The 576,716-nt window shown below is 37.4% G+C and overlaps 4 protein-coding genes across 7 annotated transcripts in view; 2 read left to right on the top strand and 2 right to left on the bottom strand.

Annotated features, from left to right (window-relative positions):
* The window catches only part of ATP10D (ATPase phospholipid transporting 10D (putative)), a 98,955-nt gene extending 42,207 nt beyond the window's left edge, over positions 1-56,748 (bottom strand). The window contains exons 1-9 of the mRNA XM_032400307.1: positions 56,523-56,748; positions 31,494-31,820; positions 29,000-29,194; positions 18,911-19,115; positions 16,729-16,814; positions 10,233-10,339; positions 9,823-9,954; positions 9,291-9,418; positions 8,918-9,170 (exon numbers count right to left, since the gene is read on the bottom strand). Coding sequence (XP_032256198.1) covers positions 8,918-9,170; positions 9,291-9,418; positions 9,823-9,954; positions 10,233-10,339; positions 16,729-16,814; positions 18,911-19,115; positions 29,000-29,194; positions 31,494-31,783 — 1,396 coding nt within the window. The 5' untranslated portion in view covers positions 31,784-31,820; positions 56,523-56,748. The remainder of the gene's footprint in view (positions 1-8,917; positions 9,171-9,290; positions 9,419-9,822; positions 9,955-10,232; positions 10,340-16,728; positions 16,815-18,910; positions 19,116-28,999; positions 29,195-31,493; positions 31,821-56,522) is intronic.
* A 19,796-nt stretch (positions 56,749-76,544) lies between these two features.
* COMMD8 (COMM domain containing 8) lies at positions 76,545-90,711 on the top strand. The gene is made up of 5 exons (XM_032400306.1): positions 76,545-76,665; positions 81,102-81,257; positions 85,499-85,651; positions 87,990-88,145; positions 90,055-90,711. Exons 1-5 carry the CDS (start codon positions 76,600-76,602, stop codon positions 90,073-90,075), a joined length of 552 nt encoding a protein of 183 aa, XP_032256197.1. The 5' UTR covers positions 76,545-76,599; the 3' UTR covers positions 90,076-90,711.
* Positions 90,712-95,727: 5,016 nt separating this feature from the next.
* GABRB1 (gamma-aminobutyric acid type A receptor subunit beta1) lies at positions 95,728-471,683 on the bottom strand. Of its 2 annotated transcripts, XR_004298852.1 has the most exons (10): positions 471,276-471,683; positions 471,019-471,110; positions 470,543-470,610; positions 354,306-354,526; positions 214,526-214,608; positions 131,767-131,904; positions 131,499-131,651; positions 127,780-128,024; positions 105,175-109,922; positions 95,728-97,280 (listed from the first exon to the last, which is right to left on the bottom strand). XR_004298852.1 is itself a non-coding variant. In XM_032400304.1 (9 exons), exons 1-9 carry the CDS (start codon positions 471,353-471,355, stop codon positions 109,575-109,577), a joined length of 1,428 nt encoding a protein of 475 aa, XP_032256195.1. In that variant the 5' UTR covers positions 471,356-471,683; the 3' UTR covers positions 95,728-109,574. The 2 variants fall into 2 exon arrangements, 1 of the variants encoding a protein (XP_032256195.1); XM_032400304.1 differs by having other exon boundaries at positions 95,728-109,922.
* A 32,818-nt stretch (positions 471,684-504,501) lies between these two features.
* Positions 504,502-575,851, top strand: GABRA4 (gamma-aminobutyric acid type A receptor subunit alpha4). Of its 3 annotated transcripts, none has more exons than XR_004298850.1 (10): positions 504,502-504,817; positions 505,219-505,337; positions 519,399-519,466; positions 520,466-520,686; positions 520,853-520,935; positions 523,455-523,598; positions 524,448-524,600; positions 530,874-531,133; positions 565,674-566,498; positions 575,519-575,851. XR_004298850.1 is itself a non-coding variant. In XM_032400303.1 (9 exons), exons 1-9 carry the CDS (start codon positions 504,732-504,734, stop codon positions 566,205-566,207), a joined length of 1,668 nt encoding a protein of 555 aa, XP_032256194.1. In that variant the 5' UTR covers positions 504,502-504,731; the 3' UTR covers positions 566,208-570,100. The 3 variants fall into 3 exon arrangements, 1 of the variants encoding a protein (XP_032256194.1); XR_004298851.1 differs by lacking the exon at positions 575,519-575,851 and adding an exon at positions 570,159-573,416; XM_032400303.1 differs by lacking the exon at positions 575,519-575,851 and having other exon boundaries at positions 565,674-570,100.
* The last annotated feature ends 865 nt before the right edge of the window (positions 575,852-576,716 follow it).

Below are 576,716 nucleotides of genomic sequence, written 5' to 3'. Positions count from 1 at the left end.
CACTTCTCCCTCAAACTTACTCTTCCTCTGGCCTTCCCCATCTTTGTAGATGGTACCTAACTATTTATCTAGCTACTTATGCCAAAACTCTAGGAGTCTCCTTGATTATTCTGGTCTTCCCCAGCCCCCGTATTCAAAGCATCACCAATAGCTATCTATTATTTATCCAAAATATATCTCAAATATCTCAAACTCTCTCCATCTTCATTACCTTAGTCCAAGCCACCCTCATCTCTCAACTGGACCAGTGCAAATAGCCTCTTAACTGGTCTCCTTGCCCCTCTGCACTCCATTCCTCAACCAGTAGCTAGAGGGATCTTCCTAAAACATAAAGCAGAGCAGATTACTCCTGCACAAAACTTTCTTTATGTTGGCTTACATAACTCAAAATGATCTGACCTCTGCTGACTTCTCTAACATTCTTGCCCCTTCTTCTTCCACACTTGCTCCAAAGTCCAGCCTCACTGGCCTTCTTTCCTTACTTTAAAAATTGCCAAGCTCATTTCACTCTGAGGGCCTCTCTACTGGCTGCTGCCTCTAACTGGTAGGTTTTTGCACCTGAACTTCAAGATTATGTTATTCAGATCTAAGCTCTAAACGTTAGAGAGGCCTTGCCCCCCTACCCAATCCGAAGTGCCTTCCAATCATTCTATATCATATCAACCCATTTTAATTCTCTGAAAAGCACTTTTCATTATTTTTTTTCTTGATTTAAGAATTAATTTATTTGCAACTATTTTCTCCAATAGAAGCTCTTTGAGAGCAGGGTCCTTGTCTGTCTTGTTTATCATGATATCCAGTGTCTGGAATACAGAGTAGACAATCAGTAAATATTTACTTGTTGAATTGCTAGCTGTCAGTATTTGGGCCAACTCCAGCTACTAAATATAGAGTATGGCTTTTGGCAAGTTAATTTATAAAATAAAGAATATTTGCATATCCTGTTTAATAGTCTTTACCTGTACTTTTTAAGGACAAGGAGAGCTAAGAGGCAATGTGGTGATTCTGAGCTCTAGAACCATCTCTTTCAAAGACTCAGTGCCTTCTAGGAAATCACTTACTCTTTCTTGGGCCTCTGTTTTCTTATTGGTGGAATGAACAATTTAGATTTAAGACTTCAAGATTCTTTCCGGTTCTGCAAGTTTCTTTATATTCTCTGCCTAAATAATACAGAGCACTTCCCTGTATGGCCTCTCAGCTTCAAAAACCCATCCGCTTACGGAGTCCCAAACATACTCAAGTTCTCCATTCTCACCTGTGCTCTTGCTCAGAATATCCATTCTCTTCTCTACTTACGTAAATCCTCAACATCTTTTTTTTTTTTTTTTTTAAAGATTTTATTTATTTATTTGACAGAGGGAGACACAGCGAGAGAGGGAACACAAGCAGAGGGGGTGGGAGAGAGAGAAGCAGGCTTCCCGCCGAGCAGGGAGCCCGATGTGGGGCTCGATCCCAGGACCCTGGGATCATGACCTGAGCCGAAGGCAGACGCTTAACGACTGAGCCACCCAGGCGCCCCAATCCTCAACATCTTTAAAGGCCAGCTCCTCAATGGTGACCTCTGGAACTATACTGACCCCCACTTGCTGGGCCTTTGAAGCTTCTATGTACTGAGTGTTACTATGTACCAGGCATGTGTCTCTTTTAATAACCAGAACAACCCCTCTGAGGCAGATACTATTAATACTTCCATTTTAGTAATAAAGAAATCAAGCTAATTTTCCCCATCTCACAAAAGTAGTATTCATCAGTCTTATATCCAGTTCTATAAGCTCTACAGCCAGTGCTCGGAGCCCTCATGCTACATTGTTTCTAAATATAGCCACATACATTAATCTGTATTATTCCTCATCAGTTTACATCAGTATCACCTGCTCAATTTCAGTGAGTCCATGCTTTTAGTTTAAATATTTATTAAATGAATAATGAATGAATGAAGAGACACATGAATGAAATATCACTAGCATCAAGGGAAAGTTGTGGGGTAGGGACTTAACATTTACTGAGGACCTCCTTTTCATCAAGCACCTGTCTAGGTCCTTTTATAAACATCTACATCTCCCCTTTTCATCTTAAACATAATGCTACCAGATAGGAACTATCACTGCTCCACTTTGTAGCTAAGAGAGGCTAAGATCCAGACAGATCTTTGACCATAGACATGGTATTTTGACATGGTTAAATAGCTAGCTGGGGTTAGAGCTGGGAAATGAATTTAGGTCTTCCTGACTCCAAAGCCAGTACATGTATCCACTACTTCTATCTCCTCAGCAGTCATCTGTATATGATAGGTTAGTTCAGAGATTCTCAAGAAGGGGTGAATTTGTCCCCCAGCAAACATTTGACAATGCCTGTACACACTTTAGTTGTCACAACTGGGGGAGGAGCGCTACTGGCATTCAGGGGGCACAGTCCAAGGAGGCGTCTAAACATCTTAGAATGCACACGACAGCCCCCACGACAAAGAATAATCCACCCTAAAATGTCAATAGTGCTGAGGTTGGTAAGTCCTTGAACAGCTAAAGAAATTTACTGGTGATGTGATACCATTTTTAAAATAAACAATTACAGTATTACAAAACCTACAGAAACATAAAGGCTATAGTTCAGGAATTTCTCCTAGCCATCATTAGGGAAATCAGTCATTAGGCAACTGTGTAATTACTATAATGCCAGACAGCTCAGCCCTTAGGACAGGACAAACTTGTTCAATAAATAGCACTGGAGGAGTGGAATCAAGAACACATGGGGTAATCTTTAATCATTTTGTAAAAAACTATGAGAAGGAAATAGACCAGTAAAGTTACAATTTGATTCCAAAAACAAAGCTACTGGAGTATACTTGTAGACTCTGAAAATTTGTCAAAAACTGGGTATGGAAGGAAAAGCATATTACCATACTGATAAACAAAATCTACCCAAATGCTCGTGAAGACTTTTCATATGTCTCTTAAAGCTGGAACTAATTATAGTTCCATGAATGCCTCAGAGTGGGGCAGGAATTCTTGCCTTCCAACTCAAAGGAGAAAATACAAAGTATGTAGTCTTTCCTTTGTCTCAAGGTAGGTATTGGGTTAGATACTAGGTCAACTACTCTATTTCTCCCTCTTAGATAATTCCTAATCTTCTCTTCCAACTCCCCCTTCGAATATCTAATAACCTGTTCATGGCCCATTACTTATATTTATTTGATATCTGGAAGAAGTGAGCAAGAGTCTATGGAACAAAAAGTTTATCATACTTTTCAATGTGCTCCCCAAAGGGCCAAAACCAAAGATGGACAGCACAGCATACTCATGGATTTCTCCCAACTGTATCATCCCCATATCCGCCAAACATTTTGCTATGAACTAATCCCCCACACATTTCCAGCATCCCAACTTTCACCTGCTTATAAACAGCATGCCCAGCTAAGCTTCGTCCAACTGTATCATCCACATATCCTTGATACACAAATCTTTTCTTCTAAACTAATTCCCTGTGCATTTCCAGCATTCCAAAAATTTCTTGCCCAATATCCTTCTAGGCCCCAAACCTTGATCAATGCTAAATTCACCTCCCAAACTGACTGCCTGAAAATCAAAACAATATGCAACAAGAACGCCAGACTTTAATCTTACGGCACTAAGATATTTTTACGTTTCCATGTCTGTCTTCCACACTGGACCATGAGCTCCCCAAAAGATAAATCTATTTCTTATTTTGAGAACTATAATTACAACAACAATAGCAGCTCTTACTTATAAAGAACTTATTCTGTGCCATGCTCCAAGTGGCTCTTCATGAATTTTCACGAATAATAGTAGATACTATTACTGATCCCTTTTATTGAGGCCCAGAGAAATTAGATAACTAGCCCAGAGTCACATAGCTTGTAAGCAGTAAAGATGGGAATCAGACTCAGGAGGACTGATTCCAAAATCCTTGTTCTTGGAAACTACGACACGCTACCACTGGATATATCACATTCACAAACTGTGCATCATAAAGGCACTCTCTAGACAAACTCAAATGGAGAAACATTCTACAAATCCCTAAATAGTGCCCTTCAGAACTAGGGTCAACCAAAAAACAGAAAGCCTGAGAAGCTGTCAGATCTAAAGGAGTCTAAACGATGACTGTCACATGGTCTCCTGGATGGGATCCTCAGATAGAAAAAGGTAAAAACTGAAGAAATCTGAATAAAGTATGGATTTCAGTTAATAATGACATATCAATATTAGTTCATTACTTATGACAAATGTATTATACGACTAGTGTAAGATGTTAACGACAAAGGAAACTGGAGAGAGGGGCAAAATGGAACCCTCAAGAGCATCACTCTAACTTTTCTGTAAATCTAATAATATTCTACACTAATATTATTAAAAAAGACATCCTCTTTCAGTAATCTTTTAAAGAAATGTCTTCTAAAATTTTAATATGCACACATCACCTGGGAATATTGTTAAATGAAGATTTTAATTGAAGCTTTAAAGAGGGGCTGGAGATTCTGCATTTTTAATACACACCCGGGTGTTGCTGATGCTGCTGAGTCCATGGACCAAATTTCTAAGTTGCAAGGTTTTATTTTTTTTTAAGTTTATTTATTTAAATAATCTCTACACCAAACGTGGGGCTCAAATTCACGACCTTGAGATCAAGAGCCACACACTCTTACAGCTGAGCCAGCCAAATGCCCCTATGTTGCAAGGTTTTAAAAACATCAAATGGTGTTGTCAAATGTGTTTAATTCAAATGCACTCGTGCACGGGGCTATTTCCTAGCAGCAACGTTCTTTATGGAAAGACCTCCTAGGCAAAGCTTTTGCCCCCAAATCCTGAAGGGTTAACTAGTTTTCATTTCAGTGAACGTAATATGTCTCAGGGTTAAATTCTGGAGAGAAGAAGCCCCTACTATTCCCTCCTTCATCGATCAGAGTGTGTATGTACATGTCCTTGTTTTTAAACCGTAACAGAAAAGAGACCAGGAGCTCCGGATGTATCTATGGCAGAGATCTGCTCAAAGGCAAAGTTGGCACCTTCTAGAAGTAGTGCAACACTCACGGTCCACAAGCAGCTCAGTCAGGTTAGCACAAGATTTTCAGTCACTTGGTACCTTTTCTGCCTAAGGGGCTACAGCACAGAAGCACTTGCTGAACCCAGTGTGCAGGTTCAGGGACTGGGGTGGGAAAGGGCTGGTACTAGCCTTCTTAAATGCTACAAATACAAAAAACAATGTAGTGCTTTCCATCGTACATTTTGTGAAACATTACTACTATAAGATACTTCTTGAAAATAGGGATCTATAGTCAAATATTTTGGAAGACGCTAATCTCACAAATGGGTGTGAAAGTTCAGCTACAGTGAGGTGGATTATTTACATAAATTTTGGCAATTATTATAGTGCAATCTAGCCTAGCCTCTAGAAGAATAAGGAGAGACTAGAAAGGTGATCATGATGAAATCTTAAGAAAAATGGTTGTAAAAACAAAAGCACACCATAATGCCATTTAAAAAAACAAAACAAAACAGGGCGCCTGGGTGGCTCAGTTGGTTAAGCGACTGCCTTCAGCTCAGGTCATGATCCCAGAGTCCCAGGATCGAGGCCCGCATTGGGCTCCCTGCTCAGCCCTCTCACCCTCCCACCTCTCATGCTCTCTCTCTCTCTCCCTCTCATTCTCTCAAATAAATAAAATCTTTAAAAATAAATAAATAAATAAATAAAATATATATATATATTAATGTGTCCAAAAAAAAGGCTCAAAAGAAATGTACAAAAATGTTAACAGTGGTCCACTCTGTTTGGTGGGGGTTATTGATGGCTTTTAAATTTTCCTCTTTTAGCTTATCTGAAATTTTCTAGAATATTGCTTTTGTAACAAAAATACAATAAAGAAGACAAAATAGGGGCGCCTGGGTGGCTCAGTCGTTAAGTGTCTGCCTTACGCTCAGGTCATGATCCCAGGGTCCTGGGATCGAGTCCCACATCCGGCTCCCTGCTCAGCGGGAAGCCTGCTTCTCCCTCTCCCACTCCCACTGCTTGTGTTCCTGCTCTCACTGTGTCTCTCTCTGTCAAATAAATAAATAAAACCTTTAAAAAAAAAAAAGAAGACAAAATAATGCAGAGTATCATATCCAATATGACTAGCTATTTTTTATATTTATATAGTGATTATGTGATAAATATTCAACATTTTATCCCTAACGTTCACAGGTAACAACAAAACCTGGCTTAAAAAATATATGTGCCTAGGAGGGGCACCTGGGTGGCTCAGTCGCTTAAACATCTGCCTTCGGCTCAGGTCATGATCCCAGGGTCCTGGGATCGAGTCCCACAGTGGGCTCCTTGCTCAGCAGGGAGCCTGCTTCTCCCTCTGCCTGCTCTGCCTGCCGCTCCCCGTTTGTGCTCTCTCTCTGACAAATAAATAAATAAAATCTTAAAAAAAAAATTCTTCCTCTCCCTCTGCCCCTCCCCCCCACTCATGCGCAAGTGCTCCCCCCCAATGAAAAATATACATATGTATGTATGTATGTATGTATGTATGTGTGCCTAGGAGAAAATACAGTTATATTTTTTAAAATTTTGGCCTGGGTTTAAGTTTAACACTACTGACAGAAATTATAATATTCATAATCTTATTAATATTCATAACAACTGACAAGATTTAATAAACATATAAAAATTCTGACAAGTAGAAACACCCTAAGAGACCATGCTAGACAGAATTCTAAGATGGCCCCCAAATTTCCGGTCCCCCTGATGTATACACCTTCTGGGTACAATGGGGTTTCACTTCTGTGATTAAATTATGTTATATGGAAATGTGGAAGGATTTTGCAAGCAGCTAACCAGCTCAATCTGAATTAATCTAAAAGAAGACTACCCTAGGTAGATCTGACCTCATCAGGTAAAAAGAAGGGTCACAGTACTTTCCTTGAGGTCAGAGAAATTCAAAGCTAGAGATTCTGCTGCTGGCCTTGAAGAAGCAAACTGTGAGGCTATGGAGAGGCCATGTGGTAAGAAATGGTAGGCCACCTCGAGAAGCTCAGAACGGTCCCAGACTGACAGCTAGCAAGACAGCAGGGACTTCAGTCCTACAACCTTAAGCCTCTGAATTCTGCCAAAGACAAGGGAACTATGAAGAGGACTCTGAGCCTCGGAGAAGACCACAGTCCCATCTGACACCTACATTTCAGCTTGGTGACAGACCCTAAGGGAGGATGTCGCCATCCCACACCCAGGCTCTAGCCCCACAAAAGCTATGATACGGTATATCTGTGTTGTTTAAAGCCACTAAATCTGTCGTAATTTGTTATGTGACAATAGAAAACTAATACAGTGATAAATGATGAACCAGGAAAATACTCGTCACATACAGAAAGATGTATCACAGCGTCAAATTATTTAACATTTAGTTCAATACAAGTGCACAAATGAAAATGGACAGTGGCCACAGACAACCTAGACTGAACAACGAGCTGAACGCCAGCCCTGCCTTAATAGATAAAATCTTCCTACAGATGACGAAGAAAAGCTCATTTGTAAAATAGGAAAAGGAAATGATCACTTTACCAAGGAAATTCAAAAAGCCAATAAACATATAAAAAGTTAAGCATCTCACTGCTCATCAGAGACAAATTAAGACAATGAAGTGCTGAGTCTACAAATATCACAGAGATTAAAAAGAATAACTTCATCCCATTATGGCGGGTGTGAAAAATGGGTATTGTTTTTCTGGGTGGTGGGAATGTAAATTAGCACAATATTTTAGATATAAATTTTGTAGGATCTATAAAAATTTTATATGTGCATACCTCTGGAGCCAATAATACCACTTCTAGAAATGTATCTTATAAAAATATGTACAAACATGTATGTACAAAAATGCATATTACATGATGAATTTTCTTTTACATATCATAATCTTTAATACTATCTCCTTGCCTCAGACTCTAAAAGCTACATGAGATCAAGGGACTTTTGCCACATATTAGGGGCTCACAAAATTTATGTTGAATGAGTAAGTGATAACTGAGTAAGTTCATTGCAAGTATCGTTACAATAGCAAAGTAAGCTTGACCACATACAATGCAATACTATGCACTTAATGTTATGAGCTGACTCAGAAAAAAAGTCCATGAGATATTGTTGAATAAAAGAAGAAAACTGCAAAAAAAAAAAAAAAATTATAACATGTTCTAACTTATAAAAGGGAAAATGTGCAAATATATATGTTCACATATAAAAGAATATGGAGAGTTATATATTCATCAAATTGTTAATGGTGGTTAACCTCTAGAGAGTAAGGTTTTTAATTAGTTATGGATACTTCTCAGAAACATTTTCATAGGAGTGTACATTACTTTTGTAAATAACAAAATTAATGTAGTTCAATTCTTTAAAGAAAACTTGCAATTTGTATATTTACTTCCTTAGCCTCAGATGTTTAGCTCATCATATTTCTAGGTGTTCTTAACCAAGAATTGATGGATATCTATGGGCTAAACGATGATGTGATGGGTTAAAGGGGGGGGCTGTAGCCCCTCCCTTTGGAATTATTTTCAAAATATTTCTTAGGGAGATGGTCCATAGTTTCATTAGATTCATTAGATTCAAAATATTTCTTAGGGAGATGGTCATAGTTTCATTAGATTCTCACAACTATCTATGATACTGTATTCTCACTGTACCTCATCTCCAACCTTCTACTACTAGTAGTAATTTACTTTCCTTTTAAAGAAACTATGGCAGTAGACTCCTTGACCTTGACCTACTAACTTTTGGAATAACAACAATGACGCTTAATGCCTCTTTTGATGAGTTAAGTACCTAATGCTTAAATATAGCACCTGTATGCTAGAATTATCAGACCTTTAACTGGGTGCCAAAAAAAGACCAATCTTAGGGTTGGTTTTCATAGAAACCCAACACTCACCATTTTCTTCATGGCAGTAATCAAACCCTGCCACACTACATCTTCGGAAAACCATCTTATTCTCAGTGAGAGTTCCTGTCTTATCAGAAAAGAGGTACTGAATCTGTCCAAGATCCTCAGTGATGTTCAGGGCTCGGCACTGAACAGTGGAATCCATCTTCTCATTGTAGAAATCCACATCACTTTGTATAAAATATATCTGTCCAAGCTTCACAATTTCAATGGAAACGTAGAGAGAAATGGGAATCAAGACCTAAGAGGAACCCAGTAATTTAAAAAATGTTAGAGAGAGGAAAGTAAGTTTGAGAAACCAAATATAGTTGGGTAAGTAACAAAGATCTTAAAATTCTATGATGAGCTCAACAGAAATTACCTGTAACAAAATGATCATGGTCCAAAACATATAGAATCCTGCCAACACTGGTGATATGACATGTCCATCAGGCTCAGGGATGTTAAAAAACATTATGTTTTCATATCTACTCAACCAGATTCCATGACCTTTCAAAAAACACACAGACATGAAAAGGATGCTACATATGTATTATGTAAATATAGAACTTCATTCCTAAAGAGGAATAAAAGTATTTATTTTGGTTGAACACCAATTGTTTATTTTTGAAAACAAATTGAAATGCAAAAGGCTCCACATTCTCCTGTCTCGGTCTCTCTTTAAATCTCTTCCCAGGTCCCTTTCCTACTGTGGCCACATGTAGCTGGATATAATCAACATTAATGCCTTTCAGATCACAGAATGAGAAAGATAAAGATCTGATGGAAAAAATTATTGGCAAATAATCTCCTTTGCAGAAGTCAAATATTCATAAATATTTCAAAAATTAAATACTTTTAAATAGAGATCTTGCTGAAAAGATGTCAGTATAAAAAAATCATATTTTACCTACCCAATGCACCAGTTAAACACATCACAACCAAAAGTAGGACACACCAGAGGACATCTGTATTTGCTCTTCTTTCTAATTTGCTGCGCTTATACCTTGGACCACTGTTGTTCAGCATTGCTTTGGTTTCATGGCCTACACAGGTAACATGTCAGAAAATGTGCAAATTAAAGCCAGAGAGCAAATATCAAATTTTTAAATCTCTGTGACAGATACAAAGAGAAGTTGCATAATATATTTTGCTAATTTAGTTTGCTTTTGTGATCCATTTAGAAAAACAGAGACCAAGGATTAAGTTTATCAAGACAAAATTTCCTTTCTGCTTTTGTAAACTGCATTTTGAATAAATGGAAAATGTTAACTTGAAGAAAAACACAGAGGAGACAACAGTGAAAATGAGAAGTGTCACTGACCTGCGTAAACCACAATGCCCACAACAGCCTCTGTGTTTCTAATGGTGCATCCTCTAAGTAATAAATTTTCTTTACTGAGACCCACATGTTCTTTGTTGGGATGTTCTCTATAAGAAAGACAGCACAGAGATTCATTTTTACTTAGCAAAAGTGGGGGGAAAAAGCAAAAATGAAGATGTAAAAATAAAAATCATGGATTTTGAGTTTTCTTGACTGGGAGTATTAATTTGAGTGGTTCAGAAGAAAGGTTTCAAATCTCTGGGCCATTTGCTTTTGTTATTTTGCTTTGGCGCAGAGAAAGATGCAACAAGTTTCAACTACCATTGTTTTCTACTATTCACTGTTTGTCAACTTCTAGCACCACAAAAACTCAAAAATATTCCAAATAAGGAAATGTTACTCTAGTACAAACTGTATTTCAGGGTAACTTAGTAACAGACAAAGGAAAAGTTCTTGATAGAATTAGGAAGTTACTCCTTCCAACCCAGATGGAATCAAGGATTGGTAACCTGTGGCTGCTAAAATCATTAGGTGACACACTGATGAGGAATTTTATAATGAAAGGATAAGGCTGAGAACACCAATCTTAACAGAACTACCGATGGGACAAGGGACATCATGGGCCTCCAGATGGTATGGAATAGAAGCACATGTCTCCACAGGATCCTAATCAAGCCTCTGTAACCGCAAATCCACCTGGGGTCTGCGGCATCAAGAGATCTGTGAAGCCTCTGAAACTGTATGCAATATTTCCTGCGTGTACGTATGTGTGGATATCTACGTCTATCTTGGTAGAAAGAGAAACTATTTCTTTCATCAGATTCGAAGGTGCCCCTGGACAGTTTACAGGAAGTCAGAGGGCCAGAAAAAAAAAAACAACAGTGTTCACCACCACCCCAAGGATGCAGTGGGCCAAAGCTAAGTGCAGTATAAACCGCAGCCAAAATGACCTGGCTTATTCAACAAACGGATGGCAGGGGGGCACAGGGAGAAGCAGGGAGGTCTCAACTCAGGAAGAAGGCAATCAGCTCAGTCTAGAAAGGGGTAAATTCTACCAGCTAAATGACCTGATTTCTTGGGAGGGAAAATTTAGAGACATGTCAACCAAATGAAATGGGCAGACCTTATTCTGATCCTGGCTAGGCTGTACTGACTACAAAAAATTTTTTGAGATAACTGGACAAATCTGAACAAAAACTAGGTATTAAATGATATCAAGAAATTGTTCTTAATTTAGTTAGGTGTGATAATGATGTTACGGCTCTGGTCCTTTACTGCTATGTATTCATAGTGAAGTAGTTCCACTGAAATGCTAATGGGGAAGAAACAGGAAGATAATTAAAACAAAGTTGGCAAAATTAGCCCGTGAGTGCTCATTATATTTTTCTTTCTGCTTTTGCATACTTGAAATGTTCTGCAATAAACAATTTAAAAATTATCAAAGTAATTACTTAAGTTATGATAGTGGCAAAAATACAGAGAAAAGTAACTGGAAATTTTTTTTAAATAAGCAAAAAGTAATGTATTTCACCTATTTTGAAAATGCCCACTTCATTTCAGCATTAAAATTAGACTGTTTTCTAAGCAATATACTTCGGTCAGTAAGTTGCTTCTTTTTTCTTACATATAGGAAAATTGTTCCTGCATCTGGCATCCTTGCTATCTGGAAAAATAACTCTTCAAAGAAGGTTTCATACCATAAAGGACAAAAAAAATCGAATTGTTCCTTCACTCCTATATTTGTAAACACCTTATACTAAGAGATGTATGTTTACATTCCTTCATATATGTGGTTTTATGTACAAAGAGACAACCATGGAGTCATAGTCAGGGTCAGCAGTGTCCTTGGGTTTAATTTAATTCTACTTCCTGGTTTTATAGATGAAGAATTTAAGTCCCAACATTCACATTTCCATGTAGTATTCCCAGGCAAACACCACACAATATTCATCAGTATAGCATTCATTATCCCTAGAACCTTTATAGGAACAGATTTAATATACACAAGCATTTCCAAAGTTCCTCAGCAAGATTTTAGATTTTTTTCCCCCCTGGGATCCTTATTTTTCACGATTACATCACTCTAGGTTACTATCATTAGATCAAAGCCTAACTCCTATCCTTACTGCGTCTGCCCAAACATTAAACAGGTCCTGCACTTGACAGGTATATATTTGGCACTTATGACATGGAACCTCTGGACTCTATATGAAGCACTGACTGTCCACATAGAGCTCTTATCCATTGAAGAAGCTAGGTAACATCTGCCACATGCCCAGCAGTCCTGCTCAGATGCTGGGAATGGAAAAACACACACAGTCGTGGCTCCTGTGGTCTAAGGGGAGGTAATTGATAGAGAAATATGTAAGTGTAATAAAATTATTATAGATATTATGATAGAAATCTGATATTCAGCATGCACTGTGGGCACAAATAGGGAGAACGTCAGTTCTACCTGAGAGTAAGACTAGAGAAATCACCATGTAGAAAGTGAGCTTGAGCATCTCAATTTTTGATTTTTTTTTTAAGATTTTATTTGTAAGAGAGAGAGAGAGAGAGCACAAGCAGTGGGAGTGGCAGGCAGAGGGAGAAGCAGGCTCCCTGCTGAGCAAGGAGCCCGATGCGGGACTCAATCCCAGGACCCTGGGATGATGACCTGAGCTGAAGGCAGACGCTTAACTGACTGAGCCACCCAGGCGTCCCTCAATTTTTGTTGATTTTAGAAAACAGACCACAAAGCAGGAAAGGGATAAGGAGCTAGTTTCATGGATAAAAATAACTCCACATAAAATCACTGTATCTACCTGAGCTGACTCATTCAATGCTTCCCTGCAAGTTGCTGAAGCCAGTTCTCAACAGAGGCATTAACAGAGCAGACCCAGAGAAGTCCAATCACTGAGGAAGACAGAATCTCAGGGAGTGAGAGGAAGCTGAGAGCATCTTTTGGATGTGGATTCCAAGAGGAAGGCAATTCCAGTGGTCAGACCAGGCTGATCAGAAAGTAAGGCACCACACTTGAAGCAGACAGACATCAGGGGAGCCCATCTCGAATGGAAAAAACCAAAGAGCAGGCAAACACGGCATCACGGAATCTGGAGGCAAGTGATAATTAGGAGAATCAGGAGGTTAGTGGGGCCCTAGAGCTAGGTAAGGGCTCTAGGGCAAGACTGAGTACCCACAGCAGCAAAAGATGTCTCCAGTGTGTCCGTTAAGAAAAAATCATGTCCAGTGTGGATGAAGACAGAGGCTGACAAGGTAGACCAGGACTCCGGTTTCAGAAATTTGGTTAAGGCACTCATTAATCTGCTTTCCATCACTATAAATTAGCTTTTGTTTTCAAGAAATTATATAAATCAAATCATATAGTATATATTCTTTTCCACCTGGCTTCTTTCACTCAGCGTGATATTCTGAGATGCATCCATGTTCTTGCATGTATCACCACTGAATTCCTTTTTGCTGAGTAGTATTACATGGTATGGATATCCAATTTGGTTATCCATTCACCTGCTGATGGACATTTGGGTTGTTTCCAGTTCTGGACTCTCACAAATAAAGCTGCTATGAATATTTGTGTGCAGGTTTTGTATGAAGAAATGTTTTATTTTCTCTTAGGTAACTACCTAGGAGTGGGATAGCCAGATCATACAGTGGACATATGTTTAACTTTACAAGAAACTTCCCAATTGTTTAAAGCGACTGTACTTTTATATCCCCACAGGTGGTATCTGAGTGCTCGGGTTCCTCTACATTCTCACCAGCACTTCAGTTCATGGGTCTTTTTTAACAGTTGTAGCTCTGTGTTTTAATGTATATCTTTTCACATAGCTATTTGTCATCTACATATGAAGTGTCTTTTTTTTGGTGAAGTGTCTGTTCAAAATTTTTTACCATTTAAAAAACCATATTGTTTGTTTTCTTATTGCTCAGTTTTGAGATGTCTTTATGTATTCTGAACACAAGTCCTATGTCCGATACATGCATTGTGAATATTTTCCTCCAGCCTGTGACTTATCTTCTCATTCACTTAACTGTGTTGTTGAAGAGAAAATGGTTTTAATTTTGATGAAGTTCTTTTTTCTATTTTTGGCCTTTTATGGATTGTGCTTTGGGTGTTGTATCCAAGAAGTCTTTGCCTAACCTAAGGTATCAAAGATTTCCCTTATGTTTCCTCTATGTGTAAGGAGTTTCTAATCTTATGTTTACATTTAACTATAGGCTCCATTTTTGGTTAAGTTTTTGCACAGTGAGAGGTAGGGCTTGACGTTTATTTTTTAGAATTTGGACATCCAATTGTTATAGCATCATTTGTTGAAAACAGTAATCTTTCTTTACTAAATTGCTTGTGTACCTTTGTCAAAGGCACATTTATGGATAACAAAAACCAGTTGACTGTAAATGTGTGGATCAATTTCTGGACTCTATAATCTTTCAATCTCTTCTGATCTACTGGTCTCTCTTTATGCCAAAACGACACTAACTTGATTATTGTACCTTTACAAGAAGTCTTGAAATCAGGTGGTGTTAGCCCTCCCACTCTGTTCTTTTTCAAAGTTGTTTTAAGTTAATATGGGTCCTTTGCAACCCCATATAAATTTTTAGGATAAACTTGTCAATTTCTTTTAGAAAAAGACCAAAAAAAAACAAAAACAAAAACAAAAACCCAAACCATGCTGGGATTTTGATTGGGATTACACTGAATCCACAGATCAATTTGGAGACAAACTGACATCCTAAGAATATTGTGTCTTTCAACCCATGAACAACATGTATCTCTCCAACTATTTAGGTCTTTAATTTCTCCCAGCAGTGTTCCATGGTTTTGAGTGTGCAAGTGTTTCACATCTTTTGTCAGAATTATCCTCAGGTATTTAATTTTTTCTGATGCTATTATAAGTTGTATTTGGAAAAATTTCAGTATCTGGTTGCTTATTGCTAATATATAGAAATACAATTGATTTCTGTATATTGACGCTTCCTACAACACTGTCAAACTCACCTATTAAATCCTTATAAATTTTATCAGATTTTCCACAAAGAACATCAAACCATCTACAAATAAAAGACAGTTTTACTTCTTTCTTATTTGATAGCTTTTATTTCCTTTTCTTGCCTGACTGCACTAGCTAGAACCTGCAGCGCAATCTTGAATAAAAGTGGTAAAAGTGAATAACCATGTCTTGTTCCTGATCTTAGGGGAAAAAACATTTAAAAGCATTTAGTCTTGCATCATTAAGAATGATTCTAGGGGCGCCTGGGTGGCTCAGTCGTTAAGCGTCTGCCTTCAGCTCAGGTCCTGATCTCAGGGTCCTGGGATCGAGCCCCACATCGGGCTCCCTGCTCAGTGGGAAGCCTGCTTCTCCCTCTCCCTCACTTGTATTCCCTCTCTCGCTGTGTCTCTCTCTGTCAAATAAATAAATAAAATCTTTAAAAAAAAAAAAAAAAAAAAAGAATGATTCTAAATGCAGGTTCTTCATAGATGCCCTTTATCAGGTTGAGAGAGTTCCTTTCTATTTCCAGTTTGCAAGAACAGGAGTTAGATTTTGTCAAATGCTTTGGATCTATGAGATGGTCCCTTGGTTTTTCTTTTACAATTTGTTAATTACGGCTTGTTAATATGGTGAATTACATCATGTGATTTTTTCCTAATATTAAACCAACCCTGAATTTTTGAGATAGGTCCCACTGGGTCATGATGTATTATCCTTTTTACACATTGTTGGATTTGACTTGCTATAATTTTGTGTAGAATTTTTACATCTATGTTCATGCAGAATACTGATCTTTCCTTATATGTCTTTGTATGCTTTGGTATCAGGATAACTCTGGAGTTGGAAATTTTCTCTACCATTTTCTCTTCAGATCACCACTATGAAGTAGGTCTAATTATCTCCTCTTAAAAATCAGGAAACTGAAGATCAAAAAGAATAAATAACTTGGTTCAAGGCATAAAGCACTAAAGTGGCCAACGCCAGACCTGAAATTAGGTAAGACCTCAAATTCTAGCTACCCTTACAAAAGAGACATATATACCACGAGAAGTCTCCAAAATGAACACTGTTGTGACTTCCCATACTTTTTCTTACACATGTACCAAACCCTTGGCTAACTTTTGCCAACCAGAAATATCCACTTGATACTCTAATTCTGCAGGAGGACACTATCCTATCCTGTCACCTCGGTTGCCAGTTCTTTCAGACACCTCCTTCCAAACATCATGTCTTGGGCTTACTATGGAGCTCGTGGAAAACATTCTTACACTACTGACAGAGACTTTACAATTATTTTGAGAACAAGCTTTTGTTGTTGTTTTTAAATCATACATAAGTAAATATTTAACTAAATGATTAAAATAAAGCTAAATTAATAGATGGCTAAACACATGGCCTTTGGTGATTTAACTTGGATATATGGACACATATATTTTATTGAGTTAAATGTAACTGCAATAAACAATTCCACTCACACCAACGAAGGTAAGTCATGTATCACTCACAGATAGCCTCGGAATCTGTTGAGGTCATTGTTTGGACTTTCACATTCTATCTTACTGGAGAATTTCTCTGGGTCAACTTCAGAGTCCTAAAAATAAATAAATAAATTAAATAAATAAATAACTATATATACATTTTAAATCACAACATAAGAAGAATTCAATGTCAAAAAGATGACATTTTTACGTATATCACTTAATTTGCATTAAGCATATATGTGAACATTCTGAGCACATATACATTTAATTCCAACACATTTTATTTAAAATTTAAAAATAAGCTGGACATCAACATCTTACAAAATTCTCTAATGGATTAAATGATAATTTTAGAATGCTTGATGAAACCAATGAGCAAATAAGCAAAGGGTTTTTATAGAATGCAGGCACAGATTCACTAAGAATAAGCCATGTGAACTTTATCTCATTTCCTTGTTTTTATATGAATGTTTGCCTAATAAAAGAAATACTATTGATATATCTTGTAATGCAATAACATATCACGGCAAATGTATGGAAAATCTGAGTTATATAATCATATGATTTGATTTGTTAATCAATTTTTTGAGTTCTTCTGATGTACCAGAATCTCGACTATGTACTTTAAATATATTAATTTCTTCTTTAAAACCCCATGAGGTAGGTGTTATAATTAGGTCTAATTAACAGATAAAGACAGAGAAGCACAAAGAAGATCAATAATTTGCTATAGGTTTCCACATAAGGCAGTCTTTAGAAATAGGACTTCAAACTAGGTCATGGGATTCCAGAGCACTGACCCTTAACTGAACCCAAAGCGTGATGACTAATCAACTGCCATCACCCTTAAAGTAGGTACTTAGTGGTATTTAATAAAATCTCAAATTGTATAAGATTTTTACCAATGCCTTAGTTATATAAATGCTCACAAAAGTGACAATGACAAGCTGAGAAGCATATCAATCACAGGATCCAAATTAAATCCAGAGAAAGAAAGATGGCCCATTGTTACATCAGATGATGAAATTTATTGAAGATTAGGGCATTTATGTGGCTAAAACACTTTTTAGTTTACAAGTATAAGATGAAGGAAACCTGACTTAACAGTTCAGTTTTAAAAAGACCATTATTTTTTTTAGTTTTGATACTTGCATGCTTGTTATTTTTTAATTTTTTTATTAACATATGATGTATTGTTTGTTTTAGGGGTACAGGTCTGTGATTCATCAGTCTTACATAATACGCAGCGCTAACCATAGTACATACCCTCCCCAGTGTCCATCACCCAGCCACCCCATCCCTCCCACCCCCCTCCACTCCAGCAACCCTCAGTTTGTTTCCTGAGATCAAGAGTCTCTTATGGTTTGTCTCCCTCTCTGGTTTCGCCTTGTTTCATTTTTCCCTCCCTTCCCCTATGATCCTATTTCTTGTTTCTCAAATTCCTCATATCAGTGAGATCACATGATACTTTTCTTTCTCTGACTGACTTATTTCGCTTAGCGTAATACCCTCCATTCACAGCATTGCAAATGGCAAGTTTAAAAAGACCATTCAATTTTAAAATACTTCATCTCAAGTGTTTCCAGAGAAAGGGAAAGGAAATTGATATGTAATCACTATCCATGACATTTTTACATATATTACCTCATTTGCATCTCACAGCAAAGCTATGAGGCAGGCATCACTGTTTCTATTTTAAGATGAACTGATACATAAAATAAGTGACTTGCCCAAGGTCACACAGTAATTAAATATCAAAGCAGGAATTCATTCAAACTCATGTTAATATAACTTTAAAGTTCTTGTTTCCCTCACCACAGCAGGGTCTAGAAAGGTCTAGAAGCTCTGTGGCAAGAGAAGCTACACGAATCTCAAAAGGTCTGGGTATAGATGCAATTACAGATTCTAGGAACAGAAGGTGATTATTTCCATTGCAAAATAACTCTCCAAATTGCAAAATAATTCCATTTCCTTTAATTCAGTTCCAAAAAATACAGGATTGCCAGACTAAAATGTGTGAACTTCAAAGTCATTATATCCTATTATCTATAAAAAAACTTCCACAGAGAGCTGGAAATGGATTAAGTCCTCTGGGATTCTATTTTGTAATAGTAAAAATGAATTTAAAAATCTCTTTATATGTACCTGTGAAAATCTTCTGAAAAGAAAATGTTAATAAGTCACCAACTGAGAACACATTAGTTACCTGCTCTGCATATCCTCGAACCACCTGCCTCTGTTTTAAATTGCTCTCTCCATCAAGACCAGAAGTCTCAATGTGACAGATTCCATCTGGATCAGTAGAAAAGAGTAAGACCATGTCTGCAGGAATAACCTCATTACAGGAAAGGCGAATAAAGTCCCCAACAGCAACATCTTTCCAGCACTGGTCGACATATCTTTTCTCTTTCCTAACATTGGGGGGAAACAAAAGTATAAAGAGAGTATGAAGACAGAAACATATATAATCTTATTTTTTCAGTTTTGTGTATAATTTAAAGCATGTTTAAAGCCTTAGGGTGAATTTTAATCCATTAAATGTTAAAAGGGAAGCCAGAGAAAACCTAAATTCCAGAATTTGTTTCACCTGAAAATTGAGTTACTGAGCTAATAAAACATATTTCTCAGCTCCTTTGTCCTTTGAGGTTTTGAACTATTATGCTGTTTGAGGTGTAACTGGAATAAAATGAACATTTGCTGGGTTTATTCACGTACAACACAATCCCTGGGTACTGCTCTGTTGTCAGGTATCAAGGATCCAGAAATGCACAAGACACATCTACTCTCACAGTGCTTCCTGTCTGATAGGATGAATTAAAGAAAACACCAAAGAAGTAAAATAAAAATAAAATGAGGGGCGCCTGGCTGGCTCATATGGTTGGGTGTCTGTCTGCCTTTGGCTCAGGTCATGATCTCCCGGTCCTCGAATCGAGCCCCGCATCGGGCTCCTGGCTGGCTCAGCAGGGAGTCTGCTTCTCCCTCTCCCTCTGCCTCTCCCCCTGCTTGTGTGCTCTCTCTGTCTCTGTCTCTCTCTCTTAAATGAATAAATGAAATCTTAAAATTTTTTTTAAAAAATGAAATAAAATGAATACTCAACATTTCAAAAATTATTATACTACTTATTAACACCTCTAATTATCACTTAATAGAAATACTGGTAAGACAGTCCTGAGTCTGCCTCAGCTAATCACTAGAAAGAAGGATGGAAAACATTAACCCTTTTCAAAAGTGTAGTTTCCCCCCATATATATTCATTTTAAGGAAAGATAGATCATTTGAAGTTGTCTTGCCTTAAATACCCTGCTTTATGTTAAAGTTTTTGCCATACTTCTCATGCCTTTTCCTACTAACCTGCATGAATTATGCTTCAGAAAGCATTTCCCTTAGAGTAGAATGAGGAAATCTGTATCACAGAACATCATATCAACTGGTTAAACAGCATTTCATATACAATGTCACCAACCAATATTAGGAAGGTTGTCCTATTCCCTTATTGCCTACCAAATAACCATAAAGAACTGGTATTTGTCACAAAAATACACTTATTTCAAAAGTAAAGATTTATTTCCAATTACATTTATAGAGCTAAATATTCACACTCATTGTCAAAGATGCCTGGGAGATAGCTATATTCTAAATTATACATCAGATTAAATAGAAATGCCACCTTAGGGCAAAACTTGTATACTTTCTGCTCTACAGAATTATATCCGTTATTTCAAGAAATATTTAGCTTAAAGGGCTATCTAAGAAATACATTTTCAGGGCTTATTTTCCCAAAATATCTAATGCACCAGGTTGAATCCAACTAAAGGAAATGCTTGATTACCTAAAGAGTTGGTTAGTTCACAGAGAAAGGCAAATCAATGATTTTGTCCTTACCATTCTTTTTCCTAGTGTTTGTGCACACCCGTTCACTCTTCGTGGAAGTAAGAGAGAACATCCGAAAACATAGGTATGGGTCATATTTCAAAGGTTCAGTCCTAGAAGTCTAGGAGTAGTGATTTCATTCCATAGAAAATGGGGAGTCACAAGGTTCACCAGAAGAAGAAGGATGGGATACTACTTCTATTTACTAACCCCTGCGACAGAGTAACGGATAGACTTTGGGTGTCAAGCTAGTTTGGTGTAGGAATGGCCAAAAAAACCAATGTAAAGTTATTGAAATAATTCAGGAGAAGAATGAAGATGGTCAGAAGGCAGCAGCAACAGGGATAAATAGAAGATTAATTCAAGACATATTTGGGTTTTTTGACTTAACTACATGTTTTAGGACTTACTACACCATATTTTATGACTGAACTACATGTAAAGGAGTTACCAAGCATGACTCTACAGTCTCTAACTTGTATGATGGGATGATGAATGGTGCCTTTCACCACATCTCAAATTTTCGATCAACTGGTTGCATGAGAGGGCAGATAATAAACTCAGATTGGAAAGTTTTTATCTGAAGCGGGATGTGAAACCGAGGATGTGCAGCAATTTGAGGGTTCTGATCCTATGCTCATGGGTACAGATATAAATGTGGAAGTCCTAGGAACATAGAGGGCAGGTGACACCAGTAAGGACATGAGATTCCTTAGGGAAGGAGACTTCAAGGTAATAAAGAAGTGGAAGGAGACCCCAGAGAAAGTAATATCAGAGAAATCTAGAGAGAAGGAAACTTCAAAAAGGGAGTAATCCTAGTGAAGCAGCAAAGGGGCCAAGCCTATGGTATTCAGTGATTAGGATGTCTGTTGACTATGGAAAATGCTGATAGAGTGAAATTGTTGCTGGGAGTATGAATAAGGAAGTGAGACCTCCATGAACCAGAGAGGGACTGGAAGTTGAAGAAGTAGAATATTTCATGATGTTTAGCTATGAAAGGAAATAAGGGGTAAAAGCAGCCACTGCAATGAAAGGTAAGTCAAAGGACAAAGGATGAGAGTAATTGGACATGAACATGAGATGTAGGAAAGGAGTCCATGGAACAGGCAAGGTAGAAGACAGAGCACTGAGTGGGGGATGCTGGTGGAAGCTATAAAGAAACAAGGAATGGGATTAACAACACAGAGGAAAGGATTCCTATCACAATAAAGGGAGTTGCCTCTTCATCTAAGGTCAGAAGTTGTTGAAAATGTGAATGATGCACGAAGGAATGGGGGGTACACAATTCATGTTTCATGGCCTCTACTTTTTCTGTTAGGAAAGCTACAAGGAAAATTTGCTAAGAATTTGTAAAGATAGGAAGAGAAGACAGACTTGACTCTTAGGGTTAGGAATTTTATTTTTCTTTCAAACATAAGAAGTAGGATTCCTCTAAAGGACAAGTTTATTTATTCTACATTGGAACAAAATTTAAATGAAGCCAATTTCATAATTAACTTCATTTTTCCCTATTTGGAGTATACACCAGGATTTCAAAAAAATACCTAATTTGCCCAACAGCTAGCTAGTTCAGGTCAATAAACATCTACGGACCTTAATTTATGCCAGTTACACGTTAGGTGCTAAAAATACACAAATGGTTAATAAATGGTCACCACCCTATACAAGTTATGGTTGAAATTAGAAAAAGAGACACAAACAGTACTTTCATAAGAGAGAGGTATGCATGCCCAGGTTACTATGGGAGCCAATAGTTGGGGTTAGCCCTGGAGGAGGTGAGTCTTGATGGATGACCAAGAGTGACTCAGGTGAAGAAAGGTGGGACAGTGTATCAGTCAGGGTACAAAGACATAGGGAAAGAGAGAGCTCGTGTGTAAAAGCAACTGCAAGCCAGTGACAATGCTCACTCTGCCACATTTAACTAGCTCTGAAGATTTCTCATTGTGGTAGACTCAAAATGAGACTATATTTCCTTACCCAACAAAGAATTAAAGCTAGTGAAAGGACCTTCTTCTCCCACAGCCGGAATGTTCAGCTAGAATTTCGTGCATCTACTTGGTTATATGTGCTTCTGAACTACTCTCATTGGACAGAACATTGCTCTCACAATTCCTCCTTCAGGCAAACTTCTAGACCCATTTCGTTTCTTTAAGAGTTCAAGATCACACATCTTTGCTACATAAGCCTTGGGAAACACTGGGAAGGACACACTGGACTACTAACTGTGATTCCACTGGAGTGGGAGGAAGGGGAGAGGTAAGAAGGAAGGGTGGAGAATGTAAACTTCTACTTCTTGCTTCAACAAATTTAAAGAGAGAAAGATGAGAGTTATGAACAAACTTTTCTCTTTGACTTTAGCATTTTCCCATAAAATCCTAAAAAAATTTATAATAAGCAAATAATGAATAATCATTGCATACAACAGCAAAGATTTATCAGATGCTCTATATTCACCAGCTGATTTAATTTTTGTATCAATGTTATGTGGTTGGTCCTATAAATGAACTATGATCCCTGCCCCCCTGCCTTTATAAATAAGAAAAACTGGTTTTGGCAAATTAAGTAACTTGCTCAAAGTCACACAGCTCCTAAGTGGTCCTGGGATTTAAAACAAGGCTGGTAGCTCCAGAGCCCATCTCTCAAGAAGCAGACTTTACTCCAGCTATAATAGTCACTTCCTGATGACCACCAAGTAAAAAATGTTTTAGTTGTATATTAGAAAGTGAATTTGAAGAACCATCACTTTTGAAAACATCACACAAAAGGTTGATTACCTTAGAAGGCCACTGATATTTAGTCTTATTTTAAGAAGCATGAAATTCTATGAATTTACGAGATTCATGAATTTATGAGATAGTCCTAAAATGTTAACATTAGCCAGTTATTTTGAAACTCCTAAAATCAACACAGTGATTTTTAAAGATCAGAAAATAACGTAGGGTCCTGGAGGGAAGGCATTGTATCTATTTTTTTTTAATCTACTTTCCCTTTAAATCTCAATCTCTCAGTGCCTACAACACAGTAAGGCACTCAAATTTGTTAAGTGATTAATAGTTTTGTTTTCAACACACCTCTATTATCCTTGAAACAAAACTTAAAACCTTATAAACGGCTGTTATTTGAAAGGCAATATTGAGAAAGTTAGGTTTTCCATAATAGCTCATTCCAACTTAATTGAGGTATAATAAAGTTTAAATGTTTAATTTCTAGATTAGTGTTTGTTATTTCCCAAGATACTTGCCCAAAGATAAGCACCATGTGAAAGACCACATATTACAAATAAGAATCAAATTATCTGCACAGAAATGTTAATACGCTTCTTCCAAAAGCTTGCACAATCTAATGGCTTCATACTTTCACCTTAATTTTATTGAGGAATAATTTGTTTTCTAAAGTGATGTCTTTGCATTTCATAGGAATTTAAGTTAGCCTATTTAAATCGACAAGGCATGGTCTTATAACCTACCTTTATTTCTTTATATCCTTATAATTTGTTCCAAGAACAATTTGGGGGGAGAAAGGTATTATTTCTTCTGCAATACCAAACAAAAGCAAATTACATAAAATAACAGATAAAAGGACAAAGTTACCAGATTCTATTATGAAATGCAATCATAAAGTGGTATCTTGGATAGACCTTAAACAATTGAATAGAAAATTGCACCTTATCTTTAAGTTTATATGCAAATCATCTAAAATAGATCTGGACTATGTCCAAAAGGACACCTGAGAAAAAAATTATACCAGGTCTCCCACTATGCAATTTTAATACTTATAAAATCATGCAGTGTCCGAAAGAGTTCTCAAATGTTGATTAAATAACTTGATAATGTGGCAAACTCCAGCTAATAGTTATTACTAACCTACGAAAATCATCACAGTGGCTAACCTTTACTTAGCACTTAGAAAGGGCTAGGTTCTATTGATTACTGTTTTATTACTATTATATTCAAAACGAAGAGAACTGGGGTTTAGCTAGCTTATGCAATTTGCCCAAAGCTAAATATAGCTAATAACTGAGAAAATCAGGATTAGAACTTATTTAGAACTTAGAAAAGCAAACAAACACACATTATCAACTTTAAAGTAGCACTAAAAGTCAACAATCATTTATAGACAAGAACCTATATTTAAAAATACATATAAGAAGCATTCTTCCCATTTGCTAAATTTGGTATTGCTGAGTAATTTTTAAATTGTTCAAAATCTGGACTTTGTTCATCATAGAATCATTCTAAAATACTATTTCCTACAACTATTTTTTGAGGGTAAGACTCTATCAATAACACCTCTCTATCCCTGGCATATGATAAGACATAAATGTCATCAAATGATTCAGAGCAGTATTTTAGTAGAATACTCATGACTTTAAAATGAAAACCATGAGCTTTTCCTATTATTTTTAGTTTTCTACATAATACATGAGTTTTTCTGGTTAGCTTTAGATCAGATATGAGTATAAGAAAAAAAACAGACCAAATTTTTCCTTATCTAAGTACAAGTCATATCATCCTACAAAGGAGGGAAAAAATAGTTAGTTTTGTTTCTGGATCTTTAAAATGGATGTTGAGAAAGTCACTGAAGAATTCTAATAATGAACAGAATTCAGAATCCTTCAGGTTTCAGCTTAAGTATCACTTTATGTGAGCAGCTTGCCCTAACCATTTCCTCTGTGGCTCACATAAAATGGAAGACAATTCTACTATCAGGATAAGCCTTTGAGTTATTTTTCTCCCTAAAGTAAACAAAACAAAAATTACATCATCTAGTTGAACTCTTGGTCAGTCAAAAGAGCCTTAAATTTGTTCAAAATATACTTTTTATTAGAAAACTAGCCTTTTGAACCTAAATGTCTTTTGTTCAGACTTGGTAACTAGAATAGAATAGAATCTCTAGTCTGACCAATTTAGAACTACAATCTTAGGAACTTAGAGTTTAAACGAGAACACTAAAGTCAATCCAAGAAATGTATCAAATACTCTGAGATGTCAGAAGAAAGAGTGGCAGCATCTGTCTAAGGGAACCTGTCAAGTCAGCTCAGAGGCTGAAGGAAGTGCTTGCCTACTTCTGGGCTCAAAGCTCAGTCTTCTAGCTCTTCACATTTTCTCCCTTGGGGATTTAAGTCAAACTCCTCACTTCAAAATCACCTCTAAACAGACTGATGACTTCAAAATTTCTTACAATAGCCTTTCCGTCTGACCAGAACTCCTGTAGCATGTTCCTATTTGCCCGCGGGGCATTTCCACTGCATGCCTGTCTTGCTATCATTTCCAGTTCATCCTACCTGAGGTGAATTTAATGCTCCCTCTTTCTATTGGTGGTACTTTTATCCTCCAAAGCTCAAAAATCACAAAAGTTCACCAAATTTAATTGGGTTCTTCTTCACAGTATCTCTTCTATGAACCCCTTCCTGTACCTTGCCATCTACTCCCAGTAATGCCCTGGACTGATTAGCAGAGGCTGATTTACCCTCTTTGTAGAGCCTATTCCCAGGACTCGAGTGGACCAATATTCCTCAAGCACAGCTTTCACCACATTCCTTCTCTGCTCAAAAGATGGAAACGAGCAAAGGGTGGGGGTGTGGGGGGAAAGAGAGACAGACACACATGCAAACCAAGAAACAGACTCTTAACTCTAGAGAACATGCTGGTTACCAGAGAGGAGGGTGGGGGATGGGTGAAATCAGTGTTAGGAATCAAGAAGTGCACTTGTGATGAGCACTGGGTGATGTATGGAAGTGTTCAATCACTATACTGTACAACTGAAATTAATTATTACACTGTATGTTAACTAACTGGAATTTAAATAAAAACTTAAAAAAAAAAGATGGATTCTGTAGAGGCTGCTTTTAGATAACAGGCTTGAGTGATGGAAACTTGACCCAGGCAAAAGGGCCCACAGTGACCCCCCCGGCTGAACACAGACGGCCCATCAGGCGACCCACCTCAAAATATCCATAAGCCTTAACTGAGCAATGGGCTACTTACAACCAGGTACGATTACCAAAAAGGGGAGACATTCCCTATGTCGTCAGACCTTCTCACCTTCCCCCTTTAAAAACAGCCCCCACCCGCTGCCTCATGGCAGACAGTCTCCTCTGCTGTCCTGCCCGCGGCTCCCTTCTGGTGTGTTCAATAAGCTGCTATCGCCTTTGTTCTGCCTCAGGTGAATTCTTTCACTGCCCCCACACCATGTATGCTTCCAAATGATCATCGCCCCACATTTGGGGGCCCCTGTCCGATTGGAGAGACACTGCAGATTCTCTACCACTGAAGGAAAATATCTCTGATGGTTAATTTCGAGTGTCAGCTTCACGAGGGATGCCCAGACGCTGGTTAAACGTTACTTCCGTGTGTGTCTGTGAAAGTGTTTCTGGGAGAAATTAGCCTTCAAGTTGAACTGAAGAGACGGTCCTCCCCAGTGTGGGTGGGTATCATCCAATCCCTTGAGAAGAAAAAGGCAGAGTAAAGTTGAATTTCCTCTCTGCCTTCCTAAGGCTTGAGCTGGGACACTGATCTCCTGACCTCAGCATCCCTGGTTCTCAGGCCTTCAGACTTGGATGGGAATCTACACCATCAGCTCTGTGGCTCTCGGGCCTTCAAACCACACTGCTGGCCTTCCCGAGACTCCAGCTTGCCGGTACTGGGGCTTCATAGCCTCCATTATCACGTGAGCCAATTCCTGATAATAAATCTCATTCCTATAGGTTCTATTTTTCTGGACAACCCTGATTAATACACCATTCAAGGAGTAGCCTGGTGTTGGAAGTCCCTCCACAGGAGGCCTCAAACTCCCTCTCTTTTCATTTCTCATTACTGCTCCTAGAGCTGGTTTCCCCCTCAGGCCAAGTCAATATACGCAGCATCCCCAGAACACTCCACAAGCCTTCCTAACCTCAATATGGGGGGGTGGGGGAGAGGTGACATCATAAACTTGTTTGTAAAGCAGTTAACATATTAGATTCAGAATTTCACACATCTGTTCTAATGATGACTTTTTAAAAAGTAGATATATTTCTCATGAAAGGGAACACCGGACAATTAATATTCCAAACTTCGTTAATTTTCATTTTCATAAAAGTATGAAAAGTGAAAATTTCATTTTCATAAAGACATGGGAAGTGTTTGCAGTGCAATATTAGGCTAAACAATTAGAATAAAAATATATGGAGTATAATCTTTATTTTGTAAAACATACACACAATGCACACAGGACTTAAAGGAAGATACGGCAGTGTTATAATTAGTTGTCTCTGGATACTAGGATCACATGTATAATTTGTAAATGTAGATTTACAATATACAGCACAGTTCCAAACTCACCTTTACAGACTATTCTTAGCTACACAGTCTTTCTGTTTAATAAATACTGAAGATACAGGTCTCCGTGACAGCAAATATGCTTCAGAAAAGACCTCCTATTATGAATGCTTTCTGTTGCTGCAATGGGGTGAGTTTTATAAGCCTCTAGCCTTGTGTACAAAAAAAGAACACTCTTCCCCATTTTTCAGTATCCCCTTCCTCCATTGGTAGCTCTTATCTTTTTCTTCATATCCCATCTTGTTTTTCATATCCATTCATATTTTTCATATCCCATCCTCTTTTTAATCCCAAATTGTAACATCCAGGATTAAAAACTATCTGCTAGCTTTCCTTCTTATGAAGTTTAATTCTTTCCGTTCCACTTATACATAAATTATAGAAGCTTTTGCTTTATCAACTCCTGGATTGACGATGGCTTATATAGATCTTTCTTGACTTATGAAAGGGTTAAATCCCAATAATCTTATTGCAAGTTGAAAATATTATAGGTGGAAATGCATGTAATACACCTAACCTACGGAACATCATAGCTTAGCCTACCCTAACTTAAACGTGCTCAGAATGCTTACATAAGCCTACACTTGGGTAAAATCATCTAACACAAAACCTATTTTTATAATAAAGTGTTGAAAATCTCATGTAAATTACTGACTACTGTACTGAAAGTGAAAAAAACAGACTGGCTCTATGGGTACAAAATTATTCATTGTTTACCCTCGTGATCACCGGGCTGACTCGGAATGAGGTTCCCTGCTGCGGCCCAGCATCATGAGAATATCTTACCATATGCTAGCCCAGGAAAAGGTCAAAATTCAAATTCTGAAGTAAGGTTTCCACTGAATGATTACTGCCTTTGAAACACTGTAAAGTCAAAGAATCCTAAATCAGACCATCGTAAATCAGGACCATCTATACATTTTGGTTCTGCTAGGACACCTGAATTAAATTCACTACAGGTCCTTAATAAATATTAGTTGAAAACATCACCACCACCAGCATCACCAAAAAGGGTCCTGATCACATCTAAGGGGGAAGAAAGTAACATTCTGCATGTTTCTAAATGACACATGTATATTCCCTAGCCCAGCTCCTGTTACACTTACCTACTGTAAACTTTAGTTACTAAATTGTTGATCTGTTTGTCAATTTTATATTTGCGGTAATCTTCCAAACCATCTTTTATTGCAATAATTGTCAGGACCACCACGAGAGGTAGCATTGTAATTTCCTTTTGGAAGGCTTCTACCAAAGGCACCCAGTTCAAGACAGCTAGAAACAGGAAATATAAATTGGCAGCCCTGCAATCCAAACACACACAAGGAAGGGTTAACAAATCACATAAAAGCCTAAAGCAAAAGGAACAAAAATATCTCAGGGCATTTTCCTATGTTTCCCTTAGTCGATTTTCGATGCTACAGAACAGAGAACTAGCCAAACCTGACATATCTGAACAACTGTCACTCCTGTAGATATCCAGCTCATGGCTTTACTGTAATAAATGAGGTATTCTTTATTAAATATATGATAGTCAATATGTGTATGACAGTCTTGAGTTGTGAAAACATAAGAAGCATCACAGAAAACACTACTTTCTTTTTAAAAGCTCAAAAGAGGGGCGCCTGGGTGGCTCAGTCATTAAGCATTTGCCTTCAGCTCAGGTCATGATCCCAGAGTCCTGAGATCGAGCCCCACATCGGGCTCCCTGCTCCGTGGGAAGCCTGCTTCTCCCTCTCCTACTCCCCCTGCTTGTGTTCCCTCTCTTGCTGTGTCTCTCTCTATCAAATAAATAAATTAAAAAAAAATCTTTAATAAATAAAAAATAAATAAAAGCTCAAAAAATTTAGAGGAAATTCAATGTTAACACATTGTAGAAATAAATTTTTCAAAACCCCAACTCTCTAGCCTTCAGAAGTTAATTTGCATGTCCAAACATTAGATTCAAACAAGGCTCAAGATAAATAGAGATGCCTGGGAGGTTTTTTTTCCCCTTGAAACCAACCCTTCTATTTCAGCTTTTATGAGATTCATTTCTTCAGGAACTTCTTCCACTTCTTTATTTTATATATTCAAATACTCCTCCACTGGCCCCTAAGGTAAATTCAAGTAGCCCATTTCCTTAAAAGAAACAGAATCTCAATCCTGCATAGCCCCTCAAGTTTTTATCACATATTTTCCTCATTAACCATTAAACTTCTCAAAATTAATTTACCCCCATTTCTCCTTCCTCACCTCCAACTCCTTGTATTCTGAAAATTCTTACTTAACCTTTTTTGCTACTTTTTGGCCTCAATTATTTCCATGTGGACTGTATCCAAACCAACAGCACTGACCCTGAACGCTGTTCAAGTTTCAGATTCTAATTCATAAAAGACAGAATCACCCATAGCATGTAAAGCCATTAATTCAGCAAATTCACATCTATATTTTAAACGTACCCATCATTCAGTAAATGTATATGGAACCTATATACAGTGAATAATGAGAATGAATATATGCAGAATGAATAATGAATGTTGAGAATCTGTGTATTCACATTAGCATCTCAAACTCAACATTTATAAAAACCAAATCATCTAGCCAAGTTTTTTTTTATTCCTGTCTTTACTTTTTCTGCTAATCCTCCTGGTCATTCTCAGCTCAATATGTTCATACCATCTTTTTACTTAATTCCCTGCATCTAATCCATAATATCTGTAATAATCCTTCTTTTCATTCCCACATTTTTCTAAGCTCAGGTCTTACCACTCGCCAGGGTATATATAGCATCTCCCTAAACGTTCTCTCTGCCTTTGCTTTGTTTCTAATTGCGCCAGGCAGAGGGCTCTACTTTCCAGACCTCAAGCAATGTATGCTACTGCCTTTCTGCTTTTACGTATCATACTCCTTCCCCCATCTGAAAGGTGCTTTGCCGACACCTCTGCCTTGAAAATCTCACCAGCTCTCCATAATTAAGTTCAAATGCCCTTTCCTCTTCTCTTGCTCCATTATTTCTCTTCTGAGGCTTCTATCCTACTTGTTAGCACTTTGTAACACTCATCACATCCGCTGTCTTTTCATTGTATACACATCTTGTTTCCCTTGCTAAAAGCAAACTCCATTAGGAAAGGAGCACCATTTAGATATGTATTTCCTTCAATGCCTAAACTCATAGGAGAGCTTCAATAAATACATATTAAACTGAACTATATGTCGTTGCTTCACCTAGTGAAGACCTCTATTTCCCCATATCATCAAGTAAGAAAAAGCTCAAATTAAAACTCAGCATGGTCTAATGGAAAGAACATGGAAGCAAGAGTGAAAAGACTCAAGGCTATAGGGTCAGCTCATAATCACTGGCACGACATTGGGTAAACCAGTGTTAACAAACTTTGTTTCCTAATCTATAATATGAAAATAACAATATCTTCTCTGGTCAAGAGAAAGCATCTTACCACTTGTAAAGTGCTATGTGAACATAAGGGCTCATCATTTCACAACAAACTCTACTAGAATTGTCAAAGAAAATGTCCCAAGTCTTAGCTTAGGTAACATATAATGTTACAGAAATGAAAAATCTTATGTTAACTAGAATAACAAAGAACATGTTAAGACTTTTACCTGTGAAATTGTTCAAATAAATTTCTTGGCACAAAATTTAGAAGTGTGTACTTTGTTGTCCGTATTCGGTTATTCACGTAGGTGCCAGAGTACTTTTCATACTCATCCTTGAAGGGCCAGAGGTGGGGAACAACAACCCGGTGCTTTCCTGCCAGTTTGGGAGTCTGTGAGGACTTGCCCCCGCAGACAAGCAGAGAGGAATAGCTGTATGACCTCTCATCCTCGTCCCTGTTTCTACCGCCCATCAGCCGTTGCCAGTGATACCTGGCCCATTGTAGACACTCAGTCATGCCCAAAATGCGGTGAGATCCAGGATACGCAGGTGATCTGGCAAAACAAACAAAAACCCACTAAAACACTCCTCATAAGCCTCTGGAAAGTCTTAAAGGATAGTAAAGGTAGTAAAATTAGAATTTTTTTCCACATCAAATAAATATATGACCAATGGTTCAATGGGTATAAAGTACTACTACTCTTTGGAACTAGTAAATGGGAGAAAGTAAAACTAGTCTTTGGAACTCCGTTTTAGCCAAATTTTTTATTAAATAAAGCATACACCTTCTGCCTCAAGAGCCAACCATCTGACCATTTAAGCAACAGGAGACAGCACCTAAAGGCCACCCTATAATTTGAAGCAAACAATCTGGGTTTAATGTGCACGTCTCTTAATTTATCTGATAATTAGTTTTCTCATCTTTGAAATGGGAGCGCCACACACGTGAGGCAATTTATGTAAGGATTTAATGAGTAACATGTAAATTATCCAGCATAAAGCCTGATGCAGAATAAGCAGTCAATAAAATCCATTCTGTGAAGATTACAAAAATGCCCACAAATTCTTTCCATCGCTGTATGTACAACCCTTCATCCATCAAGTGATGGAACCCAAGCACTCAGGGTCTAAGTGGGGTGATAGGCATGTAAATATATAAATGCAATCCCAGGGATAAAACGTTGTTTGAGGGGACACCTGGGTGGCTCAGTAGGTTAAGCGTCTGCCTTCAGCTCAGGTCATGATTCCAGGGTCCTGGGATCGAGTCCCGCATCGGGCTCCTTGCTCAGCCTGCTTCTCCCTCTATCTGCAGCTCCCCCTGCTTGTGCTCTCTCTCTCTGACAAATAAAATCTTTAAAAAACAAAAAACACTGTTTGAGACACTGACGTAGTTTGGGCAAATTATTTAAGCTGGCTTCCTTCCTAAACTTCATTCGAAGTTTACAACATGTCTACTTATTATTTTCTCTAAAATGTTATATTAATCAGAAATTAATAGTTTACCCCTAAGCACATAAAATTGTATCCAGCTTTCATGGATCTGAAATCATAGATCATTACCTACCTGAAGATCTGGTCCAATTACATTCTAGTAATTCTAGTGAGTCAATATTTTTAATAATCCATTCTTCTAGCACACTTATTTACTATACATTGGTCCTTAAGCAATCCAACTGATTACAGTTACGCAGCATCACTTTATCACTGTATTTTAGAAAATAAGTTGAATTACAAGTAATAATCTAAAAATCCATCATATCTTTAAAAAGTATATGATCTAAAGCAAAATAATAAAAACAAGTAAGAGCAGAAAGTCCTTTTAATGGGAAGAATACAATAGCCTCCAAGTATGTGTATCTGTGTCTGGATATTGAACCCACAACATAGATAACCTCTATTACCATTGAGAGAAAATATTCATAAAGTCAGTCTTATCAGTTTTTTTTTAAGATTTTATTTATTCATTTGACAGAGAGAGAGAGAGCATGAGTGGTGGGGACAGGCAGAGGGAGAGGGAGAAGCAAACTCCCCACTGAGCAAGGAGCCCACTGTGGGGCTCGATGCCAGGACCCGGAGATCATGACCTGAACCAAAGGCAGATGCTTAACCATCTGAGCCACCCAGGCAACCCAGTCTTATCAGTTTTACATTAATAATGGAAATGAGAAAAAAACAAAACAAAACAAACTTCTATCCATATCAGGTCTCTGTCCTTTGGAGTTTGCACTCTAAAATATGTGTTCATAAAGAGTTAAATCAGTAAACATTGGCCAAAATAATTCTATCTTTTCAACATAATTTTTTAAAAGCCCACATATGAAGTAATATGAAAAGTCTGGTTTTCACTTCAGTGTATAAAAATAGCTTCTTAACCTAAAGCTAGTAATGACAGTTTGAGTTATTAAAGTAGTTCATAACATATCCAGAATCTCCCCCAGAATAAGGATGTAAGAAAGTGCTTTATAACTGAATCAGTAGATAATGTAAAAATACTGAACAAATCATGCATTTCACCCCATGCACATCAGGGGACCTAAGACAAACCTCATGTTCTTCAGAGGGTTGAAATTTTATAGTATTTCTAGAAACTTTAAGTTTTCATTTCCAATTAAATTCTCAGTAAGACATAGGAGTGTGTATCCCTCTGGTGTCCACAATCTCAACAATAATATAGATTCTACTTAAATTTTTAAATTTCAAAGTATAATTTCTTGAGAATGCAAACAGAAATAATTAAACAAATACGACATGTGGGAGGTATTAACTTTTGGTAATTTATGGCGTATCTAACAAATAACCCCACCCTCCCTAGTGGTGGTTCAGAAAAACAAACAGCTTTTCATTCCAAGGATCTATTCCAGAACCTTCTCTCTCCCCACTCACTCAGTTCCAAAGAGACAAATCTATGACTGAAGAACATTTCATTTGCCAAAGTATCCCCACATCCACCATCCTCTGTGCCTCTTCAATGTCCTGAAACTTTTGTTAGGTGCTCTACTTACTCACATATTGTCTTCCCTCTTCCCCCCCTTTCTTATTCCCAAGAAATTTTAGTGAGGATAGAATTGGGGCTGGCTTATTGCCCTCTTCAGCCATCAACTCTCTGTCCTTCTCTCCAAGGCCAGGCAGCTCATATCTTCCAATGCCTTCCCCTCAGCACTGCCATTCTCTCCTGAAAAGTGATGACTGGACCAAAGGACTGATCTACACAAGACAGAGAGGTTGTTAGTATTTTCACGGGATTGAAGAAAAAAGACCAAATGTGGAGGTAATTGGCAAAAATCCTTTCAAATTTCCAGGTTAGAATTTAAACCATTTTATATTGAGCAGCAATGGCCAAGGATCTACTTAGTCATTCTAGTTCAAGCATTTTCAAAATGTGTCTGAATGCACCGAATTGGTTTCAAGGTTTACTAATACATTGCTATACACACTTTGGAAAGACACTGTGTGTGGTTGCACATGTGCTGAAAGCCTACAAGGAAATGAACAGATCCACTTTCAGCTCCTGTTCTGGTAGAAAGGCTGGGGAAAACAGCAGCTGGACTAGAATGTTCAGGCAGGGCAACACTTTTCCCACCACAGCCAGGAGCAAGGAGCCTTTTAATCCTTCTCCATCTACTCCCAGCAAAGCTAAAAATGTATTAATATGTAGAGAAGGCTCTGGTATTAATAATGCTCACATAAATATTCATCAAAATTTAAGATATGAAAGGAAAGCAGATCACAGTCATACCTCATTAAGAATCAGCATGAAGCATTATATTTTAAAGCTCAGACTTTACAGAGTATTTAACCTAGAGGTCACAAGCCAGTGGCCCTTAAGCAAAATTCTACTCAATGATATATCTTGTATCATGATGTTGGCAAACACATTGTAGTAATTTTTTTTTTTAATATAGGACTGATTTTTAAAATAGAGATAAATTCACATAAAATTTTGATATTTAGTTTCTCTTAAAAAAAAAAAAAACCACCACAGAATATTGGGCATTTATTTTCACATGGTAACAAATGTGAGAAGCCTTTTTACTATAGCCCCTGACCTAACCCTTCATTTTCCAGTTCACCTATTTTAACTGAGTAAATGAGCACTCCGTTTACCACTTTTTGAGAAACCAGATTCTTCCTGCTCTATAGACTCTGGCTCGAATATTAGTTGTATCACTTATTAGGTATGTGACCTATGTAATTAACCTCTGCACCTCAGCTAGCTAATGAAAAAAATGAGACACCATGAAGAGTCATGGGGCACACCAAAGACAGCGTTCATTCTCTCCCCCACTCTCCTCTTTGGCAATTTCTCAGGTCATACAGAAGTCAAGGTTGGTAACCCTATAAATTGGGCTGAGGTCCAAACTTTCAATATATTGCTTCTCAAATTAAATAAAGTTGTCCAACTCTAAGTAAATGCGCAGTTGAATATATCTGTTGATACATGGAAAGTAACCAGCATTAAGTAGGATACAAATAGAAGACCAATCACAAAAGACAGACATGACATAAAATGACCTTCACACCAGCTGACCTCATCCTCAACCATTCTCTCTGAAATTCACCCCAACTATGTTCATGAACAAACTGTATTCCACTTGTCTGGTATTTTCTAAGCTTCCCTCAATAACAGTCCCCTAGGCCCCTCCCCTGGAGATCCTGATTAAGAGGATCTAGAATGGGGCCCATGAATGTGGAATTTAATTAGTACCCAGGTGACTTATCAAGAAGGTTGCAAAGCACAGCTTATACCCTGCATCTCTGCAAATGCTGCTTTCTGGAAGGCTGATCAATCCTATCACCCACTCACCACACCAGCCCCTATTCATCCTTTGGACTGTTGTAGCTTGGCCATGGGGTTGGGGGGGAATTGAGGAGGATCCACACAGGAGATACAGTAAAGCATTCCCTGCTCTGCTCCCATTATGATCCTGAGCTTGGCTCGGTCACTGCACTTGTTTCAGTGTTCAGCGGGTGGCTTTGTTCTTCAAAGTCAAGGAACACATCTCATTGCTTTCCAAACTCCCCACCAGAGTCTAATGCTTGGCCAAAGTTAGGTCGTCAACAAATGACTGTTGATCATTGACTTTTATAGAAAAGAGGTAGCATGCGGAAAGGACACAAAACACCCCATTTCCTCTTTCATGATTCAGCCTGGCTTTCCTTCCATTAGAAGAAGGAGTAACAAGATCTAAGTTTGAGAAAACAGAAGTAGTCAGCTTGTGACTGCATTCCTTCCACCTTTATTAATAGAAGGAATCTGCTTCTCCAAGCCTGAAAGACTCCTACAGAAAACCACTGTTTTCTTTCCTATTGGATTTATAAGACCAGTAAGCAATACAGTAGTGATTAAGAGCATAGACTCTGAAGTCTGACTCCGACATCAATTCCTGGCACCTCCATTTGCCACCTAACCTCGATCAAAGGGTTGTTGTGAGGATTAAGCGAGTTAATATATGTAAAGCCCTTAGAATAGTGTGTGAACCATAGTCCCATGCTAAATAAAGTTAACAAATATGGTGATTATCTGGAAAATGTTCTCTCAATTAGAGTATTTACTCATAAATATTGAGAATTTGTATGCACAGTATTGACCCTCACAACTATATCCAAGTACTTATCTATATTTAATTTCTTAAACTGTATATAACTCACACTCAGCTTTAGCAACTCTGCTTTCCGTTTAACTGGAGAGTCTGCCAGGCAACCAATCACCTGAGGATAGCAATACCTTCTAGTCAATTGTTCCCAGGGGTAAACAGAGCAACCTAGTAGACAAAACTCTGATGAACAACTTAGTATGAAGCATTGTAGGATTTTTCAAGATCATCATTCACAATTCTAAGATTTAGCCCACTCCATAAAGAGCTGATTTATCATGGGGTTCTGCTACCACACAAAATGGTCCCACACTTCATTTGACCTAATACTCTGCCACTGATTGGAACACTGCCTTCAGAATTAACAGCATTTAAAAAAAAAAAAAAACAACACACACACAAAGAACCAAATGCTTAGAGTTCAATTATCATCACTTAAAACCAAAAAGAATTTTCAGATCTAGATACTTTACTCCTGAATGAGCTACTGTCCTTAAAGGTAGGGAGGTTTAGTATTTCATTAAAAAAGGAAAAAACCTACAGTTTATACCTAGGTTTCATTGAAGTCTCCATTCCTAACTTCATTTTTAGTTTAAGAGTAAACTACTACTTGTGAAAATTTGGATTATAACAAACTTGCTGCTGGTTAGTGATGGAAAAATACCATTAAAGATTAACTATATGAAAAGGCCTGCATGTTCCTGGGCTGAGCATGGAAACTTAAAGCCCAACATTACCCAGATACGCACTGTCAAAAAACACCTGACTCTGGACACTCTGCTTTAACTAACATTAGCATTTTACCTAGAATTTTAAAAATTAATCAGGAAGATAGCACCAGTTAGTGGTATTGTCAGCTGTGAGGAATGTGGAACCTGCCAGTTTGCAAGATTCTGGAACATAAGCCCACTGCCTTTTCAAATTCTTAGGCTGGAAGAGGGGCCACATGAGCACACAAGGGTACACAGGTCACTAACCAAGGGCTATCTTAGTGGACCACAGCTCCAGAGGCTTAGGCTCTACTTCTTACTGCACTGTTGAATCCACAACTGGCCTGGCCTGGATTTGCTTCACATAATAACACAAACTGCCTGGATGTATGTTCACATCCATTTGCAAGAACGTGGATAAAAGTATAGAATAATTCACACAAGGCCATGAATATTGGTTATGGTAAGAATACAAAGGGAGTAAAAAATGAACCTTTCTTTGTCTTTGTCACAATGAAGATATATTGATAATTTTCAAAAAATAAAGTTTTTGAAGGAAGAATCTGTAATTAATAGCTACGAAACAGCCTAATGTTGCTCTAAGCATTAAGTCTGCATGATGCTACATGATCCAATATTCCATTCAAGCTAAAAAAAACCCCATGAAGTTCTAAAATCTACAAGAGATCAATTTGAGTCACAAAATCAATTAAGGCCAGAAATAAAGAAATATAAACAAAGTACTGCTTATGAAATATGTACTGGGGCGCCTGGGTGGCTCAGTCAGTTAAGCATCCAACTCTTGATTTGGGCTCAGGTCATGATGTCAGCGTCCTAAGATTGAGCCCTGCATCAGGCTCTGCACTGGGCATGGAGTCTGCTAAATATTCTCACTCTCTTCCTCTCCCTCTGCTCCACCTCCCGCACGTTCTCAATAAATAAATAAATAAATAAATAAATAAATAAATAACACTTCTATAATGATTACTGTTAATGAAATACGCTCCCCATGTCATTTATGACTTCCATTTTTTAGAGTAAGAAACAAAAGGTCAAAGGTTTTATAACTCAAGGCATGCAATGTTTTACTCCAAAGTCATGCTTTTCTAACTGTACAATACTACTTCTATAGGAAATTCAAAATCAAATAGATCATTTAAAACTACATTATTTCTAATTAGTGTACATTTTTTTCTAGAAGATATTAAGAATCAAAATCCTTCAACAACAGAGTGTACCTAAAATAACATATCACACTATGTTCCTTCTTGAACACAAATGTACTTGTAAGCAAACAGTTCTCAAAAACCCTGTTTCCCTTAATGAATACTTAATGAAAAGTTTGTAGCAAGGCAGATAACCAAAGGTAAATATGGGGTAATGAATTCCCTGGGGCCCAGTTAGTATTAAAAATGTCTGAGGTCATCACCAACCAACAAATAACTTGAAATATACACATGAGCTCACTTGTCTGAAAGAGAAAAACATTCTTATGTACAGTCATTTCAAGATGCTGTTTGTAGCTGTCAAACTCCAGCATGCATTAGAGTATCCTGAGCCATACCCCTGACTTTCTGATTCCGCAGGTCTGGGGTGGGGGCTCAAGAATTTGCATGTCTAGGGGCCCCTGGGTGGCTCAGTCGGTTGGGCGCCTGCCTTCAGCTCAGGTCATGACCTGGGTGTCCTCTCCCTGCTTGGCAGGGATCCTGCTTCTCCCTCTCCCCCACTGCTCATGCCTGCTCTCTCTCAAATAAATAAAATCTTAAAAAAAAAAAAGAAAGAATTTGCATGTCTAACACAGTTCCAGGTAGTGCTGCAGCTGCTGTTCCTGAACCATACTTTGAGAACCACTACTCTATGCTAAATCACTTTATTTCAAAATGTACAGTTGAAATTAAGAGTGAACAGTTTATTAGGTATCCCTCCTGTCACTGGCAAGCCCATCTCCTCCGAGTGTATATACCAAGGCCGTGTACCGATGACTTGACAGCCCATGCAAGCAGATGCTCTCATCCAAGGCTAGAATTAACTAAAATTGTGAAGGTCTAATTTACACAAAAATTCCCCAGAGGCTGGGGACGAGGCCTGCAGGACGGATTCTGTCTACGGATTTAATACCATGATGGTCAGCTTCAGCCAACATTTCCAAAAGCTCAGCAAGGGAGAACAATAGGTCTTGGCCTTGACAGACTTCCAATCTTCTTCTCAACCAAGATGAGAAAACCCTAACAAAATATCAAAGTTGTTATATGCTCGAGACCTTGGAAGAAAGACAAGTTATCTAGCAGGGTCAGTAAAAAAAATACAGAGTCATTTTATAGCTATAGGTTTCCGAGAATAAAATAGGCACTGTTTCACAGTAGACTCAAGACAAGAAAGTCTCCTTGACCTAGATGTCTCAGGTAGCTCTCCCTGAGGCAACAGTGAGCCCTGATAAAATCTGGGTTTATTCCACTCTGGGTCATCTCTGACTTACTTGTCCAACTCTCTATAAGAGGCTTATTGCCCTCAAGGAGACCAATTCCTTATCTGACTGGTAATAACGATGGCAAAATGATGCATCATTTGATATCTTTGCTGGTTTCTTGGTTGCATCAGGTGCCAAAGGGGCACACTGGCATAGTTCCTTTAGTAACTATTCTCTTGTGAACTAAAAGGAGAAAGACTTTTCATCACCCCACATAATCTTTGGAAAAAATACGAACAGTTATAGATGTATTTAACAGGGTTTGGTGATGACAAGGGTCAATTTATTTAGTGGGAAAACTAGATCTTGAATAACAAAGTCTCATAATCCTCAGTGCTCTCCAGTGGGTGGGAGGAATCGGATTTGCCAAATAAAGTCATCTCGGAGTTCTGTGTGCTCTTTAATAGTTTCTATTAATTGAACTTCTTGAACTAAATCCCCAGTAGAAGTACACAGTCTTTATTTTTATTTATTTATTTATTTTTAAAGATTTTATTTATTTATTTGACAGAGAGAGAGACAGTGAGAGAGGGAACACAAGCAGGGGGAGTGGGAGAGGGAGAAGCAGGCTTCCCGCTGGGCAGGGAGCCCGATGTGGGGCTCGATCCCAGGACCCTGGAATCATGACCTGAGCCGAAGGCAGACGCTTAACGACTGAGCCACCCAGGCGCCCCGAAGTACATAGTCTTTATTTTAGATGCATGCAAAAGCCAAAACACTGAACTGAAGTAATTACTTTTGATAACTGCTGATCATTATCATGGGAGGAGGTGCTATATAGGTATATAAAAAACCAATTCATAGTATCTTTCATTTTTACCACTAACGAAGAACTCGTTGTGATAGTTTTGTCATTCTTAGGGCCCTAAATGGGGAAAGGTCAACTCGACTCAAGCACATAACCCTTATGCATCTTTAGAAAAGACTGCTTAAACCAAGTTCACTCAGTCCCAGTTCATTCAACATGACCTGAAAACCAGACACTGTGGCTGATGCTGGGGAGACAGAAACAAAAGGTACTGTTCTACATCACAGAAGCAGCCTCTCGCCAAGACCCAGGGGAGGAAGCCTCCACAGCAGCGAGTGATGTGTTTGATAGCATTGCAGTTGAAGAGTCAAATCTGAATTTTCAAATGCAACATGTTTATTTTGAAAGAAGAGAGACGTATAAAATAGGAGTGTGGTACCTAGATGCCTGGTTTTATACTGGGAAGAGTTACCCATCCTTAATGTTTCCAAACACATTAAATATAAAGACATCTTCAATCCTCTCATGTGAGAATAAAACATATACATACACACATTCAGACACTGAAAGCTTTACCATCTGTCTTCTTCAATGTATCTCAGCTTTCCCTTGAAAAGGACCACACATCCGAATGAGTTACCTTTTGCTGATGCTTAGGCTTCCAACTGGTTTAAGCTAGCAAAAAGGCAGGGAAAATGGTGCCTGTAGTTGTATGCATATTTCTCTGTTACTGAGTACTAAAAAAAGCTCACCCATAACTCATGGTGAGTTCCCAGTATGTCTCTATTCTTAAAGCTGAAAAACCACATACGAAACTGTTAATGATAACAATCTTTAATACTGTGCTTTGACATTGGTGATTCTAATAGTACTCCTAAAATATATGTCATTGAAGTGACAGAATAGCATGTTTTTGAGATTTGATTATTCAACACTAATAAAATATTCATCCAATAAACCTAAGATCGTAACAATATCAACCATTTATAAAGACAAGCTGAGTTCTGTGTTGGGGATAAATATGTGATAACTTTAATCTTTACAACAAAGTACATATTATTATCCCCATTTAGGGTTGAAAACACTGAGGCTCAGAGTGATTGAGAAACTCACCCAAGGGACACAGCTTGGTGAGTGGCTGGTTACGCCAGCCTAATGCAAATATCTCCGATGGAATGAGAGTCCCTGTGGCTATTAGAGCTCTAGCAAAGGACACAAACACTTGAGCAGTAAGCTTGCAGAAGCCACATAGCCTCTGGCAGCCTACCAAAGAACACAAGGATTACAAGAAAGAGGACTAGTATAAAAAATGTGAAATTATGTTATTTAAGGCAAAAAGAACTAAAGACATACTTCATTTGAAGAACTAAAGTTAACAAATCAGGGGCGCCTGGGTGGCTCAGTCGGTTGGGTGTCTGCCTTTGGCCGAGGTCATGACCCCAGGCTCCTGGGATCGAGCCCCATGTCAGGCTCTGCTCAGCAGAGGGCCTGCTTCTCCTTCTCCCTCTGCCCCACGCTAGTGATTGCTCTCTCTCTCTCTAGTGCTCTCACTCTCTCAAATAAATAAATAAAATCTTTAAAAAAAATAAAGTTAACTAATCAAATATTTGTATTTAATTTAAAAATACTCATTTGATGCATTCAATAGAAAGCTCTTTACATGTATTTGACACATGGTTCAGTACACACAAATAAAAGTTGCTTTTAAATGATTCATTTTGAACCTGACTTCAGTACCATCTGACCCCACAGGGACCTGTAAGCAACTAAACCATGATCCTTCACTGCCCCCCTTCATGCATGGCCTTAGTTCCCTTTATTCAGTTTCAATTTTATGGTCAACCCTGTTATCACTTCTGTATATATTCTCTCTACCCCTTAGCTCTGCTCTCCTTTCTTGGCAAAACTCTTACCCTAGTTGTATTCAAACCAGTTATATCTAAATCCGTATTATAGTCTGTTGTAGTACCTACAGGTGGAAAGTACCTGGGGAGAAACATAATGTCCCTGATCAATGTCACTTTCAATCACTAAGCATGAATCAGGAACTGGCCACACATGCTGGCTGCAAGCAGCATTTCCACTCTCATCGTCTTTCCACTTTCACAGACAAGTATTTCACACCTTCTGCTCTCACTTGCCCTATCTCCCCCTCCTGACTCTTCCTGCTGATGACCCTGTTTCTACTGTACTGAGAAAACCAAAGCCATCAAACCAGAACTTCTACAGGTTCCCCCATGTAACTGTCCTCCAGCTCAGACCTCCTCCCAAAACTCCAGACTCATGTATCTGACTGCCAACGAGGCAGCCTATCGCTAGATGGTAACATGGACAGAACTGTGCTCCTCCCCCAAAACCTGCTTCCGCCACAGATCAGCCCTATCAGGTGATGGCCGTTCTACCCTTCCAGATCCTCAGTCACAAAGCCTCTGATTCATCCCGGGGTCCTGTCCTTTCCTCAAAACCCATATATGGGCGCCTGGGTGGTTCAGCCAGTCAAGTGTCTGACTCTTGATTTTGGCTCAAGTCATGATCTCGGGTCATGAGATCGAGCCCCGAGTCAGGCTCTGTGCTCAGCTTGGAGTCCGCTTAAGGTTCTCTCCTCTCCCTCTGCTCCCCCACCCCCTGCTCATGCTTGCTCTCTCCCTCAAAACAAACATATAGTCAGTCAGCAAATTCTCTTGGCTCTTCCTTTAAAATATATCCAGAATCTCACCACTTGGAATCACCTCTACCACTACCACCTAGTCCAGTTAAAACCCAAGTTACATCCTGAATTTTTCACAATTTAAAACTCTCTAGAGGTTCTCATCTTAATTATGAAAACAGCTGTCAGTGTCACCTGCGTCTGCCTCCCAAAGTGCTCTCTGATCTACTCCTCCTCCCTTCCTTCAGTCTCCACTACTCAGTCTACTACTCCTCCCCCGCTTCAGGCTACTCCCTCCAGCTTCCCCCCAGCAATCCCTGCTCTCCTTCCCAGTTTTATTTTCCAAAGAACTTTTGCTCACTTTCTAACATCATAAAATTATTATTGTATTTTAGCCCTTGTTGGCTCTCCTCTTCATTAGAGGAGGACTTTCTATCTTTTTTGTTCACTGATACAACCTAGGCCTCAAAAGTTATCAAGCACAGAGTAGACTTTCAATACGTATTTGTGGAATCCATACGAAAGAATATTTCCAACTTCACCAGTAACCTAAAAAAAGCAATTAAATTACTGTTTTTTAATATTTTTTTGTACTAAATATAGCAAAGAGTTTCTTTATTCATAATGCTCAATGAAAGCAAGCTTTCATACAGTGCTGGCATAATCTAGCCTGCTTCTTCACTTCTCTGGAGCCAAAAGGTAATATGCCTTCATTCATATGAAGTAACACCCCTCTGATACACAGCAAAAAAACAGGATACCTGTAACAATCTTGTATACACCAGCTCCACAAATTGTAAAAGCTTAGTTATTTCATGATCTCACTATATCTCACTATATCTTTTATTGTACATGCTAAAGTTATTAGAGTTTCATATTAAGATTTATACCATGTAGGGGCACCTGGGTGGCTCAGTTGGTTAAGGGTCCAACTCTTGATCTCGGCTCAGGTCATGATCTCACGGTCGTGAGACTGAGCCCTGCACTGGGTTCTGTGCTGAGCATGGAGCCTGCTTAAGATTCTCTCTCCCACACTCTCGCACACTCTCTCTTAAAAAAAAAAAAAAAAAGATTTATAGCGTGGAACCCGAAAATGGCCACTAACAAGACGATGCAACAAGAAGACATAAAAAGGGAAATAAAGGGGTGCCTGGGTGGCGCAGTCGGTTAAGTGTCTGACTCTTGGTTTCAGCTCAGGTCACAATCTCAGAGTGGTGGGATCAAGTCCCACGTTGGGCTCCGTACTCAGCGTGGTCTGCTTGGGATTCTCTCTCCCTCTGCCCCTCCCCTCTCCACTGCATTCTCTTCCTCTCTCAAATAAATAAATAAAAATCTTTTAAAAAAATGAACATTTAAAAAAGGGAAATAAACAAATAGACCCTATTTTTAAAAATAGCTGAAGTATTTGAATTTCACTGTTATAGCACTCTTAAGGAGGAAGTTTTCTGAAAACTATTTAAAGTAAAGGAAAAATATTTAAAGAGGATAAGGCTTAGCAACTTCAATAGAAAATTCATCATTTGAAAGCTGGAAAAAAAACCTTAAATATCCAACTATACTTTATACACAAGAAAACTGAGATTCAGAGACATTGACTCACCCATTATTATACATCAAGTTAGTGGCAGTCACATAAAATAACCCAGCTGTTCTCTCCACTCCATTTTATTACTCATTCATATATAGGTAGGCTTTTATTAATTCCTAAACTGCACATTATCTATAAATGTGTCATAAATTCATTTTGACATTTGAATATGCTCGCTAAAATTTTGTATGATGGCGTGCTTAAACTGTATTTAAAATCACTAAGATTTATTCACATTTGTATCTACCTTAAAATTTTCACAGATAATTTGGAGGAACTACCCTACTGTGTCATTTTCATCCTAACAAGTCCTATTATCACTTACAATAGCCTACTTTTTACATTGATATCTTATAAAAGCAATATTAGAAACCATTTCTGGTTTAAATATTTACAAGAAGAACATAGCTGGGAGAAGAGCATGAACAAACACACGGACACTGACAAACTACAAATCCATACGAAAGAATATTTCCAATTTCACCAGTAACCTAAAAAAAGCAATTAAATTACTGTTTTTTAATATTTTTTGTACTAAATATAGCAAAGAGTTTCTTTGTTCATAATGCTCAATGAAAGCAAGCTTTCATACAGTCCTGGCGTAATCTAGCCTGCTTCTTCACTTCTCTGGAGCCAAAACGTAATATGCCTTATAATGTTCATCCGCCTTGGCACTGAGTAGAAAGATGATCAATTCAGCACTGGAAACGGCACTAATCCATGTGTCCAGAAAAAGAGAAATTGTTAAATTATGGTATATCTAAGTGGAAATATAATACAGCTGTTTAAAAAAAATATTCGAATGAATTTTTATTAAAAAAAATGTTTGGGGGCACCTGCGTGGCTCAGTTGGTTAAGTGTCTGCCTTCGGCTCAGGTCACGATCCCAGGGTCCTGGGATGGAGTCCCGCATCGGGCTCCCTGCTCAGCAGGGGAGTCTGCTTCTCCCTCTCCCTCTGCCCCAATCCCCCACTCATGTACTCTCACTCGCTCTCCCTCTCAAATAAATAAAATCTTTTTAAAAAATGGGGTTTACAAGGTTTTAATCCATGATCTAGATCTGTATACCAGTATGAACTCAAATGGAATATATAAACTATTTATATATATGAATCTGGAATAAAACAGTTTTAAACCATTAACACTGGTTATTTTACGGTAGTAATTAATAGATAACTTTTAAATATCTTTTGTACCTGTTCATATTTTTTACTATGAAAATACATATTTACTTTATCATTAGAAAACAGATCTTCATTTCAGTGAAAATCTATTCTAAAACTAATCCCACCAAACATGCCCAAGTTTAATCACAAAGCCAAATGCTTATGGTAGAGAAAAGCATACCTACATTTAAGATTCAGGGAAAAGATGTAATCCTTTAAGTTTTTGTTTTAAGAATAACCTTATAAAATGCAAGACAAGCATGCTGTCTCAACGCTGAAAAAGATATTCACATCCAAGTCCACAAGCAGCATGTGTATCATACTAATAATACTTGATACCATGTCAGAGAAAACAGAAACATGAGTTAGTATATATATAAGCTTCATCATAAAGGCAAATATGTGTGTCCCTGCCAAGAAAGCTTGAATGTAATTAAAAATGTGGCAAAGCCACCTCAAGCATTCAGGTCTCCTTTGGACAAAAGATTATTACTAAAAATCTCATAGATGTAGGTGGTTAAATTTTAAGATAGCTTACTTAAATGCCCAGGTAGCTATGGGAGATTGTCTTCTTTATGAAAGTTAGCTGTGAAATAGAATTTAAATAATTTTCTGCAAAAAGATAATTTGGGAGGGTGGTGGCACCTGGCTGGCTCAGTTGGTAGAGCATGTGACTCTTGACTGACTCTTGATTTCGGGGTTATGAGTTCAAGCCCCATGTTGGGTGTAGAGATTATGTAAAAAAAAAATAAAAATTTTCTGCAAAAGGTTTAGATAATGTTGCAGTAAAACACATTATACTTATGTAGGGCATATACATTTCTAGATATAAAAGGAATCTCAACCTTAAAAACAAGTCATTATACTTTCCAAATATTACCTTCATTGCTCTATATATTAGAAAATTAAAGTCAGTGTGGGGAAAAAACACTTGAAGGTCAGGTTTTCAATTCTTACTAAAGGACCTATTTCAAGGTTCTTTCTGCTGATTTCCAGTATCTTCATAACATGACCTATCTCCAATATTCTGAAATGAACTGTTCAGCACCATGTGGGTCTAATAGGATAAAGAGAACTGACAAAACATTTCAGCAATAAATGAGAGACTTAAGCTGACTTGATTAAATCCCAAGCATACTGAAAGAACACAGCCTGTGCTGTATACAGATGCACTGTGAAAATACTTTTATGCTGAGACTCTAACTTTATTTTTTTTTTTAAGATTTTATTTATTTATTTGACAGAGAGAGACACAGCGAGAGAGGGAACACAAGCAGGGGGAGTGGGAGAGGGAGAAGCAGGCTTCCCGCAGAGCAGGGAGCCCGATGCGGGGCTCGATCCCAGGACCCTGGGATCATGACCTGAGTCGAAGGCAGATGCTTAACGACTGAGCCACCCAGGCGCCCCTGGAACTCTAACTTTATATGGAATTAATTAATTACAACTTGAATGATCAGAGTAGGAATCTATATCAGTCGCCGCCTCCACAAAGGCACTCAAGGACCTCTGATAAGAAAACTTGATTCCCCAGGCACAAAATCCCTACTGAGGATGAAAAAAAAATGTCCTCCTTTTTCCCTTACGAAACACAGAAATGTTTAGTTTAATTATGTCTTTTGAAGCCAGCTCAGTAATAACACACAGGTATCTGAAATGGCATACAGGAGTCAATGGAATTGTCTTCCTTAGAGGCCTTTTCAACTAGACCAGGCACCCGCCCACCAAAACCCAGCGAATATGACCTGCTCATCAAGGATCTTACCGTAAGCTTATGTTCTCAAACTATCACAGATCGGAATCACCTGGAGTTTGTGAAAACACAGCCTCTGCGCCCTACACACACACACCAGTTTCAAATTCACACACACACACACACACACACACACACACACACACACACAAACACACAGCAGTTTCAAATTCAATAAATCTGCAGTGAGGCCTGAGAATTTGTTTTTCTAACAAGTTCAACTGATGCTGATGGGTACCAGACTTTGAAAACACACACACACACACACACCAGTTTCAAATTCAATAAATCTGCAGTGAGGCCTGAGAATTTGTTTTTCTAACAAGTTCAACTGATGCTGATGGGTACCAGACTTTGAAAACCACTGACGCAGGCAACTCAAATCTGCTCTGGAAAAACTTATTTTTAATTTCTAAATATACTTTCTCCATGTATTCATTGTCATTAAATATTTTCATGCAACTAATCACTTCTATCCCAATAGTGTATATATTACTGTTGCTCAAATAATTAGTGAAACTACTCTTTCATACACAAGAAATAGGGTATTTTCTGGATGTGTAACCACAGAAATTCTTTTTAGAGCCAAAAGAAAATAACATGCCTAAAAGAATGAGGGATTAGAGGGGAAAAATGGAGTTATTTGTAGCTAAAATGGAAAGAATGTAACTGCTGAAAGATGGTATATACTTGTAATACTAGGGGTTAAATCAGTAGACTACATCAAATATTTTCCAAAGGTTTTTTGCAGATTATTAACCTGAGTTCTAAATATGAATCAAATAAACACATCAGAGTAAAACTTTAAGTCATATTTTCCTTTAAATGTATATGGCATCACTGGATACAAGATGAAGATGGGCATTTCTTTAGTTGAACTAAAGAATTTCAGTAGAATAGATGAGGGATTTAATTAATTTCTAAAAACTATTTGAAGATTCACTTCTGGAAGTGTTGGATGACTTAAAATGTTATATTTCATAGAGAAGTATTATGTTACAATGGCTAAAAATTACGTTAGCACATGACTTAATGTAATGAAAGCATAGATTACATATGACAACTACAGGCATACCTTGGACATATTCGGTTCCAGACTACAATAAGGTCAAATGAATTTTTTAGTTTCCTGGTGCATATAAAAGTTATGTCTATATTATTCTGTTGTCTAGTAAGTGTGCAATAGCATTATGCCTAAAAAACAATGTAAATACCTTAACCAAAACAATGTACATACCTTAATGCCTATCTGTCTTAATTCAAAAATGCTTTATGGCTAAAAAATGCTAACTATTATCTGAGTTTTCAGCGAGTTGTAATCTTTTTGCTGGTGGAGGGTCTTGCCTCAGTGCTGATGGCTGCTGACTGATCGGGGTGGTGGTTGCTGAAGGTTAAGGGTGACTGTGGCCATTTCTTAAAATAAGACATTTGCTGCATCAACTGACTCTTCCTTTCACAAACGATTTCTCTGTAGCATGTGATGCTGTTTGACAGCATTTTACCCAAAGAACTTCTTTTAAATTGGAGTCAATCCTCTCAAACCCCGCCACTGCTCTAACAACTAAGTTTAGGTAATATTCTAAATCCTTTGTTGTCATTTCAACAATCTTCACGATAGCTTTACCAGGAGTAGATTCCATCTCCAGGAACTACTGATCACTAATCAGCATAACAAATATAATAAGAATGAAATTATGTAATAAGAATGAAAAAGCTTGAAATACTGCAAGAATCACTACAAAGTGACACACAGACACAAAGTGAGCAAATGCTGTTAAAAAAATGGCACTGATAGATTTGTTCGACACGGTTGCCGCAAACCTTCAATTTGTAAAAAATTCAATTACCTGCAAAGTGCAATAAAACGAGGTATGACCGAATTCAAATTGTCTCAACATATATATTTAAACTGTTCCTGAGGCCTGTAGGTCTTACACTGGGTAGTATATAAACACCAGTAAGGGACAAATGAAAACTGTAAATGGTATTAAGTTAATGGTGCTCACTGGAATTATAAAATGGATTCATAATAAATGGCCAATTCCAATAATCAACACAGTGCTACCCACCCTTTAAAACACATTCATCTCAAATAAGAAGTGATGATATAATTAGCTGTTTTCAAAAAAAGCAACAAATACATCTGCAGCTAGTAGAAAAAATACAAGCTCTAAAAGTTCAAGTGATACTGATACTGATAAAAGTTCAAGTGATGCAGCCATCAGCACGGAGGCAAGACCCTCCACCAGCAAAAAGATTACAACTCGCTGAAAACTCAGATAATAGTTAGCATTTTTTAGCCATAAAGCATTTTTAAATTAAGACAGATAGGCATTAATGTATGTACATTGTTTTGGTTAAGGTATTTACATTGTTTTTTAGGCATAATGCTATTGCACACTTACTAGATGAAAGAATAATGTAGACATAACTTCTATATCAGTGGTCAAATTGACAGTCTGCAACATACCACAAGATCTTAGCCCCTCTGAGCCTCAGTTTCCACATCTGTAAAATGGAAATAACATCATCCACCTCACAAAGTTTTGTAAGGAGGTTTATTAAATAATGCACTGTGCCTAATATGCTGAATAACTTCATCTTTCAACTATTGTTTGTTGAGCTTCTACTATATGCCAGGCAATGTTACAGATAACAAAAATAAGTCAGGGAATAAAACAGACAAAAATCTCTGCCTCCTAGGAGCTTACCTTCTAGTGTTCATTTATTTTACCTTCTCTTAGGCACCGTGCTGGGTACATTGGAAAAGAATAAAAGTGCCCAGAACAGGTCAACATACTCAATTCAACAAAAAAAGATGACACTGGTGTAATCATACAGTATAAAAATTTAGAAAGCAGAAAGTCCTATGAGAAGACATGACCTGAGGCTGGAAGACAGAAAGGGAGTGGAGGGGAGGCTTCTGGGAAGAGAGAGCATGTTAAATGAGCTTTGGGAAATGTCTACAATCTGAGAGGAGAGATTTGTAGATTTTAGAAAAGGAAATATTATGAATGAAGTCTGGGTGGTTGAAAAGCCCTGTGTTCATTTAAGTACTGCTGAGTACTTCAATATGGCTGGAGCTTCAAGTACAAAATAAGGAGTGAGGGGAAATTAAGATGGATATCTATGTTAGGACCATGTAAGTTCTTACTAAGATGAAGAACTTATACTTAGTTTGAAGGAAATGGGAAATCACTGAAGATATTTGAGAGGGTGTGATATGGACATTTAAAGGATTTATTTGCAAGAAGTTGAAAGACACATCACAATGGGGGAGAAAAGGTAGGGAGACTAGACTGGAAAAAAGGAGCAATGTGCTTCAGAACACGGTTGACCAGTAACCGAACAAGGAGTGGTATCATTAGAGATTTCCAAAGGTACCTGAGTGCACCCCTGTGACAAGAGCAGCACCAGTGGCTGGCAAGGGCAACATGGTAACAACCTGGCAGGGACGACTCTCCGATTCCCCACTATTCCTCCTGTCCTCTGCCCAGTACCAATACTACATCCTTAACACCACATACTCTATCCACACGTTCCTACCACCACCCGATCCATCTGAACCATGACCCAAATCAAGCAGGCAAAAGTGTGACAAATTGGGCACTGGGGACCACAATACCTGCTCTTTTGCATTAGGTTAGCTTAAATGAAATGTTACAATTTGAGAGAGAAGGAAGACAATATGGGATTCTGAGTAAGAATTATTAAAATTCCATTTTCCTGGGGTACCTGGGTGGCTCAGTAGGTTAAGCATCAGACTCTTGGTTTGGGCTCAGGTCATGATCTCAGGGTTCTGAAATCCAGCCCCCCCACCCCCACTTCTGGCTCCACACTCAGCAGGAGGCTGTTGGAGATTCTCCCTCTCCCTCCGCATATTCCCCTGCCGACCCCCAAACTCTCCCCCCCCCCCCACCCCCGTGCTCATTCACTCTGTAAAATAAACAAATAAACAAACAAACAAACAAATAAATTCCATTGCCCTATTGAAAACATTTCACTTTTCTCTCAGTCCCTGGTTTAGGAACCTTAAAAGTATGGTTAATAGTTCAGAAGCAGGCATTTTTCTAACCTGGCAAGGCAGAAATGTTGATTTGTTAGCTGAAGGACATCACAGGTAAGTAGAGAGAATCTTCGTGATAAAAATATGAGAACACCTCTTTAGGAAAGACTTTAGTGAAGAAAGGATTTATAAATTAAGATTTTTTAACTATAACCTTCAGTGTATTGTTATAGCCTATAAGGGAAATGAGAATGTTTTTAAATAGTGCTAATTATGAGAACAATAACTTGAAGAAGAAGAGGTCACAACATTTTTGGATAATTTTTTAAAAATCTATCTGAGAGAGAGAGCATGCGAGCACACACACAAGCACAAGCGGGATGAGAGGCAGAAGGAGAAGCAGACTCCCTGCTGAGCAGGGAGCCAGACAGACATGGGGCTCCATCCTGGGACTCTGGGATCACCACCTGAGCCAAAGGCAGGCACTTAACTGACTGAGCCACCCAGGCACCCCAAAATTTTTGGATAATTTAAAACTGATTTTCACCTTCTTTCTCAGAAGCTACTCTGATTTTATTATCTTTCCTATATAAAGAGTTGAAATTTTATAAATTTGTTTTGCTAACCTAAATACAGTCATATTCCTTCCTCTTCCTCATTCAGAAAGGCCTTGAATGGAGTAAGTAGATTTTAGAAAAAGAAACTAGGGAGTGTGTAATTAAAGCCTAGTGGCTTGGGCCCCAAGCAGATATGATCAACAGGAAATGAAAAGGAATAAAGCTTTAATCAGTCCAACACTGTTTATTATTTTAGAAAATAGCTGGGGGCAGGAGAGTGAATGTGACTAGAGTAAGTTTTATCTTGGGATTCCCTTATAATCCAAATGTTCTCACCAGCAAATACAATCCAGAAACAATGATGACATCTGACAGGGGATTACCCACACAGAGACTACAGAGGCTTTATGCAAGAAGGGAAAGGGAGTATCATCTATGTGCTCTTCGTTCTAGGACAAATTGCTTTATTAGGATAGTGACTTGTTTTTCCTGATAACTAAAATATACTTACTGTCGAAATTTTAGAAACTACAGATTAATACCATGAGAAAAACCAGAAATCACCCAGAACTCCACCACCCACACATAAGTAACATTAACATTTGGTTTATTCTCCACCAATAAATTAGTTTCTGTGCATAGATTGGATATTTTTTTCAAAAGTAAGATTTGTAACTTTTCATTCCATCACAAAGATTTTTCCATATCATGAAAAAGTCTTCCTTCCCAACAACTTCACACATTTTGATTGCCTTTCCATGCTAGTTAATGTGATGTGTAAAAATGTGGTAACTTATTGCTATGCTGAGTATTCTCCCAATACAGGGAAATAAACATCGAACCTTAAAAAATAAACATCCCAACCTTAAAAAAGCCCATTTTTCTCTTTTGTGATTGCCCATTTATGCCTATTTTTCATTGGGCATAATTTTTCATGTGGGTGTCTATTTATGTCTCACTGTGTCTTATCGTATCTTCTGAAAGGGCTTACCAGTATATAAAATGTAGACCTTAGAGTTTTAATTTCAGTTTTGGCATTTCTTGGCAATATTTTTCAAAACAGTATTTTTGTGATTATAGAATAATAGTTGTTGTAGAAGATTTGGGAATATGTGGGAAAATATTTTTAAAAAGCTGTAACTCTACCACCTAGAAATCCAATTTCTTTTTCATATATGTCAGTGAATATATCCATTGATACAAACAGGAACTTGTAGGCAAACAGGAAGTACAACAGTCTTGTTCAATGTTGTTCAAGGTTTGTTAATTTAGAAAAATGCCTGACATGTACTAAGGGCTTAATATTTGAGAAAGTGGTATTTTATATTTCAAAATTATATTTTACACATTCAAGATAATTTAGTGTTAAATTTTGCTTTTTCACTCAAAACATTGCAAGGATTTTTTAAATCACGAAACTTTTTCAAAACTATTTTCACAAGTGAATTTTATCAATATAGATATATATTACCTTAATTTAAGTATTTTGCTACTGGGGGCTTTATTCTGTTTGTTTGTTTTTTTCATATTACAGACAACACTGTAATAAACATATTTATAAATCTTCCTATAAAATTCAGATGGTTTCCTTGGTATATATTTCTAGACCCAAAGCCTGCAAAGATGTACAGGTTTTAATACATTTTCCCATATAATTACCTCAAATCGTTATATGAATATACCCTTCATTTAGAAGCATAAAGATTTCATGAAGGCCACAACTCTTCTACGAAACTAGTACCACTGTTACTTCTTACTCTAATAGTACTACTAGTTCCATGAAAAGTGTTGTTTCTATGGCTAAGATGATTTTTTTTTTTTAAAGATTTTATTTATTTATTTGACAGAGATAGAGAGCACAGGCAGGGGGAGTGGCAGGCAGAGGGAGAAGCAGGCTCCCCACTGAACAGAGAGCCCAACGTGGGACTCGATCCCAGGACCCTGAGATCATGACCCGAGCCGAAGGCAGATGCTTAACCAACTGAGCCACCCAGGCGCCCCTAAGATGATTTCTGAAATGAAGTAAGTCCATCTTAGATAATAGGAAGGGAATAATGTCTTTACGCGAATACGTATGCTCACTTCAAACCTCTTCTGAAATAAGGAAAGCTGCTCAGCTGCTCTAACTATGGTCCAAGAATGGTGATAGCATCCAGCATGCACATTATTGCTCCAAGGGTTGATGAACAGATTCTTCTTTTTTTTCAAGCACTGACAAGAGATTAAATTTATGTTCACCAATGCGTTGGGTTTTGGGAATCCTCAAGTGATCTTGCTTTTAGCATTTTCTTTGATTTTCCTTTATTAAAAAGACTACTTCTGATCAGACAATAACTAAAACATGTACTGTAGCCTTCAATATGTGAATATTTTTTACCTCTTATTTTAAAAAGTGATTCTAAGAAGTTTGTCTAACCAATGAGTCATTTCCTTCATTTTACTGATATCAAAATAAAAAATATCCTACTCTATTTCTATTTAGGTTCTCTAAGTAATTGTATTGAAAAAGTATTTGGTTCTTGCCATGCAAAGGTCAAGCTTCCTGAAATCCTGGGTTTTTTTTTTTTTTTTAAAAATTTTATTAGAGAGAGAGAGAGAGAGAGAGAGAGCGCGCGCGCAAGAGCAGGGGGAGGGGCAAAGGGAGAGGGAGCAGATTCCAAGTTGAGCAAGTAGCCTGACATGGGACTGGATCCCAGGACCCCGGGGATCATGACCTCAGCCAAAGGCAGACACTTAACCAACTGAGCCACCCAGGCGCCTCTGAAATCCTGTTTTAGACTGCTTAGGTTCTCCATTTTTTTATACAATTTAGCAGGTGTTAAATTAGCAGTTAGTGTCATTTTTTAAACTCCCTAAAACTTGTTGAATGTTGCCAAGTTGTTTTTCAATATATGCAGTATGATCTCATTTTGATAAAAACAAACTATCTCAATGTAGGTATGTAATATGTATTTGTAATGAGACTAGAAAAGAGTCTAGAAGGAGCAGACATTACCTCCTGGGGTAGCTTGGAGTGCAGGCTCACACTGGGGCACTGAATGAGTTTAAGGTGTTACAGGGATCAGTGTCACATGTCTGCTCTTAACAAGCCAAAGACTTTTTTTTTTTAATGATGGTACTCTTCACAGAAATTTGACCTAGCCCAGTATAAAAATTACTATCTCCTCTGGAGCTTTCTGATACAGCAATCAGTTGGTGGATAAGCCGCCCCTATTCTTGTGGATCAATCTTTCAAGGCTGAGAGTCAGAGGCTTGCTCTCAGACTATAGAACTGTTTTCTCCTTGTAAAGAACTAGCAGGAAAAGAAGCAGGAAGAAACTTTGTGGTCTTATTGAGGTAACATTCTAAACAGCTGGGTTCGCATGCCCTTATAATTAAGGGTAGTTTAAATATATCCTTGTTAGAGTCACAGAGGCTCGACCCTCCAAACTGGAGGGTTTCACTAACCAACCTGATGTCTCTCTGCTGTACATAGTAAAGTATGACTATGTTTTATAATGTAAGAGGAAGGATGCTCCAAACTATTAAGTTCTGCAGTTAGTGTGTGCGGGGAAGAACGCGGGCTTTTTTGCCCCACTCCTTTAAAAACTATTTCTGAGCAAACTCCAACACAAGCACCTTTTCCTTCCTAAGGAACAAACCCGGTTTATTTACTGGGCTAAAACTTCAACCCCCATCCTCTTCGTTACCTTTGAGACAAAGCCAAAATTGCCTTAAACTGTTCCATTTCACAATGAGGTGACAAGTGTGTGTGCGCATAATTTATCTTTTCACAAATCCCAGCTTTAAGAACAGATAAAATAATTCCTCCTCTGAAATCAAAATCAAGTGACTGAAAATGGTGTGTTTCTCCTTTTTTTTCCCCCCCAAATTCAACAACAGCCCTAACATCTACTTTTGAGGCACTTCATCAAACCTGAAAGCAGTTTTTGGGGAAGCGGGAGAGGAAGAGGGGAAGGGAGCGAGGAGAAGGGTGAGAAGTAAAACAGAAGACAGTCCAAGGGTTTCGCACGTTCACCCTTACCAATTCCTCCCTCGGCACACATCACAGCATGACGATCGCCACTCTCAAGGTGCAAGAGAAAAACCCAGCACAAATCCGAAGAGTGGAGGCGGGTTATGCTTCTACGCCAGCCATTTGCTTTTGCGGAGGCGGGGGTGAGGGTGGAGGTGGGAATCAACTCTCAGAAGACAGCCCCCAAACTCCACTGCGGGAGCCGGAGCCCAACCACGACCTCCTCCTCCTCCTCCCGTCCCGGCCAGGCTCGGGAGCCGCCCTGCTTCCGAGAACAGCCAATCGCCCGCCGCCCCGCCTCCCGTGACGTAAGGGGCGGGGCCTGGAGGAGACTGGCTTCCCAGCGGCGTCTGGGGCATACTGCTCCCTGTCTGTTGGGTGGGGATACCCGGTTCGTCCGGGGCCTTTATAGTCCCACCCCAGCCACTTACGTAGCCTTGAAAGCCTTGGCAGTTATTTTTTGGAGGGTAAAGGGATCAAATCTAAACATTTAATATCATCGTTTTATACTGGGAAAGAAATTGAGAAGACCACAATTTTGATTTGGTCTTTCCTCCCGCCCCCCCCCGCCGCCCCCGCCCCCGCCCCCAACCCTTCCCTCACTCAGTGCGATGTGCTCTGTTCATATACCTGCCATGGTCTGTTAGCTTAAAACTCAGGGCTTTAAAAAAATTGTTTTCTTCAAAATAAATTCCAGCAACCCATCTGGTCTCTCAAAACTTCTGACCAACTAAGTGCTTTGAGAAAGGAAAGGGAATTAGGAAAAGACAGAACCAATAATGGCAATAATTCAGATCTAAACCTATTAATCGCTGGCTGCCAATCGTTTTATCCCCAAACCTCCACAATTCTTTTGTAGATCTTATGTTTTCTCAAATGTTTCTCATATATGTATCGAAAAGTGAAGGAAACTAAAGGATCATACAAATGTTTCACTAACAGTGAAGAGCTCTCCATGGCAAACTCATGCATCCGCTTGGGAGGCTTGCAAACTCTCCCAGACCAGGCTGGAGAGGCCAAACAAGTTCCTGCACCCACTAAGAAGGTGCGTCTCCCAGAGGGGAGAAACAAGTTCTGGGTGTGGCTTCCTGTGATGGCTGAATCTGGAAACCTCCTTCTTCAGGCAAGGGCAGATCTCTATACAGTTCAGTCAACTCTGGGAATAAATCCAGCTTCATAGAGCAGACTGTCATTTATGTGGCCTCTGAATTCCTGGCCTTGGTAGCATTTCTTGCAGTCATGTGAGTGTCCCTAAAATGATTTAAGATTACACAAATTTTCTACCTGATAGCCAACCTTCTTGAGGAGACTTTAAATTTAAGAAAAGCCTCCCAGAGTTTCCCCAGTCAGCATTGATGCTGTAATCTCAATGGAAGGCCTTCCTGGGAGGATGCATACCAGGACAATTCAAGCAGGCAGCTGGTGTTTGCAGCCTGTTTGGATTGCTTAAATCAGTGGTTCTAACTAGGTACACATCAGTCAACTGGGGAGCTGGATGCCAAGGCTCCACCCAGGTCAATTAAGCTGGAATCTCTGGGAATGGGGCTCTGACAATTTTTTCTTTCAAGCTAATCTGCAAGGGTTGAGAATCTCTGGCTAAGATTTAAATTACCGTCTTAGAGAAAAATCTGAATAATATATAAATTAAAAAATGCAGTAGCCGAATAAGGTGAAACATTTGGTAATATAACTTATCCTTATATATTCTTTATATATTTGTATATTTTTATATAAATATAGAAAATATGTAGTAAGATACACACCAAAATTGTTTACTCAAAGGGGAAGGATGGAAGAGTGAGAGGACATTATTAGCTTTCTGTTCGTGTCTGTATCATTTGACAAGGAAAGGAGCGTGTACCCCATTTATGATTTAAATATATCCAGTCAGGTTTTAAAAATTAATGCTTAATGAATGTCATTGCAAATAGCCACCATTAAAGTGGCCTTCAGTTTGTTTTTGCAAATGTTCCTCTAATATCTAACTTTTCTCCTGAGGGTTATTTCCACTTTATTTAAACGAAAAAAGAAAAAATCAAAAATCCATAAAATCTTTAACACATTAGCTACCAAAGTGTGATTATTAATCTATACAGTCATTGCCAAACTTAATATATGTACTTCCTTATAATTCATATAATGTATCTATCATCTGATGAAGTTTTTAAACTAATATTCAAAGTATATAATATAGATGTAAGGAAATTTCATCTTTTCCAACTGGAAAATTATTTGTAATTAGTATCTCAATACTAACGGCTTCATAATTAATTCCCAGTAGGAAACATGGCATAGTAGTCAAGTGCCTAGTTTGACCTGGCTTTAAATTTTAGCTCTGTATATTTTTAGATTAATGATCTAGGGTACCATCTCTAAGCCCCGTAGGTAAAATGAATCCAATAATATCTACCATAGTGTTATTAAAATTACACCAACTCATATAGCTGCTTTACACAGTGCTTATCACTGTATAAAGTAAATAATGGGTACTTAATAAGTGATAGTTTATTAATCCACTGACTTCTACTTTCCTCTCTTTTCTTTTTTTTTTTTAAAGATTTTATTTATTTATTTGACAGAGAGAGAGAGAGAGCGAGAGCAGGAACACAAGCAGGGGGAGCGGGAGAGGGAGAAGCAGGCTTCCTGCCGAGCAGGGAGCCCGATGTGGGACTCGATCCCAGGACCCTGGGATCATGACCTGAGCCGAAGGCAGACGCTTAACGACTGAGCCACCCAGGCGCCCTTTCCTCTCTTTTCTTAAACATACTCAAAGATTAGCATGGCAGCAATGGACTAAGAATTTATCAGGAAACATTTTTATAAAACAGTAAGTATGATTCTTCCCATGGTCATCAATACTTCTTATCCACTTATATATGTGAAAAAGCAACATTCATTCTTTCAGGTCACTGCTTTATTTATTTACTTTTTTTTTAAGATTTTTTTTTTTTTTAAAGATTTTATTTATTTATCTGACAGAGAGAGAGAGAGAGACAGGAGAGAGGGAACACAAGTAGGGGGAGTGGGAGAGGGAGAAGCAGGCTTCCCGCCGAGCAGGGAGCCCGATGCGGGGCTCGATCCCAGGACCCTGGGATCATGACCTGAGCCGAAGGCAGCCACTTAACCGACTGAGCCACCCAGGCGCCCCGTTTTTTTTTTTAAGATTTAATTATTTATTTGAGAGAGAGAACAAGAGCTCACGAGAGAGCGGTGTGGAACGGCAGAGAGAGAGTCTTAAGCAGACTCCGTGCTGAGCGCAGAGACCTACTCCGGGCTCGATCCCATGACCCTGAGATCATGACCTAAGCCGCAACCAAGAGTCGGGTTCTCAACCATCTGCACCACCCAGGTGCCTCCAGGTCACTGCTTTAGCATAGAACATATAAAACAATGGGGTTTTTTTTGTTTGCCTCAAAATATTTTACATATAACAGTGTTTCCTAACGTGACACACAAGCTGACTTTTTATGATTCATAAACAACCATTTCTTTTTCTCTGTACTTTTTAACAGAGTGTGACTCAAGCACAGATGAGGATGCTTCCCAGGATTGGCTTCCTGACTAATTTCTGGACAAAAAAAGGAGGGGTCAATGCCTCAAGCAGTATGAGTTTATGTCTTATAAATGAACCCTCATTTTAGTAATATCATTATGTGTTTTTTTTTTCTTTTTTTCTTTCCTTGACATTTACTGAGTGTTAGTAAAACCTTTCTGTTAGGCACTATTCTAAGTGGGTTACATCTATTGCCTCACTTGATCCTCTTGTCAGCCAAAGTTGGAGCAAACTGAAGTGTGAAGGATGAGGAGAAGTCAGCCAAATGAAGGGTGAATAAGGGTAAGACTATTTCAGATGCAGGACACATTCTGGAGGTGGGACAGCTATCCCATTTGGGATTTATAGGTCGTATTCATGTGACTAGCATGGAGATTCTCACAGGATACCGGAGGCTTTGATCTGATTAGTTTGGCCATCTCTACAATGGTTTGACATTTCTGGCTCCATATTTCAAGTGTGTCCTACGTGATCATAGTCAACCCTCTATCCTTTTTCCTACCACCAGCCCACCTAGTCAATTTCCAACCCTGCAGAGACTTTCCCAGCTGTTTCTGCCCCTTATGTTTCCAGATTGTGTTAGCAGGAGAATGTTATGATAATAAGCTACTTGAAAACTTTAGTTAATGGAGTCCACACTCTTGGTAAGCAAACCTTCTGTTTATTGCTGGGTGGTTTCTTATCATTCTTAGCCAAGCCCTCCTCTTCTGACAAACACTTACTGAGCACCCACCAGGTGCCAGGACCAAACAATCTCAGCCTGGGCTCACCACCTTCACTCACTAGAAGTGAGTACACAGCATGCTGAGATGGATCCAAGCACCTCATGATGTGTACATCTCATTATTCCCCCTCTCTCTCACTCTCTCTCCATTCCTGCATTTCTATGTAAGCGGTCCTCCCTTCTTGAAAGAAGTTCCTTTCTCTCTGAAGTTGAGATCTCTGGCCACCGGCTCTTGCCCCTTTCAAGGCCTTATGTTATCAGTTATTGCCTCCTTATATCATTACTCTGTTTCTCTTCCCTGAATTCCTCCCCTCAACCTACAATTATTTAATTTAGAGAAGAATTCATATATTCTCCACACCAAGAAGAAGGAAGAGGAGAAAGAAAGTAGGAAGGGAGGGAGAGAGAGAGAAGAAAGGAGGTTCATGAAAAGAAAGAAGGGGAAATGATAGAGAAGTCTTTCTTTTGATCTTGCTATTGTTTCAGATCAAACTACGGTTTCCTCTCTCTCCTTACCATATTACTGAAATTCACTGGAACATATCTTAATCACCTGCTGACTCTGTAAGCCTCTGCAATCTCATTTCACTCTCTTTTCTCCCCTGAACTTATCACTGGTCCCAATTCCAGTTGTCAAATTCAATGGTTTCTCTCTCATTCTCCATTGTTGCAACTGACTTTGATGACCACTCCCAGCTACTGGGAACTCCTCTCTTGGGGAGTGCTGGGGTTCTTCCTGGTTCTCTTCTTCTTTTTAATTTTTTAAATAAAAAAATTTTTTTAAAAAGACTCTTGTCTGGTTCATCTTCTTTCTTCTTTACCTTAAGTATAGGTAATCTTCCAAGGACTGCTCATTCATTTCATGATTTAGTTACGGTCTCTAGCCTGAAGACTTCTAAACTTTCTGCCTTCTACTGAGCTAGCTGCAGGTCTGCATTTCCAATTGTCCACCAACCACCTCCTCCTCCTGATAGCAATGTCATCTTGGTACCTCCAAAGCAGCGTGCCCTTCTCTCTACACTTGCTACTCCTAGTTCTCCTTCCTGTTTCCCTACCAGGCTCTGCTGTGGCCAGAGCTGGGGTTCAGCCATGACTAGGTAGGTCTGGTAAGCTAGTGGGGCAGCATACCAGGAGCTTACTGGCATGGGAGAACTAGGAAGGACTTGGGATTTAGTTATTTTAAGAGGAAATTCCAGGCCGATTTGATTGGCCTCGCAAAAATCTTAATCCTCGTAGGGGTTGGATGACTCTAAGGAGAGCACGTTTTTCATTTAGAATGACCTTTCCCCTCAAGTATCACCACAGTACCTTAATACCAGTTTGTGAAATGCTAATACCACAATGTTTACCATAGAGGTATGAAACAGGAGTTATGGAGTATAAAAGACAGAGAATTAGTTTTTCTCATGGGATAGGGGAACTAGCAAAAGTTTCATATGGGGTTGTCACTTGAGTGGGGCTTCTGATATGTGTAGAAATGATGGAAAAATAAAGGAAAGGCCTCTGGCCAAATACAAAACTACAGATAAATAAGAAGAAAAACACAAATACATTGGAGTATTTGGCACATTTGAGAATTGTTTACTTTTTGTGAGACCAGTGCAGAGTAGGGAAGGAGAGAAAGAGTATTAGGACCCCACTGTGAAGGTTTTGAGCAAAAGAGTTGTGGTCAGTCCTGTGCCATGATAAACTAAAGACACTGGACAGAATAGACACTGAAGTGTGAGAGAGATGGAAGAAAGGCCTGAAGCAAGGATCCAGTAGTGGTGTGGGAAGGAAGGGATACATTCAAGAGTCTTTGCAAGGTCAAATCCTCCCTATTAAGAAAAATGAGAAGGAACAGAGCTCCGTTCTGCAATGGAGGTTGTGTGGCTGGTAGGAAATGTTATTGCTCTGCAGTAATGGGGTCACTCAGAGGGTCCTGAGCTCTCCAGAAGAGCCTTGCCCTGGGCTGGCTGATGAGCAGAATCCTAGGTGCTGTATTTTTGGTCTGACAGATGATACATGACTTAAATGGTGACAGGACCTGACTTCACTCCATTTGAGTTAGGTGCTTCATTAAGCCCAGTGCAAATTTCCATGCCGAACGTAGTGACATTCCTGCCATCTACTGGGTGAAGTGCCAAACCTCTTCTCTGAATGATTTTGCTGATCAAGTATCTCCATTACGGTAGCCTCCCCTTCTTTATCTGGGGTGTGTTCTGAGATCCTGGAAGCACCAATAGTATTGAAGCCTATGTATACCATGTTTTTCCCTATATATACAGACCCTCAATAATGTTCAATTTATAAGTTAGGCACAGTAAGAGGTTAACAACCATAACTAATAATAAAATAGAATTATAATATACTGTAATACCAGTTGTGTGAATGTGGTCTCTCTCTCACAGTCTTCTTGTACGTACTCACCCTTCTTTTTCCTGTGATGACGTGAAATGATAAAATGCTACATGAGGAGATGAAGTGAGGTGAATGACATAGGCACTGTGATGTAGTGTCAGGCTACTATTGACCTTCTGACCATATATCAGGAGGATCTTCTGCTACTGGACCACGGTTAACCAGAGGTCACTGAAACCACGGAAAGCAAAATCTCAGTTAAGGGGTGATTACTGTACCAGGAAAAAAAAATCACAATAGACAGCATGACCAGGGAGGAGCACACATTGGACTTCAAAGGTGCTGGGGATGTTTATCATTAAGCTCATGGGTGGTATAATGGCCAGGGTTCTACAGAGGACAGAACCAATACGATGTATATAAATATATATTGGGAGAAAGAGAGAGACTTTAAGGAAATGGCTTACACCATTGTGGGCGTGGTAGATCCCAACCCTGCAGCAGGCTGGAGACCCATGGAAGAGTTGATATTGCAGTGTTGAGTCCAAAGGCAGTCCCCCGCCAGACCTCTCCTGCTCTTGAAGGAGGTCAGGTTTTTTCTGTTGCCTTCAACTGATTGAATGAGACCCATCTACATTATGGATGTTAATTTTCTTTAATCAAAATCTGCCTATTTAAAGTTAGTCTCATTTAAAAAAATACCTTTACGGAAACATCTAGAATCATGTTTGACTAAACATCTGGGTACTGTGGCATAGCCAAATTGGCACACAAAATTTACCATCACCAGTGGGAACTTCCTTTTATTGTTGTTTTTAAAATGGTTAATATAGGGGCGCCTGGGTGGCTCAGATGGTTAAGCATCTGCCTTCCGCTTAGGTCATGATCCAGGGCTTAGGTCATGATCCCAGGGTCCTGGGATCGAGTCCCGCATCGGGCTCCCTGCTCAGCGGGGAGCCTGTTTCTCCCTCTCCTTCTCCTGCTATCCCTGCTTGTGCTCTCTCACTCTCTCTGTCAAATAAATAAATAAAATCTTTTTTAAAAATGTTTAAAAAATAAATAAATAAAATGGTTAATATACATTAAAATTTTTTGGAAAGATCAGTACCTTCGTCTTGGAGGCTGAGATCACAATTTGGAGTGTAAGATCCCAAGGTAAGCCAAGACAGTTGTGAAAGCCCTGGTGAGCAAATAATAATAAAATAATAATGAAATAGACTTTAAAAAGACAGCCAAACAAGGGCCCTTTGGAATGCAAGGGAGTCAAATGCGTTAACAAGCACTACCAAAACAGAAGGGAAAAGGACAGGCCTGTTTCACACACCGGGTCCTAGCCTGCATTATCTACCTCCCACGGATTCAGAAGGTTATTAATAAGCTCCCAATTGGAAGTTCAGGGCATTTGCTGAATCATTAGTTGAGATCTGAAGGGAAGACTCTAGAAAATATCCTAAGGATTGCTTTTGTCAATCCAACAGAATTGAGAGGCAGGAAAGAAGGCTGGTTGAGACCCCCGATGGGCTGCCTCCCTTGCTGTGCCTGAAACTGCTTCTGGGCCACATGCTGGCACTGACTATTCTTCTGAAAACCGTTATTGCTTCAATCCACCCAGGGCATAATGTTTAATGTTCAGATTAATTTGGACCATCTGTCATCTGGGAGACACATGTACTCAACCCACAGCGAGTACGGAGCGAGATAAATATTTATTTCTTTGTTTGATAAAGTGATGTTTCTTAAAAATTATGTATTTATCGAAGTTCCATAAATCAAGTTTTATTTCAAATGCCCTAGAGAAATTCTTGATTAAGGGAACCGGGTAGAGCATCCTTTTATAATGTCAAATTCTGTTATGTTTGTTTTCTTAAAAGAGGGCACTGATGATGTTCAGTGTGCCATACAGTCTTGTTAGGTTCTGAGCGCTCCTTCACCGCCCCCCCCAATAGTTTATTATTGGTTGCATAAAATTCATTTGCTATTATTGCCTTAGGGATTTTGTAAGAATTCTTAACAATTTTTTTTGTGTGTGTACATTCCTTTAAGCCAGCTTTAACAGGTGCTAAGACAGAGGGCTTATGCTATTCTTTTATATGCTCTCAATTTACATCATTTAACCTATGCTAAAACATCTTTGATTTTCTAAAATAATCTTTCTTTGCATAAAATAGATTAAAATGGAGTTAACAAAAGTGAATTTACCAAAGTATCCGTTTTATCTGTAAATTTTAAAAACACTGCCTAGAGCCGACATTATAATTTCTATGCATCATTCTTCCTACATTTCAGCATGTGAAGTGAATAACTCTGTTTTACTACAGTAGAGAAAATCAAGACATGGTTAGTCTTATCGAATTGTGTTCTGATGACATTGATATGATGGTCAGAGTCTAGATTGGGCTTGGCCACTGGTAACTGTAATTTCTGGGCCTCAGTTTCCTCTTTTGTAAGATTAAGTTGGATTAGATGCTTTCTAGGCTAGTTTGGCTTCTACCCCTGTAATTGTCTGACCAAGTTCTTGTTTCCTCTTTGTTCCATAACTTAACAATAATGCCAACAGAAGAGCTATCTTAGAGAAATCTACCCACTTCACTCTGGTTCTAAATATTCCTCATAATACTATATATAGAAATTTCTTCTTCTTAGCCTCAAATTTTGATTTAAAAAATGTACTTATTTTGGATATATCCTGACATTGAATTTTATTATCTGCCTTTTTGGTTTCTGTGACTCCTTCCAACTAAATTGCCATATGCATTCATTTCTGCTTATGGATATTCAACCCAACTCCCAAACCCTGCATATTCACCTGCCAGAATGACTCTGATCACCCTGATGGTGAGTTCCCTTTCTTCTGAACTCCTGGCTTAGACCCATCATGTGAACTTTGCCTTTATTATTGCTCTGTTTTTGTAATTTTAAATGATCTAGACAAGTAAAAAGAACATAAAGCAAATTTACGGTATTCTATTCAGAATTACATTTTGGATTATGGGCCTCTAATTTCTTATTTCTTTAATGAAACATTATTGATATCACTAAAGTTCCCTTGAATACTATTCCAAGTCCCGTTTCCAGAAGCTATATGTATATGTTGTATTACCTTCCAAGATCCTTAAAAAATATATACATATATATGCTGTACTGCTACTTTTTAATTTTAACTAATGTACATGACTATTATATGGCATGCCAATATTTAGTTCCATGTCTTGTTTTTTAACTGACATTATATGTATATTTTTATTTTAATTCCAGTATAGTTAACACAGTATTATATTGATTTCAAGTGTACGCTATAGTGATTCAGTGGTTCCACATATTACTCAGTGCTCATCAAGATAAGTGTACTCTTAATTCCCTTCACTTATTTCACCCATCCCCCTACCCACCTGCCCTTTGGTAACTATCAGTTTGTTCTCTGTAGTTAAGAGTCTGTTTATTGGTTTGTCTCTCTTTTTTTTTCTTTGTTCATCTTTTTTGTTTCTTAAATTTCACATATAAGTGAAATCATTTGCTTAACATTGTACTCTCTAGATCCATTCATCTACCAATGGGTACTTGGCTGCTTCCACAGTTTAGCTATTGTAGATAATGCTGCAATAAACATCGGGGTCCATGTATCCCTTCGAATTAGTGTTTTCATATTCTTTGGGTAAATACCCAGTAGTGCAATTGCTGGGTCGTAGGGTAGCTCTATTTTCAACTTGTTGAGGAACTTCCATACTGTTTTCCACAGTGGCTGCACCAGCTTGCCTTCCCACCAACAGTGCAAGAGGCTTTCCTTTTCTCCACATCCTCGCCAACACTTGTTGCTTCTTTGAACATTATATTTTTAAGATCTAGCTCTATTCTCACTGATGCAGTAAATAAGTTCATTTAAGAGCATACAGCATTCCATTATATGACTGTACCTTTTTTTATTTATAATTCTTTTATTGATGGAATGCTACAATATAGATGCCCTTTATATTGTGGCAATTGGTTCATAAATCTCCCCTATGACATCATAAGTCCTTGTGTTTCAAAGATATTTTAAAATAATCCCTTTCCCAGGAAGAACCAAAATAATAGAATAAAATGAGAAAATATCTTTAAGTGCTAATGAAAAGAATGGTAAATTGGAGAAGCCAGAAAATATATACCTGAAGACATAGGTCTGAGGCTGAAAATCGCTGAGTTAAGCTGATGAAAGGTTAAAAACTCAAGTGCTGAAGCAGAAAAGAGTGAGAGCCATGAGGAAGGAGAAGCTGCCAGATAGAAGGTAAAAAAGAATCATAATGTGCAAAAAGAAAAAAAAAAGTACTCCTATGATTCCACAATAAAACCAAAAGTAGTCTCCCCAAATTGCAACAAGCTGTAACTCACACTGCTTGTTGGAACAAGTGCAGGGCAAATGTCTCAGTGGCTTCCTCTACTGCCATAATTGGCTCGGGATAATATATTAAGAGGGTTTGGGGCCAGAAGTTACATTTGACTGGACCTCATCCAATAGAGCAATGAGCTGGTTAGCAGGACCTTTTCAGGCCAGTTGGGGATTGCAGCCGTGGGTATTTTCCTCAGGAGCTGAAGGTTAGGGTGGAATGTGGACCCCAGCATTCCTTCAGGAAGAAGAGTGTGCTGAAGGGTGTATTTTCCATCTCATTTGCTGGATATCAACAAGGCTCTGCAGGGAAACCTGCAAAATATTCAAACCATCTCCAGAAATTCCTCAAGCCCTTTGCTAGCTTTCCTCTCCAATCCCCTCATGCTAAACTTCGCTGCTGAAAGCTCTTTGCTGAGGCACTTCTTCCGCAGGGCCTCTGGACCCGACCTTATTTACCGCCCTCAGGGGTTCAAAATTACCTATTTATTTGACTTTGGCCAAGACTGCCTTCACATTTCCGGCTTGACTAAACTTTAGAGAGGCTGCTTCCCGACTAAACCCCTGACCTCCACTTTCCTAGAGCATTTTCTTTAGAAAACTTATAATTCTCCCCTTGGAGATGGAAATCTTTTTAAAAAGTCTCTTGCCAGTTTTACAATTTAGGAACATCTTTCTCAAGAATTTGTGATTCATGCTTCTGAAATGTAATCACCAAAGGAGAGAGCAGTCCTACCTCTGTTACCATGGAAGGGCAGAAGCTAATTCTGGTAGGTGCCTTGCTTCCTATCGTAAACCTGCGTCCTGCTACAAAGACATAAGAAAGTTTACTTTTCCTTTGAGTAAAGCCAGTGAGCAGATACAGATGTCCTGTGTTCTCACTCACACACTAGCACTTAAAAATGCTCTCACTCTGTTTCAGTGGAGCGGAGTTCTGATCTCTCCCCTACTTGAGAGACTTCCTTACCAATTTAACACTGTTCAGTGCAACTTTTGCTTTGACACTTCCAATTTTCTAACCAAATTAAGATCCTATTTCATAATGCTTCCTCAAGTGAGATATCAGGAAGAAAGTAGTCAGGCTTCAGTAATTTGTGCTGTATGAATTGCCATTACTCTTTCTTGAGCCTCTTAGGGGCTTTGTATATATTTTACACAGATAGTTGTCAGTAGTCCACATGTATTTCTGAGCTCTTTTCAGGCAAAAAACAACAAATAATTTATGTATTTTAGACATGGGGGCAGAGCTCTTTTTGGTCCAGGAGGTAATTTGGGACTACCCTCTAAGGCTTTAATCTCCTGGTTCTCAAGTTCGGCTACACATTAGAATCACCAGAGGAGCTGGAAAAAATGTGTTACCGTCTTCTATTCCTAGAAATTCTGACTTAAGTGTCTAAGGTGTGATTTGGTCATAGGGATTTGGGAAAACTCCTCAGTTGATTCTAATTTGTAGTCAAGGTTGTGAATCACTGCTGAAGCTTCCCATAGTGTTTTGTTTTTAATCACTTGTCTTTCTGAATTCAACAAACACTTAATGGGGAATCTCCTTCATGCTAGACACTGTCGAGAATACTAAAATGAATGCGTCATGGCCTCTGCTTTTCAAGGAGGTTTCAGAACAACGGAAGACGTGGAATATAAACACATAGTTGCCATGCAGTGCCATAAGGACTAAGACAGCAGTTCGTTCAAAGAGTTGTGGAGACACAAGTGGGACAGCAACGACAATTCTTTGGAGATGTGTTTGAATTCATTAGGCCAACTGGATGTGCCTGGAGGGAGCTGCAGGAGAAAGGAGAGAAGATTCTAGGCAAAGGAAACAATAGGAATAGCAGAGAGATCAAAAAACCACCATCCTCTAGATGTTCTAAAGGTCTTTGTCACGGTGCTGGTATTGTGATAACATTGGTCTCAATTGATCAGATCTCTTGGTTAGTAAGGGGTTACACCTACACTTACCAAATCTTCATCTTTTCTATGAAGTTTTGTCCAAATCAGTGGATCTCAGTGCTGGTTTACATTAAGTCATATGGGGTGTTTTGTCAAACAAAATAATGTTGGTGTTTAACCCTCAACAAGATTCTGATATTATTGGTCTAGTGGATGAGGTCTGGCTATTATTTTTTTTAAAGCTTCCATATGATTGTCTACAAACAGACACAACGAACATTGTGCAGGGCCATGGTAGTTTCTCAAACTAAATTTTGGGAATAGTTGTGCAACTGTATAAATTCAGTAAACGCCACTGGACTGTACTTCAAATGGTGGGATATTTTGGTATGTAAATTACAAAGCTTTTGCAAAAACAAAACAAAATACAAATGTAGCACGTCAAAAGTGAAAAATCAATCACTCAAAAATTCCCTGGAGTGACTCTAATGTGCTATCTTGATTAAGAACCACTGGCTGAAATTCTAAGAGCTCACAGATGTGGAGAATTTTCCGTACAGTGATTAAAAGAGGTGGCAACTGAGAAAAGAGGTCTTACAGGCATAGAATTTTCATCAGAAAGACTAATTGCGCACTTGACATGCCATTCTAAAAGACATGCCAACCCCTGAGGACGTAGTGTGGATTACAGTGCATTCCAGTTAAGTTCCAAAATTGCAGTTCACTCAAGTATTTCACTTTAACTAAGCAATTTCAGAGCTTTTAATATATTGTACTCTTCAGCGCTACACTGAAATAACTGTTATGTATGATCTCTATTGCCCCTTTTAAGTCAAAATGCCTATTTGTTTCAAAGATCACTTTAATGGAGAACTCAGATGGCTTAAGCTCCAAGAATATTTTCTGATAAAGAAAATACTGGAATAAGGAGGTATTAAAAGCATTTCTTAATTACATATAAAGCTCAAAAAGAAAAAGACTTCCAGTTTATTAAGCTTATTCACCAGGATGAAACAAGACATTTATCCAAGTGACTTCCAAGACACTGTGTCTCTAGGCAGTCAAATCTGAGTTTATTCAGACAAGATTGAATGCAGAACCTACCCAGTATTTACAAATTAGCTATTCATAATTTCTTTCAATGCAATGGAATCAATGCCAATATAACATTTAAATATTTCCTGTATGACTATAAGATGATAATTAAACTCATTTAAACTTGAAGGCTCTTTCCTCTCAACAATTTATGGACAGAAATAATTTTAAATAGATTGCAATGAAAATCACTAAGCACAACTGCCTTGCAACACATCTAATTATGATGAACAAATTAGTCAACGTCAAGTTATAGGATAACCTGAAAAGCAGGTTTGAACTGAGAAAATAGATGTGGAAAGCTATAGACAATTTCTTTTATTAAAGGGTGCAATAACTCTGAATAATGAGTTAATAGCTTTTGATTCCTAGAACATCTGTCAGAAATCGTACTTACTGAAGCTTACTAATGTAGTCAGTTCCTGGGTAGCAAAAAAAAGTAGGGAACCCTAGAATTTAGGGACAAGAAAACGTAATCATCTGAAATTAACTAGTAAGACTCAACCCACAAGAATAGGGAATGGAAATTCCCAGAGTAACCCTCTGGAACAGACATATTTCCTAAATCTTGGTCAAGAGTTTGTATGAAGGGGTGCCTGGGTGGCTCAGTCGTTGAGCGTCTGCCTTCGGCTCGGGTCCTGGTCCCAGGGTCCTGGGATCAAGCCCCGCATCGGGCTCCCTGCTCGGCGGGAGACCTGCTTCTCCCTCTCCCATTCCCCCTGCTTGTGTTCCCTCTCTTGCTGTGTCTCTCTCTGTCAAATAAATAAAATCTTTAAAAAAAAAATTTAAAGAAAAAGTTTGTATGAAGCAAGTATAAGGGTATGGTAGCTAGTAAAAAGGAGAGTCAAAGAAACAAAGTTTTTAGTTCAGTCAAGAGGAAAAGATGCTTTGTCTTTTTCTCCTTTTTAAAAAGATTTTATTTATTTGAGAGAGAGACAGAGGTAGCACGAGCTGGGGGAGGCACAGAAGGACAAGCAGACTCCCCACTGAGCAGGGATCCCAACACTGGGCTCAATCCCAGGATCCCAGACCCCGAGATCATGACCTGAGCCTAAGGCAGACACTTAACTGAGCCACCCAGGCGCCCCTAGGATGCTTTGTCTTTTCTTTACCCAGAAATGTTCCTGGAATGAAAAAGGACTATGGTTCATTACAATTTCAAGGAAACATTTTAGATCTATTCCCTCTTCTTTCATTTAGTCTTATATTCACTGAGCATCTTTCTAATCCATGATTTGGTTAAAGGAACTTATGGGTCAAGAGAGAATGCCCTAAGAAGAAACAGTTCTTATCCTGTGACATTCTGGTTTATCAATCAGTCTCTTGAGAGGTGGCTTACACAATAGAGATTTATTCTCACAGATCTAAGGACTAGAAATTAAAAATTCAGGTGTTGGCAGGTTGGTTCATTCTGAGTGCGGTGAGAAAAGAATCTATTCCAGGCCTCTCTCCTCAGCTTGGAGAGCCAAGCTATCTTCCTGTGTCTCTTCACACAGCCTTTCCTCTATATGTATTGGTGTCCGAATTTCCCCTTTTCATAAGGGCATTAGTCATACTGGATTATGATGTACCATAATAACCTCAATTTAACTTGATTATCTCTATAGAGACCTCTCTCCAAATAAAGTCACATTCTGAGGTATTGGGGCTTAGGACTTCAACATATGAATTTTAAGGGGGACACAATTTAACTCATAACAGAGAGGAGAGATATTGGGGGACAAACAGCAGTCTCTGCCATAATGCCCATGTTGTGTCTGAATGATTGGCACAATCCATCCCCCTCCCCCACCGCCACTGCCCAAGTCAGTTACTTATGGGAGTTCACAGGGATGAATCAGCTCCACTTTTCTCTTGAATCTTATTTATCAAGGCACCTCACCAGACTCATTAGCACAGGGCATGTGTGTACATGTGTGAATGTATCTCACTTTGTTCCCAGGGCTGCATGCTACCTGTGCTCCAAGTAATACTAATACTGGAGAAAGATAATGGTTAACCTTTACTATGGGCAAACTACATTCTAGATGCCATGTTAACACACTGTATGCATTATTTCATTTTAACTTCACAGCAACTTTATCATGTGGGCAGTAGTTTTATCCCTATCTTCAGTCAAGGAAACTGAGGTACAGTGAATTTAAGCAATTTTCCCGAAGTTGCCTGGCTGGTAAGTGACAGGGATATAAATGGACTCTGACTCCAGAACCAATGCAGCATGCTGTTCCTCAAAAAGTTTTCACTAACACAGTAGCTATAGTTTATGACTCTATCCCTTGGCCAGGGCCCAAAACCTCCAGCTGTCTGGGAGGACAGATGCTTTATCTCGTCTTATAGTCTGCATTTTATTTCTATATCCTCTTTCTCTTTCAAAAGCATCCAACCCACCATAAATTCCATTGATCTTAGTTCAATAGTTCCAGAATATCTTTTTTTTTTGAGATTTTAAACATGTTCATTGTTTTCTTTTTTTAGTGAAGTATAATTAACATTCAGTGTTAGTTTCAGGTGTACAGTGTAATGATTCAGTAATTCTATACATTACCCAAAATATCTTTTGAGTCTTTCCATTTTTATCTGGTTTCCACTGCCACCACTCATCATCTAGGTCCCTAGATTTCTACAGTCTGTACATGCAAATTAGGTGATATTAACTTTAATGCCTACATTAGTTAGGATTAATCTGGAATAACCCCCAAATGGATTCTCCTGCTTTCACACTTCTACCCAAGAGCTGGTTTTCCAAAATCTAACTGCTTTCCAGAGTATAACCATTTAAAAATGCAGACTAGTTCATGTCAATTTCCTGACTAAAATCCCTGCCTAGGGATGCCTGGGTGGTTCAGTTGGTTAAGTGTCTGCCTTCGGCTCAGGTTATGATCCCAGGGTCCTTAGATCAAGCCCCACGTGGGACTTCTTGCTCAGTGGGGAGCCTGTTTCTCCCTCTGCCTGCCGCTCCCCCTGCATGTGCTCTCTCTCTCTCACACAAATAAATAAATAAAATCTTAAAAACAAACCCTGACTGCCTCTCTGACATCTCCACCACACTTGCCTCGCTCACTACCTACGGTCTGGCCACACAGGCCTTTGGTTGTTACCTTGAGTAAGGCAGGCTTTCTCCTGCTTCAGGGCCTCTACATTCTAATCCCAACTCTCGTTCCCCAGATGTTTGCCTTCATGTCTCCTACTCCTCCTTTATACCTTAGTGTAAATGCCACTTCTTGGCAATGTATTCCTTGACCAATCTAAAGTATATTTCCACCATCCCTCTCTATTACATCACCTTGTTTCATTTTCTTTAGGATGCTGCTCCATAGTTGACATGCTATTATTTGCTTACTTGTTTATTATCTGAGGTCCTGACAAACACAACTAGAAGGTAAGTTATTGTTCACTGCCTGCAATACCAGAGCCGTTCGAGTATCTAAAGCTTGGTAGATATTTAACCAGTAATTGTTAAAGAATGAATGAATGAATAAATCTCCCCGGGCATGGTGCACAAAATTCTTTCTTGCTCCTTCCACTTCAAAATGAAAAAATTCCAATCAAATAACCTTAAGAAAACACAACAAATTAACTCTTTTTGAATTCCAATTTCAGCTCAGCAAGCACACTCAGTGAGGTTTATCTGAGATCTTTTTGACATTTCTCTCAGCTGTGATCAGTGACTTACATTGCCTCCACTGCACTATATAACAGCCGAGGTGGATTTTGGAGGCAGACCACATTCCCAAGGCAGAGACCTTCCAACACTATATCTAGGAGGGTAAAGAAGAAGACACTCTGCTTTCTGGAACCCACTAAACTTTGGCTAGATAACAAATGAGGAAAGAAGGCCACTTACAAGGGAATCTAATAATTTTTTTTTCTTATGTGCCAGGCTAGACTTCAAGAACTTTACATACATGAACTTATGACTCTAAATTCTGTGCTAACATTCTAACTAATTACAGATGAGGAATCCTAAACACAGAGAAGCGAACATAGCTTGCCCAATATTACATAGATACTAATTTGCCTAATTGGGGTTTAAACTTAAGAAGTTCAGCTCCAGAGTCCACGTTTCATCACTATAAGTAAGATTTGGAACATGGAAACTAGAACACACTTAGAAAAATGGGACTGTAAGAGAAAGAAATGTTTTGAAAACCTCTTGTATTACATACATAAGAACATCTTCTTACTTATCAAAAAGTAAATATTAAGCACTCTCAACTTGTGAACTTTATTAGAAGCTGTATTTGTTAAAGGTTGAGATTGTGTGTGTGTGTACTACTGTTATTTATTCAAGTTTTAATTTTAATTCCAGTTAGTTAAACTACAGTGTTATTTTAGTTTCAGGCATACAATACAGTGATTCAACAATTAAAGGTTAAGTTTTGTTACAACCAAATTCCAAAGGAAGATCAAATTCTTCCTAATATCTAGTGTTGCTTGAGAGAGAAATCAGGACCTAATTCTGTGTCCTCTGACTAAATCTTGGGCCCTGCTCTCTGTGCCTCTTTGCCTTATTTTAGTAATCTGTTTTATGACCTTAGGAAGTCATATCACCTCAGAATGTCTTTCTTTCCTCTGTAGGGCCAGTGAAACACAGACTCAGCCCAGTAACTTTGCAACTAATACCTATATGACCTTGGACAAGGTTGATACTACTTCACCAAATTTGTTTCCTCATCTTTAAAAGTTGGGGTAACACCCACAACACAAGGTTACAGGGAGAATAAGAGAAAATATATGAAGTGTTTGGCATAAAGTAGATACTCGATAAATATCTTTACCCCAATTTTTACAATATATAAAATCTAGCTTTTTCTTAGAAAACAGACTCTACCCTCAGTAGACTTACTAACAGACAGATTCGCTAGGAAGTTTCCAGATTCCTTGTTTACCTATTACTTGAGGGGCTCCTATGCACAAAGTCAAAGTGTCATAAGGTAATTCAGTTGGGGCAATGATTGTTGTGCATAACTATCTATAGAAAATGGTAAATATTTTAAGTGAGGGACAGTCATGAAAATTCAGAGGAGGAAGAAATTGCTTTCACCACCAAGAGATGGGGCACAGAGTATAGAAAGGATATTTGAGCTAAACATTGAAGGATGTCACTAATAAATAGTATTTCTTTGCATAGTCCACAGACTAACATAATTACTTTCTCCTCTCTGGTATGCTTCATCAGTTTTCACTACTTGTATTATTAAATTTATATCAGGCAGTAATTTCTGTTTCTGTTTCCCACTTCTTGTGCATTTCTGGATAGCAGAACTATCTTATCCCACTAAATTCTCCAGCACCTGATTAAAGTAACAGCTATAATGAGAGAAATCACAGAAAAGCTGTTTGGCTTTTTTGTTAATTTAGTGTTAACAGTGTGGCTGTAGAGTCTGACTCTGTTTAACTTTAGGCTGTGCCTCTTAGCTCTCAGGACTTTTAGGGTTGACATAAAATACAGAATGCCCAGTTGCGTTTCACTTACAAATAAACAAGGAATCGTTTTTTAGTATAATTATGCCCCATGCACTAATTAGGGGGCACACATCTAAGAAAATATTTTTTGTTGTTTATCTGAAATTTCGGATTTAACTGGGCATTCCGTCTTTTTATTTGCTAAATCTGACAATCCTTGTGACTTTTCTGATCTTGTTTGTTGTTTGGAAATGGGCATGAAAATAGTACCTTCTTCTTAAGGTAATCTATATAAAGAATATCGCACACAGGTAAACCCTTACTTACCCTTCCAAATCGGAATACTTTTGTAGGAGACATTTGCCAAAACTCAGGGACAATGGCCCTGAGCTCACAATACGGTTACTCTTATTAGTTGGTTTTCAACGGAGTGCAGAGAAATTTCGATAGAACTCTGAACAAAGTTGTAAACTGCTTTGAGGATTTGCAAATTTGCCTTCAACCTAATAAGGGTGTTTAGCAAAGTAATTCCAGCCGGAAAAGGGATTTTCCTTAGTTACCGGGAAAGCGTTTGCTGTGCCTCTGCGCACGCGCACAAAGGCTCCGGCGTCTCCCCGCCCGGCCCCCGCCCCACCCGAGAGAGTCACGTGGGTGAGCCGTCGCTCTAGAGGCGCCACCGGGCCTTGTCATGTGACCGAGGTTCCTGCTTCGTACTAGGATGGAGCCGGAAGAGGGGACGCCCTTGTGGCAGCTGCAGAAGCTTCCAGCCGAGCTGGGCCCGCAGGTGAGGAGAGCGCAGGCGGCGTGGCAGGCGGGGCTGTGGCACAGCCCGGCCTGCAGGTCCGGCCCGGTCTGATCGAGATGTCTTCGCTGGGCTCACCCGGGCTGCCCAGGGCAGGGACGGGGCAATGGGCGTGATGTCCGGGGTCCGGCCCCTTTCGGCCCCTGGAGAGCTGAGGAGGCTGAGGCTTTTGGCGCCACCTCCGCGCCCCTGCTTGGAGCTGCCCCTCGAGGGGCTTTTCGAGCTGACTTGCGGCCGGTCATGCTCGCACCCGGGTGGGGTCGGCCCATCAGCTCCCAAGCGCGGCCCGCGCGACCCGGTGACTGGGCTGGGGAGCGAAGTCGCCACCATAGTATTTGAAATCTTACAACGTGGAGCCAGTGGTTTGCAGCCTCTCATTCATTCATACAGTACACACCTTCACCGTCCCTGTGCACTAGGCACAGTGCTAGGTGCTGGGGACAAGCTGGTGACCTAGAGAAGTATACCCTGCCCCCTTGAGGGCGGCAGAAAAAAAATTGGTAAGTGCTACCAATAACTGGGCGACTGACTTTAGGTAGCGTGGTGTAAGGTAGCCTTTCCCTAAGAGGTGCCATATACACTGACACCCGGAGCCTGGGAAGGAACTTGGCCGTGAGGATCTGGGAAAAGCAGCTTTGTTCATTCGTCCGGCCAGCTTTGCACTGAAGTTTGCCTTGTGCTGAGTGCCCATATGGTATAAGGTGAAATGGTGAATGAGATACAGCCTGTGCCCCTGTGGAGCTTGCTATCTAATAAGGAAACCAAACTGAATTAGCCAGTAATGAGCTCGTGGGACAGGTAGCACCCCAGATTCGAGGGGCAAGGAGAGGCTTTGCAGAAAAGGAACATCTACATTTCTAGGTTGAGTTCTGAAGGATGAGTAGGAACCAGACAGTCTAGAAGGAAGAGAGTGTTTTAGGCAGAGGAATAGCAGCTACGAAGCTAGAGGAAGGAAACCAGCCTCCACAGGTTTCAGGACCTGCTGTAATTTTTAGAGGCTGAAATTTGAGTGAGCAGAGCAGGGGGACTAAGGCTAGACAGTTTAGTAGGAAGTCAGGTGGCTCAAGTCTTTATATGCCTTGCTTGTGTGTTTAGCCGCGGTACCAAAGGCACTGGCAGTTTTGAGTTTGAAAAATCAAACGTGGAGACAGTAATTACATCTAATAAGTATCCTGACTGAACTGTGAAAGGAGGAGAAAACCCAGTGGTTGCTGTAAGAGAAAAATCTGACTGAGAAGTGGGTTTTCCCCTCCTGAAAAGAAGGAAAGACCTGAAGGAAATTTGCCTGTCCCTACAAGAAAGCAACATGTGCAAAATGGAGCTTCATTATTAGCTCTGGGAGCTGTGGTTCTGTTTGTCCTCAGAAGTCAGTCTACTAATTCATTGTATTGTAATTAATACATAAATGTGTTTACTCCTCCTCCTCTGTCCCACAGCAGTTCAGGTCTCATTACACAACTTCTTGACTGGTTGGCTTGCCTCTGGTCTCTTCTGAACTCCTTCAGGGTACATACCTTATCTTTAGTTCTGGAGAGTTGTGTCTGGCTCAAGGTGGGTTCTTAATCAGTGTTCACTGAGGGAAGGAATTAATGCATATTAAAATCTGCTCAACCATGGGGCGGTTATCTGGATGCCAAGCTTTGGTGGGCTGGCCTTCAGTGTCAGTGATAGGCATCACTGAGTAAGTCCCAATTCTGTTCCATTCACAATGGGTGAAGGGTGGGAGTGGGGGCTTCGCCTACATAATGTGATAGAGGGGTTTGTGGTAGGCAGCTTTTATAAGCCCCACATTTAGGTCTTCTTTTTTCCTTTATTCCATTTACAGTGGGAAAGTGTGGGGGAGATAGAAGAGAATAGACTTACTTAATTCTTATCAGGATCAAAAAAACCTGCCTTAGCTCTTTTCTGTGATTTTACCAGTGCAGAAACGGAAATGTCAGCAGAGAGTTTGAGTAATGTGCCTGAGGTGTCAAACTAGTAAGTGGTAAAGGTGGAACATGTGTTCAGACTGTTGATCGTGAGTCTTTGGATCAGCCTTCTGCCCCTGTCTTCATTCTGTCTACTTCTTAGATAAGGCCCATAACCTTTCCCGCCATGTAGGTTGATGACACCTAGGTCTCTGCATCCAGCCAAAGATCTCATCCCTGAGTGTCAGGCTTCTGCTGAGACACACTCCAGGTATCTCAAATTCAGTGTGTCCTTGGCTGAACTACTCGTTTTCCCCCCCAGAACCACTCTTCCTGTGGTTGTAACTTCATTTTTGATTTAGGGGACCACCATTTACCCAGCCACTCAACCTAAAATCTTGAGTATCATCCTTGGTTCCTCCTCCTTTTCACGTCTCTTTTACCTCTGTACTGCCTCCATTTTGAGTGTCCTCAATTATTTAGGCCCCCCTGATTTCTTCCCGGTAAACTGAGGGCAGGGGGCCTTTGGTCTCACCTCACCATCTCTCTTTTCCTTTTCTTTCCTTTTATCTCCCAACTTGTTAGCAAATTTATGGAAAAATAATGCAAATATGTGAATAGATTTCTTCCCTGTGGAAATAATTAAAGAGCCTAGACACTGCAAACAGCGCCTTTTATGATTTGGCCTCCACTCACCTCTCCAGCCTTATATCCTGTCTTTTTTCAAATTGAACAAGTGATTTTACACTTCCATTCTGTGCATATGCTGTTGCTTGTGACTAGAAATGCCCTTCTCTTCTGTTTCGATGGCCAGCTACTCATCCTTTTAAAACAGCCCTTTCCCTGCTTCCTGTCTGTGCTCCTTTGTATCTTCTGTAAACTTATAATATAGCTCCAGTCATTCTAAATTGCATTTACGTATTTGTATGTTTGTCTTTCTCTAGTGGACTAAAGCTCTGATAGGGTAGAAACTTAATCTTGTTTATCCTCAGTTTCTCATTTGTGAAATGGGGATAATAACAATACTTACCTCATGGGGTTGTAGCGAGGATGAGCACAGTGCTTGGTACTCAGTTCGGGCTCCATAAATGGTAGTTATTATGGCTATTTTTGCTTTGTATTTCCATTAACTTGTTTAACAATTGGTTAAGGTGCTCATTACATATTTGTATATATGAATACAAACATTTATAAATGAATGGATAAATGAATGAATAAAAACATTTACATCCAAAAAGGTAACACTTTTATTTTTTAGTTAGAGTTCTGGGTTTGGCTTTAGCCTGGGGGCAGTTTGGGATAAGACGGGATACGTGTAGAGAATTTTGAATGAATTTCAAATTGAGAATGTTTGTTGACTTATGGTAAATAAAAAGTCTGTTCACATAGTGCATTAGCCATTATTTGGAAGTGGGGTTACCAGTTTCTCATTTCTATTCTGATATGTGTAGTGTTATAGAGAGAGTTATTGCTTAAAATGGAGTAGAATATGGTTCAGGGGGAAAGAGTTGGAAGACTTGTTGCTTAAATTCATTTCCAAATTATTTGGATTCAGATACTCTTTTTACAGGACACAAATATTCCCTGGGAGAGAAAACCATATTAATAATTTATCTAGTATAGTGCTGGCATAGTAGGCACTCACTTAATGTATGTTAAAGACATGGAACATAATACCAGAAGTAGTAGTGGTGGTGGTAGTGGTGGTAATAGTGATAATAATAATAATAATAAGAAGAAGTATGATAATGGCTAGCAATGTTTAAGTGTTTTATACATGCCAGGAATGTGCCAAGTAAATTTGCATGTACCCATTTAATCCTTACAACATTATGGGGGTAGATGATATTCTCATTTTATACATGAGGAAACAGGCACAGACCATTTAAATAACTTGATAAAACTAGTTAAGTGGTGGAACTAGGATTCAAACTAGATAGTTTTATTCCAAAATTCAGTGTTAATAACTATGTTCAGTTATGTATGTGCTAGGACTTCCATTGCTGATGCTAAGGTAGGGTAGAGATAAAGGACTGTAAAAAAGAAAAAGAAAGGTACTGACTGCTTTCTTGGAGTGGACCAAAAGAAGTGAGTATGAATGCTGTGAAAATGGAAGTAAAGGGAAATGAAGTTTGTCGATCTATGGTAAAAAATAACCTTTAGTCTAAAAGTCATACTTTTTTTAGATTATTGGTATAAATACAATGTCTAAGTAATACCAAGGTGAAACCTTTATATTCACCATCTTCCTTTCATGAATATTGGGGAAACAACAGTGTATCTATGAAATTATTTTAGCTCCTGAAGGTGGACAAAATTATAGAAAGTCTGGGATTTTTATTGGAGCTTTAATTTTTAATTAATGTGAATAATGTTAAAAATAGTTATATTTCAACCTCTGCTGCTTTTGTAGATAACATGAGCTTGTCCCAACTATATTTGTTTCCTACAAGGAAGATAAATCTTTTTTATAAGTTTACTTATAATTCATTTATTTCCTTTTCTCTCTAGCTTCTTCACAAAATAATTGATGGCATTTGTGGCCGAGCTTATCCTCTCCACCAGGATTATCACAGTGTTTGGGATTCAACAGAGTGGAAGAATGTTCTAGAAGATATTACCAAATTTTTCAAAGCTGTAGTTGGTAAAAATTTATCTGATGAAGAGGTAACTTCACTCCAATTTTCTGTACCTTATAATAAATAATAAATTGTTTTCAGGTTTTTCTTAAGTTGGTCTTTAGGGCACTATATTATACAAGAGCCATCATCAGTAAGTATATATGTGTATATATATATATATATATATACACACACACATATATATATACATTTTTAAAAATATTTTATTCATTTATTTGAGAGAGAGAGAGAACATGAGAGATCAGGAATGGGGGTGGGGGTGGGGGAGGGAAAGGGCAGAGGGGGAGGGAGAAGCAGACTCCCGGTTGAGCAGGGAGCCTGATTCGGCTGAATCCCAGGACCCTGGGATCATGCGAAGGCAGATGCTTAACTGACAGCCACCCAGGCGCCCCCAATAAGTATATATTATATTACAACAAAAACCTCATAATTGTGAGTAGGCAAATCTGATTGTGGAAGTTCTTATTTTTTATAGTTTTGGTTGTTTGTGTTTTTAAAATTGTGACACATTTAAATCATGTAGAAGAAAACTAAAAGTTATATAACTGACACCTACACTCCCATTATCACAATTAAACAGTTGTTAACATCTTTATGCATTACAGGTTTGTGTGTTTGTTTTAGAAACAAGACATTACAGATATACCTAAATACCACCTGGGCATGCCATCCTTCCCCAAGAGATCACCACTTGTGAAGTTGGTGTACATGTTTTGTAGTCTATATTGTATGACTATTTACATTGTAAGCAATATATACAATTATTTGAGCTAAACATGTAACTTGTGAATGATAACATGTATCCCTTTGTAATTTTTTTATGGAATGTTGTGTTTTAGACTTATCAGTGTTGGTAAATGTAGATCTGGTTCCTGTATTTTAACTCTTACAGTATTTGATGATAGGAATTAGCAGGACTTATTTTTCCGGCCCCCTCCTGATGAACTATTAGATCATTGCCTCTTTAATGTATAGTACTTCTACAAATATTTTGTACATGTCTCCTTGTCCACATATTAGCCAACTTTTCTTGGATAGACATCTTGACATGAAATTATAGGGTCATGGAGTATCCTTCCATTGAATTGCTTTTGTACCTTGGTCAAAAATTATTTTGGCATGTTTGTATAGGTTGCCTACTTTTAAAAAAAATGTAGTTATATATGTTCATTTTGATTTGGATGGTATTCTGGGTGGGAGTTCTTTGTTAGATATATGTATTTTAAATATCTTCTCTCATTATGTGGCTCCCCTTTTCACTCTTAATGGTGTCTTTTTGTGAACAGAAGTTCTGAATTTTAATCAAGTCCAGCTTTGTCAATATTTCTTTTGGTGGTTAGTGCTATTAAAGTCATGTTTAAGAAATATTTGTGCCAAAGTCATGAAGATGTGTTTGTTAGTTTTCTTGTAGAAGCTCTCACATTTATGTTACTGATGCATTTTGAATTAATATGTATGTGTGGAGTAAGGGTCGAGTTCACATTTTTTCACGTCAATAGCCAACTGACCCAGTAGCGTTTATTGAAATGACCGTCCTTGCTCCCATAGAATTTCTGTGCAGCCTTTGTCGTAAATCAGGTCACTGTATATGTATGTATCTGGACTTTTTTTTTTTAAGATTTTATTTATTTATTTGACAGAGCAAGAAAGAGCACTCACAGACGGGGGGGTGCAGGAGAGGGAGAAGCAGGCTCCCCACTGAGCAGGGAGCCCAATGTGGGGCTTGATCCCAGGATGCTGGGATCATGACCTGAGCCGAAGGCAGACACTTAACCAACTGAGCCACCCAGGTGCCCCTGTATCTGGACTCTTAATTCTGCTCCATTAGTTTGTCTATATTTCTCAGTACTACACTGTCTTAATTACTGTAGAATTAAAGCTATGTTACATAAAGTCTTGATATCTGGCAGTAGAAGACCTTTAACTTCATGCCTCTCCAAGATTGCTTTGGCTATTCTAGGTCCTCTGTATTTTCATGTACATTTTAAAATCAGCTTGTCAATTTCAACCAAAAAACCTGCTGGGCTGCCACACCAAAATACTATACACTGGGTAGCTTAAACAACAAGAATTTATTTCTCACAATACTAGAGGCTGGTGAGTCCAAGATAAAGGTGCTGACTGATTTGATTCCCTGTTGAGGGCCTTTTTCCTGGCTGTGGACTACCTTCTTGTGTTTCTCACATTGATGAGGGGAGAGGGACAGAAGCCATGCTCTCTTGTGTCTCTTTTTATAAGGGTACTAATCCTATCATGAGGGCTCCAACCCTTATGACCTATTAAACCTAATTACTTCTCAGAGGCCCCATCTTTAAATATCATCACAATGAAGGTTAGGATTGCAACATAGGAATTTTGGGGTGACATACTTAAGTTCATAGCGTGGGGATTGCACTGAATCTCTAGATTATTTTGGGAAAAATTTACAGCTTAATATTAATCCTCCCAATCCATGAACATGGTATAACATTCCATTTGTTTGGATTACTTCAATTTCTCTAACATTTTGTAGTTTTTAGTATAGAGGTCTTGCAAGTATTTTGTTAGATTTATTTCTAAGTAATTGATATTTTTGATGTTTTTAAATTTTGTTCTCCAATTGTTTATTGCTAGTATGTAGAAACACCGCCAATTTTATATCTTTAACCCCATGCTTAACAGTCTTTAAAAATTTTATTTAATGGCTTATAAAATGGTATTTTTTTGATATACAATTATTTTCTTGTTAAATTTTAATATCTTTTTTTTCCTTACCTTATTGCACTGGCTAACATCTTTAAAACAGTGTTGAAAAAAAAATCAGTCTTATTCCTGACCTTAGGGAGAATGTATTCACTATTTTATCATTTGTTGTGTTGGCTGTATGATTTTCTAGATATCGAGTATCAGATTAAAGAAATTTCCTACAGTTCCTACTTTACTGAGAATTGTTATCATTAATAGGTATTGAATTTTCTTTAAATGCTCTTTCCCTAAATTTGTTATTTTGTTCTCCTTTATTTTGTTGATGTGGTGTCTTTCATTGGATTTTTAAATGCTAAACTAACCTTGCATTGCCAAAATAAATGCCACTTGGTCATGATGTGTTATCTTTTTATGTATCTCTAAATTTGATTTGCCAGTATTTTATTTAGGATTTTTGCATCTGTTCTTGTGTGATATTGGCTCATAGTTTTTCTTTTCTGTAATGTCCTTGTCAGGATGTCAAGTTTTATTCTGGTCTAATAAAATGAATTAGGAAGTATTTTTTCTCTTATTCTCTGGAAGAGTTTAAGATTGATTTTATTTCTTTCATAGTACTATGTTACTATGTTGTATAATTTTCAAATATTTGGCATTTTTTTATCAGTTATGATTTAATTACACCATGGTAAAAAAATATAAATAGTTTGATTTCAGTCCTTTGAAATCTGTTGTGATTTGCTACATGGCTCATCATATGGTTCATTTTGGTGAATGATCCACATATTTTTGAAAATAATATGTGTTCTGTAGTTGTTGAACACAATGTTCTATATGTCAGTTAGGTTTAAGGGAGATAGTGTTTTTCACTTCTTTATCTTTACTGATTTTTTTTTCTTTTTCTGTCAGTTACTGGGAGATGTGTCAACATTCTAATTATGAAGGTAGATTTATCCATTTCTCCTTTTAGTTCTGCCAAGTTGTGTTGTTTTATATATTTTGAATATATATTAGGTGCACACAAGTTAATGATTGTTCTTTCAGTTGAATGGCCCTTGGGCCTTCTTTATTTCTCATAATACTTCTTGCCTTAAAGGCTACACTGTCTGATATTAAAATAACTATACCAGCTTTAGTGGTCTTTGCTTCCATGCTGCTTCATCAGTCAGTCCTTTTCATTTCTGTTTTGCAAAAATTTGTTAAAATCTCTTGTTTGGGGGCGCCTGGGTGGCTCAGTCATTAAGCATCTGCCTTCGGCTCAGGTCATGATCCCAGGGTCCGGGGATCGAGCCCCACATCGGGCTCCCTGCTCAGCAGGAGGCCTGCTTCTCCCTCTCTCACTCCCTTTGCTTGTGTTCCTTCTCTCGCTGTGTCTCTCTCTGTCAAATAAATAAATAAAATCTTAAAAAAGAAAATCTCGTTTGTTAGTTATGCATTCTCATCTTATTCTTTTCATAGAGACAGAAATATATATATTTTTTTAACTGTCATTTTAAAGGTTTTATGAAAGGGGAGTGGAGCTGTGTGTGTACATTTTAAACAAAGACCCTTTCGCTTATTTTCTGTTTATTTTTATTTTCATAGATATTTCAGCAGTTGAATCAGTTGAATTCATTTCATCAACAAGCTGTCATGAAATGCTTGAAAAGTAGGAAAGATGAAATCAAGCAGGCTCTGTTAGAAGAAATAGTTGACATTTCTTCTGCACAGCTACAGGATTTTGATTGGCAGTTAAAGGTGAGAATCTGTTTATGGGCATGTATGTTTTTTATCTCATTTTTTGAATAGAAATGCTTATTCTTCATAATATACATCTAAAATTTCTGTTATTTTAAGAATACATTGTCAAAAAATTGTATTTTTACATTAACTTAGTATAGTACAAACATCCACATAATATGTAAAAACACTACATTGATAATTTAATTAACTAGAGCTGTGAATCATTAAATGTCTTAAGTAGTGGAGTAGTATGTATTCAACATCTATTTTTGGCTAGAACTTTCTAGACTTTGTAGTCTTCCTGAGATTGGTAAATAAGATTCTGCCTCCAGGGGTAAAATCTATAATGTGCTATTAAAAGAGCACTTAAAAAACATTTTGAAAAGAGACTCATGATCAGTAGGATTCATAAAGAACAATTTCAGACCAACTTTCCATGCTATATAGGGTACCTAGACCTAGATGAGGAGGTTGTGTTGAAACACATTGTTGTTTCTTCTTTTCAGCATGATAAGTGCCTCATATTGTCTTTGTGGATAAAGTGGAGAAAAATGTGGACAAATCATATAGTTATTTGGGTCATAGCTGGGTTAATAACCAAAACCAGATGAATTTATGTTAGCCAGAAAGGAGGTCTCTGTGATTCTGGTTTTGGCCCAAACTTTAACAAATATTCTTTCATGCATATTATGCTCATATGCTCATCAGATCTGTGATATGTTTAATATTAATATAATACAGTCAAAGTTTAAAATTATTTTACAGCAAATTACAGTGATGGACCAAATGAAGCAAAATAAACTGAGCAGAGATAACCTAGGTAAAGGGTTTTTATTTAAATAAAACCAATTTAATATAAAAGATATGAGAGATATGCCAAAAGTAATTTGTATGAAAAATATTTAGTTGTTTTGATTTGCCAAATGTGACCTGAGTCAGCAGTATGGTGATTCAGTCTTGTTTTGTTGGTAGAAATGCAGTGTTTCAAGCAATGGGTAGTTCTAATTCTGTTTTCATTCATTAAATCTTTTTAGTTAATTTAATTTAGTAGTAATTTTACTTTTGGCTGCCAAATATAAGAAATACTTAAACAAATTGGAGCCAAACCAAAGAAGAATGAACAGGAACTTAAAATCGTGGTACATGAAGGTTTTTTGAAACACTTGAGACCATCTATCCAGAAAAGAAAAACTTTATTAGAAAAATTATAGTTATCCTTAAAGGACTAAAAGTCATCTGTATGGATGAGGGAATTGATATATGCTCTGTGGCTTCAGAGGCTAGGACAAAGGGTAAGGTCTAAGGTATAGAGTTTGCAATAAGATGAGTTCACGTTCAACTTAAGGAGAACTTTTTTACACCTTTCAGTATCTGAAGATTATTTTAACCTCTTCTTGAGGTAGCATGTTCATCATTGGTCATATTCAAACATAGACTGAGAAAGCAGTTACTGGAGACACTGAGGAGGAGAATTATCTATACGTTAGACCATCTTTGATACTTCCAAATCTCAGATATTATGAGTCCTGGTTTTTTAAGAGAGAATGAAGGAGGTATGTGAGGATTCAATTCTGTAGTGTGTGCACTCCGAGGATGTTTGTTAGGGAAGTAGTTCCTTACCAATCATTGTACAAGTAATGAATGGTACAAGTAAATTTTTGCAAGTAGTAACACTTTGAAGATTCAGGTATTGTGGAGTTTTTTAGCTAAGATTCCAGGAAAATTGATTTTCCCTTTGCCATCTGCCAATGAAGCTATGGTGCTTGTTTCAATATTTGGTTCTTCTGTTTCCTCTAGGATTCTCTTTAGACAGAAAATAGAAAGTGGAGTAAATGTTGAGTGTTTTTGCTGAGTGGCTCTAATTGAAAGTGGTATCTTGATAACATGTTTATCAATAATTTAATAGAGAATTAGCTGATTGTAAATTAAGTATCTTCATTGCACAGGGTTTACCAGTGTTTTTAGTTTTATCTTTGTACATGGACTTTCATCCTCTTGGTATCTTCACACTTCTTTAAGCTTTAAGAAGTCTTGGTTTCGTGATGCATTGGACCCGTTCAGTACTTCCTTTCCCAGCCATAACTCTGCTCTGAATTTCTGCTTCTACCACAAACTTTGGACTGTTTGTCCTTTTTTCCCTAGTCGTCTTCCTCTCTGTCATCCTCCTTTCTCAGTCTGTTCTTCATATATGTGTTGGTTTGGCATGGGTTTCTTTATTTCTTCCACCTTTTCCTGCACTTGACAGCAAACAGGAGTATTCTTTTCTTAAGATGTATTGTTAATAAGCTCTGATGCATATTTAATGTAGTCTTTTTTACTACTTATTAATTACTGTTTTCCTCATTTTAAACAGCTTGCACTGTCTAGTGACAAGATTGCTACTTTACAAATGCCACTTTTAAACCTTCATCTAGACATAAAAGAAAATGGTGAAGTCAAACCATATTCTGTTGAAATGAGTAAAGAAGAGCTGCAGAATCTAATAAATTCCTTGGAAGCAGCTAATAAGGTATTTGTTTTAATTTTGTTGTGTGTTTAAAATGTTTAAGTTTTGATTGATATCCTTAGAACAATAGAAGAAAAACTTGTAATTGACTTTTCATATTTCTTTTATTCCTGATATTTTATGTTAAGCATAGAAAATACCTTGTTGATATGTTCTACATCTCTAGTTTTAGATATTTAATTATAACTTGTAATTTTAACTACTTAGTTTTGAGCATAATTTATCAAGTAGTTATTTTTGATAGAATAATAGTGCTCTCCTAACAGCTAGATTTTTTTGCCTCAGTCCTCATTAATGATAAAAATAAAATTTTTACTTAAAAAAAAACTTTTACCTTGGGGCTATGAAATTAGTTGATCCTGAAGTGTTTTTATGATTATTATGTGTAGTTATGATTTTAAAGAAAAGAGTGTCTTACTTAAATGCACAGATAAGGGGCGCCTGAGTGGCTAAGTTGGTTAAACCTCTGCCTTTGGCTTGGGTCATGATCCCAGGGTCCTGGGATCGAGCCCCACATCGGGCTCCCTGCTCAGTGGGGAGCCTGCTTCTCCCTCTGTCGCTCCCCCTGCTAGTGCTCTCTCTCTCTCTGTCAAATAAATAAATAAAATCTTTAAAAAAAAAAAGTTTTAACTGCACAAATAGAATTGCTTTTATAATCCTCTAAGTACAGGAGACAAAATATGGCTTGTAGTTATGACAAAATCAGGTGAAACTAATGAGTGACTAAAAATTTTATGTATACAAAGGATTGACTAACAGGAACCATTCTTGGTGTTTATTTAACAAGAAAAATCATATTTAAACAATTGAAACTGCTGCTGTCAGAAAGAAATAAAAATAACTGTCTCTGTATACGTGTGTTCCTTTCATGATTGCTCAGCATTGGGCACCTGGGTGGCTCAGTCTGTTAGGCGTCTGCTTTAGGCTTGGGTCATGATCCCAGAGTTCTGGGATCGAGTCCTGCATTGGGCTCCCTGCTCAGCAGAGAGCCTGCTTCTCCCTCTCCCTCTGCCTGCCGCTCCCCCTGCTTGTGCTCTCTGTCTCTGTCAAATAAATAAATAAAATTAAAAAAAAAAAAAAGATTTCTCAGCATTTGTTCTAGTAATCTGTTCTCCAGTGATCAATGTCAGATATTCTAACCAACTTCTCTTGCCCCTGACCAACCTTCTTGGCTCTACCTTTTTTTTCTTTTTAAAGTAGTCTCCATGTCCAGCGTGGAGCCCAGTGCAGGGCCTGAACTCACCACCCTGAGATCAAGACCTGAGCTGAGATCAAGAGTCGGATGCTTAACTGACTGAGCCACCCAGGCGCTTCCGCTCTATCTTTTTTTTTTCTTTTAGATTTTATTTATTTATGTATTTACTTTGAAAGAGAGAGAGAGAGAGAGAGAGCGCGTGCGCGTGAGTGCATGAGCAAGGGGGAGTGGCAGAGGGAGGGGGAGAAGCAGACTCCCCGCTGAGCAGGGATTCCCAATGCAGGACTCCATTCCAGGATTCCGGGATCATGACCTGAGCCAAAGGCAGATGCTCAACCGACTGGGCCACCCAGGTGCCCTCCGGCTCTGCCTTTTTGAAACCCTGGTATATTCAGCTTCCGTCCGTACTTTGCAGTTACTCAGTCATTTTAGTGCCATGATGATTGGTCCACATGCCTAGTAGCCACACTGGTAGCCTGGCTTGCTTTTGGATGGGGCTAAATGTCTTAGGGAGTGTGTGGTAGAGCCTCATATAAATGTTAATTGAGTCTGAACCATGGATCCCGGCAGGCATGCATCATCAGTTACTGTGCATTGTACTTGCTTGTTATCAGTTCTCCTGTCTTCAGAGATTTCAAAGCATTTCATTAAGCAGATACGGGCATCGTTCTGGAATAACCTGATTCCCATCCCCCACCCCCGACTTTGTGTTTTAAGGTGGTCCTGCAGTTGAAATAACCAACACTCTGAGATTCTACTGCTACCCCAGATGCGACCAAGTGAATACTGTGTGTTCAGAATACCTGCGCTGTACTGACTGTTTTGCTATGCTGAGAAAGCAGCATGTTGGGCTTACAGAGATGAAAATGTACCCACTTCCCTGCAGAACAGGAAATGACATGGTCGACAGGAAATGCATAAAAAATGAGAGATGAAAAAGCTCTAATAGCAGTTTATATTTTCATAATGGCTGTTTTGCCTCATTTATTAAATATTTGAGAAATCTTTATAGATACAGTTTTATTGAAAGCTAAAAATAAGCTCTAAAGTAATGTAAACGTACAAAGCACAAATCTACTTGAATGTTGCTTAAAGGAATATATGAATAACAAGGATGTGTATTATGGATATATATGATTAATTTGTAATATTTTAAAAAATAACTTTTAAAGAATGTATGAGCTGCATATATAACTCAGGAGATTCCATATCTTTCTTCTATTTCAAAGGAAAGATTATAAAATACAAAATTTCTTAGAGAAAGAAGCTCCTCTTCAGACATGAACAAGAAAAAATAATTAAAATTGTGTCAACAGTTTTGAGTTTATGAATTCTAGAGATTAAAATCTTTTACTCGAGTGGGAAAAAATGAAAGTAACACTGTTACTTCTGCATTTCTGTGTCTGATCGGGAGGCTGTGCTTTGTTAAAAAGAATAGATGTCATTGTATAGTGTATATATAACTATTCAGGTATCAGCTGAGATTAAATATAGGTCCATTTTTGTTATATACTTTTAATATTGAAGTTAATAGTTTTGGGTGTTAACTTCACTGGAAAACAAACCATTTTTAATTTGAGTTAACTAAAAGCAAGCATTCTGAACAAATAAAAAATGTCATTTTACTTTTACATATTGCTTTATTTCAGAAGGCTTTCTACATAATGCAGTGACCCATAATTAATTGGTACCTGCTGTTTGCAAGCTTAATTGCTCTTTAGAGCATCAGACTATTATTTGAGGTGTTCAGAACAGTTATTACTATTTCTCATCATAGAGATGAAGATAGGCTTTGAGAGCTTAAAAAAAAATACCTGCTCGTGATCTAGGCAGTGCTACTCAAAATGTGTCTGTAGACTAATGCCAGTCTTCTGTGCACTGTTTGTTACAGGTCAGGGATTAGATGAGCATATGCCAGAGTGTTCATCAATATATTGCTTTTCTCATTGAGAGATGTTGATTATGGAAAAAATATCAGCTGAACGAAACAGTGTGCTTAGGGAGGTCGTTGACTTACTCCCTGTGCAAGTTCCTTATGTCACGGACCGGTAGCGGTTTGCAGGAGAGCACTTTAAATAATGCAGATGATCGCTGATGTACGATGGTTTGACTTAAGATTTTTTGACTTCACTGTGGTGCTAAAACAACCTGCATTCAGTAGAAACCATACTTTGAATTTTGATTTTTTTTTTTTTAACACATTTTGCATTTTGATCTTTTCCTGGGCTAGCAATATGCAGTCCAGCACTCTCTTCTGATGTTGGGCAGCGGCAGCCCCGCAGCTCCCAGGCAGCCATGCGGTCACAGGTAAACAGCTGATACCCTGACAACCACCCTTTACCCAGACAACCTTCTGTTTTTCACTTTCAGTATAATATTCAGTAAATTACATGAGGTATTCAACACTTTATTAAAAAATAGGCTTTGTGTTAGATGATTTTGCCCAACTGGAGGCTAGTGTAAGTGTTCCGAGCATTTAAGGTGGAGTAGGCTAAGCTGTGATGTTCAGTAGGTGAGGCATATTAAATGCATTTTTGACTTACAGTATTTTCAGTTTATGATGGGTTTATTGGGATGTAAACCCATCATGTTGAAGAAGATCTATACTGATTTAAGGTCCTTCGGAATTTCAACCCTCCATTTTCTTCCTTTGATAAGCAGAAAATCTTGCTCTACTTATTCTTCCTCTCACCACCTTATTTATCACTCCATTGGAATATTTAACCACTTTATTGAAATCTCACCGATACACTGTAAACCTCACATATTTAAAGTGTATAATCTGGTAAGTTTTGACATCTGTACACCCAAGAAAGCATCACCTCTGTCAGGATGGTGAACGTGGCAATCACTCCCAAAAGTTTCCTCCTAGTCCTTTGTAATCCCTGCTCCTGTGCCCTCCCCCCCAACCCCTGATCTACTTCCTGCCACTCGTAGATTTGTTCACACTTTTCAAGAATTTAATATTAATGGAATCATACGGTATGTACCTTTTCTTTTGATCCGGCTTCTTTCAGTATTGAGTTCATCTGTGTTGTTGCATATAGCAATAGTTCATTCCTTTCTCTTTTTGAGAAGTATTCAGTTGTAGAGTTTTACCATAATTTGTTTATTCACCTGTTAAAGGATATTTTTGGTCGTTGAAAATTTTTATGGCCATTACGTAACACAGAATCCTGTGAACATTCTTGTGTAAACCTTTGTATGGATGTGTGCTTCCTTTGAGTGAATACTTTGAGGAGTGAAATGTTTCCAAAGTGATTTTACCATTTTACATTCCATCCCGCAGTCTGAGAGTTCCACCTTCACCTGTTTGCTAACATGTGCTTTGGTCAATCTTAATTTCAGCTGTTGTAATAAGTGTGTAGTCGTATCTCGTTGTGGTTTTAATTATATTTATTTCCCTATTGACTGACGGTGTTCATTGTCTTCTCATGTGCAGTTTGCCATCTGTAGATCTTCTTTGGTGAAGTGTCTGTTCAGATCCATTGCCCATTTCTAAATTGGGTTGTTTTCTTACTGTTGAGTTTTGGGAGTTCTTGATAGCCTGGATACAAGTCTTTATCACATATATGCCTTGCAAGTGTTTTCTCCCAATCTGTGGCTTTTTCTTCTATAAATGGACTTTTTTTTTTTTTTTTAGAATAATTTTAGATTTACATAAAAATTTGAACAGGTAATCCAGAAAGATCCCATATACCCCACATCTAGATTCCCTTATTATTAACATGTAAGTATGGTACATTTGTTAGAATTAACAAATGTCAATACGTTGTTATTAACTAAATTCCATAGTTTATTCAGATTTCCTAAGTTTTTACCTAATGTCCTTTTTTTCTGTTCTGAGATTTCATATTATTTAGTTGTCATGTATCCTTAAGCTTCTCTTGCTGTGATAATTTCCCATACTTTCTTTTTGATGACCTTTACAGTTTTGAGGAGTATGAGTGAGGTATTTTGTAGGATGGCCCTCTATTGGAATTTAATGTTTTTCTCATGCTTAGGCTGGGATTACGGGTTTGGGGGAGGAAAATCACAGGGGTAAAGTGCCATTTACATCACATCATATTGAGGGTACATATTGTTAGCAGGATTTATGATTTGACATTGACCTTGTTCACCTGGCTGAAATAGTTTGTCTGGTTTCTCACTGTAAAGTTACTCTTTATTTCTCCTTTTTCCATATTGTACTCTTCGGAAGGAAGTCACTATGTGTGGCCCATATTTAGGAATGGGAAGTTGTACTCCCCCTTCCTGAGGTCAGAGTACCTATATAAGCACAGATTTGTCTCTTCTATTTATTAATTTAATCATTTATTTATATAATACGGACTCATGGATATTTTATCCTTTTGGTTATAAGCCAGTACTGCTTATTCAGGTTGCTCCAGGTTTGGCCACCAGGAGCATTTTCAGTTGGCTCCATTGTCCCATTGACATAGCTCTATCACTGAAGGTAGGTATTTATCTATTTTTATATTTCCTTAACTTTCTGGCAATACAAGATGCTCTGGGCTCATTTTGTCTATTTCCTGCCTGGTTCTAGAATCAGCCATTTCTCCAAGAAGCCCTGGTTCATTTTATTGACAGAAGAAAGAAATATATGTATGTGAACTAAGCTGTGTATATAAACATATCTATAAATAGTTCTTTATGTAATTAGCTGTATCTGTATTAAGCTACACATGAGTTCATCTTGATGTCTTCAACTCTAATCCATTACCACGTGGATCATCCTCATCTGCTACCCTTATCTGTAAATTTACAGTCCAGCAGTAAGAAATCTGACTCCCACCATCTACTATCCATATATGTGTGAATTGTTTATGGCAGTATCTGAATTGTTATGGCATGTATCTGAATTGTTAATCCATGGGAAACAATTTTACCTTCTCGGAAGGGATTATGTACAGTTCTTTTGCCTTTAGTCTTACAGACTTCACTCATTTCCAGGTTTACTTAGGTCAGTACCTCCCCCCCTTCAGTGAGGTGGTTTTATACATTTGTAATGAAGTTAGATTTTTTAACATAGTCTGTATTCCTTGCTGGGATTGCCTGACTTCCTAAATGATTTTTAAATTTGCATATATTAATTTTCACTCTGTGTTGGAATAGTTCTGTGTTTTGGCAAATGCCTAATGTCATGAATCCACTTTACAGAATAGTTCAACACCCTAAAAATCCCTCATGCTTAATCTATTCATCCTTCTATCTTCCTCTGAACAATCAGTGAGTTTTCTTAATGTCTTTATAGTTTTGCCTTTTCCAGAATGTCATGTAATTAGGATCATACAGTATGCAGTCTTCTCAGACTGGGTTCTTTCACTTAGCAATATGCATTTATGGTTCTTCCATGTTTTTTCGTGGCTTGATAACTCATTTCTTTTTTATTCTCACATAATATTTCATTGAATAGATGTGCCAGTTTGTTTATCCATTCACCTATTGAAGGAAATTGGTAATGCCCAGGAGTGTGATTGCTGGATCATATTGTGTGACAAGTTTAACTTTGTAAGAAACTACCAAATTTTTTCAAAGTGGCTGTATCACTTTGTATTTCTTTCTTTTTTTCTTCTTTTTTTTTTTACTTGTGGCGAAAAACACATAATATGAAATCTCTGAACAAATTTTTAAGTGTGTAGTACAGTAGTGTTAACTCGCTGCACATTGTTGTACAATAGATCTCTAGAACTTTTTCATCTTTTATCAGTGAAGCTTTACTCATTGAACAATAACTCCCCATTTCCCCATCCTCCAGCCCCTGGCAGTCACCATTATGCTTTCTTCTTCAAGAGATTGACTACTTTAGATACTTCATGTAAGTGGAATTATGCAATATTTGTCCTTCAGCAACTAGAGTGTTTTACTTACCATAATGTCCTCAAGATTCATCCATGTTTGTTTGTTTTGTTTTTTTAAAGATTTTTAATTTATTTATTTGACAGAGAGAGACACAGCGAGAGAGGGAACACAAGCAGGGGGAGTGGGAGAGGGAGAAGCAGGCTTCCCACCGAGCAGGGAGCCTGATGCGGGGCTCGATCCCAGGACCCTGAGATCATGACCTGAGCCGAAGGCAGACACTCAACGACTGAGCCACCCAGGCGCCCCAAGGTTCATCCATGTTTTAACATATGACAGAATTTCCTTTTGGGGGTGCTGAATAGTATTCCATTTTATGTATATACCACATTTTCTTTGTCCATTAATCCACAAATGGACATTCAGGTTGTTTCCACCTCTTGGCCATTGTGACTAATGCTGCAGTGGACATAGGAGTGCAGATATCTCTTCAAGATCCTGTTTTCAGTTCTTTTGGATAAATACCTGGCAGTGGGATTGCTGGATCATAAGTAGTTCTATTTTTAATTTTTTTGAGGAACCTCTATACAGTTTTCCATAGTGACTACACCATTTTAGATTCCCACCAACAGTGCACAGGGGTTCCATTTTCTCCATGTCCTTGGCTGATACTACTTATATCACAGATACACAAATACCCATCTTGTGTTAGCTTCATATTATCTATGATTCTTATAGCAAATCCTAAACATGTAACACATACATGTTATTTTTCTAAAAAAATTGGATGGCCATTTATTTCGTCCATTGAATAACATAGTCTTCTGGAAATAGTAGCCATTGTAGGTTGTCTCTAAAATCCTTGGTAGCTCTGCAAGGTTAAGGCTCTGCTGATGAAGTGCTGATTCCCAGGTACTTTGCTGGATGGATGTTAAAGTCTTTAGGCTGGAATTTAGACTCTTCATTGAAAAGCTATTCTGCTAACCATCATTAATGGATATATGAACTTCACACCTTTAGTCTGTTCATTATTTTATTGTCAACGTATTGTTTCTGAGGGGAGACAATGAGTTTGGAGGTTGGAGGTCTTCCAATTAGGAAAGACTGACAAATAACCCAACTCTAATATTCATATTTACAGTGGAGATTTTAAAAGAAATTTGACATAATGCACCTCACAAATGGATGCTATTAAAGTCCATTTTAGGCATCATTTTGAATACAAGGAAACAATTTCTTCTTTTTTTCTGATATATAAACACTCCATATGTCCAAATGTTTGTAAGGCGTGTTATCCTAAAGAATTTTTTTTTTTCCCAAAAATCAAAGTGGTACAGAAATAAGCTCCTGGGAAAGTGCTGGTACTTTTTCTCCAGTTGTTGGATAATACTGCAAAGAATTTCTTCCAAATAAAGGGATTTTGCTTTGTATTAAATTTTTACAATAAAGGCTCCGAAATGATAGATTCAGAATTCTAAACATTTTTAAGGTTTATAAAAAGATATGCCTGAAATCTTGCATGTTTTTGAACATTGTACAAACTAAGCTTTTTATATGTAGGCATTTTCAATTAAAAAAATGTTTTATTTGAGTTTTAGAAATAAGCAAGCTAACATAAATTGTACATATTTACAGCAATAAACTGCATTTCAGAAGCTGCACAAAGGCTTTTGTGAGTACAGCTGATGGTTTTTGACACCAGCCTTCAAATGTGTTTTCTTTCTGTCATTTGGGGAAACATTTAAAATCCTGTAGTACCAGAGCAAAGAAAACAGCAACTTATTTTATAGCAAAGCCACACTATTAACAAAGATACTGAGTGAACCACAGTCCTGTGACTGCTGGAGTATCCATTGAGTCCTGAAATTGAGAGCACAAGCATTTCTTGTGTCCATACCTGATTGCATGTAAGTTGACTTTTTACTTTACAAGGGTACATGATTACTCAATGAATAAGAATAGAAAAAAGGCCATGAAAGCTAAAAGGGTCAGGAATCAGAGGACACTGCACAGTTTCTTATTCGCTGATTCATTGCTTAGAGGGAGATCTAGTTCTTCTTTGATGTGTAGAAATCACAGTCTACAGGCTTCATGGATTTTGTTCACAGATCGTTTTTGAGATAGCGAAGTCATAACGTCACATACTTGAAGCACGTAAAAAGGGAATTAATGAAACGGTTAGAATATTTTAATCAAATCCTTAACAGAAAGATTACAGTTGAACACCCCGTATGAAAGTTTGATTTCAAATGTTAAAAGCAACTACAGAAAAATCTCAAGTTTCATTGGACAGAACAGCAGTTTCAGTCAGAAAATGCAGCATATATTGATACAAAATAGGAACTGGAATTATAAAAGTAAAGAGTCCACCTTTCTTTTCTTGGCATTTTTAAAACATTCCCCATTTCATTAAAATTCCTATTGGTTTCCAGAAATACTTATTCTTGCCATTTAGCTCCTCTAGTGATCTGGTCGGTATACAAAAGTATTATCTGCTTATGTAAGAAAGCAAATGCTTATGTCAAAAGAACATTAATGTATTGTAATTTATGTTTCTTTGCCATTAAAGAAGTTCTGCCTGCTGAAAAATAAAGAGGGACAAAGGATTATTTTATTTACAAGAACTGTGTAATACCAATCAGGATATGAATTAGCTAACTCCTGTTTGGTAGAAGGGTAAATTGACAATTCAGCAAATTGATTAGTGGGGATTTAAAAACAAGGGATAAGACATTTAACATATTCTGACATATTGGTGAGTTAAGCGTAGCAGATTTTGAGAGGCAACATAAGGTATGAATTTTTGTGTATAAGTAGCACCTGCTTTTGAAAGCCCCAGCTATTTAGGACAGGGTGCTGTGAATTAAAATAGCAGGAGACTGGTTTGGAAAGTTTCGCTAATTTTTGGATTCAATCAAGTTTTAAGTGAGGTGGTGCCAAAGAGATGTTCCATTGCTGGCAGGATAGAAGTTTCCCCCACTCTTTAGCCTGATGAGTCCTGCTTTCCCAAACCTTCTGAATCACTGTAAGAAGATCTTTGCCTCAGGTTGAGTCTTCTTGGGTAAAGTCATGGGAAGGAAATAATTATTCAGAGATGATGGACAGCCAAGCGAATTTTTCAAGCAAGCCACCCTAACCCAGATGTGTTTCTCTCAAAAACAGTTTTATTTGTATTTACACAATGTTAAAGTTTCCAATTTACATTTCCATTAACCTTTTAAATGACACAACATTATTTCACATTAGCCATTAGGTTCCCATCACAATGGCACAAAATGCTGCCTGGTGGTCAAAAATAAAAAGCTTATTTAAAGATGTCAAAAAATTTTTAGTCCTTGTAAACATATCATTTAGAATTTCTGAAAACCTCATGCAATCTTGACTTTGGAATAATGCCACTGGTAGTTTTTACCAAGAGGGTTATTGGCCCTCCCTAAAATAAGGAGTTGAACAACACAGTCAATAAATATATGCATATCTAATCACGAGCATTCCCTACTTAGTAGTGGATGTTCTGAATATGAAATATCACTGTGTTTATAATTCTGCTTTCCATGACACTGCAGTAAGTTAGAATAATCAAGGGGCTTCCCTAAAAATGTCTCAGGAGCATTGTCGCAAAATATAAAATATTTCAAGCTTTATCCAGTGAGTATTTTAAAAAGATGTAGGAAACGGATTAAAGTGAGTTGATTAGCTTAAAAAAAGAAAAAGATACACTGCAATTCAATGTATTTGGGGGAATATCAAGTAGAAAAATACGTTATCTAGTAAAACTGGGGTGGCTGGTTGCCACTCTGAGGTAAGGCTTGCAAATGATGTATTTCTTTTATGCAAATTTGTAAATAATATACATAACAGGAGAACAGGAGAGTTAACAGTTGAAAGGAGGGGTGCAGAAAAGGTATTTCTCTGTACATATATTTTACGCAGTCTTGAGGGACAGTGAAGAACTGCCCATCCCTCTTAGAGAGTTCTAAACCTCCTATTTATTTCTTGGCAGAAGTGAAATTTGGTGTGCAATACCGTCTAGAAGTATTCTCTTGGAATTCACATTGGGGTGTTCCAATTATGCAGTGCAATCCCACTTGGGAGAGTAAACACCCCACAGAACCTAGATTCAGAAGGCTTTTAATAAGGCAAATGGGGGTAAATGGGTGAAAAGTGAGACTTTGAACGAACAATTTCCTGTTTCCATAAAGTTAAAGCAGTAGTAATCATCGTGGAAAGTTCAATTCTGCCAGAACTGGTCGAATCCAGAATGCTGTTATTAAGATGCAGTCTGTTTAGTCATAAGCAATGGGGGAAAATCTCCATGATCACTTTGCATGGACCCAAACCTGGGTTGACTATAAGTTTGACTGCATTTTTTATCCATTTAGAGGTTGTACACATAGGCTCTATGGAACTAAAGTAACTTGGGGGAGGGTGTGTTACCTATAATCCTGAAGTACTGCCTGTTACGAAATTGTATTTTTCTGTTGCTACATTTACCAGTGTAGGTCATTTACAGACTCTCTACCATGACAAGAACAATAGATGCTTTGGGCAATACAGAAGAATTAGAAAATGGGGCATTTACCCTTAAGGACCTTACACTTTATTTAGGGAAGGGGAGCATCTCTTTGCAAAACTCCTGGAAGATAAGACAAATTCAACATCCATTATTATTGATTGACTCAGTGGCCATAAGAATTGAGGGAGTGCTAGCAGGAGAGTGAATAGAATGAGGAAAGGTTGCTCATGGATGGCTTTTTGGAAGATGGTGGCTTGATTCATAATCCACCCATTGGGGAGGGAAATCTGGGCAATGGAAATAAAATGTAAAACTTCAAGCACAGCAAGGAGAACATTTTGGGATGGGATGTGGCTGTGGTTTTGGCGGAAGAGTAGGAAAAACCTAAGGAGTAGTTTGCTTGAGGGTGGGTCAGGGGAACAGTGAGAGATAAAATGAACCTGAGTGATGGAGAGACTGAGGTCAGACTTAAGTGATTCATAGGGAGCCAAGGTGTGTATTTTCTCCAAGGTGTTAATATTAATTTATCAATATTCCCCATACCCACAGGGTATGGGGATTATGAGACCTATAAATAGTGTGACTATATAATTGTTATCTAAATGGACAAATTTGAGAGTAAAATGTGGCGCAATTGGTAATTACACACTGGGACTGTCTCAGGGAAACTGGGGCACGTTGTCCCCTAACAGTAATGTTATCCCAAAAGAACTGGGGCACACCTCAGGCTATTCAGTTGCTATGTGAACTATTCCTTCTACACTTTCCCTCAAGAGAATAATGAAAGGCTTTTGTGTGTTTGGTGGTGGGGGCGGGGGGCGTGGGCAGGGAGGAGGATCAGGATAAAAAAAGAACAGAAGTGTTTACTGGGCATAGTATCTAGATGTTGGGAGTGGAAATTGTACTCTTTCTTCCCACCTGCCCTCCTCTTATCTTTGAACCACCCAAAACCTGGATCATCAAGGTAAAAAGGATTAGATATAGGCAGTGTGATAGAATAGACAAAGTTTTGCCTTTGCAGCCAGAAAACAAAACAAAACACCCAAACTCAGATCAAATACTGACTCTATCACTAACTAGTTATCAGATCTGGGGTAAATAATTTAACCTACTGAGGAGCCTCTATTTCCAGATATTGGTATTGTCATCATAACCACAGGGTTGTAGGGAAGATCAAATCATGAAATTATGTGTAACAAAGTATTTTCTGATACTTTAGACCAATGTGTGACAGTCACAATTGGATATCTACCCAAAAACCAAGATTCTTCTCTCTTTTTGTTAACATATTCCACTGTTTTCCCCTGCCCCAGGCATTGGGCAACGCATTGTGTCAATATTGTAAGCCCATCATGATAATTTCATTCCTCTTACCAGTGACTGGTTCAGGAATGGTTGTGCAATCCAACCCCATCCAAAGGAACAAAAAATGATGGCTGGGAGAGTTTTTTGGGGAAAGATTCCCTGGCTCTTAAAAAGAGACCTACGGCAGGACTTTCCCTTGTTTCTGCCACTTGATATGAGTGCATGAGTATAGCCATGTTGCAACCACAGTGGGTGCTGATAACATAGAGTTTGGAAGAACTGGGTCCTGGATAACATCATTGTGCTATTGAAATAATTAAGCCAGTAACCACCCTATTTGTTATAGGAGCTATCATTTTGATTGCTGAAGTTACTTTTAGTTGTGTCTTTTGTTACTTGTACCTGAATGAATCCTAATTGCTATACATCTTAGTAAGTATCCATCTCAACTCGGTGAGAATTTGAAGACTTACAAGTGCTTCCTCTGTTTTTAAAAAGATGACATAAAATATGAACCTATCTCAAGGTATAGAGTATGAGAAACCTGAAGAAGAAAACTCTAAGCTCACTACTTGAAGAGGAGTGATGAGCACATCTGCACATGGGAAGTTTGGAACAATAGGATATAGACGGTGTGCGAGGTCAAGGGGCAGAATGTTAGGCCAACTTTACAAAAAAGCGTCCATCTCATTGGTAGACTGGCCTACAATAGAAAAGAGGAATTTTTAGGCATTCTTCTAACAATTCTGAATGGTCAGGGGACACTCAGGAGAATCATGGAAGTTTAGAGTTGGAAGGTAACTTTTGAAAAAGGGGAAAAGTTAAGAACACCAGTGTGCAGGAATCGCATTGAGGATCAGGCTCAGAAACTGGAATGGGGAGGGTGCATGCTTTAAAAATATGAATAGCTGGAAACGCTAATCTCAATAAAGTAAACTTTCAGTTTCGTCATGGCCGTGCCTAAAACATGCGGCAGATTGAACTAGTTAAGTGGGGAATGGGAGGGGGTTTGGGAAAGTGGGGCAGGAAGAGCAGATAACAGAGGTTCTAAAGACCTGGAATCTTTTGCAACCAGATGGGAGGCTGCCCCTTGTCTGAGAGCTCAATCCTACCTGCTACTCCGCTTACAGAACACAGACAGTGATGGGGGCCAGCCCTGGGGACAAACACGGAAGGGCACTGCCACAACATTTCTGCTCAGATGCTGCCTAGACCTAGGCTTTTCCACTCTCGAAGGGGCATTTAGGGCTTTTCCTGACTGAGTTGCAGGGAATGGCCTAAAGGATCTATATTTTCCAGAGATCTGAAAATAGAGACCACACTGATTTATGTTATCTGAGACTCTCCAGGCTCTTGGAGGGAAATACTGTAGTGTAGACCATTACTAAAATTGTAAAATAATTTATTTTTGCCATTTGCTTATAAATTTATTTTAAATTTCTAGGTATTGTAACTTCGATGTATTTTTAAAGGAATTTGAACAGGTATTGAATTCGATCCACTTGACACCAGATGGTCTACCCTGATGACTTACTCCCAGAGATCTACAACAAGGACTATTACTGAATTTATGGGGCTATGTTAGCAGAGGCTACCGTGCTCCTATATCTTTCTAGTAACTTCCTGCACAAATAAACCTCTCTAAGATTCCCTTTTAAATGTAGGTGGGAACTTGGTTTCCCACTGGTGGAAATTTGGGAGAGAACTTGGAAGTCATCTGGGGGCATGTTGGGAACCGCACCACGGCCAGTGGTAGAGGCAACGTGAAGGCCAGGTCACGCAGTCCCAACTCCAGGGTATCATCCATCCGCTGTCATTTCCCTCTCTCCACCATGCTGCTCATTTACTGTTAATTTTTTAAAGTTAGCCTGCACATTGCTTGGTATAGATTTAGAGGACTCTCTGTTCTCTAAGTAGAGGAATGCTGTTTGGAGGAAAAAGATGTTCTACATATTTTATAGGGGCAATTTGGACAAGTCTGCATTATGACTTGTCTTACTACATTTAATGTGTGCTAGAAGGCTGATGGGGAGTCAGTGGGGTGATGCATAGAATGGAATCTGTAACAGGAGTAAGAGAGTGACAGTATAAAGTGGTCAAGTTCCTAGAGGATGGTCTGTAGCCAGTAGTGTGTTATGTATTATGAGAAACCATTTTGGAAGGAATAATAATAGGTTTTTAAAAGGCGTACAATTAAGGCTGAAGGAGGGCATGAGGAAATGAGTTTGACGGACAAGAGCTGATACAGTGTGAACTCCCCATTCCACAAGTAGAATGTCAGGGCACGATCTTGTCATCCAACTTTGGTGTAGATAATGTGAACTTTCCCAGGTTTGAGCTAATGATTTTTATTTCCACTTTATTTTAAATTAGGCTGAGGGAGACAAGGTTTATGTAAACATGTACTCTTGACATACAGGACGGAAAAGCAGAAAAGAAAAATAACCCGAGGCAGTTCGGAGGAGGCTACCACGATTACACACACAAGCCCCCTCCAAAGACCTTTTAAAGGCAACAGGACTAGGAATCTGGGGAGATTATTAAGATTCGTTGTTTTGTGAATTGAAGATACACAATACAAGTTCAAAGAAGCTGAGGCTTTCAGCTATGCAAGGGCAAGATAACTTAGGAGGTTTGGAATGAGGAAGAGGAAACATGAATTGATTCCACTGGGTTAAGGCAGGAGGCAGGATGGCATCCGGTGCTGGGAGGGAATGAGCACAAGAGAGGTAATCTATTTCACACACAGCCAAACCTGCATGGTGCGCACGCATATCATATTTTAATCATTTTCACCTATAAAAAAGTTATATTGGAAAATGTTCCCCCTTTTTTGTTTCTCTTCAAAAGGAAACCCAGGGAGAGGTGAAAGCCAGATGGCAATACTGATTGCTTTTATTCATCCTTTGGCTTCTAATGGGAGCTGTTTTAAGCTAGTGAATCTATGACCCTGTATCCCTAAGGCAAATGCATAATGTTATTTGGCCTCTCTTCGACTGATTTATTTTTCTATGGTCTTCAAAACAGGATATGCAGGTAGAGTCATTATTGAGAATGGTTTCTTTCCAACTGGTTCAACAGTATACCTATTTATCCCACATGGAATTCCTACTGAAATCTTTGTGATGAGAGCTGGTTGCTCCAGGATGTGCAAGGTATCTAGGGGCCAATCAGGAATGACTGTGAGCCCCCCTTGATGTACCAAAGACTTTTTGATTAGGAAAAACAAAACCAAACAGACAACTGTTAGACCTCTTCCGTTCAAATAAGGAAATTCTTGCTATCGGAGAAGTAAAAGTAAACTCAAAACTCTTTATCCTTACCCTTCTAGGAACTTAGTATTTTCTGGTTTGCAACTCTTCTATTTAATAGGGTTTCCTTTCAAATGTGGCTTGTGAAATTACAACCTTTAACAATTAAATTTCTGTCAGTTTAGTTGATTTCTGTTATATAGAAAAAGCATGATTAAAGTAAAAGCACAGTGTATTCTGGATCTAGAAATTGACTGACCTGCTTAGTTCCTACAGGGCATTTTTCTTATTTGATTACTGATGGACACTGGTTGGCACATTTTGGAGCCAAAATGATTCTCCAGGTGCACATTTTGGAGCCAAAATGATTCTCCGGGTACATAAAATCCTGGTACAAAAAGCCCTGCCTTGCTAAGTTCTTAACCCCCAAAAAGACATGGTGCACTCTAAAAATGTTACTAAGAAACCAGTCTGTGTCCCGGCTTGCTAAGATATTCTGAATTCCTGCAGATACCTTCTCTGGGACTGCCAGTTGGCATGAGAACACATCTTATGGCTGAATATCCCACCATTCTGAAGTCTTTTTCAAGAATACCAGGACTTGGGAGAAATATATGTGAAAATATTTAATTACCAGATTCTAAGTTTAACTAGCACATACCAAACGCAACCCCGGGCCCCCAGTTGAAAAATACTTGCTTTAATTGCCAATATCTCTCTTTACCTTTTAGAAACAGTGACATGCTTACCGCTGCATCTTTGAGGGATGAATCAGCCAGTTGGTGTTTCAATGTCATTTGCTGTCTCTTCCTTTTCTCCTTCCCATCATTTGGACATCTGACCGTGTGTGTACCCTGATCAAACCCATCTATTCACTTCTATTCTTATTAAAAGTTCTGGGAAACATTGTGGAAGGAAAAAAAGTTAGAAACTAGAGCTATGGGTGCAAAGGAAGCTTTGGATTACCTGTGGATTTTGAACATCTCTTCCAGTCCTGACCCCTCAACAGCGTGGATAATTTGGTATTTCGATATATGAATGAATAGCCACGAATGACTGATAAAAACACGTCTACTTTTCATGACACGGTTCCAGGAGCAGTTCGCTACAGGTCCCGTCTCTGCAGGTACGCCAATCCTGAGCCCCACCGGAGTGCAGCCTTCTCAGCAGCTACTGTCCATTTGCGTGGCCGTGGGGGCATGAGGCAGGGAGCACAAGACACCTGGCAGAGTCACACAACCGCGCACACAAAATGGCAGAGAAAGAGCAAGAGCGAAAAAGATTCTGGTTTGGGCCCAAATCACTAGTTGCTTCACTTCGTGAATAAAAGCAAGTGCCTTATAAGCTCACGTTATTTACAATGCTCGGATTGTTCAAACATCCACCCAAAGCCGAGGACCACCACGCAACAGGGAACAATTCAATGAACTATGTACAGAATTTACAAGGAAGTTTACATAATATTCTACATTCCGTTAACAAGTTCACCTTTGTTTGCTTTCAGGAAACTGAGATACGTGTTCGTTTTTCTTTCTCATCCCAGTAATTACTGATTGAACCAACACGAGCAAATGCTGGTACATTCCTTTTTCCTCCCTCCTGGGATATAGGATTACATTTTGTTTAGGAAAAAGAAGGGGGCGGGGCACATCACCCTTTGGTGAGATACTATTCAAAATTGTCCATGTAAGAAATCTTGGAGGTTGTTTCCTTCTAGCATTATAAATATATTTTGTTTGTTTGTTTCACTTGGCGAATTTCAATTGAGTTCTTTCATAAATGAATATTTAGAAAGGAGTCCTTGATTTTGGAAAGATGGAATTTAGTCAGCATTTCTGTATATTGCACATAATGTTTGCTGAAGGAAAGCCTATCCTTGGATCCATAAACCAAACGTTATTCTCTGCACCACATTTTTCTCTTTGCATTTTCAGGATCTTTCATTGCTTGTAATGCACAATAAAGATGGCATATATGATATGGGAACACATATCCTTTAGTCAGCACAATCACCAATCAGTCTGCTGTTTCTGTTTGGCAATACAGAGGATGGAGGCAATAATCCTGGATAATTTAAGCCCAAAGTGTGTCTTTACCTGGGTCTGCCTCACAAAGCTGGTAAGCATAACAAACATTACCCCTGATGTGTTAAGCCAAGGAACACGAGTGGGAAAAATGAGTGTGTAGTCATCATTGTCAAACGGAAGGTGGGGTTTCTGCTGGGTCTACACAGGTTACACCTATGACACAGCTTATGTCACAGTTCATGAGCTGTGGACATGTGGTCCCCTGGACAGGACTGTGGCCCAGGAGAGTGAGTCCTCACAGTCTTCTGCCTCTGTCGCCACTCAGGAATGCAGGAGATTATGGCTATTTTCATGGCAAAAAGAAAACCCAGGAAGAGCTAGATAGTAACCCCTCGATAATGTCCTGATCTGAATCTTTCAGGAATGGGGACCAGTGTGAGGGCACTTAGGAATGTCTAACAACTTTTATGTACATCATTTAGAGCAAGACAAGGGAGAGAGGCAGAGAAGGAAGGAATGTTTCCCAGGCGCTGTGAAGCCTGGAGGGAGTGTGGGTGGGGGCCGAGGAGGAGGGGATTTGGCTGGGAGGTGTCCAGAAGAAGGGAGTGGGGACGGAGGTCATGAACCAGAAATAGGTCAGCTTCTCCAGTTTTCAGGCTACCATTGCCTCTAAAATCAAAGCCATTTAATAGGATTTGCACCATCCTGTGGCTGTGACCCTTCTTCAGCCCAGGAGGACATACAGTGACACCATTTTGTGCCTGGTGGTAGATTCAGGCTTACTAATCTTTCATTTTACAAAGGTTAAGATAGAAGAATTCAAAATGTTCTCTTTTTCTCAGAGATGCTTTACCTCTAAACAACAAGCATCAAATTCCTTAGACTTTTAAGGCAAGATAAAAAAAAATAATAAAACTATAAATTACCTCAGTCTTTTCCAAGGAGAACGATCTAAACAGATGAATAAAGAAAAATTGTTTTGTTAAGGAGCATAGATTATAGATACTTCCTTTCTCATTCAGCATTTCATCCTTAAAAGCTTTTTAAAGAGCTTTGACACCGGAATGATTCATTCCTGTTAGGCAACAGCCAAGAGTCTCCCTTCCTGTGTTTAAATACACAATGGTTCCTGGATGGTCATTGGGAATGTTAACCTCACAATCACCGGAATGGTCACATTTCATTCTATTTGGGCATTTCATGATGGCAAAGCATCTTTCCCTGCCAAGAACTAGTCAGTTGCAACATGGATCCCTTCATCCCGGGAGGCTGGAGATTCTCTTGACCAGGGAACTGTGATTATGCAAACTGAAAACCTAAGTGCAAATTTGGTCCCCATACCCTACTAATTTCTTATGAAACCATTGAGTAAAAGCACAGTTTTTATATTCTTACTAGTGTATATTATCTATAGCCATAGCCATTCATTTATTTTGGGGTTCTCTTTTCTTCTTGCCCTCTAAAAAGAGTATCTCAAAGCTCTGTCCCCTTGGGGTCATCAGCAGGAATTTGGCCTTATCTTTCCAATTAAGACTATAGTTTCTAGCAGCTGATGCTATTGTAAACATGGACCCTCATTACAGCCTTTGGGAGAAAGCCAGATCATCAAATGATGTAATCATCCTTACTATTACCTCAACCCTTATTTGACATCCAGGGATCAGATTCCGAACAAATTGACTCCATCACTGGTTGGTCGTTTTAGGGTCTCACTCAACCTTGCAAATGAACATACAGAATTCTTAGCTACTCGGGCTGAAAAAAAAAATAATGAGGCTTTAATGACATAAAATGGGATAAACCTCAACTGTAGCTGGTTGGACACGTTTAGAGGTGTGTGTTGGGCTACTGAGGGATGTCCCTTCGGTGACTCACGACCACAGTAACCCGTGAACAGAGATAAGGCAGAGCAGTAATGACAATGATTCATGAGTGCAGACACGTTCTATGCTTTAGGGGCTGGTATACATCTTTGAAGGCCCAGTGATTTTGTCATTGTTGGTGTTATCTGTGGTTTTCCTATTTTGAAGTTTTTCTTTAAAATAGAAATCTGGCCTCAGAGGAGAATGACAGCAAAGTGGGTGTGTGTGCATTTCCTGAAGCATTCATTTAATACTTTGGAATGCAGAGCTCAGAGAGCAGAGCCCTGTGGTGCTCCCTGAGGCCTGTCCAACAAGGCCTGTCACCATTAGGTGCTGCTCTCTGGAAGGCTAAGAAATATACACTATTTGATTTAAGATTTGGCAGTTTGGGTAACTGCCCAGGCACCCTTTTCACAGCACATAAGACTTGCCTTCCTCATGGAAAGGGCAATCTTTTTTTCAAGCAAAAACTGCTCACCCTCCCATTATGGAAGCCGTCCTCCTGCCTTCTCTTCCGCACTGTCTCTGGAGCAGGGCCTGGGGACAAGCGCAGCCATGGCTTCAGGGCATGGAAGCAATGAAATGAGTTCAGGGCTGCTCATTTGAATAGTTAAAGAAATCACCATTGCCCCAGACTCCTTATTCTCAACAAGAGAAAAATGTTCTCAGTGGCCACCAGGATGGATTCTAGTGCTAGTTTTAAATCTGCTTGCAAGTCTGAGAAAGAAGCAGTTTCTTTGTTTTTGTTTTTTTCCAGACTACCCAGCTGAATGGTGAGGTGAAGATGCCAGATTTGTTTTGCATAACCTCTGTCAGCCCTTGTCAATCCCTCCCTCCTGTCCCATGGAGTGGGGACCCCTTCTACAAGGGAGTTTTGGGGACTTGAGGGTGGAGGGGAGTCTTCCTTCCTGGTCTAGGCTCCTTTTTTCCGCCCCCCCCTTCTTCCTGGAAATCTGTAACTTGTCAATGGCTTTGTTTTTTCTTCTGAGATCCTGGAAATTGTGTTGTTTTTTGGCAGCATGAAATTGTTACAGTTTACCAGGAAGCAGTGCGCGCAGAGAGCTAGGTCCTCTTCATTCTCATTTGAAAAATAAATCAATAAAATCCAGGGCAGGTAGGAAGGACTGCTAAAGATCTATCTAACTTCTCTCTTTGTGTGTTTGTGTGTGTGTGTGTTTTGTAAACATGGCAATTAATAGAGCTCTGAAAGAGCTGATAACCTGGACCACAGTAGGCTGGAAAAAAAATAAGTTTTTTTGGTGTGTGTGTGTGCGCGTTTATGTGTGCGTGTGTGTGTTTTGTTTTTGGAAGTAAACATGGTGCAGTAATAAAATTGATATGCAACACCTAAAACCAATTGGATGGCTGAATCTCTTACCTCAAAAAACACAGCAGTATGGCTGCTGCTGCGGGGGGGGGCTGTGGGGTTAAGAAACAAGAGAAGAGGAGAGTAGTCTACGAACCATTAGGACAGACCTTAGTGTACGTAGTAAAGCCAATAAACGACGTTAAAAAGAGAAAAGGTGATGGGGAAGAACATTCGGGACCACTTGTCTATGGAATTCACATCAGTCAAGTCGGGGATTTTGACTTTGAGCTGCGAGGCGCGCCGGCGGATGCGCCCCTTGCTGTGCGCGCCGTGCCGGTCCAGCGCGCGCCCGTAGCCCTCGCGGCTGCTCAGCGGCTTGCGGTACTGGATGCTGGCGCTGTCGTACGAGTACATGCTGGTGGCCTTGGGCTCGCTCACGCCCGTCAGCACTTCCGAGCCGCTCGTCTCGTTCCGGATTTCCAGGGTGCTGAGCAGAATGTTGCCGTGGGCGTCGACCTGACGAGAAAGGGACAGGCTCAGGCGCAGCTGTCGGGACACTGGCTGTGTTCATTCACCTGTGGCTGATGACACCGCGCGCGGCTCATTGGAGACTGTCCCGCGGCACGTCCTGCTCTGCGTGCCTCCTGGACTTGAAGATGGCCCGTCATCTATGTATCTCTCATCATTATTTACCTAATCTACCACCCATCTGTCGAATCCATCACCTGTCTACGTCTGTTTCTCTCTCTCCCTCAACCGTCATCTGTCTATAACTGTCTCTATCTAATCCATCATCTGTCTAATCTACTATCTACCTATTTAATCCATCACCTATTTGTCCAACTAATCTACCATCTATCTCTCATCTGTCTAATCCTTCATTTATCTGCCTGCCACCCATGCAGTCTACTATGTATCTAATCTACCATCTAGTTATCTACCATTTATTTATTTATCATACATCTATTTATAATCTGTCTAATCTACCATCTATCTATTCATCCATACATCATTATATGTATGTATACTTATATATATATCATTTATAACTCTGGCAAATTTTGTTTCAAAAGTGGCACATGGAAGTATGTAAAATTAGAAACAGGAAACAAAAAAAATAAGAAGTAGAAATTTATAATTTCATCTTTAGAGTTCATTATTTTTTATTATTTTTAATATCCTGCCAGCCCTCCTGTCTTTTTTCTGCTTGTGTATACCTACAAGCACAGGCTCACCTGGTATATTTTGCTTTGCAATCTGCTTTGGTCAGTTAATAGTGTACCTGGTCCTATTACCATGGTAATAATTATTCCTCTGTGATATCATTTATTAACAGCTTATATGGATAAAGCATAATTGGGTTAACCTATCTTTAGATGTTAAGGCTTGTTTTACTTTTGCAGTGTTATATAAACAAGCCTGCAAGGGACATCTTTTAGCTAAATCTTTGTGCATCTCCATAATTATTTCCTGAGGCTAAATTGCCAGAAGTAGGATTCAGGGGTCAAAAGGATATGCCTGGCTATGCTTTGACTTCTGTGTCCACCATTACTGATTGTTGCTTCCTGCCATTTGAGTGGTACCTAGCCCAGATTTCCTGGGTTTTGTTATGCTATGCCCACACACATTTACGGAACTACAGAAGATGTGAGCACGTTTGGCCTGCAGTGTGGCTTTGTTTAACTTCACGCTGATGCACTTTGCAAACTAACTTACCTTGAGAGGACATGCTCATTCATGCACATGAGTTTGAAGTACTTCCAAGGGTAGCACAGGGCAGCGGTGTTTGAATCTAGTGTTATTAGCACGGTGCCTGAGTTACGGTAAGTGCTCTATAAAGGCTTTCGGATGAAATGAATCTCAGTAAACACTTTTGAATGCCAAAGGTATGGGTAAGCAGACGAAAGAAACGGGTGACCAAGAAAGACAGAGTAAAGCGTAGGAGGAGGCAAAGACAGCAAAGAAAGGTAGAGAGAGTGGCGGGATATGATGCTGGTACATCCCTGATGAGAGAACGAAGATTTGAGTGTCCACCATGTGCGAGCATCATGGTAGCTGCTTTGTATATATTCCTTGTTTATCACCTGCTACAGCCAACTGCCTCAAGCCTCAAGTTTACTCCACTGCTAGATCGGAGAGTACAACCCGTGTCTTGTCTGTTTCAAAGCTTTCGTGCTCTTTACTGAGAAAGGACTGCTTCATAGTCCTTGGCCTTCATCACATCCCGCAGTGAATTTAATGATGCATTTGACAGTTTTAAGCTTAGAGGTAGTTGGAGAGAGATGGTGACTAAATCTGGCCTCTCCTTCTACTGCCATCTATCATTTCCCTCTGGAAAGCGTGTGGCTCTCGCCTAATTGAGCTACCCATTATGCCCTCACCGGCACTTCTACTGGCTTCTTGAATCAGGGAGTTAATATTAATTTTTGTTGTTGTTAATACCTACTATTTGTTGAATCCTACTACATAATTATCTCAGTTATTTCTTATAACAACACTATGAGATATATAATATTATCCTAGTTCAGCAAGTAGCGAAATAGAGATTCAGAGAGCTTAAGTAAATGGCCTGCAATTAAACAAAGAAAAAGTGCTCGATTTGGGATTAAAATACAGGATATTCTTTGCCTTAAATATAACTTTCCCTCCTGGGTTTTGCATGTTAATCAATATATTTCCTTTAAGGCTCAGTTGAAATCCTACTTATGGTGTGTACCTGTGTACCTTCCCTGATTATAGTAACTTCAAAAACCAACTTCGTCTCTCTCTCTCCCTGTCTCTCTCTCTCTCTCTGCAGATGATATTGAGTACTTATTATGTGCCAGGCACAGTGCTAGGTGTCCGGGAGGTGTGTGTGTGTGTGCACGCGTGTATGGATGAAAAGTCATGCATACAAAAGTTTACGTTATGAAAGAGGATGGTAGCGGTGAGGTGAAAAGGAACAAAGTGCTGAATTCATTAAAAAAGGGACAAATCCCTTAGAAGATAATCATGGTGCACATAATTCTGCTAGGTACTGTGGTGTTTCAGTGAAGAGTATCATAAAACGTGGATTTTGTCCTTGAGATAATAATCTCCTTAGAGATACAGGAGTAAGATATAATTTGGGGAGTGACAAGAGTTTTTAACCAAATGCTAAATGGCACAGCATAGACCATGATTAGGGGTTCGTGAAAGTCTGGGGGTCAAGGAAGGCTTCATGAAGGAGGGGTGGCTTGTCCTAGGCCTTAAAGGATGGGTAAAAGAACAAAGGATTGAGAGTTGAAAACTGTGTTCTCACCCTGGTTTTGTTATTAAATCTATTTCTTCATCTATAAATAAAAGATTTTCACTAGGCAATCTCAAGGGTTTGTTTCTGACTTTTGACAGTCTTTACTATGAATAATATTCTAGGCAGAGGACACAGCATACTAAAAACAAAAACAAAACAAAAAACCTTGAAAAGTGAATCACTTATCTGTACTGTATGCATCATTAAGTTACATTATTATGAAATCTCCCTAAGTAAACAAGTTCCTAGAATTTAGAATCAGCCAGTGAAGCATACAGATGCTCCTCCTTACACAAGTCACGCAAAAGGGACATTTTATTAAGATATTTTGGTTAACTTTGGTTCAGACTCCAATGCACCAATAAATTGCATGATGTTTATTAGTTTGTGCAAATCCCTCAAAATATTTTGTCATTGAGCTAGACATCATAGCTCTAAGTGGTTTGACATATAAAATAATGAATCTGGTTCTACAACTACTCATGAAAGCTGATTGCATTGTGTAGTTGAATCAACATTACCGTGTTCTTTATCAGGGAAATTTAAGAAGTGTCATATAACAGTTATGACCCATCTTCAGTCTGTCTCCTCCACACAGTCTAAAACTTCTTCTAAAAGCTAGTGTTACAGATTGTGCGTGTACGTGCGTGTGCATGTTTGTGAGACGGTGTGCTTGTGTGTGCATTTCCCCTGAAGCATGAGTTTTCAGCCCCCACCTTCTAAGCTTTTTGCTGCCTCCTAAAGTGAATGCGCCAGCAAGTTTCTGGTTGGCTCTGCCTGAACCTCTGCCCTTTGGAGAAGAGTGTCTTTCCTCAATCATATAAAAACACCCAAGGTGTCCTTAAATTCACAGTGGGCACAGCTTTCCAAAAATAGTATCCACGGGGAAAGTGGTCATTTTTTTCCTACGCCCTCAGGAGCAGTGAGGCACCAGGTTGTAGATCACCTCAACATCTGCAGTGGTTAAATGCTGCCTCGTCAATAAGGGATTAAATGACCAACATCTGGGCATGATCCAGACATCAAAGATTACATAACCTTGAAGCAGAAGGAAGTGAGGCAAATGAAAATGTCAACACACTTGATTTCTAGGGCAGACAAATAGATTTCCTAAAGCATTGCTAATGTTGAAATAACTGTTCATTTGGATAATCATTGCCCACTCCTTATGTTGCCATAAAGGAAGGGACTCTCCACTCCAGTCCCTGGGAGAGAAACTAAGGGATCGATGCTTCCAGCTTCTTTTCCCTTTCTCCTCTCCCGCTGCTCCCCACTGGGTATATGTGGGAGAAGGACACAGGCATACTTGGCCCCATGTCTTCTGGGTATTCTTCTCCTTCCAATCTGCTTACAGAGAAGGTGCAATGCGGTTAGGGATGTACCTGTTGAACCTGCTGGGTTGGTGAGTCAGGCCTGCACTTGTTCCGTGGTTCCCATGATTGGGGAGATAAATCTGTCTAAATGCGGGGGGGTGAATGACTACAATATATTAACTTGTATTCTTGAAACCAACATCACTGACTTTTCTTTTTTTTTAAGTTTAAAGCATCATTAAACCTAAATTTAGAGCAAATGAATACAGTTGTTATTAAGACTTCATTCAGGAGGGTCAACAAATAAGCCCTCTTTCCTCCCCTTCAGATGGACGATCAAAGTGTAAGCTTGAGCTGACTAACACCAGGGAGCAGAGAGTGTGGCCTTAGATGTGCAGCCCCAAGGCTAACTGTTCATCCTCACCTCACTCCCTATTAGAGAGGCATATTTTATGTGCTATAGACGTAATTTTTAGGCATACCATGGATAAACATTTAAAATGTCAAATCGTTCATTCCTCACTCATTTTTTCAGTAAATGTTTACTGAGAGCTTACTGTGTGTCAGGCACTGTTCCAGACACTGATGAGGAAATCGGCCCCTCCGTTAGTAATAGGACATCACGTCTCACATTTTAGAAATTCAAAGATCTCAAGTAATAAAGCCCTTTACTTTTACACTCTCCTGAACAAACCCTGGGACCTCCTCCACCTCCAATTGGTTCTAATTATTTTCCTGGATAAATACTGTGACCTCTTTCAAACTCAGGTTACTAATTCCTTTTCCAACAGACTTTCTGAAATTTGCTCATTTGTGAACATGAGATCCGCTTTCTGCCTGCAAAACCTTTCTCTCCTCTTCCCACCTGAAGGTCTCCTTGAAGTCTGCTGAGCACAAGCAAATATTGGAGGTGTTCACATATAAAAGAAAGCCTGGGGTTTCACTGTGTCTCCTTGAAGTCTGCTAAGCACAAGCAAATATTGGAGGCGTTCACATATAAAAGAAAGCCTGGGGTTTCACTGTGTAAGGACCTGAGATGGGGAGGAACAATCCAGCTTCCGGCTGGTGAAACCTCTCCTTCCTTCCTGCAGTGCAGCACTTACCAACCACAATGTCTTGGTTTTAAGATCTGAGGACACAGCAGGTCTGGGAAGATAGTGGACAAAACACCCAAGGTTCTTGAACTCTTGGCACTTACATTCTTATGGAGGAAAACAGGCAATACCCTCCTTCCTTCTAAAATTTGTTTTTAAAAAAATCAGGTAACATTATGAAGAAAAAGTAGCTGTATATGTTGCTTTTAGTGTATTAGGAAAAATATAGCCAACACACTAACTTGGTGATTTTGTGCATGTTTTTCTTAACATTACATTCATGCTCAGATTTCATTATAATGAGTGAAAAATTTAAAGTAATGCATATTTCCTTATTTTCTCCTGGACCTTACTACTGAACAGCCTACACAATAGGTCTGCATGGATGTTTAAAGGCTTCTTAATCTGAAAATAGTTAGAGCAGAACTCTTCTTAGCCAACTTGTTCCTCCCCCTGAGTGTCCCACTAGAATGTTGCTCTAGGAGACAGGGACTTTGTCTAATTCACTCTTGTTTTCCCAGAGCTGAGAAAAGTGCTTGGCATAGGAGCATTCAGTAAATATCTACTGCATGAATGAGTGAATGAATGAATAATAGTGCAGCTGGTAAAAGGGTATGGTGGTAAATTGTGGGTGTCAACTTGGTTAGGCTACTCACCTAGCTGTTTAGTCTAGCACTAGTCTAGATGTTGTTGTGAAGGTATTTTGTAGATGTGACACTTCCAATCAGTTACGATAAATAAAGGAGATTCCATTTGATGATGTGGGTGGGATTCATCCTATCTTTGAAAAGTATTAAGAGCAAAAACTGAAGTTTCCTGGAGAAAAAGAAACTTTGCCTCAGGATTGCACCAGAAATTCTGCCTCAACTTCCAGCCTGCCCTACAGATCTCACACACAATTGTATGAGCCAAGTCCTTGAAATAAATTTCTTTTTGTATGTATGTTGATTCTGTTCCTATTGGTTCTGTTTCTCTGGAGAACTCTGACTGATGCAAAGGGTATGGCAAAGATCATGAGGGTGGTTTTCCAATGACTAAAACGTTGACGTGATGGCTGTATTTCTTCCCTCAACAGAACCCTGAGCAAATGTACAAATTCATTTTCTAGCTTGGGGTGAGCCTTTCTCCCACCCCTTCCATCGTACTCCGTCTCTCCTTGTCTCCGTCCCCAGCATCCCTGAATGGTGCCTTAGGCTGTGGAAAATGTTGCCACTCACTGAATTGAACTGTTCTGGATATTTTCCGTATGTAAATATAGCAGAACTCATTTCAGTGTAATTGGAATAAAATATAATCTTGTTTTCAGTGGCAGTTTTAAAGCCCTGTTGAGAAATACCTCTGGGCTCAATCTACTTTGCAAACAGAAAGTTATTTCCTTCTTGCTAGCCAATTCAATTAGATTCACATTTACTGAGTGGTTCTGAAGTACAGCACAGGAAGCCAAGTGAAGTGACGTTCACCGCAGAAGGAGATGCCTTTCAGAAGCCCACAATCTATTTAATTGAGGGTGTCCGGTGCGAACGCCTGCCTTCACCTGAAGGGAGCAGAGAACCACAGAGCCATGTCTCACACCTGCCCGTCCTGCTCATAGAATGTACCACGTCTCGCGCTGTTGCTGCCAGTCATTAGCTCTCACCAGGGCTGCCAAATGGCAATCCCTTCATCTCAAATTCCTGAAACCTTTTGGTTTGCTGGTGGTGGTGGTGGGGGGGTCGGGCAGAATGGGAAGCTTTGCTGGAGATGATTTGTGTGTCTCTTTGCCATGTCCTGACAACTAGCGGTAGAAGCAGAAACTTCAATGTCGTTTCAAGATGCTATCGAAGATTAAGCACAAACCTACATAAATCTAAACAAATCTGCACTCTATTATTTAGGACATAGAGAAGGAAAAAGAGATAAATGAAACAAGTGGCAATTTTCCAGAACATTACTCAGGTAGATAAATTTCTCCTGGATCCCTTTCTTTGCCCCGTTTCTCCCATTCAGTGTATGAGCAGATCCAAATGGCTTTACTTTGAACACATCCTGATTCTGACCACTCTTCCCCATCATCATGTCTTACTGAATAATTGATCTTCCTCTTCCCAGGAAGGAAGCCCGGTGGTCTTTTCTCTACATAGCAGCTGGAGTAGTACTTAAAAAATGTAAACCAGACCGGGTCTCCTCTGTTTAAATCTAGCTACTTCCCAAGACAGATAACAAAATCAGATTTCTCATCCAAATCTGCAAAGCACCCCGTGGTTTGAACTCCTTCAGGGACCTCTGCCCTCAGTTCCTACCACTCTGCCCCTGGAGCTCTCTGCTCCATCCACACTGGTCTTTTGTTGGCTGGTCCCTGATGCTCCTAAGTCCTCAGGGCATTTTCACCTGCTGTTCCTCTCTCCTGGAATGATCGTCCTCAGGTGGTTACCTGCCTAGCTCCTCACCATTTTCTTCACCATAATTATCATCATTTGCCATTATATCATGTACTTATTTACACATTTGTTATTCGACTGAGATGTAAGCTCCAGGAGAGCAGCTGCTCTTTGGTTACTGTTATTATTCATCACGGTATATTGCCGGCGCCGTCCCGGAAAAGAGGCTGATGCTGCGGAGGCGCGGCTGAGTTAATGTCTGTACAATGAGGAACTCTGACACTCGGACGTGGAGTCGTCTGTCTGAACTCTGTTGCGTTTCAATGGCCAAGGACACGTAAGTGGCTACAATCTCTAAGGTAGTAGTTCTCAGACATTATCGGGCATCTGGATTTATTGGGACGCTTGTTAGAAATAAAGGTTTGAGCTCATTTCATTCTAAATTAAGGTCTTCCCGGGGCGCCTGGGTGGCTCAGTCGTTAAGCCTTCTGCCTTCGGCTCAGGTCATGATCCCGGGGTCCTGGAATCTAGCCCCGCATCGGGCTCCTTGCTCGGCGGGAAGCCTGCTTCTCCCTCTCCCTCTGCCCCTGCTTGTGCTCTCCCTCTCTCGCTGTGTCTCTCTCTGTCAAATAAATAAATAAATAAATCTTAAAAAAAATAAATAAATTAAGGTCTTCCCAGTCTGCATTTTACACGGGCATTCCAAGGGTCCTAGCTGATATTGGTGTACCTAAAAATCCATAAAGCAGTTAACTAATTTCAGACAGCTAAGAATGAATTACAAATATGCACTGTTCAAACTTGAGAGATACATAACATGAAGGTTGGGGAGTAATTTCTTAAGTTGATGTGAGTGGGAGTTCATTGAGCTTTGAGGAGAGAATGATAGAAACAAGAAAACAGGAATGCTATTTTATGCATAGGAGCATTTTACACATAGGCTTAGGGAGTCCCAATATTTGAGACGAGTGCTTTTTACAATTAAATATAAAATGCATTATAATCAGCAAATTCATTGAACTCTGAATGATGCAAACAAAGGCCATTTTTTTGATTCATCTTCAGTGAATCCCCTTAAAATATTCATCCCAAATTTCTTCAGTAATGTTTTGCTCTTCAGGTAAATAAAAGAGGGATTTTGGGGACGCCTGGGTGGCTCAGTCGGTTAAGCGTCTGCCTTCGGCTCAGGTCATGATCTCAGCGTTCTGAGATCGAGTTCCGCATCGGGCTCCCTACTCAGTGGGGAGCCTGCTTCTCCCTCTGCCTTCTGCTCCTCCCTGCTTGTACTCTCTCTCTGACAAATAAAATCTTAAAAAAAAAAAAAAGATTTAAAAGAGGGATTTTGGTCAGAGTAATCATTACTTTTCATATAGTTGAAAAGGAGATATTTAAAATGTGTGATGTCAATGTGCTTGTGAATGTCTTGGGGTTTGTGAAATACTACACTTATGTAGATAAGTCCTGGTTACTGTATCACATTAGATATTATCTTCTTACTGTAAGAGCCATGGTTTCCTAAGATAATCAACAATGCACTTCTACATTTTAGTCCTCCCAACTGGAGAATGTTATGAAGTAAAGGCAGAGTGGAGTTATCAGTCACTTTACATTCTAATATAGAGATTTCAGGAGAAGGAATTGCTGAGAAAAGTATCGGGGTGCCTGGGTGGCCCAGTCGGTTAAGAGTTTGACTCTTGATTTTGGCTTGGGTCATGATCTCAGGGTCGTGGGATTGAGTTCTGTGTAGCCCTGCGTCATGTCAGGCTCTGTTCTGGGCATGGAGCCTGCTTAAGTTTCTCTCCCTCCCCCTGCTTCTCCACCCACCTCTATCTCTCTCAAAAAAAAAGAAGTATCAACACAGGTTGAAAGCAATCTATTAATAATACACACCTATTGTTACCACGGACTATCCCTAAGCAAAATAAATGTCCTTCATTAGAAAATATTTATTATATATATTTTTAAAATTTGAAAGGTACCAAACAGTTCTTAAAAATTTTGTTTTTAGGAGAGGCTTAAAAATTTTGTTTTTATAACACTAGGAATATAATAGGAAAAAAGTTTCCAATTACACATGGATTTTAAGAGCATCCTGCTTGGGGCGTCTGGGTGGCTCAGACGGTTAAGTGTCTGCCTTTGGCTCAGGTCATGATCCCAGGGTCCTGGGATCAAGTCCCGCATTGGGCTCCCTGCTCAGTGCAGAGCCTGCTTCTGCCTCTCCCTCTGCCATTCCCTCTGCTTGTGCTCTTCTGTCTATCTCTCTGTCAAATAAATAAATAAAATCTTTAAAAAAAAAAAAAAGAGCATCCTGGGGTGCCTGGTGGCTCAGTCGTTAAGCGTCTGCCTTAGGCTCAGGGCATGATCCCAGGGTCCTGGGATCGAGCCCCGCATCGGGCTCCCTGCTCAGCGGGGAGCCTGCTTCTCCCTCTCCCTCTGCCACTCCCCCTGCTTGTGTTCCCTCTCTCGCTGTGTCTCTCTCTGTCAAATAAATAAAATAAAATCTTTAAAAAAAAAAAAAGAGCATCCTGCTTGGTTTTGTAATTAATTCATTAATTCATTAGTTCACTTATTTTAAAAGTCATTTAAGTGCCTGATTCGTGCCAGGCTCTATGACGGGCATTGGAATACAGTGTCTGCTCTCAAGGCCTACTCTGTTTTTCTTCATAGCATTTATTATTATCTGGCATCGTACGTGTGTTTGTGGGTGTCCTGTTCATTGTTTGGGTGTGATGTATTTGTGTATATGATGTTCGTTGTCTTTCTCTCTCATCCAAATGAAAGGTTTTGTTTTATTCATTCATTGCTGACTATACCCACTGCATAGAGGGTATTCCCATAGTGTGCCCTCATTAAATATTTGTTAAAGTTAAATATTAAATATTTTTCAAATTAAAAAAAGAAAGTACGCATAGTGTGCAGTGGAAAGCTGTAGGAAGAGCATCAACTTAGCCTGACGAGTGAGGGAAGACGTCAGTCAAGAGGTGAATTCTGGGGAACAAGCCAAAGTTACTGAAGAGTGAAAACATGGCAATCTGGGAAAACTGTGAGTTGTACTTCTGGAACAAAGAGTGTGTTGATGAAGGGGAGATGGAGGAGGAATGAAGCAGAAGAGGAAAGCAGAATGGCATCACAGTGGGTGCTAGATCCCATGTTAAGGAGTATGGGTATTTTCCTTCAGGCAGAGTCAAAGGTGGATTATGGTGGATGCCTATTGGTTTGACCTGTCTGATTCCATGCCACCTTCTTCTGATAACATTACCTGACATTCCTTGGTGCATGTGGTTGAGGTAGGCCTAAGTGCATCTTCGAGGCTCCAGGGATGGGCATGTGACCCAGATCTGGGCATCTAGTGTTTTCCACCTTCCTGGTCAGGGGGATTGATTTCTGCATGAGAATATGACTCAAGTTGATCCAAAAGATTCAATCCTAAGACTTTTTTGTTGTTGTTGTAACTCTTGCTTATAAGACAGTAGTTTTGGGTTAGGGTTGTAAAGCTTTGAATATATGAACTTAGGCGTTTTGGAACCACCATGAGGGAAGGGTCTACTGAAAGTAAAGCCAATATAAAGGAAAGCTGAGTTAAGAGATGAAGAGAGATGCTTTCTGATGACATTGTTTAAGTATCTGGATATAGCCACATGTGAAATTAGAACCATTCATGGACTTCCCATTTATGTGTGCCCAAAAAACCCCCCACCTTTTTCTTAAGCCTATTAAGTAAATTCAATTTCTTTCTCATTTACGAAAGAATTCTAGCTGTTTGGATATGGAAGAAAATGGACACTAGATGCAAGAGAGAAAATGAGAGAGAGATAGAAAGAGAGAGGGAGAAAGAGGGAGAAAGGGAGACTGATTTGGAGATTCCTGGAAAGGAAAATTAGACTGTTGAAGCATCTAGAGATTAGCTACATTAAGCCAAGACTGGAGAACAAAGCATGGAACTGAGCCAGATTTGGGCAGGGATTTGAGGGCTGAAGAAGTTCATGAACTGCTAACACAGGCTGTCATTAGAAATCAAAGGTCCTGCCTGAATTTCTCCAAAATCCAAGATGCTAAATCAGAAATGTTAAAATTTCATCAAAGGCTGAGAGAAGTGTCCTAGTTGGCCTGAGGACAAGGCAGCGAAGTTGGGTAGGTCCCAGGCTCAAAGGCTAATGTAGGTATCCATCTGTTTCAAGCTAGTTTTAAGGAAAGAGCTGTTGACCTTTAGGATGTCTGTTTTCACATGCATTAAGTATCCTGGAATTAATCACAGTAACAGAGCTGATTTCCATTTAGAAAGTTGTCTGAAAGTGCAGATGTCTAAAAGTGTCTGAAACTGTCGATGACACACCACAGAGAATAGGAATGAGAGAAAAGAGGCCAGATTACAGTATCAATATCTGATTCTGAAGGGAAATTCTATTTCTTAACTGTTGGGGTTAAAACAGCACATTTGGTGTGAATTTTTGGCAGATCTCACTGATGTCCCCCATGACTTCAAATGATTTTGAATCAGTATCTGATTACAGACTGCCCATGCAACCATTCGACCTTAGGTGGATTTATTTGCAAATAGGCGGGCATGTTGCCAACCGACACAACCATGTATATTCCAGGTTAGTGTAAAAATGGCTCAGAAGTAGCTTACTTACAGCCTACTTATACTGTGAAATCTATCTTTCAAAACTCTAAATACCACCTCTAGTTTCAAATGATGCCTGAGGGGTTCATGAATCTACAGTCTTTATCACCTTGGAGGTTGAAACTCTCCTAATGTCTGGATTCAGCATCTGTACTCCTATAAAAAGATGCTTCAGTGCAGCTGGTGGAAATATAAATCAAGACAAAGCAAGCCCTTCTGAAGCTTCAGCACAAATAACCCTTGACATGACAGCCCAGCCACAGCTATCAAAAGTAACGTGTAATAAATGAATGATGCCACGCTGGGCTCTGTAGGACCAAGGCAAATATTAAGGTCCCTCAAATGAAAATTATCTGGGACCACAGCACATATATCATTTGAATTCAACTGTTTACAAGTATCTAAAAGGAAAGGGAAGGGTCATCTAAATATTATATGAAAGGAAAAATCTAATATCATTTTCTATTTTTTAAATTTAACCAGGGGGTAACTCTCTTAAATACCACACAGGTGGCGTTATTATCTTAACTGCTGGAGATAATACACTGAACAGATGAAGTAATACACTTGCTTTGTTATTGAAGATTATATCTATCTGCTGTTATAGGACACTGTGATTCAGAAAGAATAGTGGAGATTGATAAAAATCATGCTTTAAAAATATTAAAAATCAGAGTGATAGAAACAGTAAGAAAGTTTGGAGCAGAAGCTAGAGTGAACTACAGATAGTCTTCTTCTTACTTATTATGAATATGTAAGGGTTTTATAAAACATTATGATGTAACATTCAGTAACTTGGGTGGTATCTAAGAACTCATCCTGAGTGGAGAAGGGTTCTCTAGAACTTATTCATTCAACAAATATTTATTTGTTTTTTTCTCTGTTCTAGCCACTGAGTAAAGAGCAATAAACATAATAGACAAGGACCTCGATGCTAATCCTTGGGAAACTTGCAGTTTAATAGAGAGATAGATATTAAAAAATAATTAAGTAAACATGTATTCACTATTGTGGTAAATCCTATGGTGGAAAAGCACAGGATGTGGTGAGGGCAAAGAACAACGGTACAAAATATAAACTAACAGTGGCGGGGGGGTGGGGTGGGTGGTCAGTTAAGGCATCCTTGAGGTAGTAACATTTATGACAAGAACTAGTGCAATGAAAAACTTGAGAGATGGTCAATATTACCTTTAATTCCACTAATCCTTTCTTCTTCTTCTTCTTTTTTTTTTTTTAGAGAGAGAGAGAGAGTATGCACGCGTGGGGGGCATAGGGACAGAGGGAGAGAGAGAAAATCTTAAGAAGGTTCCATGCTCAGCGCAGAGCCCAGCATGGGACTTGCTCTCATGACCCTGAGATCATGACCTGAGCCAAAATCAAGAGTCAGACGCTTAACACACTGAGCTACCCAGGCGCCCTATTCTTCTTGTTTTTTAATCCTTTCTTCTGTTGTATAAAATCTGATGCTAATCCATCTAATGCATTTTTCAATTCTATGATTTCCATTGGTTCTTTTCCATAGTTTCAAATCTTTTTCTGAAACTCTGCATCTCTTCATATATTATGTTAATCTCTTCCTATGGACTTTATTTTAAACTTTTTATTTTGAAATTATTGTAGTTTCCGGGGTGTCTGAGTGGCTCAGTCATTAAGCGTCTGCCTTTGGCTTGGGTTATGGTCCCAGGGTCCTGGGATCGAGCCCCACATAGGGCTCTCTGCTTGGCAGGAAGCTGCTTCTTCCTCTCGCACTCCCCCTGCTTGTGTTCCCTCTCTCGCTGTGTCTCTCTCTGTCAAATAAATAAATAAAATCTTAAAAAAAAAAAAGAAATTATTGTAGATTCCTAGAAAGTTGCAAAGATAGCACAAAAATGTCCCATATACTCTTCACCCAGTTTCTCTCATTGACTACATCTTATTTAACTATTGTACAATATTACCCAGGAAATGGATATTGGTATAAAGTGTGTCTAGTTCTATGTAATTCTATTACATGTGAAGATTCACATAACCACCACTGCAAGATACAGAACTATTCCATCACTGCAAAGATCTGCCGTGTGCTATAATCAATCACACTCAATCCTCCCCTCCATCACTAACTCCTGGCAACAACTAATCTGTTCTTCAATCTCTATAATTTTGTTATTTCAGGCATATTATATAAATAGAATCATACAGTGTGTAATATTTTATGATGGGCTTTTTTTTTTTTCACTCAGCATAATGGCCTTGAGATCCATTCAAGTTGTTGTATGTATCAATAGTACATTACTTTTTATTGAGCTAGTCTTCCATATTATGAATATACTACAGTTTGTTTAACCATTTGCCTATCATAGGATATTTCAGTTATTTTCAGTTTTTGGCTATTTCCTATGAATTTCTAAATATATTAATTATAGTTATTATTATTAATTGTGGTCCTTATCTTTTAAGCCAACATTGAGACTTGGAAATTCTGTTTCTAACGACTAATTTTTTTCTCTTGAGCATGTTTTCCTGTTTTTTTCTCATGCCTAGTAATTTTTTATTACATATTAACTATGTTGAAGATGCACTATAGAGATTCTAGAGTCTGTTATTTTCCCTGACAAATGTTGGGTTTTGTTTTAATGGGCAGTTAAATTACTAATGGGTCACCTGGAATGTGTAGTGACTTGGTTTTATGTGTAGTTAGGGTGAGTCTATTTTAGTTTTTTCTCAACTCAAAGAGAATCTCTTATTTTTGTTCTTTTTCAGCCTTTCAGCTATTTTTCCTTTCCAGACTTCTTAGCGTTTTGTACATTTGTAGTTCGGGGATCAACCACGGATTTGTGGGAAGTTTATATTCAGATTCTGAATTTCTCTTGTGGCTCACTTCTTTCCAAGATTTTTAGGAACTCTGGAAGTATCAAACTCCGTGTTCTGACTCATCAGACCAATAAAACTGTAGTTTTTTGTATTTTTGTTTTGTTTTGTTTTTTTCTGAAGTTCTGCTGTCCCACATCCCCCAGACTGGGGAGAGGCCTCAGGGCAAAGATGTATAAATAGAGATTTCACACAGTGTCATTCCCTTCCTTTGAGGGTTGATTCTCTTTTAGTTTTTGCTTCTTTTCAATTATTCTCTTATCTCTTCAAGCAGATTTTAATAAATTTTTGCTCAAGGTTTATAATTTTTAATCCACAGGAGGGCTAGGCCAATATATACTACTTTTTCATATCTTAACATGATTTGTTTATTAACTTTGGCATAATTTTATCTATTTGTGTTTCTGTGAAAAGCCTTTGTGGAGTTTTTAGTCTAGTTTTCCATGGATAAAAACGCATTTTTATCTTCTTTAAGTGTTTCATCTCCTGACAATTGTCGGATTTTTCTACGCTTTCTACTGGGATTAAAATTTAAAATACCAGTTCGCCTGGACTAAAAGTTTCCTGATTTGAGATCCAGTGAAATCTTATTATGTTTGAGCTCAGTGTTACTCAAACAGACTGCTTATGAAGTAAAGATCAGTTAGACAGACACATTTTACTCATTTATTTTCCAGTCACTAAGTCTTCTTCAGAGCAATATATATTATACATCTAGGTATCATATGACATACAAGGCTTTCCTTTTGCCTTTATTTGTCCCATAGCACCTTAGAAAAGTTCTTTAATATCCTGGGGTAGAATCAAGGCAATAGCCAAAGAGTTTGGTTAAAGTTTGTTTTATGCTCTTTTTAAATGATCTGAATGAATTGATTTCAGTTTGCTTGAGCTTTCCATTTAATCACCTTTCTAGAGAACATTGCTTTCCTAGCTGATTGAAAGACCCTCTTTTCTCCTTGTTACCTTTCCAAATTCTCCTTGTCTTTGAGTGCCCATCCAGTTCATATCTTTGGATTTTCCTACCAGTGAACCTATGCTACTTTATTGATGTAGGCCTTTCCTCCATGATATATCAATTAACACACATTCCAAGCCATGCAGATCAGCTTTGGTTTAGAAGGCAACTGAGCTAGGAATGGGAGCAGAAATGAGGAGTCTTAAAATCTTCTGCTAAACATACTTTTAAGGCTGGTACGGTTACAATCAGACAATGGGAAGCCTTTTCCTTTCAGATATGCTCCTCAAGGTAGGTGCTGTCCTGTTTCATTTTATAATCTAATTGCCTCCTATGAGTATAATTTTCTTTCCCAGAAAGATCAGAAGATTCTTGAGGGCAAGTATCACGCTTCCTCCTTCTCCCATAGAATCCAGCATAATATTTCACATAAGAGTAAAAATTTATTTGAATGAGTTACTTCAGATTTTGACCATTTGGTTGAATCTGTTTGGTATTTTGCCTATAATTTTCTAGTTACCTGACAGTGTTTGTCCAGTTTTGGTATCCCACTAAAAAGCATGAAGATACATCTTAAAGATTTATAGTTTGGCTCTGCCTGATTCTCCAACCACCTCTCATACTACATTTCCTCCCTCACTTGCTATGCCCTTGCTACACTAGTCTTCTTTTGGTACTTTCCCACATCAAGAAATTCCTTACTCAGAGTCTCTGTCACTTGTCATTTCCTCTGCCTGAAATGGTCATGGCATAGTTACTGTTGCTCATCACTTAGGTCTCAGATCAAGTGGTAACGTCTCACAGAGGTCTTCCTGATCACCTGCTCTTTGTTCCTTGTTCCCTTGAATCTAATCCAAATGATTCACTTACCCATCGCTCTGTTTTACTTTCTTCATAGCACTTACTACAACTTGAAATTATCCTCTTAATATGTGTTTACATGTTTATTGCCTGTCTTCCCACAGTAGAATCTAAACTCTATGAGAGCCAGGAAATTTGTCTCCTTCAGAGAAGTATACCCAATTCTCAGAACAGTGGCCAAACGAGTGAATATTTGAGTTGTCATCCTGTGGGCCATCTTGAAAACAATTTATAGTAGATACAGTATTTCACTGTACATAATTTTAATTTGATTTCAGTGAAACATGGCATAGAAGTAGAGGCTAAAGAGATGTTCTCAAAGAATAAAAAAGGCATTAATTTTAATTAATTCCATCCAGCAAAAGCACAGGTCATAAGATCTACCAATGAAAAGTGAAAGAAAAATAGTGACAATGTCTTATCTATAATGATAAGAGCTAGCTAGCTATAGTGATAATGAGCACTCACTATGTTCCAGGTATTGTTACAAATATTAGGCTTTAAAAAAACTCATCTAGTCCTTGTAACAACTCTGTGAGGTAGGTATACTATAATAATCTCCATTTTATGGATGATGACCTGAGAACAGAGGTAACATGAGGAGTCACATAGGTTGATTTGCCTGATGTTATAAAGTCAGTAAGAAGCAGAGCTTGGAATAAAACTCAAGCAGTTTAATTCCAGTCTGTGGTTGTAACCACTGGGCCATATTTCTTTATTTCCACTTAGTACAGAATTGATTCACTTTAGTTCTCTCATTTATTTATCAAGCAAATCTGGCATTATCCTTCTGCACAGAGTTTTACAACTATATAGTTTACAATAAAGGATAATGGACTTGGGGTTGAGTTTTAGGCCCAGGTATGTTATTAATCTATGTTAACTTCAACCTAACTTCTTCAATCCTCAGTTCTCAAATATGTAAAAGGGAGTGGTGTTTGAGCCGTATTGAAGATAAATTACTTTTTTTTTTTTCCTGTTATGGGGGCCTTGAGCACCATGCTGCTGATAAATTTTGGAAGAATATTGTTGGGAATATTTAATACATTACCTGAACTTTATTCATCTCCAGTTTGTTCTTCTCATTGGCACTCTGGTCTTGTTTGCTAGCTCCCTTTTTCTGAGGGCCTTTTCCAAAGAAGATGTAATTTACAAAGGCATATTCCAGCAGAGCCAGGAACACAAACACAAAGCAACCCATCAGGTAAATATCAATCGCTTTGACATAAGGGATCTTTGGCAATGTCTCCCTGAGGTGAGTGCTGATGGTTGTCATTGTCAGCACGGTGGTGATTCCTATTAAACAGAAAGACACAGCTTAGCTGAATGCACTTATTAAGCTGCCCTTAAAGACTGAGAAGACAGATGCGTTTCCTTATAGGTGCCCCAGAATGACGTCAGTAATGCCATAAACCACTGGGCGAAAAGAGTAGACATTTGGAAAGACAAAGTTGCAGGCTCCCCATACAGTCCATGAACAAATCATAAAACAGGGTGTACCATTAATGGAGGATTGGAAAACATTTTTTTTTAAATAATGCACATAGGAAAAAGAAAAGTAAATGGAAAGGCAGATCAAAATCCTATTGATATGCTTAGTCTATTATCAAAATGTCCCTTGTTCTGTTACATACCACACCTTCTTTCTCTCAGCATCTCCCTCATTTTCCTACTAAATCTGTTCTTGTGATACTAATGCCCACAACAGCCACTACCAAACTGAGAGTTGGTGACCAGTTTGAGGAGAGCTACTTCATTCCATGTATCTAGAACACACCCAGGCCACAAGGTCAGTATTACACATTATTACACTGATAATATATCATTCATAGTGAGACAATCCTAAAAGAAGAAATATGTAAGGAAGTTCATGATTTGCATCAAGCACTTGATTTATGTCATTTTTAGATATAATCTTGTTGCTTTGGTTTTTCAAATATTACCTCTACTTCTTGATTCGAGAGTCAAGAATGAATTAGTTCCCTGGAATCAAGAAAAGACTTCCTGAAAAATTCAACTTGGATTTGTGAAGAAGGTTAAGACTCTACACTTTCAAAAGGAAAATTCTCTTTTGTCTACTTTGTTAAAAACAGCTTTCTTAATTATATAATGTTTGCATGGCTGCATAATAAATATTTGGTGTTGATGACGGTGGTGATGAAATGTAATTGAGAATAACAAGAAGTGAAAAGGAAGTTGGAACCTAATGTAGATAATTCATGCTGCAATACTAATATTACACATTTATATAGCATATTACAGTTTTAAACACAGTATGCATTATCTTATATGGCTGTCATAACAGCTTGCTGAGTATGATAGGGCAGGTATAGCTGAATAAATAGAAACTCTGAGATTAGCTATTTTGCTGTAGATCACGTAGCTAGGGGCAAAAAAGCAAGGAGGTGTTAAACAAAGGCATTTAAAATAAAAGCAAAAAGAGGAGAAGATAAAACCTGAAATTAGATGAGAGTCCTTAAAAATAAAGACAGGAAATGTTAAAATGAACGTTAAAGACAAAAGACAGTTGGCAAAGAGAATGGGAAGTAGAAATGAAAAGGGGAAAAAAAGAATTTAGCACTCATTTGCCCGTCAGATTATTCTAGATAAATTCCCTGATTTGACTATTTAACTTTCAGGAGAAAAGATAAAATAGGAAGTCAGGATTACCATACAGAAAGTTAAAATGGTTCAGATCAGTGATGAATACAAATGTGCTGCACTGTTATGAAATGCCATCATGAATGGTCTTACTTATTTCTTTCAATAAAATTTTAAATTTTACCTAATATAATTCTAGCTAATGTCCTTAGTAGAAATAGACAGTTCATTTACAAATCCACTAATCACACTTCTGTTTCTACTCCTTGGTTTAAATTTTTAGGCAAGAAAGGTTAGTAAATAAATGCCTTTTTTACTTAGTTAAGTTTTAAAATAGCCCCGATTTTACATTTCAAAGAAAAGATTAAATCAGCATTTTTATGTGCTGACATCTCTAATCAAAATATCATTAGCTTTGAGGATAGATGTGTAAAGAGAACCACAATTCATGACCTTGATAGTTATTATTCCCTGCTGTGGACATCATCCACTGTTTTTTCTTTAACCCTAGTATACCCGTACTCATGTTTGTAGTTAAATAATATGTGCAGAATCATACCTATGATGTGATAAACTATTTGTTGGCTTTCCTTAGTTTTGGAATGTTCAAAGGTTGAGAAGGGCTGACTTTGTGAGCCATTAGAAATTACTCAGCTATTAGAAATAAGCTATAGGGATGACAATTAGTCTAGGTATGAAAGGGTATGCTGAGCATCTAACCCAGTTCAGCTATCTCAAAAGAAGTGATGTATATGTCAGCTTAGCTGGAAATGATGCTGTTATATATTTGGAGTGTGTGTATGCACACTTGCATTCACGAGCACCCATATATGAGAATAAGCCCCAAAAAGTGATAACTGAAAGGGCTCTAGGATCAAATAATGAGGCAGACCCACACATGCTCAGATTCATCAAACAGACCTTTCGTATTCTAACTTTCCAAGGAACCCTTTAAAGTCTCAAATATAGCCTTTCAGCTTGCAGCAATTACTCAACTATGGCAAGATTAATTTTGAATTTTGTTCCCTAAAGAAGGAAACCATTTTTTATTCCATCCTGATCACAGATCATTAATATAGCTGATGAATGTCTGTGCCTTATTCAGGTGTGATGAGCTACATTTAAGAGAAACTCAGTTCCGTATGATTTAACTTTAATGGAATATTATGCAGCCATCAAAAGGAATGAAATCTTGCCATTTGCAATGACGTGGATGGAACTGGAGGGTATTATGCTGAGCGAAATAAGTCAATCAGAGAAAGACACGTATCATATGACCTCACTGATATGAGGAATTCTTAATCTCAGGAAACAAACTGAGGGTTGCTGGAGTGGTGGGGGGTGGGAGGGATGGGGTGGCTGGGTGATAGACATTGGGGAGGGTATGTGCTATAATGAGCGCTGTGAATTGTGTAAGACTGTTGAATCACAGACCTGTACCTCTGAAACAAATAATACATTATATGTTAAAAAAAAAAAAAAGAAGAAGATAGCAGGAAGGGAAAAATGAAGGGGGGGAAATTGGAGGGGGAGACGAACCATGAGAGACTATGGACTCTGAGAAACAAACTGAGGGTTCTAGAGGGGAGGGGGGGTATGGGTTAGCCTGGTGATGGGTATTAAAGAGGGCATGTACTGCATGGAGCACTGGGTGTTATATACAAACAATGAATCATGGAACACTACATCAAAAACTAATGAAGTAATGTATGGTGATTAACATAACATAATAAAAAAAAAAGAAAGATAGTATTGCCCAACCATTGACATAACTTTTAATAGTCACAGGTTTAGCTTTTCCAAATCCTTTTGAGAATAATGAGTTGTAAATGTTCTTCACCATAAAAAGCAGGGACCAAAGAGGAAATCATCACAAAGTTAGTAAAAATTAGTGTAATGAGAATTTAAAAGTAGACTCTAAGAAGCACTTATATAGTTAGTATTGAATATATTCCATTTTTTTTTTTTTGTAAAATGCTAAAAAGATATTACATTGTAAAACATTCATCCTGAAAATGCTTACACTTAGATGCTTTACTATCAAGGACTGCTATGGTAATCTCATTCTTTAACTTGCTCTGAGAGAAGCCCGTGCCTATAATTTCTAACATTGGTTGGTTGGTTGAAGCGAAGTCCTACCAGCTCTCTGCAGTGCTGGGAATGCATTACCTAGTGCAACTCTGGCTGCAGATGCATCATAGTTGATCCAAAAAGACACCCAGGACAAAATTGTAATCAGTGTGGAAGGCATGTAGGTTTGCAAAATGAAGTAACCAATGTTTCTCTTTAGACGAAAACTTAGTGACAGTCGTGGATATGCCCCTGAGTTAAAAAAAGAAAAAAGAAAAAAGAAAACAAAAATCAGATCTCCATTTGGTAGGAATCATCTTCTTTCTTTCACAGTGCCCCTAGTTCATTTTGGGGGAAATGTCCTCACCAGTTGTGAACTCCACTTTCTTGGACACCATCTTGTAGTCGACAATTGAAAACTGAGGAAGCTCAATTTTATTAACTCCAGTTACTGCTCCCTCTCCTCCATTCCAGTAAAACTCAATGTCATCAGTGGTATAGCCATCTGAAACCAAGAAATATAGCATAGTTAAACAGAATTCCTTTGGTATAGAAATTCATTTTGAAGACAGCCTGGGAGCTGGAGAGGAAATTCCCAGCAAGTGGTGGTAAGACGACAATGCTTTAAATCAGGATGGCTTATAGGTCTCACGATGAGCACTGTTCCTGATGGGTTGGTTGTGGTTGCAGTGCTAGGATGGATGCATCAGGCTTTGTGGACATAAACTCTGATCATTCAGTGATACCTGTTATCACTGCTCTATATTTATTTTCTTTGCATCTACTAACAGGAACTCTTTGGTTAGATAACTGGATAGCTAGAGGTGCCTGGGGGTGGGTGGCTCGGTTGGTTAAGCACCTGACTCTTGATTTTGGCTCAGGTCATGATCTCAGTGTTGGGATAGAACGCCACATTTGGCCCCGCACTGAGTGGGGTGTCTGCTTGGGACTCTTTCCCTCTGCCCCTCCCCCAGCTTGCACGCATTTTCTCTCTCTCTCAAGTAAATTAAAAAAAAAAAAGATAATAGGATAGTTGGATTTTAGTACCTGAGCACAGATTTTTATTATGCATCATTTAACAATGATAAGTAATAACCGTTGAGCACATATTTAATAAAAGGGAAACAGGAAGGGTAAAAGGATGGAGTATAGTGAAAGACCAAATTTGTACATACCCATTATATGATCAAGACATTTAAAAAAAGAAATACACATTTCTTTTAGAAAATTAGGCAAGCTTCCATTCATGTATTTTTATCATCTCTAATATATAGGTGAAAAATTAAGAACTATATGAATTTTTTAATTAAATTTTTAAATCGAAGTATAGTTCATATACAATATTATATTAGTTTTGGGTGATCAATAATTCTATACATTATGCTTGCTCACTGCAATAAGTGTAGAAGAACTATATGAATTCTTGATAATACTTTTATAGGTTAATATTTACGAGGGTGAGCTTTTGTTAATTTAAGAGGAATGTGTAGAGGATTGTAGATTGCATTAGAAAGATCTAACCTTTCCACTTCTGCTCCCACTTGCCAGTGGTTTAGCTGGGTTATGGTCATATAAAAGACTAACTTGTATAAAAACAATGTATGGATATATTTTAAAAACTAAAAACCATTTAAGGCGTATGGAAGGGTATATTTTTCTCTTTCTACCTGGTAGAGACAAAGAAGATATTTTTAAGTTCATTTTCTATTTATATTCACCTCAAATAAAAAAAGCATCAAATCTTTTTTTTTTTTTTTTCCATTAGAATTACTAGGGCTTGTGTTTCAAAGATAATGTAGTAAACATTATGCTGACCTACTTTTGATTCAAGTCAGTAGTATATTTTTAAAGAGATTTAAAAAAAACAATATATTTAAAATTTAGAAGTGGAGTGCCAAGTGCCAAAGGATCACCATTAACATATCACTGCAGAAATGTAAGAAATTTTAGGCTTTTGTTTTTTTTTTTTTTGAGGGGAAATAAACCTGTCTTAACTTTATTACTTTAAAATTCTCTAACTTCTCTTCAAAAAGCTCTTTTTTGAATTCTTATTCCTGAACTCACTGAACCCACAACTGTTTTATATTTGTTACTTTTGCCACCCTATGGAGGTTATTATTTACTGTAGTACATTTCAATATATCTTATTTTATTTCTCTTTAAACCATTTCCTTCTAGGTCCAAGAACTTGCCTTTTCTTCAAAGGGTAATCTTCCAAGTGCAGACATAGAAATAGAAAATATTTACTTTTAACAATAATTCCTGGTGTCAGAGAGGCTGTAAGACCCTCTTTACTTACTGGAGTTAGAGTGATCTACATCTTATTGACATATTGACTTATTGGGGATTTGTACCAAATTCAGGTATGGGTCTAGAAAAGTGTGATTCTTAACATCATTTTGAGAATCTGATAAAAACTTCTGAACTCAAGAGACTGAGAAGACAAGCCAAAGACTGGGTGAAAAATATTTGTAAAAGACATATTTGATAAAGGACTGTTATCCAAAATATACAAAGAGCACTTAGAACTCAGCAATAAGAAAACAAACAACTTGATTAAAAAATGGGCCAAAGACACCTCACCAAAGAACATATACAAATGGAAAATAAGCATATGAAAAGATGCTCAATATTATGTATTTTCAGGGACATGCAGATCAAAACAATAGTAAGATACTACTACACATCTATAGGAATGGTAAAAGTCTGGAATACTAACACCACCAAATGCTGGTGAGGATGTGAAGCAACAGGTGCTCTCATTCATTGCTAGTGGGAATTAAAATGGTATAGCCACTATGGAAGACAGTTTTGTGGTTTCTTAAAAAACTAAACGTACTCTTACCATGTGATCAAGTAATTAATTGCGCTCCACTGCATTTACCTAAAGGAGTTGAAAACTTTTAATCATACAAAAACCTGCATACAGATGTTTAGAGAAGATTTATTCATAATTGCCCAAACTTGGAAGCAACCAAAGCATCTGTCCTTTGGTAGGTGAATGGATAAATAAACTGTGGTACCTTTAGACAATTGAATATTACTCAGCACCAAAAGGAAATGGGCTGTCAAGCCAGGAAAAGACATGGAGGAAACTTATATGCGTATTATTAAGTTAAAGAAGACTGTCTGAAAAGGCCACATCCCGTATGATTCTAACTATGGGACATTTTAGAAAAGGCAAAACTATGGAGACAATGAAAAGATCAGTGATTGCCAGGGGTTGGGGGTGGGGAGGTATGAATAGGCAGAGCACAGAGGACCTTTAGGGCAGTGAAAATACTGTGTATGATACTATAATGGTGGATACATGTCATTATACATTTGTCCACATCCACGGAATGCACAACACCAGGAGTGAATCCTAAGGTAAACTATGGACTTGGGGTGATTATGATGTGCCCGTGTAGGTTCATCAGGTGTAACAGGTGTACCCGTCAGGTGGGGCGTGTTGGTGACGGAGACTGTGCATGTGTGGTGGCAGGGGCCATATGGGAAGTCTCTGTATCTTCCTCTTAATTTTGCTGTGAAACTAAAACTGCTCTAAACAAAGTAAATTCTTTAAAAAAAAAACTTTCTAAAAAACTCCACAGAAACATATACATATATATGTGTAGATAGATAAATACATAAATAAACATAATTTGATGGTAATTTCAGAGAATCATGGTTCCCCCTGGATCCCATTTACAGGTTTTAGAATGAGAACCTCCTCTTTGTGGGAAAATGGCTAGTGGCAATAGAACAGCTTAAATTCAACCCTGGTGGTCTCCCTTCCACTTCCAGTTCAAAAACCCACATGAAGCAGGATCTGGGGAATGTGAGGTCTCAGCTCTGTCTGGATCTAGTGAACAATGATGTCATGGGGTTTCTGCACCCACCCCCCTCAACCCCTGCCCTGGAACTAGAGAGAACCTGGGGACTAGTGGCATGGAGTTCTTGAATGGGGATTGGAATGATGAGATTAAGGAAGAAAGCTGGGTAAAAGGGCTCCTTGGGCCTATTAAATAAAGGGTACTAACACCTGTGTGACTCTTTGGAGGAATTGTTTTTTCAGTCCTTTAAGGAGAGGTGAGACAGTTAAAAAGGTAGGCTGTCTCAGAGAAAGAGACTACCTCCTGATGTATCAGCAGAAGAATGACAACTTAATAGGAGCTCACCATACTTTTCCCCTAGAACAGTGTTTCTATTTATGGTTCTCTGGCAGCTGGGCCCAAACCCCAAGGTGTATTTAGGAAAAAACAACAATGTTTGTAACAGAATCTGATAGTCCTAGAGAAGAGAAACAAGCAGAACATCCAAAGTAGATGGCCCCTAGTGAAAAGAACTGGTGGAGGAAGCAGACAATAGTTTGTACTCTTCATTTCCCACCCTTACTAAAAATATAGGAACACTTAAGAAATAAACACACACACACACACACACACACACACACACACACACACATAAACACTTAAGTATATTTGATTAGAGCACAAAAACTTTTCTTGTACTAAAACCCATAGATTTTGGGGCACCTGAGTGGCTCAGTCGTTAAGGGTCTGCCTTCGGCTCAGGTCATGATCCCAGGGTCCTGGGATTGAGCCCCGCATTGGGCTCCCTGTTCTGCAGGAAGCCTGCTTCTCCCTCTCCCACTCGCCCTGCTTGTGTTCCTGCTCTCGCTCTCTCTCTGTCAAATAAATAAATAATTAAAAAAATAAATAAAACCCATAGATTTTAATAAAAGATGTTTGAGATAAATTGAGAAGATGGTCAGTGGTAAGGGTGGATTAATGTCTTAGAAGACGGTTTGAAAGAAATATCTCAAAAAAGAACAATATTATAGAGATTTGGAAAGTATGAAGAAAACATAATGGCTTTGAAGGACTCATCCAAGAGATCTAATATATAAATAGTAGGCATTCTTGAAAGAAGAAGAGGAGCCATAATAAAAAGAAAACACAAATTCTCTTGAGCTTAATGAATAAAGTATTTTGCAAATTGAAGGGCTCATTATATTAGGTAATTGTGATATCAATCCTGAATTCCAAGAGTAAAAGAATAATTTTAGAATTTTCCAGACAGAAAGTACAAGGTATTTTGAAAGGAAAACATATTGGACTTCTTATATGGAAAGGAAAAGCTTATGGAATAACATCTACAGAATATCTAGCATATAGGCAAAAAGGACAGCAAATCTGAGACCCAAGAGTCCCATTCCCTGCCATATTGCTTCTTTCCAGAGACAGTATACAAAGATCAGAGAACATATCACCCAGGGACCTGTTTGAGGAAACTATTCTACAAAAAAGTCTGAATAAATAAATGATTCAGGATGGACAAATAACACATAATAAGAGAAGTCACCTTGGAAAGAGGGGAATTGTAAAAATCATAAGACTACTTTGTTTAAGTCTGTGCAAACAAATTAGAAAATCTGAATGAAATAGATAATTTTCTTGTAAGAAAAGCATTTGCTAAAGTCCAAATCAGAGATAGAAGATCAAAATAGCTTGATTTCACTTCCTACAAACAAACACCCACTAGACTCAAATATTTAAGAACTTATAATTCTATTACTACTTAAATAGTTCCAAAGTAATGGCCGAGAACGAATACTTCCAAATTATTTTCATAAAGTAAGCAGAGCATATTAGTGAACAAAATCCAGCAATACATTAAATAATAAAGCACAACTAGTGGGGTTATTCTAAGAGTGCAAAATGTTTAATATTAGAAAATTCTAGTAATATACTTCATTATATTAACAGATTTAGAGAAAAGGAAAGTATATTTACTCAGGTGCCAAAAGGGCATTTGCAAAATGTAATAGCCATTTAGTCTTTTAACAAAACAAGAACACTCAATAAGTATGAATAGATGGATACTTCCTTACATAATAAGATATATCTATCTCAGTCTCAAAGCCAGCATCATGTTTATTGTAGAAACACTAGAACATTCCCAGAGAGTTACAAGATAAGAGTGTCCACTACCAATGCTTTTATTTAACACTGTTCTGGAAATACTAACCAATGCATTAGGCAAGAGATAGAGAATTCAAGTATAAAGTTGTAAAGCAGCTGGTTAAACTATCAATATTTGAAAATTATACAATTGTATGTTCAGTAAACCCTAAAGAATTAACTGAATAACTATTATAAATAACAGGATTTGGTATGGTAATGGGGTACAAAATTACTATATAGAAATGGGTAGCTTTCATATATGAAAACAATAATTTATAATATATAATAGAAGAAAAGACTCGTTTTAAAATAGAGACAAAATATCTAGTAATAAACTGAAAAATATGCAAGGTATATGCAATATTTAAAACATTCTTGAAGGGCACAAAAGAACCCTCAAATAAATAAAATAGCATTTCATGTTTTTGAATAGAAAGACTCAACATCAGTAGTTCATTTACAATTTAACGTGATTACCTATAACAATAGGCTTTTTGTTTTGGAAACTGAACAAAATGATTCTAATGTTAAAATAAACAAATCAGACATTCCAAGAAAACTAAAAAATAAGAGATAAAGGACACTTAGTCCTATCAGGTAGTAAAATGTACTAAAAACCTTCAAAAATAACAGTAGTATTATTCTAATGCTGGTATAACAGAAAGATCAATGGGCCACAGCTGACAATTCAGAACCAGAGTCAGATGAACAGAGGAATTTAGTTTATGATAGAATTTGCACCTGGAAAAATTGGGAAAAAGATAGTTTCATAAATTCATAAATCATGTAGAAAAAACTGGGGAGCTACTGGAAAAATTAGTTTGGACTTGTATTTCGTTTCATGTATTATTATAAACTTCAAATTAATTGTAGTTTTATCTAGAAAATAAAACCATGTATGTACTAGAAGAAAACAAGGAAGAATTCTTTTATAATCCTGGCATTGAGGAAGCCTTTTTCAATTATAATAACCGGAAGTCATAAGAAATGACAGATTTGTCCACATATTAAAAAAAAGTCATGCCAAAACCCTATGAACAACATCAAAAGCAAATAGTAAACAAAAAATAATTGTGTGGGGGCGCCTGGGTGGCTCAGTCGGTTAAGTGTCTGCCTTGGATCAGGTCATGATCCCCTGGTCCTGGGATGGAGCCCCTGTCCTTGTCTCTTTGGGCTCCCTCCTCCGAGGGGAGCCTGCTTCTGTCTCTCCCTCTGCCCCTCCCCCACTCATATTCCCTCTCTCATTCTGCTCTCTCTCTCTCTCGAATAAATAAATAAAATCTTTTAAAAAAATAATTGTAGTGCATATTGCAGATAAGTGCTACATTTCTAAATATATAAAGAGTTTCTACAAACAAAAAGAACCAAAACCTAATAACAAAATGGAAAAAGGATATTAAAAGACAGTTCATTGAAAAGGGAAAAATGCCCAATCTCAATCATAATAAGACAGATACAAATTAAAATAAAGACTATATATCAAAATACATTTTTTTGCCTGACAATTTGGCAAAAATCCACAAATGGATAACACATTGTGTTGCTGAGCATGTGAAAAAGCAAATACTGTCATACATAGCTGGTGAAGATGTAATTTGGTAAAACCCATATAGAATGCAGTTTGGCTTTATCTATCAAAAGTACAAATGTATATATCCTTTGACTCAGAAATTCCTATTGTAGAAATCTATCCCAATGATTGAATTGCATAATTGTGAAGAGTGTACAGGATTATTCATCATAGCACTGTTTCTTTTTTTTTTTTTAAGATTTTATTTATTTATTTGACAGAGAGAGAGAGAGAGCACGAGAGCACAAGCAGGGGGAAGGGCAGAGGGAGAGGAAGAAGCAGGCTCCCTGCTGAGTAAGGAGCTCACTGCGGGGCTCGATCCCAGGGTCCTGGGATCATGACCTGAGCCAAAGTCAGACTCTTAACTGACTGAGCCACGCAGGCACACCTATATCACTGTTTCTAATAATGAAATATTTGAAACAATATAAATGCCCCTCAATAGGAGTGGTTGACTAAATTATGGTATGTTAATGTACTGTTGTAAAGTGGAAAAAAGAATGAGAGAATTATATTCACATATAATATGAAAAACTCTCCAAAACTACATTTAATGAAAAAAAAACCCCACAAAGTTTGGCTATAACATGCTAGCATGTGTGTGAAAAATACAGGAAAAGCTAAAATATAGTTATATATACTTGTATATGTCTAAAAAAACTCTGAAGGGTCAGATGGCAAACTAATACCGATGATTTCCTTTGGGGGCACTAAGTAGAGAGGTGCTAGGGATGGGAGGGAAATTTTCACTATATTTATCTTAATATTTTTTGATTTTTGAATCATGTGTCTATGTTAAAAAAGCAAAATGCTGAGTTAAAAAACGGACTTGGAGAAAATCTAGAATGGGGTTTACTTGAGAAAATTTTAGCAGCAGAGATGTAGTGGAGTGCAGATTTTCCCAAATTCTCCTTACCCTTCCGCTTAGGCTCGTCAGAGGTAGACTGAGTGCGCTGTAGCCAAGATTCCAGTAGAGAGGGGCCCGGCCTTGTAATGCTTTACTTTCTACGGGATTGGCTGGACATTTGTATCTGACTAGGGGACTGTGTGACAATGGAAGGTCCCGGTGGAGGAAGGGGCCTGGTCATAAAGGCACAGCCTTCGGTCAGGTTAACTGAGATCTGCTGAGTCTGCTGTCTGCCAGGAAGGAGGGAATGAGCTTCCAGGATCATCCGGACCTGTCTCTCTGCAGGGCCATAAAAGTGCCTTCTATCAACACAAAATCAGATCAGTTAAAAAATTCACAATGCCCCTGAGATGTAAACAAACCAGTTGGCTTGGAAGAAGGAGAAGTGCTGATGCTAAGCCTGGGAAACAATTTCTCCCATCCACCTTTGTTATGGGATGAAAAATACCTCAGCAGCATCCATTCAGGAAGATGGTATGAGAGGTAAGCTTTTTCAAAATGATAGATGGAATCAAAATAAGTACAATTTAGTTAAAAAAATTCTTTAAGGAAGCCAAGACAATATACGCCAAATTTAAAGCTCTCTTCTTGTCTGACTTGATCTAAGTGTGGGATTTAGACTAGCATATCTCATACCCTTTCCTCACCTTTATATGAGGCTGGAGTGGTTCTCATTCAGATAGGTCCTTGTTAGGCTCCTTACATTTCCCAAAGAGATACTGTCCTATTCTGAGCTAGACTACACACGATTTTGCTTTTAGTTGGCAACATAGAGTATTTGAACTGTAAGTATTTGTTAGGGAGGAAGTTCTAAACCTAGTATCTTGAGACTCTCTGTGAAGAGACATACTATTTATAGGTCAAAGCCTGAATACAAACCCTTGGCCTTGTCCCAGTTTGGGGATGGATTCATCTGCAGCTTTTGACCTCATTAAGCCTCTATCATTACTCTGTGGCCCTGGGTGGCCTGTTTCTAGTAGGAGTAAAAACGGAGCTGATAAAACACAGCTTCTGTGTTAGCTTCTATGTGCTGCTCATCAGAGACACCTGCTTGCTCACTTCCCCTTCTTGAATGCTCTAATAGAAGGTCTTTCCTGACTCTTCTTCCCTGCCATGGACAACTCTGGATTCAACCTCTCATCTTCCTGGATATCCATCAGGACCTCTGCTGAAGCACAAATACCAACTACCTCTAAACTGGCAAGGCAAATCAGTGAAAACTATATCTAACATTCTAATACACATATTTTGAGTGTCTGCTATATATCAAGCACTATTCTAGGCACTAAGGTTATATAGTGTGTCACACTTGACACTGCTCTTCAGTAACTCATGGTCTAAAAGCGGGCTGAACAAATTGTCGACCTCAGGGAGTTAGAGACGGCTTTGCAGAGGATTTGCCCAGATGGGTGGAGCAGGCCTGCCTGCCAGAGGGAATAATAAGTAGAGTGAATAACATGTAGAGGGAATAACATAACATTAGGATGATGTCAGTGGGAAACTGTGATTTACTTCATAAAATTTACTCAATAAGCGACTCAATTTTAGCAGGAAAACTGAAATGTAAAGGGCAAAGTTAAATATATACAAACATTATAAAATCTTCAAAGATTTCAGTATGCAAAGGTAAAAGTGGGCTGAGAAGAGTAAAGTGATTGGTAGCCATGACTGAGTGTAGGAAGAAGTGTAGGCAGATACCTAAGACAACTAGTCATAGCTCTTCCTGCTCCCAATTGACTTTTATCAACTCAACTACATGCTCGCCTTGAACAAAGCACAGAACCATGTTGAATTTTACTTGGCTTATTTATCTTTCTCCCACCAGGCTCTGAGTTCCTTGAGGTCAAGAACTGGTTTTCATTCCTCTTTGTACCTCAGTGTCTAGCCTGTGTACCAAGTTCCTAGCATAGAGTTAGCATCTAATAAAAGTTTATAGACTATTGAATTCTTGCTTCTTATCATTAGGACTCCTGGCTTTGTGTTACTGACCTTAACTTGACAACCAGGCACTAACCTGAGCATGTGTGTCTATTCATTCAAGGGGTAGATATTTATTAAGTGCAGACTATGAGCCAGGTACTGGAAAAGTACTGGAGGTACAGTGCTAAATAAAACCAACAGGGCCCTTGTTCTCTGGGAGCTTGGAGATGTCATCTACAATGCTATATATTTCACCCCAGAATTCCTTCTGTGTCAGATACTATGTATATTGGCTTTTTTAAGCATGTGTTCTGATCTCCTTCAGGAAAGACAACAACTACATTTCCCAGATTCCCTTGCAACCAACGGTGTGTATATGATTTAGGTTCCCTGGATTAGATGGAGGTTAAGTGATGTCAGAGGTGGTATTTGAGGTATTCATTTTGTTGGTACAGCTCATATAGTAGTATAGATGGCTCAGGAGCCGGGGATTCTGGTTTTAGCTTTGGTGGTCCTCAAATCAACATGGTGGTAGAAGCTACCTGATTACCAGCTTCCTGATTGCGGTGGTGCTATTGGTTCCCTTGGAGGGCCAGTTTGCACGTGGCTCTGGGAGTCACTTCCAGTGACCCAGCCTAGACCTACTACTTCAGTCCTTTAATTTTTTAAGTACCACTTTCCTATATTAAATCTATGCTTAAGCTAGCCAAATGGGCTTCTGTTATCTGCAATAGAAACTGGATTGATACATTCTCTTTTTCTCCTAGGGAAGAATTATTTGCTCCAGGTTTGGGATTACCAGAGCTTTTGATTAAAACCTCTGTTGTGGCTTATGCTAACCATTCATTAGGTGGGTTTCTGTACCTCACTTTCTATACGCTGCACTGTATGCTGGGCTAGGCTCCCTGTCTCTCTGGCTTCGTGTTGGGTGCTGGCCCTTGGAAGAACTGGCTGAAGCTTACAAGATGGAAGGGAAGGGAAGGTTCTGGATTCTGGCTCTAGCAGTGATTGCTGCTGGGGCAGGAGGGTGATTCCAGATACTTGACGCTGAGGAAGAGGCAGCACCTCCTTTGGCAACCCCACAAGCATCTAGAACAACATCTCTAATAGGATCTCAGCAGATGCAGACTCATGGCCTCCGCATGGGGTTGGGGGGGTGTCAGCTGTTCCTGTCTTTCACTCCTTCAGCAACCATTTCCCCTTCTCCCTTTTGCTTTTCCAGACCTTCCAATTTTTATAAGCAATTCTCTCTATTAAATTACCTTTTTGAGAAAACTGGAGTAGTTTCTGTTTTCTTGATGGGATCCTGTCAGATACAGAGTACATCTGAACATGTAAATATTTCATCTGTTTATGTAGCTTTGTGTTTATTTCTGCCATTTGTGTCCTCCATCCCTCATTGTATATACTTTATGAAAGCAAGGACCTTCTTTCATTCATTTTTAAAAAATTTCTGATGCCTAGAACAGATTCTGTCTAGTAAGTATCAGATACATATTTTCGAAAAAATGAATTAGTGAATATTGTTTGCAGCTTAGAGATCTAAGTTTGTTGCCCCAACCTGGTAACCTGATACAGGGTAACTTGATATAGTAGCATTCTTGAGCTGGATTTACTCCTTGATTAAGATGATTCTGCTCACAGGGGCCTTGCAGGTGGGTCTAGGCATCAAGGAAATGGGAAAAGCTGCTTGTTAATTTTAGCCTTACTGAGTAATTAGGTGATAAATTACAACCTCAAGCTGGTTTTTTGAGTCATAGAATCCTACGGGAGAAATGTAAGCAATAATTAGAATTGAGACTCTGGAGACGGTTTGCAGCTTGGGGTTGAGAGAAGAGAAGGCAGTGGGTGAACCAAGACAGCACCTCGCCTTGACTCCCAATTTTGAAGAACAGCGGAACACTTCAGTGCCATGCACAACAAAAGAGCTGGAATATGGCCATCAACCAATACAGATTTTAATAGTATTCAACTGTTTATATGGTCCATGGTCTGGGTCTTTATTTCCAAGTTCACTTGTACTATGTTTAACTAAAACCCGTTAGGCTTAGCGTTCAAGGCACTGAGATAATTAACACATGATTTGTGGGGAAAAAGAAAATGCTCACTCCATTTCAGGTAGAAGTTTGAGTTCTCATGAGAGCAATAATGGCAGCTGGATCCAAAGGAAAGAATAGAGGCCTAGAAATACACTATTATTCAAAGGTTACACAGGAACATTTTGCCATAGAGAGTGAACATCAATTTACTCACATCTAAACAAGCTATTTACCAAAGGCTTTCCTTTATGAACCAGTGACTTCACACAGAGCCTCAAAGCCTGAACACTTGGATACCAAGGATATTGTTTCCTAGCAACAATAACTACACAGAAGCTCTCAAAATTTCCTCTCAGCCCCTGGAGACTTCTTAGTGGTGCAGAAAGTACAGATAAAATTAAGTTGATGTCAATGGATAAAGATGCATGGAGCTAGTACAAATGTAGAAGGATCTGGATGTTAGTGTTTCTCTTCATTATCTGAAACACTCTCTTTTGGATACATTTTCTAATCTGGAAATAAAAATTACTCCCCACTGTGTTTAATAGACCTGAGAGGATGGTCTAAAATTGTACCTAAATTTGTGTTTTAGATAATGTAGATATTCAAGCTTCTAATCCATGAGTGGGCGGAGGTAAATGTATTTCCCTTTGAGGAGCAGCCATAGCCTCACCTCACCTTTCCTGGTGTGGAGCTTGATTGGCTTAGGCCCATTGTTAAAATATCATCCCCCTTGCTGTAGTGACTGGCTCAAGATTAGGCAATAATCCAGATCTAAAACAATCAGCTCACAGCAATCCCCTGATCAAATTATTTCTTGGAAATAGGGAGGTGACCCAAACTGGTTCACTTCTAGAGAAATCTGGGACTTTTGTTCAAAAGTTAGAGGAGAGATTTCCCTCTCTCTTTTAGTTATCAGCAAATAAGAAACGTCGAGCGGAAAGTGGCTGGTCCAGTTATAGGAGCCAATATATTCCCTTCCTATATTCATCAGCCCCTACTTGCACTTATTGAAGTGTCCTGGATCACACTCACGATCAGCATTTCAACTATTGTTAGAAAATGACCTACTGAAATAAATCTAATAGTCTGCCACTCCCCAGTTCTTCCTTCTCCTTCTACATGAGGGCAGAAATTTTAGTTTATCAGTATCTCTGTTCTTGTAGTTGTGTAGACACTTTATATTAAAAGGTTATTAGATATTTGTAATTGTGCATCTCAGCAGCAGATAAGGATCCCAAACAAGTGTAATCTTTCCAATGGCTCCAAATCTGTTACAACATTTATTCTAAAAGCTTATTTGGATTCCTTTCTCACCTACATCTGTACCACTGTGATATCCTAAGAAGCCATAAACAAACTGTGGAAGAGATATATATATATATATATATATATATATATATATATATAATTATGTTCAGTTAGCCAACATATAGTACATCATTAGTTTCTGGTGTAGTGCTCAACGATTCATCAGTTGCGTATAACACCCAGCACTCACCACAACACATGCCCTCTTTAATACCCATCACCTGGTTACCCCTCCCCCACCCCCTTCCCTCTGTAACCCTCAGTTTGTTTCCTGGAGTCCAGAGTCTCTTAGTAGGTATTTATCCCAAAGATACAGATGTGGTGAAAAGAAGGGGCACATGAACCCCAATGTTCATAGCAGCAAAGTCCACAATAACCAAACTGTGGAAGGAGCCAAGATGGCCTTCAACAGACAAATGGATAAAGAAGATGTGGTTCCTATATACAACGGAATATTACTCAGCCATCTTGAAAGGATGAATACCCACCATTTGCTTCGACATGGGTGGGGCTGGAGGGGATTATGCTAAGTGAAATAAGTCAAGCAGAGAAAGGCAATTATCATATGGTTTCACTCATATGTGGAACATAAAGAATAGTGCAGAGGACCACAGGGGAAGGGAGGGAAAACTGAATGGGAAGAAATCAGAGAGGGAGGCAAACCATGAGAGACTGTGGAAGACATATTTTTAAAGTGTTCTCACAGTATTAAAAAACCTTAAGTACAAATCTGTGCAGCAATCCACTTAACGTTTGACTCCTGTCTGACAAAATACTGTTGGAGTGGTCACCCAGTCCCTAGGGATGGCTATCAATTGTTAATTAGGTTTGTAGGTGATCATTAGAAAATATGTCCTTATAATAAGCAAAAATTCATCTTTCAGGAGGGCATTTACTGTCAGATCGTTGTCTACCCATTGTGTTAATAGAAGACAAACCCAGTGACTTTCTACATGAGAGCACCTCCCATTATCTGAGGACAACTCTCCTGATCCCTTTCAGTCTTTCATTCTCCTGGCTCTGGTCTCTCCCGGGATATCCTGTCTATGAAGCTTTCTCTGCTCAGTAGTTTCCAGGTTGCTTATATGCTCCTTGAAGTGCAGAGTCCCAAACTGAGAGGTGGCTATGTCTACCCTGTCTCTTCTACCTGAGTTATCTGGCTCCTTTCCCTTACTCCCAAGGTTAATTCTGCCCTGGTCATTGAGCCACTCCTGACTGATTTAAGAATTCAGCAGCAGCAGGTTTGGAATTACATGATGTCCTTCAGATTTGGAATCGTAGAGTCCAGGCATGTTTTCTAGTTTCTTAAGCATCCCCTGAGGATCCCCCTTATTTTCAGCCAGATCTAAGACCTAGTGCACCAAGAACAAAGTCCGTTTTCTCAGGATTCTACCCACTCCTGTCAAGCCTTGGCATCTCCTATGTTTGGCCAATATGAAAATTCCCAAAATGACTTTTCGAGAGTCTTGATTGCTTAATACCACCTAGTCCATTAATCCTTGTATACACTAGATCATCTCTATTTAAAGACTTTTAGACCGCGGGCACTTTTGTTTTTGGAGACACCTTCGCGCATTATATTAGCTACATTAAAATGCATTAACATCCCATGTTAAACATACTTTACATGTCACTATAAAAGCATTGGGTTTTAGCTGACTTGTTAATGTTCTATTTGGTTTAAGATTGTATTGTATATATTTGTTTTGTATATATGTGTATATATATGTGTGTGTGTTTTGTTATATTTATTTTAAGATTGTACTGTATTGTATATATTTGTTTTAAGATTGTAGTTTTCTCTATGTATTTTTGAGCCAATAATTTAAAACACTTTGCCTGATGGCAAAATGGCTTGGCTGGATCCCAGATACCAATAGGGCTTTAGTGCATTGCCTAAGATCTCCTTCCAAGGTTTCTTTATTTGAAATATATCCAGTTCCTCTTAAATTTCTCACTGATGGGAATCCTGCTATGATCATCAGATCTCCTGACCCTAATTGTTGGCCCATCCTAAACTCTAAATTAGCCAGCCACCTGTAATTTCTCAGGATGAAGTTGCCTGGCAGGTTGGACTGCCTGCAATAGCTATACCCTTGGGTTGTCCAGGTGCCGTCTCTGAGACTGGACGTCTGTCTGACCCTATTCTGACCTTCTCTACCATTTTCCTGGCCCCATGCTTACACGCTGTATGCCATGCCTGTCTAACTCATGGTAGTTTCAGTGTGGGCGGCTAACAAGGAGCAAGACTTTTATATTCTAGTCACTGGTCTTGCTGGTCTTCTATTACAGCAGCACAAGTTCAAATTGGCATTTTGACAGTCACATTTTTCCCCCCTTCAGACTCAAATATAGGATCTAATATTGTCCCCATTAAATGTTATCTAATTCAATTTGACTTGCTGTTCTAACCCGTTGGGTGTTTTTTTTTTTTTTTAAATCCTTATTTGCTCACCCTCTTAGTTTCATGTTATCTTCAAATTTGATAAACGTGCCTTTTATCATTATTCCCTTGATTGAGACAAATGCGGAATGAGACAAAGATAGAGCCCTGTAACACTCTCTTGGCAATATCCCTCTAGGTTGATATCAAAAGTCTTTGATCAGCACTTTACCGGGTGGCACTGGAATTTATCCATTTAATATTTGCCTAACTGTTTTAGCCTCGAGTCTATATCTCTGTATTTATCACATTTTCCTGATTCGCTGATTTTGCAATCCTATCAAATAAGAAAGTGAGGTCTGTTTTTGACTTACGTTTAGAGAAAGCGAGCTGCCTCCATCAATTACGGATTCCCCTTCTATGTGGCCCGGGGCTCGAATCCCGCCCAGACTGAATCAGTCTCATCAGCCTAGGGGTCTTAGAATTTTCCTTTCTTCCCTTCTGGAACAATGGAATGGGATATTCTGTTCTGTCCCCATCAATTACCATTTGGGGGTACTAATGTAAGCCTGTACGCTCATGAAAATAACCTTCCCTTCACAACGTCAAGTTTCCTTTAATAAGTGCTAATTAATTTATGTAAGTGCCTACGTTTTAGGGAAATTTTTGGTCACAGATAAGAACCAGTCATGCTCTATTGCCAAAATCAGTGGTGGGGTAAAAGATAATCACACCTGGAAATCCTAGAATCTTACTATGAAATGTTTGTCTTATATGTTTGTTACCAACAAAATTTTCTCAAACAGCCACAAGTCATTTATATTTTGTCTTAATTGTAAAAGGGAGAATATTTTAAGTCTCAGAAAAAAATTCTTATCTATCTCTTTCCAATTTACATTAACAATCATGGATTAGATTTTTCCGGAATATTTATAGTCAATTTTTTTTTTGTAGTCTTAAAACCCTTTTTACATTGTGTATATATTTAATGAATATCCCAACTCCTTGTACACTCCCTCCTTAAAAAAATAACTTGGGCAAAAGACGGAAATAAATGTGACGGTTAACTCTTGTTTCTAAGTCCTGCCAAGATCTGGGTACACCTTTCTTGAAGATGAATTTCACACTATTTCAACCGAATAAAACTTGTACTCTTTGTAAATTTCTGTAAGAACTCTCTTCCAAAACTGAGACAGTCTTTTGCTTCATATTGCTGTCACGGAGTGGAGAGGGCCTTGCTTGTTCAACTCATCTCAGATGAGGTCTTAGAGTTATGGTGCTTAGAAGTCACCACCTCTGCCAGCAATTTCTCCTCTGGATATAAAGGAAGATCAAAGCCCCTCTCCATTTTGAGAGAGTTGTTTGGTTATGGTCCTTTACGCCTATATTCTCTAAGCAGTGGAATGACCACATTCACTTGAACATATGAGAAAAGGATTAACCCATAAGCAGAGAATCTAGTATGTCAATATCAAAAAGTCATTTAAGATTGTTTTAAAATCTTATTTAGGATTGTATATTATTTAAGAATGCTTGATCTAGGGGGCACCTGGGTGGCTCGGTCGGTTAAGCTCCCGGCTCTTGGTTTCTGCACGATCATGATCTCATGGGTTGTGGGATGGAGCCCCACATAGGGCTCTGCACTCAGTGGGGAGTCTGGTTCAAGATTCTCTCCCTCTGCCCCTGCCCCCGCTCACATGTGCTCTCTTTCTCTCTCTCTCAAATAAATAAATCTTAAAAAAATGCTTGATCTATTGGGCATTCTTAAAGGTGTACATTATTGTTTTATTTAAAAGAATAAAAAATGAAATCAGGCCTAGAGGAAGAGGTCGCCTCTGAATTTGATAAGAACCCAAAATGCTACATGCGGCCTTATGTTTAAAGTGCAAATTATCTTTGAAGATAATAAGACCGTGGACAAGTCAAGTAGAAACCAAGGCAATTACCCAGCTAATCCAACTGTAATATTACTTTACCCTTACTGCTTTGGCAACGTTGCTGCTGGCCTGAAACCCTAGATTAGTAGTTTAGATGATAATTCCAGTTATGTAGTTTAATTTTCATGACCACTTTATATCCAAAATGCGGAAAATGATTCAGAATATCTTTACGGCATTTTTATTTTGACAAGTCATGTGCATCCTAGTTTGATTGCTTGTGAGTCCACCCCTGAATGGTTACTGAAAAATTCTTCTTTCCTTTTTTTTTTTGGAGTGCCACTATTCACTGACAAATTTTAATGATAAGAAATGGTGATTTGTCAATAAAACACATTTTGGGAGAACCCATTAAAAATTAAATTAAAAGAACTCCACCCAAACAACTTATGGTAAAATATTTACGGTATGCTGTTAAGAGAAAATAAGCATCCTAAAAATGCATGCATATGTGTATATATAATCAAGAATATGTATGGAAATAGTTAATAGTAGTTATTTAAAGATGTTAGGATTTTGGGTGATTTTTTTTTAATTTAAATTTTTAAATTTAAATTCAAGTTAGTTAACATATAGTGTAGCATTAGTTTCAGGAGTAGAATTTAGTGACTCATCACTTACAAATAACACCCAGTGCTAATCCCAACAAGTACCCTCCTTAATGCCCATCACCTTCTTAGCCCATCCTCCCTTCCACCTCCCTCCCACAACCTCAGTTTGTTCCCTGTATTTAAGTCTCTTATGGTTTGCCTCCCTCTCTGATTTTATCTTATTTTATTTTTCCTTCCCTTCCCCTCTGTTCATCTATTTTGTTTCTTAAATTCCACAAATAGTGAAATCATATGGTATTTGTCTTTTTCTGACTTATTTTGCTTAGCATAATGCACTCTAGTTCCATCCACATTGTTGCAATTGGCAAGATTTCATTCTTTTTGATCACCAAGTAATATTTATATATACCATATCTTCTTTATCCATTCATCAGTCGATGGATATTTGGGCTCTTTCCATAATTTGGCTATTGTTGATAGTGCTGCTGTAAACATTGGGGTGCATGTGTTCCTTCAAATCAGCACTTTTGTATTCTTTGGATAAATACCTAGTAATGCAATTGCTGGGTCATAGGGTAATTTTATTTTTAACTTTTTGGGGAACCTCTATACTGGTTTCTGGAGTGACTGCACCAGTTGCATTTGCACCAACAGTGTAAGAGGTTTCCCCTCTCTTCACATCCTTGTCAGCATCTGTTGTTTCCTGAGTTGTTAATTTTAACCATTCTGACAGGTGTGAGGTGGTATCTCATTATGGTTTTGATTTGTATTTCCCTGATGCCAAGTGATGTTGAGCATCTTTTCATGTGTCTGTTAGCCGTCTGGATGTCTTTTTTGGAAAAATGTCTATTCATGTCTTCTGCCCATTTCTTAACTGGATTATTTGTTTTTTGGTGTTGAGTTTGATAAGTTCTTTATAAATTTTGGATACTAACCCTTTATCAGATATGTCATTTGCAAATATCTTCTCCCATTCCATAGGTTGCCTTTAGTTTTGTTGATTGTTTCCTTTGCTGTGCAGAAGTTTTTTTTATCTTGATTGAGTCCCAATAGTGCAGAAGTTTTTTTTATCTTGATTCAGTCCCAATAGTTCATTTTTGCTTTTGTTTCCCTTGCCTCCGGAGATGTGTCTAATAAGAAGTTGCTATGGTTGAAGTCAAAGAGGTTGCTGCCTGTGTTCTCCTCTAGGATTTTGATGGTTTCCTGTCTTACAATTTAGGTCTTTCATCCATTTTGAATTTATTTTTGTGTATGGTGTAAGAAAGTGGTCCAGTTTAATTCTTCTGCATGTTGCTGTCCAGTTTTCCCAACACCATTTGTTGAAAAGATTGTCTTTTTTCTATTGGACATTCTTTCCTGCTCTGTTGAATATTAGTTGGCCATATAGTTGTGCCTCCATTTCTGGGTTCTCTATTCTGTTCCATTGATCTATGTGTCTTTTTTTTTTTTTTTTTGTGCAATACCATACTGTCTTGATGATTACAGCTTTGTAATACAGCTTGACATCCAGAATTGTGATGCCTCCCATTTGCTTTTCTTTTCCAGCATTACTTTGGCTATTTTGGAGTCTTCTGTGGTTCCATACAAATTTTAGAATTGTTTGTTCTAGCTCTGTGAAAAATGCTGGCGTTATTTTGATATGGATTGCATTGAATGTGTAGATTGCTTTGGGTAGTATAGACATTTTAGTAATATTTGTTCTTTCAATCCATGAGCATTAAATGTCTTTCCATTTCTTTGTGTCTTCTTCAATTTCTTTCATAAGTGTTCTATAGTTTTCAGTGTACAGATCTTTTACCTCTTTGGTTAGGCTTATTCCTAGGTATCTTACGGGTTTTGATGCAATTGTAAATGGGATAGATTCTTTGATTTCTCTTTCTGCTGCTTCATTATTGGTGTATAGAAATGCAACAGACTTTGATGAATTCATGTATTAGTTCTAGCAATTTTTTGGTGGAGTCTTTTGGGTTTTCTACCTAGAGTATCATGTCATCTGCAAATAGTGAAAGTTTGACTTCTTCCTTGCTCTTTTGGAGGTCTTTTATTTCTTTTTGTTGTCTGATTGCTGAGGCTAGGACTTCCAGTACTATGTTGAACACCAGTGGTGAGAATGGACACCCTGTTCCTGGCCTTAGGAGAAAAGCTCTCAGGCTTTTCCCATTGAGGACGATATTAGCTGTGGGTCTTTCATATATGGCCTTATGACGTTGAGGTATGTTCATTCTATCCCTACTACTTTCTTGATGGTTTTTATCAAGAAAGGATGCTGTATTTTGTCAAATGCTTTTTCTGCATCTATTGAGAGAATCATATGGTTCTTATTCTTTCTTTTATTAATGTGGTATATCACGTTGATTGATTTGTGGATATTGAACCACTCCTGCAGCCCAGGAATAAATCCCACTTGATCATGGTGAATAATCCTTTTAATGTACTGTTGGATTCAATTAGCTAGTATCTTGTTAAGAATTTTTGCATCCATGGTCTGTAATTCTCCTTTTCAGTGGGGTTTTTGTCTCATTTTGGAATCAAGGTAATTCTGGCCTCATAGAATGAGTTTAGAAGTTTTCCTTCCATTTCTATTTTGTGGAACAGCTTCAGAAGAATAGGTATTAGTTCTTTAAATGTTTGGTAGAATTCCCTGGGGAAGGCATCTGTCCTTGGAGTCTTGTGTGTTGGGAGAGTTTTGATTATTGATTCAATTTCTTTGCTGGTTATGGGCCTATTCAAATTTTCTATTTCTTCCTGTTTCAGTTTTGGTAATTCATATGTTTCTAGGAATTTATCCATTTCTTCCAGGTTGCTTAATTTGTTGGCATATAATTGCTCATAATATTCTCTTATAATTGTTTGTATTTCTGTGGTGTTGGTTGTATCTCTCCTCTTTCATTCATGATTTTATTTATTTGGGCCTTTTCTCATTTCTTTCTGATAAGTCTAGGTTAGGGGTTTATCAATTTTGTTAATTCTTTCAAAAAACCAGCTCCTACTTTTGTTGATCTCTTCTACTGTTTTTTTTTTTTTTTTTTTTAATTTCTATATCATTTTTTTCTGCTCTAATCTCAATTATTTCCTTTCCTCTGCTGGTTTTAGGTTTTATTTACTGTTCTTTTTCCAGCTCCTTTAGGTGTAAGGTTAGGTTGTGGATATAAGACTTTTCTTGCTTCTTGAGGAAGGCCTATATTGCTATATACTTCCCTCTTATGACCACCTTTGCTGCATCCCAAAGATTTTGGACTGTTGTGTTTCATTTTCATTTGCTTCCATGTATTTTTTTTTTAATTTCTTCTTTAATTTCCTGGTTAACCCATTCTTTAGTAGGATGTTCTTTAACCTTCATTATTTGTGGTCTTTCCAAATTTTTTCTTGTGGTTGACTTCTAAGTTTCATAGCATTGTGGTCTGACAATATGCATGGTATGCTCTGAAATCTTTTTGTACTGGTTAAAGACTGATTTATGTGAGCCAGTATGTGATCTATTCTGGAGAATGTTCCATGTGCACTCGAAAAGAATGTGTATTCTGCTGCTTTAGGATGAAATGCTCTGAATATGTCTGTTAAGTCCATCTGGTCCAGTGTGCCATTCAAAGCCTTTGTTTCCTTGTTGAACTTCTGCTCAGATGATCTGTCCTTTTCTGTGAGTGGAGTGTTAAAGTCCCTCACTATTATTATATTTTTATCAATGAGCTTCTTTAAGTTTGTTATTAATTGATTTATATATTTGGCTGTTCCCAAGTTTGGGGCAAAATTATTTACAATTGTTAGACCTTCTTGTTATATAGACTCCTTTATTATGATATAGTGCCTTTCTCCATCTCTTAATACAGTCTTTGGCTTAAAATCTAGTTTGTCTGATATAAGTATGGCTACTCCAGCTTTCTTTTGATTTCCATTAGCATGGTAAATGGTTCTCCACCACCTCACTTACAATCTGGAGGTATCTTTGGGTCTAAAATGAGTCTCTTGTAAGCAGCATATCAATGGATCTTTTTTTTTTTCTTTATCCATTCTGATACTCTGTGTCTTTTGATTGGAGCATTGAGTCCATTTACCTTCAGAGTAATTATTGATAGATATGAATTTAGTGCCATTGTATTACCTGTAAAATCACTGTTCCTGTAGATGATCTCTGTTTCTTTCTAGTCTTTGTTGCTTTTGGTCTCTCTTTCCTGCTCAGAGGGTCCTCTTTAGTATTTCTAGCAGAGTTGGTTTAGTGTTCACAAGCTCCTTTAGTTTTTGCTTATCTTGGAAACTCTTTATCTCTCCTTCTATTCTGAATGGCAGAATAGATTTTATTTCAGCCTGACTAGTTTTTAGGTCTTTTATCTCTGCAGCCAGGGTTTCTCTGGTGTCTTCTATGCTTCTTTCAACCCCGGCTAGTATTCTTATGATTATTGTTTTAAATTCTTCTTCAGATATATCGCTTATATCTGTTTTGAGCAAATCCCTGGTTGTGATTTATTCTTGATCTTTCTTTTGGGGAGAATTCCTTCATCCTGACATTATGTTTATGTTTCTATCTTTTGCATATTATGAATACTTGTTATGTTTCCTGCTCCCGAGAGTAATGTTATATGAGGAAGGGGTCATACACTGTCCAGGGCCTGGTGCTTCAGGAAACATTTCTGGTGTATGCTGTGTGCACTCTGCTGTTGTATATTGGCTGCTCTTTCCCATAGATCAGTCCTCTAATGAGTTTCTCCATGCTTGCAGTGGAGAGTGTTTGGGCCTTTAACTAGGTGTGCTGTGATTTGTTTGTTAAGATAACCTTGAAAAAAAATGTCTGATCCAAGAAAAGAAAAGGAACAAAAAAGCAAACAGACAAACAAAAACTATAAGCCTGATTTCAAAGAGTAAGAAAGAAAGAAAGAAAAAAAGAAGCCTGATCCAAAAAATGAGAAAAGGAAACAAACCAATGAACCAACAAACAAAAAACTATAAGCCTGATACCAAAGAAAAAAATAAGAAAAAAAAAAGATAAAAAAATAGAGAGAAAGCTTGGTCGTATTTCCATCAGAACTGAAGCTGATGCTTTGGACCACTCTATAATCAGTAGGCTTGATACATGCAGGAGGCCTGTGTTAGTCTTCTGAGGAAGAGGTCTGCTGAGCTGGCTCACAGATCTGTCCTTGTAAACATGCCCCTGCAGGGCACGAAGGGATGGGGTTTGGTGTAAGCAACTCCAGCTTCCACTGGGGGCGCTATGTTTCTCTCTGAAGTCTGACCATGCTGGTGGGCGGAGGGGTGGAAGATGGCATCACTCCAACCCTCTCTTCCCTGGGGAGGGGAACTTGAAGCCACTGCTGTTCAGGAGACCTTCACAGAAGAGCGAACAATCTCCTCTTCTATGTCCCAGGCTTTCATCAGATCTCTGCCCTAATCTGTCTTCCCCGGGCCGTTGGCATGCCCGGCACCACAGTTCTCCTGTGTTTTAACTCTGGCCAGAGGCTGGGATTCAAACCTCCAAATCTTAAAGGGCTTGGCAAGGCGTGGACCTGCTCTCCTCCCCCAGAAAAGAGCCTTGCAGCACTGTGCCCAGCACCATTCTGTCCCAGGAAAGCAGTCACATGGCTGCGCACGTTGTGGCTGGAGTCTATGAAGCCCAGCGACAAGCTTCGGCCAGGTTACCTGCCCTCTGCATGAGCCTCTGTCCCCTGCTGCTGAACGGCTGCTCAATGTCACCAGGCGGGCCTTTTGTCCTTGCAGAGGCAATATACCCTCTTCCAAATGTACCCCAGGAAGGGGACTGATATCTCCCAGTGCGGCGGAGGGGATCCCCTCACCACAGTGTATTGTGTGAACCCTTCACACCGTTCTCTCTCTCTCTCTCCCTGACTTTACTCTGCGAAAAGGGTTCCCTCCCCTCCGTGGCATCCCGGCTTTTCTCTCCCCCAGTTCCCAGCTCTGAACCTTGTATCTGCCACGTTCTCTCCCTCCAATTGTGTAGCTTGTTTTCTTAATCCTCAATTTCCTAGTTGCTCAAAATGATTTGATGTTGATCTAGCTGTGTTTGAGGGTCGATGCAAGCTCAGGGTCCCCCGACTACCCTGCCATCTTAACTCCTCTCTGGTGGTGTTTTTTTTAATTCCAAAAATTTTATGTGGTAAACATGTAATGCTTTAAATTTTTTTTTTAAGATTTTATTTATTTATTTTTGTGAGAGAGAGAGAGAGAGAGCATAAGTTGGGGGGGGGCAGAGGGAAAAGCAGACTCCCCACCAAGCTGGGAGCCTGATGTGGACTCCATCCCAGGACTCTGGGATCATGACCTGAGCTGAAGGCACACGCCTAACCGACTGAGACACCCAGGCCCCACATGTAATGCTTTTAAAAATAAAACCCCAATACATTTGTGTGTGTGTGTGTGTGTGTGTGTCCTAAAATTGTCCAAATATATCTTGGGAAAGTGAACTTCAAATCTGTGAATATTTAAATAACCTGTAGAGGGCACTCAAGACCTTCCAAATTCATAGACAGAGACAGGATATTGTCTGAAATTTTTATTTTTTTAGTCGCAGGAGTTTTAGATTTTTCCTGATGATTTCAGCTTTGGCTCACTGATGCTTACAAGGTTTTATTTTAAAGTTCATTTATGTTAAAAGACACTAGAAAAATTGTGATTAATATACCATGTCACAAACTCAAAATTTCAGCTAGAAATATGTTTACATTTAAAATACACATGACTTTAATTGATTGCTATAGTAACTATAACAAATTACCTGTTTTGCTATATTTAATGCTTAAGTTATAATCTTTTTACTATCATCTTGAAAAGGACAGTCTTTACTATTTTAGCTATGCATGAGTTAACAAATATCTATGTGTAGCAAATGATATGGACTCATTTTGCATATCTCTCAGTTATTATGGTTATGCTGCTGGTAAAAATATAACGTATTATATTAAAGAATTAAAATTAAAGAAATGACCATTCCATCAGGTCAGAGTTTATTTTCAACTTATACTAATTATTTGCGCAGTCTTTGATTTCTTTTAGGTATGTATTTTAGTCTCATATCCCTTTTTCAGTCACATTTGGACGATATTTATTGAGACTCACCCAATCTAATTTCTAAATTGAATGTTTTCCCCATTTGTGGACGTGAAGTATGTAGTCTCTGTTCTGGGTTTTCAGAGATGTATTGCACACAACCTATCATAATCTATATAGTGGCAAGCTCTTGTATCCAAGACAAGTAAATTTTATTTCCCAATGAGATAGATTTCTCCTGCAATTCTCAGCCATCTTCAAATATCCCATATTTTTTGGCTTCCCTCTGGGATCGGGTTGGATAGCCTTAGCAACTAGGAGGCCATGTATTTTTGTGGCTGAGAAACTATTATACGTTCTTGTATAATTTCTTGGCTTTGGAAATCCATGGGACTAGAATGTTGTAGAGCTGACAGTTCACAGTTGTTTGTATCTCTAGCTTATCTGCACTCATTTCCACGTGCTAGATTGGTGTCATGGAGGTCATTGTGGTAGGCATGTTGGGCACATTAATATCTGTGTTTTAAAAATTGCATTGTGTCTGGGTATGACAGAAAAAAAAAACCTATCTGATTGTTACTGGTTTTCCTGGAATGGAACTGATTTTTTACTCCACGTAATTTGGCAGTTACATTGATGAAACATGTGGCTTGCTGCCATTTTATTTATGTCGAGGGCTCTATTTCTGACGTCCACGAAATAGAGAGACAGACAAATGTAGGTTTATCTTTCAAGCTGCTTGGTGTGAAGTTTGGGAGCAGCAGTTAGGAAAGGGTGTTGCTCTGTGGTTATTGCTTGACCTCAGGCTGGGGAAGAAAAGTGGTGATTATCATTTTCACTTTTCAGAGGGGGAAAATGAAAGTACAGACTTCCATGACCTGATTGGGAAAGCTGAATGCTTCCAAGTTTCTAACTGTGGAAATGGGGCCAGTAATCTGTGCTACCTGACTCATAAGGAAGATAAAAAAGGTCATTTTGCAAAGTTACAGCTACAGAGTGCTTCTTAGAAGCATTCTATCATCAAAATACTTAGAAGCATTACACAGCCATCACATGTTGCTTAGGATGAGTTTATAGCAGCAGTTCTCAAATGAGGGTGATTGATCCTGCCCAAGGGACATTTGGCAACATCTGGAGACATGTTTGGTTGTTACAATTTGGGATGAGTGCTACTAGTTTCTAGTAAGTAGAGGCCAGGGATGATGCTGAATGTCCTGTGATGATCAGGGTAGTTTTCCACCAGAATTATCCAGCTCGACATGTCAGTAGTGCTGATGTTGAGAAGCCCTGGCTATAGAGTGCTGTTGTTGGTAAAAGTGTTCATATTAAAACTATTTGTATTTGGTGTTGGTGATATGATAAGTGGTTCATATTGATACCTAGGTCTTATTCTTTTAGAAAAGGAAGATACAGAATTGTTCTGTAATTAAATCCCAAACAGAATTTCTTCACTTATAATCCAAGCACCTCATCCCCACCCCTGGCCTAGACAATAAAATTGTGGTCATACACTACTGGGGACAGGAAGAAGGGAAAGGGGTCCTTGGGGAACCTGAATAATAAACGTGGCACATTCTTAGCTCTTCAGTTTAAAAGATCTTGAAAGTCAGCTGGTTGTCTACACATGCAAACTCTCTGAAGAATTCTCTTCACCCTGAACTCCCACAACACATACAATAATTTAAGACTTCAAGGAAGGAATGAGGGGGAGGAGAGGTACAGAGGGAAGCGTCAGATGTGAATTTCGGAATCCTTGTGCCTGCCTCTGCCTCTTTAAGCTGGATTCTGAGGGTGGTGATAGGACTCCAGAAAGCTTCTTCAACCTTCTGGATTTGAGCAAGCCTGTGCCTGATGCTGAAGACAAGCAAGATTGTAGAGAAAACTTTTCATTCTACCATTTGGGGGAATAGGCAGTATGTTCTGTTAGGTTGTGAAGATAAGAGAGACAGCTCTGTCTGAGTTTCTTGTGGATTCATAACACTGAAGGAGGATTTCAGAAGGTTCCTGGTTGCAACACACACTGAGAGAGAACCCATGGTCTTCTAAGAGACCTGGGGCTTGCCTCATTGGAAGGATGCTTTGCACACAAGGATCAAAGACTCAGTTAAGTCTTGAGAACATTACTACAGCTGGAGAGTTGAGTGGTAGCTGAATGAACACCCATAGAATGTCCAGCTTCCATTGCAGTGAGATCTGATTTCACCTGTGCAGGGCCCCAGACAGGACAAGTTCCTTCTGAGGTCACTTGAGGACAGTCAGAGTCCCAGGACCAACAACCTGAGCATGAGAGGTGAGCACCCTCTCCCCACTCTATGGGTGATGTGTCTGTAAACACTTCCAGAGCTTAGAATCAACCCCAGAGGGAGAAGTGTCATAACTGAAGTATGAATTGATTAAGGTATATCCTGTCTGCTCTCCTGGTGCCATTTACCTCTGTGCCCTCTGAGCTCATGTCGATACCAGGCGTAAGAGCAGGAAGAAAAGGGCAATCCTGGTGTTACTGCATTTACACCTGAAGTAAATTGCTCTAAAAAATTGCTGTATTTAAAAGAGTAGATGGAAGTTACTGGACTAAGCCATGCATCTAAAATTAAATTGTAGAAAATAAAGAATGCATTTTGACACATTTTAGTTTGTAGACTGAAATTCATACCCATTTTAAGGGTATCTATGGAGAAAAAGTAAAGAGTTTATGAAGTCTAGTGTCTCATATCCAATTTCCATAGAATATCCAAGGGCCATATTAGAATTCCATCAAGAAGAGATACAGTTAGATTCCCATGAAACAATATGGCTGGGATTTTAAAAGTAGATTGAACTACTTTTTCTCCCTGAAGAATCTCCATTTTGATCTTTCAATTATATAGAGGGATGCTCAATTTCCAGAAGTTCAGGTTAGTAAAACATGGATTTTTTTTTTTTTAAGATTTTATTTATTTATTTGAGAGAGAAAGAGAGAGAAAGCACAGAGGGAGCATGTGAGGGAGAAGCAGGCTCCCCGCTGAGCAGAGAGCCTGATGCGGGACTTGACCCCAGGACCCTGGGATCATGACCTGAGCCGAAGGCAGACGCTTAACCGACTGAGCCACCCAGGCGCCCCTAAAACATGGATTTTTATTTTTATTTTATTTTATTTATTTATTTTTTAAAGATTTTATTTATTTATTTGACAGAGAGAGACACAGCGAGAGAGGGAACATGTGCAGGGGGCGTGGGAGAGGGAGAAGCAGGCTTCCTGCTGAGCAGGGAGCCCGACGCGGGGCTCGATCCCAGGACCCTGGGATCATGACCTGAGCCGAAGGCAAATGCTTAATGACTGAGCCACCCAGGTGCCCCAAAACATGTTTTTTTTAAATAAAATTATACTGAAAGAATCCTTTAGCAAGTCTTTTTATGGTATATATTCAGATTTTTCAGAGATAATTTGGTTTAGTCCACATACTGCCTAGAAGTGAAGATAATCCTGGCCACTTATCTAGATTGCTTTTGGCACAGCCATTTCTGGTTATTAATTTTCATTTCAAAAGCAAGATTTTGGCTGGATTACTTTTCTAGATCTTAGAACAGTCAATGCTCCTGAGAATTCTTTGAGAAATTCCATATAAATATTTATCTTTAAAAACTACTGTTTTTCTATGTCTTCCCTGCTGAAGATTAGCTTTTACTAAAAGGTATTACTTGACAAGCAACTGTTTGTGATACCTAGTTAGACTCCATATAGGTGGACCTTTTAATTCTGAGGCAAGTAATATGCAGTATCACAAGAAATTGCAAAGAAGTTATATACAGAATATATCTAGCAAGTTAGAAATTGTGCTCCAGAATAAACCTGGGAAATAAATACTAGTGTTTAAATAAATACCTTGTATCAAAGGTGTCCTCTTGTGATCAAAATTTTAGCTGCCATTGATTTAATGCCCTTACTGGATCATGTCTAGAGCTAGACATTTTACATACCATGAACACACCATTCAATCTTTACAGCAGTCTTTTGGGAAGAAATGTTTATCTTCCTTATAAGGATTAAGAAACTGAGGTTTAGAAATCTTAACATGGTTATATTTATATATGGTCATATATTTATTCAGGGTTATATTTATATGTGTTTATAAATTATAATATGGTTATAAATCCTGTTATATTATTTCCAAAATCTTTCTTCCCCAGCACACTGCTTAGCTTTATATAATTACTTTATACTACTAGTTCATACTTTTAGTTTCATACTATAGAAAGAATTACTCTATACTACTAGGTTGAACCATATGAAAGTGCTGATATTTGACACTTTTGAACCCAAAACAACAATTTCATATGGTTAATCTTAATATATTATGGTATGGGGTGCCTGGGTGGCTCAGTTGGTTAATATATTATGGTATGCAGTGGACCAGCTCAGTCATGATTGTGGGTTTGGGTGCTATGGGAATCCACAGGCTGTTTTTTTTTTTTTTTAAAGATTTTATTTATTTGTTGGGGGGATGGGGGGAGGGAGAAGCAGGCTCCTCGCTGAGCAAGGAACCTCATGCGGGACTCCATCCCAGGACCCTGGGATCATGACCTGAGCCCAAGGCAGTTGCTTAACCAACTGAGCCACCCAGGTGTCCCCACAGACTGGTTTTGATCTATTGAGCTACCCACATCTCAGATTTCACTGCTAATCTGTAATCCTGAATAGAATGCAGTATTTGAAAAGCAATGCATAAGTCATTTTGAATCCATCACCCCAGGAGAAAAGTTGTCAAATCAGTTCTTATGTGATGGAGAGATAGACATGGAATCAAAAGCCTGGATTCTAGGGGCACCTGGGTGGCTCAGTCGTTGAGCGTCCCAGGGTCCTGGGATCGAGCCCTGCATCGGGCTCCCTGCTCAGCTGGAAGCCTGCTTCTCCCTCTCCCACTCCCCCTGCTTGTGTTCCCTCTCTCGCTGTGTCTCTCTCTGTCAAATAAATAAATAAAATCTTGAAAAAAATTATTAAAAAAAGCCTGGATTCTAATCTCAGCTCTGCCACTTACTGCTTGTGACTGATAAGTTGTAGCTGCCTCAAGTCTCAGCTAGCTCTTCTGTGAAATGAGGCTAATCATAACTACCTCATACAGTTGTGAAGATTAAATAATTTAATTAAAAAAAATTATTGCATGCCTATAGTGCCCAGGCATTGTGATGAGCTTTTGGTATAAACAGATCAATAAAATCTTTACCCTGTCTCTACCCTGAAAGAGCTCATTGTCTTAAGAGAGGTATGAAAAATAAATAAGTACAATATACTGTTAAAAGTGCTAAAATAAAGGAATGTACAAAATGTTACAGGAATAGCAAGGGGGAAGTGCAGCACACATCCACTACAGCAGAATATTAAGAGCAGAAAGCTCATGTGTCATGTTTATATTCTAATAAGCCCTTACTAAATATTGGTAAATGAGTAAGTGATTCATGGGGTTGAGGAATAAAAGTTTACTTTCTTTGCCTCTTCCACTTCCTCACTGCTCTCTCACTTCTCAAATCATGTCAGCCTAGCTTGTGTCTCTACTCTTCTCATAAACCTCCTTCTGTAATAGCTTCTTCATCTTCTCCTCCTCCTCCTTCTTTGCAATTTAACAAAGAAGAAAAATATATTCCTGGCAAGACTAGCGATCAGACAAAAAAAAAAGGAAAAAAAAAAAAAAGAAAGAAAGAAAAGGCATCCAAATTGGTAAGGAAGAAGTAAAACTCACTATTTGAAGATATGATAATACATATAGGAAACCCTAAAGATTACACCCCAAAACTACTAGAACTGATAAATGAATTCAGTAAGGTCACAGGCTACAGAATTGATATGCAGAAATCTGTTGCATTTCTATACACTAATAATGAAGTAACAGGAAAAAAAATTAAGAAGACAATCCCATTTGCAATTACACCAAAGTAAAAAAATACTGAGGAAAAAACTTAACCAAGGAGTTGAACGACCTGTACTCTGAAAACTATAAAACAATGATGAAAGAAATTGAATATGACACAAACAAATGGGAAGATTCCATGCTCATGGATTTACACAACAAATGTTGTTAAAATGTTCATACTACCCAAAGGGGTCTACAGATTTCATGCAATCCCTATCAAAATACCAACATCATTTTTCACAGAGCTAGAACAAATAATCCTAAAATTCATATGGAACCACAGAAGACTCCGAATAGCCAAAGCAATCTGGAAAAAGAAAAACAAAACTGGAGGTACCACAGTCCCAGATTTCAAGATATACTACAAAGCTGTAGTAATGAAAACAGTATGATACTGGAACAAAAACATACAGACAGATCAATGAAATGGAATAGAGAACCCAGAAATAAACCCAAATCTTCAAATTTAAATCTTCAACAAAGGAGGCAAGAATATGCACTGGAAAAACAGTCTCTTCAACAAATGGTATTAGGAAAACTGAACAGCCACATGCAAAAGAATGAAACTGGACCACTTTCTTAAACTATACACAAAAATAAACTCAAAATAGATTAAAGACCTGAATGTGAGACCTGAAGCCATAAAGCAGGCAGTAATTTCTCTGACATCAGCCAGAGCAAAATCTTTCTAAATATGTGTCCTGAGGCAAGGGAAACAAAAGCAAAAATGAACTGTTGGGACCACATCAAAATAAAAAGCTTCTGCACAGCAAAGGAAACAATTGAAACAGCAACAACAACAACAACAACAAACCCCCAAAAAACTAAAAGACAGCCCGCTGAATGGGAGAAGATATTTGCAAATGACATAACCAATAAAGGGTTAGTATCCAAAATATATAAAGAACTTATATAACTCAACACCAAAAAAACCACAAATAATCCAATTAAAAAATGAGTAACAGACATTTCTCTAAAGAAGACATATAGATGGCTAACAGACACATGAAAAGATGCTTAACATCACTAATCATCAGGGAAATGAAAATCAAAACTACAATGAGGTATCACCTTACACCTGTCAGATGGCTAAAATCAAAAACACAAGAAAGAATAAATGTTGGCTAGGATGTGGAGAACAAGGAACCCTTATGCTTGTTGATGGGAATGCAAACTGGTGCGGCTACAGTGGGAAAGAGTATGGAGATTCCTCAGAAAGTTAAAAATAGAACTACTATATGATCCAGCAATTCCACTACTGGGTATTTACCCAAAGAATATGAAAATCCCTGGGATGCATGGGTGGCTCTGTCAGTTAGGCATCCGACTCTTGATTTCAGCTCAGGTTATGATCTTGGGGTCATAGGATCCAGCACCGTGTCAAGCTCTCCACTCAGTGGGGAGTCTACTTCTCCCTCTTTCCTTCTCCTTCTGTCCCTCCCCCAGCTCATGCGCTCTTTCTCTCAAATAAATAACCAACCAACCAAATAAATAAATAAATCTTAAAAAAAAGAATATGAAAACCCCTATGTTTTTTGAAGCATACGGTAGCCAAATTATGGAAGCAGCCCATGTTCGATAGATGGATGGATAACGAAGATGTGGTATATATATTCAGTGGAATATTATTCATCAATAAAGAATCAAGTCTTGCCATTTGTAACATTGCCATTTGTAACAACATGGATGAATGTAGAGAGTATAATGCTAAGTGAAATAAATCAATCAGAGAAAGACAAATATCATATGATTTTACTCATATGTGGAATTTAAGAAACAAAACAAATGAACAAAGAAAAAAAAAGAGACAAACCAAAAAACAGAAACTTTACTATAGAGAACAACTAATGGTTACCAGAGGGGAGGTGGGTGGGGGGTGGGTGAAATAGGTGAAGGGCATTAAGAGTACATTTACCACGATGAGCACTGAGTACTGTATAGAATTGTTGAGTCATTATATTGTACACCTGAAACTAATATAACACTGTATGTTAACTATACTGGAATTAAACTTTTAAAAAAACCTGGCAAGACAAGGAAATATTTCAAGTGTATGGCAAAGCAAACAATTAGCAGAGTAAAAAGGCAACCTATGGAATGGGAGAAAATATTTGTAAACCATACATCTGATAAGATATTAATATCCAAAATATACAAGAAACTCATGCAAATTGATAGCAAAAAGCCAAATAACCTAGTTAAAGAATGGGCAAAGGACCTAATTACACATTTTTCCAAAGAAGACATAGAAATGGCCAGCAGGTACAAGAAAAGTGCTCAACATCACTGATTATGAATCAGGGAAACATCAAGGAAATGCAAATCAAAACCACAATGAGCTATCACCTAGTACCTATTAGGATGGCTATTATCAAAAAGACAAAATATAAGTTGTTGGTGAGGGTGTGGACAAAAAGCAATCTTCCTGTACCACTAATGGGAATATAAATTGGTGCAGCCACTATGGAAAATAGTATGGAGGTTCTTCAAAAAATTAAAAAGAGAAATACTTTACGATCCAGCAATTGCACTTCTGGGTATATCTCCAAAGGAAATGAAATCAAGATCTCGAAGAGATATTAGCACTCCCATGTTTATTGCAGCATTATTCACAATAGTCAAGATATGAAAGCCTAAATATTTGTTGATTGTTGAATGGATAATGAGAATGTAATACATACATATATATGTGTATACACACACACACAATACACATGTATACACACATACATACTGGAATATTATTCAGCTTTAAAGATGAAGGGAATCCTGCCATTTGTGGAAACATGGATGAACCTGGAAGACTTTATGCTAAATGAAATCAGTCAGACTCAGAGAGATAAATGCTGCATGATCTCACTCATATGTAAAATCAATGACTTCTTAACTGCCAAATCAACTGGCCCTTTTTAGCTTCTGTGTTACCTGATTTTTAGATGTGTTTGTTGTTGCTGATTACTTTCTCTCATAAACCCTCACCTCCTTTCACTTTTTTGAAATGACATTTCTGGATTTTCTCCTTGTCAGCCTTTGACAGTTTATTCTCCTTTTCTTCAGACTTTCTCTTGAATCAAAACTCTGATGATCTTTGGGGAACATCTTACTCTCCTTGGATAGAATTTCCTCTCTTGGCTTCAACTATTGATGATGACTCTTAAATCTTATTTTCAGTATATAACTCTCCTTTGAGAGTTAGACTTTAAATTTCCAACAATCTCCTTGTCATCCTCAAATGAAAACTCCCTCAGCACATAAAACTCAAAATGCTCAAAATGGGAGTTATCATCTCTCTCATTTCCTTAACATTCATCTCTCAATTCTGGTACCCTCATGCTCCCAGTTCGTGGCACTCTCATTTTTCTTGTTACTAGTGGGAGGCATCCTTGAATCTTTCTTCCTCCTTACTGTGAATGGTATTACCAATACTTGGTTTTCAGCCCATTCTTAGACACATGGACAATCCCATGTCCCAGACCCCTTACAATTAGTCTGAGCCTTGTGACTAATTCTAATCAGTTGGCTGTAGCCAAAGTGACAGGTGTTACTGAAATCCAAAGCCAGTGTCTGAATCTCCATGTTCTTTTCCCTTTTTATAATGACCCAAGAAGCTCTCTTTTCCAGATGGTGCTGTTATATGATTATAGAATCTTCATCAACTGGGTCCCTGAGTGATTCTGTGGAGCAGAACCCCTCCTCTGTATCAACTTACGATAGACATTTAATATAAACAGGGTAGAAACCTTTTAAGTAATTGAGATTTTGGTGTGTATTTCTGACCTAGATTTACCACTGATACATATACCTCATTTAATAATAAAAGCTTCTTTCAAATTTCCCTTTTTCTTGTCCTTATTATCTTACTTTTATTCATGATTGCTTTTCTGGATTGCTTCCACAGCCTCCTGGCTGGGATCACAAAATACTCAAATTTTTATCCTTTCAAATTCATCTTCTACACATCTATCAGAGTGTTTAATTTAAAATACAAATATGACAATGTCACTGCCAGCTTGAATCTTTTAATGATCCCTCATTACCTATAACAGTAATTTTTAAACTTTGTTCTTTGGAACAGTTAATTGGTGTTCTAGAAAAAAATCCCTAGAAGACTAATGTCCTCAGGTTCAAGAAGATTGTGTACTAATGTACACTGTCTTGGAGATTTACAAATGTATATTGATGGATATTAAAGTATCATGTAGTAAAGAAATTAGTATAACTTTTTTTAAAATAGCCCTTCTTCCAATTATGGACTTCTAACCCTTTTTAGAAGAATTCTTTTAACATTAGCATATTAGAGTATTGTCTAAGCTCTTTCCCTGGCCTCAAGGTTCTTTATGTTCAACTTCTGTCTATTCCTGAAGGAATTCTGCCATGTTCTGCTTCACAGTTTATGCCTCAACAACATTAAATGTGTACAGATCTTCCATACGTTGTACAGGGAAGAAATTAGCTTTTGGCAGTGGAATTTCCTTCACCTGGAATGCCATAACCCCAACCCATGCCAGTCACTCATACAACTTATGGTTAATCTTTTAGGCCAAGTTCAGATGATGTTTGCTGCAGGAGGCTGTGTTGTAAGACGTAATATTAGAGCTCAACACTATGTGCTACCTTGATGTCTGGTGAAATTAGGAGGGCCTTCAATGACCTGCCAGGTTCCCTCTCTACTCTGCAACTGTGGATAAGGTCCCCTAGATTTCCAACTCACCTTATCATGAGGCACAGGTCCTACTTACCCTGAATAATGGGTTTCAGTTCTCTGCCAGTCTGTGGAGTTATACAAATAAGCCAGTCATACCCACCCCGCCATTGTGGGAACCAGGGGGCACCTGCCCCTCTTCATAGTACGAAGCCTGCCTCACATAGCCCCTGATCATTCACTCTGTTCCTGAGTATAAGCCTCCTCCCCTATGTGACTAATAAACTGCTGTTGGTGTGTTCTGTCCACTGTCAGGGGTTACATGTTCAGCCAACTCACAACCCTAGGGCAGGAATCCCTCTCCTGCCAACAGAATGAATAGAAGGCAATTAAAACTGAGATCTTCCTAGCCCCATCGCTTCGTGGTTCCCCTAGTTCATTCTGACCCCATAAGCATTTCAGATGTATCTTTCTTTGAACTTGCCACATTTTAGCATAGTAATGCTTTATGTGTCAGTTTCTGTAGTAGATTGTGAACTCCTTGATGTCATACACCGAGCCTTACTCACTGTGTCTTTCACGTTGTTGTCACAATGCTGCTTGTCAGTCTGATGGAAATATTAAATCATGTGTCTTATTGAGCACTCTTACAAGTCACAGCTCAAAGCTCCACAAGGTTGATACTGTTCCTCTTTAGAGATGAGGAACTCGAGCCTCAATTGAGCAATCTGCTACAACAACACAGTGTTAAGAGGCAGAGCTGGACCTTGAGCCCAGGTATGTCTATTGACTGTCATTTTTATATGTAGATGGAGGTACTGCTCTCTGTCATTGAGTCTGTGATATGCAGGTGACTTGGTGATGTGAGAGTGAAACTCATGCAGGTATGACTTTCCCTTTGTCCCCAAATTAGTAGGTGGAATAAAAAACAGGGGTGAAAGAAGTATAAGATACCCCACATTCTGAAGATCATCACAAACAGGTGGGACTACATTACATGTCCCTTCCTGGGTGGACTGAGAGGCAGCAGACACTGTCATTTGAATCACCATTCCCACCAGCCCCAGTAAAAAGAATGGAAGAAAGAAGAGAGAAAAGGGGGTATGGAGAGAGAGAAAGTAAAAGAGGAAAAAACAGATTGAGAAAATTGCCAGGGTGTGAGTTATCAGCTAATAGAGAATGTTACGGCTGTGTCTTCACCTCTTTGTGGGGAGAAAAAGGGCAAACCACTTAAAGATTGGGAATACCTGCTAGGAAGGGACACTGCACCTCGTTCCTCCAGTGATTGTTTACTCAGGCACAGACTCCGATATGTCCCTTCCCTACAGGGAAAAGGATGTGAGGTATTATGCAGGGCAGAAGGAAGGAGGAGCAGTGGAGGAGCACTTGCCTTCCATGATTTGGCAAGATTAAGTTTCCAGTGGCTCAAGTTATAGGATCAGGGCACGAGTGTGTGTATGGCGGTGGGGAAGTGGGAGGGATAGGGTGGTAGTTGGTGGTGATAGCTGTTTATTTTCATATTAGGGAACTGTGTAATCAGGAAGCCCCACACCTCCCCAGAGCTCCTTCAGATACCCAAAGAGAGAGGCAGTCTTTCGGTGTCTGCTGTAGAAGGACATGTTTGGTCAGCCTGAGTTAGCTGGAGAAGCTTCAACACCTGACAATCACTTAGCTATTAAGCAAATGCGCTTTTCTTCCTGTATGCACATTCCTTCTCCCAATATCTAGTCTCAGAGAGGAAGGCAAGATGACAGAGCAGACCTTACCCCTTTCCTTCCTGTTGCAGTGCCGTGAACTGCAGGGCAGGGAGGAGTGGTGGGGAGGAAGACACTGGGATTTTAAACAGGACTGAGTTTTTTGTTTTTTGAGGGTATTTTTTTTTTTGGCGGGGGGAGTAAATAACTGAAAGTGGTTGCAAAGATATGGAACTTTTGCATATTTGCAAAGATAAGAAAGATTCATTAGCACACTGGGAGCCATGACTGGAAAAAAATGAAAGTTCTTCCTTTTTGTATCTGACAAGTCCTGACTGTTCAGTTAACCCGTCACCTAAGCAGATTGTTAAAGTGAGAGCCGCAATTTCTTCACACAGTGAGTTTAATTTAATCAACAGACTGTGAAGAAAGATCTGTCTACTACTTAGGGGAACACCTGAGAACTCATTCCTGTCCACTAGCTGTGATCCACTCACAAGCATCTTGGTGGTGTCCCTGGGATGTCAAATCCCAGAGTTTAGAGGCAACTACTTGCTTCTCCGAGAAGGGAGACCCTGGGAAGACAAGCAGCTAGGCACTGTTCTCCATCTCTAATGTTCCAGATTGTTGCCTATATTGGACAACAGAACCCATCTGCACATCACCTGGTGCACATGGCAACTTCCTGGAAACCCGGATGTCACAAATATTGTGAAGTCTCTTTCATCATGAACTTTCATTTTAGCACTTTAAACTTTACTTGATCATTATTCTAATCCTGTCAATGTTCCCATGATATATCCTTAAACTAAATGCGAAATGCCAGGATGCAGAAAGATTTGTTTACCAGATTCTAAACAGACTTTTCTTTTTTTGTAAAGTTTGAGGACAAAAATAAAATTTAATGTGTGTCTTTTTTTTTAAATAATATAGAAAATCAGGTTGGGCAAATTACTTAGGAAATTGAAGAGAAGCATCTTTATGGTATGTCTATATTTAAACTTGATTTTTGGCTCCTTTAGTTTGAGCTGTAAAATACAGTAAAAAAATGGAAAACACTGCAAAGATGAAGTCACAAAATAACCACATTTTTTTTTTTTTTTGCATGTTCATGGCCAGTCATTATTATAAACATTTTTCCTACTGCCACTTTATGGAATGCTGATGTCTTCACTTGTGGGTGTTATTATATTTTCATGACACCAATCATCACATGGGCTTAAGAGGGTGTAAGATTAGGCCAGAGAAGGTTCTGGGTAGGCACAGTATATCAGAACTGGAAGGGAATCTGGAAATTAACTCTCACTTTGCCAAGTGGAAACTAAGGCCCAGAGAGATTAAGACTTGACTGAGCTCACACAATTGAGGAATGGTAAGTTTGAAATTAGAAAAAAGAATTAGATGAGGATATGGGTAGATTTGCCTGTTGACTTAATCATGGTTATTGTAAACCCTCCTGGTTTAATTCTAGGCAATATAAATTTAACTGAGGAAATCACTTCTTTTGCAGAAATGTGTGTGTGTAAATAAAAAAGAGAAGTGAAGAGGTAGTTTTTACAACTGGGGACTAGACACAACAAGAATAATTTAGTGATGAAATGAGTCCCACTGTTCATTTCACCTAAAGGGAAAACTACAGCTTAGAAGAACTATAATTTGCTCATGATCACACAGCTAGTTAGGAGCAGAACAAGATCAAGAACCTGGTCCCCAGGCCTGTGCTCTTCCCACTAAGCTAACTGCCTATATTCACTCTTTGTTAGAATTGAGAACACATTTTTAACATTCCCTAAAAGATAATAAAATTTTATTTCACTAAAAAAGACCAACTTAAATAACGTCAGTGGTCATAGACTACTGAAACTATTAGCTTTTGTAAGAACCTAGATCAAGGGTCTGAAGCAATGTATGGTGAGAAAAGCAGGCCAAAGCTTGGATAAAAAGCACAGTGCCAATTACAAGAATCTACTGTGCTGAGAGCTTGAGCTTGGCTCCCTGTTAAGATTTCTGAGAGGAAAGAGAACTACCTAGAGAATGGTTTTTCAGCCTTGCTAATATTCTGTTTTGTGCTGGATACTTTTTGTCATAGAAGGCTATCCTTCTATGTACAGTGGGATGTTTAGTAACACCCCTGGCCTCTACCCACAGGATGATAGTAGTACTTGAGGCCCTCTTCTGTTATGGTAACCACAAATGTCTCCAGACATTACCAAATGTTTCCTGCGGGGGGGTGGGGGTGGGGGGTGGGGGGCGTGGGGTGGGGTGGCGGAGGCAAAAGTGCCCCAGTTGAAGAACCGCTGGCTTAGAGTGTTCGGCCTGAGCTCACGGGTGCTGGGGAGTAGACAATACTAGTTAGGTACAGGACCAGGAGACCGGAGAAAGGAAGCATGGCAGTTCTTGATTCAGTTACAGAATATTTATTTATTGACTCACATTTAGGCTGCATATACACACAAGCTAGAGATGAGATGTTAATCATGGGGCACATTTTTGGATGTCTACATAAAAGAGCCTCTGGTTCTGGGTGGTGATAGTAGTACGACATGGGGCTTGAAGCACTGCTAGAGCACTGCCTACCTCCCCAATGCAATATATAATTATGGCTGACGATCTAGGGTTTTAGGGTCCTATTTAAGAAAATAACCTTACCTGGTGGGACAGAAACTGCTCAAAGGAATTTGGTCGCCCTCCACTTCCTTTTGCTTACTTTCTGTGAGCTAGAATGTGGATATGATCAGCCAGCCTTGACCATGTGGACAAGGGCGACTGCTTAGGGGATGGCGTAGCCAAAAGATGAGAGGAACCTGGGTCTTTGGACATCCTTTTGGAGCAGAGCCACTCACTCATCCTGGACTACCCGTCTACCTCTGGGCTGTCCCACAAGAGAAAAGCAACGGTCTTCTCTGAGTCAGTAAATTGCGCGGTTTATTTGTTCTTGCAACCTAGTCTATATCTAACCCAGTACCCAGCGACACGACTGAGGAAATTAAGTATGAAGATAGGTTGGGGACCACAAAGAGCCGCCCAATGGGACAGCAAAGGGATTGGTCGGAAAGAAGAGCCCACGAAAAGAGTTCTAGGGAACATTTAACATTTGTCGATTAGACTTTTCCTGCAATTATTGACCCTGGTCAGGTAGAAGGTCAGTTATGAACACTCTCCTTTTTGGGATAATTTAAGATTTGTATGAGAGCATAAAAGAACAGTAAAGTTTCCCTTTTCTGTCAGGTTGAGAGGTCTGCTTCCTTAGAATTGCCTTTGGTAGGTAAGGTAAGCTTTGACTTAAACTATATGCTATTTTTCTTCTATTTTCTTTCAATTCCTAGGATGATGTGTTAATGTGGGTACAAAGACATGATAGCTTCCTAAAGGTGCTTACAGTCTAATCAGGGAGACCTGAACTATATTAAGAGACACATGCTATAAAGAAGCATATGACACATTCGCTGGTAAACAATAAGGTCTCTACAGAATAGTGCTTGAAATGAGTTTTGAGTGGCAGGGTAATAATAATGGAAACGCCTACTAATTATTTAGCACATGACATGTGGCAGCAGTATTTGGCAGCAGTTTTTGGATAAGTGGAGAGGAGGATAAAAGACATTTCACGTAAGGGAATAATGAAACTTAGAAGGAAGTCAGAATGTACATGGTGGGTATGTCCAGGTTTTGCTGAAGGAAGACTTTATGCAGCATCGGGACTGGAAGACACCACATGACCTTGACACCTCAGATAATAACCTACTTACAGTGCTACAAGCTAATGTCACAAAATCTCAGAAAACATTTTAATAGTCTAAAAAGCAACAGAAATGGAAGCTCAATAGCACATGAAATCAGTTAAGTAAATTGTGAAGCATAAATCATAGTACTATTGTTGCATGGCAGAGTAATCCTTGCAACTTTTCATCATCATAGAAACTAAAGTCAAAGAAAAATTATGAGTTGTTATTTCCTGGAGAAGTCTACGCTTGCCACATGTTATTCTTCTGTTATTGAAGAATACAAGAAGAAAATATTTTTGGAAAGTGGGGGTGATATTGAGATTCTTTCCCCTTTCCACCTTATGCTATTCCCTTAATGCCAGACTTATCCACCACTTGGAGCCAGACTTCAGATCTTAAATAGTTGAATTTATCGCATGGACAATGAGAAGCAATTGAGGCTCTTAAAATCAGTGGGTAGCATAATGAGAATGTCTTTATAGAGAAATTAATCTGGCTGCAGTACTTAGACTATATGGGTGGAGGACAAAACTGGAGAAAGAGATGCTAGTTAAGATTTGTTTTTTTGCAATTATTCATGCCAATGTAATTTGAGGGCCATTAGGAAACATTGTCCTACTTGTGTGAGAGACAATTCATTTTCTGGTAGAGATTAGTTATGGGCATTTACCTCCATGCACACTGAAGAGATCTGCATCTTGGGAAAATGGCTCACTATAGATAAGTTTGGATGGAAAAGGAAGTCAGACACATTCTAGATAACAATGGCTTTATGAACCCTGGAGGTATGTCAAAATGGGGATCTGTAGACAGCCTATGGGCAGTATGAGGGTACTGTGTATTAGGGTGGAGAATGTCAAAGTTAAACTTGCCTCTGACATGCTTTAACCTACTGTGTCATTCAGGATCCCAGCAGGAAACAGATGGCACCCTCAATGTTGAGGAATTAATAAAAGGGCTATTTACAACCCTGAGGACAGGGCTAGGGGAAACCAACAAGGGACGGCTACGTGTCTCTGGGCTAGTTACTGCCAGGGAATTAGATACCAACCACTCCCAGGACTGAAGGGACAGGAGGAGAGAGCAGGTTATCTGTGCTCACAATCTAGAGGGAGTAGCTGCAGAAGAAGGCCATCAGGCAGGAGCTATGGCCTTGATAAGGAGATGGAGTCAGTCCATGTCAGTGAGGGAACCCCAGGAATAAATACCTTGATCTCACTCTACTCTTATTCTCTGATATTCTGCCCATGTTTCTCACTGGTAAAATTAACCAGAAAGCTGTGGGTAAGCAGGCCCATGGACACAGTCCATTAAAGTCAACCTCCCAGAGCACAGAGCAGGGTGGACAAAGGTGGAGGGAGATGGGGAGTGGGGTGGGGTTGGGATGGAGCAAAGGGATGACATCTAACATGAATTGTCCTGGTGTTGCCAATTACAAAAACCCAGGGTAGGAAGAGAAAATCCCTATCCAAAATACCTCTCCAATGGACTTCCTTTTAAAAGGAAAGTTATCCTGGAAATCGTAGAATTAAATGAATTCAAACTAAGTGGTAATTAACTAATGAATGAATAATAGATTAAACTGTAGGAGCCTATTGAAAGGACAAGCAAACAAATTAAAAAAAATAAACTCTGTATCTTTGCCTAGGGCTCATTGTACCTAAGCTGTGGAAATTTTGTCTGTTTTCTTATTGTAAGCAATTGTGGAGGCTGAGCCGGGATTAGAGCAAAATAGTATTTTTTTTTCAGATGAGGACTGGAGAGGTAGAAGGATGGACAAGAACCAAGGGTACATTTTCAGAGTATGGCTTACTAGGAGCTCATCTCTTTCTCCTCTTTGGCCTATTGTTTTTGTTTCCTTATTGCATCAAGAACATATGCTGGGGTACAAATCAGCATCTCAACATCATGTTAGAATTTCTTGTTGCCATGGTGTATGTTGACTACTTAAATTTTCCCTATTTCTATTTTAGTTTGTTCTGCTTAATTCTTTAGGATTCCTGTTTTTCCCTTGTCTTCACTTTCTATCTCAAATTCCTTCTTTCTCTTCTATTTTAAGGAAAGAATGAATTTTAAACAGTTTTTTAAAAGAATTTTATGCTCAACTTCTAAGTATTGCTTTTAACTTGGATTTTCTTGTTTTAGTTTTTATCTCTTATCCCCCTGACTTTCATGTTTCCAGCTTTTTATCTCACTGGTTCTAGTGCTTTTATGTTTTTTATTTATCGTGCTTTTATCTTTAATCTTTTATCCCTCTTATTTTCATGTTTTAAATTTTTTTCATCTCACTTGTTTTAGTTTTTTTCTTTTCTTTTCTGCTGTTCTTTAGGTTTACCTTAATTAACATTATATTTTTTAGGCTAAAATTTTATTTTATTTTATTATCTTTTATCTTAGCCTTAATTTTATGCTTTAATTTGACCCTTACATTTCCTCTCTGCCTTTATCATTTTACATAACTTTCTTGCCTATCACCCTTCTCTCCCTTCCTCCCTCTTTCCTCCTCTGTCTCCTTCTCCTTCTTCCTCTGACTTCTCCTCCATTTCAATCTTCTCCTTTTCTTCTTATTCATCTTCCTCTTTGATCCACTTCCGCTTCTACATCTACTTCTGTTCCTTTATTTTGTAATTTGTTTTTGTTATTACAAGAAGTCTAGGAGCTTGGCAACATGAAAAAAACCCATCAAATAAATTGAACAGTTTGGAAGCCTTCTCCTACCCATCTATCCCTGCAGCTACTTTTCTACTATCCCCTTAATGACCTCTCAGTTCATAGAAAGGTAGTCTCCCCCCAAATCCTTACACCAAAATTCTCAAAATAATCTATAGCAATACCAGCTCCTTCTAGCCCCTCCTTTGTTGGTTGAGGTCCTGTCTTAGTCCATTCAGACTGCTGTAACAGGACACCATAGACTGGGGGGGCTTATAAACAAGAGAAATTTATTTCTCACAGTTCTGGAGGCTGGGAAGTCTAAGGTCAAGGTGCTAGCAGATTTGGTGTCTGGTGAAAGCCTGCTTCCTTCTTCATAGACAGCCATCTTCTTGCTGGTAAGTCTCATGGCAAAAGCGGCAAGGGAACTCTCTGGGGTCTCTTTTATAAGGACACTAATTTCATTCATGACATCTTGGCTCTGATGACCTAATCACCTCCCTAAGGCTCCACCTCCAAATACTATCACATTGGGGATTAGATTTCAAATATGAATTTGGGGGAACATAAATACCAGCTCATTGCAGGTTCTAAGGATAAATCATTTGTTATGTCGCTTCTCTGATGCTTGAAGTCTGTACTGTGTGATTTTAGACCATCTCTATCTCCAGTGATTAGATAAGAGTATTGTTGGTGAGAAGTCGATTAGCCTCTTTCCTCCCTTGATCTCAGTACTGTTGCTGGGGCCCCTGGTTCATAAGACAAAATTTCCTTCTGTTCTGATTCAGTGTTCTGGAAGCTAGCTATGATTGATCCTAATGTCTGTCTGCCCCTGTCAAGGTGAACACTGTTTCTCTTTTCTGATCTTCTGCTTATTCTTTACAGCCTAGAGTGGAATGAATCACCTAAGGTGCCCTAAGTGCCCTGACTGCCAGGTGGGCTGATGGAGCCTAACTTCAGGGCTGCGTTTCTGTGTGCCACTTTTTTTCAAGATGGGCTTATTAACCTAAATAGAAAATTATCCGCCAGTTCATCTTTACTACATTTTACTTTAAAATGGACAGAACCTGTTATTCATTCTATTTCTATTCTGTATTGGTAACCTGGGGATCAGAAGCATAGACTGTATTATAATAAGCCTCTTTCTGCTTACTGATATCCTAAAAATGACCTGAGAAAGTGGCCATGCTTCCTCTTTTCCTTTTTTTTTAATTTTTTTTTAAAGATTTTATTTATTAATTTGAGAGAGAGAATGAGATAGAGAGAGAGCATGAGAGGGGGAGGGTCAGAGGGAGAAGCAGGCTCCCCGCTGAGCAGGGAGCCCGATGCGGGGCTCGATCCCGGGACGCCAGGATCATGACCTGAGCCGAAGGCAGTCGCTTAACTGACTGAGCCACCCAGGCGCCCCCAGTGCTTCCTCTTTTTAACCCTGGGTTAAAACATCCTGTAACCAGAGTGAGAGTAGAAAACAAGGAAAAATAAGATGCACTGATTTTCAGGCCTGGGATGTGCCCTTCCTGCCCCAATTACCAACATGCACAAAGCTTGGCTAACTTCTAATTATCTATCATGGTATATGGTGGTCCATGGTATATGGTATATAACATGGTAGTCCAGAAGACAGGCTCTGGGGGAGAACTGGGTTTGAATCCCAACTCTGACACTCATTAACGACATTGTGTTTCCCTGAAGAAGCTACTTAAGCTCTTGCTCCCTCCATTTCCTTATCTTTATAATGGGTATAATAACTTGATTAAAATGTAAACTGCTTACTACTTTACCTGGCACATTATAATTTCTCAATGAATGCAAACTATTACTATTATTTAAAACTCAGTTCAGGGGTTTCTGTCTCCATGAAATATTTCATGACTGAGCCCCATGGGTGTGTGTGTATGCATGTGTGTGTGTGTGTAGGTACCTATTATTCATTCTATTTCTATTCTATATTGGTAACCTGGGAACCCACACACACACGCACGCACGCACGCATGCACACAGACACACACACACACATGTTTAGACACATACCTTCTTTGTTCAATCTGGTGCTTCATATACCCCTTCTATGTAGCATTTTGTGCATATATTTCTGTGGCATTTTATAATGTCCCAGTGGTATCTGTCTACATGTAACTTTCCTGTTATTTGATAAACATCTTAACCTCAGGGATTATGTCTTAGTCACCTTTATATTTTCAACATCTGACACAACAGCTGGTAAGCAGTGCGTGCTTAACAAATATTTAATAAAAATGATGATGAATAGTTGATGCCTGAGGACTTTTAATAACTATATCTTTGATGCCTTAAGGGAAAGGGTCTTCCTTTTACGTCCTGTGCAACAGATGGACAATAACCTAAACTCCTATATGAACCCTGTTCTGTTCTCTGAGTATCTAGATGGATAGGGCTTCTTGTAGTTAAAATTGTGGCCAGGTTAATGGATCACTACAGAAAGAAAAATAACTCTCTTATGACCCTATAAAAATTTATGGCCAATTATAAACTATTCATTCCTTTGAAAATGTTCAAATATTACAATTCTGTGTGTGTTTAATAGTCTAGAAATGTGGGCAGATTCTGAGGTACTGTCATTAGAGATTTGAATTTTATGGCTGAGGTCATTTCCTTCATCTCATTATATCTCTCTTGCTACCACTTTAATCCCTCTTCCCACTTCATAGCCAACTTTCTATAGAGTTGTCCACAGTGCCTGCATTTCTTCACTACTCACTTACCCCACTCCAGTCTGACTTCAGTCCCATCACCCCCAAACAGTTTATGCCAATATGGCCATGACTCCCACTTTGCTATAATCAGTTTTTCAGTCCTCATTTGACTTGACCTGTCAGCAGCATGTGACTCTTGTCCTTCTTGAAACTACTACATTGGCCTCCCTGACAACATTTTCTCCTAGTCATGCCCCTACTTATCTGGAAGTTCTGTTTTATAATTCTTTGAAGGCTTATGTTCTCTCAAGGCTAGATCCTAGGCCTTCCTCTTTTTTCACTCATTTTCTCCTTAGACAAGTTATCCATGGTGTTGGCTTTTACAACTATCTCTACATTGGTAACTTCTGAATGTATATATATGTCCAGCCTAGACCTGTGCTTTGAACTTCAGACCCATAGTCTCACTGTGAACTTGACAACTTCAATTGATGACTAGAGCCACTTCAAGTTCAATATCTTCAACATGACCTCTTGATTCCCTCATCTAAACCTATCATCCACAGTTGCACTAGTCAGATATTTAAGAGTCATCTTTGACATCTTCTTCCCTATCTTCAGTATCTGATTTGTCATCATTTAAAAAATTTCAACACTGGAGTATCTCTTGAATCAGTTCAGTTTTCCCCATGTCCACTAATATCACTGTTTTCATGATTTTTGGGTAATGCTACTGCAATATTTTCTAAACTGGTCAAGTCATTTCCACTATGTACCTCTCCAAACTGTCTTCTGTTTTACAGAGGTGGCAGCCAGGTGACACATCTGTTCATGTGTCTCTCACATGCCCTCCCCCTTCAATTCCCTTAATGTTTTCCCATTTCTCTTGGGACAGAGATCAAGACCTTTAACACAGCTCACAAAGCCCTGAGTGGAATGTTCCCTTTCTTCTCTGACTTCTCCCTCAGGTTCTCCTCACTCTGACTCCAGACACTGGCTTCAGCTTTAGTCTCTCAAAAACCCATGTTTCTTTTTGCCACAAGTCCTTTACATATCTGTTGTTTCTGCCTGAATCTGGAATACTTTGTACCATTGTTCCTTTGACTAGTTTACTATCAGTCTATAAGATATTTTCATAGGCATATTTTCATTTAAGTCCCCAGGAAAAATTTCTTTGGATATTAAGGCCAAAAAAAAAAAAAAATCATTGGAGTTCTCTTGACCTCCTTATTTTATTTTGTTTTATTTTAATCTTACAGACACAATGAACCATTGAATGTACATTTTTCCTTCTTTTCACTAGCTTCTCAAGTGTATGCATTGTATAATAGTTATTGGCCCAGAGTCTACAGCCAAATTAATTAGATTTGAATTCTGGCTCCTATATTCATTAGCCTTTGATCTTTGTCAAGTTACTTATCATTTCTGTGATTTCATTTTCTCATTTATAAAATAGAAATAATAATACTTATTCTCAAAGTGTTGTGAGAAGTAAATGAATTAACATGCACAAAACATTTACTACAATGTCTGGTGCATAGTGAGCACTTAATAAAAATTGGTATTATTATTATTATTTCCTATCTCATCAAAGCTTGAATTGCCAGGGTGCTTCGTGTTAAGTTACTTCTGGGTCTTAATTGTATGGATTCTTGACTCGGTGCTCCATATTACTTTGCATGTAATAACACAATAAGTATTTGAAGAATAGTTTTGATTAATCAAAATCAGATTCTATAGAAATAAATTAGACTCCCCATTGTAATGATAGACGTTTTATATTAAAATAGGGAAGATATTATTTGTAGGACTAACTGTAAAGGCATTGTGATTTGCTCCATAGAACTGTATAATCAAATCAATAGCAGAAAGTATCTTTGAAGCAAGGTTTTTACCTAAACACCCACCCCAACAGAAACGTGGCCACGCACCATAATTAGAATCCAGGATTAGAGGCATGTTATATATTATCAGCACAGGCAGTACCTTTCATACTTGTTGTATGAAATTAGCTATTTTCTTACATATTTTAAGAGGTTGGATTCCATTTTTATTTTCTGACACCAAATAAATGGGGAAAAAAAATCAACTCTGAATTGCAGTGCTCCCGCAATCATTTAAAAAACATATGGGCAAAGAATAAGGTTATTCTTTAGGTTTTAAATCCAAAAAATGATCTTTCTACTTTCTGTACTCTTTGGATTTCAGAAAATGATCTTCCTTATCCCACATCACAGATGTCTCCGTAGCTACAGACTCCACCAGCAGAATAACAAGAGGATTCTCAAGATTAGGCTGCGTCTGTTCATTTTTTTTTTTAAAGCTTGCCTGCAGAGAGTTGAAACAGCCAGTGTCTTTGTTGTACATCGTGGGATTATATTTGGACAAATTAGGTGATTCTCTCCCTCCCCCCAACAATGTTGGTCAATGTAACAGGTTCCCGGAGTGAAACAAAATAGAAATTCATTTTTAATTCATGTCTGAGGCAGAAGGCACACAGGCAGAAACACAGAGCACTATTTTCTTTAAAAAAGAAATCACCATCTGCTTTGTGGAGGGAGGAATATTTAGGCCCCATCTAATTACAGCAAGTATTTTCAGTTTAGGATCTTTTGACCACAGATTACCCTCAGTTTTTCCTTAAAGGGAATCTGAGGGTTTGGCTATTAGCAGAAAAGCAAAATGGGAATAGAGCCATGTTTTTGTCTAAAATTTTTAATAAGGTAAAATTGGATGTAAGGGCTAGCCCTACAGAAAACAGTATTAAAAACAAAGTAAACAGTAAAGGATTAAAAATCTTTGTATAATCCCCACAATTCCCTTAAGGATTTAACTCAGTAGCTTCACTATTTATGAATTCGTATAAAAATGGTGCCTTGATTTTACAGAATGATTTCAGAGCAATTTCCTCACTTTGGGTCATGTTTTTTCAGCTCATACAGTGCTCTCTAAGATCGTTAGGCACATTGGGAAGGCGGATTTAACTTTTCGGCCAATCAAGGACCATTGAAATGAAGTGAACTAATGCATGTGCAAGCACTTGGAAAAGTACAAAGCACTCTATAAACACAAAAAGATTTCACTGCTATTAAATAACTAATGGAAGAGTTAAGGTGGCTTTTCCAAACACTTACCTTCACTTGCAACCATTGAATAGAAAATCTCCAGATGAAAAAAATGACAAATATTCCTATCACGGTGTTCATTGCTAAGAGGTGACTTCAGATTTCACAATGCCGTCCAATCCCCTTAAGGTTCGAAACCTTTGCAAGAACTATGAGATTATAACTAAAAGCGATCAGTCCTTGAAAAACAAGAATATTTTGAGTAGCTGTTTCACTGTGTCATAAGGGAGTTTATTTCATTTGATTCTCCCAGTGGGTTTAAGTATTGGGAAACTGTAGTGCAGCTAGTTCTGGTATTTCTTGGGGAAAACACAATATGAAATTCCCATGTAGCTGGGCATCCATATCCCTAAGCTACTTAATTAAAACATAGAAGACCTTGGTTGCTAATAATATTAAGGTTAGCATTTTGATGGTGTTTGTGGGCAGGACTGGTCTTTTAAAAACTGAGGGGACCCATAAACAAACTGTAGATGTATCACTCAAACTCAGAAAATCCCTGAGGCTACATTTATATTCAGTGTTATCCAAAATGTTGCATTGAATTTACTACTGTTATGGGCTGAATTATGCCCCCTCCAAAATTCATATGTTGTAGTCCTAACCCCCAGTACCTTAGAATGGGACTGGCCGCGTTCAGAGATAGGGTCTTAACAGAGGTAATTAAGCTAAAATGAAGTCATTAGTGTGGATCTTAATCCATTATGACTGATGTCCTTATAAGAAGAGGGAATTTGGATATAGACACCTACAGAGAAGTTCTGCCTCCAGGCTGCCTCTGGACTTCAGCTGCAACATTAATTCTTTCCTGGGTCTCTGACCTGCTGGCCTGTCCTGCAGATTTCAGACTTGCCAGCCCTCAAAATTTTGTAAACCAACTCCTTAAAATGAATCTCTCTCTATATACATATACACACATCCTATTCTGCTTCTCTGGAGAACCTTGACTAATACAATTACCTATGGACACTTATACCCCAAAAATTATGAGTACAAACTACCCCTAAATTATATACTTGTTTAGTGGCTGAGTGTATAGTTTTGGAGTCACAATGATGGGTTCAAATTTTGGCTCTGCCATTTTCTACCAATATGTCTTTGAGCACACCATTTAACTTCTCAGTTTCTTCTTTTGTAAAATGGAAATAACTGGGTTGCAGTGAGAATTTAATGAATAAAATGTTTTTAAAGCATTTATCAGAATATTTTACCACATCATAGACTCTCAAAATATGCTAGTTATAATGCTCATTATTGCTATTATTTATATATTGTTTCAGTGACGATTCTTAGTTGTGGGCCATAGAATTGACAAGGTTAGTTTAAATAGAAAGGAATTTATTAAAAGATGTTAGGAGGCTCACAGATTGCCTGAGTATCAGAGCGCCAGGCTCTGAGTTTGCAAAGCCAGGAAGCATTGCCAGAAGAGATGCTGTAGAACTGGTCCCATGAGACCCCACTGCTATTGCCCAGGACATTGCTTCTATCATTAACAACATCGTGGCTGGAGACCAGATGAGGCCCCTAGAACCATTCTAGCAGCTGCTGTTATGAGGCCATTCTGGTCATGGTGGATTCTCTGTGCTCCTTTCCTCTTTATGTCACAAACTTCTGATTTGATATTTGCAACATGTATGAGTCAATGGTAGAACCTAGGTCTGTCTCATGTCCAGATGCAAGGGGGGCTGGGAAAATGAGTATCAGGGATTTTCAGTTTTGATACCGAGAGAAAGGCTCTGCCTTACAGGATATGGGGGGTGGGTGGGGGGGGGTATATAAGACAGAAATGCTGAGTATTCAAAAAGTGACCAATATTTACCATATGTAAAAATGGATATTTAGAATCAGCTGACCACTGGTCAGAGAAACTCTTCTCTTTACTACTTTTTTTTTTTTAATAATTCTTTTCTAATCTCTCTTTCCTTTTCCACCATTGCTTCAGACAACTCCCAAACTCCTATGCCCAAACTTCTCAACCTTTTTGTGTATGTTGAGTTGGTTTAGGAAATTCTGTGTGACAAGTGTCACATGATGGGTCTAACATTATTTCATTGCTTATGAAGATATTTCATTATGATTGCTGGGAAAAGCACCTCATTACAAGAGAAAAAGGTATTGAGAAACATGAATTTTGGAATCTGAAAGAGTAGTTGGTATTCTGCCTTCAGCTCAGCATTACAGTGACCACTGGCATATTTTTTTATGTTGGGTCTTCATTTTTCTATTTGTAAAACAGGAATAACAATAAATTGATGACCCTGAAGGATATTTGTGAGAATTGGGCATAATGTATGTCACGTAGTGTGGAACTAGGCAAAAATGGGACCTGCTGTAATCATTTCTCTTCAGGGCATCAAAAAGACCAATGAAACAATATTTTAAATTTGATTTTATCAGATTTTTATCCACAGAGCAACAACAAATAAATGTCAATTATTTTGAATGGTTCCTTTTCTCCTGGGTGACATTACATGATGGAAACTTTTTGGATAAAAAACCAGTTTTCTTTCTTTTTATTTTTTAAAGATTTTATTTATTCATTTGAGAGAGAGAGCACGAGCAAGAGAGCACAAGCAGGGGGAGCGGCAGAGGGAGAGGAAGAAGCAGACTCCCCACTGAGCAGGGGACCCCATGTGGGGCTCCATCTCAGAACTCTGAGATCATGACCTGAGCCCAAGGCAGCCACTTAACCAACTGAACCACCCAGGCACCCCCCAAAAAACAGTTTCCTTTTTTTTTTTTAAAGCTAAATCAACATTTCCCAAGGCCTTTTTATAAAGGTTTAGGACCCACTCTCTCCTGCCAAATCAAACCAGCACCCTCACCACACAAGGAGCACAAAAGCTATCTTACCTATGACAAATCTTTTCAACTCCTAAACATAGTATTTCCCCATTTCTCCTTTTGTCTTTAGTACAAGTGCAGCTAGAGAGGCACTGAAGACAAGATTGAGTGAGTACCTGATTGGCCAGTCAGTCAAGAGATCTTTACCTAAAATTTGCACCTTGGAAGAATGTTTGGAGACCAAAATTTGAGGAACAGAGGATATTCCTATAATAGCAAACTGACTTTCCTAAATACATGCACGCACGCAATAATTTTCTTAAAAAAAAATTTTTTTTTTGTTTTGTTTGTTTGCATCCTGAAAATTAATGTGGGCGAGTCATATCTATTTGCTCATTCCTTTATTGGAAGATTCATTTAATGAGTAATTGTCAATTTCAAAGCCAGATAGTGGTTTATAGATCAGCTGACAGCTAGCCTGTGATATTTCTCATGTGTATTTGGTCTTTGTTCAAAGTTATTGGCTCACAGCTCCCCAAACCCTTGGAATTCCTGAGATAAGAACAATGGGAACATCTTTTGTCATAATATCTGGTCCTTTGTCCTCAGTTCCCAAAATGCTTCAGAGCCATAAAGGTGAGATGGGTGTTTTGTTATTCATAACAAGCCCCTTTCCACCACTACTAGGTTTATGTGAATGAGGTGACTTTGGGAAAGCGCCTCAGGTTGGGAGCTGGTTGCCAGTGTAGCTAATCATGTGATTAGAGGGTTGGAACTTTCTCTCCTACCTCCTTAACCTCTAGGGAGGGGAGAGGGGCTGTAGCAGTTAAATTGATCACCAGTGGCCAATGATTTAATCAGTCATGCCTATGTAATGAAGACTCCATAAAAACACAAAAGGATGGAGTCCAGAGAGCTTCTGGATTGGTGAACAGGTGGAGATTCAGGGAGAGTGGTACACTCTGAGGGCATGAAACCTCTATGCCCTTTTCCTGGACCTTGCCCTATGCATCTCTTCCATTTGGCTCTTTCTGAGTTATATCCTTTTGTAATAAACTAGTCATCTAGTTAGCAAAATATTTCTCTGAGTTCTGTGAGCTACTCTAGCAAATTAATCAAACTCAAGGGGCAGGGTATCATTGGCACCTCCTATCTATGGCTGGCTAATTAGAAGTGCAGGTGATAACCTGAACTTGTGACTGGCCTATGAAGTGGGTTGGGGAGCAGTCTTGTGGGACTGAGCCCTTCACCTGTGGGATCTGACATTATCTCCAGGTAGTGTGAGAATTGAGTTGATTGGAGGACACCCAGCAGGTGATGGAGAATTGCTTGAGTGGGAAGAGGAGGAGGAGAATGGCACTCTAGAATTGATGAGCAGAACCTTAATCAAATTCAGTATTTTTGTTAAAAGGAAGTGTTCATTCATCCATTCAACTATTCATTCAAAACTTATTTATTGAATGCCTACTAGGTGCCAAGGAGTTTGCTACGTGCTAGTTAATGATAGACACGTTCACTGCACGCTGACTATGTGCCAGGCCCTGTACTACTTGCTTTACATGCATTTAATCTTCACACAAACCTATGAGGAGCACATTGTTTTATAGATGGGGAAGCACAGGTTTAGAGGGGTTAAGTAACTTGCTTAAGGTGACATAACAAGAAAGTGGAATAGCTGTGGGGTCCATCTGACTGCAGGGCCCAAACTCAACTGCTATTTTACAACTTCTCAGGAGAGGTCCATCTTGTGACTCACACAGTTGATGAACCAAATGACTATATCAATTTAAATGTACAGCAGGAGAATTACTGCTCCCTCAGGGCCCTTGATATATCTGCACTAATGGTGCTAACAATTTCTATAAATTAGGAAAACAGTAATTAGGCCTACCGAGTTGGAATCCAGGGAAAGAAATGGTACTGTAATAGTTATAACCATAGATAGGGAGGCAAAAGCCATAGAAAGCAATTTATTGGCTTGCTGAACGACCCCAGGAAGTCTTTAGACTATACTGTTTCTCTGCTTTAGTCTCTAAAAAAGTTAACAATTTCATCCCCCACCTTCTGATTCTGAGGTTTTTTCATTTGTGAAAACGGAGTCTCTTCATTCTGAAAGGATATGATCAAAGTCTGAAAAAGTACAGCGGAAATATATAAAATAAGAACAAACTTATTCACATACACCTAGACAATCAAGGATGTATCCCTTGAGTTTGAAGATGATACTGCTATGCTACTAAGTGTTGAACAGAAGAAACTCTGGAAGCTAGAAAGCAGATGGTCAAGTGGAAACTGTCTTAGCACATTTAAGCAAACCAGAATCTAAGCTGGCAATGGGGAAAAGCTAAGAAGCATTCCATTTTCATTATGGAGCCTCCTCAGAAAATCTCAGCAGTTTCTGAGCACCAGCTACCTTTGAAAATCAGGGTGGTAAATGTCTAGCCACAGGGAATTCCTTAATTTAACTGTGGTACATCCCCACAATGGAACATGATGTAGCTGTATAAAAACAATGAGGAAGATCTCTATGATTGGTATGGAGGGATGCCCAAGATATATTGTTAACTGGAAAAGCAAAGTGTGGAATGACATATGGAATGTCAATCTTGTTAAGAAATGGGAAAAATATTTGCATAAAGAGACTGTAGAAAGATAAATAGGAACCTAATACAAATGTTGAAAAGGGGTGAATTTGGAAGGGAGTCTGTGTAGGGTGAGACTTTCCAATATTTACCTTTTAATTTTGTTTTTATATTTTTAACTATGTAAATGCATTGTTATTAAAACAATTTAAAAATAAAGTGGTGAATAACACATATCTGAAAAAGGATTGGTATTTAAAATATGTAAAACTCTTAAAAACTCAACACTAAGATGACAACCCAAATAAAAAGTAAGCAAAAGATTTGCATAGACACCTCACCAAAGAAGAAATACCGGTGGGAAATAGGTATATGAAAAGATGCCTAACATCATAAGTCATTAGGGAATTGCAAAATAAAATGGCAACGAGTTAGCATTACACATCTACTGGAATGGCTAAAATCCAAAACACTGACAATACCAAATTCTAGCAAGGATGTGGAGCGAAGGAACTCTCATTCATTGCTGGTGGGAATGCAAAATGATACAGCCACTTTGGAAGACAGTTTGGCAGTTTCTTACAAAACTAAACATACTCTTACCATACCATCCAGGAATTGCGCTTTTTGGTATTTACCAAAATGAGTATAAAACTTATGTCCAAACAAAAACTTGCACATGAATGTTTATAGCGGTTTTATTTGTAATTGCTAAAACATGGAAGAAACCAAGATGTCCTTCAATATGTAAATGGCATAAATGGAGTATTATTCAGTGCTAAAAAGTAATGAGCTATCAAGCCATGGAAAGACATGGAAGAACTTTACATGAATGTTAGTAAGTGAAAGAAGCCAATTTGAAAAGCCTGTTTGCCATATTGCTATAGGCTGAATGTTAGTGTGTCTCCCCCCACCATCATCCATATGTTGAAATCCTAATGCTCAGTGTGCTGGTATTAGAAGGTGGAGCCTTTGGGAGGTGATTTTGATGATTAGCTCTGTTGGGCTCAGTGCCCTTACAGAAGGTCCCAGGGAGCTCCCCTGCCCCCTTTGCCATGTGAGAACATGACCATCGACATGAACCAGGAAGTAGGTCCTCACTAGACACCAAATCATCTGGTCCTACGATCTTGGACTCCACCTCTACAACTGTGAGAAATAAATTTCTGCTGTTGATAAGCTACCCAATCTATGGTATTTTGTTAAAGCAGCCCAAAGAGACTAAGACATTTATGATTCCAACCATATGGCATTATAGGTGTTTCCAGATTAGAAGTCCAATCTGACATTTATGATCACACTACTTCATCATAGGCCTCATCATTATGAAATTTAGAATATTAGGAAACAAAAGAAATATCCTAAAATGTTGCAAAGGAGAGATCTATCCATATATAAAGATTCAAGAATTAGAATAGCATTGACCTTCTTAGTAGAATATCGGAAGTTAGACACTGGAATGTTGCCTTCATAAATACAAAGGAAACTGATATCTTACCTGGGAGTCTATATACATAAAAAATTCAATCAATTGTCAGGAGAGAATAAAGGCATTGTCAGACACACAAAGTCTCAAAAAGTTAGTCTTCCCTCAGCTACTCTCAGGAAGCTACAGGGGAAAACTCCACCAGGATGTAAATTAAGGAAAAAGATGATGTGGAATTCAGGAAACAGGCTTCCATACAAAAGATAGACCAAAAAATAAAAATCCCTAGGATAATGGGAAAGAAGATCCTAAGATGGTAATGGTGCACGTAGGTCTGAAGAGCAATTAGTTCAGATGCAAGCAAGAGAACACAGAGTTCTAGGAAAGATGTCCCTAGGAAGATTAATTTGATAGCTCACTTGTGTGTTTGAGAAGAGAAGTACACCTAAAACAAAGAATTTGCAGATGATTTAATAATGGAAAAGAAGCCAAGTAGTACAGGAGAGTAAGTTTGGGCATAGTCTACTAAATAGCTCAGCTGTGAATAATGTTCATAGAATTGCAATAATGTGAATACTAAATATCAGCATAACTAAAAATTTATTTACAACCAGGAATTATATATTAAAAATATTAAATATTTACCACCCGGTGTGGTATGGACCACAAAATTGAGGTATAGTGGACACTGGGTAATGCTGAAGGAACCCACTGCCAGGCATCACTCCCTTCCTTGTTGGATTGTAGGAGGAGATTATCTGGGGGGTAGGCGGATGGTCTCTGGGTGAGGCCGGGCTAATAGAGTAGAGGTAGGTCTTGGTAGTTTCAGAGCAGCAGCTATTTTTCTACCTATAAGAAGTATTTCAATATATTTTTAAAAGATTTTATTTATTTATTTATCTATTCATTCATTCATTCATTCATTCATTTATTTAACAGAGAGATAGGGCCAGAGGGCACAAGTGGGACGGGGCAGGGGGGAATGACAGAGGGAGAGGGAGAAGCAGGCTCCCCGCTGAGCAGGGAGCCTGATGCAGAGCTGGATCCCAGGACCCTGGGATCATGACTTGAGCCAAAGGCAGATGCCCAACTGACTGAGCCACCTAGGTGCCCCTCAATATTTTAATAATAGTGGATATGGGTTGATCATTAGATATTAATATTAGGGAGACGAAGGGAAAAGGTGTGTATAAGTGCTGGTGGGGGGATATGGGAGTGTATAAAAAAGGTATGTATAAAAGTGAGAAACCAAAAATTAATAGTTCAAGCAATGTTATTTAGAAATGTGAAGGAAAATAAAAAGACTAAAAGGGTTGAAATCAGTTACTGTTGGTTAATGGAAAGGGACGGAGGCAGTGTGTAGATGGGGACAGAGAACTGCTGTTTTTATAACAGGTCTTGGAAAACTACTGAATTCTTAAACCATGTACATGTATTACTAACAAAAGTGAAAACAGAAAGTGAATGCTTGCTCTGGATCAGGCCCTGTGATATTGCAAGATAGATATGATCATTCCCATTTTACTGTAAGGAAGCAAAGTTAATTGACAGACCTGGTGTCTTTTCTTCTATACTTTTAGTCTATCAAGTTGGGAAAGGGAATATTTTTTATATATTAGAAGACAAATTCAAGGCATTTACATCAAGAAGACTTCCAAACCATTAACTTAAATTAGTTAAAGATTGATCTTGATTCATCTGAAAAATAAGTTAGCAATAATTATGTACTTGTGACGGAAATATCAAAGGAACCACTTAGGATTCATTCCCCCCAAAATGTGGCTTGACCTTACTGTCAGAGAAAATACTGAAATAGAAGGATCTTTGATGGAATTCATTATTACATTTTTATATTTTTAGTAGTCTTTGCTTAATTAAAACACATTGGAAAGCAACTGGATTTAGAAGTGTGCCAGGAAAGATCTCTGAGACTTCTATACTTTCTTCTCATTAAACCTGCATTGCTATAAGGAAATAAACAAAATATCCAAAATAAGCAAATTCAAATGCATAAACCAAAAAACTGTGACTATCAAAATATTAGTCAGACAATAGGCTAATTAGAATGTATCTCTATGCTCAGAATCAGAAGAAAACAGTATCTTAAAGAAGACAAAATTATTTGGTGACGTTAGCAACAAAGTCAACGATTTATCTTGGCTTTTGGTTTGGCTGGGTTGGATATTGTTTTGTTGGGGAAACATAATAGACATGCTTGGTCTAAAATGGAAAGATTAGATGAAAATTAGATGAGGGGGGCTACTCTATTTGGCTGGCTTTGGAATAATCTTGTGATTACCTGGTTCATGATTTTCCTGTCTGACAAGGGCAGAGACCTATAGATGTGATTCTTTTTTTGGCCATCATGGCACTTAATAGAGTAGCAACATGGTAGCGCACCATATCTGTTGAGTAAATGAATGACTGCAAAACCTAGCCCAGCACTCACTGATTTTTCCACAGAGCTCTAAGTTTGCAAAACCAGCATAATCTCTAATTTCTATACATTTCCTAAAATATGCAAAGAAACTTTTATCTCATTCCATTTCACTTTATTCATTCACTCAACAAATCATTATTGAAGGAATTCTCTGTCATCTTTTAGTGAAAACTAGCACAGAAGGAACCATCATTTTCTTCTCTCAAATCATGTGGAAGTTAACTGCCCACATTGACCAAGATCATGAAACATTTCAATTTACAGGCTATGAGATGACAAGGAGCTCAGAGTTGATTTGTTATCATCACATCATCAGGGTTCATAGCACTCTGAATATATTAAAAAGCGTGATTACTTTTCTGGATCTGGATGGCATGAATACTACAATATAGTCAAAACTTGTCAGGTGACAGTTTTTGCTCTTTCTGGAGGCTACTATCCTGATACCATATTATTATTGTGATGTCAAGCAGGCACTTATTGAGTGCTTATATGTGGTAGAAATTTCCTTAGAGCAACCTCATGAGATAAGTATTATTGTCCCTATTTTACAGGTGAAGCAAATGAGGCACAATGTGGTGTAATGAGGAATTGCACAGGTCATAAATCTGGGATCAAATCCAGAGAAGTTTGGTTCTTACACCATTCCTTTTCTACCATGCTACAGAGGAGTTGGCTGGTAGGGCTTGTTATCTTTGTAATAAATTAAAGCCAGCTATACTAAAATTATAGACATAAATTGAAATTACTTGAGGAAATGTATATTGAAAATCCAGTCTTGAATATCGAGTTAGATATATATTCACTAATGAATACCTTTAAGCCTCATTATATATATGTAATCTAATCCCCAGAGGAAAATATTTTAAATAATGAGAAAATAAGACTGATGTAATGTTCTTTTAATCAAATGAAGTATATATTTTTTCAAGCATTAAGTTAGCTGAGACCAATAATGCGTATTGCAGTCGTCTTGCAAACGAGTGTCTTGTACTCTGAAAAGTATAGGTTATTATATTCCATCCTTAGCATTTTCATAGGCACAAAGTCAGAAAGTAGTTCTAAAATGAATTAACAACTAACAGAAGCAAAGACCACTACATGTGAGAGGTCTCTAAGTTGTGTGTATGTGTAAATATATTCTGACATATTGTCATAATCTTGATGAGAGAAATATATCACAAAGACTGAACTCCCTAGGGCCTGAGAATTAGTAACAGATCCAAAATACATGTTCTTAAAAAAAACCAAAAAACAAACAAACAAACAAAACCCCACAAAATACATGTTCTTTCCTCTGTTCCATTTTGAACTTGAACTTTTTTTTTTTAGTAATATAGATGTTCACTTTTTTATTAGAAAAAAATTACATGGTTCCACATCACAAAATTTAACATCTTTCCATTAAACATCACACAATTCTCATCGTTATGCCCTACAAACACCCTAAATAATGTGGAGTTTCTAATGCTATTCAACAACAACAGGGTCCATAAATTTTAACTAAGAAACAGCTGCAGAAATGCGTGTTGGGCAATCGTCTGTGTGTGCCACAAGAGCTTGGCCCAACAGATGGTTGGGATTCTGCCTCCATGGCCTGGACTCCTCCACCTACAGTCAAGTCCTTCAGACTTTCAAACTCCATTAGCAAGCAACTCCCTTTAAGAGGGAAGCTCCCAAGAGGTGAAGGAGGCAGTAGCCACTGAGAATGGAATGCCCCACACAGAGATACACATATATCTGTTTCATGAGTAATATATGTATATTTTTTTCTTCTTCCTATTCTTCTCCTCCTCCTCCCCCTCCTCTTCCTTCTCCTCCTTCTCCTTCCTCCCCTTCTTGCCTCCCACCTTCTTCTTCTTCTTCAGGTCAGAGTCCAAGGTTTACTTTTTTCCTTCCTTGGTTTCTCCAACTCCGCACGCTGTAGTTTTCTTCCATTTCTCTGGCTGTTCCTTCCTTGTCTCCTTTCCATTCTCATCTTATTCTGTGCCAATCATTAAATATTGGAGTTCCTTGAGCCTCCTAAACCCTCTTCATTCCTCACACTGCATCCTCTCTTCAGGGAAACTCACCTATGCCTACAGCTATGATTATCAAAATAGTCTGATGATCCACGAATTTATATCTTCAGAGTAGACCTCTTTCTGTGCTGCAGACTTATCCCATACCTCAAGATATTCAAAACTACACTTGTGATCTCTTCCTTGTCCCCAGCTCAGAATTCAAAACACCATTCTTCTAATTTTTGATGAATGACATTCTTGTTCACCCACTAATACAAACAAACCCCCAGACATTGTAGGAGTCATTATGTATTCCTCCATCTTTCTCTCAAATTGAATTCTTTATGAAGTCCCATCTGTTTTTTCCTTCTAACTCTGCCTTGCTTCAATCTAATCCTTCCCATTTCCATCCTGGTCCATGCTAGCATATCTCCATGGTCCATTCCGATAGTCTTCAAAATGCTTAATTTGCTTTCTTCATTCACATCAATCTGTTTTCAATACTGTAGTTACAGTGACTTTTCAAACACAAATCTTATTATGTTAGCCCTCCTTCCCCCAGCTCAAAAATCCTCCAGTGATCTACTGCTTTTAAGATAAAGACAAAATTTCTACAAGATCCTGTTGGGTAGGTCCTCTACCTACATTTCTAGCTTCAACTCATAACATGGTCTTTTTTCTCTTGCTGCTACAAACATAATAGGTTTACTTCTGTCCCTCATGTTTGCCAACATTCCTCCTGCCACAGACTCTTGAATTTGATGTTTTCTCTGCCTGGACTGTTCTTTTTTCTCCTCTTTGCCTAGTTAACTCCTTCTTAGCCTTTAGATCTCTAAACACAGGCACATTCTCAAGGAAACTCTCTTTACCTCCATAAGTCCAGTCCTCACTAATTTACTCTGTAATAGCATGAAGTGCCATTATTTCATAGCTATGTTTACCTTTATTGGTGCAAGTCTTTGATAAATGCCTATCTCTCTCCCCTGCCTGGAAACTCCACTAGGGATGGTAGGAGCCCTCTCTACTTTTGGTCACCACTGTCATCTAGAGTGCCAGGCACCACCCAGGCTATGATAACTGCTTGCTAGATGGATTACTGAAATAATTAACTACTTAACGAAACATTTCTGATTATTTGATGTCAATTCTAGAAACAGTATATGTTTTCAAGAGGGAATATTCAATTATTCAGAGAATGGAGGAAGTCACATATTTTGGTAAGATCAAATGTAAATTTTAATAGTGTAGATAAATGTTTCACTAGGTACTGAAAGACACCATATAGATGGAGGGTCACACTCATGATAATACCGAGTGGCCGTAACTGGCTGGAGATACCAGACTGATACTTAAGATTTCAATAAATTTTCCACATAAAGTATCATGTCATCTGCGAAGAGAGAGAGTTTGACTTCTTCTTTGCCAATGTGAATATCTTTTATTTCTTTTTGTTGTCGGATTGCTGTTGCTAGGACTTCTAGTACTATGTTGAACAATAGTGGCGAGAGTGGGCATCCTTGTTGTGTTCCTGATCTTAAGGGAAAAGGTCTCAGCTTTTCCCCATTGAGAGTGATATTTGCTGTGGGTTTTTCATAGAAGGATTTTATGAACTTGAGGAATGTTCCCTCTATCCCTATACTGTGAAGAGTTTTAATCAGGAAAGGATGCTGTATTTTGTCAAATGCTTTTTCTGCATCAATTGAGAGGACCTTATGGTTCTTCTCTCTCTTCTTATTAATGTGTTCTATCACATAGATTGATTTGCAAATGTTGAACCACCCTTGCATCCCAGGGATAAATCCCACTTGTTTGTGGTGGATGATCCTTTTAATGTATTGTTGGATTCTATTAGCTAGGATTTTGTTGAGAATTTTGGAATCCATATTCATCAGGGATATCGGTCTGAAATTCTCCTTTTTGATGGGGTCTTTGCCTGGTTTGGGGATTAAGGTAATGTCAAGAAATTTTCAATCCAACTGTGAAAATTAGCAGTTGTGATCATGTTCATCGCTAAACTCAAAGAGATCGCGGCCTGAAACAGATCAGTAAGTTTGATTTTAACCTGGTTACATATGGCTTTCTATATTCTTCGATTTTTTCCCCCTCCAAATTATAAACAATCACCCTTTAATATTCTCTGGGTCCTCTCAATGTTTTCATTAAAAAAGAAGATATCCAGCTTCTGGTACTCCAACCACATAATACCATGGTAGCACCTGACCAATTTAGGTTTCGTTTTACACCCAGGCTCAGTTCCTTTCTCACACTCTATAACTAATTGGTGACCTGCCCCAGAGCAGACAGAAGGGGGCAGTGTCAAAAAGCAGGGTCTTGTGAACTGGATGGCCTGATTCTCCTTCAACCAGCTGCAGGGCTCTGAGCAGCTCACATCTGGCATCAGCCATCGGTACCTCCTATCTAGAATTAGATCATTGGGTTAATGATTCCGTAATCTTAAGTTCACTTTCAAACTCCATGATTCTTGTAGGAATTCCATTTTTTTAAATTGTGTTTTAGACTGTCAACCCAAATGCTTTGGTTTTATAATCTAAAACAACAGCCCCTAAAAGACAGAGAATCTAGATTATATAAAGGTTAAAAACATTAGCTCTTGAGTCACAAAGACCTGGGTTCAAAGTCTCTGGCATTAACTAGCTGTGTAACTTTGAGCAAGTCACTTAAAGTTTTGAGCCTTTGTTACCACACCTAGAGGCTAATGATACTTCTTTCACAGGGAAGTTGTAAGGATAATATGAAATATGTTAACACATGTAAAGCACAACACCTGGCACATAGCCAACAATTAAATATTAATGTAATTACAATTTTTATGTATAATGAGAGATAGTTCTTACTATTCCCTGTGACCCTGTGTATGCTCTCTAGTAAGTATAGACGTCATTTTCTGGTATATACAAGACAGGTCAGGCTGCAAATCTCTGAGCCTCATTTGAGAACCAAAGTCTATCAGTCATTCTCAGCCATTCTCTGAATCAGAACAGCTGACAGAATCTTCAGTGAGGTCATTATTTTTAGCTTTGGAACTGTTAGAAAGTCTGTAGGGGATTTTCACGCATTCAACAAATTAGCAAAGGTCATCAAAACAAATCCACTTACTGAATTCATTGGCTTGAAATCCTATCAAACCAATGCTGTCATATTAAATTCAGGAACTTTCTACTGGCACTATTTCCATAAAAAGGATCAAGTTGAATTGTGTTTAGATTTGCTCCATTGTTACTGCATTTTAAAATCATAAATTTTGACAGCAAACTGACTTGTCTCCTAGCCGCAACTCTCCTACCACGTGGTCATGTGATTTTCTGCTAGTCTAAAATCCCTCATTCTCCTTGTCTGTCCAAGTTCAGGTTCCATCTCCTTCCGGAAGCCATTCCTAAATTCTGTAACCTCTGATCTCAGCTCTGTTTGGGTCTTGACCCAGACAATTTTTTTTTTTCTTTTTTAAATTGGGTGGGTGTGATTTTGACCCTATTCAGCCCTGGACAAAGGCATTAAACATGACACAATTAGGCTCCTACATTTTCACAGATGCCCTTAATGACACTCAGCTCTGCTTGGTTGATTATTCAAGCTTGTAGAACAGCCATCAATCGGTATGACAGACTATCTACACCATGGGCTCTTGCCAGACATTATAACATTGAGCTCCTTGCTTCCCATATCGCCATAAATGTTTTGGAAGAAATACTTGAGGGTCAGACAATTAATCCATATCTCTATATACTCTAAATGATGCCTTTGAATCAAGCCAGACCACAAGGTTGCTGGATCCTTCAGCAACATCATTTTGGATCTAATATGATTGCTATACTGAATTGTACTTTGGTGTTATGCCAAGGGACCACACTGATGGATTATGTTAAGAAAGAACAGGATGAAACTCAGAGCCCTCTTTCTGAATAACTACTGAAGAATGCTACTGAACAGTAAATTAGGTTTTGTTTTACGGACAATATGAATCTTATAAATTGATTGTGTTTACTTTGCCTTGGCCTTTAGAAAACTTGTGATAAATCTGAGGACCATTTATTTTAACCACATGGTTCACCCCTAATAGTAGATCTGGCTTTGTAATTTTTCGGCCTATAATTTCCCTTTGCCGTGGTCACCATAAATGCTTACTTTAATTCTTTTGCATTGAAAGTATTCTTATGAGGTGCCTCACATCTTTTGTAGAATGAGGCGGAAATTAAAAATAAATTCTTGATCTATTTTTTCAGTGAATTACAGCAATTATAGCTTGTGGACCATTATTTAGGAATTATTTCTTGGCTTGTGTGCTCCTTTCTTTGTTTTATGTCTCCACAACTTGATTTTAAGCCAGAGAATATTCTTTAAATTTTCTGATATCCCCCACATACTGGCAGCTCACAGGATCTTTAAACCAGACTTCGGTATACAGGTCTGCTTCTAAGTAACTGGTCATGTGATTTTTTAACCTCAATATCATTGAGCTTCATAGGATTTCACTCTTCTCATTTCTATATGAGAGAATTGGCCTAAGTAATCTTCAGTGTCCTCTCTGGTTTTAAGATTCTGTCATAAGTGCTTATGTTCTCTAAAAGTATTTTTGTCAGACACAGATATTATAGGACAGATCTCACTTAATAAACTCCTCAAAGACATGAATGTGACCAGGTGACCTATTTATTGCAGAGAATGTTCATGAAAGGAAGAGAGATTTGTCCAAGAGAGATTTGCTTATTTATCCATTAAACAAAGAAGAGGACACTTCTAGACACTTCCAGACACTTCAGTTAGAATTTAAGCTGGAAGAACAATTACAAGTGGGCAATAAAAAGGATTTAGAAGGCCAAGGTCTTCTTAATTCTATAATTTCACATATAATAAGCGCTGATTTCAGTTCTTTTAGTACAAAAGAGACAGTGGGATATTGTTGAAGGACCCTAAGATGACAGTTACGACCTAGTTTCAAGTTTCACCCTGATCATTAATTAAATAAACAATTTATTGCCCTTATCTATGTCCTTGATTTATCATTGATTAAAAAGAAAATTATCTGCCCATATCTGTTTTGTGAAGGTCAAATAAGACAATGCTAGAGAATACCTTTCAACAAGTACAAAGTGCTATACAAATATTGTGGATTATTGTAATCATTCACTGAGAGCATGGTTGTGAATCAAGAAATGACATCTGATGACTCAGTGAGTATTTTGGGTTTCTTCTATGACTGAACTGTATGATTTTGCAAAGTTGGCTGAAGCAATCTTAGACTCTCGATGCTCTTCAAGTTTGTGAATGACCCAACAATGTGTAAGTTCTCCCCAAAATGCAAATTCAGTGGGTTTGACGTCAAAGCCCTATCAAGAGGTAGGCACCAATAGGGATGGAACCATGTCTGTTTTGTTCACTGCACATAAAAAATTATATCAAATATTTGCTGAATATATGGAAGGAATTGAATGATGAGGTATTCTCCCAGGCTGTGTGGCTTGCTCCTTTACTATACCAGTTAGGATATAGGATTCCAGGGTGTTCTTTATTTTTTTTATTTTATTTTATTTTTTTAAAGATTTTATTTATTTATTCATGAGAGACAGAGAGAGAGAGGCAGAGGGAGAAGCAGGCTCCCAAGGAGCAGGGGGCCCGATGTGGGACTCGATCCCAGGACCCTGGGATCATGACCTGAGCCGAAGGCAGACGCCCAACCATCTGAGCCACCCAGGTGCCCCCAGGGTGTGCCTTAGAAAACTTAAAAATAATGACACAGAATTCTGAGATCACTTTGTCATGCCTATGTTTGCTTGCTTATTGTCAACTTGGCATCACTACCCCAGATATCATTGAAAAGAAGCTAGATATAGTTTTGACAGAATCTCCTTCCCCAGGTTAGAGTTTTCCAAAGAGAGGGATTGGCACCAGATCTGGATGATGGAGGAGGAGAGGCCATTATTTTCCTGGGGCAATTGCTGCCAGATGCATGGGAAGGTTTTCTAATCTTTGTATATGCTCTTAGTTCTCTCTATTAAAGCCTTTACTATCTTTTTTTTTTTTTTAAAGATTTTATTTATTTATTTGAGAGAGAGAGAATGAGAGACAGAGAGCATGAGAGGGAAGAGGGTCAGAGGGAGAAGCAGACTCCCCACTGAGCCCGATGCGGGACTCGATCCCGGGACTCCAGAATCATGACCTGAGCTGAAGGCAGTCGCTTAACCAACTGAGCCACCCAGGCGCCCAAAGCCTTTACTATCTTTAATATACTGAATGGTTCTTCTGTTTTCTTGACAGAATTTTGATTGGCTACAGCATCACAAATGTTAAATTTGTGAATCTAAGTTTTAACTAAGTGTATTTATATACACAGAGTCATTATTATACACTTTGGGGGAAACTATAGGATTGTTTTAAGACATTTAGGTTTTATTTAGTAAACTATTGCTTTTCAGAAATACCTTTGAGACCTAAGAAAGTAAAATGAAGTTTTCCAAAGTGTCTTATTTTGTTCTCTTAGAAGAGCCTGGTTCAACAGGGCAAAATTTCCTATAGCCTATTAGTTTGGGCTTTGCCACTTTTTAACCCTGTGTATTTGGCAAATTCATTTAACTTCTCTCAGGCTTGGTGACTATATCAGCACGATGGGAGTCTTGACAACTATTTTACTTTCCTACAGGCTGTTGTGGGACTCAAATGAAAATGTATGAAAGTATTTCATATATGTATTGTATATGTATATATACATGTATATGTGTACTATTATTCTCTAACTTTACATTCATAATTGGTCATATGCAAATAATAATGGAGATTGATAAGGATTCGATAAAAGTAACTTCCAGAGCACTGCAGCATTTCTGCCCCCTTTGAAGGTAAACATGGGATTATGTGCACACCCACCTCCGTGAGACCTAGCCCAGTGGGCCCTGTCGATATAAAGGGCAGTGGCTGAGAAAGACATCATATCACAGGGCTGAAACTCTGTGGACAACAATGGGAAAGTTTGTTGCTCCAATATGGACAGTTCTCCAACTGCTTGAGCCACAGCTCAGACCACACTGGGTGTTCTCTACTCACAAGGTCACTGCTGTGATCATGTTTTATCTTGAGGTAATTGGACAGGGACACATTAAACAAGTTTCTCAAAGCCACTGAGATAACTTCTAATTCTACATACTCAGTGGTAGTGACACTATCCTGAAGTTATTGAATAAACGTGGTTAGAATTTCACACATGCCATTTATTTAAAGCATACCCTTTTTATTCATTGAACTGAGGCAAGACGGAGCAGGAAAGAAGACCAGAACCAACAGTTCAAGATTATTGAGTGTCTTGGTGGCATTGAGCAGACCTTTCAACCCTTCAGTACCCTGTTTCACGCCTATGAAATGCGGACATATACTGGCTTGTCCTTCCTTGAGTAGTGTTAAAATTACTGGCTTTTCATAGCTTCCTCAACCAAAACAGTGTTACATACATATCTGCACCTATTCTCTCTCTCTCTCTCACAGACCCCTCTCCATCCCTCTATGCAGTTTTTCTTTTCTTTAATACATTTGTCATAACATATCATACTCCTGCATTATATTTTATATCAGTGACTTTGTTTTGATTTCTTTCTATTTCCCAATAATAGATTGTAAGGTATATCTGGTTAGGGGCTTCGTTTGTGTAGAACAGTTCTTGATACCTGATAAGGACTATAGACAGTATGTGGGTGAATGAATAAAGTTATGAGTGTCTGAATTATTAACCAAGATTTTTCTTTTTATATTCTGCTTGATTCTCCAAACTCCTGATAAAGACTAGACTCTTAAGTCCACAAAGTGATACTCTTTGAAAATGTATCAGTGGATGGGCCCCCCATTTTCCTTCCTTAAGGAAATGGAGGCTTCATCTATAATTGTGTAGGGGCCACAGTAGTTCAAATGCAATAAATGGAGATTTCCTTCCTGAGAATTAGGGAGGGAAACTGTGGGACAAATACATTGTCACATCACTTTCTTGTCTATAAAGCAGGCTGAGCAATCATTTGCATGGTGCTTCATAGAACACACAAAAGAATGCTGAAAAGTAGTCTGCTTGGCAGTGAGATGCACAGGAATAGGCTGCAACCAATAGCTGTATTTAAGCTGCCAAAGATAGAGAGATGTTCCCACAGAGTCTTTTCAAGTGAACCCAAGTTAATTTAAAGGAATTGAGTCACTGGTCTGTGATCCTGACTCCCAAAAATGCATTGGACTTTAGCACTATGTTAAAATATCAACAGAATATTTCTCTAGTTATTGGTCAATAATCTAGTTTTTGATACTCTAAAATTCTTGAGAATGGCATTTGTGCATCTGTACAAATGCTACCTTAGGAATGTAGCCTTTGGGGGACTATGGTATAGTCATCTTGTCATCCTAGAAGTGTTAACAGTGTTGGGAATGAGATGTGCACAATAATCACTTGTATATTATAAAAGAATCCGAAACCTCTGGGAACTCAGAAATAGACAGATAGAGCCAAGAAGAGTGAGACAAGTAGTTTCTCCAGGCACTTTGTTATCAGTCAGCTCAAGAGCAGAGGAGAAGAGGGCTTTGATTGGTTGGTGATGTACAGAAAGATCAGCTTTTTAGGTAAAAGCCAAGAGAGATGGGAGAAAATGGTTAGAAATGAAGAGGGGAGAGTGATGACATTCCAGCAACAGTGACAACAATCAGAGTGATGACAGGTATGACAGAACTGAGAGAAAGAAGCACTCACAATGGATATGGAAGTTGGAAGTGTTCAGGATTCTGGGGAGCAAACATCGGATTGCCCTGGACATTGGTGATAGCTGTGATCACCCCATACTGAGTAAAGTATGTTAAGCACTGTACCAGGCACTTTAGCTTTGTCTTAATGAGCTCCCATAAAGATTTATAGTCTCTCTATTCTTTTTCTATCTTCCAGCCCTCCACAATTCCCAAAACCCTCCTCTAGTGCCCAGTGGAACATAGTCTAGCATAAGCAAAATCTCCTCCATCCTCAATGTCCTGGTCATCACCACTTGCTTCCAACAAAACCTTGTTTTCCCTTGCAAATACAGCTTACCCAATAGCCCTCTCAAAGTACTGGCTGTTTTTCCTTCTACACCTCTGGGGTTGGGCCTGGGAGTTGCATCAAGTGACTTTCGTTTCCTCCTTTCTAAAAACTTCTAACTTTGAATTTCATGTCATCTTATTGTTGTCTGCCAACCCAAGGTTAATTCTTCTCCTTTCTCTGTGTGTTTAGTTTTTTTTCACTTAGATGCTCCTGGTTTAATTCTTTGTGAATCCAATATATACATAGATTATTTTTCTATATACCAGACTTTAAATTTTTTGATCTCTTTGTAATGATAATTTCCTCCATTTTATCTTACTTGTAAGGGTAGACATTGACTGTCTAAGAAAGAACTTATCACAAATAAGAGGCTTCCCATGTGAATTCTGTTGGACTGATGTATAAGACTCAGAACTTGTGTCCTGTGTCATCTTTGTCATGCTTAAACCCTCTGCATGCATTCACACATCCATATATATTCCACATACAGCTCACCTGGACTCAGGTGAGCTTGCCTTGACCTAGGTGGGTTGCTTTTTTAATGATCTACATTTTGGCAAGTAAACATAGTATCTGAGACATCCTCTCTCACCATGCTTTTGTTTTAGCTTTTGCTACTTATACTGTAGCACTTACAGTCATGTTATTATTGTTATCATCATCATGCAATTATTATTGTTATTATCATTCAGTCCCAAATGGAACAAAACATAGACATTTTCAAAATTGATTATGCATGAATTCTCTTCAAAGTAAAACTTTAAGAAAAGTAACTATGACCTGGTATCACAGTAGCAGAAGGATACTTCTCTTTTTTAAACTTCATGCAACCTAGGAAGAAAATTTAGTTTTATTATAACTGTACATACTGGTCAGGAAATGGTGAAAATTTAGCAAAGTCAGGTTTGACCCTTTGATTATCTAATAGCTTAAAGGCTGAATGTGAAGAATCAGAAGGACAGTAGGGAGAGTATTACTTTTTATTTCTTGGAGGAAACATTTCCTAATACTTCCATTAAGATCAGATGACAGTTATGTAAAATATCTTTTCTCAAAAAGAATAAGGTAGAGTTTTGGCATATATAGCATGTTTAAATTCAAAGAGGAAGAGATAAAATAATGACAGCAACAGTGGGAAATTACAGGTAGAAAACCTTTATAACTCAGTAGCTGGATATTGAGTGAATGCAGGTGACTTAAGAACACATCACCATGGCAGTCAGGAGGGAGGAAGGTGATGAGGAAGTAGACACTGAGGATCTGGACAGTGGCTGAGACCTTGAAACTAATGACTCTTGATAGAATTATTACTGATCCCTAATGAAGAGACTAGGTTACATTAAATGAGAACTCTGCCGGGAAAACACCTTTGTCTTGAGTTGTAAAAATATGCTTACTTGACTAGAGTACACATTTTTTTTTTACACATTTTTAAAAAATGGACACATGAATTATGTAGAAAGGGGCTTTCATCACTCCACCCAGGAAGTCACTCACAAAAATGTAGGGCTTAGGGTCACCATGATGATCAGAGTGAGAACCCGTTATACCTGTCTTTGCTTCCGGGGAAGCTAGAGCTTCAGCACCTCATGAGAAATACAGTTATGACTGTATATCTGAATCACGAAAAAAGAATAAATAATTTTTAGAATTCTCTGTTGAGAAAGATTCACATCAAAATATTAAAATAAAGTCTGGCAGACTCGGATTCTTCAGAATGACTCATTAAGTCCCAGGTCTCTAGATAGCTGAGTTGTAAACTGTTGCTCCTTCCACTAAAATCCTCTAGTTAGTGGACATAGAGTCAAGTAAAATCATTAGAATATTTTCATTATTTTTTCTGTTATTGAGATTAAATCTTTTCTGCATACAAAATATTCGCCCGCGTATTATTTTTAAGGTGGGTCTAAGAGTACTAATGACATACTATATCTGGGAATCTTCTCCATATAAAAACGTAGGCCACAAATGTTACAAGCCCGGGGTACTTTACAAAGTCTAAGCTGTTCGGGCTTCAGTGTTTGGAAGTTATTCAGGTCACCTGAAAATGACTTTTCTGCCTCAGTTAATTTAAAACTCAAAACCCTCTTGAATCAAGTGCTGAGCAACCAGTGTGACAACGGCTTTTAGCTAATTATTTAAATCTCAGTAGGAAGCAAACAGCCTGCATATGTAGATTGAGGAACACAGGTGAGACAGGTTTTTGGTTTTTTGTTTTGTTTTGTTTTTTCTTTTTTACTTCGGATTCTTACTACTCACTGTGGTCCATGGACCAACAGCATAGGTGTCACCTGGTAGCAGGTAAGGAATGCAGACGCTCAGGCCCCAGCCCAAGCTCATTAAACTAGAATGCATTTTATAACCAGATCCCCAGGAGCACGTGAAGGTTTGACAAGCCGGGGCAGGGAGCGTCTCAGACAGGTGAAGAGTCTCCACCCTGCCAGTTTCTAAGGTAAGAGCAGAAACCCTTGGGCTCTCTTCCGTAGAATTTTCTTTGTTGGAATTGCAGGGCTATTAATCTAAGTACTGCAAATACAATCTATTTGAAATCAATGCAATCACCTAGTGGGAGCCCTGTGACAAATCTGCCCTTTTACACAATCAGATGAGTGCAGTCAGTGCCTATGGGACAGGGTGCCGGGCGATAAAGATGAATACAGAAATTATTATTATATTATTTTTTGTGGTTGAAACAAACTATACTTGATTTTGGTTTGATAAACTATTCCTGTGAAAGCCCTATTGCTGTGTGTTCATTCAAATATAAATTTTAACTAGCTTTTTTCTTTTTTTAACATGAAAGCAAATGTTACTAAACCAGCCAATGTGCATACCACTCTCTCCCAAGTATAACTCCATTCACCACAGCGTCATTATACAAATTAATGTGTCATCAATTGCATTCATATTAATACATGGTATAGGTACTGGGGCTTTTAAAATAGACTAGCGTCTTGTAACAACTTGACTTATTATTACATGGCTTTGAATGTCTGGTTGAAGCACTTAATTCCAGTGAAAGGCAGGGTCCATTGGTCTACCTATTTATTTCAAGGCATGCACTTTTAAAGAAAAAAAAAAAAAAAAAAAAGGAGCCTTCTGCCAGAGGGGATAAAGAAAAGAATAGCTTAAATTTTCTCCTTTGATCATTTCAATGATTTCTTTCTTTGAAAATCATGCTATTATCTGTTCTTTGCTGTACTTTCTTCCCTCAGTTCTGTTTCCATTTGCCTTCCCATTTAGAGAAATGGGTCTATTAGAAAGTAAGGAGCAAAAATTCAAAGCATTATAGCCTTAATGGAGTGCCTGTCAAACTTGGCTGCATGTTGAAATCACCGGGGAGCTAAAAAGTGGTTGTGCAAGGGCCCACCTTCTACAAATTTTGATGTTATTGTCCAGGGTGGGGTCATGGTATCAAGATTTTACAATTTTTTTTAAGTAGGTTCCATGCCGAGTGTGGAGCCCAACGTGGGGCCTGAACTCAGAACCCTAAGATCAAGACCTGAGCCAAGATCAAGAGTCAGATGCCTAACCGACTGAGCCACCCACACGCCCCATGGGATCAATATTTTTAAAAGCTCCCCTTTAAAATCTTTGATCTTAAAAATAAGAATAAAGTAATTTATTTTATTTTTTTAAAAGATTTTTATTTATTTGACAGAGACACAGTGAGAGAGGGAACACAAGCAGGGGGAGTGGGAGAGGGAGAAGCAGGCTTCCCGCGGAGCAGGGAGCCCAACACAGGGCTTGATCCCAGGACCCCAGGATCATGACCTGAGCCGAAAGCAGACAATTAACGACTGAGCCACCCAGGTGCCCCAAGAATAAAGTAATTTAAATGAAAACTAAATTATACATACTGTCACACAGTTCCTGTATGGATGTGGTTCAGAGAATAATACAAGTCAAGACCTCTCAAGAGAATATGTCCATTTCCAAGATTACAGATGTTCATGCATCCATATGATGAGTACTGAATAGACTGAAACTGCAGCCCCACTATAGTCAGTCAGGCCTAACACTATATGAAAAGGATTTTCATATATACAGATACTAGTATCTGTACTAGGGAACTAGTATTTGTAGCCATTTAGAGGAGAAAGGATTTCTGACCATTGTGTGATTTGTTGCAATTATAGAAGTGACCTGGTAAAATAATAGTTGTTCTTTAAATTATATCAATATTTAGTTTAGTTGACAAGAATGTCAGAAAATAAATCCCCATGTAGAAAATGAATTGAGACAGACTCAGTACAGAGGAGAAGGACCAGTTAAAACCTGCTCTGTTCTTAGGTATCTAATTTGTGTTCAGATATAGCATACTTAAAAACCACCCAACTCACATACAGTGGGGAAGCTTAAGAGAAGAGTTTTCTTAAGAGGCTGTAATATAAGGGCTAAATCTTAGACTTTCATGTCAGATTGCTTGAGTTCAAATCCCATTTGGACCACTATCATTTTGTGACTTGAGGCAAGTTACTACCACGGTACTTTGATTTTCTCCTCTATAAAGTGGGATAGAACAATAGGGTTTTGGTGAAAATTCAATGAGAAATCTTTGTTAAGTGTATGGCCCATAATGTATAATCAATAAATATTAGCTATCATTAAGTTTGGATCTAAAGTGAACCAAAGCTCTCAGTTTAGCAAGGATGTCTAGTTCTAGAAGATTGAAGTTCCATTATAAAATATGTCTTTAAGTATTTGGTTAATACCTAAAGCATTTAGGCAAAACGATAAGCTTTATTTTGACTTCCTCTTAGGAAGCTAGTAGTAAAATTGTCATCCAACAGAGCACCACGGAGAGAAAAAATTTCTAGAAATCTAAATTGGTAAATCAGAGATCTCGTCATCAATCTACAGAGCCACTTATCCATATATGGATAATAAACTGCCTATAGGATTGAAGTGAACAGCTAAAAGGCTAACTTTATAGTCAAGTTGATTGCAAAACTAATTTTCATAAAAAGAACTCCATTCCTCCACTGGCTTTTATTTTATAACTTTAAAGGATCAGAGACTTTTCACAAAGAGTGCTTTTTCACAGTTTCAAAGAAGCAGCCTGGAAAAAGGAAAAAATTAATTCAGAAAGTATTCCCTTCTTCCATACACCCACCCCTCTGCTCATCAAAAAAGCTACAGGCACTAAAATTCATTAACATTTCTATGAACATAAATGTGAAATATTCATTTTCATTAAGTAGTCTACTGAATATGGCAAAATCAAATTTATCTAAGGAGATATCCAATGCTGCTAATTTCCTTGACAATGGGGACATAAAGCAAGGGAAGCCATGAATCATTCATGAAGTTCAATTTACTTCTGTTATTTTTGGTGTTTAACATCCATGAATAGAAAGTGTGTTGTAGATGCTATTTTTAAATTATTTCAGATCAGAATTAATGATTTGGCAGGCAGCGATAAAATAAGAATGATTCAAAGGTTTTGCTTGTAATTATCCTATATTTCATATTTTTCTTGTGAGTATATGTTCATGTATTCATAACATTTTTCCTATATTCTAATATCCTTTATAAATCACAATCACTTTAGAACCAATATTTTAGGCAAGCACATAAAGTAATTTGTTGGTGATGTAACTAAATTAAATAAACTCTCTGAGTCCTAGATTTTAGGGCTTAAAGACATCTTTAAGGTTGTATAATTAACTGGCCTCTCAAAGAGGAATGTCTTTTACATTAATACTGGTAGGTGGCCATTTCCAATTAATTGAAAAGCCTCTGTGGGATGGGAAGTCTTTCTTTAGCAAAGACTTATTTCATAAATGGTCACCTTTGCTCATTGCAAATATTTCTCTTAAATTCTACATCTCCCTTCCTATAACTTCTGCCCAACCATGTGCTTGGTTATTGCTGTATCATCAGGATTTACTTGTCACACAGAGCCACATATAGTCACCACTTTAGAAATGCTAGTTGAATTGAATTAAATGGGTTCAAATCTAGCACTCTGGTTGTGATAGTTCTGTCATCTTGACTGGGGTGCCCAGATGGTTGGTCAAACACTATCCTGCATATTCCAGTGAGGGTGTTTTTGGATGAGAATAGCATTTTAATCAGCAGACTGAGTAAGTAGACTGTACTCCCTACTGTGAGTGGTCCTCACCCATCAGTTGAAGGCCCGAATGAAACAAAAAGACTGACCCTCCTCAGATCAGGAAAGAGTTCCTTCTGCCTATCTTTGAGGACAATCAGTTTTTTCTTGTTTTCAGACTCAAATTGAAACACCAGCTCTTCCTGGGTCTCAAGCCTGCTGGCCTTCAGACTAGAACCACACCATCAAACTCTTCAGTTTGCTGACTCACACTACAGATCTTGGACTTATCAGCTTTCATAATTGTATGAGCCAACTCCTTATAATAAATCTCTCTCTCTCTCGATTGGTTATGTTTCTCTAGAGAATCCTGACTAATACACTGGGCAACACCAAACATAAGGTTTCTCTTCTATATGATAGCATTTAAAACATTTGGAAATGTCTGTTATGCCTCCCTAAAATTTTCTTTCCAGATATCTTGGTCTTCTCTGAAGATAATTTCCCTGAAGGAAATTATCTTAATATGGCATTAAGAACTGGACACATGTCTCCACATGTGGCTTTAGCAGCACAGACTTTTATAGAACTGCTCCTGTCTCATGTCTGGATACTATACTTATTTTGATTTTATTTCAAGGTGTTAAATAAAGCTTAGCATTTCACTTCTGCAAACATCACATTTTCTCAGGGAATTTTCCATAACTAAGTTGGGCCACTTTATTAGGTAGACACATTTTTCTTATCACTTGCTATTTTTTGGACGAGGAAACAATTTTATTTTGGAAATAATCCAACACGACTATGGCTTGACATTCTGTGTACATGGTGTTACTACCAAGACATTTAAATCAATACAGTGACAATATTCTGAAACTAAGAGATAGAGTAGAAAGTTCACAAAATTGAGTATGTTAAGACAATGACTAAGTTAAAAATTTCCAAACCATTTTTTAAAAAGAAACAAGTATAAAAATGACCAGGTATTATTAAATGTTTCCTTTTTTTGATATATTGGTTGTGGTTTAGGTAGGAGGGATGTGGATAGTTGATGATTCAAGTGAAGCCGCCTCCACCCCCACCCCACCATTGATAGTAATTCATGATATTTACCAGGCTATCAAAATTCCCTAACTGGCTCTTGGTTGACACATTTACAATCTTAAATTTTTGAGTTAGTCTTAAAGCATGAACATAAAACTGCACAAATGAAAAAATATTTCATTGCACATAAAAAAATCCCTGCCTTAAATTTTATCTGAAGAAATTAGAGCTAGACTTATCTTCTAAAATACAAAAGACTTGAAACATCTGGAGCCAAAAAATTTAGCAAACATACACCCCACAGGTACTTATTGTCAGGTATGAGACTAGGTTTTAATTATTGTGTGGTGAACAAAACTCCCTCCCTTCATGGAGTTTATAATCCACAGAAAGGAAAAAAACAGTAAACATGGAAACAAATACTACTAAGTGCTATTTGGGAAATGAACAGAATTTTGAATAAAATAAATAGGGGTTCCTAGTTTAGATTGGATTCTCAGGAAAGCTTCTTATAGGAAGTGGCATCATAGGTGGGAACTATAGGATAAGAGGAAATCACCATAATGAGGAAAAACATTTCAGCCAGAAGGAACAAGATGGTGAAGATAATGAGATAGAGGAAAGCTTAGTCTGCAAGAAAACAAAGAATCTGTGGTGTTGGAGTTTAGGGTAGTAAGCAAGGGAAAGACAGCTATAGATGAGAGTGGAGATATCAAGGGAGGGCAGGTCACACAGAAGCTTGAAGGTTATATTAAGAAGTATTAAGAAGTATTGGTGCAATGGGAAATCTTTGAAGATTTTTAGCATAGAATATGATTCAATTTACATATTGCAAAGATCACTCTGGCTGCTGGGTATAGAATGGGTTGGGGAGAGTCAGGAATGAAAGCAAGAAGACCAATAAAAAGATGGCTACAGAGGTACAGATCTGTGATTCAACCGTCTTGCACAGTTCTGTACCTATGAAACAAATAATGCAATATATGTTAAGAAAAAAAAAGAAGAAGAAGATAGCAGGAGGGGAAGAATGAAGGGGGGGAATTGGAGGGGGAGACGAACCATGAGAGACGATGGACTCTGAAAAACAAACTGAGGGTTCTAGAGGGGAGGGGGGTGGGAGGATGGGTTAGCCTGGTGATGGGTATTAAAGAGGGCACGTTCTGCATGGAGCACTGGGTGTTATGCACAAACAATGAATCATGGAACACTACATCAAAAACTAATGATGTATGGTGATTAACATAACAATAAAAAATTAAAAAAAAAGAAAGACAAATACTATATGATCTCACTAAAATGTGGACTCTAAAAAAAAAAAAAAAGAACTCACATATACAGAGACCAGATTGGTGGTTGCCAGAGTTGGGTGTGGGGGGCTGGTGAAGGGGGTCAAAAGGTACAAAATTCGAGTTATAAAATAATTAAATCATGGGATGTATTGTACAGCATGATGACTACATTTAATACTATATTGTATATTTGAAAGTTGTTAATAAAGTGAATCTTAAAAGTTAAAAAAAAAAAGATGGCTACAATGATTCAGGTAAGAAGTAATGGTGGTTTGGTGGCAGTAAGGTTGGAAGAGTGGTGAAAGGGTTTGATAAATATCTTGCAAATAGAATGGATGGTACTTGACAATAGATTGGATGGGAGGAGTGTGAGGGAAATGTTAACCACTAATCCTAGGATGCTGGTTGGATAGTGGGATTAAGAGATTAGAAAGGAAACTCATTTGGGAGAGAAAAATTGATAGTTAAGTTTTGAGCAAATTAAATTTAAGAAGTCTTTGAAACATAAAGGTAAATATGCCAAGAAGAGTGCTATGTATCAGTCTGGGGCTTCGAAGATATCTGAGCTGGAGTTATAAATTTGGGGATTATTAGATAAAGATGGTACGTAAAGAGAGGCCCTTTGTAACGTTTCGGAGAACACTGCCAGTGGAGGTGGGAGATGGGTAGGCAGGTTCCAAGTTACAGTGGGTTAAGAAGTTAGACAACAGACAAGACATAGACCAATCTTTTAAGCAGTTTGGAGAAAAAGAAAGCAGAGAGATTAAGAAAAGCTTAAGGAGAGATGTGGGCATAGGGCAGAGGTGTTTATGATAAGAGTTTTCAGGCTGTGAAGAGAGGTAGCAGACAGGGTGAGGCTGAGGCTCTAGGAGAGCAGGAGTAGAAGTGCGTGTGAACTTGAGAAAATCAATTCCCAGGGGAGGAAGAGATGGAATCCTGAACACAAGGGTCAGATCAGTCTATACAGGGAATAGGAGTACCTCTTCCTTTGAAAGGCAGGGGGCTAACTCAGCATGGTGAAGATATAAGGAAGTCTAGAAGAAGACAGATGAGACCATTAGGAGATTTCAGACCTGAAATGGCTTCTACCTTTTTGGGTAGAGGTAACACTATCTGCTGAGATTTTCCTCAATTGTTGCTGCAAGGAATGGGAAAAGGCACTTGAATCCTCCACAACTATTATTACAAACCCTTTCTATATCTCCAGGAAGCTTGTGGCTATCAAGCCTTCACATGATAGCTTTATTGATTTCAAATTCCAAATCCTCTTAATACTAAATTCCTTGATTGCATTTTCTATGTGCCATTAACTCATTTTATAGCAGCCCAGGGCCAAGAAGCTATTAATGGGCTCCAAGTTCAAGTAAATTTTCAATTTTACAAGGCTTTATGGCCTTTCCAATTTTACTTGACTAGGTGACATTAAAGTAAAGCAAAACATCTTTAATTTGTCTCAAAGGACATAACCAAGAAAAACATTTCCCCATCCTTGGGATGGTGATGGAAGAGAACATAAGCCAGTAAATTTTGTAAGATAGGTCAAGTTTCCACTCTATTGGTCACAAAAGTGTGATTCGTGCAATCTTACATTGGCAGAATGTCCACTTTATCATTCTTATTTCACAACTAATACTAGAGCTTCTCATTTGTAATCACTTTAAAGCTCAGTTATAGTCTTCATAAACTGTCAGTTCAGGGAGAGCTGTTTCAGCAAATAATGCAATACAGGTCTCTTCATGAAGAGTTAAAAAATAGATGACTGACAGATTCAGTACTTACTGATACTTAGCAACATATTGATTATGTATGCAGGCAAAAACAAGCAAATCTCATTCAAACTCCATATTATTAAAGATTTTTTATTTATTTGACAGAGAGAGACACAGCAAGAGAGGGAACACAAGCAGGGGGAGTGGGATATTATTGCCATATGTTAGTTAGTTACTTGAAGTTATTACTCTCAAGATTTAAAATCTCTTTACAGTGGTTAATTAAAAAGGGATACATTTTAAGTAAAATATTAAGCTAGGCAATGTTGTTATTTGAGGCTTTTAAATTTTTTTTTAGGTTAACATCAATGGAATCAAGGACTACTCGGTTGCCTGCATCCACAGACTGTCTACCCTCTCTCTCCACAGTTGCAATCATTTGACCTTTGATCTAAAAGCAAAATTCTGCTTCAGCTTCTGAGATCTATTTATCAGGGATAATTTTAGGAAATACAGACCAGTCTTTGGTTGATTCAGCATCCTCAACCTAGCTGAGTGGTTCCAATTGGTATTACGCTTCTAATCATTTATGTTCTGCTGCCTTGCTCACCTACTGACTGCAGGATTCTGTGATGGAAAGTATATCATCTGGGTTTGAATCCCCATTTTACCACTATCCTTGCCCTGTGTTCCTGGGTAAGTTATTTAATTCTCTGAGCCTCAGATACATACTCTCTCAAATGTTGTTAGAAATACTTACATTCCAGAGGTGTTATATTAATGTCTAGCTTTTGTTTGGCAAGTAGAAGACAGTTCCGTTTTTTACCCCCTTTCTCCCAGGTTCCTGCCTTCATAGACTCCACATTGCACCAGTTCTCCAGGCCTGAGTTTTGCTTTACTTTAGGTAAATATCTTTAGGGACCAGATTTCTGTGAACTGCTATTGGATTACTTTGATGACGGTCACCATCTGCCTGCATTCCTACATATTAGCTGATTTTAGGGTCCTAATTACTATGCCTTATCCATCTATCCAGACAACTGATTGCATCTTACTGAATTCTTTCAATGATTATGATATGCTCGGGTCACCCCCTTTTGCCTGACATCGTTTTTATGATAACTTTGGACTATCAGGTTGCTTGGACTTCCCCCATCCCCACCCCACAAAAGTTATGTTTAATTTCTGCTTCATTTACAGTTGTTTTTGTCATTATATGATATGATAAATGGACCTAAAAGTCAACTGTTTTCTAAGTCTGAACAAAGAAAATCCCCTGCTTAAAGAAAAATATAAACCTATGATAACAGGAAAACTTGATATGCATTATAAAATAAAATATATATTTTGTGAGAAAATGCTGCTAATTTTAGTACTTGCAATCTACAACACAGAAACAATTCAAGTTAAAATTGAATGGTGTAACCAGAAAACCTTGGAATTTCAAGAGGTTGTCAAATCCTAATGCTGACCAACACAGAAGCAAAGGTAACAATCAGTAGAATCAATGGAAGAGAGGTCAAGAGTAAAAGCCAACCTGTATGAATGAGTAATGAATTCATCCTTCTCTTTCTGTATCAGTTCTAAAAGCTAAAGTTCAGCCTAATTTATTACACATCACAGCCATTAATAAATAGTTGGGTTCATATTTCATTCCTGTGGTTTGAATTTGGTTGTCATTGGCATTTAAACCAAAAGTCACCATCAATAATTTCAACCAACTTATTTATACGATGTATTTTAAAATTAGAATATTAATTAAAGAATAGCTCATGAATGATCTTGTTCATTCCAGGTTCTAGTGGGAGTAGATCAATATGTATGTCTAAATATACAGCTCTTTCTACATAAACATTTCTATTTATTTCCAAGCCTATATATATTAAAACTAGAAAATTAATGTAATTACTTAATAATTAGACACTGGTGAATACATTTATTCTTTAATAATACTATAGGGTCACCTGAAATTTTCCTTTGCTATTTTGATATTTAGATCTAGAACTATTTTAGATTATCTAAATAAATATCTATTTCTCACATTACATTAAGCCATGTTATAATGCTCTGAATTACCTCCTGCCACCCTTCTGTGCCCCTGAAAACCAGGAAATTGCCTAGGCCTGGTATTCACAATAAATGGGCTCAACTGCCTGCATGTTGATGGCTGAGAAACAATGAAACAGTCAATAAGATTAAATATTAGTGACTAAAATATTCTAATTGTTAAGAAAGCAATCAATGAAAAACAGCACAAGAAGACAAACAAAAATCAATCACTAGACTTGAAAAACATCAAGTCTTTGGCCCAAAGCACAAGCCTCATGAATACCATTTATCATCCTGTTCTTCCCATGAAGAAAGACAATGTGCACAAGACTCTAACATACTGTTTTTCTAAAAGCCAACAATTTACAGTCATTCAGGTGCACAGACTATAGAACCAAAAACAATCTCACAAGGTCGTTTCATATTAAAATGTTTTTCTTCTCTTATTAATGCAGCTTGGGTATTAGAAGGCCTCGGGGGAAACTCCACTCTAAAGAGAAAAGCATGCATTCGTAAAATGCCCAGCTAAAATAAGTGGACTTTCTCTAACGTTTCAAAAATATAACTGCATTGAAAGGACCCTTGAGCCACCAATGCGAGAGAAGATGTCACTGGACTGTGAATCTCTTGAAAAGTTGGCAGGGTGGTGTAGCTAAAAGTATCTCAGTACCAATTACTCAGTACAAAGTTGAATTTAATTGGGTCAAGCAAACATCCCTCTCATTCCCCTGTCCAAGTAACTCACAACTTTCAATCTCCAGAGTGCAGTTCTGTTCATCCAGAGGATATCTTCGTAGATCCATCATACATGCAGCTGTGGTTGTGATCCTGTCAGGATGAGAGAGAGAAAACACAGCTTCATAAGGATGATGACTTTCATTTCCAGGCTTCTCAGCCCCAAATCATGTTTACTGGTTGACATCAAAATTTTGTGATTAAAATTTTTGAAGGTGAGCAGATTAAGATCAAGTCTTTCTTTGCTGCCATTAGGTGTGTGAGCTGGCTCTGGCTTATTTATCTCCATAAGCCTAGGTCCCCTCATCAATCAAAACACCTACTGCAGGGCGCCTGGGTGGCTCAGATGGTTAAGCGTCTGCCTTCGGCTCAGGTCATGATCCCGGGGTCCTGGGATCGAGTCCCGCATCTGGCTCCCTGCTCAGGGGGGAGCCTGCTTCTCCCTCTGCCTCTCTCTCTCTCTCTCTGTCTGTCTCTCATGAATAAATAAATAAAATCTTAAAAAAAAAAACCACCTACTGCAAAGGATGGCTATGAGGAGTAAAAGAGATAATGTGTTCAAACTCCTAGCCTGGTGGCCCATTCTTAGTTCTCCACAAATGATGGTCATGTTACAGCTGTTACTATCCCATGGTCCTTCCTATACTTACTAAAGCAATGTCTGTGACAATATTTACAGCAAGTCTGGCCTTATGAGTAGGAGGAGATCAACACTATGCATCAAAACCTATCTCCCTCTCCTACTATAACCTGGTAATAAAACAACAACAAAAATGACAAAAACAATAAAACCCATCCTCCGTGACATTTGGGGCCTCACATTCATTCCCCACTATTAGCGAGACTTGTTGGATTCATCTCTGAGATCCTCACCTACCTATACTCAGCAGGTAACGTATAACCAGTAAGGAAACACTATCCTAGGATTGGTGTTCACACCATATTTACCACCTTCTGTTCTCCGCTCAGCTTATTTGTTTATGCAGATCCCAGGACCTTGACTCTAGATATCCTACTGGGGTTTCTATTACCCCTCCATTTTCTCTTGCCTGTATAAGTTTCCTAGAATGTGGAGTCTGAGAGTAACTTAAATTCCTATGGTTAGTCCATGCTTACAAACATTTGGTATCACTTAGGAATTGACAAAGTACTTTTCTTAAAAAACAAATTACATGATCCTTCTCCACAAAGTAATGTCTAACCATAATTTAAAGAATTCAAAAGATTAAAATTTAGTTATGTTTCCTTTCTGCCTTAATCTCCAAGAGCTACAACATTGGACATTGTCCATAAATACTCTGTATGCAAAAGAAGACAGGTATGTCTTCTTAGGGGGAAACTTCTTAGATAACATCTACTATGTCCCCTGTTCTGAACCTTGCTTGTTTTCATTAACAATGCATCTTGGATTTGGTTCCTTGTCAGTAAATAATAAGCCGTCTTAAAAAAAATTTACCATAGCAGGTTCAGCTGTATGGAAATATCATGATTTATTTTTCGAATGACACTTCAGTGGGCATTTACATCATTTCCTATTTTTTTACTTTTACAGATGAAGATGCTCTGAATATACTAATATACTCTACTATGTCTGGCTATATCTGTTGGCTGTTTCTAGAACGGGAATTGTTAGAAAAAATGGTATATACACTTAAAATTTTGCTACATCACCCTTCATAGAGGTTGTGCCAATTTATACTCCCATCAACAGTATATTTAAATTCAACAAGGTGTTTCTCAAACCTATGTGTTTTTTTTGTGGCTGCTAAGATGAGTTATTATTTTGGTCATTTGTGTTAACCTAACAGGCACCTTCTTAAAAACATTATTAGGAAATACACTAACTGTTTCCAATTTCTCTTTGGCTTTCCTTACAAAAAATGAAAGTTTGGGGCGCTTGCGTAGCTGAGTCGGTTGAGTGGCAGACTCTTGATTTCTGCTCAGGTCATGATTTCAGGATCCTGGGATAACAAGCCCCGGGGGCTTTGTGCTCAGTGGGGGGCGGCGGGGGGGGGTCTGCTGTAGGTTCTCTCTCTCCTTCTCCTTCAGCCCTTCCCCTCACTTGTGCTCTCTCTCAAATAAATAAATAAATAAATAAATGTTTTTTAAAAATGGAAGTTTACCAAGATGAACATTTGCATGTTCCCTTTGAAGCCTTTCTTAGACAGGATGTTGGTCAATTTAATCAGATTTATTTTAGCTTTATATAAGAGCAAAAGGAATTTTAAAATTCAATTAAAAATTTCTTCCAAGTACTTTACAAAAAATGTGAAAACTAGTTGTATTCCGGAATTTAGCACATAAAAGTATTTTACCAGATTCCTTATTGCTTCCCACTCCCATTATCACACGAATTAATTTTTCCACTTAATAATATATCATTAATTATCTTCTGTTGTCTGGAAATACAATTCCACAACATTATTTTTATGGCCTGCATGTATCTCAAATACCCTCAATAAGATGGCACAATGAATATTTAAAATGCTTTAAAAATCACCTATCTATTTTACTATATTCTTTGTTTAATAGCTGCTTATGAATTAAAAAATTCAGGAGGATATGAACATTCCCTAGAAATTAATAGTGTGGCCAGCCCTATGATTTAGCCAGTAATTCTCAACCAGGGATACTTTTTCCCCCACAGGGGACATTTGGCAATATCTGGAGACATATATTTGATCATCAGACTGGGGGCGGAGGCTGGCTACTGGCATCCAGTGGGTAGAGGCCAGGGCTGCAGCTAAACATCTTACAATGCCCAGGATAGCACCCAACAATAAAGAATTATCTATTCCAAAGTGTCAGTAGTGCCAAGGTTGAGAAACCCTGCTACAATGGTGGTTTTCAAACATTTTTCCTCTGAGGATAATTTTAATAAAATGAAATCTTCTAGAGAACCTCAATATATAAAACACAAATGAAATGAAAGCCGTATTTTGTTAATATAAAATTACCTTATAAATTCAAATGTTGACATCTATTTTGATGAGCACAGAATTTGAAAGCAGGGGGTACAGTGAGAATTATGATCTTATATCTCTCTCAGCACCAATTATTTTTGTGTTGGATTTTATTTGTATAGTATCAAAAAATCCTAATAAGGAAGGAAACACTTACTTCTAAAATCTTACAGGACTGGCTATAGGCTTCCCTGAATTAGCAGGGGGGAACCCCCAGGTTATCAAGGAACCTCCTCTATAATCAATCACACTTTTACAAAGGTTCAGATACATCCCTAGATGATTGGACTCTGGCAGGTGTTCAATATGGATTAAAGGGAAGCTTTACTTGTTGCTTCATGCTCTGCATAAGTTAATCTGGTAGCAAAAGTTAATACTATGATGGTCTTGAATGCATTAAAATGTGGCATAGGATGCATTACAGTGTGTACGCTTCTTATTATAGCTTAAAATAATTACAATATTTAAAAATCAAATTAAAATCAAATATTTATGGAACTATGGAAGAGCTTTAGGGGTACTTGAGAGCATCATTTGAGCCCTCTTGGTCAGCATACCTCACTTAATTGACCTCATTTTCAGACATGTGTCATCAAGTAAGTGAACCACATCATATCAGAATAAGGACATGCATCTTTTGTTGAATTACTGATTCCCATGTTGTGAAGCTCTGGGATTTTTACAAAGCAATTTGAAAAGCCAACAAAGCATTGTATATAAATGAATAACAAATGTTTCATAGATATGTGTCCTAGAGTTGTGAGTGACCAAAAAAAAAAATCTTTTTTAAAGCATAACTGAATTTACTGTTGCTACTTGTTATGATCAATCCTTTTAGCAATCAATAGATATAATATCTAATTGATAATCACCTTGGGAAACTATATATCACACCAGAGGCTTGCCCATGATCTAATGATTTCTCAACTAGTATCACCTGGACCAGTTTACTTCTGCCTCAAGTTTCATTATGAAACCAAGGAAAGTAAAGTAATCACAACTCAAAAAGGGAACTAGCTCTAGGAACTAGAGCTGTGAAAAGTGCCTGACTTTCTCTGAAGAACACTGACATTAGTGAAATAACTTCCTTCTTGGGATCTCTCTGTTCCAAATTTCAAATACTCAAGAGGATTTCATTGGCTCAACTTGGATTAGGTGCCAACTCTTCCAAATTATTTAGTAAATGCTGGAAGGAAAGTTGCACTCATATAAATGTTGTCACCAGGGACCCATAAAGGTCTCTTATCTCAAGAAAGAAGGAATCATTGAAGCTCAGGCAGGGACCCCTACATACACAGGAATTCATAAATTTATGTTGTGGCCTGTAGAAATGTATGTAACTGAGTATTGGTCTCTGCTAATTTAAGGGTTTGGCATTTCTAGATTTTGAAATACTTATGGGCTAAGTGAGTAGAGTGTCCTGAGCTCTTTGTGAGAAAAAAAAGGCTGAGCAAGAATTCCCGGGATCATCAATAAAAAGAGAAATGTCCCTGGGCATCAGCTCTTCTGTCTTCTGGGTGAGAAGCAACAATGAATACCTCTAAGAATGACTGTTTCCAATGTTTCCATTTGTTCACTTTGCCAGATGTAATTGCTCAGTAGTGGTTAGTCACCTCCACAATTGATTAACACATCCATATGGAAATGTACTCAGTGTGGCTGAAGCAGCCTGAAATTCTAAATCTTCTATGGAATCAAAGGTGCCAAAAATCGCAAACTGAATGGGTTGAGAGCTTCAAGACTGAAGTGGTTTTTGAATTTTGTTTTTAACTTTCACACCCAAGTCATTCATTCTGAGTGTGTGAAGACATTATTATTGGTTGATAGCAAATGCGAGTACAATAGAGTAGTACCAGCTATAGGTAAAAGCCTTAACTGACTGTTTCTCTGAACACAGACTTCCCAGAGGTACAGTTTCATGACAGCATAACACTCAGCTGTCTTCTTTCAAAGACCTTTCAAATGGCTTACATTATAATCCAATTTATTGACATTTTGAAGGTTAGGTCAGAACACTATAATAGGCTGTTAGTTAGAAACTATGGTCCCATGAGACTTTGGACTGAATGGGAATCATGTTGCTGTAGTAGTCATTTATTAAGGTGTATGCTGTTTGGTCACTGACCTTAAGAGCCCCTGTAATTGCAAATCATGTATATTTGATGTCTAAGGGTAGTATGACTCTCATTGCTGAAAAAATACAATCCAGGAAGTCCTGGCCTATAAATAGATTAAAATCCAGTCTTCCCCACACCCATAAGTACACACATAAACATATGGAGAGGGCACTTTTACAAATTAAAACAATGTAAACTCAAATTAATGAACAAATTATGTACATATGACTGAGATTTTCCTATAATCTTCAATTCTACAGGGACAAGCTCCCTGTAGAGCAAAGTTATACTATTTAATAGAATTTATATGAAAAAAAAAAATATGAGGAAGGAGCCTGAAAATGTTGAATCGAAATGACATCCCTAAGATTGGTGAGATTGATGGTGAGTAGCAGTTAAAGGTTGATATCAGCATCACTTAGTGAAGTTGGTTTGAAGAATGGCCTTTTTGGTCTCTGGGCTGCATCTTTAATCTATGTTGGGTATATCACCCAAAGAAACTGATGAGGGAAGATGGGTGGGTTAGCCTGAGTCATAACTAGTGAGTACATAGATTTTTTTCCTTAGCTAGCACTTACTGAGTGGATAAAAAGAATAGGTATTATTTTCATAGTTTGCACCAAATTTTATTTTAGGTGGCTACTATGTTTAGGAAAATGCCTTGGTATTTGAAGGTGAAATCCTGAAGGTGTGAGACATGAATGATAAGAAAATGAAAGGAGATAAAACCGCTATGTGAGATTTAAGAGTAATTTAAGTGTGGGGAAGGAAAATGAGGAAGTAGCAAAAATTTAAAAAACAGTTATATTTAATATTCAATTAAAAATTTTTGCATTACTATGATAATACATTTTTCTCTACACCTAAATCAATACCAAGACACACACATACACACACGCAGGGTAAAGCCTTCTGTAAATGTTTTATTTTTATTCTCGGAAAGGGCTGAATTCCATATCTTGACAGCATTCATGGAACAGTACTCTATAAATCAAACCAATTCAGTGACAGCCAAGATTCTAAGCCATAGATGGTTGAATCATGTAAGCTCTTTGGGAAACCTCAGCAATCCTGGGAAGGCATTGGACTCCCACAAATAATGGATTGTGGATTTAAGCTACTCTTACCTAGATCTTAAGGGACAGATTGATCTTAGCTAATATTATGTTGGAATTTTATATGATGGACACTATGCTAAGCATCATGCATATTATATTAGTTTCCTATTGCTGTTGTAACAAGTTACCAAAAATTTAGTGGCTTAAAACAACACAGATTTATTCTCTTACATTTCTGGAGGGGCAAAATCCTAAAATCAAGGTTTTAGTAGGGCTGTGCTCCTTCTAGAGGCTCTAAGGGAGAATCCATTTTCTTGCCTTTTTCAGCTTCTAGAGGCTGCTTGCCTTCCTTGGCTCATGGCCCCTTCCTCCATCTTCAAAGACCATCATTCCAATCCCTGCTTCTGTCTTCACATCCCCTCACTCTCTGACTCTCCTGCCTTCCTTTTATAAGAAACTTCATGATTGATTACCTTATATGCATCCAGGTAATCCAGGATAATCTCATCTCAAACTTTTAAATTAATCATACCTGTAAAGTCCCGTTGACTCGTAAGGGATCATATTCACTGGTCCTGAGAATTAGGACATGGACATCTTTGGAGGACCATTATTCTGACTACCACACATGCATTATTTAATTATTTACAACTGCCTTATTATGTTGATGTCATTTTTACGCTATTTTCAAAGAAAAAGAAACTGACACTTAATGGGGTTAAGAAATGTTTCCAAGTTTACATAATCTGTAAATGGTAACACTGGGATTCACATTCAGATAGGCTAGACTCACGACCTGAGGTTTATTTTCTCCTCAGTTACTATATTCAGGCCAAGTAAATCTAAGCAGAGAGCTATTGGTTCAGCGTAGGAGTTATTTCTCCTATAGACAGTAAAGTAAATTTAAAAAAAATATAAAGAATATTAAGAGTTGACCTTACCATATATATGCAGTGTTCATTATCAGTAAATGATTCATCAGTAAGTCAGAACATACTTTACCCAATCAATAATGAGTGTACAAATGATAGAGGATGCACCAGGAATCATGCAATCCTGTAAGCATCAAGGCTACAGTTGTTAAAAATATCCAACTCACTTTCATGCTGTCATAATTTTTTGGAGGGGGGGGGAGTTGTTTTTAGTACCATCAGGTCTCAGAATATAGAAGATACAACCACTGTCTATTGGTTTCACAAAATAGCCATACATGGTATGCTTACTTCTCTATTGGGTAAGCCATCTTTGCCATTTTTCTAGACATGCAAATATCTTAACTTAGAGAAATGTTTATCTTATCAAGAGAGCATGGAAATCACTCAGAAGGAATCGAGTTCAATCCTACACTTATTTAGTTGGTGGCAATTTGGACAAAAGATGCCTTAACCTGGGTTGGTGATGTTCCAAGAACAGAGGTGTTATGGAGGTGGATGCTGTGTGGAACAGGGAAAGAGAAGAGAGTTATTATATGCACACATAAGTTCAATGATTGGTACATAGTAGTCATACAATTAACCCTAGCTATTATTATTTTTAAATTATGTGCTTCTAAATACATAAATAAACAAACACATACATACATACATATATACATACATACATACATACATACATATAAGATTACTGATACAAATACATTGTAAGATTAATGCATGGTCATAATAAAACATCTGGGAAATACAGAAAATTACAGATAAGAGAATACAAATGATACATAATCTCATTACCGCAATCTCACTAATTTCCTTTCTTTTATGTATATTGTTTAGCAAAGTGAAATTACACTGTATTCAACAACTTCATTTGTTGCTTTTTGGTTAACCTTGAAGGTAAGAATTTTCATAAGTTAGCAATAGTCTCCATGAACATATTTTGAATGGATATTCAAGATTTTGTCATATAGATAACTTGTGACACTTAACAATTCCTCTTGGATGGCATTATTAATTACTCTTTGGTTATGCTTTAAAAAATCCACACTGAATAAATAGCATTCTCATGGCTACTCTTATATTTTTACTTTTTCTTATTTCATTCCAAGTTTCTGCTTTCTTTTCTCCATTTTGTACTCTTACTGCTGAATGTTAATGACACCCTTCTCAGTACAATCCCAAGCAGTTGTTTTCAGGTAATTAGCTACATACCAAATGTTGTGTAAATGAGCTCATTTTTACTCATTTCTGTCAGGATAGGGTGATTCATGAACCACTTTGTGAATATGAAAAGCTGTTCATAAATCAGAGAGTCTTGGGGCAGGGGAGCAAAAAAAAAAAAAAAAGGTAATAACAGGGCAAGAGTAATTAATAGACCCTTGTCAAGCATCCTGTGTCAACTTCAGTCATCTTTTACCTTAGATGTCTGGCTGAGTTTAAGACAGACTACTTTTCCCAAATATATCACTATATTCATATAATGGTGGAGTACAAGAACATCCTTTAAATTTCTATTATGTTTAATATGTCCTAATAATGATTAGCTGAGACCTGTACTAAGGGGCTGAAAAAAATATGGCTACCTCCTCCAAATCAGAGCATTTTTATTCTCATTATTTTGATCATCAGGAATTTCTGTGGTGGACTGTGAAGAATTAAAATGATAACTCGCCCTTAAACAATGAGAAGGGACTTAAAAATTGGAGTCAAAGTCAGATGTTTACCTTGAATGGAAGACTATGACTTGGTAATCAATAAGTGCAGGTTATTTAAACAAGGAGTCAGACAGAATTAGGAGGTAAAGCAAAGTTGTGGATCTTTCGCAATTATTAATTTTTTTCTTGGTGTATGTGAAAATATAGATCTTTGTTTCTTTCCAGTTTTTATTTAAATTCTAGTTAGTTAACATATAGGGTAATATTGGTTTCTGGAGTAGAATTTAGTGATTCATCACTTACATATAACATCCAGTGCTCATCATAACAAGGGCCCTCCTCTTAAAAACCATCACCAATTTAGCACATCTTCCCACCCTCCTCCCCTCAGCTTTTCTCTATAGTTAAGAGTCTCTATGGTTTGGAGGCGCCTGGGTGGCTCAGTCGTTAAGCGTCTGCCTTCAGCTCAGGTCATGGTCCCAGGGTCCTGGGATCGAGCCCCGCATCGGGCTCCCCGCTCAGCGGGAAGCCTGCTTCTCCCTCTCCCACTCCCCCTGCTTGTGTTCCCTCTCTCACTGTGTCTCTCTCTGCCAAATAAATAAATAAAAAATCTTAAAAAAAAAAAAAAAAAGAGTCTCTATGGTTTGCTTTCCTCTCTTTTTTTCTCCCTTCCCATTTGTTCATCTGTTTCATTTCTTAAATTTCACATGAGTGAAATCATATGGTATTTGTCTTTCTCTGACTGACTTATTTCACTTAACATAATACACTCTAGCTCCATTCACATTGCACATGGCAAGATTTCATTCTTTTTGATGGCTGAGTAATATCCCACCACACACACACACACACACACACACACACACACACACACACCACCTCTTCTTTATCATTTTGTCAATTGACAATTAATAATTTTTTTGACTTATTTGCAAATATGCTCTGTTGCTTTGCCATATGATGATTTCTCCCAAAACAAAGAGCTCACACATTTACTGAAAGGTAATCAGAGTAATCTTGAAATGGTATTCCTGATGGAGTAAAATAAGGTTCAGCAGTGATACAGCATTAAAATGCTACAGTGTCTTAAGACAATGGCTTTATGTTGAGAAAAATACAAAACAAAGCAAAACCCAAAGTGAATATAAGTAAGACAGGAGTATAAATTGTGCAAAGTTTCCAGCTCCCTATCTCAGTAGAAAAGCAGGGCTTGGGACATCATTCTTTTCCTTTTTAAATACATAATACTCTGTAGCTCCATCCATGTCAAACAAACATAGGGAGAGAGAAAAAAAGGGAGGAAAACCAAGAAACAGACTCCAAACTATAGAGACCACACTGATGGTTACCAGAGGGGAGGTGGGTGGGGGTATGAGTTAAACAGGTGATGAGATTAAGGAGTGCACTTGTTGTGATGATGTATTGCATATAAGTATTGAATCACTAAATTCTACACCTGAAACTAATATTACACTGTTAACTAACCAGAATTTAAGTAAAAACTTGAAAAAAAATTAAGCTAGTTGAGAGGTGATTATGTATTCTGAAAGACCAAAATAGAAAGAGGATTTTATATGTTTCCAAGTTAATGATGAAGCATTCCAGATATTACAGTAATAAAATATAATAAATAAAATAATAAAATAAAACACTGTTTTTTGTCTCTGTGCTTTTATAAGCATAAATTCCCCAAATGGAGCTACAAAATAAAATAAGGTTTCTTTTCTATTAATTTTATTATAAGTATAATGTTAAAGAGGTAAATTTTGGAGAGTTCAGTATGACCCAGCCATTCTACTTTTAGATGCCTACTCACTTGTACACAAGGAGACAAAAATAGAGTGTTTATCAAGGACTCCTTGTAATAGCAAAAACAGGTAAATAGCCCAACTATCCAGCAAAGCAAAAGGGATACACAGCTCTGGTGTATAGGCTGTGGACTACCTGACAGCAGTTAAAATGAATGAACTAGATCTACATGTATAAACATGGGGATATCTCGCATAATGTTGTGTGAGGAAAAAAAATAGAAAAATGCCTACAAAAAGCTACATATACAATGGAATATTACTCAGCCATAAGAAAAGAATGAAATGCTGCCATTTGCGATGACGTGAATGAAGCTAGAGAGTATTATGCTAAGTGAAATAAGTCAGTCAGAGAAAGACCAATACCCTATGATTTCACTCATATGTGGAAATTAAGAAACAAAACAAATGAGCATAGGGAAAAAAAAGAGAGAGAGACAAACCAAGAAACGGACTCTTAACTATAGAGAACAAACTGATGGTTACCAGAGGAGAGGAGGGTGGGAGGATAGGTGATGGGGATTAAGGAGGGCACTTGTTGTGATGAGCACTGGGTGATGTATGAAGTGTTGAATCACTATATTGTACGCCTGAAACTAATATTACACTGTATGTTAACTAACTGGAATGTAAATAAAAACTTAAAAAAATAAAATTTTACGAGACCAATTTATATGCCTTAGGAAATCACACATGTGTATGCATGCAGTAAAATAAAAAGAAATGTATACATTGAATTCATAAACAGCAATTTTGGCTTAGTAGTGTCTCAGCAGGGAAAGGTAGGGGAAGGAGAAGCGGTAAGATGGGATGGAGATGGAGTTGTAACAATCTCTGAAAGGTTTTTAACCTTCCCTCCATCTTTTTTCCTCTCTCTGTCTTCCTTCCTTTCTTCCTTCCTCTCCTCCTTTGTCCATGTATCTGAACAGATAAATCTTCAAATAACCCACTTACACTCTTATTTTAAAAGTTTTGAATTAGGTATAATATAGCCACCTTCCTGTCCCTATCCTAGAATCACCATTAAAAAAGTAAAGGAACACAAAGTTTATCTTTCCTTCACATTCTCTATACCTAATTGGCAATTAGTAGTGGACGATGATTATAATCTTCTGAAATGAGTCCCTTCAGTTAAGAGATTTACCAACATACACAGATTTCCTCACATATATATGATATATATAACATATATATTTCCTCATATATTTCTAATCACAATTTGCAATTATACATCTGTTTGTTTGATTCTTTGTTTCTTGCGTGGCTGCTTGAATAGATGGTAAGTGCCACAAGGGAAATCACCTCTTAACGATTCATTTACTGGCATCCAATCCAGTGTCTGGCACAGAATTAGGGTATACATTCATGGAATTAATATGCAACTTCAGGAAATACTGAAATCATTACTTCTCTAGAGAAGAGAGAAAAAGACCACTGTGCTGTCTTTATTATAAGGCTATCAATGTTGCTTGGAATATAGATGGAAAATAAAGATCAATTTCACCCATGCAAATGCAATTTCTTATTAAAAAATCATTTGGGGGCATTTGCTAAGTAAACAGCCAGTGGTTATTGTCAGTTGGATAATTTTTTAGGGCCATGAAGCTGCTTTGACGCATGCTTAAATTGAGCCTGGGGTCATAGGATGTCTCATCTGTTAGGGTTTTTAGATGCCATGTGAGAGAAGAGTAGCCATAACACTAGTATTTGCATTAAATAATCCAAATGTAGATATAGGTTCACATACACCCTCTTCCCTTGCTACTGAGAGAACCTATACACAGGGTCTCAAGGAATAAAAAGTTGGTTTCCTTTCTAGGAGCAAAATAGGGACTGTCATTACCAAATAGATGAATGGAAGGGGACTTAGTGGTTAATCTGTGTCAGATTTCTCTCTAGTGATTGGTGAATGGGCCAGGAGCTGGACTTTTCTATGTGAAAAGCAAGAATTTACATGGCATGAGATTTCTGTTTTTAATCATTAAAACATTAAATTTACACCAGTATCATTAGAATGCTAGCTTCGTAGGCAGTTAATAATTAATAATTTGGGTTGTCTGGCTGATTTTTCAGTTTAAAAAGTGAAGAAAAATGGGGCACCTGGGTGGCTCAGTTGGTTAAGCGACTGCCTTCGGCTCGGATCATGATCCCAGGGTCCTGGGATCAAGCCCCGCATCGGGCTCCCTGCTCCGCGGGAAGCCTGCTTCTCCCTCTCCCACTCCCCCTGCTTGTGTTCCCTCTCTCGCTATGTCTCTCTCTGTCAAATAAATAAATAATAAAATCTTTAAAAAAAAAAAAAAGTGAAGAAAAATGAACGAATGTTTAGATAACTTAGAACTAAAGCATACATGGACATAAAGGGAGAAACTTAAAAATACCTTATAAAAGGAGTAACATGCTGTTGTTCTTATGTATGTAAATTATGTATAAATAGCATAAGTGCAATTCTAACTGTCATCATCATTCTCCATTGAATATTAGCAATGCACATTTACCTCTGTTTATATCCATTTACACTGAAATCCTTAATTGATGGTTATACCTGAAGAAGGCTGTCATTAATTTCTTAAAAGACAAGTGCAATCAAATTACATAATTCACAGAAGTAGTTTTTTAGAGTAGTCCTTCCTTTTTATTTTTTATTTTTTTAAAGATTTTATTTATTCATTTGAGAGAGAATGAGATAGAGAGAGAGCATGAGAGGGGGGAGGGTCAGAGGGAGAAGCAGACTCCCTGCCAAGCAGGGAGCCCGATGCGGGACTCGATCCCGGGACTCCAGGATCATGACCTGAGCTGAAGGCAGTCGCTTAACCAACTGAGCCACCCAGGCGCCCAGTCCTTCCTTTTTAAACAAAGGAAGTTTTAGTCGCTGGAAATTCAGAGTGAATAAATGTACATTTCTTCTAGTATACCCTCTCTCACCACCACCTGTCAAACTAAAAAAATAACAAAACAAAAATACTCTAAATATACTTTACTCAGAAAGGATACATGAGCACATACATGGGTTGTGAAGTTAAAATATTTTCTTCTAAACAAGGGAAATTATACATATAGCTTTGCCTATGTTGCATTAAACATAAAATGATTTCTCTATTACCTCGAGAATAATAAAATTCATTATGATCATTTTCAGGTTTATGGAAACCTGAAAGTTCCAGTGAACTCTGGTAATTAATTACTCTGAACAAAAGACTGTTTTAGCACCTTGACCATTTAAATGAATAAACAAATGGGGCAGCCCTCTAATCCAACAACTGCATAAATTACTTCAAAAGACACCATAAGAAAGTGTAAATGCAAGCCACAAACTGCAGAAAAATATTTGCAAATTACATATCCAATAAAAGATTTGCATCCAGAATATATAGAGAAGCTCTTACAATTCAATAATAACACAAGCCAATGTTTTAAAGGTTAGAAGATCTGAATAGACATTTCATCAGAGAAGGCATAAGAATTAGTCCACGGAAAGGTGCCCAACGTCATGAGTTATTAAGAAACGCAAATGAAAACTGCAGAGAGAACCCTACCCACCCCGCAGAATGACTGTAATCAAAAAGATAGTAAGTAAGTACCAAGTACTGGGGAAAATGTTGAAAAACTGGAATCCTCATACATTGCTGGGAATGTAAAAAATGCAGCCACTTTAAAACTCAGTTTGGCAGTTCCTTTAAAAGTAAACATGCCATGAGAGAGGATGGACTCTGAAAAACAAACTGAGGGTTCTAGAGGGGAGGGGGGGTGGGAGGATGGGTTAGCCTGGTGATGGGTATTAAAGAGGGCACGTTCTGCATGGAGCACTGGGTGTTATGTACAAACAATGAATCATGGAACACTACATCTAAAACTAATGACGTAATGTATGGGGATTAACATAACAATAAAAAAATTAAAACACATACACACACACAAGTTAAACATGCTTGTGGGGCACCTGGGTGGCTCAATCTGTTGAGCGACCAACTCTTGGTTTTGGTTCAGGTCATAATCTCAGAGTCCTAGGATCAACCCCCACCCCCCACTTGCCCAGGGTCTCCGTGCTCAGCTCAGAGTAGGCTTGTCCCTCTCCCTCCTCCTCCCACCTCTGCTCCTCCTGCAAGTTCCTGGCACTCTCTCTCTCAAATAAATAAATAAAATCTTTAAACAAAACAAAACAAAAAGTGCATAAATTGGAACTACATTTTAGTACAGACCATTAGCCTGCTAAGTAAATTCAAAATGCTATACCCAATAAATCTTATTCTTTTTTTTTTTTTTTTTTTTAGTAAGCTCTATGCCCAATGTAGGGCTCGAATTTATGACCTCGAGACCTGAGTCCCACACTCTACTGAGCCAGCCAGGTGCCCCACCATTAAAACTTATTCCTAAATTCTAATTATTTATTAAGAAAATATTGTGCAGTAAACATATAGAACCTAATTTTGAATATTCCATATACATAATAATTTGCATTTGAATAACATAATGCTTCATAGTAAAGGAGTATTGAGTTTTATATATTTTAAAATATTTGAATATAGTTTATTAGTTTAGTATTTATGAATCTTGTACCAATACTCATCAGTAATATTACAATAAATGGTACATTTGAAAACATTCAGGACTTATAATATCATTTATGTAAACAGAAGATATTACTGATAGAAGAAAGTGTAAATAACATCTCCCTCTTAAGAGTCATGTCTCAATATTTCACATTCAGATTTCCTACACATAAACTGCTTTATTTAATAGAGAAATTTACATGTTGCATTTAATACTGCAAATAGAAACATGAGAGGGAACAGCATATGCTCTTTACTTATATTATTTCCCCAAATCTTCACAGTATCCCTCTATGTTGGGAATTGTTTTTGGGTGAGAAGAGAAATCTCTTTAACATTAGAGGAGGAAATCATATTATGACCATAGTTTTATGTTTTTTTGTTGACTCTGGACCTGTGGCAAAAGCATAGATCTGAATTTACAAGTACTTTATGTGTATTTGTATCTGTAATTCAAAAAGGCCTCTCATTTTGTAGGGAAACCTGGGAAAGATTTTGAAATGAACCAGAAAGATTACTAGGTGTCTTGTCTAGTGGTCAGGATTATCTACTTTTCATTTTCTAACAGCTATTTTGCAACTCTGTACACTGTAGAAAAATAAAAACGATGCAAACAATTCTTACCCATTGAAGTGCAATGGTAATTGATTATTGCCCTGTCAATAATTGGTCAATTTTGCCAGTTTCCATCTATTTGTAAATTCTCTTCAGTGTGCTGTGTCTTTTCAGTCTTTTCAGTATAGTTTCCCCTTGGATTCTCCTTTTTTTTTTTTTGAACTGGATGTAATATCTTACTAGTTCTCTCATTAATTGAGTTGTTGAAATCGTTGACACACGTTTGTTCTATGTTCTTACATGGTTTTTTTATGTTTGAAATGATTGTCCTTTAACAGTTTTGGTGGTAATCTATCAAGATGACCAACGGATTTACCTAACAGAGCCAGGCAAAATGTGTTACCAGAAAAGGATATCTTCCAGGCGACTTAAGCTCAGGCATATCTTTTTCTTGGCTCCCAGGGGTGAAATATGTATTTACTTAAGATCTATTTTAAGATGAAACCGAAGAATGTAACTTTGTTGACTCTGTTTCTCTTTTTATTCCTCCATACTGATTTTTTTGTTTTATTTTTGTTTCTCGTTTGCTTATGGCCAGTACGTTATTCCCCACTGGCGATAGCAGTGATTGAAAATTTGGTTTCATGGTCTGACCTTTTAATGATTTCTGTAAATAGGTTAATGGATTATAGAGTTAGAGTTCTATACTCTGTTGGATGAGAGACACTGTAGAGTCTGGTTTGTTAGTCTTTTTGTTTGTTTTATCTATTTGTCCATTTAGAGCTCAAGTCAATTAAGAATCTTGTGCCCAGTGCCATGGAAAGCAGCTGATGGATGTCTGGACCATGAATTTCTGTGTTTCAATATTATTCCTTGACCTGTGGCAGAAGTATAGATCTGAATTTATAAGCATCTTTGTGTCCTTGTATCTATAATTCAGAAGGGCCTTTACCTTTCATTATAGGAGAGTATTAATAAATTAGATTATAAAGTCTTTAATATGCCCTGATTGGTTTATTTAGATAAACAAGTGCTAATCAAAATCAAATATTCCTAAATTACTAGAAAATGAGGAAAACTGTAATTCTAATATTTTAAATGTTCTAGCCTTAAAATATTTTCTTGTAGAAGCTAACACAGAAATATTTTAAGGATCTAAGTTCACCTAATTAAGTTAAATATTTGGTCAGTGGACTTTAACTCAATAATTTTGGTTTAATATAAAACAGCTATGCCTTTTCTATTTTATTAATATTAAGTACAATGCAAGCATACATTTTATTCTACTCTTGTTTGCTTTCCTTAAACTTATACAAGTTTACTGACAAATAAGCTAACTTTCATATTATATAATATTTAAGATTATGAAAAATGTAAATTTGTGTTCAAATAAATTGAATCATTATTCTGACAAACTTTATTTCAACAACAATTATGTTTCATAATATGTCAGCATGAAGATAATTTTCATGATATCTAGCTTAAAGTCTTGGACTGATATTAAGTTAATTAATGGATAATCATTACTGATAATTTCTAAGTAAATAAAATCCTTAAACATTAATTACTGAGCATATTTTTAAATTTATATACCTTTGCTTCTTACTTTTTTATGCTATGGACTGGCCATAGCTTTGACGAAAAGTTTAACGAAAGTGTTTATTTTTGCCACTTTAAAAAGATATTAAAAGGATGTATATGTCTGTAAAAAGTTGTGCTATGTGTGTTCATGAACTCTGCTAGGCTCCTGAAATACTTATGTTGGATAGATAGTTTTCAATTTTCCATACCCTAGTCGTCGGTTTTTTTTTTTTTATAAAATACACATTTATTTCCTTGGTTAACAGTTATAATTAATAGGACTAGCTAAGACTATTCTAGGAGTAGTAGTGACAAAGAAATACACCTGTATTTGTGTCTTCATTGTTCAAGGAAAAAAGATAGTTTTATCCGAAGGCCTCAAGTGGTTCTCAAATTTTTTGGTCTCCTGATACATTTATACTTTAAATCTCAATATTTACCACATTTGAAATTAAAACCGAGAAAAAATTTATTACATATTTATTGATTCATTTTAAGAGAGCAGCGATGAATGCATTGCTTGATGACATATTAGTGTTATTATAAAAATAGTTCTGACTGCATAGACCCCTTGATAAAGAAGCATTGTGCTAAAATGAGGAGTATGTATGTTCCAAAAAGCATGATAAAGAACAAACTTGGAAAGTGAATTTTATTGTCTTGATTTATAATAACTGAATCTGACAATAAGCTATGAAATGTGTTAAAATTTTAGCAAAGTTCGACTAATGTAGATGAGTTTGCTTATTGATTTACTGATTAATGCCTTTTCCTACAATGTGAAGATTATTCTTTATCTTCTATGTAATTGGCTACTTAGATAGCAAACATCTATCTCATATTTTTCTGTGCTTTGTATTTTAATACGTCCTTGATTATTTAAGAAGAAGAAAAAAAAAACCAAATCTGGCACCGATGACCCTATCTTAATCAAATGTCCCAGAGTGCCTGGATGGTTCAGTCAGTTAAGCATTCAACTCTTGATTTTGGCTCAGGTCATGATCTTAGGGTCTTGAGATCAAGCCCCATGTCAGGCGCAGGGCTCAGTGGCGAGTCTGCTTGAGATTCTCCCTCTCCCCACTCCAAAATAAGTAAATATATAAAATCTTTTAAAAAATGTTCAAGAACCGGAGGGTATTATGCTGAGCGAAATAAGTCAAACAGAGAAAGACATGTATCATATGACCTCACTGATATGAGGAATTCTTAATCTCAGGAAACAAACTGAGGGTTGCGGGAGTGGGGGGTGGGGTGGGAGGGATGGGGTGGCTGGGTGATAGACATTGGGGAGGGTATGTGCTATGGTGAGCACTGTGAATTGTGCAAGACTGTTGAATCACAGATCTGTACCTCTGAAACAAATAATGCAATATATGTTAAGAAAAAAAAAAAGAAGAAAATAGCAGGAGGGGAAGAATGAAGGGGGGGAAATCGGAGGGGTAGATGAACCATGAGAGACGATGGACTCTGAAAAACAAACTGAGGGTTCTAGAGGGGAGGGGGGTGGGAGGATGGGTTAGCCTCGTGATGGGTATTAAAGAGGGCACGTTCTGCATGGAGCACTGGGTGTTATGCACAATGAATCATGGAACATTACATCTAAAACTAATAATGTAATGTATGGGGATTAACATAACAATAAAAAAAATTAAAAAAAAAAGAAAGTAGGTAATTGTGTGCTGAATCTGGCTTGCAAGTATAATCAACTTGAATAATTATAACAAAAACTTAGTCATCTGTCTATAAAATATGCCCTTAATGGAATTTTAGAAAACTTTTTCACTAAAGGTAAATTAATATTCATATGCCGATCAAGTGTGTACAACAATCAGTTAGATTAGGCCTACTGAATATTGCTTATTCAGGAAATAATAATGTTTATTCTCTAAATTTTGGTACTCCAACACAGGTGACTTAATGTAATATTTTTTTCCTTTCGATGTATGATTTTATAAACAGAATGATAAACATGTAAATTGAAAATGACTTCATACACTGTATAGAATCAACTTTATAAAATTCACTAGACCAGTAATCTAAGTATTTGTATACAAATGTTGAATAAAAAATATACAAAACTTAAAAAAAAATGTTCAAATCTCTGACAACTCTTTTGATTTGCCATTCTTAACTCAGATCATATATATCTACATCCACATCTACACCTACACTGATGCCTACACCTACGTCTATTGTATCTTTTACATGTAAAACTATCTGTTGGTTTTCACAGAGAGCCCCTGAAAAAAATCACGAAGTAATTTTGTAAGAATTGCATGTGAACAGCTGTCAAGTAAGAAGATGTGCTTATTCTGCCCCCAATTAAATTTGTATTGATAAAATGTTATTAATATAATATTTCAGAAAGTGTAGGCTTTATGGAAAGTCTCTGGAAATTTGTCAGTCTCCTTGTTTTCCACCACATATATGAACCTTAGCAAAAACACTGGTCGAAACTCTTACCAAATAGCTCTCTATTTCCTATTTTTTCCTATTTTTATTAGAGTCCTGATGGTGCTTTACCTGAAGATATTAAGCAACAACAGTATAGAATTTTCAGTCATAATTTCAGTTATTATTTGAAGTGTTTACTTTCCCACAATCTCATTTCATTATTATTAATCTAGCATTTTTTTAGGTCCTATTCTGGCCCCACATGTGCTATTGAGATCTACTTCTAGACAAAGCTGCAAAGTAGAGATGACAATGTTTTAGCATTTCTCACTGCATTTGGGGGCCATATATCTCATTTGCTGATCTTGCTAATCTCAGCACAACTTAGTTCTGGTCCCTGAGTCCCATTCCCTGAGTCCAATTCCCTGAGTCTCATTCCCAAAAGTCCCATTCCCTGAGCCCCATTCCCTTAGTCTTATTCCCTGAGTCCTATTCCCTGAACCCCATCTCTGGGTCCCATTCTTGAGTCCCATTCTCTGAGCCTCATTCCCTGAGTCCCATTCCCTGAAGTTCCTTTCCCTGAGTTCCACCTCCTGAAGGCAATCAATATTCATTGCTATCTCATTTCTTCTTCTGGGTAGTACAAAACTATAAAATAGTTAAATGTAGGTGTCTATAAAAGCTCCACGGCTAGAAATAATTGAGGCAGTGGTAGGGTCAGGTTTTTGGATCGTTTGTGTCTTGTTATGATTTAACTTACCAACCTCATCTATATATAGAGAGGAAATAAGGTTAGCAAACTGTCCTGTAGCACGCTTGGACTTCCATTGCTCACCCAGTATTCCCCTATAATTTTGATAGTGAATCTATCAATTGATAGATGAAACTCCTAAAAATAAGGCACATACTGTTTTAAGGAGTGGCCAATTTACCTTAGGGAGCACCGATAAAAGACCAATAGAAAAAGGAATTCTATGTGGTGGAGTTTAACTAATTTTCCCAGAATTCAGCCTGAAGGTTGAAAGCAGAATGGATAGGTTGTTCACATCATTTAGTCTGTTATAATCTATGAGAAGTTCCCCCAATATAGCAGCAGAGTCTTTGATTTGTGATTACCATTTCAGATTTCAACTATAACTATGATGTAATAAGATTGCTATATGTCAGCTGGATCTTATTTCAGAGATAATACCCTTTTTTTCCCTGAATGAGCTCATTTAAAATAATAGTTTCAAAATGGAAACAAAAACTGGCAGGAATAAAAGCCCTTGAAAATGTGGCATTTCTCTAGTTTTTACTCAGACAGAATGGGGAATTGAAAGGGTCTCTGTGGACTGATGGTCTCTGTTTCACATCATCACAGATGATAATGGATCCTCAGGGAAGAGTCAAAGAATCCCTTCATTGCTGATGTGCATGTCTCCTTAGCTCAGAAGATAAAAACTCAGCCAGAAAAAAGTCTCTAGTGTTGATTCCTTCACTCACTCATGTTTATTGATCCTTTCTATGAAAGGCACTGTGCTGGTAAATGTATGTGAAATAAAAACATGTAATAAGTATATAAGCTATATATAATATTAGAAATATGAGATATGGATGTAATCTTTATTCAAGAATGTGAGTCTAGGTAGTTTGCCTCTGTTTACTGTCAGTCTCCATTAATTATTGATGTTGGGTAAGTTATGAGTTACCTGACTTCTCTGTGACTCAGTTTCCTCCTTTCTAGGATTAGACAAAATAATACCTGTAAGCATTTAGAAAATTGCCTGGAAGGTCAAGGGCTCAATAATGCTTGCTATTATTATAATGCTTTAATTACTTACTACAGGAGCTTCCAAATCACTGAACATCTAAGTCATGGAACTAATATATTCCAGGAGCTTCCAGACTCTTGGAAAACATCACTAAGACAGAAGTTCTGTCTTTAAGGTACAAATAATCTTATGGATTGCATAGACATATTTACATCAGTGCTCTGTGATTAGTACTAATATAGATGTGTGTGTGGGAAAGGTACTAGCTATCTATTGCTGCATAACAAATTACCCCAAAATTGAGCAGCTTAAAACATCAAACATTTGTTATCTCGCAGATTTTGTGGGCCAGGAATCAGGCTTTGATGTATTTGGTGCCTGTGCCTCAGGGCCTTTCACAAGGTTGAAATCAAGGTGTTGGGACTGTGGTCTTATCTGAAAGCTCGACTGAGGGAGGATGCACTCCCGAGCTCACTCACATGATTGCTAGTAGGATTTGGTTCCTCACATGCTGCTGGACTGGGGCCATATTTCCTTGCTGGCTGTCAGCTGGAGCTCTCCCTCTGTTCTTTGTCACATAGGGCAACTCTCAAAAGGCTTCCATTAGAGAAAATGAGAAATAGCAAGAAAAGGCCAGCTAGATAGAAACAAGAGTCTTTTTAAAACCTAATCTCAGAAGTGACATTATATCACTTTTGCTACAGTCTATAAATTTGAAATTAATCACGAGGTATAGCCACACTCAAGGGAAGATAATTTCACATGATGTGAATACCAGAAGGTAGGAATCATTGGGATCCACTTTAGAAGCTGCTTAACACAGGGCACAATGCTGAAACAAAGAGCACAGATAGAAAGACTTTAAAAATAAGACCAACATGATCTGGATTTTAAGGCATAAGCAGTTATTCACAAGAAAGATGTAGAGAAGTGGCATTTTAGGCATGGAGGATAAAATATGAGCAAAAGCATGTGAAAGAACCTGGGTGTCATGTAAGGAACTATCTTGGTGCTTTGGTACCTTCTAAACACACAAATAAACAAACATTCCAGAGGTCATGGAACAGAAAGTTTCACAGACCAAATCAAAATATTTAAATACTTGACATATTAAATCAACTCAAGATACAGTGAGAAAAAAGAGAAAATAAATGGGGCCACCTACACTTAGAATAAGGTGTCAGTAAGTATAAGAAACTCACTACCTAAATTTCTGGGACATACAGTGTTCATATGCCCTCTTTCTCTTTGCTACCTCAGATGTCCCCACTTGTGGCATGATTCTGAGGGCTAGAGTTGAGGTTCAAGAATGGTAGCCCACAGAAGGTATTCTGGGCCACTGAAATGTAGGGAGGGATATAGAGACAATTAGATCTAACCATAGTTGTGTCTTGGTGTCTTGATAATTAGCTCTTTGAACAGCCATGGGTTTTATTTGTATTTCTTGAATAGAACATGTGTGGGGCCAGAACTGGGGCTTTTGGGTGTTACTAATGTGTGGCCAGAATCGGGGTTGTCATAGTTTTCTATTGATGACCAAGACTTTGATCTTTCCATATTTCTCTCTGTAAGTAAACATTCTTGTTTGTTCCATCATAGTTTTCTATTTATTTTTTCTTTGGTTTGTCATATATATTATTAATTTATTGTCAATATTAAGCACACTTTATGAATTCTGCCTATATTTCACAAATTACTTCCTTACTGTCTCTACTTAACTGTCCTGTGAGTTTTGCCCGTATATAAACTAATGATTTCTTAGTTTCTTTTTTAAAAACTAATGATTTCTTAGTTTCTTTCTTATAAACTAATGATTTCTTTATTACTTATGCTCAACACTTTTTATGAGTTTCATCTATATTGTTTGTTTTCTTATCTTTATAGTATAATTGAATACAGTATAGGCAGATTATATCAGGGAATTTAAACAATTCTGATTCAGCCAGAGTACAGGGGCCTTGCCAAACAAGGGTGAGAGATAAATATAAAGAGGGCATTGTATGGAAACATGGACTTTATTTTGCAGGCAGTGGAGAATTACTGAAGGGTGTAAGCAGAAATATAATTTTACTGGAAATGTCACATATGTATGTAAATAAATAAAATGAGAGTAATATACAATAAATTCCCAATGAGTGTATCAAATAAGATGATGCATGCACTTCAAGGAAGGCAAAATGATGTCCCTCTGGGGTAGCCTTCAAGGAAGATGCAATGTCTATGTTAGTCTGTGAAGGAAGGGAATGACTGGTTGAGGATGGAAACTATCTAGGCTGAGAGAAGGGCATTAATAAATGGACCTTTTTCCTGAGCCTTATATGGGCATATTCAATAGGTCAAACAACAAGATTATCCTCTGTATTTCATAAAAAAGGTTTTCATGGATTTAATAACTGGTTTTGACTCTTTTCCAGTAATTACAAGGGTTCATTCCAGTTGTTCATTTGTAATTTAGCTCAGGCACAAAGTTAAATCATGTATGCTGTAAATTAAGCAATGACTAAGACTAGTTGATTTGTTTCTTCCTTTTCTCCTAGCAAATGAATCTCAGTGCAAAGTACTATTTTCATGGAAGTAAAGGAAAACTATTTGGGGGGGGTGGGTGGGTGAAATTTGGACCTCCAAAGATTTCAAACAATTATTAGCTATGTACTAAGCATGTTATGATGTTGTATATCTCATTTAATCCTCACAACCAGCCTAAAAGGTAGGTATTTCAGACATCAAGAATTCAGGATGAAAATATACAGTGAACTGGCTCAGGCCACATAGTTGGGAAATGCTAGAATAGGGATTTGGACTTAGGCAGTCTAAAGTTAGAGTCTAGCCCTTAATCACTGTGCAAGCCAACTTTCCTCTGGTGATGGAAATGAAGAGAAAGTGAGGATGTCTAAGAAAGTAATATTTGGTACCTAGATAGTATATACTTTTTTAAAAATAGTATATACTTTGGATAAACTAAAAGAGAAAAGTAGAATTAACCAGATACTTGTAAGTAAGTTGTGAAATAATCTATCATATACTATATATGGAAATGTACCATAAATGTACCATAGTTTTAAAATCATTTTAGTGAGTTCTCAGTCAATTAAAAACATTGTTGTCTAAATAAAAACTAAAACTTCAGTTACAATCATGTTGGGAAGCTACACATAGTAAACATGAAACTCTGATGGGAATGTGATCTGGAGAAAAATAAGCTTTATCTTTCCAAGAACTGGGGACCATATACCCTTCATGAAAGTCAAAGGTCTCTGGTAGTAGTGAGCATTGCACACCGGCCAGCTACAATCCTTATGCTGTGCACATTCCCAAGTTTTACTATACATCATTCATTTCCATAATCTCCATTAAAAAAATTAGGCCTGTTTTATTTCAGAAACTAAAATGAAATCTTCTCTGTAGCTACTCTCAGATTGTGTTGGAAACTTTATAAGACATTCTTAGAAAGGGGCAGACCTACTTAACACGTGCTGATGGTAGAGACCCTTGTCACAGGATATTGACTTCCAACCTCTGTTGTTCATTCTAAAACGTTACCACCTGACTCATTTTAGAAAGTGCTGTTTTGTTACATTTTTTGGTTAAGTATTTTTGAAGTCTCTTTTCTTCATTACAGGATTAAAGTTTTATTTCGCCTCTGTGAGCAGTCTGCTCTGAGAATACTTCGTTTAATTATGAGAATATTTGTTTTGTGCTTTTACAGTCCAATCTTTAGGGCATTTAGGTTCAAAGAACTGACAAGAAACAAGAGGAAATACCAAGCATGATTGCCCTTTCTCTTTGGTTATAGCATCTTGACAAGAGAACATAGCTAGGAAACCATTTTAGCTCTGGTCTTTAGAATTTCTTAGAAAAAGGAATCTTAATGCTGCCTGAAAAGTTAAAATAACCAGAATTATATAATACAAGCCCTATTAAGAGAAAAGGGAAAATAATTTTCTCCTTAGAAGAAGGGAAATAAAAATTACAGATATTATTGCCTACATAGTGGGGTGTTGAGAACTAGTATGAATTTTGTGGGTTGAATATCATTAGACATGACTAATGCATAGGAGACAATACCACTGAACTGAAGTTCATAAAGATATGCATTGGGTGCAGAGTTCAGTTAATAAGAAAACATAAATAAATAAGAAAAAAAATATCTGGCCACAGTAAAAGATAAGGAGTTTGTATAATATGGTGCCATTCAGCAGTTGTATCTCCTTTTCTAATTTTTTACTCTTAATTGATTCCTGGGCTTGACCCCTTATTCATAATCACTAAGGTCTGCTGCATAACAGTCTTTTTGTCATAGGCTCTGCCATCAACCTCAATGTTTTTCGTGTTCAGATATGTATTAGTTTTCTATTGCTGTTGTAACAAATTGCCGTGAACTTAGTGGCTTAAAACAATACACATTTGTTATCTTATAGTTCTGGAGTCCAGAAATCTAAAATAAAGTTGTTGACAGAGCTGTATTTCTTCTGTAGGCTTCAAAGAAGAATCTGTTCTCTTGATTTTTCTAGCCTCTAGAGATATCATATATTTTTTGGCTCATGACACTTCCTTGTATTACTCTGACCTCTGCTTCCATAGTCATATCTCCTATTCTTAACCTCCTGCCTCCCTTACCAGGACACTTGTGATTACATTGAACCCATATGAATAATAGGTTAATAGTCCCATATCAAGATTTTTTATTTAACCATATATATATACATATGTATATATATATATATATATATATATATATATATATATATACACTCACTTTTGGCATGTAAGGTAACTTATTCATAGGTTATAGGAACTAAGGCATGGGTATCTTTGGGAAAGTTATAATTCAGGCTGCCACAAGATGCATGACTTTCTAATCCTTCAGCTTCACCTTTTTTGTTTGTTTTTAAGATTTTATTTATTTATTTGACAAAGAAAGAGAGGGAGAGAAAGAGAAAGCACAAGCAGAGGGAGCACAGGGAGAAGCAGGCTGCCCGCTGAGCAGGGAGCCTGACTCGGGGCTCCATCCCAGGACCCTGGGATCATGACCTGAGCCAAAGGCAGCCACTTAACCCACTGAGCCACCCAGGTGCCCTGAAAACCTTTTAAATAATAATTGCTAGCTGTTATGGAGCATTTACTATAATATAGGCCTGAGACTGTTTTAAGTACTCTATGTGGCTTATTTCATTTAGTTTGTAAACAATCTTCAAGTTAGGTGTTATTGTCGCCTTATTTCATAGATGAAGAAACTGATGAACTTGCTCAAATCACATACTAAGTTGCCAAGCCAGGATTTGAACCCAAGAGATATGGTCCTAGAGTCCAGGTTTTTAAATACTATGCTGAGATACATTCCATATAAATGTCCTAAATATCATCCCTCCTCCACTCTCTTCTTACTGGATCAAATGCAAATGAGGTCAAAAAGCGGAAAGAGTTATAGAGAGACTGGTCTTATTACCCTCATTGAGTTGCTGAACCAATGTCCACAGCCATATACCTTTACACTTCATAGTGTGAGAAATTTAGACCTCATTCAATTTTTCTGTATCTCACAAGCAGAATGCATCCTAACTGATTGACTGATTCCATCACAGTGAAGAACACTAATCTTGGCGTGAGCAACTTGAAAATCCATCTTTATCCTTAGATCAAACACTGAAGGACAATGCAGCAAAATTGTCCAGGATAGTTTCACTGCAAATTCCTGGTCACCAACCCTAGTCAGGCTCTGAATCCAACTCCCTATTCCTTTTAATTATCTTTGGTGAACTCTCTCTCCCATTAAACTCAAGCACTATTCCAAATCTTTTTTATTCTTCTTAAGTTCCCTAGGTAATAACAACCACATACGGGACATTGCCTAGCAGATAACCTCAACAAGAAGAGTGATTCCTCTTTCCATCACCTACAGTGCTTGCGTATCCATGCTCAGCCTTCTGTTTGAGGTAAAATCCTCAACTGTTCCCACAGCCCTATCCCCTTTCACCAATGTCAGAATCTTAATCAGTCAATTACTTATCCTAGGTTTTATACCTTCTATTAGCCCTTTTCTGAAGCAGCTCCTTCAATATAGTGCATAAACATGTTCCAAGCTTTGCAATACAAACAGACACACAAATAAACAGAAACTCCACATAACAATAACAATACTCTTCTCTTGGCCATGTGTCCTGCTCTAGCTACTCCTTCTCTTTTGCCTTCCCTTCTTGGGAGTGTTTACATGCTTCTCCTAGCACATAGCTCAATCATTGCACTTAGTCTTTTGCTGACTATCATACAACCAAATCCAATGGCCACCCTTCAGTTCTTACCTTATGATTGTCTCTGAAGCCAAGACATAGTAGACTCTGTTTCTTAAACTCCCAGGTATCTCTCTCTCTTTTTTTTAAGTAGATTCTACACCCAATGTGGGGCTTGAACTCATAATCCTGAGATTAAGAGTTGCATGCTCTATCGACTGAGCCAGCCAGGCACCCCATAAAACTCTCAGGTCTCTTGGTTTCCAATCTACCACTCTCTTCTTGATTTCCTCCCTTGCCCCATTTCTTCCTATTCAGTGGACTCACTCTGTTTTGTTTATCCTTTAGATGATGTCATTTCCCTCAGTATCCTCTTTGGTCTACTTCTTTTTCCTATGTAAATCTGTTCTCTAGGTAATGGTGGATTCAGTTCTGTACTTGCTCTCCCCTGCTATGCATTTGGTTATTCTTCCTGACTGCTAGCTATATTGACCACAGTGGCCACAATCCCACCTCTAGATGCTTGGCTGTGGACCTGCAGAACTGATAGCTTGGTAGAGGTAATATATGCCAATAGACTTTTTCACCAGCTCCTGTTCATTGTCCCACACTGGCTGTTGAAAGTATGCTTTTCCAGATCCCCTTGTAATTTCCAACTTGTCTCCTCACAGTAGTGCTTCAGGAGACCTCATCAGAGACTTTGATGCTCAAGCATCCCCATCTGGACTCTAACTTTCACAGGTTCTCCCCCAGATGAGTAAGTTTTTATTCCTTTAATAAATCCCTTATTCTCAAATACTCACGATAACCCTGTTTCTACTCTGACACCACCATCTACCTGGATATTTATGTGAGAGAGAAATAAGCTTTGCTTTTATTTAAGGCAGTGTGTTTTTGAGTTTCTTTGATACACAAATCTAATCTGTATCTTTACTAACTCAGAGAGGATCATTAGGAGTTCTATTTTGGATGTATTGCTTTTGAGATGCCTACTGGCATTGAAGCAGAAGTTTTAAATAAGCAGGTGACTCATCAAATCTGGAGCTCAGGAAAAGGTCAGGGTTAGTGATAGAAATTTGGGAATGACCAGAATTTTGGGAAATAGATGATATGTCAAACCACAGAACTAGTTGTAGAATGAGAACAATGCTTAGGACTGAAGGGAAATCCAACATTCACATATCTGGCAGAGGATGAAGAATAAGTAAAGAAAATTGAGAAGTGATCAGTCAATTAGGAAGTTTACATGAGAAGCATGTAAACACTCCCAAGAAGGGAAGGAAAAAGAGAAGGAGTAGCTAGAGCAGGACACATGGCCAAGAGAAGAGTATTGTTATTGTTATGTGGAGTTTCTGTTTATTTGTGTGTCTGTTAGGAAGAGAATCAGGAAGAGAGAGTGTGACATCCTTAGATCAAGAGAATATAATGTTTCAAGAAAGAATATGAGTCAAATTCTCCTGAGAGGTCTAGTAAGATGAAGACTGATAGTTTTCCACTGAAATTAACAAGATGGAGGTTCACTGATCACCTGACAAATGGAGTGATGGGGAAGACATCCTGAAGAAGTGGAGGCAACTTTGTCTTTTAGTGACTTTGACTATTAGAGTGTGCCAGGGGTCAAAAAGTATAATACAGCAGGCTTGTGTGCTGCAAGTCATAGTCTAATAGAAAAAGAGAATCGTAGGAACAAAGTCCTTGAGTAGTCAGGGGGGATGGGAGCCAGTTCATGGAGTCCTTGGTCTTAGATGACTGAAACTGACACTGTTCATCCATTGTAACTAGAGAGTGTCATTCTAAGTGGGGATATTTTCAGAGGCTTGGTAGATTTGCTGGTGGATAAATGTAGTTCTCTTCTAATTATTCCTTTTCTTAAAGAAGTATAGGCAAGAACAATTGCTGTAAGTGGGGTGGGGATTAAAGACTTGAGGAATTAGGAAAAGGTGTGAAATAGTAGTCTCAGAGCATTGGAGAGTCAGTTGTTTAAGAAAATGTAGTAAGATTGCTGGACAGTGCTGAGGACTTCTTACAGTTTGGATATAAATTCATAATTTGATTAGTTATCACTGTTAGGTTTTTTTCTCTTAATCATGTTCCTCCATTCACACAGGCATAAGGCAATTATATTTAATTAAGGTTGGAAATTTTCTAGGCAAATATTATATGACAGGAATAAGGGAGTTGCGTATATATGTAAATGAATGATCACAGTGATGGAAAAGGGATTCTAAGCTCAGAAAGGAGGGCATTGAGCTCATTGTTGGAAGGAAGTGTCAATGGATTTGAAGGTCGATGGGACTGAAATATTACTGAAAGGTTTTTGGAAAGCTCAGAGGAATTAGAGAGATATGAAGCAACAGATTCTGAGCTAGCAGAGAGAAAGTGTTGATGCCTCTCAGAAGCCCTCTCAGGTAGTGGCAACTAAAAGAGCACACCTTACTAGCTCTTTCTTGGTATAGATGCCAGTGTTTTCCAAACTACAGTTGTCTGCATACTGTCTTCACAATTTTTATCATATAATCAAATAATAATGATAATTAATATGTATTGAGTATTTGTTACATGCAGATACTGTTCTAAGCATTAAATAATTTAATCCTCACAATAACACTATGAGGTAGATATTATTATTATATCCATTTTACAGATAAAATAACTGAGGCATAGAGAGATTAAAGAACTTATCTAAACTCACTTGATCCCAGAGAAGCTGGCTTTAAGTGCCTGTCTTAACCAGTATACAAATGGCCTCCTAATATTTGTTACTGTGTTGTGATCTTCTCATTATTTTCTTTCAATAGACTCATCATATTTATACATTTAAAAAATTCATACCATTGCTATGAATAAAGTTGATTTATTGTAAATAATGAGAGATAGGTATGAGGTGATCATAGTAAAAGTAAAATGGTATTTTAAAATTCCAGTTAGTCATTGCTGCCTGCCAGAGGCTCAGAGAGAGTGGCTTCCTCTCTGTTTCAAAGATTAGCAATTATTGGAAGGGGATGAAAGATTTTGAAATGGACCAAAAAGGACCCTTCTGTGTTACTTTAGCTTTTCATTGTTCTCTGAGTTATTTTACAACTTGGTAAAATTGTAGAAAATGATGTTACGTTGTAGAAAATGATGATACGTTGTAGAAAATGATGATAATGCAAATGATTCTTATCCATTGAAAGACAAATTCATCGTGTCAAGTGAATTAAAATTGATTATTGCCCTGTGGATAGACCCATTTTGCATCTATTTGTAATTTCATTTCAGTATTTTCTATTTGTCTATGTGTGCGGGGCCCTTTGAACCTTCCTTTGATCTGGTTGCAAAATCTTACTGGTTCCCTTGTTGATCAATGAGTTAAATTCTTCACATGTGTTCATATTATATTGGTATGAAAGTCAAAATTTTACTTGAAAAAATGTATCCTTTAACACACCCTAAATATTTTTCTTCCTTTTGTAATCAGAAGGGTGGGTAAGCTTTGCAAAGAGAGTAATCGCCTCACTGTGTGATTCAATACTATTTAATAACATTATTATCTAATGTTTATTAGAATTCACTCTCAGGGTGAAAGTTGACCAGTGTACCACTACTATAAGCATCTCACACTTTGCCAACATTGAACTAGATTATTGTTTCTTAGGCGTGGCTGCTCTTCACAGTCACCTGTGGAAGTTAAAAGCTGTGGCTAGAACAACAATTATACATAGTTGTGATCTTCAAGAACATATAGTTGAAAAGATGAAAGACAAGTAAACATTGGTTAAAGGGTATATATGTGCTAGGATGCATGAGGGGCTTATAATCTTCTAGAAGGGGATTCAAGCCAGGTTGATGGGTGGTGGGAAAGACTCCTAGGAGAGGGCTAGAAGTGGGACAAGGAACAGTGAGGCAGGCACTGGTGGACGTTTTCTAAGAGAAAGAAGAGGGCACTGTGTAAAAGGTTTAGAGCCACAAGGGGATATGTGCTTTTAGAGAGCAGGGCAGTATGATTGGAAAATGAATTTCAGTGTAGCATTTACAGATGGGGTTGGGAGGTGGGTGAAAGTGTTCTTCACCACCATGGCTTTCAAACTTCTTCTTAATTTCAATTTCCAACAAGAAATACATTCACAGCCACTCTGAAAAACAGTATGGAGGTTCCTCAAGATGTTAAGAATAGAGTTACCTTATGACCCAGCAATTGCACTACTAGGTATTTACCCCAAAGACACAGATGTAGTGAAAAGAAGGGGCACATGCACCCCAATGTTCATAGCAGCAATGTCCACAATAGCTAAACTGTGGAAGGAGCCAAGATGCCCTTCAATAGATGAATGGATAAAGAAGATGTGGTACAGGGACGCCTGGGTGGCTCAGTTGGTTAAGCGACTGCCTTCGGCTCAGGTCATGATCCTGGAGTCCCGGGATCGAGTCCCGCATCGGGCTCCCTGCTCGGCGGGGAGTCTGCTTCTCCCTCTGACCCTCCTCCCTCTCATGCTCTCTGTCTCTCACTCTCTCTCTCTCAAATAAATAAATAAAATCTTTAAAAAAAAAAAAAAAAAAAAAAAGAAGATGTGGTACATATATACAATGGAATATTACTAAGCCATCAGAAAAGATGATTATCCACCATTTGCATTGACATGGATGGGACTGGAGGGGATTATGCCAAGTGAAATAAGTCAAGCAGAGAAAGACAATTATCATATGGTTTCATTCATACGTGGAACATAAGCAATAGCACGGAGGACCATAGGGGAAGGGAGGGAAATCTGAAGGGAGATGAACCATGAGAGACTATGGACCTCAGGAAACAAACTGAGGGTTTCAGAGGGGAGGGGTGTGGGGGTAACAGGGTGACGGGTATTAAGGAGGGCACATGTTGTGATGAGCACTGGGTGTTATACGTAACTAATGAATCACTGAACACTACACCAAAAACTAATGATGTACTATACAGTGGCTAACTGAACATAATAAAAAAGAGATACATTCAACTCAATACAACACACAAAAAATATTTAAATAAAGTTTCATGAAGCATCACTTACCCTTAATATTTAGAAATTGGGGCACTTGGGTGGCTCAGGTGGTTAAGCATCCAACTCTTGATTTCGGCTAAGGTCATGATCTCAGGGTTTTGAGATCGAGGCCCACGTCGGGCTCCACACTCAAGGAAGAGTCTGCTCAAGATTCTCTTTCTCTCTCTTTCCCTCTGCCCCTCCCCCCGTGCTCTCTTTCTCTCTCTTTCAAATAAATAAATCTTTAAAAAATATATAGAAATAGCTTTGCTCTACTCTGTCCTATTCTATTCATTTATAAAATTTGTCACCAACCACTAAATTGATTTCTCCTATTAATGAGTGGCTCTGGTTTGAACATCATTGGATTTTGTTTGTTTATTTACTAACCTAAGAAACTTGGACTTTATACTGAAATTGACCTGATAATCAAACACTCAATATTTGTTTGTTGACTAATTGACTCAATGATTGGATCCATCCATCCATTCCTCCCATACAAACATCCCAGAGACAAGAGGATGGACTAAACCCTTCTATGCTCAGATCACGCTTCAATTTAGTTCCCCAAGTGACTCAGAAGAGAAGATGCAAATAAGAACAATGAAAATGAGCAGTATAGTACCCAGCACTCTGGCTGCAGGAACACAAGTACAGCTTGTGCTTGCTGACCCCCAGAGGCCATCTTTAATGAGCAGTGAGACAGTTCATCTAAGTCACGAATTGTCACTATAGCTTCTGTTTCCTTAGAAACAGGGCAACTGGTGAAGCACTTGGCTCTATAAACCACAGTAAAATATCCAGTAGGCAGATGGTCTGGCAATCGAAATCGTTATGCCTATGTGAGCATTTATCATGAATTGGCATCACATGAGAAAAGAAATTCTTTCAAGTGAGAATTGAGCAGGGATGGAAAGTGTGATCAGCAGGGGTCTGCTGGTAATTGGCATGGAGGGGCAGGCAAAAGGCAGAAACCTGGGGATTGACGCTCCACCCAGTCCACTGATTCCCAGTTTACTTCTGTTGTCATTGCTCCTACTGCCTCTCACCCATTGAACGCAGCACTGTGAGATAAATGCTGTTTCTGTCCTCACTGTGTCTAGGAACAAATGGAATTTTGAGCACTTTCAAATCCCTCTTCAAGGAAATGAATTTCTTATATATCCTCTATAAATGGAAAATGCTAACCAGGAATAGCCAGGAGAGAGACAAATGTAAGTATTTTATATTCCCTGGCATATGTTTCAGAGATTTCTATGCATCATCAGTGCCACTGCTATTGGCAAAATACTTAATAGACAATTATATCTGAACAGAGGCCATATTATAAGACACTAAAGCAGTAAAAATAGTAACTTCCTGTTATTAAGTTCTTACTATGTGCCAGGTACTGTACTAAGCACTTAACATTATGAAAGCCTATATGAGGCATGTACTAGTATTATTCTCATTTTACAGATGCAGAAACTGAGGTGTAGAGAATTATTTAATCTGGTTAAGTAATTTGAAGGCAGGTGGAAAAGAGCCACTACACAACTTTACCACTTGCCTCCCAAAGGATAAGGTGGTAAGATGCAGAAGCTTTAGAATAGAGTTTTGTAGATTTTTTATGCCATGGACCCCTTCCACAGTCAAGTTAAACCTATGGACACCTTCTCAGAAAGTGTACAGATGCAAAAAAATAAAGAAAAGATTACACAGGAAAACAATTATTTTGAAATAGAGTTAACAAAATTTAAGAAATATAATATAGTATTTTTGTATCCTTTGGGTAAATACCTAGTAGTGCAATGATCATAGGGTAGTTCTATTTTTAACTTTTTGAGGAACCTCCATACTGTTTTCCAGAGTGGCTACACCAGTTTGCATTCCCACCAACAGTGTAAGATGGTTCCCCTTTCTCTGCATCCTTGCCAACACCTGTTGTCTCTTGTGTTGTTAATTTTAGCCATTCTGAGAGGTGTGAGGTGATATCTCAATGTAGTTTTGATTTATATTTCCCTGATGATGAGTGCTGTTGAGCATCTTTTTATTTGTCTGATGGCCATCTGGATGTCTTCTTTGGAAAAAAGTCTATTCGTGCCCACTTTTAATTGGATTATTTGTTTTTTTGGGTGTTGAGTTTTATAAGTTCTTTATATATTTTGGATTCTAACCCTTTATCAGATATGTCATTTGCAAATACCTTCTCCTATTCTGAAGGTTGCCTTTCAGATACAAAAATACTGATTGGGACACATACACCCTAATGTTTATAGCAGAATTATCAACATAGCCATATTATGAAAAGAGTTCAAATGTACATCAACTGATGAAAGGATAAAGAAGTGGTGATATATATATATCCATTCCATTATATATATATACATATATATATATATAATGGAATATTACTCAGCTATAAAAAGGAATGAAATCTTGCCATTTGCAATGATGTGGATGAAGGTAGAGTGTATTATGCTAAGTGAAATAAGTCAGTCAGGGGATGACAAATACCATATTATTTCACTCATATATGGAGTTTAAGAAACAAAATAGATGAACATGGAGGAAAAAAAGAGAGAGGCAAACCATAAAAGAGACTCTTAACTATTCAAAACAAACTGAGGGTTGCTGGAGGGGAGGTGGGTGGGAGGATGGGTTAAATGGGTGATGAGTGCATTTGTGATGAGCACTGGGTGTTGTATGTAAATGATGAATCACTAAATTCTACACCTGAAACTAATATTACAGTGTATGTTAACTAACTGAAATTTAAATAAAAACTTAAAACAACAGCAAAAGAACATATGTATAGAAGCCTAAAAAATATAATATAGTAATATGTATGCCTCTGTAGTAATGTCTTAAGATTGGACAGTGCATCAACTAGCTACCATAATTAATTTTGAAGTAGTAATTGGAGTCATTTGCCTTATTTTTCAATGATATTTTGAAGTACCTGAGATAACTGAAATTAGAGAGAAAATTTGGTACATTGGTACTTTCTATTGGTTATAGGTCACAAGTACTGATAATTCTGCTAAGGTCTAATTGCTTACATTTATCATAGAAAGAAACGTTCAATTTCTTTTTTTTTTAAAGATTTTATTTATTTATTTGACAGAGAGAGACACAGCGAGAGAGGGAACACAAGCAGGGGGAGTGGGAGAGGGAGAAGCAGGCTTCCCGCCGAGCAGGGAGCCCGATGCGGGGCTCGATCCCAGGACCCTGGGATCATGACCTGAGCCGAAGGCAGATGCTTAAGGACTGAACCACACAGGCACCCCAGAAATGTTCAATTTCTAACAGAGTTTAGTAAAAATAAAGATGTAAGTCCTTCCCATCCAAGTTCAAGGATCAGTAGAATCCTATCCATGAGCCTTTTTGGGGATCCACGGATACCAGGTTAAGAACCCTGATTTTAGAGCTCTGGTTCTCCACCCAGGGCCATTTTGTCCCCCATCCCACTCCATGGGCCCTCGGGTAATGTCTGGAAACACTTTTGATTGTCATTACAGGGGTGGAATACTACTTGGTCTAGTGGGTGGAGGCCAAAAAGATACAATTAAATATCCCCTGATGTGCAGGATAGCCCCACAGAACCATGATAATCCATCTGAAGATATCAGTGGTGCCAAAATTAAGAAACGCTGCTTTAGAGCAAGAAGATTTGGGTTTGAGTCCAAATGCTAGCACTCATAAACAGAGTGATATTAGCAATTATTTCCATTCTGAATCTTGGTTTCTTGATCTGTAAAACAAGGGTGTTAAGATTTACATCACAGGACTTTTGTGAGAATAAAATGAAAGACCGTGAAAGTGTATATAATAAAGAGTAATGCATCAAACAAGTTGTTTTAAGCTATGTTCTTTTGAGTTTTGGGATTAAACAGGGTCATTCAGTGGTTATTTCTGGGGACTGATGACGAGGCTACAAGGTCGGATTTTTAGACATCTAACCTACACTTTAACCAGAGAATTTCTGCTTTTTATTTATTTTATATATTGAGCTTCTGTAAAAGATATTGAAACAGATGAACTCTTTGCTGTTCAATATAATGCTAGACATAGTTGTTAAAGTATATCATGATAATCAAATATTAAAAAAGGATTCTGACCCCTTATTTCTTAGGCTTTAATCACTTGGATGTGCATATTACAGGAGTTATGTTAGATAGCATTACTTTTGGTCAAAGTTTGAACACAGCATCTTGAGAAGAAAAATACACACTCAATTTGCTTCTACATGTCATATTTTGGCAATTATTTTCTCTATGCAAGCATTGAAAACACAACAAATAAAAGTGGCAAGACATTCATATTTCAAAACCACCTTTCCTCCTCCTGCTGACACAGAACAGAACTCTCTTTCTCGGTTTCATGCATATGGTAATCAGTTTGCTTTCCTTTGAACTAGATAATTGTAAGAATCACAGAATACCCAAAGCCTGTCCATGTATATTTATGTTCACTAGCACAGTTACACAAGGGATCAGCAGAAATATTACTGGTTCTGTTGGTTTAAATTAAATTCCTTAATCAATCCCCTGAGAAGTGTTATCCAGGAGGTAACTGCAGAATGTGCATGAATCTTTTATGTGCTTCATTCTACAACAGTTTCTGGGAGGCCTGCAAATATGAATTTTGTACAACAAAAATGAGTTGCTAACATCAGACAAGGCACCTAGTGGTTTCCTGATCTTGGAAACCTAATAACACAGGCTTGGCACAGCAGAAGACAGATATGATAAAGTTTTCTTGACTATACTGCTCTCTATGCATCTCCCTTAAGAGTAGCAGAAGCTAACATCTACTGATCGCTTTCTTATGCCAAAACTTTATCATTTTTTAGTTCCCAAAAGAACCCTGTGAAGTCAGAACTATCATCATCATCATCAACCACTTTATCAATTGAAGAAGCCATGGCTCAGAGAGGTTGAGTATTTTGCCTAAAGTCACTAAGCTCGTAAGTGGCTGAAGGAGGATAAGAACCCAGGTCTTTTTGATTCCACAGTATATGATCTTAGCCAGTACTAAAGACTGCCTTTCCTCATCTAACCCTTTCCTTCTTCCCTGCCTCAGCACTAAGGTGTTATTTAAGCACTGCATTTACAGTTGGACTAGGGATGGGATGTTACAGAGAGCTAGACTACTCTGGAGCACTAGCTTCTCTGTTACTCTCTTACCAAGGCTAAGATGCAGAGATGTTTGCTGTAGATGTAGAGAGGAAATAAATGTGTAAGTTGGAGACTTTGTGGCTTTTCTCCTTCTGTGCTTCATTAAATTGTACCCTGAAGTCCTCCCTCACTCCTTTGCCCAAGTAGCTGGATGTGAACCACTCATTGACTTAAAAAGAAGTTGTCAAAATAGATTCAGAGAACAGAGCTGTCAACATATCAGCTCTTGGACTTTTCAAAGGCTTTATTTCAAGTGTGACATCAAAATGATTTGAAAAGAGACTTAATCCAGTTGCTAACCATTTTCCCTAAACTGAAAAAGCAATCTCCTTTAGCTGAATGGGCATGGGCATTTAGATAATAGCTAAGTCTGAAAGGAAAGATCTCCAAATGTAGTTGGCCAACAGCACTGGGGAGGAGATACCATTGATCTCGTGAATGGGCATGAACAAAGTCCATGCTTTCAGTTCTTCTCATGGCCTATTGGTGAAAATTTCACCTGTTGATGTGCCTAAGACATTGCTCAGCCCTCCATGTGGCTTACTTGTGGGAGCAGCATCCTTCTCCTGGGCTGGAATTGAGCACTGGGGTCATGTGACACTTATAGGGGGTGATAAAAGTGTATGGATAAAGGAATGCTTATCTAGACAACATATGGTATCTGGAACCAGCCTGCTGTATCTAATAGTTCATATACAGCCATAGAAAATAATCCCTTCCATGCATAGATAATTTTATATTCCCTATAAGTGTTCAATAAATGTTCTCTAATAATTATAAGATCCCAGAGGGAAGGTAATAATAATGAGCTCTGAGACTATAGATGATTCTTATATTGACTGAGTACTAATTGTAAAAGCAACTAACATTAATTGAATTCTTAACTATGTTCCTGGTACTATGTTTAACATTTTACATACATTATTGCTTACAATCTGCATAAAATCCTTATGAGATGATACTGCTTTTAATTTTCATTTTACAGATAAATAAACTGAGGTTTATTGAATATAAGTAATTTTGGAGAAGGTCAGAAAACTTGCAGTAAGTAGAATTTGGATTTGAGTCAGTTACCCTTGGTTAAGCAAGGAAAAGAATTATGAAGAAGAAGGCTGAAGAATAGAGGGGGGTGGAGGGAGCACCCCTTCATTTTTCCTGGAGGAAAAATATATTTAGGTATGTATGTAAATGTATGTGTAGAGAGAATCTATCTTCAGGGTATATATATGTACATATATAGATATACATATACACATACAGATATACATGTACACATGTATCTTTATCTGTAATTATCTATTGAAAGAGAGAGAAAATCTACCTTCAGTGTGTGTGTGTGTGTGTGTGTGTGTGTGTGTGTGTGTGTGTGTTTGTATGGTCTACTTTCAAAGAAATTTATTCTTCTATGGGAGGTAACATCAATTTCAATAATAATATGATAATAACTAACAGACATCCTGAGGCTGGGTGGGAGGGCCTGATCTGTATTCTTTTGATATAGTCACCTTTTTAATTATCTGACTCTCTCTAAACTGTAAATTTCCATGAGTACAGGGACTATAATTTGTTTATTCTTTTATCCCGGAGCCCAGTTCAGCCCCTGACTAGCCCAAGGTCACCCAACCAGCCAGTGGGATTCAAACTCAGGTAGTCTGGCACTAGAGCCAAAGTCTTAACATGGCTTTGCCTTGTCTCTCACAGAACAATCCTCTCCCGAATATATTGCATTGTGATTTTAGGGCAGAGCTCCTTCCTCGGTGTGGGTGTAAATCAGATTCTCCTTATATTCTGCACACAGTTTGGTAGGAAGTAAACTATCCAGAGAAATGTTGCTTGACTCCAAGCTTAAGAACAAAGCTGAATATCCATAGCCCCTTGCATCATCTTGCCAATTTCTTATTTAGCATGTGCATCGAAACATGAATAAATATAGCAGATTAGGATGCCCCAGATGACTAGGAGCTGCCTGGGAGGATTTTATTCTGCAAAGCTGCGTAACATGATAGATGGAAATATTCAAGAATACTGCACATAAATAATAGATGCATATAAAAAAGGGGAGATTCTTAAGACTTTTTAAAGACAATGAACCATAAGATTTTTTTTTAATTCTTGTTTTTACTAGGATGCTGTAGGTAGGTCATATAAATTATTGATACTCAGTTTGTGGATAATTAACTATTGAATAAGCTAGAGTTCACTGCAGTGATGATTCATATCATCTAGTCTGTGGATAATCAATTGTGGTGCTTTTGTCCTGTTTTTTGGCCCTGTTTATTGCCTATAAGCAGTCCCATAAAATTAGATGGAGGCAAAGTCAGAAAGTAGGAATAAAATGCGTACAGAAAAAAAATGTGTACAGAGATATCAATATAGCACTATTTATAATAACAAAACCTGGAAACAAATTGTCCAACAATAGATTAATAATTAAATAAATTTTGGTGTCTCTGGATAATAGTTTATAATGAGAAGTTAGTATCATTAAATGCTTAAAATATGATAGACAATGGAATATCTAGAGTATTTGGCATCTGGAATGAATCACTTTAAATACCTTTTCCTCTTGTATAGGACAAAATTATTTTCAGTAATAATTGTGAAATGTAATGAACAATAACAGTAATCAGAAAAGAAACATGGATAGTAAAATTCTAATCTTGAGCTTTTTATAGGATTTTATGCCAATAAAGAAAATAGACTAAAATACATTTAAAAAATAAATATTACAGTATAAAAAAGGAAAAATGAATAAATTAATATTTTAAAGTATGTATTTTGGGGGGAAGGAAGGAAGGAAAAGCACATGGAGAAATACTTCCAAAAGACTGAATTCCCCATTTCAGAGAATGATTTGCACCTAGAATGATAAAATTGAAGTAACTCAAGTTCTGTTCATTTATCTTTACAACCACTATGCTACCATTGTTTATTTCAAATTTACTGGCTATGTGCAAAAATGAACAGGCCATAGGAGTTGAATAAATGAACTGGGCCCAAAGTGAGCTTCAGTGATTCTGAACCCTATGAAATTTGCTTTTGAGAGGAGAGGAACATTAATTCCCTTTGTCATGGACCACACAGAGAGTCCTTTGAATTAACTCCCACATAGATTACAAGGTTGATTATAGTGTTAAGTAACTAAAGTGTGCTAATTTGAAGCTTAAATATATATTATTTTACTAAAACCATCAGTGTCTTCACTAATTGTTTAGGAATTAGAACAACAAAAAATATTTTTGGAGGAGTGTTTTATCCTTAATGTTTAGACTTGTGGGAACATTGTGATAATATAAAGCAGGCTGAATTTCAGTAGCTTTTATTTATTAATTATCACTTTTAATTTCTCTATAATGCTGCCTACCCCTCCACCCCCACCATTGCTTGCACTTGGGGTCAACCAGTTCTACTCTCCCACTTCTGAAATGCCATAGATGAAGAATCTTAGGGGAACAAAACATGTAAAACTGTGTATAAGATATGCTAGTAAGGAGCCTTTGAGACTACCTTTGCACAAGGAAGGCTGAAATGGCCCGGTTAGGTTTCTGGGGTCCTGCATACCTGAAACTAAACTTGTGACCTCAGCAAGGATTGAGTAAACCAGGAAAAGAGTAGCTCCATATTGTATGATGGCCAACAGACCAATTAGAACCTCTTTCTGGGGGAATATGAACACCAATGCACAAATGAGGTAGGTTAATTATACTGAGTATTTATAAAGCTATGTTTTGGTTCTTCACAAAGTCAGTCTTAGGGGCACTGCTACCCAGGTGATTATCTACTATGTATCTTTTTGTTTTTGTCTTTTTTGCAATAAACCCTCCATTATCCAAGCTTATCTCTGTGGGTGGGTCAAACTTAAGGAATGGTTCAGTTAAAAAAATGAACTAATGAAAGAGATATGATTTAAACACTAGAAGAGGATATTTAAAAATTTTAACAATGGTTAGGCTCTCTGGGTTGTGAGATAATGGATTCTTTTTTTTTTTTTTTCTTAGCGTTTTCTGTATTTCCTATATTATCTACCATGAACATGTGTTGCCGGCATTTCAGGGAAAAATTTTTGTAAGAGATAACTGTATTTTCTATTTTCAACTTGATTGGCTTTAAAAGGAGAGAAGAAACAACCTTTATATCTATAATTCCTTGCATAGAAGTAAGTTCTCTTTCCTCTGGAAAAACTAATGAGTGCACAAAGTAAAAAGGGCTAAAACCTGCTGAGATTAAACACAGGTTATAGTGGGCTAGTCATCTGAATTTTTATTCCTACACTGTAGAATAAACAGACCATTTGAAGTTTTTCCAGGGTAGGATGAGACCAACATAATGGTCAGGTAGTTACCTTGGACTGGAGAGGTGAAGTGGGTTAGTGCTTTTAACAATCTCTTGCCTATACGGAAAGGTTATTTTTGAAGACAAGAGTACTGAATGTTCCAAGTTCCCACAGTTGTCATGGAAACCTTTTAGCTAGCTGAATAGGTTAGCAGGATTTTATGTTCTCCATTTTGACAAATAGAAGAAGACATGATCCCAGCTTTGCATTCCTAATCAGAAAACTTCTGTTTTCAAGTCTTCTAGCACTTGATTAGTCACATTTTCTTAATTTCTTTTTCTTCTCCACAACATAAAGCAACAGGCAAGTCCTCTTTCAAAAATCATTCCTACTTTAGAAGCAGAGCCCAAATCGTGACGGGGCTGACCTTGCTGTGCTTGGGAGTAATACTGCTTGCAGCTCTGAAAGGCTCCCGCAGGTTAATTTAGGCCCCTGCCGAAACTCTTCTGATTTGTACTGACGTTCAATGGTTTCCTGGAGGCAAACTCACTTGCTAATAGGCAGGAATTATTCCTCATTTTAGGAGCAACAGTCTGCCCACACCATCTTATAAAGCACAGGTAAGCTTTAGGAAAAAGGCTCCCTAAGGCTAAAACCAAAACAGCCATGTCACGTGGGTAAATCCAGATCCAGAAAATCTGACATTTGCCTTTTATTTGTCTGTAAAAACCCTCCACATTGCTTTGGAAGGTAGACGTGGCCTAAGAATCCAAAAGGCAAATTGGAAAACTAACAACTGCGTTGCAGGCAACAGACTGACCCATTTGGGTGAACTAGTTGAAAGCTGGAATTTGTTGGGCTTAAAGGGTCACCAGATGCAGAAAGACTTGTGTATATACGGGGGTGGGAGTTGACAAGGGCTCCCTAGAGCATCTGGCTTCGGAAGCAGTGTATAAGTAGCAATGAAGCATGTAGGATTTTTTAGGTATGTGAATTTGGGGAGTTCATCTTGTGTCTCAGTTTCTTTATCAGTATAATGGAAATATCAGTAACACCCATCAGTAACCCACTACAGGGTTGTAGTGAGGATTAATGAGTTAACACATATATACTGCTTATCAGCTCTGACACATAATACAAGCTAAATGAGAATATTTGGCAGGATAAAGGTATGGGGGAAAATAGGAGTATTGGGAAATTAGGAAGAATAAAATGACAGAGAGAAAGCAAATAAAGAGGGGGAGAGGACCCTGAAAGAATGAGGTTCATCTGGCTGTAGGGGTAATGTCATTACCAGTTTCTCAATGTTAAATGTTGCCACACTTCCCACCCCAGCCCTAGACCCCACTGGACCCCATCTCTCACTGGGTGCAACTAAGATGATTTTATAGAATTCATTGGACTAACCTACTGGTTTCGTTATCTGATTATGTCTCAGTGAAATCCTGCTTTCTGTTGTTAAATGTTTCAGTGTGTATTCTATACTGATGTAATGATGCTTGCCTAAGAAACCTCAAGTTAATAAAGAAGTGCATAATTAACGCCACTGTTTCAATGGGGTAGGAGGGCTTTGGGACTAGGGGGTTTCAGCCCTGCCAAGGCAGAGTTATATCTCTTCTGGGAATTTAGATAGTGAAGAAAACACATTTATAATTATTTTTGGAAAGTAAAAGTAATAAATTGACATTCAAATGGATAAAAAAGAAACCAATCTAAATTTGACTCAAGTAAAACCTTGAACCCTGCATAAGACAAGGCCAAAATCAATGATTTTGGAGACCATCAAAACACTCTGTAGCTCAGATCACAACTCCAATATTAAACTAAAATGTGATTGCCAAACAGGAAGTGAGGTATGAAGATAAAACATCTTGAGTTCACTTCTTTATAAAACATGCATTTTCCTATGTTATGTACTCACAAAATGATTTTCCACACATACTATGGTAATTTTTTATTATTTTGGTGATTTTTAGGAGTTTGGTGTAATAATAACTGATAATCTGTACAATGAAAATTGTATCCTATACTTAATCATGTTATGTCAATGTATGTCATGAAAACTTGCCCAGTAAAAAATGCCTATTTCTACTAGTTGATGAGAATGATGATAATGAATTTTAAAAAAATATTGTAGGGTATATTGCTCTGCATTTATTCCTCACATTTTTCTTTTTTTTTAAAAAAAGATTTATTTATTTATTTGAGAGAGAGAGAGGGAACGTGGGTGGGGGAAGGGGCAGAGGGAGAGAATCTCCAGCAGACTCCCCAGTGAGCATGGAGCCTGACACAGGGCTCAATCCCACGACCCTGAGATCATGACCTGAGTCAAAATCAAGAGGTGGACACTTAACAAACTGAGCCACCCAGGCACCCTGTCTCTCACATTTTTCATGTAGCTCTTCTCAGTCAAAATACACATTCCAAAAGTCTTTTTATTCACCACTGGGCACAGAATGTCAGATAATTAATAAATATGGGACAAATGAATGAATTAATTAATGACTAAGTAATGGGCATTATGATTTGGAGAACTTAGTGAATAATAAAATAAAATGATACTCTCACCTCTTAAAAATGAATTAATTCTTATTTAATAAAATTTAATTTTCATCAATGTAATACATGAACATGATAAAGAAATTTGAAAGATTTTAAGAAATAAAGAAACACCTGCCCACTCATTTCTACCCTTTGATTTGGCTGTCTAGAGAAAATAACTCTGAACCACTTTAGCTTTTTCTTTTGGTACTAACTTTCAGATTTCTAAACATTTTGTTTGACCACTGCATTGCAACATCTAATTCTCTGACAGCAACTTAGTGTCTCACAATTCAATTAAATTTGGAGTTAGTACAGACCCCACAGGTTGAGAGGTTCAGACATGGATGACTTTCCCCATTTCAGATGCCGGCTGCAAGTCCTACATGTCCCCAAGCCACCTACAGTTCTTCCTGGCTGACTACAAATTTGGGACTCTTCACAAGCCCCCTTCAGGTTCAAAAATTTGGTTGGTTACACAACTCACAGAACTTGCTGAAAGCACTATACTTTCAATTACAGTTTTATTATAAAGGATACAGCTCAGGAACAGCCAAATGGAAGAGATGCATAAGGCAAGGTCTTGGGTGGGGGAGGGGGAAGGACCCAGAGCTTCCATGCCTCTCCCAGTGGAATGTGCACATGCCATCCTCCCAGCACACTGATGTCACCAAATGGAAACTCCCTGATCCTCATTGTCCAGAGTTTTTATTCAAGGTTTCCTAATATAGGCATGATTGATTAGTATCATTGGTTATATGGTTGAACTCAATCTCTGGAGGTTGGGAGATGAGCCTGAAACTTCCAATGCTCCACTTATTTGTTTTTTTTCTGCTGACCAACCCACATCATGAAGTTATTTAGGGATCCCATCTCATTAGCATAAACTCACATATGTTGGAAAGGGCTCTTTATGAATAACAAGACATACTCCTATCACTTAGAAAATTCCAAAGGCTTTTGAAGCTCCATGCCAGGAACCAAGGACAAACACCAAATATGTATATTTTTTATTATACCACAACCACTATTTTCTACTGCTTTCCTCTTATCATGGTTGAATATTTAGCTTTCTTATACCCACCTCCTTTATTTTACCACGCAATTTATATGCATATATAAAAATGTATATATATCAATACAATAATTATTATATTAATAATATGAATTATGTTATTATTATATGTATTATTAATATAATAACTGTATGTTGTATATATGTCTGTTTCTATTAGAGGTTAGTGATTATATTATTATGCTTATATAAATCTTGTTCACTGTGAGCCAAGTAGTGTACCATAATGGTTATTTCCTTTCTTGTACAAGTTGTATTCTTTGATTTTATTAATTTCCTCATTTAAAAAATTTATCCTGTTTTTACATGTTTTTCAAATGCCATTACTCTTTGTCACATGTATATTTCTACTGTTTTTAAAATCTCAAACAGCACCCCCCCCACTCCATGCTCACAGCCAAGTTACCCCCTCTCACAGCTCTTTTTGTGACTAATTTGCACCTTAGTCATCTGCGGATTTCTCACACTTCACGCTGTCTTTCCCGTTAGGTTCTTTCATTACCTTACTTAGATTGCATGTGTCTATTATTACTATTATTGCTATTATTGTTATTATTACTTTAATTTATTATTTTAGTTTACTATTTCATTTTGCTGTGGCATATCTACAGCACTTTTCCAAGAGAGTACAGAAATGGAGTGTATAAATTTTTCTAGGTCTTGAATATCAGAAAATATTGTTGTTCTACATGATTTATTATACAAAATTCTAGAGTGAAATCATTTCCCCTCAGAATTTTGAAGGTACTTCTCCACTAGTACCTCTAGATTCTAGTTCTGCTGATGAGAAGTCAGATGCCATTCTGATCCCTATTCTTTGGGTATGACTTAAATTTCCTTCCTGGGAGCTTTCAGGAATTTCATTTATCTCCAGAGGTTGTAATTTCATTGTGATGGGCCTTGGAGTGTGTCTTTTTTATTTACAGATATGGTAATTTGGGGAACTCTTTCAGCCTGGAGAATAATTTTTTCCAGACTGTGAAAATTCCCTGAGTTAATTTGATAATTTTCTCATTTTAATTTTTTTCATTCTCTATGAAACTATTGCTGTGATGATTGACCTCTTGAGTTAACATTTGAATTCCCCCGTTTTTTTTTTTTTTTTCTCTTTCATTGTCCATCTGTTTGGTTTTCATCCCACTTTCCCTGAAGTTTTCTTCGATGTTTGTTCTACTCCTTCATTGATATTTTTTCTCCAAGAGCTATAAAATTTTTTACATCTTTGTATCCCATTTGCATCCTGTTTGTGTTTTTATGGATGCAATCTCTTCTTTCTTTCTATGGATATATTTTTAAATACTTTCCTGATTGAAATTATTTTTTGGCCCTTGTGCTGTCTCTGTTTCTTCTAAATTCCATTCTCCCTCCTTTGTCTCCCATATAGAAAGATTTCTTCAAGTTGCTTTACCTTCAAACTGCTGTTGCCCTTACTATTTGCTCTTTGTTCCTTTAGAGAATGAGACATTTAAAAGCTGTGCGTGGCTTCTCAGCTGAGGGACTGCATTTGAGACTAGCTTTTTCCATTCAGAAACCATCCTTTATGTTACTAATTGCAGGTTTCCTCTGAAATTTTTTAGAGAAAAATCCTCAAGCAGTAGATATACCCTGGGTTACCAGTGGTCTGTGAGCAGAGGTATGGGAATGGAGCTGGGAGTTCCAGTATGAAACTACTGAGATTTTCATTTAATTCCCTGCTTTCTCTTTAGTAACTCACATGGCCCCATCCCAAGGGGAACATGAGTTCAAATTTTCTGGTCATTTTCTTGAGAGAATAAAAAAAAACTATTCTAGTCTTTGAAAGTTGGGGAGGGATATTTGCCTAATTGCAAAAGTTGTGGGAAGAAATCTGGGTCTAACTTCTTTTTATGAAGCCTTTCCACCAACTATCCTGTCTTCAGCCCTAAGCCCTGCCCTGACATTTCAAGGAACACTATGCCCCAAACCTGAGTCTTGAGGTCTGAGGGATATATATTTTGCTTCATCATTATTGATTTCTATAAACTCTGAAAGAGTTTAGCTTTCTCTTCTCAGCTAAGATAGTAACCTCTCCTTCATCAACTTTCTACCTACAAAATTTTTATCCATATTCTTTCCTTCATTTTTCTATTGTTGTCTCTTTTTCAGTTTTTGTTTGTGTGTTTGTTTCTTTTTTTGTTTTACCATTGAGGGTTTATACTACTTTTATTTCTCCTTTCATTTTGGTAATATTAAAGGACTGGGTGGAAATAGACTTGTGTTTATTCCTCCATATTTAACCAGACGCCTCCCCCCAAATCCACATTTTTGAAATGAGTTAGTGGTTTAATATTTAAGGGGTGAAGTGCTGAGTCAAACATGCATTGACTATCTCTGCCCTTTCTGAGATAATATTAATCACCTGCCCTTCATGGTGACTTTTTTTACTTGTCCCCATACTCATATCATCTGCCAGTGTTCCCAGAGAAAGTGACCATCACTGTGTCACTTTAAGAGTTCAAGGAAATCCCCCTTGCCTCCATTAAATCTCTCTATCCATGCTTCACTTCAGATTTAATTTTGCCTTAAAATTTTAATTCTTGTTAATCATTTAAGCTCCTTCCCATTATTTATAATTTGGAATAAATTTCAACCTTTTTTTAAGGTTTAGTAGGAGTTGGGGTTGAGAATACTAGTAAAATGAGACACAAAAGGTGGCATGTATATCACCAGAATGGGGAGTGGTCATGACCTTAGCTATGGCTGGAAAAGTTTGTGGTACTAAAACCCAGTGTTACTATAGAAACTTTCAGATGTGGGTTTGAATCCTGACTTAGGCACTTGTTATGTGACTTTATTTAACTTCACATAGCCTCATTATAAACTGGTGTTAGTAGTACTTACTTTGTAGGATGTCAAGTGGACTGAGTGAAATAATAGAAAACAAAACAAAACTTGGGATGTTGAGAAGACTGAATGAGATAGTAAATAAAAAAAAAAACCCAACAAACTTAGAACAGTGTCTTGCTCATAAGAGGGTATAAGAGGGTACAGTAAACATTAACTATTTCTAAAACACAAATACACCTTAGAAATATTACAGAAAAAAAGTTACTTGTTTTAGAGACTAGATTTGGTTTACTTACTATTTTCACAATTTTGTTCCCCTACCTCCCCTCATTTGCCATGTTTGTGATTATAAACGTGGTGGATATTCAAATCATTAATCTTAGAATTTATGGGCATCTGTGTCATTCTCTCTAATCCAGGAAAGCCTGCCCAAGGTGAGGGCTAGACTTGTCTGTGGAGGAAAGTAAATTGACAGAGGCATGTTGGGATTGTTAAAAGTAGCTGTCTGAAAGATGGATGTCTGTTGCTGCATGATCAGTTTGGCCGTGGGGACTGAATTGATCACATCGAGGGCAGCAATGAAAGTCCCATGCAAGGGTGCAGTCCACTTAAATCAGCTGCATATGGGAATGACCTGGAATAGATTCACTTGATTAAAGCCAAGGGAAAAGCAGAAAGTTGGGTGGGGATATGGGAACTAAGACATTTTCTTAATAGTTTCTGTGTGATTTGTTAGAATCGAAATTTACTAGAGTGATAATAATTCTGGGCTTAGAGTCAAGAGATCTAGCTTTTACAGTGCATTGATACATTACTCATTTCTAATTTAATAAGATTCTTTCTGGAATAAGAAACTGAACTGTTTTGACCATATGTGTATTGAATGTGATTATCACAGAGGTTTTATAGGAAATCGCATGTTATTTTGTGTACATAAATGAAATATGCTGAATGTTGTAATTCATTAGGAAATCAGGTCTTGATAAGTGAATTGCTCTTTTGAGTTCTAAATTTTTAAACTTCTTTTGTGCTATATATATATTTATTGGCACTTTATAACTTTCCTAGAAAAACGAGGTCTGCTACTTCTAGTAACTTCCAGTTATTCTCCTTTTCTCAAGTCTTTTATAATTTTCTCAATGGTGGTCACATCAGCATGTTTATTTTCAGTATCTAACATTGAATTTTATGGCAACATCTCCATAGCTTTCGGTTTCCGGACTAAGGAATTAATATATTGAAATGTAAAATGGTGGCTGCATAACTGAAACTTGCCTATCTATGGTTAGGACAGGGATACGGGGCATGTTACATTGTTAAGGAGACCATCACAAGCCGATGGAACTGGTATCTTAGTTGTGACTGTACTCTTCTGAACTCTGATTAACAATTCTAATCCATTTTGGAAAGTTGAGCATCCATCTGTTTTCTGAAGATTTCATGTATATTAACTTCAGTTACACATAACTGTATATATGACACTTTATAACCAGGAACATGATACCACACATTGCAAGAAAATGAGTTCTTTTAACCGAAGAGGATATGAATATGAGAGAATAAAAAGCTATTGTCCAGAACGGTGCTTCTCCTCCTCTATCACCCATTAAAAAATGGTCACCTACATCACGTATAAGGTTGTTAGTTTTACACAGGCCCTTCAGAAACTTCACAGAAGCTTTGACTCCGTTCTGTGTCATTTGGCTCACCACACTATTTACTTGTCTTGCTGATGGAAGAGGCAGGCACTGGAGTGAGGTGTGAGATCGAGAAAACCAAGGGTTGCCACTTAGTATCTTCATAATAGTGGCACTCTTTAAACAGACTGTTGCTGTCATATAAAGATGTTGAGGGCCGGGTAGAGAGCCTTCTTTTCTTTCCCAATTACGTTGAACTGGTCAAGAGGCCAAAGAATAGATCTTTCACTAATCTCTTTTCAGACTCAGCTTTTCTTGATTTGCAGAAATCTATTTAACTAGATGGTTATTCTTTGCCTTTGTCTGCACTCAGTTCCAAAATACAGGAGAAGAGACACTGCTCGAATCCTTCCCCACCTCCTGTCCCCCACTTCCTCAGGCTCTAGGAGCTTGGTGCTTAGAGTCAGACTGTGGGATTTTGAATCCCTGCCTCCTGTACCCTTTCCCTGTATTCCTTGATTGTTCAACATAGGATAATTTAATGGAAATGTCATAAAGGGATGAATGTAAAAGTGTAAGCAATTTGTAAGAAAACTATAATGATCAGTGCAGTGCCCTAGTCATAGAAACAGAAGAGGTGTTACTGCTTTTAAACACGAAAGGAAGAGGAGAAAAATTAGTTCCTGGGACCAGGAGGGAGAAAGCTGTGTAGACAGGGTCACTTTCAGAGGATCTGTGACAACTTTGTTGAGGAACATAGCCCGTGTGAGACAATGAGTGAGGAGGGAATAAAACCTGACCTCACTTTGTTCCCTACCTCTGGTCTCCTGGCAGGTTCTCCCATTGGCTAAACCCACCTGGAAACTTGTCCACACAGGCCAGCTTCCTATGGCAGAAAGCAGGTGGAAAAGAGTGGATTTGGAGGGGCACATGAAAGATATCTGAAACAGGAAATGATTTAACCTGGGAGCCATGGTTTCCTCATCTGTAAAGTGGGGCTAACCATAGTGCCCACTCTAGAGTGTGGTGAGAAGTAAATAAAATACTTAGTAGGCTACGTAGGAGACTTCCTAGTGCAAAGAAAGCACTGAGTGCACATTATCATTGTTACACTTTGGTAATTGTTCACTAAATGGATATAGATGGCCAGACTAGTCAGTAGTTGGTTGGAACCTATTAAAGTTTTTTCAAACCTGTTCAATTTTATTATGTATTTAAATATCTGAAATAATTCAAAAACAATTTTTAACATATAATTAGAACTATTATAGTTTACGTAATTTATTATGGATTGAGTCCTTGAAGAGCATCTTCAAACCAGGCTCCTTTCATTCTTTTACCTCATACATCATCACGCTCTGTCTACTTCATCTTTGTTCCCACTCTGACTTACCTCAAGCCCCTACCATCTCTCCCTTGGATGGTTACACCAACTTCTCAACTGACCAGCTAGGCTTCAGGCTTCCTATTCCTCAATCCATTCCTACAGCAGTGACCCTTGTAAATTGGGCCTTGGACTAAATTTATACTCCTGAGTAGATGTCCAAGTTGCTCCATGATCTGGGTTCTGTCTGTCTCTTCTGGCCCATCTCTGGCTACGTGCTCATTGCACTACTTCATCAGTAACAAAGCACAGTCTCTGCAGTCCCCCAATACATCATCCTGTTCCAGTGGTTCTCAAAGTGTGGTCCCAGGCCAGCAGTATCAAAATCAACTACAAACCATTAGAACAGTGAATTCTTGGGCTTTATCTGAAACCTATTTAACCAGGAACTCTAGGGATGAGGCCCAGAAATCCATGTCTTAACAAACTCTCCTGGCGATTCTGGGGCACATTCAAGTTTGAAATCCACTACCATGCGTCTTAGTTTTGGGTTGCGCTGGTAATCTTTCCTGGAATGGCAATTCTACTTCCTTCATCTCCAAGACTCATTTCAGGGAGCAAAGACTCCAGGATTGACTTGTTGATTAGTTGTAACAAATTAACTTAGTTCCCCTGAATCTAAATAATTATTTGTTTATGTAACAACCATGTTTGAAAAGAATGAAACTAACTCTCACAGTAACTTTTCGGGAAAATAGTGGGTTTTTTTTCTGTTTTGTTACAAATATTTATTCAGAAGGGTTGATGCATTTATTAGGAGAAAGGAGGGAATTTTTACATAATCAGATTCCTCCTGAAGATGTGCCAGACAACAATGAATAGCTACTCTCCTAATAACAGTTAATGCTTTGACTCTATTTAATGGGTCTTATTATATAGATGAAGAAACCAAAGCTCAAAGGGGTTATGTAACTTGTTCAGGATTACAAATCTAGCAAGTAGAGAGCCAGGGCTGGAACTCAGGTCTGTCTGACCTCCAACATCCAGACACTTAAACATCGTATTAACTTGAAACATGGAGAAAGCAGTTGCCTCTATTTTTCTCTCAAGGATTCCCTTTTTAATTCAAGCAAAGTAGAGAGAGAAAGGGTAACATTGTTTTTTTGTAGGCAATGATGTACAATTCCAATTAGTCACTAGGCAAATGGCAGACTTGGTTATACAATGGTCTAGTATCAGTTCTCTCCCACAGTGTCATGACAGACTAGTTCTTTCACACTGATTAGGTATAAGGTTTGCTGCAAATAATATTTAAAATAATAGGTTTTATTTATGAGTTATCCTTGAATACATTGAGAAGGATTCAAGGTTATCTATATAATAATGTTTCTCTCAGATTTTTGCATTTCACTGTGCTTTTGTAAAGGGAAGAGAGAGGTTGGCGATATAGGTATTGGGCAAGGAATTGTGCAGAGATTACAATCTATTTTGTGGGAGTGAGAACATCCTCCATCACATATATTCCAAGCAAGAGAAAAATGTCCTGTGTGACTTTATGGAACTGGTGAGTATATGATGGGGTAGGGATAGGGGGTATCAGGATTCCTGAGAAAGCCTCTCCCATTTTATTTCTCACTAAAGGCAGGGAGGTTCTCTGATAGTAGCTTCTCTGGTGCAGAAATGGCAGGATTCAACCTTCTTGATCATGGGCCCTACAACTCGGAGAGAAAATGATCTGTCACATTTACAAAATAACCACTTTAAAGTTTCAATACTTTCCTTCTTTCTAAAATAAGGTGCCCCCCCATTGTCAGTGCTATAGCCTAGATTTTAATTTGTAAGCATTGTTAGCTCATTTGCTACTCTAATCTCAATAAAGTCAGAGATATTATTCACTTTATGGATCACATTAATGATAAGTACTGGCATATTCCAATAAAGTATACAATTACCAGTCCATTAGCTATTTTACTAAAGAAATTTCATTATGACATTTCTTTGGAAAACATGACTATGATGGCCTTTTCCTTATGTACTAGAAAATTGTGTCCTAAAAAAGTGAGTTTCAAAAATCTCTATTAGTTTTCCTGTATGTACTTCACATAGACTACCTTAATGGTTCACTTTATATGTTTTATTTAATCATCTTAATTTCATCCCTGTAGGAGTAATGGGGCCAATCAAATGAAATGGTTACTGTAATAAAGGAGCATGGGTATAGCATCCCTTAAAGCATTTGAATATACTTGATTGTTGGAGGGGAACAATTTGTAAATAAAGCTAAGGAAATGGAATTAGAGATGAGAGACATTGATTCACAAAGAAGACAGCAGTAATGGTGAAGATGGAACGTTTAATTACCATAATTACCCTACAGAGGTATTTTTATTTTTTTTATTATTTTTTTATTTTATTTTATTTTATTTTATTTTATTTTAATTTTATTATGTTATGTTAGTCACCATACAATACATCATTAGTTTTTGATGTAGTGATCCACGATCCATTGTTTTCATATAACACCCAGTGCTCCATGCAGTACGTGCCCTCCTTAATACCCATCACCGGGCTCACCAATCCCCACCCCCCCTCCCCTCTAAAACCCTGTTTGTTTCTCAGGTCCATAGACTCTCATGGTTCATCTCTCCCTCCAATTCCCCCCGCCCATTTTTCCCTTCCCTCAAGCCATGTTTTGAAAGTCACCTTCCTGGTTCGCCATTCCAGAGTTTCTTCAACTGAAGTCAAATTCTTTTGTATATTAAATTTCATTTCTTTCCGCTTTAATTAGAGCTCATGTTTTATGAATAGGGTTCTCAGTGGACATAAACAACTAATGAACTTCCCTACCTTTTTAAATTCCTCATATGCATACAGATAAAAATCACACTCTCTCTCAGACTTCTTCCTTTATCTTAATCATTTATAGTATATTTGTTCAATAGCTCAGAACCTGGAGCTGCACTGCCTTGCTTCAAATCATGGTTCTCCACTTGCCAGGGGTGTGACTGGGGTCAAGTGACTTAGCTTCTTTGTGCATCAATTTGCTCCTCTGTAAAATGGGATAATGATTGTTTCTACTTTCTAAGGTTATTATGAGGATTAAATGGTCAATCTGTATTGAGTGCTTGGACCAGTGTCTGGTACATACCAAGCACTATAAAAGTGTTTGGTATTACCATTATTTTTGTTATCACATTGTCTTTGAATTTCTCCAAGTGATTTTTAAAAAAATCTCTCAATTTTATTTTTAATAAAAATAGTTCTGTGGACATGGTAAGGAATCTGAACAATAAAGAAATGTGTACAATTAAAAGCAAAGGCAACCATTGGTAATAGTTTCTCAGATATTCCTCCAGAGCATTACTGTGTTGCCTTTCTCTCGCTCGCTCTCTCTCTCAATGAAAAGACCAGAACATGCACAATGCTCCTCACTGTCCCACATGTAAAAATACAGTGATTAAAACTAAACACAATACCCTGGTAGGGCAGTCTAACTATTAAGGAATTTCGTACCATTTTTTTTAGATCTTATCAACTGCTTTCCTTGTAGAACACTGTAGCCTTCTAGCTGGTCTCAGAGCAGTGCCATACTGTTGGCTACTGTGGGCTTGGATTGTTGTCCTGTGGAACTGCCCTCACTTCCCCCATTTCCTGGAGATGTGTAACTATTGCTCTCTCTTCCTTTCCAATCCCTTACTAACATCCAGATTCCCTAAGAAGTTTTCCAGGGAGCAGGAAAAACTGGGAATTCCTTATATGACTGTTTTAAATGATGAATAATTGAACATCAGCATCTCCCACTCTTTCTCTGAGTTAACTGAGAACTTGGAATTCAGAAAGCAAAAATGATAGACTACCTGCAAAATTTTAATACTGGACATTTGATCCATTTATTATTACTTAGTTATATCAGAAAACAGTGCATTTTACACTCAGCTTACTGGATGCAGATTTTTTTTTTAATGAATCTCACCTATGAAATTTCTTACATGGAAATCTATGAGTATAGATTTAAAACTCTCAGGGAGGCAGACCCATAATTTCTGTATAATCAAAGGACATAAGATAGGTGTTATACAAGCATTAAAAAGTATCTTCATAATTCATGTTTCATAGGCTGCAAGGGAGAGTTGGAGATAAAAGTTCAGAAAGCCTTGGGCATTGCTATGTGGATGAGGCTGTGACTTTTCCATGGGAGAGTTTGGTTCCAGCATGTGAGAAAAGAAGGTAAGCCAATGTTTCTTAGCATTCCAGTAAGGGGAGTGAGCAAAGATTGCTTGTGTAAATTCTCCTACAAGTGATACAAGCCTGGAGTGCGCAGAGGGTCAAGGTGAGAGCACACCTACAGTGTGTCAGCCTGCTAACCTAACAGTCAGGTACATACCTTGGTGGTCTTCTCCCACAGAACTGGGGACAAGACCACGTGACCCCGACATTCTTCTCATCAGCCAGTACACACACAGCTAACACATAATAGTCACTTACATTGGCTAACATTCTCCAACGTGGCAAGGGGAGGGAAGAATGAGAATACCAATTCCATCCTACAACATTTTAGCACCTTTCCTCTAAGTCCAAATTACTTTTGAGAAAAGAGAAAAAAAATGTCATTTTCAGCATGAAAGCTCTATTGTTGCCACCAACCATAAGAAATCACTGTACACAGATTTTCAGTTTCTTTCACTGGAAAGATAACCTGTAAAACTACAAATGACGCTGTAGAGCTAAAACACAAGAAGAGAAGTAACAGCTTTCTGAATTGCAAAAATCTGAAACTGATCTGCAAGGGAAATGAGGAATGCTGATTTATTATAGACAATGACAAAAGAAGGCTAGAGTCTATATATCTGGGTTTTCTGTGGCTCTTTCTAATCACATGGGCCAGTTTAATGAGTATGTACAGTTCGTGGTTCTTTTGTATAGGAATTGGAGGCTGGAAGAGGAGGAACAGGAATAGGATGGGGGAAAAGGAGAAGAAAGGCAAGGATGAGAACAGTCACAATAATAATGACAGTGGGTATTACCAAGTGCCAAGTGCCCTGCTATGCCCTTGAAAGGCCCGATTCCACCTAATTTCTGCCGAAGTCCTATACGGTTGGTGTTGCTGTCATGCACATTTTACACATGAGAAGAGTAAGGCATTGAACATGTAAATTACTTGCCTAGCGTCATCCATATATTCTGAAGCCAGAAAGGAAAGGCGCCTTTACATTCGGGTTCTTGGTGATTCTGGATTCAGCTCTTTTCAACTGTGGAGTTACAGAAATATCTCTGGGCATGAAAGGAGAAAGGATGGTTGTGCACCATCACATCTTCCCTCCTGTTTAGCTCCCATTTGGCCTAGACATCCAGAAAGATGCCTCTTCTCTCGCTGTAGTCTTAGGTCAATACAATGCTAATATCCACCACTCCTGAAAAACTGAATTCCCCATTTATTAACTATGCATGCACAGTGTATAGATACAGTCTATTTGAAAGCACAGCTCTTATCTCTTAGAGAAATATCCTGATAATCACTTTGGCAAAAATAGAGACTTTGGCGGGTGTTCTGTGATCAGTCAAAATTTTGACATTTTAGCCCACTTTTAAAAACTTTTACCTTTTATTTTCTTGCTCCCTCTTGCTCTTATAAAACGAGCCCAGAAAAAAAAATCAGAATCAGGAGATGATCTCCTAGTAACTGCCTGCAAAAGTGGGAATAATCCTCCCGAATAATAAATAATCACAAACATGCTATTCAGACAGAGCTGCAGGGTCAGATGATGGGAACTCCTAACAAGGCCAAGAACTGAATAAATTGCCTCTTGATCTCTCCACTGAGAATAAATTCATGTAAATCCGAGGAAGCTGAGCTGCTGCTGCTGCTGCTAATCCACCATGTGTAGTGACTAATTTTATTAAGTGAAATACAAGAAAAGGAAAGATCCTTGCAGTAGAAATGTGCTCAAAGATGATTGCCTTGGCCTAAGCGCTGAGTCCTGTGGCAGCAGCAAGTGAGCAAGGCCGGGGCATAGGGGATGAGGATGAGCGCTGAGCCACTACAAGGAAGGCTCGTGAGCACAGGTCAGCACCCACCCTGCGCGCATCACTGGCAAAGTGAAACACAACTACTGCTCTTGACTCTGAGGTGACCTTTCTCCCGAGAAGATGGGTTGACTCTACTTTAAAAAGTTTACCTTTGACTGAAATACTTGAAAGCCATTACCACTGGAAATTTGATGTTTATGATTTCAGATGAATCAGTGTGCTAAGTTCTTTTTCTGTTAGAAGTTGCAAACTTAAAGCCTTTCTGGACCAAGCAATATTAGCAAACAATACAAATAAATAAGGCTGTAGAGGTGATAGGGCCCATTGCTGATTCATTTTCCCCCGAATGTGCCAGAATCTACCACAGGGAAACATACACCTAGCCCCCATCTCAGCCATTCTGTTCCTAAGTATATATCCAAGAGATATGACTGTGTATGTTCGCCAAAAGATATTTACAAGCAAATTTATTTATAATTACCCAAACCTGGGAGGTAGCCCAAAGAAATCCAGTAATAAGAAAATGGATAATTAAAACATGGTATAGTCATACAATGGACTATTACGCAACCGTTAAAAAAAAAAAAAAAAGAATGAAGTCCTGACACATTCAACAACATGAATAACTCTCACAGATGTTATGTTGATTTGGAAGAAAACACATGCAAAAGATTAAAGACTATGATTTGATTTATGTAAAATTTGAGAACCAGCAAAACCAATCAATGATGATAGAAGTCAGAACAATGGTTACCTCTTTGTGTGGGGTACTGTTTGGAAAGGGTTACAGAGAATCGTCTAAGGTGCTGGAAATATTCAGTATCTTGATCTGGGGTAGATATATGGATGCACACATTTGTAAAACTGCATCAAACTGAACATTTAATATTGGTTTTATTGTATGTCTGCATTTTGCTGTATGTATGTCATAATTCAATTCAAAGGTTAAAAATTGCATCATGACAGGACAAAACAAAATAATAAAGAAATAAAATAAAAACTGTGCCAGAAAAATGAAATACTCTGAGCCACAATTTGCTCACTGGACCATGAATTTATGTCCCTAACTAATGTTTCTAAATCTCTTCCCACCACAGTTGAAGACTTACTGTCTTCTTATTCTTTAGCTCATATTTCCCCTTTTAGGAAAAGAATTAGGACATCGCAAAAGTTAGTATCTATTTAATATTTATATTGAGGCTTTGCTCTTTTTTTAAGATGTTGTTTAATCTCCACATTTTTGAGAATTTTCGAGTTTTCTTCTTGAAACTGATTTCTAGTTTCATACCACTGTGGTTTGAAAAGGTTGCTTGATATGATTTCAATCTTCTTAAATTCGTTAAGACTTGTTTTGTGGCCTCACATATAATCTATCCTAAGAATGTTCCATGTGCACTTGAGAAGAATGTGTATTCTGTTGCTTTTGGATGGAAGGTTCTGTATATATATGCTAATTCCATCTGGTCTAATGAGCCTTTTACTCTTAATATAATTTTATGTTGACATTTCCTAGCATTGTCATAACTCACATACATATTATTTTATATGATAGCATTTTATTAATAGACTCTTTACTTAACTATTACGTTATTTTTCAGAATTTAGGATGTTGTCAATTTTTCATTGGGAATAAGTGAATTCTTTTAGTTTTCCATCCTCAGCTTATTTTTCTGAAGTGGGGCTATTCAAACAAAGGTCATAAGTGGATTCTCAGAGCCTGTTCTAATGCCATATTATTTTTAAAGGGCTGGCATTATTCATGTTGTCAAATGACATTTATAAGACTACCTATTTGTTTTATCTTCACCAAAACTAGAGCTTGTTAAAAATCTTTTTTTTTTAAATCAAAGTACAATAACTCTAAAATTATTTAAAGGAGCTTTAATTTATTTTTAGAATGGAGGCAGATTTCCCAAATACGAGCTAATTTTCTGTATTTCTCCATTTGTTTATTTTTTCTGATTATCTACTACACAGAATCTGTATATTGATCATATCTATTAATCTCAGTTTTCTCCATAATTTGAATAGCAAAAGCTTATCTATTATGTTTATCTGTTATGTTTTCCTATTCTGATATTTTACGTTTACTGCATTTGCCTTATAAAAAGTGTGCTATGATGAGCGCTATGAATTGTGTAAGACTGATGAATCACAAACCTGTACCCCTGAAACAAATAATACATTATATATTAATAAAAAAATAAAAATAAAAAAAGTTATCTTTATATGATCAGGCATATTTTATCTCTAATAGCCTTCATTTTTTGAATGCCTTGAGTTTCTTTTTCTTCATATTAAATAGTTTCACATTTAAATGTGCTGTTATACTTTATTCTGTATTTTACAAAATAAGTTATATGTTGTTTGATTCAGTTGTAATTTATTGCCATGTACAATGTGAAATATAAGTCCAAATTAATTACTCTCCATATGGATATCTAATTATGCAACAAAACTATGAAATATTACCTGCTGTTATATTAGTTTTTGCTCAAATGGTCATAAAACCTCGATTTTTATGCTTTTGAATATTTCCTCCTGATTTCTTAAAGTCTGACAACATTTGGAGTTCTGTTATAATATTAAAATATTTGTAAAATTGGTAAGTAAGTCCATCATAAACCATCTTTGTGCAGCTGTGTCTGTCTCCCTATTATCTATCTATCTATCATCTATCTATCATCTATCATCTATCTACCTATCTCTATCTTCTTTGTTCTTCTTGTCTGCTGCTTATACATTCATATATAAATGTTTTGAAGATGTTTGCCTTTAAAGTGTTTTAGAATATTCTATGGAAACTGGAATATTGTCTTCCATGATAAGATGTTTATCTTCCATTTTCTTCAGTCAGAATGAATTGTCCCTTTCTCTGTGTTTCCGAAGACTTACCATAGTTCCCATTTACAGGTTCTCAATGACTGTTTGCTGCTCAAGAATAGATTGAAAATAGGGAATGTAGCAACATCAATATTTATGTCCAAATCTGGATATGTTGATAGAATCAAGGGGAAATTTCAATTGTGTATGTGGCAATATCAAAACATGCTCAGATCAAAGATGTTAATAAAGGGAGAATTTTCTCTTCCTTTTAAAATGCTCTGAATTAGGTAACAAGTTTAAGCCAGCAAATTTACCATCAACAAAGTCTTACAAAACAAGGAAAGCAATAAAAATTTTTGTAAAAGAAGTAGATATGGGATTTTTTTTTTTCACAAAATGAAGCCAAGGTAATAAAATAAAGCATTTGTTTTTGAACTTGGGGAAGCATAACCAACCTAAAGTGATGGAGCTGCTGCCATCTTTTAGAGTGGTAAAACCCTGAATTATGCTTAGAAGTTTAAGTCTTATTAAGTTCCTATGAACAACTTCATGGCTTGCATTCATAGTAATTCATCACTCCCAAGGAGATCTTCTGCTACAACCAATGAGGAGAATGTTCTATGATTACATTTTTCTTATTCTGTCACACTTTAAGTAATATTTTTTAGCAACCATAGGTTTCAAAAAGTGAATATTTTAGGGAAGAACACAAGAGAGTGGTGTTTATTCTTCAAGAGTATATTAGTGGGGGCACCTGCATGGCTCAGTCAGTTAAGCATCTGACTTTAGCTCAGGTCATGATCTCAGAGTCCTGAGATCGAGCCCTGCATCAAGCCCCACATCAGGCTCTGCACTCAGCAAGGAGTCTGCTTGTCCTTCTCCCTCTGCCCCGCCCCCCCTGGCTTGTGCTCACTCATGTGTGTGCACGCTCTCTCTCTCAAACAGATAAAATCTTTAAGAAAAAAGAGTACATTAATGATGTTAAATACAATTTCTTGACTGGCCTTTAAATACTCTTATATGAGGGGAAGAGCAAGATGGCGGAGGAAACTGGAATTTTGTCTTCCATGATAGATGGAAGAAACTAAATTTAGTTTCCATAGAAACTAAATTTCATCTGGTCCCAGGAATTCAGCTAGATAGGGATCAAACCATTCTGAACACCTACGAACTCAACAGGAGATCGAAGAAAAGAATAGCAGCAACTCTCTGAACAGAAAAGCGACCACTTTCTGGAAGGTAGGACTGCGGAGAATTGAATCCGAGGCGATATTCGGGAGGATAGATGGCGGGGGGGGGGGCCTCCGTCGGCCACTTCTGGCAAGTGATAGAGCCGAGGAGCACAAAATTGGAACTTTTAGAAGTCGGCTCCACTGAGGCATGTCGCTCCAGTGGCTAGGCAGGGGATGGAACCCTCGTGGGACAGTGTGGTCTCAGGACCCTCGGGGTCACAGAAAGACCGGGGGTGCCTGAGTGCAGCAGAGCTCCCAGGTATCGGAGTGGGGAAGCCGGCTGCAGAGATGGAGCCGAGGCGCGGGCTCTCAGCTCGGGTTGCCATAAACCGTGATCCGCGTTACAGTCGGGCCACTGTGCTTCCAGCAGGGACCCAACAAGTGGCAGGTCTGGGGAGACTCTCCTTGCTCCCCCGGGAGGAGTGGCCTGAGAGCGCACTGCAGGGATCTGCTGGGTTTGGAGATGCCAAACGGGGTCGGGTGCCAGAGATAGAAATGCTTGGTCACAGGCCGGTTGAGCACGGAGTGCGGCTGGAGACCGGGGAGACGGGAGTGATTGACTGCTTTTCTCTGGGGGCTCACTGAGGAGCGGCCCCGAGTTCTCGGCTCCTCCGGGGCAGAGATTGGGAGGCTGCCATTTTCACTCTCGGCCTCCAAAGCTGTACGGAAAGCTTGCAGTGAACAAAAACTCCCGAGAGCAAACCCGAGTAGATGACTTAGCCCAGACCAGGCAAGGGCGGGGCAATTCTGCCTCTGGCAAAGACATTTGGGAACCACGGCAGCAGGCCCCTCCCCCAGGAGATCAGTGAGAACAGCCAGCCAAGACCAAGTTTACCGATCAGTGAGAATGGCAGAACTCCAGCACTAGGGGAATACGGTACATAGAATTCATGGCTTTTTTCCCCATGTTTCTTTAGTCTTTCAAAGTTAATTTTTTTTATTTTCTTTTTTTCTTTTTCTTTTTCTTTTTTTTTGAATTTTTCTTTTTCCCTTTTTCAACCAACATCTTATCAATCCCTTTTTTAAAAAATCTTTTTTATTTTTCATTTTTAGAGTCATATTCTATGCCTTCATAGTAGTTAACCTTATTTGTGGTATATATATATAGGTTGTACTCTCTTTAAAATTTTGGGATACAGTTTCTTCTAACAGACCAAAATATACTCTAAATCTCTAGTGTATGGCTTTGTTCTAGTCTCCTGCCTGATCACATTCTCTCCCCCCTTTTTTTTTAAATCCTCTTCTTTCTTTTTTCAACCTACTTCTTATCTTATCAATTCCTTTTATAAAATCTTTTATAGTTTTCATCTTTACAGTCATATTCCATCCCTTCATCGTATTTACCCTTATTTTTTTCATATATATGCTTTTTTTTCTTTAAAATTTTGGGAGGCACTTTCTTCTAACAGACCAAAATACGCCCAAAATCTAGTGTGTGGCACTGATCTATGCACCAGCCTGATCATATTTAATCATATTCTGTTTTGTGGGTTTTTTTTAATCTTTTTTTTTTCTTTTTTCATTCTTTCCTTTTCTTTTCCCCCAGTTTCAGGTCTGTTCTGATTAGTTTAGTGTATATTTTTCTGGGGTCGTTGTTACCCTGTTAGCATTTTGTTCTCTCATTCATCTATTGTCCTCTGGACAAAATGACAAGACGGAAAAAATCACCTCAAAAAAAAGAACAAGAGGCAGTACTGACTGCCAGGGACCTAATCAATACAGACATTAGTAAGATGTTGGAACTAGAGTTCAGAATGACGATTTTAAAGATGCTAGCTGAGCTTGAAAAAAGCATGGAAGATATTAGAGAAACCCTTTCTGGAGAAATAAAAGAACTAACATCTAACCAATTCGAAACCAAAAAGGCTATTAATGAGTGTCATCAAAAATGGAGGCTCTAACTGCTAGAATAAATGAGGCAGAAGAGAGAATTAGTGATATAGAAGACCAAATGATGGAAAATAAAAAGCTGAGAAAAAGAGAGATAAACAACTACTGGATCACGAGGGCAAAGTTCAAGAGATGAGTGATACCATAAGACAAAACAATATTAGAATAATTGGGATCCCAGAAGAAGAAGAAAGAGAGAGAGGGGCAGAAGGTATATTGGGGCAAATCATAGCAGAGAACTTCCCTAATTTGGGAAAGGAAACAGGCATCAAAATCCAGGAGTCACAGAGAACCCCCCTCACAATCAATAAAAATAAGTCAACACCCCGACATCTAACAGTAAAAATTACGAGTCTCAGAGACAAAGAGAAAATCCTGAAAGCAGCTGGGGACAAGAGATCTGTAACCTACAATGGTAGAAACATTAGATTGGCAACAGACTTATCCACAGAGACCTGGCAGGCCAGAAAGGACTGGCATGATATATTCAGAGCACTAAATGAGAAAAATATGCAGCCAAGAATACTATATCCAGCTAGGCTGTCATTGAAAATAGAAGGAGAGATAAAAAGCTTCCAGGACAAACAAAAACTAAAGGAATTTGCAAACACGAAACCAGCCCTACAAGAAATATTAAAAGGGGTCCTCTAAGCAAAGAGAGAGCCTAAAAGTAACATAGACCAGAAAGGAACAGAGACAACATACAGTAACAGTCACCTTACAGGCAATACAATGGCACTAAATTCGTATCTTTCAATAGTTACCCTGAATGTAAATGGGCTAAATGCCCCAATCAAAAGACACAGGCTATCAGATTAGATTAAAAAACAAGACCCATCGATATGCTGTCTGCAAGAGACTCATTTTAGACCCAGAGACACCCCCCAGATTGAAAGTGTGGGGGTGGAAAACTACTTAGCATGCTAATGGACACCAAAAGAAAGCTGGGGTTGCAATCCTTATATCAGACAAATTAGATTTTAAACCAAAGACTGTAATAAGAGATGAGGAAGGACACTATATTATACTTAAAGGGCCTATCCAACAAGAAGATTTAACAATTGTAAATATCTATACCCCTAACATGGGAGCAGCCAATTATATAAGCCAATTAATAATAAAAGCAAAGAAACACATTGACAACAATACAGTAATAGTGGGGGACATAAACACCCCCCTCACTGAAATGGACAGATCATCTAAGAAAAAGATCAACAAGGAAATAAAGACTTTAAATGACACACTGGACCAGATGGACTTCACAGATATATTCAGAACATTCCATCCCAAAGCAACAGAATACACATTCTTCTCTAGTGCCCATGGAACATTCTCCAGAATAGATCACATCCTAGGTCACAAATCAGGTCTCAACCGGTACCAAAAGATTAGGATCATTCCCTCCCTATTTTCAGACCACAGTGCTTTGAAACTAGAACTCAATCACAAGAGGAAAGTTGGAAAAAAACTCAAATACATGGAGGCTAAAGAGCATCCTACTAAAGAATGAACGGGTCAACCAGGAAATTAAAGAAGAATTTTAAAAATTCATGGAAACAAATGAAAATAAAAACACAACTGTTCAAAATCTTTGGGATGCAGCAAAGGCGGTCCTAAGAGGAAAGTATATAGCAATACAAGCCTTTCTCAAGAAACAAGAAAGGTCTCAAATACACAACCTAACCCTACACCTAAAGGAGCCAGAGAAAGAACAGCAAATAAAGCCTAAACCCAGCAGGAGAAGAGAAATAATAAAGATCAGAGCAGAAATCAATGAAATAGAAACCAAAAGAACAGTAGAACAGATCAATGAAACTAGGAGCTTGTTCTTTGAAAGAATTAATAAGATTGATAAACCCCTGGTCAGACTTAACAAAAAGAAAAGAGAAATGACCCAAATAAATAAAATCATGAATGAAAGAGGAGAGATCACAACCAACACCAAAGAAATACAAACAATTATAAAAACATATTATGAGCAACTATATGCCAGCAAATTAGATAATCTGGAAGAAATGGATGCATTCCTAGAGATGTATCAACTACCAGAACTGAACCAGGAAGAAACAGAAAACCTGAGCAGACCTATAACCACTAAGGAAATTGAAGCAGTCATCAAAAATCTCCCAAGAAACAAAAGCCCAGGACCAGATGGCTTCCCAGGGGAATTCTACCAAACATTTAAAGAAGAATTAATACCTATTGTTCTGAAACTGTTCCAAAAAATAGAAATGGAAGGAAAACTTTCAAACTCGTTTTATGAGGCCACCCTTACCTTGATCCCAAAGCCAAAGACCCCATCAAAAGGGAGAATTACAGATCATATCCTTGATGAACATGGATGCAAAAATTCTCACCAAAATACTAGCCAATAGGATCCAACAGTACATTACAAGGATTATTCACCATGACCAAGTGGGATTTATCCCTGGGCTGCAAGGTTGGTTCAACATCTGCAAATCAATCAATGTGATATATTACATTAATAAAGAACAAGAACCATATGATCCTCTCAATAGATGCAGAAAAAGCATTTGACAAAGTACAGCATCCTTTCTTGATCAAAACTCTTCAGAGTATAGGGATAGAGGGTACATCCCTCAATATCATAAAAGCCATCTATGAAAAACCCACAGCGAATATCATTCTCAATGGGGAAAAACTGAGAGCTTTCCCCCTAAGGTCAGGAATATGGCAGGGATGTCCTCTATCACCACTGCTATTCAACATAGTATTAGAAGTCCTAGCCACAGCACTCAGACAACAAAAAGAAATAAAAGGCATCTGAATTGGCAAAGAAGAAGTCAAACTCTCACTGTTTGCAGATGATATGATACTTTATGTGGAAAATCCAAAAGGCTCCACCCCAAAACTGCTAGAACTCATACAGGAATTCAGTAAAGTGGCAGGATATAAAATCAATGCACAGAAATCAGTGGCATTCCTATACACCAACAACAAGACAGAAGAAAGAGAAATTAAGGAGTCGATCCCATTTACAATTGCACCCAAAACCATAAGATACCTAGGAATAAATCTAACCAAAGAGGCAAAGAATCTGTACTCAGAAAACTATAAAGTACTCATGAAAGAAATTGAGGAAGACACAAAGAAATGGAAAAACATTCCATGCTCATGGATTGGAAGAACAAATATTGTGAAGATGTCAATGCTACCTAGAGTAATCTACATATTTAATGCAATCCCTATAAAAATACCACCCACTTTTTTCAAAGAAATGGAACAAATAATCCTAAAATTTGTATGGAACCAGAAAAGACCCCAAATAGCCAGAGGAATGTTGAAAAAGAAAAGCAAAGCTGGTGGCATCACAATTCCGGACTTCCAGCTCTATTACAAAGCTGTAATCATCAAGACAGTATGGTACTGGCACAAAAACAGACACATAGACCAATGGAACAGAATAGAGAGTCCAGAAATGGACCCTCAACTCTATGGTCAACTCATCTTTGACAAAGCAGGGAAGAATGTCCAATGGAAAAAAGACAGTCTCTTCAATAAATGGTGTTGGGAAAATTGGACAGCCACATGCAGAAGAATGAAACTGGACCATTTCCTTACACCACACACAAAAATAGACTCAAAATGGTTGAAAGGCCTAAATGTGAGACAGGAGTCCATCAAAATCCTAAAAGAGAACACAGGCAGCAACCTCTTCGACCTCAGCTGCAGCAACTTCTTCCTAGAAACATCGCCAAAGGCAAGGGAAACAAAGGCAAAAATGAACTATTGGGACTTCGTCAACAAAACCAAAAGACAACTGACAGAATGGGAGAAGATACTTGCAAATGACATATCAGATAAATGGCTAGTATCCAAAATCTATAAAGAACTTCTTAAACTCAACACCCAAAGAACAAATGATCCAATCAAGAAATGGGCAGAAGACATGAACAGACATTCTTCCAAAGAAGACATCCAAATGGCCAACAGACACATGAAAAAGTGCTCCACATCGCTCAGCATCAGGGAAATCCAAATCAAAACCTCAATGAGATATCACCTCACACCAGTCAGAATGGCTAAAATTAACAAGTCAGGAAACGACAGATGTTGGCAGGGATGCAGAGAAAGGGGAACCCTCCTACACTGTGGGGGGAATGCAAGCTGGTGCAGCCACTCTGGTAAACAGTACGGAGGTTCCTCAAAAAATTGAAAATAGAGCTACCATACGACCCAGCAATTGTACTACTGGGTATTTACCCCAAAGATACAAATGTAGGGATCCGAAGCAGTACATGCACCCAGATGTTTATAGCAGCAATGTCCACAATAGCCAAACTATGGAAAGAGCCAAAGTGTCCATCGACAAATGAATGGATAAAGAAGATGTGGTATACATATACAATGGAATATTATGCAGTCGTCAAAAGGAATGAAATCTTGCCATTTGCAACAACGTGGATGGAACTGGAGGGTATTATGCTGACAGAAATAAGTCAATCAGAGAAAGACATGTATCATATGATCTCACTGATATGAGGAATTCTTAATCTCAGGAAACAAACTGAGTGTTGCTGAAGTGGTGGCGGGGTGGGAGGGATGGTGTGGCTGGGTGATAGACATTGGGGAGGGTATGTGCTATGGTGAGCGCTGTGAATTGTGTGAGACTGTTGAATCGCAGACCTGTACCTCTGAAACAAATAATACATTATATGTTAAAAAAAAAAAAAAGAAGAAGATAGTAGGAAGGGAAAAATGAAGGGGAGGAAATCGGAGGGGGAGATGAACCATGAGAGACTATGGACTCCGAGAAACAAACTGAGGGTTCTAGAGGGGAGGGGGGTGGGGGGTTGGGTTAGCCTGGTGAAGGGTATTAAAGAGGGCACATACTGAATGGAGCACTGGGTGTTATATGCAAATAATGAATCATGGAACACTACATCAAAAACTAATGATGTAATGTATGGTGATTAACATAACATAATAAAATAAAAAAATAAATACTCTTATCTGAGGTTTATAAGCTATAAATATCTGGTATTCTTAGTATTTGTACAATTTGAAACCATAACTCTTTTAAAAAAACACCATAAAATGTAATTTTATTTCTAAAAAGTACTGCATATTACATTCCACTCTTTAGATTTGTCAAGAATCTTGGACTTAGAAATTGATAATATAGTCTAATGGTGTGAACTCACATAAATGGAGAAATTATAATACAATTTTGTGAGTTGGCACTTATGTACATAAGATCTAAAAACTCTGAGAACAGGAGCAACTAACCAATCCTCAAATAATAAGAAAATATTTTATTGAGAAATTACATATGTCACAGACAAAGAATTTGTTCAAAAAAGTAGAATCTTGAAAAGGTTTGGATATGAGGGGGGAGTTAAGGAAGTTCAATGTCAGTAGTACGGTTTGGCAAAGAGTGGCAAAAGATGATGCCAGAAAGGGTTTGGAACCAGATTATTAACACATTCATGTGACAAATGCAGAGGTTAGAATTTCATTTCATTAACACATTCATGTGACAAATGCAGAGGTTAGAATTTTATTTCAAATTACTGAAAGTTCTGAAGGTTCAGTGAGGTTTTCAAGTAAGAGAGAAATACAATTAGCTTCATTTTGTAGGGAAGTGACTTTGGTGGCAGTGTAAAGAATGGTCAAGATTAGAGAGAGAAACAGGAAGAAGAGAAGAATTATCAAAACACAAAAAAGGAGCTGATAATCTGAGTTATGGCAGAGGAAGCAGGAATGGAAACAAGAAAAGGAATTAGAAAAGCATTTTTTAAAGTAGAATATGAGGAATTTGATTATCCATTGGATATGCTATGAGAAGTAGTGTTGGTCTGATGAAGATGTCTGAAGATGTGGATACTAATAGCAGAAGTGCATCATGCTGCAGATGAAGCAGACTTGCATGGGAAGATTATGAGTTCTACCTTAGAACTTACAATGTGAATTAAGTGCTAAATCTAAAATGTGTGCAGGGAGTCCAGATGGGGATATGTGTAATTAAGTTTGGGGTCAGATGACTGATCAAACTTTTTGGCAAAAAAGTGGTTTTTAAAGTCACAAAAGTAGGTGATTATGGATGGACCAAATGAGAAGAGTTGGTATAGAAACCTGGAGAATATTAACATTTGAAGGATTGTTAGAGGATGAGATAGGTAATAAAGAGAAGAAATAGGAAAGTTCTACCTCAAAAGCCAAAGAATAGGGAAAAGACATAAATATGTAAGTATCTAAGATAAGCCTAACAGAATGAGAATTAAAAATAGTTATCTGGATTTGGTAATTAGGAATTCCTGGCAATCTCAGTGAAAGAAATGTCAGAAGTCAGTATTATCATCCTTGAAGACCAAGCTAATGACTGCTGGGTTCGAAGCTGTGGAGAACAGTAGCTCCAGTTGTGGGGATGTTAGAGTTGGACACTTGTTAAAAGAACTAGGAAAGACCTTGACCCTGACACTGTTGTGACAGGTGAGAGAGAAGTTAACTTTAATACCATGGACAAAACTCTAATTTACAGTCATGTTTATAGCTTGCTTCCTCTATTTGTAGACTAGAAGGATAATACCTACTATTTTGTAGGCAATTGTTGGAAATAAGAAGCTCTATACAAAGAGTTTAAAGATACTTGGAACTTGGGTACAGTATTTTAAAAATACAATGTGCTAAGTATAATTATGAGCATCATCAATTTGTTGCCTTGGAAAACCTTTATTGAAACTCCAACAGAGTTGAACATGGATACAATGCCAAAAATTTATAGGTAACTGTGATTGTCTTCGTCATGCCTGTGTCTGGAAATAAAGACCTAACAATAGGCTTTCACGGTGGGCATGAGTACCCACTATTACATTCCAGGCATGTTGTAAACACAGTTCACGTACTCAAAGAGCTCACAATATCTCTCTGGTCAATACGAAAGGCTAACGCAGTCCCTCAAATCATTGGATTTGTCTGTCTCCAGGGTCTCCACTTCCCAGGTAACTGCTGCATTATTACTTTGTGTTTTCCAATAATAAAAAGCACCATATAATAGACTAATTTCCACTGCTGTCCAGTAAATTTTGATTTCCTCCTAAGTACATTTACAGCACTAAGGAAGTGATTTATCATCATAGAAGCAGAACATTTCTAGCTTTTAGTGATTGAGTCATAGGTTGCTAGACCATTGGTGATTATAACATGGCTATAATTATTTTTTTCAATCTCCTCCTTTTACAGATGAAAGAAATGAGACCCAAAGAAGTCAGATGACTAACACAGAGCATTACTGTGATTTCAGTTAAGCATATGACATTTCTATTTGCTGACAACTATGATTCTCTTAAAATAGCTAATTTATTTTAAACTTCTCTTATGGAAAAATCAATTTTACCAAACATCATGCACTGTTGTTTTAATACAAATGCCTTAATTATTGGTTAATTGATACGAATTTTCCAGTAGCTTCTAAAGCCTCACCAGTGCTGATGTGGCTTTAGGAAGGAACAAAGAATTGGGACTCAAGAACTTTTGCTTCTGGTCTAGCGTTTTGAAGCTTATCCCTAGCCCCACAATTTCTAGCTGCAGACTGAATTGGTACGTGTAGAAAACCTTAAAGCCTTTTTACCTTATAAATCCAGCCCTGACAAGAGTCCCAGTCTGACCAAAGCCTCAAATGAGGGTCTATTATATGAAATTGGGCAGCTCTTTGACTGCCTTCAATGGGATATTCAGAAGGTGTTCCCAAGACAGTGAAGGCCAAATTCCATATAATGGACCCTTCCCCCAGAGCATGAGTGCCCAAGAGGGATTTCACTGGAAGTTTTTTATTTCAACAAACAATTGGTCCAAGTTCCAGACATTGTTTTAGACACTGGTATTTCTCATCAACGGAGTCCTCACATTGTTGTGGGAAAAGATAGATGCATGAGAGAAAATACACAGCAAGTTCAGTGTTAGGCATTGCTATTCATTTCTCTGTTTGGACTGGAATGAAATCTGTGTCATCATAATCACCGAAACTTTTGCCCTTCCAAGGGGTGGGGGATGCATTAAATATCCTCTCTCTCCCCACTACTGTATCTCTCAAAATCTCCCTCTCACTTCCTTCTTACCTCTGTGCATAGATTTGAGTGGTCTTATTTTTTTTCTTTAATCACTTTTCAGAGGTAATCATGGCATTTGCTCCCAGTTGTGGTTTTTAGGAAGATCCAGTGGGCATTCCCTCCAGCTCATTTAGCTCCCCAGCAGCACTACCCACTTCCAGACTCAACTTCCTTCCCTCCTGTCACCTAACCCCCCCCCCCACACACACACCACAAACTCATATAATTCATTGGCAGCAACCTCTCTCTCTTAGCTAGCCTCAAGGCTTTGGGGAAATGAAAAGTAGTTCTTCAACAAAATGTTAGGGTTTCCTTATTTTTATAACAATCAATAATTTTTTTTTCTGCAGAATTCAGGCTTTATTATAGCAACAATAATTTATTTTGCCAAATGTTTCCTTTGAAAGTTGGCACAATCCAATAAAGCATCAGTTGTAAGTGCATTGTATTTATTTCCTATTGCTGTTGTAACAAATTGCCACATATTTGGTAGCTTAAAACAAGAGAAATTTATTTGCTTACAGTTCTGGAGGACAAATCCCCAAAATTAAGTTGTTGGTAGGGCCCACACTCCCTCCAGAAGCTCCAGTGGAGAATCCCCTCCTTGTCTCTTCCAGTTTCTGGTTTCTGAAGGTGAGCATTTTTTTTTAAAGATTTATTTATTTGAGAGAGAGAGAGAGAGAGAGAGTGCCTGTGAGCAAAGGGGGCTGGGGCAGAGGGAGAAAGAGTCCTAAGCAGACTCCAAGCTGAGCACAGAGCTGGGGCTCGATCTCACGACCCTAAGATCAGGGCCTTGAGATCACAACCACAACCTGAGCTGAAACCAAGAGTCTGGACACTTCACTGACTGTGCCACCCAGGTGCCCTGTGAAGGTGAGCATTTTTCAACTAATGGCTGCATCACTCCAATTATCTGCCTCGTTTTCACACCACCTTTTCCTCCGTGTGTGTCTATCTGAAAGCACCCTCTGCCTCTCTCTCGTAAGGATACATGTAATTGCCTTTTGGATCCACCATTATACCAGCAGCTCTTCTCATAATCTTTAACTTAGTCACATTGTTTGCAATATAAACTAATATTTACTTTTTTTTTGCCACATAAGGTAATGTATACAGGTTCCATTGAGGTATTCAGCCTACCACAGACAGTATGGTTACCAAAAGTCCATTTTTGCTTGGACATACTCATTTTCTTTCTAGAAATCAGTATAGAGTTATCTGACACTTGGATGTCACACAAGCTATTCAGTAAACTTTGCATATCAATGCATGTGATAGAGTCAGTGGCAAATAAGTATTACTTCTCTCTCTGTCCCCTCTCCTTAAGATACACTGGGCCTTTCTTATGAAATAAGCTACAAAAATACTGAGTGGGCATTCAACACGAGTTTCATTCATTCATTCATTCTTTCAGCAAACATGTACTGAACCTCATACATCTGTTAGGTTTGAGTCAGACACTCCAAATAATTTAGCTCACTTAATTCTCCAACAGTTTTTTGAACAAGAGTTTAGCACAGTGATTAAGATGTAGTGTTTTGAAGTCAGACAGACTAGATTTCAATCCTACCTCCACCACTTATTAGCTGTGGGGATTATTTCACCTCTCCAAGTGTCAGTTCCTTCCTCTGTAAAATGAATACTCACTGCACCAGCACAGTGCCTGGTACTCTTTGGATGACTGATGTTGTCAGACTCATTTGGAGAAGAAATTGGGCTCACGTCAGGGCTTATCTCACATAGATGAGTCTGACTTCAAGCCTTTGCTTTGTCTATTGCATCATTCTAGAAGAATCTCATTATAACTCAGCCTCACTGATAGAGTGTTTCTGTGGGTTGAATCCAAGGATAGAAAGAACCAATATTACATAATATTATATAATAAGTATCTCTGGTCAAGGATAATTCCCTTAAAGAAACACAACTATTATACACTTGTTCTTGAATTAAATGTATGGTAAACTCAATTGTCTCCTTATGTGTAACATGTTAGAGTTTTAACAGTCTCCTACTTTTCCTTAACACTTCTCCACTCTCTCCCCACCACACTATGGACATACACATTTATAGTCACAACAAGAGAGTTCTAGTGTTCTAGAATACTAGATCCATTGAACCAAACCTGATGATATCTAAGGCACAGTACAATAGAGTTAGAAAGTGTGTTTGATATTCTCGTTTGCCCCTCCAGACCCACTCTCCACCTTTATCCTCTCTCTTCCATGCCCAGGATTCTACTCTATATGGACTTTGTGCCCCTTTGGCTTCCTTTTGAATCTGGCTAATGGAAGGCAGCAAGAGAAGATTAGAGGGTGGGAGGACAGCGAAGTCAGGATACCTGTTACTCCAGCTCCCTCTTTGTGGTCTCCCCTGGGTTAATGCTGTCAGGTGACCCGCCTATAAAGCTACTCTTCCTTTAAAGGACCTCACTATTGGTAAGTCTAGGTACTGCATTCTGTGTCTGTTGGTTTCCCTAAACTCTGCCTCACTTTTGCAGAGTCCCTGGATTAGACTTTCTCCAAATAACCTAGTTTGAATGTACCATCTGTTTCCTATCCTGGTTGGCATAGCAAGTTTGAATATTATTTAGATATTGTCAGCTCCAAAGGGTGGAGTAGGGTCCCTGGATTTGCAAATAACTTTTAGACCTGGAGAAAGATCCTCAGATCCCTGATGTTCCATGGTTTGAAAGGCAGTTTAATAAAGCCATGTCCACCACCAAACATGTTGCTGAGCCCTAACCCTGAATCTGAACAAGGTTCTTGAGTTTGGGGTGGGAGGAGAAAAGTCTTAAACTTTCTTTAGGACTAAAAGACTCTTCATGTGGAAAGATTCATCATAGTAAAAACACGATTTTGTTGAGAATATGTAGAAATTATCCTCTCCATTTTTTTTTCATTAAATACCTGATACTGTTTTCCTCTTTGAGGATGTGGATTAAGTCTTTTTTTTTTCTTTTTTCTTTTCTTCTCTCTTTCTCTCTCCCTTTCTTTTTTTAAGGTATGATAGCACAGTGGTCAGAGGTTAAGAAGCATGTGCTAATCTCTCTGATTTGATTTTAGCTCTGGAAATTATTATTATGTGGTGGTGTGAAAACGAGGCAGATAATTGGAGTGATGCAGCCATTAGTTGAAAAATGCTCACCCGTATTATTATAGTGAAATTATTATTCACTAAATTATTATTTAGTGAATAATAATTTCACTAAATTTAGTGAAATTAAATAATTTCACTAAAAAGTGAACATTTTTAGATGTTCACTAAAAAAAACAGTTGTTATCTCATGTTTGCTTTAAGAATAAAAGCACTAATCCATATTGTAGGGGATACAATGTTAGATTGCAGAGAACTTCCTTTAGGACTAGAAGACTCATCTATAACTCTCTTTCTAGGTTTTGCTCTTCACTGAAGTAAACTGTGCTGCTCAAGGCTATGCCTGCTTACCAGGGGCATCAAATAATTGCTCAAAACTGTGGAAGAATGTAAGTCAACCCTAAAACCTGTAGAAATTTGATCATCCTGTGGAATTAGCTGAGGTCCTTGTTGCCACTGCTCCACAGTTCAACTTCTTCTTCCATCCAGTCCTATTTATACCATGTTAATCAGCAACAAGTGGTGAGTACTTTGCAGACTTCGATAAGACACTCTCCAAAGGGTGAGTGATAGACTGATAAATATCCAGGGAGCTACTACATGAAGTTTGAAGGGTCTTCACTGCCAGTGAAGTTTGAAGGATCTATCAGCTTAAAATGCAAGGACATCTCCTCCAAAGTTAAAGGGATCATTGTATCCCATATTTCTCACTCCTGAGAAAGAAGGAAAATACTTGGTAGGGTTTTTTTTTTTTTTTTTTTGCATTCTGGAGGTAGCATATTTCACATATGTGGGACCCATGACCTTTTCTTCTTGCCAATTTCTCCCTTTTAGAATGGGAAGTCTATCCTGTGCCTCTCTCACCACTGTATTTTAGAAGCAGATAACTTGTCTGGCTTCACAGGTTCGCAGCTGGAAAATTTTGCCTTATGATGAATCATGAGTTTCATCTAAACTTGATTTAGTTGATATTTAGAAGAGATTTTGGATTTAGAGTTGATGCTAGGATGGGTTAAGTCTTTTGGGCTGTTGGGATGGGAGTTAATGTATTTTGCATGTGAGAAGGACATGAATTTGGGGGGGTTCCACAGGATGGAGTGTTATGGACTGAGTTGTGTTACCTCCAAATTCATATTTTGTGGCCTTAACCCCCAATTTCTCACAATGTGACTCTATTTGGAGATAGGGCTTTTAAAGAGGCTGTTAAGGTGGGCCCTAATCCAATCTGATGGTGTCTTTATGAGAAAAGATTAGCACATACAAAGAGAGGCCACAGGGATGCACTTGCCTAGAGGGATAACCCTGTGGGACAACAAAGGGACAGCCATCTGTAAGCCAAGGAGAGAGGCTTAGGAGAAATCAAACATGCTGACAACTTGATCCTGGATTTAAATTTTAAAAATTTCAATATTAAGAAATAAAATAAAATAAATAAAACTCTTGGGACAGCTGTGTGGCTCAGTCAGTCAAGCGTCGGTCTTCAGCTCAGGTCATGATCCCAGGGTCCAGAACTGTTAGAAAATAAGTTTCAGTTGTTTAAGTCACCCAGTCTGTGGGTTTTGTTTTGGCAGCTCTAGCAAACTAAGACACCCTTCACCCTGATTATTAGCCAATAAAGGGATACAAAAGCCCAACCCCATTGGTTTGATTCAGGACAAATCTGAACTCAGGGCCATAATAGTTCCAGGGCTCCCTGCAGGATCAGCTAATTACTCTGTTGCAACTGCATTATAGTTCAGATTCCCTTTCTGCCTAATCCTGCCTCCTTCACTGTTACAAGTGATCTTGATAGCACATCAGTAAACCTCCACCTTAGAGCCTGTTTCCTGAAGAGACACCCAAAGAGTCTTGAGAGACACATGAATGACAGAAGAATAGGTAGCATGTGGTAAACATTTAATAAATGTAAGCAATTGCTATCAGTGTTACTAGTATCCTTACCAGTCTGGGACATTGCACCTATGAAGTGTTGATTATCTATTTGTGTGCATGAATGAATGAATGACTATTGTGCTAACTCTGTCTTGCCCAAATACCCCTAATGAGTGAAGCTGTAGAGCCAGATTTAACTTGGTCGAGAGGTTATAGAGAGGAGCAGAGGGGAAAGAAGGCACCTGAGGCATCCCCCTCAAATTCTTGATGTTGAATAATAAAAAGTGTAATGCTGCATTCATTTGTATAATCTCTTTTTTTCTTTCATATTAATTTTCATTTCAAAATAAACTCAGGGGACATGAGATGAAAGCAATGAGTTAATTTTTTATGGCAACAGTGATTATTACTTATTCTCTATCATTCTATTTCTTCTGTTGTCTCCACTGTGTTCCCTTCTAGTCACATGGTTCAACTCTTAGTATTGAACAGAATCACTAAAATAATATTAAGGACACTTGAAGAGGTATAAACGTTGCTTACAGCTACAATTTCCACCAAATTTTATTTAGTTCACACCTACACAGTACAGCCCCTGGGACTCAGAAAATAAATGTGACAGAATTATGTATTAAGATACTTATTTATGGTTGTGATTTCTGTTTTCTCATGCAGCCCACTCCCATGCTAAGAAGAAAGGCAGGCTTCAGGGGGCTTTGGATGGAGGATTCTTGGAGATAACTTCTCTTCCTGAGTTTTGTAAAAGAGGAATGGGCTCATTGAAGAGATTCTGCTAGGTCCATGCTAGGAAGAAAGAAAAGGGAGGACTCTGAAGTAAGAATTAAATGAGAGGAGAGTCCTTGAGGGCAGAAAGGGGATGTAGTTTTACTTATGTATTTATTTTTCTAAAGATTTTTACTTATTTACTTCTGAGAGAAAGCGGGGGGAAAGAGAGAGAGCACAAGCAGGAGGAGCAGCAGAGGCAGAGGGAGAAGCAGGTTTCCCACTGAGCAGGGAGCCCGATGCGGGACTCGATCCCAGGATCATGCGATCATGACCTGAGCTGAAGACCGACTCTTAACTGACTGAACCACACAGCTGTCCCAAGAGTTTTATTTATTTTACTTTTTTAATATTGAAATTTTTAAAATTTAAATTCAATTATCCAGCACATAGCACATCATTAGTTTCAGATGTAGTGTTCAATAATTCATCTACTGTGTATAACACCCAGTGCTCATCACATCACGTGCCCTCCTTAATGCCCATCATCCTATTACCCCATCCCTCTACCCCTCCCCTCCAGCAACCCTCAGTTTGTCTCCTAAAGTTAAGAGCCTCTCATGGTTATCTCCCTCTCTGATGACTTCCCATTCAGTTTACTCTCCCTTCCCCTATGATCCTCTGTGCTGTTTCCTATATTCCACATATGAGTGAAACCATATGGTAATTGTCTTTCTCTGATTGACTTATTTTGCTCAGCATAATACCCTCCATTCCATCCACATCAATGTAAATGGTAAGTATTCATCCTTTCTGATGGCAGAGTAATATTCCATTGTATATATATACCACATCTTCATTATCCATTAGGGATGGAGTTTTAAACATACTTTTAGTAGTGGGCCATTGTGCTCTGCTTCTTGGCAATGCCCCTGGTTCCCACCTTAGGGAGTTTGCACTTTTCATTTTTATTTTAACCCTTTTACTTGCTCAAAATCTGCGGCTCAGCGACTTAGAATGGTCTGAGTTGGGCCTAACTGAGGGGCTTGGAGTGATTTATGCAGCTGCAGTGATGTGTGGCTTAGCTGTGGTTAGGGGACCTGAGATGACCTCATTCACAGGTCTTGTGGTGGATGCTGGGTGTCTGCCCAGCCCTTCCTTTCTAGCTCAATAGAACTGGCTTTTTTCATATGGTGGAAACCCTAATGCACTAGTGTTCTTCAAGCTTCCGAGTGCTATATATTTACTAATTTACTACCATATTTACTGGCCAAAGCAAGTCACATGGCCGACAGTCAGCGTGGAAGGGCTTATACAGGGATATGGATACAAGCAGGCAGGGCTTACTGGGAGCCATTACTGTAACGGTCTACCGCAAAGGCACATATAGCTGACCCTCATAATTCATGGATTTGTATTTGCAAATTTGCCTACTTCCTAAAATTTCTTTGTAACCTCAAAATCAACTCTCAGTAATTTTGTCATCATTTGTGGGCTTGTGCAGAGCAGAGAAAAATTTCGTTTGCCCAACATGCATGTTTTCATCTTAGGTCTAACAAAATGAGACCTTCTCGTTTCAGCTCATGGTGTAAACAAGTGTCTTTTTGCAATGTATTTAGTGGCATATTTTTCATATTTTTGTGTTTTCATCAGTGGTGTTGCCCCCAAGTATAGTCCTGATAATGCCGCCTGGTAATCCTAAGCAGAAGAAGGCTGTGATGTGCGTCAGAAAAAATACATGCGTGAGATAAACTTCATTCAAGCATGTGGTTGACTGTGAGTTCAATGTTAATGAATCAACAATATAGATTAAATAAGGTGTCTTTAAGCAGAAACACACATTAAATAAGGTTATATATTGCTTGGTTGCCAAAAATGTTGTGACTAGGGGTTCACAAGAGCCTAACCCTGTTTTTCTGCTAGGAATAGTGATTTAGTGTTTGCTAATTTGGTGTTGGAGGAAATTTTATAGGACCTAACTACCACAAACAATGAGAATTGACTGTATATCAGCTCCTATCTAGTGTAGTCTTAGAGTAGTATGCCTACATTATTTCTAGGAGAAGTTAAAGAAAATCACAAGCCACTTCTGACTAATTAAACAATAAAGGAAAGGATGGAGTAACAAGCCCCAAGTGAATTGAATTAGTTCAATAACAATTCAATTTGATAACTATCTATTAGGTATTTATATAATTGGGCAAGGCAATGTCATGTGTAGGTGCTGTGGCTGGAGACGAAAATTTGAACACCTGGTTTTATCCTAAAGAAGCTCAGAATCTAGTAGAGAAAATAAAGCAGTGGGGATTGTGATTTGGATTACACAGAGGAGAGATGTTCACAAAGTATTAAGGAAGCCCAGAGATGAGAAATGCATTTGGCTGGCAAAATCAGTGCAGCATTCATAGAAGAGATATTGAAATGTGGATGATATTTCAACATATAAAGATGAGGGAAAATGAAATTTCTTTTGTAAGAGAGGAGCATCATGAGCAATAGATATCCTGGAGAGGGGAGTGGGAGAAAGTTTGGGACATTAGGGAGTGGATGTATAATGAAAGTCTAGTGAAGTGGCTGCATCAAAGCTGGTAGGAGCTACCATTTATAGAGCATTTAATACTACTTTAAGCATTTCACATGCATTATTTCATTTCACCCTCACTACAATGTTATGAAGTATAGTATTAGTATCATTGTTTCAGAGGTAAAGGAACTGAGGTTGAGAGAGAGTAACTTACCTACGGTCACAGTACTCTTCCATCTTATGGTCCTTTCTTATTTCTCTAATAAGTCCAAGCACATTCTTGCCATCCTTGCCCATGGCATTTGCACTTGCTGATCTCTCTCCTAGAATGCTCTCCTAGGTCTCAACCCAAGTGTCAGCTCCTTAGACAGGCCTTCCCTAAACATCCTATCAAATCTTGATACTAATTATAATGATACATATTTATATATTATATATTTGTGTTTGTATATTCATCCATTATTTATTCATTTACTTGTGTATTTTATTCACAGCTGTGTCTCCTGTACCCAAGTAGTAGTAGACCCTCTTGGCACATAGTAGGCACTTGAGAAATACTTATTGAAAAAATACGTAAGTTCCAGGAGAGCAGGAACCTTATATTCTTGCTCACTTGTATATTTCCAGCCCCCCAAATAATTTCTGGAATGTTATAAGGCACTTAATAAATATTTATGGCAACAATGAAATAGTAGAGCCAAGACTGAAAGCAGGTTTACCTAATTCCAGAGTTGAGCATGTAACTACTGTTCTGTAGTGGTGACAGTTGCACAAGGTCAGAAAAAATGAATTGAATCCTGATCATAAGGGATCTTTAATTCCATATTAAATAACTTAAGTTGTAATATACAGACAACTGATGATTTCTGAGTGGAGGAAGCAATGAAATCAGAGCTATGCTTTAGATGAAAAGTTCTCTTCAGCAGCAGCTAGATTAGATTACTTAGAGAGAAGGAGTAACAATAGAGGTAGGGAGAAGAGTTAACATATTATCACAAGAGCCAGATAATAGATAAAGGGGGCATCAGGATCCAAAAAGAGGGTGATGATTCCACAGAGATTGGAGAGAAAGGTAGAAGAGTACAGAAATGAAAGATAAGCATGAGGTTCCAAGCTTATCTGAATAGAAGCTAGAGATACCAATAATTGAAATTGTGAAGACAGAGGTTTTAAGAGGGATTCAGGATCTGGTGTGGGCATGCCCATTTTTTTGTTGCTGGTAGACCCTCTGTGGAGAGATAACTTTTTGAAAAGGAAGCAGGAAATTCAGGAGAGGCTAAGCTGGGGGTATATACTTGGGAACCATCTGTAGAGAGGTAGTTAATGAGATCGTGATGATAGATGAAATTGCCACACTGGAGCAATCGCAGAAAAGGATGGAGAATATATGTATAAAGAATCCTTTTACTGAACAGAAGGAAGCCGGAGAATGCGAAATGGAGGGATCAAGAGAGCCAAGAAGGAAGAAAGTGCCAAGTTGTAATAAGGTGTCAAGGAAAGGTGGTTTAGTTGAGTAGGTCTTTGTAAATCATTTTTATGTATGTATGTATGTATGTATGTATTATGTATGTATGCATTTATTTTAGAGAGAAGGAGAGAGAGTGCATGTGAGTGGGGGGAGGGTCAGAGGGAGAAGGACAGAGAATCTCAAACAGACTCCCTGCTGAGTTCAGAGACCGACATGGGGCTTGATTCCATGACCCTGAGATCATGACCTGAGTCGAAATGAAGAGTTGGACACTTAACCGACTGAGCCACCCAGGTGCCCCTATAAATCATTTTTAAAAAGAAGAATTAAGAAATCTTGAAATGGGAGGTTGGATTGAAAGAGGTTGAGTAACAAACAAAACAAAACAAAACAAAATAAAAAACAAAAAAAAAACAACAAAAAAAGAAAGAGGTTGACTAATATTTAGTGTCTAAAGAAAAAAATGGAATGGTAGCTCAGTTGAAGAAGTTTCTTTAGGAGGGGGCCCTTGAAGATGAATTTTGTGATTTGAGGACAGAGGAGGTTTGAATAACATGATGGGTTTAATCACAGTTGGGAAATGGAAGGGTGGCATGGCAAAAAATTAGAATATAAGAATTCTGTGTTTCTGACAAGAGCAATTTTGAAATGACTGATCATGAGATCTAGGCTTCAGTGAGGAGACAAGTAATTTTTGGATGGATATGGTAGTCTGAAAGAATTGAAAGAGATCAAGATCAAAAGCACTGTCGATAAGGAATAGATTCAGTAAGATCAAGAAGTGAAGAACTAAATAAAAACTATAGCTTGTGGACTGAGTTAGAGAGGAGACTTTCATAGGCTTTGATTTTGGAAGTAGAGTAATTTCAGGTCTACTGATGTGTGTATAAAATAAGATGGAAATGACAGACATAGACTAAGGACTGTGAGGAACAGAGTTTAGGAAATGTTAAAGCATAAATGTTGAAGTTATCAAAGGAAGTTATCAAAGAACAACGACTAAGAGGGAATTGAGAGGAGGACCACAAGCCAAATATGAACAACACTAAGTCCAAAAGATTTTACAGTGGTCCAATTATAATGAACGAGTTCTGGCATGGTTGCTTAAAGGCTTGTAAGGCAATTAACAGAAGCATGCTAGAATACAAATAATAATAAAATAATTTCTTTCAGTGCTTTATATTTATAATACATCTGTAGTATTAGTAGTAGTGCCTAGCTAGGTACTCCAGTACCTAACACCTGTGGGGAGTATCAGATCTCACGTTTGATGCAATGGAACTCTGGAAGGCAGTAAGACTATTTCATATTGGCTTAGCCAGCTCCTTATAGAGTTATGTTCAGTGAATTGAACTTTAATATTATATCATCAGATTTTAACATGGTCATCACAATTATACAACATGCCATAAGACATTTTATCAACATTTACATATTTGATTTCATTTAATTCTCATAAGAAACCCACAAATATTACTCTTCTTTTTAAAATGAGGAAATAAGAATCAGAATAAAAGGTTGTTAAAAGTTTTCCAGAGATCACACAGCTTATTAATCATACATAGCACCATGTTTTGAAACCAAGTCTATTGGCCATAGATTCCACTTTGTTTTTACATTAACTTTTACAAAAGTAAAGTGTACAGTGATAGAGGTTTTTCTATGACCAGACATTTCAGGTCTATTTTTTCTGCCTTTGCCCACAGATGTAGAAGCTACACATTATTTCAGGAGTACTTTGCTCTAGCCTAGTAGGATTTGGCAACTGCATTACAAAGTGGGACGTTGTTTTATTGTGTATTAGACATAAACTTTGGGATGAAACACACATAAAATACCATTAGCCTTGGAATAAGGAGGAAAGAGAGATTCAAAAATGAATAATACATAGCCACTACTTCCTATCACAGGAAGAGAAGCAGACGAGAACAAGTAAGATAGAGAAGGAAATGAGGAAATGAAAAAGGCATGGGAAAAGTTCCTATGATTTGATTATAGAAACAATGCTTGAGCTTTAGGGCACAAACATGAATTTGTGGTGCTCATGAATTGCTTCAATATCATGTTTCTGGGTAAATTCTAGAGGGTGGCATTAGCTGGTAGAAAATAACTAGTAGACAGTTCTTACTTTCCTCTTGGGAGTTTTTATCTCCCAGGCAATGTCATCGATTAGAAACTCAGGCTTCAACAGTATATAAAGTTCTGGTATGAATGCTGTTTCTTGCCACACTAGGTTACCCATAATAATAATAATAATAATAATAATAAATATATAATAATATATTTATATATATTAATATAATAATGTTATTATTATGTCAGATATGAAAAAATATAGAGAATAACATAACAAGTATATAGTCATTCTCCACATTAGATTTGTAACACTACAAATACAGTTGAAAATCCTTGTGCAGCTGTCTTCTATCATTTTGGTATTCTTCATACATTCCTAGACTCAGTGGTTATCATTTTCAAAAATGTCTTCATTCTATACATGCATAAACTATAGTATTGTTGTCCATGTTTTAAAATTTATATGAATTGGGCGCCTGGGTGGCTCAGATGGTTAAGCGTCTGCCTTCGGCTCAGGTCATGATCCCGGGGTCCTGGGATCGAGTCCCGCATTGGGCTCCCTGCTAGGCGGGGAGCCTTCTTCTCCCTCTGCCTCTGCCTCTCTCTCTCTCTCTGACTCTCATGAATAAATAAATAAAACATTTAAAAAAAAATTTATATGAATTGTTCCATCTTGTATGTATTCTTTATAATGAGTTTTAAAAAATATTTCTCCATATCAACATATGCAATTCTAAGTTGTTTATTTTATCTGCAGTGTAGTGTTTTTTTGCGTGTGACTGTATCATGTTTCATTTTTTCATTTTCCTGTTAATGCATATTTGGGTTGTTTTCAATTTTTTTTCACTATTAAAATAAGGCTACAATAAATAGTTCTTTGCAATTCTTTTTAAACACATGTGCAATAATATAAACTTAGGGCTGGAATTCCTGGGTTGAAGAATGCACAAATTCAGTTTATGAGATATGATTTAGTTGCTTATCAATGTGTTGTCCCAAATGTGTATTCCCTTCAGCATTGCATGAGAGTTTTAATGTCAACATATTATTATCAAACTTTTTTAAGCTTTGTCAATCAAGTGGGTGTGCAATGTTCTCCCCAATTACTAGAAGAATTGATTAATGTGTTCATTTGCCATTGGACTTCTCTAATTCTCATTAGAAATCTATGTGTGACTTTTAGCTATTGGCCTAGATATTACTCTGACCATAGTTTTAATTGCAATGAATTATTTATATGCATGAAAATGGCAGCAAAGAATGTCACATTTCAAAGAGCCCTAATATTGAATGAGGCTCAAGGTGGTTCTGCAGCTCAACAATAGCCCTGAGGTTAATTCTGGGGAGAACTGCTTAAGGTCAGTGATTACTTTCCCATCACATGTTTTCTACAATCACCATTATTTTTTCTTAATGGAGTATAAAACAATAGTATGGCACTTTATGGCCAAAGACTCCCTTTCCTCTTTTAAAATATCAAATATAGTACAATTATATTATTGATATTTTGAGGAACTAGAATGAACTTTGAATAAGCTGGAGAGTGAAAAACGATTGAATCACTCTGAAAAGGCTGGTTTTGAAGAGTGAAAAAGAAAAGTTTCTCATAAAATCTGGCATATTTTCTCAGCTCTTTTCTCAAAAGGTGATATTTATTCATGGTTCATTTTTCCTATTTACTTCCATTTTTTAACTTGGAAAGCCTATTCTTTATGACTAATATATTCCACTCCCATTTGTCAATAACAGACAAGCACACTAGCCATTCATTTAAAGTAAAGGATTTCATAGACTGTGATATCAGTCACTTGAAATAATTTATGCAGTTGCAAAGCTCCTTATGAACAAGTTGAGCAGAGCTGTGTCGTCCAATATGAATGAAGAATTTGACTGAGCTGGCTTTTGAAGAGAGAGTATTCAGTCTTACTCCAAGACCATTCTAGAGTATTTGAATATCCAGTATGAACAAAACTTCTAAAGTGGGCTTATTCCTTGTAAATAAGTTACTGTATTGACCTAAATGAGTTCCAATAATTAAGTTGATCAGTTTACTGAAATGTCCAGGGAATAAAAACCAAAATTAATGATTCTTCTAATGATATGATTGATTCTTCTTATTCTTATTGTCATGTATGATAATAGAGAAATTCAGTATCTTATAGTACATCAAAGTATATTTGCTTTGACAGATTCAGGGTATATCTTATTTATTTATTCATCTTTTTTCCAAGTTTTCATTTAAATTCCAGTTAGTTAACATACAGCATAATGTTAGTTTCAGGTATGGAATTTAGTGCTTCATCACTTCCATACATCACTCAGTGCTCATCACAACAAGTACCCTCCTTAATACCCATCACCCATTTAACCCATCCCCTCACTGACCTCCCCCCAGTAACCCTCAGTTGGTTCTCTATAGTTAAGAGTCTGTTTCCTGGTTTGCCTCTCTCTCTTTCTCTTCTTTTCCCTTCTCTCATTTGTTTTGTTTCTTAAATTCCACATATGAGTGAAATCATATGGTATTTGTCTTTCTCTGACTGATTTATTTCACTTAGCATAATACTCTCTAGCTCCATCCACATTGCTGCAAATGGCAAGATGTCATTCCTTTTTGTGGCTGAGTAATATTCCATTGTATATATCAATCTTTTTTTCTCCCTCCTCTACCTAGCATAGTCTTTTGGATTGGTTGTTTCTCAGTAACTAAATGAATTTACAAAAATAGGGGCATCTGGGTGGCTCAGTCATTAAGTGTCTGCCTTCGGCTCAGGTCGTGATCCCAGGGTCCTGGGATCGAGCCCTGCATCGGGCTCCCTGTTTGGCAGGGATCCTGCTTCTCCTTCTCCCACTCCCCCTGTTTGTGTTCCCTCTCTCATTGTCTCTCTCTCTCTGTCAAATAAATAAATAAAATCTTAAAAAAAAATTTTACACAAATAAATGATGTTTCCTGAACACTTTAAACACAGAATTAGGTTATCTGCAGGCAAACTTTTAGAATTAATATCAGAGTTCAATAAGGTTGCTAGATATAGAACAAACTTATGCAAATCAACAGCAATAATGAATATAACTTATAAAATATAGTAGATGAATAAGGAATTCATTTTCATTAGAATCATTAACTACAAAGTTATCTAAGATTCAATTTTACAAACCATGCACAGGGATTTTTTAAAGAATTTATGGTATTTATAAGTTATAAGTTAAAGATCAAGTGTCTTATAATACAAAATCAATTACATAAACAAGAAGATGAAAGAAATTTATATATAATGTAGACTTTCAATGTGTAGATGAGGGAACATTATTGATGATGGTTCAGAATTAAGCTATATTTATATGAGTCAAAGGTGATTTTAGTACTGTATTTAGCAGCTATGGTGATGCAGAAGCAGTTATTTATATCTATAGTTATCCCCAGTTTCCTGTTTGCTTTGAAAATTAGGTCTGGCTGAGAATGACAGAAAATGTAAAATAACAGCAGCTTAAAAATCACAGATAGTTATCTTTTTGTTTTTAAAATGCAATATGGAGGGTGCCTGGGTGGCTCAGTTGGTTAAGCGACTGCCTTCGGCTCAGGTCATGATCCTGGAGTCCTGGGATCGAGTCCCGCATCGGGCTCCCTGCTCAGCAGGGAGTCTGCTTCTCCCTCTGACCCTCCTCCCTCTCATGCTCTCTGTCTCTCATTCTCTCTCTCTCAAATAAATAAATAAAATCTTTAAAAAAAAAAAAAAAAAAAAATAAAATGCAATATGGAATTTAGCATTCCTGAAATGATATGGCAGCTCCATAATTATCAGGAACCTATGCTATTTCTATTTTGTTGCTCTTCCATCTTGAACATGTGGAACTTCCTCCTTCTAGTTTAAGATGGCTGCTTGAGCTCCATCTATTATGTTGGTATTCCAATCAGCAGAAATGGGGAAGGATAAATAAGGTGTACCCATTTCTTTTAGGGATCCCTACAGAAGTCACAACATGACACTTGTGGTTATATACCATTGAGCTGTACATGTCTCATGACCATAATTTGCCATAAGGGGAGCTAATCTTTACTTAGACCAGTTATATGCCTAACTAAAACTTAGCTTTCTGTTTTCTGAAGAGGAAGTAGAGAATAGATATTTAGTGGCTTCTACTAGTCTCTACTACAGCATTAATTAGCCTTCTTCTCTTATGGAGAAATTCTGTTGACTGATGGCTTTGGAAACAAAATGAGGGTTGGGGAGGCTATCGTTGTCAGTGTGGCTGGCAGATCCATTTTGGGAGGAATTTTATAGTTTAATAATAAAAATATGAGTTAATACAATATATGACACTTAAATACTTTTATAGCCATATTTTGCACAAGAGAGGCTATTCATATCTTTTTTTCAAAACACAGCTGATATTCTCATTTCCTTCTAAATACAACTTTCTCTATATATTCTCCAAAAACCAATGCAGATTCACAAGGAGAGCAGACAAAATCACGGATAACCTATGCCTATAGCATAAGTAGGAGACAGGGAACACCACAACTACAATTTGCGTGTAGGTCGGAAATAGTTCCAAACCAGTGGGGCCAACTGCATAGCTCGTGCTGGCATTGGATTCAGGTTGAAACTGCAAGGAAGAGGGAAGCGGGGTGGGGGCTGGAGTGATAGAACGCAAATAATATTAACTCCAGACAAAAAGAGTTCTGCCATAAAAGGGGAAACATTGAGGATAGAACAAGGATTTGATAGCTCAGTGGGCTGAAGGGAAGGAGATTTAAAGTTCATAAGACCAGAGCTACAGTCTCATTAAGATGCTATTGCTGCAGATGCGGAACAACCTTGAAGTCTTGGTGATGAAGAAGGAAAAAAAGCAGTGAAAATTAAGAGTCTTACCAAAATAGAAAATAATCACAAAGTGAGGAGATACACCTTCTGTACAGAACAAGGGAAAACACTATTGATTTTAGAAACAGCACTTCCTGAGACAAACAGAAAAATCTCTCTTCAGCTAAGCAATTGTGTAAGCCACACAAATCACCACAGGCACCTGTTATTGTTGGCCCAGAAAATACAAGACATTTTATACTGAACAGAAGATGGCAATCAAAGTTAATATAAGAAGAAAATAGAAATGAGAATGGTAGGATGTTAGGTGATAAACAGTCTCCCCAAAACCCACCATGAAGGAAAAGAACAAGAAAATTCCCCAGTCTTAGTTAAGTATTGTTAAACATTTTCAGATATCCAAATAGTTTGAATTAGAAATAAAAAATTTATTTTTTATTTTTTTTTAAGATTTTATTTATTTATTTGACAGAGAGAGAGACAGCGAGAGAGGGAACACAAGCAGCGGGAGTGGGAGAGGGAGAAGCAGGCTCCCCGCGGAGCAGGGAGCCCGATGCAGGGCTCGATCCCAGGACCCCGGGATCTGACCGGTGATGAAGGCAGCTGCTTAACTGACGAAGCCACCCAGGCACCCCCAGAAATAAAAAATTTAGAACATAAATCAACAAGGAGAAAGAAAAAGAGAAAAGGAGAGAAAAATGGGAGAGGAGAAAAGAGGAGAGCTAGTAAGCTAGAAAGAGAGAGAGAGAGCACAGATGTGAAAATATGTTAAATACTGATGAAATTCCTTGCACTGAACTTGGAACTTTTTCCGTAGATGTGAAATTTTAAGTCAGGGTGCACACATGGACACATAATTACTTAATTTCTACTTTGTGCCAACCGCTGTAGGAGGGCCTGGGATACAGAGGCTATCTGGCCTCCCTGAGCTTAGAAACCAGTGAAGAGATGAACATACATGCATTAATCAGTTAAGCACACAAATAAAAGCACCTTCACTGATTATGGCAAAGCCTATACAGGAAAATGCCCGATGCTAAAAAAAGAGTAGAAGGGGCAGTAGGGTGGGTATCTGATTTATATTGGTAAGTAGGCATAACTTTCCTGAAGAAGTGATATCTGAGATGAGACTTGAGAGGTGAGTAGACTTTAAGAACAAATAATGAAAGGAAAAACATTCCAGGCAGAAATATAGCGTTCATGTACACCTTGCCTCAAGAAGAAGTTTAAAAAGGGTTTAGAAGTACGATCAGTTCTTTTCACACCTAACCTTTGTTCCTTCCACCTCTACATACACTTGTGTCTCCTGCCACCTGGAGACTGAGTCTAGGAAGGGAGTGTGGAGGATGTTGGGGCAGGTTGGGGGGGGGGTCAACTTTTTATCTTAGTTTTTATACTTCTTTACTGTTAGGTTTTTAAGAGTAGTGAGCACATATACCTTTTGCAAGAAAAATGAAAAAATCATTTTACACAAGGAAGTGTGCTGGATGTCTTCTGTTTGCCCCACAGACTTCTCTTTTCTCTTCTCCACCTGGCTCTGCATCTGAAAGACTGACATGCATGGATGTCATTAGCAGGATCCTGTTGTCTTTTGGTTACTGGTGGGGTGGGATTTGGCCAATTGGAGACCCAGGCAAGAGGTCAGAGGTGGAAGAGCATGAGGAGAGGGTATTTATTCTTCCAGATCCTTCCTTGGAGGGTCTGCATGGTTGGCTGTGTTGCTCCACAGAACTCCACATTTTACACCAGGTGTCCTCTCTATACTGCTCTGTTTCAGCTCTGACAAACTCTCCCTTCCCTTGCCCTTTCAGGCTGTAGGAGGCTGAAAAATAGCCCCCAAAGATCTCCATCTTCCCTAGAACCTGTGAATGTTGCCTTATATGCCAAAAGAGACTTTGTAGATGTGATTAAGTCAAGGATCTTGAGATTATTCTGGATTGTCTGGGTGGGCCCTAAATATAATCATAAGGGTCTTTGTAAGAGGGAGACAAAAGGGTCAAAGACAGACTGGAAGCAGAGAGAGAAAAGGTGATGTGATGTGAGGACATGAGCCAAGGAATGAGTACAGCCTCTGGAAGCTGGAAAAGGCAGTGACACCTATTGTCTTCTCGCACCTCCACAAGGAAGCCTTCTTGTTGACCCCTTGATTCAGCATAGTGAAACTGATTTCAGATTTCTGACCTCCAGAACCGTACAAAAATAAGTCTATATTATTTTAAGCCACTAAGTTTGTGGTAATTTGTTACAGTGGCAATAGAATGCTAATCCATAGGCCTAGGATGGAAACTGCTCTCTACTAGCCCAGGGTAGCACACCGTCCCCTTTTGGCTAAACCTTGTTCACACTTTATATGTGGTCTTTATATTAAAATATCCTCATTTACCCAGTTTGAGTGTGCCATCTATTTCCTGTCAGAAGCATCTATGAGTTTTTTTCCCTCCACTTTTCAAAAAAATTTAATTCCAGTATGATTAACATACAGTGTTACATTAGTTTCAGATGTACCACATAATGATTCAACAATTTCGTTCACTACTCAGTGCTCATCATGATAAGTGTACTCTTACTCCTCTGCACCTATTTCACCCAGCCCCCCACCCACCTACCCTCTGGTGACCCCCAGTTTGTTCTTTATATGTAAGAGTTTGTGTTTTTTTTGTCTCTTTTTTTCTTTGTTCATTTGTTTTGTTTCTTAAATTCCACATATGAGTGTAATCATATAGTATTTGTCTTTCTCTGACTGACTTATTTCACTTAGTATTATACCCTCTAGATCCATCATGTCGTTACAAATGGCAAGTCTTCTCTCTCTGTCAAATAAATAAATAAAATCTTAAAAAAAAAAAGGCAAGTCTTCATTCTTTTTTATGGCTGAGTAATATTCTTTTGCATATATATATTGCATATATATATATCACATATATTGTGTGTGTATATATATCACATCTCCTTTATCCATTCATCCCCCACTTTTTATAGTGGGTATTATAATACCTAACACATAAGATGGCTGTGAGGGGAAAAAATGAATTAATGAAGTAAGAACACTTTTTAAAGTATAAAGTAATATAGATTTATTACATTGGAAATGGTTTTTTGTTCCATATCATTGGGCTCTACTTGTTTGGCTCCTCACCCAGAATGGACAATCAAGCTAGAGTGATTAGGTAAAGTTGTCATAAACTCGTATGAGGCCCAGGTTCAAATCACAAGGATGGGTTATGATTAACTCTCTGGACAAACCTGAAAAGGCAAGTTGATTCTGGTGATTTGGGAAAGAAATAGTGTCCAAGCACAGTCAGTATCAGCTGCTGGTTAACTAATGCTTTAAAGCTACAATTCTCCTAAGTGTCCAAGAAGCTCAGCATTCTGCCATGGAGGGTGGTTTGCTTATGTCTCTAGGCTTTTCACATGCTACCCTTTATCCAGAATGTCCTCGCTTTCTTCTCTGCTTTGAATTCCTACTTGTCACCTCTTCCTAGGGATGACATCCATCATCCACAAGCTGAGTTAGGTGTTCACTCTCAATGTTCCCATAACCCCCGTGATTATCTCCATCTTTGCTAATCAAATATTGGAAGTGCCTGCTTACTTGTTCGTCTCTCATCAATAAACTTTCAGTTCTTTTAGGGAAAACCTATGTCTGGCATGGTGTCTGGTTCATAGACGTCTCAGCAAATATGATACTTTTCTGAAAACTAATTTCATTAGTCAGTTCTGATTTATCTGCTTTTCTCACTGGCATAAGATGCAGAATACTGTGGCAAAAGTAAATAACAGGGGCCTTCTTTGGAAGAATCATTATCTTGGTATAGTTTTCAATTCCTAGAATCTAGTCAGAGTTCGTATACTAATAAGTAAACAAAATCACAAGTTGGAATTCTAAAGAAAAGAGAAAACAGAGAGAAGCTCAAGTTGACTGTAATGCCACATTAACATCAAGTTGATGGTTTGACTAGGTAGATAAATAAGCTAAACCACAATGAGATACCACCTCACACTGATCAGAATGGCTAAAATTAACAAGTCAGGAAACAACAGATGTTGGCGAAGATGCAGAGAAAGGGGAACCCTCTTACACTGTTGGTGGGGATGCAAGCAGATGCAGTCATTCTGAAAAACAGTATGGAGGTTCCTCAAAAAGTTGAAAATAGAGCTACCCTACAACCCAGCAATTGCACTACTGGGTATTTACCACAAAGATACAAATGTAGTAATCCGAAGGAGCACCTGCACCCCAGTGTTTATAGCAGCAATGTCCACAACAGCCAAACTATGGAAAGAGCCCAGATGTTTATCGACAGATGAATGGATAAAGAAGAGGTGGTATACACACAATGGAATATTACTCAGCCATCAAAAAATGAAATCTTGCATTTGCAACAACGTGGATGGAACTAGAGGGTATTATGCTAAGTGAAATAAGTCAATCAAAGAAAGACAATTATCATATGATTTCACTCATATGTGGAATTTAAGAAACAAAACAGGATCATAGGGGAAGAGAGGGAAAAATAAGAAATCAGAGAGGGAGACAAACCATAAGAGACTCTTGATCATGGGAAACAAACTGAGGGTTGTTGGAGGGGAGGTGGGCAGGAGAATGGGATAACTGGGTAATGGGCATTAGGGAGGGCATGTGATGTAATGAGCATTGGGTATTATATAAGACTGATGAATCACTGAACTCTACCTCTGAAACTAATAATACATTACATGTTAACAAATTGAATTTAAATTACAAAATAGCAAAAATATAAGCTAACCTTATATAGGGTTTGTGCAAGTTGTGCCATGATGCTACAAGTTTCGACATATCCTTTCCGGATCATTAGTATACACTTGTGAATTCAAACCACCTATTTATAAAAATCTTGTTCCTTCCTTTCCTGTCAAGGAGTTAGGTTTGAGTTCATCTCAAAGTAGCACAGATTGCTAGGAAGATGGAAAATCAACTCACAGAAGTCATTGTCATGGTGGCTTAATGCCTTTCAGACTTTTTTAAAATTTAAATTCAAGTTAGTTAACATATAGTGTATTATTAGTTTCAAGGGTAGACTTTAGTGATTCATCAGTTGCATATAACACTCAGTGCTCATTACATCAAGTGCCCTCTTAATGCCTATCACTCAATTATCCCATCTGCCCATCCACCTCCCCTCCAGCAACCCTCAGTTTGTTCTTATAGTTAAGAGTCTCTTACGATTTGCCACTTTCTCTGTTTGTATCTTGTTATATTTTCCCTTCCCTTCCCCTATGTTCATCCGTTTTGTTTCTTAAATTCCACACAGGAGTGAAATCATATGGTATTTGTTTTTCTCTGACTTATTTCACTTAGCATAATAAACTCTAGTTCAGACTTCTGAATAAGATTATAAATTCAGAAAACTTTTTTGGGTGTAATCTGGGAAATAATAATAATAATAATAATAACTCAACAAAATGAAATTTTTCTCTAAATGTACTAAAAGGTCAGCTATTTGTCCCTGTGTTTATATTTTGTGTGGTTTTGGTTGTGAGTTAGACTGTGTGGGTCACATATTTGACTGCTCTTTGCTAGCCCTGTGACTGGATAAATTACCTCCATCCTTCAGGTTCCTTAGTAAAATGAGAAAAATCGTAAAGCCTAGATCTTTAGTGGTGTGAATGTTAAGTGAAATAATAGAACTCAATGCTTTATACATAGTAAGTATAAACCAATGTTAGCTATTACATTTATTTTTTGATTATGATATTCAATATGTTTGAAAATAAAGATTAAATGAATGCATTTTAGATATTTTATTTGTTCTTTTGAGACGCAGTTGCAAAAGTTGAACAGAACTAGGGACACCTTTGAAAGAGGTGTGAGGTCATTGTGTATTTAAGGAGATCAAATACCATCCAGGTCCCATGGAGAGAAATCCATTTCTACCCTTGGCATTCTTTACTAGAATTATTTATAGACCGTGACAGGGTTTAGAGCCTCCATGAATTTTAAAATAAACAACGAACAAAAACCTCGCACCAAACATTTTCATCTTAGCTTTTTCACCCCCACCAGGTTAACTATTCCTTTTTAAACTATGTTTTTACATCAGAGTGTCTGGATAAAAAACATGAACAAGCCCCATCCTGGCAAAGGGAAAGCCTATAGTCTTAAGGTCAAGTCATGATTCTAAGACATTCAGGTTTGTGGGGTTTTTTTTGTTTGTTTGTTTTTGTTTTAAATTTCGTGATCCTAATGCTGGAGTGTGAAGTGTTTTATTAAGAAAATCCCCATGGTTCTTTTGTAGTTAAGCCTTTAAGTTTTAGCCAACCCTGAACATATACTCTATGCTAGTCTTTTTAAACATTCACAGATAGTTGAGCAAAAATCTGGAGAATGATAAAGATACCTCTGAACAAATTAGTAAAATCATTTATCTCCCTGAAATAACTTATATTTAGCAAAATTTCCCTAAAGAGCTCCTTTAGAGGGGTTTGATTTCGCACTACAAGACATTTTCTTCTCTTCCGTTATTCTTCCTTGATTCAATAATTGCAGGAACTCAAAGAGAAAAGAGGGAATGGGGAGTAAAGAACAAAGCAAAATGCTAGCCTCTGTTCTAGATGGTAACTGGAACTAGAAAAACTTCAAGAGGCTGTAACACCAAAATTTAAGAGCATGGTCTCCAGAACCATCCCTACAAGACATTTTATAGAATTTCAGAAGATATTTCAGAACATACATTCACATAAATCTTAAGCGGAACTGCTTTTAAAACTTGAGGTGAAATCAAGATATGTTCAAGTATTTATTTTGGTTCAAAATTAATTTAAAGGAAATAAAGTCAAGGAAAAGTTGAATATTTCAACATCAAAGATGTCCCATAATTCTTACAAGCCAACGTATTTTATGAAAATGACATAAAGCAAATCTAGACATGTGACTTAATCATAGTTCTCTTGAGCTGGATATTTCCTACAAAACTGGAAAATAGACAACTTTTATCTTCTCTGCCACATTTTTTCTCCATTCCATTTTAATGTCAGTGTCTTTTTAAATTCTCATGTAAGAATCTGGTATCTATCAGTGTAAATTTGCATTAACTCGGGAGTACTTGGAGGTTAAGCCTTGGAATTAAACGTAGAGTCTATTACTTCAGAGATTTCATACACCCACAGCCTAAGACTGAGTTTGTGTGCCTCTGTGTAGTACACATGTGTAACTGTGTGCAGTGAAATGATGAGTGGAGGAGAGGCAGGGAAGTGGTCCCTGAAACCCACCAGGTACTCATTTACTTCACTTATGCGTGAAGCCATTGATTTATCAACAGATTAAAGCCCCAGATGAGCCATGAGAGTTGTGTTTGATTAGAAGAACAATTTTTTTGATGGGTATGCTTACAGACTGCTCATGGGAGGAGAGTGAGAAGAATTAGCTCTCAAGATCCCCATTAATCAGAGTAAAACTACCCAAACAATAATCTCTGAATGTTTGGCCTGTGATCTAAATGTCCAAGCATCACTTGAACCAAGGTCCAAGATTTAGAAGCTCTTAAAACGTTAAAACATTTGTTCAATCCGTGCTGTTTGTTGCCATAGTTTCTGCCTGTGCTTCTGATTTTGATCTTCAAATACAGACAGAAATCACGACGTGCAGCCAGCTGTGAGCAGAGATACCAGACCACACTGTGCCAAGCATGTAACCACAAATCCCAGGCCCAATGTGTTAGGACACTTATTATGTAAGCACCCAGTCAGATAATTTAATCAACTTATAAAGAAGACCACAGTGATTTACCACTTATATTCAGATACATCTGCCTCCTTTAAACCTCAAGGCCAGATTCAATTTTCTCTTTCTCAGCATCTTCCAGAGCCAGTTTCAGAGGAGTGTGCAAAGTACAGAAAAATTATTGAGCTGGTTTTAACCTAGCTGTTTTATTTTTTATTCTTCAGACTTGTCTAAGGTCCTCTGAGGTCCTTGCTTTCATTTTCTCAACCCCAGAAGGAGCAAATGGAAAAAGCTCAGAGCAGCATGGGAGTTGTTCCAAGAGCGATGTTGAGCATACATTTGTCCTGCTCAGGAGTGAGGTTTCGCCTCCACCTACACTCTGAGGGGGCAGCTGTGATGTCTCGATGGGATGAGAGAAAAAATCAATATGCATGGCAATCTGGTTTTGTGCCCATGGGACCGTGAGAGAAGATATGCCGTGTGCCATCAGCGTGTCACAAATGAGGGTTGCCACCAACAACCAGGGCACCTCTGTGTTAAAACAATTACTGAAAGGAAGGAGTGACAGTTGTAACAGCAGAAATAGGTTTTCCCACTTCTTCATGTCTTTTTTTTTTTTTTACTTGCTTCAAAAAACCCTACTCATCCCTCTGCTCCTACCCCCTCATCATTTCTATGATATGTCTGAATATTCAGCAAAGAAGTAGATTTTGGGGTGAGAAGCTCAGTAACTGACTGAAATAGTAAAAATGATAGCCCCCCCCCCCCCCGCCCCCGGCTCAGATTTAGGTAGAGGCAGTTGGTGGCATTTGACCAGGGAATGTGAAACATCACAATGCTTTTACGTGTTGAACAACTTTACAAAGTGGAAACACACAAATCACTTCCTGTGGTGGGAGGGCAGGAGGTAGATGTTAGAGTCATTGAATGCCCTGGGGTGGAGAGGCAGAGGAAATAACTTCTCCTTAGTTAGAAGTGCCTGGGATTGCTTATTTTCTTAAATAACACAGTCTGCCAAGGAAGTAGGAGTATGAATGACATACCTAAAGGTCTATAGGACCAGCATTTTTCTTCGGGAAGGCTTGCATAGAGGGTGTCTACATGGGAGGCAGAGGAAGCAGAGGCCTCATTTCTTCTCTCTTCCAAGCCCTGAACGCTCACTTCATAGGCCAATGACATTGTGTCCCTTTAGAGAGTGACTGAGTGCAACAATTCTCTTCTCTGGCCTTGCTATAGATGCTGATGAACACTGTGGGCTTCTCCTGTTCACATGGGCAGGTAACCAACCAGGGAGCCAGTGCCTGTTTCTCTTTTTGTAAAGGGATGGTCAGTTCAAAAGAACTAGTGTTGATTTGGTGCTGAGAGTTCCTGGGAGATTTCGGAGATAGGATATTTCCATTACTGGGAAAAAGTTATTCACACTGGTTAAAGAGGCTGTGTCAACCACTCCTTGGAAATTAAGTGTTTACCCCATACAAAGGAACTGAACTCTCTGAGACAGTCACATCAGTTCTGTCCTTGTTTTCCTTTCACTAGCTCTGGTGTCAGGATGCATTCCAATTGTCCCCTTTCTCCATAGGAAGCAGTTGACTACCAAAAAATCTATATATTTGTAAAATTCAAAGTGACTTATTCACATGGGATAGAAGGGACCTCAAAACTTATAATTCCTTAGATATACAAGATATTCAACAAATACTTATTAAATGAATGAAGATTGTACCAAGATCTCTACCATTGAAACCAGGATGGTGAGGGTGCAAAGACAAGAGACAGAGAATTTCTTGTGGAGTAGGGGTAGTACATGTTGCATTAGGATGGGAGGACCCATGTTGATTCCTTCAAGGCTATAAGGGTACTCTTCTATACCAGTTAATCTAAAATAGGATGAAGTAGCAGATGATTATATTCTTCCAAAAGATTGGAACAGAGAGGACACACGGGACACTACAGGCATACCTTGTTTAATCATGCCTTGTTTTATCGCACTTAACAGATATTGTGTTTTTTGCAAATTAAAGATTTGTGGCAACCCTGCATCCAGCAAGGCTATTTGGGCCATTTTTCCAACAGCATTTGCTCATTTAGTGTTTCTGTGTCACATTTTGGTAATTCTCACAATATTTCAAACTTTTTCATAATTATTCTATGTGTTATGGTGTTCTGTGATCAGTTATCTTTGATGTTATTATTGTAATTGTTTTGGGATGCCATAAAATGTGCCCAAATGATGGCAAACCTAATTGATAAATGTGTGTGTTCTGACTGCTCCACCACTGACCTTTCCCCTATCGCTCCCCCTCCTTGGGCCTCCCTATTCCCTGAGTCACAACAATATTGAAGTTAGGCCAGTTAATAACCCCACAATGACCTCTAAGTGTTCAAGTGAACAGAAGAGTCCCATGTCTCTCACTTTAAATAAAAAAACTAGAAATGATTAAGCTTAGTGAGGAAGGCATATCGAAAGCCAAGATAGGCTGAAAGCTAGACCTCTTGCACCAAACAGTTAGTGAAGTTGTGAATGCAAAGGAAAAGTTCCTAAAGGAAATTAAAAGTGCTACTCCAGCGAACACATGAACGATAAGAAAGCAAAACAGCCTTATTGGTGATATGGAGACAGTTTGAGTGGTCTGGACAGATCAAACTAGACACAACATTCCCCTAAGCCAAGGCCTAATCCAGGGCAAGACCTTAACTCTCTTCAATTCTGTGAAGGCTTAGAGAGGTGAGGAAGCTGCAGAAGAAAAGTCTGAAGCTAGCAGAGGTTGAGTCATGATGTTTAAGGAAAGTAGCCATCTCCAGAACATAAAAGTGCAAAGTAAAGCAGCAAGTGCTGATGCAGAAGCTGCAGCAAATCACCAGGAAGATCTAACTAAATTAATTAATGAAGATGGCTACACAAATCAACAAATTTTCAATGTAGACAAAACAGCCTTATATTGCAAGAAGATACATCTAAGATTTTCAGAGCAAGAGAAGAGAAGTCAATGCCTGGCTTCAAATCATCAAAAGATAAGCTGATTCTCTTGTTATGGACTAATGTAGCTGGTGACTGTCAGTTGAGGCCAATATTGATTTATCATTTCAAAAATCCTAGGTCCCTTGAGGATTATGCTAAATTCTGCCTGTGCTCTATAAATGTAACAACAAAGTCTAGGTGATAGCACATCTGTTTACAAGATGGTTTTACTGAATATTTTAAGCCCTCTGTTGAGACCTACTGCTCAGAAAAAAATTCTTTACAAACTATTACTGCTCATTGACAATGCACCTGGTCATCCAAGAACTCTGATGGAGATGGACAATGAAATTAATGCTGTTTTCATGCCTACTAATACAATATTCATTCCTCAGCCCACGGATCAAAGAGTAATTTCAGCTTTCAAGTCTTATTATTTAAGAAATACATTTTGGTAAGGTTATGACTGCCATAGATAGTGATTCCTCTGATGGTTAAGTAGATTGAAAACTTTCTGGAAAAATTCGTCATTCTAGATGCCAGTTAAGAACATTCATGGGAAAAGGTCAAAATACCAATATCAAATATCAATATTAACAGGAGTTTGGATGACTTTGAGGGGTTCAAGACTTCAGTGGAGAGAGTAACTGCAGATGTAGCAGAAATAACAAGAGAACTAAAATTAGAAGTGAAGCCTGAAGGTGTGAGTAAATTGCTGAAATCTCATAATAAAACTTTAATGGATGAGGAGTTGCTTCTTATGATGAGCAAAGAAAATGGTTTGTTGAGATGGAAACTACTTTTGGTGAAGATGCTATGAAGATTGTTGAAATGAAGATAAAGAATTTAGAATATTACATAAACTTAGTTGACAAAGCAGTGGCAGGGTTTGAAAGGACTGACTCCAATTTTGAAAGTTCTACCGTGGGTAAAATGTTATCAAACAGCATTGAATGCTACAGAGAAATCATTTATGAAAAGAAAAGCCAATCCATATGGCAAACTTCATTGTTGTCTTATTTTAAGAATTGCCACAGCCAGGCACCTGGGTGGCTCAGTCGTTAAGTGTCTGCCTTTGACTCAGGTCATGGTTCCAGGGTCCTCGGATCGAGCCCCACGTCGGGCTCCCTGCTCAGCGGTAAGCCTGCTTCTCCCTCTCCCATTCCCCCTCCTTGTGTTCCCTCTCTCCCTGTGTCTCTCTCTGTCAAATAAATAAATAAAATCTTAAAAAAAAAATAAAAAAAAGAAGAAATTGCCATAGCCACCCTACCCTTCTAGTAACCACAACCATGATCAGTCAGCTGCCATCAACATCAAGGCAAGACTTCAAAACCAGCAAAAAGATTATGACTTATTGAAAGCTCAGACGGTGGTTAGCATTTTTTTAAGCAATATAGTATTTTTAAATTAACATATATACTTCTTTTGACATAATGCTATGGCACACTTAATAGACTACATTATAGTATAAACATGACTTTTATAGGCAATAGGAAACCAAAAAATTCATTTGATTTGCTTTATTGTGTTCACTTTGTTGTGGTAGTCTGGAACCAAACCCACTATATCTCCAAGGTATGCCTATATTCCAGTGTGGGAATCATAGCTTTTATATTCTGACATTTTACAATATGACTTGGAAAGCATTATGATAGAGTTACGAGCTCAGAGCCTATAATATAACAGTAGCACTATTGATTCTGCCTGGGGAAATGGACAATTTAGCCCTGCTTGGCTTCATAAGATTCAGTTGTGAATATTAAGGAAAATCAACAGTACTAATGAACCCCATTAGGTCAACAAAAATGGGCCAGCAGCTGGGGCTTATTTATTGTGCCACATTGCCATTAATGAATTGGGGGCAGAGTGGGAAAGATCAGAGACTGGAAAATACAGTTAATAAAAAGGAGTAATCCAGGAAAAGTAAAATCCAATGAGCAAATCCACTCAAAACACAAAATGAAGAATAAATTAAGAATACACACAGGATGGGGGCGCCCAGGTGGCTCAGTCATTAAGCGTCTGCCTTCGGCTCGGGTCATGATCCCAGGGTCCTGGGATCGAGCCCCGCATCGGGCTCCCTGCTCGGCGGGGGGCCTGCTTCTCCCTCTCCCACTCCCCCTGCTTGTGTTCCCTCTCTCGCTGTGTCTCTCTCTGTCAAATAAATAAATAAAATCTTTAAAAAAAAAAAAAAAGAATACACACAGGATGTTATGGGCTTTGTAGCGGAACAAAACTACATAGAATATAACACATAATTTTTCCACATTTGGTAATGCTAGATGCCTCAGGGAACTCTAGCAGTTCTCTGTGATGTCTGGCCACTTCCAGAGGACACCTAGCTGATACTGCAAGTTATTAGAAGAGTTCTGGCCATTAGAAGAACCCAGAGGTCATAGACTTTGCTCTAATTTTATTTTTGCCACTTATTTACTACCCAACATAAGTTAGTTAAATCTCACTTTGTCTCAGTTTCTTGTCAGTAACCCAGCAAGTACATGCTGAGAGAATCTATGTACGAAGGACATAAGGGCTACCAGTAAGAAGGAATCATAAACACTGCTCTTAAGGAGTTCACATTCTAGTGGGTGTGAAGACAAGTAAACAAGAAATGTTCTACAGTGTGCTTAATGTAAAATGTATGTACAAGGTACTGAAATATACTAAGATCAGATTTATTCTGGCTACACCATAATCTGATAGATAAATACCTACACTTTTACTCTGAAATAATCACCCTGCTGATGAAAGTTTTTTTTTTTTGATACTAATACCCAGATTTTAATTCAATTGGGCATATATTTCCTGAGAATCAAAAAACATATCTGAACCTTATTCTAGTCTCTACACAACTTTCTGCCCAAAACACTCTGTCCTCTGAACCATAACTCCAGGGGTCTTTGGGGAATGTCTGGACCTATTCTAGGAGAGAGTGGAGATCTTTTCGGCTATTCTTTTTGTGCCCATCTTCTCTCCTTGTTTGCATATATACAGAGCCCTCGATGCTCTACTCGTTCTGCCTATGTGGTAGCATCCAAGATTCTGGGCTGGATCTACCTAGCACTGAATCTTCCTGTTGCTTCCACCATGGGCATGATAACTAGGGTATAAGCCCCATGAATACCCAGCCCAAGCACTTCTGACCATACTTCCTGACCTGTGACAATTCAATTACATTCCATATATGAGTTGCTCAGGCTGGCTCAGGCTGACAAATAAACCACTCTCTGCTCAAGAATTATCTCTCAGGGGAATATTTGAGAGTTGCTTGTCTTACTTCTTTAGATCCATATCCCTTGCTTTCCAAGGCTATGTTCTAGTATGTGTGTGGGGATCTCAAGGGGAAGCATTATTTGGTAAATAGCTATCAGTGCCATCAATTTTGTTCTAAAAATCTCAAAATATTCACTATTACATATGTCCTGAACTTTCCACACAACTAGGAATGTCTACCAAGTTCTGCTTTTACTTTTCCTTATTCACTCTATACCACAGAAATAGTACTGCATTAGGGGCCAGAGAAGGGATCACCATAGATTTGACATCAGACAAACAGGGCTTGCTATTGAATCACTGGTAACATTAAGCTATTACTGGTGATTTTAGTCCTAATTTTTCAAAAATAAAATTTTTAAAAATCATGTTTCTTTCCCTATTATTGAAAGAAGTAGGGGCACCTGGGTGGCTCAGTGTGTTAAGCGTCTGCCTTCTGCTCAGGTCACGATCCCAGGGTCCTGGGATCGAGCCCCACACTGGGCTTCCTGCTCAGCAGGGAGTCTGCTTCTCTCTCTCCCTCTGCTGCTCCCCCTGCTCGTGTGCTCACTCGCTCACTCTCTCTCTTTCTGTCAAATAAATAAATAAAATCTTTAAAAAAAAAAAAAGAAGTAAGTGAAATTATTCAGTAGAGTCTTCAACACAGTGTCCGGAACCTAGTAATGCTTAAAGTTAGCATTGTTGGTAAGAACAAACAAATAAAATTACATTCCATTTGGAGGCTTGTGTATTTATGGAAATAAAATTCAATGAAAATATTAGAGTCCAGAATTGCAATCCTTATCAAGGGCAGTTTAGATAGTTTTAACTTTGAACATGAAGTGGTGGGAGTATTTAAAAGCTAGGAATCATAATTTGGGATACTGATTTATATAGGTAGAGCACAATTATGACCCACATCACCCACTTCTGCCCATGTGATGAGAAGAGGAAGATTCATTATAAAACTAATGAATCTTCAACTTCAAGGCCTCTCATTTTCATTGGATCCTTTTCAAGACCCTAGAAGGAGTCTTGCATATATTAAATTGCACAACTTTTGGGCCCCTAAATCCTAGGTGTGCCTCTGTTCTGGTCCCCAGACACTTCCTCTTAGTTTGTAGCTATGGTTATTTAAGGAACTTTATATCCTTTGGATGTTAAGTGCACCACATCTTGAAGAACCATGACTCAAGTTCTCACTGACAGCAAACCTTCTCTTTGGAGTGTAGGACTCTCATTGAGTCCTACAGTGACTCTTGGAAATGCCCTCCTTGAGAAGGTCTTCAATAAAATATCTTATTAAGTGTTTAAGAATATACTTCTATCTGGTAACTTTTGTACATTGATGTGCTGGTTTGAATAACACCCACCTGGTGATTCATCATGGGAAAAATAGTATTTGCCATAAGAAGATAGAACTCTCTGTATTATTAAAATAAAGTAAAAAGAAAATTAGAAGTTTAATACAACATTTTTGGAATGAGAAGAAGAGATAAAATAACCCCAAATGGTAATTTTATGGATTTTCACTCATTTTAAATAACAGAAATGACAGATGGGAAAGGCAAAACAAGAAGACTGGCAGAAACAACTACTCATTCTAAATAGAGTTTAGCCAATGAAAAAACGTAAGCTTGTTAAAAAGAGTATGTATATTATTGTGTGGTCCTCAGGCTGGCTAAAGAAACACATTCCAAATTTGGAATATATGGCTCAGGCTGTTTTCTGATTCCAGGCAAGCAGACCATCTGACAAAATGACGTCAATTTTATTCTGCACTGTTGAACTTATGTCCTGGTTTAATCAGCTTGACATGAGTTTTGCAAGAAATAAAAGCAGTATATTAATGAGCTGAGATGAGAGTGCTGGAGTCAAAGCACAAGCCATTTTATAGTTAACAAAACTGGTGAAAATTTAAAGAGCAGCAGAGTACAGTTAATGCTGTCATTTTCAAAACAATCATCTGTTGTATCTCATTCTTGAGTATTGTGTCTGAAATAATGCATTTTGCATGGAATTTAGATGATGAAAGGAGCTGCTGACCTTTTTTTGGTCATAAAAATGGTACTCAGATATTAGTCATATTTTTGCATAATCTTGCCTTTTTGTCAAGTGATGAAGATTCTAACTCTCCAATGAAGAATTGTGGAATGTGGCAACAATCTAATTTAAATCTATGACACACACACACACACACACACACACACACATACACACACACATATAGTTGAACAACATGAAGGCAGGGTTGCCAACCCCTGCATGGTTGAAAATCTGAGTATAACTTTTGATTCCCCAAAAGCTTAACTGCTAATAGTAGCTTAACTGCTACTTTTGATCTGAAGCCTTCCTGATAACATAAACAGTTGATTAGCCCATATTTTGTATATGTACTATATACTGTATTCTTATAATAAAGTAAGCTAGATAAAAGAAAATGTTATTAAGAAAATTATAAGGAAGAGAAAATACATTTATAGTACTGGGCTGTATTTATATTAAAAAATCTACATGTAAGTGGACCCATGCAGTTCAAACCTGTGTTGTTCAAGGGTCAACTGGATATATGTATACACTTTATCCCATTTCTGCAACATCCCTCTTGCACAAAATCATTATATTGATAAAGTAAGGTTAGACTCAATGCTTTCAATGTGGTCTGTTATTTCATTATGGAAAAAACTTTGATTTTCAAACAGGAAGGAAAGATTTTATAAGGAAAGATTTTATTCAAAACTTTTGCAGTGAGGGGAGAGAGTAAATGTAACTCTATTGAAACCAAAGATGGGAGAGTTTTTAAGTCCCTGGGTGAGTTAGTAGAAAGTACTAGTGAATCTTTTTAGTGAGGTTGCTCAATGTGATCATGCCACCTGTGCTTGCTGATTGGTACTTATGAGAGTTAGGTTCTTACCCTACCATAGAGACTGGGAGAAAGAGCCCTCATCTTTCCTAATGATTACATTTCAAAGGAATGGCTTCTAGGTCCTTGAGAAAGACATTCGAGGGGAGACAGATTTAGGTCACACCTTCAACAAAAATCCATTTGTGTAGAATCTATTACTTGCCACTTTACATATATATTTTATTTTAATTGTCCCCCAAACTCTAAAAGACACTTGATGTTAACCCAGTATACAAATGAGGAAATTCAGTCTTTGAGAGGTTAAGTAAATTGTCAATGCTCACAGATTTATGAAACCTGGCTCTAAGTCCCAATTTCTTCATTTGTAAACTGGATAACACCACATATTTTACAGAGCTGTGGGAAGAATTAAAAGCTCCTGTTTTTTTATGCACTGCTGGCTCCATGTGGATTGAAAACTTCCTCCATATGTGCTTAGGCATGTGGGCTCTGAAGACTGAGCACCTTGGTCTGAATTTCTAGTTTTTCTACTTCTTAGCTATGTAAACTTGAAGTTATTTAACTGTTTTATATCTGTTTTCTCATTTATTAAAATGGGGGTAAAAACAATACTCACAGTATATAATTGTTATGATTAATTAAGTTAATACATGTTCCTTAGAATTTCAGTATCTTAGAACAATACCTTAATACAGTATCTTAGAACTTCTTTCCATAAAGATTAACTATAATTAATATGGTCTCTTTTGAATATTGAATCCATTATTAATTTTATATTCCTCAACCTTGATTTTTTAAAAATTTTACTATAAAGATAATAAATTACAGAATCTACTTTGTTTGTGGGACTACAGTGGATTAGTTGGAGAGTACAATCTTATTCCAAGGTTTCTACCATTTATGCGGAGGGAGAAACATAACACATTCAATTATAAATGTGTACTTCAGAACTGCTACATATATTTTAAAAAATGATTTATTAAGATGGAATCTGTTCTGCTTTATTTTTTAAACTGTTCAAATTTTAGTTTAATCCAGAAACTACTTTAAATCTTTTTGCAAATAGGTATGATCATCTTAAACAATCAGTGATATAATAAGGAAAATATATATATAATGACTAATAATTATAGACTGAAATATATTTTTGAAATATTCTTTTCATAATTTTTACTCTATTCAAATTTGAGTGGAACTAAACTGCTTTTTTCTCTTTTGCACAAACGAATATATCCACTGTGCTTTGAAGTCAGGTGATTCAAAAACCTTGCACTGGCTTTCAAAAGCTCATATAGAGGGATAATCATCAGTCCAGGTGCTACACTCCCTACTGCACAGACATTTTGGTTTTCACACAATTTCCCATCAGGCTGGTAGTGAAGTAGGCATTAAAGACACAAGGACCCACTGTCTCTCTTTCAAGAACCTCTCTCAAGCATATATCTTATCCTGATTCTGGTGTGATAATGCTTAAGAGTTTAAAAAAAAATTCAAGGACAACAACAAAAAGAGAACGCGAATTATAGCTTGGTAATAGTTAGGCTTCATTCTAATTTAGATGCTTAAAGGTCTTTAAATGACTTATATGTTACAATTTGTGATTCTTTGGTTTGTGAATCAACTATGTGATGGAGGTTTTCTTGCATAATTTTTGGGGTTTGCATTTAAATTACTGGAGTTAAGTTTTGTTATCAATTGGATAGCTTAACTCTTTTGTCGCTTGCATTTTTAGCTTCATTCATGCTGTTGAACCTGTCTTTTTTTTTTCATGGAAATATTCAAATACGTAAGATCCTAAAACTAAGTCTCCCATTCGCCAGCTACTTGGCTCTTTCCTAATATTTTTTTTCCTGTCATGGCCAATCTTTTTAAAAGTTTCCTAAATTCGTTTCCTTCAAAGTATTCTTTCACTTCCACTACTTTACTGAAAACATTCTTATCTAAGGATGTTAATAATTTATTAATTATCAAATCTGCTGACATTTTCTTAGTCTCATTCTGTTCAGCTTTCATTTATGCATTTCACAAATATTTATAAACTCTTTACCATGAGCTATGCATTTCACTCATCACGGACAGTGGTGGAAATTGGTGAATAAGGAAGAAGTGAGTTCCTGCATTTGTGGAGGTAATGGATATTTCAGGGGAGAAATAAAGGTGGAAGATGTATTTTAGATAAGGTGGTCATTTCTGAGGGGGTGACATTTAAGCTGAAAACTGAGAGATGAAAACCACCACGTGATTTGGGGGAAAGAATATCCCAGAAAAGGGACAGTAAAAGATTTCCCCGAGGTACCAAAAAGCTAGGCATTTTAGAGGAACTGCAAGAAGAAAACTTTTTGGGGCATTTGTCTTCCTTGTCCTTGTTACATCTTTTTTTTTTTTTTTTAATTTTTTATTGTTATTTTAATCACCATACATTACATCATTAGTTTTTGATGTAGTGTTCCATATTCATTGTTTGTGCGTACCACCCAGTGCTCCATGCAGAACGTGCCCTCGTTAATACCCATCACCAGGCTAACCCATCCTCCCACCTCCCTCCCCTCTAGAACCCTCAGTTTGTTTTTCAGAGTCCGTTGTCTCTCATGATTCGTCTCCCCCTCCGATTTCCCCCCTTCATTCTTCCCTTCCTGCTATCTTCTTCTTTTTTTTTTCTTAACATATATTGCATTATTTGTTTCAGAGGTACAGATCTGTGATTCAACAGTCTTGCACAATTCACAGCGCTCACCATAGCACATACCCTCTCCAATGTCTATCACCCAGCCACCCCATCCCTCCCACCCCCCCTCTTAACATGGATTTAGGGATGTAGCTTTCGGCAGGTTATCTGACTCTCTGATCATCCTTTCGTTATTCTCCAACTTGTCTTCTATGGGGGCATTTTCTTTTCAGGTGAGGGAACGAACATAAAGTGGATCATAAATACCTTACTGGGAGTGTAATGCCTCAAAAAGACCCGAATTTTGTTCTTAAAAATCTGAAAATTCAAGCAGTAAGATGTACAATGCCAGGCCAAGGAAAAATGTCGTGTATCAGTTAGACCTGAGTTCAGCAGTCGCAGAGCTAAGTCAGACATCTGTCATAGTCATTGGCACAGACTGCATTTCCTGTGCTTATTGTCCAGTGTAGTGGTTTAAAACCATAGTGCCTTAGTATTTATACTCAACGGGTGCTTCCTGGAATCTCAGTCCCCACCTTTGACACACAACACTACTGAATCAAAATGCGCATTTTCCAAGATCCCAAGGTGATTCAAATGCACAAAAACCAAACTTAGAAAAAGAGAACAGCCCGGTGATGGGTATTAAGGAGGGCACGTACTGCACGGAGCACTGGGTGTTATACAAAAACAATGGATCGTGGATCACCACATCAAAAACTAATGATGTATTGTATGGTGACTAACAGAACATAATAAAATTAAAAAAAATAAAATATTTAGAAATTAAAGAACAAAAAAAGAAAAAAAACAAAGAACAGATTGGTGGTTGTCAGAGGTGAAGGTGGTGGTGGGTACAGGAAATTGGTGAAGGTGGTCAAAAGGTAGAAAGTTCTAGTTATAAAATAAATAAGTCCTGGGGATGGAATGTACAGCATGGTGACTACAATTAACAAAACTGCATTGTTCAGTTGAAAGTTGCTCAGAGAGTTGATCTTACAAGTTTTCATCACAAGAAAAAAAATTGTAACTATGTGAGGTGATGGGTGTTAACTAAAGTAATTACGGTAATCATTTCACAATATATACATGTATCAAATCATTATGTTGGATATCCTAAATGAATACAATGTTATATGTCAATTATATCTCAATAAAACTCAGGGAAAAAGTAAAGTTTGAGAACCAAGGGGTTTGGGAGTCAGACCAGCTGGAGTTTAAATCCTGGTCCCACTTCTTATTACCTATGTGGCCCTGCTCAGCTTAACCTTTCAGAATTTTAGTTCCATATCCTTTCTTTTTTGTTCTCAAAATAATATATTCACTATGTTTTGAAGTCAAGGGATTTAGAAGTCTTTGAAAATGGTTGTGATGGCTTTCAAAAGCACATATGGGAGATACATGTAGGTATTGACTGTGATCAGGTTTGTTGGAAAGATTGAAAAAAAGATATATACAGCTGTTAGCACATGCTGGATGTTGGTTTGTAGTATGTACACACAACTGGATAGTTAAACTTCTCTTGTTTGCCAAATCAATTAAAAATGAACCATCAGGGAGGGGGGTGGGGGACTGGGTTAGCCTGGTGATGGGTATTAAAGAGGGCACGTACTGAATGGAGCACTGGGTGTTATACGCAAACAATGAATCATGGAACACTACATCAAAACTAATGATGTAATGTGTGGTGATTAACATAACATAATAATAAAAAGTGAACCATCAGTTTAACTAATTTAGATAGAGTTGAATAGGGTTAGCAGGGAATCGGCGGGTTCTTACTTATGACCTCAGCTATTGAGCAAGCTGCCAGAAGATGTACCATATGACACATACAATTATTTTCTTAATGAAATTTTCCCAAATTTTCCAGCTGCCTTTTCAGAGAAATCTTGTCTGGTATCTTTACACTATCTACTGAACCTAGTAAAGGCAGAAGACTAAGGGAATCAGATCAAATAGGAAATCGAAGCTGCTTCTAATTCAACTGTTTGTTCTGGCTTTATCCCGCCAAGGAGGGAGAACAAACCAAGGTGATCTGAAGTGCTTTCTTGAATTTTCCAACGCAGTTCATTTGGATCATGAATGCCAGCATAACTGCTTCTTACCAAAGATGAACCACTGGACCCCTGTGAAGGCTTAATAAGGATGTTTCTATCTTTGCATTATAGTGTGTTGTAAAACAGAGCCTGGAAGCTCACTGCATTAAAAAAAAAATGTAACAGTCTGACTCAATTCAAAAATTATATATTAAGTATCTACAGTCCCAGGAACTCTAGTAGGTCACAGGGAAAGAAAGATGAATAAGACCAGGTATTCTACCTTTGCGAACTCATAATCTAGTGTAGTGCAGAGGCAGACTCTGTGAGTATGACAATAATAATACCTACCTCCTTGTTCCCTCCAAAATTAAGACTAGAATTACCATATAATCCAGTAATTCCACTACTAGGTACCCAAAGAAAATAAAAACATGAATTCAAAAAGATATATGCACCTCTATGTTTATTGCAGTATTATTTACAATAGCTAGGATATAGAAGCATCCCAAATGTCTATTGATAGATGAATGGATAAAGTTGAATGGGTATATATAATGGAATATTACTCAACCATAAAAAAGAATGAAATCTGCCATTTGCAACAACATGGATGGACCTAGAGGGTATAATTCTAAGTGAAATAAGTCAGTCAAAGACAAATATCATATGTGGAAATTAAGAAACAAAACAAATGAAGAGAGACAAAAAAGAGACAAACAAAAAAGGGGGAAATCGGAGAGGGAGACGAACCATGAGAGACGATGGACTCTGAGAAACAAACTGAGGGTTTTAGAGGGGAGGGGGGTGGGGGGATGAGTTAGCCTGGTGATAGGTATTAAGGAGGGCATGTACTGAATGGAGCACTGGGTGTTATACGAAAACAATGAATCATGGAACACTACAACAAAAACTAATGATGTATTGTATGGTAACTAACATCACATAACATTAAAATAAAATAAAATAAAATAAAATAAAATAAAATAAAATAGAAAGATCTGACTGCAAAAAAAAAAAAAAAAAAAAGAACACCACTCTTAAATATGAGGAACAAACTCATGGTTGCTAGAAGGGAGGTGGATGGGTGGGATGGATGAAATAAATAAAGTAGATTAAGGGTACACTTATCTTGATGAGCACCGAGAAATGTATAGAGTTGTTGAATCATTATATTGTATACCTGAAACTACTATAACAGTGTATGTTAATTATACCTGAGTAAAAAAATAAAACAAACAAAATACCCGGCTCCTTTTAAAAATGTAAGTTGGTTACTAAAAATCCAACACAGCTTCACTTTTCCTATATTCCATCCTCCATGTTGCTCCTAGAAAGGGACTTGTTAAAAAATAATTCTGAAACAGTTATGAGCCTATTTTCTAAATGTGGGTGGCTCGTCACTAGTACAACGCTCTGTATAAGGACACCACTCATCCTCGCGTGCTTGACTCCGACACTGAACCACACAATGGATCCTCCATCCACTCCAAGACTTTCCAAGTATTTCCACTGCCCTGATAGCTGTTTCCTTCCCCTGACCTCTTCTCTTTTTGGTAACCTCTTTTTAGCATCCCTCACAATTGAGCTCAATTACCACTTTCTTCAAAAATCTCTGCTCTTTTGATTTTTCTTGGAAGACTCAGGCTTCTGTTCCTTTGTTGTCTTATTCCATTTTGTACATTTGTGAATGTACAATGTACTTTGTACATTGCACAGCAGTTATTCCTTTCCCAGATTCTATCTCTCTGTAAAACATATGTACCACTCAAATTTGTATCTTCAGCAACTGGTTATCCTGCTGGGACATAGTTGGTGCTCCATAAAAGTCTGTTGAATGGATAACCAGAGATTAACTACATAGGGTATTTGCCCGATGTAGATTGACATTTATTGTAACCCCCAAGCCCAAAAGAGGTTGAATTTATGTAAGCAAGGAAGTTACATGTCAACTTCAGCACAAGAAGTTTGAATATTTTATTTGGGTACTATCAGTGATCTTCAAACGTGTTAATTGATGAAATGTTATTATTTAATGAAGTCTACATTAGCTTGATAATATACTTCTTTTATACCTTTTCAAGACTCTTTTGGACCAGTCTTCAATGTCACACATCATAAAGGAAGAAACAGAGGGAATGGTTTCTTGATTTTCCTTCTAAAGCATATAGGATTTCTGACAAACCAGTGAACTCCAAGAATAACAATATTTTTTTGTTATATAAGACATTTCAGAGAGGACTATTGATTGCAGTTGAACAAGCACAGCATCATTTAACTTGGCACCCAAAATACAATTTTCCCTTTTAAAGATCAATTAGACTTGGGGTAAAAATCAACCAGAAACACATCTGGTAAATAAAATGAGTTATCCATCTAAAAATATACCACCTTTCACTTTAAAAAATTCTAAATTAACTATAGAATAATGAAATTAACCTCATTGAGTGGTTTGTGAACTAATTCTGAACTTTGAAGACAAATAAATATCAGTTTTTTGTTTGTTTATTTGTTTTTAGTGGTTAATTTGACTCGGAAGACACTCATTTAGATTTGAATTTTGGGTCCTATTTATTCATTAAGTTCTTTATCTAGTTCATGCTTTCGTCCAACAAATACTACATGAGTGCCTACTATGTGCCAACCATGATCTAGTCACAGGGATTATAGCAGTAAACAAAACAAATTTTGTGTACCTAGGGAACTGATAATCTGGTGTTTAGAGGTAGGAATCAAAGTACAAAGAAGTACATAATTTGAAAAATAGTTATAATTGCTAAGACAAAAAAACAAGGCAAGAGGAGACAGAGTGATAGAAGACCTCCGTGATCAGATGGCATTGTGGGATCTGGGTGAAGGAGCCAGCTTTGTGGACTTCTGGAGGGGGAAATTTCTAGGCAGAGGGAATATAAGAACAAGGGCCATAAGCAGGAGTCAGCTTTACTAGCATATGAGCAAGAAGGCCTTTGTGACCAGAGTAAAGTGATTGCAGGGATAAGGTAGGAAATAAGGCGCAAGAGCTACTCTGGGGTCAGATTATGTAGTGTCTCACTTTGGATTCTTTTCTGAGTGAGGTGAGAAGTCTTTGGAAGGCTTTTTGGTAGAGAAGTGACCTGATTTGACTTCTGTTTTAAGCATCATCATGGCTGCAATGCATCTAATAGACTTGGAGGAGAGGCTAAAAACTTAAAGAAAGAATCTCAACTAGAGAAAGTCCATGGAATTTCATGCTAAATTATGCACACGTCTGTATGTGTGAATATGCACGAACATTTATTTTCATGGAGTGCGAAGTTCATTTCTTATACCAGCCCCACAGAAATATCTGTGATCCCAAAGAACTGCAGCTGTGAAGGAACGAGGGCAAGCACATTCAGGTAAGAAGTGATGGTGGTAACAATGTAGGTGATGAAATGTAGTTGGATCTAGGATTTATTCAGGATATAATTAATTTATAGTCACAATGTATATATGCAGTGGGTCCCATGAAAAGAGACATTTATTTCCCAATGTGTATTTAGCTTAATTTCTTAATAATTTTGTGGCTTGAATTGAAAGTTGGGCTTGGGTTCCAAGTTTTGTCACTAGCAAGCTGTGTGACCTTAACATCTCTTGACATAAACATGCTTATCTACAAAGTAGATTATTGTGAGGGTCATATGTAACCTGTAGCATGCTTTGTAGATTAGAGAAGTTGTCTAGTACAGAAGCTAAATGCAATGCTAAGAGCACTGGAATCAGAGATCTTATTTCATAATAGTGCTTCCAATATGTACTACATGTGCAACTTTTTGAAAGTTATTTAACCACTTTGGGCCTCTATTTCTTCTTTTAAAATAAGAATATTGGGGCATCTGGGTGGCTCAGTCAGTTAAGTGTCAGATTCTTGATTTTGGCCCAGGTCATGATCTCAGGGTTGTGAGATTGAGCCCCGTGTTGGGCTCTGCACTGGGCGTGCTTAAGATTCTCTCTCTCTTTCTCCCTCTGCCCCTCCTCCCTTCTCTTTCTCTCTCTAAAATACACTACAGTACACTACACTAAAATACAATAAGAATATTAGTTTACTTAAGGGGGATTTTGTGAGATTGCAGTAAAATAATCCATGCAAACTATTTTTCATAGTGCCTGGCATATAGCAAGCTCTCCAGAAAGTCTAATATTTTGTTCAATTGTTAGCTACCATGACTTCACAGTTCGTATAAAGCACCTCTAACAGCTAACCAACAATAAAGCCAAAATGGTCTCTCAAATAAGGGAAACTACTATAAATAATATGATGGAATTAAATTGTCCTGTTTAGTTGAAGATATTACTGCTTAGTAGGATGCTATTTTTAACTTATTTTTCATGAGAGATAATTTCTGAGTTCCATGGTTGTTGTCTTTGCATAACTACCAATTTGGGATAGGTGGAGTCCCTTAAAGATTCAGAAAAGAAAATTGGTTAGAAATATGTGTAATTTCAGGGGCGCCTGGGTGGCTTGGTTGTTTGGGTGACTGCCTTCGGCTCGGGTCATGATCCTGGAGTCCCAGGATCAAGTCCCGCGTCGGGCTCCCTGCTCGGCGGAGAGTCTGCTTCTCCCTCTGACCCTCCCCCCTCATGTGCTCTCTCTCATTCTCTCTCTCTCTCTCAAATGGATAAAATAGAATCTTTAAAAAAAAAAATATGTGTAATTTCATGAGACCTCCAAAATGCATGGACCATATTCACCACAGTCTCTTGTTACTAGACACTAGATTCCCTAAATTGTTAGGCATTTGTCCCCAAAAGTTTTCAGACAAGTTTCCTCCAAAAAGTGTTGTTTACAACTACTTTTCTAAGTTTAACCAAATAGGGACATTTTTGTGATTTGGGGTCCATGTTCTGATGCTTAGTACGCATGCCGGTGTGCTTAGCGAAGTTACCGACTTTCTGATGGACAACTGAAAGATCATTTAAAAACAGTGATTACAAGAGAGCTCAGGACTGACTCCCCAGGTGTGCTTTTGTGATATTTGTTTTGAAACACTCCTCCCACTAATTAGTTCCCTGGCTTTGTAAAACTGAAGGCACATTCAGGAAATGTTAGAATAGAATTTGTGTGTGTCAGAGCAATATTATGGATTCATGCAATATTTGAAAAGACATTTGATTAAGCGCTTTGGGGACTTTCTGGAAAAAGCTATATATAGGTCAGTCATGACCAGCTTCGAACATTGCTTGATGTTTTTGCTTGGTTAAGTAGAGCACAGCCGCACATGGTACTCCTTCATGAGACATCTGAACAGGAGGACAGCAACAATCTGTTGCTGTCAGCTCTAAGGGATACTGCTCCAGCACGTGGAGCTGAGATCTGCAGGCCAATTTTGATCACTATTTTCATTGCAAGGGGTCAATAATTACCATTTATCGAACTCTTACCATTTGCCAGATGCTTTACATACAGTGACACATAATATGAAAATCTTGTGAGTTGATGTTATTAGCATCTTCAGATGAGGAAGTGCTGGGAGATTGAATACTCCAAAGTTTCACAGGTAATAGAAAGGACTAGAACTTGAAAACAGTTTTGTATGATTCTATCACTCTACCTAATAATACAGAACACTACCTTTTACAACAAGGAGAGTGAGCAGTGGATGGTTCCATATATCTTCTGTCAGGAAGTTTTAATGCTGACCTTTAGATTTGAGGCTGAAATTTAATTCATTTTTTCATATGACTGATTTCATGTAAGCTATGACCTTTTACTCCATGGTGGGGAGGTGGTACAAACAATTCCCAAAAAGTAGTTTCTTCTAAGAACTGACTATGGAGGAAGGAAGGAAATGGAAGAAAGATACATTTTTCTAGAAGAAATGGAGGATCTCTTCAGTGACCCAATGGCCTGTGAATAATATTGTGAGAAAATGTGTCCAGTGGTAAAATTGAAGGGTTTTGTTAACTTTTATGTTCTAAAGACTCGTCATTTTTATAAAAGCACAGAAATAAGCATTGAGAAAATGGCTCCTTGGCAAAAGAAAATGAAAAGCATATTGCAAGCATAAGCAGAACATTCTTTGAGATGCTATGGAAATAAATTAAGTTAAAAATAAATTTAATGCCTATTTTAGAGAAGGAAAAGCAGGTATATTAAACCTGCTGCCCTGTAACCCAAACCATGGCTCAGGAAGAAATAACAAGTGAAACACATAACCATGGTATAGCAATGTAATCATTTTGTGGTAAGAAGGTGAATCTCTAACTCCTGACCTGTTCTCCAACTATTCTGCCTAAGATATATAATACCCCCAAATCCTGCATGTCTGGGACACTCTGACCTCATGATTCCTTCCCGTAGTGAGGACCATCGAGGCCACCAAACCTTAGGAGATGTGTCATTGTGAAAAATGAGGGAGGCACCTGGGAGCCATGGCTACTTATGCCATCTTGTTGTCTTTAAGGTTTGCTGATCAAGCAGCAAACCAAGTCAAATTAACCTCAGCTGAGTACAATTTACCATTTTACCTGAACCTTGACCTTAGATTGGCTTCTGTAGTCTAATCTAGCTCATGGGAGTACAACCGAAGTTGTTAAAGGGAAATAATTAAATTGGGGAAAGGACTGAGGAGAGCAGGGCTTGATATTGCTTTAGTGTCATGCTAGAAGTCGTTCTCCCACTGCCGAGCGTAAGTTACAGTGAAGGAAGGTTACCGTGGGGCAACACAGTGTTTATTGTTTTTTGGGGAAATCCAATCATTCTCCTATCTATCCAGTCGCTCATTCATCTACCTAGTCACTCATTCACTCAAAAACAATATTACATGTTTGCATTATACCAAATTTTAAGGAGATAGAGAAATGTATAAAATAGAGTTTTTACCCTTAACAATCTAATAATCTGGTCAGAGACACAATACATAACTCAGAAGACAGATGAAAGGTCACTGAGTGTGGTAGTTATAAGATGACTAATGATTGAAAGGTTGGCTGGTAAAGTGGTGAGTGTGGTAGTTATAAGATGACTAATGACTGAAAGGTTGGCTGGTAAAGTGGTGAGTGTGGTAGTTATAAGATGACTAATGATAAGATGACTAATGACTGAAAGGTTGGCTGGTAAAGTGGTGAGTGTGGTAGTTATAAGATGACTAATGACTGAAAGGTTGGCTGGTAAAGTGGTGGGGGGGTTATACAGAGAATGGATCGTAAAGAGTGGTTTTCTCCAATGTTGTTCTGGTGTCCACAAACGGAAACAATTATTAGAGAAACCAAGGGTGGCCACAAGCTTTCTAGAGAGGATGGAAGGTTTTAAAGTGTGGCGAGGAACCACATTATAGTAGCCAACGATGGAATCCTGACAGAAAAAGAGTCTCATGTGGGTGAATTGGGAAGAACTGGAGTAACTTTTAGGGCAGAACCTTCAGTTGAGGGCTTGTGGAGGATGAGGTGAAGAGATTAAAGTAAAAAAGCATAGAGATCAAGTACAGACTGTCTGGCTTTTTTTTTTTCTTTCTTTCTTTCTTTCTTTCTTTTTTTTTTTTTGATAAGAATGATGCTGGAGGTCAGTCAACTGAGAAGTGAAGTGGTCCACAGTATTATCTATTTGGATATAGAATGCATTGGAGTGGAGATGGAATAGAATGAAAAACAAAAACAAAAACAGAACTGAGTTATGTGAGTTGTATGAGAAAGTAGCTATAAACTCATAGGAATGCAAAGCAACACAAGTGGGGGTTGGAAGAGGGTGGTATGGACAGATAGAGAAAGAGGAGAGTGATTTAATTGTTTGCAGGCAGCAACTGGGAAAAAGGAAGATATTTATATGGCACATCATTTCCCAAGTTTGGTAGAATGAGGAAAGATGGGGGTTCCATTGAAGAAATGAACGGATAGGTCATGCTTTTAGAGGAGTAGCAGATCATAGATCCAGAAGACAGAGAGAAAGGTGTTGGTTATCTTACATTATTCATGGAATTACCAAATATGAATCAAGAAAGGAGAACTAAGCTTAAAAAGAAATGTGCTAAATCAATTATATACAATAACATGGAAGAGCTGATACTATGCCAGTTTATCTGTTGGTACCATTCTCTTTAATATTAGCGGCTTTCTCACCACCACAGATATTTCCAAAGTGCTTGAGGGTCATAGAGATGTCATAGAAGCATATGATTGACATTACTTCACCTCTTTAATACCAACACCATGTGTTTGGTACCTTAAATGAACCACTCCACTGAACTACAATCACAGATATAACCTGAGATTTGATGAATAAGCTAATATATCTACTAGCAATGGTAGGGTTGGTCCACATGAGAGGAAAATCAGTACACAGGAGGCCTGTAATTTTCACAGCAAAAGGAAGTGACTGAATAAATGAATAAATAAATAATTGGTATAAGAGTAACTTCAGACATGGCAAAGAATCCTAGATGTATCTGGCCTGCTTTATGGGTTGAGGTTCTGAGCTTTATGGTTGAGAAGCAGGCCTGCTTCTAAAAACAGTATGTAAAAATCTCTGAACTGTAAACCTAGAGTCTGCACTGCTATTGCACTAGCAAAGGAGTCCTTTCATAAACATAAAATTACATATTATTTTACAAAATTAAAGCCACATATTTACTTCACTTTAATCATCATTATTTAATCAACCCCTATTCCTGATTTAGATCTGGTCAGGGGGGCCGCCTGGGTGGCTCAGTTGGTTAAGTGTTTGCCTTTGGCTCAGGTCATGATCCCACGGTCCTGGGATCCAGTTCCATGTCAGGCTCCCAGCTCAGTGGGGAGCCTGCTTCTCCCTCTCCCTCTCCCCTGCTTGTGCTCTCTCTCTCTCTCAAATGAATAAATAAAATCTTAAAAAAATGAATCTGGTCAGGGAATGTGTCTGAAAAGAAACAACTTAAATTCTTTGTGTCAACTTTTGTATTATGTACAAAGTATAACATTAAAAGTTAACAAACAAGCACCAGAGAATTAAACAAATTCCACATTACGTCTAATAGCTATGCCATGAAATAAGATTTTATCTTCTGAGTCAAATAATGTTCCCCCACATAAGAAGCAAATGTCTTCTTCTCTAAAAGAAGGGAACTCTATAACATGGTTATTACCAGTTGGTAAGCATGAGATTCCACAGGATATTTGGTTTATCAATTAAAAACATTAGAAAATATTTCTGATTCTTTATGTGAAAAACCTGAATGTCATGCTTTATTTTCTATAGTGTGAAACCATGACTCTCTACTTATGCTTTCCTGCATCATATCATCCTGGAGTTTAAAAAGCATTTCATTAATAGGAATCAATAGCATACCTGATTATGATTCCCCCCCCAAAAAGAAAAAAAAGAACAAAAACAGAAAATGAACAAAAAAACGTATTCCAGAAATCTCCCTGGCAATTTTCTGTGATATCCAAGGAAATTTCTCACATGTTCCCATGAACAAGTCTTTTTAGCCACTAACACAAGATCAAGCACTTTTGGGGGCAAAGTTATCAGTGTCTCTAGTCATAGGGTCTGAGCAAGTATGGGGGCTCAAACTACTAGTGAGAAAGAGGCTGGGACATTGGCCATGCTATCAGGGTCAGAACCCTGAAGTAAGTAGTCCGACTATATGGGTATAATCACTTTCCTCTATAAGCTTGGGGCTGAAGCTTTCGCAAGCCAGCCTTACTGTGAGGTCATTAAAACCCAGGATGCTTGCAGGAGTAATCTCCCAGGAAGATGAGATGGTAAGCAAAATTTACCAAATATACAAAGAAAACAAATACTATGAAATCTTACACTTGGGCAAATAGTAATTATAATCATAATAATAACAACCATAAGAGCAGCTATTCATGAACACTAATTAGGTATCAAGCATTATACTAAATGCTTTACATATATGTCTCATTATTGTTCTAAAAACCCTGCGAGATAGATACTGTTATTTTTCCCTTCTTATGGGTGAGGAAACTGCAAGACAGGGATAGCAAGTAACTACTCAAGAACAGGAAGGTAGGAAGTTATGGAGCCAGAATTAAAACTTACGCATCCAAGTCCAGTGTTCATATTCTCAGCCACTATGTTCTACTGCAATGTGAAAGAACTTCAGTTTACATATAATTAATATTCCTAAATAGTTAAAGAGTAAAAGGCATAAATAAAATAATAAATTATTTAGGTTTTTATTTAAAAATCCATTAGGAAACATGGAAATTAAAAATATGCTGGGGCACCTGTGTGGCTCAGTCGTTAATCTTCTGCCTTCAGCTCAGGTCATGGTCCCAGGGTCCGTGGTGGGATCGAATCCCACATTGGGCTCCCTGCTCAGCGGGAAGCCTGCTTCTCTCTCTCCCACTCCCCCTGCTTGTGTTCCCTCTCTTGCTGTGTCTCTCTTTGTCAAATAAATAAATAAATAAAATCTTTAAAAAAATATATGCTTATTGAAATTAAAGTACCAAATGATGAACCAAGCGGTACATTGGACACAATTGAAGCCTGAATTGTTGAATAAAAAAATGAAGTTGAGTAAATGTCCCAGAACTCAATATAAAATATTAAAATATTAAAATTATAAAAAATATTAAGTAACATGAATAGAATAGATGTAGAGCTCTAACATAAGTGTAATAGGAACTATAGAAGGAGAGAATATGGAGGATGGTGATAGATTAATATCTGAAGATATGGTAACTGAGAACTTACCAGAAATAATAGAATATATGTCTTCAATTTGAACAAAATAGCCCAGAATGCTGAGTAAACTTAAAAAAGAAGAGAAAATGACCAAAAAAAAACCAAAACCAAAACAAAAACCCACACCAAAGGACATAATAGTCAAACCAAGTATAAGATTAATGACAGAGAGAAATTCTAAAGTATAATTGAAAGAAATTAGTAATGTAATTCAAAAGACAGTGGAAATGAACCTCCAAACTGCTGAGTAAAAATATCTTTAAAAGTTGAATTTTATACCCAGAATCTAACACTTAGGACCCAGATGAAATAAAAACATTTTCTAATGTATGAACCAGATTCTTGCTGCTTACATTCCAGCAAGAAGGAAAATAAAATGAAAAGGAAGATGGGGAGTGAAAGAAAGAAGAATGAATAACAACTAAAATTATTAATTCCTGCTGGTAAATGCCAGTGAGTATTGATTCTTAAAATACCAAAGAAATAACAATAAGTTTGTGTGCTCAAAAATAAGCTGTAATTAAAATTCTTGACAATAAAAATTGGAAGAAGTGCAGAGGATAGTTAAAGCAGAGGCTCTTGTCATATTCGTGAAGGGACTAGAGATGCGGACTAACTTTAGACTTTTCTAGAAAAAGATAAATTACGTTCAAACATCATTTGTATAACTTTAAAATATAAATGTGTGTATATCCAGAAGCTAAAGGAATACTGTTTCTCAATATTTTAAAACTCTTCATAAAATTAAAAAGAAAGCTAAAGTAAAAAATAATAATAACAAAAATAAATAAAGTAACACACCACTGATGTGGGTAAAATCCTTAGGTCTGAAACCAGATCAAATTTAGCATTTCAAATACAGACTATATAAAATTTGGAGGCATTCATTATCATTTCACCCTGACTTACTCAGACTCTTATTCAGGCTAATGACGGTATTAACTTTCTGAAAAAAACCAAAATCCTAGGTTAAACACTATGTAAGTTAATTAATTTACCTTTAGATAAAAGGTAAATTATCTTTGACTTTTTTTTTTTAGTTTCAGGTGTAGAGTTTAGTGATTCTTCACTTACATAAAACACCCAGTGCTCAAGAGCCCTCCTTAATACCCATCACCCATTTAACCCATGCCCCACCCACCTCCTTCCATCAACCCTCAGTTTGTTCTCTATAGTTAAGAATCTGTTTTATGGTTTGCTTCTCTCTCTCTTTTTCTGTTTTGTTTCTTAAATTTCATGTATGAGTGGAATCATATGGTATTTGTCTTTCTCTGACTGACTTCTTTCACTTAGCATAATCTTTGACTTTTAGATATCGAGGAAGTGCCTATTATCTATTGATGTAGAAATAGCCAGTATTGAGGAAAAGTTTAATATTTCCCTTAATTTATTGACTAAATTTTTGTTTTGTTTTGTTTGCTCAGATGATTTACTTTTTGTAAATTTTGTTTTTTCATTGTCGTCATCCCTGCTGAGATTGGAAAAGAAATAAGATTCTAAGCACACAGTGAACCTGTACTATGAACATTGTTGGCAAGTCATTCTGGATCAGCTGATCAAATAAATGAAGTTGGCTTAATTCTAAGAGGTTATCTGGGGGTCTTGGATGGAACGAACTCAAGTTTAATTAGATACTATTCTGACAAAGTTCATGGGCTTCATAGTAAAGTGACCATGGGTAAGTTATCTAACCTCTCTAAACTCTAGTTTCCTCATTTGTTACAAGAGAAAGTATAATATTGCCTCCTGGAACTGTTGGAAGTATTAAATAAAATTACAGTTGTGCTTGGCAGTTAATATCACTTGATAAATAGTAGCTGTTATTATTGTAATAGTTATTAGCTCCCATCCAAAACTATACAGGACTTAGTAAGATACTTAGAGAGAAACCAGAAAGTTCAAGTGAAGAGAAATCCCAAAAGGGTAAATACATTTAACTGCACATTTACAAATGCTAAGTTGATTCAAAGAGAATTTTAGAAAGCAGCCAAATAACTGTCTAGGGGTTTGCTTTCTCTAAATAGGAATGGTATGAAAAGCATTAGGAGGCAAATGATTATCTTTTCTAGAGTACTTGATATTATTTTTGCCTTGTGAGGTGAGTACCTTTTATCACTATTTTAACATTAATGTTATCTTATCAAAAATATTTTTCTCCATTCAAACATATAACATCTTAATGTGTTGCTTCAATTTTAATGTAACTCTTAACTACATCCAAAGAACGAACAATTCTAGCTAAGTAAGTCAATGGGAAAACATAGCGTGCGCAGTACAAATTCACTTTGGAGCAGATTTTGCTGGAATACGTCTCTCCGGCTAGGTGAGTGGCTTCTGTGATTACATGAGTCCTTGAACATTTTCCCTATCAGGGAGTCTCCTTCTTTGCATAAGGAGCTTTTAGACAGAAAAAGAGATCGTGGCTGATGCCTGCGCTACAGGGCTATTGCTGTGTGCATTTGTGCAAAGAGCACACTTTTAAAATATATGTTGGCCATTCTTTCCTGCCACCTGAACTCGCAAGAAAGAATAAACTGCTGCAGGGGGATGAGAAGAGTGCTCAGAGCATTGGAATGTTAGTGCCAGGATTAGAGTTTCTATTCATTTTCTGCATTGACAAGAGGTGGTTTTGTCGCCAGGAAAATGTGTCCTCTGCTCCCACGTGATGGACAGAGCAGACACTAGAAAGAAGAGGCTTCACTCTTTCCCAAATGGCAGCAGCTTTCTTTTCTTTTTGTTTAATAATCTTGAAAGGTTTTGTTATAACAGCACTTAGAACAGTACCTTGCGTGTAGTGATTTCTCAACAGCATCTGTAGTGAAGTATGAAGGCATGAGCTAATTGATAAGCGAATGGTTAAACCTAATCTTTCATTTCTACTGAAGAATCTTAGGATGGAAATAAAAAGCCAGCTAATAAAAATGGCAATCCTTATTTTTTGAATCTTTACTAATGTGCTAGGCTCTATACTGTTTTACATGCATTTTCACCTTTAATTGTCAGAAAAACTCTATGAAGTAGCTACTATTTTTTTTTTTTTAAGATTTATTTATCTATTTGAGAGAGAGAGAGCGCAGGGGAAGGGGCAGAGGGAGACAAGCAGGGGGAGCCTGACGCAAGGATGGATTCCAGGACCCCGAGATCATGACCTGAGCCGAAATCAAGACTCAGATGCTTAACTGATTAAGCCACCCAGATGCCCCAAATAGCTACTATTTTTACTTTCTGCATTTCAAAGGAGAAAACTGAGATTTATAATTTGAGAATATTGCCCAAGGACACCTAGCTGATCACCTAGCTTGTGGCAAGGCCAGGCTAAACCTTGTGTCTTACTTCTAAGTGTGGGGCCTAATGCCCTCCCAGCGCTGGAGAATAGGCACAATGCAGTAGCGGGGGCACGGTCACCTCAGAGGCCCAGATAATTAGAATTACCTCTGACATTGGCCTGGCATACTAGTTGACTTGGCCTGGTATTCTATTTCCAGAAGCAGTCACATTGCCACTTTTGTTACCCTGTGATTCCTGTGATTTTGTTCCTAAAGCTCTGCTAAAACAAAGAGGAGTTTCCACTCTGTTTCTACAACATTTGCAGTAGAGGGAAAATACAGGATATATAACAGGGAGGGAACGTGCCTTTGCTGTGTTCCAGATGCTCATCAGTGGCTCTGGCTTATAGCAGAGGACTAATATCCTCTTAAATTCCAAACTTTAACTTAAATTCATGATCTTGTCTAAATGGACTAATCCCAAAGTCCTAGTGGATGCATTATGATTCAGAGTGTAAGCTTGTTTGATCCCAACGCCAACGCTTGATTCTCCCAATAGAAGGAGGAAAAGGGAAGATGACCAGGGAATAGACTTGGTGCACAGAGTAGTGAACATTTAGGTGGCTCTTCTCGAATTTGCTCTTGCAGCTGCTGAAGGTCATGGGCAAAGGATTTCTCCAGCACCATTTCAGACCCTCGGGTATTGCAGAGATGGCCCTGGGAGCACCCCACCTGTCTAACTGGACATTAGTTTTCTTTAGGATATACCATATAGGCTCATTATTTTGCTATTCTTTCCTCTTGACTCTTCTCAGACATCGGAAAAAAGTAAAACATCCATTTTGGACAAAGTAAATGACTTAAGAGTACGGCCCATGATTCTCACAGGCATGAAGTAGTAACATTTTAAATTTCTTCACAATAAAGATAGAGATAAAAACAGAAGATGAAAGTCAAAGCTGTAACAAAGAAACTCATTATACTATATTTTCTCTGTAGTAAACCATAAATGCTACACACAACTGTAGTCCCTAATTTTATTAAGATTCTTAGCAGAAACCAAATCTCTTGGCATCTCATTTGGCATGTGAATTCCAACCGAAAGACACAATGGAGGCTGATCTTCAGACACTCTTCATCTTTTCTTAAAAACGGCATTCTCCAGTGACCTTTTTTATATGGAGTGAATAAAAAGGACTCTATATTTTCAGCACATATAGTTTCCTTGGTACAGAATTATCCTGTGACACCAAAGATGAAAGTACATAACACTTGAAAGTAATGAGCAATCACAGAGGTGCCTGCACCATGATAATGGCTTCGTTCTTTTCTGGCCCCACTAATCCAATGACTCCAAAATCTAAGAGCATAGAGAAGAATGAAATTCCTCTTCTTTGTCCAGTTTGAACAAACCTACAGAGATTCTAAAAGGTTAGGAACAGATATCATCAAAAGTAATCCAAATGATTCTGTAAGGGTCATGAAAGAGCCTTCCATTTAATCTTGAAAGCAGCAGCACCTCCCAAGGAAGTGGAACAACACTTTAAAGAGATAAGCCCTTAACCCACAGAGCAGGCCCTAAGAATAGGAATAGCTACCATTTATTGAGTGCTTACTATATGACAGGTACATTGCTATGCATTTGAGACACATTTCTCATTTAATTATCTCAACAATCATATCCCATTGGCACTATTAATGATGCTATTAAAGAAACTGTTGCATAGACAGGTTAATTGACACGTCCAAGGTCATATAGCTGACATACTGCAGAATTATATGATTACATCCAAGGACTGTCTGCCTCCAACATCCATGCTTTTAATCTCTGTGATTAATGTTTCTGTTAGTTTCATAATAATGTGGAGTTACAATGCACCTAATAATCCACTTAATCAACCTCACACTCAGGGCTGGAATCCTATTTGCAGCATCTTTGACATGTATTTGTACCCATCCAAGCTTTGTCCAAACATTGCTTGTAATAGAAAGGCCAGTGTGAGAGAAGGGAAAGAGAAAAACAAAAAGAAGCAAGAAATGTTTTTCTTTTCACTTTACAAACATTAGTTCTTATAAAAACCTGAAAGACGGATATCACTACAGACATTAAGTGGATAAGAAACTGAGGTTCAGCGAGATTGAGAAAGTGACCCTGACACATGCAACCCGTAAATGGTGGGGCTTTCTTTTCTGATTCTAAAGCTTAAGTTCTTTCCTTTCCACCAGCCTACCTACCTCTCGAGAGATACTAGTAAGAAGGCATTAATTCCATTTTTAAATGTAGGACAAATGTTTATAGTACACCTTCTTCACATCAGGCTCACAAAATCAGACAAATGGAACTGACATATTCCTTGAAAACTTCACATGTTGATCTTCTGTTAAAAGCAACATAGAGTAAGGAGCACTTGGGTGGCTGAGTCAGTTAAGCGTCTGCTTTTGGCTCAGGTCGTGATCTCAGGGTCCTGGGATTGAGCCCCAGTTGGGGTCACTGCTCTGTGGTGAGTCTGCTTCTCCCTCTACCCCCCCACCAGCCCCCAGCTCATGCTCTCTCTCTTGAAACTCAAGCAACTATTGTAGCCTCTCATCTGTGGCTCTAAAGATAAAAAGATCTAAGAGTGTTAATCTTCAGAGATTCTTTAGAGATTTACTATCTGCATAGGGACAGAGTTCCCTGTCCTTTGCCATATCAGCTGTGTTTCTCTGGACTGTCAATGTTGTTCTCAAGATGTGTAATCCAGGACTGAGAAAAATAATCCAGTCAAGACCTGACATTGTGATAAACCCTGTATTCCTATTAGAATAGTGGTTAAGCATTTAGGCCAGGAAATCAGATTGCTTGATTTCAAATTCTGGCTCAGTTACTTTCCAGCTATATGATCTTAAATAAGTTTTTTAACTTGTTGATGCCTCAGTTTCCTCATTTTAAATGGGAGAAAATGGGAACACCCATCTTAAGAAGTCACTGTGATGATTAAATGCTACCACCACATTGAGCTACTATTTGAGTCTGTACCCATAACTCCGCTTTCTCTCCTATTACAATAAATGAATTGCTCATGCTCTTATCTAAGGCTAAGCTCCACTTTGGCAGGAGATCCCAACCCTTCTTGACTAATCTGACTGCATAAGAGCCATAGTCAGGGAGATATAGTTAAAAGTAAGATTGAGGTTTAAAAGTAATAAGCAAAATGGTAAGTGCATCATTTGCTTAGTATGTGCTGACTGTGGTATGCATTATGGGAAAAGAAGTATGAAAAATAGACTCTATTCTCAAAAGATGCTACAGTGTTTGTGGAGATGAGACTAACATAGTAAACAATAGTTAACTGGGGAAGACATTTCATAATGAAGTGCTATCTTTGAAAGTGGTTCCAAGTTCTGTATAACTATGGGGAGGGAGACCTATGAGGTTTAATGTAGCTAGAGAAGACTTTTGGGAAAGAGGCGATCTCTAAATTGGGTCTTGGACGCTGAGCAATGCACTGATAAAAAGAAAGGAAAAGAATTTTCATTGATTAGTTAAAAAGAAGAGGAACCACTGACAGAGGCTAGGAGATGAGAATCAGTCTAGTAATTAAGGAAAGTAAAAAGAAACCCACACTTGCAGTGTAAGCCTTCATGGTTGGACAAAATCTTAAATGAGGCTGTGTAACAAGGGTCGATCTAATTGTGAAGTGTCATGAATGTCTGGAGAAAAGTTTTGACTTGATGTGGTAGGTAATTGGGAATTAATAGGTTCCTCAGCAAGAGAACAGTGTGATGCAATGGCGCTTTATTGAAACAAATCTGCTGGTGGGCTGCAGGGTAGAATAGAAAAAGAAGAGATGTAAGAGAACTGGTAAAAATCCCAAAGTAAAAAAAGCCTGAATTTGGTCTTTATGAGCATTTGGCCTAAGGCATTCCTAAGCAAAGGTAATATAATATTAAAAATAACTTTTATAATTTTGAATTTTATGATTTTTTAATCTGCAAGTGACTTGCAGATGTAATGTTATATTTGGAGGCATTAATCAATAATTCTAATTTTGATCTCACAGTTTTCTATTTTGAAGCCATTAAGCCTTGCTTTTCATGTCTCATATATTTTCACAAAACATTGAAATGCTGGCAGGGCCCTGGGACCTGAGCCTGTCATGCTTGAGAATAAAATATTCTTGAAGAGATGAAGTTCCTTTTTCCTGGTATTGTCCACTCTTTAATTGAGAAGGTAGAAAAACTCAAATTATGTATATATGGTCATGGCACCTTAAGCAGCACTCATAAATCTTTAGGATTTCACTTTAGTTATCAAAGTATAATGACCCAGATTTTCAAAGCAATCAGTTGTTTGGATTCTAGAGCAATACATTTATCCATCTTCAGTAATCCGCTGATGTTTAGGAAGAACAGAGAATTCTGCTTTAAGCAACTTTCTTCCAAAAACAGGGGTAAGAATGTGAGGATTTAACAAAAAATAAAAACTGTATTTACATTATTTATTGTTATTGTTATTGAAGTGTCTACCACTGCTTTGCAATTAGAAGGAAATGGATCAGGAAGTTCTATGGGCTCCAGCTCTTTGTGGTTTCCTTATAGGTTGGCTTTGCCCCCATAGCTCTATCCTTGTCTTTATTAAAAAGAAGAAAACAAGGCTTAGGAAAGATAAACCTAAAGTTTTCCTAAAAGATATAAAAAGTGAGGATCAATTCATTGGACAAAGAGCTACTTCTTTAATATAACTTTTATGTCCTGGAAAGGACAAAGCATGCTCTACTTGGATCAACAGTACTATTTCCAAACAGGAGGCAAACGTGGGCTATGTAGGAAAACATTTTTTCCCCAAAATGTGTTTTGTGGTTTGAGACTCTGAAGGATGAGGCATTAATTCTAGTAAATATTGCATTCATTGTTCCATTGCTTCTTTTAGATGTAATTGGGCAATATTAGGCTTACTGCAAATAGGTACAATATATTAACACCAGTGAGATTACTGATGTTGGTGTAAAAAATAAGTTAATATCTTTCTAAGAGATAAAGCCTTAAACAGAATGTTTTCTATTGCAGTTTAATGGCATATGGCTACTTCCAGAAGTTCTCCATGACATTTCTATTCTGGTCTAGAATAGACTACTGCTTCCGTTATGGTATGGAATGCTGCATGATCTATAAGCACCATAATCCATTACATTGGTCACTCCACATCTGGAAAGTTATAGTATCATAATACTGAAATATAAGAAGTGACATATCAGGCTTAGTATTACTTGTGATAGACAAACCAAGGTGGAATTTTAGGTTTGAGAAACATACTCCCGCTTCCCTTTGGTATTCAAAATGAGAAGCTGAATTGCAGCATAGCCAGCTGGTGGCTTCTGGGATGGCCATTTCACAATCTGAGACACAGACACTGAAAGGGAGGCTAGCTTTCACTTGGTGCCTGAAAGATTAGTAAAGAAAATTTAGGCCTTTATTTTGATGATGACCATTGGCATGTCTACAACATGTGTTTGTTATCTACGTGTGCATACACCACAAGTTTTAAACAAGGTAAGTCAGTACTCATCAGGCCCTTACTATGTATCAGAGAATGTTGTAAGTCCTTTACCGTATTAACTTACTTAACCTTAGTAATACCCCACAAGATAAGTAATATTGTTATTTCAATTCTATCCAACGAGGAAAGATCACTGTAGGTGGAATGTGGTTAGGCATTTTTATATTTTAATAAAATCCCTAGCTTAGATGCATTTTAATGTCTATTTTTTAAAGTAATAATTTTCCACATACAGAAGTAATAAAAGTTTCCTTTAAAAAAATATATATATATACATACATATATAAGCAAAAAATGAGTCAATAATTTTGGATGATACGCAGTTGTGGCAAATATCCTGGAAGTGGTAACGAAAATACTGAAGCTGGAAATGACGGTTTAATGGAATCAGCTGAGGGTCCTGGAGACCAATGGTTGTCAAACCTAATGCATCTTCTTGGAAGTGGTGTTGTTTGTCATATTATAACTAGTATCTAAAAAATATGTCACAGCTTTAAGATATTTGGTTTTCCTTTTCTTTTTTGTTTCCTCCCTCCCTCCCTCCCTCCCTCTCTCCCTGCCTCCCTGCCTTCTTGCCTTTCCTCCTGCCTGCCTTCCATCCCTCCATCTTTCCTTCTTTCTCCTTCTTACATGTTTTTCTCTAGTTCTTTTCTTCTTTCCTGAGAGTATTACTCCATGAGAGACTCAATCAAGGTTAAGGATTTCAGGAGATGTATTTTTTTTTTTAGATAATTTATGGTCACAGTTTTTACTTAATCTTCTACATTAATTTAATTAAGGAGGTTTAATAATAATGACACATCCACAGATCACGTGGCCACACAATAGTTATAGTAATTGTGTAATTATTTAAATTGGTCTTTTAGTACCTGAATTAGTCACAATGCCATATTTATCAAAAAAGAGACTCTAACAAATATTGAATCATAAAAGTTTTTCATATCTAGATAGATGAATAAAGAACATTAAAAATAAAAATAAAAACTTTGAACAGCAAAAATAGCAGCCCTTTTACTGAGGAACGTTTCAAATAGCTTTCTCGGTATGCCACTCTAAAATATAAGGCAACTACAGTGTGCGGGGAATAGCAATACTATGCTCTTTGGTGGGAATTGTAAAGAGAAGCTCCAGGCATTCTTCCTAATAGAGTGAGCTCCCTATTCTTTATGCATGGCCTGTTTTGTCTCTCTTCCATTTGAAGTAACAAGTTTCTTTCTCTTAACAGGATGCATTTGTCAATATCATCCAACCTTCCTCTGCAAACACTGCATCAGCCCACATATTTATTCTCTACAATCAGCTCCACAGTATCTTTGCCCAGCACATCTCACAGGAAGCCCTGTGTGATCTGCCCAGGACTCCAGAATGTAATCATAACTGCTTCTATACAGAAAGTCTGTAGGAGAGAGAAGTGATTTTTTCAGGGTGTACTATCAATGTGGAGAGCTAATGTGAAATCTTTAGGACCCCAAACTGCTTTAAAAATCCATAGTGGTGGGTTTTGGGTTTTTTCTTTTTTTTCCTGGACCACTATTATCAAAATAATTGCCTTTACTTTTTACTTTGCTTTATCATGAAGACCAAGGCAAGATGAGATGATCCTCCAAAGAATAGCGGGAAACTCTGTTTTTCTTTTATATTCAATAAATGTAGTCATTGATTTTATTCTCATGCACAACCCACGGTCAGACACTGTCAAGCACATCAAAAAATCAATTCAGAGTCAAGCTAGGTAAGCAAATATGGCAGGGGAGTTCTCAAAATCCCTCTTAGGCCACAGGTTTCTGGTTAACATTAGATTCCTTTCTGAAACCTGAAATTTAGAAGCTTCTCTTTGGAATTTGGAGTCATTTGCATGTGTTAGAAAACTTGACAAAGTTATGTACATTTTCTAAAGCTCACACACTTGGCAGAGCTATTCCCATTTATGCTGTGTACCCTCTCCAATTATTTTCATTTCTATAATCATGAGCAATGAAAGCATCAGACAGAGGTGACTGTCTTCACAGCAATAATCTGCAGGGGAAGACAAGCTTAAACAGCACAGAGAAAAGCTTCTCTGTGTGCTTTGCTCTGTGCAGGGGTTAAGAATGCAGGCGGAAATGAGGAAAGTTGGATTAAAATCTGCTTTCAACATTACGGTGGCTTTGTAAAATCGCTTCCCAAGGTACAGAGTAGTGGGTATATTGTGCTACCTTCCAGCCAAGGTGGTCACTATGTGTGCATGTCTGTTACATTAGAAGGAAAATCTTAAAGCAAATTAAAATGTTACGGGGGAAGAAAATGGGAGTCAGGAGCACAGTGAAAGTAAGACTTCTTTTGTTTCATTGTTTGACTTTAGAACCATGTAAATGTTTTATATATTTATGAAACAGAATTCAATCAAATTTAAAAAATCCAAACCAAAAGCCAAATGCACTTCTTTAAGTGGAGGCTTAACCATATAGTAAGGCACTGAAGTTTAAAATGTAACTTTAAAAACAGTAATTCTACTCTATGTCCCTAATAGGATACACCCTAAAGGCAAAATCACTGTGAAGAAATTTTAACCTGTTTTTGGTAATGCCATCATTAGTAACAATAATGTTGGTATTTTTATTTAAAAACATATATATACATATATGTATGCATATATGTTATATATATAACAGGATAAACTAAATAAATAATCATGTTAATACATTAGAAATCAATTTTTTTCCTGGTACTTTCTTTTTATTAAGGTTTATGTAACTACATTTTATATGGAACATTTTCATTTAGCCTTTTTTTTTTTTAAAGATAGCTATCCATTCATTTATTGAACAAATGTTTGTTTGAGTTCCCAGAAGTTGTCTGCTAAAATATGATAACACTCCCCATAATACCAGGTTGGAGTTTTTAATTTTTTGTTTGTTTTGTTTGTTTGTTTGTTTGTTTGTTTTTAGGGTGGCTGTATAATGTATCTTTCTTTTTAAAAATATTTTTAAATTATTTTTAAAGAAGATGAAAGAAACAAACGTAAAATCAAAGAAGTTGAATAAAAGCCCTGTAATTTTAAATTTGAATCAGAAATATCAATACAAACTGTGTAAGGTGATGTATCAGAAGACAAGGGAGCTCAATGACTACTGAGGTCATGTTGAAACAACTCAGGAGCAAACTTAAAGGGGGTTCCAGTGGCCAAAGACAGGACAACGTGAGGAGTGAAAGTAAAAACAGCTGCAGGGGACTGGAACAGGCATACCTATTTCAACCTGTGACTTCATAAGGATACACACACAAGAAAACAACAAAATGCCAAACCTCAGTGGTCACATTTGGGAGATTCTAGGGACACGACTAGCTATTTTGAAAACTGCTAAATAAAGGGAAACAATCAAGCATTTATGCCGTCTTCACCGCAACAACTTTATTTCAGGATTACCCAATAGTCGATGAGGGAAAGTTCTTGCTTAGAGAATAAGCTAGTTAATAAATAAAGAAAGAATGATAGAATATCACCATTTTGCAATTTCTAAATCAGTTTGGGCAAAGACTATCAGAGACTGCTAAAATTGTCATGGGCTGAGTTGTGTCCCCCTGAATTCATCTGTTGAAGTCCTAACATCCAATACCTCAGAGTGTGACCTTATTGAAGGTAGGGTCTTTATGGAGGTAATCAATTTAAAGTGAGATCATTATGGAAGCCCTAATCCAATATGACCAGTGTCCTTTTAAAAAGAGGACACAGAGATACACATAGAAAGAAGGTGATATGAAGAGACACAGGGAAAAGCCAGTCATGCTAAGAAGAGAGGCCTAGAACCAATCCTTACCTCATAGCCCTCAGGAGGAACCAACCTTGTTGACTCCAGAATTGGGAGACTACAAATTTCTGTTGGCACCCATTTTGTGGTACTTTGTTACAGCAGTCTCAGCAAACTAATGCAATTACATAAAAATTAACAAGATTATTATAATGGATAGATCAAGTTGTCAATGCCTGAATCTGCTCATCAATCTTCACATCACAAACAGAGACAGGAAGGCATTTTGTATCTCTTGCTAGAAGTGGAGAACATGACTTACGAAGCAAATGAAATGTGTGTACCTGTTTGACCTGTTTGACCTTGACAATAAATTATGAGGCAAGAAAAGTTACTTTAGATTCTCTTGGTGTTGGTATATAGCATAATAATAGTACATAATTCATAGTGTTGTGGTAAAGACCAAATATGACAATAGAGGGAGAGCCCTTAGCATAGTATAGTCTCAATTATTTATATAGTTGGGTATTAGTTAGCACATTTATATACTTGGATATTAGTATAGCACTCATGCATAGTATAGTTGTAGTTATTTATATACTTTGGTATTGGCTAAATTCCTTGATATAATTGCCATCAATATTAAATGCTGTGATATTTATTATTTATTCTGTATGTGTTTACGATATGTGCACACAAGCCCATATAACACTCAACATACTTACAAGGTCCAATCTGAGCCAGTATTGGGCCAAATGAACTTTCACTATTCATTCCACTCCCCATTCTCACATAACTCCTCAAAACCACCTGGCCCCAAGCTCACCTTTGGTAGAAGATGCAGGAAAGAAGCATTGTGAATCGTGTAAAGAAAAGCCAAGGCAAGGGTTAGGAGCGAAAGGCAAAAGGAAGGGCAGTTTTAAGAAGGTTAAGTATTCCACTAAATATGCTCCCAGATTCAGTCATTCCATGCCTGCCATTTTCAGGAAAGATAAACACTGTCTTTCAGCATCCACAGGGTCAGACCTTGGAGAGAATCAGTGTTTGCAGCCAGCTGGATCATGTTTGGACAAGAGGCAGAACACATCTGGTGATTAATAGTGATAATTGCTCTTTGGTTAAGAGCCATCATTTAGATATAGGAAATGTTGCAGCTGACAACGATTGTGAGTCAGGTGACTGCATCCAACAAATTTTCATTTCAATTTTTCAAACGTTTATTTGGTTTGAGAGAGAGGATCAAAGGTTAAGGAAATACAGAGCACATTTTCAGCAGACATACAGTCTTGTTGGTATCACAGGAAAATAACCCTAAGTAAGACACAGAAAGATATAACATCAAAAGAGTGTTACAAATCTCATGGGCCTACATGAGATTAAAGCAAAATAAGGTATCAAATCGGAGAGTTTTTATTTGGTTAAAAAGATTGTGAAAGTCCTCATGGATAAAGTGGAATTTCAGAGAGGTTTTTAAGAAAAAGGAGTAAGGTGGAAGACAGTGGTGGAGTGAGGGAAAGAGAGTTTGGGGATAGAGAAGGGAGAGCATTTCAGCAGGACTCTGAGGTTGTCAGATAAAGTACAGGACGCCCAGTTAAATTTGAATTTCAGATAAATAGCATATAGTTTTTTTAGTATAAATATGATCTATTTGGGTCATATATTTGGGTCATACTTGAGTTTGAAATGCCCTGAGTGTGTTTAGAGAAACAGGTAAGTTGTTTTATAAAAGTTTAGGCTTCATAGAGGAAGGAAATGGGTGATGATGTGGGAAAGTTGTTTTGGTCACATACAGAGGTCTTAGATTACAGACAGAAGAAGGAAAATGTGATTTTATGGGGACTTGGGAGACATTTTTTTTTCCTGTAGGAGTGATATGATCTGACACGCACTATAGGTAAAATAAGATGGCAGTGATAAGAACAAGAAAAATTGAGATAGGAGGTTGGCCAGGAAGTGACAGATAGTGAGGATGTTAATTTAGATGATGGAAATGGTTTGTAAATGGACGTGGCTGAGATACAGCAGAGCAGAAGCAATAGATTGGATCTCAGAACAAAAGAGATGTGGAGTCAAAACTGCCTGCAAGGTTATTCCTATTGACTTGGAGGATGACGATTTTTGTTAGCAGATGTATAAGGAGGAGAATCTGGTTTTAGAAAAAAAAAACAGATAATAGGAAATAAGGGTCATGTCAGGAGGATCTGGCCAGGTGGGCGTCCAGATACAGATGCTCAGTAAGCAATTACAAATATTTTTCTGAACTCAATAATTTGGGATTTTAGATATTTAAGCTGTCACCTTAGTGAGTTGGTCAAACCTCAAGGAATCCCGCTAATTCACCATTAGAGGCCAGAGAGGAACCAGTGGGGGAAGAGCAAAAAGACCAGAAGAACAGCAATAATGAAAAAACTGCTCCAAGTCTTGGAAATCCTGAAGTCCAGGTCAGTCACCACTCTTAAATCATTCAGAGAACCCAAGAGTATAGATTGAGAACCAGCAACAGTGCTGGTAATTTTGGAGAGTTGTTTCAGGAAAGTAGCATGTGTGGGGCCACGGTTTTGGAGACTGAGCAGTAAATGGTGAGAGAGCAGAGGAAACCAAAGATGTAAGATGTGAGAGGACTGGTGTTTGAGGACAAAACCAAGGGGAAGGAGCCAGTGGGGAGGGAAGACTGAAGATTTGCTAAAAGAATGGAGCAAAGTCTGAAAAGAGTGTGCAGCAAGAAAATTAAATGCATATGTGGAGAGATTGGCCTTCGAAAGAGGAGAAAATCATCCTCAGAGTTAAATGGAGGGGAGGAAAGACCGAAGTTTAAGGCTTTGATGCCATGACACTGAGGAATTTGGTTGTTCAGTCTCCACGTTTGAGTAAGGAAAGAAGTGCCATTATGTGCTTTAAAAGGAGCAGGGTGGAGCGGTCGAGGGACACAGACATAAGTTCCAGTCTCCTGCCACATCTTACAGCACATCACAGACATCTTTCATGTAGATCTCGAGCAAAATGGAAGAAGTAATAGTGAGTGTGGCGCTGCTCCTTGGTACAATGCATTTTGTCACAGCAGCAGTAACCTGGTAGCAAAACACATAAGGAATGGAGTCTCCTCTATTTGCTGAGCGCCAGCCGCACAGCAGCCTGGCTCCTCCAAAAGCACTAGACTCCCATCAGACACCATTCTGTCACTTTAAAGCGTTATCACAATTGTGTGGCCTTCCTTGTGTGGCAAGTCTGATCTGACATAGTTCACAAAAATAGAAAACCACCAATTTTATTCCTGTGGCTTCATACGCATTGTCTGAGCATCTCATAATGAGTCTGAATATAGAAAGACTGTTATTTAGCTTAATGATATGGTCTTGTGATTATGGAATTCCTGGTTGAAGGGGCTTTCAGTTACATTCAGAAAATCCCATTTATCCCATCAATGCTAAAAACAACCCGTTAGTGTATGGTCTCATTTCATAATGACTATTAGCTGGACTTATGGAAAAGGATAAGGCAAGAATTTCTTTCTCCTCATTATCCATGTCTAAAATAAGTACAGCTATAAATATGCCAATACATATGTTATACGATAAGGACTTTCTAGTACATGTGCTTAGGAAGTAATACATGGCAGTTACCCTTAAAAAGGCAATTACCAAGAAAAAAAATGCAGATCCTCATTTCTAAGACTAAGAAATGTTATATCAGAAGAATTAAAATAAACATGCCTGAATATATAGGACCATAGAAGCAATGGAAGTTAGATTTGGAAGGGAATTTAGGGAGAATTATATGCAATCTCTTCCCTTTAAGTCTGAGGGATCTGAAGCCCAGAGGAGGAAATAGCTTACTGAAGAGCACAATCTAGTTTAGCCTCAAGTCTTCTGACCCACAGTCACTGCACAGTTTCCCTCTGCCACAATGACAAATTTCTATCAGGCTTCTGAGGAATTATTTCCAGGGCCAGAACAGTGAATATATGGCATATACTGGGCACTCATTGAATTTTTTTAAATTATTTATTTTGAGAGAGAGAGAGAGAGAGAGAGAGAGAGAGAGGGGGAGCACTGTGTGAGCAGGGGGAGGGGCACAGGGGGAGGGAGAGGGAGGGGAAAGAATCTCAAGTGGATTCCCTGCTTAGCACAGAGCCTGATGTAGGGCTTGATCTCAAGACCCTGAGATCATGACCTGAGCTTAAACCAAGACTTGGATGCTTAATCGACTGAGCTGCCACCCAGATGTCCCTGAATATTTTTTTGTTTTGTTTTTAATTGGACAACTGTATCTCTGTTTTGGTCACTGATGCCCCTGGGAATTAGAGAATCACCCTCCATGTGCAGTTTTTCCAGCACCTAATAAGGCTATATAAGGCACAATGACTTAGAAAAATATAATTTAGAATTAACCATGTATTAACATAATCATTATGTCATAAGAATCTCCCAATTATGTATCAGGGATTATTAATCCACTATTGCAGGTGCTAGAACTAAGACTCAGTAAATTTGTGTCACTTGTTCAAGGTCAAACAATCAGAAATGTTGGAGTTTGAGCCCATTTTTGGTCCTTTGACTCCAGATGTCATGCTTTCTTTGCTATATCTTATGGTTTCTCCAGGATGTTTATAAACTCCAGGAAAAGAAAAACAAACCTTTGGGGGGAAGAGGTAGGGAAGAAAACAAGGAAAGAGAAATATCAGAAATGGTGTGAAGCTCTTATGGAGAATGCTGGTGCCAAAAGAGATCAGAGTTCACATAATAAAGGAAGGATTTGTGTTTACCTTTGGGAGATCTGTCTGGGGGCTCCAAGCCTGGGTTGGCTCCAAAGAGGAGAAAGCAATCTTGTACAACTTGGAAGGAGGTGTTGACTTCTAAATGTGTATGAAAGGCAGTGGGGTAGGAAAAGCACATGTATGGGAATCAGGATACCTGGATTTTAGTCCCAATTCTGCCATTACTTTGTTGTGCCCTTAGAAAAGTCCTTCCTGTTTTGTGCCTCAGTTTTATCAGTTTACAATGAGGTGTGTTCAACTTCATGGTTCTCAAATATTTTTCTCCCTTTCCATCAGTTCCCATTGGTAGAGGCTACCAATAATTTGAGAAATGCCTGAAGTGAGACTCTGTAAACTGAGAATGCAAACTACTTTCTTGCCTATAAATAACCTGGTTCCTTTTTCTTTTAAACAAAAACAACTTTTTATACATTCTTTACTAATCACATATAGTGATTATACATGTAATTGATTAGCTTACTACGTTGGGTTATGGAATTATTCTCCCAGAATACTTTAGAAGAGTAATTTGTCCCTTTACACCTTGGTTATATCCGGTAGAAGTTTCATAGGTGACAAAAAATTACAACTGATTTCCAGTGTAGGCACCATCACTGATGATCACTATTGATCTTGGATTAGGAGATTTTGTCAGTAGTAACTATCAATACACTCAAGGGAATTGTTGGTTTATTTTACCATTTTTCTGAGAGATTTTTAGGTCAGAGATTTTAAACTAGAATTGAAAGCTCTTGGGGTACTGAAAAAATGGAGAAATTACAAATGTTATTTTGCAACTAATGCTGTTTTACTATGCAGATGAAGTCCAAAACTATCAACTAAATAATCAACCACTGGGTTAAGTTCAGAAGTTTTAGCGCAGAACTTAGTGCAGAAAAAAAGTGCAATTTTTTTCACTTGCATATTGTTTTTGGGTATCCGTGAATATACAGAAATTAATTGTAGCATTTTATCCCTTGTCTAGAGTTTTAGCTTGGTGTGGATGGTGTGTGAAGAATTTTAGGGGGCTTATGAAGACCCTAAATTAATGGGAAAATTTGGCGCACATATGAGTTTGTGAATATAGCTCTCATCAGCTTCTCAAAGATATCATGAAAGGTGACAACAAAGGTTAAAGAACCACCACTCTACATATCCTACAATAATATGCCACAATTCAGGTATTTCTTTGGTAAAATGGGAAGCTGATTTGAATTATAGCTCTAAAATTTTTAATAAACCATTAACCAAATGAGGGTTAATAGTAGACCACTACAGGTGTATCATACCTCTTTTATACTTGATACATAAAAAGCCAAATAAACAAAATAAAACCCATTATGGTGTAAAACATTTTGATATAAATTAAAGGTAACCTAAATAAATGAAGGTATATCATATTCATGCATTAGAATATTAGATAATTTTAAGATATTCATTCTCCCCAAATTGATCTACAGAGTCAATGCAGTATCAATTATAATTCCAGCAGAATTTTTGGGTAGAAATCAACAAGTTGATTCTAAAAGTTATAGGAAGAAGCACAAGGCCTAGAATATCCATAGCAATCTTAAACAGTAAGTACAAAGTTGGAGGATTTACACTATTTTATGATTTAACATATAGCTATTATAATTAAAATAGTGTGATACTGCTTGTGGATAGACAAAAAGAACAATGGAACAGAGTAGAGCCTAGAACTAGACCCCCACTTATCCAGTCAAAGGCATCAACACAATCTGGTGGGAAAAGAAGAATCTTTTCAGTAAATTATATAACTGGATATTCATATGGAAAAAATTGAACCTCAACCCTTACCTTACATGAAACACAAAAATTAATTCAATATGGATCATATACCTAAATGCAAACACTAAAGGAGGGATTTAAGGGAATGAAAACACTATGAATCTTCTCAAAGTCACCAAAAATTATTTTCCTACTTCTTCAAGATATTGTTTCCTAATTCTCTTTCATAATTAAGTACTTAGAACACATTTCAGTTCGGTCTGGGTGGCTCTGAGATAATCAAGCAATCAGCTAAAAAAAGATTTAACTTCTACAATAAGTTAGATATAAAATCTGGCAAACATACATTTTCTTATTACTCTGTTTATTATTGGAAGTTCAGGGCAAATAATTCACTTACCTTTGATGAACAAAATTGCCTAGGTTTAACTCCAATGATTCCAAAAGAGATTTTCCAGTCTTTAATTTAATTTTGTTATGGAGATAACATAAAAGTGTCTCTATATTCTCCTACTTGCTTCTCTTCCCACTGCCCATTCCCAAAAGTAAAAAATAAAACCTAACAACAAGAACAGCAGTAACAGTGAACCATGCAACACAAAGTCATTTACCGGAGTCCATAGAGAACCGTTCCATCAGGATGCAGTCGGATCATTCGATTTTTCACCGTAACCCCATGCACAAATGATTTCTTGTCATTCAGAAAGTAGGTGTCTGGCACCCAGAGTTGGTCAGCTACCCTGTTGTCTAATGTGAGGTTTAGTGGGATTCCAGAATAAGAAAGCCTTTTGTCTTTCCAAGACTGCTGGAAATACATGGTGAGTGTATAATCCTGTGAAACAAATGAAACACAAAAACCAAAAAATTTGATCATCATCATCATCATCATCATCATCATCATCATCATCACCATCATCATCAAAGGCCTTTCGTCATGAAAGCAACAGTCTGTGGTATCATATGTTCCCAGAGACCACTGTTCTGCTGTCCCCGAAGTTACACCTGAATACACGGAAATTTGCACCTCCAGGTATAGGGCAACCAACAGGTTAGAAGTACTGGAGCAATAATTGAAGGCATGCGCAAGTGTTCACTCCAATGTAGGGAAAATCCATTTAATTGAATTTTGAGGTTTGAAGTTAAGGTAATGGTCATGGGGTAGGTCATAAAGGGAAGTTGTGCTGAGAGATCCATGTTCACAAAAATCTACCTCTGGATATTATATTTATGGTACTATTTGGCGGGGAACGTGTGCTCAATAATAACTAAAGATTGATGCACTTGAAAGGAGAAGGTGTTTTCCAAATTGCAAATGCCTTTTGAATGAATACTGCTCTTTGCCTTATAAAGGTCATCAGTTACCATTATCTGGATCTTTCTAGCAAATTACAACTTGTCTACTGGTACTAAAAAGTAGTTTATAAAGCATGTTTGGATGGAGATATTTATTTGGCCTGAGAACTGAAATCAGTGGTGGAACTGCTCAACTATTTCTCTCTTATCTCATTCCTGCTTTGTTTTAAGAACTGGTTTGACTTCAGAGATGGGTTTGTATTTGAGTTTGTTTCCTCACCTCTTGTAAAAGGTAACACTAAGGACATCCTTTTGCATTTTTTTTTTTCTGCCCAGATTTTCCCTAGCAGTGAGAGACAGGAAGATTTGGGCTCAATAAATAAATCAAGCTACTAGAGAAGAACCATGATGATTATCTGAGTTTTAGTTGTCTGTTTTTAAAGAGCTCTAGTAATACAAAGTGTAATTGTCCATTAAAAAATGGTAGCAGTAAAATCATAAAGTCTTTAAGATGTGAGTCCCAATGTAATAAAAATAGAAAGTTCACTTTTTCTTTTACAGGATATTTATTTATCAGTGTTGACTGTGAATGCTTTCGCAGCAGTTAAGAAAACACTGCAGAACTCCTGCACAATGTCTGTGTACTGCTATTGTTGTCTACACAACTAACCACATCATACCTTACATCTGGGCAAACCGTACTTTATTTAGAACGCTTTATGGATCTATATGCATTTCTGAAAAATCCCAAAATATAAAACAATATTCATTCTGGATAATGAGTTCCAGTGTCCTTTAACCATTATATTCAAGAACACTTACACTGTTTACTCAGAAGGCACTGTGCAATAATTCAAAGCCATCCTTTCTTGTTCATTAGCTCTACACTATTAATCACACAATATTAATCACACACACCTTAAAGGTCTAAAAGCTCCTTCCACCTTACCTACATTTAACAAAAAAGAAAATCCACAGTGTTACATACAATTCCCTTCTCAAATGCTACTATTCTCAACTGTATTGTCTTCAATTTCTTAACATAACACCTTTTTGGAAGAAAAATGAATTGGGCAGATTCTGGGCCTTAGATTTCAAAATACCTTGATTCTAAGATCTAACACATGTAGAGCTATGTAGCCATGATGAACTTAACCCTCTATATCTCAGATGGCTCATTTTTAAAATAAAAATAATAGCATTTACTGGCTTACTATAAACATTACTTGGGAAAATTATGGGGAAGCCTCCTTAGAAACTGTAACATGCTAAACAAATATATTAACTTCAAAATTGTTGCTATCTAAAGATTAATATCATGCTTCCAAATTACTTTGAGTGTGCATATTCATTTTCATAAGCATTTCTATTTTTAAAGAGATGTTTATGGGAAAAAAAACCTTGTAGGCAGAAATACCTCACTGACAATGAAAATAAGCAATTGTCTGTAATCAATCGCAAGGCTTGGTGTCCAGTTCTTATTTGTCATTCAGTCAATGTAGGAAAATTAATAATTAGCCAAAGACCTGTTAATGTAAACTTTGCCTCAGTGAGCAGCACAGTCAGCAACGGAATACACTGTTGCAGTATTCATGCCCAATAGTCATTAGCTTCCAGATCTTCACAAGTGGGACAAAGGATTTCCTCACAATGAGACCATGGGGCTAAATTCTTATTCCACCTTTTTCTCAATAGAGTTTTGGCGTGTGATGTGGAAAAACTTATTCTTGTAAAGTAAAAGGGTTATAATGGCGAAACAATACTCTAATGAAAATATGAGTTTGTGGTAAGTAAACAATGGAGAGTCAAAAGGAGAAAATAGTGTACACATGAGTAATCTCTGCATAGATTTAAGTAAGTGCATGTGCATGGGTGCATGGGTGTGCATGTGTGTAGACCTTTTCTCTTCCTTTTCTGGAAACTGTTTTGTTTCCTGTGGAGAGAGAACTGTACGCATGCAGTGAGATCTGTGCTCTACACAACTCCTACTCTGTTTTCACTAAATATTGGCTAAAAATCACATCATGGTTCGAAATTAAAACAGTAATTTATTACCCTATTTGCAAGAAGAAGTAATTCAGTGCAAAATATTTCTGCTTGTATCATGTTACATTTGGAAGTGGCACAAGTACCCTTCAAAATTTTTCTTATGTATTTCTAGCATTATTATTCTAATCTATGACCTGATTCCAGGATAAATGGAAATATGGACATATGAGATTGATAAACTTAATGAAAACCTTTTTGAAGATAATGATAATCATGGTGATAATGATGAACATTATGGAAAGACTTAAAATACAGCCATATCTCCTTTTGTACTATTTGTATTATAGTGCACGCATAACAATAATCTGTTTCTCCTGGAGAATGTTCTGTGCTCTGTGGTTCTCATAGTTTTTCATATCTATTATCACATTTTGTTCTCACAACCTTGTGAGATAGGCAAATTCTCTCTGAGAGAATTTATTATTTACATGTCTGAGAAACTATTTGCTGTATTTAAAATAAATTATTCTAGCTGCATCTTAATAGAAATATTAACAGTGACATCTGTCTATGACTCGTTTTGGTGTATTACATTTTTAGATGGAAAAGAAAGGCTTAAAATTGCTGTACTTTGTCCTCTCATTCAACAGATTTTCTATTAATTCTTCATTAGTCCAAAGTGCAAGCACTCAAGGAAGGATGGAAAATTTTTCAGAAAGAAATTAAAGGTAGCGATACTTTGAACAAGAACACTAAAACGATTTTTATTCGAGATGTACTTACAATTGTTCAACCAGCTTTCTCAAGTATGCAAGCTACTCTGTGAGAGGAAGAGCGACATATTTAGAAACTATGGGCCATAGGGGATTCTCTGACACTGACGCAAATTAATGGGATTAATGGGTGTGAGTTGGCTAATGAAATTGGTCAGGCTAATTCGGGCATGAGAGAATTTGATTCATTGAAGAAAAGCAAGAGAGAGGATACCAAATCAGTAGTGCTCGATTATACTCCAAAAGGGCATATTTTTTAAATCTAAAAATGTTAGGGGAATAAGAAAATATTTATAATAAATAAAAATAATTCTTGTGGAGAATAAAGGTTAAATCAGTGGTTTTAAACCCAGGGCAATTTTGCCCCCAGTGGACATTTAGCAATGTCTAGAGACGGTTTTGGTTGTCACAACTGGGAGCAATGGTGTGTGCTATTGGCACTTATGGGTAGAGGCCCGGGATGCCTCCCAGCATAATGCACTACACAGCACAGCCCCCACAACAAAGAATCACCTGGCTCAAAATGTCAGTAGTGCCAAAGCCAAGAAACCCTGCCTTAGAAAATATCTTTCCTTTCAGTATTAATAAAATACTTCAAAATCCTTTATCACTATTTATCATGAAAAATATGTATATTAACAGGTCTACCTGAGCTTTTAACGTATTCCTCAAAACTTTTGTGCCAGGGAATTCTGGCATTAGACGGTTTATAATTTGCCACTTTATCATAAGAAATCATTTGATAAAAATCCATTTTCTAGCACTGGAATAAGGAAAAAGGGTTATGTGTTTTATTGAGGTCTGCTTCTTACCAGAATGAGCTCTGAGACTTTATAGTGGGTTGGAAAAGTGAGTCTTTTATGAGCTGCCTCCATGATCAACACACATCTCAGGCTAGCTTGTTAGGGAAGAGATAAAATATTGCTTTAACATCCAGTAATATTGCATCCACTCAGAAAGATCATATGAACGATCCCTTCTTTTCAAAGAATTCTTAAGAAAGGGAATGTGTGTGTGTGTGTGTTAAAGAATCAGTGCTCCCACACACATTTTTATTTTATCTTTCATAAATTTGAATAAACATTATAAAGCATTCCAACTACAAATCCTTGTTCCCTGTAAAATATTCATGCCAGTTTAGCTTTCCCCAAGAGCTGATTGTAGTAGAGCTGTGCATCATTGCCTGCCAGGTCTAGGGTCCCTTCTGTGAGGGAAACTGCCCTGCTGACAGCTCCTGCTGATTGAACAAGGCCACATTCTATATCTCATGAGCCTGCCCTCCTCCACCTTGGGAACAGAGAGTAGATACCTGATTTAAAAGCAGCTGATCTACAGGCAGGAAATAAATCTGTGCCTGGCTCAGAAAGATGAGATGAACCAATCAGAGTCCTCTCCCAGAAATTAGTTCTTGCATAAAGAATCTGAGACAGGAGCTGTAGGACTAAATGCAGAAGTCATGACCTAGAACTAGGGTGCACTGTTATTATGTGGTTGTGCGAGAGGAGAGACTGCGAATAAAGAGGGGAAGCCAGCCTGCACAGAAAGAAAGAAAACGGAGAAAGATGCAAAAACTAGCCACCAGATGAAGAGTCTGACATCGTTAGAGAACGAATGACTGAGTTCAGGAAGGCTTTTACTTCCTATTTCTGGTTCTCGTGAGGTGTGGACACGTGGGCATGTTTGATACTCTCACTTCCCAGGAGCCCTTTTCCTGTTACTACAATAAATTCCACTTTCTTTGTGCTGAGTTATTTTCATTTTTATGTTCTCTGGCTAGAAAAAGCCATAATAATGATGCTGATCAACATCCATATCAGAATCTCATTAAGAACAAATTGCACATATTAAGGAAACCCAACAAAACCTCAATCATCTGGCTCATCTTCCTGATTTCGATAAAGGGAGCTATTATGAGAAACCTGAGACCCAGGGATGTTCAACGGCTGAAAAACAAAAGGGAGACACATTTGGCTTTGTTTATTAACCAGAAGAGCAAAGAGAGAGAAGGGAGATGTGTTTTACTTCTATCAAGACAATTCCCTATCCAACCCAATGACGATTATGAAGAAAAGTAAACTGGAGATCAGTGTGTATGCTGGCAATAAGTAGTATACCTTATAAGGATAGGAAAAAAAGACCCATACATCTTGCATTTCATGCAAAGTTTCGTGGAAAATGACCTGATAAATAAACCAATTTAAGTTGTAATCGAAATGAATCACACAACATCTGTTTCTAATGCAAGCTCCTGTTTAAATGAATGTTTTTGTATCAGTGTCTGATGAATCACGGACCTGTACCCCGGAAACAAATAATACATTATATGTTAATTAATTGAATTTAAATAAAATAAATGAATAAATAAAATACACGCATTCTCATTGTTTCCAAAACCCACGTTCTCATTCATTATTTTTATTTTTTGCCTACTGTAGCCTCATGCCATGCCTCAAAGAACATAGTCTTCTTTACCTTTTTCTCATCCTAAATAGCCCCATTTGGTTTATCCATCTGTGTAGTCAGAATTTCTGTCAGTCTTGTGTTCTGTTCTGAACAATTCTGGAATTGATCAACCTCGTGGGAGAAGTTATGGGCTTGTACTAAAACAGAGGCACCGCAGAAGATCACCCGGGCACACTGTTAGACATGAACACATATGTGACATGGATGTGACAACTGGAGAAAGCACTTGGGTTCTGAGGCAATGAACTGCATGACACCACCACTGTTGGAGACTAAGACTGTACAATATAAGAATTTCAGCATTTGTAATCTCATACCTACTGCAGAAGCTATAAAGATTTATTGTCTTTAAAAATATAAAAGCGTTTTTCTATACAAAAACATCCAATACCTTAAAATGGATATGATAAAATTAATGTTTCATACAGTGACAGTTTAAATGTCTTATGTTCTAAAATCTGAATAATCAGAAGCTCAAATAATTAGAGTTATTTCCCTGGTAAGATATATTGAAATGTTGGACCTGAAGTGGGGACAATTTTCTAGAAACTTCTGGGTCAAAAAGATCTTAGGTTATTAGAATGACTGGTCCATTGTGTCAACATTTCATGGCTGTTTACTCTATTTAAAGATTTGTATTATGCCAGTTGCTGAGGAGAAAAAGTGGATTGATACATTTTTCTTGCCTGCCTCAAGGAACTCACATGTCAGTGGGTGCGACTCAGCACTGCCTAGTCCCAAGCCAACCTGATGTCCTCTGTAGTCTTCACAGTTCTCCCATCACCTGTGTAACCAGCTCTCTGCACCAAATTCCCTCCACTTCAAATACTCAGAGAATTCGGAATAGTTCCACTTGTTTTCATTGGCAGCTGCCTACTCAAGGAGACAAGCTTATTGAGTAGGAGGATATCAGTTTAACAAGCTCTGGCATTAACCTAGGGAATAGAGAGCTAGGTCAGAGTTGACTTAACACAGCACTGAAGGGGAGGTGGAGAAGAGGAAAAATGTGTGAAGCAGTGAAGTTAGAAGAGAGCATCAGGGATGACCCTTGGGTTTCTGACGTAAGTAAGTAGATAGATAATAAGAATTGAAGATCTGGGGCTGAGGATGACTAATGTATTTCAGGCTGGTTTGTGTTCTGGGTGTCAGTGGCATTTGCACATAGAGGTGCCAAGTGAGTAGTTATGGACCGGGATATAGGAAGAGAGGGCTCAGAGGGAAACAAAGCCATGTGAGTCACAAGTGATAGATGAAGTCCTGGGAATGAATTGGCTCACCACGGCGACAGTATAAGGTGAGAAGATAGAACCCCTGGGAAATTTAATTCTGCGATTAGTCACTCACTCCTTTGAGCTCCCACAACTCTGCTCCTATTTTGATTGTAGTACTTACAGTTATTTCCCAGTCCCACAGATTTTGAGCTCCCCAAGGGCAAAGGATTTTTATTTTATTTTATTTTTTGTTTTTAGTTCCTAGCATAGTGTGCAGTAGATAGCATGTGCTCTGATATGTTAGCCGAATGTGAATTAAGTAGTGCTGTGTGTTTGTAGTACTGGATATAAGCACTAAGTATGTTATTGCAAATTCATCTTATTACATTCCAATTTTCTGAAAAACTTACCATCCTTAGATAATATATATGGGGACTTTCAGTTAACTAAAATAATTACTAACCCAGATTTTTTTCTCTAACTTATCAAGATTAATGGGTTTATAATTCCCACTAACATAGGTAACTGATAAATTTCTGGGAAATGAGAAAAGGATATGGAGTTTAAAATAACTTTGCTCTTTAGGAATGAAGTAACAGTGACTCTCTACAAAATACTAATAGATATTTTGAAATATATCAAATGAAATTTCATTGATACTTTCAGTAATAACTTGTTAATTTTGGAAGTATAAGACTATTTATGCCAAAACTTTAAAAATGGACTGTATTCAGTGCAACTCTTGATCTCATTTACAAATTAGTCAATATTCAAAGTTATCAGTAAAGTATAAGATAGGTGATAAATTCATCAAGAGAATAATTCATAAACATTACTGATGTTTAAAACCACATAACTAATTACATATGTATGACACACTAGGTTTTTTCAAAGTTCCTTAGTTCCAGAGATTCCTAGAAAATTAGTGTTTCCATTTTCTCTAACATTTAAGTAAGAGCAGAAATAAAATCAGATGCATGGAGGGTCTAGTGGAACATTCAGAATGTGGTAGTTTTGGCTGACCATCCTGAGTTGAACTATGAATATATGACCAGAATGGTAACCATTAGGTGGTATGCATAGCAATTCTAGAAAACTAAGCTATGGAGTGATATAAGTTGGGAAAAAATATGAGAATCAGAAAACCAAGATTCTATCAAAACACATACTATTTACAAGAGATGGAAAAAACTTTGTGATCATTTTCTAGCCCAGGAAGGCAGTCTTCTCTTGTGAATTGTGATCTTGTAATGTGAACAGAGCTTAAAATGGAGCAGTCAATAATAAGATTCTATTATGTTTTGTTGGAGGAGAATGAGATCTTAGTCACTCTTAATAGGGCGGAAGGGATGAATTATTATGGGATACAGTGATATCTCTCTCAAGAGCCAAGTATTTCCAATATCTCTTAGAGCTGTCATTTACCCTTCCAAGAAGGAAACTTTTGGAAACTCTCAGGAGCTTTATTTTCAGACTTTCTAATAGGAAGATGGATTTCCATCAAATTATCCATCAAATTATCATCCAAAAGAGACTATGGGTAATGGTCTCTTGGGAGTCCCTGGGGAACTCTCAAAAGAGAATGGGTAGCCAAATTATAGTGCCCAAATGTCAACTTTATCTTGTTTGCTCTCTTACTCCATCCTCTCTTTTCTGTACCATTTGCTTTGTTTAGTTTTAATTTTACATTCAGAGACTATCAACACTTGATGGCTATTTTTCTTTCTATCTGCTTTAAGAAAATAAGATCATTCTACATGTACTACCTTTTTATCATGAAAATTAGTACCTTTTCTCTACAGCTATTTGTTTATTCATTTGTCATCTATTTGTTTATTGTTTATCAAGATCTCTTACTCCATCCTACTTCGTTTCACTAACCAGTTGGTAACTTGGTGGGTAGCCTTTTATATGTTTGCTCATACTCATACAATTATCTAGGAACATATATAGATATAGATGGGACTTTTATCATTTAAAAAAATAACATTATATTATTCACTTCTATGAATCTCTCTTTAAGATTTTATTTATTTATTTGAGAGAGAGAGATAGCGAGAGAGTGCATGAATAGGGAGGAGAGAGAGAAGCAGGCTCTCAGGGAGCCTGACTCGGCTTGATCTCAGGACCCCAAGATCATGACCTGACCCGAAGGCAGATGCTTAACCAACTGAGCCACCCAGGCACCCCGGATCGCTGTTTTCTTAATGACAGCACAGAAATTCTTCCAAATCAATGGGTAGAGCTATAACTCATTCCATTTAGTGGGTACACAGTATACTATAGTATAGAAATTAATCATTATTCTATTAATGGTTATTGAGGTTATTTCAGGGGGGTTTTTTACAACTAAAAAAATACTGCAATAAATCTCTCTTTTTGATAGATAGATGTATCACAAGTACTGCTGTTTCAGACTCTTTTGCCTTGTATGATGCTATGCTCTGGAGCTTAATATGACAACTTGCTAAAGTAAATAAAAATAAAGCTATAGGCTAATGATGTACTATATGTTGGCTAACTGAATATAATAAAAAAATAAAACTATAGGCTGCTCCTTTAGTACTATAATTTTCTAAATATTGAACTAAATTCAAATTTATAAAAAGCATTAAGTAAGGCCTAAAAGTCAAGTTTATAGAACCAAAAAGCTACATCAGTTTCCATACTGGCCATCTCCAGTGGTTCAAACTCATTGAGCATCTGTTCAAACTTCTATTGGTCTTTGACTGGATCTGGCTGAAAAGTGACTTGGCAGACATAGCTGCAGAGAAGGACCTTGGCAATGTAATACCATTTAATGAGAAAAACAAAACAAAACCTCCAAACTCTAGGAATTTTTTTGGCAGTATAGAAAAAGTGGTTTGTGAATTCTTAAGCTAATAATTCTGATAAACTTAATATTCCTCTGATATAGTTTCACAGTTGTCAGTCATACCAAACATGCATATTTAAATAGACTTGCATTAAGGATATAGACGGGACCCAACTAGGAATAAAACCTCTATGCTAACAAACTGATCCATCAACTAAGTCTTTGGCAAAAATAGAACTAGGACAGTTGGAATCTAGTTAAGGATTTATTTTCTCACTAGTCCTATGATCTTAGAGCAAATTTGAAATTCAATCAACTTATCTGTGTGATGGGAAGAAAAACTATCAACAAGTCTGTTGGAATAATGAATTAAAATAATGTATGTAATAATCTTAAAAAACTATAAAAACTATAGTTGAATAAATAAGGAAAACCAAGTACTTAAAGCATGTCACAGGACAATGCAATGCCTAATATATATTTTCGTTCTCTTTAGCTAAGTTATCAATTTTCCCCCTCTAGATACTTAATGAGTTGCCTATTACTGAATGTTTAACTGCATGACCAGTACTTTAGTAGGTGCTTTCTATAGGTTATATTGTTTAAACCTCACATCTTTATGAAGTTGGAATTAATATTGCCTTTTTATAAGTGAGACTCTCTGTTTAAGAGATGCCCAAAGTGACTCTGCTCAGAAACATCAGAGTTGTGATTTGAACCCATGTCTATCTGACTTTAAGTTCCTAGTTCTTTCCACTATATAACAAGCAATGGCTAAGTATGTATCATAAGCACAAAAGGTTTTTCTCCTAGGACATGGCTTTTATCTCTTGCCTAAGGCTGACTTCTGACTTGCTTTTTTTTAATGGATGCCAATTAATCATTAACAGTCAGTTCTAATGTAGAGTTTTCAGTCCTCTCTGATGTTTTATCCATGACCTTGCCTTCATCAGCTGTTGCTGGTAATGAACACCATGGCCATGCTCTTATCTGTGTGCCGTTGACATCCCCACGGAATGCTAAAGACAATCAACTGTTCATCACTGTCCTGGATGATTCTTCAGATGTTAGCTGAGAGAAAGACAATATTTTTGTTCTATAATAATCCTCAAGGAGTATAGGAAGTAGAATAATATTCTTTTGGTAGGATGGTTTTCACATTCAAAAGCCTGCCAAATTGTACTACTTCCAAGTAAAAGCCTTCTTAATCATTAGCTATGGTAGCAACTACATTTTCCTTGCTGGCAATTATTTCTAGGTAACAGCAAGATGAAAGGCAAACATGGCAAGTGCCTAGAGGTTAAAGATCTCTTAATTTAGATTGTGCATGCATGGTAACACTCTAAGAGAAGAGAGGGAACATACATTTGTTGAGGGTAGGGACTACTATACTTTATTTCTATGCCTCTACCACCAAGATGATAGAATGCCCAAAACAGAATCATGCCCACCCACACTTAAATCTGGTCTTCCATCTCCACCCCCATTCTCAGTGGGGGATGACTCTCAACAATCATCCACCCTGTTGATCAAATCAGAAACTAGAAATCTTTCTTGACTCTTTTCTCTATCTCACCCCATACTAAATAAATCAATAAAACCTGGCATTTCTATTTCATAAAAATATCTCTTTATTCTGTTTAGTTGTTATGATCTAGATTGGCCTTTATCATTTCTCACCTAATTAACTGCAAGAGGCTCCTAACTAGTCCTCTGCTTTTGTCTTGTTCTTCCTTAATGCATTTGATATTTGACAGGTAAAGTGGTATTTCAATTTTTTAAAAATTGCAATTATGATTATGTTGCTCCCAAGGTTAAAGTTCAATGGCCCCTCAATGTTATGAAGATAAAAATACAAATTGCCTAAGGGCAAAATTTGCTTCCTTTATTTCTATCTCTCTAGTTGCATTTCTTTACTTGATTCCTTTTCCACTCTATCATCCAGCCGTGCTGGTCTTCTCTCAGTTCCTCAAACACACAGTGTTTTCTCTTGCTGTGAAGTCCTCTTGGCCTAGAACACTCATTCTTCTTTCTCTTGTCCCTGTCCACCACCTACTGATACAGGCCTCAGACTAGAAGACAAATTACATCTTTTTATCTCAGTCAGAAGCCAGAAAGTCTGGGTTTGGTCTCTCCTATTGCTCCCCCCAGGACTGTCCCTTCATAGCCCGCATTTCTCTGCAAGAAAACTGGCTGGGTGCTCTTCTATTTCCTCCACTGGACTGTGAGCTCCATGAGGACATATCTATCTTGCTATTCCCTGTGCTGAGGACAGGATCTGCAGTCTAGGGGGTGTCCAACAACTTTTTGTTGAATGAATCAATAAATATTTAGAGGCAAGATAAATCCAGAGGCAGACAGCCCTGTTAAATTGTAGCAGAGGTGAAACATCCTAGGCCTCTGAGTGGGGGCAGAGTAGGAGTAGCATAAGGAGAGGAGTAGAGACAAAACATTGAAAGAAAGAGAATGGGTTTAAATTGGCTGCCGTGAATATGAGAAATTAAGAAAATAAGGCAAGCACTAGACGAGTACCAGAATTTAGGGAAAAGTTGATGTATTTGTGCTGGATACTAACTCAAAGAGCTTGAAGATATAAGTATTGTAGCTGATAACATAGATATCAGGGGCACAGATTAATGAGTCCTCATCAGCTCTATATGGTTATAGGATTAAATGAGATTATCAAAGTGAATTTATAGATAGAGGCAAGACAAGGGCGTAGGTCAGAAGCTTGGTGCATATCAGTCTTTCTTTTTCCACTGGCTGACAGCCAAGTTGCTCTTTCAGTGTGTGAATGCAGGGCAATTGATCCATCATCACTCAAGGGAAGAGATGAGGTATTAGTGACTATGAATAGTCTAAATATCAAAATCTATTGATAAACCTCCAAACCTATGTTAACAAAATTCCAATATTTAGCTGAGAAAACTGTTTTCCTATGTAAAATAGAAGATGCCAAGGACAAATAAGACTCACTTTTTAAACTATATTATTTTGTTTATTTTTAGTGTGCCTTATCCACCCCCTAAGGGAGATGTATGTTTCAAAGTTAGGCATCAGCAGCAAAAATGGCCCAGAAAAAGAAATTGCCTTGAATAATTTACTACCCAGCCAATCAAATTTCTATTATATTGTGGAGTCACACTCCCAACACATTCCTTTTAAGCATATTTAACAGGTATTAATTTAGTCATATTCTAAGATCTACATTGTCATAAATTTTTTCTAGATATATTATCTTTAAAAAATTCACATGGGGACTTGGTTTGCTAATGAGAATGAAGCTAAGGATCTGGAGAAGTGGGTTTTAGAACTATGGATAATCTTTGGCAAATCAAATTCCCAGCTAGTGATCAATTTCATCTAGTAAAATGAGGAGGTTGCCTAGATCAATGATTCTCACACTCAGTGTATGTAATTAATATCAGGACTACTTGGACTACTGAATGTGATTCTAAGGTGCACAATCCTGAAATTTACATTTTTGGGTGGATGTGTCCAAGGACATTATTATGCTATTAACTCTCAGATCATAATTTGAGAAATAATGACCTGGGTAGTCCCAAAGGGTTCTTCAAAATCCTCAATGATCCACATCTATGCTTTCATTAGTCCTATAAAATCTGTTCCTGTCTCCATTTAAAATGTTATTCCCTATTTCATCAATTTCCTTTTGCGTTCTCTTTCTGAAGCAAAAGGAATGTAAGCCTGGAAACTTCTCTTAGTGTTGCTCTACAAGAAACACATTTTCTTGAATAACAAAAGAAGAAAAGGGAGAGAGAGAGAGAGAGAGTAAAAGAGAGAGGGTCCTATTATCTTTATTTTCATGTACTGTGCATTTTCCTGTCCTTTTCACTGCTTCTAGCTTAACACATTTGTTTTTAAAACATGTACTGAAAATTGAAACCCTAGCTCAGATGTGAGTGGAAATAAAGGATCAGCAAGTAGTATGGCCACTAAAGTAATATCTGCAAACATAACGCAGATTTTATTTTGAAGAGCAGCTTGAGTTCTTTCCAATTCTTCATACCTCATCCGTAGCCATCTCCCCATCCTGAATATGGAAGAGACCTGAAGGACAAGGGAGGTCTTGTATAAAAATGTCACAGAGAGCCTTAGGAAGAAAAAACAACAACAACAACTATGCCGATGTATATTTTCATCTGCATGGAGCAATGTATATTTTGGTACAGTGTTAAAAATCCTCAAGCAATTTCTCTCATGTCCCAAGTTTAAGGAGTTATCTATGAATGAGTCAGCCCGAGAGTTGCCATGGTAACAGTTCTCATCCCTTTGGAGTCCAGCCTCTTCTAATGTTGCCACAGAAATACGTTAGTTTCAGGAGGATCTGAAGTTCCTACTACATTTAAATATTCATTATGTTATATATGCATTCCCTGATTTTGCAAGATTACCTGACTAGAAATCATTTTTAGAGCTCTATAAATAGACCTGCTACGTCATGCTCCTTTCTTCCACAAGATAAAAGACAAGTCCATAAAAATCCTTCCTGCATAACACAATCAGTCTCTCTCTCTCCCTTCTTTCCTGGGTATAAATGTGTGCACGTATGTGTGTAATCGGTGTCCTTCATATTTGAAATATTTGAAGAGGACACTCTGGACAGCAATCATAAGCCCCAATTTTCAAGAGAGTGGTTGAAAAGATTTTCAGGCTTGCCACACTGCAACTGCGCATGAATGTAAATGATGCTTTCGTTTAGAGTGTAGTCACTATGGGCAACATTGGCATGGTTTTCTGATTTATATTCCTGGAACAATCTATTTGACAGATAAAATTGCTTATAGTTGCTATACCTTCAAGCAGAGAAGTCTAGACTTTTTTTTGACAAGCAAGTTTCTCAAATATCTCTCTCAATGTACTTTTTCCAACATCTTTTCCTTCCTGACTACCTGCCTACTCAGGCATATCCTGCTGCAGACACAAAGAGATACTCATTATTTCCTTAACCTTCTTGTATTTTCTCATACTTCAGTCGTTGGTTATACTTTTTTCTCTTCTTGAAATAAAAATTCTACTTACCCAGACTATCAAAGATTTTCCCAATCCCCACACCAAGGCAAATTAATCTTCCCCCCAACTCTGCCCTTTGTTACTTCCTTAATGCCTTTACTACAGCATTTACACATTCTATTTACTGTGGTCATGATGTAGCTATTCATCTGCCTGTCTTCTCACGCTATGCTTTTGAGGTTGTGGCCCATGCCTTATTCATCTTTGTGTGCCCACAATATTTAGCATATAGACACCAATGAATGTTCACTAGACATAAATATGTTAACATAAACTGAATAAAACCTTCTTACCATGGTTCAGTAAAACAGCCAACTGAAGACCTTTGGATCTTGGTTGTTGATGGTACAATACAGTGCTCATATTACACCTAGGCTGGTCTTCCTTGTAATATGGTGTTTCTGAGTAACCCACTTCTGAATTAAGCATGATGTGCTGTTGGCTATGATAGTTTCTCTAAAATCCACTGCTGAGCTGCTCTTTTAGAAACTGTAGTCATGTGGTATCATGATTAGAGCATAGGTATTAAAGTAAAAAAGATTTGAATTTAACCTCAGTTTTGTTATTTACTAGCTCTGTTACCAAGTCATTTTACCTTTCTAAGGTCCAGTTTCCTCATTATTAGATAGGAATTTATTGAGATAATATAATAAAAAGTCTTAGTAAAGTACTTTGTATACAACTGTGTAATCAATAAATTGTAGTTATTACTAATGCAAGTATAACTCAGAGATACTTCAAGAGGTTGCTGTATTTCAATTGTACTCATGATACCACTGGGCATCCCTTTTGCGGTTGCTATACATGAAATAGTCTGCTGAGAGTGCGCCAGGTCTACAGCTATTATTTCTTTTACATATCTGACCATACTTTGGTCAAATAACTTTCCCAGGCTAGCCACAACACTCTGATGCAAAGAAAGTACTTATATAAACTAGGCACTGTGCTACAAATTTGCCTTGAATGTTCATTCTGCATATTAGGTATGCTCTATACTCGATACAGACTCTCTTGAATTTAAAGGTAAGACATACACACAAGGTCACAGTTAATAGCATGGAGTAGAAACAAAGACACACCGAAAGGAAGCAGTGTGTAGCAAAAAGAGGAGTTTAGCATGAGTTGCTGGGGAAAGCAGGGGAACTGGAAGTGCTTACAGATAAAGCAAAAGCAACAAGTAGCAGAGTCCCCTGAATGTGGGCTGAATGGTGGCTTTCCAAAAGATATGTCCATGTTCTAACTCCCAGGACCTGTGAAAGAAGCCTTATTTGTAAAAAAAAAAGGACATTGGAACTGCAATTAAGGATCTTGAGATAAGATCATTTGGAATTATTCAGGTGGCCCAAAAGCCAACTGCAACTGCGCATGAATGTAAATGATGCTTTCGTTTAGAGTGTAGTCACTATGGGCAACATTGGCGTGGTTTTCTGATTTATATTCCTGGAACAATCTATTTGACGGATAAAATTGCTTATAGTTGCTATACCTTCAAGCAGAGATGTCTAGACTTTTTTTTGACAAGCAAGTTTCTCAAATATCTCTCTCAATGTACTTTTTCCAACATCTGTGGAAACGTGTTCTTTTAAGACATATACAGAGGAGAGATACAAGGAAGAAGAGGAGAAGGTGATATAAAACTTAAAACCAAGATTGAAATTATGCAGCACAAGTCAAGGAATGCCTAGAGCCATCAGAAGCTAGAAGAAACATGGAAAGATTTTCCCCTAAAACTTTCAGAGGGAGCACAGCCCTGCTGACACCTTGATTTCAAACCTCTGGCCTCCACAACCGAGAGGAAAAAAAAATTCTGTTGTTTTTAAGCCACCTGGTTTGTGGTAATTTATTACTGCAGGTGTAGGCAACAAACACACCTCCTAAAGTTGTTCTTTGGAATTTGGTATATTTTTTGGATATTCACTTACATAGTCACTCAGTCAGCCTTATAAGTAATATTTTAATACTTAGAATTTTAGGTTCTAGAATTTTAGGTCTTATGTGGAATATAGAATTTATCATGTCCCTGCCTTTAGTGTGGTCAGGAAGAAGAGATAAATACACATAGAACAATTAATGAACAATATTTATTCATATACTTAGAGATATTTATTCCATTCATATTATGCAGCAAAGATGGTTTTAGGTGCTGAGGATGCAACAATGAACAAGACAGAAAACTTCTCCATTTTCAGTGAGATTCCAGGGAGAAACAACAGCTACTTCAAGGCCTTAACACAGGAACAAGCTTGACTGGTTATGAAAAACAAGCTTGTGGGAGTTAAGGAAAAAAAGTAGTAGGAAATAAAAAACAAAAAGGAGACCTAGCATGTATTAAGCATTTCAATAAAGGTGATCTGATATTATTCTTAATCTTTTCTTATTCTTATTCTTATTCTTATTCTTATTCTTATTCTTCACCCAATTACCATCTAAGCAGTATTTTTAGTATTTGCTGACCAAAAGATAATGTTAGTTTTTTTTTTTTTTAAAATAGGCAAGAACCAACACTCAGATACCAGGTCAATCAGACCCAGCAGGGAAGTACGTGAATACTTATGGGGTCTGATGGACAAACACCTCCAAAGTGTTTGCTCCATCTGTGCGCCATGCAGTATGCACATTATCTCTAGAATTCCAGAGGAAACCACACTAAGAAATGAACATGTCAGTCTTGTCTCCAATGGTTTACTCTAAAATCTTTACCTAAAGTGTTTATGTGTATGTGTGTGTTCCTCCTTTGAGATAGAGCAATCAGTAGAAACCCTTTACATTTTAGAACAGGATACTCTAAAAGTTAAGAACAATAATAAAGGCAAAGAAAGTGAGAGTTATGGAAGTTAAGTTTTATATAATTCACAATGTGCCTTCACTGCTGGAAAGGCACTGCTCACTCAACTGACAAGTTAAGAGAGAGAAAATGTGGAATCCTTATTTTTGGTGACACCCTCCTAGCCTCCTGTTCTGACCTGCCAGCCACTAGGTAGGGAAGGGGGGAGCATTTTAGTTTGCTGCTCTTTTTCCATAATATACAGAAGTCATACCAGGGTAGTGCTGCTGGAAGTATTGGGACAAATTTTCTGAATGCAGTTCACAGCATATTTTTAGTTCATAATGAAAAATATATCTGCAATTCTGGCTCCCAGCAGAAAGGTCAAAGAAATCATGCTTTCTGTGAAGATGAGGTAAATATGAAGCAGAGATGATTTTAATAGAAGAAAATTGAAGAGGAACATATGTATCTATCCTATAATATATGAACCAATGCTAATAAAGGGAGACTGAAAAATCACTGAGCCAAGCGGTTATTTACCTTTCGCATCCCAGGTACCATCTTGGTTTTCAGTTTACTTAGATATCATCCTTGACTTTGTCTTCTCCTCCGTTACCCATGTCATTGCCCATTTAATCAATTATTAATTTTCTTCATTTATAACTTCTAAATAGACTTCAGATTTATCCCCCTCTCTCCTACTTACTGCCATGATCTTAGTTCAGGCCACAGTCTCCTTTCTTCTGAACAACTATACAATTCTAACTGGTTTCATTGCCTTCAATTCACCTAACCCTCCAAGTCCATTTTCATATTATCATCAGAGTAATTATGTTCTAAAATGAGAATCTGATTATGTCCTTACTTTTCTCAAATGGCTCCCACTGCTCTCAGAATTAAATTCAAACTGCCTGACATGATTTCTCAGACCATTTACGATCTCTTTCTATGCCCAGTGTCATCTCTCATTTTCCTCTCCATCTTGAGCTCTACTCTCTAGTCATAAAATATTATTTGTCACCATGCTCTTTTTATGTGTCCTCTCTCACACTTTCATACACTAACATTCAGAATATGCCTTTTAGCATTTCTGCTTATCTTTTCTCTGTCCCAACCTTGACTACACCTGCCTGTGCCCCCTCTCCATCTTCTATTATCTAGTCCTAGTTTGATATATCATCTTAGCTACCCCTTCATCTGGGGATAATTTCTTTACCTCATAAGCTTAGAGACACTTATAGCACCCTGTGCTTACCTTCTTACTGAAGTGACTTGTTTCCTTAATGTCATCCCTTTATAGCATAGGCTCCCCTAAGGATGAAATTATATTTTATTCATCTGTTTTTTCTAGCATCTAACTGTGCTTAGCTCATACTTATTGTTCTCAAGAATTATCTTCCTAATTAATTGATATATGAGTCACAAAACAGTCATTTCAAGGGGGTATGGTTATAGAGTCTGCCTCTGTGTTATCTGAGTAATTGGCTCAGGACTATCTTTAAAAGATTAGTCACTTACTAACACATGGTTTTGGGATGATGTTAGCTGGGATCAGTGTTTATATTTACTTGACGTTAATGAGGGGCATACATGTCTAGAGAAAAAAGAAACAAGTATCCAACACAGTAGACTATTTTGTCCTAGCTTAAAAGCTATTAATAAGGATATCAAGTGTTTCTTAGAAATGATTACCAATTTCAGAAAAACTATATATACATATATAATTTTGTATATTATATATGTGTATATATATAATTTTTGTATATACACAAAATATACAATATTGTATAGGTCTGGAAATCAGCTGAATATACTAGTAGAGTAATATCAGTTTGTTTACAACTATAATTCATTCAAATTGATTGGCACCCATGCTGTATTCATTTTTTTTTTTTAATATTTTTATTTATTTATTTGACAGAGAGAGAGACCGCAAGAGAGGGAACACAAGCAGGGGGAGTGGGAGAGGGAGAAGCAGGCTTCCCGCCGAGCAGGGAGTGCCATGCGGGGCTCGATCCCAGGACCCTGGGATCATGACCTGAGCCGAAGGCAGACGCTCAATGACTGAGCCACCCAGGCGCCCCAATGCTGTATTCATTTTTAAGTGTTTTCTATCTTCCAGTCTTGGTCATCCTAGGGCCATTGGTAGTAAAATCTGATTTTCAACTATCTTTCTTACAAACACTCTGAGGGATTGAAGATGAAACAACACTGAAGGAATATTTAAGCTCTTGACAAAGAAGACTGCGATTTGGGAGTTGTTAAATAGTTTGAGTATTGCATGTGCCTCGATATCCACTATAGAAAATATTCTTTTTTTTTTTTTGATAAGCTAGCTTAAGTTGATCCTATTTTTTTAGAACCAAAGATGTCTTAAAGGGGAACCCCCTTACACTGTTGGTGGGAATGCAAACTGGTGTAGCCACTTTGGAAAACAGTATAGAGGTTCCTCAAAAAGTTAAAAATAGAATTACCCTAAGACCCAGCAATTGCACTACTAAGTATTTACCCAAAGGATACAAAAATACTGAATTGAAGGGCACATGCACCCCAATGTTTATAACAGCACTATTAACAATAGCCAAATTATGGGGGTGCCTGGGTGGCTCAGTCGTTAAGCGTCTGCCTTCCGCTCAGGTCATGATCTCAGGGTCCTGGGATCGAGCCCCACATTGGGCTCTCTGCTCAGCAGGAAGCCTGCTTCTTCCTCTCCCACTCCCCCTGCTTGTGTTCCCTCTCTCACTGTGTCTCTCTCTGTCAAATAAATAAATAAAATCTTTAAATAAAAAAAAAACAATAGCCAAATTATGGAAAGCGCTCAAATGTCCATCAACTGATAAATGGGTAAAGAAGATGGAGTATTACTCAGCCATAAAAGAGAATGAAATCTTGCCATTTGCAATGACGTGGATGGAGCTAGAGAGTATTATGCTAAGTGAAATAAGTCAGTCAGAAAAAGACAAATACCATCTGATTTCACTCATATGTGGAATTTAAAACAAAACAAATGAACATGGGGGGAAGAAGAGAGGCAAACTGAGAAATAGACTCTTAACCAAAGAGTCTGAGGGTTACTGGAGGGGAAGTGGGCAGGAGGATGGGTGAAATAGGTGGTGGGAATTAAGGAGGGCACTTGTGATGAGCACTGGGTGTTGTATGTAAGTGATGAATCACTAAGTCCTACACCTGAAACTAATATTACACTGTATGTTAATTAACTAGAATTTAAATAAAAACTTGGAAAGAAAAAAAAGAACCAAAGATCTTTTAATCATGAAGGACAGATCAAAGAAATAATGGGCAAAGGTATACATGACCCAAGGTAGAGGAAGGAGATGGGGTTCTTTTGGTGGAAGTTTTAAAAAAAGGAAATAATAGGAAATGAGGAATGTCAAAGGTAAATAACTCATTGTTTCTGTGATCTGATTACCCGTTTTGTTTTGCATGTCACAGCCAATGTACTATTTTTACTTCATACCTGACAAATTCAATCATTGCTAAGACAATTCTGTCCTTCTTCAAGGTACAAAAAAAAAAAGTTTAAGAGCCATTTTGGGATTTGCTAGATTTCCCTGACACCTAACCTGCTGTAAAGTGATTCCCATCCATTTTTCTATCTATAAAATTTACATTTGTACCAAGTAAAGCCACCAGAGAATTACGTATTTTGATCTGAAATTTTTGGCTCGAATAAAGCTAATCTTTCTCAAGTACATTTCCTTATTATGCTCAGACCTGATATAAGAGAAAAAGTAAGAAACTCAAATAAATCTTTCTATATGATAAAATTACAATATATTTGTATATATACAATATATATTTGATATATAGATTATATATCACAAAATTTGCACTTCTTCCTAAGACTTATTTTGCTTTTTTTATGTATCCTGGGACCCCTGTAAGAGGGTGCTCTTTCTTATTTGATTTAGCTGCCAGGAAAATAGAACTGCAGTCTTCTACAACTCTCTAGTGTCACGAAACCTATGTTTCTATGTGATTGTCTTATCTCTGTTGTTCTACTTTTATTTTTTCATAGCCCAGATTTACTACTTATTTTATGAGACTGATGCGCTACCTACTGTGTTAACGAGGCACCTACTACTTATTTTAATTGTACGTATTTTTGTGGAATGTACTAGAGTCACCTTATTCCAAGAGCAGTCTGTGGACTTAAAACATCAGCATTAACTGGGAGTTGATTGGAAATCCAGAATCTCAGGCCCTACCTCAGATCTACTGAATGTGCATTTTAGCAAGACTCAGGTGATTCATATTCACATTAAAGTTAGAGAAAACTGCAGTAGAGCATTAAGAATAAGCTAACACAAATTTATCTAAGTTAGTGGTTAAAATTATGTACTGGTTTCAATTCTGGCAATGTCAAATAAAAGACTCAAGCCAATTGGAATGTTGGTTATAAATGAAAATTCCTAGACCTTTCACCCTCAAACTTGGATCCAGCAGGGCCAGAGTGAGATGCTGGAGTCTGTACTTTGTCAAGTTCCTCTGGTGGTCAGGATGCAGATAATAGGCTTAAGCCCTAGAGATCTTGGTTTCTCAAGGATATGATTTCTTTTTTTATTTCTTTTTTATTTTTTTAAATATTTTTATTTATTTATTTGACAAAGAGAGAGCACAAGCAGGGGGAACAGCAGGCAGAGGGAGAAGCGGGCTCCCCACGGAGCAGGTAGCCCGATGCGGGACTCGATCCCAGGACCCCGGGATCATGACCTGAGCTGAAGGCAGATGCTTAACTGACTGAGCCACCTAGGCACCCCTCAAGGATATGATTTCAAAATATGTCAACCACTATAAGCCTTCCTCAGTTGTTCTAAGATGGATAAATAATGTAAATTTACAAGTTGGTGGTGGGTTAAAAGCAATTTGACTGAGCTGATATGGACCCTACAAGCAATAGAAACTGCTGTCTGGAGGCCTTCATTACATGTTTGCTTACTGAAGCCTGAAGAGTATTAAGAATGGTGTATTTATTTACTGTTGGAAACTGTCTTAGAAGCATTGCTCTCTCGAAGCCTGTCCTTTCCCAGTGACAGACTTCTAGGCCTACATGAAGGATTCCAAGTCCGTGGGGAGAATGATAGAAATATCCACAGTCCTGATCAATTAAAAAAGTTAAACTGTCCTTGTAGAGAAAGCAGGTGCACAAGGGAATGCAGGAATAGAAATAGTTTGAACGTGTAAGAGGTGAAGTAGAAGAAGGTTGGTCTTTGGATTATTATAGTTATACTTTTACCCCAAATGTTTGGGAGCCATAAATTTAAGTCATTCATGGTGAATTAGTCAGGCCTCTAATTTCAATGGCAGAAATCCAATTCAAACTCATTTAAATTGAAATAAGGGAAGAATTCACCCCTTCTCATAGCTGAGAGGGCCAGAAGGAGCGTCTTTCTATTTAGGGCTCAGCTAGATTCAAGTATTAAATGACATCAGATCTCTTCCTTACTCCATCTCTCAGCTTTGTTCTATCTGCTTGCTTTCCTTCTCAAATGACATAGCTTTATATGCCTGAAAGATGACTTCTGGCAGCACAAAGACTATGAAGTCCTTATAGCTTGTGATTGCCAAAGAAGGAGAGAGTATTTTTCTTGACAACTCTGATAATAGTCCGCTAGAAGATTCTCACTGGTCCGGCTTTCGTTATATGCTTATGTCTCAATCACTCTGACCAGGTTGAATAAGAATTTTGGTCAGGCTTGGAACGTGCTCAACCTTGTCAATCTTTTCAGAATCACATGTACTAAAAAGGATTACTGAAGGAAAGGGACAGGTGATTCTCCCAGAGCAAGGAATTCTGGACAAAAATATGCATGTTAACTGAAGTAGTCAGGTTGAATTGACTCAAAATCTTATGATACTAATAAATAAAGGCCACCCACAAGACACTAATTCCAAATTGATCTGAGGTTAACAGATATACTCTTCTTCTCTTTAACTTTCTTTAAAGATTGATTTCTTGTTTTAGAGAGAGCAAGAGACAGTGCATGAGGGGGGAGGGTTAGAGGGAAAGGGGGAGAGAGAATCTCAATCAGACTCCCTCTTGAGCAGGAAGCCCAACAGGGACTTGATCTTAGGACCCTGAGATCATGACCTGAGCAGAAACCAAGATTCAGATGCTCAACCAACTGAGCCACTCAGGCACCCCTCTTCTCTTTCCCTTTTGAAACATCTTCTAAATCACTCTGGTGGCCTGAATCAGTAAATTTATTACTTCCCTTAATTGCCCAGAAGAGACTGTCTTAATAACTGAAGACCAATTTTAGTTTGTTTAATGGAGAATCAGTGGTAAGCCATAATTTGCCATCCATGCATCCTTCAATGCATACTGACAAAACATCACTATATTCTAGGAAACTTTCAGTATTTTTTTCTGGACAGCTTACCTCAATACAATGGAACCAATCAATTTAATCACAATTGCTTTGGTAAATATGGGTATTTCTATCCCTCTAGTTTCCTGGGTCACATTAGTTTTTGTATTCATTTGTTTATATATACATATATTGAACTGAAACAAATTGAATTAATTTTACTTGAAAAGTTCCCTAAAGTTTAATTTGTTTTACCAGTTAGATATTACTGCATGTTAGTAGAATTTGCAAGAGAAATGGTCAAATAAGCAAAATGCCTTAAATTACTGTCATTAAGTAGGAATTGTTGACAAGCATTTGGCAGATGTCAATCTATATTAGCCTATGTTTTGGAGTTGGGATATAAATGTTGTGGTTGCTAGCAGTGATTTTTTTTTTTTTAATTTGCAAACAACAATAAATGTTTCACACTAGAGAGGCTTCCTCTTTATGGCTTCTTCCTGCTAATGGTACCCACTTTATACTTGATGGTACCCACTAACGGTAACCATCTCAACAGGACACGGACATCTATATTAGATGGACAGATTGGTGAACAAATGATAAATACAGCATTTTTTTTCATTTAACAAAAACTACTATTTCTAAAAATTATCTTAAGATATCTTACCACCTGTCTGTTCTGTTCTCAGTCCTTTAAATGGTCCAGTCAGCCCACATACCATCATACTAGAAACCCAGCAGAGTCCCGACATGGGCAATCATGACAATCTCTGGTGCTCATCAGTCTACCTCCAGACCCGTTTCCTGTTGTTGTTCTTCTTCCCTAGCTCTCTTATCTACCTGAAACCTCCCCTTCCTTCATCATTCTAAAGGCCATTTGGGAATGGCTTCTCAAGCTTTGACTCTCCAAGTAAATCCTAGTGCAGGAGTTGGTTATAAATCAACCTTCGGGGCAAGTTAGCTTCTTACATCCCCTTTCCTCCATTTTTATATCAGCAAAGTTAGTCCTACTCTACCTTTCTTTGTGTGATAATTTTAGATTACTTTTTTGCAGTTGCTTGATTTTTGGAAAAAAGTTGATTGGAAACTTTGCCTTCTACACTGTAGGCTTTGCTATCATGATGTCATTCTTAGTAAGTTTATATATACTCTAGGCATTTTTTTTTGTTAGTTTCCAAATGTATAATAAAATTAAAGGCCAATATACAATAACTCTGATATTTTAGTTTGGAGATATAAAGCATGTATATCTGGGCCTACAGATATCCATTTGGCTACCATGTAGGTACTTGGAAGCTGTGATGTTATTAAAGGTATAGCAGAATCTATGCATTAAGCAACAAGATTTTATGATGGGGCCCTATCAGAGTGATTAGACATATTCTTATTTCCCTAGAACCTGCAAACATGGCTATTTCAGTGAAGCTATTAAGGTCTCCCCTGATCCTCTAAATGAATTCAGCAGTCATTTTGACTTGTTCTTTGTTTTTATCAGTTTTCTGTATTTTTGATATCTCTGTAGCATAGTTGCCCTCTGTTCATAAGCCTCCCTAGAATTGTCTTCTTTTTTTGTTTTTCATGCTTCTTTCATTCATCAAAGTCTACTGAGTACTGATACTTTTCAGGTGGTACAAGTCATCCAATGTAATTATAATGTGACAGAAGGTATGACGAGGAAAGCCCATAACGTTACATAAGCACATAGGAAAGATACCTGTTTCTGGGGAAAGAAAGGCTTCCTACAGGTGGCATTTGATTTAAGTTTTTTAAGGATGAGTAGGAATTATCCAGGTGAAAGAGAAGAGGCTATTCCAGGCAAAATATCTAATATTCTTTAGAAGGTCCATCATGTATAATAACATAGGGAACTTGGGAATTTTGAGTAGTAAATATGTCTGTATTGTAATTTAGATTTAAATCTAAAGACACGAGGAAGCCAGCAAAAAAATTTTTATCAGGGGAATGCTTTGGTTATCTGAACATTTTATAACGTTCACTCGGATAGCACAGCAGTTCAGAAAATAAATTGAGAGAAGGAGGTCAAGGAACTAGAAGCAGAGAGTCCACCAGCTGACTGATTCAGGCTTGTACCAAAGAATAGACAGTGGAGATGGAGAAAAGAGATAGAAGAGACATCAGAAGGGAGAATCATTAGGACTTTGGTGACATACTTGTGAATGGTGCTTTCATGTATTTTTCTCCCAACCACTGAAATATTTCCAGTGCCTTCTCTTCTTTTTCTACACTTTGACTAAGCTGTGCCAAAACTGAAATCCCTGGTGCTGTGTCCTATCTCTGATTCCCCTGGGAGGCATCTGGACTTCCATAGATTCATCTGCTTGAAAGATGACAGTGCACTGATCTCTCTGTCCCTTTAACCAACTGCTGGTAGGCTATCTTTCATGAGTGTGCTGCCAATTTTTGAAGCTTACTATAATAAAATGGAGCTCAACATTTTCCACCTAAAACTAGCACCTCACCATTATCATTAAAAAATATTCAATAGTTATGCTCTAGGTTTCCCAGAATGGCAATGTTTTTTCTTTATTATTTTCTCCTTATTACATCTATTAAGTATTCTAGTCTTTTGTTTCATTACGTAAGTTTCAGGTACACAACATTATAATTTGACATCTGTATACACTACAAAGTGATCACCCCCAAAAGTAGAGTTACCATCCATCACCCTAAGTTGACTCCTGTTAGCCCTTTTGCCCACTCCAACCCCCTTCTCCTCTGGTAACCTCTGGTATTCTATTCTCTATATCTATGAGTTTGTTTTCAGTTTGTTTTGTTTGTTCATTTGTTTTTGTTTTGTTTTTAGATTCCATATATGAGGGAAATCATGCGGTATTTGTCTTTATCCTTCTGACTTATTTCACTTAGCATAATACCCTCCAGGTCTATCCATGTTGTTGCAAATGGCAATGTATCATATCTTTTTATGGCTAGGTAATGTTCCTTCCACTGTGTGTGTGTGTGTGTGTGTGTGTGTGTGTGTGTGTGTATGCCACATCTTCTTTATCCATTCATCCATCAATAGACATTTGAGTCATTTCCATATCTTGGATATTGTAAATAATGCTGCAGTGAACATAGGGGTGCATGTATCATTTCAAATTTGTGTTTTCGTATTCTGCAGATAAATACCCAGTAGTGGAATAGCTGGATCATATGGTATTTCTATTCTTAATTTTTGAGGAATCTCTATACTGTTTTCCACAGTGGCTGCACCAATTTACATTCCCACCAATAGTGCATAAGGGTTCCCTTTTCTCTACATCCTCTCCAACACTTATTTTTTGTCTTTTTGATAATAAGTATTTTAGTCTTACTTGGCTTTTATTGCATTTCCAGCCAAAGCTTTTTTTTTTTTTTTTGCTAATATCCCTTTCTGCCCTTTTTCACAGTGTGCCATACATTTAGAAAACAGAAATCTTTCCTTTTTATCACTACTTCAAGGCTAAACTCAAAGTTTTGAGTAATGTCAAGTCACACTTATCTATAAGTTTGGCAGAACAATTTTTTGTTATTGGTAATAGTTTTAAGTTGGTAGGATATTTACCTATTAAAAGAAACTAAAACAATCATTTATATAAAATAAATCAATTTTTATATATTTATATTTTTTTATTCTTTTCCCAAGAACATTTATCATTGTGTTGTAACTTGTGTTTGAGAATTTTATGTGTATTATTTTTTTCAACTTCACATACTGGTGACATTAATCTGTTATCTTGTTTTCTTTTCCTTTCTTTTTGTTTTTTTCCAAATCAAGCTAATTATGGATGATTTTATTGTGTACATTTCATATGATATAAACCTGCCCTCTAATTGTTAGCAAATAGAGGGTAAAATTATCTAGTTGTTATAGTGATAGGATATAATCAGCATTAATCCTTTCCAAAGCACAGATGAAAACTGTAACATAACCTTTATTTTCAACTTCATAGTCAATCAGTGGAGTATGATTAGAAACAACCGATTATTAACTTATTGTTTGAAATGTCCTAAATTACTAAATGTAAAAGAGACACCTTTTTAAAAAAATTACAAATAGGAATGCATATATGAAATCAACATTGGTAGTTCTAAATCTCCCTATAATTATTTTGAAATGGTGAGATATTGACTGAAAGTTCTTTGAATACTGATATAAAAATGAAAGATTATTATTCCCTAAAACTTTCTTTCACCTTCTTACCATGTAAAATACCATATTTCCATGCTAAAACTAGTGGATAAAAGTTTGATGAGAAAGGAGATATTTATATAGTTTCAAAGAACTCTTTAGTAATTGCAGAGAGGAAAATTCTAATTTATAATGAAAAAATCTGGAGGCCTCCACCTTAACCAAATGATTAAAGATAATGTCAGAGGTAATGGAACAAACCAACATGATGTGCTTCTGATGGGATACAATGAGAGAAGTCTTATTTCTGTGTTATCCTTGCCAAAGATGCATAACCTGAACCTAATCATGAGGAAACATCCAACAAACTCAAATTGAGAGATAGTCTATAAAACAGCTTTCCTGCCTCTTAAAAAATGTCAAGATCATGAAAGACAAAGAAAGACTGATGAGACATCATCACTAACTACAATCTGTACTCCTGGATTGGATAAGGGAAAGGGAGAAAAATATAGCTAGCTATAAAAGACAACTGAATTGAGGAAGAATTGGGACAATTGAGGAAATTTGAATGTGAACTTCTGAATAGATAATAACAAGGTACCAATGTTAAATGTCCTGATTTTGATAATGGCACTGTGATTATTTAAGGAATGTGCTTGTTCTTAAAAAATATACACTGGGGGCGCCTGGGTGGCTCAGTTGTTAAGCGTCTGCCTTCAGCTCTGGTCGTGATCCCAGAGTCCTGGGATCGAGCCCCACTTCAGGCTCCCTCCTCAGCGGGAAGCCTGCTTCTCCCTCTCCCACTCCCCCCTGCTTGTGTTCCTGCTCTCTCTATCTCTCTCTCTGTCAAATAAATAAATAAAATCTTAAAAAAAATAAAAATAAAAAATAAAAATAAATTAAAAATATACACTGAAATATTTAGGGGGGAAAAGAACATAATGTCTGCAATTTATTCTCAAATAATTCAGGAAAAAGAATGTGTGTGTGTAAAGAACAAATGATGGAGGAAAGGCAAAATGTAAAAAAGTGGGAATTCTTAGTATTCTTGCAAATTTTATGTAAGTTTGAACTTATATCAAAATAAAAAACTACACAAATATATTTCCTTTTATATTTATATACATTTAGAAAACATTTAAAAATAATTTTTTAAAGAATGTTAGCTTATTCTAGTATCCTGGCACTTGACTAAAAGGTCTTTGAATGTTTTTAAAAATGTTAAATTAATTAGAATTTGTCAAAATAATTTATGTACATTTTAAAACAATAAAATAGTAGGGAAAGACTTTCCCTATCTTGTTTCCTCCCAAAACTTTTAACCATTTCTGTATTTAGTTTTGTTAGCTACTTTCAAAATTCTAAATAAATGCTTATTTTTTCCTCTCAATTTATCATTTTAAATAATATATACAGATTTCTGTAATTGTAGATTAAGATCATGCTCATATACATTTTCCCTTCCCCACAATATAATTGGGCATTGTTTTCTTTTGTTGGTGATCTTTGAAGTTAAAATATTTTCTTCTATTTCTATTATTTATTTTCTATATAGCATCCCTTGACTCTCCACTTTGTAGAATAAGGACATTTACATACTCTGTTTCTCTCCCTGTCTCTTCCTACCCACTTCCTAATTTTTGACAGCTATAGTTTTGCTCTCCCTTGTCAGGGCTGATTTGATATTTATATTATATTCAATAAACATGATTAAATATTTTATACTTTATGTATGGATTTAGTCTAAAAATTAAAAACCAAGAAATAGTATCTTCTTCCTCATGACTATGTACACAGAATTCAATGCAGAGCCAAGTAGGGTGCTAAGATTAGTTTCCTCACCTCTCATTCAAGTGTCAAATCTCCAGAGTTCAAAGGAATGCTCAATGGACCTTCCTTTCCAACAATGCACCAGTAACTTAAAATTGTGCCAAATTTCACTTTAGCATTGTTCCTTTTTGTACAGTTTTTATTCCCAGATTGCGCACGTGCGTTTGTGTGTGTGTGTGTTTGGAAGATAGGGGAAGAAACCATATTCCCAATGTCTTATAACTTCTGACCCACTGATTGCTTGGAGTTCATTTCTTTTCCTGAAAAACACTGACTTTTAACTATTTTTCTTCTTAAAGTTTTAGTTTTCTTTCTTTTTACTTATATTCTGCTCTTTTAACCTAATTTTAAATTCTTTCTAAGTTTCAATTATATTTTCTTTTCTTTAACACCCCCCACCCCCCAGAAGACCTCTTTTCTGGAGTCTTCCACCAGCTTGATCCTACATGGGTGATATCCTCTTCAGATACTTACAGAAATGTCTTTATGGGATTTCCCTTTATTGCTTTTACTAATCCATGGATCCCAAATATTTCTTTCTTTTTAAAATTTACTCCCTAAATTTTCTGATATACATTCTCAAGTGATTTTCTAAGAGTTTTTCATAGATAAATTTGAGCCATTGTGAATCTTGAAATGTCTGTACTTTACCCTCTTAATTTACTGATAGTATTTCTGGTCATTGGATTTTAGATTTGAAACTATTTTCTCTCAAGACTTGAAGAGAAATTTATGGCAGTATGATTCTCATTCTTTAGTGGTGACCAATTTCTTTTTTTAAGAGCTTTTATTTAAATTCCAGTTAGTTAACATACATGTTATTGTTTCTTTGTTTTTCTACTTCACTGGGGCTTTAAGATCTTTTCCTTATTCTCAGAGGTAATTGGTTTCACAATGATATTCCAATATGTGCTACTTTTGTCATTTATTCTCCTTTATATTTACTAGGACTTTTGAATTTAAAGATTCATACTTTTCTTCGTTTCTAGGAAATGTTACTTATTTTATTGAGAATCTCCTCTTCTTCATTTTTTCTTTCTGGAATTCCTATATACCTCCTAGACTGAATCTCTTTGTCTCTTATTCTCTTTCTTGACCACATTGTGGGGAATTCCTTCCATTTTATTTTTTGCTTCTTTTGGCTTTCTCTTTAAATTTTACCTGGTATATTTTTAATTGCTAAGGGCTCTTTATTGTTTTGTTCCCTCTTCATAGCATCTTGTTCTAGTCTTGAGGATGCAATACCTTCTCAAAACTCTCTAAGGATATGAATTAGATTTTGCTTAAATTTTCTTTTTTTTAAATCATTTTCTTTGTTTCTTCTAGAGTAAGATGTTTCTGTTTGTTCTGCTTGATCTTTGTCATCCCACATGCTCTCTTCAATTATATGGCAAATCTTGATTGATCACTGTGTTTAAGAATGAAGAAAATATGCTGCCTAGAAGTTTGTGGACTTGAGTGAATTAATGGGAAGCCAGCCGTTATATTGACCAAAGTACCAATATTGACACGAGTTGCTGCAGTTTGCTTTTGACCCTTTATTCATTTTAGAGAACTCTACTCCTTTTCCTCACACTTCCAAATTGGGAGTAAATATCTGGCTACTAGTATTCTAAATACTGTCGTGAGAAGTATAAAGATGGGGTGAAGGTAACATACAAAAAGTTCATATTCACATTTCAATTATTCATTCACTTAATAAAGCCACAAATTGTTATCAATAGGCTACAAATTGGTTAACCAAACAGACAAATTTTATGCTCTTTTGAAGGTTGCTTTCTTTTGCAAGAGAGATATTGAACAAATTAAAACATAAAGATATAATATGCTAGGTATTATGAAGAAAATTAAAGCAGGGTAGAACAGACACAAAGTGATGAGTTTGAGGAAAAGGGGAGAGACAGTTCTTGTCTTGATGAAGTTGTTCAGGAATATCTCTTTGATAGAGTGGTATTTGAATAGGGACTTGAAAGAAATAAGGAAGAAAAACATGGAGATATTAAAAGGAAGCATGCTGTAAGCAGAGGGATCAGGAAATCAAGGCATGATGGGATTTTTCCTGAAGGAATTAGAGAAACTTCTCTTGCTTGCCTCTGTAGGAATGCTGACTTCCTACCTAGCAGCAGGGGCCTCAGAACATAATCTATGTAGTGGCTACTTCCATCTAGCTTCATCATGCCACACTTATTCACGTACTTTCCTTCATTTCAGAAATTTGTTGAGATTTCTAGTTCATTCGTGACTCCATCGTTTGTTTATTGTCATGAAATTTTAGTTTATAACAACTTCTTTTTGATGGACTCTTCAGGAGTAGAGAACATAAATGAGTAGGTTCAGGTTGTCATCTTGAACAAAATTTTTTTAAAAAGCTCTCTTCTGAAAATGATCTCTTATGCCTTTTTAAAAGCAATTTCAATACAAACCAAAAAGAGCTAACTTTTTCATAGAGGTTCTAAACCAGCCTAAAAGCATTGAAGGATTTTAACAGTAATGCTAAGATGAGGATCTGTGTCATTATGCTATCTCTCACATCAAGAGGAAAATATCAATAGGGAAAGTTAGCATATAACAGATAAACATTGATTCATATTGCCAAAAAGTAAACAAAACAAAACTGTAAAAAAAAAGGAAGAAATTAAACCTGATTGGCACCTTCCCAATAAAATCAGCCCAATGCAACGTTTTATGAATAGATTTTTACTCCCTTTCAATATCACCATTGTCAAATATCCAATGAATATTTAATAAACCAAAGCAAATAAAATAAACCTAAGTTCTAAATATATGAAAACTCATGAAACCTCTCTTTTTGAGGCAGTAGTCAGGAGGCTGTTTGTCAAATTAAATTGTAAATTTAAAAAAAAAAAAGGAAAGGAGAAAACATATCTAAATATGGAACTCTAATTCTATGAGCTATAAAAAAAAATTGTTTTGTTCTGCCAGAGAAATCAGTAATGGTTCTCAGGTATTGTACTTGTCAGCCAGAAGACATCCAGAGTCCTTAAATCCATTCTGATAGTCAACCTTATCTAAGGATTCAGTATTTGCACAAGTCCATGGAGAGTTGGCAACATAACAGAAATATAAACTGGGCCATCAAACTCCAGGTACTGGTCCTTTCATTATTCGTAACACTGCATGGCTCGTTTGAAAATAATAAATATTTCCTACACCCTGGCAAATTTGACTTCAGCAATGCTAGGGAGGCAGGCAATGATAAAATCTAAAGCAATAGCTACATTATGTAAAACTGACTTGCACTCAGAAACAACAAGACTCTCAAGAAGGAACGCTGGACTTCGGCGTTCAGAAAATAGTTTCTTTGGTTTTCTTCCTGAGTGAAAGACAACAGAATGTTTGTGTGAATGTGAGCACACAGAAACTTTAGAACATGGTAGTGCGTTTTAAGTGGAAATGGTTTGCAGATGCGTAAATAGACCTTCAGCTTTGGTTTATGCCACCTGTCAATCTGATCATCAGTCGATCTTCACTGGGCCTGCTTCCTGTACTTGCATTTAAAGGACATTAAAAACTTGACTTGGAACCAGCTTTCTTGAATATAACACTAATTCCTTCAGTCAAGAAAGACTTATTGAGCCCTACTATGTGCCAAGCACAGCACTAAGAGCTAGGGAGACAGTAATGAGTAAAACACAAAAGAGTCCCTGTCCTTTTGGCTTTTAGAGCATATGGGGTCCCTGCCTTCATGATGTATATGACCTACTGCAGGAGATAGGCACTAATTAATACTCATACATCAAGAGATGAATGGATAAAGAAGATGTGGTATATATATACAATGGAATATGATGCAGCCATCAAAAGGAATGAGATCTTGCCATTTGCAACAATGTGGATGGAACTGGAGGGTGTTATGCTGAGCGAAACAAGTCAATCAGAGAAAGACATGTATCATATGACCTCACTGATATGAGGAATTCTTAATCTCAGGAAATAAACTGAGGGTTGCTAGAGTGGGGGGTGGGGTGGGAGGGATGGGGTGGCTGGGTGATAGACATTGGGGAGGGTATGTGCTATGGTGAGCGCTGTGAATTGTGCAAGACTGTTGAATCACAGATCTGTACCTCTGAAACAAATAATGCAATATATGTTAAGAAAAAAAAAAAAGAAGAAGATAGCAGGAGGGGAAGAATGAAGGGGGGGAAATCGGAGGGGTAGACAAACCATGAGAGACGATGGACTCTGAAAAACAAACTGAGGGTTCTAGAGGGGAGGGGGTGGGAGGATGGGTTAGCTTGGTGATGGGTATTAAAGAGGGCACGTTCTGCATGGAGCACTGGGTGTTATGCACAAACAATGAATCATGGAACACTACATCAAAACTAATGATGTAATGTATGGTGATTAACATAACAATAAACAAAATAAAAAAAAATACTCATACAATTAAGTATATAAATAAAGTGGTAACTACTAGTGCCATAAAAGAGAGGGTATATACCTCTATAAGAGTAGGTAATAGGGGGATTTGAGCTTTCCTGGTTTGGGGGGCAGGTGAAAGGAAAGCCATAGTAGCCAGAGCCAGCTGTCATGGGGGGGTGTGCAGCGACAAGACTGCAGAGGGGAGCAGAGGCCCCCCACCCAGCAGTGCTTAAGGTTTGTGGTCTTCATCCTGAGGGCAGTGGGAAGACATTGAAGGGTTTAAGCAGGGAAGTGACATAATCAAATTTGGAAAGATAATCCTTGGTTTGGTGAGGGGGAGAGATTGTGGGGGAGGAAAAGGTGTAGAGATCAGTTGGGATATTATGCAGGAAACAATCAACCAGGCAAGATGTGGGGGTGTGCGATTCCCTGGGACATTTTTAGCAGAATTTTCAATATACTTTTCAAAAATCAGATCTTTAAAAATGAGACCATGATTTATACACTTAAAAAATAAAGCCAAACTATATCTATCTATTTATATATTGATCTTCCTGCTTTAATTTTTTTTTCTCCTATGCTGACCTAACTTCCATTCCTGGAAGATTGGTTATCTCTTCTTGCCTGGAGTCTTTGAACACTTGATATATCCTCTTCAAGGGAATGCTCTTCCTTCTAATCATGCTTTGGCCTTAGTGAAGTATCTCATTCTTTAGGAAGGCTTAAATTGACTCTTAAAAGCCAGGATAGCTATATTCATGGTGGCTCCCATTGTACCAGGTAGGCCATGGCCCTTAATTAACTATTTATAATTGCTGATCTAATTCTGTTTCTCTCACTCAACTGTAATGGCTTGAAGGTAGAAACTGTGTTTATCATAAAACCATTTTATGTTACATACCTACAGCACCTGGCACATCGTTGGAGCTAAAAAAGTATTTGTCAGTTAAATGAATGCAATACAATATAATTTACTTTATAAAGACTAAATCCAGATATTCTATCTTTGAAATAGCTGGGTTTTTTTTAGGGTGACAGTGCATGTTGGTATTTTGTTCATTTTGTTTGCTGATGGGGGCATCTAATTTATTTCAGTTTTGGATCTGCTTTGCTAGTGATTGTCCATCATGCCTCTTTTATGATGAATACTCTAGAGAGCAGACTCTGGTATGGACCAGCACTTAATTGAAGAAGATATTTAATTTATGTACCTTTGAGTGGGGGAGGAGAGAGAAAGGTAGGTGGATAGGTAGGAAGGAATGATATATTTGGAAATAAATGATGCTGGAATTTCACTGCTTATTGGAATCATTTTTACATTATATACCTGCAAGCTGCCTTTTGGTAAAGGTATTCTCGTGACAACTTCAATCACATCTAATAACTCTGCTTAAGATTCAGTTTATGCAACATATCAGCTTACCTAGAGATATTCCACCGTTAACTGTCACACACCAGGGCTGTTTTTATGCCCTGGTTACTTTGCAGCAATTGATTGTGCCAAGAGCTGAGATTCAGTTTCAGAGCCCCCAGGGTCACCCTCTAATGGAGTGAGGCAGATTTCATTCATATGAGTATGACTTTCCTCTCAGAAATATGAGGAAGCAGTCTCCTTTTTTTGCTATAAAAACCATCACAACAACACTGAATAAATATTTATGATGAAAGAAATAGATTATGATATTTTAGCTACCCATTAAAGCATATCTTATGCCTGAAGAAATTCATGACCAGCATCAGGAAATCATTAATTCTATGGATAGATAGCCAGAGAAGGGTTGCTCCAATTTCTTTCCCCAAAAGGAAAAATTCACAGCAGCAATTCTGTGGTGCATTAGTATAATTTTGGTTAACTATGTATATTTTATATTGCTGATACTATTTTATTTTTAACTCCTTTATCTTTTTTTAAATGTTTTATTGTTAGGTTAATCACTATACATTACATCATTAGTTTTTGATGAAGTGTTCCATGATTCATTGTTTGTGCATAACACCCAGTGCTCCATGCAGAACGTGCCCTCTTTAATACCCATCACCAGGCTAACCCATCCTCCCACCCCCCTCCCCTCTAGAACCCTCAGTTTGTTTCTCAGAGTCCATCGTCTCTCATGGTTCGTCTCCCCCTCTGATTCCCCCCCTTCCTTCTTCCCCTCCTGCTATCTTCTTTTTTCTTTCTTTCTTTCTTTCTTTTTTTTTTTTTTAACATACAATATATGTTAACTCCTTTATCTTTTACCACAAGAAATAGGTTGCCAGTAGGTCACTATTCTTTACCAATATACAGCTTTGTACTTAAGCAATTTACCTAAACCTAAACAGGTCAATATAATCAAATCCACACTGGTGTGATACAGACTGAAAGCAATAGAAAAAAAGACCAGTGTCTGAGAGATCAGGGGCACTGCTCCTCTTTCCGGGGAAATACAGTTCTTTGTCCCATCATCAGTTATATCTAAACATTCCAGAAGGGGGAAAACTCTCAAAAACGTTAACTTTCTGAAGGATGATAAACTAAGAAACCCATACGTGAAATAATCTACATGATATGCTTTCTATACTCGAGGTTGGATTTACCTACTCCAGAATTTCAGTTAAGTGGAATTATACAATATGCAATTTTGAATCTAGTTTCTTCTCTTCAACATGTTTGTGAGATGAAGTAACAGCTTTCTTTTATTAATGATATTGATAATTTATGTCTTATCTTTTTATTTTCTTAGTTTAAGTAGATTAGTCCAGGTAGAAGTTTTTCTATTTCATTGATTTTCTCTTTCATCTTTATTATTTCCTTTCTTATACTTAATTTGATTTAATTTTCTCTTTTATTCCTCACTTAAGATGAAGCCTAGATCATTGATGGGAGATCTTTCTTCTTTTTTAGTGTAAGCGTTTATATTTCCTTTCCTGCACTACTTCAGCTACATTTCATAATTCTGATTTGTAGAATCTTCATTTTTAATTTAGTCCACAGTATAACTACTTTGGCTTTCTTATTATTAATGTTTAAATGTTGCATCTTTTCATATTACTCTACTTAAGCCTATCTGCATCTTTATATGTAAAATGGATTTCTTATGGACATAATTCTGACTCTGCCTTTTCATTGGAGTGTTTATATGTGGTTTATATTTAAGATAATTAATGATAGTTGGGTTTAAATCTATCTTATTGCTATTTGTTTTCTATTTGTCCTACTCTTCTTTGTTTTTTCTTTTCCTGCCATTTTTTAGATTAATTAAATTTTTAGTGTTCTATTTTATGCCCACTATTGAGTTACTAACTGCTCATCTACATTTAACTTTCTTTAGTGGTTGCTCTATAGTTTACAATATGCATCTATAATTGATCACAGTGGGAGGCAATATTTTAAATCTCATTTTACAGATGAAATAACTAGAAGCACAGAAAGCTTTATATACTTGCCTGAGATCATACAGCTTGTAAAAGGCAAAGAAAATGTTGACAGGGAAACACAGAGTTTAGCCCAGATGGAGGAGCTCATGTGCAGAATAGCATATGAGCAATGAGATAGTGAGAAAACATCCATGACAGACAGTAAAAGAAAGAGACTAGATACTACGTTACTTTAATAGCTAATGAATTAATTCATGAAGAAAAAGACAAGGTCCTAGAAACTGGTAGCAATGAAGAAAAGAAGGAATAATTTCTGTAAAAAATAATTTCCTTAAATTTTTCTAGTTATTTCCACGGGTAGTGTTGGCTATGGAAACTAGTTGAGGCTAATTTAATTTGTACATCCAAATATTCTAATGCTAAATGATTTGAGATATATATATATATATATGTATATATATATACACACACACATATATATGTGTATGTATCCAGTTATGTTTGTGTTAATCTTTCTTTTTATAATCCTAGTACTTTATGAATTACGAATATATTGCTATCATTCCTCTATGTTTGATCTAAATAAAATTCTTTAGTCTACTATTCTTATAATTAATATTATAAGTATTTTACCCATACAAGATACTATAATAAAAAAATCAGGTTTAATATAAGGAGGCATTCTAATGTTTTTTTTTCTCTATTCAAACTGTATCTGATTTTGCCCTATTTTTATAATTCTTAAAAATAACATGGAAAGGGACAGCTGTATTATGAACATGGAAACAGAGGCTAACCACCTACATAGAAAACATTTTTAGCACCTCATCTAGCTTATGCAGAAACGGAGGCTCACTGTAGGAAAAAAAATAGATGGAAATATATATTTTGTTCAGGTCCCTTATTCCCTCTTTTCTACTGGTTCAGCTTCATTACTGATCTTCCTGTAATTTTTGCCAGTGTGTTCTTTCTCCTATGACTCAAGCTGTACACAGCCATTAGCTTAACTTTGTGAAGGTTTTTACCTATTTGCTCAAAAATTTCCAGTAGCTTAACCATTAAATAAATAACAAGTTTCCTAGCATAGCATTAAAAGGCTCCATAGTCTGATTTTTAATTTCCTTTCCAGACTTCTCTCTTAATATTCTTACATCAACATCATAGTCAGTGTAAATCCAATGCTTTTTGCCATTTTAAATGTATATTTTGTTTTCCTGTAAGCCCAGATTTAACATACCATTCTCTTTGCAAAGCCTTTCCTAATGCCAACATCCAATTTTAAAGTCCTACCCATTCTTCAAAAACATGAGGTCTCCCCAATAAAGTCTTTTATAAATGATCCCTCAGCTTTTCATCCCTCTCTCAATTAAAGAATTAATAGACCTTTGTGAAGCCCTATGATCTTAGGTTGTATAATTACGTTGCACAGGTTTTATTCTATTGATTTATATATGGAATATTGATTTATATATGAATAAATATATCTATATTCATATAGAGATATATGTATATATACATAGATATATGTGTTTTTATTATTGAAGTATAATTGACATACAGTGTTATATTAGTTTCAGGTGTACAACATACTGATTTGACAATTCTATACACTACTCAATGCTTACCATGGTAAGTGTAGTCACCATCTGTCACCATACAATGTTGTTACAATGTTATTAACTATATTCCCTATGCTGTACTTTACATTCCTATGACTTACTTATTTTATAACTGTTAAGCCTGTACCTCTTAGTCCCCTTTATCTATTTCACTCATCCCTCCACCCACCTTTCCCCTTTAACCACCAGTTTGTTCTCTGTATTTAAGAATATGGTTTTTGTTTGTTCATTTGTTTTGTTTTTTGGATTATTTATATATATATATTATCTCACTTTTTAGGTTTTTAAAAAAGATTTTATTTATTTGAGAGAGCTTGCAAGAGAGAGAGTGGTGGGGGGGGGTGGTGGGAGGGGAGCAGCAGAGGGAGAGGGAGAAGCAGACTCCCCGCTGAGCAGGGAGCTCCACAAGGAGCTCCATCCCAGGACCCTGGGATCCATGACTTGAGCGAAGGCAGACGTTTAACTGCTTAACTGACTAAGCCACCCAGGTGCCCCTCACTTTTTAGGTTTTAAATTCTTTGAAGAAAGGAACTGTTTATTTCATCTTAGCCCAGAATAGCACTTCTTGTAAAGTGCGTATGAATAAATTCTATTTGAAAGAGCGAATAAAGAAATGCTGGATTTACTGAATAAACATTCCCAAGGGATATTTATGATTTCAAAGTTTAGAGGATTTGAAGAAGTCAGGAGGATTCTGGCTTGTCCGTCTATCTGCTTTCAGACCATTGAAGAATGACAGCTTCCTACTCTTGTATGTTAATATTGACAACACAACAGCTATTAAGTTATTGTTTCTCAGTTCCAATCCCGACTTTCTTTACTCAGACTGTGACTCCACTCAACTTTCAGTGTGGCCAGCTCCTCAGTCTTAGTCTCTGCCAGTAGAGAGAGCTCGAGGGAGTCTGCAAGTCTGGAGGAGAAAGAAGGACTGTGCTCTTCCAGTGGGTTTCCTGTGAGCTTCCTGTCCACTGTGGTTTCCGTGAGCCTCACCTCAGCAAGGCTTCTTCACCCCAGCAGGGACAGTTTTGTCTTGCAACAGCAGCTGTTGCAGTTTTCCCAACCCTTACAGAACCAGCTCCATCAGGCTGCCCCTCAGACACCCCGGCTCCTGCTGAGCAGTGCCCACTTCTCAGAGGCCTGTTTCCACTCCATGGGGCCCCTCCTCCCAGGGTCTGTTTTAATGATTCCAACCTCTTCCCTGATTTCACCAGCCATGGGGGTGGTAGCTGCTTTCAGAAATTATTACTTCCACGATATCTTAGAATTTCCTTTTTCACTTTTTCAGTTGTCTGCTACATCAAATGCAAAAGAAAGAGCTTCCCTGCAAAAAATGAAGAACCAAACAGTCCGAAATTTATTTCCCCCAGAACGAATTCGGCAAATTGAGATTCAACATTGTCAACTAAAATTTTAAACCTCTCTGTAGAAAAACTGTTTCCTTGACCACTGATGACTCCAAGTTTTCAAGCATAAATCCAGTTATGTGATTTGGGAGGCACAGCTCTGGGCAATATCACCGTGACAGGATGACCACATTAACGATGACAGGGCTTCCCCAGAAGCTCTGCTCTAGGCTGTTCGTGGAATTGAAGAGCCCAAACAGTAAGCTGGAGAGGAATGAAAGATACGGACATCACGGAAATGGGTTACAAAACCAGACAATAGAGGTGTCTATTTTTTCTTTTAATTCACAAGAAGATCATGCCTAACAAATTCATATGAATTATTAAAAATTAAACCATTAAGAAGTGCAATATTTTGAGATGTATTCAAATCAAAGGACATGGGTTATACACATTTGGTGTTTATTTACCATAATTATTTCTAAGTCTTTACTATAAGAAAACCACCTCAAAATTCCAAATAAATATTATCTTTCACTTACCTAAAATAATTTAAATATGACTACACTTAATGAAAACTGGTGTGCATATACATCCTTTGAGATAGAATCCATTTCTGTATGCAAAATATGTCTTCATAAATACCTGAGTACATCTCAGTGTAATGGTATTTATATGTTTTTATATGTTATATAGTACACATTTATGTGTATAATTTTTGAAAATAAAATTCTTTTTAAACCTTCTAGAAAACATTAATATTTAAGGGGCATGCAATAAGTTCTTTTGTAAAGAAGATGCATTTTTGATTATGAACTATTTTTAAGGTTACAGAAAATAAGAATGGATAATGTACTGAGAACTTATCCAGTTTTATTAAATCTTAATGGCTTTCTATATTTGATTTTGAATATTTACAGTAAATAATTACCAATTTAGTTGAAGAATATTGAATGCCCCAAAGCTCCCTTCCCAAATTTCATTGCCAAAGTAACTATAAGCTGATTTTGGTGTTTTTCTTTTATATCTTTGTTTTATCCTATTAGTTCAAATACATATATTCTAAAAGTACATATAATTCTTTTGTAACTTCTCAAATATTATGTTATATCATATATTACATATCATTCTGCAATATATTTTTTGCTCAAAATTAAATTTCTAAGATTTATATATGTTGATGTGTGGTACCTCTAGTTCATTCATTCTGACTTTATTTCATTGTATGTATGCCACAATTTGCTTATCCATTCTTCCATAATGAACATTAAATTTGTTTCCAACATTTTCTTAAACAAACAATGCTGCAGTGAACATTCTAGTGCATATCTCCTTATGTTTATGAGTTCCAGTTCTCTTGGATACACAGTTGGAAGTGGGATCCCTTGGGCTGAATGTTAAACACATTTTCAACCATACTAGATCTGATCAATACAAGGCTTGTACCAATGAACACTCCTTCCTGCAGCCCATGAGAGTTCCTGTTTCTCCAGTTTCTCCTCACTAACAGTTCACACCTTAATTTGTACCTAGACAGTGAATATTTAATGATGTCTCATTGTTTTATTTTGCATGTCCTTGATTACTAGTTACATTGAACCTCTTTTTGGGTGCCTATTGGCCACATGGGTTTTGTTTTCTGCAAAGTACTTTTTAAAATCTGTTACCTAATTTTCTACTGGGTAGTTTTATATATCATAGATAGTAATGCTGTGTTTTTATACACACTTCGGAAATTTTCCCTCAGCTTGAGTGTTGTGTTTTAACTTTATTCCTGGTGTGTTAAGTTGAAGTTAATGTTTTAATTTTGATGTGGTCAATTTTAGCAATTTTTTATTTTGTGTCTTATCCTTTTTATATTTTGTTTAAAAACTATTTTCTCTTCCTAAGTCATATATATTTGCCTCTATTTTGTAAATTTGAATGTTTTATGTATATCTGAAGTTTACTTAGGGTATGATATGAATAAAAATAGGATTTTATATTATCTCATATTTATAATCAATTTTCCAGCACTTTTTATTGACGAGCCAATCTTCTCTCCCCTGATTTGTAAAGCCATCTCTATTATATACCAAATTTCCTTGTGTGTATAGATATGTTTATATACATGTATTTTTTTTCCTTTGTTCATCTCTTCCCATATCAATATCACCCTGTCTTAACTACAGTAACTTCATAAGTTTTAAAATCTGGTAGAGCATGTTTTCATATGCATGTACAGCTTGCAAGTATCACTACAAAAACATAGTCTTATGCAGTATAGGTAATTTTCTTCCAGTGTAGTTCATAATCAAACCTTGTCATATAGTATTATATGGTATTTCATAACCAAAATGTAAGAAGGATTTTCAGTTGATTCTTTAACAGGGATATTTCCTAGAGCCTAACACCAAAAAGTAGCCCTATAGCTATTGAGTGCTTGTGCTAGTAAGTGGTAGAACCAGAGATATTGCAAAACTATTGTCATTTCCTAAGTTCCAAGATGCTGTTAAATAGACTACTAGGTAAGAGTTTGAGAGTTGAAATGTGTAGATGGTAAACAGTTATCCGTATTAGAGAGGGTTTCACAGAGGAGAATGTATCTGACCTGAATCTTGACAAATGGCTCATCTACTGGAAACCAGCACCCTCATCAGCAATCAGAAAGGCTGAAGAAGATATCAGAGTGGAAAGACTTCCTTAAGCAAAGACCTGGAGGTCTGATGGCTCATAGCACATGCGTGGCTCTAACATGCATGTTAGAGGTGGCAGAACCCCATCTCTAACATGCATGCTTTGATGCCCACGGACTTAAAAACAACTCAAAACCTCAGAGGACCTGCTTCTCTCAAAATATAAAAATGTAATGCAATATATAAAAAATAAAATAAAATATAATATTTAAAAATTTAGTGGCTTCCCCCATTATACCAAAAGTGGTAGTTTCTGAGCTTTCTAACAACCTGCATTTTGTTCTACTTGCCCAAAGAAAAGTTCCAGAGCATGATCCGGAGCATGATCATTACAGCAATAAGAAATATAGGACCGATAAACCATAATATCTAATCAGAAACCCCAAGGAAAAATCAGTAAATGTATACCTTTTACTCTCCCACCTAGTTTAATAGCCAAACTAATTTACTACTACATGTTCCAAAATATTTCACTTGACAATTCTGCTGACTTAGGAGACCTGATAAGTAGAGAGTGAATGAAGACAAATCACAGCAGTGAACATTATGGTATAGTGATATTCTCTGTGTGTCCAAAGACGTAATTTGAAATGGTTTTTACACATCTTTGCTGCCAGGTTGAGCACTGGCAGATGTCTGTGGCAACTATTTTGTAAGTGACTAATATTCCATATTAAGGGTTATCTGCAGGGAGCCAATTCAAATAATTGAGATGAATGTCTTTGGCTAGGAATGAACTTGCAAACACTTCACGAGCAGAACAGAAAAATAATTCTTCAGAAAACAAAACAAAACAAAACAAACCTGTCTCTTTCTGGAGCCCATAAATACTGCATTAAGTAACTAGCTGTAGAGTGTACTAACCTTAGCAATTTATTTTGTCATAAAATGTTCAAATAAAACTAACAGTTAAAAATCACAGGCTATTTGCAAAAATATCTTCAAACGTTGAAGCTTGCTTTTCCTCAAATTAGCAAGATAGAGCATCAATGCTATAAATGGCTTATATTGGTTAAATATATAAAATGTTCTGAGGTTGCCCTTGGAAAAATGACACAGCTCAACTAACATGGTCATTAACAGTAAGAATAAAATGAAGTTAACAAAATGGGAAGCTAGAAAGTATAATACAAATAAAAGCATGGCACCATGTGGTTTGTTTTAGCATTAATGTGACATGGAATCAAATTTATGAGATGGGAAATGATATTCCTATTGTTAAAAATCAGAAATTTCTAACTGTTGTAACTTTGTTTTATGATATTTTGACTGAAATATCATACTTTTAATTAGAAAATCTTGATATGTCAAAAAAGTCTTTTCCAGTTAAATATTTATGAACTATAAAAGTTACACTCTTTTTCTTTTAAACATATCAAAAATATATGAAAATAATTTTCAGCTAATTCTTTAAGAGATATTTCCTAAAATTTAACACCACAAATGAAAATCAAGTATATCACCCAACATTTAAAAATCGTATCAGTTGAATACATCTTTAAGAAAAAGTATTTTTGATATTTTCATCTTTTTCCAAACTCACATTTGTCAAGATCTTATTTATTTATATTAAATCTTTATACTAAATCTCTGCCTCCACTCGAAAAAATAGATTTAAAGTACTTAAAACATTCAATGTGACAAAATAGAAAAAGTGAAAAAAATCAGGAAAATATAAAGTTAATGCCCCAAATTTAAAAAAAAAAGTCAAAGGTTGGTTGTTACTTAGATTTGTGAAGCCAGGGAGAGGCAATATTCAAAGAATCAGAGTAAAGAAAATTCATGTGAAGGAATGAGTTTAAAGGATAAGATGAAGGATCTACTATAGGTGTTTCAGCTATCAGCGTATATGTCTGTTTGCATTTAGAAATGAGTGCCTCGAACTTAGGAGAACCATGAAAGCTGGAGATAGTGAGTTTAGAGCCATCTTCAGAAAGGAATTGTTGAAATCATTAAACTCGTTGGGATTTCTGAGAATTACATAGTAGAAAAAGAATGTGAGACAACTGAAGATAAAATCTTGGGCTCACTCGTATTTAGGGGGCTTAAGGAAGAAGAGGAGTGGAGTCAGTTAAGGCAAGGAGAAGCTCTAGGAGAGAGAAAGAGAACACCAGGAGACAGCAAAGACGTTAAAGCCCAAGTTGGAGACAGTTTTAAGCAGGGCCAGCTTCATGGGCAGATGCACAGGACCCACCACTGAGAAGTTTACCATGTTTGTTTAGCACTCTGTTCTTGTGGTCTCTTATGAAGAGTTTTTGAACAAGGGACACTATATTTTCACTTTGCATGGAGCCACACAAATTACATAGCTGGTCCTCATTTCAAAAATGAAAGTTGATGTAACTTCCCAGTCAGCATGGAGGTGAACTGATAGATGATTCCCAGGATTCTCATTTAAATACCTGTAACTATATGAAAAGAGACAAAAAACTAGCAATAATGCCATAAACTAATAAATTAGAAAAGCCACATGCCAAAAATCTGGGCAGAAATTCAATTATCTGCCTCCTTGATGAAGATGAATGGAAAAGCATATTCTTGGACAACATACCTAATACTGCATGCCCAGAATCACAGGCAGATGGCCACAAAAAATATAGGTAGGGATGGGGATGAACGCTTTGATTCACTGACGCTTTTAGTACCTAACCTTGGTATAGAGGGACTGCCAAAATCAGAGAGAAAAAGGCCTACTTCCCCCAAATATTTAGGAACTAACTTTCAAGTGAACCAAAGTGAGAGTCCCACACCTTCTGAGCCAACCAGTTCTTCTCACTGCTCCATGCATTCAGAAAGTACTCAGAGAATGGCCTGTGCAGGAAGTAAGGGTGGCAAGAGAGGTTTAAACACCTCTCTTGGTACACCCTGGAATGCTCAGCTGTCTAAGAAAAACCACTGTACACAGGGGTGAAGACAGTCAAGTCAGGGAACAATGCATGCTGCTAATGAGCTGGGGTGGAGTATTTCGAACCAAAGGACTGCAAACTGCTATGTATCTCTAACTCTGGTGGATAACCCTAACCATCAAAGTAGAATGAACTGAGGCCTGTCCCTCATAACACACTGCCAAAAGGCTGTGGATACATACCTTACCTTCCGGCCTAGATAGTGAAGGGTGGGACCTACATGACCATAGGAGGTCTAAGGACACTCTATGTATTCTGTTATTTAAAAACAAAACTATAGGGGCCCCTGGGTGGCTCAGTTGGTTAAGCGACTGCCTTCGGCTCAGGTCATGATCCCAGGGTCCTGAGATCCAGCCCCACATCAGGCTCCTTGCTCAGTGGGGAGCCTGCTTCTCCCTCTCCCTTTGCCTGTTACTCCGCCTGCTTGTGCTCTCTCTGTGTCAAATAAATAAATAAAATATTTAAAAAAATGAAAACAAAACTATAGGGATTGCTCTCATTTATAGCTGAATAAATTGATTCAAAAAATGATACCTGGGAAATTTGGATTTATTGATGAAGCCAACAAAAATCTTGAGTTTCCAGGTTGTGCTTTGCTAAACTGACAAGGTGTTTCATCAATCTGAAATCTAGCACAGCTAGAGTAATGATACTAATTAAGGACCTGGGCATTAGGAGCCGAGAGAAAAAAGTTACCCTTTCATCATTGTTCCTTCTCCATGTCTCTAAAATGTACAAATTCTTTAAAGTTGGCTTAAATTCCATCTCTTTTTTGAAGTTTATTTTGACAGATTCTAGTGCCTTATATTTATCCCTTCTCTTAAATTTCTTTGGCTATATTGCCATTTATCATTTAACATGTGGCTATGTTTTATAACATGATTTGGACTATTACTCATAATTATATGTTTTCTTTTCTTGCTGCTACATTTGGCTTCTTGAAGTTAGGGATTCACGCTTTTGTATACCTTCCTCACCTGACCTTATGACTCAATTCAAGCTTAAGTATGTAGTTTGAAGGGAAAACAGAAATGGCTAAAAGAAGGAAGAGAAAAAAGAAAGATGGATTAGGAAATAGGGATATTTTAGCTTAGGTAATTTTATAATTATATGCGTTTATAACTTCAGAGGCAAGTATGTGATTAACTTTCTTAATAAGAACGCAATCACATCTCACAAATAAGAATATAAGCTCCATAAGGGCAAGGCATTTTTGTTTCACTGCTGCTTCCTCAGTGCTTAATACTGTGTCTGGCACAGAGTAGATGATCAATTTTCATTGATCGCATCAAATTCATTGGTTTAACGAATAATTGAAAGGATGAATTATGGATACTGAGTACCCAACATAGAAAAAGAAAGGAACTGACAGGCAATGTGTACATTCTATGCATTATTTCCATTTTCATCCTCAGATTTATGAGGTTTTTTGTTTTTTTGTTTTTGTTTTTTAAGAAATGAGGCTCTAAAGGTTTAAATAACTGGGCCAAGATGACATACAGCATTACAGGGAGGATCAGATAATCAAACCAAGACCTGCTTGGCTCCCTCCAAAGGTAATGTACTTTCTGCTGTATAGTAACAAAATAGTAGAATACTACTTTTTATGCACTGAGGAAAGCAAGAGAAAATCAGACATCTGATATGCCAAATGATTTTTCTAATTAGACATAAGTAGAACACTCCTTAGGGTTACTGATTTGCATTGGATTTCTAATAAGGAAATATCTTTGACAGGCAATGGAATGGTAGCCTAGGCACCAATTTCAAGTTTATAATTCTACTGCCCTCCACCTTCTAACATGACATTAAGAAAGATCAATCTTAATTTGAAATAAATTCTGATATACATCCTTAAAAGCATAAGTTTATGTCTCTAAGAAATTTATAGTTCTGTTTTGGTCCTCACAGCTTATTTCTTAATTGGATACAGATCCCACTTCGGACTGTCCTTATCCCCTCAGAAACTTAAAAATGCCAGGTACTTATAAGAAGTTGTGAAAAATGTTCTTTATCAATTGTATCCCCACATTTTAAGTCATAGATGACATACCAAACCGAAACTAATTTTTATCTAGAAAGTCTTCTGATTTAGTGCTCAGAGATACAGTCTTTTAAAGAACAAGTGAAAATGAATACATCTTTTTTTCCCCTCCAAATCACAGTGAGATGTATCGCTAACTAGATCCAATTCAATTTTGTTCTCACAGGAAAAAGAGATTCTTGCTTTATGCTATAATATCTTTTTATTGTAAACCTTATTTGCACTTGTAATCTGAATTCACTTGCCTCCTAGTTGAAACTCACCCAGCTTCTTCAGGGAAATATAGGTTAAAAAGTCTCTGGCATATGGTGAGAGCTCAATAAATATTTGTTGAATAAATTGAAACTCACATACTTCCACATTTTGGCAACTGATTCTCTAAGGAATTAATGTTGCTTCATCTTTTAGTTTCCAGTGGCAGAACTGATGGTGTTTAATGAACCATCACTCTACCAGTATTGAAGCAGATATGATTTCCCAAACTTGTCTTTCATTAATATTTTAAAATGTGTTAACTGAGTGAAAACCAAATCCAATCTTATTTACCATTAATAAAAATGTTTTCCATCTATAAAATAAATTCCTTTCAATGCCTTTGGAACAAAATATATCTATGGTTAATTGGAATTGACTATAATAAACTTATTTCATTAACACCATGATTTTTTAAAATTTTTGATTAGAAAAAGAGTTGACAAAGATATATCAAAAATAGCATTATTCAAAAGATATACATTTATGGCTTGTGAATCTTTTATCGTTATGTTACCATTCAATTAACAAAAGAAAAGATAGCATTGTCTGTGTTCAGGAAATGAAGTTACTGCTACTTATGAAAGAAGGCTTTATTTAGTGATAAGAGTAGGTGAGGATAGCAGAGTCTCTTGAGATTTGTACATAGTTACAAAGGGAGGCATTGAAGGAAAACATAGTGAAGATGGAGAATGGGCTGATTATTTTGGTAAATAGTTCCTACTATCAGATTTGGGACAATATCTTTAAAAAGAGATTCCTAACAACCTGCTGTATTCTCAGAAATAGCCCCAAACCATTAACCTCAACCTACTGACTCCTTACGTTCCCATCTATTCCTAAACTAATTAATTTCATTTTTACACCTTGACTAATTACAGCTGCCTTTGTGATGCTTAGTATCACTCTTTTGGTCCTTAACCTCTGATTTCTGGCTTCCTTCTTCAACTGCTGTGCTAACCTTTTCGTCTTGCGGCTTCTGGCCGATCCATTTCAGCTCACAGGGACTTACACACACTCAGTAATAATAAGGACCTAGAAATGCACAACCAAAGCCCTGGTTTAATTCTTGGTATTGAAAAAAATAGAATTTTTAAAATATGAGAAATGAACGACTCCAGAAGGTTTCAACATTCCCAACATTCATCTTCTGTATGCAGATAACTCCCGAAGTTAGAGTTAACTCTCTAAATTGATCACTCTCATGAGCTTCAGGACCCCAAGTGAGATGCCTAATACATATATCCCCTTATATATCTTTTTAGCCTCTAAAATTAAAAATGTCTAAAATCTTATTTATCATATTTTCCCTATCTTACACCCCAAACTTTCACATGTTCTCACCTGCAAGTCCTCCTTGCAGTTCCTATTTTTATTGAGACATCATCATTCTTCCAAATCAACCTGCAGCCAAACTTCTAGGTTATCTAGCATTTTCCCCTTTCTCCCAGTCTATGCAAAGTTTAGGTATTTGTAGATTTCAGACAAAATCATATAATTGTGTATATATGGATGGCAAGGCATAATTGTGGTTTTTTCATCAGATTCTAATGAAGAGTGTCAATGTAAAAGAACTTTAATGATCACCTAAGTTACCCACCTCTATTTGTCCTGTCCTTTCTTTTCCAATTGATTCACTCATAAGCCAATAATCTAACCTGCAGTCTCTCCCCACTGTAGGCCATCCTTCAAACCACATTTACATTAATCATCCTAAAATAAATCTGATTATATCAGTATCTGCTAAAAAAAATATTAATGATATACCATAACCTACCAAAATAGATCACACTTGTAGAATGCTTTAATGTTTTCAAAGAATTTTCACATGTTATTTCATTTGAATTCTCATAACAATCTTAATGTTCAAAGTAGCTCAAAGTCAAAAGAATTTTCCTCACCCCTGACACTTTAGGAAGCAAACACCTTAAAAATGTCCATCAAGCTTTACTTTAGCAGCTGAGTTAATCTCTGCAGATAATAGATAAAGTAGAAAATTTGAACTCTGTGGGAAATGATGTTTATTTTCTCCATGATCCACTTTAGTGTCCTGGCTATTAGGGATTCATCCATTTTGTCAGAAATTTACCAAAAAGAAGACTGTTAAGGTAACACCTATAATAAAATCATGCCATTGTTTTACAGCTTCCTAGAATGACAACTTATACTCATTAAAGAGGCTCTTCATGCAAGCCAAAAGCAATAAGCATAATGATTATAACATGTAATTCTAAACTAATTAATATGGCAGTATGGCTAAAGAACAATAGAAGATTTATTAAAACATGATTAGTTGGAAAATTCTCTTAGTTTTTACTTTATGATTAATAGTTATTACTGTGAATGAACCTCTGAAATTTATAACCAGAAATCTATGTATTTTTATTAAAGAAGTAATGAAATATTAAAAATCCATAATGTATTATTTATATCAATGAGATTCTTACTAGATTTGTATTTACCTGATGACTTTAGAATTATTTCAGCATAAAATCATCAAGCATCTACTCCGGAAGGTTTTTCAAAGTTTCCCCTCTATTGATCCTCTCCCATTTCTTTTCTGGATATACTTATTATTCAAAAAGTGGGAGATAAGCCTGGATATATTAATTCAGATGACTACTGAGATCTGAACTGAAAGTGTTCTTTAAAAAATTCAATGGCCTCCTCAACCTTTCGCAGAATTAATTTTCAAGTGTCTGTGAATTCATCTGAGGGGATTCTGATTGTCAGTGGTAGCAAGGCAAGTTCAGAGAAGATGAATAGCATGCCGTGAATATAAAATTATAAAACCATGCATCTGAAGTGGATTCAAAGTGGATTCATTTAAATTGGAAAAGAGAGGAGATTTGGGTTATTGTAAACACAATTGCTGGTTTCCAGATAATGGAAAATAAGAACAAAAACAAAATATGACTGATCAAAAAAAACCCTCAATCTTTAGCAGCTTTTATTAATTTCTTTTAGGTTCCTCTGTCATTCTTAAAGATAAAACAATACTATCTAAAAGTTACTCCTTATGAAATTTGGTCTCTTTTAAGTTTTTCTGAAAATTTTGTTTCAAGAAAAACTCATGGATATTTGGGATCACTAACAGACAGCTACTTTTGTTTCTTCTCCAGACTGATTTTCCTCCAAACCCACAAATACTAGCTGATTCTTATTATATGCCAAACACTATTCTAACAGTTTTATTTATATTAACTCATTTTATTTTTACAACAACCCTAAAAGGTTATTTATAGAAATTAATATCATTGGATCCATTTTACAGATGAGCAGAGGTGAAGAGAGATTAAGTAATTTTCCCAATATCATACAACTAGAAAGTAGTATAGTCAAGATGTCATTATTGTTTTGCTAAAAACAGTGATACCCAATGAAAATATTATCTCTTATTAATTTTCCCAATTCTAATGAGTGAAGTCAGTATTGTAAGAAAGCTCAATAGAACAGAAAAACTAGAATTTGTCCAGAAGAAGGTAATGAGATTGGTGAGTAGTTGAGAGGCATCAAGTAGAAGCTGGATATCAACCCATGAGAAATGGTGTAGTAAGAGTTCCAGAGGCTCTATCCAATTCTAAGAATCTAAGTACATCATTACACATTGATTACAGTGCAACTTCATGAGGAAGTCATCATAAGCCAAAGGACTAAGGAATATGCTACATTTCTGCTGAGCTAATGTCCTTGAGCCAAATTTTGTAGAGTCCATTTAATGGTTGCCTTGAGAGATTTACAACCCTTAAGATGTTCTTTAGCTGGTAAACAATAGTATTTCAGAGAGGGACTGATAGACTTTATTTTCCTGCCCCCAAAGAGGCTCTTTTCCAATAATATTCCACTGGAAAAGTCTTCTAAAGAGTTTACTAAAGAGCCACCCAATCACCATAGTGTGATAGAGAATAGAGAGAATAAGGAATAGAATAAGAAATAGCTATCCAGAGAACAAAGACTGTTCAGAACAGGGCCAGGTAGTGAAGAGAAAATCACTCAGAGAAAGTGATCCCATATCTTGGGACATAAACACAAAGAGTTATTCATTTTTGTAGGATTTATTGTAGGACAGTCAGTCCTGCTTCACCAGTCAGTGAAGACTAAATATTAAGAAACTGTGGAAAGAGATGGAAGTCTTATTATATAAAACCTTATTTTAAAAAAAGAAAGAAAGAAAAAGAGTGAGAGAGAATATAGCAAAGTAAATATATAGACTGAGGTCAGTATAAGGCACAGAAGAATTAGTAGGGTTTTCAGAACCTGAGGGAAAATCTGACTGAATCCAACGTGAAACAGCATCCTGCAGAATCTCCTAGTCTTTATGAGAACCAGTTACAATTCATTACCAAAAGGAAAAAAAAAAGAAAGAAAAAAAGAAATCATTACATTTCTTTCATTACATGCAGAAAAAGATAAGAATTAGAGTTTACTTCCCATTTGAAACCATGCAAATCAGAAGAAAACGGAGTGACATCTTTAAAGTGCTAAGAGAGGGGGAAAACTGTCATCTCAGAATACTATATCCAGTGAACATATCTTTCAAAAATAGAGGGAAATAGACTCTTACATACAAATATAAACAGAATTTATTACCAGTATTCTTGCATTAAAAGAAGTTTTTCATACAGAATCTGATACCAGCCAAACTTAAAATTATATCAGGAAAGAAAGAGTTCTAGAAAAGGCATAAATGAAAGCAATATAAAATTTATTTTTTCTTATTTTTGATTGCTCTTATTTTTGACTTTCTTATTTTTAACTGTCTAAGCAAAATACACTGACAATTCCAAGTGTTGTCAAGAAAGTGAACCGCTGGAACTCCCATAGATCGCTGATGATAATACAAAATGGTATAGCCACTTCAGAAAAATGTGGGTTTTTTTCCTTATAAAACCAAAGATGTACTGGTCATTCAACTAACAACCCTACCCCTGGTATTTATCCAAATGAAATGAAAAATGTATCTTCACACTAAATTCCATATATAAATGTTATAGCCACTTTATTTGTAGTCACCAAAAAATAATCCAAATATCCCTTTAGTGAATGATAAACTATAGCACATCCATACAATGGAATACTCCTCAGCAATAAAAAAGAAAAAATAACAATATGCACAACAACATGGATGAAACTCAAATACATTTTGCTAGTGAAAGAAGTCAGACTTAAAACACTGCAAAATTGTATGCTTCCATTTATATGAAAAAAATTACAGAGCCAGAAAACAAGCCAGAGGGGGCTAAGGGTTGGGAGAAAACTTCACTGTAAAAGGGCACAGGATTGGGTTTTGGAATGACGAATTTTGTTTTCTTTTTTTTTCTTTTAAAGATTTTTATTTATTTATTTGTCAGAGAGCGAGCGAGCTCGTGAGCACAAGCAGGGGGAGTGGCAGGCAGAGGGAGAGGGAGAAGCAAGCTCCCTGTTGAGCAAGGAGCCCAATGAGGGACTCAATCCCGGGACCCTGGGATCATGACCTGAGCCGAAGGCAGATGCTTAACCGACTCCCAGGTGTCCCTGAATTTTACTTTCTGTCTTGATTGTGGAAGTTAAATAACTGTATGTACATTTAAAAACTTAGAAGTAAACAGTATAAAGGGGAATTTTATTATATATAAATCACACATTTATCAAAAATTCAACCAAATATTTTTGTATCACATAAACTATAGCAAAAAAGACAATAAAATAAAGAAGTGCAGGATAAACTAATACTATGATCCCCAGAATATAGTTAGTACTTGACAGATGTCAACTCATTTTTTTTATATACTGCAGAAAAAAATGCTGACCTTCAGAGTAGGATACCCACTAGTCAGAAGTTTGCCTGGCATATTTCCCTATAGATGTATTACATGTTATAGTTGCAAAGATAATTTTGTATAATTCTTTCAAACTTTCTATTATGTCCCAAACAAATTATATTTTGAAATATTTTATTGCTACTCCAATTTAATCAATATGATTAGTCTTGACTAGCCATTGACTAGTTTCTATATAGAAATATAAAATATAATTTGAATTTCACCAGAAACTTGAACAGTCTAAACTTTCTTGTTTTGAACAAAAACAATATTGTGGAAAGATAATTCTTTTAACCATATATACAATGGTATATTTAAATAGAATAATGTAAGTAATCTAATAACAAAATTATTTCTAAGTATTAAACTTACTACACAACAATTTTGACACCAAAAAATATGAGTTCAATAAAATAATCTGGGTTTAGGGGATTGTAGGGGCAAACAAGTACATAGGCGAATAGGAGAAAGTTGAAATAGGGTTTACCTTATGGTTTTTTAAGATACCTATAGAAAAGTACTCTTTTGGAAAAGATTTCCAGCCAAAGACTATAAAATATCTCTTTAATATTTCTGGTGGCCATACATCTGTTTTTCACAATTGACACTGAAAGATACATAATAATAATAACTCTAGGATATAAAGAACAGAAGCTTTCCTCTATTTTGTTTTTATATATTCATAGCTCTTACATAAATTACTTAAAGTCAGTATTTTGAACTTCTTCATTGGATATCCTGCAGATTCTGCAAATGAAGTTTATCCCCTCCCTTCTCACCTCTCTTCACCCCAAGAGACCAACCTCCATGCTCGTCCTTCATGTTCTACATCTGAAAGAATGTACAACCACCCACCTAGTTGTCCACATGGGAAACTGGAAGTCATCCTTTCCTTCTCCTTCCCGTCACCTCTGTGTAATTACTAAGAATTGTTCATTCCGCCTCCCTTACATTTTCTTGGATCTCTCCACTATTGATGTGATGGAGATCCACCATTCTTCACGAGATTATTGCAATAACCTCATGACTTTCCTGGATTCCAGTCTTAGTCTTTTTCAACCTAGTCTTATGAATGTAGCTAAAGTACAAACCCGTTTATCCTACCCTGAAGTTTTAAGTTCCCTGTTCTTCATGTAATGGACCCTGTTTTTTTCCTCCATCCTCATCTCCCAGCACTTTCTGGCCCTTTATGTTTTGGTTACATATATAGTTTGAAGTTCTCAGAGCTTCCATTTTCTTGCCCATTTCTGCCATTTCATTGCTCCCTTCCTTCAAATGGATAATTCCCACCTGTCTTCAGGACTCAGCTTAGACTTCACTTCTCTGGTATCTTACTTTGACTCCTTAACCCCAGATTGGGTGAGGTGTCTTGACTCTTCATACCTACTCATATGGTTCTCCATAATCTTCCTTTTTAATACATATTTATGCTATCCTATTTGCCTATGTACTTGTTTGCCCCTACAATCCCTTAAACTCCTTGAGAGTAGGTACAAGATCATGTGCATTCTTAGATCCACATCTCTTAGAAGATTGTCCTTGAGGGTGAGTAGGCACCATGTGGCCATCTGTCGTTAATGGTTTGTGGTTGAATAACACACAACCAAAGCAAAATACAATACCTTGATTTTAAATCCCAACTTAAATCAAAACTTCCCTCCCTATTTGGTTACCTAAACTGTTAACCCTGTTTGTAAAGGCATTTAGCAAGACCTGTGAAATTTTGGGGTTCCTTTATCTTATACCTTCACAGCCGAATCATTAGGACAATCTGCCAAGTGTTGGTTGACTCCTGATCATTTCATTTTTCAATTTCTGCAGTAGAAGCCAGGTGCTCTGCTAATTAAAATGGCAGAGTGGAGTTTGTTTGCAGTTCTTACAAAGAATGGCACTCTCCCTTTTCCTATCTAGAAATGCACTTCAGAAATGAAAGAGGTTCTTTTGTAAAAATACCTTCCTAACTTCAAAGAAAAAAAATGGGCACCCATCTGTCACTTCACTCTTTCTGAAATAAGCATTTCACATCCAAGGACCAAGTTTTAAAAAATCAGAATATAAAATTCTCTATACCTGTACTTTTCTCCATCATTCGACTGACTGTTTTGGCACTTAAAATAGAAATGTGTTTTAATCTTGCTGTGATGTTTATTGCCATGTCATCTGCATGTTTTTTCTGATACAAGCACTCAGAGTCAAACATAAACAATAGTTGCTAAACATCATGGGATGTGGGTCAGCAGAGATGATCTCAGATAGAAGTGATAGTTTTTCTTCTCTTCAGTTCTGGTGTTAAAAGGAGCTGTTGGTTACAGTGGCAGTGAAGAATTTGGCTCAAATGAAGGAGGTTAAAATAAAGACACTATGCATCTTAATTAAATACAGCTTCAAGAAATTGCATATTGTATATATTCCAGAAAAATAGAACAAAATAATGGCAATTTCTAAATAAAGTTCTTTTTCTAATGTCCTCTTTTTTCACACTTAAAAATCATTTACAAGGCAAGGCTGCTTTTGACTCTGCATTTCTGTTCCTCTTGTTCTGAGGCTATTGTATGACACATTCCTCTCCTGCACCCTAGCTTTTAATTTTATAGAAATAACCTGGTTTCATGCATGGTTCATGCACTCATACATTCATTCAACAAATATTTACAAGGCTAGTATGCTAGGCATTGAGGTATATGCTGGGGCACAGAGTCTAGCTTAAAAACATGTGAGTGCAAACAGACCCTGTCTTCCTAACTTTCCAGCTTCACTCATGTCCATACGCCATATATACCCTACGTAACAGACACAGCGTCAGATTTTCAGACTCCCCTCCTCTGTATATGCTTCTGTACCTTCTTGACTTTACATAAGCTGAACCCTCATTCAGAAATACCTGCAAGTGCCTGCTATTATTCTTTAAGTCCTAGTTCCTAATTTCAACTCTTTTACCGTCCCTGCTTTAATTCTAATGTTTGGGTAGAGTTGGCCTTCGATGGTTGAGTATTTCTATAGCTAGGAGTAGATGCTTTCTACTTTTTACTTTTTCTGTACGGTTATATATATATATATATATATATATATATATTGTTGTTGTTGTTGTTATTCTCTTCCTTATCCTTCCCATTCCTGTTCTCCACAACACATGGTGGCAAAACACAATGCAGAGCTGACTAAAATGTTATTTAAACCAATGAAATTCTGTGGGAGAAAAGAAAGGAATAATTGATTCTCGATTAGGAATCAGGAAAGACTTCCAGGAGGAAGGGGCCCATTTCATTTAAAATTGCACCAAAATTTAAAAATAAGCCCCAAATTAGTTATACATAAAAATAATCAAAATATTTCAGACTTACTTATAATATTACTCAAAAAGCCAGGGAAATAATATTATATTGCTCCTTTTCCTCAAGAAAGTCTAATCAGCTTTCTTTGTTGACTTTTTCTTGCCCAGACCCTGGATCCTAAAGAGTCAAATAGCCTCCTGAAATAAAAGCAATTTTGAAATCTGTATCAGCTGTTTTAGGCTCTTAGATATAATTTTATAGATGAATAATATACAATAAACTTGATCCTGCATGAGTTACTATCCTCAAAATGTGATTAAATAAACTTTTCCTTAACAAAATTTTCCTTAACAAAATTTCTCTAGAAATAATTTTCTAGTTATTTGATTTTTATTGCACTTTAATTAGAAATAAGTCCCATTCTCTGAAAATATAAAACAAAATAGCATTCTCTTAAGCTGTCTCTTAAGTATTTGAAACTTGGAACATATAACCTTAATATAAAAAATGACTTAAGTAAGCATATATAATCTGTTTGCTTTATTACATTCCTCTTTTGATAATGTCTCAATGTTGTTTCCAGAGTAAAATAGAATGTAAATGTTCTTAAATTAAATCATGTAGGCGAATTTATAACTAAATGCCTTTTCGGTAATCACTAAGTAAGGCATTTAACGAAGAAGCTTGTTTACAGAAAATTGTTTGGTGGGCTTTTTAAATGTGAAGTTAATGCTCATTAAAGCAGAACACTGACAACACGAGGCCCTTCAATCTTGAATGCACTTGCAGAAACATACACATGAATTCTTCCTTCATAGTGTAATGACTCTCCCTAACTTTCTTGCTCAAAAACCACCCAGCAGAGACTTGTTGGCAGGTGTGGCGAGTAAAAACAAAATGTTAAATTCTAGCTCTGAAATAGTTCTTGCTTCTATAGCACTTAAAGGACAAGCATGGGCTTCTGCCAGCCTCAGACAACAAGCTGCCCACGAACTTTGTATTTAGGAGGAGAGTTACAGTTTTAATGCTCACTATGAACTTCCATCTGCAGGTCTGTCTAGCTTAAGGAAAAAGCAGGGAACCTGGCAGAGCTACCTTGCCATGGGGGGCACTCATAAGATGTATTTCCCATGAAGTATAGTGGCTCCCTGAGGTCATGATGTTGGCATTTTCCTGCTATTTGCAAAACACTGTTCTGTAACTTATGTAAGTGTTTTCTTCTTTGATGGAATTGTCACACACAAGATAGAGATTCTTTACCAAGGCTATACCTATACAGTCTTGTTACCTATATCGTTAAATGTGGAGAACAGAAAGTGCTTTGTATTTTCCCAGAAGCCAGTACTTTATATTCCAACCAGTGGATGAAAATCACTTGAACACAGATTTTTCCCCAAGTATAAGAGCTGCCTAACAATATGATGCATTGAAAATGGAATGGCTTACTTCTAAAGAGTTGCACTTTCTTTCAATGAAAATATACAAGGACTAGGTGACATCTCCCTGAGGTTATCATAGAAAATGAACGTGGCTCATTGGGGAAGCTCTGGATCAGCATCTCAAAACTGGGCATCACAATACAACACCACAGTGCCTCACCTCCCTCACCATCACCTCAAATTCTTAAATAATTGCTTAACCTTAGGCTTTATTTAAACCTAACTCATAGTCAGTCAATTTTTACCCTACATATGCTTTATCCTGTTGTGAGATTCCTGTGAGATAATGTTATGTCAGTGCTCATTTTAAAACCTGGACCCATTAGATGCCATGAAATACAAAGTACCTTCAGCCTTATGTTATCAGTTAGTCCCAATACCCTACCCAGTCAGGACTCTCATTTGAAAAAAAAAAAAATAAATAAACAACAACAAAAAAATGTGGTAGAAATCCTAATTGGGGAAAGAAACAGTTTCAAAACAGACAGCAGAAGGGTTTAGAGCTATTCCTCTGTGGGAATGACAACATTCACTTATAAAGTTTCACGATAAAATGCCAACCCAGTAATGAGCTCTTTAAACCTTGTACAGTGAATCAATAAACTCCCAAAGTAAATGATACCTATATTGATTTGGGGTGAGAGAGGGAGACCTAACTCCAGGGAAAGCTTAGCAAATTTTACTGAAGTTGAAATGGAAATAAATGGAGAAGGAAGAAAGAAATTCGACTGGAAAACACTTTTGTGTGTGCTGACAAACTACATTCCAGGTTGCCATGCTAACTCCTAGTGATAGAGAAATGAATTACAGCTGTGTGTCCAAGGCACTCCAGTTTAGGAAGAGGTGTGGAAAGATAGCACATATATAGTTAAGTGTGTCCCAATCTGACACACCCAAGTGAGTGAGACCAACAGGGTGCCAAGGCAAATTTCATAGTCACGTAATCTATAACTTAGATGTTAAGTTACAGATGCTAAGTTTTTGAGAAATAAGCTGGAAGAACCAAGAGATTTTGAATTAGAAAAAGACGAATTGTGAGTCTAAGTAAACCAACCTAAACTATAAAATTTCTGATTTGTGGATTTGTGTAGAGAGGCATATGTTGTTTTTAAAACACTTATATCTGGGTTACATTGAATATAAATGTCATTATGGCATCAAGAAGAGAATAAGCAAAAAGAGGTTATTCCTTCTTTTTAATTCCAGTATCATTTTCATCTGATTTATTCAATAAATATATATCCAGGATCATCTATGTGCCAGGCAACACTCTAGATACTGGAGAATCAGCAACAAATAAAATAGTAAAAAAAAAAAAACCCAAAAACTCCACGCCCTAATGGGCCTTACATTCCAATGGAGGGAGAACTATAATGAACAATATAAATAAGTAAAATGTATGTAAAATGGTGTTGTATATTGTATGTAAAAGTGTTGGACAAAAAATAAAGCAAGAAAATCAAATAGGTAATTCTGGGGGTGAAAATGGGAGGTTTCAATTCCAATTTATTTGTGGTCATGGAAGATTTGTTTGACGGGTGTCATTGGGACAAAGACCTAAAAAAGTACAGAAGCGAATCAAGCAGCTATCTAAAGAAGGAGGTTTTCGGGGACACCAAGCACCAGGTCCTAAGACAGAAGCATGCCAAATGAGTTCTAAAAAGAGCAAGGTGGTCAGTGGGGCTGGAGAAGAGTGAGTCAGAGGGAGAGGAGTGGGGGACAAAGTCAGAAGCAGTGAAGGGATAGATCGTGTAGGGCCCTGGAGGGCATTATGAGGATTTTTGTTTTTACTCTAACATGGGAAGCTACTGGAGGATTTTGAGCAGCAAAGAGACATGGTCTTTTGTTTTATTTATTTATTTATTTATTTTTTAAAGATTTTATTTATTTATTCATGAGAGACAGAGAGAGAGAGAGAGGCAGAGGGAGAAGCAGGCTCCCAAGGAGCAGGGAGCCCGATGTGGGACTTGATCCCAGGACCCTGGGATCATGACCTGAGCCGAAGGCAGACGCTTAACATCTGAGCCACCCAGGTGCCCCAAGGTCTTTTGTTTTAATAGGATCACTCCAGATGTTATTTTAAGAATAAAATTTAGGCAGTCAAGAGCAGAAGAAGGAAGACCTAACCAGAATATTTTTCTATTGCTGCTATAAAATATGGCCAGAAACGTAATGGCTTAAAAAGTACAACTTTCTTATCTTATGTTTCTGTAGGTTAGAAGTCTGCGCATGTCTCACTGGGCTAACCTCAAGGTGTCAGTAGGGCTAGTTCCTTTCTGCAGGCTCTAGGAGAGAACCCATTTCCTTGCTTTTTCCAATTTCAAGTGGCTTCCCACAGTCCTTGGCTCATAGACCTTCCCTCCACCTCCAAAGCCTGCAGTGTTGCTTCTCCCTTAACATTCTTCCATTGGCATATCTCACTCTGACTCAGAGCATTCTTTCTTCTTATCACATCTGGAGAAGATTCTCCATTTTTAAGGACTGATGGCATTAGATTGTACATAGCTGGATAATCCAGGGTAATCTGACCATCTCAAGGACCTTAATTTAATTATATCTGCAAAGCCTCCGTTGCCATCTAAGGTAACACATTCATAGGTCCTAAGGATCGGGACACTGTTAATGAATGGGGGTGGGTGTTATTCTGCCCACGATGCAAACTTACCACAATCTTTCTTTTACCTATATTATTCTTATTTGTGCATATGCCTTGTTCCCTTTACAAACCACTAATTCTCTGCAGGGATAGACTTGGTGTCTATGTCACCTCAGTAGCCATGTCTTATTTCCATCATCTTGTCCCTCCTATTCTGGCCTGTCTCCTACCTATTTAGCTTGAAGCATCCATTTTTATCAGTGAGAAGGCAAAACACAAAAATAATGGAATGCCAAAAAGACTTCTAGGATCTAAAAGCAATATAGGAGGCTGTATTTTCTCTTCATGCATAGGGATTTTAATATTCACACTGACATAAGCACAGAGAGAAAGGATCCCTGAAGATATATTAAAGTGTGCTAGACCACCATCTGTGTGAAGGCAGGGGACAGACTATAAACTATTTGACATATGGAGGTATGTTTCCAGCTTTATGACTCCATGACAAAAGTCCTTTAAATAGAATAAAAATGGGTTCAATAAAAGAAAAGTGAAATATTTGTCATTACCCTACTCTAAGCATTTTATATTTGAAAATATTTTGCATTGTTCTTCAAACATATGGTTAGTCTATCAGATGCACCCCCCCCAAGATTAAGTTTGTTAATAAAGTCATGATTCTCATTTAAATTCTAGGTAAGGATGACCCATGGCTTATGGAATCTGATGTATGTGATTGCTCTTTGGAATAAAAGTCCTCATTAAGTTATCAAAGATAATAGTCACTTCCATCGAAGAATAAGCGCAATTCGCAAAGAATACATTAATATCCACATCTGTGATATTTCAAGAGAGACTAACTCAGGAGTGACAGCTAATGAAAGTGACTGAAGAATGTGAAGATTAAAAGATCAGTATGAATCAAGAATCAAGTTATGAATTTCATGAGTCATAAGTGTTCCTGGTGTTTCCCCCAGGCAGGCCTCACCAGGCTGTTGGTACTAATGGTCAGCATTCAGAACACTGACCATGTTCCAATGGCTCTTGCTCCCCATTTGTATATGCATGACCTACAAAACCACCTCATTAGAAACTTCTTACCTGTGTATGTAAACCATGCCCTTGACTATAGCCATTATTTAATTGCCAAGCACAGTCCTTTTCTTCATTTCTTGTTCTGGCCCTCTTTTCTGAGAACTGCAGGATTGTTCACATGTTTCCATAGATTGCTGTTGCCCTCGCCAGGTACCACCACCTCCACCAGGCACCTGTGGTGCTTCGGCTTGGTCTGCCATGTTTGCTGGCACATCCTGGCACACCATAGCTTCTAGGGCATTCAAGTTCCCAGAGTTGTTTGGGGTTCTGTCAAAATGAGTGATTGCATTTCTCCTTCCTTCTTATGTAAACTCTATTCAATACTCTGTTAAAGGGGTGTCAAAGCATTGTGCACCATGTCTTACTACATTTTATGGAACGACTTTTAAGTTTGCATTTAGCAGTCACATTCCTTACTAAATCCTCAAACACTGTGCTTTATCAGGGATGTTTTTTTTCCCTAAGCCAGGTTTTTTTGCCCGACTTTTTTCTCTTGAAGCATCTTCTCAAATTCTAATTCAAGTTGACTCCTAGCAGTGTGGTTTACCAATTCAACAGACTACTGCAGTTTCAACCCTAATAGGAGGTACTGCTTAAGTTAAAGCTTGGACCCCTCTACACATATAAAAGACTTAGATTACTTGAATAGTAAAGCGTTAACACTTATGTGATTAGAATTAAATGGGGTTTTATTTGCATTTCTACTTTTTCAGAACAATGGTTTAAAATGTTAGTTTCTTTGCATTTTTCCAGCTACAGTCCAAGTTGCTGCTCTGGTAGATATAAGGCTGGGACTCTTGCCTGCTTGGCTCTGTTAACCCACCCTCCCTTTTTGGCACTCCCCCCACCCGCGCTCCCCCGCTTCTTATATTCACAGCCCCTGAAAGGACACCACAAGACACTAAGGACAGATGGAAGGCAGTGTGATAATTACTTCTCAAAATCTTCCAAATAAGGTAGAAATGGGAGCAAATGTATAAAGTGCTCTCTCACTGGAATGCACCCATATAAAGAAAAATGTTATAGGAAAATCTTATTTATTACCATTGGGAAATTTTAAGGCATAAAATGGTCCTTTAGAATTAATCTCCTATCTCAAAAGAGATTTTGCCATGGTGATCAGTGCACACTTACGATGTTGTCTGGGCTTATCCAACACTTAAGGTCCTAATACATATATATTAAAATATAGAAATTCCTTTCCCCCAATTTTCCTATTTATCTTTTGATTAGGAAGTTGTTTTTGAGTCTTAGATTCCCTTGATTTTTCAATTAAGTGATAATTTGGACTGTGATAAGTAATAAGACATGAGATTTTTTTTCTCTTGTTCTCAGAAAAAAATGGTATAAATAATTGCTGCCTACAACTTTGTAATTTCCCACAACTGGGAAAATGGAAGTCCTAAGGAATTCAAACTAAAGGACAAGCTTACAGTTTTAGGTTTTTTTGTGGGGGATGGGGTGACAGTATTGATTATAGGGAATATTGCCCATTGATTACTCTGGGGACTAATAGATTACCTGAAAAATTGTATGAAAACAATGGGCAACTAGAGCATAACATAATAAATAAAAATGACTTAACTTTTACTATCTTATGGAGGAAATACTCTAAGAGGATTCATATTTAAAGGGGACTTTGATTAAGGAACAGGTCACCTTGTAGAATCTTCTCCAGAAGTTTCCATATGTGAATTATCAATTAAACTTAAAAAATAGAACAATTTTCTGTAAAACCAGTTGTTTAAGAAATTATACGCTATTAAGACCTGTAGTGTTTCACCAACCTCCTTTTGTATTTCTTAACTGTTATTTGAAATAACTGAGCAAAAACTACAGTTAAACTGTGAATAATGTCAGAAACTGGTTTTGCCAACTGCTTTCTATAACATGACCTCAGATTCACAGATTCTTTCCTTCATTTATTTGTTCATTCAACAAATGTTTAATAAATTCTAAAGATGTGCCAAGCCTTTTAGAATTGCTGGAGATTAATGATGAGCAAAAGCAAATGTGATCACACAAATTAAGGCATAATTACAGTGATGAATGTATAAAGAAAGGGGCTATGAGGGTCTCAGGGGAGGCACAGACCCAGTGTGTGATCAGAGGAAGAATCTCTGAGGAAGGAATAATTGAAGAGAGATGAGTAGGATTTAACCAGGAAAAAAAAAAAAAGGAAAGTAAAGAGAACTTAGATGGAGGCAATAATGTGTAGGAAGGTCCAGCAATGGAAAATAGCTCAAGAACCTGAAAAGAAGTTTATATGGTTGGAGGGCAGAAAACAAGAACTCAGGGAAGGGCATGGCGTGTGATGAGACTAGAGGAGTAGTGGAGGAAGAACATGAAAAGCCTTGGAAGAATTTAGTCTTTATCCTAATAGTAGCTAAAAGTCAGTGGAAAGTGTTAAACTTCTTTTAGCAGGTGGGGTGGGGTGGGATGTGGGGAGGACAGGTAACATCTGCAGGGCTTGGTAATGAACTGGAAATGGGAGATAAGAGACCCCAGTGACTCCTAGGCTTGAGGAACAGAGTGAATGAATGGGCAGATGTGCCACTCATTGGGCCAACAAACTGGTCATATGGGAGAGTCACAAGAATGGTTTCTGTTTGAAGATCATCACTTTAATATAGGGAGGGTGATAGCCATATAAACAAATAACTCAACCCTGTAATCTTGCCTTTTATCTCTTTCTTCTGAACCTAGCACAGGTTCTGATAATTACTGAGAGTTTTAAAATAAGCTATTACAGGGTTTCTCAATCTCAGCACTACTGACTTTTTGAGCAGGACAATTGTTTGTAGTGGGGAGCTGTCCTGTGTGTTGCAGGATATTTAGCAGGATCCCCGGCCCCAACCTACTAGATGCTGGTAGCAAGAAGCCTTCTCCTTGGATGTCACGATCAAGAATATTTCCAGACACAGCCCAGTGTCTCCTGGGGGACAACATTGTCCTATGGGATAAGTGAGCTGATCATATTAAAATGGGATTATTGCTCTTACTGAGTTATACACACAGGACCAGAGTATAAGAAGCCTTTCCTATTTGTGGAGACATCCTTTGGAAAAGTTTCATAGAAGAGGTGATACTTGAGGTGGTCCATGAAGAAAGAGTAGAAAAGTACTAGGTAGCAAAAGGCAATTCCAGGCCAGGTAAGTATGCATCAAATTGCACAGCTTGTTCCAGATGGATAGCTCTCCTTATGATACAGTGGTCCATATCCATACTTTCTAATCTATCCATGCTCATCTCGCTGAGGTCACTAGGTAAAGTGCTTATATGCACACCTTTATTTTAGTAGGTTCTCTAATCTTTAGCAACTGGTGAGGTAAAACTTCTTTTTATTCCCCTAATGCCTTGAGATCAATAGAAAGGGTTGGCATAAGCCAGGGTCCCTGTCCTTAATTCCTGAGATATAGAAAAGATAATCAGGTTGAGATCAGGCAAACTCCAAAATATTCCAATATGCTATTGCTAACACCTCAAGATTTATCCAAGGCTGTGTCTGTCTGGGTCAGTTGTCAGGGAAATATCTACCAGTTTGATTGATTTTCACCAAACCTCTTCACTTTACCTTTACTTCCCACCATCAGATTCCAGCTTTGCACAATTCCTGGATTTGAACATTTGCAATGACTAACAAGAAACACTGTCAAATGGTTTTGCATGACATATTTTGTGCAATTTTATAATCTAAAATAGATGGGATGGGATAAGTCTATTGTAGGAAAGGCTGGTTACAATTGATTGTATTAGACATTTTCTATTTCATGAAATTAATAGCATGTCATTCAAACCCCTTTGCTAACAGGATATAAAGTAAACAACTTATTTTCAATTTCCTATCCCTCAGATAGGTCATGTATGGCATTAATAACTTTCCCAATCATTTCAGTAATTGTTTGTATATTCAACCTAAAGTTTGATAACATTAGCAGTTTCCTGATGAGAAAATACACTGAAGGAAGAACAGTCACAAATGTGGTAAAACTAAGATGACATTGGACAGAAATTGTTCTCTAGAATTATCAAAAGAAGAAGTATGGTTTCTGCCCTAAATCTGCTCCTTGCAAGTAATGTGATAACAACTGGGATATTTTCAGTTGTTCTTATTAAGGTTAAAAAGAGCTTATGATTTATTTTTAAAATATAATTACTAATACAGCTTTATTTCTATGATACCGACTTCCATATAGTTTCTGTTATCCTCCCAGATTTTAATAGTATAAAAGGTGACCATAATATATATAGTAATTCTTTTCTATCCATCAAAAAATTGATCATGTATTTGATTATTGATTCTCTGATTGTAATATTGAAATTCTTAAATAGTTGATTTTTTTCTCCTTCATTTATAAAATATAGTGTGCTTCAGACTTTCTATTTAGAGCCTCCTGATACTGTATGTTTTTTTAAACACAAATTTTTTTTTTTAATATATTCTCCACCCAAATTCTGTGAAGGAGTAAGGATTACTCTTCTCACTTCCCAATGAGAAAACAGTCTCAAATGTTTACCCACAGCTTACCCACAGCATATTTCAGACCAGCACTTTGAGCTGGAGCTGGATTAGAACATAGTGTCTCTGGTTCCCAAAAGTCAAGGCTTTCCCCGTAGGACCATGCACTATTGAGAAAAGACAGATTATGAAAGAATGAAAGGGAGAAAGAAATGCTCTGCTCTCAGGAATAAAATCTAAGGACACAATCCACTGAGTCATCTCAGAAGTACAAAAGTGGTTAGAGACCAGAGATCTCTAAAGAGGAAAATATTTCAGTTTTTAAGATCTTTCCTCTACTTCTTCCTCCTCTCTTCGTCAATCATTGTGATTAGCAATAAATCACATGAAAATTTCTTTGCTTCAAAAAGAAAAGTTGGCATGATCAGATCATACCCACTATCTAGTCTAGAAGCTAAAGATGACCCCCCAAAAATAAAAAAATTTTAAATTTTTAAAAAATTGGCAACTTGAGGAAGAAAAGAAAAAGATGGAGTCCTTGGTTTTCACACAAAGCAAACATATCAACTGAGGTCTCCAATAGGACTCTGAGGTTGAGCAATGATAGGTTTGTGTGTTTTGCAGGGACCATCATACTGCCTTCTCTTTCTCAAAATACAATATTTCTTGTTTTTGCAAGCAAGGGCAGGTCCTGTAACATTGGCTATAGTTAGGAGAGATTAGAGTTAATTAGTCTTTTGCAAAATCAAGCAGGCAGATCGAATGGTTAGTGGCTCAGTCTTTGTATGGGGAATAGCAGTTGGTAGTTTAGTGGTTAATACATCATTAGTTAAATACTGAATACAATAAGAATTTCATGTTTTTGGATCCTTGTGATGTTAGCTGGCCTTCTCAATGATACAGCTGTAGAGGAAGAAACAACCCTTTCTTCAGGGTTCAAGGCACAGAACCACATGGTTCTACCTTATCTAGCTTCCTGCTTCTCCAGCCTCATTCCCACCACTTTCCTCCCTTTCTCTAAGCCTGGCCATGCAAACACACCAGGCTCTTTCTCCCAGGAATTTGCATTGGCTCTTTCCTCAGCCTAATACTACCAGTCTTTATATTGCTAGATTCTTCTCATTCTTCAGGTCCCCATTTAGACATCCTTTCCTTAGAAAGGCATCCCCTACCTCACCATTGAAAGTTATTTCTCTCTGCCCCAATGTTCCTTTCTCAGCCTCCTATATATAGTATTACATTTGTTTATTGTCTGCTTCCCTTTCATGAAGGCAGGGATTATATGTGTCTCCTTCTATATTCTATCCTCAGCACCCTGGACTGTAATTCCTCCCCACTTAGCGTTAATGAATGTCTGCTGAATGAATATTAATTTCTCATATTTTTCTAAAAGTAGAAAAAGTAATATTTTCTACTTTCAAAGTGCTTTCATAGAAGGGTATCTTGTATTATTTCATATTTCCATGTAATATTATGACATATAGATATTACCATTTTAATATACATATAATCAAGAAGGTAACTATTTCTCTCAGGCCCTAAGTAGGTTCCTAGGTTGCAAAATCAATGCCAGCTTCTTTGTATCAAAAGCCTGACACTTCTGGGGTGCCTGGGTGGCTCAGCTGTTAAGCATCTGCCTTTGGCTCAGGTCATGATCCCGGGCAGGTCATGATCCCAGGGTCCTGGGATCGAGGCCCGCATTGGGCTCTCTGCTGTGTGGGAAACCTGCTTCTCCCTCTCCCACTCCCCTTGCTGTGTTCCCTCTCTCACTGTGTCTCTCTCTGTCAAATAAATAAATAAAATCCTTAAAATAAATAAATAAATAAAATCTTCTAAACAAAAGAATGTATCAAAGATTTGGTTTTGGTGGATTGCTTTAGATAAAATATATTAAAAGTTATATAGTCAATGACTTTCTTGAAGAAAAATAAAGATTTTTGGTAAGAAAATTCCATTTCAAATTCACAGGAACCATTAACCATTTCCCATAGATCACAAATTTATTATTAAGCAGCTGAATGTTTGACTAGGAATCTTCAACATCTGGACAGCTCTTATCTTTCAAAAATTCTCCATACCATTCTCTGAATACTTTGAGCTAACTATAAGAAGTACAATTCTTTGTTTAACACAGTATTTAAGATCAAGAATGTTAAGACCATGAGGATAAAAGAGTTCTTTCTAAATTATCTTTATGGAAACAGTATATTGGCATGGCAGATTGTTATAATAAATCACTTCTCCCTGTATCACACCCTTCTGCAATGTGACTTTGCTATTCCTATCAAGAGCTGGAGTCTGTTTCTTCACCTTCTTGTATCTGGGATGGCCTCATGACTTGCTTAGACTAAAAGAATGTGGCAGAAGTGGCACTTAAACTCTCCCTAGATCTTAAGACCTCGCAGCTTCTCTTCTTGCCCTCTTGTAACCTTGAACTAGCATGTTGTGGAAAAGAGAGAGAGGTCAGCAAGGTGACAGGTACAACCAGTCTGAATAGCCAGGTATGAATAAAGCTGTCCCCAATTGAACTGTTAGATAATTGCACCCACATGAATGACTCCAGATTAGACTAGCAAAAGAATTGCCCAGATTACCAACCCAGATAATCATGAGAATTTTTTTTAATTATTGTTTTAAGATACTAGATTTTGGACTGGTTTTTTCTGTAGCAACAATAACTAAAATAATCCAATCTGATCTTTCCTTCCCTTGAAAAACAAGATCTCTTGAGAAGTGAGATTTACTTTCATTTTTGCAAAAAAAATTGTCATTGTAAATTTGTTATTTACCCTAGTCCAATACACTGTTCCAATTTCTGTGTCAAATACCAATATAAAAAAGGACTTTACTGTCATGGGCAATCTGTGAATTGATGAACACAGAAAACTGGGGTGTTGCATGAATACAAAGTGAATTTTGTTTACTGATGAATCTTCTTTTCACTTGTTTGTAAGCAAAAAGAAGTGTTTTTATGGGTTAAAATACAGAAAAAAGCCACAAAATCTAATGTAGATATATATCTATATATAGATATACCGATATCTATATATCTATATATTAAAACTCCAATGTCATGGGGGAAACTACTATAAAATTGGTTGACAAACTTCTATCACAGGTATTTTTTTTAACCATCTGGCAATAAACCAAAATATTAGATGTAGATGAAATATTGGAGATTATCTAGTATTGACAAGTACAATTTCTTCATTTCAGAGATGAGGAAACTGAGGATAAGTGAGTTGAGTGTCTTACCCACAATCACGTAACAGTGACTGATAGCCCTCTCAAATGAAGAGAAACAGAACCTAGCAGGTTAAGTAACTTGCGCCCTGTTCCACAGCTAGTAAGTCGCAGTTCCAGCTACCCCCTTTTCCAACTTTAGTTCAAGGATTCCTGAAGATTGAACAAAGTCAAAGTTAAAAAAAATGGGGAATTTATAATATAGTCAAAAGAGAAGCAAGAAATTGGTTTTGTTGATATAGAACTCAAGTGCACAGTTCAGTTTGAAGGTGATAAGGATCACTGGCCCTGCCCCATCTTTAAGGGACCTCTTCCTGGTTCTGCCAGGAAACACTCAGGGCACCTGCACTATATTATTTATGACTTATTCTGAATTCTTTAGAATATGAAGCAGAGTAGAGGCTGAGAGATGAGAAGCTCAGAATCAGGCAGTATGGGAAGCCTCAAACTAATCATATCCACCATTACAGAATTCTGTTTTGTGCCAAGTGCTATGTGAAGTGCTTCTGTGGGTTGTATAAACTGTAGGGAAGGATTATTGATTTCAAAGTTGGTTATTTAGAGCATCTAAACACAGTGAAAGAAAGAAAGAGCTTATTTGTCTTGCATCAAAGATGCTTTGGTACCTTGCATTTTTTTTATTAGATTGACCTTGAAGTACAAGGTTGAGTAATCCTGGTTTGAAGGCATATGTGAGGGTTGACAATAATTAGGTTTAACCAATTCAATAGCGATGGGTTATACTGATTACTAGTTGAAGATCGAAAAGACAAAATACAGCTTCCCCTGTGTTTGCCTTGCAAAGCCAAAATCACATATTGGCAGAAGCATTCCCACAGAAGGCTGAAATAGAAATGGAGTGACATTTCAGTCCAACACATTCTATTTATTTAAGCTGTTATTGATGTTTGTCCTTGAGACTTTTAATTTAATTTATCCTCCATGAAAAAAACCAAAGCTACTTTACATTTATATTGATGACTTATTCTAAGAATTCTTTTTCATTAAAAAATAATCAGTTTTAATTTAAAGGAATCAAACTGTATTTTTTTTCTTATATATTTTTTTTCCTTTATGGCTGAGATTTTTCCCTATGAGGCAATATAATGTTACAGCCTATACACGTGGGCTGGGAGACTGGGGTTAGGACAGAGTGAACTTGTTAGGGACCTTTGTAAAGCAGGTGGCTGATGGTGCAGACTCCCTAATAAGGTACGTCTCTGATCAGAAAATGAAAGTGGATTAGTAGAGTTTAGGGGAAATCCAGAACAATTAATGTGTGGTCAGTAGTAAAGGTAAGTTTGGGGCATAATCAACAGATCTAAGTTTTTCAGGGTAAGTACTACAATTCCAAAGAAGAGGTAAGCCAGATACTAGTAGACATTGGTGTGGGGCATGAAGAGTGGGCATGAGTAGCTAGTAACCTGATAGAGCTGCGCTGACAAATAATAGTCGGCCTGACAGAAGACTCAGGGAAGATCTGAGGGAAGACTGCCTCACTTTAATCACTGATCAGTTCCCCTAGGCAAGCCTCTAACCCCAAGCCTTAAGTATGAAGCTTTTGGTATACATTTGTTACTTTATTATGATAATCAATGGGAAATTTGGACAGAATATATAGTATTGACATTAAGAGAGCATATATTTAACAAAACAAGACATTAAGAAAAGCTGCAGGTTACCAAAAATTAAAAAAAAAAATCAAATAAGCTTTGCCTACCTTGTGCTAATACATAATATATATGTGTGCATATATATGTGTAATGACAGTCTCAAGAAAGCTAAAGTCTAAAATATCCAATAGGAAGCTTAGGTCAGTGTCACTCACCAACTTAAATCACCTGCTTTGCAGAACTGAGGACATTATGAAAGGCCTGAGTTTCAAGTCATCATTAAATCATTGAGAATCCATCTACACAAAACTAATGGTCCCCCAAATTCATCTAGCGCTGTATTGATTCAGGTGTGCTTGCAAAAAGCTTGTTGGAAGCAGGGTAATCTATCCTTTTTACTTTTCTGTTGTAAAAGCACACTATCAATCAAGACTTTTCTGTAGCACGTTAGCAAGAGAGGTCAGGGGAGCCTATTTTTCATGAATATCTGATAATTTCACATACTTAATGGTATATAATCCTCCATTACAGGGAGTATTAAAGTGAATTCCAAGATTTCCCCATAAGGTTGGCCATCTCTTGAATTGGTGATGTCAAAAGAAGTTCAGAATTACCTTATTTATAAAGACAGAACATTATGATAAACAAGACCATTCTTCTAAAAATAAGAATCTAAATTATTCTCAGATATTCACTAAAGGAAGTACTACCTATTCTGCATGAATAAATAAAATACACTGCAGAGTGTTATAGGGAAGAGAGGCCTTAGAAACACTATATCTTAACACCCTTATTTGAAATTTAGAAACTAATGCTCACGGATGTTAGTGACATGCCAAGGTCTGAGGGAGAACATAGACTTCCAGCCCATTATACTTCCTGCAGCACTGACTTCCCTCCAAACTGGGGAGATGTCCTAGAGATGGTAGACAAGATAATTCTAAGTCATTTAAGAAATAGCAGAAAATGATACAGTGAGAATGATACTCTCCTTTTAAATATTTTTCAATAATTCTGACTTAAATCTAGTGGAAAGCCTTCGTGTAAAAGCAGTGTAATATTTAATGCCTCTTGTAACATCTACTCATCTCTAATTTTAACAAATAGAGCAGGTCAGAGGCAGAGCAGACAGCAGCATCTAGCCAGAATTTAATGGCATTTTTTAATTGAATTCATTTTTAAAGTTATCTACTATTTTTCAAAGTGACATTTGTTTTCCATTTACAACAGTGATATGAAGTTTCTTTTTAAAAGTAAATTAATTTTGGTAACAAAATAGGGTTGATATAAAATATTATATAAATAATAGCTCAAGTGATCCCCAGCTATGACAAAAATTGTGAAGGTGTTATCAGATGACTAAAGTTGAGGGAAACCAAATATAGCAGTATTATTTACACCACTAACTGTAAGGTCATAAATTGTTGTATTTGCATAACTTCCCATCTTACCTAGAGCCATTTGCAGCTATTTAATAATTTTGTGAAATTAACAAAGCAAGCTTTACCACCCCTATTTTACAGTGGAGGATAATGAAGCTCAGAGAAATGAAAAAATTTCTATATGATCACAAAATAAACAAATGACAGCCTTCCCCAAAAAGTTAAATTCATTTTCTACAGAAGTTTTTCTGCCTGTTACACAGCCTATTCTTTTAGCAAGAAGGACCCTTTCCCACCAGTTAATGAAAATGTAAAGTTTGCTATACAAAATAGCCAGTAAGGTATTGGCTGGATTTTTGTGGGCTCTAATACCTAATACTAGGGAAAAATTATTGTAGTATCTCCTGTCTAAAACATTCAATACATTAAAATTGAATAAATTGATATTCATTACCATTGTGTATAAGGGAGATGGAAAAAATATATTTTTTAAAGTATAATACTATGATTCTCAAACAGAAAATTCCTATACCTTATTTGAATGTTCATAGAACTTCAGAGAGAGAATATATTACATAACATTTAGAGACTAAAAAGAACAAAAATATTTATTTATTTATTTAATACTAAATATGTGAATTGGACTAATCACCTGCATTGGGTCAAGTTTATATAAGCTACTTCACTGAACCTTCAAAACAACCGAGTGGCTTGGGTTATCTTAATTCTGTATATGAAGAAACTGAGACTCCAATAACCTAAGTGCTAGGCCTAAGATCTGTTGAATAATGCACTGATATTCACATAAACATGCCTCCATTTCTATATCCCCATAATGATTTGGGAAAAGAAAAATCTGACTTTGTGGCTGATCCATTAAATACTTTGGGTCTTAGTTTTGGACAGTTTTTCAGAGGTATCAAAGGCTGCATTATGTCATCTTAAACTGGGATGATTTTTAATTCACTATATTCCATTCGTCAGGATCACTATTCATTGCAAAACATAATCTTACAGGATTAGAGTGAAATCCCCTTCTTTTTCATCCCAGTTTCTGCATACTATTCAAACTATAAAGATACATCCCCCTGATGCACTGATCTTGCATATTGAGAAGGTTTCACAATATCGTTAAGTGTAGTTAAAACAGTCTGATCCATAAAGACATAAATCTAAACAAATCCCCTTTGTGTTTGCCCACAGAACTGTAAACTGAAGTAGGAGAGACACCATAAGCTCCTGTCTCAGCCTACACATCTCCTCCACCAGATGGGTAGAATGTTCACAAGACCTCCAGGGTCACTGTTTTTGATTAAGAAATTTGTCTCTTGAAGGTCTTATTAGAAAGAACAAGAGTTACCTAGGAGAGATTATACAGCAGTCCATGCTAATGTGTTCATTTATCATAATAAACCGCATTTCTATGACAACACTTCACACCTACTTCTCTCATTCTTCTAACCCCTAACGTTTCAAAACTGACAGAATGCTATTATTACTTCCATTTCACACATGAGGAGCAGGAAGTGCCTGTCATTTGCCATGTATGTAGAGCTAATTAGTGATAAAACAAGGTCCTAGCTCTTTATTGAGTGGCCAAGGGTCTTTCTATGCAGAGAGTAAAATCCTGAAGGAACAGGACACAGGATGGAAAGATGAGTTGGAGGATAAAAAAAAAAAAAGTCTAGGGAGCAGCTGTGTGTCCAGGGGCAGTGGTCAATAATAAGTCATTGCTGTAGGAAAAGCTGGAAATAGGATGACAAGGAGAAGGGGTCCAGAAATAGATTATAGTATTCTAGGGTGTTAGAACTGAAAGACATCCTCAGGTTCACTGTTCTCATGCTTGTATTTTACAGATGATCAACATGAGGGTTGCAAGAAAGACTAGGAAGCAAACAGGACGACACACACAGGAAGGAAAAAACAGAGCTGAAATAAGTCAGGCTTCCTAACTTCATATAATGTGCTCTGTTACTCACCTTACAACTTGGCCAAAGGACAGCATCTTTTTGAAAGAATTTAAATTAGGTTAAGATTATTTTTGCTGTAAATAGTGAAAAGTTATGGTGTGGAAGTGGCAATTTGTATGGAAAGGGTAAGAGTGTGGTGTAAAAAAAAGTGTGAAGAAGGAAAAAAAAAGGTGAAGCATAGTCTATACCTGCAATTAGCCATGCATCTGTTAATTTTTCTAGTGACTGATAATACAGCAATAGTTCTAATCATTAACAAAAACATGAGCTAATGAAGCTTTTGAAAAACTGCTCTGCAGGTTTTTGATAAGCTAATTTTTAGCAAAGGGTGTGAGTGGAACAAAGTATCTCATGTGGTTTCCCTAAAACTTTATTTAGAAGGGTGTGATATTCTGTAGGCAAACTCTTCCTTGAGTTATTGTGTTTTTCTTAGCATGATTGAGGGAATGTGGAGTATTTTTAGTGAATGTTTTGACAGGATATACTTAGCAATTTGTAAATAATAGAAAACTTGCTGATTGTGTATTCTACTCAAAATATATTTGCCTCAAAGGCATTTTTAAGGAACATAATACAGATGACATGGAATAAGAAAAATAGCTATTCTTTGGATATCTCATTTTTCACTTCAGTTAATTATTTTTATTCCATGCTTCAGGTGGATGGTAAGGAGGTCATCCTTTCCATGTGGATTGCTTAATGCATATTGCATGCAAAACTTCTTAAAATAGTTTGTGGCCTCAAGTCTGTAAAGGACCACTCTATTCAAAAGAGAATTCTAGCTCCCAACAAGCTATGAAATAAGGGAGTACATGTTAACCTTCTCCAGAAACTCAGTTCTTTAAGTCAGGATCCAGTGATAGATACCCTTGGTAAGATACATTGATTTTGGGGACTCAGGTACATTTCAATTTCTGATAGAGTCCATTGTATTTCCAGGTTTATGCACAAGGTTTGCATCATGCAAAGTTTCTTTGGGCAGGGACACAGGTGAGATGATACTTATGGACTATGGGGATTAGTGAGAAAAAGAAGGATGAGTATAGGCTTGGTTGGCTTGGCAGATGGTATGCCATACTGAGATGGTTTTATAGCCTAATTTATGACATGAGAGATGGTTAACTCATGATTTGGTCTCAAGCCTGGGATCCTAGCAATGGGCCAAGGAGAAAAGAAAGTTGTCTTCAGTCAGCTTCCTTAAAAGCAGAGCTCAAAATGGGGGCTTCTTGGGAAAGCTGATTATTAAAGGAATGCACTCAGAAAGGAAGCAAATCTGATGAGGAAAACAGTTAAGCAAGTATGTTGTCTCTGGCGGAGAAAAGCTTTGGTCTGTCCCACACCCTGGAGTACAAACTGCAGCATGGAATTGGTCCCACCTTGAGGCCAGGATGCTTCCCTTTTATATCATGGACTGCTGGCTGCTGGGAGGGTGGTAGGTAACCTCTCAAGCAAGAATCTCATTGGACCAAGGGGAATTCTCCAGAAAAGGGGGTCACCAGGAGCCTTCACAGTGATACTCACGGCTGCTGGGAATGAATTCACCAGCCCCTTCTAAGGGGTCTATGCTGGCCCCCAACATTCTAGACTGGGGCTAATAAGCCAATTTTACTGTAGGGATGACTACAAAGGGAACAGCCAGAAGCCCATATTTAAAAGAACATATGGAAGTCTTGTTTGGTCTAAGCGTGTGTGTATTCAAGGGGCATGTGGCTGGTCCAGTTATGAGACAAAGCAGAGGCACCTCCGGCTAGTGGGTCACTGAGTCAAGAGTTTCATGGGAGCAAGACTTCCACCAGTGACTGAAGGAACAATAACAGCTTTTGATGAGGAAAAGGTGGAGCAGGCCTCGATAGGAGGTCAGGGCCCTAGCCAAGATTGCTGAAGTCAGAAAAAAGAAACAGTCAGTCCAACCTAGGGAACCGGAATATAAACCAAGAAACAAGGCATCTACCTGGGAAGCTGCATCTGACTGGGAAGACAAGAGCGTATATTAGGGCAAGTTTATGGCTTGGTGAACACTCAAGGACAAGGAGTTCCCCCATCCACACAAAGGGATTACAGGAGTAAAACTCATTCCAGACGCCACTAGCTGGTAGAGCTTCATCTCCAGGTATAACTTGATAACCATTTCTGGACTAACTCAGGTTCCAAGGGAGTCTAGGTTTCCAGGCCTCGGGGACTCCTGAATTTTTGGAAAAGGAAGATGAGAGTTAAACTCTCAGAAGTCCTAATCCTAATATTCTTAAATATCCATTGCCAGGAGATGCCTCCATAAATGGACTGCCATCTCTTTATTTCCCCTCTGTTTTTACTTATGCTCTTTTCACCTATTTTCTATTTCTTATGACCCCATATTGGTACGGCAACTAGGAATTTCTGTGAAGAACAAATATCTTTGAAAGGGTAAACTCTCTTGTTAACGAAATAGGCATAAAAACATGATACCAAATAGAATTCTCTTAGATACCACAAGCGTGCTGGTTGGAAGCTGGAGTACAAACTTCATTCCTTCTTTCATTATTTCTGGAGAGAAGATTTAATATTTGATTCACTTGTTTGACTCACCTGTTGTGACAGACAGAAAGACCAAGCACAGACTGCCTACTCAAACCCAGCATTCATGAAAACAACGCTTCTTGGTCTGCAGGCTTTATTTCTAATTGCACCACTAAGTTAATAACTGATAGCATCATGTTTGTGTCTCCAATTTGTGTATATTTCAGTATAAGTTTAAATTCTCATAACATTTGCAAAAGCTAATTTAACTGGTACCAGTGGGATTGTCAGAGTGCTGCTCTTACTGGGCCAGAAACTGCATGGAAAAAAAAATCACAGGATGTTTCTGATTTGCTGCTGCAACAGGAACATTCCCAGCAGTATCCCCGTTCTCTGATTTCAGCTGATTTAATTCTAAGTGTTAGTGGCTCCTTGATGAAACAGACACGACTTCCACAGCCTCATATTGGCAGTGAAAATCCTCATGGAAGCCATTTTTAATTTTGGAAGAAACTTGCTCTAAAAACAGCTCTTCCTCACCAGACCTTGGCAAGAAAGGAAGGAAATTCCTCCATTTCAGTAACATAGATATTTTAAGTGGTTTGCCCTTAAATGCTGAGATAATCCTGAGATTTTCCTAGTACCACATCTGCCATTTAGTTACTTTTGGTACTCTTCAGAGAAAAGATAAGTGGTTTGAAATTCAATTAACAATTGCAACCTCACTGATAATTATAATTCTTTCAGCTTGAGCCCTGTTCCATCTTTACATGAGAACTATATATTCATATTCTAGATAAGGCTCAAATGTCACATCTTCTGAAGTTTTCCCTGTGTTAGTTACTCCTGCCTCTGAACCTTAGCATGTTGTGTATGCCCTAGTAATATTATGACAATAACAAACATTTAATGAGCACTTCTTATGCATCAAGTACCATGCTAAGCACTTTATAGCCATGATATCATTTAAACTTCACAAGAATTCTGAGAAATATAATATTAGTATCCCCTTTTTATAGGTAAAAATGTCTTGCCTCTCCCATCTCTGCCCAGGCACTCCCCTGCCTCCTTATTTAGTGTACTTCAGAAAGTATTTTAACAAGTTTAACCAAACATTAGCTTTGCATGCTACAGGGAGGATCTATTTTTGAAGAGCTACAAAATACTTTAAAGTCTTGAATTGTATGCTACTTTTAGACACAAGCTTCAATGGTACATTTGAGCACATTGTACGTGTTCTTTAATTTTGTTCCTTTTTATACAGACATTTTTTAATATGTGATCTTTCAGCATATTTGTTTATAAGGATGTTTTTCTATATAAAAAGCATTCACTGTCCCATTTTTTTTTCCAGAAAAACTATTGTAAAAATACCATTAACAAATCTTTGGCAAGAGCAATGTTGTTTGTAAAATTGTATCAGAAGAAATTTGTATTTATCTTACACATATTCTGTGCATTTTAGATATAATCCAATAATAGCTTGAAATTAATGATATTCCCAAATCAAAAAATGGGAGTCAGAGATACCTATTAATCTGTGTTTTATTCATCAACTCACAATCAACTCTCATCCCATGATGTTCTATGACATCTCTGTTTGTATTCTGGCTGCTTACTGACCTCCTATCAGATAAATAGTCTGCTTAAGTCACTTATTTTTAAGTAATGGAAGGATAACTTTCCTATCTGTGTAGCAAGGGGACTCCAGTTCACTAACAAGACACTCTAGATGGTGACTGAGTAACAGAAAAGATGACGAATTCTTCCTCTGAGCACCAAATGTTCATATTTATAATTATTGGTAGTTTTTTTTTTTTTTGCATGTAAAATAAGTTTTATTGTTCTTTAAAAGGGTTCAGGGTTTGGTTTTATTTTATTTATTTATTTTTAATTTAAATTCAATTAGCCAACATAGAGTACATCCTTAGTTTTTGGTGTAGTGTTCAATGATTCATTAATTGCATATAACACCTAGTGCTCATCACATCATGTGCCCTCCTACATGCCCATCACCCAGTTACCCCACCTCCCCACCCACCTCCCTTTCCACAACCCTCAGTTTGTGTCCCGGGTTCAAGAGTCTGTCACAGTTTGGCTCCCTCTCTGATTTCTTCCCATTCAGTTTTTTCTCCCTTCCCCAATGATCCTCTGTGCTGTTTCTTATATTTCACATATGAGTGAAACCATATAATTGTCTTTCTCTGATTGGGTTTGGTTTTAAATCAGGCTGCACACCTTTCATTAGTCTGACATCTCTCTCATAGGTTTCAGCTAACAGTACTTCATTAAATAATTATTGGTAGTTTAAAAGCAGGAGAATGTGGCTCAATAGAAAGGCAAAAGTAATTTCTAGAAATACAGAGTTTCTTCAAAGTATAGATAAAAGGCCAATATTTCCAATTTTTCCAGATTTGAGTCATCCTGAAATCTCCCTTTTACTTTTTTGGCTTTCTCTGATTGGGTTCACATCCACTACTCTACCCACTTTTCCATATAGACTTGTGCTTTATACTCACTTAGAATACTGGATTATCTAGTATATGCTTGCATATTCAAAATAACATCCAAGATGCTTAACTGAAAGTATTTTCTCAAATACTTTGAGAGTAAGTATGAAAGAAACAAGAAAGAATTGTATCAAATTAAGGAAAATAACTTGCCTTAATATGTTTGTTATAGAATATATCCATTTTTTTTTTTAAATAAAAAGAGCTGTACTTTCATACCTTTGAATAGTAACAGAGGGACTATGTTATTTTCTTTCCTACCTTGTCATTGATGGGCTTACCTTCCTTAACCCTTCATAATTTCCAAAGCAGATAAAAGAAAGAGAAGCAGCCAAGGCTTAAAAGTTAAAACAGCTGTTGCCACTGAGAGTCTGTATTTAGTTCAATTCTGGACACACTTTGAGGTTAACTATATGTATCTGTGTTTTAATAATCTTTCTGATAAGTGGCAGTGTATAGGTTTATAACAAGAACTATCTAAATTAAAAAGACAAAACATTGTAAATATGCTAAATGACAGAAATATTCAGCAAATACTCCATAATGGTGACACTGTCAGTGTTTTTAATCACATTAACAATTCCAGATAAATTGTTACATTAATTTAAAGCACTGCCAAATTGGCTGTATAGTTTCTGAATGTTAATTTAATTAGTGACAACAAATAAATAACAGTCTTCAAGAAATTTATCACAGGAGAAAATAGAAACCAGCTTATTAAATCCATTTGTATCTTTTCATGTGATAGAGCATATAACCAAGTGCCACAGAAATGTCATTCTTGGGAACAAAGAATATATGAGTAGATTAAAATTTGTATCACCGTCTGATCATTATGCAAACTTATGCTTTTGGACAGACATTAGAGAAATATTAGCAAACATGATTCCACATGAAATTGTATTTAGCTAAATATAGTAATAAAATAGTAGATTCCTTTATAATGCTGCTTATGTAGGGTAGACTCTGCTGGGAGTCATAGTAGCGAACTAACATTTCCTTTTTCTCTAGGAGCAATGCCCTTTTATAGCTTGAAGAATTGTTACTAAAATATGTTTAGCCTGAATATGTAACCTGCTGTGAGTTATAAAATATTAAACTCTAACTTTTTTCCTTTGACTGTGATGCCAAAAGAAACCCTCAACAATATATTTTACAGAACTGTAATCCATGTGTAATCTCTATGGTAAATGTCATCAGTTGCTTAAAATGGTAAAGCCACAGGAAGTCACTACTCCTAAGTACTGCAATGTAATAATAACCTACTTGATCGAATAAATATACCTGAGAGTCAAAGTTTACTTGAGAGGGCACAACTTAAAAAAGAAATCTGAAGCTTTTCCAAAGCATGAAAATATGCTCTGTTTCCATCCTGTCGAAATGACTTTTTGCCTTGTATCACTTCTACTTGTTTTTTTTACTGATGACTAAGAGATTACAATGACTTCATTTCCTCTATAAAAGAGCTGTTCTAGGTAATTTACAATCGCATAATAGTTCTCAAGATAGTCTAACCTCAGCTTCATCATCCCCATCACCTTCATCACCCAATTAAAACAGAACAGGAATTCTACGCTTTACTGAAAAATAGTTTATATATTGTATTTTCACTGGTTGACTTGAGAATTAAGAATTTAAAAATAGAATGAAGTTTATTCAGTATGTATCTATTGGATGTCTTCCATGTGCTTGGCACTGTTCTAGGTACTGGGAATACAGTAAAAAACCAGATAAAAGTCCCTGCCTGTCACACCCAGCACTGTCTGTTGAAAGAGATGGGAGAAGAAAACATGTAGATGAGAAAATATGTAATATTTCCGTTGTTGGTAAGTCGTATTGATGAAGTAAAAACAAGGTAATGAGGATAAAGATTGGAGGGTGGGGTCAGTTACAGAGTGTGTGCTGTTTTATACGGGGTATTCATGGAAGTCCTCACTGAGGAAATGATATTAGAGCAGAAGCCGGAAGGAAGGGAGAGAGAAAATCATTCAGGGATCTGGATAAACACATTTCCGGCAGAGAAAACGATTACAAGGGCCTTGTGAAGGGAATGCATGGAAGTCTCGAGGAAAGGAAAGGAGGCAGGTGTGGCTGGGGCTGCAGGAGTCCAGGGGAGAGTGGGAAAACGTTAAATCAGAAAAGTAGCCAGGGCCAGAAAGATTTTATAGGCCAAGTTAAGGCACGGAATTTCTAGTGGAAAGAGAAGCCGCTGAAATGTGGAAGTAAAGGAGGAACACGGTCTGACTTGGGCTTTAGGAGGATCATGATTGCTCTGGCTGCCTTACTGCCTGTAGATTGTAGGAGTTTAGTACAGAAGCAGAAAAAAAATAGATCAAAAGCTTTTGCCATAATCCAGGACTCAGAATAACAGTGGATGTGAGAAGTGATCAGACTCTGAACATAGTAGGAAGGCAGAGCATTTAGGACTTGCTGATGGATCTGGTGTATAGGATGTGAAAGAGAGTCATTAAGGATAATCCCATTAAAGGGATGCTCTAAGCAATCAGAAAGACAGTATTCCTTCTTGTTGAGATAAGGTAATTGTGGGAGGAGTCTAGGTAGCAGTGGGGATCGGGAATCAGGATTTTGTTTTTGGACATGTTAACTTTGAGATGCACATTAGACATCTAAATGGAGATGTCAAATAGGCAGTTGGATAAGGATTTTGGAATTCATGCTTGAGATAACTGAGTTTGAGAGTCCCTAGAGTGAAGTTGATATTTAAAGCCACTAGACTGGCTAAAATCACCACTCAGGGAGTAGGCTGAAAAGAGCAAAGTTAGGAAAAATGAACCCTGGGTTACTCCAAAGTTTAGAATTTGGGAGATAATAAATCACCATCAAAGGGAACTGAGGAGGAGTGGTTGACAAGGTAGGGAGAAACCTACACTGAGTGGTAGCCTGGAAGGCAAATGGACAAAATATCTCAAGAAGAAGGGCAAATGCAATATCCTCACTGAGTAAAGTGCCTGAGAATTGACCACTAGGTGTAGCAACATGGAGGGTTTTGTTGATTTAGATATGAGTTGTCTTGCTAGAGTAGTAGAAATAAAGTCTAACTGCAATAGGTTCAAAAGGAAATATGTGGAGAGATACTGGAGATAGTTGCATAGTCAACACATTTAAGGGTTTTTGTTATAAAGAGAAAAATGGGACTATATTAGAGATAAAATGTACCATGAGAAATAGAAAAAGGGAAGATTTTTTTTTTCTGGAGGGGGAAATGGAAAGCCCTAAAGAGGTGGTGATATAAAGGATTTTGATGAACAGGCATGGGAAGAAGACCTTTCTAGCCAGAAGAGCATATTTAAAGCACAGGATTATTTCGGGAACAGCAGTGAGAGATGTGGCTTGAGAATATGGTTCCTGAGAGTGTAAATTGGAGTGAAGAAGAAAATGCAACCAGAAAAGTGGGTGGAAACTATTGAACTTTGGCTGAGGAGTTTAGAATTTAAGTGATGTAACATGAAACAGCAGAGGTGTTTCAACAGATGTGTATTTTTAATGGTAACTTTGGCAGAACGTTTGAATTGGAAAGTAAGTTGGAGGGTTGCACAGAATGGATGGAGATAATTAGAAAATAACTTCATTTTTGAAGAGGAGGAACGGAGGGCTCAACCAGGAGATAGAAATAGGACAAATTTGAGAAATATTTCAAAAATAGATAATCAGTGACTGAGCAGAAAAGGAGTTTGGTGACAGCACCAAGATTTCCGAAGGGTTTGAGAAGACTGGTGATGCTTTTAACGTGGGTAACAGAAGAAGAAAATATTGGACTGGGGGATGTGGAATTCTATTTCACACCAGGTTTCCTGGTTCAGTGCTGATCTAAATTAATCCTACATAGGGAGGTTCTATGAGACCTTCAAAATGCGGAAGGGAAGACAAAATTTAGAGAAGAGATCAGATTTCAGTAAAAGCCCAAAGTGATTAAAAAAAGAAAAGCAACCTTGGAGAAATCATCACTTTTTGGAGAGAGCTGGGTCCTAGCGTCTCTTTCTGTTGTTGATAATTGTTTCACCTTCCTGAATCCAGGCCTTCTCTATTCCGGGCATCTAAATAACTGCGCTCAGGCCATTGACAGCTGATCCACACGTCTGACAGCTGGTTTATTAAGTTGGTCAACTCAAAATAGAAGACACTTTGATGAGGTACAAGTCTCCCATTTAATATGCTTACCCTAACAGAGTAGAGACATACAACTAACACATAATTTGGAGCCTACTGTATCTCCCTCCCCCACCAAAAAAATTGTTTCATAATAACTAACTAAATAAGTGCTGCTTGAAAAAAAATCATCAATTTTTATTAAGGTTAACCTAGTTTCTTCAGAGCTAAAGAAATTCTGTGATCCCAGTTTATCAATGGTTTCATTCTTTTGTTTTTTTCTGTATTTCAGATCCTTTCACCCCTCATTTCCTAGCCTATAGATTCAAAAGCAGAACAACCATCATTGTTAAATTTGCAGGACTTGTTCACAGTGTTTGGCTAATCTGAAGACTGACAAGCTTTGATTGCACCCAATGATTTGGAGTTCTCGTATCAAGAGGAATTTAAAACAGAAATTTCAAGACATTGCCATTCACTGCTCATTGGGATTCTATTCTTAAGTATCCAAAGGGTTTATTTTTTCACTTGTCTTAAAGTGTTTTTTTGCACAATACTTTCTTTATCTTCCTTCATGTTTTCATGATGTCAGTTTGTGAATGGAGCTATCATTGTGAGTGATGAGCAGCCTGGCTAACCTGGGAGAACTGAGAAATTGCATGCCTTCAACAAGGAGGCAGTTTTCCAACTTTTGCTAATGGGGAAAAAAATATCACATGTCTGCACAAAATAGACAATGCACATTTGGGTTCAAAGAAAGAAACCTTTATTATGTGAGAGATGAGACATTGTTTTTATTAAGAAGGGTTGTTACTGGTTTAAAGCAGCATTACGTACTGGTGCGTGGGTTCAATACGCCATTTGTCTTTCCAACATCTATTTCCATTTAAAATGTCACCAGTTTGTCCCAGTGGTGAGGTAAAACCATGGGAACGGCATTCAAACCACTTCACAGAGTACAAGCCAATTTCAACAAATTCATAATTAAAACCCAGCCAAATCTCTCCTTGCACTGCCAAAGTCCTTCCTGTGTATTTCCCAATTAAATATCCTTTCTTTGAGGAAGCAGGCTTCTGGAGATGCCAAAACTGAATCACTAATGTCTTTATAACAATGAAACCTTTCTGTTCTCATGTCATTTTCAAATGCCTTAATCTCATTGGCTTTCACAAACATTTTGAGAGATAATGCAGCCTTTACTTCATTAAGGAGCTATTTACTGAACACCTACTACATACCAAAAACTGTACGAGACCCCGTGGAAGCATCAGGAACAAAACAACGTCCTTGCAGTCATGGTGCTGCCATTCCAGCAGAGGAAGCAAACACAAAGTAAATAAATAAGCAGACAGATAATATAATATTAGGTTGATAAATGTTATGAAGAAAAATAAGGAAGAGAAAGGAAGGAGAGTTTTCATTAGAATAGTCAAGAAAGGTCTCATTGAAGAAGAGATGTAACAGAGAACCACATGAGACATAACATTCAGGAAGGGAATTCCAGGCCAGAGGTAGACTCATCTTGAAGCTAGTGAGTCTGAAGCTTTAAGATCCCTCACTTAATCAGACTCCTGCCAAGACCCTGGGAAGCGCCCTCGCTTTGTGTTCACAGGGTCATATATTTTTTGTAAAATTTGCACAATACGGAAATTCAACCACAATGGGGGTTATGTTTGCTGCCGGCTTCTACTACATTCCATCCTTCCTGTCAGGTGGTGTTAGTGTGGCCAGGGCATTGTTGGGATCACAAAGAGACTCATTTACTTTGGTTTTAGTGAGTTTATGTGGTTTGTAGTCACTGTTTACTTAAGCTATTACTGGCTTCCCAGTGTCGGAATCCAAGTATACTCCTACATCCACTGTGCCAAGGTGAAGAATGCAATTACTTCATAAAAATATAATTATGATGTTTGTCAGCTTATTCAAATTTGTAAAATTACTATCATTTACTTTTTTATTCTAAATACTCACTTTTATATCTAATGTTTGTATTTTTATTACCTAAAAAGTATTCCCCAATTTGTATAAGCGTCAGGATCATGGCACCTTCTAGGCAGCGCCTGGGGAATGTGCTTGGCATGTTCAATACCTATGTGGGTGGAGGTCAGCAGAACTTGAGTAAAGTGAGTGCCAGGGACAAAGATGGGAGATGAGCTTGGAGATTGCCAGGGAGATTGCTTAGGGTCTTAGGAGCTAGTATAAGGTCCCTCGGTTTTATTCTAATGAAGAGAAGAAGCCATTGAGGGTTTTAAATAGAGAAGTGATATAATCTGATTGGTGTTTTAGAAATAGCTCCCTTGCTTCTAAAGGGAGAATAGATTTGATGGTGGCAAGATTGGAAACCAGGAAAGCAGTTAGGAAGCTATTGCAATATATAGCTATTGCAATATATATTTATCTGTCACTATTAGAGAATGCAGAATTCAAGGGAGGAGATGATATGGCTTGGATTTGGGTGGTGGTCATGAACCTAGTAAGAGTGGCCAAATCTAGAATATATTTGAAGTATGCCTGACAGGATTTGTTGATGGGTTGGATGTGAAGTGTGAGAGAGTTATAGGTAATTCCAAGATTTTTGGCCTGGGTAACTGAGTCAATGGTGGTGTCATTTTGAAATGGAAAACACTGAGGGAAGAACAGTTTGGAGTAAATTCAAGATTTTGTACATATAAAATCTGAGATGTTTTCCACACACCCAATCAGAGATATTGGTTACATAAATTTCAATCATCAATGTACTACTGTTGGTATTTAAAGACATGGACTGGATAAGACCACCAGTAGAGGAGGAAACCAAGACAGACAGAGTTTAAAAGACACGCTCAAAAACTCATTGTTTACTATAAGAACACTAGGTCTCCTGACATCGAGAACAGTTCTCTTTCCATTGCAGTATTTTTATGAGAATTTTAACACCAGTAAGGGAATCTCCTGAATGTTATGGAAAGAGTTAGAAAACTCTGTTTTTGAGGGAAAAAAATAAAATATTGTAAGTTTCTAGAATATACTTAAATATTAAAATGAAGTCATGTCACATAACTAATTTAAAATAAATTGCCTTGCCTGCTTTACTGGATTTTCACAGATTGGCATTTAAAATATATATGCCATCAAATAACATTCTAGCTAGGCCAAATTATCCAGGGAAAGTCATAGTATTTTTCTGGTAGAAACAAGTTTCTATTGAGTCAGCAAAAGAAAGAAGCAATAAATTAATCTCTGGCTTGTCAAAAAAAAAAAAAAAAAGACATTGCTTCAAGCTTGACCTGAAGGAGTCACTAGAAATCTAACGGGAATAGCTCAGGACTGGAAAAATCCTTTTGAGAAAATGACCCTGTCTGGTTTTTGCTCTGTTCTTAGTAGAATTTGGTATAAATGGCTTACAAGTGCCCCTTAATGTGATGCAGTTCAAATGCTATCAGCTGTGTCACATCAGATTGGAAGTAGGCTCGCCAGGACTTCAGGACCCAGCAAGGTGCAAAGCAGCATAAATGAAAAGACCTCATAATAGTAAATAATGCAATAAGGTCTCCAAGGAGAAGATAAATATGACTCTGATCTACCTTGGCAGCATCGTATCTGTCACTATTACAGAATGCAGAATTCAATGAGGGAATGAAAAATAAGAATGGATATTACCATTTGAAAGTTGAGAGGGGATAAACTGAAACAAAGCTCATGTGACAAATTCGCCTGAGGAAAAACAATGCACACTACAAGATGAATCAAAAGAAAGTATTCACAAAGTAGTCACACAGTGATGAGCATTTTGAGGAAAAACCATGGGTTGATAAATTAAATTCTAAAAAGACCACCTCCCCAGAGGAATTACTTGGAAGATGAGACATTTTCCTGCATTGACTTAAATGCTAGCTTCTGCATGAAGCAAAGGCATTTTGGACTTTGCCTTGCTCACTAACATGACTTAGATCTTTTAGTTCAGTTTATTATTCAAAACACTAGGTAACTATAGATAATCCATGCAGTTAGTAGCAGAAAAGCAAGTTATTTTTTAAGTTGGAGTGATTAAGGAAGCACAACTGTCTCACAATCCCAGCCTGTTTTCTTTTCTCTGTCTGAATCCAGCAAACAAAAAGGAACACTTTTACTTAACTCTATTTGCCTATATGACCCCTCACACCTCTAATTAGATTATTTCAATAGAACAGACCAATAATGCAATTTAAAAAGCACCATACATGTAAAAGCACCATATATACATAGAGTTCACCTTTGTTAGCTTCTTTAGAATGTATACAGTGGGGAAATATAAGGAAAAAGTATTTTTCTTTTTTTTTTTTTAAGATTTTATTTATTTATTTGACAGAGAGAGACACAGTGAGAGAGTGAACACAAGCAGGGGGAGTGGGAGAGGGAGAAGCAGACTCCCCACTGAGCAGGGAGCCCGATGCGGGGCTCGATCCCAGGACCCTGGGATCATGACCTGAGCTGAAGGCAGACGCTTAACCGACTGAGCCACCCAGGCGCCCCTCTTTTTTTTTTTTTTTTGAGAGTCAAGTTACCCCTTGGGAGAGTTGACAGTTCAATTACAGATATACAGATTTCAGACCCAAAGGGAAATTCAAATCATATGTCAAAGCCATTTGAAAAGTAGGAGCGTATGAAGCATTATTATATTCCTAGCAAAATATTTTAAATAGATGGATTTGATAACTATTTTTTAGTAATCTTGTGTTTCATAATGATGGGATAGAAGATTAAATATGTTTATTGTAGATTCACCATGGGACATTAATTCTTCAACTGAAACCATAAAGTCCTGGAATTAGACACTTACTTTTAACAGCAAAATGCTTAAAATGAATAATGGTATGATTTATCCAACCAACTATGAATAAAATAATGAAGAACAAATAGGGAAATGGAGAGAATCAACACTGCACATTCACTTTAAAATGCCATCTTTCTTGGGAAGCTTATATGACTCATTCTAAGGCCATTTCTATAGTGGAAATTAACTGAAGCTGCTGAATCCACTAAGATTGGCCTGCCAATCTACCCCTTGTAGAGATAAGTGTTAAAGTGGGAAACTCTCAGAGGTAGCTAGCATGCTACTAGCTTGAGGAGGGACCACAGTAAGTTTTTTAACTAAGAAGAAATTTCCTGTATGTTTTCTACTGAACTGCAAACTCTATAATTCTTTATTTATATTTACTATAACTGAAAACGACATATGAAGGCTAATTCCACAAATAATCCTCAAACCTCTGGAAAGCTGAGATATTTCTGTGGGGTTTTTTTCCCCCCTCACTTATAAATGACAAAACAACTGTTTACTTGCTCTGGGATTCAACAGGTGATGATGGCCTTAGGGAGACCTTACAGTTACAGTCTGGCAGGCCTGTATTTATATTCTAGTTCCCTTACTTTCTGCATGATGTTGTATATGGGTTACGGCTTGTCACCTACGTAGAATATATGTTAGAAAGTTCACCACTGGAGATCATATTAATTCCTTGAAGCCTGTTTTGACAAATAAAATCCATTAATTATAAAGCATGGAAAGAGTTTGTGAACCCTTTCCTAAAGGGCTGACCCCAGAGAGTTGCCATTCAAGTATATTTATTTGGGTACAATATAAGATAGTAGAAAGAATATAGGTGAGGAGCAAAGATGACTCCATATTTTGATGCTTGTGTAGTCCCATTAACAGAAATTGAGAATACTGGAAATGCTGATTTGGGGGGGAAGTTATAATAAGCCCATTCTGGGAATATTGTATTTGAGAATTGGCCATTTTTATAACTGGAAATTATATGACTAGCAGGCAGTTGAATAAGGGACTAAATATATGGAGGACAGATCAGGGCTAGAGTTATGTATTTGGAAGTCAACAACACACAGGTTATATTTGAAAGTAATAAAATTGATTGTAATCTCTACAATGTATATTTTAGAGAAATCACTTGATTCTCCCCAACTCATCTTTTTACTATCAGGGACAGAACCCTGGGCTCCATGTATTAAAGATTTATTTAGCATGGAATTTCTTATATTTTTTCTTAGGTCTTTATGTTGCACTAAGAAAGTATCTTTTTTTAAAGATTTTATTTATTCATTGAGAGAGAGAGCACACAAGCAGAAGGGAGAGGCAGAGGGAGAGGGAGAAGCAGACTCCCCACTGAGCTGGGAACCCAACTTGGGGCTCGATCACAGGACCTGGAGATCTTGACCTGAGCCCAAGGCAGACATTTAACCGTCTGAGCCACCCAGGTGCCCCAACACTCAAAAAATATCTTGAGAACTACATGAAAGTCTCTATTAAATAGCCTCTAGGTCTAATATATTCATTATTCCTCCAACATCAGGAAACTACATTAATAAAGGTAACATCTGTGAACTTGTCATATGAAATAGAGAAGTCAAAGGCCCTAGTTTTACCATAGGATGTCACATACCACAAAGCAAACCCAGGGCTGAACAATATTCTCCTCAATCCAGTCAGCTATAGGTAAGTGAAACTGGACTGTAGAGGACTAGGAAGTGACTCCTACTTGGAGTGTCCTAAATCTTCCATAGTGTAGAGAACTTTCTTTAAGATTGATTTAGCTCATAGCATTCCTCCTCAATTTTGCTTAGCATAAATATTAAAGTGGTATTTGTGCCAACTGAATTGACATTTTTCTCCAAGATAAAACAGACTTGGTTGCAAAACTGGATATTGCAATCTCACTAAATACACATTGATTGATTCATTAATTAGTTAGATGAACCTCAGCATTGGTCCTTAGTAGGCACCGCCATTTCATTTTCTAACTAGAAAATGTGCCATTTATCACTATGCTTCATTTCCTGCTTTAAATCCAATTTTCTATTTCAAAAAATTATCCAAGTACCTTAGTGAATAAATGGTAGACAAGAATGACAATTACATGTTCTTCATAAAAGTAGAAGGGATTTCAAAGGTAATCTAATCTAATTGTTTTCAAGCCCTTTGGACGAAACCTTATGAGGAACTACAATATGTAAAACAAATCTGGAACTGCCCTAAGGAAGCAAGGTCTGCCATAAGCTCCCATGGTTCCCCCCGGCACATCTGTGCAAGTGTAAGGGGCATGGTTTGAACATTCCTGAGTAATCCAACTCCCCTTGGATGTGCATCATGTCTCCAAACATGGATGCATGAATATCCAAGGTTATGAAAGTTCCTCTAGTGACATGTCTTATGAGGTATACCTTACCAAAGACTTTCTGCTGTCTAATTAAATTATTTCTACTAGTAATTCCTTGTCTACAAGACATTTGTTTGTTTTTTAAAAGATCTACTTATGCCTGAGAGAATTCAGGTTGGTTGGTCGGGCATGATTTCCACTTATAGAAACCATATAGACTTTTACCCAATAGATTCTATTTGCTTATTTGTTCAATGACCTGCCTCTATGTACAGGTCAGTGATTAATAAGAGCTTCTTGAATGATGATGGGCCCTTTTGCACAGAAATGAAAGCTCTGTTCTCTAAATAGAAGTTCTAGGTATTATCAGCGTCTCATGAATCCTTGGCCTTCTTTAACCTTACAGGCTATATAAAACTATGTTCCAAATTAATCACTTGCCTGTTACAACTACAGCTCTGTGCATCTTTTGCAGGCAGTAGTTTTTACTACTGCATATTTTCATGGAACATCTGCACTGTGCATTGTGTGCTCTCCAGGCTTCATCTCTTGCTCAGAGTTTTCCGCTTTACCATAGCTAAAATCACTCCCTATTAGGAACCTGTACTTAATCTCACTCCTGTGGATATTTTGTGTAAGATCTCCATTAGGTGGCATACTAGGGTAATAAGCCTTGCATAGCTTCAACACTAGTGACTATTCCACGTTGGTGATTGTATCCTGCTGGGACAGACCAATGCCAAACTGCTGTCTTTACTTGCACAAAGTATATACACTCCTCTCAGGAGTTGTATCAGATTCACAGCTCATCTTAAGAGATGGGGAGAAAATGTGATTCAATTCTGGAAAGTTTATTATGATGTAGTTAACTGAGGTGGATGTGCAAGATGGTGACATATTACATAACTAAGCTTATTGTACTAGATGCACACTGTATAAGCTAATTTCTCAGAAAACAATTCCAATTGTATTACTATGTAAAGGAACTCATCTTTATTCTAAGCATTAAATGTACTAGAATTGTCCTGTCCATGTTCTCTTCCGATAGTTTCTAATTTTGTAAAAGATTTTCATATTTAATCTTTTGTTTTGCATCTAACCTCAACACTTTGGAGAAATTATTTTTAAATAATAATCATCATTATCTTAATAATAGTTCAATGGATCACATATTTTTTAAAAAACTCACAAATGACTGCTATTTAATCAAAAATTTTGTGTGCCAGAATCATTAAAGGAATCATGTCCTTTCTTACCAGATTGAAGGCTCAGTCAGAGACACAATGATAGAGACCTAGGTTCCTTAGTTCATTTGTCTCTTCTTTATAATTATCAGCAGTGTAAAAGTAGGACAAAGAACTATATGTTGGACCATGCCTTATGGTCTTATAAATAATTTCTCAGTCTCTCTCCTGCTCTCTCTTTCTCCTTTCCCCCCTTAATTTCCACCAATATAGAGGTGGTAAAGACGGCATCAGGATGCCAGTTCAAATCCTTTTCTTTCTTTTCAAGCCTTCTATGAGTTAATTGAGCACCAACCTTCCTTCCTACTAATTTATACCCAGGCTTGTGTCTTCTAGGGCAATGATCCAAACTAATTTGTCAATTTTTCTATGTGTTCTTCTGGTTTTCCTCCTCAACCATGTTTGACTTAGATGGTAAAAGTGAAGAGAAAAGGATTGCCAAGCATGTCTTCCTTTATATGTGACTAGACACTCCACTCTACCTCACCCATCTCTGACAAGCTAGGGCCTGAGGTGTCCTTGCACAAACCCAGGGGGAAAAGGTGGAAAATATGGTATTATTAGTCCAGGTATACTCAAGTGTAGCAGAAACACTGATTTTGAAGAAATGTTTTCTAAGCCGAGTTAGAGAAGGTGGCTTCTCAAGAGATCATAATGAAAATAATTGATTTTAAATTTTCTTCACCAAAGAAAAAGAAGACAGATTTAAAGACCTCTGAGAGTAAGGTTCTTCCTATGCTTCCACAGCTTTGTTCTTAATCAATTTAAGCTGTTTTTTAATAAGGTAAGGAATTAAGTGGAATAGAAAGGATGCCACCATTGTTCCTCAGACTGGGTTATAGATAGAATAAGAGTTGGAATCCAGATGTATCCATAGAACATAATTGGTGCCATCACATGGAAGATACTTTAATAGGTGTTCACTGACGATTTGAATATCTTGACCTAGGACTCACCAACGCTAGAAATTTCACTAATGAAAACCCATTCATGAACATAAGCCTTTGTATTTTATAAGAGCCAAACGCCCCTAAGTACCCTTACAGAATAAGCCTTTTCAATAGATTGAATATGATCATAAATAGGTGTCATACCCAATCTTGAAGACAGGCATTTTTTTCTCCAATAGAAGACTAGGTATTAAAAAAAATCTGAAAGCACTAGGTGCTCACAGAAGGATGGGAAGGGCCAAGCTTAGATAAGACAAAGTAGGATTGAGAAGACAGTTTTGCTCAAGGGTCTCCTGATCCCTGGCTGGTAACTCTCCTAACACTTGGCAAACAGTGTCTGTTTGGGTGCTAACAATAATGCTCTGCTCTGTCACCATCTCACCTTCCACCCAGCATCTCTGCCTTGGCTATCAGGCACCTGTTTAACTTAAAGATCAGCAAAAAAATAAGTCATTCCATTTGGGGAATGTAATTAGCATTCTGAGCAATATTTAGACAAAGTGCTTGCCCATGTAAATGGTGTCTGCTTGGTTACCACTTGAGTGCCTTCTACCCCAAAACAGGTAATTAAAAAGCCCACTACTGAGCTCCTTCAATCTCAACTCAACGGATAACTGCATTAATGGAGAACATTTAATTCCAACCCATAATTAAGTTCGGCAGTCTGAAATTATTTGAGGTTAACCTTTCTTCCCTGAGTATTTTGAAATTCTTCCAAACCATGTCTCTTCTAGATTCTATGCTGCATATGCATCTATAGTACCTTTCTTCCCTCAAACAAATAACTTTGTTAAACACATACAAGAAGTATCAATGTCTCATTTCCCCTGGTGGATGGGAATGTTGGGGTGGAAGTGCATGTTTCTGAAGTTTAGAAACCATATATATATATGGTTATATATATATATATATATATATATGAGAGATCATCTTACTTACCTCACTGCTCACTTCAAAAATGAGGACTCTAGAAGCCAATGTAACAATTCAGGTCCTACCGTTACGAATGAAGTATATTTCTTCTATTACATTTACTGATTTAAAAAAAAAAACAAAACTAAATGACCTCTTTATTATTATATGCAGTATAACCTGTGAAATTAAAAATTTTAGAAACCCCATCCATAAACTAATAAAAATAATAAAACTACTCTTGAAGTGCTTTTTGGACTTCAAACATATTAGGCAATCATTATCTGTTGATCCTCATCACAGTCCTTCAGCCCAATACCCACTGCTACTCATGAAGGTGAAGCAGACCACATGGTACCTAATCACTACAGGAGAAAAGAAGAGAGTCTCAGAGAGTTCAGTTGATTTTCTCAAGATCATTTATAGGCAACAGGACAGGAATAAACAGAAGCTGGTCTTCAGATCCTGGTCAAGTGTTCTTTCCACTGAAGTACACAGATTCTCACTTTCACACCTCACTTTCACATTCTCCTGTCTCCCTTGCCTTTTCTTGAGAGTTTTCAAGACACGGAGCTGCCAGTAACTGTTACAGGGCATTGTAACCAGCTCAGTCAGGAGCCGTTTACATGCATGCATGATAGGAAAGAAAAAACTTGGTAAATGAGTGGTAAATGAGAGATCATTTATATCTTCTCAAAATATGGAGAAATGGAAAGATGGAGAAACACATGATGTGAGGTACTGGTACTCAGTGAGTCTAGAGTTTAGTAAGAGGAGAGACCAATGCACATGAAACAATCTGTGTGGATACTGGAAGACTAAATTCAAAGAGCTTCTCAGGGAAACTCACTCGAGGTCCGCATTTTTAGCTGTGTTCTGATTCTAGGGGTGTGAGGGAGACGCTGTGATGCCCAGCCTGTACCTCACAGCATTTTCAGGATTGAAACACTCATTCCTCCAGCACCCGGGAGTGGTGGCTGATGTCTCTCAGCTGAGTCCCTCTCCAGGGCTGGAGAATGTTCCCATCACAGTCACTCACATCTCCTTTCCAGGGACAGTCCACGTCATATAGCTGCTGATGTCGGGGGTGGGGTTGGGAGTGTAAAGACCCAGGCCACATGCCTCAGTTTCAGATAATTCTGAAGTGTCATTCTAGTGCCAGATTTCCCCTTGGGGTTAGTCACGCATTTGTAGCAACTACATCTTGATTCAATTTCACTTCATCATGTGCTATTACAGCCCCAAATTTCCCCTCCTCCTTGCCCAGGGTTGCTGCTCTCCTTCCCCCACAGTGGTTGTTCCTGAGAGCAATCTCCAATACAGCCTGATAAACAGAAAAGCCCAACCTGCAGTAGGTCCCTTCCTACTCCTCTCTTTTTTCTCATATTTGAATTCTGATTTCCACCGGTTAACTATACCCACTGAGTTCACCCTAGCCTCAGCTGGCTCTCTCTCTCTCTCTCTCTTTCTCTCTCTTCTCTGAGCATCTCAGCTCAGTTCACATATGGAAGTGTTCTGTCTGGTTCTCTCATTTACCTCCTTGCATCTACCTTAGCACTAACATTATGAGTCTTCCTGTCAATTATGAGTCTTCCTGTCAACATGCCTATCCTCTTACGGACTACACAGTTGTTTTAACCTCAAGCTTGCCAAATAGAGCATGCCCGGCCAGGGGCCTCCACACTCAGGGACAAAGGTAGCACAGCGCAGCTGCCATCTGTTTCCCCAGGCATAGATGGTTTAAATCACACAGTATTTAAGTCCACTGAATGTTCTGGAAGCTAATCCACAAAGGAATACATACATTGACAGGAAGAATCATAATTAAGATAAACTCGGGGAGAAAAATGAGAGAAATGAACAGAACATTAGAAAGCATGGGGTATAAACAGAAAGATCAGCAGAGCCAGCAAGAGGCTAGGGACAGGGCACGTGCCTCTGATGCGTTTAAAGCCCTGGTTCAGATTTCTTGGGCTTCACCACCTCCGGTGCTTAAAAGGCTACAGCATAAACTGTGGGTCTTAAGGCAGACCAGCTATGGTAGCTTCATGCTTCTGCATCTGTGTGCAAAACACCTTTAAACTGGAGGTCCATATGCTTTTAAGTAATTGTGCATGTGTTACAGGGATTGAATTGCCAGAAAGTCCTCTCCCCACACTTTCAGCCATGTCTGAATATGCACATCAGTATTTGCCCATGAGTTTGCAGCCTCCATGGGAAGTCTGGTAGGAAATCAGGGAAGAAAACAATGACCGTGCCTAACTGCCATGCTGTTGTCTTTCTGTGTACCCAATTCAAGTCTTCCCATAATCCTTTCCTACAGTGGCACAGTAGCCTCCATTTTACTTCTGTGAAACGAGAGGGGGCCCAAGTTTATTCAGCACCTACTAGGCACCAGGTTTTCTGCTTCCTATATGGTGGCTTTAATAACATTTTATACATAGCCAGATGTTAGCTAGCATCCTCTGAGACTGAAATCAATTAACCCAAGCCCTTCATCATGTACTATTAAAACTCCAATGTTTTCCCTGGGATTTTTGTGCATGTCCAGACACATCACGGTCACCTCGGGCTCTGATTTCCTGTTTCTTTTGAATTCTTATTATCATTCTGGTCTTAAGTGCCTGGCTGTTCTCTTCCCTATATTCCAAGCTGACCCAGATAATGGAACTCAGCTCCCCAAAATCATTCCAACAAAGCATTTGTAAAATCACAGACTTTCTTGAAAAAACTAGAGAAGCAATGGTGGTTTATACCACAGCAATGAAACATAACATAACATCAAATAATAAAATCCCTGTTTTAAAGTCCTTTAGCCACTCTGACACTGGGAATTATTTGCTGAGAATTTTAACGTCTTGTCTAGTTTCACAGCTCTTTTTGTCTCCAGTCTTCCTTTTCACCCCGGTCCTCCATTTCCTATTCTGCCCTCAACTCCTCTTGTATTATAACTCAGAGAATTTTAGTTCTTCTCCCCCTCCTACCTCTAGACATATTTTGTATTCCCAAAAGCTCACTAACATTTCCCCTACACAAAGGGCCAGTTATTCTGGGGCTTGCCCTTTAGCACCACAGAATAACTGGTAGAGCCTTTGAAATCACAATACTCTCTTCCTTTCTTCCTGCTTTTCTCAGCAAGCAGAAGGGGCAACCCAAAGATGTATCTTCCTACTGTGCCTCCCTGCCTGGGAAAGAAGCGGCAGACTCAGTGAGTCTGAATGGCATGTTTTTCCTTGCCCCAACACACAGAACAAGGAAATTAACAGAGACTCACAAAGACAGAGCCAGAACCCAGGGTGCGCCAAATAACAACCCATACGTTTTTCACCATGCTGCTTATCTAGAACAGATGGTGGTCAGATGAGTCTCCATTAATTACTAAATTAAGGAAACACAGGGGAAAAGAGCGGAGAAGGGAAAGAAAGATGGAAGAAAAGAGAGGAATGATCAATGATACTGAAATTGAGTTTGTGATTGAAGTTTTTCTTTCCATTCATGTAGAGTGAGGAGGGAGAAATGTGAGGAGTCAGGAGATGGAACTGAACATTTGTTGTTAATTTGTTTCTCAATGCAAAGGAGGCAATTTGAGGGAAAACAGTCTTTCTCCCAGTGCTGAATGTTTGCTTATAGCAAACCATTTGCAAAGCAGCTGTTCAATAAAAAGGACAGGCAGGTATCTATAAACTCTACTGAAATAATTCTTTGTTTCCCTGAACCTTTTGTCCTGGCCTTTATTTTCCCCTTTGTATCTGAAATTTCCCAAAAATACCAAAAATAAAAACCTTCTTTGGAACTTCTAGCTGCAATCTTTTAAATATATATATATATATATATATACACACACACACACACACACACACACACATACATGGGCGTGTCTTTTCTAGTAACTCTCCAATAAAATCAGAAGTTAAAGGAATTTAAAAGTTATAAAATAATGTACTGGCCTGATGATGTCAATTATGAAAGTTATTCTGAAATTACATATTTCATACCTCAATAAAATCCCCAATGCATTACAAATTATATTACAAATTATAACTTTTTTTGAAGCCTACTTTGTGCTGCACCCAGCCTCTCACGCGAGGAACTTAGCAGTATCCTTGAAGCAAAGGTAATAAAGTTCTGACTTGACGTGATCCGTGTGCGCCTGAACCTAGGTGGCACACTGCAATCTGCAGTGAAAACACATACCTAGTTAAGCATGTCCTTGCTAAACTCCCCACTGAGACATAAGAGCATATATTATTCTTCAGCTGTGAGGAATGAACAAATACAGCAAGATCTATGTTCGTGAGTAGCAGTACTATGCCTTATTTAGTACCAAAAAACAGTAAACGTGAAAGCCTGTAATGGCTTCAGCAGAATTTAGTGGTCTCTTGAATAGCCTAACTCTGCATTTTTGAAATACAGAAACAACAGTTTATTTCAAGCAAGTTGTTTTTCCCTAAACTGTGTTCCATGACTGTCTTCTACTTTATAAATATACTGTTCTGCAGTAAATACTTTTGGTTTTTATTTCTGTAGAACTAAGCTAAGTAATTGTTATATTTCCATTACCATCATTTAGATTAAGCCAAAAGAAACAGAGGTTTTTACATTTTTTAATATATGTACTTAATTTTTAAAATAAATGTATTTTGAATGTATATTCCTCCATGACGCAGAAAAATGAAAAATATCTCCTATAAGCTGTGTGGTAATAATAACTTGCTATTTTAACCTCAAGATGCCATCTGCATTTCATAATGTAATTTCCCATTTCTGAAAGGACAGTGATGAAATGATCTGACCTTTACATATTCCTGTTTGATTTCTCTCTCGGTGTCAGTGGGAAAACTAAGAAGAGCTAAATATACCTGAGCCTTTTCTGTCTTCTCTACCCAGAAATGGGTTGTCTAATTAGCTTCCCTACTCTCCCCACCAAGAAACAGTTGGCATGCTTCCCCCCTTCTGCTGTTGACGCCTGCCCCCATTAGAGAATCCTGGAGTGGAGAGCAGTTCTTTCTTTCCACTGGCAGGAAATCTTGTGAATTGAAAAATAACAGATTTTAGATTTTCTGGGTCTTCATCTTGGACTCAAACAAAGAAATCACCCTTGTAAGCAAACCTGACAGGAAAAATGTTGTGTTGCCTGCCTGTCTTACGGCCCATGACAAGCACGCCAATGGAGGGAGAAACAAGAACCTGGGCTCCCACCAAACAACGCTCTCCTCCGGTGAGAGTCATTTTTTTAAGTCTCCAAACAGAAGATTAAGAGGTAAGGCCCTGTCCAGGGAAATAGAGTCTCCTACTTATGATGGCTCTACTTACGCTTTTTGACTTTAGGAGGGTGCAAAAGCGATAGGCATTCCACAGGAACCACACATGGAATCTTGAATGTGGCTGTTTTCCCGCGAGGGAAAGTACTCTCGCGAGGCTGCTCTCGCGAGGCTGGGCTGCCTGCCCCTGGGAGGGCAGCCGGGCTCCTAGTCAGCCGGGAGAGCCGGAGGGAGCGTGGACAACCCCTAAGCTGAGGACCATCCTGTACCCAGACAACCATTCTCTTTCTGTCAGTACAGTACTCAATAAATTACATGAGATACGTAACCCTGTTTTTTTTTTTTTTTTAAGATCTTATTTATTTATTTGACAGAGAGAGACACAGTGAGAGAGGGAACACAAACAGAGGGAGAAGCAGGCTTCCCGCGGAGTGGGGAGCCCGACGCGGGGCTCGATCCCAGGATGCTGGGATCATGACCTGAGCCGAAGGCAGACGCTTAACGACTGAGCCACCCAGGCGCCCCAACCCTGTCTTATAAAATAGGTTTTGCGTTAGATGATTTTGCCCAACTGCAGGCTAATGCGAGAGTTCTGAGACGTGTAAGATACACTATGCTAAGCTACCATGTCCAGTAGTTTAGGGATATTACATACATTTTCGACTTAAAATGGGTCTATTGGGATGTAAATCCATCGTTAAGTCAAGAAAGATCTGTAATCCCGCAGGACTGGAGCAGGAACACCAACTACTCCCATGCTTGTGTTTATTTTGAGGCCTGAAATTGCAAACTTGATCCTTTTGAGTGGGATTCTGCCTGACCCTTCATGTAGAGAAGTAAAAGATCTGTCTTTAATAACACGATTCAGACTAGAGTGAAGTCTAAAACGGAAAGAATTGATGGTTGGATAAAATGAGAAGGGGGGTGTGATATTGTGATTTAGAATAAGAACTATATATTTGGTCTTTGCCCCCACCCCCACCCTATTTTCTGCCACAGAGCTCCTTGGATGGAGTTTGGAGAGCTTCCAGGTTGATGAACACATTGGAGGTGCTGGGACAATGGCATTCCTGGAGAGGACATGGAAGCCCCGCACCTTTTCCTCTTACAATAAACTGGTCATCTACTAAGTAAAATGTTTCTCTGAGTTCTCTCAGCCACTATAGCAAAAAGTACTCAAACTCAAGAAGGTCAAGGAAACCTCTGATTTAATGCCAGTCAGTCAGAAGTACAGAGAACAACCGGGGTTTGCGACTGCAATCTGACGCAGGGGACAGTCTTATAGGACTAAACCCTTAACCTGGAGAACCTGATGGTATCTCTGGGTAGATAGTGTCGGAATTGAGTCGAACTGTAGGACACCAAGCTAGTTCCCAGAGAATTGTTTGTTGTGTGCGTGGGGAATCACCCCTTGCTCCAATATACACACATTGGATTTGGGTCCCAGAACCCAAAAGAGGGGGTTAGAGGTATGGCTCTGAAGTCAAACAGGCCTGAGCTTTAAACACAACTCCATCACAAATGTCCATGAACCTTCCTATTCCCAGTTTTCTATCGGTGAAAGAGGGCTATTAAATATTCCCATCTTGGGTGGCTCTTGTAAAAACTGATTTCAAATACTTATTCTGATACCCAATACATGGTATGTATTCCTTATATTGTACTAACTTTCTATTCTTGACATTAACGGTTGCCCTTTTTTTTTCTGGACTAAATACTGATGTAATGTATACACAGACTTGAATTGAATGCATTATATTTCAATTTAACTCAACATAATTTTATTCAGCCTGCCCTGTGCAGAAGGCACTTATCAGGCATTATCTTTAAGAAGCTGTCCTTACAGGAAACCCTTGGCATTTGAGGATTTAATATATCCTGCATCTCTTCTTCATTAACCACCCTGAAGGTTAGTGACATGGCAACTTTTTCTGAGATATAAGTTTGAGTAGTGTGCACTATAATGTCCATAGTTAGTTGTTCCAGAAAGAGCCACCGAATTAATGACATTCCAGCCAAGGGCCCTGTCTCTGCCTCTGAGTGTGTGGTTGTAATCCTCTTAACTATATATACTATAAAGGTAATAAAAATGTGGGGATTTTTGAAGATCTCACAATGGATTATTTGTAGGTATCAAGTAAAAATCTTACAAGTTCAAATTTCTCAATTGGGAAGGGTCTTAGAGAAATGCTCTTTCTTGTGTCACCCTCTTGCCTTTAGACAGAAGAGCCATATAAGCCAACTGGGACAGATATAATTATCTTTTCTTGTTCTGAGGCTTTCTAAGGATGGACACTTCCCAGATACTCTTCATAGCTCCTTCCAGCATCTTCTCACTCATTACAGTCAAGATGTTCTTCCTTATGTCCAATCTAAACTTTGCTTCTTTTTTCAAGTTGAGTTCTTTGAGGCAGCGTCAAATCCATTTTCTCTTTCTATTTCCAGTGAGTACCTTACACAGCACTTTAAGTGACACCTTGCATGAAATAGTCCAATGTGATTTAAATAAGTGAATGGATTAAACATTTTCATAACCTAAAGATGTTAATCAAGCTACTCCTTAATCTTTACACAGTGTAACTCTGAGCTAAGTAATGTCAATTGCTAATGCATTTCATTGTAGGACACATTTTGCTAACTATTAATCGTGTTTCCTGATCTTTGAAACCTATGTTTAAATGCCATTAGAAATAATGATGTTTTATGATCTAGCTGATTTAGTGACCTAACTACCACACATAGACCCTGAAGTCAAATCTTTAGATCTGGCATGCAAATCACAGACCTGGGTGCAAATCACAGCTCTATCACTTACTAGTTGTATAACCTTGGGCAAGTTACTTAATTTTTCTATGTCTCAGCTTCCTTACCTGTAAAGTAGAAATAATAATGATACATACTTCATATGGCTGCATTATGGATTAAATGGGTTAATAATTACAAAATATTTAGAATGGTACCTGCTTTGTAGAAGTGTTCAATAAGTATTAATTTTCATTATTAAGATGCAAGAATGATTTTCCAAGCCTTAAACTTCAAATGCTATTAATGAATTTCTCTCTTTCTGAGTACTCTTGGTAACTTATCTCTACATCTTCTTAGTTCTATTTTCCCTGCCTTGAATACCCATTACCTTCCTACCTAGATTATCTCATCTTGAACATCTCAGGTTGCATTTTCTCTGTGATGTCCTCAGTTGTGATCTCATCTTCAGGGCCCTTTTTTCAGTGCTACTTGTGGTCATTTATGACCTCGTGAAGACAGTTACCATTTCTCAACTTACCTTCTCAGTGAGATTCTTGGCTGTTCCGTGAAGGGATAAAGTAAATCCTACAATTTTCAATAACCTTTGACAATTGTTAGCTCTTATGAAGCTCTTGGTAAGCAAAAGTGAGCTTATATGTAATGTTTTTATTTGATTATCTCAAACTTTAGTGTAAAAACTCTTATTAGGTTATCTCATCCACTGTACCTAATTCTATTGTTGATGTTGACAAAAAAGCACTGGTACATAGTAAGTGCCCAATAAAGAAGAAGCATCAGTTTAAAAATAACCAATATTTTCTCAGGCCAGGCAACACACTATCTCAGTTTGCCTTTAATGACCTAAGAAGAACGTATCTTTATCCCCATTTTAAAGATGAAAAAATTCAGGCTTTGAGTGTCATAGAATGATCACAAATCTTGGCTTTCCCAGGAGAATGCTGGTTTATACTTCCTGTCCCAGGTAATATTAATAGTGTTCCCTTTTATTCTCAAAAGTGCATGTTTAGACAATAAATTATATGATTACCCTAGAGTTAATGCCAAGGTAACAGACCCTGTAGGTGGAGGGCCATACTTAAAGAAGTCAACTCCAGATCCCTAATCCCTAGGCTAAGCCCATGGAAAACCATACATCCTACTTCTTACACATACCAGGGAGTAACACAAAATATGAAATTTAGAGAGGCATGGGAAGATCATACACAGATTGAAACTTTAAGTTTGAGAAGTCTTAGAGTGACAACGAAGAGAAAGTGGACAAATTTTTTCCAATTCTTTCTCTCAGATCTCACAGAATAGTTTCACAATTAGAAGTACTATAAATTTCAACTGCATGAGGAAAATCCCAATATATAAACAAAAACATTATTACATTTGATAATGCATGATGTGAATTTGTGTTACTCCTGATGTCCTGGTATTAAAGAGTGAGAAATTCATGACAAGCTTTAGAGATAATGGTAAAATAATAAAAATACCAGCACTTAATATTTATATAGTAATTTACAATTTATACATCACATATACATAGCATGTATTTGTATATGATTTATCTCTCTTGATTCTCACAGCTCTCTGAAATAGGTAAAGCAGAAATTATTATTTCTATTTTACAGGGAACTGAACATCAAAGTGCTTAAGTCATAAGATTTATGCTTGAGAGTATAAATTAGGATACAACATCATCCTGACATTTTAAAGTGATTTAAAATTTTTCAAATATAACTTGACAGAAGCACATTCAAGGGGAATGTACTTCAGGAGAAAAACCAAAATTATATACGCCAGATGGGGAGTGTCTGGACTTAAAAATTTGCCAGTATGCTGCCCACTAGGCACTGATTTTAACTATAAGATTCATTGTCTACAAAGTTACTAAAACTACAAGATATCATCTTATAATGAAAACCGTAAGATGTTATCATCACCTTGCCCATCAGTGTGGATGGTACACCCCCAGAGAATGGAGGTGAGTTTGTTGATTTTACATCTCGGTTACAAAATACTGGGCATTGCTGTCAGATCAAGCAAAATGCATTTTGAGTGCAGAGGATCAATGTGGACAACACAAATGCTATCTCAGCACACCTCAGCCACTTTTTCTAGCTGTTTCATATAGGCTCCCAAAGTCAGGAAACTGCTGATTCTGGAAAAAAGTCTGAAATAACTCCTGTTTCCTCTCTCTCTTCGAATCTTTTTCTAATCTTTGTCTCTTAAGTAAACCTGTTTTCTCACTCAACCATTTTCACACTCTGGAATATGTACAGGAAGTAAAAACTAACATTATTGTTGTTTCTCTTGGGGTTATTTGCAATTCAGCAGAATTAAAACTGAGGTTGTCCAGATCAATTGATAGAATTTTAAGCTGGTGCCCCCTACCTACATGCCAACAGAATCCCTATTTTGACTCAAAAACAAACCGCCACTTAGTGAGACCAAACACTATTGGAAAAGAATAATAGCAATTGCTTTGTCTGAGTTTGGGTTCACCTATCTCTACCCATTTTGCAGAACCAAAGGTGCAAATCCTTTAAAATGTGGAAAAACTCCATGGTGACTACACAAAAACATAGTTCATCAAGATACGCTTATGTTCTATGACAGTGATTTTGAACACGGTAGGGCAAGTGTCATCTGTGATATCTATCCTTCCACAATTGCAGAGCCCCTGGTTATGAAATCCTCTTCCAACTTCATGACAACACAGCTCATAGGGGCATCTCCCAAACTGGTGTTAGCATAGGTGTAGGAGAGATGTACCAATAACCCGCCAAGGCCTGAATATGATTTTTCAGTTTTGTCAATACCTTCTGCTCTCCAAATCTTTCAACCTGTCTTCCTCCTCTAATTTCTAACTTCAAAACTTCTAAAAATCAGTTCTCATCACATTAAGCCAAAAGTTTTCAATTATATTGAATTCATAAATGGAATATATTCAATTACGTTCCAATTAAGCTTTCTAGTGAATCTTCTCTGTCTCAACTCAGCAGTCAGTTTGAACTGGGACTTTGTTCTCTCAGTTGTTTCTTTGGGGTGTGCTGAAGCGTGCGCGCACGTGTGTGTGTGTGTGTGTGTGTGTGTGTGTGTGTGTGTTTGAGGGGTGGGCAGAGAGGTGGTGATATCATTGGAAAGAATCTTTTATCAACATTTAAGTTGTGGTAGTTGATTTAACATATTTAGTGGTTATGATAAATTGTGTGGATCTAGAAGTTTCAGACAAAAGTTGACATTTGAAAGGAAACTTATGTAGCAGCAAGGACACAATTACGGCAAAAATGACTGGATAGGTAGCTGGTAGATTATAAACACATATATTAAACATATATATATTTCTGGATTAGACATATTTTTGACTTTATATTTTAAAATTTCATAAAGTTATTTGGTTATCTTTTAAAACCTAATTTATCTAATTCAAGACCTCTCCACTTTGGCTGAGGAACCCCTTTTCATATGTTACCTGTTAAATTTGATTTTCCTTCTTTTTAAATGCCATTCACTTTATAGTCATCAATCAAATTGTTCTTTAACAATTTCTTAAATGTTTCCAGAAATATTGATAGTCCAGTGCCAGTATGGAAATGACATTTTGAAAAATGAAAATCAGTTATTTTTTAAAGCTGATGAAAAGTTATGTGGGTGCATACACGTGTGTGTGTGTGTGCATGCATGTTGATATTTGTCATGAAATAATTTTGTGTCTGTGAAACGGGCTGTGCCAGGTGATAAACTTGTTTCTATAGAAACGGCTCCTGATTCATGATCACCATAAAACAAAATTAGAGATGAAGGCATAAGGTAGACCTGACAGAGAAACTATTAATTTCTGAATTAATAAATTTAAGTGCCATTATTACTAACACTCCTTTATGACCAGAAAAATTATTTTAAAATCCTAATAAGTGTTATTAAGTTCCTATAATATACTAGGAGCTACATAGAGAGCATAAAGAATATAATCCTGAACTTCCTGGAGCTTACATAGTACAGGCAGAAAAGACAAGGTCAATAAAAACCTTATATGGACTAAAAGATGATCATTATGTTATATTGGGTCTTTTGCCTTTTTGGAGCCTTGATTTGTTTACATGCCCTATATACTCTTTCTCCAGCATAATTCTCTCTATTGTGGCTACAGAAAAGGCTCCATAGAAGAAAGATGACTTCCTGTGGGTTTTAAAGGAGATCTAGATGCATTTGTGTGGGAGAGGGATTGCAAGTGGTAGGAGGGAGAAATGATGGCCTCTGACATGAGAAATATTCTAGGCACAGGTAGGATTTCAACTAAATGTCATTGAAATGTCTCTATGGAAACCACAAAGCTGTTCCTCTTGACTAGAGAATTGTATATCATTCCCTTGAAAATAATAGATCAGAAGAAAAGAAAAAAAGAAAAAAAAATCTCCCCATGAGTCACAGAGGGTTAGAGTAGGCAAGGAACCTGAGCTTTCAACAAATCTATTCCCCCGCTTTCAGGAAGGATCCCAAATAACCCTCTCATTCAAGCAGGATTCATTTCTAGCAACTTCCCTGATTAATCCATTCAGCAACAAGAGCAAGGCACCTAGCCTCTAACTTTCCTGTTGTGTCTGAAGCACCTTAACCCATACTCTTTTTCAGTGGAGGGAGGGATGGAATAGCTGATTGCTGTTAGCTACCTACGAACCCCCTTCTATTTGAGTCTATTTCTCTAGCTGTGTCTCTGCCTTCTTTCTCTACACTAAATAGTACAATATATGAATACAACTTTGCTTAAATAGCTATCCTCTTTCCAGAAGAACATTTGTGAGGGACAGAGCTCTGTTGAATTCTTGTTTAAAATCATCCCCACCAAGCCATTCAGATGTTTCAGTTCTTCAGCAAAGCTCCTGGGGGTCACTTTTTAATTTCCTGGCAGCTAAACATTTCTCAGGGCATGCTGCCGGCCTCACTTGTGCTCTGTTATACCCAGTCTCATGTCATCACCGAATACACTTTTTGCAAGAACTCACAGTGCTTTCACATGACTTCACATGGAAACACAATGTTCCAGAAGGACTCTGAATCATTTTAGGGACGTGGTAGAGAAGAGAGCAGATGCTGTGTAAGTGAGTTCTCCACACATCTTTTTTTCCCACCTATTTGGTTTTATAAAGGCAACTAAAACAGTACAAAGATCACTTCCCTGGGGGAATTTGAGAAGTATGTTCTACATCCTATCAGGGTCTAGGTCCTCCCAGAGAAAGAACAATATTGCTGGGGATTGAAATTGACTGTGCTCTATTCTGTCTTTGGCCAGCACCCATTCTCCGCATCTCTGTCCGGCTCATTTCAGCCACCACATTTATGTGTACACACCTGCGATTTCTCCCTATAGAATTTGCTTTATATGTGAATAGAATTAGAAGACTCACCAAAGAACTAGTCTTTTCCAGGATAGTTCCAATCTTCAATATTCTCCCCCCAATGTCCTCATAAGTCCCTTATAATAACATGCTCTGACATTTTTTTTTTTAATTCTGAAAACATATCCACTTCAGGGATGAACAAGATGGTTGGGGCTTCTTTTCCTGTGTTCCACCCGTGGGCAGACGGTGCTACATGTGCCTATCACTCGACATGGAACTTTGTAGGACATCCTAGGATCATTTCCTCTCCAAGCTCCATCATTTAACCAGCTATAAAATCCCTCTGATTTGCCTCTGTTTGATTATCTTTTCTTCTTTTTTACTTTCCATTCCTAAGGCCACTCTTCTTCTACTTTAGGTATTTATTGTCTCTCATCTGGACTTTGAAACACCCTCTTAGCTTCTTAACTAGGAATACTGCCCCCAATTTTAGCCTTCTCTGCTTCATCTTTCACATAACTTCCAGAATGATCTATCTGAAATGCAAAACATAGCACCTGTTAAAACCTTTAGCAGGTTTTCTGTATTTCAGGATTAGTATTCATTTCCTGAGCATACATATTCCAGCATCATTTCTTTCTGTGTGTGTTTGTGTCTTTTTAAAGCAAAAGTATAAAACATGTATAAGATTTTTGATAAATCAAGCAACTCAAAAGGGCATGTGAAGTACAGTAAGTATCCCTTCAGGTCATACCCCTAGTCCTAGTTCTACTTCCAAGGGACAACCATTCATTTCTTGTGTATTCTTCCAGAAATGGTCAGTGCATATACAAATATATATATTTTATATACATATATATATAGACAGCCTTCTTTTTACACAAGTGAGTTCAATAACACTGTCCTACACCTTGCTTTTAGTATTGTCTTATATCGTGACAATCTGCCCTGTGTTCTTTAAGTTCTCATAAGAGTGAATCACCTGTGGCTCCTGGAAAACTCCATGTTATTTTCAGGCACACCTGCCAATGCTTATGCCCTTCTTTTTGCTTGGGAGTTTCTTCTTTTCATTTGCAGCCTATACATGGTACGAACTACTATTCCTCTTTAAGAATCATCTCAAGGATTAACCCTTCACCATGCCTTAGAAACCACTCTTCCGGGCTCCCATAGAATCCTGGACATACCTGTCTCTATCATAGTACCTTTAGCTAGTTAAAAGTGACTTTATGTGTACATTGTCTTGTATACTGTAAAATATCTGAAGGTATGTAGCATAGCTTAGTCATATTTCCTTCCCTAGTGCCCATTTCAAAGCATGATTAAAAACAAGAATTGTTCTGTAAGTATGTGTTGAACCAAAATACCCCCAAAACAGGATAAATATAAATGTTTCCAAATCTTCCAAAGGGGAAAAAATCTTCATTCCAGCAAATAAGATTTTAAATAATTTTTTTGAAAAGGCTATAAACTCTACAAGGACGAAGACCAGTAGAATAGTTGAATGAATGCTCTTGGGAAAATGCCCTTTAATCTTAAATATACAATATGATGACAAGTTTTACTGGGATTGAAAGGGGGAATATGTTAGGTACTTAATGGAGGGGTAGCAGAAGAAAACTATTAGCAGAAAAACAATGAGGACTAATAAAGATTCTAAAATGAGGTAACTGGGCTCACAAAAGAAAACCCACACCTCTTTCATTCTTGTGGTCAGCCTTTTCTCCAAATCATAACCACTGAGAGGAATTAATTGTAAACCCTTTCTTGAATATCTCTGTTCAGTGCTGAGTAATAGGTTGTTATATGCCACAGACTATTAACTTCCTTCAATGGATAGTCAAGGGGTTTCATGAAGTATACAATCTGCTGAAAACAAGCATTCTAAAATACAGAAACCTGGTCCTGGTATTATAAAAAAAATAGGATTCAGTACTCTGAAAAAGTTCATGGAGAAACTCTGTACTAACATTTAATCACCTATAAGCATATATCCATTTATCTTCCTATTATCCTCAAGTATGGTAATGTCATTTGCATTATTAAAACTCAAGTCAGTTGGAAACACTTACTACCATTGTTTTTCTTTTGAAATGTTTTACCTTCCTTGGTAATCACAAGATTTCATTCAAGTGTGTTTTGAGGGTGCTATCAAGACTTTGGGGGCCTGCCAAAACAAAAAGCATCAAACACTTACAGAATTGATACCAAGTAATGTCCAGCTGAGATGAACACCTTAGCTTTAAGGTGCTCCCAGACCACTTGATGGAAAGATTTTAAATGGGTTGGGTAAATCCTTTGGGATACCCAGATCCTGGAAAGTAATGGTTTCCTACTGTTTCACATTAAGTGTTGAAGAATTTATTAGTTTGACAGTTGTGGAGAAATGATCCCAGTATAAATGCAGTGGACAGAATCAGATAGAAATATTTCCAATTTGGTATTGGTTCCAATGTTCAATGTAATATAAATGAGGGATGAGTCAACTCTCATTTTGAAGACCCTTGATCCAACGTATCTTATTGCTGTCTGGGAATGTATTTTAAAAAAAATGGATGATAATGCCATGACCCATTAAAATGGTGATTCAAGAGGCCCCGGATCACACACAATCATTGCTGCATTGTTCCTAGGAGACCACCATAGTTTGCACTCAGTAGGAATTTAATAAATGCTTGCTGACTGACCTATCTAACAGGAGAATAAAATAGAATAAGAGGGACACTAACAGGAGGATAAGATGGAGTGGAAGAATCTTGATTTTGGCAGAGTCCAAAATCTTTAAAGATCTGAGTTTATATCATAGAATATTTGAACTGAAAAGAGGTTTAGCAATAGTGTCATTTACCTTCATTTTACAGAGGAGAAACTTGAGGCCCAGAGAAGTCAAATGACTCACTCAAGGTCCCAAAGCTAAATACTGGGAATATTTTTTTACTTGTCTGGCAGATGGGAGCCAGACCCTGGAGTCAGGTTGCTTGGTTTCAAATTATGGCTGCCATTTATTAGCTCTGTAACTTCTGAGCATGCTATTTAATCTAACCTTAGTTTCTCCATCTATAATGCAGAATAATAATCTGATATCCTTAAATCTAGGATTAAATGAGCTAGTGTATAAAACACTTGATAAACATACCTCATACATAGTAGGATTTGTTCAATAAATGTTACTATTTATTTTCATTGTATTATACACTTTAATATCCAGTCTGGCCTTGTAATCCCAAGAACATGGGCTTTCAAATGTGAACTCAAACTTTAAAAAAAATCTGGATAGGCTTGCTTTGTTGTGGCTTAGGGTACAAAAAGGTCTTTTTGTTATCTCCAAACAGAATGGCAAAGGGAAATTTTTCCTCTCTCGGCTTCTCAAGGTGGTGTAATATTGTAACCCAGTACCTAAAAGTGAGACCTGGTTGATTACTCATATAAGAAAAAATATATATTTATATCTTTATTTAACTGCAGATATCTGTTCCTGCCTTTAAATGATACTGACCTATTTGCTCTATTTGCAAAGGAATTTTATTATAACCTCAGAGAATTTCCTGACATCAACAAGAGTATGTTTAGGCTATTTTACAAAGCTATTGCAAGATCCTCAGTGGGGGGAAAACAGTTTGCAATGTTCTCTATTCTGAAGCAGAAAAGTCATTGGTGTTCTGTAAAGCAGCAGGATAGTATTGTCGGAGTGACTGTGCTTGGAAATATTTTCATAGCCATCTTTTCAGGTTGGTTGACTCATAAGTATTGACTCAGTTAGGAGGACCGCTTATGAGTGAAGTCAAGCCTCATCATCCAGGCTCTTGCCTTTGTCCTGTTGCTTATCATCAATTACTAAACTAATGTTCCCTTTGAGCATAGCTACCTGTTTATCTAGAAATTAACTTAAAACTTAATTTGGAGCCTTGAAATAATAACATTCTTAGAGAAATTTAAGAGACAAAAAAGTTCATTTCTTCATAATGCAAAATCTTAGAATAATGTACTACAACCTTGCTGCTCAGAGTGCTGTCCACACACCAGCAACTGGCATCACTCAGGAGATGCAGAATGTAGACCCCATCCCAGATCTCTGATTCAAAATTTGCACTTTAACATTTTAAGATCTCAGAGTGATTCAAGGACACATTACAGACTGAGAAACACTGACTTAAAGAAATGGGCAGGGGGATTCTGAAAGTGGTTACTGTTTTGTGTCACCAAGACCAAGTAATTAGCCATAACTGCAGTATGTACCAGAATCCTCTGGAATCAAATAGTAAAATAACAACAGCAACAACAGTGAAATTTAACAACAGTGGCTATTCGGTAAATTATATTTGTTTTTCTTTTAGGTATTATTTACACAATTGGCTCATTTTAGGCTTTTGTGGAGTTTCTGCTTTTTTTTTTTTTTTTTTTACTCTTTTCATTTTTCATTGCAGTGCGTAGAAGAGCATTCACTATTGCATCCACCCATGCATGAAGGAAGAAAGGAAACAATGAATGCATGGTAGTTATCTATTACTGGGAGTGGCTACTGGGGTTATTAGGACTCAATAGATATAAAGTCTTCTAGGAGTGACCACTTGGACTGTTCATTGCTCTTCAGGTCGGGGACAGAGAGTTTTATGCTTGGGACTCCCACTTGATCATCAGAAGGCACCTCCTTAATAAGAAGACACAACTAGTTGTTGGAATCTGAAATGCAAGAATTCAGCCACTTGTTTGCAGGTAGTTAATACCATGCTTCCCCAGTCTTCTGCTCAAAGAGAAGACCTGCTTACTACTATCTGTGTTTTACTCAGTTTATATTAACAGATGTTAGTGGTTACTTTCAGGCAATTTATGGGGGCTGTTGTCTTCTTTTTGCCCCAGCTGCCTTCTGTTCAGCTTTTGTCTAGAGAGAGAGACAGTAGATATATAGCTTGGCAGGAACTAAGGGAAGGTTGGAAGGGCTCAATATAGCAATAAATGGAAATCACGGTAGCTTTTTAAAGATAATTGTTGAGAAAATAACAGGATATAATCACTATCACCTGCATAATATATCCCATAATGCCAGAGGAAAAATCCTTCCTAATTTAATCAATAATATTAATTCCTGAAAAGAAATGCCTTGCTCCTAAGTATAGTTTTTTCTGCATCAGAATTATTCCTCGGGAATATTGCTCAGAATTCACTGCTCAGAATCAACAATTCTTGATTATATAGGTTCTTGACTATAAAAGCTCTCTTTCATTTTCTTAATTTGGGAAAAACATTCTATATCCTGAAGAACATGAATCAGAAAATACTCGATGTTATGTGATGTTATGTTAGTCTTTAAAACAGATATGCTATAAACCAATGTGGAATTATATTTTACTTAGGGTAGCATAAGAAAAGAACAAAAATTAACAGAGCCTAGTTCTCAAACCCATTAATGTAATATACAATTATCATGACATTTTCCCCAGCTGTGGAATGGGTGGGTAATAATGGTAATGAATAAAAATATAAAAATGAACAGTGTTTTAGTAGTGGATTTTAGTAGGAATTTTCTTTAGAATTATTTTTTATTATATTCCTTTCCCATTCTTATTTTTTTCAATTTTGGTAAAAATTTCCTCTTAAATAACCTCAAAATTTACTGCCTATCAGGGTACTGAAACATGCTTAATATAAAAATCAGTGAGTCTTATTTCCCATTGATATTTCAGCCCTATTTATATTATCTAAAATTCAAAGCATATTGTGGACAATGCTCTTAACTAGGGCTAACTACTGAGGTTGTGTCGATAGCCCTCGATCTTGAAATTCCTCTTCGTTTCCATTTTTCTTGGACTTATTTCCAATCTATTTATCTCAATGCTTTGTCATAGGTGAGAAAGATAAAACAGACCTTGGATCTCATTGGTAACTCTTATTAAAACAAGGAACAGTAAGTAAATCAAGGTTTATTATTTTTCACTGTTTAGTGGTTCTATTTTCCCATCATGTTTCTAACACCACTGTGGAAAGGTAATTGGTATTTTAGTACAATACATTTTTCAAAGGCTTATCTGTTGGGGGAATATTTTTTAAAAATCAAGCGCATATATCCATGGTGCATTAAGTAAATAGGCTGTATTATTCCATCATTAGGAGCCCTTTCCAGTGGTACTGCAATTAAATTCAATCCTTTTTGTCTGGGCTATGTATGAATTCAGTTCAACAACTGGTTACACAGAGCTTTTTTGTTGTTATGGTGGTTGTTTTGGTTAATAGCAACTTCCCTATTCAATTCAGTTTCTCATTGTAACTCAGAAGTTGTTTGTAAATATAACAGAATTATGCATTTTTAAAAATTCTGAAAAGCATCGTACCCTATACAGAAAATGGACACTGGCAAACCACTGTTTGACTTTTGAGCTGTCTGAATCTTCTCCCATTTTATAAATGATCTTTGTGGGAACTTTGTGGCCATCATAAATGACTGAAAAGGAAAATATTATCATCATTTATCTATATGATACGGACTACTTTTTAATTCATTATCTAATTTGTCCAGTTGCAATGACATGGAGGAAGTATTATTTGTGTATGTGCACATGTTGTTACATTCCCCAGTGTTTGTAAGTAGTGGGTTTTGGGTTGCTTTGTGGTAGTGAGATGTATATGAACAGAATATTATAAATAAGTCAGTCTGTTGAAAATCTTTCTCAAGTCAGAAATATTCACTGTGCATTCATTTTTTTTTAAAAAAATTATTTTTCTTTTCCCAATACAACCATCAGTGACATTATTTTAAATAAGCTACTTAAAGCAAGGAAAGTTACAGCTATAAAATATATAAATTTAATAGACTTTTTCTTCTAATCCTATTCAATAGATTATAAACATATTTATTTTTTTCCCTTACATAACCGAAAAAAAGAAAGAATTCTTAAACCTTAGCGTGTTAAAATAAAACGGCACACTAGTAAGGAACTGAAATGAAATGACAATTCAGTAACCTTTACAGCTATAGAGTGACAAAATCCCAGAGGGTTTTAGTCTTTAAATTATTCGGGCTGTCTAAATTTCTGCTGCCACAATATTTTTTTTCGCAAATGGAATAAAAATGGCATTTTGCTCACGTAGATCTAGCTGTTCCCTGGGTGGTTGGTTCTAGAAAAGCAACAGGCTTTTCCCCTGCCTTACAAGAAGCAACAGTTAGAAACTCTAACAACTAGAAAACTGCTACCCCACAGTGGTTGGAAACAGCCAATAGAGAAAATGACAGCTACTGTGTAACAGCTTCAGAAAGGGAGAAGGAAAAAAGGAAATAAAAGAATGTTAACCTTTTGAAAGGATTGCCTTATGTTACTACCGCACCCCACCCCCTCCGCCGTCCCTTTACTTATCAGGCTTTTCTGCCATGCTTAGGTTTCTAGGGTAAAGCAAAGCAATAACTCCGACCCATTCTATTTCAACTTAAATTTGCAAGCGCTAGAAGACAAATTCATCAACCCCCACATGGGAACAATACAAGCCTCCCCAGAAGCGGACTTGAGCACTTTCGTATTAGCCAGCATGAACTGTTGTCTCAGCCTGTTGCTCCCGCCACAAGGTGTGTTAGAGCCTGGAAAGAAGCAGGGCACGCTCTGAAACCGTGTCTGTGTGCTCGGGCGCCTGGTGGCGGGACCTGGGCTGGCTCTCGGGTTCAGCGACCACTCCGGGTTAGGCGGCTACGGACCACGGTCCGGGGACCCTAGTGCAGGCCGCCCGGCCGCCGGCAGATGGTGCCCTCCGCATCGCAACACCAAAGGAAACCCTGCTAAAGTATCGCTCAGACTCCGCCCCACCCGATCCTCCGGCGCCACAGTCACCGTCCTTCCCCAAATAGTGCCGAGCACGTTTCCTCTGGAACACTGCAGTAGCCTGTGTGTGTGTTGAAAATACAAACCAGGGGCAACAGGGGCGGGGTGTGTTAGTGTGGGGAACACGCGGAATGGGACTCCCGGGGCCGGGGCGAAGTGACCGCCAATGAAACGCAGAGGGCGAGGGGACCCGTCCATTTCACATCTGCGTAAGCCCGGCCGCGGGCCCGTCGGGAGGCCACTCACCATGTTCACTTCGGAGACCATGTCTATGCTGGCGACATCGATCCGCATCCCTACGTCCACAGGGGGCCCTGCGGGAAGGTGGGACACATTATGGACATATCCTTAGAGTGGCGACAGGATGGGGAGAACCAGGGGGCTTCCCTGCGCTTACTACATTTTGAATGGGCTCCCTCCATCCCCCACTCCCCCTTGCAAGGGACAGCCTAGGAAAACAGGTGTGGGCACACGCGTGATGCAGTGACTATGCAGAGGGTGTGTCGGGCGGGGGGAAGGTCGGCTCTGCCTGGGGTTTCATCCACCTGCGACTGAGGGTCCGGTGTGTGTGTGTGTGTGTGTGTGTGTGTGTCCAGGGCGTAGGGCGTAGCGCACACTTGCGGAAATGACATGCTTTTTTTTTTTTTTTTGACATTTATCTTTGACAGGAAAGGAGAACTAGATATGTATGGGTTACAGGTTGAAAAAAGATGAAGCATTACCTCCAAAGTCCGGCCGCAAGCGAATGTCATATCCTTTGAGCAATCTGTCCACTGTCTCTTTCACGTATGACATGTTGCTGGGCTCATTGGCGCTGAGGGGAAGAAGTAGGGACCGTATTCAAAATGAACACAAACTGCGAGCAGACATAAATATAGACAAGCACACCTTACCCCCAAATAACAAGCTACATGATCCAGCAAGCATGTAAAAAGAAAAACACCAAGAAAAAAAGAGACGTTCAACAACTGCAGCTCACCTGTGTGCACAACAGACCATGGCAATCATCACAGGGAAAGAGAGAAGCCCCAAACTCTCTCGATTTTGTACTGTCCACATTACTAACTCTGATTAAAGAATTGTCTTTCCTGCGAAGATTCAAGGAATGCAACTTAGTCGGCGGCAGGGCAGTAATTCCCGAAAGGACCTGCGCATGCGCAGAGGGTGCTCACTACCAAAAGACACCTTGTGCCTTGCAAACAATATTCCTAGTGGAACAGGCAACAGATTTCATTCCCTTTAAAGTTCCTGTTTGTAGTGTTCCACGTCCTCCGAGTAGTCGGAGATATCCTGCTCTTTCCTTGCTCGGGATCCTGTATGCATTTGCATACTGAGATTTCTTTGGGCATTAGAGGTTGCTATGTTCATTTCCTCTCTGTCCTCAACCTTTTTTTTTTACTCAACTCCCAGGGATCTGGCTAAGGCTGCCTGTGATTGGCATCCTTCGTTGGCAGTCACGGTGGTCCTAGAACTGAGATTGTGGAGGCGGGGCGGTTCTCTGGTCTCCAGGGTGTGCCTGTGTTCGTGTGATGGGGGCCGGGGGCGGGGGTAGTGAATGGAGAAGGAGAGCCAGAGAAGAAGGGAAGGGGCAGAGGAAATTCAGCACGTATTTGAGGACTCCAAGAATCAGGTCCCCTTAGGAAGCATCCTAGGACATCTGCCTTAGTGTAGTCCTTCTCTGTAGGAGGGGGAGGAAGAGAGGCGAGCCAACTTTTTCACTCGCTCCCCCACTTTTCTTCCCTCCCCCTCTCTTGTCTCTCCAGGCACGAGATTTAAGGGAAACAAGCGATGAGGCAGCATCTCTGGGCAGGCAACCCTTTTTCTAGTGCCATCTGCCGCAAGTCCCACTTTTTTCTAGGTTCTTGTAAGGAAAACCTCTTTCTTAAAATTGCCCATGTATTAACTCGCATTAGTAGCCCGGAGCAGACCCGTGAAACACCCAGAGGGTCTTATCTCTGTTCGCAAATAGGTTGGGGTTCTGTAGGAGCAAGAGTTGTTTAAATTATATTAAATTCAATCAGTGCAATTCAGTAAATGTCATTGAGCACATGTTAGGCGGGAGGCTCTGGCTAGGAGTTTGTTCATTTGTTTAATGGTATATATTAAATATTTACTATGTTCTAAACGTTCTGAAACTTAGAGACGATTTAAAGAGGGTTCCCGACATAGAGAAATTCACAGGCTCCCGTCAGGAAGACGGACACAAATATAAGGAAGTTCAGTATGCTCTAGATAGTTTATATAGTGACCGGAGGCCTGTTAATACTACAAAGAGAGGTAGATAATGGTGTCCAGACAAGGAGAAAGCTTTCTGTAAGAGCGGGGAGGGCAGAGTATGCCAGAAGGAGGGAACAGCCTGTGCCAAGTCTTGGAGACTTGAAAGGCTATGGTCTACTTGGATAGCTGAACCCAGAAATAGCTGATCGGAATATAAAAGGGGAGAGGTAGGGATAGTGGTGATGAGGGTGCCAAGAGAAGCTGAGGCCAGACCATAGGGAAAGTTACATCCTTTACTATGCCAATTTACGCTTCTAGAAATCACTGGAAGTTTTAAGTAGGGATAGTCAGGGTCAGATGGCAGTTTCAGACACAATGTTCTGGTAGAATTATCATGATCAGAATAATTAGAGTTTATCACTTGCTGACTATTTGCTGGTTATCATGCACATTATATAGAAAATCTTATTTAAGCCTTCATAATAATCAAAATGTGGTAGACATTATTATTATTATTCTCTTTTTATAGATAGTGATACTGAGAACAAATCAGGGTAATGTAACTGGTTCAATATCAAACAGCTAATAAGTCATGGAATGGACATTCCAACCCAGAATCCATGGACCTGACTACTCTATGCTATGAAGTATGGACCCCAAAAGGAGAAACCAGAGACAGGGAAAACAATGAAAAGGGAGAAGGGTTATTACAATGCCCCAGGCAAAAGGAACTAAAGTCAGATAGTGTTTAGCATGGAGAGGAGGTGATAGACCAGTGCAAGTTTTCAGAAGTATAATGGAGACATCAAATAGCTGGAAAGGTCAGCACGTGAAGACTTTTGGAAGGTAACCAAAGAATTGTACAAACATTTACACATGTGTAGATCTTGACATTCTACATATATTAACTTTATTTTCTCATTTGAGCCTCATAACAACCTTAGACACTGAGGCTATTTTTTTCTGGGGACAATAATAACTCTTAATCAGGTTTCTTAATTTTCTGAAAAGTGTGTCAAGTCTACCTCTTTTTATTAATTCATATGGATCTGCTTTTAATGAGTAAAAGAAAAGATTTACTTATGCTTCACATCCTTGCTGAAGCAAAGAACCTCTCTATGTGGCACAACTCTGCAAACGTTGCATTGTAGAAAACAAAATTTGCGGAAGTTTACTTCCTTCATTTGTTCATTCATTTATTTCTCAAATACTTATTGAACATTTGGTAGGTGACAGCCACTATGCTAAAACCTGGTGACCCAACAATGAAAAAGATAGCATACAGAGTCCCTCTCCACATGAAATTTGTCAATTGACCCATCTTTGGGAGGTTGCAAATAGTAGCCTTGCTAGCCAGATTCAGTTCATAAAAGAAGTATTTAGTTAGGTATTCACTGCTTGTTCAACTTATGTAGCTTTCATTGGGATATATGTTTTCCAGTTGGTCATAAGCCCCCCAAATTCTTTTTGAATAACAACCAGGATTGTATTTATTAGTGTCTATAAAAGAGCCAAGATTTTATCCTAGAATTGAGGAGAACTGTGAGTGATTTCAAATTCTTGAATCCTAATGTTTAGTATGCTGCAATTTGGATCAATTTCACTCAATTTGGCTTTTAAATTATGCCTCCTTTTACGTAGAAGGACACTACAAGAAATCATTAGATATTTATAATATCGTCTAATACTGGGATGCTATTGAGGCTGGAGCCCCCTGTATCACTCACTATCTGATGCATGAGGACCTGTGGGAGAAAATTTTTCCCAGACCCTAGTCTGGGAAACGCGGTTGGAATCCTCAAATTCATTAATTTCCTTATTTGCTTTGGCTACTGGGAATCTCAGAGTTGTAGGGACAGTTCAGCTTTAATCATTATGTAAGGTCTTAATGACCTGCATTTTGTTATGTTACATTTCTCCCTGCTGCTCTCGAATCCTAAATTTAATTTTCCTTTGTCACACTTTATTAACTTACAAACAGATATGTTGCACTGAATATATATAGTGTGTAAGCTGTCTTGAATAATTTTTAGAACTAATTGGGAAATAAATTCAAAATAATAAAAAACAATAAGTAAATAATTGAAACATCCTAAAAATCATCAAACCTAGACACACTGTGGGGTTTTTTGTTTTTTTTTATGGCTTCAAAACATCAACAGTTACTACCTCTGTGAAGTTGCTTGTTTCTTTTCCAAACTAATCCTCTTAATTAAGACCTTCCCCCTTCAAGATTCAACTCAATTTCCATTTTTTTTTTTTTTTATTAAAGCTGTCCCTGAAAGCCAGTGTATACTTAATCATCCCTACTCTTATTATCTTCTACTGATAACTCCTAGGGGGATTCTAAAAACGATCATCCATTCAGCAAAATTAACTGTGAATCTGTGAATGGATTAGTATGGGTATTTACCAAAAAAGAAAAATTTCCTACAAGTAACTAAGAGAGACAGAAAAAAGGACAAGGTGACACTCTAAATGAGGAACTGCAAATTAAAACAATGATATACCATTTCAGACCTATTAGATATGCAGAACTTAAGAATGCCAAATATTGGTTAGAAACTCTGATGTACTTTCAGAATTTATTCATTTCATAACTGGTCAAAGAGTACAAACTTCCATTTATAATATGATATATTTTTTATCAAATCACTTCAAATCAACTAACCTTGAATTTTGGTAAGGTAGCCACACTATTACTACTTTTTAAATATTTATATGTCATTTGTTATGCTTTCACCCCTTTTTTAATAGATTAAGTCCTGTATTTATTTATTAAAATTATAAAATCTTGTATAACTTTGATATTACAGTAAGTCTACCAGTAGCTTAAGTAGTACTTTTATCTGTACTTATGGAAATAGCCTCACTTTATTTTTTGCATATGATTTTATTCCCTAAGTGTTTATTATTTTCTTAGAAAAGAAATGTCTTGTGTTTCAGGCTATATTAATAGTCAGTTATTTAACAGATTTTTAGCTAATATAAAAATGTCTTTTTCTTTTTTAAAAAAAAGTTTATTTATTTATTTTAGAGAGAGAGAGAGAGTACAGGTGTGAGCAAGCAGGAGGAGGGGCAGAGGGGAAGGGAAAGAGAATCTGAAGCAGACTCTGCACTGAGAACAGAGCCCCACATAGGTGTGGGCTCGATCCCACGACCACAAGATCATGACCTGAGCCAAAACCAAGAGTTGGATGCTTAACCCACTGAGCCCCCCAGGCACCCCTAAAAAAATGTCTTTTTGATTTTGTGTTTTTCAGTTTTTCGTGTTCAAATATTATAACATGGACTTTTTAAAAAAATTTATTATTATTTTATTATTATGTTATGTTAATCACCATACATTACATCATTAGTTTTTGATGTAGTGTTCCATGACTCATTGTTTGTGTATAACACCCAGTGCTCCATGCAGTACGTACCCTCTTTAATACCCATCACCAGGCTAACCCATTCCCACCCCCCTCCCCTCTAGAACCCTCAGTTTGTTTCTCAGAGTCCATAGTCTCTCATGGTTAGTCTCGCCCTCTGATTTCCACCCCCTTCATTCTTCCCTTCCTGCTATCTTCATGTTAAGAAGATAACATGGACTTTTGAGGACAAAAATTATGTCCTTTAATAGATCCAAGTACATTTCTACCTCTTTTTACTCTTATTTAATTAAACTTAATGCTATAACAATTTTATAAATTATCTTAAATAAATAAACAAATTCACGTTCTATTCTTTCCCTCTATTATACTTGTTTTGAGTTTCTTCTGAAATTACTATTTCCAGTATTTCTACTATTTCCAGTGTTTGGAGTGATTATAAGAATATTCTTTTCTTGTTTTAAGGAGAATTCTACACAAATAAATAAGTGATTTCATGTTTTTTGTCTTGTTTAAATTCCAATTAGTTAACATACAGTGTAATATTAGTTTCAGGCGTGCAATGTACTGATTCAACACTTACATACAACAACATATACTCTATCTTATTAATAGAGACATTCCAAGTTGTTGACTATATTAGTAAGAATAGTTAACATTTTTATAGGCTTATTATTTACCAATTTTAAACGCTTGACATATTCAGTGCTTACAATACCTTCTGAGGTGGTGATACTATAATTAGTTCTGTTTTACAGATGAAGTAACTGTGACACAAAAAGTTTATTAATTTATCGAAAGTTACAAAATGAAATGATAGAGACAGATTTTAAATTCAGGTGGGTCTAACGACAGTCTATACTCTTTACCAGTACACTATTAATTATGAAAAAAATGTTGCCGCCATAAAACACTTTTTAAAGCTCTATTGAGATAATTATATGGTTTTGCAAATTCTTCTATGTAATTACATGCATTTAGAGTTTATCCTATGTTATGAGTGACTTGCGTTTTTAGAACAAGCCAGAATTAGAGACTTTTTCTTGAAACATAAGAGACCTATGCTCCCCAAGCGGAATCTTATAAAGGGTCACTCTGAAAACTGGAAGTGCATGTAGTGTTGTGACCTGAGGCTGACCAGTGATGCTCTGGGTACACACAAAATCAAAGAGAATGACTATTAAGGTTACCAGTGAGCTATTGCTTTAAACCATCATTTAAAAGTGTTGCCATTCATCACTTTGTTAATGTGTAGAGATTTCACCGTTATTCTTTTAGTAGAAACTATTTATACTTTTCATTTTACTTGTTTCATGGGCTAAATTTTTAGTACCTGAGATTAGCTAAATAACAAAAGTGTTACAAATACCCAGGTGATTATCCAGGTGAACACTTTTCTCTCTAAACATATAGCCCTGGGGCTTATTCATTTATTTACTCAAAAATATTTTTAGAGCTATGCAACAATAAAAGATTGTTCATCTTTTACTTATCAGGGTAAACATATCCAAATAACCAGTGTATAATGCAAAAAAAAAAAAATACTAGAAATGAGAAAAGAATATTCCATCATATTGTTAAAAAATGAAATTCAACTCAATAAATTTGAAGATCTAATTGGTTTTATTAAGCCATTCATAAATCAGGGAACATCCCACCTAACAAGTAGAAAGGAGCTCCAGAAGTTGTACAAAATGAGTTTTTTATAGGAAGGAGGATGTGTGGGGCTTTTATTAGCAAAGGAATAGAAAAGATTGCTTCAGGCAAGGTCATCTTCCCTTGGGGACCTAGAGGGGGTTTTATGAGGTGGATTACCTCAGCTTCCTTTGGGGTTGAAAAGGGGCCTGTGACAGTTTACCTACCTCCATGGTGTTGACCTACCAGCTAAGACTACATTTCTGGGGGAGGTTGGAACTACAGTTAGGTTAGGTCTTAAGCCCTGGTTTGGTGACTCCATTTTGGCCTGTGGTTTTCTTTTTAACAAAACCTTGGAGTGTCAGGGAAGACACCTCAAAAAGTTGATACTTTCTGCTAGACTTTCAATTCATGGAATTAAGAAGTTGGGAGGAGTTGGGGCAGGTGACAAACACAAAGGCTTTGACTCATGCAGTTGATAGTGATAAAGGAAATGGTAGTATTTCAGGGAGAATGGGGCATAGATTGTGTTTACAGTGGTGAGAGTACTAGAGGGATTCTAGGGGGAGAAGAAGGGAGAGCAGGACAAGGGGAGGGAGACGTTCCAACTTTTAGCTAACCCGGAACCAGACTAGATGAAGAAATGAGATTTGGTTGGAAAATAAAACTGGTTTTTTCTCTGCCCTATATTAAATACATATTCACTATTACTAAATGGAGATCAAAACACTACTAACTTATCATTTTTATTTTGTTGTCAATAAAACTCTTCCAATTATTTTAAGAGGGTTTTGAAAGAAAATTTGGAAAACCTAGACATTTGGACTGGTCACTGAAATGATATAGTGACAAAGTAATTCATTAATTTCAAAATTACTGTAATAATTTTCTGAGTAAAGAAATCAAACTTATAAAACCATCTTCCCTCTTAAAGATAGAACCTAAATCATCTCACATTTTAAGTAAAAAAAAAACAACAAACATGTTCTTCAGTCATAAGTAACTTCTATTATATATTAACACTGAATAAATATGGGGTAAAATATTTGGAAGTTGCAGGCCTCCTGGAATCAGAAATGAATTAACCATAGGCATGGAAAGGTTCTAATTTAGGTTTAAGAAATGAAATACTGTAATACGGACCCTCATACATAAATATAGACAGATAATCTTGGGGCACCTGGGTGGCTCAGCTGTTAAGCTTCTGCCTTCGTTCCCTGCTCAGCGGGGAGCCTGCTTCTCCCTCTCCCACTCCCCCGCTTGTGTTCCTTCTCTCGCTGTGTCTCTCTCTGTCAAATAAATAAATAAATAAAATCTTTAAAAAAATTAAAAAAAAATAAATATAGACAGGTAATCAAAAGTCAGCAAATCTTAAAGAAAATCAACATCATGAAGAAGAGGAAGAAATTCCACAAGGAGAAAACGAAATCCTCTCGGGAAATGTAACTACTTTAAAACAAGCATAATAGTTTGAGAAAGAGTTAAGTAGATACATAATGGCCAATAAAAAGAACAAACTGTTAGGCAAAAACAAATGTCAATAAGGACACAAATGAAAAACTGGGGTTCTAGGGCACCTTGGTGGCTCAGTCGGTTAAGAGTCTGCCTTTGACTCAGGTCATGATCCCAGGGTCCTGGGTTGGAGCCCCACACCCAGCTCCCTGCTCAGAGGGGAGCCTGCTTCTCCCTCTCCCTCTGCCTGCCACTCCCCCTGCTTGCGCCCTCTCTCTCTGTCAAAAAAATAAATAAAATCTTAAAAAAACAAACGAAACAAAACTGGGTTTCTAGGAAATTAAAAGGTAATCGCAAATTTTAAAAGAAAATTCAAGGGGCACCTGGTGGCTCAGTTGGTTAACCCGCTGATTCTTGATTTCCACTCAGGGTCCTGGGATTGAGTCGCACTTCAGGCTCTGTGTTCAGCAAGGAGTCTGCTCTAGATTCTCTGTCCCTCTGTCCTTCTACCTCCCCCACACCTCACTCCTGCTCATAGACACTCTCTTTCTCTCTCTCAAATAAATAAATAAATAAATCTTTAAAAAAAATTCAATAGATGAATTGAACGACACAATTGATGCTTTTGTTAGTGAGCCAAACAATAGAATCAAATAATTATCAAGATTACGTTGCAAATGACAAATAAAATGTCATTGAAAAGAGATGTAGAAGTTACATAGGAAAGAATAGAAGAAAAGGAGAGGAGCAAATAATTAAAGAAATAGCAACGTCCAAGAAATGACAAACGTTATTCGTTCTATGATTGAACAAGTTCATTGAATGTTAAACAGCATTAATTAGTCACATTCTGGTGAATTTTCAGAACATCTTGGATAATGAAAAAATCTAGAATTCTCCTGAGGAAAAAAAAATCATATTATCTACATAGAAAAGAGAATCATTTGTCATTCTTTTCAGTAAATTTAGTACTAGAAATTCTTTTTTATAAACAAGAGAAAAACAAAAAGAAATTTATTAACCCATGCATCAGAAATTCTTATCAACAAATTTAGTACCAGAAATCAAAGAAGCAATGTTTTTAAAATTCTGAGTGAACATGACTTTGAAGTGTTAATTCTTTACTCTTACAAACTAGCATTGAGTTGTGTTGGCAATTTAAAGTCATTTTTAGGCATAAAAGGACTGAGAGTTTTGCCCCGGAAATCCTTTCAGCAAGAATTACTAAAGGATAACTATAGCGAAACAAAACATCAATATAAGAAAGAGGAAATTAAGACACAAAATAAACAGGTAAAAAAATTATTCTTCAATATTTAAGTTAAATGCAGTGAGATCAAAAGCAAATGTTAAGAAATTATTCTGAAGCTATAGGCAAAAGGTACAGAAGTTAAATATTTATGAGTCAGAGAAGGTGCCATAAAGTTAATGGGTTACAATGAAACAGGAAGGAACAGATATTTTGAATAAGCCATACTTCTTAAGTAGAACCAATGAATTAAAAACAAAAGCTATTGTTTCTTTTTTTTTTAAAGATTTTTTATTTATTTTTGACAGAGAAAGAGAGAGTGAGAGAGGGAACATAAGCAAAGGGAGCGGGAGAGGGAGAAGCAGGCTTCCCTCTGAGCAGGGAGACCGATGCGGGGCTCGATACCAGGACTCTGGGATCATGACCTGAGCCCAAGGCAGACGCTTAAGGACTGAGCCACCCAGGTGCCCCAAGCTATTGTTTATTTAATGCTTACTATGTGCCGAACACTATATTAAGTCTTTTAAAATGTATTATGCTATGTTGTATCTAACATTTCTAGATTCTAGTAATATTGCCTTCATTTTTCAAACATTTTTAAAGGAAAAAAAGATGTATGAAGAAAACTGCTGTTGGTCACACAGCTTAGATGTGACAGAGCCAGGGCTCACGCTCACAAAGTCAAAATCCAAAGCCAGTATTATTAACTACTATGTACACTGCTTCTTGGAGAAAAAGTGGAGTACAGAGAATGAGATATCCAAATGCTGGTGAACAGATAATGGAGAATTGCTCTCAGAAATAAGAAGTCACTGAGATGAGTTGAGTAACAATAAGAGTGAAACACTTGATAAAAGACCACACATGATTGAAGATCTACACACCTTCAGAGAAGCCAAAATTACTGCCATCCTTGTGGGGTGCCATGAATGCCTGCCATGTCCATTTCCAAATCCATCATGATAGCTGCTATTCCTAGTGGCAAGGATTTCCTGTGTCCTTACATGGCCAAGTATTGTGGCTAAGATTTCTCTGTTCTTTACTATTGCATGTATTCTTACAACAAAACTACTAAATCGAAGCTCTGTGAGGAAAAGAAGCATTTTCTTTAACTCACCCATGTCTATCCCTTATCTAGAACTGTGTCTGGCACAAAACAGATATGCAATAAACATTTGTTGAATGAATGGATAAATAAACAAACAAATAAACTTAGCAATATTTATTGAATGTCTAATATGAATCAGGCACTATTCTAAATACTGAGTACACAGCTGTGAACAAAACAGAAGGAAATCCATCCTTGCCATCATGGAGTTTATATTCTAGTGAGGGAGATGGATCATAAGCAAAGTAAATACGTCAGGTATACCGTATATTTATTTTATTTATTTATTTATTTATTTATTTATTTATTTTTAAGATTTTATTTATTTGTGAGAGAGACAATGAGAGACAGAGAGCATGAGAGGGAGGAGGGTCAGAGGGAGAAGCAGACTCCCCGCTGAGCAGGGAGCCCGATGCGGGACTCGATCCCGGGACTCCAGGATCATGACCTGAGCCGAAGGCAGTCGCTCAACCAACGGAGCCACCCAGGCGCCCAGGTATACCGTATATTTAGACAGTGATAAGGGGTGGGGGGAAGCAAACCAGGGAATAGAAATAAGAATCTGGGGAGAGATGTGTTCGTTAAAACTTTAGAAACGATAATCAGGGAAGGCCTCATTGACATTTGAGTAAAAGGCTATAGATGGTGAGGGAGTGAGCCATGTAGATAGAGTGAGGACGAACATTGCCAACAGGGTACAGCAAGTGTAAAGATACTGAAGTGGGAATGTGTTGGTGTGTTTAAGGAAGCCAGTGCCGCTAGAGCAGGGGGAGAGGCAGAAAAAGCAACAGGAGATGAGTTAGAGTTAACAGATTTGCTCTGAGTAAGAGGGAAAGCTAGCAGAAGGATTTGCTGTGGACAATTCAGGATTTGATCTGACTAGCTTTTTAATAGAATCGCTCTAGGTACTAGAATATAGACTGCTAGAGGGCAAGGGTAGAAGGAGTTACGTCACTAATCCAGGTGGAAAAATTAGAGTAGCAGTGGTGGTGATGAGAAGTGGTCATATTCAGTATATATTTTGAAGCCAGATTTATCAGGGCATTCTGACAGACTGGAGGTAGTGTGTGAGGGAAAGAGTGGAATTTAGGGTGACTCCAAAGTCTCTCAGCTGAGCAGATGGCAGAGTTGGGGAGGATGTGGAGAAATAGTTTGGGAAAGGGGGTTTGTGACCTGAGTCAGTTCTGGACATGCTAAATTGGATATACAGTTGACCCTTGCCCAACACCGGGATCAAAGGCTCAGACCCCCACAGGGTCAAAATCCACATATAAGTTTTGACTCCTTCAAAACTTAACTACTAATAGCCTACTGTTGACCAAAAGCCTAACTGATAACATAAAGTGTCGATTACTAGATATTTTGTATATGTATTATATACTGTATTCTTACAATAGAGGAAGCTAGAGAAAAGAAAATGTTATTAAGAAAATCGTAAGGAAAAGGAAATGCATTTGTAGTACTATACTGTATTTATCAACATAAATCTGCTTATAAATGGACCCCTGCAGTTCAAACCCCTGATCCTCAAGGGTCAACTGTATTTGGATAACTCCATTTAAAGGAAGAGGTCTTGACTAGAGATATAAATTTGAAAACCATCAGCTTTAATTACATGTCCTCCCAAAATTCATATGTTTATGCCCTACCCTCAGTCTGACTGTATTTGGAGATAGGCCATTTAAAGAGACAATTAAAGTTAAATGAGGTTATAAGTGTGTGGCACTAATTCCAATATGACTAATGTCTTAGAAGAAGAAGAAGAAGAAGAGGAGACACCAGGGGTATTTGAACACAGAGGAAAGGCCATGTGAAGACACAGAAGGAATGGGGCCATCTGCAAGCCAAGGAGAGAGGCCTCAGGAGAAACCAAACCTGCCCCCACCTTGATCTTGGACTTCCAGCCTCCAGAACCATGAGAAACTAAATTTCTGTTTAAGCCCCCTAATCTGTGGTATTTTGTTATGGCAGCCCTCACACACTAATAACAGCATTTAATGCCATGGACTACGTAATTTCACCAACATTGTGGGTATAGGTAGAAAAGAAAAGAAGAAATCCAAGGTGCACTGGGGCTTTTCAATCTTTGGAGGTTGGGGTAGAAAAGAACTAGAAAATGAGACTGAGAAAGAGTAGCAGGTAGGAAGAAAACCAGGAGAGTTGGTGTCCTGAAAGCTAAGGGAAGAAAGTATGTCAAGGAAAAGGAAATGATCAATTATGGTATCAATTACTTCTGATAGGTCAACCAATATGAGGACACAGTGAACCTTCCATTAAGCAGATGAGAAATGCATTATTTTTTCCCAAATTAGTGAATTTTGGGTGTTTCAGTTTTTAAATGACTTTGATTCAATCTCATTAGGATTTTGAGCTAAACCTCAATATCAGAATGGAAGATCTTGAAAGCTTATTTTCAGAGAAAATCAGTTTTCCTTTTTAATGGTTAGTGATGTATATAAATTTCATAAATTATCAGGAATGAGCCAAAAGATGCAGAAAAATATATTGTAAAATTTTTGTATTATCACATTATTTTGTTGGGCATTTGTTTTATTGCTAAGAGCTGCAAACATTAAAATTCATTGATAAAGTAGGTGAAAAATGATTCTCTATTAAAGAAGAAAAGGCAACAATATTTATAAAAAGGAAAAATTAAATAAAAACATGGGTAAACAGGAAAATTGGTAAGAGATTCAAGTTTGGAAAAGCCAATAATGGAAATCAGGACTCGAAAACAAATAAATTATTTGAGTTCTCAAAGAAAATAATCAGTTATTTCAAACAATGTTGAACTTCCTCAGCAATCTGTGGATAAATATGCACAGGGCTCCAAAGCAGTGTTAATATAAGAGTGTGCAAAATTTTGATTGAAAGATTAGTCATGTGCTAGTCAAAAAACAATCATAATGAGAATATTAAGCCTTCAAAATTAAGTATCTTGCCAATATTCCACAGTAAGTGGTTAAAAAGAAGCCCGCGTCTGTGTGTCTCTGTGTGTTTATGTGTGTGAAGGAATAAATCATTAGATTTTGAAGATGATGATGATTATTATTGCTTGTTGTTTAAAGCTACTCTTTCCTATTTTACATATTCCTATTTGTTTTCACTTGTTTCTTACTGTTTCTTTGGGCTTAGCCCTTAGGTGACTTCCTATAGTATTTGTCTCAGCACAATTCACCTGGAAGTCTGTTTCATTTTTTCTCAATATTTCGCTGGTTATACTGCATGCAGTACTCAGTTAAGAAAATATTCACTTTTAATTTTCTTGGGAGTTTGAGTAAACACATGAAGAATGGGACCATCAGCAAAGTATCATACTTGTGATTATGAAAGTGTCATTGAAGGTGTGCTTAATGTCACATAGTTGCCAGAGTCATAATTCTTTTCTCTGACAGTTATGTCATATCAAAAACATGATGCCAAACACTCACTGAATCTTAACACCAGCAGGGAACTTAACAATCTGGTCCAACACTCTCATTTTAAAGTGAGAAATAGTGAGATACATAGAAACCTTATGACATGCACAAGGCTACACTTCTAGTAAATTACAGACCTCGAATTACTTCTAGGTCAGTTAACTCAAAACATCATTCTTTCCAAACAACTCATTATCCCTTTCTCCAGTCAAAAAACATAGTATTAATCCTCACATTCTCAAATTCTGCTTTCAAAACAGTCCATGCTATTTATTAAAGACTAAATTTTATAAAAATAATAGGTTTGACATTTTAGCACCTAGTTCAAAAACTGATTCTACTCTCATTTCAACCAAGGAGCATCATTTTGTTCATTAAATTGTCTGCATAATAGAAATTTTGTCCTCTAGGGGAAGGTAAAGAACATTTCTGGATTTGATTTTTCTTTTCTTCAGAAAATTATTAAGCAATTTTGTAATTCACTGAAGTGTCAGTATGTCACTTAAGTGATCAATTCATATGATTATGGTTTTCCAGAAATTTCTATTAAATCATTATTAAAAGCATTGAACATTTTTAATGATGGGAATGAAAAAATAATTGAAATAACAAGCTTAGCTTTTCACTGACTAACCAAGAATATGAAAGTATGAAGCATTTTTAAAGAATCTTTGGCTTTTACAGCCTGGTTCATATTTTGTTGAAGGCAATATGCTATACCGGGACATAGGGAACCATGACCCTCTCTCTTAGATTATTTCTCTTATTTTTCCTTCATTGAACTCCTCCCCTATTACCATGTCCTTGATGTTTAAAACACTAAACTGCTTCCATTTTCTGTGTAATCAGAAACAAGCCTTTTATATGCTGAATTCTGCTTCTGTGGTACTTCTCTGCCCATTTCAACCTTAAGAATGTCAAAGTGTAGTTCTCCCTAATACTCCAGCTGCAGCAGCATTTGGTTAAAACCTCTATTCAAACATTTTCTCCATAGTTCTATAGTTAGCTGGGTATATATTTTCCCTGCTAGTCTGTGTCCATTAAGAATAATATCTGTGATAGAATATAGCAAAAATCCTGGTACATTCTAGGAGATCAAACATATGTCTTAAATAAACGAATAATGGAACGAATCAAAATATACAAGGGCTGTATGAATGGATAGAAAAAAATCAATTTATATTCTTATTAATAGAAAGAGTAAACATATTGCAAAACTAGCCCATGCCTACTCACTGTTTATATAGTAGTATATTGATAAACAGAACACAAATCTCAACAAATGAAAGCAGGCAATTAATGGTAACACTTTCTAATTAATGCTCTGAAACCCTTTGGTGTCAATTTTGCATCTCAGTAACTCCCTTGCAGTTAGAGTGACTGCATGACATGTTCCAAGCAATCAGTTTTCAAGAGAAATATTATGGGTTACTTTTTGGCCAAGATGGTTAAATATCGAGTGTGTTTTCCTTTATTTTTTTCTTTATCCTACTTCAATGAGGCTAAGAAGGACAGAAAGCTAAGAGAGTGAACCATATGATGCAAGAATCTCAGATCCCTGAGTCAGCAGTTGGAGGAAATCTACTCAGGATTTTATATGAATAAACCACATTGGACTTTACAGGAGGGAGAATAAACCTTCATCTTATTAAGCTGTTTGTTGTTTTTATAGAAGTGAGGGTTAATTACCATGACAATGCATACAAATGAATAATCTCAAAAACAATGTATAATATAAAAAGCAAATTGCATGATGATACTACATATGAAAATACTAAAGGCATGATAAATAATATTATTTACTTTGTATAGTTATGTAACAAAAACACATAAATATGCAGGAAAAGAGCTCTACAAAATTCAGTGTGATGGCTACTTTTAAAGTGTTGTGTTGGAGTACTCTGGAAGTTTCAATTGTATCCATGTTTTGTTTTTATTAAACAAATTCTGAATCAATTTTGACAAAATGTTAGAATTAAATTGAGCTGAGTGTGGAGCTCCTGGATGTTAAGTCACTCTTGGTTGTTGGGTTTTTTTTTCCCCTCTATTTTGAAATATTTAAGAAGTCAACTTCTAATGATTGGGAGGAGTTTAGATAGAAGTTTATAAATTGTGAGTAGCTGGGGAGGATATTTGTGCATATTCATCAAACACGTAGAATTAGATTGAAGCACAAATCTTAAAACCTGAAAAACAGAAGTCTTTTTCCTTTGCCAAGAAATGCATTTTACTTAGAGAGTATATATGAGCTGCCCCCGAGTTAGAACAGTTTGGAAAATACAAAGTGAAGCAGGGATTAGTCAAATTCGTAAACCCCACCACAAGCTGGAACATATTCACCATGGAGCACAGGTATGCGTGCCCACAAACAGATCTCCCTGGGAACAGTCTGGTCCCTGCATCTGTTAATTTCTCTGCTTTCCAGTCAAGCATGACCATTTGGCCCTACCTAGGACCTTACTCTCACCACCCCCGTACCTAGTTTTCAGCCCTAGGCAAGCAGTACACAACGCAGACTTCCTCGGCTTGGCCCCACATCCGCCTTGCTGCCAGTTTTCTCAGTATTTGCTGCCTAGGCAGTTCACAACTGGGCGCAGTGCCTATTGCAGCCCTCTCGGTCTAGCGGCAGGCTCATGTGTGTCTGCACAATCAAGCAGCAAAGAAGTACCCTGATCACATCTCTGGATACGGCAGCAGCAATGTTAAGGTGAGGTCTTGGGCAAAACTGTGTTGGTTCACAAGTTGGCTCCCTTCCTGGGTAGCAGCAAGATGAACAGAACTTCCCGACCGGCCGGAATCTTAAAAATTTATACCGAGGCCTTACCTGGGTTCAGTCAGTATTGAGTACAGATGGTCTCAACAACACCTTGCTCTCTTAAGGTTAATGGTTCCTTGTGTGAGGACTGTGGATGGAAGACAATTCCAAAGACAAGGGTGGAGTGAGGAGCCTCTGATTGCCTTGGTCCAGTTCACAGGTCAGCTGGTGGGTCATGTCCTCTTGATGACCCCCCGCAACAAATTGGAAAGTCTTTGAAGTTTGTCTCTGGGCCTCCAGCATCCTCTTTTGCTAACTTTCCCCACTCAGTTGCATTTCATTTTTTAGGTACTTGACCTTTGAACTTCATCCACCATTGAAACTGCAAATTGTCTAATGCTCTCATTTTCATTTTGACTAAAACTTATTCTCACCAATGTGTTAACTCCCTAATGTTTTAACACTTTTAAGATTTTTACCTCCAGCTGTAGAAAGACTTTCTCCCCATCAGTGGCAATGAGTTAAAAAAATAAAAGGTCAGCTTCAAAAATTTAATGTGTTAGTTATTAATAAAGCTAACACTTTATTAGTGCTCACTATGTTCCAGGCACTCTTTGAATTGTTTTAACATGTATTAACACATTTAACCCTCATTAACAATTCTATAAAATAGGCACTATCATTGTCCTTATTTTGCAAATGATGAAAATGGAGCCCAGAGTAGTAAAAAGATATTTCCAAGGGCAAACAGCTAAGAAATGGGGTGGCCAGAATTAAAAGAGGTCAGAGCCAATAATATCCAGCTTTGAGGAAGAAGGTATAGGAACTTTGCCACATATTAAGGATAATGTGATGATGGCATGGGGGTGCCTAGGTGACTCAGTTGGTTAAACATCTGCCTTTAGCTCAGGTCATGATCCTGGGGTCCTGGGATTCAGCCTTGTGTCAGGCTCCCTGCTAAGCAGGGAGTCTGCTTCTCCCTCTCCCTCTGCACCTCCCCCCCCCGCCCCGCTCATGTGTGTGCACACATGCTCTCTCTCTCTCAAATAAATAAATAAAATAAAATATGGTGATGGCATGATCATTTCACTACAATAAATGGTGTCAGGTGAATGAGCCAATATTTCAACTGATTATAGTTACTTGCACTAATAAAGTTATCTCAGCATTGCTTACCATATTTCCTTCATTAGGATGCAACACCATAATTGCTATGCAATCATTAAAGGAACACCGGAATAGGAAACAAGGAATTGATCTAGGTAATTTTAAAAGTTCTTTCTGCTGTAATACTCTATAAAAGGGTCTAGTTAGTTTTTTGGCTATATCTTATTATGGTTTGTTGCTCCAGTAACATGATCGTCTAATCACATCCTAAACATTAAAAAAAAAAAAAAAAAAAAAGAAAGAAAGAAAAGGAAAGAAAAGAAAAGAAAGACTTAATTCCTAAGGTCCACTGTTTCGTGTCTTAGTTTTGGGCCCCATTCAACTGATTGTGAGCTAAGTTGTGAGTCCTGACACTTGTTGAAATAGTCATTCTATTTCAGACTCCATTGCTAATTCAGTTCTGGAAACACTAGTATGCTATTCAGATATTAGTCAGCTGAGGTCAAGTGGAAAGGGCTAAGAATAGCAGCGTAGTAGGCAACAATAAGGTGGTAAATCCTAGAAGACACTGGTAGTGGAAGCAGGCTTTGGGGCAGACATGGACAGAAAAACAAAACAAAACCAAACAGATTCAGAGAGGAGGAGATGGCCATCAGGAAGTGTAACTGACAAATTGGTATCTGCTAAGACTGACACCAAGCATCTTAGTGAAATCTAACACTAAGAATAGCATGTTAGGCAGATGATCAGGACACACCCCTGTGAGGCTGAAGAATAAGCAGCAATTAAACATCCAGGTTGACATATGGAGAGTTTTACCATGGAAATCTATAAACAGGGGAACTACAATGCAGGAATCTGGAAGCTCTGCATAGGAGGATTCCACCAGCCTTAGGTAAGGAGAAGAACAACAGGACTCAAGTCTAAGTTACCAGAGAGAGAGAGACTGAGTTTCAGGGAGTAAGTCCCAACTGGAGAGGAAGTTCAGAACCATATAAACTGCAAGAGTAAGTTGAAGTCTAGGCCCAGAGTGTTCTAATGGTGCTGCTTAAATGATCTTGCCTTGGATTTTTCCAAATGAGAGATTTTTGACCTCATCAATACTTCCAGACCTAAGCACTTCTTTTTCTTATAGTTCATCATTTGAGATACCAACAAGAATTGATTTTTGTTGCAGCCATTATGTCAGAGGCAGGGATATGAACCTGATGCTTGTGGGGTTCCTGGAAGGGAAATGCCAGTGTGGTTCCTGCTACATTGCCTTGTTACTTATCAAAGGGAGGTCAAGACAGTGTGTTCCACTCATTGAGAAAGCTTTCTTGAATATGTACCAAAGCTAAGCCTGGCTGAGAATGTGGAACAGAACAGCCACATTTACCAGAGATGAGCAGAAGCCTGGTTAAAATGTCAGCTGTGGCAGGAAAGAATTCTTAGTTTATCTGCAAGGGCTTGGACAGCCCATCTAAATGCCTTGTTTTGAAAACTGCTTGGCAGAGTTTTTTAAAAGAAAGCTTTCAAAGTACACACATCCATTTTTTAAAAATCTACTGAATTTGGATGAAATCTACAGTTGCTTACTAAATGGGGGCCATCACCCTCTCTTGGTTTTACTTTCTTTTTGGTCCAGTTTAGAGACCTGTGCTACATCAACCACTCTGTGGCCAATATATGATGTTCTTGGTTCATTTGTTCTTCTCCATTGGACCAGCCCTGAAACTTCCACTTCTATAGTTTAATTCCAGAGCACTACTGATGATAATCCTCAATTACATGGATTGGTATGCTTACAGGAATATGACCTCTGACACCATCAGGATCCTCATGGCCACCCATTTTATATGCCTCTTGTCAATTACCTTAACCATGATTTGTATAATTGGACTCATTAACTCTCAGGTTCTATTTTTTCTTCTCCTTAAAGAAGTTAAAACTGATACTACTTTGAACACATATTAAGCTTAGTAGATGGTGTTGATTAAAATGTTGAATGCATTAATTTTAGGTGTTATTCCTTAAAATTATATGAATAAACCTATAGAGTAAATATTTTATAATACTGGTATTTTAAAAGTTCAGCTGTAAGAAAAAATATTTTGGGACGGCTAGGTGGCTCAGTCGGTTAGGCATCTGCCTTCAGCTTGGGTCATGATCCCAGGGTCCTGGAATCAAGTACCACATCGGGCTCCTTGCTCAGTGGGGAGTCTGCTTCTCCCTCTCCCTGCCGCTCCCCCTGCTCGTGCTCTCTCTCCCTCTCTGACAAATGAATAAATAAAATCTTAAAAAAAGACAAAATATTTTATTTTTTCCCAAATGATAGTAAATATCAGAAGTTTAAAAGTTGTGATTCTTTAGATTCTACCATAAGCTTTCTACCTATTCTTTTTTTTTTTTTGTACAATCTCATGCTTTTGCCACTTATAATCTCAAATGCTCAAATGTACATTTCAGGTCCAGAACACTGTTCAGAACCAGTGTGACTATATAAATCCCTTGGAATGTCTTCTGGTCACTATCTCAAATTCCCCCTGCCCTCACAGCGGAATTCTGTATGATACCACAAACCAGCATTGAACCAAAACAAAAATCTGGGTGACTCAAAAATCAATTTTTTGTCATCAAATGCAAGCAATGCCTATATTGTCACCTGCATATCTCTCTAGTCTTTCCATTTATTTCCAACCTCTACTTCCCTACTACTATTCTACTTCAGGCAACCACCCTCACCTGTAATATTGTAAGCACTCCCTAACTGGCCCCCTGCCTCTAGATTTTTCCTCACTCCAAACCATTCTTTTTTTTTAAACTTATTTTATTTAAATTCCATTAGTTAACATATAGTGTATCATTAGTTTCTCATTCAGAGTTCAGTTATTAATCTGTTGCGTATAACACCCAGTGCTCATTTTATCACGTGCCCTCCTTAATGCCCATCACCCAGTTACCCCACCCCTGACCCCCTCCCCTCCAGCAACCCTCAGTTTGTTTCCTATGATTAAGAGTCTCTTACGGCACTCCAAACCATTCTTTACCCAGTCTCACTCCCTTCAACCCCATCACCACAGTTGCAGCCAGAATGACGTTTTTAAAATGCAGACTTGATTATATCAGTCCTAAAATATATATCTTTTAATGTTCTCCCAATGCTAGGTTAGGATAAAAGTGCCTCAGAAGTACAGTTTATGCCTCCCCAAGACCTGAACCCCACCTATGTCCCCGGCCACTTGTTCTATCTCCCCCTACCTTTCTCCATTCTCTAGAAGATATTCTGGTTATCTATTTATTATTAACTTCTATTAATTTCACAGTGATCAATTGTTATAATTTCAATCCCTTCGCATTTGTTTTGATCTGCTTTAAAACCCCAGCATGTGGTCACTTGGGAGTAATGTTTCATGACATTTGAAAAGAATACATATTCTGCAGTTCTCTCAATGTTTCTTATAGTGTTTTTTTAAAGCTATGAATTGAGGTGCAAACAAATTCAGAATTTTTATATTATTCTGGTAAGTTTACATCTTTTTTTTAACATTAAACATTCACCTTTCTCTCTAATAATGCTTCTTGCACCTAAAATTACTTTATCTGATAACATGGGGGTACACTTTACCTTAAAATTCTGTATCCTTACATTTAAAGTTAGTCTCTTCTAAGTGATATAAACTGGAACTTTATCTTGTTATTCAGTCTGTCAATCATTATCTTTCAATTGCAATATTTGCTTTCATATTTAATGTAACTATGGGAATATTTGGGTTTAAATCCATCATCTTACTACATTTTCTATTTGTCCCATTTATTCTGTGTTCCTGATTGGGTTCACATATGGCAGAATTTTGTGTTACAAGCAAAGCAAAATATGTTGAAAACATGTTAGTTATTGAATTTTATGCCAAACCCACATAAAATGTGTTTCAATGCTTGGCTTCTATAATTACTTATTTTAGAAATGGTTTGCTTATAGGATAGATACTTTATCATAATTCAAGTCATTGTAATCAAAAGCAAGTGAAGCAATTTGATTTTAGAGTAATTTTGTATTCATGATGGAAGGCAAATTATAGATGTAATAAATGTACCAGACTCATAAAAGGAGAGAGTTCTATCTTTATGATTATTATAGGGTATTTTTTGTACATTTTTCATTTTTTTGTTACTAAGAACTTTGTGGGAATATACACTTTGGAATAATGAAATAATATTATGATATGTTAAATATCTTTCCCAAGAGCCAGACTTTTTCAGTACAACATAATGAGGGGTCCATCTGTGAATGTTAGGCAGCTTTATAAAATTTCTAAAAGCCAATACCAACCTAAAGTCAGAGTCTATAGCCATAATTTGATAGGGAAGGAAAAAGGAAAAACACATTTATCATTATAATTTTGTTGTAAACAATTCAATTGAAGAGATTCCATTCTCAAAGAACATCAAAATGGGCCAGAAAAATAGTTGGGTGATATCAAGCAAGGGGAAAACAAAAGGAAATCATTGCATCTTTATTAGGTGGCTTGAAAAAAAACATAAAATCTAAAGTATCCCCAAATCAGGCGTTCCAAATTTTAGGTAAACTTTTTTTTTTAAAGATTTTATTTATTTATTTGAGAGAGAGAGACACAGCGAGAGAGGGAACACAAGCAGGGGGAGTGGGAGAGGGAGAAGCAGGTATCCCGCCGAGCAGGGAGCCTGACGTGGGCCTCGATCCCAGGAACTTGCAGAGGGAGAAGTAATGTTCTCAGTGAGTGAAAAAAAAAATAATAAAAAGGACATCTTCAGTGTCTATATCTTCAGAAAGCTATTACAAATTTGATTCTAGGATAGACCGCTGGTAGTCTCTTTGAATACAGAAATGTTTTCACTGCCTCACTACTTTCTCTTGAATTCCTTTTTTTTTTTTTTTTAAGATTTTAATTATTTATTTGAGAGAGAGGGAGAGGTGCAGAGGGAGAGAGAGATGCAGGCTCTCCACTGAGCAGAGAGCCGGACGTGGTGCTCCATCCTAGGACCCGGAGATCATGACCTGAGCCAAAGTCAGCCGCTTAACCAACTGAGCCACCCAGGCTCCCCTTCTCTTGAACTCCTATTCCGTTTAGTATCAAAGGATTCCTTTTCAGATATTGTACTCAAACCGCAAGTTTGCTATATTTTTCAGCGTTCCAGGAAATTTAAAATCTTACTGGATGATTTCTTCATCAAGAACCACATTTATTTATTTATTTATTTATTTATTTATTTATTTAGTTAGTTAGTTAGTTAGTTAGTTAGTTAGTTAGTTATTTTCACCTCAGGAGAGTTTCTGCATGTGGGACATTAACCCTGGGAACCACAAAGCCAGATTGTGTTTGACCTCCGCGCAGGCACGCCCTTAGCTTACTCTCTCTCTAGTTCAGTGACTGCCCAGCACCCACTATTTATATTTATGCCTTAGCAGAAATTACAAATCAGTACATGCCAGAGACCTGTGGAAATGCCAAAACTATGAAACTATAAATGTTAAGACTGCAAATGCCAAAAGCATTTTTTCCCCTAGAAGTATAATTTCTAATGCTGAAAAAACTGGATGATATGGCATCAAATACACATTCCCAGAAGAAAATTGGTTCCAGATTTTAGCCAACATATCTCGTTAAAAGACATTCCAAGAGACTGTGTCATCTGTTCTTACAGTGGTGTCACATGGGTTTGGCCTCAACTTAGAGTAGGCAGTTAAAAAACAAAGTGTGTTCAGAGCATCACAAAAACCTCCTACTCAGCCCTAAAGTATATCTCATAATAGCAAAACATTCTAGAAATTATATCCAAGAGTCTATCTTTTTATCAAAAGTATTAATAATGCTGCCTTGTTGCTCATTGTGCTCCTAATCTTGGCATGCATGCCTTATTATTTTTTTAGGGAAAATTCCTAGACCTACTGGCATAAAATTCAAGCACTTAAAATTTTTAAAATATATTGTCTGATAACATAATTAGCGATTTTCTAACTTGCCTGTAAATATACGTAGGCTGGGTCAAGGATCAAGTATAGAATTAAGAGTCACAAAAAGGCTTTTAATTTTTAGACTTCAAGTCCATTCCCTGGAACTAAGTTTTCTCCTAAGAGAAGTCAGGGATTAGCCAGTAGCATAAAAATCTCAGTGATGGAGAATCAGAAGACAGGCATTCAAATCCTGAATCTAGTAGTTATTAATTGCAGAAACATGAGAAAGTCGTATATTCTGTTTGAGCCTCAGTTTCATACTTAAAATTATGTGGCAGAACTAGACGATTTCCCCGGTTCTATTTTGGCTTTGCAATTCTATGATGGAAGTGGGAAATTTAAAAGGTCAATATGGACATTTACTTTCTCTAAAATCTAACTCTGTCCTCACTTTACTGTCTGTTAAGCTTGAAATGTCAGAGGTTTCCTTTAGTTTAAATTTCCTAAATAACAATGAATTTCATAGACTAATTCCTTACTTAAATATAAATTAAATGCTTAGAACTTGGGTCTTATAAGAATACATAAGGCACCATTTCTACCCTTGAGAAACTCAGACAGGCAGGAAAGAAACCGTTCCACAAATGATCGGCAGATAGACATCAACAATCCGTAGAGATGGTTAGCAGAACCCTTAGGAGAGCACAGGCAAGACTTCTCAAGTGAGGCACCATTTAAGCTAAAATTTTAAAGCTATATAAATTGTTTGCCAGGTTGATAAAAGTGGAAAAGGGAATTTCTTTGACAGGTGTTGTATGAATATACATGGATGACTGGAAGATTTAGTAAGTACAGAAAAAATGGTTACATTTAATATATCACTAGAAGAAAAAATTGCATTGTCTTTTTCTGTCATAAAGCCAATAGATGTGCTTTGAAAGTCTTACGCTATTCATAAGTCATTTTTACCAGACGTTCGACTTTTCTCCATTGTAACTGGTTTCCAAAATAACTTTTTATGATATACTTTTTTATTGTAAAAAAAGTTTCAAATCTTTCTTTGATCTTTATCCTCATGCATTTTTAATATTCATCAATGATAGATACTGAGGTTCTTCTCTCTATTCTTAAGTATGATATTCAGTTCCTTTAACTCTCTTTTAAAATTGTGTTTAATGCCACTCCATACAGTAGCCACCAGATGGTAATGAAGAGCAGTCTGGCTTCATAGTCTTCTGAGGACCAAACATATTACCACTGTGTCCCGTTGAGGCTTCACAGGTTTGTATGGAAAATTTAGTTCCAGGCACTGTGTTGATTTGATAGCAGGCCACTGTAAATCCATGATATTTTGGCAACTTACTTTGTGTGACCCTGATTTGTGTGTTAGGTTCTGTATTAAGGACTTTAAAATACTAAAAAAGACATGTAAATACATTATAGGCTTTTCTTTAAAGGATGTTGTTATTTAAAAATTTTGAAAGACGATAATATTTGTGTCTAGAATGATTAGTGAAAATAAATATGTTTTTAGGTTTACTTTTTTCTTCTGTTTATTAATATATTTGAAGTAGGAATCTCTTCTTATCGAAGTGAAAAAATTGATAAAATTAAAATATCCAATGCAAATATATGCAATAAAATTACATAAAATAAACAATACATTTCACATCGTTGTTTCTTGGGCTTACTTAATTGTTAAATATGTTAACTCACTATCGTTTTTCCCACGCTTATAAAGCAAATGGTAGTATTTCTTCAAAGGCTTAACCTCTTTTAAAAAAAAGAGTTTAAAAGTGTTTTCTTTGAATAATTGTACTGCACATAATTTGTTTCATTTTTTTGCTATATTGTTTTGTATTCTTCAAAATTTCTATAATAAGCATGCATTATTTGGCTCATTAAAAAAATCAAAACAATAAGATTTAAATACAGTGATTAATTTAGAACCAAAATAATGGCTCATGTATGTTCAACATTTATAAATGTTCGCATGTCTTGAGTCCCTACTTGTGTCACAAAAATCTAAAAAGCATCCTAAAAGCAACAATGACAATAAGTTGTAACTTAAGATTTAGGGCTTTATTATAATTTCATACCACTTTTTTCAGAAGAATTCAGTGGCATTTGAAAGGCAAGAAAACTTTTAACTTGTTAAATGGGTAGAGTCATTAAATTTTTTTTTTTTAAAGATTTTATTTATTTATTTGACAGACAGATAGCGAGAGCAGGAACACAAGCAGGGGGAATGGGAGAGGGAGAAGCAGGCTTCCCGCGGAGCGGGGAGCCCAATGCAGGGCTCGATCCCAGGACCCTGGGATCATGACCTGAGCCGAAGGCAGACGCTTAACGATTGAGCCATCCAGGCGCCCCCGCAGAGTCATTAAATTTTACTCATATCCAAAAGATTCAGGAAGTAGTTAGTCTTATATTCCTCTACCACTTGTGTTAGATTAGGGATCTCTGGAGAAACAGAACTAAGGGTGAGTAGAGTGGGATTATTCATTTATTTTGGCTTACACAATAATGGAGGCTGGAAGTTCAAGATCTGTAGGATAAGACAGCAGACTGGAAACCTGGAATGAGTTACAGTTTGAGTCTGAAAGTAGTCTGCTGGCAGAATTCCCTCTTCCTATGGGGAGGTCAGTCTTTTTTCTATTATGGCCTTCAACTGATTGGGTGAGACCCATCCACATTTTGGAGGGTAGTCTACTTTACTGAAAGTCTGATTTAAATGTTGACCTCGTCTAAAAGATACTTTCACAAAAGCATCTAGAACAATGTTTGACTGAATATCTGTGTAATGTAGCCAAGCCAAGTTGACACATAAAATTAACCGTCATACCACTCTTATAAAATGTTGTTTGATTTTTCTATGAAGTATTTCAGGAATACCGAAAAATATGTATGATAGCTAGTCCTCCAAGATGGCCTTCCAAGAACCATGTCTCCCAGCAATATTATCTTTGTGTATCTCCTCTGCACAGATCTGGTTTGTTCCTGTCTTGATTTGACCAGTAGAAAGCAGTAGTGGTGGCACTCTGTGACTTCCAAGACTTGTTATTCTTAAGAAGTCTTACAGCTTCAGCCTAATTCTTGAAATGTTTGCTTTGGAGAAGCCAGCTTCATGTTGTCAGGAGTCCAAGCTAATTAAGTGGGAAGCCAGAGATAGAAACAGAAAGAGAGCGAGAGACAGAGAGAGAGACAGAGAGATATCCAGCCAACCCTCCAACTGTTCCAGAAGTCCCAGCTACGGTGCCAGTCATTGAAGCAATAAGCTATCTTCAATGGCCAGCTCAGTCAAACCTTCAGATGGCTATTGTGCCAGCCCCCATCTACCTGCAACAAGGTGAGGCATCTCCAGGGACAACCACTAACTAGATGAGCCTGGTCAAACCATGAACACAGAGATCATCATAAATTGCTGTCTTAAGCCAGCAAGTTTTGTAATAGTTTGTTATACAGCAGTAGATGATCAGAACAGTAAAAAAAAAGTAATATAATGAATACCCGAATCCCTACCACCAGATTTGTCAATATTTAAGATTTTGTCATATTTGTTTTACTACTTAAATAATTGAAGTAGCCAATTTCCTTTCCCTATTCCATTCCTCTTTCTTCCTCCCCAGCAATACCCATTACCTTTAATTTGGTGTTTATTTTTTCATGTGGGTTATGTATCACTGCATATATACCCATAAGCAAGTACATTATTTTTCATGTTTTAAATTTTGTATGGGTGTTATTTGACTGAAGGTATTATTCTGCCACTTGCTTGTTTTATTTATCTTCCATTCTTGACATATACTTGATTTCCTTAATTTTAATCATTTCATAGTACTCCATTTATACCATAATACAGTGTATCCATTTCCCTGTTAAAGGACATTTAATTTCTTGCTATTTTCCACTATTACAAACAATATACTACTTTTCAGTTGCCTCCTTGCACATATGTTTGAGAGTTTCTATGGGCTATAAAACAGGCATGAGATGGCATAATCAGGTTCAACTTTAATTATTGCCAAATGCTTTCCAAGTTAGTTGTATTAGTCCTGTAAAACTCTTGAAACAAAACAACACAGATAGAGAAAGACAAATACTGAATGAATTCCCTGATATGTGTAATCCAAAAAAGCTGAACTCATAGAGAATAGAAAAGTTGTTGCCAGAGACTGAAGGTGGGGGAAATGGGGTGATGTTGGCCAAAGGGTATAAACTTTCAATTGTTTGTAAGATGAATAAGTTCCAGGGATATAAAGTATAGCATATTGACTATAATCAACAATTCTGTATTATGTGCTTGAAATTCGCTAAAAGATGAGACCTTTTTTTGTTGTTGTTCTTTTGGTTATTTTTTTAATTTATTTGACAGAGAGAGAGAGAGAGCACAAGCAGGGGGAGCAGGAGAGGGAGAAGCAGGCTCCTGCTGAGCAGGGAGCCCATGTGGGGCTCAATCCCAGGACCCTGAGATCATGACCTGAGCCGAAGGCAGATGCTTAACCTACTGAGCCACCCAGGACCCCAAGAGAGTAGATCTTAAGTGTTTTCACCACACATACACAAAAAAGGTAACTATGTGAGGTGATAAATGTATTAACTAACATTATTGTGGTGATCATTTCAGAATGTATGTATATGTCAAATAAAACAACAACAACAAAATTACATTTTATCCAAGTAGTTCTCCAGGGAAATAGAATAAAATCTTGACTTCCCGATTTTTTGGTCCATCATGAACAAATTACTTAGCATATTTAAGCTTCAGTTTATTTATAAAAAGAGAAAAATAATATCTAACCATAAATATTTTTTCTGATGATTTAAATGAAATTAGCTATTAATAAAGGACAATTGCTATTATTGTACTAAAGATTATTATCATCATCATCATTATTACTACTGATATAAGCATGTCAAAAATGCCTTTATGGCTCAACGAATGTTAAAACTCATTGCATGTATATTACTCTAATTTTGTTTTAAATATAGTTGAGGGAAGATCACCAGGGTTATGCACTAAATTGTGCCTCCCTTCCCGATCAAAATCTTAAGTTGAAGTCATAACCCCCAGAACCTTGGAATGTGACTGTATTTGGAAATGGGGATTTTTTAAAAGGTCATTAAGTTGAAATGAGGATTTTAGGGTGAACCCTGATCCACCAGGACTGGTGTCCTTTTAAGGAAACTTGAACACAAACATGCATGCATACAGAGAAAAAACCATGAGAAGACAGAGTGAGAAGAATGCCATCAATAAGCCTAGGAGACAGGCCTCAGAAAAAGCAACCTGCTGACACCTTGATCTTGGACTTCTAGCCTCCAGTGTGAGAAAATTAACTTAGGGTGTTTGAGGGGAAAAAAATTATTTATCATAAGATAGACACTTGGCAGCAAATTTAACAAGTTTAATTTGGGGCACTATTGGTAACCTATGAATTTCCCTTCCTAATCATTACTATTAGATGCTAAAAAAAAATCTGTCACTTGATAGTAGTATTTTTTTTTTTCAGAAACTTTGAAAATACACACACGTACACAAATACAATTAAGGGAAATAATTACTGGAAACAAAGAAAAACAGGTTGAATTCTTTCAAATTCATTTTATTACCACCCCCAATTTTTGTGTACCAAGTTAGTTGGATGTTTGATAAATTGACAGTAGATGCCTTCAATAAGGGCCTTCAAGGGAGTTCAAGATCTACATAATAGTCTATGGAAACTGGCAATGAATAAGGTTATCAAACAGGACAGAGATGTTTTTACACTTTAGTTACAAATGTTTTTCACCTGTTTGATTGATTGTTCTATTATCTATGTTATCTTTTATATTAAAACACTAGCTTGTACTACAGTTTTCCATAGCCTTTGAAAATCTGATGAAAGTTATGAAAAGCCTCACAGAAAAATGCACATTGTTACCTGAATATAAAGTTTTGTATTAATTTTTAGGGCATTTCAGAGGCATGTGGACTCTGAAGTGCCCATCCTAAGAATTCAGGAGTAGGGCAGTCTATGTTATTTGCATCCCACCATATCAGAGATAGCCTTTGTGATAAATTTATAATATGTGGCCGGCTTAACATAATGATGTTTGGGGGTTGTGCACTTGAACCCAATTCAAATTCTATTAAACATAGCAATGAGAAACTTTTATTAACTTTAAATAAGGAAAACAAACTGAGGGTTGCTGGAGTGGTGGGCAGTGGGAGGGATGGGGTGGCTGGGTGATAGACATTGGGGAGGGTATGTGCTATGGTGAGCGCTGTGAATTGTCTAAGACTGTTGAATCACAGATCTGTACCTCTGAAACAAATAATACATTATACGTTAAAAAAAAAAGAAGAAGAAGAAGATAGCAGGAAGGGAAAAATAAAGGGGGGGAATCGGAGGGGGAGACAAACCATGAGAGACGATGGACTCTGAGAAACAAACTGAGAGTTCTAGAGGGGAGGGGGTAGGGGGGATGGGTTAGCCTGGTGATGGGTATTAAAGAGATCATGTACTGAATGGAGTCATGGAACACTACATCAAAAACTAATGATGTAATGTATGGTGATTAACAGAACATATTAAAATAAGAATAAACAAATAAGGAAATAATAGGTATCATTTTAACACATTCATATTTCTGCACAGTTATATACAGGCAATCAGAAGAATTCACTGACAATCTGAGTCACAATGGATGGAAGTTTATATAAAAAATAATAGCATACTTAATGATATTTGTAACTTCAGTAAGTTGTAATTTTTTTGTGTTGGAGTTACTTTAAATTCATAGTAACAAAAATACATTTTTTTAAAGATTTCAGACAGGAACACCCAACATATAACTTCTTTTTTTTATTATTATTATGTTATGTTAATCACCGTACATCATTAGTTTTTGATGTAGTGTTCCATGATTCATTGTTTGTGTATAACACCCAGTGCTCCATGCAGACCGTGCCCTCTTTACTATTGATCACCAGGCTAACCCATCCTCCCACCCCCTCCCCTCTAGAACCCTCAGTTTGTTTTTCAGAGTCCATCATCTCTCATGGTTCATCTCCCCCTCCGATTTCCCCCCCTTCATTCTTCCCCTCCTGCTATCTTCTTTTTTTTTTTTTTAACATATAATGTATTATTTGTTTCAGAGGTACAGATCTGTGATTCAGCAGTCTTGCACAACTCACAGCGCTCACCATAGCACATACCCTCCCCAGTGTCTATCACCCAGCCACCCCATCCCTCCCACCCCCCACCACTCCAGCAACCCTCAAGTTTGTTTCCTGAGATTAAGAATTCCTCATATCAGTGAGGTCATATGATACATGTCTTTCTCTGATTGACTTATTTCGCTCAGCGTAACACCCTCCAGTTCCATCCACATTGTTGCAAATGGCAAGATTTCATTCCTTTTGATGGCTGCATAATATTCCATTGTATATATATACACCACATCTTTATCCACTCATCTGTCGATAGATGTCTTGGCTCTTTCCACAGTTTGGCTGTTGTGGACATTGCTGCTATAAACATTGGGGTGCATGTACCCCTTCGGATCCCTACATTTGTATCTTTGGGGTAAATACCCAGTAGTGCAATTGCTGGATCGTATGGTAGCTCTATTTTCAACTTTTTGAGGAACCGCCATACTGTTTTCCAGAGTAGCTGCACCAGCTTGCATTCCCACCAACAGTGTAGGAGGGTTCCCCTTTCTCCGCATCCCCGCCAACATCTGTCGTTTCCTGACTTGTTAATTTTAGCCATTCTGACTGCTGTGTGGTGGTATCTCATTGAGGTTTTGATTTGGATTTCCCTGATGCCGAGCGATGTTGAGCACTTTTTCATGTGTCTCCAACATATAACTTCTTTAAGTAATATCAAGCATAACATAAATGAAAGGCTGTGAAATAAAATAAAATGATATATCTCTACTATTATCTTCAGTTGACCTTACATACTATACATCAGTTAACAAAAATATAATTGGAAGTAGCTACACTGAAAGGCAGAATCTTCTTTTTATACCTTTGAAGGTATTAGTTTCACATATTTAAAATTAGAATTTTAAAAATAATTTATCTTTAACAATAATTAAACCTCTTTTCCCAAAGCCATTATTTTTTGGATATATATATATATATTGGAGATATTTGGATATATATTATATATACATATATAATATTTTAAATGGATATTGAAAGAAAAATAGAAAATTCTGATTTGGGTTCTAGAAGGTATAGGAAAGCATTAAGACTGGAGAAATAATATAATGTGATATAATAATAATATGATGTATTACCAGCTTTTCTGTGGAGAATTATGAAAACAAATGCTCTCATGGCATATACGGGAGTACACTAATATTTTCACTTTTTTTTTTTCCCAAGAGAGAAAGCTTGAATTTCATCCAAATTAATTAGGATGGATCTGGGAGTAAGCAATTATTAATTTGTTTAATTGTTCATTCAATAAATATTTATTATCTTTGTACTATGTGCCATGTATTATAATAAGAGAAAAAATAAATACAAATAAATAATAATTATCCAGCCCAGACCCTCAAGGGATCTTTTAGAGAAGAATGATACCTATGAGATTAAGATGAAGTATAATAGACATGTGAAGGAAACAATATAGAATATCATGGAAGTACATACCTCTGCTATTATGTACTTTTGGCAATCAGAAAGGTTTCCCCTTTGCAAAGAAAATTTTAATCAGGATATTGAAACAAACAAATAAAAATAAACAAAACCCTAAAATTCCCTTGGTTTGATTGTTTTCATATCAAATCAGCCCACCAGTCAACAAAATTTGAACAAACCATGGAAGTTCTAAACAGAATATAGTTATTGGTGGTGATAGTTTCCAGGGAAACTTTTGGAAATTACTTAGGTCATTGGTCCATCATATGCAACTTTCCACGTGCATCACTATTAATGTGAAAGACATTTTCCCCCAGAAAACCAATAATTAACGTTTTAAAAAGGTCTATTGAAAGTGCTTATCTCTGTTCAACAAAACGCTAAAGATGTAGTGTTTAGTGTTCCCTTTCAATTCATTAGTGAACTAAGAGGTGTTCCCCTTCATTTTGTCTACCCATCCCTCTCCACCCCCCCCCCAAACACACCTCACATTTTGTCTTTCTTCTGTCTCTCTCCTCTCCTCCTCCCCAGCCAACATTTCCTCCTTCCTAAAGTGGTCAACCTTTGGAAGTCAGTGAGCTCTATTATAAAAGAGCATCCAGTGTCACAAAAGGAGAAAGTGATTTTGACCAGATGTCCCTCACCTTCCCCTTTCTTCTCCTCTCCAGCAATGGATGCAGCAGCAAAGCTGAGAGTGTGTGCCAGGTAGGAACGAGTATAGTAAATGAATCTGGTATCTTTACAACAGCAGCTTGGCAAATGTGTTGAGTACAGAATGAAGCTCAAGGCCACATTCTAAGTTTGGGGAGAGTCTGTCCAGTGAATTGCAACCCCTCTCAGGAGGGAAGAATCTTCTTTGTTTTCCCGCTCCCCCCCCCCCCCACACCTCCCCCTCCCCAAGCACCTGAAGGGAAGAGTCCCAAAGTTTGTTTCTGTCCATACTTGATCCCTGGTCCTCACCACGGTTTCCCATCCCCACGCCCAGCCATTCCAGTCATCCAGCTCCTTCTCCACCTCCAGCCTGGAAAATGGGTACAAAACAGGTCCTCAAACAACCAGCCTAAGGAGAGAGGAACTTCATTGGTGAAATCCAAATCCCAGCAGGAAGGAGGGGGGTCAGGAGGGAAAAAAAGTGAAGGCAAAGCAATGCTGTGGGCAGGGACCCACTTGGGGTTGGGGATGGCGGTCGTGGGGGGGGGGCAGAGTTAAAGGTTGGAAAGAACTTGCTCAGCCTTTCGGTGCAAGCGCGCCAATGTTAACCTCGGAAGCCTCACGGTGCGGGCACGAAAGGGTGTTGAGCGGTATACATAGCTCTCCATACACATTGGGAGCTCAGCGAGAAAAGGAGGGGGCGATGGAAGGCAGGTTCCGCCTCCCCCTGGCCCGCGTGCACACACGCGCCCACCGCCGCTCGGGCTGGCTGAGCGCGGGCGAGTGTGAGCGCGGGCGAGTGTGAGCGCGAGTGTGCGCACGCCGCGGAGAGCCTCTGCCCTCGCCTCGCACCCTGCTCAGGGCATCTTGAGAGCCTGGAAACGTGAACAGGCTTAAAGTATGGCATGTTGCAAAGATGGTTTCTGCCAAGAAGGTACCCGCGATCGCTACGTCCTCCCGGGTCAGTTTCGCCCTCCTGCACTTCCTGTGCCTGGCGGCTTGGTGAGTTCCCCGGGGTCCTGAGGGACAGGGGTGGAGAAGTGGCCAGCTCCGGGCCCCCGCCGGCCGCCGCCCCTCCCGGGGCAAACCAGACCCTCCTGTCTCCGCTGTAAGGTCAGGGGCCGCACCTGGGCTTTTCTGTGACCGAGTAGACGCGGAAAGCAGACGGGGCACCGGGTGCAAGAAGAGTATGGGTTTTGGGCTGCGTGTGCACAGGGTGCGCCTTTCCTGACCATTTCTCTGTCCCCCATCCTTCAGACCTGCTTCCTTCTGTTTGGGGCAAGAGACTCTTTCCCTAGAAGATAAACCTGTTTCCACCTGTTCTGTGATCGATTCTTAAAACAACCCCTTCTGCCGTTTTTGTTTTTGTTTTGGTTTTTTTTTTTTTTTTTTTGCGTTCGCAGTTTAAACGAATCCCCAGGACAGAACCAAAAAGAGGAGAAATTATGCCCGGAAAATTTTACCCGCATCCTGGACAGCTTACTCGATGGTTATGACAACAGGCTGCGTCCTGGATTTGGGGGTATGAACGATTTCAAATGCTCAAGTGTGTCCTGTCTGTCCCTCTCTCGGTCTGCCTGTCTGTGTATCATTAGGTATGCTTCGAGTGGAAAAATGAAAAATCTCTCTCTCAATCTCTCTCCCTCTCTCTCTCCCTCCCCCCTCCCTTGATGAGACCTCTGACAAGAAGACCGCCCCCACCAGTACTTTCCCATCTCCCTGCCGACTCAGAAGCTTTGCCTCTCCCCCACGCTAATTACCTTCCGGGACCTGACTGCTGGGTGGGGGAGGTTGGAGGGAAAGAATAAAAAATGGGAACTTGGGGCTCGGTTGCCCAGCTGCGCCCTGAGAGTGGACTTCCCCAGCACCTGGCCACTTTGCTCAGAGCGGGTTGCACTTGAGGCAACTGATCCGAAGTCCCTTGTCCTCCCACGTGGTATCTGTCCCTTTGCCAAAACCTCGACACTGTGTTCTACCTAGGACATGAATCTGGGGCACGAAGCTGCCTGCTCTGCTAGAGAACCCAGTCCTTTCCTGTTCTCTTCCACAGTGGGATGAATTTTTACTTTATTTGGGGAGATGGCATTTACCTCCCTCCTAAGACTTTGGAGTCAGAGGTGTTTCAGCTTTATTTCTTCCTTAAGTATTTATAATGACTATAATAGAGGCACATCCATTAGCAGTACTGTTGCTCTTTTGCATGTTCATGTTCCCTTTGCTTATATAATGAGAATTTATGTGGCAAGCATTGTGCTAGGCACTGTGTTCGCAGAATCTCAAGATACAATTCTTACCCTCAAACACCCGCTCAGTCCAGTTCAGAGAGAACACATGACTTCACCCCAAGTGTCAGCTCAGGTCTTCTGACTACCAAGTCCATGTTCTTTCCAACTACACTGAGCTAGTTATCCACTGGGAAATGAGTTGAACAAGATGCAGGCTCTATCTTAAAGGAGTCTCTAGTCGTAGTAGTAGTAACAATAATAACCACTAATATTGTATTTACTTATTTGAATTTTCATATATACCAGGCGTTTTATAGCCATTACTGAGAGTAAGCTCTTACTATCCCCATTTTACAGATGAAGAAATTGAGGCTTGGGAAGTTAAGTAACCAGTTCGAGTTCACAGTTGGTAAGTGGCATGGGCAGGATGTGAAACCAGGTCAGGTTGTATATTTAAGAGACAAACCCATGAAGACTGAGAGGACATCAGATGCTGCGTGGCGAGCATCACATGATATTAGCAGCACAGGGCACGTTAAGCTTCCTGTTGAGAGCGTATAGGAGATAGGATGAGGAGAGAATGGAGAAAGGGAAAGGGAGCAGGACAGTCCCGTGAAAGAGGACAGAATTAGACATGGTCTCAGGTTTGAAAGAATTATCAGAAGTAAAATAGAATTAGAGGAGAGAGTGGAACTGGATGATTTTTTGGAGGCTGATTAGTCTGCTTCTGCTCATTTAACAAATGAGGACACTGAAGATTAGAAATGGAAAGTCATTTATACCGGGACACATAACATATTAATGGTTGGCTGGAATCAGGTCTTCTGATTCCAACTTTTCTTCTGGATTTTATTGAGAAGGTTATAGGGGGTCATTGAGGGTATTAATTGAGTTTTTGCATGTTGACAGTGATAAATCTGGATGAAAAGGATGAAAGATTCTCCTAGTTCTTCTCACATTGCCTCTCCAGCAGTAGGATGCTCAGCACGGCATTTGCCTTCATGCGAATCTGAAAAGAGGTTTCCTTGTAGAAGTGAATCATTTATCAATGCAAGATCTTTCACAAGTGACTGGGAAATTATCACTTTATATCCAAAAAATAATTCTGTGGAGGATATTTCAGATGATGTGATATCATTGAAGACTATATTATATCAATAAAAGAGGACTTATCTGCCCATAAAGGTTTTAAACATGACATTTTAAGTAAGGAAAAAAATAACAGAAATATCAAATCACATGAGTTTAAATATTTATTAGAGAATTGATGTACCTGAACATAAATTAAAGTGAAAAATTATAACTGAGATGATATGGTTTTATTATTAAATGATGAAAGTTAAAATAATATCTGCCCAGGTGGTTATAATACAAGTATAACTCAAAAAGAAGAGGGAATCCATTGTAGATGCATCTTTTATACCAACTACCCTCTCCCATAATATTATATAGACAAAAAAATGAATGAAATCCATCTATGTAAGCCATTACTAGATTTTGGCTAGCTGCAGTATTGCTGAAATGTCTCAAGGGCATTATTAGTCATCCTACATGTCACTGCCAAGTGATCTGCATTACCCACCTGGAGATACTTTTATAGCTTTTTGGGAAGACGTTGAATTCACCTTACTTCAAGTGTTAGCAGTTGCTTTATCATTAAAGATTTACTATATCACACAATTTTTTTGGGCTATGCTCATAAATATTTGTGGTAAAGTTTTTTAGAAATGGGTCATTCTCTGTAAATGCATAGCATACCAAATGTGACAGGGGAATAGCAATTCTCACCTGCAGAAACCATGCAATCTGTTTACAGGATGTTATAAATGAGCATCACTGAAAATAATAAGAAAACACATTCTTAGCACAGACTCTTGGATACCACAAGTTTGGTCCCTTCTTTGACATTTCAATACTTTGTGGAAAGTTTGGTATTTTAAAAATAAAATGAAAACAATTCAGATTTTGACCAGTATGCTATAAATACAGATTTACTTCCTGGTTCCTTTAATCCTACTTCTGCTCTTTGTAGAGCATTTACTTTATATCTGTTTATACAACTTAGCTGTGTTCCATTTAAAATAAAGCTAAAAGCAAAGATTTGAATTGAAATTGGATGGTTTGTGATTGCTCAGTAGGCCGGCAGGGGTTGGAATAGATTTGGAAACTAAATTACATATTTTTAACTCCGCGGCACAGCTTGCAACAGGGAAGTAAAAGGAACCGAAATCGTTCTCTTCTTTTCATCCCTCCAGGGTCTCCTCTCCCTTGTCTCCCACGTTCTCCCATTGGAGAAGAAAAGGGGAAAAGGTGAGAAGAGAAGGAAGGAAGCGTGGTGAGAGAAGCCAGATTGGGGCTTTTGAAGGGTATAGTTCTTTTGGACTCTGACAAATCAGTCTGCTGTCATCCTGAAGTAGCTTGCACTTTAGAAGTGGCATACAAGTGAGCCCTTCCACAAAGGAGCTAGAAAATCATTCCCCTGTGCTCGTAGCCACTTTCAACACTGTTCTACGTCATCTTAAAAATGCATAGCTAAGGTATTAACCACCAGGAGATAGCTTAGGAAGCCAGCCCTTCACCACTTCCATTTATTGAAAGATTATGCAACCCTTGTACATTTCAATCTTTTGAGGCACATGATCTGGAATAATAAATACTTCAACTAACGAAAATTGCCTTAGATCATCTTCCACAACCTCCCTGAAATGGGAACAGACCATTAGGTCAGTTTTGCAAGGTTGCTCGCCAACATAGCCGGGACTTCACATTAGTGGGGTCCTCTACAGTTTGGAAACCTTTTTGCATACAATGTTTAATAAGATTCTCATAACAACACGAAGAGATAAGCAGGGTGGGCATCATCCCTATGTTAGAGGGGAGGCTGAGAAAAGTTCCAATGAATTGCTCAAGAACTCTAAAACTACTAACAGGCCACTAATAGACTAGGCAGCTTGTCTGTTGCTACATCCACTTCTAAAGCTTTCTTACATCCTTCTGTTTACCAAGGGTGAAATTTTCATTAACATACCTCCTTGTTCCTAAATAGGTTATTAAAATAAGCAAAACTACATTTCCCCCAAAGGAGTGAAATGAGAACTTTTATTCTAAAGCTTTAATAACATTTTAAAATGGGAAAGCAAATATGGAGGAGTATATACACTTAGGTAAATTTGGAATAATTTTCCCACACAAATAAAAATATTCTTGCAAAGTTTTCAAATGATCTATATCCTAACCTAAAATTACATTAATGCACTAACCATGTGCTAGCCTTACTAACTGAATGTCTACAGAGAATAGATTTTTTAAAATATGTAGAGAAAAAGAACACAAATCCACAGGGCAACAGAAAAAGAAAGCTTCATTCTCTTTTGATTTGTCACTATCATTTATGCATTCATTTATTGAACCAATAGATATTGAGACCACTATGTATCAGGAACAAGGTGAGGTTGTAAAGATATTCTGAATCAGACACAGGCCCTTGTGAACTTTATAGCTAAGCAGTGTAGAGAGATACAAATAACAAAGAAACAAATAACAAAATATTAAAGATAATGCTGTGGAACAATCTAATAATATGCTAAGACAGAGAATTAACTGAGTAAAGGATCTATTTCAGATGCAGTGGTGAAGAAAACCTTGTAGTTGAGCCCTAAGGGGGACAGACATGGAAAAGGTAAGCAAAAGTTGTTCTCAGGCAGGAAAAAACAAGGAAAAAGCAAGTTTAAGGATTCTAAGGTAGATGGTAAGTTAGTGTGATTCAGATAGTGAAGGGAGTCTGGTGAAAGGAGTTCTGGGAAGGTAGTAAGAAAACAAGAGGAAGAATCTCACAGGACTAGCTTTTTGTGGTAAGCAGAGGCCAGAGCATTCAGGGCCTTTTGTAAAAGAGTTTAGATCCTTCTTTTAGTGAACCTGGAAGCCACTGGAGTTTTTTAGGTGGAGGGAATGACTTGGTGTGACTCAGATTGTAACGTGATCCCTTTGGCCGCTGCATAATAAAAAGAAAGACTTAGATATAGAGGTTGAGCCATATTGGAAGCAAGGAGACCAATGAAAAAGTTTTTTCTGGGGTGGGGGGGTTCTCTTCATTAAGTTAATGGTGCTTGTTATAAGGTGGTAGTTGTAGTAAAGATAGATTTAAGTGGAAAAATTGAGATATATTTTGGAGGTATAATTCAACAAAGAATTGGTGATGGATTTCATATGGGTGGTAAAGGAAAGGGAGAAGTAAAACATGACTCCTGGATTTTTATTTTGAGAAAATGGGTAGAGGATGGCTCTCTTTAAATTAGAGAGAAGGGGAGGGAGGGAGAAGAGAGATGGGGGTGAAATCAAGAAATCAGGTGCGGAGATGTTAAGAGTGTTAAAATACCTATATGGAGTCCTACTGGTTGTACATACTTGGATATCAGACAAGACTTTTATCTGGAGATATGCAGGAGGGTCACCAGCATATAACGCTGTGAGAATAGATGCCTAGAGAGGAGTATAGAAAGGGCAAGGAGCCCAGAGCCAAGCCTCAAGGAACATTAACAACTGAGGACGGGCAGAAAATGTAGACTTGTCAGAGGAGGATGACTGTGATATAGGTGGGCACTCGGAGCGTGTGAAGTTCTAGAAGTCAAGAGAATGGAATGTCTTAGGAAGGAGGGATGAGAAGCCTCTCAAATTCTTCTAAGATTAAGTAATATAAGGCTGGCCACGTGGAGATGTTTCATTTCATTCACTTTTCATCAACTCCTTATTAATCATATAATATGTGCCAGGCACTATTCTAGGATGGCGCCGGGAAATGCATTAGTAAACAAAAGAGATGCTGTTCCCTGCCTTCATGAGCTGACAATTTAGTGAAAGACAGAAAATGAGCAACAAAGATGAGTAAAATATAGAGTGTCAGAAGTCGATAACTGCTATGGAGTATTAAAAAGCAGGGGAGGGGTTGCACTTTTAACGAAAGTAGTAGGACAAACTTCAATGAGGAGGTGATATTTTGAGCAATGATCCTAAGTCGGTAAAAGCAGAAGCCACATTTGGGTTAGAAGAGACTCCATGTGTGAAAGTGCCGAGCATGGAAGTCAGTGCACTGCAGTCCAGTTTAACAGGACTGAGGAGTAAGAAGGGGTTCATCTGATACAAAGATGAGGGTGTGTAAAGCTTTGCAACCTGGTAAAGACTTTGCTGTTACTCTGAGTCAGATCACAAGTGATTAGAGGGATTCCAACAGGGGCAAACGCTGAACTGCCTAATTTTTAGAGACTCACCTTCGTTGCTGTAGTGACAAAAGGCGCTCAGGGTCAAGGGCAAATGCAGAGAGGTTTTCACAATTAACTAGGCGAGAGATAATGGACGTCTTGACCAAGCTGGAGGCATGAAGCTTGTAAAGTTGGAAGAGATGATCATGTTCTGGCTATGTTTCAAAGCGCTAGTCCACTAATGACAACTAGAATGTGGAGTGTGAGAAAAAGGGAGGTGTCTGATTCCAAAGTTTTTGACTTGAACACCTAGAAAAATAGAGTTGCCAACAGTGTGGCAGAAGCAGATTAGAGGTATGGATGAACAATTTGTTGTTAAGTTTGAGATGCCTATTGGACATTAAGTGGAGATGAATCTGGAAAGCAGGGATGATTGGTAGGTCAATATATATGGTACTTAAAGCCATAAGACTACAGGGACCATCAAGAGATTAAGGATGATATAGAAGAGATACAGGTATAGAAGTCTGAAGTCGCCAGTGTTAAGAGGTGGGGAGTTGGGAAGAATCTCTGTCCCAGGAAGACTGAGGAGTGGCCTTTGAAGTAGGAGGAGAATCTCAGGGTATGCATACTGGATGGTAAGTAAAAAGAGGAGGTGGGGTTGATCATTTACTTCTTAATGTTCCTGAGAGATTGAGAAAGATAAGAACATAAAATTCAGCACTACATTTATTTTATTTATTTATTTATTTTAAGATTTTCATCACTACATTTAGCAATATCTACCTCTTCGGTGATTTTGACAGAGCAGCTTTGGTGGTGTGATGGGTGTGAAAGTCTGATCGGGGGGGAGGAATCTCTGGATATTTGTACAGGGGAGCAGAGAAATGGGGTGGTGAGTGGAAGGAGAAGTCAGATCAAGAGAGCTTCTTTAAACATAAGAGAAATTAAATTATTTTTTAAAGTCTGTGGAAACAATGCTATAGATAGGGAAAACTAAAGATACTGACAAAAGGAATTTTAGTGGCTCCTGAGCATGAAAAGCAAGTTACAATAGATGACAGAGTGAATAGAAAAGGAAGAATTAGAGGCAATGTGTATGGATTTTTTTTTTTTTTCCAGAAGTTCAAAATGTGAAAGGGAAGAGAAAGAGGGAAGGTTGCTTCTTTTAAGATTAGAAATATCAGAATACATCTGTGTACTACTGGAATAATCTAGTAGGGGATAATGTAATATTACAATGGAGGGAAGGGATAACTGAAAGAAAGACGCCTTGAGAAGGTAAGAGACTACAGAACCCAGAACACAAATTTACTTTGTTATTTTTTCGGTTTAGCAAAAAAGATGTACCGTCACTATCATATATTTGCATTTTCTTTAGGGCAAGTATATTTCGTGTTTCCCCAGATAGGCACTGTAAAATCTAGATATAGGCTATTAGTAACTTTATGGAGATAATATTTCACTGGGTTGTTAGTTTTCTTTTGGGTGAAAAATACATCAACTTGCATTATATTACTTTCTAGGCCTTTTTATTGTATTTCTTTTTTTAAAAGCCTCTTGTGTACAGAATTGGATTCTGAATTAATAATACTTGTTTAACAATTACTCTCATTATTGCTCCACATGTAACCTTCTTTTTATCCGCCCACCCACCCATCTATTCATTCATTCATTGTAATATCATAAACATAGCAGTTCAATCATTAAACTGCACAACCATGACAACTTTCATCCTGCTAGGGAGTCTCCCTCATCCTCTCTTCCTGTCTGCCCCACCCACAGAAACCACCATTCTGAGTCCTTTTTAAATGATTTCATAGTTTTCCTTTGAATATTATTTTAGCTCAACTTTATTTTTTTTTAAATTTCAATTACAAAAATTTAATGGTTTTGAACATGTTATATATTAGCTTTTGGTGTTTTTTTTTTTTCACTTAATTGTGTATTGCTAAGATTCATTCTTGCTGTTGCATATTGCTATAGATCATTCATTTGACTGCTGTGTGATATTTCCACTTCATAGGAACCAGTTTATTCATCTTCTCTGTTGGCAGTAGGCATTTTGCTTATTTCCAAGATTGTGTTGCTGTGAATATTCTGGCCCAAATTTCCTGCTGTAAATGTGCAAAAGTTTCTTTTGCATATATATCCAGGAATGGATTTTTCTGGATCTTAGTGTAAGTGGGAGTTCAACTTGATGAGATAATGCCAAACTGTTTTCTGTGGTGGTTTTACAAATTCAAACTCTCATTTACAATGAATATGAGATTCAGGATCCACAAAGCCTTCAACCATATACATATACATACATCTATATGGAATATATGGATATATATATATATATGGATATGTACATACATACATACATACATATATATGTATGTATACGTGTATGGAATACTTGAAATAGCATTTGATTGTGAAATAATTAGAATTTCCTGATTTCTAATGTGGTCGAACATCTTTTCAAACCTTTATTGCCTACAAGAATTTTCATTCTGTGAAGAACATTTTCATCTTTTGCCCATATTTCATTGTTTTTTAAAACGCTCTTCTTATGTATTTAAGTACTTTAATCATTTAAAAGGTTGACCTGGATTGATAGAAGGATCCTAGGACATAGGAAGCACTAATCTTTAATGTCATCTAAGTAAAACTTGATAGCTCTCTGTTTTCTCTGTGATGTCAATGGATATCTCTTCTCTGTTTACTCTGTAAGAAGGCTAGCATTTCTGTATTATTTTATGACAAACAAAATTAGATATTTCTTTAAATATATCACTCAAGATTCCTTATTGTTATTGTATGTCCTAAGTACTTTAAGCCTCTTGATTTTTATAAACAATGTGTTTTGTAGGATGTAGCTGGATGCATGAATTTAGGTGGCTGAAAAACCAGAAATATGTCCTCAAGTGGGTAGCTGGGGACACATTATGAACAAGGATTGACATGTTTCAGTATCAGCAAAATATCTGAGGTCTTTCTCCTGGTGTTACAGCAAATTGGACACTCTTATTGGAGAAGAAATTAAATCATTATATCCTTTGACCAGGTCTGTACAGCTGAAGTAAAGTTAGCAGTGGAAAATCATCTGATACACTGTTAATAGTTTTCCTACGTTCTACCCAAGTTAGATTCAGTAATAAGATGGGAATATTCCTCTGAATTTCATCTTGATAGTCTTGGCTCTGTCTTTCAAACACTACTGAAAATCACTTTTTTTGCCTTGCAAAATGCCAACTACGTTTTGGGGATTAAAAAACATTTCCCTATTACCAAAGAAGTAGGATTTTTAAAATAAAATATGTCTTTGACGTTACACAAATGCATATAACATTATGAGAAGTCCTTCCAAGCCCAAAATTATCTGGTTTCTATGTAATTATGCTCTTAGTAAGGTTGATTTGAACGTCCTAAACAGTAGAGTTAGAGGAAGCGTCTCTAAGAATTATTCTTAATTACATAGCGACCATTATTCATAGAAAACTGATTTATTGAAAACCTATTACATTTAAGGCTTGAGATTAGTTCTGGGAAAGGATACAAATATAAATAAGACACATTTTCTGCTTTAATCAGGAAATATTTTTAGCTTAACTGGTGTAACAAATGAATCCAAGTAATTTTTCTTTTTGGGAAGTTTTTAAATCACTAGTGAGATGCTATTAAGAACACAAACACATAGTTATTCACCCCCTAGTATGTGCAAAGCATGGGAACTTCAAAGAGGATTAAGATTTCGTCTTTGCTGTTAAGGGAAGAAAGACAGACTCAAACAGGCTATAATAAGATAAGAGCAAAGGCATAGAAAGAGCTGCAAGAACATAGCTCAGAAACTATGCATAAACAAAATTTAGGAAATTTAGATATGGCATGTTATATAGTAGATAGAAAATTATATAAGCAATTAATTATTGATTTATTATTTAATGATATCATTAGCATAGTAAAGCTAGAACTTACTTGAGGGAGTTATAATTCTGGCTCTGGCATATGGTATTTAAACTCTGTGAGCTCAGCTTCCAGATCCATAAGATTCTCATGATAGTATCACCCTTGGAGGGTGTTGTGAGAATTAAATGAAATAGTGTATGGAAAGAGGCTAGTATCCCACCTGGCACATAGTAGGCCTTCAATAAATAGAATTATTATATCTCTGCTCTTTGCTCTTTGGGAAAAAAACCTGTTCCCTGTGAGCAGTGACACACAGCATGCCCCTCGATCTGTTAACATTCCATCCCCACTGCTTCATTCCTAGTAGGCCATCATCATTTCTCAACTTGGCTGGTATGGCGGCCTTTTATAAGAGCCCTTCCTCTACACTTGCTTCTCTATAATTTACTGTCCATACAATCGCCAGAGTGATTTTATAAAATATATAATTCAGATCATATAATTTCCTTACTTCAAACTCTTGATGGTCTTCCAATGATTAAGGGATAAAAATCAAACTTCCTCACAGCCTAAGGCAGAGCTGTACAGAATATCAGGGGGAGAAAACTTTGGGAAAGAACAGAGGAAAATTGTTTCTTTTGTATTTCTGTATTGTTTTGTTTGGCGGCCATAACAAAACACAGACAGAGTAGCTTAAACAATAGCAAGATCAAGGTGTCAGTAGGCTTGGTTTCTTCTAAGTCCTCTCTCCTTTGCTTGTGGATGGCTATCTTCTCTATCTTCACATGGTCTTTCTACTGTGTGTTTCTGTGTCCTAATCTCCTCTTCTTTTAAGGGCACCAGTCACATTGGATTCGAGCCCATCCTAATGACCTCATTTTAACTTAATTTCCTTTTTTTAAAGACCCTAATTCCAAATACAGTCATATTCTGGGGTACTGGGGGTTAGGACTTTAACATATGAATATAGGAAGAACATCATTCAGCCCATAACAACCTCTCTATGTGTTGCCCATCTGTCAGCGGGATTTCTACAAGTTCTTTTCCATGTAGTTTTAACAACTGTCACTATAATGTGTATTCTAAGAATGTTGCTTAAAAGGATGCCCCTTAAGAATATGGACTCATGGGTAGGTCTCTGCCCACTGACTCTGGTTTTCATTCTGTTTGTGTGGTTTTCATTTCTTATCGTTCTCTTCCTTACCTAGTTTGCGCCAGCCTTACTGGCCTCTTTTCTAGTCCCTGAACACACTAAGGTCTCTCCTGCCTCTGAGCTTTTACCCTGAAGTACTTTATGCTTGGAATGGCAATTCTCTCTGTTCTTCCAATGGCTCACACTTACCCTCCAGGTCTGAGTTTAAAAGTCACGGCTTTGAAGAGTGGCTCAAAAATCTAGGCTTTCCCAGGCTCTTACTCCATTACCAGCCTGTTTCGTACCTCTTATGAATGAAGAGATTCTTCCATTTAACTTATTTCTTTATTATTTATACTCAGACTCTTCTAATAGCATGTTAACTCCCCGAGGCAGGGAACTCTTTTATTTATTTATTTATTGTATTTAATTTTATTTTACTTTTCAAATTTTTATTTAAATTCTGGTTAGTTAACATATAGTGTAATATTGGTTTCAAGAATAGAATTTAGTGATGTATTACTTACATATAACACCCAGTGAGACAGGGAACTCTTAAGTCTTGTTAACCACTGTAGCACCAGGCGTAGTATGGAAACTGACCCTCAGCAGGTTCTCACTCGGTTAATGTTTATTGAGTGAATGTCCAAATGAAATCCCTCTACCAATCATATATTTTTAGAATCTCAATCTCAAAGACCTATATGATTATATAAAGCAAATACTGAATAATGTCACAAACAAACTAACCAATACTAAGATGGTAATTCTGGACACAAATATTTTTTCAAGAATCTTTAAGGAAGTATTATGTAAGAATTTGAAAATACCCATTATTATCATAAAAATCATTGTAACTACAGAATTAGCATAACCCCACACCCCTTAAACCCCTTAAAATAAATTTGTAAGTAAAAATATCATTGACCTAATTCCTCTCCTATACTTCCCTTACTCCCATAGAACACTTACGGTATTAATATTTTACAGGACATAGTTTGGTAAATACTATTCTAGAAATCAGATGAACACTGTCTGTAAACTAGAATAAAGTGAAATGTATCACCTAAGAACTTGTTAGAAATGCAAATTGCCAGGCTCCACCTTAGACCTACTAAATCAGCAGGGCTAGGGTGAGGCCCAGCATTCTGTACTTTAACAAACCTTTGGGTGATTCTGATCCAGTTAAAGTTTGAAAACCACTGCCCTAAATTGATCTTTAAAGTAACTTTTGAATTCTCAAGAATCTTGTCAAACAAATGGTTCAGTTGTCAGGACATATACAACCGTAATTGTTCTAAGTAACTTATCTTTCCTTGCTCTGACTTGCAGTAACTTAGTGCTTCTAATAATTGTTCTTAAGAAACTAGCAGAGTGATTTGTCCCACTCTTGAACCACTTTGAGTTAAAGCTCTTATCTTCTAAAGTTCAACACACATTACCATCTTCTTGGATTGCCTATCTATTCCTGAAACATTTTGGTTTGATGAGCTTATTACTACCATATTTTTGTTGTTTACAATTGATCATCCAAATAAAAAGTCAATTAACTTCTCACACTTATTTTCTCTGTTTTTCAGAGGTGTTATTTTTTTTTTAAATGAAAGCTCATGATAGATCAATTTCATCTATACTTTTTCTTTCACTATACTTACAAAGATATATTTTTCTTAGGATACTTATTTACGAAAGAATTTTCTCGTTCTCCTTCAAACTATTTTTCTTCCTGTGGCTCAGTCTTTGTCCTATACAGGGAGAAATATTCTGATTCATTTTTATGAGGATAACTTTAGACCTAGGGCATTAAGCTATACCAACTGCTCTTTGTCTTTTTTTTTTCTTGGCATAAATCCAAATGCCCAACCAGTATCCAAAGGAAATAGTCCATCTTGATAACAGATGTTATTCTTTCCAGTATGGAGTATCTAACTTTTAGCCAAACAGTGGTATAAACCATCATTTAAGGAAATGATGTTCAAGAGGGCAACAATTTTTTATTTTTATTAATAATAAAAAATGGTATATATAATAATAACTACTATCATTATTGAGTGCATTATATTCTAGAGACTGGGACAAGTCATTTACATTTATAATTTCAGTTAATACTCATTAAAACATTTACCTATCAGGATTCATGACTTGACTAAGATCATATATTTAAAAAGTGTTAGAGCCAAATATAAATTCCACAATTCCTTATTTTAAGCACCACGCTAAGCCCAGATTGTGGCACTTTTCCTTTGTCTAAAATCTGTGTCAGCCCCATTGTCATGATGCACCCACCTTTTTCTTCTGCCAAGCAAACCTATGTGTTTGTTTCTGAACCATTCTTATTTAGGCCTGGGAAAGAATGTCAGTAGCAGCCATTATCAGAAGCAAAGAGAAACTACTACTTAATAAGTACTCTTATAAGAGAGTCACTGTGTTCAGGGTTTCATATGAGCAGTTTCATTTGATCCCTATCAACAGTCTTGCCTATATCTGTGGTTGCTGCTTTTGAGAGGTTCAATAGCCTGCCCAAGATCAAATGGCTAGTAGGTGGCAAGAAGTGAATAGGTCTGACTTGTAGGAGAGTTTATCTTTGATTTCAGTCACCAGTGGATGGTCTGCCTATTGTTAAAGGTGACATGAATCATTTTTTGTGCTTAAATTATTTCCCAGAATTCTCAGCTCTCCAAAGATGCATCCCTTACAACTATTATGGTTTATCTCCTCACTCTGTGGCTACGTTTCCTCTTTTTAACAGCTCACTTCTTTACTAACGGCCAATCAGATGACGGACTATAAAAAATTACAAAGGCTAAAAGCTTTTGTTCCCTGCACTGCCTGTCATAACAGTGCCCGGAGGTGATGTATTTTTGAAGAAACAAGGTTTCCCTAAGTAATTGGGGTGCGTTTTTGTTTTGTTTTGTTTTTTGTTTTGTTTTGTTTTGCCTGTAAATAAACACAGCTTTCTGGTTCTGTTGTTCTTTTGTCTACATTTTCTTTTATTTTTGGAGAGATGCATTATCTCACTGAAAATTTAAGATGCCATAAAAACATGATATATCATATCTGTGTTTACTCTTTAATTATCCTCCTTGCCTATAAAATTGGTAATTTTTTTCACTCATTTACTTCATACCTACTAGGTCCTGTTACAGAAGTAAAAACTGACATATATGTCACCAGCTTTGGACCTGTCTCTGATGTTGAAATGGTAGGTATTTGGGAAATTCAGTGTACCTCTTGAGGTTTGGAAGTAAACATGCAGAAGAGAGGGCAATTAATATTTATTTTGTTGTTAATCACACACAGCTAGAAAGTCAAAGAACCGCCTAATTAATCTCAAAAGTTTATAAGGAGTTAAGACATTGAATTTGCATTTCATCTCTAACATTTGAATATTTTTTGGTTTGGAATTATTCTCAACAAAGAAAAGAACTTTCCTATTACTAGTCTCCATGGCACAACGTTTTATGTAGTAATTTTTTCCCTTAGAAAATTATTGAAGAGGAGAAAATTGAAAAGTGTAATTAGTTTTTGTATGAAACTATACTGTAGTCCTAATTGCATTTAGTATTCCATGTTGGCCCAATTGCTCACTCCCTGCCCCCACCCCAACCCCTTCTCGCCCTACCTCTCTCTCATGCTTAAAGAGGTTAGAACACCTGATCAGGATGAATTCATCCATTCAGTTGTGCCTTCTAATATTAAATATATGTAGTTTAAAAGTCAAAGGGCCAACTTTACTTTTTTCCTTGACCCGAGGCTCTTAGGCTAACTTTAATAAATTCTGTGAATATAAAATTACTTTTTACATATTTTACTTTGTCTTAGAGATGCCTACAATTTTATGATCAATTATGCCATGATATTTGTTACACTTACTAATTTTGCTACCTGGTCTAAAGTACAGCTGTAATTACCTGATGCTGGCAGTTTTATTAAATTATAGTAATTACTCTCAAATGATTCATGTGTATGGTAATTTACTTATCTAATAAAGTAGAAGATTAAGGTATCAAGATGGACATAACATGCTTTAATTGCTGAGAATCTTTTAGTTCTATTGATTTAAGAAAATTTCTGCTCCTATTAATTTTGTTTTTATTTGGGTAGTTTTTTTTTTTTAATGAGTGGGAAGGAGGCTAGAATTTAATGCATATTTATGTGTAGTCATCTGTGATTTGAATATGTCACAAACTAATTTCCCTAGGAATACACAATGGATGTGTTCTTCAGACAGACATGGATTGACAAAAGACTAAAATATGATGGCCCCATTGAAATTTTGAGATTGAACAATATGATGGTAACAAAAGTATGGACCCCTGATACTTTCTTCAGGAATGGAAAGAAATCTGTTTCACATAATATGACAGCTCCAAATAAACTTTTTAGAATTATGAGAAATGGCACTATTTTATACACAATGAGGTAGTCATTTTTTTCTTTTTCCTTCTTCCCTTTTTATGCTTTTTTTCCCTCCTTCCCTTTTTCCCTCTTTCTGTCCTTCCTTCCTGCTTTCCATCCTTCTCATTTTAGGTGTCATAAAATCATTTTTAAAGTGAGAGCTAATGTTAATTGTATTTTTCCACTTTAGACTCACCATAAGTGCAGAGTGTCCCATGAGGTTGGTGGATTTCCCCATGGATGGTCATGCATGCCCTTTGAAATTTGGAAGTTGTAAGTTACAGTGCAAATATTGTTAGAATTTATTATTACCTAATGCAAGCTGATATTTATATATGGGCACGATTCCCATAATCCATTTAAATCATTGTTCATGACAACAACTCTCTAAGATTTGACTTTGAGGAGACTATTTCAACCCATTTCCAAAAACCAAAAATCTGTTTGTACAGATAGCCTAGGTAGACTGACTCATTAATAATAGGTTGGTGGTCAGTGGTGAAATTTAGGGCCTCCTGGACTCCATATGTTGGTGGTGTAACAAAGAAAGTACAAAGGATTTTTAACGGGGAGGGGAGTAATTGAACAGTGTCCGTTACAAGCAGTCTTCTTTAAGGCAGATTTGAAAAAAGGTGAGAGAAGTTTCAGGGTTTCTTGAAATGACAAGGGCTGGATACTATCAGCGACGCTGTTGGTATCAAAGTGGCTGAAGCATGATGAAAGCATAGGAGGAGGTACGGTCTGATACATAGACAGAGCCAGATAATATATCACCTTATAGACCACGTTAAGGAGTTTGGATTCTATTGTAAATGCTATAGAAAGCCCTTGGAAGGTTTTACTAGGGGATTTGGCATTCTTTGACATTTTACAACTTCATTTCAGCTTTTCTATGGAGAATGGATTGTAGGGAGGTTAGAGTAGACGCAGAGAAGAGTTGGAGGCTATTGCTTTAGTACCATCAAAGATGGCAGTGGCTTAGACAAGGATGGTACTAGAGGAGAAGCTGTGAGGTAGATGAATTGGGCATATTTTGAGGAAGTAAAGGCGAGAAGGTGAAATGAATGGGTAGAAAAGAATATGGAATTCTTTTCCCCTAAGCTTCCGTCTCTGAGATGGCCGAAAAATGAGGTTGCCTCTTCTAAGGCCTGCCGCAAATATTTGATTCAATCAGAATCTACCAAAAATAGGTGCTAGCTTTTATTATTGCTTCAGATCCTTAGTATACTGATTGTGAAACTTTTGCCTGCTATTACCATTGCTCACTGCTTAACTTAATGAGAATTGGCCATCACCCTTCTTTTACAACCCCTAGTAATCACAGTATTCAGTGAGCTAAGTTAATTCTAGAGAGAGTCATTTGCTCCCTAACCAGTGACTTAATGAGAGAAGATTTAAAAAAAAAAATACATAGACAGAAAGGGCCATCTCACTGGGGGCAGAATTAAAACGCATTGGTACTGTAATAATTTAAATTTTCCCCCAAGGTAGTTCTTATCTATGGGAAGTTCTTTCCCATGCAGCCCCCTCTGGTTCCCATACACAGCACTCTTCCTAGTGACTTGAACATAGTTGATACTCAATCAGGGTTTGTGCTAAATAAAGAAATCACTCTTTGGAAGTTGAATTTTTGGGTTAGGAATTAAGAAGAGAGACACCTTTTGATTGCCTTCACCCATTTTGCCCACGCCCCCATTTCCTGCCTGAAATATTGAATCGTTAAGAGCAAGGTTATTCTATCAAGGTAGAATAGCCAAGAGAAGGATACCTGATTTAGAATATCAAGGGCAGGAACATAGTATTTGGGGTCTTTTAAATGTCTACTGCTAAATGGCAAAACAAGCCTCAGAGTTCGTTTTGTGAAATCATTTGTAAAAATAGTCTCCCTAGGTATCAGCTCCTTTGTAGAATTAAGCAATTTCACTGAGGACCTACTGTGCTCTAGCCATTTTAGGAAGGTTTGTGGAGGGAACCAATTCATCATGGTTCTTTTGGGCTTCCTTGTGTGTGAGCCAAGCTATCTGTTGTGGGTAGACTGGTAAGGCAAGCAGCTGGTTTCCATTCGAATTCAACACGGAATAATAGAAAATGGGCTTAAATTGCCGCTGGGAGGGATTTGTTGAAGACGGAAGGGAAAATGTCCTGATTTTAAGAGTTGAAAGGTAGCGGAACTGGTTGCGTAATTACAGTCCCTGGAGAGCTTTAGGAACAGCAGAACCAGTTGTCGCTGCGGAATGGTTCCCAAACAACATGGGTGTTGCCAAGAGGCAGCCTGGAATAGGTGACCCCCGAAGAGCTCTCCCAACAGTAGGATTTGGTTTGGATTTGGGTTTTATTGTTGTATTATTATAGACAGCATCTGGTACATTTCTAATTGGCATAACGGCCTTGGGTGGAAGAAGTCAGTATTGGTCAAGCAGTAGAATTGAGTTAGAGTGGAAGGAAATATTTTTTTTGGTGGAGGAGCATGATTTCTGTTTTTCAACTGCTTATCCTATTAGTATGGAAGCACATCCAAGTGCACTGATGCATATATAACATTTAAGTTGCCTTAGTTTTAGTCTCTCCTTCTCCAATCCTTTGACGTAAAAACAAGAAATATGCTGAGTTGCAACGCTTTTCATTTAATCTCTACAGTTTTCTAAATATTAAGCATGTTTGAATAAATCATAATGATTATTGTTTCCTTTTATTCCATCTTTCTTGAACATGTGTAATATTCTTAAGTGTTGACCGTCAGTCCTGATGAAAAAGGACCATTAAATCTAATCACATTCTGGGCTCTCATTCAGATGCATATCCGAAGAGTGAGATGATTTATACCTGGACAAAAGGTCCTGAGAAATCAGTGGAAGTTCCAAAGGAGTCTTCCAGCTTAGTCCAGTATGACTTGGTGGGGCAAACCGTATCAAGTGAAACTATCAAGTCCATTACGGGTGAGATGCTTAACGATTAAAGTCAATATGCTACTTGGCATTAATTGTCTAGCCTGCAAGTGGGATTGAAAACCACGTTTTGGGATTTGAGTCTTCTGAATCTTGGACTTCACAGTCTGAGAATAAGGCCACAGCTTTCCTAAGTAACTTTCTTAATATGTCGCTTTCAGATGGCACATTAAAAATATTTATCAATAGCTCCCAGAAATCTTATAGTTTGTTTCCCTTATTAGCTTTTTAGATTTTTGTCTAAATGCCCATAAAAGATGCTTGAACTCAGGGATGTTATATATGTCTCTATGTTATACGTTTCTCTTTGTATTTTTCTTCATATGTATAACATTTAGAAATACAGCTCTTTCCTAAAACTAAGGCAGTTAAGACAGCCTCTCTCAAAGCATATATGTATATGTAACGTATATCTGAGTATTTCAATTCTTTCCAAAATTAAGCTTTAGATTTTCAAGTGTGTGTATTTCCATTTTTTTTTCTAGTGATTTTCCATAAAAGTGAGGTCTAAATTCTGCTTTTAAAAAAATTCCGAAATTGAAGGCTAATCGCTTTCGCAGTACCAGATCTTTAAAATAGAAAACACTGCAAGAATTTTAAAAAGTTGTAGCTTAATTTGTTAAATTGCTTAACCACTATATAGAACAAAAGTGTTTTTCTGCGTAATGATGTTCAATATAATTTCCTCCTTAGGAGCTATATGTTTCTCAGCTTGCTTGCAATGCACAACAGATCATTCTTTGTCTGAAATACTGTTTGTTAATCTGAAATATGATTATGAAGTCATTGACTAATTGCCTGCGTAACCAATAATACATTTTCCTTGTGTTTTATTTGTAGGTGAATATATTGTTATGACAGTTTATTTCCACCTCAGACGGAAGATGGGTTACTTTATGATTCAGACATACATTCCATGTATTATGACAGTGATTCTTTCTCAAGTTTCGTTCTGGATAAACAAAGAATCAGTTCCAGCTAGGACTGTATTTGGTAAGTGCAATTCATTTCGTGGGTATTTTTGTTTGCGTTATATTTTGATCACGATGCACAGGAATAGCTCTTAGACGTCATTTTTTTTCTAAGAAAATATTAAACAGTAATATGTCCAGCTGTATGGAGAAAAGAATCACATAGCTTTCTTTCTTTTTTCTTTTTTTTTCATAAACTTTCATTTTTACCCAGTCAATACAAATAAGGTTTGAGGGGATATAGGTAGGCTATCCCTTCCTTTGGGGCCTCATCGTATTTCCCTTATTGAGACCAGGCAGATCAGACCAAGTGGGAATCTGGGTATGATTTCACTTTTCGTGATATTCTTGGGCTCCTACCTTAATGCTGTGTAATTGAATTAAAATCATATCTAGGTGTTAAAATGCAATGCAGTGGGAACTTAAAATAAAACAAATAAAAGTCACGGCTGAATGAATACGAAAGCCTTAGAATAATTTGCCTTTTAATGAAGAGGAACAAAATGCCAGTGGTTTAAATGCATCGAGTTGGATGGCATTATATGCTTAGTTGATTAGCTCATTGTTATATTTTATCTCCATCTTTTCTTTTCTGAACACAGGCGTATTTTCTTCTTTTTGTTTTTATAGTGGCTTCCTATATATCATATTCTTAACTATATGAGGTCCAGAGCACATCAGTTTTAAATTTTTATAGCTGTGAACAAGTCTTCTGTATATCAGCCATGCTTTTGAATAATACAATTTGTTATAATGATATTTATTCAATTTAACATATTTCTCTATTCTTTTTCTATTGATTGTGAGTAGCAAAAGCATTCAGTAGTAGGATAAGAGGGAAAATGTTCACAGTTGGTCTGGACTGGAGGTACAATCCTCACAAGAGATGTTACTCTTCCTTTGCTTTTTCTAGTTGGTAGGATCAAAGCCATGATATAATATCCCTTTTCACACAACAGCAGGAGGGATGCTGGTGAGAAGAAACTGGGGGAAGTGGGAACTTCTCATCCCGCTTCCCCATCCTTATAGAGAACTGATCAGGTGTTTTAGTGTCCTCAATGCCTCTGAACGTGAGGAAATTTTCCGTAGACATCTGCACCCCCCCCCTTAATCTTAGGTTTACTCAAGAACCCTACTGGGGAAACTATTACAGAAGGGTCAATGCTGGGGGCAGGGTATGACCCCAGGAGGGCAGCGAGTGGGTCTCATGGCACTACTTACTTCATAGAGTTGTGAGAGTTCAATTAAAGAATAACTGCACATTGCAAGTGTTGAATAAATTTTACCTATAAAAATGGGTGTAAAAATGAAAGAGCAAATAACAAATCTAAGCTTGGGACTATAATAGATTGGGGTTTGAAACCGGAATCTGGCACTTATTTTCTCCATCCGTATACATCTCCATCTTAATGCATCTCTCCTTCATGGACTGGTGAGGAGTTAGACTGATGTTCAGTACTTATCCCAGGGCACACGGTGCACTTAGTACATATTCGTTACTCTCTCTCTCATACTTCTCTCACATGGAGGAGATTTATTTTGTTGCGACTTGGCTTCCTTGATTTTTAATTGCTTTTCAAGGAAAACACTTACTGTTATTGCATAATACCCGGCTCTCTGCTAGGTCCTTTATGCTCCTTACCTCATCGAGTGTGTATAGTAGACTTGGGTCTTTACATATCACGTTCAGAGTCAGCCTGACGGGGCAGGAAGTCCCTGCGGAGGCTGAGCACAGACCAAACTCCCTTCACTTTCCCTGGCACAAATAATACCAATATTTCAGGAATTATTATCAGAAAATAAAAATAAAACCGCTGATACACATATTATCATCTTTTCTCCATGACCTTAAAGACTATCTAGAGCAGAAAATATTGACCCATCCTTTGTGCATCTGAAGAAGAGGCAATAGTGTCTTAATACTGATTCTGCAGCCAGGCAGCCTCGGTTCTAACCACAAGGTCTACCACTGATTTGCTGTAAACCGCCAATGAGTTACCTCTGCTCATTTCCTCGTGTGTTTCAACAGGATGAATGGTTGTACCTACTTCATAGGGTTTCTATGAGGATTAAATTGAATTAATTTGGATAAAGCACTTGGAACAAAGCCTATCGCACAATACATTTTATTTAAGTATTTATTATTATAATAGTCCATGCTACCATCTACCTCATTTAAGAATCACTACTTGATACTATAATATGAATGTCCCCTGTATTTTATAGTTATTGTGATTGTTTGATAAGCTTCAAAAGCTTTTTTGGTTGAATACAAACTTGTAGCCACTGTACTATCTCACTTGTCCCCCAAACAATAGAAATTTCCAGTGGTGTGGAGAAGGATAACATTGATTACATTAGTACCCACCAACATCTCCAACAGATAAGACACTGTAAGGAAATTAAGTGGCATGTAGCAAGGATACTGGTAGTACTAATAATAATGATGATAAGATTTACCATCTTATGTAATCTTCACAATAACTCAGCAACGTAGGTGTTATTAGTTTTTCACAGATAAGGAAAATAACTCAAAGAAATCAAGAAACTTGTATAAAGTCACATACTTAGAAATGATGGACCCAGGACAATTTCTGTCTAACTTCGAGAACCCTGCCATTTCTACTCTGCCGTTCTGTCTTCACAGGAAGTATGAGGATGTGGGCATTTGTGGAGTATTCCAGAGCTTCTGAGTGAGATTGATGGATGTGTGCTGAAGATAATTCGTGGGTAGCTTTTTCCATTTGAACTGTGACATTTGCCTATCTTGTGCTCGTGTGCCAAGATGTTGGTTTTGATTGACCAGGGAAATTATGCACAACAATTAAGTCTTCAAAGACCTAAGATGTATCAGAATGGTAATTATTAAACTGTTCATTGAGGCACTGAGATGGCATTTTCCTAAGGAAGTTAAGTTTTAAGTATTTGGGGAACATTAGCAATCTATTTCATATGAGCTTTAAGTAAAAAATTAATTTTGGACTAGTATTTCTTTTCCCTAATTTTCATTTCCCTCTTCACTCTGGGAGAGGATATGTTGGATCAGGGATGTCACTAGAGATCATGGAAAAATAGACTCTCCTCTTCTCCCCCCCCCCAAATTAATTAGTGTAAATATGAAAAGCAGAGTGTGATAAATTCTCTCCAAAGGCCTTCTATCTGCAAAGTTGTATGCCTTTAAGTCTTGTAATTATTCCAGTATAGTAAAATGTTAAACCAGAGTAAATGCCAGCTGGCATATCTAAATCATTACTAGTTCATTTTCTTGGAGTGGCCAGCCAAAGATGTACTCTTGAGCAGCCTTAGCCTGCTCTTACACGTCCTCTCCCAGCTCCTGGGCCAGCCAATATGGTACGTATTCAGCATTATAAAAGTAGGCACTGGAATCAATACTTGAACGTGTCAAAAAAAATTCTGTGGTTGCTGAAATATTTTCAGGGTAGATGCCAATTAAGCCATTTAGAGCAGATGCACTGTCTTCCTAGATGCAGAGGAAGCATGTCTCCTTATCTGAAGGGTTGGCTTCTGTTTGCTACTCTTTTGGTGTTTATTTAACCAAATGCTCTGTCTAAAAACAGCTGTAAGAAGCACATTCCTGTCATGCTAGCGCTTTCTTTAAGTTTGACCACAAGGTGGAGAAAATTTTTTGTCTAAAAGGACGGCAACTTAGCCGATTGTTCATACAGGTTACTGGCCTAACTTTGCCAACAGTCATAAGATATGAATCATAATATTTGGAGGGCTCTTTTACAAACTTTCAAATCAAATTGACTCAAACCAGTGAAAGAGAAGTGGAAAGTGGCCACATATTTTTTGCATTTATGTCCACAGCATCATTTAACATCTTCATGAACTTGGTGATCTACCCTCCTTAGTGATCAGGAAGTAATTTTGGGATTCAAGGCTCAATAATTGCATTAATATCCTGCTTGCTTGGATAATAATTGCATTAATATCCTGCTTGATAAGGGAATTTCTTCACATGACAGCAGGAGATGAAGACCACTACTTCAGGTCTGCAGGAGAAGTTGTTCTGGTACCAAAAAAAAAATGTTCAAAGCAACCTGAGAAATCCTAAATCGCTTATATTTGAGTTTGAGTTTTCCTTTTTGGTTATCACATTATTCTGAGTTCTGAGTAGTATTCTTATTTAGGCTGCACTGTTCATATTTTATTTCCAAGTGCTTTCAGCATAATTTCTGTGATAGTAGAGGAAATATACACAAGGAAGTTGTAGAAGAGTTTTGAATTCTTAATAGGCCATTAAACTTAAATTTTTATGAATAAGAAGAAAAACTTTGATTTATCCTCAAACTTTGTAGCTAGAATTTTCAGTTAATTTACATCTCACAGGCAGTATGGGAATGCTGCCATTTTTCTGAGATCAAAAGGAGGCCTAAAAGTTCTAGGATTTCTTTCTGAAATGAAGTCCAATAAATTCACAGTACTCCATTTTCGTAGCTATTTCAATATCTCCATATTTGACCCAGCAAACATTTAAAAATCTGTTTTAGATGAATAAATTCTAAAACATCACACTTTTTTTCTTTAAAAAGGGAATACAACCAAATCCTCAAGTTTCTTTCTCTGTAGAGTTTATGGAATATTTTTAAAAGATCTATAGCTTATACACCGCACAGGTGCTCTAATTTTTTATTTTCTAAACATTGACAATTCAGAAGGGACTGGAGAAGAAATGGATTGGTGAGGAGGTGAAAAAATGAGTTTTTATTTACTATGCATTTATCATGTATCCAGCATTATATGAAGTATGGTAAATCCTGAAGCAGTGTTAGACATTTCTGCCCTCGAGGAAGCTACACTAAATTAGGTTGTGGAGACAGGCCTACATGCATGGAACAATTAGGGAACAAGGCAGAATATAATTAAATGCTGAGTTGGGGAGACAATATAATTTCTCCCTAATTTCAAATATTATTATTCTATTACTCTTGCATGGGGCTCACTGTCTCTTCAGTTTGACATGTTATTATTTGGCTTTTGGTGAAGGATTGACAAGGATTGGAGTATATAGTTTAGGTGCCTTTTTCATCATCATCATCATCATCACCATCCTCAATTCAGGAACAATTCTGGACATTATATAGAATGAGTTTATTTTTATTTATTTTTTTAAAGATTTTATTTTATTTATTTGACAGAGAGAGAGAGCGCGCGCACAAGCAGGGGGAACGGCAGAGGGAGAGGGAGAGGCAGACTCCCCACTGAGCAGGGAGCCCAATGCAGAGCTCCATCCCAGGACCCCGGGGTCAAGACCTGAGCTGAGGGCAGAGACTTAACCAACTGAGCTACTCAGGTGCCCCTAGAATGAGTTTAAATGGATATAGTAAATTCTCACAGAAATCTCCAAAGCTTAACTAGATATGCAGATAGACAAAGATACACAAAGAGACAACTATTAGCATCCTTAAATAACAAAGTTCTCTATAGCTCCAGTGACAAGTGGAATTTTTCCACTGAGAATGGGGGCTAACCTTTTTTTCAGGTGGAAGAGAAGGCTTCCCCAGAGATGATATTCTTCAGAAACCTATTGATGAAAGAGAAGTACCTCTATTCTTGTTGCAAAGATTTTCCTGCCTACCACAAACTGATGCACGGTAGATGTCCAGTATTTTTAAAACCAAATTATTCTAGAAATCTATTTTTCCAGAAATATACCTTTATTGCTTTTTATAAATGAAGCTCTTTCACAACTAGATTATTATTTTATTATTATCTTAATTCAATAGGTAATATTCAGTTATAAGTATCTATGATTCATGATTTTTCTGGTCACGATTCTCCATAGCAATGGGCCATGCCTATCCCAGAAATTCTGATGCTCCAAATGACAGTGCTATCAACTTCTCACTCCTGGTTGAGAATCAGTGCTTCATGAGTCACACTTCCTGTTAGGTGTATGTGTTGACTTTCTCAAGTATGTTGGCTCAGATACTAACACCAGTCCAATATATGATAGGTGCTGCATATACTTGTAATCTTTATAGCAAACCCAATAGGTAAGTATCAGATGAAGCCCAATGAGTTTTCCTCACTTGGTCCAAGTCACACTGAGCCAACGATTAGAAGAGCCAGGATTTTAATGATATCTGTCTCTTACTTGAAAACCTGTGCTAATTTCACTGAACCACTAGGGTTTGAATCTTCCATCAAAGATGGTTTGAGATATTGTAAACTTTGTTACCCCTCCCCCTCCAAGTCCCGAGGTTTGTTGGTTTGTTTGCATAGAAGTAATGGTAAAGTATTTTGTCTCTTTGCTCTTTTGCTTCTGAAGGAATAACCACAGTCCTCACCATGACCACACTGAGCATCAGCGCGCGGCATTCTTTGCCCAAGGTGTCCTACGCTACTGCCATGGATTGGTTCATAGCCGTCTGCTTTGCTTTCGTATTTTCTGCCCTTATTGAGTTTGCTGCTGTCAATTATTTTACCAATATTCAAATGGAAAAAGCCAAAAGGAAGTCCTCAAAAGCCCTCCAGGAAATACCAGTGGCTCCCGTGCAGAGAGAAAAGCCTCCCGAAGCACCTCTGCAGGTATTTGACTTACTCTCCTTCAGTTGAAGATTTCAGCTTTTTGGTCAGATTTGCATTGCCAGGGGAAACACTGAGAATTTGAAAATCCCAATAATAATTTGTAAGTCATTTAAAATCCAGAAAAATAGAAAAGGACACTTGTAAATGTAAACTTTAAAACTATGATTAATGGCCTAAAAATCAAATGGGTCCAGATGAGCTAGATTTATGTGGAGCTAGTTGTTTGAAACCTCCTGTCAGAATTAAAAGTTTTTGACTGGGGAAAAATCTGATGTCTACTATTAAGAGGAACCTGTGGATAAGTTTGAGTGGGTTGATCAATCATTTTAGTGGAGTTCATTGAACAAAGTAAAGCAGTGGTTCTTGACGTGATCCCACATTAGAACTATCCCATGGGGCCTGGTGGGGCCTGTGCCCTTGTATTAAACAAGAAAATAAAACCAATAAACAAGAAGACCCATAGTTGTAGCTGACGTACACCAAAGATGAAGCATTATTGTCCTAAAGGGACAGACCTAAAAGGATGTAACAATCTAAGACTACTGTAATTTACATTGGGCACATCAGTGATTCTGTGATTAAAGAAAAAAAGTTTTAAAGTAACGTTTTCCACATGGACTCCAGTTGTACAAAAATAGCAAGATCTTCATGAAAACAGGTAAGCAAACGGGCAGCTACTCCTCCTCCTCTCCCGCCTCCATCTCCCCCTCCTCCTCCACTATCTCTTTCTTTCTTAATCTCACTCTACTCAGCTTCCTCTTGAATCAGCAGACAAGTCTGCTGGTCCCTAATCCATAGCCTTGTCGTTGCCACAAGTTGTGGTCTAACACTCTTTTGCCCAAATCAAAGTATATATAAATGATCAACTTTATTGTCTGTAGATAATAACTCATGCCTCTATTTGTTAAACCATTCATTCATTCCTTTATTTTTTTTTTTTTAAACTCATTCAACAAATACACATCCAATGCCAACCATGCAAGAGACTCTGTTTATGCTCTGGGAATCCACAGTGTACATATCCCCATCCCCGGCCCTGCCCTGCAGCAAATATCCTGCTCTGTGGGGCTTACATTTAAGTGTGTAGGATGAGGAAAGGGAGACAGATGATTTAAAGAACATAACTAATAAAACACGTGGCGTGTTAGACGGTGACAGTGGTAGGGCTGGTAGTGGTGGTAGAGCTGAAGCCCCTAAGAGGAAGGACCGACGTGCTGGGGGGTGTGAGAGGGCTGGGATTCCGTTCGCGATGCAGGTGGTCTGGGACGTCCTCCTCCGCAGGAAGATGGCGGCAGAACAGATTAGGTTAGATGCTCATGCCCGCGGGAATTAACTGGTCAGGGTTCAACAGTCTACAACTCCTGCAGAGCTCTGGGCACTGGTTCTCCAAGAAGAGCATGTGAGCAGGTAGGGGAATTACTGCCCTTCCCATTAAGTCAATTTTGATAGTTTACATTTTCTTCTAGAAGAACCCATTTCACAAGATCTTCAAAATCATTAGAAAGGATTTTGTACACTCTTTTCAGTGGAAAAAAAAAATGATTATCTGCAGTTTTATTCCTTTCCCGTTCCCTGTGGATAAATTTATGCCCCCTCTGCCTTTGATTGTCGTTTTAATTGCTTTGCTCTGTTGTGTTGAGGACTTGGTAGAAACATTCTACTTACTATTCCTTTCCAGAAAAAAAAAAAAAAATTAAGTCTTGGGTATTTATTTATTTATTTATTTATTTATTTTACTGCTTCTGTTTTCTAATTACTGATGTGTGATTTATTTTATTTCTATCTTTCTGCAGGTTAATTACGTTACTCTTTTTCTAGTTTCTTTAGTTCCTCTAATTTGTTTTCACTGTTTCTTATTTAATAATAAAGATTCCTTTATTGCAATGAGCTGTATTACATACAGCTTTGGCCATAGTTCATAACTTTGGATACATATTATCATAATTATTTGCTGAATATTCAACAATTACATGGCTGATTTTCTCTATAAGCTAAGAATTATTTGGAAGATAATATTAAAATTTCCAAAGTGGATTTGGCTTGTTTATTTAACTCCACTGTTTATTTCTAGTTGTATCACATTGTATTCAGAAATGTTACCTGCACAAATGTAAATATTATTCACACTTTCATTGTGCTCTGAGTTATGTTAAAAGCTTATAAATGTTTGATGGCAGTTTGAAAGAAGTTGATTTGTAGCTATTAAATCAATTTTACTTAAAACATTATTATTTCATCCATCTAATAAATCACCTCTTGTCTTCTTGATCTTTCAAACACCAAGAAAGACACAAAGAGTTCTCCCACTGATAGGAGATTTGTGTTAAATTTTTTTCACATTTTGACTTTTTTTGTTTTATACACTTTGATACTCCGATATGCAACATCTAAAGATTCATAACTGCTCTGTTTTCATATCAGTCTATGTATTTAATCATAAAATTACCTTTTTTTTTTTTTGTCCCATGTAATACCTTTTCCTTTGAATTCTCTTTGGTCTGATTTTAATGTTTTTTGTATTCTTTCTTAATATTAACTTTTGTAATATATTTTTACTACTAAATTCCTTATTCTTTATTTTCTCATGGACTTTAGAAGCTATATGTCATATCTTTATTTCACTAGTGATTAACTTTTAAGTTTTAAGACAACATATTTCTACTAATGATTTTCTAGTAACATTGAAAAGTATAAAAACATAACGACTCTCCCATGTAGCTATTAACTTCTCCCAACCCCAGGATTGCTGAAGTCCAGAGATTCTGGATTTGGAGACATATTTTATATACATATTTTTTCTATTTATAGTGAGTTGTTATAGTTCTCTTTTCATTTTTTTTGCAAAGTGAACTTGCACTAGTGCTGTAATGGAATATTATAAATACTTAAAAGTACCACTTAATCAGAATAAAGCTAATGTTCAAAGGTGGGAAGAGGACCGATAGTCTTCTGTTCGCTCCTTTAAACATATCTCTTGGATGGAGCTGTTGCCATTGCCAGTAAATCTCAATTGAACAAATGCAATGGGCTAAGTCCACTATGATTCAGTAACTCCTCTTGGCAGGATGGGCCACGACCTGTGTGCAAATGACATAACCCAATGTCAAGAAAATTAAATTTGTTTGTGAGGGCATAGATTCATAGTATTTAAGGGTGGGAAAGAAATCTAGTCAAAATATACATCGGGGGGGGCGCCTGGGTGGCTCAGTTGGTTAAGCGACTGCCTTCGGCTCGGGTCATGATCCTGGAGTCCCTGGATCGAATCCCACATCGGGCTCCCTGCTCGGCAGGGAGTCTGCTTCTCCCTCTGACCCTCCCCCCTCTCATGTGCTCTCTCTCATTCTCTCTCTCTCAAATAAATAAATAAAATCTTTAAAAAAAAAAAAAAAAATATACATCAGGGGCTTCATGTCCTCTACAATGTTTGACTATGTATGTATAATAACTCAGATCTCCACAGCAGTTTACTGGAAGACTATGTGTGTTCTAAAGACAGTGATTAATAGGTTAGCTCACCCATCCTCCTAACTCCAGATTCCCACCAGAGCGTAGCTGGCTTTGGAGTGTCAGTTGTCAGTGAATGGCTTCAGTATCAAGTTCAACTTTGAAGGTTGAGAACACATTAAAATTGAGAGAGGGAGGGAGGATTTGGGGGGAGGGACAGAGAGAGAGAGAGAGAAAGAGATAGGGAGAAGGAAATTTAGAAGGGGAAAGATTGTGTTAAGAGCAAAATTTTAAAACATATTATTGGAAGGAAATATTCTAAGAATATATAAGGTTTGGAGTTTCAGTAGAGATTCTAATCAGACAGCTGAAATTTGCTTATTCAAATCTGTATTCCAGCTTGTATGGCTGTTTGCTTATTTGAATGGTGCTGCCTTTGTTTAAAATGTGCTTAAACTCCTTATTTGGAATTGCCCTGAGAGTCTACATGACATTTGGTAATTCAATAGTCCTTCGGGTAAGGTACCTAGTGGTTTGATTCATTGTCACCGTATGTGACCTGTGGACTGTTAATGGCCTGGCGAAAGTTTATGGTGACCATTTGTATTCTTTGGGAATTGGAATGTGTATGGTTTATGGAATATTCATGAAGTAAGGAGAAAAGGCGGATTAGCAGAATCTAAGGGCAGCTGTGGGCAGCTTGAATATGTCTTTGGGCATCTCAAGAGGCAAAGCAGCTGTTCTGCTTCTCTACTCAGCATTACCTTAATTCTGTCTTTGATTCTATCCTTCCAACACTTGAGTTAAGCTTCATTGTTGGGGCTGTACCCTTCCATATACTTACTACTTTTGAGAGTATCTATTCTCTCACTGATGCAGGTGATTTGGATTAATAGGCTGGTTTAGAAAATAAATAACTATTAAAAAAGGGAATATTTCTTAAAATCATATTTTAAAAAATCATTTGAAAATATATTTTACAGTCCTTGTTCAGTTAGATAGTATGCATTTATGAGTGTATGTTGTATCTTGTGAAAAAAATCCAATGATATAATGACTAAAGTTAATTGGTCTCTTAAATTGTGTCAGGTACTATGTGATACGCTTTCCATGCGTTACTTAATTTCAAGGTCATGATAACTATTTCACAAATGAAGAAACTGAGGTTGGCAGTTGTTAAGTGATGTACTCAAGAAATGGTGAACCCAGTATTTAAATTAATTCAGCTGTATCTGAATGCAGAACTTGTTCTCTTTTATTAGAACTCTGTTTTATAGTATTTAATTTATGATATACCTATAAAGAATAGACAGTAGAACGTGTATATTATATACATGCATAAAATGATCAGCCCAACAGTCTTGTTCATATTTCTATAAATAAATGACAATAGCAAAATATTCTGAACGCTCTTAACATGTTAGTTAACAAGAACTTTTGCAGACATTCAAGCCTTAATGATGGATTAAAAATGTTGAGTGATGGAAACGGAGGGTGAGATGGTAGTGGCGTCATTCTCTAGAACAGAGAAGAGCAGTGAACCACCTTTAATTAAGAAGCTAATTAGTAAAAAAAAAAAAAAAAAGGAGCTAATTAGTTCAAGTTTAGATAGTGGCAATTTCCATAGCAGGACCTTTTCTCCCTTCCCACAATAATGATGATTTTCTTTTTTCAAGCTGCAAATGCATACTTCTGCACTGCATACCTTTCCTTTCCCATCTACCTAATTTCTTTGTTTCCTTTTCACTGTAACTATTCTTCCTGGACTTCTCAATTTTAAAATGTTTGTAGATTCTTACAAGGATATTTGTAAAATTAAAGAGCTATTTGCTCTACTTAGAGTCTTAAGAAAAAGATGATATAAAAATATATAAATAATTCAAGATGCCTCTTGGATTCAATAATTTAAGTGCACTCATGAGAATCTCCTTTTTTACTATCCATTCTTCAAAGTCAAACTCAAGCCTTATTTCTCATGTGTGACTCATTCTGACTGGGGTTAAGGATCTCCAGGACATGGTCTCAGGGATTCACATATACAAAATGGTGGTGCTAATGGAACCTACTGGAAAGGCTTATCTTGAGGGTTAAATAACATCGTATGTGTCAAGTACATAGTACAAGTGTAATGCCCAGTAAATAATTGTGTGATTATTATTATCCTTTATTTCTTGAAGCATCTTCAACATTTAAACTATGTATCACAAAATTTATCATTTATAATATCCTGAAGTATTTTGCATAAGTAAATTGTTTCATATATTACTGCTATATTTACCTAGCTTAGGTGGCGAGCTCCTTAATAAAAGTGATTATGGTTTCATTCTGTTTCCTCATACAGCACATTGAATGGTGTTTAATAGTTACAGTTTATTGATGGATTATAATGAGTCAACTCTAGGAATTGGACAACGGGAAATGTGGTGCCTCTGAAATTACATAAATATCAACCGTGTCCAAAAACAATTGTATTTCATGTAAAATTCTTTCTCACCAAAGTAAATGTGAACATCAAACAGATGTTACGTAGTGAGCTAGAGCTGAGTCGCTGGGAGCATCTAGAACAGCGAATATTCAGTCTTAGCATTCTGAGACACACTGTTAACAGTTGAACTCAGCTAGCGGGCAGCAATGAAGAGCTGAGAGGGATGCTTTGAAAAAGATAAAACAAAACAAAAATCTCAGTAAATCACAAATGCAACTGTGCATTAGGAGGAAAGCCTCATTTGTTCTCCTTTGGTCATTTTAATCATATCACTTACACAGATGTCAGTGACTATTAGCAACGTCAGTGTTAAATACAATGATTTCCTAGCAGTTGGTAATACACAAGCTTCATTCCTTTGCAACAGGGTGTACAAACTAGGTCAGTTTCAGATTTTCATTTTAATCATTCTCAAAACTCCTCTTAGAAATGCTGTTCTTTAAATAGTTTAAGCTAACACACAGAAAACTTTCATTTTTCCATTTGTCCATATTTCTTTCATTTCTTAGTTTAAAAATCTCTTTCCTTGGCAATTTGAAAAAGGACATGAAGAGGTGCTGTCAGTTCACTTGACATTTACATGTGTTTGTGACAGTAGTTTAATGACATTCTTTAAATCTTACATAAATTGTACCTCCCCAAGCCCATACCTTGTTCAGTACAGAATGTTCTTTAGTTAGTAATGCTCTTTAGGCAATGAGTAATTGCTTAATTGCACAATTACTAAATGGTATGATTTATGTCAAGAATAACAGAATTATGTTTCATTTTCAGCCATATTTTTTATCTTTTAGTTTTGTTACCTGTCTTCTGCAGATTCATGAGAAATTGTCATGTTGCTAATCCTTGAGAGCAAATCTAGTCATTTAACAAGTGTTTACCAAGCAACTGCTATGCTACCCGTCACCATGCAGGGCACTGAGGACTCAAAGACAAAACTAAGGAGCATTGTCTAGTGAAGGAGAGAGGTTAGTAGTCTTGTGAGTTAGTAGTATATTTAGTATATAGAAGTGTGTCTTGAGTCCTGGTTTTAGATTAATGCAAGCATACTTTTAGTAGTGGGAAATTACTCTCAAATCTTCACTGCTACCTCAGACCTGTCTGCTGAAATACCAATCTCTATATTCAATTACATATTGGGAACCTATTATATTTATGAATATTATGAAATACCTATTAAGTGTCAGTAGAAATAGTGTCAGCTAGAAATACTGTGCTAACTCCCTTCATAGATATGAGGATAGTAGGGAGGACCAACATTCAATGATTAATTTCAAATAATTAAATAATGATTAATGTGCAGAATGCTGTGGAGAAGCAGAGAGGGTAGTGATAAGTTATACGACAGAGAATTACACTGAGACTTCACATTATTTTTTTGAAATGCAAAAAGTGACAAGTTAAGGGACATCACTCAAAATGACAAAAGGAGGAGAAGCAATCAGTTTTAATAGCTTATCAAAACCATATTGTGCATATTGGATGATTATTGGTAATAATATTGCATGGGAAGAAAAATGCCAACATTAGCATCATAATGAAATGTGTAGTCTATTTCTTCCTCCAGAATGGGAAATGCCATAATTTTGATGCTGTATTAGGAAGGCTAGATATATTAGCCAGTGTTCAAGAAAAAAGTAAGGCATCTTATAAACCTTGGTTTGTAAGGGTAGGGGGTGTGTGTGTGTGTGGTATAAATATAGATTAATAGTAAATCCATTCTTTTATTTTCTTGTGTTCTATATTTATAAATATCATGGCAAAGGGAGAAGCTGTGAAATGTATTTATGTAGTACATGGAATTTGGGGACATCGCATGTCATTACCATCATTATCATTGTTTTTACTGTCTACTATGTACCATATAGATGTGTGTGTGTGTGTGTGTGTGTGTGTATTTACCATATATGTGTGTGTGTATGTATATAATATATAGTGCTAGTTGCTTTATATGGGATATCTCTAATTTCTACAATGAGTCCCAGGATGAATTGTTGTGTTGTTATACACATAATTTTATGGTTGAGGAAAATAATGTTTTGGAGACTTTCAGGTGCATGGTGCTGCAGTTCACTAGAGAAAACAAGGAGGCATAAAGGAATTGTGTCTCTACTCTCAGTTCTCCAGTGTAGCTTTAATCACACAACCCAATATTTGGGTTTGCACTCCTCTGTTAGATGATGAAGTTAGGCAAAATTATATCTAAATTTCCTTCTAATTTTTAAAAAAGATTTTATTTATTTATTTGAGAAAGAGAGAGAAAAAGAATGAGCAGGGGGAGGGGCAGAGGGAGAGGGAGAAACAGACTCCTCACTGAGCAGGGAGCCCGATGCGGGGCTTGATCCCAGGACCCTGAGATCATGACCTGAGCCGAAGGCAGACGCTTAACGACTGAACCACCCCTAAATTTCCTTCTAATTGAAAAATTGACATTCCTACAAACTCATTTACTCTCTATAAATAATGCCAGCTTGCTTTATATTCTTTAACATGTGCTTACTTTAGTAAAACTGATTAGAAGGAGGATGGTTCTTTTTGGGTTCATTGAATCAGATCAAAATAAATATTCAGGGTATTTTATGCTCACCTCTATAGTAAAGATCATACTGTTCCAATAACAATAAGAGCATCAACTGATACTGTGTTACCAAGTACCAGAGAGTATTTTAAGCATTTTACATATATTAACACATATAATTGTCACAGCAGTCCTGTCCTATCTTCATCCTAGCTGACAGATGAGGAAATTGAAGCACAGAGAGGCATAAGTGATTTATCCAAAATCATGCAGCTGCTAAGTAACCAAGCCAAGATTTAGATCCAGGTAATCTGGCTGCAAAGTTTAGGTTTACAACCCCTAGGAATTGCTGCCCCACAGTTAGAACCTGCTTCCACCACTACTGACCCTCAGCTGTGCCTTATCGCCACATACTCATTCCCCATCCCAATTCCAGGTTTCCTGAAGGCTGTATTAATGTTCACATTGTTGGAAGTGTAAGCCATACTTTGGAACTCTATCCTGTTTATAAATAAGCCCTGTCCATTAGCTAGTAGTTTAGTTTACATAGAAGCCAAAATCACAGAAAATTAGTCACACTCTCCAAATCTCCAGCTTTGCATAAAACACATGGGCATTTTGTCAAGGCTAAAAATTATAAATTGATTTAGCACAGTCATTTCAACAAATTTTAGAGCAGTCCACCGTTTTCCCAATATTTGGCATTTTAAACATTTAAAAAAACATTCAAAAGTATTACTATTATTTTTTATTTGAAGTAACCTATCTTACATGTGTTGATATATTTAATTAACAATATTTACTTAAAACATATGCTCAGAGGAATTGTTTTAAAGGTTGTAGGGAAAATTGTAAACAAGTTCAAGAGATAGTTTTTGCCCTAAATGAATTTTGTACTATGTCAGGTGGCAGAGTATAGGGACGTAAATTATCAAGAGGAGCAAATATTCTGTAGGGATCAAGGAATGTTGTGAAGAAACATCCTGAACTTTGAGAGGGCACGGTGGGAGTACTCAGCCTGGCAGTGACGTGTATTTTACCGATGGGCAGCAGATGCAGGAGAATGGCAAGGAAATGAGCTAGCTCATTACTGTAAATACCGTTAGTTTGGTTTGTGATATTCATGGACCAGCCTAAGGATCATTCTAGCATTGCTATACGACTAATAAACTATTACCATATTGCTGGAATTTTTATTACTTCTCCATTTACTCCATTATTTCTCCAGCACTTCTGGCCCAAATTTGCTAAGAACCTAGCAAGTGCTCAAGAAATAATTACTGATTGATTTCAGTCCTCATACAACTGAGATATAGGCTCAGTTGCCAGGGTAGCAATATATGAAGGAACCACATAGTTCCATCAGTGAAATTTTATTAAAAGTTTTTTTAAAATGGTGTTTCCAATTTTTATTAATTCGGTGATCTTTTTCCATCTATGTTAGTAATATGAGTGAACCAGCCCTTCTTTTAAGAGTGGGAAAAAAAATCAGCTTCAAAAATTACAGCTGCTTGAAACAAATTCCCTCAATGTTTAGCTACATTTTCCAGCAAATTCTCTTCCCTAAGCTACTATGTAAGATTATTCATTCCTTCTGGTTTATTTGGCTAAGCTGCCAATTTCCCTTTTGCTATTTTGAGGGACTAATTTCTCACAACATAATATACATAGCTAAATCTCTAGCTTTTCACTCAGCCTCAGATGTTTTAGAAGTTTCAAGAATTATCAGTTTGCGTATTACTTATTTCTTTTCACTTAAATGAATTAGAGGATATTATGCATAAAAAAATCTCTGGTAGAAGATTATTATGTATTTTGGTTAATTTAAGGAGAGGGCAGTTTCTACTCAGATTGTATGGCATGATATGGTTTTCTGCTCTAAAATTTCAGATTTCACAAGACGCTTACCCTGTCCAGCTTTGTTGCCTAAATAACACATCTTATTCTCTCACAAAGCCTCCTGAATTTTCATATCCCTCTTACTTAGTTATTCTGCAAGGTGCTATTCTTTCTCTCTCAGTTTCTCTCTCTTGTACTTCAACTTCAATTTTTAGAACTCCAACATGGTCATAGTGATGACTAGCATGGGGATTTACTTATTCTCTCCAGTCTCATGACTCCCATCCACACAGTCCAGTGATTTTGGCTTCTCTCTCAAGCTCTCTCTCTCTCTTTTGGGGGAAATTTGGCTAAAACAAACTTGTTTAAAGATTACTTTTACTTGCTTTTTGCTTGACTAACTGAAAACAGTTGTGGGCTCCATAGTCAGAGAAAAAGCTGTCTTTAGGGGTTTCAAAGAAAGGAATGGGGGTGTGAGGATGAGGGTGTGGTTTAGTTTTTCTGTGAGCACTTTCTCTCTTTACCTCCCGAAAAAGTTTATCTAAGCCTAATCAGTTTAATGGGGACATCAGGGGGGCCCTTGAAAGTGCAAAATTATGCTATTAAAATGAAAGGCGGCTATATGACAGAAGAAGAATCCCCGTCACTTAGTACATCTGTACTTTCTCTTCAGCTGCGTCTTCGGCACTTGAGGGTTGATATTTTCAAAGAGAATGTGGCAAAAGAGGGTATGGACTCTGTATCCAAGGAATGGAAAGCCAACTATTCACATACAAAATGGGCATACTATTGTTTCTAGCTTAACCAACTATGAACACTTGTGAACATCTGGATAGATTTTTTTTTTTTAAAGTCTTTAAGAATATGAACTTTAGGACCAATATTTGGCACAGAGCCTGGCACCCAGTAAATGCCAATTCAATGTTGACTGAGTCAATGGATCAGAGAATGAATGAATGCAATGTGGTCTCTGTAAAATATTAATAATAATAATAGTGACAGGAAAGAGGAGTCCTAGATGACAACAAAAATAGAGAAAACTCCCATATGCCCATTCCAGTGTTGCTTTTTTACTTTGTAAGGCCCACACTGACTTTGGGGATTACTGAAGGAAATCTGCATGACTCTTTTCTTGACCCAAAACCACCTGGTTTCTTTGGAAGTATCTCATATGAAGCAACTATTATCCCTGCCCTTTCGTTGGCTGTGCCTTTGACTCAGTCTTGTTTGGGTTAGTCTGGCTCCTGATGTAGACAGGCTACTAGCTGGAAGTGACGGTCATGCTCAACTGTGCTGTTCAGGCTACACCTGGAACACAAGGAAATGTTGTTTGATTGTGTGTGAAAAAAGGATATAATCGATACCCTTCTGAGAACTGGTTTGAATGGAGAAGCACTGAGAAGGGTGTCCTGCTTGGAAGGTAAGAAAAGGAGGCCTTGCGGAGCTTGAAAGTTGTTTCCACAGAAAGCAAGTAAGAGCTGGGCAACCCTAGAGTAATTTGATAGTTATATTCTTAGAGCAGATCCGTCACTAAAAAAATGTGACTGCAGTGATGAATGAAGAGCATGGGCTGAGCACTTGACCTTCACTAGCCAAATGAACCTGTGATTTGTTTTGACAAAAGCCAGTTTTTATTAGGTTGAACCATATGAAAATACTATTTATATTGGTTAAAAATGATTTTAAAAAGTCAAAAACAGTCTTTTGAAGCAAAGATGAGGCCTAGATCTGACTTACAATTTCCTTTATCAGCTGTTTCTTTTTGACAGCAAAACAGGTAACTAGAAATAAATTGTCCTAGTGATTATAGTGGTTAGCATTTTTAAAATGTATTAGTTTGTTTTCAAGACAAAGATTTAGGTTGGAGCTGAGAATGTCAAAACCTTGGACCTGTACTCAGTGTGCCTGGGGGCTGATGGGAACATATCATCCATGGGCATCTTAATACTCTCAGTAGGATTGTTTTGTCAGTTTATTTATTTTATTTTGACTTGAAGCAGCTAAGGCTCGTACAGCTGTAGAGCATCAACAGGCACTCTCCCCTGTGTTTAGCTCACTCTTCCTGCTTCTGCAAGCAAGAAACCCACTTTGCTAAAGGCTTAGCTGATCCTGAAAAATGTTAACATGCTTTCTGCTTAATGTTTGCCGACGGGCTGATCTAAAAATGGCACCAAGGAGGTTACCTATTATCCACAGAACAAGAATACATTTCGGGACTGAAATAGATTATGGTCAATGGGGACTTGACTTGCGGACAGAAAGTTATATTAGTATCCCTGAGCGATTCAGAAAAACAGAATTAGATTTTATGTGGTGAATCCTGTTTGTTTTTGGTTAATTAAAAAAATGAATCTCTCTTTAGTACTTCCAATATTTAAGTTCTTTTTCTCTTAGACTTATTTTTTCCCACAGTGTTTTTTTTTTTATGAAATGCACTCATCTTTCAAAATTATGGAAATCGTTCATTTTTGCACATTTGCAATGGGTAATATCCTTTGCACCATAGCCAAATTTATTTTATCAAATTCATTACTAAAAATGCTTCAAAGAAGTGTTTTGAAGCATCACTGAGATAGAATATGGGAAGACTTAAAATCATATATTGAATGAAACATACATTTTTTTTCTCTGTGGTCTTCAAATTCCTAGCAAATTGGAAACTTTTATTTATTATTTTTTTCAATTAACGTATAACGGGTAGGTTGACTTTGTTTGCTTGTTGCCCTTGTGGTCTACCCAATTTAGGATTTTTTGGGGACAAAAATGTCCTGGCTTGACCAATAGACTAGATAGTCACCCTAACAATGGAGGAAATGTAAAAAGCAGTTTTCCAGCAAAGAAAATTTGCTAAAGGATTTAAGTTAATTATTTCAAATTATAATCTAGGTATATATGACTTTAATAGGCATCTTACAATGGGGTTAAAGGTTAAAATTACAATCAATAGGGGATTTCAGAATTTCATGAGGCAATTTAAGGTAATTATTGGCTACAATTAACTTCCTGGTTACTATCCAGTCATTTTGCAGCCAGTAAGTGCAGGTAGCTACTCACAGTATTAGTATGCATAGCACTGTGAAGTTTCTAAGTTCCAAGACACACAAAATCGAAGTAAAAAGGCTCGCAGCTCCTCATTGTGAGGTAGTGTTGGTATAAGGAACAGGTCAACTGTTCTTTCGGGTAAGACAGAGCAATACTACTGCTTTATTCTCAGGCATTTTGTTATTAAATGGTCTTCCTCATGGTGGAAAAACAAAACAAAACCAAGATACAGAGAGATGTAAAATTTGGAGCTCAAACATGTGGGTTGAAATCAGAAGTATGAAAATAAGAAGAGAAATACTGAATAAGATGTCCTTTCTTCCATGCAGTAGCTGTCATTGCCTTGTGTGTTATCTAAGCACTTCAGTTTTGTTTTTTTTTTCTGTCAAGCCCTAATTGAGGATACCCTAAGATTTCCTCTTATGTGTTGGTCTGAATGAGAGCATATGCCAGACTTATATTAGGAAGAAGGAAAGAACTCTGCTGTTGTTTGGGATTATGGTACTCTGCTCGGGAGACCTGATTTAGCACTGTGTAGTACAGCCCGATTCATGAGAGAGCTGATCATTTCAGAAATAGCTACATTCAATATGTACATTATATATGTTTATTCCAGACCAATTTCCTAGCACAGTAGAGTAAGCACAATCATACACTCTCAGCAGTGTAAGCAGTGAGACAGAATTTGTTGCTTTTTCACTAACTCACCACAACGTTCTTCCCCAGTTTGAATGTGCTCCACCATCTGATTATTATGTTTACTCCATGGTGTCCTTTCTTCATGTCATTAATATCTTATTTTCTCTTTATTTATGATAATAGTTTGATAGATTTCCAGAGGATAAATAAATGTGATTTAATGGCTAAAATACAAATTGGATGGTCAATGGAGGGTTTATGGCTGTTTCAGATCACCTAGATGATCTCATGGTGTAGGCCTAGGTAGGTTCACTATTAGAACAATTTTGAAGAGTGCTGAGAAGATAAAGACATTAGCCAGAAGCCTCCTGATAAATTCATGATAGATGATAGATTACGATGACAAGAACATAGCTCCACGTAGACTATGTTACCCTTTGTTAACAGCCATTCATTTGGTGTTACTATTTCTACATATGCATGCCCCATGTTGAGCAGGTATAACCTATAATTCATGTAGGAAATTCCCATTTATCTAAGTACAAAAAGATAATTAGATTAAAAATCAGATAAAGTACAAAAAAGCTAAATTAGATACAAGCACTTTTTGGTAATTCTATATAGTGCTAACTTATGTACGAATATGCCGCAATATAATTTTAGTGTAGAGTTAGTTTTTATGATAACCAAATGCTTTGAAAATTGACAACGCATGAGTAAAAAGGGATTCTGCTAAGCACACAAAAAAATTAATCAGAAACTCATTCCAAAGTTTAATTTCAATGTTCAGTTTTTTTTCACAATTCATCAAGCTGACATTAAAAGTTGCTTTCCTCCTCTTTTAACACTGAGCATTTTAACTGTTCCCTCACCAATTACTCTACCAACCAGATAAAGAGAGCCTTTGAAGCCTGGATCTCAGGCTTGAGGCATTTGGGGTATTGCAAAAAATATATTGTGACAGAAAACATTTTTCGAGATGGTTGTGAGAAGACCTCCTCCCCCACTGGTCGTCTGCCATGCATTTCTTTCAATGTGATGGAGTCTGTTCCCTCACGTTTGAATCTGGTTGGGGCACGGGGGCTGTGAGCCCAAAGAAGCGGTGCTATGTGACATTGAGGCTGAGTCTCCTGAGACCCCTTACTGGGACCCAGCCATCATGCTGTAAGGAGCCCAGGCCACATGGAGAGATCACAGGGAGGGTGTTTCGGCTGACAACCCCATTACCAACTCCCAGAAATGGGAATGAGGATGCCTTCAAGGTGGCTCCAGCCACTCTGACTAAAACCACCCAAGGGACACTGAGTGAGAGCTGCCTAGCTGAGCCCAGTCAACCTCCAAAGCCATGAAAGGGACTGTTTGGGGGGATCTGTTATGCACTCGATAACTGGAAAGCATATGCTTTTTAAAAAGTCAGATATACTCGAGTTCAAATACTGACTCAACCTCTTGCTAGTAAGATGATGTTAGCCAAGATCTTTAATTTCTCTAATTCTGTTTATTTTACAGATGTTTAATCTGGAATACTGTGGGTGCTCAGTAAATGTTTTCCTCCTTTCCTCTCACTGTTCTGCCTTCCCTCCCTCCTTTCCTTTCTTCCTTCCTTCTATCCATCTTTCCCCCCTTTGCTTGCTCTAACTTTTCCTTCTTTTCCTTCCCATGTAAATTCAACTGAGTTCAGCTGCTTTTGTGGTAGACCATTTCAAACTGGAATATGTTAGTGCCAGGTGTGGATTTAATTGAACCTTTACTTAGAATGCAAGCAGACAGAATTCAGGATGCATGTTTTTTTTTCCAGCAAAAACTGCTGAATCACTGGTTCCAAAATCGGCATAAAATATGCTCAGACCTTCCACAGACGGCATGTGTGATGCTATCAAGTGTCTTGGGGGAATGGGGTAAACACATTTTTAAAAAAGGAATGTTTCCATCAGTTCTCAGTGAACGTTATCTGAATTCGTTGAGGCAAAGAATATCTTAAAAAGCTAGATAAAGGAAATGAAGGCGTGAGCAACATGTTATTTGTAGGAATGACATACATTATCTCCTTGGCAACTGCAGGGTGGCATGCAATTTGGCAATCTATGTTGTGTCATCTCGGATGCCTGGAAGTCACTGTTTCCTATGGAAACAAAGGAAAGAACAACATGGGAAAAAAGTTCTGATTTTAGTGTGTTGGAAAATTATTTTAAAACCAAGGGGCCAGCAGATTTCCATGGCATAACAAAAACTCAAAATGGCATTAAATTTTCATTTATTAATTCCACGGTGCTTTAGAATATGGACTTGATCCAAATTTTCTTCGGCCCTGCTGAGCTTTTTATTCATGCTTTATGGTCCAACGATGACTCAAGACATTTGTATGGAACTTTGAATATACTGGTGTTTAGTAAGACTTTCTTAAACATCAGGATCTCAGCTTATGCACATTCATTTATCTGTTAATTCAACAAATCATTGTCGAGTGTCATCTTGTGCCAGGAATTGTGCTAGGTGTTGAGGCTGTGTGCACCCTTTGCCTTATGTCTTATAATCATCCTGGCATATTCATAGGATAGCATGGCATTTCCTTATCTGAAGTGAATCCATAATTTAGCAAGCATTCATTTGGCCCTGGTCTGAAGATCCCATTATATTGGGAGTTCAGAGATAGCAGATGTGAGCCACAAGGCTGCATAATACTTGATGGGACACAGAACAATTCTCATCATGGCTTTTCTTTGGTCGGTGATTTCAGAGAATTTTCTTAGGTATAGTGTCAGCTGGTTTTCATCAACAGCCTCCAAATGAATGGCTCTAAAATATTTCTAATAGTGACTGGTACTGGGAATTCTTTTACAATGGCATGGCAGATAAGGACTTGACATTTACTGTGGAGCAGAAACTTGGGTACAGGATCGGTAATTTCCAAGAATGATCTTGCCTCCCATTGATCAGTTTAGTGTCTCCAAACCACTGCCTTTACTGCTTGTTCTACATCAGCTTCCAGCCTCACCACAGCAGAAGGTGGGACATTTATCCACACTTCTGAGGCGTGTTAAAGAACAAGTGGGAGGCAGACTGCTACTGTCCACCAAAGAGTCTCACAAAAGAACCTTTTAGGCTGACCTTCCAAATAGTGATTGCAAGTGTTCTTCCAGCCTGGAGGAGTAGAAACCATATGCCTGATTTTATCATTTCAATATTAAAATTAACGACCAGATTTCACTTCCTGGATTTTTCCCCCATAGGGTCTTATTTTACTATGTCCTTTCTAAGAGCAGTATTTCAGCTTAGAATTTTCTTGGGTTTGTGGATATATTCATGGAAGATTTAAATAGCACTGCAGCTGTACAGAAAAGCTGTTCTAGTGTGTGCTTTGAAAATCAGCTTTTCAATAACTGATAGCTTTAGAACTATGATTGAGAGGAAAAATCCAGTCCTTGTTAAACAAGCTATTTCAGCCACTGGCTACATGTTTCAAGTGGCTGGAAGGAGAGACTCACGTTTCCCATTGCTTTGCTCCTGGGGTAGAGGCAGGTTGGTGCCTGTGAGCCTCATGCTTCTCCTGTGTAGCCGCAGAGGGTGAGGGGAAGGGGAAGGTTGATCCAGGAGGTGATGCTCTTCTGCTCAATAGCAATCATCCAGTCATACTTTTAAATAAGCAGATGTATGAAATGGGAGAGGAAAGACGTTTAATTCTGGTTATCAGTTAATATTACAGGATTGACTCATTAAACAGTTCATTAACTACTGTAGAAGCCCAGGAAGTATAATCTGGATAGAATAAATGACTGTAATCTGGTTTCCAAGTGGATTTAAATGCACTGCTTTTGGCTATGTAGCTCTGCCAACTACTTATCTCCTGAGACACATTGTGTGAGACTCATTTTTGCTGTTCCGAGTGTACAGGAGAGAATGATTTTGTTGTTGATTTATTTCAATACCGTTTGCTCATCATTTATTTATTATTCATTTGACTTGTTTTTATTGACTATCTGTGCTTGGTACTGTGCTAGTTAGTGGGAAAGGGAAAACATAAGAACCCTGCAGCCCTAAGAAATCCACAGTTGGGAGGGACACTCACACAGTATGCTACACGCTAGGCTAGGAAAAAACCTAGAAGGCTGTGTGAAGATACAACAGTTCAGATTAGCATCTCTGTGGTGGGGTATTCTGATCATGGTGGTGGATGGTCACATTGAATTTCTCAGAGGAATCAATAGCTAAGTACTAGCTTTGAAAACATAAAAGGGAGGCAAAGAAGATGGAGGAAAGAAGGCAGTGAGGGGTATGTACAAAGATCTGGAAGCAAGACAATACAGCTGATACTTGTAGAACTAAATGAAGACATCCTGCTAGAGTCCAAGTGTTTTAATCGGGTTTCCGCAAAAGCAGAACTCTGCTGCAAGGATTTATGTGCAAGCACTTTATTTTTTGAGGTGATCCCAAGAAGTGCTGTGAGGAAATTAAGATGGAAAGTAAGAAAATCCAGTAAAGTATGATTAATGAGCAGATTTACCACTGTGTAATCATCTAGAGATTCTCTCAGAGTATGTGTGGAACACACCTCAGAATTGTCCCACTGGTTGACAAAGAAGTGGGATATTTATTTACCAACTTTTGTCTCTTGTTAATTAGGATTACTCAAGGGATGTGAACTTTCTTGAGCTTTTGGTCAAACCCTCTCCCCCAGATCAAACTCCTGTAGACAGAGTACCCTTTAGTCAGAGAAAGGCAGTAAGCCATCATCTTGTCTGGAGTAATGTCTGGGTAAACCAAATAAAAATAGACAAGGCACCAATCGCATATGCTACACTAGAGTAACTGGGATCGTTACGAGGAGGGTTTGAGAATAATAGGGAAGATGAGATTGGACTGGGAGGCAGGGCCCAGATAATGTGGAATGTTATGCTTTGTAAGTATTTAAGTTTTTTCTTGAAAACAGTAGAGTGCCAACTGAAAGAATATAAACAAGGAAGTAATGTGATCAGATTTACAATGCATAAATATTATTTTAGTGGAGAGTAGAGAGAGGGAAGACTCATAAGCATGTTAGGTTTGAGAATGTTAATAGCCTATGCAGTAACCAGGTGAGAAATGTTGATTGCCTTTACAAAGGCTGTGAAGAAGACTAGGCATATTGGAAAAATATTGGAGAAGTTGGACAGAAAAGAATAAGGCAGAAGTGGGCAAGAATAGTTGAAGTTTTGTGGCTTGTATAGCTAGCTGGATAGTGTGCCAGTCTTTAAGATCTAGAATACCGCAGGAGGGATGTATTTGGAGGGATAAGTACCTTGGATTCATTGGATATGAATAAATTTGTATATAGATTTGACTTTAGACAAAAATGTTATTTCCGTAAGGGTAAGAATTTTGGGCCTTTCCTCCACTTTTGTATCACTAGAGCCAAGAACAGTGCCTGACATATAAATAAACACTCAATAAACATGTGTTGAATAATTGGATGAATAAGTGAGTGGATGTACGAATGAATAAATTAAAATCTTAGTATGCTTCTTGTGTATCTGAATGATAGCCTCCTGGATATATGGGTCTTCAGGTTGGAGAGAAATTTGGGAAGTAGGCATTGATTTTATAATATTGATATAAAGGTGGTAATCCAAGCCACTGGATAGGCTTATTTACCCAAAGATTGAGATGTCTGAGAGTTGAACCCTATGGAAAGATAGCATCTTAGAATTAGGCAGAGGAAGAGAATCCCACATCAGAGACTAAGAAAGCTAAGGGGAACGTGACTAGACTGTGGAGTTTATGGGAAAAATTTAAAGAAGGAAGAAGTGATTAACAGTTTTAGATGCTACTGAGTTAGTAGGTAAGACACAGATTTTAAAAAATGCCTGTTGAGATAATCCACAAAGAGTTTTAAGGGAAAGGTAGGACAGGATATAAAATAATAATGGGTTGAAGAGTAAATGACAGGTGAAGAATCAGGAATAGTAAATGTAGACAGTTTTTCTCTAAACTGGCAGTGATAGAAAGAACAGTAGCTGGAAGGGGTCAAAAGATTGAGGAGTTGAGGAAGTTGATATTTTCATTTTCTTCTTTGTAATATAAGAAAAATTTTAGTATGTTATATGTTGAGAAAGTGTGAATATTTTTTTAAATGCTAATATAATTAAGTAGACCTAGATCACAGGATTCCTGATTTTTATGTCTCTCTTCAAACATCCATCAGCCCAGAAGGAAACCTTTTAGACAGGAGCCTTTAATTATCTCTTCCTGCAATTGACAGATCTGGGCAAGTTGGGTTTTAGCTCGTTCTTAGCATAGCTCCAAGGAATGGAGCTGATTATCTCCATCTAGAAATAGGAAATAAGATGAATTTTGAGCAGAGCACAGAATGTAGTTCCCATATATTTCCAACACTTTCTGAGGTGTACAGTATTCATTTAATATTTAGTTCTTTTGAAAAAATACAGTGAATATCTGAGGATAGAAATAATGGAAGCTTATATTGTAATATTTTACCTCATAGGGACTAGCCACATTTTTGCCTTAGAATATGAAGTGATAACAATGTAGTATTAATATTTAACAAGTACTGTTTGCTTACTGTGTTCTAGGTAGAGTGTTAAGTGCTTTATGAATACTACCCCATCAGTAACTCTAAGTACTATTGTTCTTATCCTCATTTTACTCAGGAGAAATCTGAAGCACAGTGAGGCTAAATAACATCCCCCAAGATCACATAACTAGTATTTAGCAGAATCCGAAACTTGAATCTACCTGATTTCAGAACCTATGGTTCTGACTTTGGTTTTTAACTTCTAACATACTGCCAATAAGAATGATGATGAAGATAGATACTTGGTAGCTTTTGGCTTTAAGATTCATTTTATAGATGTTTTTAGAGGGCACATTTTTCTTGCTTACTAGCAGATATTTGGGCCATCTAGTTTCTGGCCTGCTTGGCTGAAGTGGTTATCTTGGTGGTATACATTAATGTGCTGATGAGCCATTTACCATAAATTGCAACTCAGCTACTGGTTCAATTCATGCTAAATTTGCAATCTGCCTTTACTGAAGTGCAAAATTGTCTTTCTTGTCATAAAGTGGTAGAACATGCAAAATAGTCTAATACCTTATTTTCTAGCTCAAGTAAGATTATCTAAGCTCAGAGCAAGTTTTAAGATTTTCACTTTGGATGAACAGCTGTTTCAGCATGAGAGCCTTGTTAAATGTTGAATGGTTTTGATAATGCCCCATTGGAAACTATAGCTGATAGCATGGTATACTCTTCAGGACCAGTCAAATTATTTCCTGGAGAAAATCTAAATGGCTTCAGCAATTTGGGGGGGTCGTCTGTTTGACAATGTAAGAGCTACCAAGTGGTGTCATGGTACACTATCAATTTGTTCTGACTTAATGCACTGTTTTACTGAGATGGAGTAAATTTGTAATGAATTGTGTTAAAAGGATAATTCAACATAGGCTTTGTGACCAATTGCCTGTGCTTCCAGTCGTAAAGACTAGGGAAAGGAATTGATTTCGGAAATATAAGAGCGTACACAATTGGTGGCTCAGTGAGTCCTTTTTTACTAGACACACATGTGTATACACATTAACTTTATACATAATTTGGCACATGGATTGCTGAACTTCATTATCTTTAATTACTTGTAGATAATTACATGTTTGAAGAATCATTCGCAAGTCAGAAACTAGAGCTACTACTTATGTTGATACCTTCTCTGGGTTACAATTAAAGTTGAAATTGCAGTGTCTTATGCACCAGGGGGAGAAATGTTTCGGCTTTACCATATCATATACTTAAGTGGTAAATTTTTTTTTTATTTTATTATGTTATGTTAATCACCATAAATTACATTAGCTTTTGATGTAGTGATCCATGATTCATTGTTTGCGTATAACACCCAGGGCTCCATTCAGTACGTGCCCTCTGTAATACCCATCACCAGGCTAACCCATCCCCCCACCCCCCGCCCCGCTAGAACCCTCAGTTTGTTTCTCAGTGTCCATAGTCTCTCATGGTTCATCTCCCCCTCCGATTTCCTCCCCCTTCATTTTTCCCTTCTTACTATCCTCTTTTTTTTTTTAACATATAATGTATTGTTTGTTTCAGAGGCACAGATCTGTGATTCAACAGTCTTAGACAATTCACAGCGCTCACCATAGCACATACCCTCCCCAGTGTCTATCACCCAGCCACCCCATCCCTCCCACCCCCCACCACTCCAGCAATGCTCAGTTTGTTTCCTGAGATTAAGAATTCCTCATATCTGGGCGCCTGGGTGGCTCAGTTGGTTAAGCGACTGCCTTCAGCTCAGGTCATGATCCTGGAGTCCCTGGATCGAGTCCCGCATCAGGCTCCCTGCTCAGCAGGGAGTCTGCTTCTCCCTCTGACCCTCCCCCTTCTCATGTACTCACTCTCTCTCATTCTCTCTCTCTCAAATAAATAAATAAAATCTTTAAAAAAAAAAAAGAATTCCTCATATCAGTGAGATCATATGATACATGTCTTTCTCTGATTGACTTATTTCGCTCTCCATAATACCCTCCAGTTCCATCCATGTTGTTGCAAATGGCAAGATTTCGTGTTTTTTTGATGGCTGCATAATATTCCATTGTATATATATACCACATCTTCTTTATCCATTCATCTGTCGATGGACATCTTGGCTCTTTCCATAGTTTGGCTATTGTGGACATTGCTGCTATAAACATCGGGGTACACATACCCCTCGGATCCCTACATTTGTATCTTTGGGGTAAATGCCCAGTAGTGCAATTGCTGCATCGTATGGTAGCTCTATTTTCAACTTTTTGAGGAACCGCCATACTGTTTTCCAGAGTGGCTGCACCAGCTTGCATTCCTGAATGGTAAAATTTTAAACATCTTTTGTGTGCTATATTCTAACTTAAGAGAAAGTTTGTGGAAGAAAGTTGGGGCAAACCTTCCCTCTTGCAGAAGATCATCATCAAAATATTTCATCATAAAGAAGACAGAGATTTTGAGGGGTAATATTGATTCATTTTTAAAACAGTTCAAAATGTACAGGATAGCTGAGATACAGAGTAATGTCTATAAGCATGTTATGACAACCGAGCACCAAAGGAGTAGGAAGAATATAAGGAAGAATGGGAGAAAGAGGAACCTGTAAGAACTCTAGAACAATTTTCACATATACTGGAAAGGAAGGATTAATCAGAGAAAGATTGTTTTGTGAGTCAAAGCATAGTACAGTGTTTAGCTTATGATAGAACCAAATAAATATAAATAAAATTAATTCTGAAAAGCCAAGCCGTTTAGCATTGTCACTCACCTGGTTTTGGGTTTTGGGGACATATTTCTGGTAAATTCTTTTCTGCTTCCCTTCAGTCCCATTAACATATGCATTTGCTATTGTAGGCAGCATCCTGAAGTGGTTAACAGTGTGGGTTTGGAATTCAAATCATGCTTCTGACCCATTTTAATTGTCTGACCTTGGGAGAAGTATCTAACTTTTCTAGGCTTTAGTGTCCTCACTGGAAAAACTGAGAATGTTAATACTAGCTCCCAGTGGTTGCAGGAGATATGTGAGGTTATTTGTGAAAAACATTTAGTGTAGTACTTGGTCCTTAGTAAGTACTCAATACACTGTAGAGATGTTGGTGGAGATTTATGATCTCCATCTGGCAAGTGCTAGTATCAGACATTAATTATGTGAGAGTAGCCCTGAATGTAAAGCATTGCCTTAATTGCCATTTCAAAACAATATAAGAGGAAGAAAAGAAAAGGAAGATTTTAGAACATCCTCAAGGGATCTCAAATTTTAACTGACAAGGAAGTTTCTCAGCCTTCCTATCCTTATGCTACTGAGAGAAATCTTCAGAATTTGTCCCCGCTACCATAAGGCACTTCCTTCCTTTCCCCCACAGTTCCTCTTTTACCTGGTTAAGGCCTACTCATCCCTGAGGTTTCACTCCCTTTCTCAAAGAAGCTTTCTCAGGTAATGTACTCCCTAATTCTTTAATTTTCCTTTATAGCGTTTATTGGTTATTATAATTTTTCTATAATTCCTGAGAGAAGTTGCCAAGACTGTATTTTTTTCACTTCTGTACTCCCAATGCTCAGCAAAATAACTTGAAAAATTGGACACTCAATACATATATGTTGGACAAATTAATAATGGGGTGAATCAATGTCTTTAATAAGTCCTTTATTGCTTATGAGCTTAATTGTGGATCTTCTACTACTCACTTCCAACAAGAGAGGAAGCCTGGCACTTGAGCTCTTTTTCCTAAAAGTAAATCTATTGAAGCTATTATAAATGTTTAGATTCAGTAGGCAAACATTGTCTAATATTGTAAAGAAACTCAGGCTGTCTTAGGTAAGGTTCTTGGCTCATCAAAGGCTTTCTTACACTGCATAGCTATGATTTTACAAAGGGATGTAACTGATAATGCTTGAGCTTTGAAATGTTTCCTTCCAGCAGAAGTCTACTGAGAAGCTGGTCTTGATAAATTATTGCTTTTTGGATAGTGCTCTTGTTGCCTTTGCTGATGCAGATAAAATTGTGACTCAGACGACTGGGTACATCAGCCTCCTGTGTGGTTGGCATGAACCTGAATCCTTCTGGGTGGGTATTTATCATAGCACAGTTTCATTATGATCAAATTGTATCAAGTCTATAGGAAGAAAAAAAACAGTGTCTAAATGTTTTCTAAGTTCAAATGTAATTTTCTGAATATTTTGAAGTTGAAGCAAATCATTTCCATAGGATGATGGGCATGCTTTGAAAAATAAATTCATTTGGCCACCCAAGTCAGGGATTTAAAAACTTGGAAAGATTTCTTTTGCAATGTTTAACCAGATATCTACATATATTAACTCTACTTTTAAGGATTAAAAAAAATCTTAATATAAAATGTGGAAAAGAAAAGTTATAAATTATGTTATTAATGACATTTTCCCAATATTTAAACAAATAAATGCCCTGAAATTCACAACACACACACACACACAGAAAGAGAGGGAAAGAGAGAGAGAGAGAGAGAGAGAGAGAGAGTCAGACATTAGAGTCATAATAGGAAGAGAGGAAAAAATATTTAGGGAAAAGTATGGGGTTGTTAAGAAGGATCTGGAGCTAAGTCCAAACTAGAAGGATAAATAAAAGCCTCAGTTAACCAAATTCCTCTGATTTGAGTGAAGAGAAGATGAAAGGAGCTCAAAAGGTATCCTGGAGGAATCTTACATCTAGGCAATTGGGACAGTTTAGGAAGAGAATGTAGATGTTCCCTGGTATATATGAAAGTATTTGTATTCATCAAGAACAACTAAGAATATTACAAAGAGATCAATGCTTAATTCCTGTCAAAGGCATCTCTATTTCTCTGTATGTCTTGTATCTTAACTCTATCCAGGATTTGGGGTTATCAGAAAGGTATACTCACATCATTGGTTTTTGATGTAGTGTTCCATGATTCATTGTTTGCATGTAACACCCAGGGCTCCATGCAGTACGTGCCCTCTGTAATCCCCATCACCAGGTTAACCCATCCCCCCACCCCCTGCCCTGCTAGAACCCTCAATTTGTTTCTCAGAGTCCATCGTCTCTCATGATTCGTCTCCCCCTCTGATTTCCTCCTCTTCATTTTTCCCTTCCTGCTATCTTCTTCTTTTTTTTAGTATATAATGTATTATTTGTTTCAGAGGTATAGGTCTGTGATTCAGCAGTTTTGCACAATTCACAGTGCTCACCATAGCACATACCCTCCCCAGTGTCTATCACCCAGCCACCCCATCCCTCCCACCCCCACCACTCCAGCAACCCTCAGTTTGTTTCCTGAGATTAAGAATTCCTCATATCAGTGAGGTCATATGATACATGTCTTTCCCTGATTGACTTATTTCGCTCAGCATAATACCCTCTGTAATGTATGGTGATTAACATAACATAATAAAATTAAAAAAAAAAAAAAAGAAAGGTATACTCAGTGGAGAAGAGAGAAGAGAACAGACTAGAAACAAAGAAAAAATCTGAAAAGAGGGACAGCTGCAAGTTTGTTTAGGTTTTGTTTATTTTTTTCTTATGAGGTTAGTTAATATTCATTATTTTAAAAATCGTAAAATATATGTGCCTTCAATTTAATTTTATGGAAGTTAGAGAATTGCTTTAGTCGGCTCAGGCTGCTGTAACAAAAATAACATGGATTGGACGGCTTAAACAACTGAAATGTGTTTTCTAGTGGTTCTAAAGGCTAGAAAATCCAAGATCGAGATTCCAGCAGGGTTGGTTTCTGGTGAGAGCTCTCTTTCTGGCTTGCAGATAGCTGCCTTCTTGTTGTATCCTCTTTTGACACAGAGAAAGAGCTCCGTGGTGTGTCTTCTTTTATAAGGATACCAGTTTTATCCGGTCAGGGCTCCATCATTATGACCTAATTTAGCCTTAATCACTTCCTTAAAGATCCTATCTCCAATACAGTCCCAGGGTGGGTGGTTAGGACTTCAACATATGAATTTAGAGTGGGACACAGTTCAGTCTATAGTAATGATTTAAAACCTCTTAATGTTTTGATTATTTTACCTTCTTTGACATTTGTTGCCTTCTATTATCCCAAGTCTAGTGCTTTCACTGCCCCATTTCCTGCATCCAACTTAAATGTGGAAGAAAGTCCTTTTGACTTCTGTAATTGAAATGAGAGAGAAAAGAGAGTGATACTATAGTGCCAGACCAATATATCCACAGATACAATTCTTTTTAATATTCCATTACATTTAGAAAGTGGGCCAGCCAAACTAGGTTGCCAAAGTTCTCATTTTGAGCCAATGTTCTGTGTATATCTTCTCATGGCATAGCGTGGTGTGAATATCTTCCTCGAGGTTGGATTACATCAACTCCTCCAGTCTTTGCTGTTTCCCCGATGACTAGTTTTTGGACTTTACTAACAGTTGGAAAGTTCCAGAAAGAGACCAGTGATCTAATACATGAGATTCCTTTGTTATATAACCCACAACATTTTTGCACATTGAAATACTCGTGGCTATAGTTTTTCCTATATGGAGTATGACATATGGTTGTGGCAGCTAATTAGTTAAAAGCATGTTAGCTGAGTGCCAATTGTAGAAGAACCACTCAGCAAAAGTTAACCATTGCTGCTGTTGTTGCTGTTTTCTTCCTAGAAGAGCTTTTTATATTTGTCTTACGTCACAAGTTATAGGATTTACTATAGTGTTAATTCTCCCATTTACTGTGTCAAATACACATTTTAATTTTGTATTGCATTTTATATTTCCTCATATTTATTTCTCATTTCAGCCAGCAACATCCTTTTCCTGGACGACTTCCTCTTACACCACAGACTGTCCCTTGCTTCAGTGTTCCTTCACTTTTCTGATTATTAGAAATGGTGGCCATATTTTTATAGAAACCCAGAAAATATCTTCTAAAAGTTTATTTACCATAGTGGGATTTATTAAGAGTGATATACCTTCTTCTTTTGGGGACAGAATCTCATTATCTGCCTTCTGCTGGATTATTTCTATATAATGTTTGTTTGATGCCTACTATGTGCTGGACATTATAAGTACCTTACATGCATTATTTTATTTATTCATTATGAGGAAGTTACCATTGTTACTCCTGTTTTGGCAAGGATTTTTGAAGTTTCAAGAGGTTAAATAACTTGCCCGATATCTCACAGCTAGTAGAAGGCAAATTCAATACTTGTATCCAGGTCTGTCTGATTTGGGGGTACGTAATCCTAATTATTTAGCCAGTGTTTCCCAATTTCTGATCTCTGATGATTAGCAATAACATAACTGATAAATAAGGCTTCCTGCAAATAGGCCAGAGACTGAATTTTTAACTAGCTCCCAGGTTATTCTTTTTTTTTTTTTTTTTTTAGATTTATTGATTTATTTCAGAGAGAGGAAGAGAGAGAAAGAGCGCACGTGTACCTACAAGCAGGGGAGGGGGCAGAGAAAGAGGGAGAGGAAGAGAATCTCAAGCAGACTTCCTGCTGAGCATGGAGCCCATCATGGGGCTCAACCTCACGACCCTGAGATCATGTCCTGAGCCGACACCAAGAGTCGAATGCTTAACCAACTGATTCCCCCAGTGGCCCCCAGACTATTCTTATAAACACCTAGAATGACTATAATGCTGCTTTTCATTAATAAGCAAGAAAAGATTCATCCAGGTTTGTGTTTGCATTTGGATAAAATGAGTGGAGGGCCCTTTGCCCTCTACCGTCTCCAGGGTTATGTTGGGAGCATTGGTGAATGCGGTTCTCAGAGCAATTGCAGTAGCATTCACTCACTTGATCAAACTGAGAGCTTCTGCTCTGACTAGTGAAAGCTGGGACAAAGAGATTTCCTCTGCTAGAGCCATATATTTAACTGGCAAATAAAAAGAAGCACTAGCAATCGCTATGAAACAAAATTAACCACCACATTGCATGTCTTCACGAAATCCTGATATTTTAAACTTTCAGCTTCTAAACCTGTAAAGACAAAATGAATAAATTCTGTAGGGGTTTGTTCTCTGGTAATTTCAAATTGAAGACATAAATTTTTTATATCAGTGCCTGTTATTGAAAGTAGTATTTTCATAGCTTATGGAAATACAAACATTGAATTAAATGCTAACATTGGGAGAAAATGAAATACAATAAACAGAGAACTCAGCATTTTCATTTATACATTTTGTTGTTCAATGTATGATTGAGTCCTCTGGTAACTATTTATGAAATACTTAGCATATTTATTTGGAGGGGATGTTTTTCATTTCTATGTGGTAGCATTTTCTAAAAACACTACTGATAGTCCTCAGTAAATCATTACCTTGGAGTTCAGTTTCAGCTGCTCTACCGTACTTGTTTGTTTCCTTATTAAATAAGATGTGTGGCTGAAGTCCTGTCAGAATGGCCTGGAATAAATGTTTTTATGTTGTTGGGTTTTTTTTTTTAAATATTTGACTCATTGATATTCTAGAAGATAAACCTGTTCATTATTAGCCTTGTTTGTTTTTAATTTGGAAGGGTTAAATTACATTTTATTAAACTTCATTAGCTTCTCAAGCAAACAATGTGAATGTAACGTGTATTCTGCAAAGCTCATCTTAGTCACTTTATCTCACTGCTGCTGGAGTAATAAGTGGAGATGAATTTTCTTTTTGCAGTTGATAATACTTATTTGGAAATTGTGTCAGATCACAGTCATGATTGACGAATTGCTTGGATGTGCTCCTGTTTGCCCATTGCTGCTTTCATTTGTTGGGAATGTTTGAGTCTGCCACCTCGCGCCTCTATCCCACCAGTTTCCTTGCTTTGGGCTATTGTGACTAATGACAAAATGATTTCAAACTCAGTCATTTTTTATAATTCAAATGAAGCTTAGGTGCTTTTCTCGTTTGTAACCACCGCGTGTCTGCTGAATACTGATGATGCCACTCAAGTCTCAACATTGCATCACTCTGACACAAAATCCCAAATTTCCAAAATTCGAGGTCTGTGTGAATAGTATTCCTAGTGAATCCTGTGCCACGTGGGCCAGCAGGTTTTTCAGTTCTTTTGTGGTTTGTCACCATGGAAAATGACAACTGCTTTTTACATAGTAGTCTTTGGGACATCAGTACAAAATATCTTATCATTTGGCTGCTTGACAGAAAGCAAAGATTTAAGCCCCAAATCAGTCTAATTCTGCTTTCCTTTATGTGGGTTCTGATATATAGAGTATTGAGACTCGTTAGGCATTTTTAGTCAGACTTAGGATTGCATCAAGGTAACATGCACTTGGGCACTGCCTGTGATATTCTAAAAATCTGCCCCATCAACAAAGGAATGGTTATCTGGAGGCCGGATTTTTGACATTTTCTCTTCAATTTTTTTAATTTGAAAAAGAATCTTGATTCCATAATATATCTGTTTCAATGAAATATATTAAAAAATGAAGTAGGTACCTGGTGTATGCATTCTCCTACAGTGATCAATAAGATCGTATTTGTACTCTAGAAGCTTACTAATAGTTTTAAACCAAGAATAAAAAGATTTGATCTTTTTTGGAGTGGTAATCCTAGTGGCACACTTCATACCACTCCCTCCATTTTCATGAAGTCTCTTGCTTCTTTGATTCTTTTTTTCCAATCACTTTAGACGGATCCTATCTCTTTGGCTTGGGATCACTTTCTTTCCCCAGGTGTATTCCAGTCTATGCTTAATTTCTTTGATATTTATAACTTGTCTAATAGTAGATGTTGTGAGAATATATAGTATATCCAGTCAGAATACAATTTTCAAACCATCAAAAAGAGAATTCATACAAATACGAAATGGACATCTGCCAAAGTTTTATCCAACTCATTAATTAACGAGGGAACCACATAAATGGTAAAACAGGTTCAAAATCTTCTTAATGATTACAAATAGCCATTTAAAAAAATGGAGTACTACAATAAATACTAGGTATGATATAGAAGTGATTAATATCCTACAGGGCAACCAAACCATAACATAACCTTTGGTGGTCTTTCCTACTGGACAGGAAGCTATGAGTTAACACGTAACTTCACGGTGTTTGCACTCAAACCCAATATTAAATAGCAAAATCACACTCAAGTAAGTTTCCCTACAAGCTTAATAATCCTTGGGTGGACTTGTTAAACAGTGCCCCACTGTGACATTGAAAGGACATGCTGTACTCTTTTCTGATTTCCAAGTCTTTAATCGGTTTCTGACAATGTACTTAACTATTACAAATACTTAACTGCCTCAAATAGATAGGTGTTGTTTATTAAGTTCTTCAATGGCTCCTCTGCATTTGTTTATCAAGAGGCTATATAACATGGCAAAACACTCTGGAAGTAACTCGCTGTATGACTTCAAGCCAGTCATAACCTCTATGCTCTCACTTTTCTCTACACCTAAAATGAGGAGCTGGAATTTTAGAATTTCTCCTGGTTTTAAAATACTGTTATTCTTTAAGAATGGATTATAAAGGGCAAAATATCTTGGTCCTTTAGCTAGTATGTGGAGTTAGGCAACAGGGCCTCCTAATGGTCTTCGATGAATTCTGGGCAGGTCAGCCTTCTACTTACCCCAGAATGTTTGAGAACTACCCCCCTCACAGTAAGTTTGGCAATATCTTCTGTTAGGACCCTTGATTTAATTGGACTATATATGTTATCTAGAGCCACAACAATACTACATAACAAACAAGTACAAAATTTCAGTGGCATACAATAAACATTTAATTTTGCTTTCAAGTCTATGGGTTAACTGGGAAGTTCTGTTGATCTTGATTAGGCTTGGCTGGGCAGTTCATCCTCTCTTAGCTGGGACAGATTCTTGTGTCTAGTGATCAGCTAACTGTTGGGTGACCTAGGATAGCCTCACTGGGATGACTGGCTCTGCTCCAAAGGATCTTTTTAGCAGTTTAGTCCTAGCTTGTTCTAGTGGTGTTGACGGCAGTGTTTTGAGAGAGAGTGGAAGCAAGCAAGAACTCTTAAGGCTAAGACAAAATGACACACCCATCACTTGCACCACATACTGTTGGCCAGAGAAAGTTATAAGGAAGCCTGTAGGGAAGTAAACTCCATCTCTTGATGGGAGAGGAGTGGGACATTCATATCACAAGGGGGCATGAATATGAATACGGAGAAGGAGGAAAATTTGTTGCAATTTCTGTATTTAATCAATGATATAGAACATGATTCACAGTTGGGATTTCAGGAAGTTGCAGAAAGTTGCAGACCTAGAGGGAAAGAAGACAGAATCCTGTAAATGTTCTTGTGCTTTTTTCTGGGGCCCACCTAAGTCACTTAGAGTTAATTTCATCCTTTCAGTTCTTACTTTTAAAATTCATTCAGCAGGACTAGAGCTGTGTTAGGGCTAATTATTCCATATTACTGAAGCAAGGTCCTTCTTTGTACTCTACCAAACGCTACACAAATGGTGAGATTTTACAGTCTGGCTGGTGGGAAAATGCATTATCCCTAGTTTCGTGTGTTCCAGGTACTGTTTCTTCCAATCCTTTTAGGGGGTTCTTTTTGCAGCCTTGGGTAGTGCTTCATACTCATAAAGTGATCTGGGCTTAGCAAAATAGTCAGTGGAGACTCTTTCAGATTTTTGGAGTGCTCTCTCTCTCTCTCTCACTTTTTTTAGCATACACTTGCCTGTTACTTTTTCCTATAAATGCTAGCCACCTTGACTTCCCCAGATTCTCAGCTCATGTCCTCAATTCAGGGAATCTGTCATATTTCTCCTGGATTCTCCTTTCCTGTTCTACAGCATGAAAATGCTTTCAAGTTTGTTTCTTTTCTCTCAAGGATTATGGTTCTATGTTGTCTAATGCTCTGTGTCTTCAAAAGACAATTGCTTTGGGTGCCTGGGTGGCTCAATTGGTTAAGTGTCTGCCTTCAGCTCGGGTCATGATCACAGGGTCCTGGGATCAACCCCCGCATTGAGCTCCCTGCTCAGCGGGGAGTCTGCTTCTTTCTCCCTCTGCCCCTCCCCCTGCTTGTGTGCTCTCTCTCTCTCTCAAATAAATAAAATCTTTGAAAAAAAAAACCAAAACAATTGCTTCACATGTTTTGTCCAGTTTTTTTTTTTCCCTGTCATTTCATACAGGAGAGTAAATTTAGTCCCTTTTACTCCATTTTGGCCAGAAGTGGAAGTCTCTGATTCTTAGAATTTAGTTTTGGGAAAAATACGAGTTTCTAAAGATTACGGGCAGCCTGACTTTTTGTGGAAGAAAGCAGTATGCAATATAAGATTATATTTGAAAACATATGTTTCTTTCCTGCTTGTTTAATTGGTCTGCTATTCCTCTCTTCCCTTCTCTTCTTAGTATATTGAGCATTTTACTAGTTTGACATTCACTATATTTTACTTTTGTTATATTTTTGATTGAATCATGTGTGTGGGTATGCATCTTGTCAATGATAGTGTAAACTCTTTAGATGTGGATATACTTATTGTTTATATTCTTCACTGTGTGTATGACATTTCAAAATTAATGTTAATCGATTAACTATTATTCCATTCTGTAAAAAAGGACTCAAAATCTGAGGATTAATTGACACTTACAATGTGCTTAGTAGAGGAAAATTTCAGGGTAAATAATGGTATCTTCAGCTTTTATGTTGATGTCAATTTTGGTTTCAATTGTCTCCACCAAGATTAGGTGCCGTATGTTAGACTACAATTTCTCATGAGTTCAACTGAACCTGCCTGGAAGAATACTCCAGACTGACATAAAGAATACTTCCTAAACCTCTCAGATCTTACTTTGGCTCTATATTTTGTGAGGCTTTTATTCTTTCTCTACTTAGCAAATTTGAAGTCATAATCCACAAATACATTAGATACGGATTAAACACTTTCAACCTACTTGATGGGTGTGGTTTTGAAAAAGGATTATATTTGTAGAATAAACATGTCTCTGTAAAATGAGCTGTCAGTCAATTGTATATGATTTTATCTGTGATATTCCTGTAGGTTGGCTCCTTCTAATCAGCCACTTGTGCGCTGGTCTTCTTCCTCTCCTTCTTCATCTCCTAACTTACCATCTATTTCATAAAATGGTAAGGGGAGAGGGCATAGAAGGCAACTATCCTAAGGTAGTTTAGGATAAACATAATTAAGGAAGAAATGTTTTTATAAAAAAATCATGGTATATTCTAAAGACAGACATGACTATTTGGGGAATCATTTGAGCATTGTTTTCCTTCATTAGCGTGGACAATCTATAGTTAGCTATCCAGTTATTTATCATGCCTGCCAGAATATAAGGAGAATTAATTTTAATCTTTATCATGCATCTGTATTCAAGTATAGTCTTGTTCTATACATAAAGTAATTTGATGGAAAATAGTGAGTTCAATTTTGATTTAAACACCCTTTCTTGGTAAATAGTTTGAATTCAGATATTTATGCAATGGTATGGTGATGCTGTTTATATGTCTAATATAACATTTATTTAAAATTAATGCTCCTTTGCATTTTTGTTATTGTGGTGAAAAAATAAAATGCATTAGGATTTCCAGATTTCATAATAATGTGTATTATTGCCTATGTAAGATTATGAAAATAAATTTCAGGGATTTGGAAATTTAAGGTTTTGGAGTTTCCTTTTTTTAAGGAATGTTGTGCACATATGGATGGTTATTATTGTTATTCTGTGCACAAGACTAAGTACGGTTCCTCCTGTTTATTAAAAAAAACATATGTAAAACTCACTGAAGGGTATACAACCTATCACAGAATATGATTTACAATAAAACTGAACAAAGAAGTTGTACTGCTATCATCCTGGACTCCTAAAATTAAATCAAGCATAAGCCTAGTTTATAGTTCTAAAAGCCAAATCTTTCTATAGATTAAAATTCTGATTACTTATAAAAGTGGACAATATTTTGAAATAAAAGATTTTTGATTCAGTGTTCCAAATACATTCATGTTCTTTTTTAGTTAGGTATTTTTAAGCTTTTACATCAAGCTGAGTAGCTAGAGCATATTAATAACAGCTTATTTTATAGAAGCAATGAATTTTAATTATTTGATCCCTTTAAATTTTTAAATTTTCTACATAAAATGACATAATCAATGTAATTTTTAATATACCCTTTCAGAACACAAATGCCAGTCTGAACATGAGGAAAAGATCAAATGCCTCGGTTCACTCTGAATCTGATGTTGGCAACAGAACTGAGGTGGGAAACCATTCGAGCAAATCTTCCACAGTTCTTCAAGGATCTTCTGAAGCCACATCAAAGTCTTACTTAGCTTCCAGTCCAAACCCATTCAGCCATGCAAATGCAGCGGAAACGATATCTGCTGCAAGAGCACCTCTATCTGCTCCTCCTTCTACTCCTCGTAGAACTGGGTATGTGTCCCAACAGGCTTCCGTTGGATCTGCTTCTACCCACCGTGTGTTCGGATCGAGACTGGAGCGAATTAAGACCACCGTTAATACCACAGGGGCTCCTGGGAAGTTGTCAGCCACCACTCCTCCCTCTGCCCCACCACCGCCTGGATCTGGCACAAGCAAAATAGACAAATATGCCCGCATTCTCTTTCCAGTAACATTCGGGGCATTTAACATGGTCTATTGGGTTGTTTATTTATCTAAGGACACTATGGAGAAATCAGAAAGTCTAATGTAATTGTGTTGCTAGAGTAGTTTCCTAAAAGATGATGAACTTAATGCAGAATGCCTTTTTAAATGTTTTTAAAGATAAATCATTGTTCTTTATTAAAATAAAAAGTCTATGTAATTTTTACATTTAAAAAATTCAAGCCAGTTATTGGGAGAGTTAATTCATTCCTCAGTGAAGAGAGAGTGAGCCATCTTTCATTGCAGAAAAATGATTTGAATAGAGTCAGTTCAGCATTCAAATTAGATGAATTGCAGACCATCCTGGAAAGTTGGGACAAGAGAAATAGGGCTACTAGAGGTACGTGGTACATACTTATGCATTGAAATTTGAAAACAGACTACGACATTTTTTCATATACACTATGAATATCAACCAACCACCCTAAATTTCCCAGTGGCATTGTCCTTAATCAGAATTGTTTATCGGATATCATATGAGGTGACCTTTGGAGATCCTTCTAGTATCTGCAAGAAAAGGACTTTTCTTGTTAAATGAAACATTTTTAAAAGGAAATGGAACAAAACAAATACTGACCAATGAGTGAAACCTCTGCTGCATCCAAAACAAAAACAGAGACCAGGGCAGATGTGTTCCCTGCCTTATGTTGGCCAAACAGGACTTAACACTTGACTTGAAAATCTGTGCTTTGAGCCAAAGTTTAACTCATTGTATGAATTCTTTTCGACAGTAGTTCATTCAGTTATGTATTCTTTAACACATAGTTATTCAGAGCCTACTGTGTTCCAGGCACTAAGCTAGACACTGTCTCTCTAGGAAAGCTCTTTCACCTTTACCTACGCTATTACTTGAATAGTAGAACAATCAGTGCATGCTAACGAACCATAAACTAGCAGAGGACGTTGCATTCTTTAATGGAAGAAATTAGAGTCTGAGAGCATATTGAAAATATTTGTTTCTCCTATATTATAGAGGGTAACACATTAGCACAGCTTCAGCAATTGACTTCAAAATATAATGAAAATGTGTACAGATTGTTCTCTAAATAAGAAGCACTGTGTACCTAAGAGAAGAAATCTGGGCATTATAAGATCATATAAATTATCTGTCTCAAATTTGATCAGAATAGTAGGATAGAATTTGATCAGAACCATTAAACCATCAGAATTAGGAACTCAATACAAGGCCTTTTAGATGTTTTTCCCAACATAGATCTATATGGCTGGTGAAATGCTAATCTTCTGGAAAGTTTTTGTGTCGGCAGTTTTGTATTTTTGGGAAGTTAAATGTTTTGGGGGAGGGCAATTTTTGTACGGTTTCATACAAAGGTGAGTATTTCAAAATTAAAAGAGCAGCAAAGGAATGGAGTAAAGAAGAAAGATCATAGCCAAGGGGTAAGATTCTGCTGACTCTGGTAAAGAATTTATCAGGGATTTCATGTACTAACTTTTCTTTTTCATTACGTAGGCTTAACAACTTAATTGAATTTCTTGCAGCTGTCTTACGACACTAAATCTAGGTCTAGTTTTTTGTTGCGTTGCTTCCAGATTTTTCTTCTATATTTCTTTCTTCCTGATCTGGGTTGTGTGAATGAATGTGTTCTGGATGTTTGGGGGAACATTTTGATAAAAATGACCACCTTCTAAGCAGAATCTCTTATTTTTTAGAAAAGAAATGACATTAAATAATTGCCTTTAGTTTTTCAGTTATTGCATTGCCTTGGAATGGTTGTGTATGAGAACTATAAAATGTGCAAATGCCAAATATTAATTGTGAGTCATATCTGAGAATTCCTTTTTGGCTATCACTCTAGGTATGTCCTAGAATCACTAACAATTTTAAGGCTGAAAGATGCTTTTAAAATCATCCAATCCAAGTCCTCACTTATAAATTGATGCTAGTAATATGAGGCCAAATAAAATTTGTATATATGTATATGTTTAATAAAGAGTACTTGTACAAAAAAGCTTATCATAAGTTATTTTATGAATGTGAGTAGATTTCTAGCCTTGAGGACAATGCTTGAAATTATTGTTGGAAAGCTATGATTGCTTATTATTCCAATGAAATGACCTTATTTCTTTCCTGAGGAATATACTCCTTGCTTATCCATTGGCCTATTCTTAAGAAATATCTTATTGGCTTCTTTCCTTTTTAAAAAAGAAATTCTTCTCCTATAAATTTTACAGATTTTAAAGGGGTAAAAATTAATGATATTAGATTTGCAGCTTAGGGATCCAGGTGAACCTATAGTTTTCTTCTTTGCATATGAGGAAGATTTTAAAATAAATCAGGTGGCCAAATAAAGAGAAAGGGCAAAATTAACTAAGGAAATCTTAATTGTTAATGTGAAGAATAAATTGACCAGAAAGTCTAATCATTAGTAAAAAAAGGATTATTTCATTTGCACAAAATGATAATAATAATAATCACGCACAGTTTATTTTCCCTAACTGAGTTTCATCAAATCAAGTCATGGCTACATTTTTTATTTTGGTCATCATTGCTATCTTCCCAATAACTTAGAGCTATGTTAAATAAAACACTTTTGTGAAGAACCAGTCACTTTTACTATTAGCAAATCTTACAAGAGTCATTAGGAGAGCTCAAAGTCTTGACAATTTGTGAAGAAGAATTCTGGCTGAGAATGGTAACTATGTATGTCTTACCTTTTAAAGATGAAATTCAGAACTGTCTTTTTCAGTACCAGTATCTATATCCTGGCTTTCAACTCCAAGTTGGACCTTATACGTAATTACTTCCAATTTACTCCAGGCATGACCGAGTATAATAGTGTATTTATATGATTAATCTGCAGATAAAAATGACTTGCATTTGCTCATTTACAGAGTATTCGAATAGTGTATCTTTTATATCGCATCCCACAAATCTTGAATTAGAGTCGGTGTAAAGTAGAGCCACTCTCTTACGGATGAAAATGAATCACAGAGAGGCAGGTGACAAAGACAAAAGCAAGGGGCCAGAATTAACTTTGAAAGGTCATTTTTCAATCACTTCACCTTAACAGTGACCATGTTTCAAGCAATAAGTAAAAAATCTGTGGTTTATTTTACCCGTGAGCTGGTCAATTCTGCCTGACCTAGAAAAAATGCCCACTCCTCACTCTCTGTTTTCCAGTGGTCCCCTCTTCTAGATTGGTCAATAACCTCCAGTGAAAAACACCAGGTGGAGAAATGAATGACCTCATTTCAAGTTCTGACTCTATTGTGATTTTAAAGGAGTCACTTAACCTTGCTAGGCTTGATTCCTTATTTATAAGAGGATGGGAGGATTAAATATTACCTAAGCTTTCTTTTAATTTTAATATTTTCTGATTCTCATAGTAGACTAAATACAGGCATTTCCTAGAATAGATACACTCAAAACTTTGTGCCACAAATAGATGTTCATGGGGAAAAAAACCTGATTTTAGTTTCACTGCTTAATTACTTTAAGCTCATGACTTGACTCAAGCTAAGGTTCCCTAACCTTAAGAAAACAAAGCTAAAACAAACAAACAAAAAAACACCCGTCTCCATTTAGATTAGATATTTTTTTCCTTGTGGAAGATTTTATTCTTTGAAGAATTTGGTTATTTCTCTTTTCTGGGTATTTATTCATCCTTACTAACTGGGTTCCTGCTCCATATTAGGTACTATGCTCATTTTTAGATATACACAGAGAAATGAAACTGGTTCCTTTCCTTTTATGTGGTCCCAGTCTGGTAGTGATAATAGATGTGTAGACAAGGTAACTATAGAGTGTAATAAGTGTTTCTGCACTACAGAGTAGACTAAGACTAGGGTGATACGAGTGAACCCTCACCTCAAACACAAACAATATAGAGGGGCATCAAAAACCTTAGTAATCAAGATAAATAATATTATGAAGGAATATTTTTAAAAATCAAAATTCACACAAAAATTTCTGATTAACAAAATACCTAAATTTTAAATAAATATAAGATTAGTATTAATATATTTTTTTCTTTTGCATCAGGCTTTAATATTGTTCAGCTTGGCACTGATACAGAGGGTGGAAAATGATGCACGTAATTTTATAACTTTGTTTATGAGGAGGAAAAAGAGTGATGGCAGGGAAGGCTTCACAGAGATGATTTTGAACTGAATTGTATGGAATAATTTGGAGTTTCAGCCCCTCTGCTGACTTCTGCAAACAAACAAACAAACAAGAGCCCATTTTTACCACCTCCTGAAGCATGAAGAACTCTTACAACAAATTATTCCAAGCAGTAGGAGGGAAGGTGAATTCAGGGAAGTGAAAGATGGTGATGTTGGAAAGACCTGCTGGAGCTGGATTAGAGAGTTTTGTGTAAATTACTAAAGAAATTGGACTTGATCCTGGACTAGTGGCAATTTATTGAAGATCTTGCAAGATAGTAAGATGAAAATGAATATGCTATGCTTCTGTTTTAGAGAACTCACTTGATTGCCGTATGAGTTATGGAACAGAGGGCCACAAATCTGGAGATCATACAAGAATTGAGATGTCTCATTTTTCTTTTCTCTCTCAGTTAATCTTGGCATTTCATTTCTTCTTTTAAATCCCAATGACTTCATTGTCATTTGTTACAATGATACATAATTGTTAAAAATGAAGATAGGCATTGCAGAAATTTAAAAACAATCTCAAAATCCCACCCCCAAGAAAATGTTAATATTTCATGAATATCAGGCCGGGTACTTCTGTCTAGATATGGTTGTATAGACGAGTAGAGTGAGTGAGTGATTAAAAGGCAGTTTTATAAATTTAGGAGCCAAATGTTTCATAAATGAATATTGTTAAATAATAAAAAAAAACATTGACTCTACCTTTGTCTAAATTTAAGATTAAAAATACTAGGGTAAAACTGGAGAGATTGTTGAAATTTAGATAGTGTTGAATAAAGCAAGAGATTCTGGGGACTCTGTGTGTTTTTGTTCCACATTTCAGTCTTTATTGCAGGAAAGCTTTTTCCCTATAGTTTGTCTAAATAATTTTTCTAAGTGCTAATTATGTTCAATCTCTTTTGCCTCTGTACTATATATAATATTTCTTATAATCACTTTTGTATTTATCAATTTGTCGTCGACTCTTGTTAACCATAACCCAAGTGAGTTTTCAGTTGTGTTTATTCTAGTTTGTAACCTCTAATGTAATTTTTGATTTCATAATGGTTTTACTCTTTTCCATTGCTCTCTTGGTCTGTGCCATGTCATTTGTTTCATTTCTTTCTACTATTTTTAGAATCTATTAAAACATTATCTTTTCTTTGAGCCTCTCACTCTCCTATTAATGAGATCATGTCTGTAATTTGAGACTACAAATAACTCTTTATATAAACTTTTCGTCTGTTTCCTGAAAAAAATTTTTTTCTCTGGTATGAACTTCCCCTGCGTTTTCATTGTGTTCTGCTTCCTCTGCCTGTGTTTCAGGCTGATTTCTTTCTATTAATCACTGAATGAAGCCAGCTATTTACTGAACTCTATGTGGGAAGTGGCAGGGAATGAATCAGAGCAGCCCACAGCAGCTATTTAAATTTCAGATTTCAAGCCCACCTCCCCAAATCTGTTTTAACTTCTGCCCAGGGACCATACTTTTCTCTATTTTTGACATTTGGTGTTCCACGTGGCTCACGGTGTAAAAACCTCCTACTTCTCCTTTCTCGGTGTTGTTAGCACTCTAGTGATTTTCTCCCCTTCCTCCTGTCTCCCGCGTTCACACTAGTCATCTGTTTTACCCAGCACGCTGTTTCACAACTATCAAATACAGTCTATCAGCAACTTTTTCCTTATCCCCATATTCCACCATTTGGGGATATGTACCTGGAATTCTATAAAGACAGATTTTGTTTATCTCTTGCCTGTCCTCTTTCCATCTCATGGTGGCTTCGAACAGTCTTTGAAGAATGTCTCGGGAGTGAAATCTAGATCCTCTCCAAGATATGTGCCAGTGAATGTCATTTCTTCCATTAGTGCAAAAATGTGTCCCTGTTTGAAAGCTATTTATCACCGTTTGTTGTCGATTACTTATAATTACAGATGTGGTTTCATTTTGTATTTTTTTTCAATTTTTCATTATTTATGTTATTTTGGGAAGGATTTCATAGGAGAACGGTGAATTGTAAATGCTTTTATTTCACCATCTTCAACTGAATCACCATCTATCATTTGTATTTCTGTTACGCCGAGGGTTGCCCAGAGTATCTTTTGCTGACAACCAAAGCTCTGTGGTTTTTCCCTTTTGTATATCAGGTGTTACTGGAATCAGGTAAGAAACCTGGATTAAATCTGTGATAACACAGTTGATAGAATACATTTCCCTTTAAGGGGAGAAAAAGAAATTATAATAGTAGGAAATAAATATTATTGCAATTCACCTTTGACTGACATATTCTTTTTCACTCTGGTATTTGTGAACGGTATGCTGTATTCCGTCCTTGCAGATGTTTGCTGATATGGTGGAGCATGTTTGTTGTCATTTTACTGATTAGGTATACCATTTCCTACTTCAAATATACAATAAATCAGAACTTTCATTTTTCTAGATATGTAAAATTATTGTTAGTTGATGAAATAGGGTTTTATAATTTTAAGGGAGTTTTATCAGAAAATGAATCAAAATCCAGTTTTCAGCTGAAGCCATACTTTATGCTATAAGACATTGAATGGCCATAGTAAATAGGAGGTTAAATTTTCCACTGGTTTATCCTTTAATGATGAAAACTCCTTAACAATTTTATGCTAGAAATGTTGAGAATTGAAGAAGGAATAAAGTATTCTGTTTGGTTTTTCAATTGTAGTGTTGCACAAACTGAGGAATAAAAACTTACCTGCCTGCTCTTTGAATAATTTTAAATTGTTTAATTACACAATTAAAAATATTCCTCATTATGGGAGTAAAGAAAAATATTAATGCATATTTCATCATATCATGAAAACTAAATTTGTTATGCCTTGAGCTTTATTATTCTTGCTCAATCAGAATAGCAAATAATAAAGCACGTTATTTTAAACAGTATAAAATTTGGGTGAGATACAAATGCTTTGATTTCATGGGAAGACAGTTTTCTTACAAAGTACATACTTCCTGAGCTTATAGAAGTCACATTTGACCCCCTGAAACTGATGATTTTATTTTATTTAAGATTATTGCCACAATATGTTACAGTAAAGAACACATAGTCATTATGATTTTATTTTTGCAAATTTGTTTTTTCATCATTTTATTTTTCCATCATGATAAGTATACTCTTTAATCCCCACATTTTTGCAATTTGTTTTAAAAAGATGGAAACATTGGTTTAGTATTTTAAAATAATTCATCAGAAAATGATTTTCTAATGCCCTTTAAGCAAACTTCTCTTGCTTTTCAAAGCTAAACTTATTATTCGTGGTAATAAACTTCCTTTGCTTCTTAAAAAAAAATTTATATCTGAGCATAACATCCGGAGGAATTCAGGTTTCAGTTCTTCACTAATGGATGAGTATTTAAAATAAAAAGGATTTAAATTTCTACAAAATTTTATCACAGATACTTATATTTTAAGATAAATGTGTTGGAGCTAAACTCTGGGATCATTAAAATACAAACATTATATCTAATGCATTTTTTTCTATTTAAATTTAAAACAGTAAACTTAAATATCTTTGGAATTTTTTGGTTTAAGAACTTTTTTTCTGTTTATAAATATACTTCCTTTAAATTGGCCACAGTATTGTTTTGGACATGATATTTCACTTATTTTTTAAAAATATTTTATTTATTTATTTGACAAGGGGGCAAAGGGAAAGGGAGAGGGAGAATTTCAAGCAGACTCCCCACTGAGCATGAAGCCAGACACAGGGCTCCGTCTCACGGCCCTGAGATCATGACCCAAGCTGAAACCAAGAGTCGGAGGCTTAGCCAACTGAGCCACCCAGGCGTCCCTGATATTTCACTTTTGAAGCCTTGCCTCATTCATCAGTATTCCTAGGTTTCACTTACCTCTAGTTCCCTGCATGACCAATACCATCATCCAGATTGTAGTTTTGCCAAGTTTTCATGGTCAGGAAATTCTTTGTGGGTGATATGGATGATGGAAAGTGATAGGACCCATTATATTTGATGTGGTGCAATGAAAACCTTACATATGTGATTTTGATTGATCAAAGGGGTATCAAATGTATATATATGTCTTTTTTTATTCTGATGCATCAAAATGAATAAAGTATAGCAATCTATGACTTAATTCTAACTTGTGAGACCAAAGTAAATGTCTGAGAAGCTGAATGAGGTTAACTTATAAAAATATGTGAGCTTATGCTTTTCAATATCTAGCTCAACATAGTAGCTGTATTTATTTTGTTGAGATGAAGTGCTTTGAACATTCTGATGCCTTTAATTAAAGTTTTGCTTTTGTCTTTATATTTTATAATGTACCATGAAATATTTTGAATGTAACCCTCCTTGTTCTGAAACAACTGTTTTCTGAAGAAAAATTCAGGCTTTTGATTTGTACCTTTTAAAAAAGTGAATGTACCTGAAAGAAAAAAATTGACAGATTTTCCACAACACACACCCAGATAGACACACACATTCCTGTATGAGTACATACTAATAAAATACACAGGGGCACCTGGGTGGCTTAGTCATTAAGCTAAGTCTGCCTTCGGCTCAGGTCATGGTCCCGGGGTCCTGGGATTGAGCCCCACATCGGGCTCCCTCTTCAGTGGGAAGCCTGCTTCTCCCTCTCCACTCCCCCTGCTTGTGTTCCCTCTCTCGCTGTGTCTCTCTCTATCAAATAAATAAATAAAATCTTTAAAAAAAACTACATAGTACATGCAGTATTCTTTTTTTTGTTGTTCATTTTTATGACATATTAAGTCCCTTCCATATTTAATTGTATTTGTTCATGTATGGACTGAATGTTTGTGTCTCCCCAACATGCGTATGTTGAAACCCTACCTCCATATCATGGTATGAGGAAATAGGGCCTTTGGGAGGTAATTAGGATTAGATGAGGTCATGAGGGTGGAGCCCTCAGGAATAGGACTAATGCCCTTATAAGAGTCACTAGAGCTTGCTTCCTCTCTCTGCTCTTTGCCAAGTGAAGATACACTGGTAAGTTGACAGTCTGCAACCTGGAAGAACCTGACCACTCTGGCACTCTGATCTTGGACTTTCAGCCTCCAGAACTGTGATAAATACATTTCTGTTGTTTAAACCCCTAGAATATGGTATTCTGCTATAGCAGCCCAAACTAAAGGCAATTCCTTACTCCTATGAGAACATTTCTATTAAAATTTTAGTATTTAAAGTATATAGCACCTTTGTTGTGTAATGATTTCTGATATGCTTTTTTTTTTTAATTTTTATAGGTCTCACTGATCACCAGATCCTGTTTCCAACTGAACTGAATACTAGATAGAAAGTGCCTGCCTTTTATTTTCAATATTGATAATACAGAACGTAGAATAATGTAGAAGAAAGATGAAGTCAAAATAAAAAAAAAAACTATTCTCAAACACAAGTATCAATAGAGAAGTAGGAAAAATAAAGTAATGGAACATGTAGAGGTATTATGACTTTTCAAATTGGATTACTTCAATTGTTTATATTATGCTAATTTCATCTGTTTTAATCATTGGTGAATAATTTCTGCATGGCTCATTTTTGAAGTAGAATAGTTTTTCTTTTTCCTATATTTTTTCACCAACTTCTTTTTTTTATTATGTTATGTTAGAAGTAAAATAGTCAAAAGTTAATTTTCTTTCTGACTAATTGGAAGCCAGAGATCACTGCTGGCCGTTTGGTTATGAAAAACACTGAGGTGGTTTTATAATCATGAACTTGTTTAAAATGTTACCTAACCTATATTATCATCCCCTGTGCATTCTGAAAATTAATTTCTCTCACAAGAAAAATTGTGTGAAAGTCTTACCATTATATTAGACTATGTTTTCTTAAAGTCAAATAAACATCCATCGTGTGAGTACTTAAATGGTATCCCTCTCTTTTTATTCTGGAAAATATAAAATAATGTCATCTATTTAACATTGGTTTGGATAATGTTCTCATTTGAAAACTCTTCAGGGTAACATTCATCAGCTTGGTATTCTAGGCAAACGGATTCATGAATCTGTATCATTTAGTGTTAAGATAAATGCTAATCAGTGGCATCATTTATTAAGTAAGGACCATATGTCTGCTGTGGAATAATACGATTGTCAAGATGCCCCACGTGCATTTATCATTTGAAAACTAAACAGACTGATACATGTGTACTCTTAACAGAGGGAGACATCTCCATCGGCACTGTTACTCCAACATTCTGATACATTTCTATTTCTTCCTTGGTTTCAGTTGCCTGCATTTTGCCTGCTAGTCCTTAGTGTAAACATAATGTGGTATGGTATCAAAACTCCTTCCCTCATAGTTTTTTTTTTTTTTTTTTTAAAGATTTTATTTATTTATTTGACAGAGAGACACAGCCAGAGCAGGAACACAAGCAGGGGGAGTGGGAGAGGGAGAAGCAGGCTTCCAGCTGAGCAGAGAGCCCGATCGATGCTGGGCTTG

Source organism: Phoca vitulina, unplaced genomic scaffold (genome assembly GCF_004348235.1).
Source record: "Phoca vitulina isolate PV1807 unplaced genomic scaffold, GSC_HSeal_1.0 scaffold3, whole genome shotgun sequence".
NCBI lineage: Eukaryota > Metazoa > Chordata > Mammalia > Carnivora > Phocidae > Phoca > Phoca vitulina.
The sequence above is the reverse complement of the archived record's forward strand: the minus strand, read 5'-3'. Positions and strand labels throughout refer to the sequence as shown.

Coding starts and splice junctions, on each gene's coding strand:
- GABRA4 (XM_032400303.1), top strand. CDS start 504,732: ATGGTTTCTGCCAAGAAGGTACCCGCGATCGCTACGTCCTCCCGGGTC. Junction 504,818..505,218: donor TTCCTGTGCCTGGCGGCTTG/GTGAGTTCCCCG, acceptor TTGCGTTCGCAG/TTTAAACGAATCCCCAGGAC. Junction 505,338..519,398: donor GCTGCGTCCTGGATTTGGGG/GTATGAACGATT, acceptor CATACCTACTAG/GTCCTGTTACAGAAGTAAAA.
- GABRB1 (XM_032400304.1), bottom strand. CDS start 471,355: ATGTGGACAGTACAAAATCGAGAGAGTTTGGGGCTTCTCTCTTTCCCT. Junction 354,527..470,542: donor TGGTCTCCGAAGTGAACATG/GTGAGTGGCCTC, acceptor TTTGTTTCACAG/GATTATACACTCACCATGTA. Junction 109,923..127,779: donor TGGAGATGAATAAAGTTCAG/GTAATGTATTAA, acceptor CTTTCTCGTCAG/GTCGACGCCCACGGCAACAT.
- COMMD8 (XM_032400306.1), top strand. CDS start 76,600: ATGGAGCCGGAAGAGGGGACGCCCTTGTGGCAGCTGCAGAAGCTTCCA. Junction 85,652..87,989: donor ATTTTGATTGGCAGTTAAAG/GTGAGAATCTGT, acceptor CATTTTAAACAG/CTTGCACTGTCTAGTGACAA. Junction 88,146..90,054: donor CCTTGGAAGCAGCTAATAAG/GTATTTGTTTTA, acceptor TTGTGTTTTAAG/GTGGTCCTGCAGTTGAAATA.